This window comes from Psittacula echo (assembly GCF_963264785.1).
Source record: "Psittacula echo genome assembly, chromosome: 4".
NCBI classification, from domain to species: Eukaryota; Metazoa; Chordata; class Aves; order Psittaciformes; family Psittacidae; genus Psittacula; species Psittacula echo.
Genome location: NC_137738.1, coordinates 46,072,401 through 46,644,836, shown reverse-complemented (window position 1 = coordinate 46,644,836; position 572,436 = coordinate 46,072,401). Strand labels below are relative to the sequence as shown.

The following is a 572,436-nucleotide window of genomic DNA, read 5'->3' as shown; positions in this document are numbered from 1 at the left end:
AGTGTGCACAGGGAGTTGCTCATGTGGGTACAGAGTATCTCCAGCCCCCAAAAGGATGGGTGTGGGAGAGTAAGGAGGTTGCAGGACCAGCTTCAAGGTAAGCTGAGCTAGACCGACTGGGCTTTGCTTTCTTCATTCTTCCATCAGTTATGCCAGGGATTCACAACCGATGGTACTTGAGTGCTGTCTTGGAAGGTGGCGATGGCAGCAGGTGATCCCCAACTCTGCCCAGCCTTGTGTGTGACCTCAAAGGCACCAGCTAGCCCTGTCACACCTCCCCTTACCAGGAGGCCCCTCTCCTTTTGGTTGTGGCATCTGGATTGCTCAGTAGCTCCTGAAAAGCATGTTGCCAGCTGCTACTTGAAAAAGTAGTTGACGGTGGTGTTTCCTTCTCATCCCAAGCTCAGTGTAACCTAGCCTTACATCCAGAAGATTTCTGTACTGTCACACTACTCCAGTATGACATGAGTATGCCTGTACTGGCACTCAGGTATCTCAGATCTTTGCCTAGATAAGCAATACTGTACACTACCATGACTTTTACATGTTGCCTATAACATGAAGGATAAAAATGAGCCAGAGCTGCAGATGGTCCTTGTGTAGTCAGCAAAGAGGATCCTTTCCTAAGTGGCTGACCTCTCTAGGTTACCTGCTTTCTATCCTGGTTCACTCTTTAATCCCTTCTGACTGCTCAGGAGCACACCTCATCACATGCTTCAGTGCTTTCACAGGTGAAACCATGTAGATGTTAAGTTCCTGAGTACCTTTGCTGTAGGTTCACTGGTACTTGTAATTCACTCAGCAATCTTGCCTGTGTTCTGGATGCCTGTCCACCTTCCTAAGGCACACTGCTCTCCTTACAATTTAGCCCAACTTCTGGACTCAAATACCACTCCTTTTGGAGCATACAACCTACAAGTCAGCCTACCTCCACCCAAAGCAGAGGCTGCTGGATCTCCCAGCCCCATCCCTACAGCATATTCCTCTTTTTCCAAATCTGAGTCTCCATTTATCCATGCCCTCCTTCCCCTTTCTTTACAACTCATGCAACTCACATGGCCGCTCAATTCATCGAACTTCTGCACCAGGCAGACACCTTGGTGTTGAAAGAGTGGGCAAAGACTGGGAGGGATGTCTGCAGCCAGGCAGCAGGAGGTGGAAGCAACTCATGGCATCCAGCCTCAGCAGCCATCAGTCCCTGCTTGCTGAAAAGACAGAGCCTCCATCATAGCACCTTCAGTGTCACGAAGCTGATAATCTCCCGTTGCTGTTAACTGCAGCTTCTGCAAAGAGGAAGGATTTCAGCTGAAATGCCCCAGATCCCACTGATTTTTCTCTACTGCTTTCTGGGCCCATTACTCATAACCCTGAAGTCACATGGGGCTTGTCTCATTCTGAAGCTCCCATGTAAATGAGTGCCCAGCCTCTCTTCTGATTTACTTGTGTGGGAATGTTAAAGCTAGTAGGGCCTTCTTTTATTTAACTACTCCGGTATTTCCCTAGTGTCCCGAGGGGATTTTGACCCTCTGATGCTTTCTGCTCTTTGCCCAGACACTTCTTCAAGTTCATATATGTTTTCCTTCCTGTTCTGAAAGAGAGAAATTTTATTTGGACTCTCCCATTTTGTGACCACTTCTGGAAGTCTCGTTGCTAAGACACAAACCTTTCATAGCCAGGGATTCTTTTCTTAGTAGAAAGGCAAAACTAATATGAAACAATTGGTTTACTGACCATTTGCATTGCACTGGAATTCCTCATAGTGCAGTGAAGGCTGTGCTTACATGTTAATTTTGTTTGGGAAAGGGATACTTGACTCTAAGCTCATCTGAGCAGGCATAGCAAGGGCTTCTAAGCTGTTATGTCAAGGAGGTGGTCCATCTACTGGAAAAGAATCTTAACAGGCTCATCCCTAGCTCTGTTTAGGAGGAGATGAGATGGACAGGGACATCTGGTAGCGCCAGACCTGGTAGTTCAGATGCCCAGAACAATGCTTTGGTTGAGGGTCCTGCTGAGGCTTTGGCACCAGAAGGGCCCCCAAGCATCTCCGTAGCATGGAAATGGAGACACAGACTCATCAGAGAGACCATCAGTACCTGGGGATTTTACTAAAACAGGGGCTGAAGGACTTCAGGCAGTATTTGAGGGGGGCTGTGAAGATCTCAGCAGGGTCTAGATGTTGGATATAAGTGGTTTAGATAAAATCCCCAAAAGCTCACGCTGTGCCTAGTTTTATGCACTTTGGGCCGTAAGGCGACAGTGCATGACATTAGCTTGTGCATTCAATCTGTGCAAAATCAGTGGCTCAGCACGGTGATATGTACATGTTTTGTTCAGATGAGAACCACACGGGAGCAGAGACTGCATAATTTTATTGTGCATACTTGACTAGGACACTATAGTGTAATACGTACAGCACTGAAATAGAAAACAACACTGAACAGGTACAATTTCAGTTTATATTAAACTGCCAAAGCCCCTTAAAATTCAAAGTTAGAAGTACAGGTGCTTTTACGTCAGAGTGCTCCATTTCTCAGGTGCCTATGTTTAACACACAGTACAGCAAATCTGTCACTGATGGGAGCAGATTCAATTAGCTAACATAAACTTGCTCTGTCGTTTCTGTTCAGATGCTTTCTCCCACATCAGTGATAAATACTTATAGCATCAACCCTTGCCTGGTTCAGAAGGGGTGTCCTAGCTGCATACAAAGAAGACAAAATGCTTGGAAGTGGATCGTTTGAGCTGCTACTTTGTTAACTCCTCTTTCCTTGACCATCCATAGTTGTTTTGGAGAAGACTGCCGCTAGCAGTACATGTACTAAAAAACGCCCAACATTTAATGTCTGTCAAACAGAAACCTAAAATACGAACAGGTAATTTTGCCTGGGAGTTTTATGATGACTTCTGTTTGTACTAATGTTAATTTCCTAAAAAACCCCTGTGTCTAATATTGAAAGACAGCCTACGGCATGCTATCCAGACTGCCCCCTCCTCCAGCCCCACTGAAGTGAATAATATACGTATGTAACCTCTCCCCCCCACCACCACCCTCAGTCTCTGACAGCAATGATTCTTTTTATTATTGATCTGTTTTTTTTTCTCTTCCCCCCCTCCCCCTCCCCTTTTTTTCTGGTTAAGCTCCAGTACATGTGGCTGGTGTTGGGCAGGAAGTCAGATTTCCCCTGGTGAATTACTGCAGGAGGGGAAACTTGGGTTTTACTATCTGGTTATATGGCTCTATGTCAAAGGATTCATATGAGCTCATATGAATGCACATTGTGAGTTAGTCCAGTTCCCAGCTGATACTGGTTTGTATAAAAGCCGCTGTTCAGTGGCATCTCACAAGAAGGGATCAAAATCCCCTTCTCATTTACAATGTAAAACAAAGCCAGCAAGGATCTGCTATGAGGAACGCAACTCTGTATGGTGGATTGCGCTTTGAAACCAATGCTTTTTTTACTGACTGCTGTCAGTACCACATGGCAGAATTTCTTCACAGCATGAAGTATGGTGTAGCATGAGATCACCTGGTCAGGATTCCCACTTACCAATATTACTTGCTGCAGGACTCATTTTGTTTCCTATTGCCTGATGCCGGTGACAGAAGAGTGCATGCTGCAGTGATGCCCGATAAACATCTTACTGCAAACTCCAATAACATTTATACTCATGTAAACCTGTAATAATTCAATTGGCTTCTGCAACTTTACTCCAGGTATTCTGTAGGATAACTAGTATGGGGATTTGGCCAGCTATCATATAAAAATAGTCTTCAAGTTGCTTTTATATGTTCTGGAATGAAAAAAATGCATCTTAAATTGTTGTTGTTGCAATCCTCATGCCACAAAGACATGCCTATCTAGGCAGACCTCGTTGTTAAGACGCTGTGTTTAAATAGATACATGTCTTGGTTGCTGGTTACAGTTCAATAGTAATTAGGGGTCTTAGCCTTTGGTGTGGTCCTTAATGCACAACAACTTAAAAGGCAAGAAAAGTAGCCAAACATATTTCAGCATGATTGGTTATAGCTTATTTATCCTGTAACTCATCAGCTGCAATGACGACAAAAGTTATTTTTACTGGAGGGAAGAGATGACATTTTTCATTTCTGTATTATGAAGGCAGACAAGGATGATGTTGCATGGGTTTTTCATTCTCATGTGCATGTCTCGACCAGCCTACATTTGCCTAAAACAAAAAAGTCATCATTTCCAGAGACATTTTTTAAGAAAAGGAAGCTTGTGTGGTGGTGATAGAGCAATGAATGATGACCCCTGGCAGAGCTGTTCTCTTTGAAAGCTGGTGCCAGGTCAGGTGCTTGGAGGCAGGAAAGCATCTGGTGCTTGTCAGTGCTCCTGTGCATTTGAGTCATATCAGTAGTGTGCACCATTAAAGAGCAAAATGCATTACTCAGACCAGACATGTAGCTCAGGCCCTGTCAGGCCCAGCCAAACCTGAGTCTACATGAATGTCAAATCTAACAAACTCATCACTAGAATTTTGTTTCTCTCGCTTTCGCTTTTGGGCATGCAGCAGGGAAGACCTATTAAGGCACAACTTCATATCACTGGGGTTTCATTATTTAATTAACTGACTTTCAGTTCAGACAGTTTTCTGTTATATCAAACCTTTAAGCTTTGCTCATCTGCCCCGCACTGGGGCTATGTCAGATTTCCACTCTGGGCTCCATTATGCACTCTGTCCTCAGAGTGGTAAGAATTTTTCTGAGGATTTGGGTTTTTCATATATCCACATATTTTAAGTTGACTGCAGCCACAACATCATCTACAATGTTGAATTTCCTCATTGTCACATGTCCATTCTTTGATCCAGGCTCACTCTCCTCTCCCAGAAGAGACACCCACCAACAGCTGGGATCAGAATCTTTAATATGCAGAGCTTCATTATACTTTCCACATCTGCCTGTGCCATAGATGGCACAGTATTTACAGCTGTAACCATCTCCCTAGGTACCTGTGGTTTCATTCTGCACCAGAAAGAGGCTTCTGCCTCACTGTTCCCCCAACCCTTATGCTAGGTCTGAGTGCACCTTGGTTTGCTCCCATGGGTCAGATGCTTCCCAGGGCAGGCATGTTCCTCTGCTCCACAAGGCTTTGGAGAAGGCGAGAGTCACAAGCGTGTCTTGCTGAAAATTTCCAGTCCCTAATGCTTTTCCTTGCGCTTGCCTTCTTCATCTTTCAGATGACTCCATCTGTAGAAATGCAGAAGTCCAGCCATGCTCTGCAAAGGGCTGACCTTCCAAATTTCACAGTATTTACTCTTTTGAGTTAACAATGCTTCCTATTTGGAAATAACTTTTAACTAAGTTCTCATCAAAGTCCAGCAGCAAACACAGCAGTTATGAGTAGGTTTTATCTCTTTTTCACTCCTCTACAATTAATTGTCAGCCTGTAATAATAACATTTGTAGTATAGCTGCTGGAGCTGTGTTTGTGTCTGACCTCTTTTTATTAACAGGCTCCTTCTGTTACGTTTCAGGGCGTAACTAAGTGTTTTCAGTCCCAGGGAAAGTCTAGATAGGGGAAATTCAGGTGAGATATAAGGAGGAAGTTCTTTACTGTGAGGGTGGTGAGGCACTGGAATGGGTTGCCCAAAGAACTGGTAAATACTCCATCCCTGGCAGTGTTCAAGGCCAGGTTAGATGGAGTTTTGGGCAACACGGTCTAGTGTGAGGTGTTCCTGCCAATGGCAGAGGAGGTTGGAACTAGATGATCTTAAGGTCCTTTCCAACCATAACTGTTTTATGATTCTATGATTCTGTATTGATTGTGACTCATTTTTCTTCAGTCAAAAAGCAATAAGCTATTTAAAAATACTTGTTAATGTATAAAAGATTGTCTAAATCTCTATTTTAATACTGTGATGATGAAAATATCATCAGAAGATAAAATTAATCTAGCAAAGCCTATAATAGATGGAAAATAATCACAGGACATCACAGAGGTCAGCAAAACCAGGGGATGATAACTTTGTAGGCATGTGGAGCCAGTAAGTGTTTAATCTATAAACTTTCTTGTTTTGAGCTGGGTGAAGCAGAGGCAAGTAGACACAAGAAGAAGTACAAACAAGTTCTTTATTCTGAAAGTGCATTAGAGCACTCTAAAGATAGCATCAAGGACTGTGTGGAAATCCCCTGGATATGTTTTGTAATTTTTTCCGGTGAATCTCAGGATAGCAAATACAAGAGGCGAAGGCAAGTGGATGACCACAGCTGGTGTAGGCTGTGTTTTGGTATTCTGCTTTTTCGGCACAGACACCTGAGGTGGAATTTGTCTCTGTTGTTTTTCCCTCCCTTGACTACAAAGAGCATCCAGATGACTTGTCCAGATGTAGATGTTAACACTGCAAAGCTGACTTGTTTGATGAGATAAATCTCACAACTCATTTCTAAGGTGATGTTTCCTCTTGGAGAAAGTTAGAAAATCATGGCAGTACACAGATGGCATTTTACTCCACAGGTTCCTAACTAATCAGTTTGATGCTGCGCAGACCACAGAGATACTCAACACTTATGGCGACTAGTGCCTCCTGAAAACTTCTTAGGCATTTAAATGCCTTGCATATCTTGGGGTAATTAATCACTCATTTCTTCCACTTATATATTTGTTCTGCATGAAATTGGAGAAATAACACTCACCCAACTCTCCTCAGTAGGTATGAGATTACGTTCATTGACAGATACAGTGTGCACTGACATCCTCAGGTGAAAGGTCCGATGTGTAAATAACAATACCTAATATTTCTGTCTGAACTGAGGATGTACTTAGTCCCCACTAACAACATAACTTTGCCATGAATTGAGCCTCATCTTTTGAGAACTCTCTTTCATATTTCTTAAATCACTTTGTCTTGTCCTTTTTTCAGGTACTCCATGGGATATAGAAGAATCAAAATTAAATGTGAATGAGCATGTGGAACCAGATGCATGTCTCTGCACTGAACAACAGCTAAATACTAAGACCACTTCATTGCCATTTCCTTGGTCATTTTACCAGTTTTCTATAATGTGTTTCAATTCTCAAGTAATTCCAGTTGAGACCAAATGTGTTCCCAGTGTAGAAAATCAGAGCAAATGCAGTTGTATCAGAGCGGGGCAGTTTGGAATAAATGTTAATGGCAAGATACTTGGTATTGTTGTCAAAGACAAGATATCCTCCACTTATATTAGTAACGCATTCAGAAAACAGGGGGTTTCATTGTAGTCAACTGAACTCTATGAAAGAACTACCTGGCTCCATCACTGATTTCTCTTTCTAACAAAGCAAAAGATCTGAAATGTTGTCAAATGACAAGGAAAAGTACTGGCTCACAATTCTCTGCATGCCACTTGCAGGTGGCCGCAGATTGGTATGTTTAGATTCTTTGAATCATAACACAGTTGAGATGTACCAGGGAATTTGTATCCGGCTTACACAATGTTTCATATTACAAACTGGGGGAAACAGATGGCCCACTTGTTTATTCTGAGGTTTTCAACATTATCAATGGAGACGAGAATAAACCACTGTGGCATGAACAAGGAAGTTAGGTGAGAAGTTCATCTAGCTGGCTTTTATCTATTTCTGCAGTGAATTATTGCCATAGTCAAGCGATAAACACCCTTTTGGCAGTGGAAAAATATTCATAATAAAGATAAAATTGTCATCTCTGTGGGACCTGGGAAGTACCGGCAAAAATACTTAGAATTACTAGCATGGAAAAAAATCTCAGCAATGAGAAGTACAGGGGCAAGAATAACCTCCTAGCTTGCTTATACACCCATGAATTGCATCATTTCTTTCACCCCTGTAATGAACTGTAAACTCATGTTTAGCTATTTGCCCACTGTACCTCTTACCTCTTTGTTGTTTTCAGAATATAATACCCCACCTTCTATTTGCCTGTATTGAAGTGCATTTGTTTCAGTGGGACTAGTTTGCTAGTCCATCTATTTTACACTGTCTAACTCAACTCCTCTGCCTCCTCCATTTTTACTGTTTTCCGAGTCTTCCTGTTATTTTCGGTTATCAGTAGTGACTTAATATTTTCTTCCTGGCCGGAGATGAAAGTGTAGAATGAGATCAAATCTGACACTGATCTCTGCAGAAAATAACTAGAGAAGTCATGTGCTGAAGATTTCTTATCACCAACATATTAGTAATTGTGCCAGAGGGGTCAGTTCTCAGTTTAATGGGCATGGGGGTTTTGCCAGCAACAGTTGCTAGATTTTTCTGTCCAAACATCACATGATACCAAAACAAACACCTCACAAAAGTCTACATAATTGCTTTTATCAACCAGGCTGGTAATTGACATCAGCAAAGCCTGGAATCAGGTTTATTGAAGCTTTGCTTTCTAGTAATTAACATAGAATAACACTGGTTGGTTTCCTTCTTCTTCAAGCAACTGTTGTAGGATTTGTGGGTGTAAGCTGCATTCAGGAAGAAGTAATGTTATTTACTTGTATCACTTGTATATGAAAAACACTTTCCATTACATTAATATTTAAGGAAGATGTTAGATACAGAACCAGGATGTTTACTGAACAATTTTCTCCTCTGTCTTTAGAATTTTATCTCCAGAGGAGATATTTACTACCACTGAGATTAATTTGATGATGAAAAATTCTTTCTTGTCTTCAGATTTACCAGACTCTGATTTTCCCTCAATGTAAGTGCAACTCAGACTTGGGAAGATGTCCAAAATGTTCCTAAATTAATCCTTCTACAACTCTTCACATTCTGTTTTGATAAAATGGAATCAACTTTCAGTTCTGAATTGCAAGAAACTTGACTTCAGAAAAAAATAGACTTAGGGAAATAACCTACAGTATAAAGGCTCTCCAGTGTCATTAACCTTTAGTAGCCCTTGTCTACCCATCTAACCCACATTAAAATATTAGCTAAGTCAAACCCTTGAAAAAGTTTCATACTAGGTAAAATTTTTACCTGCCCTCTGTTCAAAATGTGTAAACCACCCTATCTGCTGGCATCTTGTGCTAGACTATGGGGAGTTTCGATCCCTGTATGGGGGAGAGAAGTATTCGTGCTGTAAACAAGTCAGATGTCAAGAGAACAAACAGATGACACACAGAGTGCTGGGTTAGAGTTCAACCGTCAAGTTTTGGCATTATGTGGCAATGCAAAAACTTCCCTACTCCTACGTGTCTGCACCATCCACCCAGTTCCATTGCCATACTCTGGCTGCTGAGCTGCTCCAGCACAGCTAAGGAAATGACCCTTTGGCCCCCAGTCTGGAAAATGTGACGTTCTTTATTTTTAGCTCTACTCAATTACTGTATTGTACAAGGGCTAAACAAACTGCAAACATAATGAAAAGAAAAAGATCTTTTCCTATACTAAATAAGAGAAAACAGTGTGCTATTGGTTTCCTCCATCAGGTCACTGAAAACTTTCAAGAGGAAAGCATTAATTTAAGAAACCGTAACTCGTGTATTTGCATTAAGATTTACATAGGGACACAAGCAGAAGAACTTAGAAGAACATTTGTGATTAGTATAAAAAGTGCCATGGAAGTGAGATTTAAACAGTTCTCAGAATAATTTATATTCAGGGGAAAAAACACTTATGAAGAATTTAGATATTTTTATTTTTCCAACTAAAACCAATGAAAAATAACAAATTTACAATAGACCAACTATCATCAGCCTCTGTGTTGTGGGGTGTTCCATGGTGGTTAGCATGACCACACCTACACTTGTCTATGCCCCCAACTTCCAGGGTGGGTTGCTGGATCCCCCTTGACCAGCTCCAAGCCTCCTTGCAAGTCACTCATTCCAGATTCAGGCTGTGTTCGAATGTTTTGTGTCCCATCAGCAGTTCTTCCCAGTGGGATCCCAGGAGTGGTGTTGCCCCAGGGCAAACAAGGTATGTGGAGTTCACCTGGATAGAGCAGAAGGTAGCCCACACCCAAAGAAGAAATGAAAAACCATTGCTGTATAGGGGATGTTTCTTCCCCTGGGGGTCTTGGACCAACTCGGTGGTGGGCTGGTGTTGAAGCTGGCTTTGGAGATAACCCAAGGGAAGCCTTTTCTCAAGAGAAACATCATTTATCTTGGATTTCTGTGTCCCTCTCAGCTCCAAGGACTCTAGGTTGCACCTTGCAGGACTGAAGGCACCACAGGACCATTTTTCTCCAACAGTTTCTAGCCTGGTAGGTCTGAAAAGCAATCTTCATGTCTGGAGGCTCCACCTGGGGAGAGTCTGAATGGTGCTTATACAAAGTCATTTGCAAAGAGGGGGTTTCCCATTTGTGAGACTACAGGAGACTGCTCTGCTGCCTCGTTAAAAAAAAAGTTAATTACTAAGAAGGGCACCAGCCTTTGATAGAATTGCCACTTCTTTCCTCCTCTCCACGCATTTTGTATGCCAGCAAACACCATCAGGGTAAATGATGCTGCCACATCATGCTGCCACTTTACCCTAAGGTCTGCATGTGTGTAAACTGAGGCAGTTCCCAGCAGGACAGTCATGCAGGTCAGGGCATGCACCCCTGTCCAGCAATACCCTGGGCAGTCCCTGGGTGCAGAATCTGGAGCACTGCCTTTGGGTTCTCAATGGCAATGTTGTCTTTAGGATGCATGCCAAAATAGAATCATCATAGAATCCCTTGAAATCTGCTGCTCCCATACACACAGACTAGCAGAACCTGCTTCTTTCACATTTTGTCACATTTCCTGTGAATTTTTAAAGCAAATGTTTCAGAAAGTCCCCAGACAAGTGTCTTTCCACCATGGGAGGAAGGAACACCTCAGCAGTATGTCTCCTGCCTGGCCCAGCCATTCACCCCTACCCAAACTGTGCGGTGAAGCATGAGCTAGGTACGAGTTTCTAACCACGGATACCACCACAGTCACCCACAAGGACGCGACTTTTTTTGCCATTAAATTCTGGCTTATCCACCTCAGCTTTTCTCAAAATGATTCTCTAGAAAGCTGGAGGCACAAGTGTGGATGTGGTTTTTATACCACACCAGTCACACAGGACAAACCAGTGCGCAGAACTGTTCTGAATCTTGCTCACAGTGAATGAATCAGGGTATCTGTGCTCTAAAGACTTCCAAGCTTTGAAATCTTGGGAATTTCCCTTTGAAATGAAGGGAATTGTAATTACAAATTTAAGAGGACAAATTTTGTGCAACTAATTTTGCCAGAAAAATTGTGATCAGGGTGAAGAAAGAGAAAGCAGACAGTTTTGTTGCTTTGGTGTTGGGTTTTTTTGTTTGTTTGTTCTATTTAACACTGCAGCTTATCATTGTAAAATTATCTCTGTCAAAACAACATAATCTTCTTGCAGTATCATTGTACATAATGTCAAAACGTTAACAATAAGTCCTTACCTGGTGCAACACAATATTACTGAAAGGCTGGATAAAAAGGATATAGTGTTTATTTACATTGTACCTTGCTTTCTTCCATAACTAACCTAAGTTACTTAACCAAAGAAACCAGTGAGAGGAAAATGAAGTCTTGCTTACAACATCATTTATCTTGACACCAGAACTAAGTTTATCATGTACAGATAATAACTGCAATTCAAAAGCCATCATCTGGCTGAATAACAGTGAGAAACAGGAAAAGATAAGTCACACCACACCCAGAAACTTCTCTTTCAGGTGATTTTTTCCAACCTTCAAATACTCTTTTCTGTCCTCCTACTTCCATATTAATCTAGCTTAAAGACCAAACGTGAAAATCTAAACAAAAAAAAAAAAAAAATCACCCTTAATACTCACCCTTAAGACTGTATGAGTCTGTCTTCTATGCCCACCAGCAGTGGCCCCTTCAGGCATGCAGCAGCGGGTGGTACCATCAGGCCCCATAGCAGCTCCTTCACTACTTCTGCTTGGACAATCTCCAGATTCCGCTATCCAGGAGAATCTGTGCAAAAGCCTATTTGATTTCATTTGCTTGATACCCACTCAAGAGTAATGAGGGATTACTTCAACAGATGTCCCCCTATTCTTCCCTGGGGTATTAATTACACATACTCCTCCCCACCTCTTGTCAGTGACACACAGGGGAAACTGCACAGATTTCATGTGGCTTGTCATGAGTTCTACAGACTGTGCAGCTATTTTGCTAAACAAAGTGGTTTATTCTGACTTCTGGTCATTGATTTTTTTTGTTCAAGGATTTTTTGTTCAAGGATTTGAACAAAAATTATTCAAATTGAACAAATTTTTAGGATTTCCACAGATACATGTTTTTAAAAAAAAAAAACTGATAAATTTTAGATGGTATCTCTCCCTCCTAAAACCTCACTGCTGTAAAATCTAAGTTGGAAGTGTATCGTGATTCATGCAACCGCTTCCTTTCCCATGTGAAAATAGTTCTTGTTTCTCAGACACTTTATCTAGGTGCTTTTCACACACGCGTATGTAGCTGAGGTGCAAATGCATGTACATAAGTCTCAGTTTTTCTTTATTTCAGTTCATGATAAGTTCTTCCAGAAACAGCCACATGTCTCCAAGCAACATGAAAATATTGTTATATTTTTCCAAAATGTCACAGGTACTTCCATCTATTTCAAAAGTGATTGCTGCCAGACATCAGATGGGAAGCAGGCCTTTGGCTGGAGCAGCACTTAATTCATGCTCATCTGATGTCCTCAAATATTTCCATTAAGTGATTAGCAGCCTACCCAGCTGTGAGTACTTTATTCATCCTGTGCTTGGGAGCACACCCAGGCTTTGGGCTTTCTGCTGAGCTATTTGCACTTTTTCACTGCAGTTCTTTTCAGTGGAAAGGGCTGGAGATGTGCTCATTTTCTGAGGAAAACCATGGGAAGGCCTCAGGAATGGCTGGTCCTGGGTGAGCTGCATCCATCCTCTAGTCCCACATGGGAATGACCAAAGTGGTTCCACTTCGGCTGGATAATGCAGGGCTGGCTCTTGCACTGTCTGACTGCACCATCCATATTTGTGGGTGTACAACCTCACCTTGCCTCTTGCTAGCGGGAACAACTGGCAATGCTGCCACCCTGGTGCAAGAGGAGGAGGTTTTTCTAATCACAGCAAAAGCACGGCACAATGCACCTAATGGGCAGTTAGAGAAAAATACTCTCAAGACTTCCCAGAGAAACAATGTAGTCATCTGTAATCCTCTGCAGATGTCTTCTATACCCGCCTTCTCTGAGATGTCACCTCCCCAGAGGCATTCAGGTGCCTTCTTTCCCTCCTCACTCAGAATGAGCAGCAGCACGCCCACATATGTCCTGTGGAGCCAGTAGCCCACACAGGTCCTTTGAGAGCTGCTGTGCTCTGCTTAGTTGATCGAGGCTAAAAACAGCACAAGAGCTTGGGAGAATTGTTCCCTGAAGAACCACTTCCTGCCATTAAACAATGCTTTGATTATTTTTTTCCTTGAAAAGACACATAGCTACTATTTGTAAATGTTCCCACCCCCTTCAATAATTTTCTCTGTGTCCCCTCCATTTTATAACAGGGAATCCAGATAAGTCCTGGTTTTTCCAGCATCTGAATAGAGAAAAACACCACTAGCTCCAGTAGCTCAGGAAAAAGTATAGAGTCCATGAAAATATTCAAATACCACAGCAATAAGCACTATATAGCTATGTATAATTCATTCTTCAGAGCTTCATCAGGAGTTTGACCCATATTTCTTTCCAAAACAAAAAAGAGGGACAGTACAGTGTAGATCAATCAGGTAAAAACCCATACTTGCCTGAGCACTTTATTAATGAACTGCATTGTTGTCAGCTTGAAGGAGGCAAACAGTCAGTGGAAGCTTTCCCAGTGACCGGCATCACTTGGAGGTTCTCAGGTTCAAACCCGTCACTCTGAAGACTAGGTTACCAGCACAGCAGAGGAAGGCCTCTCATGAGGAAGCATACTCATTCATTGATTAAAACAGTGAAAGGAGATCATCTTCTTAAACTTCATGTAAATTTCAGTGTTGAGGCTGAAAGTGACCAGAACAGCCATTAATATTCTTACTGTCCCAAGGGGCACCACCAGCCAGGCCAGATGCTGCTCATCAACACACTTCAGTTCTTCCATAAAGAAAGACCTAGAAAATCCCACTGCTACATGCTGCCTCTCTGCCTGTTTTTTCACCACTTGACATCCTTTTCCTGAGGAAGGTGTCACCTTCACCTGCTTAGAGAAACCCATAGAAAACTGACATGGCTTTGTCTGAAGCTTGAAATCTTCAATTGCTATCCCCTCAAACCTTAGTGCGAGAAGTACGCTAGCACGTGGGTTAACACCACAAGCTTTCCAACAAAGCTTCCTGGCAGCTCTTCAGAACTTTTCTTATACTTTGATTGTTGGTGGAACAATACAATACCAAAGATAGGAAATGCTGGAAACTAAAAATACACAGCAGCCAGGGGTATTGTTTGTGGTTGAATAAGGGGAAGTACTAGACCTTGAGCTGCCCTGGGTTCCAGATGAGCAGACCTGAGCCTTTTGAATCAGTAACTGACAGCTTGTTTTTTTGCCCGTGTTCATCCCTGATGTTACGTATCAAATCTTTAATTAAATAATAACTTCATATAAATGTTTGCTGATGGGTATTCATGGCAGCTACTAAAGGTACACAGAACAAACAGTATGTATGCATGAGGACCATGGTACAGCTGCTGCAGCACATTTAACATGCACTACTTTTAGCCATTTAGAGAAAGACAGAAAAGATGAACAAGGTATTCATTATATGGAGAGAGGAAACAAGAGCATTGGAGTTCTGTTTCCACTATCTAGCATTTAGATGCATCCTTTCCAGAGACCTGTCTGTGATAAGATAATTTTAATGGGTTTGGGGGCATTAGAGACAGTTCTTGAGTCTCCTGTGATTTTCCAATATAAGCTAGACAAATAGTTTAACCTAACAGTGCTTCAGTTGTTGGGGACTTTTAATAGCATTCCTGGTAAACACTGCTCTACACAACATTTTCATATACTAGATCAGATATCTGAGATAGTCTATTAAAACGTATACCTAATCCTGCCTCCTAGTGCTGGTGCAGCAAACAAAAGACATCATCATCTCTTGAAGGTGTGATGTCTCTGTAAGAGAAGAACGATGGTCAGAACTGGGTTCATAGTTGGCAAGCTCTAAAAAGAGGTTCATAATCACAACTCACTTTCTGTTTGGCATCACAATCAAGGACTGACTAAACAAGGATGTAAGATTAGCTTGACAATCTGTTAAGAAATCCCTCATTTCCCCATTTTTGAAGGCTGTAACCATGTATTTTCTCTGAATTTGCATGAGTCCTGGTCCTGTTATTAGAAGAAACAGGCAGAACTGTGGAGGCTTACTGGTAATGAACATAATGGACAAAAAGTTATAACTAAATCACCACTCAGCGTAAGAAAAGTCTCTAGTATATGCTGTAACTCCTTATTTGCATAATCTGAAATTGATATTTATTGGATATATATTGATATATATGATTTAGGGTGCCTACAAGGATGCTGGAGAGGGACTCTTCATCAGGGACTGTAGTGACAGGACAAGGGGTAACGGGTTAAAACTTAAACAGGGGAAGTTTAGATTGGATATAAGGAAGAAATTCTTTACTGAGAGGGTGGTGAGGCACTGGAATGGGTTGCCCAGGGAAGTTGTGAATGCTCCATCCTTGGCGGTGTTCAAGGCCAGGTTGGACAGAGCCTTGGGTGACATGATTTAGTGTGAGGTGTCCCTGCCCATGGCAGGGGGGTTGGAACTAGATGATTTTAAGGTCCTTTCCAACCCTAACTATTCTATGATTCTATGAGTCTGTATCTATTGCCATGACACTAATAAAAAAATAATAACAAATAATAAAAAAAATATTTTAAAAAAGCTTTTGCACAATTTTTATGAAGTCTTCTATATACATTTGCAGTCACCAGTTTCAGGCGATATATCCCAGAGGAAGACTTTTCCTTTTACCAGAAGACTAAGATGATGGTAAAAATTTGATTAAACTACTTCAGCCTCAGCTAAATCTCATCTCAGACACTCTCAGCTGACCCCAGTAGTTTCATTTTGAATATAGTAGCCAATACTCTAAATTCAAATCTCACTACTGGCACAGTGAAACTATGTAGAAAAAAACCACCTATGCTCTTCTCCTGGGAATTTTCTACAAGATTTTGAAGATGATTGTCATGGTCAACAAGATATGCCAATGCCTCCTTGTGAGCCATTTATTTCAGTAGCTATCACCTCACCTGCCTGCCACTCTCCATCATTGTTTCTCCTTAACCTCTGGCAGTGCATATCAGAGTCCCTATGAGTGTCAGTAACAAGAACTCCGCTTTGTTGGGCAGAGAAGACTTTTGGTGCTACGGTGCTCTTCCAGGATACCCCAGTGATTAACCCAAGGGCTTTATTGAGTGCTTACATGTCACTGTTTTATGTCAAGAAATAGGAATCTGTTTAAAAGATTTTATCAGATATAGATACAGAAGCAAAGATTTCCTATCACTAGGCACTCATCATAATGCTTGGCATCTGGAATGCATAACTGCTTCAGGTCAGGCAGAACTGCCTTGAACTTATGCTTCTTTCTTAAGATGAACCCACAATTTTCACATTTTAAATGTACAAGAAACTGTGAAAACCTTTCTATTTAAAAAAAAAATATATTCTTTTTCTGATCTATGCAGAAACAAGAAAGCAGCTCTACAGGGAAAAAAAAATCCTTAAAATAAGGAATTTAATTGCTTGTCCAAGAATGAGATAGCTCCAGGAACCGTAGGTGGAAAAAGCTCACTATACTCAAGTCGGTGATCAGTTTTCCTATTGCCTGTCTGTGAGGCCAGGTTTCCACATTCTCCCTGTGAAATCAGCTGGGTATCGAAATGTTTATAAAAAGCAGGTAGTCAGGAAGGGAATGCATCTGACATAATCAGATGATTTGCTTAAATTTTTTATTAAAAAAAAATTAAAAAAATAAGAAAACCAACACTGAAACTTCAGGGTTTTGTTAAAGTGGAATTCCTGGGTGAGTCCAAGTTAGACTAATTGCAGGTCTATATTTCTGTTGCTGAATTATTGCTTGCTTAGTGTTCTTCAGTGACAAAGTATTCAGGTTTCAAAAATTTCAAAATCCTTTATGAAAAAAATCTTCAGCCCCTTTTAATTTTTATTTTGGTTTTTATTTTGGTTTTTAAAGGATTTTTAACATATCAGTTTGATTTCTAAATGGTAAAAGAAACAAACATTTCTTACTCCACAAGCGTTACATTTCCTTTACGGATTGGATCAATGTTTTCAAATATGACAGACTAAAGCTAAGTCAGTACTGCCATCCATGCATATACCACCTCAGAAAATGCAAAATTAGCATTTCATTCATTCAAGAAAGGTGACTGTACTTATGTAAAAGGCTAAAAGTGGATTTTACAGAGCACAGAAATCTACATTAACTAAGACATTGGCACCTCTACTTTCACACATGACCTGTAGGCATCAGGGGCCAGAAAAGCACTTAAAAGAGAAAAGCATCTTTGCTGTTAATTCCTGACAATCAAGAAAGAGGAAAAAACTTTCAGAGAATGCTAGACGGCAGGAATTTGCTGCAGTCAAGTAGCATCTTGGGGTTTTATCCAGGGCCATTGCCTTACCATTCTGCCTGGACTGTGCTACAGCTGAATGGGACTGTTGTAACTTTTGACCCAGCCTGGGAGACATTGCCCCTACGCAATTGTCACCTCCTCTGCCCTGGCATGCTGTGCCCCTTGCTGTGCTTGTGGGTATGTCAAAGCAGTGTGGACATGCTGCCAAGCCACTGAGAACCATTGAAATAACACACCTGTAGGTAACTCACCTGTGGAGTAGGCACAACATTTCATCTTCATCAGTCTTAACTTTATATTTGCCTGAGCCACTGAAATCATTGCATCAGTCCAAGATTCACTGCACATGTTTTAGGTTCATTAAGGTCCTAATATAGATGCCCATGGCTGCCTTTTCTGTCATGGTAGTGTACAAAACTGAGGAACAGGGAGCAAAGAAACAGTCAGATCTAGAGAGCTGTCTGTACAGGCAGAGACCTTCACAAGGCTGGCCTGCTATTTTATCACTACGGGTGTGAATCTATCACTGGAGATAGCAAAAGATGTTGGTCAGCCACCCCTTGATACATGGCAAATTGGCAATGCTGACAATGGTCAACATGGGATTACTCAGATAAAATTGAAAACAATACCTTTCTGGTTTACTTGCACCTCCACAGATGTGCAATAGACAGACATGGACAACTAGCCCTCTTTGACCTGTGTTTCAGGACATAAGCCTAGCTTTCACATTGTAAAGCCATGTATTAAGAAGTGGCCTTGGCCACTGTCTGCTAAAGCATACAGAGAGGGCACCATTGACAGATGCCATGTCCAATAGCTTCCTTGCTCTGTTGGCAATGATAGATGAATCCCACATTAACTCAAGAGCATCACCAGCAAGCATGGTCAACCAGCAGGCACAGGGAACCTTCCAAATGGCCCAGACCATGCTTCACATAAGCTCTGCAGCCAACTCCTTGGAGCTCCTGTTCTGTGTGCCATGGCTTTGTCAGGCTCTCACAGAAGCCTGGGGCTGGCAGTCTACCACTTCTGCACATGCTCTCAGAGACACTGAAGAAAGGCCAGATGTGCCCAGGCTGCTCCCACAGTAACAGAAGTGCTGGGATCCCTTCCCAGTGCACCCAAGGGCAGATGATAATTGAAAGAAGGCTCAAAGCCAAGTAGCCACACTGGGTATTTCTTTATCACAATTTTTAGAGTGTCCTCTGAGACTGAGGAGAAGGCAAAAAAGAGTGAAAAGCAGTAGAGGGAACACCAAGGCCAGAGAAAGGAGGAAAAGAAGGAGGTGCTCCATACGCGAGCAGATACTCCCTGCAGCCCATGGAAGACCCCCACTGGAGCAGATGGATATTCCTGAAGGACTGCAGCTTGTGGAAAGCCCATACCAGAGCAGGCTTTTCCTAACAGGAACTGCATGCAGCCCATGAGAAATTCACACTGAAACAAAGTGTGAGAAGGAAGGAGTAGGAGAAAGAAACCATTACATACTGAACATACCCACCCCTGCCACCTTGCACTACTTGTGGTGAGTAGAAGAGTTTGAATTGAAGGAGTGAAGTTGAACTTGGGAAAAAGGGGAGGGTGTTATTTTAGTGTTCTTGTTTCTCACTACCCAAAACTGTTTCAATTGGCAATAAATTACATTGATTTTCCCACATTAAGTCTGTTTTGCCCACAACAGGAATTGGCAATCAATGTCCCTGTCTTCATGACCCTTCTCATCCTATTTTCTCCCTTTGTCCTACTGCAGGTGGACAGGAGGGAGTGAACAGCTGGGTGGGCATTTTGCTGTTAGCCAAAATTAACCCACCACAGTCCTCTTTTGGCACTGTGGACTCCTCCTTTGTGGGAAGCGGCAGACATGTGCCACTTTTGCCTTACCCTTCGTCTGCTATCCAAAATCATGGCTGGCACAGCCATAGAACGACTAGTACTCCATATCTGAAGCTCCTAGCAACAGCTCAAACTGGAGCATGAGCACATCCCCACAGTCCTGCCAGGAAGCGTCATCCTTAGCCTCTGTTAGAATTAGACTGGGTCTAACACTAGAGGACAGCTCAAGACCTACATGGTCAGGCTCAGTGCTGACCAAGTGGTCCTGCTCAGGGTGGTTTTGTGAAGAGCACTGCACAAAAATCTACAGCTCTTCTTATCTGAGGGAGCCAAACTACCAATACACAGAGTAACCAAGATTGCTTATACAGCCCATAACTTTGTCAGTGTTGGTTATCCTGCCTCTCTGGCCTGTCCACATGAATTCATGAAAAGACTGACTGATCTCATAAAAGTAACAACACACCTTTAGTATGGATTATAGCAGAATAAGAAATGTGTGGCCTTTTGTTACTGAATACAGCCATCTAGTGGTTAATTCTTGTTTATTCCCTACAGTTTTCAAAAGAGAACAGAGCAGACAAGTGGAGACCAGTAAGGGTGCACGAGCAAGAAAATTCCCTTTCTCCTTTTACAGCACGTCAGAGTCACCTTTGAGGTCTGGCCTGAAGAGGAAAATTGGCCTTCTCTACTTGTGGCTATGGCCAGACTTTCTAAAAAAGGAGCCACAGTAAGGCCTGGGCACTGAATGTGAATTTATACATGTTTTTAAGAAAAATGTCAAGTTTAGGGCCAGAGGAAGGATTCCAATTCCCTAGTTTAACCTATTTCACTGGTAGCCTTCGCTTTGATTGCATGTGAGTGGGAATATTAGTCTACCTTGCAGAAAAGCAATGGGCTGGTCCTGCTGAGCTCACACCCTCACAGGTCAGGCATGTTTCTGCCACCCATACCCTCACAACCCAGGGATTTGTGTGGTTGCAGGCAAAGACTCAGGTTTGCAATGCATGGTTGCATGACCTTGGTGCAGTTTTAGTAAAGACACCATGACTAGCTGTGTGGGAGTATTGAAGTTGTACAGCATAGGAGAAGTAAAAGCAAAGACAGGAGTAAAGTTGTTCAGGCAGAATTAGATTTTCAAATGCCACGTAGAAAAAAGGGTTAGGGCGTTCCTGTTGCAAGTTCGTTTATTTTAGTGCTATTTAGTATCATAGAGCTTTGTAGTGTTACAAGTCTGATCCCACAGAGCTCTGTGTGCATATGTGCTCAGCACCCAAAAACGCTGCACCCCAAAGCAGTCTGTACAGTCACAGCTCCTCTGAGGACAGGGTTCAGCTGGGCTGGGCTTGCTGTGTTTCCACTGCTCAGGCCAAGCTCTTCCTGTGCAGCCAACCTGTAGCCTCTTCCTCCTCTTGGACAGAGGTCACTGATCCATCTGCCATCTAGGGGATGGACTAGTTTAAAATCCAAAGTACTTCTGGGAGCCTGTCCCAGGTTTTATATGAGATTTTTTAGCTGTGTGGCATATTGCAATTGGAGACAGCAGCTTCCAAGCTGCATCAGGCAAGGCGGCAGCTGAAGCTGTTGCCTGGCTGCTGCTAATTGCTTCTCTCATGAAGGTGAGGAGTAGTCCTTCTGCACCAGTCATGCTGCAACTGGCCACTGCTGGGCCAGGAGCAGCTACCAGGAACCCCAGCAACCACAGCGCTCCGCAGCAGCAGCCTGTCCCCTCTTCCTATTTAACCTCGCACAAAAACTAAAAGCCCAGCTCCCTCCCTTAGGGCGATGAGAAATCCCCGAGAGGAGGCTGGGACACGCCGTTAAACGACGGATCGCCCAAAGCGAAAGGTGCCTACCAGCATTCGCTCGGTGTTCGCCTTATTGCTGAGTGGGGCCCCCCTGCAGAAGCCCGGCCCTGCCTTTTGCCCGTGGAGCGCCGGGCCCGGCCCCGGTGTCTCCGCCCCGCCCGGTTCCTGCTGCCCGGCAGCGCCCCCGGAAGCCGCCAGGGGGCGGGCGCGGGCTGGAGCAGCAGCGGCGGGTGTGGGGAATGCACCGGTATGCCCGTGGGAAAACAGCGCTCCGTCCTCCCGGCGGAGACAGGCAGGCACTCCTCTTTCCTTTGCGCCACTCCCTTTCCCTCCCCTCTCTTCCCCAGTAGCAGTCACTGATGAGAGCACAGTGGTGATTTAGGCAGGGAGGTGGCAGCTGACAGTTTCTAGGGCTCAGTAACCATTCATCTCAGATGGACTCCCACTGGGAAAGTCAGCGTCTCGCTGTTCTATTATCCACAGAGAACAAGGTGGAGCTCCCAGCTCCAGGTGGGGGCAAAGAGCTTAGGTGAGTTGGGAACCTGCCAGTGTCTCTGCACAAGCCTGAATCAGGCTTGTGCCTCCCTCCTTCCCTTGGGCCACTGCAACATCTCCCAGACTCAGCCCAGCCCTCCTTTAGGGATGGCAGCTTTCTTGTATGGAAGTAAAGGTTTGCTGACTGCCACAGCACTGGCCAGAGTAAGCACTCCAACTCTAGATCTGGAGACAGGAATATATCTGCCATCTCTCTGTATGGCAATGTTTAGTACCAAAGACATCTGGGCAACTCAGGCATTTTCTGATTTTTCATGCAGTTTCTCACCATTTCTCTGTAGTCCCAGGGGTTGTACTCTTTCCATAGAAGCACCCTGTCTTTATTGCATCAGAAGGAACAGGCACAAACCAAGAGAATTATCTCACATCAAAAACCAGTGTGTCATTCTGCGTGGCAAATCTCTCCATGGTACCACCCAGAATTCAGTAACAATTTCAGCAAAGGCTAAAAGTGGTCACTAGCTGCAGCCTGTGACACGTTCAGAGTGTAACTCACCACCTCAACTGACCACGATGGCTTCAGGTCACCCTGTGTGTGTCAGGGTGCACCTAAATTCGCAGGCTTTCAGTGTATTTATGCCTGCAGTTTTCACATAAATATTCTGTGTGATTTTGCATGAGAACTAACGTTGAGGACTCTGAGCTGGGAACCCAAAGTAATTATTTCTCTAGCAAACATAATCATCAGAATTAAGGCTGACAAGGACAATCTTCTAAAGCAGGCTATGGGGAAAAGTAATTCAAATTACTTTGGTGAATGACTGATTTTACCACATTAGGGAGACCATGTTTTTTCATGCAGTGTAAGCCCTTAGGGTCTCCATCATGTTTCTTAAAGTAAAGGAAATAGCTCAGATTTGCTGCCAAATTCCTGTCTGGGTGTCTTCATCCACCCCACTGGAAGTTCCCCTGCAGGTTCAGCCACTGTTGCTGTTCCTGCTAATACAACATACAGGTGCTTTCCCAGTAGTTGTCCAGTGCTGTGGAATGTTGTAAATCAGCTCCTTTAGTAGGACCTGAGCAGTGTGGAGAGGTGAAAAACAAATTTCTGTACAAAGTGGTGATGTTGGATTCTTTTTTAAAGAAAGCTGCTATGGCGGACTCATTACTGCAAGTCTTTTTCCAAGTGATATGCGGGTACAAAATTAACCCAGTGCGATAACAGAGGCCACCCTGTCCTTTCCCTGAGCCTGATCTAACTGCAGAGTTAGGGCAGCGGAGCATGAGTGAGAGAAAAGTGAGATAAGGAAACGGTATTTCAGTGCAGAATTGCAAATTTTTGTGATAATCCCTTTAATCCTGTTCTCCCTCCAGCAAGGGGGCTGAGGCTGCACTATGCGTATGGCTCCAACAAGAGGAAGCAGAAACTAATCTCAGATTACTCAGCCACTTTTATCTTTTCTTTAGCACGTGAACATGTCTAACCAATTTGAGGAGGCAGCAGCTTCAATTGAGAATATATGTAACAGGTAATTCCCTCAGTGCAGAGGAGTTTAAGAGTTGGAGATTAGGAGCTGGAGAGTTGTACATGATTTCTGCTTTTCTGTGCACGTGGGGAGGCAGGACAGACAGATCAGAAGGCGCTTTCTGTTTGAAACCACCCTGTTTCGGGTGGAGCAGGCTTCACACAGCTCCAGATGACAGCTTCACTTTGTCACTAGGCCAAGGGAAGCAAATGAAACTGCCTGGAGTTGCTACAATCAGACATTAATCTCTGCCTCACTGCTGATTAACTCTTTAATGCCACACTGCCTACTGAATAATTTGTTACTCAGCTGTAAGCATGGATCTCTAACAGCTTACTGCCCCACCTGCAAGCATGCGAACAGTGACTGTTCTTCCCAAATCAACAGTTTTTGTTGCCCAGCTGGCATCTTCTCACCCCAGGACCTAGCACAAGAGCTGGCCAGGACAAAGGCAGCAGCCAGAAAAGACTCCTGCTCGAGGAGAAAGGATGCATCCAAGAGAGATGGAGATTTCTGCCTTGTTTCTTAAAGTGCTTTTAGAAGAAAGAAAGTGCCTACCAGAATATTGATGGCGCTCATTCACATTTCCTTTGTGGCTCCAGGAGGCCTGAAGCTGACTCCCTAAGCAACAATCAACATGCGGTTATAATGTAGTTAAGCTTTCTAGTAGCTGGATAGGATCCAGAATGTATCAATATATCAATAACAATATAATATAAATATAATATAAATAAATATAATATAACAAGCTAAGATTATATGGTTAGACATGATTAATGTTGGTCCTGCATTGCTTGGAAAGGAATCACTTAGGTAACTACTCTATCCCTAACTCAGAGGACATGGTATGTCAAGTATTTTTGCTCATTATTCTAGTGTCTGTAATTCCACAATCTTTCAGTGTATTTATGCCTGCAGTCTGCTCATAATTATTCTCCTCTCACTCTCCACTATTGGACAGAAAGATGGAGATCTTGAAAAGACATAGCTAATGAAATGGTGCATTGTCAGAATGAAGCGCACAGATTCAGATCAGCAAACCCCTGTTCGGCTGCTGTCTATTCCTGAAGGTTTCTAAATACCACAGGTGCCTTTCTTTTTTGACAGGCACCAACAGGTAGTGTAGCCACAAGGCCACGGGAGCCTTAGGTTCAGCTCTTCCCTTACAAATATGGCTATAACCCCTTCTGTCATGCTGAGGCTCATGGCTTCATATTCCAGCAGTCCACAGAGGTAACAGTGCTGCAGCATAGAGACGAAGATGCTCATGTGGCAGAGAAGGGAGAAGACATTGAGATCTGGATAGCAGCCAGCTCTTCCCATGAGTGTGAATACGTACACATTCATGTCGACATAACAGTTCTTAAATGTTTAACCAGTGCTTTGAGAAAAGGCAGAATCTAAGGTCTTGCCTCAGGGTAAGTTATGCTTATGTCTGAGCTCAGGGCAGTGATCCCTCCATCTGTTGCTTTGCTCTTAGTTACCTTTTCCTCTGCAGTGTCCCCACCTCAGGAGGGAGCATGAGTGCCATGTGCAAAAGGAAGCACTGAAGGGTTTGAGCTACCTTGGGCAGCAGGGGCAATTGCATGTGGCTTCTAACCTTGGGAGCCAGCAGCCTGTGTCCTTGCTGAATGAATAAATGTAAGGGGGTTACCAGCTCCCTCAGTGTCAGAATTACCACTCTTTAGGAAGCTCTTGGTGTCTGTGCTAATGAAGATGTTAAATTATAGGTCCCACGTGGAGAAAAAATGCATTTCTCAGCCTTGAGGAGTATCTAACACTCCAACTACGGAAATTTTTAAGAACTGCTCTTGCCTTCAAACATTTCCTACGTTGCATCCTTAAAAGCACAGCTGTCATTTACTGATTTATGCCAAGTGATTTCCCAAGGTACGAATGGCAGGCAAAACAATGAACTTTTATTTGTCTAGGTCTCCTGAGGCCTAGGATGGCTGGCTGACTATACCTCTCTTGTCATGATTTTATAAGGAGAGAACAATGTGTATTTCAAGATCATGAGCCATCTTGCTGAGAGCATTGCTGTGGGTTTGGAATGGAGCTGCACTACAGTCAAGAAGCCCCAGGCACTGAGGAACAAGCACTGGAAGCATCTCATTGCTCATGTGCCTGTCAAGGAACATGGCTGTGCTGGGGAGCTCAGTCTCTGTGGACTGTGCTCTCTTCTAGACTAAGTATTTTGATTTTCACTTTAGTTATTTCCCCTTGGTGAATCTGAATTACTTAAGCCATTTTTCCTCCTCTGGTAATGAGTGCAGCCAGCACTCCTATTGAGCACGACACACTGCCAGCACTTAATGCCACCCTTTTTACTGACAGCACCAGTCTGGCCACATCACTATTCCTGCGTTTGTACCCTTTACAGGTCACTCCCCCACTCACACTCACATGCACCATGTTCTACATCAGCAAGTTTGGAAAACTGAACCTTCCCTTCTCTGATCTGCTGAATAAATAGGGGTTGTTGAATGGTTTCATAGCTCGCCTTACCCCTAAGAGTTTAATAGCTCTAAATGTGCAGACAATGTCATTGTAATGTGACACAAAAGAGAGAAACTATGTTCTCACCTGTTGCAAACATGTGAACCTTGTAAATAACACAGACACATGCCCACCAAGTGGCATATAGTGACAGGACTTGGTCAGTCCATTTAATGATTCAACTGTCAACAATTTGAAATCAGAGTTGAAAAATCAAGCTTTGGTTTCAATCTGAGGGTCTAGCACTTTTGAGCAGGATTCCACACTGGAAAATGTGTCAGACAATATATGGATGATTTCTATACATTTCTTTGTCTAAGCAGTTGGTTAGTATGTCACAGCTCTGTATGTGTGGTCTGCTTCTGGGCTGAATTGGCTGAGGTTTTGATGTGGACTTGAGTGTGGACAACATGAGACCCAATTTAGACATATTACAACAGATCTGCTTGCAGTTTTTAGCCCTCTGGGAACTTTCAGCCTTCTTGCTTACCATATTCACATTCAAAAACCCCTCAGGTCATGGGATGACCCTGCAACCTGGGCATGGACAGCAAAAACTATCTGTTACCACAGGAGGCAGGGAAGCCAACACAGTTACTACAACATTTTCTCCATCTCTTCCTGTATAGGAGAAAAAGTGATTTTGTTTACATCAATTCTGTCTTTTAGAGGTATGAAATCGTAACTATTTTCCAAATTTACTTCTTCAGTTCAAGCTTATCATACCATTGAGTCTTTTTACTAAAATGTTAGTACACGCTGTTTTGGGCATATGTCCATGGCAGAAGTTTTTTTGTCATAGACAAAATAAATGAAATTATTATATTAATAGTAAATAAATAAAATAAAAGTAAATAAAATTAATAAATAAATAAAATAATTTTAAAAATTATTATACTAACATGGTAGCCACTGTCAGAAAACCACAACAGCTACACTCACTGGAGACCCCGAAGGATTAGTGTAAGACATCAAGTGTCATAGAGAAACTGATCAGATGAAGTTCTACTGATGGGTGCTTAAGCTTAAATATATCAAATATACCTCTGACAAGACAATTTTTCTGTTTTTAAGAGGATGTAAAGCTTTCTGTTAGAGGAGGTGAATGTAATATTTAGAGCTTCTAAGACAATTAAAGTGCAGGTGGCCTTTATTTTATATAGACATGGTTACATAAATTGTACAAATGGAGGTGAGTTTCTCAAAGGATCTGAAGGGAACTAGGAACTCAATTGTAGTAAAAATAAATAAGAATGGGAATAATCCACAAATTTCTGTTTAAAAATCCACCTTTTCTCACTTATTTTCAAAGAAATCTTTTCTTCTGTTATGTCAAGTTGTAAATTAGATCATTTCCAAAACAAACAAATGAACAAGAGACTTGCAAATATCTGTGAGACTGAATTTCAGCCTTATTCATGTGAAATACTGCACCCTCACTTCAAATTCTTGAGCCAACATTGCTTCAATTTAATGCCAAAAGAGACATGAGACAGTTTGATAATGACTAGCTACTGGAAACTTCTAAGATTTTTCCAGATTTTCAACCGAATCTAGTAATTACTGGGTCTGGGGTGTTAAAAGGCTCTCTAAGGCCATCAGGCCACCTGCATTGATGCTGACAGCTCTTCCTTCCGAAAAACAGCGCACCTTTACAGCCACAAGATTTAATCAGCTCTCCCCACTTGGAAACTAACCCAGAGCATGCACTTATGTTTTGCCAGGTAATCCCTACCAGGGATTACGACCTCCTTACTACAAAAACTAGGTCTCTAGAAATTAAATAAAGAGATATCAATGTTGATACTAATAATACAGAAAGCTAAGGTTGCTTTTAAGTCAACCAACCAAGAAAAATATCTCTTCAAAAATCAACCAGCCACCACATCAAAAAATAAGTTGTAGTCAGTAGTTGAGTTTTACATGGGAGGACTCACTGATCAAGTTTTAAAGCTATTTTAGTCTTACATAAGAAATTATTATTTGTCCTACACAATAAATAACTTCTTACTTGCAAAATGTGGTTAAAAGAGGGAAGTCCTCCCTCCTCACCACAGACACAGAAAGGCTCTCATGGTTTGAACAAGCACATCAAGATGTAAAATAAACCTGAGTGAAATGCCCAAAGCAGATCATCGATACCTTAAGGTTTAGTTTAGAAGCTGCTATTTTGGCTGTATTCACTCTGTGAAAGCAGACTGCCTTTCCTAGAGCAGTTTGAAAAGTGTAAGATCCTTCTGAAATATTTTTAAGAGAGCTATTGGATGTCCTAACTCTTTTCTACCTGGGAGGTAAACTTGCCCAGTACAAGAGGGTTACTAAATATGAATCCTTTGTATAGTCTGATTAAGAACCACACCTATCCACAGTTAATTAATGTTTACTTGGATTTGTTTAGGAAAAACTTCAAAGAACTCCAGGGCATGATAAGCTGCAGCTGAACTTGTGACAGCCTTCCTGGTGAAAGTGCTCCTAAACGCTATCTTCTGAATATTTTGTGCCATTAAAGACAAATCTGCACAAAGTGAAGTATGTGTCTAGGTATTCTGTTAGAGCTGCAGGAGGTTTGCCTTTAAGCCTGTTTAATAGCAAATTTGCACTTGAAGGTTGTACTGGTATCAGGCAGTAACTGTGCCTACAAGTACTGGGAGCCTTTCTAAATGCTGCAGTTAATTCTTCCTATTGTGTGCACTGTCCCCTTCTTATTGCAATATGCAGGGCAGGATGGACTGAGGCGTTCTGGGGGGAGGCGGAAAACTCCAGCCATATAACTAGAATGAATGTTTTCTCTAAGAGATCTGCATGGTAAAGGTTAAGCTCAACAGGCTGTGAAGCAAAGAACTGAAATAAAGAGCTCCTGTGCTGCAGCCTAAGCTGACACTGTGGCTGAAGGTTTAACTTCAGTTAAATTATGGGTCTTTGACTGCAGAAGGCAGGATTACATCATCTCTGGAGGGAAGACATGAACCACTTGATGAACCACTTGATCGATTCATTGGGCTAGAAAGGTAAATACAAATCCAGCACTTGAACTGCCTTCAATAAAATGTAGTCAGAGGGGTTTTGCCATTCACTTTCACTGGGAACAGGCTTACAAGGGAGCTGCAGGGGCCACAACAGTGGAAAAATGTGCATGCTAACACACACAGGTTACCACTACTGTTCTTGCTGGCAGCCAGGTTGAAGTAGGTTTCCTTTGTCCAGCTGATGGGGAGCACAGTAAAGGTGCTTCTTCTGGCTTCCAGCAATGTCACCAGCTGTCAGGGATTCAAGCAGTGAGACTAATCCCCCCCAGTTGTAACGGGCAGGGTGCAAAACACAAAAAGCGTAGGCAACTGTGGTGTAATTGCAGTCAGTAGCTTCTCACTATAATTTGATTTATTTTCTAGTAACCCCTTCTTTAAAAAATATATACACATATATATACATATATACACGTATATGTGTATATATGCACATATATGTGTATATATACATATATACGTATATGTATACATATACGTATATATGTATATATGTGTGTGTGTATACATATATATATAAAGTCTTTTTTTCAATAATTCCAGAAAACATTATCTGGGAAGACTGGGAAAGGAAGGGACCAAAAGGGATTATCATACTCTAGAGCCCGATTCTCTTCTACTTTATGCCTGGTGTCCTCAGTTGCCCCAAAGCAAAAAAGGTGATTCCAAGCTGCTTCTTTCTTCCACAGCAATTCTTTTGACAACACAATTGCAGGAACATTTTCTAATTCATGTCACTGTGAATCATCAAATCTAAATAATGTAGATCAGAGGAAAGTAAAGACTTTTTTGAAAAAAGTTTGAAATAATTCAACTGGCTGTGCCTGAAAACAAGTCAGAGAATGTTAACGCGAGACACTGCAGGCAGATCAATGATGTGTGTATACACAAGAAGGCAATGACAACTAACAAAGGGGGTAATAAGAAATTAAATCAGAAGAAGATTCTTCTCTGCAGCTTTGAAAGACTGTCACAGCCATTTCCAGGCTCTGGGAAAGCAAGAGTCTAGTCACATCTCATTTTTATGATACAAAATTGATCTATCTAATATTGACAAAAGAGAAGTCTTGAGAATCAGGCAGCTTCTGATATTAACAGAATCCTTATGGCTCAAGCAAGCTCAGTTTAGAACAGGGATTTCTAAATGGCTGGGCTGAAACTCAGTAAGGGTTAATTTATGTTTAGAAAGAAACAACAGAAAATTTGTGTTTCAAGATATAGCCCCACAATACCTGGGCTAAGAGACAAGCTTTCAGTTGGATCCTTTTACATTCCCTCTTGGAGGATCCCTGGTAAAGAGATCTGCCTTCCAAGGTAAGGACTAATCTGTGCCACAGCTCACATACAACCTAAACGAAATGTATTGCTATTTGTAGAGCCTTTCATTAGTGAAATTATAGATTTATACACATACTCACTCAAAAACTGCATTTCATGGGTTGGTTTTCTTGTTTATTTGCCAATCTTATTTAATCATGTAATTGATAGAGCCTCACTATTCATTATTTCCTGGTTTGTTAGCAGGCAATAGGAAAATCTGCATAAGGCTTGCTATGGGATATTAAACTCTCATAAATCTGTTCAACGTTGAAAGAAAAATTGGTTAAGAGAATCCATTTCTCAAGTCTGCATATGTTTCTAAAAATGCTACCAAATTTCAAAGCTTCTAATACTTCCAGAAGCCCTAAGATTCATTAAAATCACTGTTTTTCCAGAAGCTGTTTCCTGGATGCTGTTAGTCTCTGTGTTCACCTTCACACACACACAAACATTACAGCCTTGCTTCTGTTTAATACAGGACAGAGTAATCCTGGGAGAGGGGGGAAATCAGAGTAAATCTCATTTGTTTTTTGGTCACTTGATAAGGCTGTCTCTGCTACCTGGCATCTCTGGCTGTGAAGCTAGGGATTTTTTCTATTGCATAGACTGCAGTCTGTTGCTTGGGCTAGTCCCTGGCCTGGACAATGTTTTCCTGGCTTTGTACGAGATTCATTAGGCTGCTTTGTTTAGTCCTTTCTCCAAGCCAAACCTTGCCGAGCCTGAACCAACACCCTCATGATTCATCATCCCCCTATGCAACAGCAACGTGTTGCTGAGTTACCAGGACAAACCGACTTCTGCTGTGTGTCGACTTCCAAAACACCCGAGGTAATCACTGCTGTGCCATAAACTGGGAGGAGAATGACAACGCTAGCACTGCTAAGGCAACAGCGATAGTTGCCCTGGTGTCCTGAGGCACTGCAGGAAACCCAATACCAGCATCACTGCTGCTGATCACAGAGGGGTAGGCTTCAACCTCTCTAATGTACAAAGCTTGAAATTTCAACCGAGCCTGCATTCTGCTGGAACATATATGACAACCAAACAGTTCACAGCAACAAAAGTTACCGAAAATATTCCTGGTATTCTGAGTGTGCCTCTAATTAAGTTGTTTTATGCTGTCACAACTGCTCTTTCCATAAAATATTGGAAAGGGCACAAAGGGCAGTATTGCTTCACCATGGTGTCTGACGAGAGCAAATTGCGATTTGGGGGCACTCTGGGATTAAGAGGAAGGAATGCAGCTCCTTCACTTCTTTTCAGATCAGGGTGGTGGTGATGTTGCCTTGGGTGTTGCCTTTGAGGAGTGGCAGAGTTGTCATCCTGAGGAACAACAGGCTCAGACTGTTTGCCAGCTTTAGCAATCAGTTAAAGCTAAATGCAAAAACATCCCCAGTTTCAGTGTACCTTTCAAATATTCATCTTCCCAACAACTCTACAGGGTGCTGTTATCCCAATTTCACATAGAAACAGATGCTTGGAGGAGGTAAGTGACACTGGAGGATTACAGCACTCTGTTCCTGCACTCACTGGATTATTGTCTATTCCGTTAATCCCTCATATCCACACATGTAGGCAAAATTGAGGTTCTCACTCATTAAAATCACAGCTAAGCTTAGCTCTCTATAGGCTCCCTTTCTTCCAAAACCCTCATACACAACAAACTGCTGAAAGATGATGACTTTACTGAACAAAATTATAACATTGAAAGCCCATTTTGTACATGTTTGTACACTAAAATCTTTCCTCTCAGTACTCCCATAAGGATCACTAGCTGCAGCAGTAACAAGATGTAATTGAAAAATAACATTGAGAGCAAACCACTGCTGTACTTGAAATACTGGCATTTCACATCAGGATTAGCAGCCATTTCAAGCTCTTCTTGAGCTGTTTCCTCACTGTCACGTTTTCTTTAAAGCAAGCTCTCAGTATGCTTTAATACTTCTCCTCCACACCACCTGATCCTTCTGTAGTTCACTTACTGACCTGACCAGTCACAGTAACTCTGCATTTTCTGGGGAAAAAAAAAAGAAAAGAAATAAAAGGTAACCCATGATCCTTTTTATCATTTCTGTGTGGCTTCAGGGTTTTTTTTCCCTAGGACAAGCCTTAGGAAAAGCCTTCTTTGGGCTATGGAAGGACAAGTTGTCCTGAGTTTCTACTATCAGAAGATTACAAGTGTAATCAGACTAGAGTGGATAAAAATGAGGGTTAATACTAACTTGTTGAACTGGAATGCAGACTCTTGCCTTGAACATGTACGTTTGTTCTTTTCCCTCGCCTCTTACTTGATTGATGGCTGAAAGATTTCCAGTTAGTGCAGCTGCTGATCTCTCAGTCAACCTTTTAGTCCAGGGTAGTTCAAAAGTGTTTTAACACTAATTAGTCCTGAAGAGCTATGAGCATAAAGCTTTGTCTTTCATGTGAGACATGGTGCTTGCATGCACTGCAATAAAAGCTCTTACTAAATCAGTAACATTTCATCTTAAATCATTTGCTAATTATACAATTAATAGTCTTCACTGCTTGTAATCCATCCTGTACTACACAGGGAGCAAAGGAAACGTCATGGATGCCACCCTCGATTGAAGAAGAAGCCAATACTTTGCAACACATTATCCTCAGCAATAGCAACTGCATTGGTCATAAACTGGCCACGTTGCAACATCTCCCATCATGAAGAAAGAGGCAGGCTCTGATTCAGCTTTGTCTCTGGGTCCAGCTGTATGTCCCCTGCAGCCTTCTCCCAAATTTTACCTTTGGGTAGGTCTAAAGAGAGCAAAGTGCCAAATGTGCAATGACTCGAGGTATGCAGCGCAGTCAGTGCTGGGGTGTCAGTCTGAAGGTGGCTTCGCCTTAAGGCAGCATCTTACCTAGTCAAATATGCTCTAGCCCCAGTTACAGAGCTTGAGGTTTGGTACTCTCTTCAGATGGGCAGGACATTCACAATGCCCACTAGAATGGACATTTCCTCAGACTTCTTGTTTCATTGCATCTATATAACTATATAGGGATATTTATCTTTTCCACATTTATTCACATTTCTTTTTCCTTGTAAAGAAGTTCCTAAATGAAAAGCAACTCCTGGTTATCACCAGAATTAAAACTTTCATAAAATGCATCCCTCAAGATTCCATTTATTGACAGTGATCCATGAAAAAATTTCTTTTCTGCTATTTATGTTATAATACTATGATATTTCCACCTGTTGTGAGATAGATTTTAAAAATCTAAAGGAAGAGTTATTTAAAAACATAAGCTAAGAATTTACTGATGTTATTTTCATAAGGTCAAAGTCTTTTCATTTTGATAAGATTAAAAAATTCATCTCATTAAGCACTGTTTTTATCGTTTCACATGAATAAAGATACTATAATGACGTGTCTAAGTCTGCAGAGGAAGTAATACAGTCTGTTCTGTCTTTATTAAACTAAACTGATTCATAAAAGTTGCTTTGACTTATTTATCCAAATTGGCTTTTTCCAGTGGGAAAGGTTTCTATATGAAATTTCTTTTGCAATTTCCATTTTAATGGCCACCCAGGCTCTCACCAGCAGCAAAAACAATCAAGAAAACTGTGATTTATAGCAACAAAAACAGGCTGGTAGAGGGTTGAATATAAGCCCATAAATCTCTAATAATATAAATCACATTTGTTTCTAATAATACATTCTGCTAGTCACAAATAATAGAACAAGGACTATTAAAGTTAAAAGGAAACTCTTTGTTACACAGATGAAGGGAGAAACATCCTTTTAATATTGTACTGAGGATATTCAATTACTATCATTACAATGGGCAAAGTTGTTGCTTTAAATTACCCTCATGAGATTATGGTCTTCCCTTAATTTATACCCACATGAAACAAGTGGATGGCTGCAGAGTTGTGAAACCCTCCTTCTTCCACCAGCGAACAAGGAAGAGAAGAGAGCGTCAGAGAAGGGTCTGTGTAATGGGCAAGTGATGTTCCCTTCTCTGTTGCAACGTACTGACCAAGGAACATAACCCATTAGGGTAGGACTTGCAGTTCAGATGTGGCAAAACAGGGCTTTTTTAGCAGTTACTTGCAACTTTTTTCCTCAATAAAGGAGATGCTGCAGGCTTCTATCACAAAACAAATATCCTGGTTTCATCTGTGCCATTTGGCATGAAGAGTGGCTTATCAGTTATTTAAAGCCACCAAGAAATTGCTATTGACAAACTTTTTTGGATGAAAATGTGGGTCTTACACATTTTGCTTTTGAGTTGGGAGTTGCAAACATCTTAAAAATCTGTATATACACCTGCAGTGAAAACCTCTGAAACAGTTCACAAAAGTTAAGCAAGAAAATATTTTAAAATACTATTAACTCTACAGTTCTGATGTTCCACTTTTCAAAAGATCAGGAGGTTACCAATCAGCATTTTTTTCTCGGTGCAATTTCTGTGACATCTAGGGGGAGGGAGGGGAAAACAGAGGAGCCCTGCTGGAGAAGACATCATCTAACATCTAGGTATGCTTAGGGAAACTAAAGAAAAAGACATCCCTTGCTAACATGTTTAGCCTACCGCTTCGCCCTAGACAATTCACAGCTGGCTGACAACATAAATAATATCCAGGCTGAAGTACTGCAGAGTTTGCATTCTGCTGCCTTGCTGCCTGTCTCAGCTTCCCCTCTTCTTCCATTCCCGCCACTTCTTCATTCCACTCACTGTCCTTTTTTTTTCCCCTGTGGCTTTAAATATACTGTCAGTGAGTCCTCAAGAGAAATTAATGAGGAGACAGGGCTGGGAGGCTGCTGGTGGTAACATAAAGTAATTTCTGCAGATTGCTGCCTGCTACTGGCCTACACAGAATGGTCCTTCCTCACCTCCTCCCCCTGTTTGCGGGATGTTTGCAATCTCTATTGAGAAGGGCACAACTGGTAATTGAAAATCAGGGCGAGAGGGTGGAGGCTCCTAAAACATAATTATAAAGCACCATGCTATGTCCCAGCACTGCCATGGGAAAGCAGCTTGTAACTTTAATTTCAGTGCTGTGGTGGCTTCTCTGCCAACTGTCTCACTGCCCTCAAGCAATTGCAGGAGCTGCTCCCCAGCACCAAGTGCTGGATGACTGCACCGCCTGTGCCTCCTGCTTCTTTGCCAAGAAGGTTTGGAGCAGCCCAGCCCTCGCCCAAGGGGTGTTTTCTGCCCAAGAACTGATACTGAATGTCTCCTCACCAGCGCCTCTGCCCAGGGTTTTCTGCCGATTCAGCTCCTCGGGACTGCACAGTGTATTTCTTAATCTGTTGTGATAGTAGAAATACACTGGCTGCCCTAAAGCTAGAGAAGAGGTTTTCTGTTGCCCAGACCAACTGTTTCATGCTGAGCTTAATTTTCACTAGGTAGGTATTCTACGTGCTGCTTATTTGCATCTCTACAGTATTTTGGCAGTCCCAGAGCCTGATGGAAATTGGTATTTCAAGGGTATAAATTCATATTTTTCACTTACAGGAGATAGATTGTAGCACTACTTATCACAGCCATGGTAAGCAGCTGTGAGAGAAGAAGGAAGCATGATGATAAAGCTCTGTAACATGGACACAAGCACTCCCTTTTCCCTTTGCACATTAATTCATTATTTTTTTTTATTGCTAGGCCAGCCTATATCTTCATTGTATTAATGCAAACTAAATGAAGCTTCTTAATGCAAGGAAACTAAAGCATGTGCAGAGCAGTAGTGAGGCACAGATCAGATTTTTAGTGGCAGCAGCACTGTGATTATTTGGCATTTATCTGCAGTGCCTCCCTGCCTTCAAAATGCTTTTCACAGGCTGTCAACAAGTCTTTATGTTTGTGTTTGACTTGGCAGGGCCTCTCAAAACCAGGCGAGTGAGGAGGAGCCCATGTACAAGCCCAGTCATCTGTAGCTTGGCTTGGTTTTCTGTGATCTCTGATCTGATCTCTCATCTGATAGCCTTCAAAGCCATGCCTTTCCCTGCATTTCACTGCCTGTTTTTACGGCTATCGCTTAGGACTTGAAAGAAAGAATCTCTTCAGATTACAGTAGCTTCACATTAGCTATACTACTGTTTTTAGCAACAAAACAGCTACTCTATTTACAACAGCAGAACCAGGCCAGTTCTGGGGCAAATAGATTTTTTGCTAAAAAGCAAGTAAGATCTCAGCTTGACTTTAAATGCTCAGATTTGTCATTTGTGAATATTTTCATGCACTATAGAATAAAAATTATATAACTAAAATGTTGTACCTCCATACTTCTGAAATAAAGTTTATATTTAATTTCATAATTTTATTATTCTAAAATCTGGATAAAAATGTATTGGGATAAAGGAAGCTGAAATAAATATTTTGGTTTGGGCTGAAATTCATGAAAGTAGCCAAATAAAAAGAAATTTTAAAATGCTCTAAAGAATCAATCATTTAGGTAAACTTAGTACCAAACTTATGCACTTTTTTTATATATATACAGTAAGATACAAACGAACACAGCTCAGATTGGAGCTGTTTTGATGACATGAGGCTGCTGAATATCAATCCCCATTTCCAATATTAATCCAAGCTAGCACCCTATCTGTAATAATGATTATTACATTAGAACATAGCATCCTTTCCCAAAACATGGACTGTATATATATATATATTTGTGTAATATCCTATGTAAACTAATATTATAATAGGAGTTGATAACTCACTGGGTCTGAAACCATCTTTCCTCCTCGGAGCTATTTTAATTTGACTGTTTCGTGTTAGTTACACTCTCATTGCAGGTTTGAGAGCAATCTTTGAGTTGTGTCGCTAGGAGGAGGTGGAAATGCACGTGGAAAAGAAACCTTCCCACCTTCTTTGAACCTTTAGAGGACTCATTCCTGTGAGCACCACAGTTCCCAAGTGCCCTCAGGAGCTTGGAGGTGGAGGCAGAACATGTCATTTCAGGTCCACCAGTGCAAAAAGTGGTTTAGCAAACAGTTCTTGTGTCCTGATTTGTCTTGACTGTGCCAGATGGAGAACTGAAGAAGTTTGCTTTTTACTTGTTCTTCACTTTTTTTTATTCGCTTTTTTCAATGCTCCCTCCTGCTGGCCTCGATGCTGTTTAAGAATTCACTGCCACGGAGATAAGCAAGACTCCCCTCCAGCCTGCTCACACAGATGGGGTGAGGAGTGTTCCTCATCTGGCTGCTGCGTGGCCAGCTCAGAGTAATTGTGCTATGGGCTGGGAAAGAGAAAGGAGAGACCCAAAGGATGCTCAGAACACTACTGAGGATGATAGTAATTGTCCAGAGTGGCAGTCATGGGAAGTGAGGCAGCAGTCAGGACAGGAGCACAGATTTGGAAGGCAGTGTGCTGGTTCCGGAAGGATGTGTTAAAGGGAATGGAGCAGAGAAAATGCAAGTTCTTGCAGTTGAAACAAGAAGTTGTGCTGGAGGAAAGCTCAGAGGACACGATGCTGCCCCAGGGTGAGGTCTGCGTTAACACCATAGGCTGTGCCAGAGGGAGAGGTACTCTTGTCGTCTGAGTAGTGACACATCTTGGATGAAAGTCAGAGGCTGACTCTCAGTTGATATTTCAGATCAGCCTCCTAGGGAAGATGGATGGCAAAGTAGACCTGGCATCAGATAATGAATGAGATGATAAGAAATATTCTCTTATAGCCAGGAGCGGCACTCAGTGACTTAGGAATCCTCACCTGTGCTGTGACTCAGGGCAAAGTGTGAAGTCTCAGCCCTTTCTACTCGTCCTCTTGTTACTAATACAGAGAGTATTTCTTGGTGTCGAAGCACTAGGCCTAACAATTATGAAGATAAATAGGTGCATCTGTCCCCTCCTTTTTTCCATGTATTATACATGGGAGTACCTTAAGGAAAGTTGTAAATCTTGACACAGTGAATTTTTGATTTCACAAGAATATTTTTCTGTGTTGGGCTAACCACTATGAGTCGCCAAGTCTCTAACCGTTATTTGCCCACACACATAAATCTCTCAACTGAATAAAATGATATTTTCAACTTAATAGTATCTCATTTAGGACTGTAGGCTAACACTGAGAGAAACTTTCTGCTCAGATGGGTAACCATCCCATCCTGCCATGAAGGTACCAGCCCTACCACACAAGAGCCAAATGCGTCCTTCGGGCTTCCCCCCAGCCTTCCTTCCCTGGGTGCTGTAGGAGGCAGAGGCAATGGGCAGCTCCTCTTCCTGCATACTGAAGAAATACTCAGAAACCAGTGCCCAGAAGATTTGTTGATGGTGAAAAACTGCAGGGCAGTGGAGAGTACACACTCCTATGAAAAGGGAGGCTGCAAAGGTAATTTGATTGCTAATCACCACAAACCATTTTACTGTCAGGAATGCAAGTAGATTTTGGGTTATCATTTTTGGACTACACTGGGTTTTTCTCTTGAACGTCAGTTTTTTGTTTCTCTTCTTTTGTGAGTTAATTCTAAAGCAGTCTGAGAAAATCTTCCATTCCTCTAATTTGCCTAATGCCGGCAATATTTTATCACTTCAAGCACTTTTATATATGAAGTAAAGAGGGAGGGTAAGGGAATAAAAGCCTACCTGTATTAGTACTTCATATACACTTCAGATATGAGCATGGCAAGCATGGGTGTGCTTGCCAGGACAGGGTGTGGTAAAACAGGAACAGTTCACCAAAAAGCAGCAATGCTTTCAGAAGTGAGGTGAGAACATTTCCAAATGGGAGGCAAAAAAAATGAAAAACTGGAAAAAACAGTGCAAACCCAAACCTGTTTTACATACCTTTGGTCCACCCTCACATTGAGGTGTTGAGGTCAGCTGTAGACTGATCGTTGATGCAAAGTATATGTACGCATATGTATATGCGTTTATGCAACATTTTTCCCTTGCTGTTTTCTTGGTTTGCGTTTTATTTATTTGTTTGATGTTTTGCTAAGGACAAGGCTCTAGGGCACTTGTTACTTTGTAAGAAATGGGAAGCTGGGTGTGTAAATACTCAGATCTACAGTCAATATGTGAGTGAATCTACTTCTTTTGGGTTTACAATATTCTGTGGGAAAATCCCACACTGAACATCTGTCTCTCCGTTTGAACTGCATTTGAACAATCAAGGGCTATTTAAAGTGCTTTATGATGGGTTCTCGGTAGATATCCAATATAATTTTGTTTCAGTATGATAGGATCATTAGAGTAGGTTTTCACAAAACTGTTTTTATGGAAAAACAGATGGCTTAGGCAAACAGTGGCACAAGTAAAAGGATGTATCATAAAAGCTATCCAAGAGAGGGCAGTTTGATGTACTCTCACCACATTTATCATAAACAGTAAAACTATTTTGAAAGTTGTTCCTATAATTACTCCTCACACCCAGCAGCCACATGTAAGATTCTATGATGCACCCGCATTTTCACTCATATCATGAAAAAATGAAAAGCAAAATTGAAAATATCTACTACATTGCTTCATATACAGGAATCTGTGGAACTAACTGGTGTGTGTAAACAGGCATATGATCCCTAATGCATTAAGTCACCTAAGGAACCATCTATGTAAACAGCTTTGATGACCCCATCAGAACCATCAGCAACCTTAAGGTTATCCAAGTGCTTTTCTAGATTTTGGCACTTAGCACTGAAGAACTTCGCAGATAAAATTTAGGCCTAGATAGTATTATGCATGTGCAGCAGAGAAACAACCTTTTTCTTGAAACCAAAATTTCTAGCAAAAGCGGTATTTTGGCAGTGAGGAAAAAGACTTTGTCTTTCTTCCCCCATTGTTAACTACATAGCAGTCATTCAATACTCAGTTTTAAGTTTCTGAAATGACTCAGAAATAATTCTTTGGTTAGTCAGTTCACTATCCTTCTAGCAAGAGGTTTGATTCCCACTTTTTGACAGTGTCCAAAAAGGCTAACTCTGTTCTCCCTTGTCACAAAGTTGATTGTTTCATTCTTTTATTAAATCTAGCTACCTTCAGAGCACACAGAAATGAACTGAATATAGAAATGTGCAAGGAAGTGTTCTACGATATTGAATTATAAGAAGAAATAACTGTTGCACAACTGAGATGTGTCAAAAGGAAAGACGAATCTTTTACCGTGACCATATTGTGTACCTAATGAAATGTGATTTAATTATTGACCTAGATTCTACTAATCTTACATACATTGAATTGTTCTCTATTCTGAGAATGATCCTGTCTGCTATAACTCTTGTTTCTTATCTTGTATGAATCACTGTCCTACTCCAGATTTAAACAGCGCTGCTGAAATCAGTGGAGCATCCCACAGAGATATTTGTGATTCTGAGCACATGTGAAAACAGGGGTTACACTTCAAGGATGAAATGTCAGCCTCAAGAAAATCCATAAATATATTGCAAGTGATGTCAACGGGGTCAAACCCTCACTCATAGCATTAGTTCATATAACAAAATATGTACCACTTTATTATCATTGCAAACTAGATTGCATTTGAATTATTGATTAGGCAGGCTGTATTTTAAGACCAAATGGCAGGTGCCTGAAAAGTGAATACTGACATATGCACATGCTTGCAGAGAAAATTGAAAAGACCAAGATGTCCATGTTATGCCAGCTGCAGCAGAAACATCAGAAATTAAATTGAATGTAGTAACTTACCTGCAGAAAGTTTTAATTATTTATTTTGCTTCAGTTTGTACCTCTAGGGCTACTTGACATTCCATTTGTTTTCAGCACTATTTTTCCTTTACTTTCCAGTAGTATAGTTGGATTAGATACAATGCATTTGTTATAGGATATTGCCCTAATTTTTAATTTGATGGGAACAGCAGTAATGCCTTTAGCAGTCAAGTCTTTACTTCTGCTGTTGTAACAGACCTAGTGTTCCCAAAAGCCAAATCTTGCAGGCATCTGTTCTTTCATGTTCTCTTTTCAGCACTGCCATTGGGCGCAATGAAACTTTAAGTGTATACTCTTTTATTGTGCTACTCTTGATGGATAAGTGCCCGTTTCTCTTGGAGGCAAAATTTAGAGTGAGAACCCTGCCAAAAAGAGATGCAGAACTAAAGGGATATCTTCTGTTTCTCTAATTTCTCCTTTGCTTGAAAATCCAAACTTTCTGAGGCTGACATAGCTCAAATTAACTTAACAATTTGGTTAGTTAATAATCGACCTGGCCTGGCTGTAGACTTTTTTCTCTCCGATTTTCTGCCTCAGGGTTTAGGATGTATTTTTCTGGGATCTTGGTGAGCTGGCCTAGCACAACTGGAAGCAAACTACCCTAAAGGCAGGGCATGGCTGGAAGCAAAGTACCCTAAAGGTAGGCACTTGAACTCTAGCTCCTGTGATGCTTCTGATTGCTGGATACCCACTCAACTCCCTCCTGTTTTTAAAGAAAGCCTTTTCCCATGGCAACCTAAGGACAGGGATCCAGGCTAGCGTCCTGCTGCTGTGGTGAGGTCAGCAAAGGTGCTTCACTCGTCCTCTGTCCCAGGAAGTGGAAAGTGGTAGTGGGAAATGGGGACTGGAGCTGCATCCCACAGTGCCACAGCGCCACCAGTCCTGACACTGCTATGTTGCTCTTAGGGAGGAGGAGGAGGAGGAGGAAGAGGAAGAGGAGAGAGAGGAGCTGGTGAAGTTGCTGAGAGCAGTAAGGGAGAGGAGGGAGGAAGGGGGATGATCACCATAGATTTTGTTTGCTTTTTAATTGTGCTCTGCTCTCTCATCAAGGTTGGAGTCACACTCCTAAACCTTGTTTTGTGCACCTTTCCCCACCTCCAGATGTTGGGCCAGCGTCCAGCTAATGCTAAACTGTAAATATAATTAGTAATTGCTCAACTTCCCATTTGCTTCCTTAAGGGATTGCCACATCCGCTGGAGCAAAAACTTCAAGCAGGATCTCACTGGCTTCCTATTTGGTGAACATGAGTGAATTATCCTCCCTGCCAAAAGCAGCTGTAGCACACTATAGCAGAGAACTGTGCTGCCTGTCACCCCACTGACCATGAGCAAACAGACCACGTCCTCTACTGTCATGTGCTTGCTAACAAGACCTCAGGAGACAGCCAAAATAAATAGGAATGAAGAGTAACAGTCTGTTATGATGCTAGATTTGTAAGTAAGTTACTCTCCCCTCTCAAAATCCAGCCAGTGTACCCAGGTGCTCCAAGCTGGTGCCAGAGAAGAGAAGGCGTTGAGGGCTTCCACACTTCCCCGCTCTTGGTAGAGAACAAAAGCTAAGACTCAGCATTGAAACAATACATTGATACCATTATTTATTAGGTATAATAAGCACAATAAAAAATTTATGATAATATTTTTCCTGAACAGCTCATATTACACAAAGACTTGCAAGCCATTTTATACAAACTGCTTTCTCAACTCTATTGCATTTTCATATCCTTCCAATTAGGAAACATCTTCTTAATGTATTTGCAAGTTCTTGTCTAACTATTCCCTGATGCATCTACTCTCCCCACTGGTCTGATATATCTCTCATGTTTATTGATCAAAGTTAGAAGACACTCCATAAAAGTGAATGAAGTTAACTGCTTAAAAAAGAACCCTACAGGTTAAGTCTGGTGTCTTTATTAATTTTAGCTACCCAGAGCTCCTACTAAAAATGTTTTCTATTCCTCATTCTTTGCAGTAAAGACATTTGGCAGGGTACACGTAGTTACAAAATTGCAGATGTGTTACAAGGTAATAAACCTCTGTAGCTAAGGATTTTGATAAGATTTATTTCTCCTCATAGCAAAATTATCGATTTTTTTCACTTAAGAGAAGAAATGGAGCATTATAAAGTTAGGGTTAACAAGGCAGAAACCAGCAGAGGCTTGAGAATACTTCATTGCTTGCAGTATATTGACGCTTGCAGCACTGTGGAGTATAAGATTCTGAAATGTGCTTTATGGCATGATTTTCTCTATGAGAGCCTTAGTATAAGATGGTAAGGGGTACTTATATATTTTACAGTAATGTACAACGGTATAGCTCTGCTTAAGTCCTTCCTGACCCTTCTACACTGGATAAAAGGGCTGGACCAGTACAGCAGAGCTTTTTAAAGCCATAGATCTTGATACAGCAGTTAAAAGAGGCAGATGCTTATGAAGAAAGCCACACTAGGAGTCTCTTCAAACCAGGCTGCTGGGGTGGCTTGAAATCCCCTCTGCCTCTGCCTGCTCTGTGATGGCCCAATCAATGACACACCAGGATTTTTAAGTTTACTGAAGGTCCTTTCTTACTCTCACAGATATTTAGAAATAAATACTTACATTCCACATGGATAGGTAAAAGTCAAGATCCTAGCTCTGGTAGGGGGCTTCTCTCATCCTTGTCCTACCCTGTTCCTAACTCTTAAGTGAATGAATGAGAAATGGAAGCAAAGCTATGAAGTGCTGGCTGATTAATTTACTACTCTGGCAGTCAGTGGATAAAGGTATTTGGCTTCTTTAAAAATGTGCAGTATCTTCAGGATAAAGATAATACATACAAAATGGTGGGGTTTGGGGTCTTCCTTTCCTTCAGGAAGATGCTATATATTGTTTAGTTTATTGGCAATTTAAAAAGCTTTTCTGAATTTAATTAGAAATATGAATGCATTTAAGATGCAGTGGAATGCACATGTACCTCACTCACAGGAATGAATGAGGAAACACAAGTGTTTTTAATGTTTAGACTTTATCTAACCAATCCACATCAACTATGAAGGTCCAAAACAGAGTGGATAACTTTATTGCGGAATTCCAGTATTATTTTTCTACACACATTTGAAAAGTTTCCAGCCTTTTCTACTAACATACAATGACAATATTCTGGAAAATGTAGCTGGTCTGTCGAATATCTCTGAAATATGAACCCTTTTTTCCTGGTGCTTACGGGGAAGAATAAAAATATGTGGGCTTCACATTACCCAAGATCTGATCTTCGTAGTTAGGAAGGCAGCAGAAGAAGAATCCCAAGCATATTTCCATAATGGCAGTGGTCCAGCCAAAGCCATAGGCCCAGCTGAACATATTGATTCCCGTCATTTCAATTTCAGTTGAGAACTTTACCGGATAAATAACCAGGCCCATGATGGAGAATACAGCTGAAGAAACAGAAGAAAACAAAAAATGTTTAAGCTAACACCCATCACATTGCCTACCTCCATAACTACCTGTAGCTAAACCCACCCGTGTTTTGAAGGATTTGAAAATCAGTCCACTGCCTTGACAGACTTTGTATTATTTGTCATAGAGAGCTAAGGTGCACACAAAGACTTGGGCCTAGAATCAGCCAAGGGAAATACCAGTTCTAGAATGGATATACCTGCACAAGCTAAACTTGACTTCATATACTGCCTTACCAGCAACAAAAAGCAAGCCTCCAATCCCGCGTATGAAGTTGAATCGAAGTGTGTCAATAGCAAATGCTATGATGGCCAGAGCAAAACAAATGACTAGAAGTATAAAGCCAACCAGGTACGTGGCAGCAGCAGCTCTTCCCCAAGCTGAAATCAGAAGGAAGATACATTAGAAAAGAACAAAAATATCCCTTGCAATGTTTTTCTCTGGTTTACAATGAAAGGCTAATTTTAAACAAATGTGAGAAGGTCAGCATGGGAGGAAAGCATGGGAGGTTTCTCTTCTCTCATAAGTGTGTAGTTCCACAAGAAACCATTCACTCAGTGCAGAATGAATTAAAAATGCCAGCTTTGACCTCTCATACAGAATGCAAGGGGGCTTGTGTGCAAGATTCTTCTTTAGATTTGATAATTACGAATGAAGATAAAATGTCTGTAAAGGTGTAAGAATGGACACTCTCCTTCAATAACAAATGTCATTACCCCCACAGATGCCATAAAACCAACAGCATTTTGGAAGGAGAATTAGACAGTCCCTGTCTAACTAAATTCTTCCTTTAAAAAAAAGTGTTTGTACAAATGCTCATACCACTCTGGCATGCAAAGTTAAAGGTATGGCAAATAGTCTATAAATGTCAAAAGTCAGTGGTTTCTGTCTTTGCAGCCTTCGTTTATCTCTGTATCTTAAATAGAGCTGAAGATCTGGAGTCTGTTTTGTAGGGAAATTTGACCTCTGTTTTTGATCCAAAGTCAGAATCGTTTCATTTTTAAAAGCTTGTTCAGGATACTTTAATTTTCAAATTATATATCTATGTTATAACATGTCGGAGGAAAGCATATCATGCTAGCATAGGAACTGGAAAAAAAAGATACTTATTCAGTGTTTTATGTCTGGAGGGGCAACTACTGCTCAAAGAAATCAAAGTGTCTCCTCTTCGTAATGTAAAAAGCCTACTTTGACATTTTTAAAATTGTGTATGTAGATGGAGTAGGCAGTGAAAGTCTACTGGGCATCTACAGACTTCACCCCATGGCCTATCCTATGCACTTGTGGGGTATCAGCTTCTAACCATATACATACAGTAGCAGTGCTGAAAAATTATTGCAGCCCAAACAAGCCCGACTGTAATTACAACTCAAACACAGTACACACTGTTCAGTGAAAGTTCACTCTGGAACCGAGAAAGTTAAGATTATTGATACCTGGTAACCTGCCAACTAGTTTGCTTCAAACATGCAAGTAATAAAATGCAAAGTGTCTTACCTTTCCCCCCGGCAAATGCCAGGTAGGTACAAAGCCACCATTCAAGTGACACCTTGGTGCTCAACCTCTCTTCTCCCAGGCCCCACACCACCTCTGCTATCAGACTAAAAAAAATGCATCACTTTTCTTCTGATCTGCCTATAAAAACCGATTTCCCTCTTTATTTGCTTTTCGCCATCCCTTCGTGCTTTGTAATCCCTGCTCCTTTCTAGCTATTCCACTATATTTGCAGGTTTGTGTTGTGTCCTTTTTCTTCCTTATGTCAAAAAGTCTCTTTCTGCTTTTTAACTGCTTTGTTTTTCCTGTAAGCAGGCAGATGAGTGAGAAGACTGAAAGTGACAGCAAAGATATGCCTACATTTCATTTTCTAGCCCAGTATTTTAACCCAGACTCTTCTCTCAGGGAGTTTACAAGAGGCTTGGAAGTAGAATATGCAATGTGGAAGTGCAGGTGGGAGGGCAGCACTTCAGGCAGATTATCAAAGGAAACAGCCAGGAAGAGGAATTTAACGCACTGCCACAGTTCAATTCATCCTTGTTGAGGATGCTCCTGCTCCCAACCTCTCTGCCACCCCTCTAAAATGGCAAAAAAAGGGGCACCTGGCCATAAAAGAAGTTGCTCAGCAGCACTGACCTCACTGCTCTTGGATACAAGATTCACAGCTTCTGGCAGAAGGGTGAAATGACAAGGACATCTAGAGGCGATGGTTTCTGTTAGGTGTACAACTGGTTGTGGTTAAGTGCAAAACCCATGAGCGAAGGGGTGTCTTTCTCCCAGAGCAGACTCAGGAAGTGCTGAGGAACTATGAGACCTGGTGTGCTTCATCTCACCCACTGCCACCACCACTGCAGTGCGCAGCAAATGGTCTGTCAAAGCTCAGTCTTTCTTCCCAAGAGCAGCTGATGGCAGATCACCATTGCCCCGGGTGGGAGCATCGCCTGGGCTGGGGGCTCAGCCATGTGCAGTGGCACCTTGCCGATGCCACCATCTCACTTCTCTGCTGGGCTCACCCAGGTGTTTCTCCTGAAATAGTGCTACCAACGCAGTGACTGTATGAAGGCAGATTGTGTGCGCACCCAGCCCGCCAGGCACTGGCTATATGGCAAGCAGAGACATGCTGTTGCAGGATGCTTACATCTTTAGGAGGCATTGCTTAATTGCCTAACAGCCAGCTTTGTGACTCGCACTTCTACAGAAGAGAGAAAATATTAACTCAATGTTGAAAGAAAACCAACATGCAGCTCTGAGCAAGACAATAGGATTTCATGGAAGAGTCACTATGAGGTTTTTTGGGGGGATTAATACCCTGACTTCATCTGTCCTTTACAAAAAGTAGCAGTTATCAGTAGTCTAAGACAACAGTGTGCAAACACCTTACCTTTCTGGGGTAAAAGGTAGCCGAAGTTTCATGTAGCAATAATTGCAGTTGTTTCTATGTCTGAGATACTTATTTTTCCTTGTGCCAGCCAGAAGCACTACAGTAGCTTAGTGTCTTTACCAACAGAAAAAAGATATACGATTCTGTAAAAATGCCAGAATTAGAAGGATTAAACTGATCAGAAAACACTGACAAGGGAGTGGCTAATCCAGTCCCAGATATTTTCTTATCTTCCCATGGTGTGCATTTGTTTTGCTTTAACATAAAGCAAAAAACATTAAAAAAATTGTTCTAACTGCAAAGCTCTTTCTTAAAAATGTGAACTTCAGGACAAAAAAAATCACCTCAGGTGCAACACCAACTCCAAGTACACTTGACTGTAGAGAGGGCAGGTGAAAGCTGAAAGTCCCCCTGTCATCAGAACAGAAATAGAAGGAGCAGCAGCTTACAGGACATCAAACTGAGCCTATGAAAATATTCAGCTATTTGTGAGATCTGTTTTCTCAGCCTCCCAAAACAGTAGTGATGTTTTGGCTGTTTAAGAGTTAAAATGTGCTTCTTGTGTTTATGCAAGAATGTCCTTGAATACCAGCAGGATCCTGCAACACTTTTGTGCCAGTCCTATTTCTCCCTTTTCCAGCTCCTCTATCAGCTGGAAGTACACCAATGAACACTGTGGAAGAACTTGTAGGAAGCTACACACCATCTTGAAAACGCTTTCTAGCTGGCAATTTTCTGAGCAGTTTTGTCTTAAAATAAGGCTTTGCTAGCCCAAACAGGCAAAGGGACCCATGTTTTTATGTTTATCTCAAGCAGAGAAAGGGCAGTGCTTCTATTTACAGTGCTTTGTGTATCAGTCAGCAATGATTTCTGAGAGTCTGACTACTCACAGTGAATGCAGCAATAGGTAACTACTGGAAAATGAAAATAAGGGCCTGCCTTTTAAAACTCCCTCCTGTGTGAGAAGCCCCTCTGAGATAATTTAGAGACCAGAAGGAGCCCACCCATGCCATTACAGAGCTCACTGTAGCTTATGAGCAAGATAATTAGCTGAGGCAGTGTACAATAACAACGCAGCTTTATTACTTTGCTATTAAAGCTAACTCAGTTCAGAGGTAGCATGACTACTTCTTGTATTGCACCATCTAAACACATTGCCGACTGCAGCCAAGGGGAAGCTGATGGACTTCATAATAGATCCAGGGCTTCAAGAGTGCCTCCAGTTTCCTGCCTTACTGATTTTACTCCCTCACGTTTTCCAGTTTGCAAAAGTGTAAACACTGCCTGTGCTTCACACATAAGGAAATAAACTTCCTTGCTCAGCAGCAAGTTGAGCCAAAAGTTTGAATCATCAGATCTAGTCTTTCCTTAGCCTGCTGCATTAAACTCTCCAAATGGTGCCTTCAAAAAAGAGCTGTCACACCTTGAAAATAGCATGTGAAGTCTACTTTCCCCATGACAAATACAAGTTTCTGTGTTTCTGATGTATGTGTTTCAAAACATGGGAAAACATTAACAATTATGCTCTCACATTTTTCTTGATCTGGTACCCCCAAACCACACGATCTGCTGTCTCTCTCTTTTTGGGTGACGTTTTCTGAAAGCAACCCCAGAAAGTTCAGAAGTACTTCTCCTGGTCTAATCAATAAGGAAATACTTCTCCAAATGTTCCTCCTGGCTTGAAGTTAAATACACAGCTAGCACAATAAACAATAAATGTTTATTGCCAGCTCACAGGTACCAACAATTATCAGGTTCTTGCTCACTGATCATTTTAACACAACAGCCACTGCAGTGAATTGTCCAGCAATTTGAGGAAGGATAGTTTAAACTCAAAAGAAACAGGGGGTGGAGAGGAAGAAAATGTAACAGACTAATATTTTGCTTTGTTATCCTTCATACCACCAAGGGAAAGAAAGACAAACCCTGCAGTTCTAGCTCCAGTCTCGCAAAGCAATTCTTACAAGAACAAAAATCTGCCAGGGTGGTGATTCATCTCTGTGTCGTAAGTAATGAGAATGCTTCTGGGCTGAGTTTGCAGAGCCCAACCTGTTTTACATCTCCCTGATTAAAGGGAAAGAGCATTATTTTGGAAACAAAACTGAACTCACTTAGGTTTCTCAACCTGATGCTCTTCATCAGGGCGTGGTGAACTCTGCAGTGCACACGCTTCACTTCAAAAAGGAGCTGCTTTGGCCAGGTTTTATCCATTTCATTTTGGTTTTTTCTCCTTAAGAATCTTTCCATGTGAAAGTGTGCATGTCTGCAGCAGAACGTGTGCTCTCCTTAGCCTGAATCTTAAGATGGCCCATCAAACTCATAAACTCACACTTCAATTTACCAGCTGAAGAGTAACAAGCTGTTGGTGCATATGCAAGCCACTGTCATCCAGGACTCTGGATTCCCCTTGTCATCTATGCAACAGTGAACAGTGCAAAATCCTGTGTGCTTGAAATCACGACTCTGAAACATGCCAACTACAGTGAATTTCTGTGCCCTTTTGTAAACAAGTGAACACTGAAATCTTTGCAAGTATTTGCTGATCACATGAGCTGGCATTGAAATACCAGTGTGCATGTGTTTGTACATAGACAGAAAAATCAGAAACTATTAAAAGCAGCTTCTTATGAATAAACTGCATGCACAAACTGAAAGCTATTGACTGAAAATAATTTCAAAGGAAGGCTATGCAAATTAAGAAAACCACGTTAGTCGTGGATAACTTATTAACAGAATAAAATGAGGAAAAAAAAGCAATTACATGATTGAATGTGTATTATTCTCTGAGCTTCTATCTTCATTGCATCTGGACCATTCTCAAAACAACTGCATTCTCTGAGTATCTTTCCCATGGGGAGTCATTACTGGATGTACTCTGGATGTACAGTAATCTGGGGGTTTTTTTTTGGTGTGAGTTCATATGTGAAATACAAAAGTTTTTTGTCCTTCTTTTTGACATTCTTTTTGGTAACTCCATTCCTTTTCTCCTGGCATAACTTCTTTAAAATGGATACTAATGTCTCATTTAATAGAAAGACATTAGCTCATAATATGCAGCCATTTTCATGTGAGCAGTATCCAGCTTTTACCTTGCCGCTAAAGAGACAACCATGGAAACAGAGAATGACCTATTTAGGTTCACACTAAGATAACGTCATTGAAAAAGTTTCTCAGTGGTTAGTAGCAGGTTCCATATAAATGAGAAAGGGTTAGAACTTCAGAACAATTACCCCATAATAATGATTTCAAATTACAACAGTAAGGAAAAGAAACTTTATGCATAGGCCATCTATCAATAAAACACAGGATATATTAGCAGAAAGCGGTGTCTTCACCGAAGCTTAAAGTGATAGCTCAGTTTGGCTTGGTGAACTTAAACGCCTTTAAAGCAAAAACTTAATTCCCCACCACTGGCTTCACCCACAAAAATACACCAGCAAAGCCTGTATCCAAGGCTTTACGTACTTCTGCAAACCTCTCACTGAGGTAAGCAACGCAACTTAGAAGCTATCCTGACTTGAAATAAAGGGGAGGAGCAACTACATCTTAAGGGAGTGATTCAAATGCATCTCATCATAAGTCTAAGCATGTACAGGCTTGACTTAGAAGCTGGCTTCTGCAAATCTTGTATTAATGAGGGCTGCTCCCTGATGCTTACTTAGCACTAGGGAAGCAGAAGTGGCAGAGCACATAGAGCCATCATGAAAGGGAACACCAAGGGAGTAAGTTGGCTATTAAAAATAATGTGCACACAGTGCCTCAAAATTAAAGGTTTGCTCATGAGAGTAGTCAGGGAGTACCCCTATCTCACATTATCTTCAGAAGGAGTTGCACCTTGAGATTAAAGCTTGGTCTTACACACTTAAATGTTACAATATTCTTTTCCTCCTATTTTTTTCTATTTATCTAAAATTAAAGCAGGATTACTTACACTTTGTGTGTGTATGAGGATTAAGAGGGTAGGTAAATTAAACAGGTAAGGTGCTGATTAATAAGTAGATCTTCATAAGCTCAGTTAATCAGAGTAGCAAGATGTACCTGCTCCTTAACTACCCTCGAGTTAAAGGTGGTTTAAAATATTTAATGCAAATTAAACAGAATCAATTTCCATGATAATAGAGGCTATGAACTAGGACTTTTATTTGAAAGAGCAAAGTGGAACCTTTAAAAAAAAATCTTTTAAAGTTTTTTATTCCCAGATCATTTGAGGCTGAAGAACACTGAATTTACATCTCATTTCTGTATGTATCAAGAATTGTTCCTACTCTTCATCCACAGTTTTCAGCTGTGAGCAAACTTTGCTCTGAAACCTTGCTGGAAGTTGCCTTTTGCACTAGGTCTTTGCTCTCTGATAGAGAGCAGCTGTGAATCTGGATCCAATTTTCTGTTAGAAGTAAAATTGCACCATTTGCAAAAGAAAAACACCAACATATAAGCAGAAATGGTACTTTCTGGTCATGAAATACATCGTAAGCTATATTTACTCTTCTTGTGAATGAAACAGCTTTTACAATGCATCCTGAAAGTCTTCATCACTTGCTGTTTATTACTGATGGGGTTGTTAATGAACTGCACAGAGACTTCTAAACTTGGGGCCTGGTTTGGGCACAGTGTGCATATTCAACATAATAGGTGACATTAAATATATTCAATTGCAGATTAGTACTTCAGCAGGGCTGTGTGTGATCTGAGGTGTTATTTAGTACCAGTAGAAAGAAGCAATCAACCTCTGAGATATAAGCTTCTATCCCTACTCTCCAAACTACCTGGAGTTCCTGGGAATTTTTGATTGGTGGGATTTTGTAATGATACTTGACAAAGAAGAAACATGGCATTGCAATACTCAGTGATTCAAGATGTTAAAGGTTGCTCAGAACAATGCAAATTGTCAATGAGAACTATTATAAAAAATAGGGGAAAAAAACAGTGTTTTGAGGGTTTTGTTTGTTTTCCTGTGTAACTCCTTTCGTTCTTAAGTAGCCTGACTGTTTAACCCTACAGTGTAATTCAAAATCCAGCTTGCAGCCCTCATCTCTGTTCAGACTATGGATGGGTTATTATAGCCTGCTGTATCAGATTACCTCAATAAACTAGAGGAAGAGATGAGGTGAAGAGAAATGAGAGCTTAGCCACAAGTTTCCACACATTTTCAGCAGAGATGCCACCCCATGTGTGTGAGTGAATGGTGTTCTGTCAAGGATTTAAGGTCCTGACAGTGCAAAGCGTGGAAGATCTTCACAAAGTACTCAGCACCAGCAATTCATATCTCCTGATGGGAAGATGGGAACCCTCAACATGATTGCTATTTTTCCACCCAATTTAACTGCAATTATTAAAGTAAGGTTTGATAATAAACAGTGGGATGCCATCTGCAATTGCTCTCTGTAGAGTTACTTGCTGAAGAGCATAACTATTATTTAGAAGAGTCTGATTAAATGAATCTGCCACCAAATATATAAAAGGACAAACCCTAGAATTACAAGCGAAAGCATGTTAGCAATTGCAGATGAGGAATGAAAATCGCCATGATAATTCAATGCTCTGGGCTTGACTCCCTTCTCTTATACTTCTTTAGTAACAACACAGTGACTCCTACAAGCTGGGGAAAAATCAAATGTGCTCTTTCTTTCTTGCATCAGAGTTCCTTAAGTATACTGTTGTTGTGATATTCTCATTACTCTACACATGTAACTGAGCCTGTAATTTCTAGCATTCAAAGTTTTGAATAATGATTGAATATTCTACTTTATGAAGCAACTAATCTTATCTCATTTCTCACTGGTTAGTCCCCAGTAATGTTACACTTTTAGGAGACTGATGACTTAGGAAATTACGTGCTTCTCTATACACTGTCATTAAAACTACAGGCAACCACCATATAAAAATATAACTGTTTCATGCTATGATGCATCAGGAGCATCAATAAGCTTTCCTTTTCAGTTTACCCTGTGCCAAAGGAGTCAAGGATTGCACTGTAATCCAGGCAACGCACAAGATGGAGCTGGCCTCCATCCTGGGCTCTCTCACATGCTTCCTTGGCATGGTCAGAACCTTCCTCAGCCTTTGTTTCCCAGCTGCAAGGACACTTTTCCAAATCTACTTGAATTTTACCAAACTCTGAAAGCTTTTAGGTGCAAAATCCTGGCAATAAAGGCCCCATGACTTGAATGTCCCTGCTTTAGCAGCACTATTACTTGTTTGCTTCATTTCTGTTCCTACACACAGACCTCCTCACATGGCAAATAGACACTGGGACAGCTTGCTTCTCCTCCCAGACCCTGCTGAGAGGGGGTGTCTTCCAGCCTGTCCCTCTAGAAATATCCCTATATCACTGTGCTCACAGCACTTGCTTCGGCTTGAACCAAGTGAGAGTTTTCCCATGTCTGGGATTAGGTGCTTGCTGTCAGATGTCATGGGAACAACGGGGAAGGCAAAGCAGTTTTACATAGGCAGTGTGGCAATGGGGAAACTTGGTGTCTGGTCTGTCCTGTGTTCCGGGTGTGATGAGTCACTGGTCTGCTGGAGAAGTCAGTTTTCCAGAGGCAGAGCTGTGGGACCAACAATGCAAGGCCCATGGCAGGTGTAAGTACCAAGAAAAGTCCTTTGCTGCTTGGAAATTGATCCTGTTGTAGCATTTGTTGGGGATCTTTAGAAACTGATTTCTATTTCATTATTCCTACATAATAATAAATGGTGCTTTATCATAACCCTGGACCCAAAAGCCTGATATAGGCAAAACAGAAGAAAATCTAGTCATCAATGGAGTTCTTACGAGACTAAAGCAGGATATTTCTTTCCCCAAAAAGTTATTACCTTTTGCATCATTCCCTTATTTTGCTATCTATCCCGTAGAAATACTCATATTTGAGTATGCTCAAATATTTGCCATATTTGAAGTAATTTTGTGCATTATAATCATACTATACAAGCCATCCTATCTTGTAGTATTGCATTAATATTCATAGACCAAAATAAAACTGGAATGAGATAGAACACAGTTATTTGCCTGGGAGACAAGATGCAGGAAGATGTCCTTTCTAGATGACAAAATCATTCATCCCTCCACTAATCTCCACAGCCACTAAACACTCCATACACCTCAGGAAAAGGCTGAAATTGCATACTAGGATGTGAAAATAACTGAAGAGATGAATTCCACTTGTCATGTGGAAATGCCTTTTCCTGATTTTTTCCCCAAGATCTCTGTTTGCACCACGTTAATAAGCTGGCCACTTTAACCTAAAATTAAAGCCTTAAGCTTGCAGTTGCTTTGATGGCAGCAGCTGCACATGCAAGAGCTGTAGGGCCAGGTGGAATATAAGATGGGACAAGTATACCCACAAGTTTTCTGTCAGACTGTGAATTATATTGAGACTAATAAAATAAAATCAGTTATTTTCCTCCAACCAAACCCACATATGTTTAAACATCTTCAAAACCTGCAGTGGAATATATTACACACTGAAAAAGTGTTTCAGGTCTGCAAGACACACCTTGTTCAAGAGAATTTATATAGCCAAATATCAAGCAAAACAAAGGAGTACTGAGAGTACTGTGCCAGCTTCATGAAGGGATTTAACCTATGTGTTTTCTTTGCAAGCTCAGCCATGTCCCAGACATAGATTTCATATTGTGCTCATTATCTATCATAAAAGTCTTTGCCTTTGTAAAGGCTCAAGCATGTTATAAGCTTAAGACCTTTATTCCAAATCTCAGAACGTTGCAGAGCTACAGTTTGTATCTCTCAGTCCTTCGTCCTAAACTCCATGTGTTTCAAATAAGTTCCCTAAAGCACTAGATGTTTTTCCCTAGAAAGTTCTGTTTATTTGAGCTAAATACGCTTGAAGAGCAAAAGACTTCTGGTAAAGACTAGATGAGTATGATATGGTTAAAGTAGATCTGAACCCTTGGAGAAGATCCACTCCAATGAAACATTCGACCTTCCTCCCTTCCAAATTGACTGACACAAATGATGTTGGGTTTTTGTCTTCTGTCTGTGCATATTCCTATGTTAAGCCAAACAGCAGAGATTCAAGGGGAATTACAAACATTGCAAGTGGAGAATTTTATTTGAATTTTCACATTATATTGAACAACTTGCAAGAACATTACAATTATACCTAATTTTGATAGGATGAAGAAATCAGTAGTGGAGTAAGATAACTAAATTGTCCAAGTATGATGAGAATATTTGCTGGAAGCTGCTGGGATACACATGTGTGTATCACATATGTCAGTGTAACCATTCCTGCAGGAAGATCGTATTTTGGAAGCTGCCCAGCCTGTGGCAGATTAGGTAGCGAAGCTAGGAGTAAAGCTCAGAGGAAACAAGATGGGAACTGTGGAATAGAGGAGGAGAAAGAGAGCATTCATATCAGGAAACACGGGAAACACTTCTATCCTTTCTGTTTACATCATGGCTTTTGTCTCTGTGCTCAGGAAGGCGTGTAATTACACTTTGTTTATGCAGCAGTGTGCTTAGCTTGGCACAAGACAAAGCTAAATATCCCACAGAACATGATGTTGAATGCTTGTTTCTTATGACCTTTCTGGAGTACTGTGGATAAATGTAATCCCAGAATTATCAAAACCCTATGTTTCATGAAGGCAGGTAGAATCAGGCTTAGCATAAGACCTGAATGCTCACAAATGAGATGCTGTCTCATGGTCTCATCTTTTGGGTGAAATTCAAGACCAGGATCAGGCAAACTCACTCTGAGTGAGGAAAGGCAGAAGCCCCAGAATCCAAACCCCACACCAACTGAGGAAGAAAAGCATGGTATGAAAAAGGGAGAACAGGATTGGATATGAACACATCTCACCTCTGGAGAGAAGGTGTCTGAAAAAGGGGGATGGAAAGGACCAGGACAGTGACAGTCAGGTCTCCAACCCTTTTATGGGTCAGTGTAATCCAACCCTGCAATGGCCAAGATCCACATTGTAATGGCATAACCTTGCATAGGCAGAAGCCTGGCAGCGTAATCCCCTGTCACTCAGTTTATGTACACATTTTTTACATATAGACTTCACATATTGTCCCATTGGCTAACCAACTCTATTGTCCCAGACATATCTTCCTTTTCCACTTGGAAATTTTATCCAGGAGGATTTTGAGGATTTACTGGAAGTAAGGTAATAAGCTCAAAGAGGTCCAATGGTAGCTGCATACACACCGAGAGCATAATGCAACCATAGAGCACATGAACAGTATTTCTAATGCTTCCAGAAGCATCAGCTGACTATCCAGTTGAGAATATTCTGCATGTGTGTACTAGGTCCAGCATTTCTGTGTTAGCGCAGGACTTATTGTGGACGTGATTCATGGTAGCCACAGACATTGCGGCATAGTCCACATAGAGGATGACCTCCCTGCTTTGTATGTAGATGCCGTCCAGTGAGAAACTGCTTACAACTGCTGAATTTAAGCATGCCAGAGTGAGGCAGGATAAGCAAGGAAGTGAAATACCAAACAATGGTGTAGGACCTCGAAGCAAGTGGAAAGTTTTCTTGTATTATCAAGAGAAGCAAGGTAAAACTTCTTAGCATTTTCTGTCCAACTAGACCTAGCTTTCATGACACAGACAGGGACTAACCCAGGGATCAGGAGTCTTATGGAAACTCAGGACTGAAAAGGTCTTTGCTAAGCATCATGGTCTCTCTCCCGCTCTCCAGTGCCATGTACCAGAGGCCAATTTGCTGGCTTGATCCATGCCCAGCCATACAGCTGATGCAGAAGCTCCAAGAGCAGGACTGGGCATGATGCTTAATGGAGCTGGTCTTGTCCTGCAGCCCTGCACTCACAAAGGCTTGCTACAATTAACTTGTTACAGTTGAATTTTGTGCACGGAAGGTAGAGTTTGACCAAACATGATAAACTCTCAGGAACAATTTTCAAAAGCTGTAATAAATGATCCCTGAGATTGTTTCTGCAAGTGCTTTTATACTCATTTTCAACAAAAGCAGTTGAAATTCTGAGCTTTAGATAAAGTGTACTTCCTTTTAATTTGAACTAGCATAAATTGTAAGAACACTTGAACTTTCCTCCTGGTTCAGGCTAACAGCCTGACACTCACATTAGCTTGTTTTACACCATGACCAATAACTGATCTACAGAAAAAGAGAAAAAATAAAGAAACGCGGCACATCCAGAGTGATCTTTCTTTTGGTCTATTCTCCCAGATTCAGTGGTTTACATCTTTTCAAGCTGAGTATTGCTCCTGGGTGGACACGTTTAATAGCATACTTAACCTAACTCAGTGCAAACAAGAAATCCTTTCATCTTTTAAAACTCTTTCACACAATCCACCTATCAGAGCAGTTTCAGGGCAGCATTCTGCAGCCTGACACTCCCCGGGAATATCTTCCTACCATCTCACATTTTTACCTCCCATTTCTTGCTAGCATTCAGGACTGACTTACCACACTAATACCAGGCTTACCCACACAGCTTGCTGTTTGGGCATTTGATCAGCAGCAGCTGTTAAGTTTTGGAAAGCAGTGATTAGTGAGAAGTTACTAGCTTCTTCTAGGAAAGGAAGAAAACATTAAATTCTGTAATATTTTCTACACTTGTACATTACCATGTGTGGACTTCTGTACCACCATATAAAGCCACCAGGTTGCTTTCCTCATAGGGATGAGGGCCTTTCTCTTCTTCATTCTGTTAGTCAAAAGCCTTGAGGCATTTTAGTGACAGTCCCTATTGCCCATAACTTCATTTATAAATGTCAAATATTAGGCAATACAGTTAGAAGAGCTGAGAGAAGGTGAGCTCGGAGATGTATCCCACTGCTGCAGGGACTGCTCCCTGCCACCCTTACAGTTGCTTACCGTAACCCATGAGGGACTCGCAGGACCATTCTCCACCCTGCTCAGATCTCCTGCAGCTCTCCCATAACGACGCCTGGTGCACGTAGGGCAAGGTCTGCGACTCCAGCCAGCCCCTGCCCGCCAGCGCAATGATACCGAAGATGACACCTATGCCCAGGAGCAGGGGTAGGATCCATCTGCACCTCGTGTAGTCAAGGCCGTACTTCACCATCTTTCAGGGCAGGGGACACTGATAGGATGAGGACAGCCGTCTCTGCCACGGACTCAGCAGTGCAGAGCAATGGAAGCTTGTGCAAAGCTTCCGGAAAGTGAGCGCTGGCTGGTACCTATGAGCGCCTGTGCAGATGCTTGAGAAAAGCTTTCTAATCAGGAGAGACACGGCAGGCAGGGAAAGAGGGAGGGACAGAGGGAGGAAAGGAGCTCCACCTAAATTCACATGAGTAAGAGCTGCCGCTGAGCAATAACCTGTTGAGCTGGGGAGAAGCTTCCAGGCTGGGTTTATCTGTGGGATCCTTTCTGCTCTGCTGACTTGGTAACAAATCAGGTGCTGTTTACCCTCGACTTTTAACGCTTTCCTTCCTGCCACTCCCCACCAGGAGCATCTCACAGCTGTGTTTACATCTTTCTGTCTCCTAAGGGATTTGCATTATGGCAGGTGAAAACAGGAGACGAAACAGGGAACTATTTGTATTAGAGCGTGGTTGCTTCTGAAACTTGCCACCTGGAGGCTGAAAGCTGCCTTTCTTGGACTCCATTTAAAAATAAAATGATACCTTATTTTTTTGCAAGTAAATAAAATCCCCTAACTGCTATAAAGCTGAGACAATGAAGAATATGTGACTGGCTTCCCTTTCCCTTTCTGGACATAGCTGCAGGGAGGGGGAAATAACAAAGTTTATCATTAAAAACACAGTATGATCTGTATATAGCCTTCATGGGAGAACAAAAACTGAGCTTTGATTTGACTGTGCCTTATGAACACTCCCTGTGCATGGCTCTGGCTGTACGTGCGCTGCCTGGGGCCTGTCAGAGCCTGCCTGCAGTGTGCTATGGGAGCAATGCAGAGATGAGCCATCACCTTGCCATGCCCCAGGAGGCCACCCTTGCTGAGCACGGGACGGAGTTTTCTGTCCGTCAGCTCAGAGGCAAAATAGCCATGTTCATAGCATTCTCCCTTTGAACTAGCACATGCTACAACCTAGTACTTTTGTAGAGCCCAGACACACTTACATCTGGAAGCAGCTGCACCCTTTGAAGATCAAAGCTGGTTTCTGTGAAGAATGGCTAAACACAGAGGATGTAAAGCACCCTTTGCTCCCATGGTGGGTTTTGTCAGGCAGTGCTGTATGTAAGTACCAACCTCACTTACTCTCAGAGATTTGCAACTACATCGCAGCTTTCATGGTGAAATGTGACATCTATACTGAACTGCAAACGCCACAGCAATTCACTGAATTAATATTCATAAATCAATAATGGCCTAAATAAAAGGAATTAATAATTTACATTAAATTGATACACTGTAGAGGGGAGTGCCTGAAGAGGCATTGAACTTCCACAGATCCAGACTGGACCATCCATAGCAATGAGTCGCAGTGCCGTGGAGAGGTAGCTCTGTCATGAAAGCAATTTGAATGGGTTAATGCAGCACTGTGCCTTATCTCTAATCAGAGATAGCTTATTAGCCTGGTGATAAATTAGCAGTGGTGTGGCTGTTTTGACTCTCATTCTCTAGCCAGTGCAATTCTGGCTAGCTGAAGCATCCCACCAGCAGCTCCCACATAGTATAGACATGGCCAAATATGCCTGAGGTTGCGAGAGGCCCTTCGGGGGCATTCGACCAGCCTCTGTAAGAGAAGGAGACATCTTTACAGGTTTGGCCATTGAATTTGACCGTCACTGAAAGTGAAAGTCAACTAAGAACACAACTCAGCTGCTGGTTTGGGTTGGAAATAAGGGAGAATAGCAAGTACTTTTGTGAAGTTTCCTAAAGTGAACCACCACTTCTTCAGAATGTCATGTATATTCCCTTGTAGTCCACGTTGGTGCTACCCACAAATTCAGATATTATTAACTTAGATATAATGTTTAAAATCTCAATTACCAGGGACATGTATTGCATGTATTGCAGTGATCGTGATATTTTAAAATATTTACTTTAAATAAATGTCATTTGAAGCTCACCCTTAGTGCAATACGCTGGTACCTGCAAGCTGCCCAAATCTGTTTACACATGTTCTTTCTGTTGCCACAGCTGTGGTAGAAATGGACACAATAAACTTCAAAAGATCAAGAGGATAGGGATTTGGATATTAAATAGAAGCTCGGCCATTTTTTCTTTACTCAGAGAAAATAATCAAATCAAGTGAAAACAATTTTGCAGCTGAAATCCAGTATGAAGTCAGGTACTGCCAGGAATTTGAAAGCCAATGCTCTTTTTGGAGGAAAACAATCCTTTTCCCTGCTTTTTGGTAGTTGAACCATGTTTCAGGTAGGCATTTATGACTGAAGGATTTGTCATCAGTTTTGTTAGAACTCATATGTGGATGAATGTGTACTGCCACAAATGTTAGCATTTGCGAGATGGTACTACAGAACACATTATCACCCTGGGAAAGAGAGATGAGTATTGTTCAGTCACCGTGGGTGTTTCTGTGTCTTGCCCATCTTCGTCATCCTTAAGTATCTCAGAACTACAAGCAATCTTGTAATCTGAGTGAGCTCAGTACTAGGGTAATTTGTGGTATCTGGAACAGCAGAGAGGGAGCTGTATTCAAAGGTGACAAAATTAAGTATTTCATGTAATTCTAATACTCCTGTGGCACACAGGGGGAAATGACTGGAAACTTTTGTTAAAGAGTCTCTGATTTGAAGTGATGTCTTACCCTCAAAGTGATTTGTCTTTAGAAACATATGAGCTGGGTGTCTATGTGAAAGCAAACGCTTGTTCTCTTTTTCCAGTACCTATGGGAAGCACCAGCATTATCTGTTGAAAATGAAGATACATTATCAACGTAAAAACTGTTAGACTGTATTGCACTTTCTGAATTTGAAAATATTCCTAATGATGCTTCATTGGTACTTGAAGTAACCAAGTAAGCAGCAGGATATTAATAACACAAAAAATTCTATGGCATTAGAGCTAAAAATAAAAATATGCCTGTTCAGCCAAGACAGAAATGATTTTCTTAGTGGAAGAAGAAGCTAACAAATGATTGCCAGCAAATTTTTGTCCACCTTTAGTCTGCTGACCTGGTCAACCGAGTGACATAAATGACTGGATTGACTTGGGCTGACCAGCTGTACTGCATGTTAATGATTTTTGCAGCAAGTACATTTTCATTCCATACCACTTATAAACAAGAAGTTCCCTGAGTTTGGTTTTTAAAAGCTTTGCTAAGATTATTTTATGATCCGTTCTCTTGTGTGCTACCTTACATCTAACAAGTCAAATGCTGAGCTATTGAGAAACACTTTCTGCATGAGCTATCATAAATCTTACAACTATTATTATAATGTTTATTAATCCATTTACAACCATTGGTCCTTTTTTCCCTGATTATGCTAATCTGCCATTCCCCTTTGGAAAGGGCTGCAACTTGCCCTGCTACTGGAATATGGCACTGCAGTTATTGTTATAACCACAGCCTATAGAGTGATGCAGCTCATCCAGTTGAATCCTACCCGGGCTAAATTGTACCTTGTGGTCACTCTGCACCCTGCATCACTTGTGCACCAAGGCAATAGTGTTCTCAGTGTGACTAATACTTCATCCCTAGTAAGCACATATAGAAAAATACCTTTATTTTTCAGGGTAATACAAGATGCAATTAATTTACATTAATTAGAAGGATACTGGATTTTGTACAGGGCCTGGCTTCATTGCAAAATAAGAACATCTTCCTACATAAATGAACCCAGTTGAGATCTTGCAGTTTCCCATACATGGGGATTTTCTGAGAGGCTCCCCCATGGTGGCTGAAAACCAAGGATCATCCACGATGCTTGTAGTGCGTTGCAGTGTAGTATAGACTGAGTTGGTGCTCGATCCTTCTGCCATGTGCCTGGGAAAGTGTTCCTCCAGCTGCCTTGCACAGCACAGGAAGGCTCTGCAGAGGTTTGAGACCTCTGTTCACTAGCCACTGAGCCTGGAGGATAACTTCCATGGGGTTAATACTTTTAGCAAGAGTTGTCCAGGACTGGTTTGCTGTCAGACTGTCAAAGCCTGCCCCATGCGCAGCACTCGCTGATTCTATTCAGTAAGGCAGGCCTGCCTCAACAAGACAAACACTTAGGCTTAAAAGGCAGTTTCTTCCTTTCCTTAGTGTGACTACACATGCAAAACCAGAAGATTACCACAACAGCAGGTTTTAGCAGCTGAGTTGAAAACATGAGCCTGCACCCAGGATTGTTATTTATGTGAGGAATTCAGGACTGTATTAGGAAAACATGAATTAGGAAAACACAAAATTAGGAAAACACAAAAGTCTGTGTACCTGAGCATGGATTTCTTTTTCAGCCTGCTTGTGCTAAGGGACAAGTTTCTTCAGGGTAGGCTCTATTGGAACAAGGTTTAATCCCCACTTATTCTTATAGATGCTCTGTAGAAGTTTGATTAATTCAGTCGACCTCCAACCCCTCCTCCCCAGGCAAATGGCTGAAACCGAGAGTATCCTGTAAAACCACTACTCAGTTACCAGCTGGGGAGGCTTCTGGACATTTGTAAACATTGCTGGAGTCTGTACCTTCTTCAGGCAGCTGTCAGGAATACTCGAGAGTGGTATGGTACATTCCTGTTCTACATATAATTTTACTTAATCTACTTGCTTTGGGCTCTAGAACTTCTCTGTGGCATAGCTAGGCTAACTAAATAGTTGTTCTATGTTATGATCCTAGCCTTGGCTGCCTTTAGGAGAGGAATAAAATCTGTCTTACACAGGTAATCCCCAGGTACCACACTTTTTTTACTTACATTTCTGTGTCAGAGAAATGGCTTTCATTCACTGTACCTTATGGGTCAGTTGGAACAGCACCAGTTACTTCTTTTCAGCTCTTTGAGATTTACAGATAAGACATGCATACCAGGCATACCTTTAAGAGTTTCAGCCATGAATTTTCACTTTGAGATTCTTCAACCAAAAGTAGGGCTTCACTGAAACCAAAAAGTTATATGGAAATGACTTCTTCAGTATGATATGGAATTGATTTGGGAAGCAGGCTGAAATGACAATGGTGGTCTCCTAGCAACATTTTCAACTTTTCCTATCGTCTTGATACGAAATGTCAATTATGATTTCCCAAAATTTTTTTTGCAAATTGTTTTGTCTTTCTATTACAAATCAGAACAGAAAATAATTTTCACTTGTCAAAATTCATCTAAATCCTTTTTTAAACAGTAAGATCTGCTTATTTCTTGTCCTATGGGATTACTAATACAAACAGAGCTTAAAAACAGGCTATTTACTGAAAAGGGATTGTAATGGCCACATGTCAGCTCCTGATCCAACTATATGCCTTCAAGACCAGGGCAGTCAACTAATTTACTTTAATCCACAACCATTTCCCAGGGCACCACACTGAAGGATGGGAGTTAAATGGCTTTTTGGCTCACAATTCCATGTGAGTGCTGGCTTCAAACCTTTCTGGGCTCTCTCAAAATCAGTGAACACTGATTTCCAATGTGTCCCCTTGATGCTTAGGAATTCTTAGTACTTGTAAAATATTCTGTATTCACAAAGATCTCTGTGGAAAATAGTACATGTTGCCCACATTTCCATAAATAAATAAAAAGCATCAGTCACACCACTCCTTCTAGTAAATATTATCCAATCTTGCAAAGATGAATCCATGAAGAATATAATTCATGGAAACATTTCCATTCATTATTTATTGATTATATTAATTATATATAATGCATATAGCTTATCATATATCATTATGTATTTATATTGTTTATACTTATAATATTTGAATTATAAAGCTCTAGATATGCCTGCATGTTTTCCACTACAGTCTTTATGATAAATTCAACCTTATTAAATTTAGGTTTTCAACAATCATAATAGAATAACTTTGGATTATTCTGACAACTCCCAAGTAATTTAAATAGAATTTTATAGAGGCAAAATTTGAGGGCATTGGCTTTTTGCCTGGAATTTCTGGATGTGGAGCTCCGTAGCTGGAGTGGCTTAGCCCACACCTGTGGACACCAGAAAATCCCAGACAAAAGACTTTTTACTATACCAGCACAGACCTGCGCCGTGGACACATCGGACCTATCTTACAAGTATGCTGCACATGCACAGCAAAATCAACGTATTCTTGGTCAGTGGGATCCACACATATAAGCTTCTGCACCCGTGCAGTAATGCTGACATATCCCAGAGGCTGTGCATTCATTGCACATGGATTTTGCTACTCCTGTACCAATACCTGTTACAGGAATCGCATTCAGAAACTCAACATTCTTATTTTTGGCAAACTTATCCTCCAGATTTGATTATATTTCATTGTATAATGAAGTTGTGAGTATCATCTCCCACGTTCACTGAGCTGCTTCACCAGCTGGCACTGAAACACCCATTTTTCAGGATGCTGTTCTGTATTGCCAGTAAGCTCCACTGCTCTGCACTGTGAGACCAGTACCTCAGCTCTCTCGACTGCTGTGCATCTCCTAAAGCATTTAGTTTTCATTTATATATGGCTCATCATTAATTCATAAGTGCTCAATTATCTCAGCAACTCTTTTTTTTTCATGTGTGTGTAACCTTTCCTTTTAGCACGTGGGTGGTTTTGTTTCTATAGTGCTTATCACCATAACAACCCTCTCTCCAGAAAAAAAATACCTTGAATGATTTACTATACTGTCTTGATTTATGTATGTATTCCAGGTCCAAAGTCCTTAGATGCAGGATGTTAACAGCAGGTGAATACTTCTTGAGAATTTTACCTTGTTAAGGAATTGTCTAACAAAATGAGTCACTTGTTACATCAGCTAAAAATACAAAATCCCAATGGAGTGTGGCAGCTGTTTCCCATATCCATGAGACTGAAGCATTAATCATTAATCATCCCAGTCAGGTTAGCTGGAATTAGCCTTCCCTAGCACCCAGCCATGCACATTTTTGATTGCTCAAAACTCCCTGAGTCAAGATCCAAGTGTGTTTGGAATTTCTAAACTGCTCCCTTCTTCTCCAGGGTTGGATTACAAGGAGCTACCCTGCAGCCTGAAGCTCGCTGGAGTTGTTCAGTGGATTTTAGTGAGCACAGATTTAGGCTGCAGCTGCATACAGACTGGAAGGTAAATAAGAATACAAATGTTCTTCGTGGCAAAAAAATGGTCATTATAGAAACCCTCCCATTATCTTCAAAGCATTTAGGAAAATCTAAAAGGAGCAAAAATATTATCCCTACATGTATTAAAGTTAAGAGTAAATAAGTGGGGGGGACAGGGACGCACAAAAACGAAAGAAACCCATGCAAGCTGCCAGAATCCAGGGTGGTGTTTTTAAAGCTAAGACATTTAAGGAAGAGTACAGCTAAAAACAACCAGAATAGTGAACTTCACTCTGGAAATCACAAGCTGCAGGCTGCTTTAAGACAGTGGTGGCTAACAGGAGATTTGCTCTCCGTAAAAGCACAGGGAGAAAGAGTTGTTCAGGATATAGAATGACACTAGCACAGGGCTATCTGCAGGCCATGTATGATCCAAGATTAGAAATGGCAAGGTTCCTCATCACAGGAGAAGTGCAGCCTTCCACTGAAAATAGCAGACAGGTACTCTCTTTTTCTCACTATTTAAAGTTCTTGATCAGCATAGGAAAGGTGCTTGCATAGTTTTGATAAACAAAGAACATACTTCCCACATCTGAGACCGCCTGTAGGCTGTTGCACACTTAAAGTGTTTAGAGTTCCCCCTCAAGTTGTGATGCATTAAAAAAGTTTTGACTTCATAAAGAGATCTTTTATGTCTGGCACTTCCAGTGGAAGTGCACAGACGTGTTTTACAATGCATACTCAAGCTTATTTGGCTGGAAAATGAAGTTGTTGCCTCCTGGACGTGAGGTCTGTAACTTCATTTTATTAACCTGACACTTCATAAATACTGATACTCATGTTAAGAGGAGGAAAGAATGGTTATTTGCTTGAGCTTATGAAATGAATCTGTGAAGCACAAACAGCACAAGGTTTCTACAGCCATCAGTCAAACCAGTTTTAATTAAGCCACCATGTTTGAAAGGACCGCCACATACATGAGTATCACTTGAGAGTTAATTAATGGCTATTTGCAATAGCTTTGTCACAAACACCTTAAACATGTAACATACTGGTTATGCTTCTACCCCTCCCAGTATATTCAGAGCCAAGTTTATTTTACATTCATGCTTTTTTGACAAGTTATGACAGTGCTTACAAAAAGCATAAAAAAGACATCTTATGTTAAACCCTATGACCTATCCTCTCTCTCATTAGGAAAGGTGTCCATTTTCTTATGTCTTTTCTCCTTCTCAGCTTTAGCTGTGCATGGATTTTCCATACTTGGGATTCTCTGCTGTGTTTTGAATTCACTAGGAAATAGGTAAGTAGGTACTATCATTACTCATGATACAGGTAAGTCAACACGGTATTCCCCACCAGCCAGTACTGTACAGAAAAGGGAGGAGGGACACATTAATCACAGGATTCTCTTCTTCACCAAGAATCATAAATACAGTTGATTATATATGCAATGACTGAGCTTGTAACACAGTTCTGAAGTCTGCGGACATTTATGCTTTGTAAAGTTATAAAATACAGGCCTGGAAGGGACCTTCAGAAGTCACACAGCTTTTTCCATAACAAAATCATATGCAATATATAGAATTACCAAATTAAAATGGGTATTACAAAATGGAAAACTATATATACACAACAAATACTGAGCATTGAAAATGCTTAGTTCTAAATGGCTGTAGCTTTACAGTATGCTCCTTAATGCTTTGTAAGTTCAATTTTGTACATGTGCATGACAACATATACCCACACACCCTCTCCTAAGTGCCGGAGTCACGATAGTAGGAAGTAACTCACCAGCTGCTTCTTACAGAGTAACACACAGCACTGGCGTTCCACTCTATCTGTACCGCCTCAGAATCTGTCTCTACTAGAGCTACTTCCTCCATAGCTGCAAGAGGAGCTCCACAAATGAGTCTCTTCATTCTTCTTCCCAAGATGAAGAAAGCTCTCGGCAAAGATAGACCATAATTAAACCTGCTGTAAGCTGCTGCAGATCCATGACCAATACAGAGAAGCCTCCAGAATCGCTGGCTCCAAAAACACAAGCTAGGAGCCAGCCCCATTACTTTCTGAGACGGGTGTCTATATGAAGTTTGCATACATAAATTGCTCACAGAACTGCTTTTCTATATTTACCTGTTATCTCTAGTGACTCACAAAGCAGTCCCAAGTTTACTAAACTCTGGAGTACTTACAGTGTGCTTCAGAAACTTTTGGTAGTTTTCAGCACCTATGCCAAGATTTTCCTTCAAAGCACAGCTGATAATTAAAAACACAGCAGTTTAAAAGTAGACAAAGGATAGTGTATGTTCTACTCAAAGGTATTTTCTAAACCAGCATTCCTCAAAAACCATGTAAAAATATAATGTGGTGTAACATCCAAAAGTTTATTGATTCTCTGTGACAATGTAAATTAAAATTGTATGTGGCTCCATCACAAGTCCTGCAGCAGCCACAAACACACCAGCGTTACATTAGCCACTGTTATACACACACCAGCTCTATGCTTTAGAGGAGATCTTCATCCAACAGCACCAATAGGTGGAAAATAAATTTTTAATTTTATTTTCCTTTTAATTCAAATGGTTAATAGTCAACAATAGTCCTGTAACCACAATGAGAAGAAATTCTTAGGCAGTCAGTGACTGTGACAGTCTCAGGGAAGTTCCTTTCTTGGGACTGATTTTGGTAGAAAAAGAATTTTTTGGAAGGTTTTTTTTTTTTCTAGTTCCATTTAAGGCAATTTTGTCAGAGGTGAAAACAAAATAACCTGCAAGTCCCTCTGTGTTCTTTAAAATCCCTCCTCTTCCTTTCTACACTGTATCTTTATTCATAAGCAAGTGTTTGAATAAAATAAGGATGACTCATTAGTTGGGAGAGGAAAGAGCAAGTAAACCAAATAAAATCGACATGAGAATATGTAAATAATACTTTAGATAAAAGCTATTTGCTTAATGATGACAATGTTTTTACTAATTTATTGCCAGGGCTAGTAAAAAATACTCTGGAGAAACAAGGTAGATATTTTTCAGTCTCCTATATTCACATCAAATTTACATCAGAGCACTCCTCTGTTGCTTCGGCAGTCAATTGTACTTGGACTTAATCTTTCAATTTAAGTATGGTGCTCTCTCTGGGGAGGAGTAGTAATAGGTAGGCTTGATGTTTCCCAGGACTTCATCTTCCCAGTTGGGGAGACAGCAGAAAAAGAAAGCACAACCTATTACAACAACAGTGCTGGCCCAACCAAAGCCATAGGCCCAGCTGAACATGTTATCTCCTATCAGTGGAATTTCTTCAGTGAATTTCACTGGGTAGATGACCAAGCCTATGATCTGGAATGCAGCTGGAGAGAGAAATAAAGAAAAGCAGGAGTAAATAACAAAGAATATATTACATTTCCCACTAAAAAAGATACCTGGAGATAACTGCGTATCTTTTTAAGATATGTAAAGATTAGCTTCAGTCACACAGTCAGATCTGCATTCTTACAGAGGTAAATGACTTCTGGCCAAGGCAGATCCCCACCCCTATCTGACTGCAGGTTACATTGCCAGGTTGCTAAGGCACATACCTGCATGCTGTGACTAGCCCTGTCCTACAGCCCAGCCGCCGTGATCCCTGCAGAGCTAGTTACCACCCACTTGTACCATAGCCACATCGCTTTTCCTCCTCTTGGGAAGGCGGAAAGTGCCCAGGGCTCTCAGCTCCCATGTGACATGCAGGGCCAGAGGTGTTGGTTTCCCACACACACTGCTTTTGGGAAAGTGCTAACTGACAAAAGCCACTGGAGCTTCTCTAACCATTATCCTCTCAGAGCATAAATCAACACTCCTTTGTTCCCCATAAAAATGAACCAAAAACCAGAAAAGGCAGCTTACTTCATAAGGGAAGCTCTACCTACCATGTTTTCCTCTTAAGCTTGTTTTACATCTAAAAGAACCTTGTCTTTGTGCCCAGCCTTACCAACAACAAAGAGCAAGCCTCCAATTCCTCGAACAAAGTTGAAGCGGAGTATCTCAATTGAGAAGGCGATGACTGCAAGGGCGAAACAAATGACCAGGATCACAAAGCCCACAAGGTAGGTGGCAGCAGCTGCTCTCCCCCATCCTTGAAGAGAAAACAAGAAAGATGTTACACACAGCAGTGCATTGAACTGCAGATCACTGCAGGGCTTTGGTTTCCTTTAATGACTTTTTTGTTGAAATCCTTTACTGTAAGAAGCTTGTCCTATGTCAAAGCAACACTGGATGCCTCTGAAGTGCACAGCTGCAGAGGGGAAAGGCACTATTGTTGGTGGAGCAGCCACAGAACTCCCCACCTACTAACCTGTCCTGCTAAAAAGAGGGATAAAGTGCAGCATGATACTAGAGATAACACCTCCAAACTCTGTATCTGTAAGAGACCCACAGACACCTGAGCAGATAGGACACAACCACTCAGAATGTACTTGATCATTATTGTTCCTGTTCAACATGCAAGTTTACAAAACCACTTCCATGCCTGAGGAAGTATGAAAGCAGGCAAGAGTGTACCACCACAGGAGATAATGCTGGGAAATAATAGTGCTGTCAGCATATATATTCTTGCCTGTTTGTATATGACAAGAATAATGTACATGGAGCAAAATTAGCATGACCGAAAAGAAATAGATTTGTAATAGCTGAAGTGAGAGATGACAAAGAGAAAGCTCTTGAAGATACATATCTATTCACAGCTGGAAAAGAAATCAGGAAGAGCTAAAATGTAGCAGGTGGAGGAGAAACAGCAGAGACTGAGGTAAAGAGGAAGAGTCCTCTTTGAACCATTACACTTTGACATTTGAAGAGACAGGGTAGTGCAGATCCTTAGGATCAAGCAACTGCAGACTGGAAGAGGCTCAAGCACAAAGCAAATGGCCTTACTCAGGAGAGCAGCACCAGAAACCACAACTCACCCACTACAGGCCAGGACAGCAAAGGTAAGACAACCTGCCAGAAAAACAGGCAGCATTTCCCTTTCCATACTGCCACAGGCTTGTGGAAAGGCACTCATTATGGGCAGACCCTGTCCTCTTTAGAAACCAAGCAGGAGTTCAAGTGAGCCCAACACAAACAGATGTGTTCCTGCCCCGGAGGCAGGATACCTGCCCACATGGACTAAACCATTGGGCTAGTGCTTTGTTTTCCAGTCCGCTGTCATCACAGCTCACTTCCTACATCTGCATAATGTGGGTTTCTACTTTCACACATTCAGACAAGGGTAGGGCCAGATTCCGAGCTCCCTGTAATGTAGAAATAAAGAAAGCAGCAAGATTTAAGTCAGAACATTAAAATAACAAGTCTCTTTCATCAGAGCTCTGCTCACACACAGCTGAAGAAACTCTGTAGACACCCTGCTTCCAATGTAGACCTCAGGTCTCCCTGTGCAAAAACTAAGAGGAAAAAGACAGTGAGACAGAGAACTTTTTCCTAAAGAGTTAAAATCCTCCACCTTAACTCACATACTAGTTACATAAATGGGCAAAACAGTAATTTGAGACAGAGAACGCTGTAAAACTATTTCAGACACCTCTACTACATGTATCAATTTACTCTCTGAAAGCACTGTTTTACAGCCATTTTCATTAGATCAGTGTCAACTAGTTTCTTTCCCCCCTACTCCCACAGCAAAGTGAAATACAGTAGCCATCCATCAGCCAGATCTCATCCCCACCACCTGAAGGCAGTCATGCTGGCATAGAAAGGGTAAGGAAAACACTTTTCTTTCCCCTCTCACTTCTTGAAGCTATTCAAGACAGCAAAACCTTTTCCAGTTCCTTCTCCTTCAGGTAGCTGTGCACATTTCATAACCCTTCCCTAACAGTGCTGCGGGGTGAGGAGGAAGGGAGGACGCCCAATGAGCGTCTGGAGATTAAAGCTACATCAGTGGTCTGATAAAATCTTTTAATACAAAATATTCTGACATACCTAGAACAGGTACTGGGTATTGTCTCCACAATAGGATTTATTTAGAGATAACTAATACAAAGGGATAGTTAACCATTATGCACAGCCAGCCCAGGAAAATTGATTCAGACTAAATGACCTAAGAATGCTATTTACTGATATTTGCCCTATTAAGAAAAAAGCACAACCATGAGAAGGAACACCTAGTTATCAAAGCACATTCCCTTTCAAAAGCATTACATATGCTGGCATAGTATAGGAAGCCAAGCATGGCATCTGCCTGATAAAATTTAGGTTGCAAATTCAAATACTCCTGCAGGTTAGACACCTTGAGGTTGGTGCAACACAAAAATGACTGGAGGAGGTACTAGAAAGCCCTCAGTGCTCTCTGCTATTTCCATATCCTCTGTACTTACTTTACAAGCATAACAAGGTTTTGGATACAGGTCAGCCCTGGCTCCGCTCACAGTGATTTTTTTTCTTGTCTCTGGCAATATGAATGTGACAACACACAGCTGCAGGAGATCTTGTCAGGAAGTTAGTATCAAGCCCAGCTTTGCTTCAAGGTCTTCAAAAACAGGACTGTATGAGGCACCACCATTATGAAATTCAATGGGTTCTGTGCTCACATGTGACAGAGCTCAGTGCTGGTGACCCTGTATCTTCTGCTTTTTCTCCTGCTGGATTATCTTCTCCAGCAGCAGTTATCAGTGGGTTGATAATGACAAGACCGATTCATAGGTGCTGGCCACGGCACTGGATAGGTCTACTCTCGTCTGGACTAGACAACAGCCATCAAACAGCCACATGAGCACTGGTGGGAGTCACAGGAGGAAAAAAAAAGCAGCAAAAAGCTTAGGACTTTTGTATATTTGCACAGTATAAGGGAAATAAGAGAAAATATAAGAAAATACAAAGAATATAAGAAAAATCTCAAAAAAATAACTGTAAGTCTTTTAATAAGTGACTGATGGGAGAGGTTCGGGTGGGAGGTTCCACCCTTATGGAGCACAGGGTGCAGCCCAGCCATGCTCCTTTCCCACACAAGCCACTGCTACCCCCATCAACAGGGAGAGCTTTCAGCAGAGGGGCTCCAACTGAAATCGCTGTTTCTCTGTGCAGGATCTCCATACCTACCTATCAAGTCTAGCTTTCCCAGCTCCTTTCCTCCCCAGAGCTGATCAAGCCCCCTGCAGGCACACAGGCTCTCCTGTCTCCTTCTGCAAGATCCTCCACCTACAGCTCCCAGCTGCTGGGAGGGGAGAGCTGCAGGTTTACATTCTCACTGTTTGCTGCCTTCGGAACTGGAGTGACCTGCTCACACTCAAAGAGGGATCAGCTCCAGTTTCTAGGTGGTTTGTGCTCAGAAGTACCTTGTAATCATGAGACATTTAGCCAGAATTTAAAGTTTTTCCATAGAAGATTCTCAGGTCCCTTCATTTAGCAGGGAGAGTATTTCTTACTCAAAATGGGCACAAATATAATGTCTGTTTATATAAGCATACAACACCACCACAATGATTTGGGGCTGCATAAACAGGAGAACAGAAAAGCAGAACAGTTGCAGGTATTAGTGTTCCCTAGCTCAACTTTGCCTCAAACGAGAGTCAAGTACTTTGTGTCTAATCAGCAGAAAGGTATTTATCAATTAGGTGGTGTTGAAAGAACATTAGAAAACTGTTCAGGGGCTGAAGGTCTATAATTATTAGGAAGGATTAAGACTTTTATTACATAGCTTGATTAATGATGACTATGGAAAGGAACTAAGCTGCAAATGTTATTGTGCAAATAACTAGGAGGGGTCAGGATTATTTAATGATGAATACCACTAATATGATGAAATTAAAAAATAGCAAGCAACAGAGTCTTAGTGTAAGGTGTATTTCTTCATTTTATTCAGCCTCAGCCTTACCAGGAAGCAGATGGAAGCTCTACAGGGTAGGATATTTAAGTCTAGACTTCCCTTTAGAAATTATTAAAGGGTCTGGGAAAATAGTCCATTAGGAAGATGAACTGCTATAGAATTTGAAGCAACAAGCCTCTCTCATCTTTGTTCACCTACTTACAAAAGCAGAAACTAGTTTGTTAGCTTGTGAATAACATGAATCTTGGGGTAGATGTTTTTACCATGATAGGCATAGATGAGGCTTTTTTTTTTTTTTTTTTTTTCCACTGTAGTTACAATACTTTTCTGTATATAAATGACAGTAGCAATTCTTGTTTGGCCTTGACAGTCCATAACATAGAATGCCCCAATATACCTGCTTTTGCTGATGGAACAAAAGAATAGCAGACTGCAAGCGAGAGAGCTCTGTCAATATTTTTCTTGCCCACAGAATGTGCAAATTTCCATGGTAGCATGATTGGCAAAGGAAACGTATGTGCATACCCACTGCAATCACAGGACAGCCCAGAATCAAATGTTCACTGGGAGGGCTGGTTGGGAATTATCACTGGGAATCACAGTTCTGTTTCGGATTTAGAAGTGCAGGAAAAGCAATTGCTTACTATCAAACTATTAAATAAAACCCACTAGTAGAAACCTGGCTTCAGCCACTTGGCTCTGCTGGGAGCTCAGAAAAGGCACTGTCCTATATATTTCCAGCTTTTAACATCTCCAGATTACTAGCAGACAAAAGTGTGCATGCCCAGGGGCCAGCAAAGCCCTCTGGCAAGGGACACCAGCCTCGCCTGTTGCTGAGATCTTTTACTGGGGAGATGCAATAAATGTTTTCTGAGTGTAGCCAGGGACACCAACTGCTACATCTTTGCCATTATCCTTTCCCGAGTGCCTGCACTTGGCTGACACTATCCTGGCATCCTAAATCAGAGAAGCATGCCTGAAGAGGCACACTGAAAAGGTAAGTGTACATGTAACAATCCTCCTCTATTTATCTCACCCCTTAGAGAAGTTAACACAAGCACTCAGTTTCATCAATAACCTGTGGTATCAAAGTCCAAGCTTCTAAGGACACAGGTATAGTGGCACAGCCACAGTGAAACATGATTCAAAAAAGCTGGGCTCCTACTTCTAAGTTCCACCTCTCCCACCCCCCCTTTTTTTTTTTTGGCACATACTAAGGATCCAGATGAATGCTTCCCTTTTTTTATTTTGGCTCCTGTGTGCTTAATAAATACCAATGGGCTGTTAGGAATACAAGCAAGAGTTAATCTCTTTGGCATCACCTTTACTGCACATACACACCCATCTTTTATAGTGATAATTCAAAGTCAAATTGATGGGAGCAAGCCATTCAGAAGCACTGGAAGGACACAGCCATGCACATGTACTGCTCCTAAACTTAGAGCTTCATCACTATAAAGTCAACCATCCTCTCCAAGTAACCACACTACAAACAATCTTTGTCACATCTGATAGCTTACCAGTATGTTTAAACACACAATCAACAGTTTAATCCTTCAGTGGTCCAGACTAAGTCATCTTGAGTCATATTCGAGTGCAGCACAGCAGCTCTGCATTGCAACACTTTGATAATACACAGGTGCTGCCAGCCAGGACACTTCCCAGACACAAACCAGTATGGAGCTCTAAACAAAATCCCTTTCCCACCTCCCTACCAAATGACATCCTACTCTTCTTTTTTCCCCACTTCTTCCCTCTCATGCGGCATTTGCAAGTGTGTATTTAGAAACAACGCAGTTGAGAAGACACTTCTATTTGCAAATCTTTCTTTGTCTGCTCCTGCTCTTTCCCCCCCTCCCATCTGCTTTCTCTCTTCCACTTCTTAGTATTCAGCTCAATTAAGAAACTGTCTAATGGAGCTTTCCATTAATGTGGATCCACTGTGAAGTTTTCATTTCATCAGGAGAGGTGCAGGACCTTTAGTGTATAGCAGTTACAGTACATAGTAGTACAGTAGCAAAACACAAGCTACTCATCTCAATTAACTTTTATTTTCCTGCAGCAGTGCTGTAAATGCCTGGTAGGCATTTTTGCTTTGTAAATGCCCTCTCCTATTTTGAGCCTGATGGCATGAACATAGAAAAAAGGGAACAAAATAAATCAAACTTGAACTCATATCCTGTTGAGATGTAAATAGTCTTTGAGTAGACAGTGGCATTGATGTCATGAAAATTAGAGAAGAGGCAAAGTGAAGTTTGTGTAAATAAGCCAAGGATTTAAATGAGTTCTGGGTTAAACAAGCCAAGGCTTAAGTGAATGAAGTCAAGGATACTCTTCTTCTGACAGCTTGTTAACTAGAAAAAAACAGCATAAAGTTGCTTTTGCCCCACAACGCCTAGGGCTGAGGCAAAGCACACACCCATCAGCACTCAGGGACATGAGCAGCCGGGTCACTACAGGAGAAAGCAGAAGTGTATGAGCACTTCTTCCCTGTGCAATGCAAATCTTGGCAGCTCTGCACTAGCTTTTCCTGTGTCTAATGGGGGAGACAGATACTTATGTCACTCCAGCCAGATTTCTGCCACTTACAATATAACCTGCAATCATCACCTGGCTGAGGAACAAAGCCACTGCTCTTACAATATATTCAGGACTCAGCTCACGCATGAGTGTTGCAATGAAAAGCTGCTGGAAGTCAGTCCACAGCACTGAGGCGTGCAAACAATCTGCACAGGGAAGCAATCTCGGCTGTCATAGCTGAAACACACCCTTCCAGCTTCCCAGTCCCCAAAGTACCAGGATCTTAAGGCGGGTCTGCTTATTTCTCCAGAAATACTTTGAGGGAAGAGCAGATGCAATCAGACCCACGTGTTCTAGCAAATAACAAAAAGTCCCCCCAAAACACCAGAAACTGGGAGGGTGCAGTAAGTACACTGGCAGTGCCAGATACAGAAGCTGTTCCACAAGTTAAAACAGAGGCACCATTATCCGCTGATTTAGGCCCCAGTGCAATAGAGAGGTATACAGAGGAAACAGCACTTTTTTCCAGCCTGCAAATCCACATCAGGCCATTTGAAGCTGAAGGTCAGGACGCATCCCCTTGGCAAGGCAGGGTTAAACTAAGGTGCTCTCTCACTCCCGTGGGCCATGGGGAAAACAATCTTACTATTATCCAGGTGTGGTACTCCACAGGACACCCTGCACAAACATTTCCATGCTCACCATCCAACCAGCGATGCCACCAGCACAAGGAAGGGGAGATGGCTAGTGCCATGCAAGGCTGCTGAGGCTTGCAGCCAACAGGTAGGCAAAAGGAAGCATGGTGAGGAAGGGGCTTGTGGCCAGTTGGTTCTCTTACTTTGGTTGTACCAACAGAAGAGACTGAATATTTAACTACCAGGTTGAAAGGGACCTCAAGGACCATCAGACCCAACAGATTGCTCTGAAGGTCTAGACCTGTATTTCTTTACTGGTTTAAGCCCTAAAACAGCACTAGCACTGACTCTGCAAGGGCAACTCCATCCCAAAAAGCAGAAGCTCCACGACAGCAGTGGGGAAACCATCCATGGCAAGGCACCCCCTGCTTCCCAGCCATCACTCACCATAGTCCATGAGGGACTCGCAGCTCCAGTTGAGGTCCTCCTCGCCGCGTGTGCAGCTCTCCCAGAGCGACGCTTGCTGCACGTAGGGCTCGGACTCGGACTCCAGCCAGCCCCTGCCCGCCAGGGCGATGATGCCCATGATGATGGCGAGGCCCAGCAGCAGAGGCAGGAGCCACCGGCACCTCCAGCAGGCGAGGCCGCACGCCACCATCCTGCCCGGCCGGCGGGGACACCCGGCGAGCCGAAGTGCCGCGGGTACGGTGTGCGGGACGCTGCGGCGGGACGGGATGGTGCGTGCGTGCCGATCCGAGCGGGTTTTTAAGGCGGCGGGGCGGAGGGAGTCCCACCCACATTCCTCTGACTAAGCCTGGCGGCGGCGGCCCTGACCGGTGTGGCTGGCGGGGTTGGGGGGGGAGGGAGCGCGGGACCGGGCGGGCCCGGGCGGGCCCGGGCCCGGGCCCGGCCCCGGCCCCGTTCCTGGCTCTGTCCCAGCTCCTCGCGTCCCGCCACTCACCCCACCGCGCTCTGGCTGGCAGCTCCGCTTTTACTGGCTCCCACTAAACCTTGGTTCTCGCAGTGTCACAAGCCCTGCCCGGGTGTTTGAACCTCATCTTTCTCCTCACTGTTCCTTAGATAAACAGATCAATGTTTACCAACATTGATAACACTAACGGTGTTAGCCACTTCAGGTACCAAAAGCGTGCAGTAAGTTGCTTTGCAGTTGAAATGGCCAACTTCTTGCCCAGTTTCGGGGCAGTTTTCATGCAAACAAGAAGGAAGAAAGGTGTTACATGAGGATGGGAATGTGACATTATTACCAAGGAAGCCATCACTTGCCTGGCATCAAGCTCAGCATTAAACAAAGGTATGTTTCCTAATGGCCGTCTAGCGAGTGTTTGATTGCGGTTGTGCCCTGGCTTCCAACCAGGTTGTACGGGGCCCAGCCCAGCAGTGGTACTCAGGACCCATACGCCCTGATCTTTCCCCATTCCATGTCTGGAAATGCACTCCTGAGATGACCAAAGTGAAGGCTTTCCCATCACATGGCTTGAATAAACACCCAAAATTTTGGATGTGGAGAAAAACTTCTTAACAGTAAGATCTATGCACGTCTCATCATGTCACCCCGCTGCTCAGCATCAATGCAAACTCTCAGCATATAAGCTGAGACATGTGCCTATCACAGGACTAGGGATCTGTGTGTTTTGGGCATGTAACAAATGTGCATTCGCTCAAGTCTTGGAGCGGCTTCAAAGCCTCACCAAAAAGGCCTGTAGAAGAACAAATCTTTGAGGTCTGAAGGGCTGAGAAAAAATAGCAGGTAGGGGGGATTCCATGGGTTTAATGGAGGATGGGGCATACGTGCTTGCTGGACTGCATCAAATGGCATTTTGCCATAACCATGTCAAACATGTTCAAACTGTGCCCAATGTTCTCTTCAAAAGATACTTGGAGGGTTGTCCTGTGAGGAGGGATGGTCAACCTCCTTGAGTACCAATTGCTGGCAAATGCTACAGAATGGATAGTGATGCTAAAATCAGAACAATAAGATGGTATCGCTGTAGGCACATTGCAAATATCTCAGGCAGGTTACCCCAAACTACGTAGAGTCCACCAGCCCTCTCAACATCCTCCTCAAAGTTCCCACCAGAAAAATCTAGAGATGTTATATATGTCTAGGAAATATGTACTTTTTATTTTTATTTACTTGTTTATTTATAGACATATAGACATATATACTTATACACACAAATACTACTTATTCATAACTCTACTTCCACTCTTCAGTTCTTGCCACTGTTTCCTTACAATATCGATTCAAATCATATCTCCATTTGTGTTATTCTTGAAGCCTTCATTACCACAACTTTGCCCTTCTCAAATCCAACCAAATCATCAGTAGCACACTACGATCAACTTGAGGGACATGATGAGGAGCACCGAAGGCAGCCTCTAAGCCCACCTCTGGCATTAGCATCTCTCATGGTATACGCTCCTGCTCCCAGTGACCCAGTAAAGAGAGAAAAGTCATCTTCCCCTTTTCTTTTAAACACCTGGCTTTTAAACAACTAGGAAATCTAGCTGAAGTTAAAAGGTAATGTACCAGACATTTCATTCTGTGTGATAGAGAGCCTACAGCACAGTTATCGGCTTTCAGTCCCCATGTTGCTTGGATTTAGTAGAGGAAATCTAGCAAACTTATAAACCAGTGCCTCCTGCAGCAAAATAGGCAGCTCCAGCAGCATATGTAGTTTTTCTCACCTCCAGGCTGTGTAGCCCACATCTTCATAGAGACCAGATGGCAGGAGTCAGCTTTGTGGGGCTGCAATGATACACACATGAAAAACACGCAGATCATGAGGAAAGAATGCCCTCATACATAACAAAATAAACCAGAGTTTGCTTTACTAAACACCAAAACCACCTGAATCTATCTGGGCATTCTGGATCAGGCTGTTCTGTCAAAAGTACATTATCTTCAGCTATGAACATAGCTCTGTGTTCTGTAGTAATGAAAGTCCAGATGCTTTTCCCAGATTTTTCTTTTACCGTGGGAAAAGTGGGATCATGAGCTTCTTTCACCACTGCTATCCTTACCTTTAATATTTATTATGTAAATAGTCAGATAATTTCATAATCTCTGGGGCTCTATAGCAATATTTTTTCTCTGCACATAACAAAGCATATGCTCCTCTAGTAGATGGTGCTTTATATGGAGTAAATCATTTACCACTGCTGGCAATCATTCACCCAGCTATCAGAAAACCGAGCGGCACTGAGTGAAGGTCAGAGATCAGCTCCAGCCCAGATGGGCATGGCTGGGCTCTCCCGGAGATGTCTTTGAAATGGCAGGGTGGGAATCTACAGGCTGGTTCCCAAGAATGCATCTCGGGGGGATGACATGATGGGTAGCACAGTGCCAAAGCACCTCCTGTCCTTCAGTGGGCAGCCATGGGGCAGGGCAGAGTGTCCCCTCAGGGCTGTGGTACCTTTCCTTTTTCTGTTTTACCTAAACATGTTTTTCTGGCCTGATTACCTCTCAGCTAAAACCATTAGGGAAAAACAATGCCCAGAGACTAAGTACCTGTTGTAAATCAAATTATTTTATAATTCATGGGTGTTGTTCTTCAGCAGCGTCTTATGCTCACTTTCCTCCATGTCCAAGTGCCCTAATTCTACTTAATCTCTCTTCAGGCATCACAGCCATAATACCTAATTAGCATCACCAAAACAAGGTAGTCATTCAACCCATAAAATAGGATGGGGATGGGAGGTACTTGGTATAACCCGCAACAACTGCTCCAGCAGTATTTCCAGACCAAACGTCAATTTCCTTGTGTGCCGAAAAGCTGCCATTATATGAATTTAAAAGAAAGCCATTTTTCTGACCAGCTTTTGTCTGTAGACTTTGTTTGAACTCAGCTTACATTAGACTCATCTGGGGCTGCCACAGGTGAAACAAGCTGGTTCTGTGCAATTGATGCACTGTTGAGCCTGTTTCAAAAACCCTTGTGAAAATACTAGGATAACAGCGTGGCCTGCAGAAGTGTGACTAACCTGGTGTCATTCCCCTGAAAGAGACCTTATGTGACTACATCGGCCTGAGATGATCTAAAATGTTAGAAATAAAAAGATGTGAAACAGCCCTCCTTCTTCTGTGCATGCTCTGCTTGTGACTGCCATATAGGTAGCCATGGAAGTTCATGTGAGCTAGCTAACTCCAGTTTTTTACATTCAGAGTTTGCAGAGGCCTCTGTTTTGTTCTGGAATTGCACTGGATGAAATCCTGTCTCTATTAAAGGAAATGGCGGAATTCCTGGTGGCTGGAATTTTACCCCAGAGCTCTCCAGGGGCCTCAGGTTCACTTAGATCATACCCACACAATATCCAGAGTCTTCAGACAACTAAGGTCTATGGATTTGTTGCTGCAGCTCTTCCTTGTTTACCTCATCCTCTCATTTGCATTTTCAAATGTAAAAAAGGAAACCATCAGATGAAGAACCGTGTCATCCATGACCTCCATATTAATTCTGGTTTTGCCTGTAAGTCCTTTTCCAAGGCTGCAAACTGACCGTCTTCATGCGTGACTTTACAGATTAGTAACAAAGTGCTAGCGGTTGCCCAAGCTGATGCTGAGGTTTTCACTGAGTTTTGGTTGTGTTTTCTCCCAGTGGAAAAGACCTGGGGGTGCTGGTCGATGGCTTAACATAAGGCAGATTGTGCCCAGGCAGCCAAGAAGGACAACGGCATCCTGGCCTGTATCAGTGCTAGCGTGGCAGCAGGGCCAGGGCAGTGATCTGCTCGCCACTGATGAGTTCAGTTCTGGTCTCCTCACTACAGGAGAGACATTGAGGTGATGGAGTGGGTCCAGGGAAAGGCAATGAAGCTGGTGAAGGATCTGGAGCACAAGAGTTAGGAGGAGTGGCAGTGGGAACTGCGGTTGTTTAGTCTGGAGAAGAGGATGCCCAGGGGAGACCTTTTCCCTCTCTACAGCTACCTGAAAGGAGGATGGAGCAAAGCGGTGGCTGATATTTTCTCCCAAGTAACAAGCGATAAGACAAAAGGAAACGGCCTCATGTTGCAGCAGGGGAGGTTTAACTGTATATTAGCAAAAATTTCTTCACCAAGAGGGTGGTCAGGCATTGGAACAGGCTGCTCTATGCAGTGGTGGAATCACAGTCCCTGGAAGTGTTAAAAAACCGTGTAGATGAGGCCCTCAGTGACATGGTTTAGTGGTGGCCTTGGCAGTGCTGGAGTAACGGTTGGACTTGATGATCTTCAAGGTCTTTTCCAACCGAGTTGATTGTATGAGTCTATAGACTTGTGCACTTGGAAGCAGCGGAAGCCCTGACCAGCAGGGGGCAGGCGACACCTCAGAGAAGCGGGGCTGTGCGGCAGGAAGGCAGCGGCCACCTCTTGCCAAAATCATCCTCCTCCTTCTCCCTCTCTTCCCCAAAGGGGCTTCCCAAGTCCCAGGACCCTCAGCCTAGCGCCGCGGGGCTTGGGCAGGCTCGGCGGGGCCATGTCTTGGGCACAAAGTCAGCTGTCCGTGCTTCTGCTCCCATAGCAGTGAGATACTTGGGTGCTTATCTCCCCTGAAACTGGAATTTTCCACCTAAAGTGGAATTCTTCTTACTGGGCTATTTTAGACTGGGGCTGAAGTGAAGGGAAAGGTCTGTCTGTCTCCCCACTGGTGATGAAGAGTCATCTGGTCTATGGGGTTAGCTGCTGCACCACAGACGTGTGTAAGGTAGAGCCTAACACATTTATGCCTTCCAGCGGGACCTTGACACTTCCTTCTGTCTGTAGCTACATAGTTCATTTAGGGAGCTGGAAGCTTCTGCCCTGCTGTCCATTATTAGCACTGAAATTTTTTAAAATATATTTAATATTATATTTATAATGTATGTATGTATTTATATATTTAAAACCCTCAGTATGTATATATAAAAATATATAAATCATATATGTATTTATATATATAAAATCTCAGTATGCATATATACACACAAACATATATGTGACACAATATTTTTGATGAAAGAGTCAAATCTAGAAAGAGTTTTTCATACAAATATCTCAAGGAAAACCTGGATTCATAGATATCTAGTGGAAGGTACCCCTGTTCCACTGAGGTGGTTGGACATAGATTAATCTTTAAGGTCCCTTCCAACCCAAACTATTCTGATTCTATGATTCTCTGATATACAGAAGCTTTCCTTTCCACTAATATTTGCATTTTCTTCAATCAATCTGTATTTTCTGTCTCAGTTCCTCCTTCCCCTCCATAAAGCCATGTACATCTCACACCTGCCTACACAGCACTGTAGAATACCATCACCTTTTTTGTTCTTTCCAGCCTCAGCACAGGTAGCTTTTGTAAAATGATGTCTTGGTTCCCAGCAGCAGCATCTGGAGCTTTTGTCATTAATTTAATCTCCCCCTGCACATCTAGAAGTCAACAGGGTACATTACATTGCACAGTTCCACATTAAAGACCCTGTTTAGGTTTTATAAATGACTCACCCAATAGCTCAGTCCACCAAGGCCTGATTTCTAAAAGCAAGTCTGGTCTTTAAGCACATGCTCAAATGCAGGTTCACAACACCAAATTAGCAGTGCATGTGGATGTGACACAGGATTGACGCAGCATGCATGAACGTCAATACTTTGAGTCACTATTTTCAGGGGCAAATTGGGGGTGCTGCTTCTTACGCAATCTCTCCCAAGCCTTGTTACAGCAGGACCTGCCTCCGTGTTCCTCCCTGGCAATGACCCACTTTGCTCTATGATTATGAAAAGCAATGGTTATAAATAGTTACAATGCTGAGTCTTCTCTCTCCTAGTGCTGGACAGATAGGAGAAAATTCCATCTATTTGTCCTGCTGCAAAAGACTCATCTTCTTCAAATCAGCTTGATCACACTTTCATCAAGGGTTAGCTTCCCATTACAGAAACAGCATTATACCTCTACTTTTAAAAGCATGCCTTTCTTGAGCACCTTGCTGGGAAAGAATAGAGAGCAGGAAGATAAAAGAGGACTTTGCAGAAGATAATGTCTGTAAATGCCTAAAAGAGTGGGAGAAAAAGTAATTTTAAAACTACGTGCACAGGCAGAGTTAACACAACCATGCATGACCAAAAGTAGGAAGAGAGCTGTAGGAAAAGGCTGGGAGATGGAGGAGGGAGAACAGGGAAACACTGCCTGGGAGGAGAAGTTTCCATTTTGGCAAGGGTGCTGCAGGGAAGTATTGCTTCAACTCATGAGGTAGGACAGTATCTACCAATTTCCCTGAAGTGTTGGTGAACTTATTCTGTATATGCTTTGTGCTTTCAAGTAGCAAACACAGAGATGAGGATTCATGTAGAAAAGAGTGGAGATGAGGGATTTAAACGCTGTCACCAATAGCAAGTAAGTAGTGAAGATATGTGCTTACACAAAAGGAGAGGAATGGTAAGCAGGGGAAAAATATCCTCATATTTTTGCTTCTTCTTTCTAGTTTACACATCATACAGTAGTTAGAAATTAAATTGAAATATAGCCTGTGGTATAGTGTGATCAGTTGGAAAAGTGAGACCACCAGAGACTTCAGTTGATCACACAATAACAGATGGGGTAATAAAACCTGGGACAATAAGGAATATTTGCAGAACAAATGAAAGATCAACTTCCCTGCTGTTGCAGAAGCAAGAAAATAAGCAAGCGTTAAAGAACAATCTAAAAGGCAAATTGATGAGTGAAAGAACATATGGCAAAGACGGAAACTGTTAAATACACACAGAGGAAAATGTATGTTTTTAAATAGTCTTTACAGCACGCCTGTTTCTAGCCTTTGCATGGTTTGGGTTTGGTTTTTGGGTTGTTGGTTTTTTTTTTTTTTGCTACTATTTTTGAAGAATTCCTTGGATCTCTGCAGTACAAAGCATGAAGGAGCTGGGTACCAAATATAGATTCAGCAAAAGTTTAAAGCAAAGCACAATAGGCGGAGGAAAGAGAAAACGAGGCTTTACCACAGGTGATGTGAACAAAAATGCTACCAAGGCTTTTTTTTTCCCAAATATATAATTATGAATGTTTAGAAAGTGAATGCAATTAGAAATGGGATAGGAATCAGCTCTGTCTAGGCTCTGACACTATACTTTTCAGTGCAGTACCTAAACAGCAACATCCAGTGTTCCATACTCCTTTCTGCTTGAAAAAGAAGAAACACAATAAACATGGGAAGCATTAATAAACTACTGAAATACTGGAATACTTAAGGAAGAAGTTTTTTACTGAGAGGGTGGTGAGGCACTGGAACAGACTGCCCAAAGAAGTGGTAAATGCTCCATCCCTGGCAGTGTTCAAGGCCAGGTTGGACAGAGCCTTGGGTGACATGGTCTAGGGTGAGGCGTCCCTCCCTGCCCACGGCAGGGGGTTGGAACGAGATGATCTTAAGGTCCTTTCCAACCCAAACCAGTCTATGATTCTATGAATCTCTTGCAACTACTCAGAGTCTGTTGGCAGAGTCTGCTGCAGTGCTGGAGGAGCCCAGCAGGTGATATACAGTGCCCATGCAGACGTTCAGCCTACAAGGACAGCCAGAGCTTGCTTGCTCTCTGGGGACCATACAGGACCTCATATATCCAGCACCTCAGCAGCCCCAAATGGTCTGCAGCTTCTGGTGAGTCAGATACGAGAAGCAGAGGTACCCAGATCAGTGCTCGTGCCATCCCAAGCTCAGTGTGTTCAGAGCTGCGTAGATGTGGCCAGTGGTCCTCATCCAGCAGTGGCAACTCCAAGGCCCATTTGTAAGAAGTCCATCACAGACTCAGCACTGAGAAGCCCAGCTCCTAACGTGGGCAGGAAGGCTGCCTTTAAGCAGCCCTCTGGCTGTTTAAAAACAGTGCTGGAGCTGCAGATTTCAGTGGAAACACCAGGCCTTCTTGTTCTCTCACTCTGTGCCCAGCTCTTAGCTAGGGAGGTCCCTTAGAGTTCACTGGGACAGTCCTGTGTTTAAAAGAAAGACCTGCCAGCTATCTGCCAAGCACAGGGGTGACAGAGGGTGACAGGGCTGTGACTCATTGCCACTCATGTAGTGGGATAAGCAGCAGAGATGTATAAACCCTCCCTGAGCCCCATAGATGGATCTAGCCTTGTGCAATTCATTGCAAGATCAAAAGTACAGTTGAATAGAACTGATGTAAAAATCCTGGATTTAGAAGTAACTTTTTTTTTCTTTATTTCTATGTTTTTCCTAAATGAGTAATTATTTCTCTTTATGTTCCATTTCCTCTTTCTTATGGTAGTATGAAAAAGATAAGAAAATAAAATCAAGAAGTCTCTACCTATCCCTATCTACAGCCCCATTTGAATACACCATAGTAAATCTTGTAATTCATGGTAATATGAGACTGACAACATGGAAAGAACAGTAACACTGATGCTTATCATCTGGGCTACACTGCAGAGCAGTGTGCGCTGTATCCTCAGCAAAGCTATTTCTGGGTTATGACTCATGCAGAGCCCTGTTTTTCTGTCCTCTTCCACCTACTCTGACAAACAGGACAGTTACAGGTAAATAAATAATTAACCAGCTATTATTATTAACCAGAATTCAGTAAAGACATTACATATACTGTTGCACCTCCTGCATTCAGTACATCTGGATCCTGAACCCAGCATCACACTTGTGTCATGACTTGTGCCTTGTCCTCTCCCACTCAGAAACCTCAGTTGAAGCTCTCCTGTTTCAGGCCTTGTTCTCATTTTCAGTTGTTTATCTATAGCAGCAGGCCAGTGAAAAAGGGAGGTTTCTGAGGACTCTACAGCCAGGGAAGAGTAGGTGGAGAGATTGGGAGGAAGAGATGAGACGGCCAATGGATTCAAGCCATAGAGTAATGCAGAAGCAAGTCTGGCAGTGGGTGAGAGCTTGCTGACAGCAGCTCTGTCACCCTGTTTAAGATCTTTCAAATGATAGATGTAGGGTTTGGGGGTTGGGGTTGTAAGAGATTCACTTTTCTCTTTTTTAAGGATGGGTATGTCTGTGTGTCTTAGCACAGTTAAAGATAACCAGATGGAAGTTACAAGAGTGAATTAGTGTTTATCTGAGGTTAGTGAAGAGTCCTCTTCACCCTACCCACAGTAGCAAAGTTGAGCCTGCAGAGATTTCAGAAGCTGAGCTCATGGGCCCAGCCATATTGTACCACCCCAGTTAACTTTGACAAAGAGAATTAACATAGGAAGCATCCACACATCTGGATGGGAGAGGATATGTGCTCTATGGGCCTGCTTTGTCTACACTGTGTTTCATCTTTTTGCTGGCTTAACAAGGGGGTAAAATCTTGACATAATCCTGAACTCTTGACTACCAGAAAGCAGGGACTGCTTTTATAAGGCTTACCTGGAAAAAAAAGAAACAAACTACCTCAGTGTCTGTTTCAGATAGCTAGGCACAACCAGAATTTAAATAGTAATAACAACACAAGTGTTCATGTATGGCACGTTAGGATCCAATCAGGATGCACAGCCAAGCGACTTAACCTTCTATGGAGATACTTTTATTGGGAGCCCATTAAAAAGCTGCTATAAATTCATTTTTTTGGTTGAACTGGTATGAGCACTTCAAAATATAGCAACAGCTTTCCAGTGTCTTGAGTGTTCAGGCTTTGGGGCTCATCTTAGCAGTTTCCTCTCCCTCTCCTCCAGTCATTTTATGTTATCTTCTTCTATTTTGGGGGGGTATGAGTGGGATATTTTTCAGTGTGCTAATACTGTGACAGTGAAGCTCTTCCCTCAGGCTGGTTTTATTTTGTGGTCATCTGAAACATTTGGGATCAGATTGCATACTGGCAAGTAGGACAATGGCATTGCCATAATGAGCTGGAGGCTAATTTATAGGCTTTGCAGATGTGAATGCATTAGCATGCAAATCATGAGCAGCCCCTGATTATAAATAAAAGAACTTACCTTGCCAAGAGATGGCTGTCCCAAAAATATAATGAGTACTGTAAATTATAGGCAGATGTTAGATTTCAGCTCCCTTTGTATTCCTGTTTGTGCTTCTCTAAGGAAGCATTTAAAGGTAAAATACATAATCCAGTGCATGGCACAGGCAGTTATAATCTTTGCTGCCCAGTGCTATTATTACCTTTTGCCAACTGCCACTCCTTCATTTGTTAGAAAAAGAGCTATTCAGACTTGTCAGCAACTTTGACAAATGTTACTACATGGCAGCACTCTGAAAAGGAGGGATGAATTGTGGTGAATGCACTGAACTGTGGCTCAGGAGAAGTTCTGTGTTCAGAGCTCTTCCTCAGACGTAGCTCTTCCACAAACTTGTGTGTGGCCTTGGGTAAATCATTTAAGCAATCTATGCCATCATTTCTTTACCTAAGAAATAAGCAAAATTAAAGTTTGTTTCACCTTTTTAGGTAGTGTTTTGGGTTAAAGCGTGACTTTGCTGTCTACCAGTAGAAAGTTATAAGGTGCACACTCCTGGAAGCAGAAATAACAACAGAAATAGCTTCTGAATTTAGAACTTCAGAATATATTTAGGAATTACCTCAAATCCTATAGGAGCAAAAACCTAAGTTGTTTTTATTTTTGGAATTCAACAAAAAGGACTTCATGAGACTGTACTTACTGATGTCATTGGCTTTATCAAGCCATGAAAACATGCAGTGCTGATGTCTCTATAACTTTCTGCCACTCACTACTTCCCCAAAACACTTTCTAATGGCTTAAAAGCAGAAGCAGCAAAACTGAGTATTTCCTACAAGTTTCATAAAAATACATTGCCTTGTGGAGGACAGAATCCCAAAGTACCACCTTCCTCCCCTTAGAAGAGAAGCTGTACAGTGAGCTCAGAATCTCAGAACTGCTAACTTTTGCTGCTCATAGAGCTAGTTGTTTCTTCCTAAAGTCTTTTTTTTTGGGTGTTTTTTTTTGAGGTTCGTTCCAGTGGAAGAAAAATCCTCCTGAAAGTGAAGCGGGCCTGTTGGAGAGAAGGCTCACTGACAGCTTTGCTTATTTTATGGACGAGTTGCATCAACTAAGCCTTTGCCATCTGCTCTGCCCTGGATTGTAAATGGAAAAAAAAAAACCAATCCAACCAAACAAAAAGAACAAATCACAAGAGCATCAAGGAGATAAAAGTGATTTAACTGCCTGTATATGCTCTGCCAATAATGCTTGCACCGAAGATGTTCATTCTCATGATTCAGACACAAATCACAAGGAAAACAGAAAATTTCCTGCTGAGCTGGAGTTTTCTTAAAGCAAACCTTACTCCACAACAGTGTTTAACTATACTTATATGAAATTACATGAGCTTTATGTAAAGACTGTCTTTAAATATTTTTATGTTGTTTGCAGCTCAGGCAGTAAGGCACAATGTTAAGGGATAATGCCTATGGTGGAGGAATGTGTGAGGCAATAAATGGCTTTTGTAGGTAACTGAACACCACAAATAAGGGAAAATATGTCCCAGTGCCATGTTCAACAAGCAAGAAGTTAAACAAACACAAATGTGAAGATTGTAGTTTTCTGGCCATGTGAGAATTTGGGAAATCTATGCAGCTAGTTTGCTAGACAATAACCATCAGAAAGCACTGTGGTGAGTAGATTAATGGGGCAAAAAATTAGGACTGGGGAAAAAATTGATGAGATTCAGCATACACAGGTGTCAATAAAGATACTTCATCCATGGGAATAATGTGGTAAATTCTCGTATCAACATGCAGCTTGTTATATAGTATTCTTGCTGCATTGTTAAGCATAAAGACAAAAGACATGAATCATCCGTACAATATATCACAAATCATAAATAATATTGTAATGCCCATTTAACAGTTTTCCCTTAAGAAATGAAATTATAATCCAATGTGTTGCATTCATCTGTGGAACTGGATTAATTGTGAGCATAACGGGGAGGGATCATTAATGAAAAGATTAACAAGCAGTATATGTATTGCTTGAATTTCTCCTTAAGTTAATTAAGTTAATAAAATTTAATTAGCATCCAGACGTTTGATTTTCTCTTCAGATTATGAAACTAGAGAATCTAAATTGTGGTGTATATATATGCTTCAGTATAAACAAAAATAGGGCTACCTCTTCTGCTGGTGTAAATCTTCTGGACTATCTTTTGTGACAGTGAAGGACCTGTATCAGCTCAGTCTTGCAAATACCTGCAGTGACTCACCTCTATTTACAGCAATAGCCTTTGGGAATGATGGCAGAGAATACAGAAATTGCTGCTGCCCTCCTCAGAGGGTAGAGTTCGTGCACATACACTGAAGGATCCAGCAATGTCATGAAATATGTGAAGTATGTCAACTTGTTTCATTGGGAAGGATTGTGGTAGCTACAGGACTTGCTTCCACTTCTGAAGGGAAATGCTGTAACAGTGATTGACCCTTGCTGCAAGAAGGTGTGTCTTCATTCGGGGGCCAATAACAGTAAATTAGTTTACAACATTTTGCACAAGGCTGAATGGAGTGTCAGAGTGTCACACAAATGGACTGACACAAATGGACACACAAATGGACACACAAATGGAGTGTCAGAGCTTAATTTAAAAATAAAAATAATTTATTTATATGTAATCTACTTTCTACTTATACATCCTTAGGCAACATGACTAAACCTTCTTATTCTGATATCTACATTTCTATTTGGTAATAAGTCAGTGATGCTCTGTTCTTCTGCACCATAAAGATCAGCCTACTCTTGACATGAGCAACTGTTGGACTAATTTATTCCCAAAGGAAGAAATTATTCAAGTTAGACGCTTGGTATTTAAGAAGATAATGTTTTCATTTTTCACACAGATGAAAAAAAGCACAAAAAATAAAAAATCACAATATTCTAATTTCTAATTGCATATGACTGCATGAAATACTGTATCTCTGTGTATGTCACTTATAAAGTTGGCTGCCATTACAGATGGGACTACTCTAAGGTTACCTGGCAACTGCCATGGTGCAATCTCATTTTCACTCACTTTGCCAAATACTAACTGGGGCTGAAATCTTCCATCTGGATAGGAGCAGGGGTGATTGCTTTGCATTTCTATCAGATTAGTTTCACTATTTCTAGGCAAGAGAGAGAAGATAATGTTTTGCCAACGTTAATATAATCTGACAACCTTTCTTTGAGAAGATGTACTGTCCCTGTTGGTTGTCATGAAGAATTACAACAAAATGTGAGTGGCTTATCTACCAATGTTATGCATTTTGCTACGCTGTTGATAATTTGTCCAAATTAGCCAACACATATTCATTAAGGTCAGTAGCTTTTATCAGCTAAAATCTTGGAAGAGTGTTTTTATAGTTATATGCTAGTATTCTACATTGTAAGGGACTAAACACAAGCTTTCCTGTATTTGTAAACCTCCACACATGTCATTAGCGTGTGCCACAGGAGCTGAGAGCAAGCAGACTGGCTTATCTTGCACCTTAATGGTGTCCGTGTAACTTAGCAGTGCCCAACCCAGACATAAATTGGTTACTCATGTCCTAAACAGAGAGTACTGCAGTAATGCATAGCTCAATACAAGTTACTGTAACTTAATTCTAGTCTCAATTGAGACTAGAAGTGTCCCACACCCAGGAATATGTCATCTAACTCTACAGATCTACAAAGGATACATTTCATTCTATTTAAAGAAAAAAGAATGTAGACAGAAAGATTGACTGAGGTTAGACATTGGCAAGTGGCAAGGCAGGCTGATGCTTGTGAAGGGCAACTGTTCTGGCAGGAAGTATGGAACAGGAAGGAAGTGAGAGTAGCTGAAAGCACCTGCAGAAAGATACGTTGAAGCACAGAGGAACTGGGTCAGAACTCGGCAGAGTGAACAAGGATGCTGAGATTGTGAGGAGACAAAAGGCTGGGTCAGCATCTCCACTTTATCACAATGCACATACTGCACCTCGATGTTCTTTTAGTTGCTGAGCTTTTGTGTGTACATTCTAACTAAATACAAGTATATATGAGACAGAATAGCAAAGACACATGAAAAAGAAAAGAGGACAGTCATCACCTCTTGTAAACTAGCTGTCAGAAAATCATAGCAATATTAGTTCAGAGCATCTTTAATTCAAGCTAAACATCAAATGTTATTTTACATGTCTGAACATTCATTAATGTTAAAATTTTTCACAGAAGAACCTCTGTACTAAGATCAAATGTCTTTTTGTAAAATGTGCCATATATACAAAATTATTCTGAGAAATTAAGTACCTGAAAAGGTAAAAAGATACTTTATCCTCCAATAAAAGAACAATCTTCCCCAGTCCAGTGGTTTGTCTACTTATTATCCCTATCTCCCTATTCCTTGCAGACCCAGATGAAAAAAAAATAAATAAGTGGGCAAATCAGTGCAGCTACTGTGCAGCAACCTAAGCTTTTACAGACCAAAGAAGAGAGAAAGCACATTGCAAAATTAAAGGCCTATGGTAGAAAAGCCCCTATCTTTTCATATCAATGAGACCTGAAATCAGACAATTTTTCTGGTTGCAATTCTGACAATAAAACATGAGGCAAAAGAGTTGCATAGGTTCAGTCATGTACTGCTGAAATCAGTGAGGCTTACAGTAGTATTGAAAGCAAGACTGCTGCTAGGTATGTTTAAGATCAAGCCAATGAAATATATTCACACTGTATGCCTATAAATAGTCATTGTTCTTTAAAGGACTGTAATTTTAAGAATCTCCCAAACATTTTTATCTTTTTTTCTTTCTTCTTATCCTATAGTATAACATAGATAGAGAGGAATGAAGTCTGACTACTAGAAACCAAATGAATCTGTAGCCTTGGATATTAGATCACTTTCACCCCGAGGTTTTTCATTTACAGACTGAGTACATTTGATCTGGAAGCTACTGAAATCCAAACACAGAACTCTGCAATGTCATTCTTTGAAATCGCTTTTCGAAATACATGTTGGGAAACACTGTGTCTTTCTGCTAAATTTTCCATTTAATGTAAAAGCAATTTCCAAAAATCCTTAAAAGAGCTATATATATGGATGAGGGTGCTTTCCTGGAAGTTTACAAGTCTGTTTGCTTGTGGTAAGAGCTTCTGCATGGTTCAATATCCACTTAGCATCGGATTTTCAGATCATGAGTTAGAGGCAATTACTGTCTGTCTACTCTTAGAAAGTTGGAAAATTAATGCTGTATTTCCTCTGATTATATCTTCAGAAAGGGTATGCCAATAACAACCGAAGCATTGATTTCACATTGATTAATACTAGTGGAGAAATATAAAAGGGCATTACTCAGTGTGCGGGTTCATCGGTCAGTTTATAGCCAACTGCTCTCTTGAAGAACATTCCAAGAAAGCTTCCAAGCATGTACTACAGGTGTACTTACAGGTTGACTTTATTGTTAATTGGCAGTGTCAAATTCAGGAGCTCGGCCTTGTGCCCAGTTAGACAGCAGAGAGAGATGCGTAAGTAATTGATAGTCTTCCAATTCATGTTGGAAGCATTGACCATACTCTACCTTTGAGTAGTGTCTGCAGGGACAGGAGCATATGGGGAATAATAGATCTTTACACCCTTTGGAAGAGTTTTAGGAGTCCAGGACTTACGTTCCTTGAAATAAGTTTCCACTTATTATTGTGAAGAAAAAGGCATACTAAGTAGGAACCAGACTATGTTCTGGAGCTAACTTCCTGTCAATTCAGAACATTTTATATTTTAAGTTTTCTAAGTTGGTCTTGAAAGTTGGCAAAATAAGCACCACTGACTAACAAAGCCAAACTACATAGAGAGTTTGGAGGCATCATGAAGAAGAAAAAGGAGAAATATTCTTATGATTTGTCTTTCTATGTGACTATTATATGAATGCACAAGAAGGTGTTTCTGTCTCCAATTTTGCCACTGCAAACCTGACAACATTCCCCTGAAACCAGGGAATTAATTTCAGATTGATCTATCTGTGACAGAATAGAATCTGAAAATCAACACTATTAAATAAACTTCTATTTAACCTGTCCCTTTGTGCTGCTCTTCAGTTTGCACTCTACTTTGAAAATTTTGGGACCTGTCACAGAGGAGCCATACATTAAGTTTTGAAATAGTGGCATGAAAAAATATTCCTCTGTTCTAAAAAGAGCATGTTAGGTTGAAACTTAGAGAATCTCAGCTTTAATAGTATTTCTAGTACTTCAATCTATTTATTTATATGCTTGACATCAAACAGGGTATGCAAATCACAGTCCATTTCCTGGCCGGAAGAGATGTATTTAGTCAGGTCTCGCTGACCTTTCTTCATTTTGCATCATAAGCATCTAACAGCTGTAAATGCCATGATGTTTTTGTTTCCTCATAATGAGAGACATCTTTTTCTTAGTCAATGGCCGCAACATTTCAAAGCAGTTTATGGACCCAAAAACATATAATGCATTTGTAACTTTGCATAACCTATATTTCATACAGTTACATGACAAGTTATGGGTTCAGTCTCTTTCTAGACACAGCTTCAGAGCATTATGCATATTCCAAATACATAATATATTGGCCAGATGGTACAATTCTGACTTTTGTATTCAGCCCTTGACTGTACTGTTGTACTTTTAAGATCTCTTTCCATAGATTAAGACTATGGGGATTTCTTGGATTATGGAGAGAAAAGTGAGACATAAGGAATCCTCTGAAGTTCAGCTTTCTGGCCAACTTGGAAGTCTTGTGATATTAGGCTTAACTCCACAGTTACTTGTAATTTTGTTCCTCCTTGAAGCCTTATCAGTAGAGTCTGATGGAAGAAAACCAGCTTTTACAGCTCAAATCTTCACGCTGCCTTTTCCTATGTATTCACTCTTCTTCCCAAACTCTTGTATTTCAGAGCAGAACTGGAATTGGTACAGACAAGGGCAATCAGTAAGACCAAAGTTGATATAGGAAGAAAAATTAAATAGAATAGTGCAGTGTATACTGAAATACAAACAGTTGAGTGAAGACACTCCCATGCATAAGGAATCATGAATGGTGGAGAGAAAACAGGGAATGCTTATGCAGCGTTTCTCATAGTACGAAAGGTAAGTAGCAAGAAGAAGCTAAAACTGTACAAAAAGTATTTCATTTTGTGTGCAACTCAGCTATGGAACTTGCTGCCACAGTATGGTTGTAAAGGGCAAAAGCATTAAAAGGTTCACACACTAAACCATGTCACCCAAGGCTCTGTCCAACCTGGCATTTTCCACAGCCCTGTTCCCAAACCTGCTCCATTTAGGAATTAGATACATTCACAGAAGAAAAATCTGCCAGGTATTACCGAATACATCAAGACAAAGTCACTGTCTCAGGAAATACCTAGTATGCAAACTAATAGAAGCTGTGAGAGTTTACTAGAGGAAGGGGCACTGCACTCTTTCTACCCCTTGTTTAAGAAGCCCCAAATAACATTTGTCAGAAATAAGCTCTTTGGTAAAAAGAACCTTGATCTCATGTTCTACATTCCCGTTACCCTCTTCAATTACCTTTGCAATTCTACAGAGCTGAGAAGGTTATGGTAGACTCAAGATAGTCAAGGGAATTTTTGCTTTTCATCTGTCTTTGTAGAAAGTATGTCTAAGCAAGGCCAGAGTCTTATCTCTTATTTCTATCCTGGCATGAATCTGAAGACTTTACTTTTGCTTCAGCTGTTCTTTACAGAATAAATGATATAAGGTTATGTTGAACAGACAGTGCTGAATATATCCGAACTTTATTCACAGTTCCTACTCCAGAGGGTTTTTCTCCCTAACTCTGTAAACCCTGCATGCAGCAGCACCTGTTGTCATTGTGCTTTGTAGTGCTTTGCCTTTGTTCAGCAAAGTTATGCCATGGAGGGTGCAGAAAGCAGCAACTGCTCAGGAATGACTTTACTGAGCACTCAGCCTCTGGTAACTCCCTGTGTAATCAGGCAGACAATGACAGATGCCACCCGATCATCAATGATGTAGTTACAGTCTAGACAACCAAACCTGAAAACAAACCCCAACAAGGGTCTTCCTTGTGTGAGTCTTGCTGCCCTCTGGAAGAGGGAAGGAAGGGTACTTTCCACTGGTATCAGGTGTCACAAAGGTGCTGGTGAGCTTATGTTCCAGCTACAGTCCCTTCATTTCTATTGAGCAATTTGTCCTACACAAGAGGATTTGCAAGTACAGAGCTTCCTGAGGAAAACTGAGCCCACCTGCCTTTTGCAAGTTTGGTGAGTTCAGTCATGTAGGTGTTTCTGGGAAAAAAGTGATTCTGAAAAATCTGGCTAGGCACCATTTTTGAACCATGGAACCAGGTGAGTTTCCTGCCATTAGATTGTTTAGTATTTTGTAATTAAATTTGAAATTCTCAGGGACACAGCCAGCATCTGTGGTTCACACTGTCCAGTGTCTGCAGTGTACAAGCATATTGTTAAAATGGCCAAAGCACAGGTAATATAGGAGTGATAATGAATAATAGCAAATATATATGATTATTTCACAGCCTAACATACCTTTGTCTCATACTTTTCCACTGTAGATTTGGTTGGTTTTTAGGATATCAAAGACTAGAGTGACAGGGCAGGGCAGGTGTGTGCATGGGCAATGTGGCTGTATGCTATGGGAAGAGATTTAAACCAGCAGCACATTGCCTTCCTTGGCTACTGAGAAAAGCCATAGTAGCATGGAGATTTCTGAGGGCAAGCATATGCTGCTCCTTACATCTGCCTACTAGCCTAGACAGAGAATTGTAGTAGCACAACTCTATTACTCTGAGTATCTTGAGTAGCTTGGCTTTGCTTACAGCTTCTTGGCTGTGTTCAGAGCTGTGGATATATCCTGGGATATAATCTGCATTCGCATAATGCAAAAGATCAGTAGCACTGCCAAGTGAGGGTCACAAAAGCATACTGCATAGCTGCTGCTGCATCTTACTGATGTATAACCTGCAGATATCAAATCTGCATAGGATCTTTCCGACTTCCAGTTGGACAAGGCCTGAGCTGTGCTGGGGGTCATCAGAGCTGAGTCCTAGCCTCAGGCTGCTGGCTTTCAACAGCCAGGACATGAAAGGAGTTGTCTCTTTGTAGCAGAAGATAGACTTCAGATCTTGTGACATTCTAGGCCACTTGCTTCCAAGGGGAGCCTAAAGCGCTGGTTAAATGTAACCTACTCCCTTAGCAAAGAGAATTCAGTGACTGACTTTCAGCAAGACATGGTCACTGTGTATTTACGTGCTTAATGTAGACAACAGAGACAAGGGTTGGTGGACTCCTGTTCATTTGGAGATGGAGGGCCTTGCATGAAAAGTATCAGCAAGCTGACTCATGGTACTCTTGACATACACTTCCTTGGAAAGGTTCGTCATGGTTTACTCAGTTTTCTGTCTGCATAAGCATATAAGCAGACCTTAAGATGCTCTAGAGAGCCTGAATATGGCCTTTTTTCTCTCTCGTTCTGCTGACATAATTACTGGGGAAAAGTGTTTATCAGTACAGATCCATTTTGCTTGAAGGCATTGGACAGCGAGTGAAACACAAATAAATGCAAATCTTGGGTTTTATTATTTATTATGACATCAGCATCTGTGAAAATACTGTAGCTCTGGTGACGATTTCAGCTGCAAAGGGCTTCCTGTAAAGACCACAGAGTAATTAACTACCGAGTTGATGACTGTCGTGGTTTAAGCCCAGCCGTAAATCAGAACCACGCAGCTGCTCTCTCACTCCCCCCCCTTCCTCCCCTTCCCACTGCCAGAGGGATGGGGAGGAGAATCGAAAGAATGTAACTCCCATGGGCTGAGATAAGAACAGTCCAGTAACTAAGGTATAACAAAAAACCACTACTGCTACCACCAATAATAATAATGATGAGGGAAATAACAAGGGAAGAGAATACAACCACTCACCACCTGCCAACCGATACCCAGCCCGACCGAGCAGTGATCTAGCCCTTCCGGGTAACTGCCCCCAGTTTATATACTGGGCATGACATGCTATGGTATGGAATACCTCTTTGGCTAGTCTGGGTCAGGTGTCCTGTCTCTGGTTCCTCCTGTCTTGCCCTCCTCCCTGGCAGAGCATGAGACTCAGAAAAGTCCTTGGTCAGAGTAGACATTACTTTGCAACAACTAAAAACATTGGTGTTATCACAGCGCTGTTCCCAGGCTGAAAGTCAAAACCACAGCACTGCACCAGCTACTAAGAAGGAGAAAAATGACTGCTACTGCTGAACCCAGGACAATGATGTACAGAGCTAGAAGATAGTCCAAAATGAAAAATTAATTTTCATCAATGGCTTCCTGAAAATAAGCAATTAATTATTTACTATTAATAGATACATATTTATCTTTTAGTGTTCCACAGTTTCAAATGATCTCTGGTACATAGTTTCTACATTAAAAGTACCTCAAAGACGACCACAGTTGTTTTTGTTGTTTCCTCATCCACAAAAAAAAAAAAAAAAAAAAAAAAAAAAGACTTGAAAAGACAGAAACTGCTCGCTGTGCTCAATTTCCACTAAGCACATAGGTGGGGAACTTCATCATCACTTCTACTGGATCCTTAACTTATAGAGTCACAGTTCACCGATAATCCTGGACATCAGCTATTACCCGTTTTTTGCTCCAGGAAGGTGGCAGCGCATGGTCATAGATAAAAAACCTTGGGAAACTACTTCCAGTTTCTTAAAGGTTGGTTTATGCCCTAGAAATTGAAGCTTAATGGTCTTCCTGTTATTTCTGTCAGAGTTTTGTTTTATTTTTTGTTTTGAGTTTTGGTTTGTTTTTTTGTTTTGTTTTTGCGGTTTGTTTTGGGTTGGGTTTTTTTGTGTGTGTGGGGGGTTTTCTGGGTTTGGGTTTGTTTTTCTTTTTCTTGGTTGTTTTTTAATAAAAATCCTTATTATTGTAGTTCTGTAGTTCTAGGCATTCCCTATACACCTTCAAACCATTCTGGCATCATTCCAAATTTCTAAATCCTTTTTTTCAGACACAAGTTTTACACTCCAACCTTAAAATGCAACAACGGATTATGCATTCATAATACTTCCAAACACAAGCAGGATCACCCTTTGTAAGTATTTGGATAAGGGACAGCCTTTCAAAGCCCAATATCCTATGGGAAATGCTAAGGCTGATTCACCAGGTGCCAATATTCTGTCTGGTAATTCACAATTGGTACTTTTCCAATTAGCAGTAGGAAACATAACCTCTAGTGCTGCCAGCTGCTACCTGGGCTGCCTTTCTTATCTATAGCCTTTTTAATTTTTTTCCTAGCCTGCTCTTGTATCTTTTAACAAAGATTCAGCATCAAGACAACGGCATTAAAACACTCGATTAACATTAACTGATGCAGTTACAAAAAGGGCAAGTAGCACATCCTAGAGATAAGGCAGGAAAACAACAAACCGAAGAAGGCCGTTTTACTGCGTAGAAAGCATTCGGGGTGCGAAGAGCAAGGTCTAATATAGCAGAGCGGCTGTTTTCTCTCCTGGGGGCTGGCTTGCTGTGGGAACACAGGGGTGTGCGTTTTTTTCAAGGCACAGGCAAGCAGCTTGAGTCATGACCCTCTGCACCTGCCATCTGTGGAAAAAGGCATAGGTCCTGCAGGGCTCACAGCCATATATTTGATCCACTGATTTCAAGGGATGACGAGCGCCTGCACACATGCGGGGGTGCAAGCCTGCCTCCCAGTGTGGGACGTTGCGGAAGAGAGGGGCTGCCCTGCGGCGGGGCTGCCCTGAGGGCAGCGCATGCTGGTGGGGCTGGGAAACGAGACCTTAGCCCTACCGGGCCCGGCCGCGCTCAGCAGCTGGGCGGTGGGGAGGCCGGACAGGCCCAGGGGCCGGTCCCCGCCTCAGTCCTGCAAAGCGCACAAGGCGTCTCCCGGCCCCGCGACTGCAGCCGCAGAGCATACACGCCAGGCAGACATCGAGCCCACCCCTCCCGCCTTCTGCGGGCAGGCAGGCAGGGGCTGCCATGGCAACCGGCCAGGCCGCATCCCTCCCGACCGCGCCGTGCTCCTCCCGTGGGGCGGCTGCTGCCGCCGGGTCCGGGTCAGGCGGCGCAGTCCCCCGATCCTCTCCCCGGGCCCTTCACGGTCAGCGGCAACCTCCGCCGCCTCTCCTCCTGGCTCTGAAAAGGGACTCCCCGCGCTCCAGGGGGAGGGGGAAGCCGCAGCTGCTGGGTTGTGTCCGTGCCGGGCAGGACCAGGCGCGGCCCCAGCCCGGCTGCGCCACCGGGGCCTGCCCGGGGTGGGAGAGAAGGAGGAGGTGGAGGAGGAGGGACTCCGCAGCGGCAACAACTGACGTGTCCCCGCCATGGAGCTCGGCGTGATTCATCAGCGGCTGCGGGGGGGCAGCGGAGTGCTTCACACCGTCCGCGTGTAGGCACGGCCGCGGCGGGGACAGCCCCGGCTTTGCTCTGCTGGCCGCACCGCCCTCCTCCTCCTCCTCGCCGCCTGCTCCTCTGCCCGTGCGGCGACGCGAGAATCCCGGGGGAGGCAAGATGGAAGAAATCCTGCGAAAGCTGCAGAAGGAAGCGTCAGGCAGCAAGCACAGGGCCATCAAGGAGAGCTGCACCTGGGCTATCGGTAAGGGCCGGGCTGAGCCTGCCGCAGCCGGGCTGCCGGCGAGAGAGTGGAGCGGGTCACGGCATGGCCCTGCCCGCAGCGGTGCGGAGCAGGAGCCTCCCACAGAGCGGTTTTGTAACGGCGGAGGCAGGGAGACCTGAACAAACTTGTTCCGCGCTGGCCGCCGAGCCTCCAACGGGAGGCAGGGGACCGGAGCGCCTCAAAACGTCCGGGGGCTCCGCGCTGTTGGCAGGGGATGTGGCACCTGCTGGCAGTCCCGGGGAGCGTCTGCGTCCCTCGCCACCTCACCTCTTGGGGCTGCTCCGTGGGTCTTGCGGGGCTGATACGGGTGTGAATAGCTAATCAGTTTCTGTCTGTTGGGGAGGGGAGTGTCAGTTTTCCGAAAGCCCCCTCTCTCCGGTTCCTCAGTCATCGTAAAAACCCATCCGGTACAGTTTTCTTACTGCTGGTTTGCATTCTGGCATCTATTTCAAAAGCTGTATATATTTTTATTTACTGGATTCCATGAGCTGTTTTATCCTTGTTGTATAATGGAAATGATGATCAATAAAATGAGTTCTTTTAAGGGTATATGAGCTTAGGTACATTTCAGCATCCACCCATTTCCAGAGATTGGCTGTGACTTGAAGTGCTTTCAATGCTAACTACCTGAAGCACAAATCAGCAAGACCCTTAGCTTACATCAGCATAACTATAACACTTAAAATTGCTTTGATTTTTTAATTTTACATACACACCTAGTGACTGCAACCTATGGTAGTTCATACCTGTTGCTGTCTTATTGCTGGCCTTTCAGTTTGATGTGCCATGTATTGCTTCATTAACTCTGTGTTACCCTTGCACAGCAGCCACACTAATATCCTCTATAGTGTTCCAGTACTGTGCTGCCAAAATGCTGATATTCTTACTAATTTCCTCAGTCCTTTCACTAAGGAAAAGATGGTACTCGATGACCTTCTCACTGGGCACCCAGTGCCCTGGCAGATTCATGAAAAGCTTTGTCAACTTGGGGTAGCAATGGCTGTTGTTCAGTAAGCTGGAGTAGGTATAAACTTTAGGATCATTGGTTCAGAGATTGTGGTCAGATGTATTACTGTGGCTGAACTCAGAAGTTTCTTTTAAAAGCCCTATTGTTTCCTTTGGTTATACAGAAACCTTGGATTCTCCTGATGCTGCTATCAAGATACCTCCATATCAGCTAAGGTAAGGATGTTTAATATTGAATCCCGTGGAGCTGTTGAGTGTTTGTAAAACTGAAGTAAAAACTGGCATTAAAAGTGAGGTAGACAGAGGAAGGGTCTGAATCTATGTGATTTCTTTAGTTTTTAGATCCAGGCTGGTAGTAGTATATAATTTGCTGATGAGCCCTTGGCCTCTAGCCATGAATGAAATATAAGGAACCATATCAAAATGGGTGCGAGTATGTATAATGGTGACATTTAGAAAGGAGGGCTGTCTTATGGTCTAAAGAGTATTCCTTCTAAATTACAGGCTTCAGCATAAGTGATAATGCTTCTAAGTCTTCTCAATGTGTTTGTTTTCTTTTAAATCTAGGTAAGTTTTTGTTTACTGAAAATAAATATTCTAGAAACTGAAAGGTTATATCACCACATGAGTAGGACACTGAGGAGGAACTAAATTCATACACTTTCTATGCCTACCGCTTGCTTTAGCCTGCTAGGTTATCTTGAGTAAGCCTTCTTCCTTCTTCCTGTCTCCATTTGTACCCCTATAAAATGGGGGAGGTGGTACTGCACTCATTTATGGAGCTATTTAAGATTTCCTTTTGGAAATTCTGATTGCTATGGAGAAAGCAAATAGGCAAAATTATTCGCTATCCCTTCTGACAGAACCATTAAGAAGCATGAAAAGAAACTAGCATGAACACTGCTCAAAACAGGAGGACACTGTTTCACACAGCTTATTGTTAAGATGTGAAATGCTTAGGCTTGCTTTATTAGATAATGTAAGAGATGCTAAAAGGTTTGCATGGGTTAAAAAACGACCTGAACAAATCCATGGAAGAAATTCACTGAAGTCTATTGGATGCAAAGGTACCCCTTCTTAATCAGAAGTACTTTAGTCAGATGATTGAGTTTATGGGAGTAGGAGTGTTGCTATAAATTTGGCACGTCCTGAGATCCTCCTAGATATCTGCTATTAGCTGCTGACGGAGGTGATGCTTTTTTACTATGATATTACTCCTGTGAGTATTTTTATCACCTCATTACTCCACTCTTCTCCTTTCAGCTGTGCTTGGTACAGCTTTGTGCAAGGAAGGTTAGGGATTGAAGAGCTAGTTATCCCAAAGCAGTCACCACACAGGAAAGGAGTAAGAGCAGTTCTGCTGCTGCTCTGAAGGCCTGTCAGCTGCAGTCCACAAGGGGCCTCAAGTCAATGCAGAATGGATGCAGCACAGGTCTGACATGACCAGTGCCAGACACAGACATTTCCAACACAGGCTGGGCAGCTGAAAACAGCTGGATGAGTAGCTCCATTAGAATTAGATTATGTTTACTTGGCACTTCATCTTCCCATTTATCACCCTTCATCTCTAATACAGTGTATGATCTCTGTTTTTAAGTGCTGTTACCACATTTCTTCCGTTTTCAGTTGCCTAATGCTTCTTTGCAGATATGCTACCTTTTTTTCTTCTTCCTCCAATATTCTTAATGTCGTCTTTGCTTAGTTGCTTTGTTGTTTGTGTCCATGTCCATCCAGTCTGGTGTCCCGTGTCGTGTCGTCCTTCCCCCCCCCCCCCAGTTCCTGATCTTTTTAAATAAAGCTAATACCTTCACAGGTGTAGCTACAATGAAGTAAGCTCTTAACGTTAGACTTGTCAGTAACAATTCACTCTGTTACTGGATGTTTTGCAAAATGAAGGGTGCGCTACAGAATTTGAATAAAAAAGCTTTGGTTGTGGAGTCCTTGATAAGGTTCTGTCACACAACCTCACACAGCGTGAGAGATGTTCCAGTACTCTGAGCTCAGTCTTCATTCTCTGCCAACAAGCTACTGCACACTGAGCCATATCTTTGGCCTGGATTTAACCTGCATTATGTGCAAATTAGGTAAAAGTTCATCTTTGCATGGTATTTGTTAAAGAACAGTGCTGTGCTGGCTTGGTTCCTAACACTGTAAAATAATAGCCTTGAAAATAGAGCAATGGCCAGAAATACAGCCAGGTACAGATACTGTGTAGGATGGAGACAATCTGACCATGCTTCTTTCCTGTTTTCATCTTTATTAGATGCAGATTGGATCATCTGCTGTAATACAAATCAGCCCTTTGCTGCTCATCTGCTTTGAATCTGCCATTCACCCTTTCTGCTTCAATATTTCTGAGTGTAGTAGTGGAGCCTGGGGATATGTTCTGGAATATTTCATGATACTAGAATTAGAGTGAAGACACATACAATCTTTCCACCAGGTAACCCTAGTCCACAGCTCAGATCTGAGATCCATAGCCACAACATACTGATAGTGTTAAAGGCAATATGGCAAACAGTTCAAGACAGAAATATATATCTCTGAGGTCTCTTCCAAGAGCAGCAGCTGAATGAGTTTTTTGAGTACTGTATGTGCAGGGAGGATGTCCCAGCTTGTCTAGTAAGAAAGTTTGGTGTGTTCTTAGAATATACTGGTTACAAGAGAAGGACATCAACACTTCTTTACAGTACATTTGGGAAAGTTCATGATGTAGGGCACATCTATACTGCATAAGAGTGGGGGACAGAGGTTCATGAGCCAGTTGAGATAGACACTGGCTCAGTTTCAGACATAGTGAATCTGGTGAGTACCCCAATCAGTATTGTTTCTGTTCTCCACAGAGCAGCATCTGGCTTCCAGTAGCAAGTTGTGCTGGTGTTATTGACATTTAACAGATTTGCCATGCACTTACTTAAGTTCTTTTCCTTCTGTAACTGAAGAATGAAGTCTGCTCATGAGAATAAGATGTCCAGAGGTTTTTCATACTATTTTCTTTTAAGACCATGATCCTAGGGTAAGAATGGGGAAGACAAGTAGCTCTTTGCATTTCCTCAGACTATGACTAGCTGAGTCCAGAGTCTTTTTATGTGAGTTGTATCAGCTACATACTTATCTCCATGATAGATTGGGGTAGATTACTTCTGTGTTCTGGCTTGCTTGCAACGTGTCTGTAGCTTCCTCTCTTGTGTTGGGCCTCTGTAATGAACACTGGACAGGCTGCATTGCAGTTCCCTAAAGCCTGTGTAGTTAGTCTGGGGGTTCAGCTGTAGTGTCTGTAAGGAAGCTGTTTCCAGCACTTCTCCGGTAGCTGTTTAGATAGCACATGCCTGCTGTGCTTGGAAGCACCTGGAGTACTTTCACCCAAGGAAGTGCAGTAACTGGACATTCAGTCTGGAATGTCATTCTTTAATTAGTTTGATAGAGATCTGTTAGGCATATTATCAGGGAGCTAAATGAGACTATTTTGCTGTTCTGCTTTCTTTGATGTTAATTGGATTTACAAATTCAAATCCCAATTAATGACCTTGCATATTAATTCTAGTGAGGGGAGTTACTTAAATATCTCACTTTCTAAAGGAACACCAATCTCCAGTAAATGTGGAGTTTCCCACAGAGTCCTGTCAGCTCTGCCTTGAGAGAGGAATGTGTATGGGTTTTCTCAGTACTTTAACTTGTGATCAGAGTATTGAGCAAGGGTATGAAATATTAAAGAAAATTAAAGTGGACCAGGATGGAAATTACCTTAAGTCAGTTCAAGGCTTTGCCATAGATGTCCTGTGAATTCCTGAGAAGGTAGGGTCACATAACCTATTGCTAACAGATCTGTTGTTGCCTGCCTAGTCGGGTGGTGGTTGTCTTTGATGAACAGGCCTTGTGAAGACTAGATACATACTAAGTGCTTAAGAAGGCTGAATGGATGACTTATAAATAATGAATTAGACAAAAGGAATTGATCTGCTGGTGCCTTAATTTGTGAAATGATCACATGGAAAATAGCTAAAGAGACCTTAATGTTGTCTGCGGGCACACAGTTATTGGCTACTTTGGGCTGCATTACTTCAGTATTTTCAAGATGACAAATTCTGCTCTAAGGCTAGCTCCTCTTGGCTAATTCCTGACCAGTTTCTCCACTGTTATTTTAGAGGCTGAAGTATGATCCATAAAAGGTAACTGAACAAACACAAGAAAATGAGCCTTGAAAAAGAATGTTTGATCAGCACAGTTTAATACTTGTGAAGATTATCTACATGCCAGAGAATAAAATAAAAGGCTAGACAGTTCTTGTCTGTCACATACTGCTTCGAAAAAACTTGGATTTACTAGAGTTTCTTGGAATGCTTTATGTAATGAAGTCAGGCCTTATCGGCTTTGTAAAACTCAGTGGCTTTTTATCAGCATGGACTTGGTACTGTGAAGAAGAGGTTGGTTGGGATTCTGAAGGAGGCTCAGTTTAGTTGTTCTGTTTTGGTGTTGATGTCCTCACTGTAACCTGGAGTCTTATGTACAGAATTTCTTTCCACATCCTTGCCATTCTTCACTAGGAATTTAGGAATTTTTTTTTTAACTATCCTAAAGAGATTTTTCTCATAGTTCCAAGACATTTTATATAATTTTCAGGTCTTGCTACTGTCCTGTCATTACTTTTCTTCTGAACAGAACAATGGCAAAATAGATACTTTTTTTTTTTTTTTTTTTTAATCCATTCATCAGTGTAGCAAAAGCATCACTGCAGACTTGAGTTTGAGCTATTCTGTGGAGCTTGTGTGGCTGTTGTCTCTTTACTCCTAGAGAAATGTGTCTGAGTGCAGAAGATGATGCTTAGGCAAGACTCTCAGTAGTATAAATAAATTGCTGTTCATGGTAGTTTAAAGTTTCCCCTGTGGACTTTAAAGTAATGGTCATGAGACATGTTGATGAGTGAGGCATTCTGGTGTAGTAACTGATGTTCTGAAAAAGAACCAGAAAGGCTTTCAAAATGCTTATTTATCTCTCCAGCATATCTGTATACTGTATGTCTCTGTACCTAAAAGCTGGAGGAGGTAATTGATATTGAATGGAGGTACAGGCCTAAGGCTTCAGGACACCAATTCTGGGTACCTAGTCAGAGAAATACAGGTCCTGGCTCTCAAAGGTGCTGAGCATTCCCAAGTACTGTTTGTGTTGGTAGCAGTTCCTATGTTCATTACTGGAAAAGCTTGTATCCCTCTGGTATTTCACATAGGCCTTGCAAAAATAGGCAGTATTTCTGAAGTTGTAGCTGGGAAGTCAGAAGTCGGTGGTGAGCAGGGTCCTCTGTAATAACCAGTTTATGTCCTGTTTGGATCCCAGTCCTGTTCATCTTGATGCTAGCTTTTGAGGGTAATTTGTGAACTTTGGAAAGCTGGTGCAATGAAGAGAAGTCAGGAACAGAACTGAGCTTTAAACTGAGCTGAACTCTGAAATAGCTGTCCTCCTTGCTTCCCCCACCCCCACAGTCATGGGTGTGTGGGGGTGAAATTGGTAGTGCTACTCTGCCATTTAATTTTTGCATCTCTAGCTTTGCATCTGGCATACTTCTTCAGAAGTAGCTGCAACTTACAAACTCTGAAATAAAACATAATTTTAGCTTACATGTGCTCCACAAATAATAAAAGCAGTAAGTGCGGTGTGATCATCGCGAAACATCTAATGCCATAGAGACTTTGCAGCTAATTCATCCACTTAAAGAATCTTAAGGCTGGGGATGCATTTTGGCTTCTCCATTGTGAAGAAATATTTGTGATTTCATAATTTCATGCTTCTTCCATCTACTTTATTTTGTTCATAATTTCTGTTATTTTTTTTCTGCTGGGAGAGAGTGGACAGGGAAACTGATGTATATAGCAGATCCTCTGACCAGAAGTAAGAAGCAGAAATGGAAGAATGTTGGGGGTTTTTTGGAGGGTGTTTTTAGCATACCTCTCTCTCTTTCTTTCTTTTGCTTTTTTTGAGCACTTTCTTCCTGCTCTTGCTGCCACAACCACCTGGCATTAAGTGCTCCTGTGCTTTCCTCCTGAACATGACTGCTGGATATGTGACTCATGCTGTTCCACCATTACGCAGTCGCTATCTGACATTCAGCAAGTAGATGATGAGTTCCACACCAGGCATCAGGCCAAGAAGAGATTCTAGTGATAGTATGGATTGCTGAGCTGCATCTCCTGTGATAGCAGTTTACACGTTGCATCCAGACTTTTGGGGGCATTTATGTAGCCGATTTGGTGTTTGAATGGTAATATGGTGTGTGTATATATATATAAATGTGCTCTGGTCTTGATTTTAAATATTACACTTCTAGTTCTAATGTTAGGGAGTGGGTGAGGGGAGGAGATTAATGTTTAGAAAGGCAGAGTGGCACTATCTAGTACAGTATTTGGATCATTCTGCATGTTTAATATGGGATATGTAACTGGCCCTATTTCATGTCTGATAGGCAGGTATTTTTATCTTGGCAGAGCTTTGAACGTGTTCTGGGACCCCAAAAGACAATGTTGGAGAAGAAAGGGGTGTATAGGTCAGTTTCCATCATGCATGTGTTTTGTGGTTTGGTTGTTTGGTAAAAAAAAAAAAAAAAAAAGGGCCATGCTTGCTCTTTTCTGAACCTAACTTTCTGCCTTTCTTCACACTCTTTGTAGTAGTGAACATTAATACTCACTAGTTCTTTAGGTCTTTGTTCCTTTTATGGATTCTTCTGAAACTTCATTCTAGATTTGTGACAAAAGCCCGTAGTGTACGGGATTGATTCTCTTCATAGAAGCCAGTAGGGTGGGAGTGTGGAGCATCTGCTGAGTTGCCTATTGGGGTTAACCCCCAACATTCAGTTACTGTTGGATATACATGATTCATTCAGTACAGGAACAAAAGATGAAACCAGACATAGTTTTGAATGTTTGTCTAACTTCTGTTAACAAATGTAACTGAAATATCGCCCTGAGGGTCTAAGGATGATAATGGGATAGCAGTGTCTGTGTTTGTTTTAAACATCTGATCACTTGTAGTGCTTGCAGGGAAGAAGAAAATGAGAACTTTGAGAGGCTGTTGATAATTGCCTTAGGGAATGAAATGGGGTGGGAAGCACTGAGAAGTGGCACTGAAACCTAGAGGACTGTTTTTGTACTAAGTAAGGCTTGACTCTGCTGTGGTCTTTGTGTGATGTGCAAGTCATGACTTTGAAAATGGAGGGGTGACTTGGAATAATAAAAGTCTTTTCTTACAGTTCTTTTAATTACATTCCATGAAAAGTAACAAAGCTGCAGGAAATGCAGGAAACCTTTGGTTTCCTTGAATGTTTGTTTGCTTAAGAAATTGAATATGCTAAGGTTTAGTGAGTATAAAATTACATAATGCATTGCAAATCTGGGGATATTTTTAACAGTCATCCCTTAGGTCTGTTAAGATCTAGCATTGCACTGCTGTGCAAGTGGAATTGCAGATTGCAAAATTAGCCTTCAAAGTGTAACTAGTAATGACCAGGTGTAAATATTATCCTCCCATTTCCCTATCAAACTTCTGTGACTAACTCTAGGCCATTCAGCTGTAATGGAGAAAATAAGGTCATCTGCAAGATACCTGCCCTATAGTACCTCTGCATCTCATTTCTGTCCCTTCAGTCCTACCCAATCCCAGCACTGTAAAACTTCTGGTGGAAGTGTGTAATTCTCATAAGATTTGTTTCAGTGTACTGAAATTTTGAAGCAAAAATGTTTTCACTGGAAAGATCCTTAGCGTCCCCTCCAGGCTTATCAAATACAGGGAAGAGAGGTTTCATGGAATAGCTTGATAAGCTTTCAAAATGATTGCCTTAGCAAATCCAGTGTATGCAATACATGCTTGACAAGGAGGTGTACACTAAGGATGGATACACTGCTTCTCATCTCAACTTCATGCTGTACTTCAAATGATAATCAATACTAGAGAATACAGATAGCTTTATAATGAAAGACCTTTGGGGTTTCTGTGAGTCATCAAATTACTTAAGAGCAGAGTTAGTAAACAACTGACATATCTTTTGTACAAAGGGTGAAAACCTACTGGGGTGGATGTCCTAGAGAGAGTGATTATAATGTATCATGGAGAGATTATGCTACAGCTTTAGAGACTGGAAGTATCCTGATTATTGTTTTGGTCTTGTCCACTTTAATACTGTGTAGAATCTTTTGTTGTGTCTTCTCCTTTCCTCTCAAGAAAAGGTACATCATGTGCATATGTTTTTGGGTTTGTTCTGTTTCATCTTGACAATAGCATCAGGCTCCTATCTAGGAACTTTGTGTTTGTGTTGAAATCAAGATGTTATTAGTGAGTATAGCAAGGAAGCAAATGACCTAAGAAATGCTCTCCAGCTGAGCTATTTAATTAGGATTGTATGAATTCTCTGCTCTCGGCTGCATTAGGCTGGATGGAAGACTAAACTGTCCACATTTGCCTTTCCCATGAGTAGAGCTATACTTCTGCTGTTATGGCAAATCCATTTCTTTTGGAAAGTATGTAAATAACAAAGATTAGAAATGCCACTGTCTCACTACTTTAATACCAACTAGTATTAAATTACAATCTCATTTGACATTCTAGGTTGAAAAATTATTGAAGTTCTAGCTAACAAAATGTATGAAGTTACATTATTGCTCACTTCCTTTTTCCTGTGTCATTAAGGGTCCTTTGATAAGCAGTTTTTATGCCTACTTGCAGAGGCACGTTCATTTAAATGTTGGGTGAAGTGATTAGTTTGTCTTGGTTTGAAAAGCAAAAAGATTGAAGGGAAGACGGAATACATGAAGCGGAGAGGAAGGAAAAATTAAATACTGAGCTTGAGGAGATACCCAGAGGGAACTCCAAGAGAGAGCTGATGTCAGCAGCTGTGGTGAAAGAGAATCTGATGTGGAAAGAAGAGTTAAACCTCAAGTCAGGTGAAAAAAAAAAGCCTTTCCATTTTAACTGGATAGAAGTGAAGAATTTTGTACTGTGTGCAGAAGAAGAATGAGTTTGTTTTTTGTTTGGTTTTGGTTTTTTTTTAAAAACTGCAAGTGGTGAAGAAGATGAAAATCCTTTCAGCAAGAAATTATAAAGTTATTAGTAAAGGTGGAATTTCACCTGGTTATGTGAGAGGCAAATCTCTTGACATGGGAAACATGCACACAAGTTTCTCTATGCTTTTGAGTAACTGGAGTAAAATCCTAATCCTGCTGAAGCAAATCAGAATTTATATCAACACAGTATGACACCAGTCTCTCAACAGGGGTTTTTTTTCAGGACCTGTAAACTGCAACTTTACTTGTTTGTTCTTTTGTAGCACTTTAACAGCAAGGTTGTCCAACACTGCACGATCATCTTATAGAGGTGACAACATCATAAAGATAATTTGTTGTTGGTTTGTTTTGGTTTTTTTTTTTTTTTTTTTTTTTTTTTGGAAAGGAGGATTCTTACTGGAAGGCTTCAAATTTTGTCTTTTATCCTGTTGCTCATAAGAGGTCTGTAAGTGCTATCGACAAACTTATGTTTCCACAGAGATACAAATTTTAGTGCTGGAAGGGTTGTTGTAGTAATCTGGTCTGACTTCCACATTGTGGAGGCATGAGAACTTGCCCTATATTTATACACTGTGAATTTGAAACTTCTGTCTGAGCTCAACTGTAATATTCTTTGTAAGTGGGACAGTCACATTTCTGCTGTAGATAAAATTAATCATTCCTTTAGGATGTGAGCAAGGACTTTAAATCTGCTTTCTTTTTGAAGAGCTGTTTCTTGAAAAATTATGTGTTTATTTCCTGTTCCTCCTCCAGGTTTTAAGTGCTTTCATTATGAACCATGAAGTTGGTGGAGTCTTTTATCAACATTCTCTAAGCTAGCACAGGAAAAGAAGAGTTACGGATATTTCTACTTTTATACGTACACGTGTTCATATGCACACCACTGGAATTTGCTTTACACTAAATAAATCATCCCTTTTTGTGTAGGGACAGTATTTGCTTCTGTTTGGTTTATTTAAGGGTAACAGCTGGGAGTACCTCCAGAATTTTGAGAATTCATCTTTACCATTTATTTTCTCACGGTGGGACAAATTTTCTGCTGGAGTAAGTCAGGCTAATGGAATTGCACGCTGGGATACTTTGTTCATTTTAAGCAGCCAAAACTGAGAAGATCTCAGCTGTCAGTGTTCCTTTGACTGAAAAATATCAGACTCTGGCTGTGACTGTTATTCTGCCTGACAAACAGCATATCAGAAGATGACAACAGCCATGAACTGAATCCTTATCTGTTCTTTGACTGGGCTGTGAATTATGCTATGAAATGCAAAGTACATGCTGATAAGGTCCTGAGATTCTGGATTTTATATCTCCTATATAATTTTCAGGGGGACAACAATGCAGAGAGATGTCTTATTTTTAATCTTTATTTTTAATTCTGTTTTTGAAAATTAATGTGGTTATCACCATTTGCATAAAGAGAAATAACTCTTATGGTGGTGACAAATATTTCATTTATAGTGCCCCCTTCCCTAAGTGGAAGGTGAATGTAGGCCATGAGACTGTGTTCCAGATACTAACAAGGAGTTAAGATTGGGCTATTTCCTATCTTCATTACAATTTTCATCATGAGAGTGAATTAATGAACCATTATTCTTTTCTCACTAAAGGTTTTTTTTCCACTACAGTGAGGATAAAAAGATTTTTATGATCTCTCTACTTGCAATAGTAATCTGTCTTGCTCCGACCGTTTTGGCAGTCTGTTTTGACTGGCATGTCATAGCATCTTTTGTGATAGACCTTCAGGGAAAGAGGTCGGTTGTTGAGCCATGGCAAACTCAGACAACTAGAAAGGTCATTGTAACCCAGCGTGCTTAATATAAAGGCTATTTATATTCTTATGACGTGTTCTGCAGTTTACAAAGCCAACAGCCATGGAATAGGGTAGCTTAGGAAGGACAACCTGTGCTCCTGGAGATACTGGTCATGGATTACACATGTGGTTCTGTCTCTGATCTTTCTGCTTGAGCCTGGGCTCAAGTGATCTCACTTGGGGTACCATGGAGGTCTAGTGACAGAACTTCAGGTAGCCTCAGTAGGAAGAGGTCTGAGTCTTTGTCCTTGGTGCTCTCAGATTACTCAGCTTTGCATGTAACAAGGCTCAAGCTTACCAAATGCTGCTTTCTCTAATGGAGTTCCTATTAGTGCAGATGGCTACTGATTTTTAGTGACCTTAGTATATATATAGATTTTTTTATTTTATTTTTTTTTTATATTAATTGGTCTTTTAGGTCAGGACAGGGGTGGCTTGTCATTTTTTGCTTTGAATGGAGGGAGCTGCCATCATGTTATACTCATTTGTTCAGTATTTATGTGTTAAACCAGATTTGAATAGAAACACCATGATTTGGAAAGCTGTTTCCTGTCTCTGCAGTTACTTTTTGTGCTGAAAAATCATTCTCCCAGACTCTTTTTTACAGCCAGGGTCTGTTATTGCAGCCTGTGTTGTTTTTTGTTTTGTTTTGTTTTTTCCTTCCCCCCCCCGTTCCCCCCCTTTTGTGTATGTTTTGATCTGGTTTTTTAAACTGTCTTTCCAGAGCACTACAGTGTGGATATGTGCAAACAATGCATTTCATGTGGATTTCAGCATAATACACTGCTGATACCTGACCACATCCTTTTTATTTACTGTCATACTTTCTTCACACCATCTGAATTTCCTTCTTCCCTCTAGCTTCTGTTTTCATTGCTTTGTTTCATCTGTTAATGCCCAGGATACCTTATCCTGAAGTTTTTGGTAGCCTCCACTCCTCTAAGTCAAAGGTGCTCCCTTCCTTTCATGCCCTGGGTTGTACTTGACTGGTCTCATTCAGGATTATGTTGGTATTTGTGCATAAACTGTATATAGATGTCCACACCTGCATGCATCACTTAGGAGTTCCAGTGTGAAGCTAGTTTCTGTACAGTAACGTAAATGCAACATGTTCTTAAACATGATTTGAAATATATTGATGTGCACCAGCTTATTCTGAGAACTTCATGTATGTAAAATGCCTTACATATGTAGCAGTACAAAACATTAATGAATTGTCACTTGACATTATAGGCAGTGGAGCAATGAGATCCCATGGCATGGGGCCACTCTAAACAGGGTGGAATTATAAAAGGACTGTAAAGTATAAGAGGAATCCTCAATCCCTTTCTTGTTGTAAACTGAGACCAAATCCTGGTCTGCGTTATCTTTTTTGCAACCTTATTGAACCTGTTTTTTAAGTGGTAGACCTCAGTATGGATTGATTGTGTTAAGTTACATTATTCTCTCCCATTCTGCCTGAGGATTATCTGCCATGTCCTTCTGTGTTCTCATGCTAACAGATAATGCATTTAAATGGCAGGTTGAACTGAAGTGTGGAAGATGCTTAAGCTAATCAGACATTGTGAGGTATCTCTGCAGGTGTTTTATAGCTGTAGCATGAAAATGCTAAAGGTTTAATTGACTGAGTGTGTAACAAGAACAGGAAATGACACAATGGCAATTAATTTTCTCTGAGAATACAGTGGAACACAGGCTGCAGCAACCTTAATTAGATTTTCAGTTAAACATTTTTAGCAAGGATGGGAAGTTCAGCTAATTGAATCTGTTCTAATTTCCACTCTCCTGGTTGTCATTTTTGCTCTTCATTTTGGGAGATATCTCAAGAAACAACTCTCATTGTTCTCTGCTCATTGCAGTATCTAATGACAGATGGTAGGCAACATGCTCATGTGCAGGGTAGCTACACATAAGCCATAGGAGCTCCCACCTGTCTTCATTATAATGAAACTGGACTGGATGCACACCAGGGTTCCCTGTTTCTTTTCATCCCAATCTCCATCCACTTTAACATGAGAATAAGTTTGTTGTGTATTAATAATTCCCCAAATATTTATATACTGTTGCAGGGAATTGTAGAGAAGTCTAAAAGAAATGTGTTCTGTCCTGAATAGGTGCAGGTGTAAATAATCATCAGTTTTTAGAATACCCACAGTTAGTAGTGTACACTGTTGTGATTCTTTTTTCCCTTCTTTTTTCCCTGTGTGTTTCTGGCTAATGGAGTACCAGTTAATGAACAGGTACTTTGTTTTGACACCTGTTGATCTACAAATTTTAAATGTGATTTCTCCCCCAGAGGTCATAGTGACAACTTCTTTCAAAAGAGAGTATGTCAAAGTCACAATGTAAAAAATAACCCTTAAAGGTGGTTTGTGGGTTAGAGATGTATTGCTGTGACACCTCTTGAAACTAGAAAGTCCTATCACAAATGACCTGCATGCTACATATGTTCACAGATCTAGGCAAATCTGGCGGTAGATAGGTTTGTAGATAGGTACAGGCAGTAGCAGCCAGCTCTGTGTTATTTAGAAGATTACTGTCTGAACCCTGGAGTAGATGTTCTGGCAGTTTCTGTAGATCTGTATGATATGATGCTCCATGAGGAAGTGTTTCCTAGATGTTCTGTAGTTCAAGCTGTTTAGGATCTTAAACTTGCAGGTTGTAAGAGTCCTCCTAGTTCAGCTGATCCCAGAAACATTCAAGAAAGGAACTTCTGAGAAAACTGGGCTTTGTACCAGCCTGTTTCTCAGAATATCCTAAATTAAGCAAATGGTTAGCTTTCAGTTAGAAACCTATTATAAGATACATGTGTAGTTTGCTTAGTTCTTTAGAAATATCTGTAATTCATGTTTCTTTTTAAAAAGCTTCTTGTGGTTTTATGCCAAATAGCCTTTAACAAATTCCAATAACCTGGGAAGAAGGTACAAATACAAAGAGACCTGCAGATTCTCAAGAGGTCTTTGCCAAGTACAGAAGCTTGCTGGATTTCTTAACTGAGCCATGCTTGTGACTCTCAAGTCTTTAATGTATCATTAAAGGAAGGAGTTATATTTTGAAGAGCAAATAGCAGATCTGTGCTCCACAGCTTGTGATCTGTGCTCTTTGGGGAAAGGTGGAGAGAAAGGAATATCAATTGAACACATGCAAAACAGAGGACTTTTTAGTCCCCTCTGCAAACAGGATCCACTGAAGGAGTTACAAGTTAGGTTCCCCAAAGCTGTGACGGTCAGTGTTCGGTAATCTTGATTTAAGCTTTTTAAAAACCAGGTTCAGGTTGTAGACTGCCAGTTTTGGAGGGAGGTTAGTAGATTACAGGCAGATGGTGACAAAGAATGGCTTTAGGTTGCTTTGACAATATGTGTGAAACTCTGGTAATCACCGTTGCTCTAACTTAGGGCTTCTTAGGAAGGGAGATTTTGCAAGAGGAGCAGTTCAATGTTTGTTATTGGGTCAACTGAAACTGAGTGAATTCAGGACAAAGGCAGCTCACAGGAGCAAAAGAGGGAAAACTTCATTTTGAGATTTTTAGAAATTGAACATTTTTGATAGTGTAATTCCAAAAGGGCTTCTTGGGGTGCAGTGCAGAGAGTTGGAGAACTAGGACTCTTATGGGCTGGCACAAAATTGTCTGCCAAAAGCAAGTAAGTCTATACAAATGTAAAAATAGATTCTGTATTTACGGATAAATGCCTCTTATGTTATGTGACCTAATGAAGTGTTGCAACCCTTCAGGGAGCCTGCAGTTGGACATTGGCTGAGCATCTCTGATGAGGAATGGGTTTCCTGCCAACTAGCAGGATTTGGTTCAAAGGCTTGTGGTTACTAGGTGTCCATCAGACAGTGCAGCCCTTCTCTGATAAGGAGCAAGGAGAGAAGTCACAGACCCAGGCACTGTTTGGTTTGGTCACCAAATTAAAAAAAAAAAAAAAAGGAGAAATCAGTATCTGAGCACTGCATCTAAAATATTATCCTAAATAGTGATTTATTTTAATATTCAAAAAATGAATGTTAGTTATTCTGTAATCAAAGTACAGCTTAGTCATAGTTATAGCATGTGCTAATTCAGGTGTAAACTAAACTCATTAGTGTACGTTTGGTATTGTCAATATTATTTATAGTTGGAGGGAGCTAACATGACAGAAGTAGCTACACACTGTACCATAGAGGAGGGCATAGACCAAAACTTGACTAATTGAAAGTGGATTATAAAAACACTTTTCTGGCAACTGGAATATGAAACAGAAGGTAGGTGACTGAAGTGTAATGCTTAACATGCTGAGTTGAAGGACCACTAGTGAGCTGTGAATCCCTTCTTTATGCTTTGCACATTCATGTATGTACACAGAGGGCTAACAGTTTGGAAGTATTTTGTGAAATTTCAATTAAAAGGCCATTCTTAACAGTATGTGAAGAAATATGCCAGCTTTCTTGAGAGGGTAAAAGTGCTTCACAGAGCTGTGAAATTCTCCTTGATTACTGTACACAAGTCTCATCTTACTGAAAGTGATACAGCTCTTCTGGAGTGTTACTCCTTTGAATACCAATTGTAGTTCCATTGTTCCTTCTCACTTATAATTTTTTTTTATTTTCCTCAGGGAGAAGTGTCTCCTTCCTCTCCAACTAGCTCTGGAATCAAAGAGCATGAAGCTGGCCCAGCAGGCTCTAGCAGGGATGCAGGTATGGCTTTAGAGTGGGTGTGTGTTAGGGGCCAGTGAGTGTTAAGGAAATCTAGGCTTTTCTTTAGAAAAATACTACAGAAAAAACATCTGTCCTTGTGTGGAGCTAACAACAATAATGTTTATGTTTCTGTAAGAGTGTTCAGAAGTTAGGACGCAAGTAAAGGCTGGTGATTCTGTAGGAGCTAAGAATGTGCTGCAGATAGGTTGGGGTTCCTGGCTTTCAATGTTGAAATGTAGATGCACTTTTTCTTGTGTGGCCGTGTGCTAGTCTCAGTAAGCCTTGCCACTGCTAAACATCTTAGAAACTAAGCTGAGTCAAGTCTTGCTGTTTTCTTTGATTAGAAGAGAGAACAGCAGTGCTTGAAAGATGGAGAGGTGAATAAAGTATCTGGGAGCTGCGTTCTCTGTGTGGGCACTTTTCAGGATTTTTTGTACACTGAAAACAGTAGGAGTAGCGTCTGATTTGGAAGTTTATGAAATTGCAAAATGAAACAGCACTGCAGCACAAATAACAGAAAGACTCTCTTGGGTTTGACAGTATAAAAACTAAAGCGGTTTACCTTTCTTTTAATTGGACAAATCAGTATGTATCAGTAAATGCTTATCACTAGGGAGATACTAGTGGAAAAGGCTGCTACACTGCTGGGGCATGAAATGCATGCCACCATTTTCCGAAAAGCAATTTCTCCTTCAAAAGGCAAGCATGAAGTTGTTTTGGGAGTATAAGGATGTAAGGTTAAATCTCATTTAATTCAGCATATGAGATGTCAGGCATTTGGTTAGAGTGCCCCGTATTGGGACACAACATAGTTGTAGGAGGCTCTGGCTAGGGGAAAAAAATGCCCTTTCTGAAGGATTCCTGTAAGGGAATTGAAGGGTTCCTGTAAGGGAACTGAAGGATTCATGAAGGGTTTCTGGATCTGCCAGAAGACATATATCACCTTCTTGCAGCATAGACCAGCATTCTGGTCCCAGCCTGAGATCCTGTGCCCTGTATTTCAGATACATGGGAGGGTGCAGGGGTTGCTCTTAAAGTAAAAGCAACAGTATGTTAGTGGGGCTGGAACATGCGTCTGCTCTTGTATCAGCGCAAGTACACCAGTTAGAAGAACATTTTAGACTGATCATCAACCAAAAATAGTGGAGGAATTAGGGATGACCCACTCTCAACTGTAGTATAACTTCCTTGGGAGCACTCAGTGAAGATAAATTTTGTATTTTTACTCTTTTAACTTGCTGCACATACACTTTTGTTCTGTATGAACTGGAATTGCCAAGTTGCAGCTTTGCAGCATGGTACCTTAAGAGTGTTACCTCCTATCTATAAGCCTAAAAAGATAATCCATGCATCAATACAGTCCTCCATCTGCATTTATGATATGGAATGGCAGCTGATTTGAAAGATTTTAATGGTTCCCTCATTGTGGCACAGATCTCCCAGTTTTGCTGTACTTTTGTATTTTATATTGTTAGATCAATTTGAAATTTGTACTTAGAAAACCTAGCCATCATAGTACCAAACACTAATAGGTTTAGATGTAGTAGCTGACAGTAGAATTAGGCAGAGGCAGCTTTGTCTGAACCTGTACCTTGCCAATTTCTCTCTGCAGAAGCTGCTGTCTGATGAGAGGTTTGTATCCGTGGAAACAGACTCAGATGAGAAACAATTGCTTAATCAGATGCTGAATGCCGTCAAAGTGACTCCTTCACTCAATGAAGACCTGCAGGTTGAAGTGATGAAGGTTAGTGTTTCACACACGTCAGTGCTTGCAACAAAGGTTGCATGACTCTGTGCTGGGGTTAGCAAATAAATTAGCTGTTGCCTTGGAAATCTTCACTTTAGAACAGTATTTGATACCCACCTTCCTGCTGGCAGATGTCAGTTGTTTTCATTTCTACTTCGTTTGTGTTTCCCTGGGTTAAATAGGAGATCATTTATATTAAGTCAGTGCAATGGTGGTCCCAGTTTTAGCAAACTGAAATAGGGCAAGCAATTTAGTCCATGGGAGCTCACAGATCAATCACTTCGAGATTTGAACATCTGTGTTTGGTGTTGAGTGTTAGGGCTCATGAGGTGGGCTGTGCAGGTTTGTAGTTTTGAATTGTGTGTGTGTAGGTACTGTCTAGTTTGTTAGCTGTATGTTTTCTTTGTGAAATACTGATGATGGAGCCTGATTTCTTTTAGGCACCAAAGTGTCTCTGTACTAGTGCATAAGGGAAATTGATGTTTTGTATACTCAGGGAAAGCTTCTATTTCTAGAAATGCTTTAGTTTTCTTCTATGTGTGTTAGTAAGCTCAGCAGCCAGGGTGTGCTGTTTTAGAGGGGCGATGCTGTCAAAATTCCTTGCCCTGTCATTGGGTTGGTTGTATGACTTGCCAGGACTGCCATAAAAAAGGTGGTGCATAGTCCTCAAATGTCTGGGTGTAAACTTTATACTACAGGTCTTGTTGTGCTGTAGCTGATCAGTGATTGGTACAAACCTGTTGATCCTTCCTCTATGCTTACTATACCTAGTAGTGATTGCTATGTTTGGATCTACTGCTTGACTGTCCTTTACTTCTAAGTGCATAGATTAGGTATTTTATTTTTCTTACATGAGACATCCTTGTTCCAAGGAATATATGTTATCCACTCTGAAACCTCTCTGTACTAGCTGTACTCTTTGCTACTGAAGATGACTACTTGGGTGCAATATACACTCAGTGTCAGACCATACAGAAGAGTGAACCTAGCAGCAGAAAAAAGGAAGAAGAATTTGTGTAGACTGTTACCTGGTTTATGGGAGCAGGCTTCTGCCCACTTACAGGCTTAACTGGTGACACCCAGACCTGCATTCCTAACCCAGCATGCCTCTTTCCTTCCTCTTTTGTCCCTACTGTGGGAAAAGGTGAGAGTTATGTAGTACTACTGAACCAGCAGGTCTCTCTTGATATGCAGTAATTTTTCGTAAGTTGTTTTTTTTACCTTCTTGAGTGTTGCAGATTTGGAATCTGCATGCACACTGTTTCCCTGAAAGCCTTGACATGCATCTGTGACACATTGCCCCTACACTGAGAAGAATGTAAGCACTCTTATTTTACCACAGTTGTGAGTGAATATCTTCTATAGTTGGTCTCAATATGTGAAAAGAAGAAAAAAAAAAAAAAAAAAAATCCAAAACACCAGATCACATAAAATCCAAGCCAAACCCTAAGACGTGATTTATGTACACTTTTTTTTAAATCACGTTCCGTTCCAGTTTAAGCACTAAAGAGAGAGGGTAACATTGTCTTCATTCTACTGAGTGAAATTTTGATGTAGAAAGCCTTTTTTGGCTAAAAGCACAGTGAAATGCATGTATGGTAAAAATCAGGCTATATCTTCACATCCTGAGAACAAAGCAAAACTTCTATTTCAGTTTAATATTCCAAGAGACCAGAGGGTCAAAGCATTCTGTAATCAGGGCAGTTAAAACTCTGAGGCATTAAATCTGAACGTTGCTAAAAGTCAGATCAAGTAGCAGTCTTTTTACATTGTAACCTGAAGATGACAGATGCTATTGCAACGCTTGAATTGCTAAAGCCTGCAGGGTTTTTAAGCAGCTGGTCTCAGCAATGCATTTATATCCCTGGATCTGCTAAAATGTGTCCTCAAGGCAGCATCTGATTGTACATTTAGTCTGTATTATTCCATCTGGAGGAGATTAAATACACCTTTTTCCAGTGCAGATGCCTGACACTCATGAGTGTGAGCAGGTTTGCATGATGCTGGGTCAGCAGTGATACTGGCCTGGTTCTTTGTGACTTGCTGCACATTTGCACCAGCCTTGCAAATATTAAGAATATAACCATCAAAGATTAGACAAAAGTTTTTACTTATGCAGAATAGATGTGAAAATATCGGTGCGGGAGTACAGACCTCGCAGTAAGTTGCTGGCATGTAAGCTCCTGTATCACTTGCGTATGTTGTTTGGAAGAGATATATTGGTCACTAATCAAATTCAGTGTTTTATCACTGAGGCACCAAAATGACTCACTGCTTTATTTATGCAGTTGCAGATGTATAGAAAAAATGGGGGGGGAGTGGAGGTAATAGTTCAACACTTACCTTTAGATAAACACGGCCACACAATGTGTCTGGCCCAGAAGTAGGAAGAATTTTGTTGTGTGGCATGGGTGTGTCTCATATTGAGCAGTAGGGACATTTTGTTGACCTTAAGCATAAGACTAACAATTCTGCAGCAGAAAGGGGATATGTTCTGTACAGAAGATTAATACCACAGGCTTCAGTTTGGTTGTAGAGTAGGGGAATCCTGATTTCTTTTTTTTTTTTTTTTTTCCTTGGGTTGATGCTTTTAAATTCTGACTGCAGGTGTTTTTAAAATGGATGAAGTACTTCTGCTTCACGCAATTAGACCTTTGCTTATAGAAGCACATATAGTATCATCAAAAGCACTGTCAGGTATGGTCAGATCAGCGATGGGAAAAAAAAAATAACCTATATCTGAACCTCTGGATTGAGTTCCCTTCTAGCCTAAATGATTCTGTGATTTTTACTTACTTTGATTTTTTCGTCTTTTACCCTGACCCTAAAATCCAATTCCTCCAGAAACTGGCTTCTGGAAGAACTAGAGGTCAGCTTTGAGCGCAACTGTGGCTTTGGAGCAGTTGAAACGAAGTATCAAGAAAGTGGGTAGGGTGGAAAGAAGCCAAACCAGCAAAGACTACCCCTCTCACTCCTTTCCTTCTCACTAATGTTATGGTGACTTTCATTTATAAGTTGACAGGCTTCTTAATAATGCAGTACATCTCTCTCCATCTGTGATGACATTGCTGTCCAATAACAACAGAGTTTAATGAATAATTGCAAATTAGTAGACGAGTCCTCACCCAGAAATAAGCTCTCCAGATAAACATGATACACTATAATGTGATGGATACTGACAGTAACAAAGTTGCTTTTAGAAAGAAAGGTGTGATTGATCATTTAAAATTTCCTTTTCTACTGCCTCCTGTTTTCTTCAGTTACGGATTAGAGCTGTGTCATGTTATCCAGTGCATGTCAGTGCAGTCTGTGCCCACATTCCCAAAGAAATTTAGAGCTATCAAGAAATTTTCAAGCAAGAAGAGAATAATTCCCTTTCATGAAGGAAACTCAAGGGTTTTATTTGACAGCTTTAAAATATTTGGTCTTTATTTCACTATTCTAATTAATGCTGGACATTTTACAAATAGATATATAATGTTCCAGTCAGTGGTGCTTCCAGGCTTTGTTTCTTATTACCTCTGAGAAGACTTCACACAGTATCTGTGGCTGCTCAACTTGTGGTGTTTTTTGAAATAGACTTGAGGATTTTCTGGAACAAAAAAAAAATTCTTCTGAAGTGCCTTGAGAGAGAGAAGACTTTTCTAATTCTCATTATTTACCTGTTGTCCGTGGTAAACAGCTATTTTATTTAGAAAACCTTAGTTTATTCCCAGTGACTCAGGCTTGTGACTGTTAGTAGATTAGCTGTACTGCTTGCTGATACGCAAAGTTTTCACCATTTTCTTCTGTAGGCTTTCAGTGAGGAGTCAGCCAGAAGTCTTTTTAATCTGTAAATGAGGTTTAATGAACCCTTGCTAAATCTGCTGGGTGAAGGTAATTTTTCCTCTTTGTCTCTTCACTGTTCCATCAATGCAGCATTTGGAAACTCTCCAATAATACTACTTAACAGATACTAGACAGTTCTTTTTGTGATTCCAGCTTTCATTTTGGATATGTTCAGAACCAAAATCTGAACAGTTCTGTGGTAAAACTTAGCTTGTGTAAGGACAAGCAGAATGGAGAAAATAGCTCTGCCTCTGAAACACACTGCCTTTAAGTTGGGTATTTGTAGTTGTTCTTTCAAAGATTAGAATCATAGAATAGTTAGGGTTAGAAAGGACCTTAAGATCATGTAGTTCCAACCCTGCTGCCATGGGCAGGGACACCTCACACTAAATCATGCCACCCAAGGCCTCATCCAGCCTGGCCTTGAACACCACCAAGGATGGAGCATTCACAACCTCCCTGGGCAACGCATTCCAGTGCCTCACCACCCTCTCAGTAAAGAATTTCTTCCTTATATCCAATCTAAACTTCCCCTGTTTAAGTTCTAATCTGTTACCCCTTGTCCTGTCACTACAGTCCCTGATGAAGAGTCCATCCTCAGCATCCTTGTAGGCCCCCTTCAGATACTGGAAGGCTGCTATGAGGTCTCCACAGAGCCTTCTCTTCTCCAGGCTGAACAGCCCCAACTTTCTCAGCCTCTTTTCATACGGGAGGTGCTCCAGTCCCCTGATGGTCCTCGTGGCCCTCCTCTGGACTTGTTCCAACAGTTCCATGTCCTTTTTATGTTGAGGACACCGGAACTGCACACAATACTCCGAGTGAGGTCTCACGAGAGCAGAGTAGAGGGGCAGGATCATCTCCTTTGACCTGCTGGTCACACTCCTTTTGACGCAGCCCAGGATACGGTTGGCTTTCTGGGCTGCGAGCGCACACTGAAGCCGGCTCATGTTCATTTTCTCGTTGATGAACACCCCCAAGTCCTTCTCTGCAGGGCTGCTCTGAATCTCTTCTCTGCCCAGCCTATAGGTGTGCCTGGTATTGCTCTGACCCAGGTGTAGGACCTTGCACTTGTCATGGTTAAACTTCATAAGGTTGGCATGAGCCCACCTCACAAGCATGTCAAGGTCCCTCTGGATGGCATCCCTTCCCTCCAGCCTATCAACTGAACCACACAACTTGGTGTCATCAGCAAACTTGCTGAGGGCACACTCAATCCCACTGTCCATGTCACCAACAAAGATGTTGAATAAGACTGGTCCCAACACCGATCCCTGAGGGACACCACTAGTTACTGGTCTCCAGCTGGACATCGAGCCATTGACCACAATTCTTTGCATGCAGCCATCCAGCCAGTTCCTTATCCACCGAGTGGTCCACCTATCAATTTGATATGTCTCCAATTTAGAGACAAGGATGTCATGCGGGCCAGTGTCGAACACTTTGCACAAGTCCAGGTAGATGACATCAAGTGCTCTATCCCTGTTCATCAGTTCCGTAGCCCCATCATAGAAGGTCACCAAATTGGTCAGATTGCTTCTGTAATGCTTTAAAGATGCAAAATGAATCTTTGAGTACTGAGAACCATCTCTCAGTCTATTAATTTTTTTCTGTAATACCTAATTTAATTGATAGGGCCCCAGTTATGGTGTCAAATTAGACACTTGAGAAGGCCACTATTGAAGATCTATAAGGTGTGGTAGAAAGTTTGGGGGCAATTTTTAATTTGTTCTTAGGTTTTTTAAACCACAGTTGACCTATGTTACGTTGTGCACAACCATGCTGTTATAGGTTCAGGGAGTTAGTCCTGATCTGATGCAAATACTGGATGAAGCTGGTTTGTGTTTGAGCAACTGAGCAAAACTTATTGTTAACTTTCTCAGAGAGCTTGGTGGAAATTTTGTTGCTGTTGAGCAGAAAGCATCTTTTTTTTTTTTTATTTTTCTGAGATGTGGAGGATTTGATGGGAGGCCGATTAATTTTGTTCTCTGTTCTTCTATGACAGAGAACAAGTTATAATACATATTTGAAAAGTAGTCCTAAACTGTCTGATCCAAAATGTTAACAGAACACAACCATAAAAATCCCAGCATCTGTGGATGATTGCATTCTGCACCTTTTCCGTGAGTACTGGTAAATGAGCTGATCAGTGTAATAAACTCTCAGAAATATATATGTATAAATATCTTCTCATTGTTCTAAGGTTAATGTTTATGAAATGTATCTTTCCACATACAACTTAGCTGTGCTTCATAGAATATAATTTGCAACCATGTGCTTCATAGAATATAATTTGCAACCATTCTGTTTTGTCATGAATTGTAAAATTAAACGGAAGAGGAAGCTGGACTGAAACAACTTAGATTTAAAAGTGTATGTGAACTATGTTATTCCCCGTGCTGCCTCTTTGAGACAAGGCATGTATGATAGTTTTATATAGGAATAAATATAGTGATTTCACTGCCCATTAAAAATAAGATGTCATTGGTGCAACAGTAAAAATACAACTGGTAAATGGAGATGGAGAAGAAAGACTCATCAGGATGAGAATCAGCAACCCAGTTGCTGACACTCGCTATTAATCTGCATATTTTAATTAATGCATAATTTTTGATTAAGAGATAGGTTTGGGTTTTTTCTCAGTATATTTTATGCACTGCATTATTGCAAACATTTTTCAACATCACTTACAATATAAATTGCAGTGCAGTCTCTTTCTGAGCAGAGAAGGACTATCTTTCAAATAAAGTAAGAAATAAAAACCGTTATTCAGCTTTATTTGCATGCTTTAGTCTGGAACTGGTTTAAAATTTATATTAATAGGAAAAAATAAAATTCTGAAAATTTATAGAAGAAAGCTGCACATGGATGTATTCATTAGTTCTTGTAACAGTAGTGCCTGATACGAGCTGCCATAAGCAGTAACTGATTTTTGTCCAGTCCGTAATTCAGATGTGTTAACAGTCTGCAGTGTTAAAGAGGTGAATCTGTAAAGACTTGCACAATGTCATGCAAATATGATTCTTTCCTAAGATCACTCCTGCCCAGCAATGTTAACTAGAGTTCTGAGTGCTTCCTCCACTTAGCCTTTTTATGAGCTAAATTGCTGTAATGTAGTCCAACTACAGATCCAGACTCTCCGGGGTTTTCTTTTTTCTTTTTTCAATTTTTTTTTCCTTTGTTACTTTTTAAAGTAATTTTATTTGTGTTCTTAGTTATAATTAACCAGGTTAATTCCAATTGATTGAGTGATCTACCTTGTGTGTTTCAAGATAAGCTCATCCTTTCCTGAGTTAATTAGGGCTATGGTAAGTGCCTAGCACTCATAATTAAGATTGTGATTAAAGAACTCCCCTGGTTCTTAGGTGCCTGGCCATTATAGCAGAAACCACAGTCTTGAATTAAATACCTCAGCTTTCTCCTTAATGGGTACAAAAGAATGAGAATGTAATGGCCTGAATATGGCCAAATGGATACTGGACAGGAGCTGCCCAAACCTGTCAGTAGTGAATGTAGTATCTCAAGAATCCAGCCCTTTTCCAGGACATGTGGCTCTTCCTCAGTACCTTTCTGTGCTTGAATTCATAGCCCTACATAGACCAACAATCTCTTTTGGTCTGGGCAGCTATGTAGTTTTAAAAATGTAAGCAGAGGTGTAGTCAAATCTCTTAAGAGATTCGCAGGATAGAAAAGTAGGCTTAGTTTCTTGCCTGGAGAAATTCTAACACAAAACATTTAGCTTCCTCATTGCTCGCTCAGCTGTGAGGTTATGAAGGTGTTCTTGGACAGAGAACGTGCTTGTTCTGTCGTGGTTGAACTGTCCTACTTGGTGTGGTGTGTTCAGAATCATTGGGGTCAGGCACAAAAAGCAGTAACTAGAAGAATGTTCTGCCCTGGGACTGAGGCAATCATGGGAAGGGCAAGGGGGGCAGGATTTCTGTCTTCCATCCTGTCCTGGTGGTCATTCCTCCCGCAATCACAAGTGGATAGCAGAAGGGCTCCTTAGTCCAAGTTAATTCAGCAGCATCTTGTTTTTCAGGTTTCCTGATGAATGACTGGTCTGTGAAGAGGAAAAAAATTTACCTGAGATACACTGCGATCACATACTGTATTACAGTGTGCATGCTCTGGGGTAGAGTTAGTGCACAGATTTTGCTGTTTATGTAGGGGGTTTTGTTATTTTGGGGTGCTTTTGACTGGCATTCTTTTTTGCAACAGTGCAGAATTCGCAGAAAAGAAGAAACATAGGCACTGATGGAGTTTTATCACTGAGCTGCTCTGTACTGTGCAGCATATGCAAGCAGTGAGTCATTGAGTTCAAGCAGTGAGTCATTGAGTTCAAGCAGTGAGTCATTGAGTTCAAGCAGTGAGTCATTGGGTTATACCTGCTGGTTTTCCAGTGCCAGTGTGGAAAGTATCCAGTCCCTTGCCATTGGGAAGTGTAAATTAACACCTGTTGTAGTGGTTTAAGTGTGAAAGTACAAGTTCTTAGAGACTTTCTTTAGACTTAGATCAAGAACCTGGAGATTGCTCAGCCATTAAGAAAGTGAATTGGATAGACACTATATGATCACAAAAACAAATATAGAAACCCTTTAACTTTCATACGTTGACATTTAATCTTTTCCCTGCTGCTAGACATTGTTGCATACTGGAGGTGACAGTGCCAAGTTCTGCCAGCCAATTTGGCCACATAATAGTGACATGGAAGGGTCACTGGCCATAGCTTTTACATGCAATTATACACATAGTTCAGATGTGCCCCACATGACATGCACCCAGCTTATACCTTCCTATGATGAGGGCTGCTGCCACCTTAGTATTAACACCACTTGGTCCTGGGGGCAGCTGAGGAGAGAACTTGTGTCCCAGTAAGCAGTTCTGACACTGCTAGCCAGCTTCTTCCCCAGAGCTATATATGTCTCTTGTGAGAGGGAAAAAGATGTGGAAGCTTCATGGGGCATAGTGGTTGATGCTGCAACCGCAAAAGCAGCTTATCTGGCTTTTTAGCATCTCTTTTCTGGATGTAGGTCAGGAGATGGTCTGCGATAGGGCGAAATCCTCTGGCTCACCAGACAGCCTGTGGAACGCCACTTCTTAGGTTGTCTTCAGGCTAACTTCTTGCAAATTCATCTAGTGACTCAAAACAGTAATTTCAAATTAGCTGTTGTAAAGTGTATTGTCACATGGAAAGTTCCCCTGATGTAATTTTGGTGGAATCTTGCAGGTGTCTGAGAGTAAGAGCCTTGTCTTCCCTCTCTCTCATCCAAAAAATTCCCTTTTTGTCAAGAATAAAAGTCAGAATTTTCCATCCAGGGGATAAACTGGTTCTTTTTTTCCTTGACAACTCTGAATTTACTAACACCCATGTTTTGACATCCTTTCTGATCATTTTGGTAGTGGATGCATGCAGCCTCATTTTTATTTGAGAACTCTTTAAGCATTTTTTTAGTATTTTTCAGTTTGGTATTTGTCGTGTTTCAGTTTTGTTTTACTCAGATACATATCTCTAATTCATAAAATAATGTAGTATACCTAAATAGGCTGTAACCTGTGAACGGGAAGTGCCATCCTAGCAGTGCTAATCAGCCTTCTTTTTTTTTTTTTTTTTTTTTTTTTTTAATTTTCCCTGCCTTTAAATGGTACCATTCTAAACAAAAAAGGCCCTCTTAGAGCCATTAAGAAAACCTCTTAAATTTCTATTAAGCAATTGCTGTAAATGATTTCTTTCCATCTATAGCTGTACTACATAAGCAGAAGTCTCCCACCAGAAAGAGTGTTCAGCAGTAGTTCTGCTTTATTCTAGTGAATTAATGGGCATTGTCTTCTGGGAGCATTCAGCATGTCTTCACCGATGATGTGTGAAGTTCTTCTATGCCAGATACAGCCCTTCTGTTTGAAGGTCCAGTGCATTCATAATGCTGAGCACCAGTTGCCGCTGTGATAACAAGGCATTTTATGGCTTTACTGATTCATGGGAGACACTGTCTCCTTCCCCTCTGTAATAAATATCTGCTGTTTTGTACAGTGATACATGGTGACACAATGTACATAAGTTCATTAATGCACTTTGTTTCTCTTGCCCTTGTTTTCCTTCAAGGCCAAAGAATGCTACATGAGCAGGTTACTAGTTATTCTGCCAAGCAGTAGGACACCTCCTGCCCAAACTATTTTGTAGAAATACTGGATGACTGCTTTACATGTCAGATTACTGAATGAGATAAATGGTTGTGCTGCCTTGTCTTCTGGCTGGGTATTTCCTCCTGAGGGGAGGATTTAAGAATCATCCAGATATACATTGCATCCAAGCATACATTGCATCCAAGTTTGCAAGCCTGCAAGCAAAGTAAGTCAGAAAAGGTCTCCTCTTTGAATCCCACAAAGGGATTAGAGGTTGCTGGCAGAATTTGGCACTCTAAGGACTAACGTGTCTACATGCATCTCAACTAGGAGAAACACGAATGTTCAGAGGATTTTGCCAGTGGGACTTTGAATGCTGGAATAGAAAAAGGGTAACAGTAGCGTATGGATGTTGGACTTGGCACTTAAATGCAGTGAAGTGCTGAAACATCCTCGGGTGATGACAGATTACGGTTGCTTTAAAGTTTTGTACCTTTTTTCTCTTTCTCCATCTTGGGGATACTAACTTCCTTACACACCTTGTCTGTTTGACATGATTCCACCATAAGCTGTTCAATGTGAGAATTGCCTTATAACTACAAATACGTGCTAAGCACTTGGGGAACTTGACTAGCAACACTTAGCAGTCTTACAAGGTGAAAATTTTCCCTCTTTTTCCTTCCTCAAGACACCTATCATAAAATATGGAACAGTTATCCCTTTTGTGTCAATTAACCTTTGTTGACACTTCATTATCATCAGAAGCACTTTTTTGTTGTTTTGTTTTTTGTTTCTACTTGTGAAAATTTTCCTTGTGTGCACTCTTATACTACAATTGGTACCCTGGGATGCCAGCGAGCAGAAATTTCATTTCTTATTCCATGACAATCGACAGTAATTAGAAATCATTATGGATGTCATTTATGGAAATGTGATCTCAGCCAAGCATTTGCAAGATAATGCAAGCCAATTAAAACATCTTGGAGGTTGTGTGACTTTGAAACTGTCTCTGTAGTCATGTAAGTTCCCTCTTTAAAAGAAAAAGAAAAAAAAAGAAAAAAATAAAAAGGTGTGTTTTAGAGCCCATATCAATTAGGAATTGGCTTGTACTTTTACTTATAGGGTTCTACTACTGTGGTTGCAAACCCAAAATGTCATTGATCAAGAAAACCTATCTTTTTTTAGTTTTTTTTAAATACATACTGCTTGAGTTAGTGTTGTGACTAGTTGAGCAGCCTGTGGGATATGCTGTCTGGAGACTTAGTGTTTCTAGTATCTGAATGATTAAGCTTGGTTTTGTTTGCTTGTTTTTAATCCCATTTTTTAATTCAGTAATCTAAAAAAGAAGCTTGCTGTCTTCCTGTTTGTTCCACATAAATGGGAAGACATGCAAGTTGAGTACCTGGAGCATTGCCAAGACTGTAAATGAGCCCTGCAGTGGCACTGATGGAAATCATAGCTGAGAGCAGTCTTGAGCATAGGTTAGAGACCATCTTTAAGATCATCTCACAAATGATTTGTGAGGGAAGACAGTAGCCAGTGAAGTAAGCCAAAAATATGCTGGCTGATAACTTGTTATGCTTCTGTTACTTGATCACATCAAATCATATACCCTTTCTCTAGCTAGTAGGTTCCCAGATTTCATTTTATTCCAAGAGTAGCAGTCAAAGCTTAGTAGTCTTTCTGCTGAAATTCCCTGTTGCTTCATAGCAAGGCTTTGATCATCAGTTTCTTACTGCACTTGATATCTGACTTTTCTATCATTCACCTGTTACAACAGGTTATTGGCACTTACGACACAAAGGTTTAGGCATATATGTGCTAACTTTTCATAGTTCAGCTCTATAAAGGTAGGAAATTAGACAAAAAAAAAAAGGGAGAGAAAGAGATTTTGAAGAGAAAGGGTTTATAAGAATGCCTGAACTGTTGTGTACTTCCAGGTATTGTAATATATGGCTTCTAGGTTTTGATCTGTGGAAAGCATTAGGTATTAATGAACTGTACAAAGGCAAGATGGTACAAGAAGCAGAAAACCACATGAAGCAAACAAGGTTTTACAAGTAGAGAAAATCAGGACATGCAATCCGCTGAATAAGATTAGTCATGGGCCAGGCTGTCCATCTTGGCTCTTAGCATGTTAAGAAGAGATTTGTCAGTGGGAGGTGATAGTTGTCTGTCTCTGGGATTATAAATGTGCACATTGTACCTGTGTTTTACACAGCAGTGAATGGAGAGTACTAATCACAGTTTTTCCTTACATACTGAATGTATTTTTAGCCAGCTGCTGAGCTCTCACAACTATTAGAAATGTCAATAAAATTTCAGGGTACTTAACAGCTGAGAAAGCGAGGCCCAACAGCTGGCTGTGAGGTTGGCTGGCAGTTCAAAATTCACTTAGTGCCGAACAGCATTGTTCAGTTTTGAAGTTTTAAATTTTGCAGGTGTAGGCTGAGCAGCAGATGGAAATAACAGCCCTTATAATTTATGTACTTACTAACCAAATGAGATTATTGTTTTACACTGATTTGCGCTGTGGACAGGAAAAATTTGTCTCTGTTCCTTGTCACTGGCACTTGTCCATTTGGCAGCAATTGCATCAGATTGCAGAGAAATTTGTAGAGTTCGTATCAGGAAATACAAAGTATGGCATTAAGAATTTGCGATTAGAATTATATTTACTTCTTCTGCAAGTTCAAATGCTCTACAGCTAGTATCTCTCCTTATAATACTGAGGTAGGCTGTGTAGCACTCCTTAGATGAGAAAACCCATTTTGTCCATTTCACAGAAAAGAGAAACTATGAAGAAAAGACTTGACTCAGAAACTTTGTTTTGCTCTAAAAGTCATTGCTAAATATCTGTAAAAGAGATTATAATCCAGGACTATTGTACTTCAGAAGAATAGAATATCCTTTTCTGTACACATTATCTCTAGTATTACTTATCTGTTTAATCCACATTACTCATCTGTTTGTGAAGGGCTGAGTGAGAGTTAAGGCAAGAGAACATACATAGACAAATGTAAAACTGTCATTACATCATGGTTTTCTTGGAAAACTTTTTACAGTAAAACCATCTTCTGTAAGAATAGGATCAAGCTCATGACTGGTATTTTATACACAAAATGAAGAAGCAAACAGAAGAAAAAACAACTTCGGAGTAAGGTGTGACATCTTAGTGAAATGCAGCTTTTCTGATGAGAAAAAACATTTTTAAAGGTGCAGTGCATTTCAGTGTATAGAAACTTTTCAGTCCAGCTCTGAAAATGCAAAGAAGGTCCTTCTCCTGAAAAATGGCACACTTATCTGTGGACAGGCTCCTCTGTAACTCTAAGAGCGAGTAGCTAATTCTCAAAGCTGTTCTTGTACTGAGAATTCAAATTCCCATCCAGTTATTAAATGCCTGCTTTCCAGTAATGGATTTTTCCCCCTCCCTGATGGAAGATAACTGCAGAGTGGTATTATTCCAAGCAGAGATTCAATAGTAATGATGGGTGTCCAGGGGCTCCAGCTTGCTAAGCAATGCTATGTTAGAGTTCTCTCCTTCTCTTAACACACAGCATCAGCATGTTATTTATTCTTTATGAAAGCTCAGAGATGCTTCTAGAGATCATCACTACCTAGAGAGAAGATACAGCTTGAACAGTTTTAGTTGTTACTTTGAATTTTTTGCTGTTCCACCATAATGTGGAAACTGACACAGTAAAAGGTCAGAAAAATGATGCTTTACAGGAACCAAAGGGCAATAATCTTTCCAAATATGCATCCCTTTGCCTCCTTCTTTTGTTTAATATGCAAGTTCTGATCAGACACTCTATGGCAAAGTTGTTTGTTTGTTTTTCATTCTGAGCTAAGGAGATCACTGAAGGGTGTTGTGCATTAGTAGCTGTTACAGAACCTAAACTAAAAACCTGTAGACTAAAAAACCTAGTACCACTGAAACACATGTAAAGAATAAGAGAAATGGTTAATAGCTAGTAATGCTAACTTAGCTGATATCCCAGATTTCCTTGTGAAGCAGAAAACAGTAGTTCTTAGGGACTGGGAAGTTGTAGGGATCAATACATTAGTGTTAATGTGATGGATATTTGCTGGTACACTTAGCCCAAGAAATTCATGCTATTTCAGACCAAGAAAAGCATAAATTCTATCACTGGAGGAATTTTAAAATTCAAGGGAGAGGGAATAGTAGTTCAGACTCTTTCAGTCTTCTGTGGGGCAGAAGGGATTGGAAAGGAAGACGGGGAGGGAAGGCGGGAAGGAGGACATCTCTAGACACTAAAGGCATCACACCACAGCACCTCTCACCATGTTGCTTCACTGCCCCACCACACTTCCCCTGGTAGATCACATCACATTCCCACTCCCCTTCTCTTCAAAGTAAGCTGTTGGATGGGGCTTTCAGTTCTTATTCCTCCTGCTGAATTCAAGACAGGACAAGCCTTCCCTCACGAATCGAGGCTTATTAGTTGTTTTTTAGCTGCTTATTATAAAGCAACTATAATACACTTACTGGAAATATCCTAGGCTGGGAAATTCTTATGTCAAGCAGTAATTAGCAACTTGTTTCACATAATATATATGTATCTATGTCACCTAAGTAATAACTTGCATGCATTTTTTTTCTTCTTCCTTTGTTATACTGAGAGAAGTGAATAGAAGGACTGATTATAAATCATGCAAAGCTTGTGGTTAAACCAAGAATGGATTCTGGCTATCAAGTCTGAGGCCAGAGCTGATGGCTGGATTTTCTTTCCTTCCGTGGTCAGACCTGGGAGACAGCATGATGCAATCATTAGGCTGTACCTCCTTCTCAGGAGGGAACAACTTGATTGTGCCATCTCCTTTATCCCAGTAACATATGGTGCTGAGAATCTTCTGATTTCTCCTCTAAAAATGGAAGGAGCCGTGACTAAAAGAACATGGGTAGGGAAGGGAGGCAGTAACAGATAAAACTTTTTTTTTTCCTTACTCCTTTTCTTTTGATTCAAGGTCTTGCTCTGTATAACGTACACCTCCACATTTGAGCTGAATGGGAGTTCAGTGTTGAAGATTGCTGAGGTAAGTGACTGTGTTGTACCATTGCTTAACATCTCTTAGTGTTCCCCCGCTACCTAGAGTGTGTCTTTCATGCATACCCTGAAACTGAACTACTCCAAATCACAATTACCATCTTAAGGACTGGTACTACCTTATGCCTAGTTAGAAGAACTAATTGCAAGTTGGGCAGGGTTGATGGGCTTGCATGGGAGGCAGTTTTGGAAACTGACTGACAGTTGTATATTGCAGTGTTGTGCATTTACTTCTTGTATTTACTTTGCTTTTTACAAGAAGAAAATTTCCTCAAGTTCTTTATAAAACAGCACTGTGCTGGTTTATACTTGCTGCTGCAAGTATGCTGTAGGAAAGCATACCTGCAGGTCTATTAAGTGAGCCTTTGTAGACGGCTGATGTTTTTAGTACAGTGTGTAGCAAGCCACAGGAGCTGTTTGTTCAGTCCTCTGGACTTGTTCCAACAGTTCCATGTCCTTTTTATGTTGAGGACACCGGAACTGCACACAATACTCCAAGTGAGGTCTCACGAGAGCAGAGTAGAGGGGCAGGATCATCTCCTTTGACCTGCTGGTCACACTCCTTTTGACGCAGCCCAGGATACGGTTGGCTTTCTGGGCTGCGAGCACACACTGCAGCTGGCTCGTGTTCATTTTCTCGTTGATGAACAGCCCCAAGTCCTTCTCTGCAGGGCTGCTCTGAATCTCTTCTCTGCCCAGCCTATAGGTGTGCCTGGTATTGCTCTGACCCAGGTGTAGGACCTTGCACTTGTCATGGTTAAACTTCATAAGGTTGGCATGAGCCCACCTCACAAGCATGTCAAGGTCCCTCTGGATGGCATCCCTTCCCTCCAGCCTATCAACTGAACCACACAGATAAAAAGAGTAATAATCATTCCAGGTGTTGTCCTGCACAGCTTAGGCTTTGGTTTCTCTTGTGCTATGTGAAACCATCAGGTATGGATATTTTTGGAAGTCTTTGTAAGCCCTGCCTGTAGATGCTGCAGCAAGGATGAACTGAGTTTGTATTTAGAACAAGCCACAACTTTCTAAGCTTTACTAAACCCTTTTATGTCAGTGTCTCAAACTGAAGAAAATAGATAGTTTTCCCTGCAGTTTTTATTTCTAATGTGAAAGGCAAAAGTTGATTAATTCAGCTCACTTTGCTCAAGGTACAGAGCTCTAGCTTAGATAAAATGCTGGCTGGGAAAAATATTTAATGGCTCTAACCCCTTCAGATTTCACTCTTCAAGAGCATTGCCTAAGACTAGGAAAATGGTCAGTCAGTCAGTCATGCTCTGTGTGCTATAAGCTGTATCAGAAATCAGATTTTCTGTTCTCTCTGTAAATTTGGATAAAACCAGTGCTGTTATTCATTTAAGGCATCTTGAAAGTGGCAGTTTTCTTTCATAGATGAGAGTTAAACTACTGTTCTTGGTATTTGCACTTAACTTTCATTCCCAGAAGGCTAGCTTGGCTCTTAAAAACCTTTGCTAGTATAGTAGTACAAATCAGCACAGTGATAGTTTGTCCTTTTTCTGTTAAAGAGGAGCTCTTATGCAGGCTGATGAGATGTACCAGCAAGGCAAACAAAACTTTCATTTCTTTCAGGGAACTGGAACGAGCTGTAATACAGAGAATGCCTGTTTCTATTTGCAGTGTTTGGAAGTACAGCTATTTTCCCCTCAATCCTTAAGAAAATACTGTGTCAGTGAATGCCTAGGTCTTTCTAATTAGCGAGTCCCACCAGGCACATACAAGCTTCCTCAGGTTCCTTCTGGACAGGTTTTACGTAAAGAAAGACGCTTAACAGCAGGAACCAATATGCCTTTGTATCTGAATTCTGCAATGTATAAGCAGTAGGGGAAAAAAAAAGAAAATATTTCTGAGTCAGCATTTGCTTCACCTCAGCATTTATTGTTCTGACTGACTCTTAAGGGCAAGGTGGCAGAGAGGAGCTTTCTGCTTCAGTGCCCCTGCTATTTGACATTTCTTTGCAACTCAGTCCCTTAGTTTTCCTGGCCTGCTGTCTGTAACAAATTGGAGCTGCTGCAGAATTAGAAAGGTGCTATCTGCGTTACTGGGAGAACATTCTGAGGACTCTCTTTGACAAACAAGGCTACAGTCTGGACTTTTTGCACTATGGAATAGTTCTTAATTAATGTGTACAAAATAATGGCACCCCAAATCTTTCTGAATACTATTGGCTTCAAATTGAGGAAGTGCCTAACATGAAGAATACTACTTTTTATGGCTTAAGTACTAATAGAATTGAAAACTGACTAAATCTTGCTCCGTGCACCTTCCCATGCTTGCCTACACCCCTGCAAGAAAATTTAGTTTGTACTTGGTTTTATGTGTGTGTTTGTTAGTCCCATTTACCTTTTGGAGAGTTTTTTTGTTTGACGCTGTTGTGTTTTGTCGGCTAACCCTCTGTGTTTTGCTCTTAGTTGTGTTTTGCATGCCATAGAGCTGGAAGTCCCCGAATGCATGAAATGATCAAAATGTCCATTGCACACCTCCTTGAGGCCCTGAGCTCTCGCATTTTTACTGGTGCTTCTTCATCAATGGCTTTTCAAAAGGTACCTTGCCCAGCCATTTTAGAACACAAGCCTTCTGTAAGATCGGACCTCAAGTGGACAGTACTGTTGCTCATTAGCTGGCATGGGGAGGGAAGAGAAGGAGATACCAACCATGCTCTCTCCAGAAAGTCAGCCTACCCTTAAGAATGGTATTTCATCAATTAATTCAGGTACACTAGAAAAAGACCTAGCTCAAGAGAATGACCTCAGCAGCACTGGAATGGTTTGGCCTCTGTGGAGGGCTGTGCATGGTTAACAGGCTTTAGGGTTTTTTGTCCACTGGAGTTCAAGTGATAGCTGAATGATGGGCAGAGTTAGTCCAGGCCTTCTTTTAACTTAGAAGGCCATCTTCATCACTGACTGATTAATCTCAAGCTAAATAAACCCACTTATTTATCTGGGGGGATCTTGTAGTCTTGAAAAAGAGCAACAAGAATGAGATGCTTTCAATTTGGTCCCAAATATCCTGCAACTGCGCACAACTGCGACCTAGTTCTAGTGGACTGTCAAAGGAGATAATCAGTCTCAGTTTGTCATCTGCATAGTGTTTCTAACAAGTGATGTACGCACACTTGAAAAGCTCTGGAATGCTATCTCTCAGTGTAGTTGGGAAGTAAAGGAAAATAAGAGCCATGATTAAGTAGCTTCCACGTGCAATGTCTTGAAACACTCACTTAAGATACAGTTTGTATCCAAGAAACTCAGTCATGTTTTCTTGTCCTTGTGGCTTCATTAAAATGCTGAAATGTAAGGTCCCTCAAAGTGTGGATGTCAAAAGAGTTTTAGGAACATAGCTATATTGTTTTCCACTCCACTCTAACAAATGCAGAAGTGTGCCAGCAGCATGTTAAACTTTGTAGCCTCAAGCCCACAGCCTTTCTGTCTTACTCAATGGAATAGCTTGGTTTCATTTTAATAGGAGTTAGAAACAATTGAGAGTCTTTGTCCATGTGCCTGTGTCAACACTGATTAGCCTACATAATCAGATCACTTTAATTTTTCGCTCTTAAAATCTCATCCTCATTACAGAACTATAAAAATGGCTTTGCATCATATAATATCCTTCTAATTCAAAAGCTTACAACAGATGCATTTATGTCTACTCATCATGTATATAATTTATACTATATATATTTTCAAATATATTTTTCACAGCTAGTTTAATCTATATTAAGGATTCTTCTCACTAGCTGTATATCCAAACAATGGCAGAATGAAAATACAAAGACTGAAAAGTATGTGAACAGTCATTTACATTTTTTTCATCCTGGTAATTGTTAATGATAAAGCTCAGTATAGGCCAGAGGACCAAAGCTGCATGTTTGGTTCACAGTCTTAGGAGATTGTATCGTACAGTTCTGTCACAAATCTACTCAGCTCCATCAAGGCTTATCCACTTAGTAGTTACTGTGCAGTGGTTACAGTGGTTACTACAGTTACAGCAGCTCTTACAGAGACCAACACCTCCCACAGAAAAAATCTGATCAAGGACAGGAACTGCAGTTTGCAGTGTCCTGTCCCCAGGGTCCTACCTGTGTTATGTTTTGGCAACTATTTGTATAATGTCAGCTGGGGCAAAAGTCTAGCACAACTCTGGTTGCAGCACAATGTCAAGCAGCTGGGCATGGAGCTAGGAACTGGATGATCCATGATTCCATTGCTACCTTGGCTTCCATGGGATCCCTGAGCTGAGGAGCCCTCAGCTTGATTGACAGTTATTAAAGGCAATCATTTGTGTTATGTATGGTAAAGCATTGTTGTATTTTCTGTATTAGGAAAGGCCTTCCAAAGCTTTCCAATGTGCCACAGTATATAATAATCACATGGGATGGACAGAACCCAAGTCATTGCCATTTTTGCCTACCATTACTGCTTCTAGATGCTACTTAGTTTTACATATTGCTGAAAACTTCTGATGTGCTAATAAGGCAATATGAAATAGTAAGGAAGGCTGACTATCTGCATGAGAGAGACCTTGGTATCCTCCTAAAATGTGTTACTGGTAAGTTACAGTTCATATCTGTGTACTGCTATCTTGTTTCCTCATCAGGTTTGCATTGAGACATATGTATCTAGCTGTCACCAGCGGAGCATTAACACTGCTGTGCGGGCAACCCTCAGCCAAATGTTGAGTGACTTGACTTTACAGTTACGACAAAAACAAGAAAACATGGTGAGCCTTCTGGCATCAACAAATGGTTCCATGTCCATGGCTGCATGACTTTTTGTTTTTCTGAGTGCAGTGTATTGTGCTGGCTTGTTGTGCCTTATGGCTTTTATTTGACATTTCCACATTAACCCTGTTTAAAAGCTTTTTGGGGCTCTGACTCTGTGCCTGCCTCAGAGCAGTCCATTGGAAAGGCACCTCTCACATTATCAGCTCTACTTGGCAGATATTTTTATTTTTTCCCTCTTCCATTAAACAAAAGAGGCTTTGTTCCGATATCGGGCTGCCTTGGCCCTTTCCTTTTACATTCTTTTATTTTGTTTGCTTGTTTTCCTATGGTTTGTTGAAATTCTTTTGCCAGAAGTTTTTGCATGACAATTTTGCAAAACAAAATAAATTCTCAATTAAGGAAAGTGACTTCTTTCATCCGCTTATGCTGGTTTGTATATTACCATATTCTCAAAAACATACTATTTTTTAAAGTCAGTTTCTATTTAACAGGAAATTTTTAGCCCTGTAGTTGTATAGATTGCTGGGTGTTTTTAGTTGTTTGATTATTTTCCTTACGTCTGTATTGGGTTAAAATGATCACTTCTGGTTTGGATTAGTAGACTAGATTACTTTCACCCTCATGAGCAACTGCAAAACAGAATTAATTGGTTTACTTAAATTTCTCTTCTGCCTCTGTTAAGTAGGCTCATTTTACTAGCCAAAACATTTACAAAAAAGCCCCAAAACAAAACACCCCCAGTAGTTTGGGTCTGAAAGTGGGATTTTGTTAGTTCTGCTCTCAGCGAAGCAGTAGGTGAAAGTATATGAGAGCTGCATTTGGTTCCTGGCAGTTTGTTGTTGGTGCTTGAGAGAAGAATTTGGCTTGACCTCTTTGTGCAGTGATAGGAAAAATCCTATACCGCAGCTGAACTGAATGATGCAAGAGGTCATTTCCATTTCCTGACTGCCATTAATTGTGTTGGCACTGTAACATTAATGATGACAGTGTGATAAACCCTCTAACACTCAATTGATTTTGGTTTCTAAGTACTCTGTGAAATCTAGATTATGCTTGCCTCTCATTTAAAATGCAATTTACATGCCTAGTTATTACTGAGTTGGTTTAGGTGTAGGAAATCCCTTAAGTACTTACAAGTCTTACTTCAGCCCAATGAGATGAGAGTTCCTTAAATCTAAAATACTGTTAAAACAGATCTTCAGGAATTTTTGAAAATGTTTTGCAAAAGCTTCACCTAAAAAAACCCCAACCCTCTAACAAACAAAGAAACCCAAACCAGACAGAAGGCATGGATTTGTTAAGAAAGCTCTACTGTTGAAGTATTTCTTCTGCAGTATTTTTGTCCCCCTTGCACCAGTTACACCACCTTTGTCTTTCCTCAACAGACAATTGAAAACCATGACACCTCGCAGAAATTCAAGGGTCAAGGTATTTGTAACACTTTTCAGTGATTCTTTCCAATCCAGCTGTTTTATTCTTCACTTTTGTTCATCAGCACAGTTCCTGATGTCACAGGAATTGCATCTTCAGGATGTCTTACTTTCTCCTAGTTTTATGCACTCTGCTACCAGTAAGAACTGAGACAGCCATGTTAGCTCCTGAAACTTTCACTCATGTCTTCATTTGGAGCATGGTAACAGCATCACACTCAACAGTAATAAATGATTGTTTCAAGTTTCTAACCTCTGTATTTAAGGAGTTTGAGTGCTGTAGAGAAAGTTTTAGTAAGTGGCTTTACTTCCTAAATTGAAACAGATTCACGGAGTTGGATGTGGAATCTGGAAATGATTGTGTTATCATATCTCAGGCCAGAGATGCAGTTTATATAATGGTGGCTTTTGCAAGCACATCACTAGTGAAGGTCTGTTCACGCTTGTCAAATGATTATTTTACAAGAGAATTTTCTTCTACTTCCATTCTGTCTTAATTTCCAACCTCTTCCGTGATAGGTAAAAATAATGCCTGCTTTTGACCTTCTCACTGAATTTCTGCAGGAGGACTTGTGTGAATGGAGGCTACAATCTTTGAGGTGTATAAGCATCCTCTTTTAAGATCAGAACCTGATCGTACATGAAAAGCTGGGTAGCAGAGACAAACTGTGGGGAGAGATACAGAAATTTTAGCTGCCATGTAGAAGTACTGCAGCCAGTCCTTTTTTTATTATTTATTTGTGTCCTTATTGTATTATCTGAATTAGATTTCAGCTAACGTCCTGTAAATGCATGTAAGCAATCAATGCTCTGTGGATTTAGTACTACTGCTTTTTCATTGTGTGGAGATCACTTTCCAGTCTAGGACTTTTTCCTACTGCATCTTATGTATGAATTTTGGCAGCCCTGCTAATTGTTTAGAAGCTCTAACCAGCTCTGAAAATCCATGCAGTAAATTGAGGTTGTCATCCAGCTGCACATATGTAATGCCTCTGCTCTTTGTCCTTTTTGGAGGTACTTCAGCTGAGTCTCTTTGTGATGATGTTGTATCTGTCCTCACTGTGCTCTGTGAGAAGCTCCAGGCTGTCATAAAGTGAGTTATTTCAGTTTATAATTTGAATTTATTACCTGGAGATTAGAAATTTCACTGGTATCTGTGATTGTACTGTTGTAGTTCTGGAATTATGGAGAAAACTGCTTAAATGAAGTGTTTATTAAAGGAAGTATTGTTCAACATGCATTAATTTAACCCTCACTTGAGATGAGAAGCTAATATGCCTTCTTTATGCACTGGTCAGCTTTAAAGGCCTTCCAGTAAATCTAATCCATATGTAACTTCCATTCTTTTCTGCCTTGAAAGCAACCATTGTAGAGAGAACAATCACAGGAGACATGGAAAAACCTAAGACAAATAATATGCAGAATGAATCAATATGTCCTCCTTAGAAAGGTGGCATTCATTCAATTGAAATAATTTGCATTACCAAAGGATTCCTTAAATTTAGAAACATTGTATACTCTACCTACTTGGAAATGCATGAGCCTGACTTTTAAAACGCAGTTGTTATGGGCAGTAATAGGGCGTTAACACTGAGTCTCTTGTTGGCTAGTACAGTAGGAGTAAATAATCATGAGTTAAAAATTACTTTCTGTGGCATTCTGGCGTGGCTTGAGTAACGGTCTATTAAGAAATAAGATAAAAAAGCCGTCAGTGTTAGAGGTGAAAACCCTACTAAAGGCAATGCAAACATTATACAGCAGTTATTAAAAAGAAACATAACAAGCTAAAAATAATTTGAAAGTTTTAAGGGAAAAACAAGTTCTCACTTGACAACATTGTTTCTATATCACTAAAATACAATTTAACTTGCTACCACTGCCAGCTGCAAATCACCTGCGTGTTAGCAAAAAACCCGATATGAAACTAGTTATTTGAAATGTAGCATAATGTTGTCTCTCTGGTTGGTTTGCATTGTCTCTGAAAATTGCCTATGATGAATTCAGGGAAATGGGAGATACACAAAACAAACATGTATCAGTACTTGCTTTTATATATTCTACCATTTTCAGGAACCCTATGGCTTAGGAACTACCAGAGCCAAAGACAGCAGACATCTTTGTGTGCAGTTCTATAGACTTTCCTCTCATGGGTGTCTCTAATTACAGCAAGATTTGAAAAGGAAGAGTGCCTTACTTAGCATTATGTAATCAGAGTCAGCATCCGGGAAAACAAAAGCATGTTTCTGAATTTTCTGAAGGAACATTTATAAATTTTTTTAATTATATGCTTGTAAATACGTACCTAGACTGTTAGGATCTCTAATTACGAGCAAAGCATAGTAAAGAATTCTGACTGAATCTGAGGAAAATAAATCCAATTAGGATGGCTTATTAAAGAACTAACTCCATGAATGAAAAGCCTTTATTTCTTTCAAGGCCAGTTTTGGCATCTCCTTCAAAACATTTTGTTGCCAGCACCTTAACTTTCTAACCTCCATGTCGTTGAAGAGAGGGTTTAGTATGCTATATTGCCTGTTCTAATTTCTTAGTCTAAAGATTAATTCCTCCTTCTAAATTTAAAGCTTATTAGAATTTGGTTTTGAGGGAGGCACAGCTATGAGTGATGAGGAAGAGTTCAGGGAGGTGATTTTTTTTCTTGAGATCACTGGTGACTTTAATGACTCTGGACTTTGTGGCAGCAGTGATATGAACACACCAGCTATGCTGAGGTATGCAGGAGTCCAATATTCATTTCTTACATGCAGGAAAACAATTTGGTAGTAAGAGGCATCAGTGCAGTCAAGAGTGCAGCAATACCCTGTGCGTGCCCATGCAAGTATCATCAGCAATATGTTGATGATCTGCATGAAGACACATTGCAAGAGAAGCTGTCGGGAAAAAAAGGCAATTGTACATGAAGTGTGTGCATCTTTCCAAATAGGTGTGGAATGTTGCGAGGAAAAGGCAATCACCTCTAAAATATATAACCAGCCAGCAGTTTTAAAACCTCCATAGTGTAGTTAAAAATCTAGCTTCAAGCCTTGGGATTCACATTACATGTGGAACAGGTACTGTTCTGCTTGGATGGAAGTTCATCTATGTGAACAAAAGGAATTCAGGCAGTGACTGAAGAGCAGACATTTCTCGTTCCTTAATTTCAGTTAAGATAAATCCATTCTTTATGGCTTCCTTCACCTACCGTCATACATCAGAAAATACATTCCTCTAACTCTCATCTCAGACCAAAAAAACCAGTGATTTTAAATCCTAGTATTTGTAGGAGTGAAAACCAGTATGTGAATGCAATAGGTGTGGGGGAGTCCTTTCATAAGGCAGATGTCAGCCTTGCTTGTCTCCTGAATCCCACAGCTAATTCTAAGAGTAGGTACAAGCATATTGTATGTACAAATGTGTCAATTCCAGGTGTCCACAGCTCACTTTGTGTAGATGGTTTTGACAGAGTAACTGTCAAGGCCCTGAAAGATAACCATGTCATCATGTGACTTTCTGCCTGTAGACACTGACTTTTGGCTATGTGGCTGTCACTAAGAGAAGAGAAAAGATAACCAGAAGTAACCAGAAGACAGCAGTCTAAATGCCCTTCAGATTGCCTGAAAAGAAACTACTCAGCAGTCCAAAATCTTCCAGTTGTCTCCTTTTCTTCTGTTTAAGGGTTCCTTTCACCTCAAGTTTTTAGGTTGAATTTGAATAATTATTTTTGTTTTATTCTTCCTTTCTTTTCACATAGATTTTTCTTTTGTTAAGTAGCGGACCACTGCATGTGGTCAGTACAACATAAATAGGATGATAAAGGTGATCATACCATTGTAAATCTATAGGAAAGAAGCAAATTAAATCACTACTGTAGATTGTGGTATAATTTTCAAGTGAACTAATGTACTTATTTTAGAAAATTGAATAATCTGTGCTTAAATGTGACATGAATGGCATCTTTTCTCTTTGCCAGTGACAATCGGCAACTTCAGCTCCTTTACTTGGAGTGCATCCTCTCCATGTTAAACAGCTCCTCCCCCAGCATGCACCAGCACAAAGGATTCACTGATCTAGTATGGTGAGTACATCTGAAGACTAATGCAAATACTCAACTGGTAAGTATAAAAGGATCTACTCCCTCAGCCATGCAAACTTGTAATAAATCTCCAGATGTGAGCAGACCTTGCTGTTAATCAGCTATCAGTTTGGTCTGTGCCTCATATAAGATTGGTTAGAACCTCATGCTCAGCTAGCACATTAAATCCCTATATGAATTATTACTGTAATGAAGCCAAATGTATTTAGCCAGAATAGAAAACCTCTTAATGCTTTCTGTAATAGTTTGGATTTGTGTGTGGCGTTAAACACACATGTATCCTGCTTACTGTAGAAGGGTGCTGTAGCAATTCTTACTAATCTGATGCAGTAATACAGGAAGATAAGCAAAATTGATGCTAGATGGCGTGCTGGTGACCAGAAATGTTTATAACCTGCATTGTGTAAGGGCTGAGGCAAAATGGTCTTCCTAGTGCTTCCACTTTATCAAGAAATTCTTTTTTTGACCCTTTATCAGAAAGGCCTGACGTCTTTAGTGTTCATATCTACCTCTAAGTTGTTTGATACCATCACCTCAAAGCACCTGAAATAATCCTTTTCCTTCTTTTTGTTTGCAGTAGTGCTTTATTTTATAACATATAGACAATTAAGTATAGTAATAAAGCAAGAATGTAAATAATCTGCAGTCCCTTGTAGTCCGTGGTCATCCTGTGACCTTGGCAGGTGATTGTGTTAAGTAAAGATATGTGTGACTGTTAATGGCAAATGTGTTTCTTTTGCTTTTATCCTGTAATTTTTGAAATGGAAGTATTTGACTTGGGCTCAGTTTTAAGTATGCAACATGTAGAGGCATCCGTAACTTCCCTTGCTGTCAGGAAAATCAGTGGCTGCTAGACTAGAAAGTTTTCAGGTTGACAACACTTGGCAGTGTTGCACAGGGATCCTGTACTGAGGCCCCTGGAAGCACCCAATGTAAAAGCAGAATTCTCTCTTTCATTGCAAACTCATTTCAGAAGATTCTGCCCTTGAATATCACCCAACCGTTTGATTATGCTTATGTGTCTGACTGTGGGGCTATTCCATAAGCAAGGTCACTGAAATAAGCTTCATTAAAAGAAAACACTTCCTATTTTATTTTAAGTTTGCATCGTTTTGGTGATCCAGTCTATGCTGCAAATGTACAGATGTTTATATCTGTAACTGTGTATCGTGAGGGCAAACTGTTGGGGCAGGACTTACTAACTTGGCAAGAAATATGCATCCTCCAGCTACATGCTTTAAGATGAAGTGGGGGAAAAAAAGGTACTAGGAAGACTTGAAACAGTGTAAACTGCAAGCATAATTTTGAATACGTTGAAGTATAAGTACACAGTAATCCATTAGCTGTCTAGTGAAGTTGTGAATCAGACTGATAACTGTCTTTGTTCTTTAAGGAGGTGTTACCTTCATGCATACAACTTTCTGGCTGGCACTTTGTAGTCAGTTCTCAACAGAAGATAAAGAAGGGAGCAGAAAGAGAAGATTAAGCTCTGTTCTTTTGACAGTGTTCTCTGTAATTTGCTACAGAAGCACTTCAGTGGGACAAAGATGTGTGGGGAATGTTGCTGTTGTAACCAGTGATTACACCTGCTTCGATGGAGCCACATTTCTTATGCAGTGGATTGATATGTTCTGAAGTGTACCTGATGGGAGAAAGAAATAAACAGACCCAAAGTTATCGTTATCTGATGTCTGATTAAAAGCTGGTTTTCCTTCTGTGACTTCAGGAAGCTAAGCTGTTTCAGCAAATACATTAAGACAAACAGTGAAAGTTCTGTACTGCATAAAAATCTTGAGAAAATAAGATGTACTTATCTATGAAGATGTGTTACTTTTTTATGCTGAATCATTACTTGTCATTGGATACTTGCTTTAGCCACCAACTTGTACTTCTGAGGCATGTGGGTGAAAATCAGGTTTGGGACTGCATTTTCATGCAGCACTTTGCTTTTTAAATTAGGGTCTTGTAGATTGAAGTAAAATGTCAAGTGCGTGAGTGCAAAGCTGAACAGCTAATGGAGCAAAATGCTGAGCTGGTTTTGGCTCTGGTTCCACAGGAAGAGTGATTTGCTGGTATGGAATCACTAAACTTGAGTGTTCATGCAGAAAGACAGTTGAAGGAAGGACAGTGTTTTTAGTGTATAGTTGCTGATGAAAAGTTACATTAGAGATCTTTATGTTCTCAAAAGCCAGCAAAATGGAGAGGGTGCTTACTAAAATACATGCATGTTCAGTTCAGTGATGGAACATCAGGCCTTCTAGTTAACACAGACTGGTTTGGGGTTTCTTTTAAGATCCCAAGATGGACTGAAGAAGAAACGCTTAGCAATGGAAACTAGCATTTCTACCTTGTGATAGGTTGCAGTGAAGGAAAGAGGCAGCCATGATACCCTGTAAATGACAATGCTGTGCAGCACCATGAATTTGCAAAATCAGTACAATGTTTATAAAGCACCCAAAAATATGTCCATATGTACTAGCATTCTGGTGCTTAGGAGATGAAAAAAAGCCTGGTGTAATTTGTTATTCTATCTAACCACTGCTGTTGACTGATCATTAAAGCAAGAGTGTGTATCTCGTTTAACCATGGGCTATTTTCAAGCTGTTCCTGTGAGATTATTTCTTTCCAGTTACCATCTGCTGCTTTTCTCTTTCTCAGGAAGCAACTGTGTCCAGCCCTAGTAGTAATCCTGGGAAATCCTATCCATGACAAAACTATCACCTCTGCCCACAGCAGCATCTGCCTTGAGGCTGATTCTCCTTCCTCAGGGATCTCTGATCATGGACGGGGTTCAGGTTGTTCCTCCACAGCACCTGCCCTTAGTGGGCCCGTTGCACGAACCATATATTATATTGCAGCAGAACTGGTTCGACTGGTGGGGTCAGTGGAATCCATGAAGCCTGTGCTGCAGTCTCTCTATCACCGGATATTGCTTTACCCGCCACCTCAGCATCGAGTAGAAGCCATCAAAATTATGAAAGAGGTAGGATAATCACATGTGCAAATCCAGACATGTAAAGCAAAATGTTTATTTAATAGTAAATGTTGCTGATGTGTGCATACCAGTCCATTCTATACCTTAGCACTAGGGATGTTGAAATCACCTTTTCTGAGCAAAGCTGTTACATCGAAGCCATTCTGACATACAAAGCCATAATAGCTATATTTGTCTCCATAATGCAAGCTGCTATGGCAATTCTGTCAGTGTTCGTGTTGTGGCACTGCATGGAGCAGATCTTATAATTGAGTCTAGACTGCTCTTTTGGATGAGATACAGTATAGTGAACCAGTTCTCAACTTTGTTGGCATCTTTCCCCACTCTCTGCTCTCGCTAGAAAGAGGCATTCATCCTCACAGTATAGTATTCCAGGCATTGAGGTGAATATATGCTTTGATTACATGCCACGTTTTTGAAATACAGTTTCCTTGAGCTTTATTAGAATAACTACAAGGAGCTGCCAATGTCTTAAGCAGCCATGTCAAGACCTCTTCTGGCCTCCTGCCCAGTGCCTCTGACAGCACTAGAACTGGAGGATTGTGAGACTTCTTTGAGCAGCAGCTGAAATCATGGCTGCTTCTATTTCACATGTGCGGCTTTCTTTTCATGGTGTGAGACACAAGGCAACTTACGTAATTTGGAGGAACGGTGGTCTCTTACATGATTTTAGTTCTAGCTTGCGCATACTGAGGCTGGTCTGAGTCTGAAGATCTCTCCTAACACCACACAGCCACCCACTGGGTTGTTATCTGAACTGGCAGTCATGCTGGCACATGCCATCCTCTAATTTTAAATGATAGCAAGATGAAAAATGAAGTTTTAGGAAAAGCTCAGTCTAATGTTGTTTCCTGAAGAACATATCTGTTGCCTCTTTCTGCATATTAATGGACTTGTTGGTAAAGCCTTCATGTATTTCCTGGTGGGCATTACCACAATGCCACCCAGCAGGTTGAGTCAGAAGGAATCACTGCAGGATTCCATCATTTTGTAACTGAGTGACTGAAGGGAAAGGCTCCCTTTGGTATATAATACAATGCAAGATACTTGCTTTATATTTAGGCATAAGAATTGTCTTGTGCAGTATCAGTTGAAATATATTTAGGCAAAAATGTAAAGCACTGGAGAACATTCTACATGTGATTCTTGTTGAATATTCTGCTCTTCTCTGCTTTTCTGCCTATAAATAGAGGAAAGGTAGCTTTTGGAAGAAGAACATCAGTGTGCTGTTTTCCTTTGCTGTGAGAAGTTACAGTACTGCTACCTCGGGATCCAGGGCTTGATAGAACTATGACTCATTTATTGTATTTAAATAATGCTTAGATAATCCTCTAGTAACTTCTGTTCCCTTTCTTTTCAGATACTTGGCAGTCCTCGGCAACTTTGTGATTTAGCAGGGCCCTGCTCTTCTGAGTCAGAATCCAGGAAGAGGTCTATTTCTAAAAGGAAGTCCCATCTGGATCTTCTCAAGCTGTATGCTTTGTTTCCTCCTTTAGCCTCTTCTCTCTTAAACCTATGCACACAGGACACTTACACAGTTGTATCTTCAGAAGCATGCCAAAATATGAGCCAGGGTAATCTCCCTGGTTTAAGTAACCTGTGAAAATGGAAGAAGGGTTTGTTGTCGGTCTGGGCCTCTTTGTAAAGGCCCATAGATAACTACCTGGTAGAGTTTGGCAAAATACCCAAATATGTTGGTTTACAGTTGCAAATTCTTGGGTTTGGGTCCCTAACTTTGCAATGACAATTTAAACATTGTCAGGTTGAGCAAGAAGGATTCTCAGTTCTCATCTTTAGATCAGATTTTGTAGTAAAATAATTTTCAGGACACATTTAAATTTAGCTTCAGCTAGGTGTTGAAGGGCTTTTTTTCAGTGTAAGTGCTTGTCTGCAAGGGAAAACATGCTGTGCATGCTGATAAAATGCACGGTAACTGTTTCCCTGGTTGGCACTCCCTTTACAGAATGGCTGTGTCCACCTGGAAGACTTAATAATTCATTTTAATGCTAGTTGTCTTTCTCAGGAGTGTCTTACAGGATAATTTTGCTTCTTTTTTTCCCTGGTTATGATTATGGAGGGATGGTGTTGGATGATAGTGATGTGTTCACTACATGTGCTGTATCACTGAAATAAACTCTGTTTAATTGTAGTATCATGGATGGGATGACAGAAGCGTGCATCAAAGGTGGTATTGAAGCATGTTATGCTTCAGTGTCCTGCGTCTTTGCCCTGCTTGGAGCATTAGATGAGCTGAGCCAAGGGAGGGGTCTTAGTGAAGAGCAGATCCAGCTACTGCTTCGACGCTTAGAAGAATTGAAGGATGGGACCGAGACGAGCAGGGACTCCATGGAGATTAATGATGCTGACTTCAGGTGGCAGAGGCGCATCCTGTCCTCAGAAAATCCTGCCTGGGAATCAGCAAATGAGAAAAGTCCTGATATTAGCATTAGTGTTACCACAGACACTGGTCAGACCACTTTGGAAGGGGATATGGGCCAGACAACTCCAGAGGATAATCCAGGAAGTCAAAAAAACTCACTGCCATCTCCAGCTGCACGTGAAAGCAGAGAGATTCATTATAGAGAACCAGAATCAGAAACCATTGACCAGCCAGATGTTGTTCAGAGAAGCCACACCATAGTCTATCCAGATATAACTAACTTCTTGTCAGTTGATTCCAAGACCCGGTCATATGGATCCAGATACAGTGAAAGTAACTTCAGTATAGATGACCAAGACCTTTCTAGGACTGAATTTGATTCATGTGATCAGTATTCCATGGCAGCAGAGAAGGACTCAGGCAGGTCAGATGTCTCAGACATAGGCTCTGACAATTGCTCCCTGGCTGATGAGGAGCAGACACCACGGGATTGTCCAGGACACAGGTCCCTACGTACTGCTGCTCTGTCTCTGAAATTGCTGAAAAACCAAGAAGCAGACCAGCACAGCGCACGGCTCTTTATCCAGTCACTTGAAGCTCTTCTTCCTCAGCTTATATCTCTTCCCAGCATAGAGGAGGTGGATGGAGCACTTCAGAGCTTTTCTTCAACATTCTGCTCAGGTTTGCAAGCAAATATTTACTGTCTAACCAGCATGCACACTGTGACAGCACTACACAGATTTTTGTGTAGGATTTAATCTTCAGAGAATATATCCAGAATAAGGAGGTTTGTGCACCACAAAGCACATTCTTCCACAACAGCACACTTCATTTAGGGCAAAGCAAATGGAATATGCAGGTACTGATTCAAAGGGAGGTCAGTCCATTGACTCTTAACAGGCTCTGGATTATGTCCACAGTCAACAGAGAAATAGAATTTTCTGTATTAAGATACCTCTTTACAGGTTTGCAAAGATCTGGTGAGAAGATTTGCACATGATGTCATTAAAGAGAGGCTGGGCCATCACCTATTTTGAAAGAGGTTTAAGTAGCTTAGTACATCACTGTATTAGTATTAGTAATGCCAGCCTTGCAAAGAAGGTGATAAAAATTCCACAGCAGTAAGCTCTTGAAAGGGTAAGAAAAGAGGAACAACTCTCTTCTTCACTCTTTTGTTTTTCTTAATACTGCTATTCAGTATAACAGGAAATGCAAAGCTCGAAGTGTAGACCAAGTGAAAAGTAATGAAAAACCTTACCTTTCAAGATATTAAATTCCTGCAGTTCTTTCAGGGTTAGAACCTTTGGGATATTGATTTGGTCAATCATACAGAAAAATGCCATGCAAAGGTTAATATTTCCTGTTGATAAAATGTGCTTAAGATTGTGTGTATATATACATATATATATGCATATTTAGAATGGTTTATTTTTCCTGACAGTGGCTGAAGTGGAAATGTTTGTTAGAATGTATTTCTCTGTTTCTTTAACTTAATTCACCACAATTGCCTTTCCTGTTGCTCCTCTCCTAATCATTGCTTCATTCATTTGTGCTCTCTCACACACATTAAACTCATACAGAGTAAAATGCCTCCCATTATTATACAGCATAATTTAGATATGAAGCTGGGTGAATAAGCTAATATTCTTGACACCTTGTCTAAATGCTGCCCAAATAAGCCCTAAATCAGGAAGATGGTAGATAACATTCTTGAGGAACACTGGCCGTCTTATATCACAGAAAGGAGAGATCTTAAAGGGGACATTCATATTCATTACATTCCTAATTGAGGTTCTCAAAAGCATCCTTTCTGCCACAAGGGATTTCTTTTTCCTGAAAAAGATCAATCGTGAGGTTATGACAAAAAACCAGAACTCTAGTTCAAACTTCAGTGCACCTGTTCCCTCATCTATGACTGAGTATACTGCTTCTTAAAGAAATTATTCTTATTCTTAAAATAATGTTTTAAAGGGTTGGAATAGGTAGACCTAGCAGAATTCTAGATCTTAAGACTAAATACGGCTTTTGTTGTTACTCACTATGACTAATACAGTAAGAAAGGTGAAAGAATGTAACTCAATTTCTGCATTAAGTGGATAATTTCTGGCTTGTATATCTCTCTCAAAAAGATACCTAGTCTTGTGCTTAGACTTGAGTTGAGAAGGACCTTTCACTTTCCTAAAAAAGCCGCCCACATGGATAAATCTGCACTTCAAAATGTTTCCAGTATGATTTGGTGAAGTATTCTCTAGAAGGTGTCACTCCATAAGGAGTCATGGAAAAATACAGTAGCAAGTTACTGTGTTAAAATAGCTAGGAAGAGGTGTCCTGGTGTTTTAATAGAGCTGTGGCTGTTAGAGTTGTAATTTTATGCTCTCATAAGATCTGTGTAGTTCATGTTTCAGCTGGACACCTGGAATGAGTTTCAATCCAGCTGAAACAGCCCTTTAACTTGTACCTCAGACATTAAGCAAAAGGTAAGGAACTTGTGTTCCTGTGTAGGTGAGAGAAGCCTGAGTCTGAAGACCTGTAGAGAGAGACTTGCTAACGTTGAAACACATGCCTGGGGGTAGGAGCTCCCCCTGGAGAGTTTCGAGATACCAGTCTGATCGGCACATTCAGGCAACGTTTGAGTCCTTACTTCAGGACTCCTTTATTATCACCAACAGTTCAAGGCATAAATTAGAGAATGAAGTTAGAGGAACTGGTCATATTCATTTTATGTACAACATCTATTCATCTATAATTCCTGAAGAATACACTAGGAAATTTGAATATTGGTTAAGACTGAGTTGGGAAAAGAGGTGCAGTTCTGAGAGCAGTCAGAAGCTGTATTTTTGTGTTTCTGAGAGACCTTATGTAACTTGCTTTGTTTAATTTTTCAAATTTTCTTACAATTTTTTTTGGGGGGGAATACATTAGCTACAATTTAGCATTCTTTCCTACAAATTAGGTCCTTAAATAGTATTTTAATATTATTATATTTTCACAGGATTGAAAGGTGGTGAAAGGAGGTAGGACTTTGAGGCACTAGCATGGGAGTATATGCATGGAAAAAGCGATGTCAGCTAAGCAGAGCTGTAGTGAAATTAAGATTTGGAAGTTACTTGGTTAAAAGCCTTCCTAAGCTACAGATTTCGTCTTTCCTCAGAAAGTTCTTTCTTGTTGATAGATAAAACCAATGCCAAAAAAATTCATAGTGACACTGGAGTGTGATGTCTGTCTCAAAAAATACAGAAATACAGTATTTTCTAAAAAGTCTCAACATTATCTTGGCTTGCACAAAGCATTAAGTTTGCATTTTTTCAGAATCTCCTTTACCTGGCCAATTTAAATGAGCTGTTGGCTCTGTTAAGACAGTGTGCTAACCTCATTGTTTATTATAGCTGGCAGATTTTTATAATTGATATAGAATGTAATCAGTATTCTCTTAATTCAGACATAACTATTCTCATGAACTGCAGCGTCAAGGAATTAATTAAAAAACTGTGTGCCATTGTGCGAATAATCATAGCAAACGTTTTTAGTACCTCCTTTCAGTTTTGATTCCATAGCTTTGAGCAGCAAGGTTTTTATGTTGGTAAGAATCATTGCAAGTTTACACATTATCTAATCTGCTTTTCAGATCTCAGCATCTTTTAAATGTAGCTGTTGATTGTCCCATATGTTAGAGGAAATTAGGCACTGTATTTTTCCCAAATGCTTTTGGGTGAGCAAATACATACCCACTATGCAGTAGCCACTTTTATGTGCAGTTGTACACCTTCCTTTTTAATTGTAGTCTTGGACAGGAGGTTGCACACATTTTAAAATATTTTAATGCAAAATAAAGTGGGCTGCTTTTTTTTTTTCCTTTTACATACCTCCGTGCCTTGAAGTTTTTATTACTCTAGCAGATTCTAGTCCTCAAGGTAGCTATTTGAGAGATGAAACATCAAATCAATTCTAGCTACATCAATATCATGATCCTCCATCCAACAAAGTATTAATACGCAGCTTTGCCTGCAGTGGTGAAGGAGTCACTGAAGCTACTCACAGGCTACTTAAAAGCACGTAGTTGCAGTTTTGGTACTAGGTAAAGTTTCTCTGTCAACATTCACCATAAGAAATCTATCCCAAGCACACGCCAGCCCATCTGGGTATGGTTTGTGGCCAGCCCTATCACACCTCTTCCACAAAGGTTGCTCCTTCAACAGCTATTCATTGTTTAGACCCACCCTGGAACAGTTACTCTCTTTCTAAATCCACCCTCAAACAGTTACTCACCTTATCCACGCCCCCAAAGTGACGACAGTGGAAAGTCCGAGAAGGCAGCAGCACAGAGCTTTCAAACCCTCACGAGGCAAGAAAAACATTTGCTTCTTTTCTGTGTTTGTATTTTTATTTACTTTTTTTTTTTTTTTTATGTTAATGGTTTGTTGTATTCTGTTGAAGAAGAGACATGAGCTTTATGGTGGGAGGAATATATTCACAGTAAACCACTGCAGCAGCTGACAAATGACACAGCTTTGCTTCACCATGTAACTAACCCTGGAAGCTGGTTTTTTCTTTTGTTGTTGTTTCATTTCAAATGTTCTTCTTAGGATAAAGCGTATTCCTTAATCTTCCTTAATTGACATTATATGAATGGGTTTCACAGCTGATGTGAAAACCATGAAATACTGTGGGTCATGGGGGGGGGGGGGTGTCTAGTACTTATAGGTGTTTTCATGGCTCAAACTACAGATCATGGAAATTCAATTAGGTATTGCTTATATTTGGTTTGTGTTTTTCTACAGCTAACTCAAAGGAAAATATTTGTGCTGTCCATCCTATTTGGGAAGAAGGGATTGGACCACTGGGCATGGTTCTAGGCTGTCATTTCATACAAGTACTGTTTTCAGGAATACTGAGTGCTTACAGATGGCTTATTGTCTGACAGAGCTGCAATTGCTCAGCTATCTAGAAAGCAGGTCTTGTATGAGCTAAACAGGGGTTGGAGTTGTAATGAGTTCCAGCCATCTTGGCCACAAATATTTATTCACACACCTCTAGGTCATGGAGAGAGTGACGATTACAGCCTGATTCTGCAAGGTGCTGAGCACTCCAGTCTCCATCCAACAACTCACTTAGCTAAGGCAGATTTACTGGGGGGTTAAAAGGGCTGTCACCCTCATTGGCACCATTTGGTGCAATGTATGCTCAGTTAAGTACTGCAGGCTTTGCCTTTGCTTGTTCCCACCTCACCTTTCCAGTTAGCATTGCAGATATATCTTGCCCTTTGCTTTGTACGTGGCAGTCATCCTAATGAATGCTGGTGCTCCTTGTGTATTTCAAATTTAGCATGTTGCTTTGCTGGACTGTGACTGGAGTGTTCAGTTTGCCTTTTGCAGCACTGTGTTCTAGATGGATTACTTACTTTTCTATTCCCTGTTCTAGTACATTTAGTAGAGTAATTTCTACTGATGATTCATTAACTGTTCTACCAATCTATTGCTGCTGAAATGCTAGGGTTGGTTTCTGATCTTCTTTTTTCCAGGCAAAATCTGTGTAAAATGTGAGAGCTCACATGGTGTTTTTGTTAGGTATGATGCACTCACCAGGATTTGAGGGAAACCTAAATTTCAGCTTCCAGACTCTGATGAATGCAGACAGTCTCTACATGGTCTCGCATTACACTCTGCTGCTCAACCTAAAATTGGCCAACTCTGATTACTACAGAAAGAAACCTGCCCAAGCCCCAGTGTTGCTGGTGAGTTGGAGAATATGGGAAAACTGTTAAAAATCCCAAAATTTGTTTTGCTTTTTTTCACATAAAACAGCCCACACATAAAGCCTTCGGGCTTATTGTTAAGTGGAGAAATAATAATTGCAAATGAAGTGTTCTCCAAGCTGCTTATGAATCCTGCATGATAAATGTCATGCATCTGAATTACACAGCTTCTCTATAATTTGGGGGGGGGGGGGGGGGGCACCTGGCAACTACTTTTGAGCATAATGACAAATTTGTTGCTTATACTTAATACTTGATGTGTATTTACATGTGTCGTGGTTTAAGCCCAGCTGATAACTCAGAACCACGCAGCCGCTTGCTCACTCCTGCCCTCCTCTTTCCTCCCCCCACTCCTGGAGGGATGGGGAGGAGAATCAAGAGGATGTAACTCCCATGGGTTGAGATAAGAACAGTCCAGTAACTAAGGTATAACACAAATCACTACTGCTGCCACCAATAATAATAATGATAAGGGAAATAACAAGGGGAGAGAATACAACCACTCACCACTCGCTGAGAGATACCCATCCCAACCTGAGTAGCGATCTAGCCCTTCTAGGTAACTGCCCCCAGTTTATATACTGGGCATGATATGCTGTGGTATAGAATACCCCTTTGGTTAGTTTGGGTCAGGTGTCCTGTCTCTGCTTCCTCCTGTCTTGCCCTCCTCCCTGGCAGAGCATAAGACTCAGAAAAGTCCTTGGTCAGAGTAGACATTACTGAGCAGCAACTAAAAATATTGGTGTAGCGCTGTTCCCAGGCTGAAAGTCAAAACCACAGCACTGCACCAGCTACTAAGAAGGAGAAAAATGACTGCTACTGCCGAACCCAGGACAACGCGGATGAAGACATGAGAAATTGGAGCAAAAAATAATTAGGACTTTTTAATATGACCTGATGATTTTTGTGGCACCTGGTATTCCTCAGCTCCTTGGGCTTTCTAAACATTGTTTTAAGGGCTGCAGGAGTTATAAAACACGAATCTATGTTTTTCAACTAAGTTGTCCAAGAGAAGTTGTTTCAGAGTTCTCCTAAAAATAAAAAAAAAAATGTTGGTATATGGAACAACAAAAAAAAAAAAAAAAAAAAAAAAAGAAAAGAGAAAAAAAATCTGTCAAAATTTTCCGTTATTGCTGAGCTTCCAATCGAAGAGGATTTATTTTCTGAAAGTTCTCAAGAACAAGTGGGGTTTAACATCATCATTAGTTCTGCTGTGTGCTTCAGCAGCTGCTACAGCAAATCTGTGACGTAGAACCTTCTCTAGGGGCAGCACTGTGCTCAACAGACCTGAGCCTGAGCTAGTTATCTTTGAAAATAGTTCAGATATCTAGTTGGACGCCAGTTCATCTGTGACAGGCAGCAGTAAGTGCCACAACTTTTTTTATGGGAACTGAGATCCTACCCCTACCTTGTGAAAATAGTGGGAGCTCAGCATATCCCATTGTCAGTGTGAAAGAACTGTCATTGTGATTTACATCTTGCATGAAATGCAGTAAGAGAAGGGAAAGCTTCTTATTCACATTGTTCTCCACTGTAGACACATTGCAATCCTCAGTTAATTCTTCTTTCTGCATAATTTCATTTCTACTCCTGCATGCCATTACACTCAGGAGTAGATCTAGGGGCTGAGGGTCATGCCATAGAGCTTAGTGTTGTCTTACATCTGGTTTTTATGGTTCTCTGCAGAAGGAATTCATGAAGCAGGTCCAGTCCAGTGGAGTGTTGATGGTATTTTCCCAGGCCTGGGTTGAAGAACTGTACCACCAGGTACTAGAAAGGAATATGCTGGGGGAAGCTGGATACTGGGGAAGCCCTGAAGAGCACAGCCTTCCACTTATCACCATGCTGACCGGTCAGTAATATATTATGCTGGCAAGGCTAACTTCCAAACATGTTTCTAAATCCACCTACAAAAACACACTGCTTCACTGCATTACATACAGAACAGCATGTCATCAATGCAACACATGGTGTTTCATGAACATATTGGTAAAGAAGGAATCAGACTTAACTGTGGCAAGTACTTAAGTATTTGGTTTGCATCACACAAAGCTTTTGAAGTGTGGGTTTAAAAACAATCTGTCCCTAGAAGACAGAGAGAGTAGGTTTGTACACTGAACCAGAATATCTCAATTGTCAGCCTCAGTTCTGGTAGACTTGGTAGCTGTTAATGATAAGCAGTAAGGCTGCTGTTTTCTTGATGTCATAGCAAAGCCATTTCAGTGTGCCTGTGGTGCAGTACAAATATAAATTATGGTGTCTGATCCTGGAAGCCTTCCACAGATTTGGTTCCCCTTGGTTCAGATTTCTGCTATGCCAGGGATATGCCAAATGGCGCTGGAGAGAAGCTGAAAACCTGGAGCACCTTTAACAAATGCTTAAAAACAATCCTTAGCTTCATTTGAGAGGAAAAATATCAAATTGTATCAGCTGAAAGGCAGCAAGATGCCTATGATATTGCATTGATATACAATGCACTGTCTGCTTGAATGTGTATACTGTATGATTACAAAGAGGTAATTAAAACACTGTATACAGGGAGAACACTGGCTTCCGCTGAGCTGTTAAGTGGTAATCAAAGGGCACTGCTCTGACAGTTTAGTGCTGATTGTATTGAGCTCACTGTTGCTTGTAGCTGTTGAGCTGGGAAGCTAAAAGAAACAATTGAGAAAAACAATAGCCATGAAGTATGTGGAGAAGACAGACAGACAGGGGCTGCTGGAAAGGAAATCAACCTGACATCCCTAACATTAAACTATCTGTGAGATGCTGGTCTTTTGAGTTTTTGGAGAAAGGGTTGTAATTCATTTCCTTTCTTTTGTTGAGATTGAATCTACACAGGTCTATTAAAAATCATATTCAGGACATAGGATCCCAGTGCATCTTGAGGACTCAGATGGAGGTCTGGGAACATCTAGATACAGGATTTAACAAGATTTCAAAGGTTATACTAAGAAATGTGGAGATTTAAGAGTGTGGGAAGTTCTGAACTCTAAGGAATTATTAAATCTTTGCTGAGAGTTCTGTTGACTGTGTAACTGGGGGGGGGGGGGGGGGGTAAGGGAGGACTTTTGAGAGTGGGATATTTCCCTTCTTCAAGGAAATGTTGATTATACTGGGCAAAGCATAAGATGTCACAGCTCGTGTTTATGCCAGGGCTTCAGAAGGCTAGCAGAAAAGAGCGACTAAAAAGCGTACCAGAGAAGTCAGGAGAGCTAGTACTTATTTGAACAAAAAGTGAGTAGGAGATGCTTTCCTTACACCATCTGTGCCTCAAATAGTAATCTGTTGTTTTTAATGTTCTGGCAGACATCGATGGCTTGGGAAGCAGTGCAATCGGTGGCCAACTGATGGCATCTGCTTCAGCTCAATCTCCTCTTTCCCAAAACCAGAAGACAGATGATTCTGTTATTGCAGGTATTAAGACTGTTATAAGAACAAGTGTATATCTACCAGCAGTGGGTTTTATAAACAACAAGCATATGTGGTTTAGGACAGTTTAATGGTTGAGGGATGTATGTCAATGCATCCTAAATGTGAATTGGTTGTCCCGCATGCAGAGGACAAATATGATTTAGTTTTTTGCCTCTGATAATAAAGCTGCTGTTGTGTTGTTTTCCAGTAGTAGCAGTAGTAATGCATTTCTCACTCCAGGAGTTGCTTTTGCCCGATACATTTTAATTGGCTGTTGGAAGAACTTGATTGACACATTGTCCACACCCCTGACTGGCCGCATGGCAGGCAGCTCCAAGGGGCTGGCGTTCATCTTGGGAGCAGAAGGAGCCAAAGAGCAGAACCAAAAGGAAAAGGACTCCATCTGTGTGAGCCTGGATGGACTGAGGAGAGCAGCCCGGCTGAGCTGTGCTCTAGGTACTGCTGCATGTAGGATGTCACGGCAGACTTCTTATAAAGTAGGATAGTATCTTTCCTTGAAGGAATTTGGGAGAGAGAAAAGCAGCATCCTGATCGAATCTTGGATAGGAACCTGGACTGTAGGACTCCCCATACCTCTGATACCTGCCGTACAGCATAGACATATCCAGTCAACTTTCCATCACACAACCTGTTGTTGAGACTGCATGGGATTGGGAAGAAAATGCTGGTTAAACACTAATTGTGTTGTTCGTTTACAGGAGTTGCTGCTAACTGTGCATCTGCTCTTGCCCAAATGGCAGCTGCCTCCTGTGTCCAAGAAGAGAAAGAGGAAAAAGAAATCCAAGAGCCCAGTGATACTATAGCTCAAGGTAACAATGTGATTAAATTACCTGTCTTACTTTGTATTGCCTGTAAAGATGCTACTGGAAAGTACTTTGCTACATATGGCTGAAGGACATAGGGGAATACCACTACTGTGCAGCACTCACTTGTAGGCATATGGGATGTATGCCTAGAGGCTTCAGTACATGTCCTGCTGTCCTAACATTATGCCACACTAATTATATTTTAGGTGGAACTGAAATCAGTGGAACAATAGAACAGCATTTTTGCAATGTGCACTTTTTAAGCCATGTGATACTAGTACAACCAGAAAGCATCAGAGAAACAATTTATCTTTTGTTAATGCATTGGGTGATAGTATAAAGCTGAGTTTGCATCCCTATACCAGTCTTGTGTATACATCCTTGATTGTCTTTTGTCATCATCAGATGTTTAAAACTGTTTCTGAATCATGTTAAATGAAGCTGGAATAATAAATATATATATATAACATATAGAAAGTTCTGCATCTCTATACCATACTTCCAAACCCAGTGGAAGTCAACTTCAATTGTTGTCTTCAACAATTTTTGTTGAATTGTTGTCTTCAATGGCTTTTTGGAGAAGCACATAAGATTTGTCTGATGATACCTGATTTCTAATGGCAAGAAGCCCATAACAAAACAGTGGTGCACAAATAACCCTGCTTGGCACTTAAATTTGGTGTCTCAGTAGAGAAAACAAAACTGAATAGGCCTGGGCACAAACTAGCTTTTGACCTCTCTGCTAGATAGGACTGAAGTATGTTGGCCAGGCCATGGTGAAGCAAAGAGGAGGCAGTAGCAGTGGCCAAAGGCCAACAGATCTGTTCTGTGAAAACTTGCAAAGCTTCAAAATTTGGTTCCATTCCAATGCAGCATGAAAACTAAGCTTTTCAGAGATTCTCAGGAAAAAGAATGAGGTCAAAATGCTTGTAGTTCAGATCAGAATCAGTTTTACTTTGACAGGAGTACCCATTAACAAAACTCTTTTGGTGAAACTTTTGTATGGAAAGAGATGTGAAATACACGTGAAATACACAAACTCTTTCTTTTTCCCATAGCAAAGGAGATTTTGGTAAAAATAAATATCCAGCCAGCCAGCTCCAGAGAGAAGCATGTAATATCACTGGCAATCTGCATCTGTTCTGTGGGCAACAAGATGTGAATTTGGGGGTGGAGGTTGTCAATCTGGCATTGATTTTTTTTCATGCATATAAGATCAGTCAAAAAGGATTTTAATTTTAAAACTGCCTTATGTTTCTGAGCAAGAAATGCGTTTCTCTGTTACAGTGTTTTTGTCTAACGTCCATGTTCTGTTATAGCTCTTGGACTGTATACATTTGCCATTACCTTATATACAAACCAGTGCTTGTTTAAAAGCTGGAGATGTTAATGTGGGTTGTTTGTTGTTTTGGTGTTTTTTTTTCATGCTGCAGTGAAACAGAAAGTGGAGCAGAAATTGGAACAGATGGGCAAGGTGCAGGGAGTGTGCCTGCACACTGCTCATGTTTTGTGTATGGATGCAGTTCTTAATGTGGGCCTGGAGATGGGAAGCCACAATCAGGACTGTTGGCCTCATGTATTCAGGTACTCACCAGTGTTCTCAAAAGAAACAGAATTTATACCATGTTGCCTGAAAATAACAGACTGAGAAAAAGGACTTTAGGTACTTGGGGAGTGTTCTGTATAAACAGTGTCAGAGAGAATTAACTGCCAGCAACTGTAGGAGGAAAGATGTTATTGTTTTCCACCACTGTTTAGAGACAAAATCAATGCTTAGAAACTTTAAAGTTCTGACTCTGGCAGATCCAGGAACCTAAATGGGCTCTTAAGGCAGGTTCACTAAACTATTTGCTGTCTAGGCACACAGGAGGCCAAAGGATGTAAGAAGACAGGTTTTCTATGTCTGAGTGTGAGACTTTGAGATTGTCTGTTTATGGTTTGAAGAAAATGGCCTGTGCATTGTATTTGGTTCAGATGTAATCAGTGCCTGCAAATTGGCAGTGGGTTTCCATGTAAACTGGCTTCTCACAGTGATGGGGCTTTGAAGCAGCCAAGAGCTGTACTTGCACTATCCTTCTGACTCACCTCTGGAGTAAACATTTATTCAGTGAGCCTAGTGATTGGTGGGGGGAGGAGGTGTTCTTTTGTGGGTTTTATTCATATTTTTCTTCTCTGTTTGTTCTCAGGGTATGTGAGTACATCAGCACATTGGAGCACACCCACTTCAGTGATGGTGCTTCCCAGCCCTCACTTACCATCACCCAATCACAGCAGGCACCTGCAGGGCTGGACACAGACTCTGAGCCTGGGGACTCTGCCCAGGCACTGACCCCTGAGCAAGAGACCACCCTCAGCAACAATCCTGTCATTCAGCCAGTTTCTATCCAGGAACTCATCAAGGAGAGCAGCAAGGGCAGAGCTTTTGACTTCCGTGGAGGCAGTCTGCTGTGTGGAACCAGTGCTGCCAAGGCTGTTCTCACGCTTTCTACACAAGCTGACAGGTACAAGCAGCGCTCTCGGGAACCGGAAGCTTTGTTCCCACAACAGGACCAAAATGGACCTTCTTGTGGTGCAATGGGGAGTGATCTTTGTCTGTTGCAGCCACTTGCTTCAGTTGAGTTTCACAAGAGTGCTGCACAACCAGCAGTTCCTGAAAGACCTGCAGGTACTGGAGGAGAAAGGGCAACCAAGCATGGTCACAGAAGGGCTAGGTTAAATGTCCCTAAAACACAGTCTGCAAACAGATATGTCACAGACATTTTTGCTATTTCTGCTATTCTTTCAACAGCTAAGGCAAGAGTTGAAAATTTCCTGAGTTTACACGCTTCTAATAACCTTTTTATTTCCTGGTGACATTTTACATTCTTTTTCTCTGCCCACAGGAGGGTGATATTTGTAAAGTCAAGGAAAAACCAATGCATACTGACACTGCTTATAGGAGTTTGTGCATGGAGATTATTTTTTATTTAGGAAGTTCACAATACAACTTACTTCCAAGGATTAGAGAATAGCAGTACTGTAATTTTAATGATGCAGGTTTGCTTTCTGCACTTCTACTTCAGTGTGGATTTTATTAGGAGTCAGTCCCTAGTTTTCTAGGACTATAGAAAGTTTTTCGTGAAAAACAAGGTCAGAAAATTGTATTTGTGTCAACTTTTGGCTGCACCATGTGAAATTTCACTGTAATCTCTCTGGAACCCACTTCCTGCATAAGCATGTTTACTGGTTTAAGGATACAGATTTTAAGTCTTAAGAGCTCATTGCAGCTGAAAATAACCACTCTTGCTTATATTCCAAAATAGCAATTCTGGTACAGCAACTTTACATCTAAGACTTGAATTAATTTGTTTTGCACATAAGGGACTGTAACTGAATGGAGCAAACTAGTGCAATGCCAAAGCCAGTGAAGCTGTGATGATCTATGACATGAGGACCAGGCATATTCTTGCTGTTTTTTTAATTACTGGTTCATGAACTGTTTACAGCATTAAGATACAGTAATGGGAAAGCATCCGTTCCTTTAAAAAGTGACTTTTTGTTTTAGTACCTGAGTTAAATCTTGGAAGGTGTCTGGCTGGTCCTACAGCACCCTACTTTCCACCCTCCAATTAAAGTTTCTGGATCAAAGTCTTTATGAGGCACCGTGTAATGAAAACAACCTCATGTGTCACTAAATGCAGCACATAGCAGCTGTGTAAAGATACAGGTTTTCTTCTTAGATATTTAAATCTGCATCCCATGAATTTTTCAATTAGATTCAATTCTTTTACTACAGGCTCTTTGAAGATGCTGCTGACAAGTTAAACTTGATGGCCCTGGCAGGCTTCCTTTACCAGCTCAAGAAGGCTTCTCAGGCCCAGCTTTTCCATTCAGTCACGGATACCGTTGATTACTCCCTAGCAATGCCAGGTAAAATCTACTGAAGATCTCTTGCAGAGCTCTGTGTTTCATATACAACTGAACTGCTTATAGGACTTGCTTTGTATTCTTACAGTTTTAATTTTTCCGACTGAAATTTCAAGTTATACATAAACCACAGTATTTAGTCTAATAAGATCTTTCTGTCGGACCAATTCAGTCTTTAGAAAAGGTTGAGTGCTTTTTTTTGGACAGAGATCACATCCACACCTTCTATGAAACACTTCAGAGGACATTCATTTGGTTCTTGGACTTTGGGAGTGTTAATTATACACAGATATTTAATCAAAGCTCCATTTTGGAACCTGATGCAGTAAAGAAACTTGGGTGAATGTAGACTTAAGAGAGTCGATTTAGGTTGGACATTTGACAGCGGGATATCCTCAGAAGTGTTCAGAAAATGGGTGACAGCAAACAAAGCACACAGCTGGAGAATATTATATAAAGCAATGGGATTTGTCATGCTTTTTGCTCCCCAGTAGACCATATACCCCACAGTACAAAGCCTGTAAATTGTCTTTTCCATCACTGTGTCAAACAGAGCAGAAGGATTGAACCCAAAGGAATATATTTCACTAAAATTTGTATTGTGCCTTTAGAAGTGACATTAGTCATATGGGTTTTGTTTTGTCCTACGTCAGGCATGGATTTTATCTGGTATATGTCTCCAGTGTCATTGATTTCCCCTCTTCCTGAAGTGCTGCATGTCATTTTCTCAATATGACAAGCCTCTTGTCTCCAGGCCTCAGCATTCATCTTTTTTTTTTTTTTTAATAAACAGTGATTCTGTTATCATGTGTGAAAGACTTGGAATAGAGCACATAATGGCTTTTTTAATAGATATTAAAAGTGGTATGGCCCCTGATAATGTCTTACGTTAAAGACAAAAAGCAGTAGCATATTTTAAATGAGAGAATGAGGTGCCTTTCCAAATGTTGTAAGAGCAATGGAAGATTAATTTCTTTCAATAGGAAATAACAACTATTATTGGCCTAGGAAAAGTGTTTTCTCATGTTCTCTGCTTTGTATCCTTTGCTTGAGAAGAAATAAAAAGGACAAACTGAAACTAATTTGTAGTTTATATTCTTTCCTGTAGATGTCACTAAAGGTTTTTGCAGCTACTATTTTTTGTCTTAATTTCAATTAATTCCTTGCTTAACTTCTCTGCACTACTTCTCCAAGCCTTTTTCTTTAAAACTTGGGTCCATCTGTTCTTTTACCTACACAAGTGTAGGTATTGCAGTAAAATTCAATCATTTCAATTGCATTGCAATTCAAACCTAAACATTAATTTGTTTTCTTAATTTTTTTTTTTCTTCCACCACCCTCCCACCCTCAACTTAATAATTTCTCACCTGATTTAAATTCCAGTTTAGGCCTCTAGAGATGGAGGAGCAGCTCCATTATAAATATCCATTTATTTTCTCATACTTCCGTGTAGGTGAGGTGAAATCTACCCAGGACAGGAGAAGTGCACTTCACTTGTTCCGACTTGGCGATGCCATGCTCAGAATTGTAAGGAGTAAATCTCGCCCACTGCTCCACCTCATGCGCTGCTGGAGCCTGGTGGCACCCCACCTTGTAGAGGTAGGAGTAGGGGAGAGAATGGGAATGTGTGCAAGACATGGCAAAGTTGAAAAAGCTGGAGAAGTCAGAGTCAACATTGTCAATTCTGTTTAAACTCCTGTTGGGATACTGTATATAGTGTGTCACATGTTGTGATATTGTTTGTCCAAAAAGTGTATTCATACCCAGCGTGCAGTAAACCAATTCCACAAGCTCAGGCGAAATACTGTGTTTATGCAGGCCTGGGTACTGGGTGGACTTTTCCACAAATCGAACACACCTGAATGTCAGCTTACAAAAGCTACAAGGTTGTATGCTCCCAGTATTTGGTCAGTAATCAACATATAATATTTGTTGTGTCATTCCTTCTAATTGCTACGCATGCTCAGAGGAGGGGTGGGCTGGGCTGGAGTCTTTGTCGCCTGCGGGTGTGATTTTCAGTATTATAATGAAGGCAGTTCACTTCAGGGCACCTTAAAGGTTAGTTTCATTGCCAAGTTGATTATCAAATAGTCACTTTGCCAAGCTGTCAAATAACTTATCCTTGGTGCAATCAATCCTGGATGTTGTCCTTTGATCTTTTAAACAGAACCAAGTCCAGCATTTTCTCATTAATTTCTTATTGCTAGTGAAGGTCATCTTGACCCATATTCAAGTTCCTAACATGTACAGTTAACTATGACTACCCGCAGCAGATGTACAATATATTATATCAATACTGCTTCTGAAAAAAATGTTTTTACATAACTGAAATGGGCAGGTCCAGTGGTAGTGTGCTGGATTTTTGCAATATGCTACTTCCTGTGTGTCTGTCATGAAAAAACTGAAACCACTCCAAGAGTTATAGGTAACTCCTCTACCTATTTTCCCAGCCTAAGTCTGCGTCCTTGCAAGTCTTCCCATAAAAGGATGCAGCTTTCTTTTCCCACATAGAGTCAGCTCAACTGGAAAGATGGTGACATTTTTCTGTTTCCTTCTGCCTGGTGAACCCTGGTCAGTGGCATGCTAATAGCAGCCACATAATGGTTTTCAGTCACAACAAATGACATTTCCTCAGACAAACTTTGAGTCTTAACTGGTGAAACACTGGTGGGTTAACTTCTTAGAGCTTTTTAATTTGTATCATTGCTACAAATAAATGTGCAGTACTTCCTTTCTTTCTGACAGTAAGGTATGTGGTGTCATCTGCCAGGTCTATTGGGAGCATGCTTCTCTGGAGTTTTAAGATGAGCTATTCGCTTAATTGCCATAGCATTTTATTTCATTGACTCAAGAAAATGTGTGGACTATTTTATAGAGGAGTTCAGACACTGGGGAGTCTCTGTGGAATCCTTCTAAGTGAAGTAGAAATAGCAGAGAATTGTTCTGTTGTATGCTTTAACATCCCTTTATCTTGAAAACTGGTGTCTCACCTTTGGATGCCAGCCTGAGACCACTTTAAATGCTTGTCATGTTTTGAATGCTTTTAAGTCTTTCAAGATCCCAAGCCAGTTTAAACTCAAGTACCTTCTATGTTTTTAGAATACAGGTCTGGTCAGTCTTTTTGGTTGACTTGAGTGCAGATGAGGGCATTACTGGGAAGGAGAAACATGAGGGAAAGGACATAATTTAGCATAACCTGTGTAATTCCTCAATGCAATACTTTAATATCCAGGTTCTCGTTTGTTTAATTTTTTAATAGCTCTTCCAAAAGTGATGAGAACCGTCTCACTTTAAATTCCATAAACAGCCAAATAAAAAGTGACATTTGGTCATGCATGGATATGTAAAGTGAATATATGCAGGAACCACCTTTTTGAACGAAAAAATGGTCACACAGTAGAAACAAAAGACAACATTTCACACAAGCTCTGTTCTGTAGGGTTTGTTATTTAACTTATTTTTAGCTGTGCTTTTTCAATTGTCAGCAAGCCTCCAGGCATCTCTGGGAGTCTGAGCAGCTCAAGAGTCTCAGCCATCTGTTTCTATGGCTGAGACTCCCATTTTCGTTGCAGTGGGGCTCTAAATCACTTAGTGGTGAAGCTGGTTTTAGGGTTCAGCAATATGAAGTGCTTACCTCCATTAAAAGTGTCTCACTAAAAGCAAATTTTTTTGTTCGGGCAAACTAATGCTCCTCCTTTCCCTGTAGGCTGCTTGTCATAAGGAGAGACATGTGTCTCGGAAGGCTGTCTCCTTCATCCATGACATCCTCACTGAAGTGCTGACGGACTGGAATGAGCCTTCTCATTTTCACTTTAATGAGGCACTTTTCCGCCCCTTTGAGCGTATCATGCAGCTAGAGCTGTGTGATGAGGATGTCCAAGACCAGGCAAGTCAACCCTGAATAGTGTGTCTGCATCTAGCCTACCGTGTCCACAAGAAGGATCTCCAAGTCCACAAGGTCTCCAGAGCGCACTTAGTCCACTTGAGATTGTTTCCCAAACTCCCTTCAAATGGTGCCCCTCAGTAATCTTCAAGGAATCAGAAGGGCACTGCCTCCCTAAGCCAGCACTGTGGTAGAGCACACAGAGAGTACACCTGCCTTTGAAACAATTTAATAAAACTTTTCTATTATCTAAAATAAAGAAAGTAATGAATGAGTCTAGATTGACATAGTGAAATCCAGGAATGTGTTTAAAGCCGTCCTCATTCCTTCTGAAAGTCTATTTATATATCAGTTCTGGTTTTGGGCTTTATTCTTTTAACCTCTCCTACACTGTCTGCAGGTGGTCACCTCTATAGGAGAGTTGGTGGAAATGTGTTCTACCCAGATCCAGTCAGGATGGAGACCCCTGTTCAGTGCCCTGGAAACAGTGCACAGCAGCAGCAAGTCAGAGGTTAAGGAGTATCTTGTAGGAGAATACTCTATGGGTAAGGACCTACTGCACTGACTGTTTCATAGGTGCTTTTGTTTCCCTATCTTATTCCTTGGGGATGCAATAACTAACTGAATATATTTAAATGCCCTACCTGAATAGTGGCACTTAGCAGTGGCACTGCAAGACTCCAGGACTATACTGAAGTATCTGGTTTATTAGCTGGGGTGCGAGGGAAAGAGAGGTATTGTTCTGACCTTTTATCCTCTAGATTCTGGCAGACAAATAGAATGAGGAAGAAATGCTTCAAACCTACATGATTTTTTTTCTTCCTTTTTTTTGAATTTTTTCTTTAATACTTGAAGATTTTTGAGCAAAACAGTAGTGCAGGAGTACTGAGCTTGGCTGGGCCCTTGCCACTGTCCTGCTAGAGAAAGGGAAGCATACTGTATAAAACCACCATGTCTCATGTGACCTGTCTTTCTTACTACGTAAAACCTGTTGCTCCTACACATGAGGGTAACTTAATGGGATAATCTAGGCAAGTGCTTGTCCAGACATTTAACCTCAAGGCTTCAAATTACTAATGCTATTTCAAACCGTGTTTGCTGTAATAAGAGTGATTCTGCATCTCTCGCAGAGATGTTTGCTTGTATGGAAACTGGGTAATAAGGGAAAATCACTTTAAGCTGTTCTTTTGCCATTATAAAGTATTTAGTATTTTTAAATATTACAAGTCATGTGTAAGGGATATGGTTTTCCTACTTCTTACCAATAATCAATGTAGAAAAAGTAAGGCTTTTTTTGTTACTGTATAGTCTGAATAGTTCTCAGTGTGACTGCTGTCATCTTGGCAGTTAGCAAGAAATAAACCACAAGCCTCCACCAAACAGAAGTGTTAGCTACTGTGCTGAGATCAAGAGCTCAAGCCTGCTCTTACTATCTGGGCAGGCATAAGCTGCTGTTTTTCACAGATGAGGCAAAGCAGGGAGTCCGTATCACTTTCTCCTAAAGGCTACACAAATTACCTCAGGAGCAATAGAAAGTCTTACTTGTAAAGTAATTTCTTTGTCTGCCCAGAATAGAAGAGATTCTACAGATTCAGTTAAATTGTTGAAAAACTGTTGGAAAATCAGCTTTATGGGGGATGGGGAAAAGTTCTCATCTTGTTATTTTCACAGGGAAACGTCAGGCTCCGGTGTTTGATGTCTTTGAAGCATTTCTAAACACAGACAGCATCCAGGTCTTTGCCAATGCTGCCACCAGTTATATTATGTGCCTTATGAAGTTTGTCAAAGGACTGGGTAAATATTTTTATTTTCTTTGTATCCTATTAAATCATGATATGTCAAACTTGGTCCTGCAGAAGAGTAGAATTCAGTTTTGTAATACATAGTATGGTAGGGAAGAGAGAGGCAGTGACGAAATTGAGTCCAGAATGCTTAAAATAAAAAAAAGACTAAGGGATTATTTCAGGAACACTTCTAATGCTATCAATTTTTCAAGTTGTTACAGCATGTATCTCTCTATTAAATGTCTACTTCATTTGATCCTAGTTTGCATCAGGACTTGCTTATTGTCTGTCCTTTCTTCCCTTGCCCACCTCAGCAGCAGTAGTCTGGTGTATGCAACATTGAAAACCTGCTGACTCTCCAGTAGGATCGTGAGCATGGCAACCAGCAGCGCTCTGTCCCCATGACTAGTGTTTTGTTATGTTACTGAGGGCAGTGGAGACCAAGCGTGTCAGGTCAATGTGACTGCAGAGTAATGGTGGTGCTTCACCAAACTTCAGAACAAAGGCAAATGGTGTTGGGTCTTTCTGCCCCATTTGTGTTCCCTGTCTTGCCTTGATCAATAGAATTTGACACTTTTCATTGAACTGTGGCAATGATATTTTTCTTCCTGATGTAATATGCAAAACCTCTAATGAGTGGTAAATTGGGGGTTTCATGTTTTACATTTATATTAGTCCATAGAGGTATCTGAATCTGTAAGGGACTTTGATTTAAAAGATGCACCTAATTGCAGCAGATCTAGTCTTTAATGTTACTCTCATCTTGTTAAGCTATTTTACCATCATTTTCAGCAGGGGCAAAATTCAGCTTGTGTTGACAGCCTGGAATTGTAATTATTACTACAAAAGAGAAATAAACTTGTATGTCCAGTGCCAGTAGAGGGAACTGATGTTCCTTCTGGAGAACTTTAAAGTCTCTCTTTCATTTCTTTAGGTTTCTTACTGTTATGAGATAAGATTGTCCACTTTATGGTCACATGTCAAAAAGCAAGATGAAACATTGAATAATGTTTCATCTTCATTCACATATAACTTTATATAATTTCGATAACAAAGTTATATAGAGGTTAATGGTAATACAAAAAAACCATGCTGTTTTTTTGTATTAAAGGTAATGGGACTGTGGAATACTTCAATACTGAGCAATAGCAAATATGCTACCATTTATGTGCATTTTAACATAAAACTAAAGGATTCAAACTGGCTGACTTAGCTGATCTCGATAGCAGACAAGACTTTAAAATACATAATGGAAGATATAGTTAAGGGCATAGAAAATGCCAGTAAATGTAGTGAAAGAAGAATAAAGTAGGATTTAATAAAAGGATTTAATATTTATCTTGCGGGGTTTTATGAGAGGAATAGCTTTTAAGGCAATAAAATGTTAATGTATATGGGAACTTGGTAAAGCTTCAGATCTGGCACTGAATGGGAAGTATTTGACTAAATTGGAAAAATGGTTATGAGCCAAATATTCTAGGGTAGGCAGAACATTGACTGAGAGGGGAGGAAAACTTTCCTTGCAGGCAAGGAAAATGTTAGAATGAACGGAGTTATCCAGGGAGGTCCTTTGGATGCCTTGGAACCGATCTGCTTATTTAATACACTTGGTGAAGCTGACCTGAAAGCAGGAGTCTGCTGATGCCACAGAATTAGTAATAGCTGTGATATTGAGACACTAGAGCCCGAAGCTGTCATAGAGATAAAACGGAGACCTTGACACCTGAATTAGACAGCAAAAGGAAATACCGTAGCACAAAATATAAAATAATCTTAAAGGAAAACTTTTGGTAGAAGAATTTTCCAGGGCACTGGGGTGAAAATGAATAAAAAAAATGAGCATACTAATTAAGCAAAGGGTGAATATGAGCAAGTAATTTATACAACCATGGAAAAAAGTAGAGTGGGTCAATATGACAGATGACTATAAAGTATGATTATAAGAACTCTCAAAGACTTAAGAGTTATGATATAGGCATGTATTTATTAAAGCATTTATTCATATAAAAGTCCATGTATAAACTGTGTCCAATATTAATGTACTGTTTGTATGAGGATCATCTGCTTGTCATCTAATAATATCAAATGAAGGATGGGTTTTGGATTCTGTTCAGACATTAGGGCACAACTGACTGAAAATGGAAACCTAATGCTATGTTTGTTTCTCTTCTGGCCTTCCCAATGCTGCCTTTCCTGTCCCCAGGGGAAGTAGACTGTAAGGAGATGGGTGACTGTGTGCCAGGATCAGGACCTGCATCTACAGACTTGTGCCTTCCCGCTCTTGATTACCTCAGGAGATGTTCTCAGGTATGGTGAACATGTACTAACCTGACCTAGGAAACAGTTCTAACCTCCAGACTCTGTGGTAATAACCTGCACTGGAGAGTGGCGATATGAAGGAATCTTATACCTTCTAAGCCACCTAAAACTGAGGAGTTAAAAACACAGACCAAAGGAGCATGTGGGAAAATCTGAGTGTTCAAAACCTAGCAGTAACATATCCAAAGCTACATTCATTTTTACTGAAACAGGTACTGTAAAGTGTTTGGAATGAAGGCAGAAAGAAACCCAAACAAACCACCCAACCAAGAATTCTCAGATCTTAAGAACAGCAACAGGTTACACCCTCTAAAATTCAGCAGCAGCTTATCTGTACCGTGAAAACATATCTGAAGCTCAGGGCAAATCTCTAAGAATTAGAATGCTGGCATGTTTCCTGTAATCTCCTTGCACACAGCACAGACTATTATCCAGGGCTATTAGGGTGGGTTTTGCTGATGTTATGTATTTCTGTAGCACCTACAGGTCTTTTTGTTGGACTCAGGCCATGTTTTCTCTGGGTACAATACAAATGCATAACAAAGGATATTATCATAGCTGAAAGGATTTAATATCTAAATTCAGAGATAATGGGTGGATTCAGTACATAGACTGAGAGGAGAAGAAAAGAATGAGGCAGCTCAGAATAATGAACAGCAGACATATCAATCTGTACTGTCTATCTTGTTCATCTAAGAAAATGTAGTGAATACCTATCTGTATATCTAATGTATGTTCTATCTATATGCTACGTGCATCACATCACATCACCTTTCCTCATTCTTACAAAACCCAATTCACAATGAGGCAGAAATATTTTCTCCTCTTTAAAAGAAGCAGCCACTTTTTATCTTGTTATATCTTTTAACCTGCCAGTGGAAGAACAATAGGAATGACTAAAAAGAAATCCTGTCTGTATATTGCAAATACATCACTTACTTTAGAAAGGTCTGGTAAAATACAGGTAGCTTCCCAGCTATAGCACAGTTCTACAAAGTGTGTATTATTTATTGCAAAACGGACAACCCAGGCAACGAAGCTCTGAAGTAAACCTGTACTTTTAACATTATTTACTTAGTCCTTCAGAGCTCCAAAATATTCTGTGTACAGCTGATTGATGGAGCTTCTAAGGTCATAGGTGCAGTCAGTAACAGTAATAAGCTTTTATTTTATATATCTGTGCTGTGTGTGACAGCTTTTACAAACTTTTCCATACACATTTACCTTTTCTTCTCTTTTTTTTTCTCTCTCTCCCTCCTCCCCCCTCCAAGTTATTAGCCAAAATCTATAAAATGCCCTTGAAACCCATCTTCCTCAGTGGCCGGCTGGTTAACTTGCCCCGAAGAGTACAGGAGCAATCAGCCAGCAGTGAGGATGGTATTGAGTGCATCCTTTCCGACTTTGATGATGACACTGGTAAGTGCATTGAAAGTGGTAAATGCAGAACTAATCAATTGCTTCTTCCCCATGTCACTGTAAATTTTGCCAACTGCCAAAAGCAAAAAGGAGGGGAAAAACTTCATAGTTTATTTCCTCTTTGTTGTCTATACACACAGATGTGCACACATAGAGCTTGGAAGTTCAGGTCATGTCGTCTTCTTTACATTATAAGATACAGCTCATATATGAGAAAAATAAAACCTCTCAGGACAAGATAATAATATTTTAATTACTCTGATATCCATAATATAGCCAGTATTAATTTCTAAGAGCTAATACAAAAATACTTTCTAGAGCACAGCTGAAGGAGTGAAAACCTTTAAAAGCTGGTATTGGCAGGCCTGCCTTTACCAGGAAAAATAAGTGTTGAGTTAGAGTTTAGAAAGAAAAAGAGTACATTTGAATATGTTTCCAAACTTCTGTCCTGTGGTATGTTGAACTAAATGGTGTATTTTTGAAGTCCATAAAAAGTGCTATGACCTTCAGAAAAACAAGCAGCATTTGTCTCCTGATCATTTTTGTGGTTATATGAGTTGTAGATTAATCAGGTGTTTGAACTAGGTCTGTGTGGAGCCAAGCAGTAGAGGAAGGCAGCTTTACTGCTTCTGGACTCATGATGGCACTTGGAAGCAGTACACTTTTGAATATCAGAACTACTGAAGTGTTCTGACCTGGCTGTCTTTGTGAAGAGCCAGCTCCAATGCTTCACCAGAACAACTCTTGGTACCTACTTTTATCTAGGCTCTTCCATCACATGGGTTGTCCTGTTCCACTGCTACCTTGGATAAAGGAGACAAAAGCTGCTCTCTGAAAAAAAATTAAACCATAAATCCTAGTTTAAAACAAAAAAAAACCACCAACAAGCACAAAAACCAAAACAAAATGAACAAACAAAAACCACTAACACACTTTTACTTTCCTTTTTCTATGTTTGGTTTTGTTTGCGGTGGGACTGACACCTTCCTTGCTACAGCCACCTTTCAGGTAGTTGTAGGGAGTGATAAGGTCCCCCTTCAGCCTCCTTTTCTTCAGGCAAACAACCCCAGTTCTCTCAGCTTCTCCTCATAAGACTTGTGCTCTAGGCTCTTCACCAGCTTCATTGTCCTTCTCTGGACCTGCTTCAGCATGGCTACCAGTGGCAGAGAAGGTGGGCTCATTAGTGAACCAAAGTAAAATCCTTTTATTTTATTGAAAACTAGTTGTATCCTGTAATCTTTTAGAGCATACATGTTTGCTAATGTAGATATGAACTCACAGTACTACCTGTATCCTAACTGCCGCTTGGTAGTTGTCCAGCTGTGCCATATCCACACTTAATTGACTTCTGTCTGTGACCTCTTAACATCTAAACATGACAGGTGAAGCAGCTTGATGATACTTCATGAGGCATTACTGCTGTTCAATTCTGGGTACCAAACAGAGCCAGTAAAATTATGACTAGTCACCTTGGATCCTTACGCAAAAGCATAACCTCAATAAGTAGGCTCCATTCTGGCAGTGTTTGCAATGCTCATGAGATGTGTAAAACCTCCCATTAAAAACAAAAAAAATAATTAAAAATCCCCACCCAAAGTTAAAAAGGCTGGACTGACGGGAGTAATAAACTAAGAAAGAAGACCAGAATGAGGTATTTATGGAGGAGGAAGGATGGGATAAAACACAAACTTAATAAAAAGGGAAGAAAAAGGAGACACTCATTTAAAAATTGATATTGCTCACAACCATTACACAGCAACAGTCAACATGCAAGAACCCATGATTTTTTAGCCTCCATCACTGTCTGAGGGCAAGTTTGGTGGACAATGCAGTATTTCACTCATGTTTTTTAATCTTTGTTTCCTTACTTGTAGGCCTTATCAATGTCTGGATTATTCTGCTAGAAGAATTAACAACTGCCATATCCAACTGTCCCCGTCAGCACCAGCCTCCTACTTTGGATCTGCTGTTTGAATTGCTGAGGGAAGTTGCCAAAACACCTGGTAATGAAAGAGCTTGATTAAATATAAGCTAGTAGAGCCCTTACCCAAACCTTTTAGAATCCTACACCAATTTTGTAAAGTGTGTTACTCATGCTAGAGCTGCACAGAGACATTCTTAAGCGGAAAAGGATTTTCTTAGAGCATGATCCAGTTCTATGTTCTATGTTGACAAAGGGCGTCTTGTAAGAGTATGTTAAGTATACTCTTACTCTTGTTGCCCAAATAGAGGTGGAGTACTCTATCAATGTCCTAGTTACACAAAATGTTTGCCTAGTGTCCAGGAAATAGAAAAAGAAAATTATATAGTCCTGTAGACCTGCTTGGGAAAGATAGCAGGTAAACAGTTGGTGAAGTGTTCATATCTTACCTCACAACTAGATCCAAACCAGCTTACTCTTCTCATCCCACAAAACAACTTTCAGAACTTGCTTTCTTTAGCATCACCCCTGGCCTCAAGCTTGGAACAACTTAGCAAATTTACTGTGCATATAGGCTTTGTAAGCAAAAAATATACAACCACCGTTATGTTTATTTTAAGGACCAGGATTTGGCATTTATGCAGTTGTACATCTTCTTCTTCCCACGATGTCTCTTTGGCTCCATCGCAGCCATGGTGACCATTCATACTGGGATGTGGCATCTGCTAATTTCAAGCATGCCATTGGCCTTTCCTGTGAACTCGTAGTGGAGCACATTCAAAACTTCATACACTCAGGTATGTCATCATACTGTCTCATCTACTGATAGACACCAGTGACACGTTACTGAATAGCTACTTGGGGAGATGGTTTCATTGCTTTTTGTTTGCTCAAGCATAAAATAAGAGGAGGAGGGTTGAAAATTTCTGTTTGTTTGGGTTGGGGGTTTTAACTTTTTTATAGGGTTTAGAATTATGGGGAAAAAAAGCCAAACTTGCTAGGGACCTATGGAAGTTACTTAGTCCAGCTTCCTGCTCAGAGCAAAATGAAGTCATCACAGAGTACATTATACTTTCCAAAAGAAGATTCTAAGACTTTGCTCATAAAGAACTAGAATATCAGAAACAGGCTTTAACTGAAATTCTCCAGTACCACTTAAGTTGAGACATTTTATAATGTTAATATCAAAAGGATTGTTCTTATTTCAGTTTGATGTGATGCATAGTTCAAACTAGAACTTCAGTGATAGCTGCGTAAAAATAAAGTTTAGGCTTTATAAATAAAGGCTTGCAAAGTCTCTGAATAGCAATAAGTGTAGCAAGACTTTAATTATAATGAAAAAGCAATGATATTAAAACCAGTCTGTATCTTTTCCTTGTAGATATTGGTTATGAAAATATGATTAATACTATGCTGAAAGAACTTTTCAAGTTGCTGGTAGCCTGTGTAGCAGAACCAACAGAAATTATTTCCAGAGTTGGCTGCTCTTGTATCAGGTACACACAGTCTGTTCACTCTGTTAGCATATTCAAAACAGGATGTCTTTATATATTTGAAGAACTCCTCAACTGGTTAAGTTGTCTAACATCTTGAAAGAACACTACAATACATCTATCTCTTGTTATTTGAATAATACATTTTGGACTTACTAAGTTTCTCTTGCTGCTTTCAGTCTGCTTCAGAACCTGTGATTTTAGGCGTTACTATGTATATGATTCCCATAAAAAGCACTTGTATATTACATATATGAAGTTAGTCTATAATTAATCCCTAGGAAAAATAATCAAGGGTCTTTCTGTTGGAATTCACAGGTCTTTAGAGGTAATTAATACCTTTCACAGTCTCCAGGTTCTTACAGTCACAATCAAAATAAGCACTGCATTATATAGTTACACAATGTGTGGTTCTTGTCTTGGCAGGATGACTACTTAAAGAGGAAAAGCAAAGGAAAAAATAACCTCAAAACTACAGTGTAATTACAAAAATAGGTCAGAGTAACAACTGAGGAAGTTGAATATCATTAGCTAGTCACCAAGTAGGCCTTTTGTTCTGCTTTCAACCTTCTCCCATTATAAGTAAGAATTGTCCAGCTCTTTCTTGAACATGGTAATGTTTTCTGGTATCTTTGCAGGTATGTGTTAGTGACAGCAGGGCCTGTTTTTACTGAAGAGATGTGGAGGCTTGCATGTTGTGCCTTGCAAGATGCATTCTCTGCCACTCTGGAGCCAGTAAAGGTAAACTGCCTTTTTTTCTGACAGTCAAAACATAATCACACTAGTTACAGATTCACTAACTTTGGACAGGTTGCTTTTTCTTTTTCAGAAAAATTTTTTGGTACAAACCAGGAAAAGAAGTGTAAGGATTATGTGATAGCTTCTGTTATTTTGTCAATTCACAATGAAAGGTGTTGTATCAACAGTGGAGATTGTAATCAGTTTTTCTAAACATGTACAGACAACACTAGCTGCTAACAGTCCACGCTGATTTTAAGTTTCCTTGCCAGTATGAAATCAGAAGGTGAAAACTTACTGTTTGATCCATTTATTCCTCTGAAATGGCTGAAACTAGGCAGAAGACAAAGTTGCATACTTGATCCTGTAGCTGCATTCTGCATAGGTCTCCATAGATTATTTCTCAACTCACTATCTTTGTTGTAACCAAAAAGTCTTGTTGAGTCACCGCAGGCTGGGGCACATAAGAAATTGTATTGCCTTTACATTAGATACATCAAATGCTAAGGAACAGGTGACCCCAGCTTATGGTAATGGGACTGATTACTCTGAATCTTGTATGACACACAAAGGGACTGGACAATGCTGCAGTCACTGACTTTGTTTAACGCAACAGTGAAAGTCTGATGTTGTGTCTCTCTATAGAACCTATTGGGCTATTTCCACAGTGGTTCTGAAAGCTTTAGTGGAGATGCTTGTGAAGTGAAGGTGGCAGCCCCCTCCCTTTCGCCAAGCGCTGAAGCTGAATACTGGAGAATCAGAGCCATGGCACAACAGGTACTGACTGATGTTTCAGGGGAAGTTGAAAAATCTTTTAAACTGGGGGCTTTTCTTTATGAAAGTACATTTTTACAACCACCTTCCTCACAAACCCTATGGGCAAAGACTTATTCATCACCTAACTAACATTTATTTGTCTAACAGTAATATTGAGAAAAAGGAATAAAACCTAGGAAAAAAAGAAACAACTTAAAAGTGACCCCATGTAAGTAGGAATTAGGAATACCTAGGGTGAGGAAAGATGCCTAGGTACCTGAGGAGGACTGATGATGAGCCTACTGTGTAATGTAGTTTTAAAACCAGGAACCCTAGCATACATCAGTGGAAATGTTTCTGATGGAGAAGGGAAAATAGTAGTTTCAGTATGAATCTTCATCTAGAATGTCATATACATTTCTGATCACTCTGTTAAAGAATGATAAATTCAAAGGACAACAAATGCACTACAACAGAGACTGTGATACGAAACTCGAGAAACAGTATTTGGTCAAACTATCAGAGGAGAGTTTGAAGAGGAATTTTCTCTATAAATACCTGGTATAGATTGCAGAGAACAAAGAGAGTTTCTGAGAACTAGAGGATAATGCTGACATTTAACAAATGGTTTAACACTCATCACTAACTCCTATTCAGCAGAGCAAGCTTAGAGAACCTTCTCAGGGTCCTTTTGGCTACAGTAGGGGTTGTTCATTTTGTAAACATGGTAATATGAAACAAATGTTTTGAAATACAGCAGACTGAACTTAATGACCTGCAGGGTACTGTAAAACTGTGAATACTGTATGACAGTTTCAGCATGGAAAAGCAGCTGAATTAAAAGAGCCAACAGCTGTTTGGTGTCAATTTCTGACTTGCTTAATCATACCCTGATGCTGCTTGAAAATCGGAGACACACAGACCAGGATCTGTGATCACAAATAATGTGGCAGGGGCAGACTTTTGTTTGAACAGAAAAAATGTTTTAAGTTTTTAAGACATAGAACTCAAGAAAGCAGGAGATGTGGCATACATGCTTTTCTTTTAGATACTATCAGTGGCAGTCCCTGAGTCTTTCTCAGTGAGGATTTGACACAGCTAGCAAGCTACAAAACAAAGCTACAGCAACTGAGAGTTGTTTTCCCATTTCCCACCCAAAGAATTGCAAGTTGGGTGTCTGCTTGATCTTCATGACTGAAAATAAACCTTCCAACCAATCTTTCTAGGTACAACAACAGGCTAACTATACAAACAGGTCCTTTTCTCCACTATACATGGTATTTCCTGACAGTAGCTTACAGACAGCAGAAAGCTTGTTTTAGCATTATGTCTTAAAGAACTTGAAATAAAAAGATGTCTGTCTCTTGTCCTGTGCTCTGCTGGGTGTCTGGAGGTAGCCCATGCCTCTGAGGCCATTTTACCAAAGCAGCATGCTCCAGGGAAGGTCTGCTGGAGTGATACCTCGCATTGTCTCCATCACTGTAAAATAAATCATCATAACAGATCTTCCACAATGCAGGAAATCCTTTTCTCAGCCTCCAACAAGGACCCAGTGCAAATGCTAAACTGTTCGTTTTATGTAACTTGTTGGTTTTTAGGTCTTCATGCTGGAGACCCAGTGCTCCCCAAAGACCCCTAGCAACAAGGAAGGATTTGAACATGCCCAGTCATGCGTGCTCATCATTGACCTGCCACCAGATAAGAAACCAAATGGGCATACCCAGAGAAGGTAAAATATCTTATCAGGAAAATGCTGTGTCACTAAAAGCAAGATAAAGACTGGCAGAGATGCGAACAGAGCCTGGCAAACCATGCCTCTCCAATAGGTCTCATCAAAAAATGAAAAGCACCAATCAAATAAAAATCAGGTTTTGTGAGAAAGAAGACAATAGGTTATTACTGTCTGCTCTCCAAATGTTACTGTGATCATATACTGGTGAGCATGTGCAAGAGCTGTTATAGTGATAGAGGAGCCTGTGTCAGGGTCTATAACGTGGCCCTTAGAAACTTAAATAAGGAAACTGCTTCTGATAGATAGTAAAAAGTGGTAGGTTACAAATACCTGAAGGATACATAAGGTCACAGAAAGCCTTTAAGTAGAGGAAATGTAGGTTAAATTAAGAAAAGAATTCTCACAGGAAACACTAGGAAAATCTTTCCAATATTGAGATTCTTTTCTTTAAGAAGTAGAGTTAAAAATTTCTGTTTGAAGAGAGCATTGGAAGTACTGTTATATTTGTAATGATACCTAGCAAATGAAATAATGTCTGCTTCACTAATGGTCTTTTAAAGTCAGTATTACTGGATTAAGAAGGTAGAAAAAGTTAATGGATAAACTGGAGAAACATAAATTGAAGAAACCACATCCAAAGCTGCAAAACTGTCAACATATTGATCTAGGGAACATTGGTTTTGCTTGGCACTTTATTTTTGTGGAAGTCCTTCTATATGTTACCACCTCAGAAACTCATGCATTTGCATGACTATCTGATCCTGTCAAAGAATATTTCTTTTTGCTTGCACTCAGTTGCTTAAACAACTGCTGTAACTTCAACAGGGACAAGAATTAGAATTTTGCATTCAGGGTTTGTGTTTGTATTGCAAGGTATGTAACATGTGGCATGAAATTGTCTTTCACTAGATACCAAACCTGCTTCTGTACTACTTCAGGCATTCTCATTCAAAACTAAACTGTTGCTTGCAGCAAGGAGCCAGAACGTGGTGGACAGGAAGAAAGACCATGCAAGATGTTTGTATTCTCACACAGCTGTACAGAAGTTTCCCCCCAGAGCATGTGCTCTGTTGCCTCACCTTCAGAGAACAAGGCCCTGCACAGAGAATGGTTGAGATCACAGTCTAAACCCCTTCCCTTGTGGCAGGAAAATATCTGCTTTATCCATAGGCTTGCAGATCATTCTTGTTATAACGATGCAGAGCAAGACTGGAGTACACCCCTCTCCTGACACATAAGGCCATGCACATCTAACAGGCTGTGTTTGTAAAGGTATTTTGGGTCTTACTTGTCTTTAAACAAATAAAGAAAGCTTGCAATTAATACAAACTCTGAATGCTCTCACACTGTCCTTTGTCTAAACAACTGCAAAAAGTGTATATGCCAATAGGCAGATGTTACCCCAGCAATGCTCATTTTTCACCAAAACAGGGTTCAAAGGTTGACTGTGCCACTGTTTTTCATATTATTTGCTACAGCAGTGCAGTAATATGCCGGTCTTGCATGCTAGTAACTGTAGCCTATCAAAAGTTTTACTTTAACCTTAGTGGGGTTTCTCTTCTCCCTTTTTGCTTTTGTTTCCTTAATGCTGCATCGTTTCACAGGAAGCTGGGGTAAGGGAGCTTTTCTTCTTCCTAAAAAGTAATAATATATTTCAGTTTGAAACTTCAGGCAAAATAAGAAAATCCTATCCTTAACCAGCTTTGGCATTGTGTTTTCACCTATAGTTCTGTACTAGTTTCTTTTGGAACTGAGCAGGACTTCAGACTGTCCTTGTAAATTGCCTTTTTGGCTTTTACAAGGAAATCAGATCTCCTTCATCCTGATCCTGCTTTTGGAACAGGATTAGTCTCTTGAAATCAATGCAAACACTCATTTAACTTTATATATGCTCTTAAGAGCTTTTCTGAGTCAGTCTCTAATGATTTTTACAGCAGAAAATGACTTCCCCATAAAAAGCTACAATGTATATATTAATCATCAAGATTTTAGCACTGTCACATAATAAGACTACGTTTATATATCAGCAGTGACAGCTGTGTCATGGTAAGCAAACTGACACAGGTAAATTAACCCAAGCAGCAGAGTTTTGTCTGAATTTGTTTTTTTTTTTAACGTTGATGTTGCATTCTCTAAACCTAGTTTTGCTATGATTTAAAAAAAAAAAAAAAAAAAAAAATCTTTTTTGTTGTTATTTTGGGAACACTTTTGAAAGTTGTTTAATGAAAGTAGAATAATTTTTGCAACAAAAAAAACCTTAAAGGTCTACAATTGAACATCTGATATTATATGAATCTACTTTGACTTAGACCTAAACTTTAGTATTGCAAGCAAACTGAAAAATTTTTCTCACTTGATAGCAGTGCTAATTAAAATGTGACCCATCATAGTTCCCTAAATCAAAACAAATATTAGTATGTGTAACAGCGTCAGCTCATTTAAAACATCACCTCTGTAATCTTACTCAAAGGCTCTTTCTTAAATGCCTTAAGATAGGTTTCACAGTTTATAATTTTAAGTCCATGAGATACCAAACAACCACAATCCTGGCCCCCCCTACTTCCCAGCCTCCCTTGCCTGTAAGCCTCTCAATGTTACTCACTGGTGGACGACCTGAAACTTTGGTGGGAGGAATTAGCCATTCCTGGGTTCCTGTGCAATTCAAAAATCAGTGAGATCTAGAACAACTCACAGCACCTCTAAGAGGAGCACAGCTAGGAATCACCCAAGATTATATATGGGAAACACAGTTAGGAATAGTTATTTCCATGCCAGGCTCTCAGTGTTCAAGTTGAAGTCTTAAAAGCAAAGAGCGAAATGTGCCTTCAGCAAGACTTAAGCTTTTTTGCATGCTCCATTGCACTGCTGATGTTTCTGTAGATGTTTTTGGTTGGTTGGTTGGTTCTTTGTGTTTTATTTTTAAGTAGTACTCCTGGCATTAATGGAAATAGAAACCAAGTACTAAACTAGTTTTGGCTCCCATTTGTCATGGCAAAGTTAAGGTTGCCTGAAATAGAGTGGAGGAATAACTTTGTTAACAAATTCCTGAGTTATGGCAGGCTAAAATGTTGAAAGAACTTGCAGCTGCCTTGAAATTGAAACACAGAATATTTAATCCCTCAGTGTTGGACATCTCTGAAGAAAAGCACAAAAATTATAATAGAGCTTTGTTTTAATACCATCTCTGCAACAAGTGCTATTAGTATGCTTGCTATAGGCAGCTATTTATCTCAATCAAGATAAGTGTCTTCCTTTCTAGGATAGTATTTGAAAAAGTAACTGAAAGACACCTTTATCTTCCTCCACCTTTTTGTAGCAAAGCTGTGAAAATTTGGCCTTTCACGTTAGGTTCTGAAACATGAAATGTTCCTGTAAAAGCACAATGCACCATTTTAATTTTTTTTTTCCTTCCCATGCTTGGTTTACCAAGTATTCCTTTCAGGACGATAGTGGTGAGTTTGCTGTCCCACCAAGTACTGCTCCAGAATTTATATGACATCTTACTGGAGGAATTTGTGAAAGGCCCTGCTAACTTGGAGGAAAAAATGACAATACAAGTACCAGAAAACAAGTTGGCTGGTTTTCTCAGGTACATCTCCATGCAAAACCTGGCTGTCATCTTTGACTTACTGCTGGACTCCTATAGAACAGCCAGAGAGTTTGACACCAGACCTGGATTGAAGTGTTTGCTGAAAAAAGTTTCTGGCATTAGTGGAGCTGCCAATTTGTATCGCCAGTCAGCAATGAGTTTTAACATCTACTTTCATGCTTTGATTTGTGCAATCCTGACAAACCAGGAAAACATCACTGCAGAGCAAGTGAAAAAGATCCTCTTTGAGGATGATGAGAGAAGCACAGACTCATCACAGCAGTGTTCTTCAGAAGATGAAGACATTTTTGAAGAAACTGCCCAGGTCAGTCCTCCACGAGGGAAGGAGAAGAGACAGTGGAGGGCTCGAATACCATCTCTGAGTGTACAGCCTGTCAGCAATGCAGACTGGGGATGGCTTATCAAGAGGCTTCATAAGCTCTGCATGGAACTGTGCAACAACTATATCCAGATGCATTTGGACCTGGAGAATAACGTAGAGGAGCCTCCAGCATTCAAAGGCGACCCTTTCTTCATTTTACCATCCTTTCACTCAGAAACCTCCACCCCATCAACTGGAGGGCAATCTGGGAAGGACACACCATCAGAAGATGATCGGAGTCAAATCAGGGATCAGCTGGGAGACAGCCTGACACCCCGAGGAGGGAGTGGAGAAATATTGCTGCTACCCCCACCCCTAAGTCCTAAACCAGAGAAAAAAGAGCAAACCAGGAAAAAAGAATGGTGGGAGAGTGCTGGCAACAAGATCTACACCATAGCCGCTGACAAAACTATCTCCAAGCTCATGACAGAATACAAGAAAAGAAAGCAGCAACAGGCCATGACATCCTTCACCAAAGAAGTCAAAGTGGAAAAGAAAGGAGAACTTCTGGGTTCAAGAGGGCCAGACTCACCCATACTCCAGCGGCCACAACATCTTATAGATCAAGGTCAAATGAGGCATTCATTCAGTGCTGGTCCAGAGATCCTGAGACAAGAGAAGAGACCACGCTCAGGATCCACAGTCAGCTCCCTGAATATATCTGTTAGGGATGCTGAGGCCCAGATACAGGTAGGATATGCCTGTAGAATACCAACAATAATAGCAATAATTAAAAAGATACCTATTTTTTTTATATATTTTGATTATTATAATGTCTTCATTACTTAAAGAATGCATCATGATGAGGACTGAATGTTCAGAAGCTGGCACTGATAAAAACCTAATTCTGTTTTATCCAAAAGAAATCAGTCTTCAGGGAAGCGCTATCCTGCATACACTAGTACAGCTTTCAAGAGTGCTTCTGTGACTGGGACCAAAGCTGCACTTCTTAGTCTTATGAACTAGCAGCCTACAGTGAACCCATTGCTTACTGTTAAGGGATCTAGCCCACTTAAGGCTTTTGAAAATGTCATGCTGCTTGTCACAATGCTTTTGTACTTAAGAAGGGGTTTTGCTAATTCCACAGCAGAAATAGCAGGCTCCATTGCTAAACAGAAACTTGCTGCCTGCATGTCCATGTCAGCAAATTCATGAAAGCATCAAACTTTGTTCACTATGGGATGAAATTAAGGGTGATGAAAGATGAGCATGATATCTGCAATGCAAAACCAAACAATGACTTACAGGTCTTCTAAAGAGTCATTTTTTGTATCCGATTTGTTTGTTTGTAGGCATGGACCAACATGGTGCTGACAGTTCTCAATCAGATTCAGGCCCTGCCAGATCAAACTTTCACAGCCCTGCAGCCAGCGGTATTTCCCTGTATCAGCCAGCTGACCTGCCACGTGACAGATATCCGTGTCCGCCAAGCAGTACGGGAATGGCTGGGAAGAGTGGGACGAGTTTATGATATCATCATTTAAGCCTAGCTGTGCTCTGTTGCAAAGGGGAGAAGACGTCAAAGGTATACAGCAAAGTACTTGGGGTTCATTAATTGCCTATTTGTTGGTGGTACATTAAGAAACAATGAGCTTGTTGATGTATATCTTATGTCTGCTTGAGACTGTGTCCCCCTCACTCACACTAGCAAAGACGGCAAAGCATGAGTATGTCCAGCACGGTCTGGAATGGCCCCAGAACCCAGAAACTACCAGTAAATCAGGCTGGTACCTAAAGGGGTGATACATTTCAGTAGCCTTCATTTAATTCAAATTTGCAACAGTGGGAGCCATAATAAACTGCAGCAGAACTTCCACACTTATAATTAGCTGTGAACACAACTGTCATCTGGATGTCAAACCAGGCCAGTAAGCCTACAAAACTTTAAAAAAATAAATAAATAGAAGGCAGGGAAAAGGTGGCGCTGTGGGACAAGTGAAAAACTGCCAGTTGTTTAGGGTAACCTTTTTCCCTTCTGAAATAAGCATGAGAGAAGAAAGCCAAATAAAGATTACTCTAGTAATTGCAATTACTAATATGCCTCACTCACTAGAGAAAGTAAGTGGAGATTTATTTTGCTCTGAGAGGAGCCTTTGAAATCTGGTCACAATTGGGGTAGCTAATAAGTGACTATCAAAGTATCCCAAGGCTAAAACTGGTGAACCAAGCACAGACTATTTGTCATTTCATTGCTCTTGTGGAGTATTGCTTTAAGACAAATGGCACTGTCAAAGCTGCTTTCTCTAGAACACTACTCAGTCTGCTTATCCAGCTACACCTACAGCTGATCATTTTTCCATATTTTTAGTTCCCCCAAAGGGCAACAAGGAAGTTTGTTTTGCTGTTTCCTGTGAACCTGGGGGAGAAGACACACCACAGAGCAAATACCAGCATGTGCCAATATCCAACATTCAACTTAACAAAGTGTTCTGGTTTAAGCAACACTGCAGCTAAGTTAGTGTATGCTTCTATCTGGAAATGTTTGCTTACATAGGCAGCTGTAGCCAGGAAGACCATTATCACCTTTGTTAAACTTAGCTTATCACTCCACATTGAGCTGAATTGAGATAAAAAATAGTCTGAAAGGAAGGTATTTTTCTTATTTCTCTCCCATTTCTTGTCTGCTGCTGTAAATTGAAGGGGAGAGAGTGTCATGGAGGTACATCCCCCTCTGTGCAGCACTCCTATAGGGACTACTACCATTTGCTGATATTATGAAGGGGAAGGCTTGACTATTGTGTTATCAAATACATGTGTGATGCTGTTCACACTAGAAACAGCAAGGGTTACCTGCTGCACAAGTTATGTCACAGCCTCTGGGACACTCCATCTATACTCCCATACTACATAATTTGTTGATTAGAAGTTGAAATAATTTGTTGAAAATAAGTTGATTTTAATCTTAGGTGACCACTTAATGATATTAGAATCATAGAATAGTTAGGGTTGGAAAGGACCTTAAGATTATCTAGTTCCAACCCCCTGCCATGGGCAGGGACAACTCACACTAAATATTCTCCCAAGGCTTTTAAAATGTGCATACCAACTAAATATACAGCTTCAGTCCCTGCTCCCTCCATCTTCAAAATGGCATCTCTTTGTATCAGGCCTTGATTTTGCACAGCTAACTCCTTTTAGCATCTTAAACATAGAGAAACAGAGGGAGCCAAGAGGCTCCACTGAACAGCCATCACCCAAGCTGATGGGTTTACAAAGGGTCTTACACTATCCTCCTGCCTTTTCCCTCCATTTCCCAATTCCCATTTATCACTTGCTAGACTTGTGCAGGGAATATTTGTCCCTTAACTTTCTGTAGCATCAGTCACACTATTTTTTCTTTCAAAACTTTCCTTTGCTAAATTCTTTCAAGGACATAAAAATTCTGTAAAACCAACTCTTTCTTACCACCGACATTGACTTTACAAATAAGTAATTTAGCAATTTTAGCAATTGTCAATTTTCCCCCAACAATTTTAATATTTCCTTGGGGAAAGGTACAATTAGTCCTTGTTACATGGAAGAGTTGTGGCATGGTTAGATTCCTGTTGCCATGTCTTTCTTACACATCTTCAGGTAGGTAGACGAAGAAGTTGGTTATAATTTTGTTAAAGTTCTTATTGGCCATCTATACAGAGCTGCTTTTAAAGCAGTACATTAATTAGGCAACAAGAGAAATCAGAATAATAAACTATGCAAAACATCCAGTTCTGCTGCTTTTCATTATACATGCATGGAATGGATGCAGATCCTTGCTGTACTAAAGTAAATCTCTAAAACATGTTGGAGAAGTAAAACTGAAAGCAGTACCAATGGAATCACTCCAGACTCCAGCAGAGGGCCTAACATCCAGGGAACACTGTGGTTTTGTGTTGTGATTGCAATACAAAATCCTTCTGTACAACAGAAGGAAGAACTCTAGGAATGACAATACCACCCCAATCATGTCCAGCTGTACTATGCTGCTGCAGCTTTCCTGCTTTCCACTTGTTAATGGGGAAGCACCTCAGTCAGTAGCTTAAAGTAGCCTTTGTATCTATCTACGTGTCTTTTTCACATAACCCATTCAGATCCTTAATTACAGCCCCATAACAGAATGCATGAACTAACATCAGCACATACTTTATTGTTCTATCAGAACATTTGAGCCTTAAAAAAAGGTCAGTCTGTGTATTATAGCCTGAACTTGCTCTCTCTTTACTGTTGTTAATGACCACATTTTTATTTTTATTTTTATTTAACTGAACTGCTTAAAAAGTGCCCCTCTGCGGTCTTTGCCTAGTTCACACTGCCCTCCTCAGAGCTCCCACAGCAATCAGAGGCAACAACATCACATTTAAAATCGTATAGACAGCCACTGACAGAGAAAGATGCTGTTGGCCAGCATCAGCTGCCTTTATGCACATGGAATAGCTCATCCCCATGCAAATATTTAAAGCTGAAAAAAACCAGTATGCTCTTCCAGAAAGTGCTACTTTTCTTGTGTAACAGGAGCAAGGTTTGATCCCAGCCGATGTGGTCTCAGGCCATTGCGTATATTTGCACTTCATTCTGTAGTGTGACTATATACATGTATGAGATGACTGATGTGCCTATGTATAGATTCGTGGACCTCCAGACACTTTCATACTCTGAGCATTCTGCATATTTACAGAGCAATACCCACATTTGTAGTATGTTTATCATGCTCCCTGCATGTTTGTGTCACATTGGCAATGCATAATGGTTGTTCTGGTAACTTCCCACAGCAGTCTTTTCTGAGCATTCAGCTGCCATAGAATTACCACCACTGTCTCTTGGTTAACACACTTGCATGTCTTTAAGACATGAAGATACAGATTTAATACTCTCCTAGGGATAAACATTCATGTGAGAATAAATGACTTATTTTAGCATGACTTATAAATGACTTATTTAATAATAGAATTATTAGGGAAAGATTTATACAGATCTGGGCAAAACTTTCCTTGTAAAACTCCAAGCACAGGCTTTTGCCTCATGACAGATAAAAAAATCATGTCCTCTGGACTGCAGTTGGCTCATGTCAAGGCCAAGCCAAGTTTACAGCTGTGACATGTAAGGTACTTTCCCTTTCAATGTGAGCTTCAAGTTTTCTTTAAAACCTAAACCTTACTGTAAAACTCACTGACAAATCCTCAGCTGCCAAAGATCTAACCCCCACCTTTCAATACCTTGTATTACCACACGTAATGTCCATCTGCACTTGGTATAGTAGCATCTCAGCATCTGCAGAACTCAGTGCAGCACTAGTATGAAACCGAGTGGCACGCAAGTTGACAAGTAGAGAGGTCTAGATCTGTGCACCGCCTGCATTTTGTACCTCTCTTGGCAGTTGAGGCCCTCACTCAGAGTGCCTAAGCTGTTGGAATCAGTGTGAGTTACATACCTGGTTAATACTCAGGACCCAGTCCTTGAATTCCTCAATCCCTACACACAGGTTCACAAATTCTCAGGAAAGGGGAAGTCCTGTACAGTTCTTGATGTCATCAGCTCTGCTGCTGTCCTCTATAACCCTCTTGCTTGAAAAATCCACAAGAACCAGCACATACTCCCATGCATCCCAGCACCCCAAAACTAGAACCTTCATTTTTGCACAGATACAGTTTCAACATGTAAGAAGCTGACCATAGCAAGCCAAAGCAATTTATTTATCCCTAGTTCATCTGCGTAAAAGCTTATTCAGAAATTGAGCATGTGCTTTAGCTATTTTCACCTTCAGCAATCTACTCTAAAAATGCCATTACTCAGTGATGAATGAAGTGCTTTCTTTCCTTGTCCTTTTGTGGGGTTGCGCTACAATTACGCATAAGCAAGCTACTTACCTGTTACTGTAGTTAAAGTAATTTCTGAGAAGATCTATATACAGTGCTAATCATGGCATATGACACAAAATACAGTTAGTTTTTTTCCAATTTCTGACCATTCCACAATTATTTGAAGAAATAATGCAATACCATCAATTAAAAAAGACAAAGTTTCTCTTCTTTTTTAGTACAAAAGGACCAAGTTACCATAGCACAGAAGCACAAGTGCTGGATTATATGCAATGTAGGTAACACCCTCTGGCAGCTAAAGATCCCTCTTCACTGCACCTCCCTATTCTCAGTAGGGCTTCTATAGGGATACAACCTAAGGGTCTCTTGGCAGTCCTCACCAGCAACATGCCTGTGACTTCAGGAAGTTGTACAGCTGCAAGGAAGAAGTTGTAGCGCCTCTTTCTATCATTCCCACTGATCCCCCACAGAACAGACACTTTATACATGACACTAACTGTACGGTATCATATTAAAAAAACAGCTTTGGCCAAACATGGAGCACCTTCTAATTAAAAAGAAAAAATAAAAGAACACATGGTGTAAGTATGCATCAACCTTCTCACTGAGTGCCCAGAGGTCTCCAAGCTAAAAATTAAGAGCAGAGAGAAGAAGAAATGCCCTAATTCTGTGGCTATCTCAGTGGAGCTACACTGTATGATCCTGGATTAATGCAATAATGAGCTTGCCTTTGGGACCATATCCCTCAAATTCTCTTTATTTTTGGCAAGTTCACAAGTTGAGGCTCACAGTCTCCACTGCCTCACTGAATCAGGGAACTGTGTTCATGGTAGGCATTTTTTGTTAAGAAACATGGCAACAGGATCTATTTTAACCCTTTTACCCCAACATCCCACTTTTCAAAAAGTAGTTCTCTATTTCAATAAATTTCATCTAAATACCATGGAGCACCAGGGCCCTAGTTCCTGTCCATGCATCTGGTTCATCTGGGCTGCAGTGGAATGCCATGCTTCCACAAAAAGCAAGATGAAACAAGATTGCCGAGCTAGCAGAGAGGCACAGGTACACAGGTTCAAGCAAGGGGCAAATATCACCTCCACAAGCAGGCTGTGGCTCCTGACCCCCTGCTCTGCAGAGGAAAGCAGAATCAATTCCAAAGGAAGAACAGCCAGGAAGGGCAGAGCATGGTGGTGACAGAGCCCTACATTGCATGCTGCTTGCTGGAGGAGATGGGAGCAAGAGATTGAAAAGTGCAATAACAGCAGCGAGCATCTTCTTTCAGTTCCCCTCCCCACCCATTTTCTCTTCCTATCCCCCTTTTTGGTATCATTTGAGACTGCAAACATATGTCCAGGGCCCCTTCAACCAGAACTGAAAGCAAGCCAAAGGGAGTGGACACTCCATTCTGCCAAAGATCTAAGCCTTTCCTGTTTGAAAATTTAAAAATTCAGAGTTTATTTCCATGATGATGGCTGCCATAGGAAGCATTTTACCACAGAACATGATTCCCAGGACTCCATCTCTAGCTGTATATTCAGGAGGAGCCACTAATCCTTTTTAAGAGAGACTGTAAATTCCCTTGTCAAGCAAGTGCTTACATTGGGTTTACCTTCTACTGAGTTCACACCTAGCTGCAATTCCCCGGTCTCATCCATGTTTCCTTCCTCTACCCATCTGCTCTTCTTTAGAGAACCACATTCCGTGCCCACCGCGTTCTGTTGTGCTGCTAGCTTTGTTTGGTCCTTGGATGTCCAGTGGTCAGGCAGTCACTGTCAGCTGGCTTGCAGATTGTATTTTGTGTATATTTTATTCTGACTGAACTCTGAAATGGAAATATTTTAAAACAAAAAAAATATAAACTATTTATGTTGCTTGTGTTGTAGAATAAAGAGGCAAATGCAAAATAAATTATGCTTTGGTTTTGTCTAAAGAAAGTTATTTTTACAGTTACTGATGAAGCAAAGGAACAGAAATAAGAAAGGGCCCCAAAATACTTGGTATGTACCAGTAGGGACTGCATTTTTCACAGGCAACCTGGGGAATTTAGCCACTTTGAACTGCTGGGGGTTTTTGTTGGGAGAGATCTAAACACCAAAATCTGAACACTTTAACATTTGAGATTTTAGCTGAGATTTAAGCACTTTAAAATAAATAAGCCCTATGCTGCTCCTAGCCAAACTTTGGGCTTGCAGGGGCAGAGAGGGATGAAAATAATAAGACAGCTGAAGGTGCAAGTAGACACTGTGAAGAACTTTGAAACATCTGAACAGGTGAAGCATTTCTCCCTCCATTAAAATGAGGAAAATACTTTTGGCTTTGATTTTATTAGGGATGCAATAAAAAACAAGCAAACAAAACCAAACACACAAACATAGCAGAAAAGGCACCTACTTCTAATCACATAAATAACTTTGGAAACTGTCCTAAAAAGTAACCTTAGAGACTGAACTCTACAAATTCCATCACACACCAAAGTAACAACTTTACTGCCACCGAAACCCAGGTAGTGCCTGTCCCACCACCACCCCATCCTCAGCATGAAATCCAGAGAAAAACAGCCAAGTAGCCACCACAGGACAGGGTTCCTCTGAGCACTAGTTCATAGCCAAAGTTCTGTAAAACTTTTAAGCTAGGCATTCCCCTACCACACTTGGTTTAGCTAGCACTGAAGAAGTGTTCCCAGGCTACAGGTGCATGCAAGCAGCATGTTCCATCCCTCTAAAAATCTTAGCATGGGCTCTCCCTTATCACTTAAATCATTCTCTTGATTAAAAGTTGCATCAGTGATCACTCCTGCTAGAGGAAAACATATAATTTAATGGAAATATTTAATGAATCATAGAATAGTTAGGGTTGGAAAGGACCTTGAGATCATCTAGTTCCAACCCCCCTGCTATGGGCAGGGACACCCCACACTAAACCATGTCACCCAAGGCCTCATCCAACCTGGCCAGCAGTAAACACCTTCACAGCCACACACGCTTCCACATGCAACCAAAATTTAGGTACAGGAGAAGCAGTTGACCAGTACCCCTATCAAGGAATTTCCATGGGGCTCCCTGAAAGCAGGAGCGTTTCAGTGACAAGACTTAGCAGCATGCAGTAACCTTTAGGGAACACCTCTGTGCACCCATGGATGCTATCTGTATCCCAAAGGCAAGCAACCTAATCTCAAGAGTGAAAAGGCAGATGCATTCCTACCTGGCCTCACTGGGATCTCTGGCATGGGCTCCCATGCCCTGAAGCCATACAAGGTCTGGCCTTCAGTGCCTGTTACACAGCAGCTTCATCAGCATGAAGGTTAAGAGCAGATTACAAAGCAACTAAATGAGGTTGTGATGCCTTAATAATCTCACAGCACTTCTGGCAAAACAGAGTGTGTTAAATCCCAACAGTCAGATCAAATTCTGTTGCAGGAAACTACCTTCTGCTGCTCCACACATCTCATTTAGATCCATTAGAAAGGTTTTAATTTCCTCCTAAAGAGCATTCATTAACGTAAACCAGCAACTGGGTAAACACAGAAAGTACAGTTCTGCTATTCCACTCACTCCTCACATGCACCAATTCCCAGCTGCCTTCTCACTTAACAGTGGAGTCACACAGGCACAGATTCTGCTGCCACTGGTGCAAAAGAGATCATACAAAAGAATGAACAGCCACACCATTAAATTTCAAGCATTGTTTCCCTTTCAGTGAAGTCACTGAATTTATAAGCCAGATTCCAGAACAGGAAAGCCCGTGGCCATTTAATGCATTGCTTTGTAGACAAAATATAACAGTTTGCTTCTGGTTTTGTTAATTGCCCAGTGATGAAAACTTCCCATAGAAGTTGTTACCAAACGTATTTATCAGAAGAAAGTGAGCATGGTTCTATTTTGAAAGGCTGACTTTTAGCTCCAGGAAGGTCAGCACCCTCAACTCCCTTCAGAGCCTCCTGCAAGTCAGACCCTCCAGGAGGCTCAGGGGAGGAACACCACTCACCAAACCACACAAAACCAGCATTCTCTCAACAGCTTTGGCAGAGCTCATCCTTCCTCTGCCACTGCAACAAGTGCCAAGTTGGGTGCACGGACATCAAGTTACCCAAGTCTCCCTCCATGATATGCATTTATTTATAACAAAGAGGATTTCAAGACTGATGTTTTTTCACAGTGTAGGTTTACCACTGGCTATACTGTATTCATCTGTGGTCAACTAAAAGTTAAATTCTCCTTTGATATCAAGCCAGACATCTTTTCTAACCGTTTTTTTTTTGACAAGGTGCCAAGACCGTGCCCAGCATCACAACTACCATTTTACAGATGGGATGAACAACTGAGCAAGTCAAAAGTTTGTCCTTGACCTCAAAAGGGCCCAAAGTATCTACACCACATGCTCTGGCCTCTTGCTTATCCCAGAGCTGCAGACCTGTGGGATAGTCTAGCAAGAGAGAGAGAAGAAAAAAGTAAAGACAGTTTACAGGAGGGACACTAGAAAGGCAAATGAGATACACCAGCAGGTACTTCAGGTACAAGGCTGAAGAGAAGGGAAACACTTTGGAGGCAACAGCTAATGCACAACAGAGTTGCACAGAAGACCACTGGCACATCCATGCACCTAAACACTCAGAAAGTACCAACATGGTAATAACGCAACACTATCTGTGGTAATCCTACTGGAAACATGCTCTCTCTAGGACAGATGTTTCTTGATGCATGTTTTACAGATGGAGAAACCTTTCTTTTGCCCCACTGAGCACTGTGTCAGCAGTGGCAAAAAGAAGTAGAACCAGGCTTCTGTTCTATCCACTGAGCCATGTGGAACACAGGGTCATCTCCAATTTCTGAGCTTTTGGCAAAGAAGCTAGCATCAGGATAAACCTCTTAACGTCTAATAGCACTGTAAGCAAACATGAGTTGAACTCTATCCAAATGCCCAACACAGTGTCCTAGAACAGTGCGCTCAGCATCCAGGTCTCAAACCCCCAGCAGAATCCAAAATAAAACAAAACAATTCAGATTTCAGCACAAATCACTTAGGTCCTAGTCTTACCCCGAAAAAAAAATAAACCCCAACACATTAGTCAGGCTGAGTGTCCAATTCACAGACTCCCGATAGAAATCCATGGTAGTAAATCTGGTTTGGTTTTTTGCTTTGTTTTTACAAGAGAACTGTACCTTTACCTACACCATACTTACTGTGAAATCTGTATCCATAAAGTAGAGACAATAACTCTGGGTAGCCAGCTCTGAGCAAATATGCCCAAGCTGAATTATTCTTGTTTGCTGTGGTGACTGTGACCACTCCTGAGGAGGTCTCTCATCATCCTCATTCCCTATCACAGTCAAACAAAATGACTTAAGATTTAATCAATTTAGAATGCTTTCCTGTGTGGCATTTGTAAATTATTTACTATGGTTTTGAATGTTACATTACATTCCTGGCAGACTGCTTTGTACTTCAAATCAGGTTCTCCTTTGTGCCAGAGATTACGGGGGGAGGAACAGATCAAAATAAAACCGGGTAAGATTCAGTATTGAAATCTATCCCTATAAGTAAGCATGCCCAGAAGGTCAGAAACAGACAAATCTTCAAGCTTGGGAAACAAGAATGAGAAACATGATGAGAAAGCGAGAAACAGCTTTCAAAATGTATTGCAGTAACTCACGTAATGAAAGGAAGATGACAAAGTTCTTGGTTGGTTTCAAAATGCTCACCTGCAAAAGCAATTCATCTTCCCTTGAGAAAACACAGGAACTGGTTTCTGGGCAGAATTACAATGGTGGCACCACAAGAGCCGGCACCCTGATAAAAATGTTCTTTTAAAGACCCAGCTGCAGGGATGGTTGTCAGAGCAGATCTTACATCTCTCTATTGCATACATTACCTTTTCTTTTAAAAGGACGCTAAATAATTGAATATCTCAATGCAGGCTCTTGTGGCCCAAGCCCAGGAGAACAAAGATTATTAGTCTGCAAAGCCAACCGTGAAAAAATAAAACAAAAGACAAAGAAAACAGAATCAAGTGAAGGTTTGCATCGAGCTCGCTAATAATTTTTCTTACAAGTTTTCAATCAAGTCTCCTTTAGCATTTCAGGGGAACAGGAGGAATGACTACCACTGAGTGTCCGTCACGGGTGACGGGGCAGGGTATAGAGTAAGCTGTGCTACCTGTCTTAGACAAAAGCACACATCTGCAGTGATTACTAAAAAAAAACAGGTGCCAAACTACATCACTTTGAGTGCCTTTTAGTGCCTGAACCATCAAACCATGCAAGGCTGGCTGGACAAGCCAGACAATCCCTTTCAAGAAGGCATCATCCTGCACATGGCAAAAAGCAATGTTTGGAGCCAAAAAAAAGTTTAAAGAACAAAACCAAAAAACTGACAAGCAGCACCAAAACACAAATGCCTCTAAGCAGTCAGGCCTAGTGCTGCTCTTACAACCTGCCACTGTTACAATGTTCATACATTCAGGCCCCATTGCCCCACAGCAGACACCACACTGTCCCAAGTGCTCTTATCCTTGCTCTGGTTGATTCTGGAGCATTTTTATAACACTTACATTGAAAAATGTCTGCCTTTCCTGTTTAACTCATCTCTTCCCCCCCCCCCCCCGCCTCCAGACATTTTAGTTTCCAGTCTATAGCTCTATAGTAAGAGCTCTTCACCATTCCCCTCGCAGTTTTTAGTAGGTAACTTAACTTCAACACCTACTAAGGTAATGGCTCTTCATTTAGCCAACAGACATTACCCAAAACCACATATGCACAAAGCTTAGCACCTAATCAGCACACAGGACATGCACCACATTGTGTGATGCAATCAACACCGAGCATCATAAGCAAAAAGCAACTAATGTGGAGCTTGAGAAGCTCCCAATGAAAGCAATGCAGTCAAGCTCAGCAGAGAGTTCTGGGCACCTGCTGCACTCAGAGGACACCTCAAGGAGGTGGACACCTGCCGGGGACTCCCTTCTCTTCCTACCTGACTGGTGGGGAGAAGTTTCCCCTTTCTCTGCCCCTTCAGGTAGCTTTGCGGATGATGGATGCCATCAGCTCTGCTGATAAAGCTTTGTGCAGTTAAGGCTAGCTGACCTGCCCTTGCACAACAAGGGTCATATCGTCAAATCTAGGCTTGACTGCCATTTTGCTGACAAGTTGAACCATTAACATGTGCACTTGAGAAAATAAAGCTCTTGCCAAGTCTGCAGATTTGGGGCCTTTTTTATATGAAAGATTTTTTTCATGCATTTCATTTATATAGGAAACTTTAGAGGTTGCAGAAGGCTGTGCATCCTCTCCCTAAGTTAGAAATCTTTAGATTCACAACAGGAGGTTCAGCTTCAGAACTTGAACTCTGACTCGCAACAGTACACAAAACATGTGTTATTTCAAGCAAAGAAATGTTCCAGTTCACTTAAATTAAAACAGCACAAAATTGCCCAAAGCCTCTCTGCTGATGCTCTGTTAAATAATGCACACTTCAATTCAGTGAGTTTTATGTGGATTCAGAACTCCACAGACAGGAATAATTTTCTCCATTGTCCTGAAGGGACAAAGGCCAAACGTCTCCCTTGCCCTTTCCGTGACCACTGAGCACAACACTGAACAAGCATCTCCCAGTTTACAGTCCCAGTTCTCCTATGGACACAGTCTGCAGCTTCAGGGAAGCCACCTAACCAGTGATGAGCTGAGGTTAAGGAGAAGCTAGAGGCCAGTCAGTGAGAGCTGGGTAACCCTGAGCTCACCCTCCAATACTGCAGCTTTCTGTTTATGGTTTCTCCCTCGGCTCTCGGAGAGATCACTCAAGGAACTGGCAGTTTAACTTTTTAACGCACTTTTCACAGAGCCTGAAGGTCCCCCCATTGCTGTGTGTTTGTCCAGTTTGTCACACTGGTTATCCTCATACATACATGGGCAACTGCAATCTACTACAAGCTTATGTACTGCATCAGTTGCTTTAGTTTATACTGACAATTTTCAGACTATCTCATTCTTACTACTATTGCAAAATATGTTTCAGGGCAGGAATGGATTTCAAAAGCTGTATTTCCTCATGCTTTCAAATGTTCCAAGCATTTTAACAATGCCAGATGGAGACTTAGAGATTTATTGTTAATGACAGAAAAGAGAACAGATCTTCTCTAAATCGGTAATTAGAGATATTAACCTGTAAGAGAGTACATTAATGCCTACAGTTTTTCTGCTCTGGAGCTGCACCTGGCCTGAAAGCGATGACAAAGGACTAATAAGTATTTTTGATTTTTTCCAATCTGGTGAAGAACTGAGTGAGTTTTAGAGGGCAGAAGAGCTATTCTTTCTCAAACAGTGCACTCTTGGCCACACTGGTTCTAAGCAACAACATTAGAGAGACTAATTGTTTTAGTATCCAGAGTCAGTAGGTTTTTGGCACCAAATGACACTAAGCAAATCAAGCTACGAAGACATAATTGTGCTTTTGTTTAAAATTTACTGTGTTAGCAACAAGTACTAACAAAGAGACCATGGTATTTAAATACAGTCTCTAGGGATTTGATACAGGGATTCACAATATTCCAGCAGAAAATTACATATTTTTGAACAAAGAATTGAAACGCTGTCATTAGAGGCAAAGCAAAAATCACACCATCATTGACTGCATTTTTCAAGCATGGTTACACTCACAAAACTTTAAGTGATATTCTGCAGGAGGCAATCCTGCTCTGGCAGTGACCCGAAGTCTGGCACTGTCATTCTCCAAAGGTTTTGCTTTCAGCTACCCATATGCAGCATCAAATCAATACCTCAGCAATACCTGCTCCTGCTTCCCTGGCCACCGCTGTTCCTATGCCAAGGTACGTACCATCAGCATGCACACATTTTGTAACCGCATCTCCTCTCTCCATTTCTACAGCCTGTGAGTATGCACAGCTTGTCCACAAATGCTGCTCTCCAAAATGTTGGTTTGCAGCAGGGGCCATGCCAACTTGTGGCAACCCTTTGAAGTGACAGTGGTTTAAGTCTGAAAGGGGGAAGAGATAGCTCTTCAGAAGGTGCTTTGATTTTGAAAAACAAATGTATTGATGCTTAACAAAAAAGCAAAGCCAGAATCTCGATATCATGAAAAATTTACCAAAGAAGAGCAAATCACTGAATTGCTCAATTACCCAAGTGAACAGGAATGGACAGGAGCCAGCAGCACTCCTGCTGAAGGACACAGAACATTATAGACAGCTGGTTATAGGCAGAAGTCAGCATCTCCCTCCATTTCATCAGATGAGTCTACACCTGACCACACAGTACCATTTACAGTGGTAACACCTCACCCACTGTAATTCCTAGTTTTGCACTGTTCAGGTTAGCCCTCGCACCCTCTCTCACAGCAGGGCACTCAAAGCAGGGAAGGTTCTCCACCATCTGTGGAAAGCAGCAAAAGAGACTGGGCAAAGAAAGCAGCAAGAAATGTGAAAGGCAACTAGGGCACTGTGTATATACTGTTCCCTACAGACATTAGTGGCAATACAGCCTAGACTTACAGTGCTAGCCTCAAACATCCCAGCAAATCAGACAGATTATTTATGGCAGACAGTTTGAGCTTCATACTGAGGATGGCAGAATTGCTTATTTTCTGCAATAGCTTCCTCAGAAAGTCCCTCCTTGCTCCCCTCCTATAACACTGGAGGCGATATTAGCAACACTGCCTCAATTAAAACCATATTGTGGCCATTGTTTTACAAACCTTTACCAAAATTTAATCAATTTGGTGGTACCATTCCATGCCAGCTATTTTCTCCATATCATTTGACAGGGCAATTGTTAAACTATTTCAAAGAACAAAACCAGTGGAGGGAAGGGGAAATGTTTTGTCCATGTCAAGGTCTGCAGACCTCCAAAGGTCAACCTCCCTGGCTCTTCAAAGCTGCAAGCCTGACATCTGACCATGGGTCTGGGAATCAAGGATGTTCCTCCTCAACCCAGTTTCCACACTCCAGCATGCACAAGCTATGAGTGGTATTTATGAGCTCTTTGTGAGAAGGAGAAATAAGCGTTATGTGTGCCCCACAGGGTTGGTACAAATCTGCAACAGATATGCCATCACAAATGCAGTCTCAAGTGGTACTGTTTCAGTTCTACACAAGAGCAGATCTTCTCTATAAAGGCAGTATGTCAAATGGGTGTCCAACCACCAGCACTAGAAAGTTGGTTTCCCCATTACCTTCACTAGTTTCCTGCTGGGTCCACTAATTATATAAAAAGCCAGAGAGAGAATCACTATTTTATATTCCAATTACCTGCATGACAAAGGCCACCACATTTCCCCAAATTCCCATTTGGCCTCAGTTCTACAAAATCAAATCATTGTTAAATATTTTCCAGAGGTCAAGAATTCAAAGCAGCACTTGGTAAATCAGGTCAGTGAGTCTTAAAAGCACACACCTTATTTTCTGGATGCAATTCATCCAACTAGAATCCAAGGATGCCAAAACCAGTGTTTATACTGTAAGATGACATAATTTTTTTACTTCTCCTCATTATTCATGACACAATCCCAAAGGAAATTTACAACAGGCTTTTAAAAGTAGCATTAATAATCTTAGGGGCTGTATTAAGACCCTAATTAAGATAGTGTATGAATATTTCCTGCTTACACATGAGATGACAGATTTAAGCTACACAGTCACAAGACTCCTTAAGGAATTTATTCTTAACACCATTTTGGGAAGGATGGTCCTCATTCCTGCTTCCATGCAGGGTGTTGGGGCATCAAGTCAGAAGTATTTCATTGTCTTGGTACAACCTGTTAAGCCATATTTAGGACCAGGCTTCTCAGGGGACGCTGTAATTCACAGCACAACTCCTGTGGTCTCTGGTTGCAGCCACAAGTGCTCACCACCTCTGGAAGTGCTTTCCAAGATGACAAGCGAGGCACTGAAGAAAGCAGGAGTCTTCTCACAAGCACACAAAGGTTTTAATGAAGTGACCTTTCTAGCTTCATGCAGCACCTCCCCAGCAGAAACAAGAGCAGGGCCCAGTTTCTGATGAACAATGCAGATGCTTGAGCACCAAGAGCGACCCTACATTCGATGTTAATTCTCCCTGTCCACAGCTTATCTGGCAACTTCAGTTACAAAATGGGATGGATTGATCAAACCATCCCCTCTTTCCCACAGCCCAGGTTCACCTGCAGGGTAGATCCTTCCTGCACGCTGCAATCACAGGGGCCACAGCCAGACCTGGAAGAGGCTCTTCCAGACTCCCCTCATCAGAAACATCAAACTCCTGCATTTTGGACTGCTGCTGTTGGTGCTGCAAAAGTTCTGCCTGCTGCCAATCAAGCCTGCAATTCTCTGGGAGCCATGCCCCCAGGAGTTAAGGAAAGGAAATCCAAGCAAGAAATAAGAGGTTACAATTCAGACCCCAGTTTTGTGGCATCAGTCCTGAACACAGCTTTTGCTTGAACAGGTTAGCCTTGAGAAACCATGCAAAATTCACTACAGTCGAATGGGATATTATCACCAGCCTCTCCCTCTGCTCACAGCAAGGCAGAAAAACACACCACCAACTTCTCAGTAAGTGCTAAACCTTGATTCAACTTTCAACTTAAATTCTCCTCCCTTCAGGGGTTACCAGGCATTAATGAAGTTTTCTGTTATTTCTAGATAAACAGCACACCGGCTTCTCACTGGAAACAACTGCCATTTAACAACACGTATCCTAGAAAGCGGTAAAAAGGTCATGATTTAACTGAACTGACACCTTGTTACCACTGAAAGCAAGCTTCCACTCTCAGTGACCAAAGCTTTCCTGGCAGAGCTCACTCTCCCGATTTATCTTTAATATCTGCATCCTAACACTGCTAAATAATTCAGCACAGCATTTAGCCTTATGTCCTTGCCTCTCTACACAGAAACCACTCTCACTATTTACTGTATGTTCCAGCAACAGGGAGAAAAAACCTGTCTGGACCATGGTTCTTCTTCGCACTGTGTAACTGAGGGAGAGCCTTTGTTGTCGACATAGCGATGTGGGCTCTACTTATTTTGTTGGGAAAAGTGTTTATTAGATACCTAAATATAGAGCATTATTTATCTGCGGAGAGTCATGACCATGTGGACTCAGATTCACATGCAAATTCCCCTTTTAATAATCCTAATGCAGGAACTCTCCAATCAGAGCACTATCAGCCCCAGCTCTCAGATACCTGATGCCAGCTTTGCTGGTAATGTAGGCCACCGAAGCAAATCCAGAGAGATTGAGTTGGAAGTGGAGAGAGGCTCTATTTGCTTGGCTTCCCGATGATGGGGGGGGGGAGGTGTCTAACTTCTTTTTTTTCTTTTCCACTGTAAATAGGATATCATTTAAGAAGGATCATTAGCTGAGAGCAGCCCAGCTCGATCAAGGCTGGGAGGCGGGGACGCAGTTGCAAGCAGTGAAGCAAGGTGGAGGCACGAAGACAGGAGACCAGGTTAACGAAAGCATGAGGTGGCTCTTAAGCAGCAGCTGGAGGAAATTTGGACATGCTGACAGGGGAAACTATGACTGGCTAAACAGTGAACCAGGTGGGCCACTTCTGGAAACAGAGCTTCAGGTCGGTACCCCCTGGTTGTCTCTGTGGCATGTCCTTTGACTTTGCATGTGTGTGTATGTCTGTGTAACATCTCAGTGTATAGCATAGAGAAAATACCTGGGTATTGATACATATCAAAGCAGAACTGCTTAATTACATAGAGTCAGAGCATTTACTTACTGCCGACAAGTTGCTTTAAACATATTTGTGAGAAAAGAAGAACTGTAGATGGAAAAATCTTACTGGGGCAGCAGGTAAAGAAGTTTAATTATTTCTTTTAGGCATAATGAATTATCTTATTCCTTCATTTCCTTTCTTTTAAATGCATGTTTACGCTTTGGATCTGGTCCCATGAAGCCTTTCTGCAGATGTTAAGTCAGTAGCAGTCAGCAACAAACTCTCTTGTTCACTAAGCTGTGCACTGATTACTTCTGCGAGAGAGGATCACATGCAGGCAAATGGGGGGAGGGAAGTAGCCCTCAGAGATAAAAACACAGCCTGCCTTTCTGGCTTTGGCTGGGATACAGTGAAAGGGTTTCTCTGATCAGAAATCATAATTTAAGGCACACATATATCCCCAGTAAATACCTGAGTCAAGTAGCATTAGCTAATGAACTGGCCACACTACTTAGCTGGGATATCAAGTGTCTAGTTTTAAAATAGAAAAGGGTAGGAGTACATGTGTGGGGGTCATAACAGGAGAAAAAAATAGTTTTTAAATGCCTCTACAATTTTAACGAAGTCTACTTCACCAGTAACACTGCCAGCATCAGAATAGCAATAGCAAGGTCTTTACACCTTCAGACTGGTTTTGCCTGACAGTGAGAAACAAACAGCAGAGTTAGATGCTAACAAGTATCTAAGAATTCTGTATAAATCTAGGCTCACTTTAAAATTGTGTGTCATTATCAATATATGCAAAAACACAGCAAAATGTTTTTCTATTTGCCAGATTTATAAGGTTTTGCTTTTTACAAGCAATAATGAAGCAGCTTTAAGAAGCAAGCACCTATTCACAGACCACAGCCTAATGACTTCAAAGCAGACTTTGTTCCAAATCCACTGAAAACATTTCAGAAGTATTGGTTTCCTGATTCAACTTCAAAAGATATTAGTATAAATATGGGCTATATTAATAAAAACAAGTGTAATAAAGTTCTAAGTAGCCTATCAAATCATTAACATAATAAATCTCAGCACCAATCAAACAATCACTTCAATGGGAATGTCAGCAAAATAAACTTTAATTTTATTACCCTTATACAAAAGCTCTCTTTAAACTAATGTTTGGCCTTATTAGGTCATTCCCTTCCAATCCAGGTAGGAGGCTCCTTTTGTCTAGACAGGGAGTTCAATTTTAAACCCATTCCATTACTCATCATGGAAATACCAAACAACTCGGCTGCACTCCGCATTCCATTCCTTTACCAACAGGCACAAGTTAAAAAGCTCATCTAAACTGATACGGTTCATGTAATCTGTAAGCTGGCAACTGTACATGCTCAGCATGTTAGAAAAATATAGGCAGACAGACTACCAATGAAAGGCTTTACTACTTCTAGTCTGTGCTCAGTCTGGGAAAACTGACCCTCTGCTTCAGTCCCTACAAAGGTATAAATGAAAGAAAGTGAATAAATGTGTATTTGCAATGGCCAAACCATCCTACTAAAATCAGTTCTGGGGAAAAAAAAAAAAAAGAGGACTTTTTAGAACCATAATCCCTTTTACCCCTATGCCTTTGTCCGCCTTTCTCTTTATAAAGGGTCCCTGCACTTCTGTGTCTGCAACTTATTTCACGCTGGGAGTTGTAGCCTTATTTTCATCAATTATAAACCTGACAATAATGCCTGTGATGACACAGGCAGAGCACACTGACCTTCAGTGTAGCAGCAGCATCAAAACTAAACCAGTCAAAAGAACATCACCAAGTAATTCCCTTAGTCACTTCATATGCTCCGTTTGAAAACTTCAAACTTTGAAAAAACTTTGAAAACTTGGTTAAACAGTAGAGGATTTTACTTTCTTTAGTTGATTCTAAAGATTTACTATAAGCGTATTGGTAACACAACAGCATCCATGAGCCTCAATATATATAGTGCTCAAACACAATAGTGAATGCATTTTCTCATTTTCCTGTAAAGTGCCTTATGCACCTCAAAAGACACTAAAAAAGTGCTAACAAACTTCAAAAAACAAAAATCCCCTCATTTTTAAAAGGATTTAACATCTGCATTAGAATAATAGCTGAACAGTTTCTTTCAACTCTGCTGTTTCCTGGAGCTCATTTAATGGTCAGGTATGACAACAGCTTGTACTGCCAGAAACTCTTTAATAAGAAATGATCAGTAAATATGAAATAGTTCTTTAGTGTGCATTTTTGTGGTAAAAGACAGCTGGGGAAAACAGCTTAATAGCTAACCCACAAAAGTTTCAATGTACTTTAAACTTACCTTAATGGGCTTGGCTTTAGACCCAAAATACCTCAGGAAAAAAAAAAAAAAAAGCAGACATCTTCACTGCACTATTTGTTAGAAGTCAAAACCTATTTACTTTATTTTTCTTAGGCATGACCACATACTAAAAATTTCATGATATGACAACAACGCAGGGAGGTAACAAATACCTGATAGACAATCAGTTGAACATAGGTTACAATGTGATTTTGTAGCTAAAGGAATGACCATGATTCTTGGAAGAATAAGCAGAGAAAGTTTTCATAGACCAAGAAGGGGATATTAGAGTTCCGGGCCCTTTTCACAGAGCCATTACTGCCAACAGCCCATTTGCATCCCTGCTTCCAAATGCTTTGAGGAAAGAACCACTTGAACTCTCCTCACTTGCAAAGCTGCCTTTGTTCAAAATAAAGGAAATCTGATCCATTGACCTGTTCAGTCTCACCATGAAAATGTGAAAAAGCCATCTTATTACAGTCTCCAAGTACTTCAAGGGAATGAGTTGATAATAAACAAAATTTTAGTGTTTGGGTTTTTCCCCACTCTCTTGACTAGTCTCTAAATGAGATCCAGTTATTATAAGCTAGAGCTAGACAGAGTCAGACTGGAAATTGGACATTTTTGGGGCTACATTTTGCAGGACACAAAGCTGTCACAGCAGTCATAGAACCAGAAGTTATTTTTCTACAGTTTTAAAACTATTCTGGCATAGCTGGCAGAACAAGCTCAAGAAAGAGCCCAAGTCCAGGCTGTTCTGACACACGGTGTTTTACCTGGAGCTGGCCTGTAAAGTTAGAATAGCCCAAACAATAGGTATTGTAGTAGGTCCTGATGAAAGGAGTAGCCGTCGTAATATTTGTTCTCTAAAGTAAACAGTACAGTTTTCTAAATGCAAACAAACACTAGGAGGTGGATCACCAGCCCTATTCCTTTGCAATTGGCTGTTCTCCCTAGCTTTAAGAGCTTGACTAATCTCCCACAAAAAGGACAGGTCCTGGTATAATCCAGGAGTAATAAAACCTCATACCAAAATACATACAAATCCATGTTATTGGGTTTTTTTCCCCACTGGAGACAGGGTTTCCTAGAAACCCACCACTCTTTGCAACTTCTCAATTTATTTTGTCATAATTGTAATTTGTTTTAGTGGATCAGTAAACAGAATCCAGCAATTTATAAATCTGCAAAACATATTGCTTGAATATCCCTAAGGCAGTCAGAAAGTAATTTGGAAAAGCAACTGCTACATCATAGCAGGGGAGATGGAGCATGTATCTTTTATTTTTCCTCCCTCATTAAGAGGTCTCCAGGAATCCCACACACTACTTATTTGCTTTGATTACAGAGCAGTCAACAGACAAGCTCAACCAAAGACGACATAGAACCATTTCTGTGCATCATATTGCCTGCCACCATGATGCTCTTCCTGGCATTCCTGCTGCTCTTCCTGTACCGCCGTTGCCAGCGCCCCACTCCACAGGGCCAGATCTTCAGCATCAACCTCCCTGAGGCCCTGCCCGAGCATGATGTGTCCAATTTCCTTTCCGTACTGCCCTGGAACAGTGAACAGAGCTTCCACTACTCCACTTTGCTCCCTGATGCCACATTCCTCACTGTGTGCTTGCCTCCATCCTACGAGGAGGCCACAATGAAGACTTCTATAGATGAAGCTCACACTGAGCTCTCTCCAGACCCAGTGCCTCCTTACGAAGAGAGCACACTGCAGTCCAACAGTGCCAAATAAACTTCCTACGGAAGCACCTTAGCTGAAGCATGCAGCCCCTCAAGGCACAAACATGGAACTGCTATATGGCCTTTAAAATTTGCAAGAAGATTCCAAGCAAGGCGCCAAACCAGTGAAATAATGAAAGAAGAAACTTGGAGTAACAGGGAATGAGCCTCTTCACCTCATTCTAGGGTTTTCTACTTTTCCTTTGTTGCAAGCAAATACACACAGCGTAGCACCAAATCAGTCCCAGACTGGTAACATGGGTATTACAGTTAAAAAAGCGTGTCACACACAAATTAAACTTAAGGACAAGTGGAAATCTGTTCCTCTGCAATCCCTCAGCTACAAGGAAACATCAATTATGCTATAGATTCACCAGTCACGAAAAGGGGTTTTAGCATATACCTGTTCCAGTTTGTTTTTTTCTTTTTTATGTGTTTATTTTTAAGTGAATTTCTAGCAATCCTAACTATTTCGGATTCACTCCATCTGTGTGTGTTAACATCACATCATTCCGCAGTGCTCCGGAATGATCACAACAGATCTCAGGAAAGGAGATAAATATGTCACCTCTACAAAATTTCCAGCAATTGTCCCCAAAGGTTCAAATGTGTGCTATGGATAAAGGCTGTCTTATCACAGCTGAACAATCAGGATAGCTAGAGAAGACCTGATCATTCTGGGTGAGGAAGACTCCAGAGCACACAAGAGCACACTCACACTGTCGCTCCAAGCTACTTGCCCAGGTCTGCAAGGTCCCGATATTCCAGGCTACTGCCTTGACTTCTTTTCCAATATACAAGTCTACAACAATAAACCCTGTGACCTATTTGGTGCAGCGTGAGAAGGAGCTGGGGGAAAATAAATAAAATCAAATGCACAGACACAAAAATCTGGTCTGTATTTCAAACCAGCATTACATCCCCTTCCCCTTCACCACTAGGGCAAAGTAAATCTCATTCAAGTGCATTGGTGCCAGTGGTTCAGTTTCAGGAGGGCTTGCACATCCATACTTTTAGACAATGGTGTATGTTATTTTTAATTTTCTTACAGGATAACATTTTCACTATGTTGATAAATGCTCTTGTTACAGAAGGTGGTTAGTACAGATCCTGACAGCCTCAAAAGTTATGACAGCTTCTTCCTTGCAGGTGTCAGCTATTCCATGATACTACATTTGTCTGTGATCTGCCAGCAAACAACTACTACATACTGCCGTGTGAGTCTTGGTGTAGTTCCTAAACCCAGCAGCTGTCCTGAGTTGCACACTCTGATTCCAGCAACTGTCATAAGGTGTCAGTATCAGCCAGCCCTGCTTTGTGAATGTACCACTTTCCTTTAAAAACAAAATCCAAACCAAACAAAAAAACAAACAAAACCCCCAAGATAATGGAAGAAGAATTCATCACTGTACAGCAGAAGAAAGCCAGACAACTTTTGAGCTGCAAGTAGCTCAATTTCATATTACTGCCAACAATGGCACAAATCACATCACCACAGTAACCAAGAGCAGTGCAGGTCAAACCTGATGATTCCACTCACGTAGTTCACTTAAATTAAGGGGAAAAAGATCTGCTTTATGTAATTCAGAAATTGATTATTTTCTTGAACTACACTTCTGAGACCATTACCTTTTCTAACATTCCCTTTTTGTCTCCAAACTGTTTGGAGCAGATGTTTTGGATAAATCCAAATTCAGTCGCCCTTTTTTCTTTCCCAACCATGTTTCGGATGAGTTCTTGGTATTCGCAGAGGCATCTAAAAGTACTGTTATTTTACTGTCTCCTTGCCTTTTTTTTCTTTTTTTTTACCATCTTAATATTTGGTACATGGAGTTTCTGCCACCTACAAGGAAAGCTGCAAAAATACAAGAGCCCCAAACAACATGTGCTACCTAATCATCATAGTACAAAGGTTTCAGGTTCAAAGGTAAATCACTTTTGCCTTTGGTGTCTGTATATTCCACCGATTTCAGCAGAATTGTACAGATATGCTTGAAAATTCTGCCTTCGTCATATCAATTTGAATGTATTTTGCCTTAAAAAGATCTGCTTTGTTCTGGAATGAGTTCCGCTGTTGTCAGCGCAATTTCTTTTTCACCCTTAACCAGAGTAGCACCTGAAATCCAACCCTGGGCTCATCATTCTAAACTGCCCTCCAGTTACCTTAGTTACAATTCAGATAATTTTGACCGATATTTCTTGTGACCAAGACTGATACACTTCTATAACCAGTCAAGAACTGCTATTGTCTCCACAAATATAGAGAATGACTGTCTCTCACATAGTATTTCTCAAATAACTCTCAAACCCGCCATGTTTTTATTACAGAAGTAGCAAGTTAACACACTGGTACCATCTACCATCACACTGGTACCATTATTTTAGTGTGAGGTGTCCCTGTCCATGGCAAGGGGGTTGGATTAGATGATCTTAAGGTCCTTTCCAACCCTAACTATTCTATGATTCTATGATCTAGACCTGTGTGCCAGGGGTTGTGGTAGACACTCTCTAAATCAGGCACAAGGAAATTTTACTTTCTTTTCCTAAAATCATGACCCAATATGAACTAGACCACAAGGAAAGAACTGCTGTTTGATATTGCATTTTATGCTTTGCAGATCATCCTGTAACTTAGACAGCTTATTTTTCCAATCTATTTTTCTTTACCTATCTTATGCAGCCTTTATTTTAAATATAACATCTAATAGAGATTTTGGAGATAAGAGACAAGGTATGCTGTAAGTACAAAGTATGCCTGGATACTGTATCCAAGAGCTCCACATGAACAGCTCACTCTCTTTAGCCAACATCACCAAAGTAACGCAAATATTCTTCACTATGAGTTCCAACACTGGCACAGGTTCCCCAGAGAAGCTGTGGCTGCCCCATCCCTGGCAGTGTTCAAGGCCAGGTTGGACGGGGCTTTAAACAACTTGGTCTAGTGGAAGGTGTCCCTGCCTGTGGCAGGGGGTTGGAACTGGATGATCTTGAAGACCTTTCCCAAACCAAACCATTCTGTGATTATATGATTTTGGCAGCTACTTGGACCCTATCCAAGCACCCCCACCCCAGCCAGTTAACCACACAATTGTCAGAGACATTTATGATTCTGGTTTGCCCAGTTTTATGTATCAACAGATTTTCAGTGTTACCTGGGACTGAGTATTTACAGTATTTACAAAGTATTTACACCAAGTGCATTAGTTTCCAATAAATAAAACTTTCCAGCATTGTTACAAGACTATTTCCAGAATGGCTTGTGTTTAGGGTGATCAGACTGATTTTTGAAAAGCTGAAAACAGATTTTCATTACAATGACAACCTGCTTCCCAGGAAAGGAGAGCAGGAAAAGGCATTCTCTCTCTCAGGTAGGTATCAACCATCATGTTTAACACTACATACTGAAATTAAATTCCACTTTCTCACAGACACATCCTATTTGGGGACATCGGACAGCAGCACACCCATGAGCTGCTCTGAAGGAGAGGCTCGATTTCGCTGCTGGCTAACCCTAGGGAATTACAGTAACTCCCCTTCTCCCATTGTTTTGCCCCCAGGGCTGTACCAGCCCTTTTCAAAGCTGTACGCCTTCATTTAGTAATTTTTACCAATTACTGTAATAGTATCCAACTCTATGTACCACTACAACTGGTATTTTCCCAGTTAACGCCGTTTTCAACCGCAAATTTTGGCAGAATGTACCGGCTCTCCCTATCCTTACGACACCCCTGACAAGCCATCCCCTACGCCAACAAGCACCGCCCACCCCCAGGGTTTAAACACGCGTTAACCAATGACCGGGAGGTTTATTTGAGAGCCGCAGTGCACTGGGGGAGGACGAGAGCAGACGCGCCTGACGAGGCCGGCACGGCGAGGCGGGTGCCGAGCGGAATCGGCGGGATCGCCGGCTTCGGGCGGGCGGAGGGAGGGATCCGGATGCACCACCGCCCAGCCCCGCCCCGCCGCCGAGGCCGGCTCCGCCCTCTCTCACCAAGCAGCCAATGGCAGCCAGCCCGGCTGGAGCCAGCCCATAAAAGGCGGGAGCGATGGCAGAGGGGAGCTAAGGTGTATTCAGGGTGGGGGTTTGGTAAATGCACATCTCCACCTCCTCAGTTAAGCTTCTCAGTCCACTTTGTCAGCTCCGGTGGTCTCACTCCAGGTTGGGAGCAGTTGCAGAGAAAGTCCCTTTCATCTCATGCGTGTCCCGAGCAGCAAAACAACTGCCGGTGGTAAATAATGACTGGCACCTCTGTTATGACGCGATCAGCTGCCTCTAACAGCACAAGGGCTTTTGTCCACCTTTAAACATGGCTGCTAATGAAGGCAGGCAGGAGATGTTTTCCTGTGTGCTTCGATTTCGCGGAAATGAGAACAAACTGCCAAAGTCACCCAGGAGCAACAGGGGTGCCCTGCGGGTCCAAGCAGCAGCTCTATCCAAAAAACCTAGACAGTTCAGTAGCACCATATTGAACATTAAGTGTCTGGTAAATCAGCACAGCTGTAAATACTTAATACCAGATACTTTGCTTAGTAGGTTAACGCTTAAGTTTTGTCTCAGTTTTCCTCACTAAACTCCCCACACAGCCCTCCAAGCCCGGTACAGCGTTGGCTTCCATGTCCCCAACCCACACCCCTTCCTCAGGGGTGTCTGTGGCCAGCAGGTACCCTAACAAGGTGATGGCATGAGGAGGTACAGCGCCTTACAGGCAGCAAAAAGCAAGTGGTGTTTATGTAGGAGGAGCAGGAATGCTTTCCCCAACACCAAGGGGAGAGCTTGGACTCACCGACAGTTTCCGAGACATCACCAAGTACTTGCTGGATCCTGACAGCTTGCTGCACAGCCGCAAGGGTCAGTCAGCGGTGATTTTCATTACCTGAATTCATTAAACGTAGAAGTACAGCAGTCCTGAAGCAGATTCACAGGCCTGGCTGTGGAGAGGGCAGGGAGTCTTGTCTTGCAGAGGGTTTGGTAATTAATAAAGATAACACCTACTGCTCTCCAGTTTTAATCCAGAGCCTCCACACACCTCACAGTCAGGGCACCCTTAATCTAGCTGTTGAATCAAGGGCACAGAAGCTTAATGGGTTAGGAGTAGTCCTTTCAGCAGTCAGTTCAAGGACAAGAATGAATAGAGAAGGCTTTAAAACCACACCTTGATCACCAGAAAAAGCATTTAACATGGCTCCTCCTAAATCTACTTTCCAGTTTCTTCCTCTTGAAGGTCTGTGTATGCATACTCTGGTTCCACTGCTTGCACTGCTTGGGAAGTTGTAACTTGATTAAATGCAATTTGTACTGAAGAACAAACATCAAGAGAACAATTCCTATACTACTTAAAGCAACTTGAACATTTGACCTACATTGAAATTACTTGAATACAACCATACAAGAAGATTTCCATGGCTATTTTCCATACAAGTACAAGGTCTTTCTTCAGCTTTGATGTGGCTCCCTGTACAACAGATTTTCCCCTGACACAGCATTATAAAAGCAAAGATCCTTCCAACAGAAGGAACTACTTCCATTCTGGGTCACAGTCAGTAAAACAGCAATAAACATTGTAATGTAACTCAACATTTAAAAATACCTGTAACAGACGTTGCCTGACAAGCCACAGGAAAGCAAGGTTCAGCATTACAGATGTCTTCAGATGTAACTGCTATCTCGAGTGAACTTTTCAAAGCTCACTCCCAAACTAACTTTAATGTGTAATAAGATTTCACCTGTGGCCTGGTTTTTGCAGAGCAATCAAGGAGTTCCTAAGATTTAAAGGAACCCTTAAGCAATCATTATATGGCCAAAATCTGTTTTTCTTGGCTAGTTTCAATTAGATGCTAGTGCTGCTCTTGACTTCCATGAGAATTACTTAGCTGCTGCCACCTGGCCTAGCCTTTCCAATCCCACAGGCAGCTGCAGTCTTTTCCTATGCCTGTCTGTGAGTAAATTTAACTTTTTATGGTCCTCAGAGAGGAGAAAACTGGGAGGAATAAGTATCTTCTAGGGAGAGGAACACTCTTGTTTTCAGGTCTGTAAAAGTGCTTGGCTCATGGAGAGCTGCCCCTCACTCTGACAGGCTTGCTATAAAACAAAATATGTTCAAGACCAGTAGTGATCCTTCAGACATACTCTGTTTGGCCACAGTGCTATAAGCATACCACATAGGCTGAGGAGAAAGGGTGGGTCAGGTAGCAAGGTTCCTTCAGAAAACTAAAGTGATACTATTATATTGCGTGGGGTGACAGAGTCTTCTCCTCCCACTGGCTTTTCTGCCCTGTTATGGCCTCTTTGTGAAATCTGCATGAAATTAAATAATTCCAAAATTATGTATTTTCAGTTTCATGGAAAATAAGTTTCAAGGAAAGTGACCATGGTGGTGACCTCACTAAGGAAAAAACTGTAGTATTCATCTCTTGTAAGACACCAAGAAAATCCACGTAGAAGAAAGACTCCATTAGGACGGTGAGCATGTTACTGCAATGTGCACTGTGCGACACAGCAGAGAATACACAACAAGAAGGAACAGAAAAACAGATGTTTGTATTTTGTTGCCCACAGAACTCTGGCAGAATAATGAAGTTATGTTAGTTTTATTTGTGGTATTATTGCCTGCTGTACACAATCAAAGGAGCAAATGCAGCCTTTGAACAAGCCACTAAGATACATGTTTGCTTGAACTCCATGCTCTTCAGCTGAACTATGAGTTTCTATGTGCCACTGCACTGTTTTTGCTTACCTGGTCTTCTAAAGGGATGAAAATACAGATGGTGTCACAGTGAGCCTGGTGCACATCCACTCTGTGTCCACCTTTGCAGTCTCCCGTTAAGGACACTCAAGCACCAGAATGATAGAATTAATCTGATAGAACTGAGTATCTCCAGTTCCGCTGAAGAAGGAACAGAAATGAGTGTGTCTGACAGGTGTGGATTAATTTGTGTGGTGCTGCCAAATGGTTTGTGTCCCTATAGTCCAAAGGGAATTTCCAGAAAAATAAATATAGTAAACTAGTACCTACTTTCCTGCATTAGGGAGCTGAGGTTTCATTTTTACCAAATAAATCATGCACTACCTAGAGCCAAAGCTAGGTCTCAGCCTGTAACAGAGCAAAAGTTATTACCCACTTACCATAGGCATTCACCGAGGTGATTCTTAAGCAAACCTCCCCAATTTTTCTTTTTTTCCTTACAAAGGCCACAATTTATGTATTGTATCACATCAGATGACGTATTACTTTCTATCATGACACGTTTTCCCTACTTAGCTGTGTGAGTCAGCACAGGCAGGATGCAGAACAGCCACAAACCCATGGATGAAATGCAAAGAGTAAGTTTATTACCTCACCAACCGGGGGATCCCCGAAGCAGCACCCAGGCTGGGAAGTAGGCACCACGGAGCTCGGTCCATGCTAGAGGATCATCAGACTTGCTGGTTCTGCCTGTGTATCAGGGATTCACGCAGGCTCAGTTTACCACTGTGCTTTGATCTTTTCCTCAGCGGGGCAGGAATCTCAGGCATGTCTGATAGGGTGCCTCTAAGTCTATGGCAGGCCTATGTTATCTAAACACAGATGTTCTATTTGTCAAACACACAAGGCTAAACAACAATTACTGTGATGTATGTGTTTTTCTACACCCCAGCTGCAAGTCACTTGAGCATGTTTGTAATCCTCCTCGCCAGCCTTCCGTTATTATCCCACATTGGTTGTTCATAATAAAAACATTGTGCCAACAGGAGCCAGGGAGGAGAGGAAAATACTTGGGTTCTTTGCAGACATGAAGGAAACAAACTGAATTCCAGGTTCCAGTATCTTCTAGACTTACAGGCTGGTGAAAAGCGCAATTGAAGACTACAAGAAAAAACGTAGATCTTGTCTGTTGTTTTCAGTATTCCCAGTTAGGTCCTGTTTGATGCCTAAACAGGCATTCTTTTCCAGGTAGCATTTCTCAGGACATCAAATTCTTGAGAAATGCAAATTGAATGTTTGGCCATTTATCTTACCAGTTGGCTCACTGAAAAGGTATTTAATATATGCTTCCTTTTGTCCCAGGGCCATCTCTTCTCACAGATATTTGGGAAACCCAAATATTTGCAAGTGAAGAGAGCACAGTATAACACACTCTTCCAAGACAGTCTTGGAAGGTGTAGACTTAACAGGCTATAGGAGAGGCTCCCACACTATGGGCACAAATTGATGTTGGGTGCTGACAGCACAGACATTTCCCACCATGCATATAAGGGCGTGTTGGGAGTGCCCATGCATACCGTCATTGCTAGGTGATGTCACCACTATCCATAGCTGGTTGCAGTCCTTTCATGGGTGTAAGGTGGGGTGGCTGAGGAAACAGAGCTGAGCTTCTAGTTTGTGAGAGCTGGGTAGGAAATGAGGCGATGAGCAGGAGCTTGGAGGTCAGGGTCAGTCTCTGGAATTCTGCTGGAGGAGAATGGAAAGAAGGCATCTGGGATTGTGATTAAGGAAAGCAGACATACTAACAGGGCGGAAAGTGGAGTCGAAGGATTGGCAGATTATGTTAGAAGAGGTGAGAGAAATGCAGCTGCAGGAAGCACTCCTCTGAATCCACAGTCTAGGAAACCAGAAGGTTTCAGCTGCCTGCAATACCTGAAGAGCCAGCAAGGCTGGAGGCCCCTGTGCTGTCAGGCATATATGTGGGCTGGCACCGGAGCAGGAGTTGCTTCCACTGATGGCATTTTCCCAGAGAGATGAACTTCAGAAGCCCACAGTCTACAGACCAGGGCATAAAGGACAATTAGGATTAGACTCCTTTCATATTTATTGTTTTTAGCAGGCCTTTCAGAAGATACACCAGTATCACAAAGGAATCTTGATGCTAGCAAGATGTCTGAAGCAGGATGAGGAAATACTCTTGAAAGAATACTGCTAAGGCAGCCTACATGAATTACTAGATGACATGAAGTGTGGCTTACCCGAAGAAGAGAAGTCTGACAAACAAGAGTAACAACCAGAATGACTTTTGAGGAAGACATTTTCAGTTTATTGTCAAGATATTTTCTTCCCTCTTTTCTCAGCAAGTATTTTAGGTAACTTCTAACACGGACTAACAGTTTCATGTTTAAGAGGTCACTACAATTTCTCAGACACCAGTGATAATTTCAGACAGAGCATGTTTGTGGCACAGAAAGTGATTTTTGAGATTCTTTGTTCCCAAAATCCAACCTGGGTCTACAGAGGTTGTCACATCACAGAAGAAACTCATGCCATGAATTAGATGACCAGTTTATTGCATAGTCAGTCCTGAGCTCCAGACCTGCACTTCAGAAAAGGCTTTCGTTTTACACAAGCTCACTTGCTTAGGGTTGCACTTAACAGTCTAAAACCAAAGCAGTGCTGTGTCTTTTTAAACTCAGAAATAACCTATCAGCTGCTTTTCATGTCCCCACACGTCACAATTTCCACATCTGACAAATTTGGCAAAAAGCTGTATCAGTAAATGGAGAAAACCGGTCTTGTCAATGTTCTGTGTTGGAATAAATAAAGGGCTAAAACCTCTTGAATATTACAGAGGTACACCTTTTACCTGTATGAGACATCACGGAGACCTTTCTGTCCAGGATTTTCTCAAGTGATTTTCTCACTACCATTAATGAAGCCAGTGACAGAAACAGGGACAAAATCCTTTCGACTGATCCTGAATGACAGCCTGGATAATGGATAAAGTGTGCTGTGTATGGGAATATGCCAGTTCCATCTGGGATTGCCAGTAGTTTGGTACTGCATGTCACGCCCACAGCTTGCAAGTGGATATAAGCTACCCCAAAGCCACACTTTCACTTGTGTGCTACTGCATGACCTCTGCTCCTGGCCATATGCTTCCTCGTGCACATGTTCTTGTTGTCTAACATCTCCTTTCTGCAATGTGCTTTGTGTTAGGACTCTATAAAAAGTAAATATATTAAAATCATCATCACTCCCTAGTTGGTGACTGTTGTAACGACTATAGAAATCTGGCCTTTCCATTTTTTTAATCCTTTTGACCACATTGCAGCTCCCAGTTGACACAATAATTTACAACAATCACCGTTTCTCAAGTACCGCATTACAACATTCTCATGAAGGAGAGAAGGATGGGACCATCTTTCAGACTCTGCTAGGGCACCTTCTCCACTGGTGATGCTGCCTTGGGCACCGAATGCTCTTGTCACTGTAGTGCTCTTCCACTGGTTTTAAACTGGCCTAGAAAGCAGTTTGCCTTTTCCAGATGAAATTACTAGCTACGTTTCTAATACTCTTTTCACACTGGGCTGCAGAAAAATGGACACAAATTCCTGCCCACAGGACCTAACAGTGGATATTTGACTGACTTTTAAAGAAGGCATTCATTTACTACTGAGAGGTACAAGAACAACTTGTGAGTTAAGTAATTCTTAAATGCTGCCACTGTGGAACCATTCTTCTTCAGATGCAGGTGGGACATTCTATTTCCAGTACTTCTTGTTTGTAGCCAGATTTTATCTAATTGTTTTTGTAATTTATATCTTCACCCCCAACCCAATTAGTTTTTACCATCTAAACACAGAACTTACATTTTTACTGTTTTTTCCACGAGGTAGTGAATATACAGAAACTTCTGCAACCTACATGTCCTAACAGATGTTTACATTTTTTGTTCATTCAGTACCTACAATTTCTGTTTTATACTGCAGGCTGGTGCACAAATAGAGCAGTATGCTACAGACAGAAGCAATTCAGGTACACTGGGATTGACTTTTCTCTCTTCTGTATATACCCCTTGACGTGTCCCACATTTGGATTCACTATTAACAGACAATTTCAAACTAGAAATCAATGACATTTTGTATTTGCATTGTTGGCAGAAGAACTGATGGGCCCGTAAGTCTTGGTTGTGCATTATGTGAAAGAACCTGCAAAGAGATAAATTTGCAACATAAAACATACTCAGTTCTGCTGGGGAAGCAATATCAAGGCTTTTACCCAGTCTTTCAAAACAACAGATGATATAGCACATCTTTATCAACATCTCTTTCTTTTACTCTGCTGAATATTTATTAATACACACCAGTGTAGCCACAGCCATGATCCAGAACTGAATACCTGGCAAGATTTTAATGCTGCACTCTGATTCAAAGTTGGTAAGACCTCTTTAGAACCAAGAAAATTACCTAATTTCAGAAGGCTTTCTTTTCTAGTCTTATCTGGGAAAGAAATGAACTTCTGAAAGTTCTTCAGAAAATAAAGTGGGGAACTCAGAGCTAAGATAATGTACTTTGAACATTATATAGCTGATGTAATTTGTAGCTTTGTGGCTTTTGTGAGTGCTTAAGTTATTTTTTAAATAAAATAGATAAAATTATTCCTCATTGCCACTGTCAGTTTTTTAACACTTTGTTTTTTTTGTTGAAGTCTGTCCTTTTCATCTTCTCTATAGAAGCAAACAATGCAGCATTTTGAACCACTTGAAAGTCCTGTAGTAACAGTTTTGTTGGAGCAGCGAAAGCCGTTATAAATGGCTTTTCCAGAACTTTGTGGGAGCCAAACAATGCCTGACAAGATGTATTTGCTTGCAATATTATGAATCCATGTATCCCTGTGCTGCATCCCAGAAACAACTGAAGGCTTAGCAAGTTACCAGAGCACAGGTGTCTGTGGAGAGCTGGAGCAAGTCCATGGAAATCCCTGGATGCAGGGCTCTTGGTAGAAGTTAGGCAGGATGAACCTGAGCTTTAATCTTCCTGATCCTATATTCTTTCGAGACTCCAGGCACGGCTTTTCTGTGCAGAACCCTTCCCAGAGTTGTGTTTGAGCCTGTAGTCACCTGCCTGGTGTTGCCTGGGCTCTCCTAAAGCATTCCTCACTTCAGCCCATTACTGCTTCTTTAAGCTCACATGGTTTTGCTTTTTCCTTTTCTAAAACATTTTTCCCCTGTTTGACTTGGCCTTCTATAACCTTTGAATTGTAAAAAAAAACATTGACTATTTTTTTCTTACCGCTTCTTGTGACTATCCTGTTGTTCCTTTGCCTTTTTCTCTCTTCTGTACTTAATGAAACTTGTCTTCAAGAATCTGCATATCCTGCCCGCCTCATACCTTACTGTTGTTCTCTGCATTCACTGTACTTTTACTCTCAGTAATCTTCCTGCTTCACCCTTTTTGCCATTATTCTGTTCCTTCTTTCAGGCCAAGCCTTATGCATGAACCAGCATCTAATCCTGGTTCTTCAAAACCCTGCCTTCATCAAATCTCCTTTCCCAATTCTTTTAACTGATTTCCAGTAACCTTCCAAACCTCCTCTCACCAAGCTATTGCTCCTTGCATAACTATCTTTCATTCAAGTTAATAAATTCTCCTCTCTCCAGTATATAAACAGTGAAGGCTTGTAAATGCCACAGAGCCTCATGAATGTATTTATAACTGAGGGGCTCTAATTCTAAGGGAGATTGGGGCTGCATACATCTGACAGCAGTAAGAAAGAACTTTGAACATCAACAAAGGAAGCAAAGAATGAGTTAATACAGAGCAGAATTTAGGAAAAGACTGATGCTGAAAATCATTCCCAATAAAAGGAAAACCAGAAATTAATCTCACATCTAGCTTCAATAATGAATTTTGGTTCAGAGGCAAACTGTAAACTAACTGTAAACTCTGAATAAGCCCTCTAAGTGACAGTAAGATTCATTAAGCATCAGGATGACAAGTCTCCTTTTTCTCCTTAGCATGGTCAGAGTGTGTGTATTTTTCATCCTTTTCTACTGCTCTGGATGTCTTTAGCAGAGGTTTGCTAAACTTCATCTATACTTGTTGACCAATAAAGCCACAACTGCAAAACCTCCCTATGAAGGAAGCTTATAATGGAAGAAAGAAGCTTTGAAGTTGGATGCATGATAGAAAATTAGTAATGTTTTCCTTAGCATAATTACATACACACCAAAGTTGTTGCCAGTACAGAAAACACAGCCTAAAGCTGTCATGCTGTTAAGGTTTTGTAGAGGAAAACTGGGCCAAGGAGCGTATTGTTGAGGAAACTGAGCTACTGACCAATTCTGTGTGCTGCTACAGAGCATGATGGCAGTGGGGAGATGACACAGTGGTATCTCCTTAAGAAAGTTTCCTCAGTTGCCTAAATAAGTATCATTACAAGCACTATTAAACATATTTCAGCACATTTAATGTATTTCACTGTACCTTATACTGTGTAAAATGTAGTCATGTAGCATCATCAGTAGGGCTACACAAGCACCGCCTTCAGACAAAACCTGAGCCTCAATCCAAACTCACCTAACCCCAGATGCAGGTTTTAGATGCGCATCAAGGCTACCTGTTGCCAGAGGAGAAATTCAGTCATGCAACTTTCAAGTTAAATGTCACCTACCTGCCTTGACAAGATGGTCTGCATGTGAGCTGAGACTTCACAAAGAGTTCCCCATATAGCCTATAGCCATACCCAGCAGCATCAGCTGGCCAGCATCAGGGAAAAAAGCTGGCCAGGCTCCCTCCCTCGTACAGGCACTTCATGCAAAATGCTGCCAAGTCCTGCACGAGCTGCAGACACTAATGTTCTCCAATGCCGCCATTTTTCACTTAGATGATTTCCCCATTTGTAAACACTAGAACAAAGCCTGAGCATTTTCCTGTCGGGATGGTGGCATAAGGGCTAGTCAGCAGTTACACACAGCTCTAAAAGGGGCAGTACCTGCTGTGAAAAGGACACTGTGCTCTAAGTTCCATGTGATCAGCTCTGGGAGAAACACCAAAGCAATACTCATGAGACATTTAGCAGCTGCAGAACATTTTGCACTATCTCTTTGCAACAGTATGTAGGTCAGATCAATATTAATAATACCTGAAACAATCTACTTTATCCAATTAGGTCTGCATGTAATAAAAAAAAAAATCCAACAGTTCTTTAAACATATTTAGCATTCAAACATAGTGGAAAGTTTGCTGTGCACCACTTAATCCCACAGATGTTCCAGTGAGTGCAGCTGGATTCACCTTTTCCATTTCACTTTTCACACACAGCTTATAATCTGGTTCTCCAAGAATTTTAGTTTTTGGGGACAGGTTGCAAGTAAGAGGGAAGTAGTAGAAACTCTCACAAATGATATTGTCAAAAGCTTAGGATTATTTCAATTTTTTAGTCTCAGCATTGCGATGCCAAATAGGATGGATGGGTAAGAAGGCTTTAGTTGTCTCTGAAGTGAATTAGTACATTTTGCAATGAAAACCAGAGATTAGTAGCTGGATGCATGGTTTATGGCATTCGGTGGGTTGCCATATGCTGTGGGACACATCTTTTGAAGGAGATTTTAATCAACTCAAAAGACAATATGGCAACTGGCAGCCTTTTTCTTTATTGAAGCAAAGTCACAGCATTTTCATCACTATTCCCCTCTTAGGAAGGGAAGAGTTAAACAAAGGCCCCTGAAATTTACATTACTAACAAGTAGAAGGATTGAAGAAAGAGATTACAAGCATATTTCTCTAAAATAAATACTCTACAAAGACTGCTTTTTCTTCTTAAAAGCAATCTAAAAATGTATAAATTCTACGGTAGGGAGATCAAAAGATATTTTAACAACTTTCAGTATTTACAAACAATACAAAAACTGCGCACGCCATCAAATGATGCAAAATTCTCCTTAAAAATTAAAAGCTTCATTGCTACTAAGAACCAAAAACTCCAGCCAATATTTCAGTTTTAATTAATGGTCTTCTTTGCAATTGGAAAACCGTTACATGTTTTTATTATCTGTAAAATATACAATAAAACTGAACCTCACTAAATTATTCAGGTTAAAAAAGAAGAGAAATACTGCAGGCAAATCAAAGAGGAAAATAACTGTAACTTATTCTTTGGTAACCAAAAGTTAGCAAGTATCTGTATTTCAAGTGATGAAAAGTAATAATCCTCCCATTTTGACAAACAGAAGACAGACTTCTGGCAAAACACAGCTCCCATTTCAATTCTGAAAGACAGGCTCCACCTGCAGCTCTGTAGTGCAAGTTCTCAAAGTCGAATTTCCTTTCTAATTCAGAAACATCACCTTTCCAAACTCTGGCAGTACACTGCTTAATTCCTCTCCCACCTTTCTGCTGTCTGCTCGCATCCTCCGCACACATCCAGTTATTCCAGTTCTCTAAGGGAATACTCCAGTCAAGGAAGCAATTCACTTGGAAATGAGTGTTTCTCCAAGCGTATGTGTGTGGCTGCATAGCAGCTAGCGGGGTGTTATAAAACTCGGCTCTCTTTTCCATGTTAACTACGTATTTCATTTTCCCTCAGGAAAAACCAAAAATAGAGGTACCCTGGACCAATTCATAACCTGGTGCACTAACTGCTTTAGCAGGACATGCTCCACTGAACACTGGGGGCATATCCCAGTAATAAGCCATGTAACACCCCAGCACCAACCCTACTCCCTTCTTATAGGTGAATGGGCCTCATCATGCCTCTCCCTGCTTAATGAACGCACTACGCTGCACCACTACAATGCTTTTGAAGCAAACATCCAGCTTGTACCACAGGAGCCCTCCCATTCCTCTTTTTCAGGCTTATTCCTAAATGTCGCTTGCGCAATTGCAGTCAAGAAAAAGAAAAACTTCACACCCCTACAGGCTCTGTGAAAACTCCTCCCCCCCCCCAAGAGGACTTCTAAGGCTTTACACAAAAAACCGAAATTCAACTGGTAACTTTCTTTAAGCCACAGACCACTCATTCAATGCAAGTCCTCCCCACCCCAACCCAACCATGCAGAATTATCATTGCTTTAGCATTTAAACACACACATGCAGTTCGTGGATTAAATGCTCAGCAAAGTAAACTTGTCCTGGTCTGGGCTTTCTTCTGGAATCTAGTCCTCTGTCATTTTCTAGACTAATATCCAATGCCTTTTGTCACTGTCTTATAGCTTTCATTCAGCTGAAGGGCTTAGATACTTCCTTGAAGTACCTGGTTGAGTCAGTAAGTCTAGATGGGTTGGATCCAAGGTCTCCTTGCAGCCTGCCTCCTCAGCATATGGAAAGTCATTCACGTCCATGTCATCACTGTTAAACATATCAAGCTGTCTCTCTTGTTGCTCTTCCAAAGTCCTTCGGACCCTGCCCTCTGACTGTTCCACCACCTCTCCATCTCCTTCACTAATGACGGTCATGGGGCTGCTCTGGATGCGGTTGCGGACGTTGTACTTGCTGCTGGCAGCAGAGGGGGGTGTCCGGGACCGGCCGTACCTAGTGCCAGAGAAGGACATGCTCCTTGGCATCAGGCCCTCACTCTTGGCCCACTCTTCCTGGGCCCGTTTGCTCTTGCTGGGTGAGCAGCTGGCAGGGCTGTCAGAAATGTCCGGGGACACATCCGTCTTTGTCCGGTGGAACCGCGGGTCCGTGTTCTTCAACATCTCTGCCGCAGACATGCGGGAGCTGGTGTCACAGCGGCTCCCTTTCTTCAGCAGCAGGGCTTTGAAGTTGTCGTTGCTGGTGCTGCTCTTGCGAACGCTCCTCTGGATAGATCCGGCTTGTTTAAGGGTAGTTAAGGTTGGGGAAGCACCAGTGGGAGTTACGGGGGGCGATGGAGAATGGTTGCGGGTACGGTCATCTTCTGAATCTTTACGGCCAAGGACTTTCCTTTTGGATCTGAGTGGGGAAAACGGCAAAAAAAGAGGACCAAACAAAAAATTAAACTCTTTACCTCTCCTAATTGAACTCATCTTAAAGGGATGACAATGAATTAAGCTAAAGCAGAGAGAGGGATAAGGGAGAAGTAATCTAAATCTAAAGCATGAGTAAGAACACCACCAAAACTGTATAGGCATTAATGCAGGTATTAGAGGTATAAGCTAAATTTTATTGTTCTTCTGCAAATCTGGAACAATAAAACTACTAAAACTGACAATACAACGTCCAAAACACTTCAGCAAATTCAGTGAATCAGGTTTTCTGGAGTCAGTGTTCAACTGCTAAGATTAATACATTATAAAGATTATACACAGTGCCATTTGTCTGTTAGTTTGGGGACCTGATTAAAAATACGTCATCTACAGTATGTTTGGGTTTTCTGGTTTTCTTTTGGTCTACTGTTTCAGTTGATGCTCTTTGGAGAATTAGAAGTGCAGTTTAGTGCACCTGCTTTTAGAAAAGGATACTGCAGTGCACTGCTGCTGAAGTTAAGATGGAGTAAACGGAGCCACAGGTGACTACTCTGGATTAAATAATTTAAAAAACAAGTCTCCTCCCCGACCTAAATATTAACTGAATGGCGAAAATTGAGTCTTCCAGCTTCTATTAAGATGCACAGACAAAATTCACAGTTCTGTTGGTGCTCTGTCATTTCAACTCTGTGACTAAAGGAGAGACCAACTTCCTGACATGAAAGTTATCTTTCCAAATGAAAGGATGGAGTGTTTTTTAATTTCAAGTAAAGTGCAGGGATAACAAAAACAAAATTAAGAAGCAGTTATGGAGGTGGGAATAAGTGGAAACTGGACTTGGATATCAGGAAGAAATTCTTTACTGAGAGGGTGGTGAGGCACTGGGATGGGTTGCCCAGGGAGGTTGTGAATGCTCCATCCTTGGTGGTGTTCAAGGCCAGGTTGGATGAGGCCTTGGGTGACATGGTTTAGTGTGAGGTGTCCCTGCCCATGTCAGGGGGGTTGGAACTAGATGATCTTAAGGTCCTTTCCAACCCTAACTATTCTATGATTCTATGGCCTCATTTTGTCATTATTAGAAATCTTAAAAAAAATGTTTTACATGCCTGGTATCTGCAGCAAAGCTGCTTTGCTTCTTTGCAGGCTAAGCAATAATTAATTCAAAAACATTGTATAAAGGCTAATTTTACATATGCTATTTTGGCCAAAGTTTAAAACAAGTCAGGAGACTTGTTACAAGATTAGCATGCTGTAATTTGGTATGAATTTTTATCAACCATGTGTTCAATACATATCGTTCCCCTTGTAAAACAGGTTTCTACTTAATGTGATCTTCAGCTCTACTTTCTTAAAGGCCTTGAGATTTTGCCAAGGCAAGCCCAAATGTCTTTATGAATTGCAGCCTATTGATAATAATCCTTCCCCCCAGAAAAGAAAGTAGCAGATCTGTCGGCTGAGTAGGCGACAGCAACAGACATTGCCATAAACTCTGCCAAGACTTTGGAGTGATGCTGTCTCTCTAGTGGTGAAGTTTATGAACAGATCACTTGTGATGCCCCCACAGGCAGCTGTTATTTTCAGCTGCTGCTGCCTCCACCTGCCTTTCTGGAAGAAGAATGTAATACCAGCATCCAGTCAGCCTGAGGATGAATGGACACCAGATGATAGCACAGGGATAAAATTATGCCTTTAGTAGTGCCAAACATAAGAACCTTGTCTGGATTTAACTGTGTGTCAGTACCATAGGCAGCAAATGAATTTGGCGCTTGGATGCTCTGTGAGTCTCTATGCGAACATGTGCGCGCGTTAGTTACAGGGAAAAGACTTCCCTTCATTAGGGTTTTGGCTGCCTATGGGTATCTTTGAACACTGCAATGCTGGGGTTGTACTGCTGCCAAACCCCAAATGAAATTCCAAATATAAAGAAAGCAAAATTCAGTTGTAAAGATCTTTAGGGCAAGACTGTTATCCTGGCTTGATGCTGAATTGCTAGACTGTGAATGCAGTGCAGAGCACTCCATGCTTTTCTCAGCATGTATGAACTATGTCAGAAACTTAAAATTAAGACCCAAATTTGGTTTTGGTGGCTTTTCAAACTAAGACAGGGTACATACTCAAAGAAAACTGTGAATTAAACTTAGATTGTTCTTCCTGTCCTTAACACACATACTACTAAATTTCTCGTCTTACTGCAAAGCACATATTCAGGAGTGCCAATCCCCAAAACAACACCTTTTACAAATAGTGGTGGTGGTGGGGAACAAGCCATTTTTAATTAATTAACAACTAGAGAAGATAGCAGTTCAAGTCTAAAGCCAGCAAAAGCAAGGTCTTAATAACAAATGTGTGAAGCAGTTTTAACTATGTCACATCCAGTTCCATTGTCCATTTCCCAATAAACTCACAAATTACACACATGTGCATACACACAGAGATCCACTCCCTATCTGCATACAGAATGGAGAAGAGCTAGTGGCCAGAATACTTCATTCTAAAAACAGATTTGTCACAGTCCTGGTAAGTGCCATGCAACACAAATGCAACAGACCATTTTAAGAAAAGCTCCCACAAGCCAAGTCCTAAGGAGTAACCATGAGTTGTAGAAAGTCAGTATCATACATACGGAATTTTTATAACATCTGAAACAGAATAGTTTCAAAGATGAAAACAACAGCATTTGCATCCCAAGTGATACAGTCTCCTAGCCACGTTCTCACAACAGGCTTTCCCCATCCCTCAGTGCTCCTGATGCAACTCATGCACAGCTTCACAAACTGACTAAACCTAAATAAACCTATACAGATACTGTCAGGTGTTCTCTGTCACCAGATAAAGAGGTGGCCCCTGTACCTTTTGAAGTTAAAGACAAAGCCACAAGATGGCACTACCACTACATCGATTCTAGTCTAAAAGCAAGCTTAGTAGTTCAGAGTGGTAATGGTCTTCTGTGTGTACTGTTTAAATGGTGCACACGTTTCATTTTGTGGTTTTAAGCCTTTTTTTTTTCTTTTTTTTTTTTTTGTTTAGAACCTCAGGTGAACAGCACAAAAATCTAGTTGCCTATTGAAGGTGATTTTGTTTTTAAGGGAAATGAATAATGTCATTGATAATAGAACCAGTATCGCACATTTCATCCATGAACCAGTTTGACACAAGACACCCGACCTCAGGCTGGATTATGGCAAACTATAATCCAGCGTTTGCCATATGTTTTGCCATATGACTGACATGTTGTGTTACTTGCCAGTTTCAGCCACGCTTGCCATGAAGCATTAGCGTTGAGCCTCTGTCCCAAACTGCACCATATAAGCAGCGAAGAGAGTAAAAAGAGATGGAGAAGAACAAGAATGAAAACAAAAAGATACACAGAAAAAGCAACAGTAGAGTTAATATGGCAGATTGAGAACAGTACAATAAATACTAGACGTAACTGATATTTTAAGGGGCAGGATATTTATAATACAATCTACATTGATTTAATCTGATAGCTTTTAGTTCAGAATTGATTAAAATATATTTGTAGAACAATAAAACACAAGTTCTTTATCTTTTTCATGTATCACCTTACTAGAAAGCTGATAAATGCATGCTTTCTGTTACAGCAATGACTGTTGTAATTGGGTGTTTTAGTAAACGTTAAATTAATTTCTGACAGCACTACAGGACCTGACTGTGGGAAGGGCAATTTCTGCAGTACCTGTGAATGGCTGCAAAAAGGTCTTCGGTAGTCCTTGGTCTCGCTGGTGTTGCCACTCCGTCTGCCTCTTCCCCATAACTATTGCTTGGCAGGAATGAACTATGCACTGTATCTGATTCAAACACCTCCACTATGCAGAGAAAATGAACAATACTGTCAGTCCATTGTGGGAACCCAACAGGCATACAGTCCTGAAACCTGCTCGCACTGCCTCTGATCAAGTGAGTGCACTGCTGTCATTGCTGTAATTTCAGAACAACACTTGCTGAGGAAACTGCAGTGCAGAAAATGCCTATGCTTGCCTACACACATAGACAGAGAACAACAGTGAAAGAAAATGTGTATGGCTTCCACTAATGCAAAATCAAAATTAACAAAGCTAACCACATTTTCATAGCATGAAATCTCAGCAAAATTAGATAAAGCATAATTTCCTTTCCACATCTGCAATAATGAGAAGTCAGAAAGGAACTGTAAGGAATCCCATGAAGTATTAATCAGGTCCCTGCAACTTTCTTTAGGTGTATACTTGTAATTACTGCAAGAGGTTCTTTTCTCTACAGAAGCCCACCTTAATGCTAGAATTGCTATTCTCACTCCCCAGCTTCCTTAAAATACTGCTGCATCTGAAAAAAAGGGAAAGGAAAGAGACTCACCAGTTTCGTTCTCTTGAGATAGGTGCCCGTCAGTGTTACTGCCGCTGTCTTGGCTGCTGCCTGAACTGCTTCCTTCTTCAAAAGCAAACTGCTCCTCCTGCCTGGGTTCTTCTTGAACTGGTGATGCAGCAGGCTGTACCGCAAAGGCATTAGCTCCCACTGTCTCTGAGAAGGTGAATCCAGCAGCTCCTCCCTCAGGAACCAGGCTGCCAGAGTCCATCTCGCTAGAACTGAGTCCATCTGTAAGACAATTTCTCGCTTCCTCACAGTGTGCAAGCACAGCGTCTCTCTTAGTTGGGCTTGATGTGCTTCTGACAGTATCACTCACTTCAGCTTTTTTCTCCACTGTAAGATCTAACTGTGGAGGTGGTACAAGAAGGAACAGTTTGGGTTTCTTTGAAATAGGAGGTGGTTTCTTGCTTGGCAATATGACCTGAGTCTTGTCGGGAGATGCTGGTGACCCCTGAAGTGACATGCCAGAATGGAGGTCTTCACTCTGCACTAAAGGCTCAGGTGTGTCTTCACCAGTTGTCCCCAGTGCATCAGCTTCAAAAGACTTGCTTAGACCCACAGCACTCAAAGGCATTTGATCCCTGTCAAGTGCAGGTACATTATCGGACAGAACGACAGGAGAACCCCGAGCCAGTGTTTGAATTGAGTTTTTAAATGAAGCGCCTTGAGTTTTCATTTCCTCTTCTCCTGAGTTGCTGCTGAGTCTTAGTGAGAGAGATGGCTTTAGGGAAGACTGAGATGACGAGCTTACAGCACCCTTTTCCTGAGAGGCAGTTTCAGAAGCAGATTCAGGTGATGGTTCACCTTCTGTTGCTTTTTTCACAGACCTCAGCTGCACCATTTGCAATGCTTTGGTAGTTACTAAGGGCATCACAGGCCTCGATGGATCTTGCTTGTTGAGTGGCTGTTTCACTGGACTGTAGCAAGACTCTTCCTGGTTGCTTTTCTTAAAAGAATACTGTGGGCATATTGTTGCACCTTTTGTTAGTTTGGGATCAAGAGGTGGTGCTGGTGGTGGGACAGCTAAGGGGAAAGTGGAAGGAGGAGGACAAGGGGAAGAGAATGAACTGATGGAGGCTTCTTGTGGAAACCATGGGACAGTCTGGGCAAAGGAAGAATTTGCATCAGCTTCTGGTGGAGGAGGGGGGAACGTGGGAGAGGCTGGCAGTGGTGACAGATCCATGACTTCTGCTGGAGGAGGAGGAGGGGGAAGGGGAGGAGAAACTTCAGGGCAATGTGGAGGAGGTGTTGGAAGAAGAGGTGGCAGAGGGGGAGCACCAGAATCAGGAGCAGAGCTCAGGGTGGAGTCCAGTTTCTTCACACTCACGCTCCCTTCAGTAGATGTATTTGAAGAAAGAGAAGTGGAGGAAGAAGACATGGAGAGTGAAGACAGAAGAGAGGATTTCCTTTCAGGCACTTTAGGCTTCAGCTTGGATTTTCCATTTCCTGATGATGCAGATTTTAAAATTACAGGCACTGGAGTAAGTGCAGTGGGTGTATTGGACTGGCTGGAGTACCCACTCGATGGCGATGTGACTCGGTGGGATTTCTCCGGAGAAGTGCTCTTTGGTTTGGCCAGTCCACTGGGCACTTGTGGCACAGAAGCCCTTGAGCCATCACTGAAGTGGCTGATGCTGTAATCACTGAGAGCAGATGAGGTACTGGCAGAATGGGTCACTGGGGATTTTACCTGGTCATCTGCCACGGCTGCATAGTCGCTGTAGTAACCCCACTGGTCTGCATATTCCGACTTGATGCTACTTGTTTCACTCTGAGAGGGAGTGACTGTGCAGATGGAGTAGAGGTTTGGAGCAGCGGTGGACATCATGCTGCTGCTTGCACTGATTGAGCTTTGGCTGCGGGAACGCAACACCCAGGGATCCTCATAATCACTGCAGGGACTCTGGGAAGGGGAGCTGCCATTTTTGCATTTGAGATTCAACTGCAGAGAATGCTGAAGGGTGGCAATGAGGGTTTCATCAAGTACCTGTCCATTCGACTGGGCTTTTTTCTTGGGCATCCTTCTGAGTGAGTCTGTTCTGGATGGTGGCAAAGGTGGCTTCTTTGCCTTTTTCAGAGAGATGTTTCTTACAAGGGATTTTTCACCTTGGCCTGACTGGTCATCCTGATGTTTCTTCTCCTTTCCTTCAAAGACATTTATCACACTGTCTCTGGAGTTCCCAAAACCATTAGTACTATCACAAGACATGTCTGACTTCAGTCCAGAGTCCATATGCACAGAACCATAATAACCATCATGGTCCACAGAATACAGAGAAGTAGAATCATCTCTGACTGAAGTCCTCTCCAGGCTGCTGCTGCTCATGTTGCTACCAGGAGTGGCACAACCTGGTGTGGTACAAACCACCTTGTGTGAAGGAGTCTCACTGTTTTCTGCAGACTTGTACAGCCAATGCTCTGTGCTGTTCACTGCCGCTTGTGCTCGCTCTCCTGAACAGCTAGAATCACTCCTACCATCGCTGTCCTGGGAAGGGTTTGGTAAAGTGAGATTGTTCCTACAGCTGTAGCCCATGCTCTGAGACCCAGCCTCTGCATTTCCAGGAGTGCTAAGAGAGACAGCAGAGTCACCAAGAGAAAGCATCATGACAGCATTAGATGGGATGGTATCTGATGTCTGTGAGTGACGTGTGGAGCTACTCTCACTCCAGTTACCACTTGAAGAATGGTGATCTTCTTTCCCACTTACTGCACTGCTGGCAACAGGATTGTCTCTTGGCTTTGGGTAGGCAGTGGAGCTGGTAATTTTATTATCCAATGATCCAACACTCTGGGCAGCGTGAATAACAATAACTTCTGAAGAGGATGACAGTGTTGCATTGGGTATGATGCTCGTTGAGTAGGTGGCATGAGGAGAGACCACACACGCTGGGCTTGCGGACTTTTCGCTATCATAGCTTCTCACCTCCTGAGACTTTGGCCTTGACAGGGTCGCTGTTGTGGAATTACTCCTCAGATGCACAACACTATCATCCACTTGCAACTTACTTATCTGGTAGGGTAAAGAGCCAGCGATGTCTTCTGTCTGCCTAGAGATGCTCTGTGTCTGCTCTAGGGACTGCAGAGACACTCTTGCACCAGCCCGAGGCAAGCTGTGAAAACCTATGTCGCTATTTTGCCGAGAAGCAAATATAACTGCAGCAGAATCACTCATCACTGACATGTTTCCAGATGAGCTGGAGAATTGAGACATCTGGGCTGCAATTCCTTGTCCTTTCTGCGCTCGTATTCTTCTCATTGAAGGGGGCACAACTTTAACTTCCTCCGTCTGGCAGCTGGTGTCCTTGGTTTCAGAGCGCTGCATAGCAGAGCGATAGCTGTCTAGTCTCCCTAGCGTGGAACAGTGATCTGGGACATACATCGAATGCCCTCGGAAATCACTTTGGCCAGTGCCAACTGCTGGAGTCAAAATAAAACAATTATTTCTTGAAGCACAAATTCACATTTATCTTCTTACTCATTTAAAACCAAAGAACCCCAGCAAACCGCTTGACTGATCCCCATGCTCTTGCAGGTTATGCCTTCTGAAAAAGAATCTGCAACAATGGATTTTGCACAGGCATTCCGTGTTTTCTGCATTTCTCTTCCCTTTTCCTTTATTACCAGAAATCCTCGGCTTACAGAATTACTGCGTTCCTGACGCACATTTGACACACGAAATCCTCTGTTTACGACATGGTAATAATTTCCATAGTAATCAGTTATGCCAGAAACCAAGTAGTACCGTTTTACTTCCAGTTATGCCAGAAACCAAGTAGTACCGTTTTACTTCCAGCAGGCAAAGCAGCAGGCAGACAAAGCCTGAGAAATGTGAAGTGTGTTTCCATGCTAATGCCTTGTGCAATAAAGAAAAGGGGAAGGAAATCTGAAGACTAATATGAATAATCAGATCTGCTTTTTTTAAGCATTACACTTCAGAAAAAAAAAACAATTTCAGGAGGTAAGGATAGCTCTCCAAGCCTTGCTGTTCATCTGAAAGGAGGCTAACACATTGGAACATGCATTGTTTTACCACAAATAATATATGTGCTCTAACAGCATTTATACAAAGACATTATCCAGCACTGCAAACAAAAAAATAACATTTCTCTATACAACTACTTTCTATTTTTCATATAGGAAAAACTCCTAAGAAATGGGGAAAAGAAACAGTTAGTACTGATGGTCGTCTCATCCTCAGCATGTCAGCAAATAAAAATTAACTGTACTTTTAAAAAGAAGGGATAATCATATATTGGCATAAAAAAAATCCAACTTTGAGAATAATGGAAAAACAGGTTTAGTTCAAAATACGGTTAGCACTGGGTCAGTAGAAGGGACTCCAGGGTTCTTTTAAATTTACGTTTTTACTGGTAGCTGCCTTTTAAAATCACAAACCAGAGCACTGCTTTAAAATTAGTCTGTGTAAGGCTGTTGCTTTTCAATTCAGTTGCATTACTGTATAAATAGCAGACACAAACGGCAGGCGTGCTGCTGGAGATGCTTGTAAGTATGCTGCATATGTCACTGTGGGGGAAAATTGGTTATTTCAAGTCTCCGCCTTAGCTAGTCTTACAGCAGCAGTGAAGTAACAAGCACGCCTGATAGGACTGTTCTCCTTTCATATTTACTATATGAAACTGGATCAGGTATTCTTATCATGCAGCTTTAACCACCACTTAAAGTACATTTAATTATCCTTATTCTTGGCAGGCAAAAGAGGGGTTTTAGAACAACGAACAGAGGGCTCTGAAAAGGCTACAGTGAAAGCAGCACACACAAAAAGATTGTTTACTTCTTTTCTCCAGGCACATAAGTAGTCTTTTAGCAGCTTGAAGCCTATTTAGTTTGCTTTGTGTAGATTCTCGCGCTCTCATGAAAATGTAGCCTCTTTCTGCTTCTGGTAGAGGTTTGCAGCAAAGCTAGGTACTTGGATGCTGGCAAACGTCTTGGATAATCTAATATGAGATACTGTCAGAACAGATGGACTACTGCGGCCAACCAAGAGAGGTATTTGCATATTCTGTATACAGTTATTAAGTACAGTGATAAAAGTAATTCAGTTTTGCTTTCCATGTGTATTTTTTTGGTATAGAATCAGTGTGTGCCCCTTTGGTTAAGAGAGAGACAAACATCAGAGCAGACATTACAAATGTCTGTGGAACTGTGACATCACCGATGACAACTATTAGCCAATTAAAAATATCCAGTAATGAAAATCTGTGTACTAAATAACCAGAGATGGGGTATTTTCTTCTTCTACCACTGTGAGATACACACATGCACACAAATACACCCCCCCCACACACACACAGAGACAGAAGGATGGGGCTGGTGGAGACTGAAGCTGTCAGCACTACAAGAGGTATCTAACACTGTCACATACTGACCTGTGGCTGAGAGCACCCCATTTCACTATGTGGTATGTTTGTATTGACAAAGGAAGCTAAATGCACTTTGTTTCACAAGCAGTGTAACAGAGATGGATGATTTATGCTTGTTTACAGTGTTACTGCTCGGGAAGATAAATGGCAAAGTGGAACACTGGACTTACTAACCAACCTCTTCCTCCTTCCAAAACTAGGAGTGTTAGAATGCATTACTGGGACATGCTGTTTATGGCAAATGCACAACAATGTCCAAGATAGCAAATTAAACCTTGGCACTCTATCTGTGCCACTAAATAAAAAAGGCCAACTACTTTTTGTAGAAATGCAGTGTATTCTGAAATTACTTCAGCTTTGCTTTTGGCTTCACATGTATGCACAATCTCATGCAAAGCTGTGAGAGTTTACTTCTCCTTTATAATATAGCAATTGCTCTTTTTACAGTTCCGTTACTTGAAGAGGGACAACAGAAATCTGCAGGGAAAATGGTCCAAAAAAACTCATCCAAAGTTTGCTGACTCAAGTATTCTCTTAAAATGTTGAGGGTTTTAAGATTTTGGTGGAATTCAGAGGAGGGTAGTGAGGAGTATTTTGTTTGCAATTTATAAATGAACTGTAAAACCCTCACTCGCTTCCAGCATAACACTGAAAAGCAAGGGTTTTCAAAAATCCTTAAAATTAAGCCACCTTTCTTGGTACTGCAGCTAGAAGATGAACAATCCAATTCTAAGGGACAGCTCAAACCTTTAATTGACAATGACACTGAAAGTGCTACATTTCTCAGAAAACCCCTACTTACACAAATAGCAGTCAGAAGTTAAAAGATTTCTGCAACACCAAAATTTTGGAACTGAATCAGTGCTTTTAAAGACTATCATCCACAAGTCCATCTAGTTGAAGGGGTGATGTCTGAGCAGACAGCAGCACAAAATAGGGCAGAACAGGACATCAGAGTGTCCTGTTACAGATGCTGAGTGTTATGAAGCCGGAACTGGCTGCAATTTGGTGATATGATAAATGTGGCTGAAATTAATTAATAATCATCTTGTCTGCATTTTATATTATCAGGTGTCCAGTAGCCCAGTAGCCAGTGCTATGCCCACTACAGGAGACCTGTATCTATATTACTTATTACTCCTTGCTGTGCTGGAGAGATCTCTGAGGCAAATGCTCTTCCCTGATGCACATGTTCAATGTAGACTACAACAGCAAATAACAAATACCCACTACCTGAAACAAGCAAAATACGACATACTTAACAACTCTTGCATGGAAGCACAAAGAGGTTCAAATGCACGCCTTAGCTCCAAGCACTTGATCCAAGATAGGCACATACAGGTTACACCAGTTTTCCTTGACTCCGGTAGTTACTGGTGTTGTTCATTAGAGCTGACAGGGATTGAGACTAAAGGCATATCTGATGGAAAACGAAAGTGTCTGCATGCTGTCCCTAGGGGCAGGTACTAGCTCCTAGAAGATTCCCTGTGACTGATCTGATGGTACCAGCAGCTTGCTGCTGAGAATCAGCAGAAAGGTACTCTGCATTGAAATGAGTGTATATAATGAGGATCTGAGAGGATATAAAGTGTGTGTGTGTTGATATCATGAAGAACATGCTTGTTTCAACTAGTATATAGAAGTAACCTTTCTTCCCAAACTTCTTCTGACTAACCATTCCTACCAGAAGCACTTGTCTCTTGTGCCACAGGCACATTCCTGAGATCTGTTGCTTTCATCTTCTCCTCCAGCCACACCTAGCAATCCTCTTCCAAACCTGGTGACCTGGCCAAGTCACTGTGCAGGCACCAGAACTCCCAGTGTTGCAAAAAGAAATTGTTTATCTATTTTACCCTAGTACTCACATAACAAATGATTTTTAATAGACACTCAACAAGAAACAGACAAGTACATCACTCTTATGGTAATTTTTTAGGAATTTTCACTGTGCTCCATGAAGCATCTACAGTCTCTCTGAGGGGAGAAAAGTACTGCAGAGAATCCTGTGATACTTTTCAGTACTGCCAGCTAAAAAATATCTTGATTCATTGCATATATCACTGTCACCCTGAAAGGGAGAATTTTGATGGAAATATAAGGAATTTGTTGATTCTATTCATTTCACTAACTAAACAGCCTCTCATAAAGATTATATTCCTGGCATTTCTGTCTTTCATCCCTCATTATGAAAAAGCAGACAATACATACTCTGGATATATCTCTGGATGAATAATACTGGACACGTAAAATGTTGAGAAACTACACCTCTAAAACCAGTATTACTTAAAACGCACAATTAGCTCTGAAATTCAGAGACACGTAACTCTCCAGATACTGTTAAAGTTGCAACTTGAAGCAGGTACAGAATTACTTTGCTTGAACAGCTGGGTAGTTGTGCTGTATTTCTATAGATAATGGGGATATCAGTGGATATCCAGGACGCTTCTTAATTGTGGGACCTGAAACTTGAATGACTGCTAGTGCTGAAGGGACTAATTGGAAAAGAATGTCAATTAAGAGTAGTCTTCAACAGAACAGCTTAGTTCCCAAAGATCAGAAGGACTTATATGCCCTCATGTTGCTGAGATGGAATTGTTTCCTCTAAGACATGTCAAAGGAGAAACAGTCCCAAATGATCCCAGGGACACTGCCAGCTGTTGGAACAGGGCCAATGGGGGGCTAAGCTGTGCCACAAGAAAGCAAATGAGGGACTGCCAGGTCAGGTGTCAGTCATATCCATCCTAATGACTGATGGGAGGTCCTATAGGTGACAACTCAATATGAGCTACTGAAAATGGGAGGCAAGGGAAATGAGCTGAAGAAAAGTGTGTGAGGTCAATCTGGCCCTCTGAACCCTTTGGTAAGGAAGAAAAGAAAAATGCAGATGTGGTGGTGATGGTGGAAATCACAGAGCTGTAAAGCCCCTGAACTGCACCTCAGAGTGGAAAAAAAAAAAGCACTGAAATTATCCCAAGAAAGTACATGCATAAAACTGTAAGACACTTTTTGAAAACCAAGAATGGACAGAAACTTCTGTTTGATTAAAGTGCCTGGGCAAGAAGAAGAAATAAAATGGTGCAAAACTTTAAGATGGTTTCCTCTCCCCTGCTTTTATTTGGAAGATGAACTGTGGTGGAACTGAGACTCAGGTCTGGGACCTGTTCCTCCTATAAGACAGGGGGAACCAGAAGCTGTCCACTGTCCATTGGTGTCTGGGACTGCACCAGTGCAGAGCTTGGGAGAAATACTCACAACCAAGTAACACAGTACCTTCACAAAAAGAAAGTTAGTATCAGCCAGACTCTAGAGCACCGACACAGAGAAGGGACCATGGAAACACAATGAAAAAAAGTATTTTGCTGCCTTTATTTCATCTGGGGTGCTGGAAGGCGTGGAGGAAGCTGAAGATAACCAAGAGCCAAGAAATGAGCAAGGCCTGAGACAGGTTCTCCCAGAGAACTGATCATCTCTACTAAACTTCTGCTTGGGAATCATCTTGCCTGAGGGGAGAATACCAGTTTGTGTGTCAGGTACCATCTGAAGAAGACAGCTAGAGGCGATTGATAAATGGCAACACAGAGCAGAAAAACTGAGAGCACAGAAACCTGAAGTTTCATCATCTCAAAGTCTTGACTTTTCTGCAGTTTTGATCCAACACTGACTCCATTAAATATATATACACACATACATATATACGTACGTATTTACGTTCTGTGAGACAATGAAAGTAATTAAGAGGTATGCAAACCTATTTTTTTTCACTGCTGTTTTTTGCAGAGAGGAATGCTTTGCCTTCTCTGCTTAGTTTGGTGTCACTGCTAAATAATACTAAGAGGGTCCTACTGTTGAAAAAAACTGTTCAGAAAACAACTGGTGTCGCTAAACTGGTAGGCATCTCATACTCTTATTGTGTCTCAGAATCTCATCTACCACATCGCATTTTATTTACAGAGCACTTTTTTACATGGGAGTTTCCAGTCTATGCAGAGAGGGTGGTTCATCGCTGGAAGACACCTGTGAAAACACAGCAGTATTGCAACACTCAAAAGTAGGAATGTTTAAAGATACTTTCAGCACATGCCTCATGGGTGCAGTTAATGATTCCTTTCAGTACATTTGGATAAATTCGATGAGGGTACCACAGCCACTGCGCTCAGGCCAGCAATCAGCGCAAGCTTTCCCTTCTATTTGGTCTTTTTTGTTCCAAAGGAGCCAACGCAGCCAGGGGAGAACCCCAGCAGCCTGGCCTGGCAGAAGCTCTTCCAGACTCTCTTGCAAGAAAAGAAAACAGTTCAAGCTTGGTTGAAGCTTTGAGGTTCTCTCAAGTTTCTGCTTCTTTCTGAAGAATAAACAAGATGTAACAAGAATCTGCTGTACATGTTGGTTATTTAGCCTGTGCACAGCAAATTTGGTGTACCAAGGGATTTTAATCTTTGTATAAATATTATAGCCATTCACAGCAATGCTTTAGGGGAGAAACAAAGAGATTTATTCAGCTGAAATCACAGGGAGAATGTCAATAGGCACAATGCAATTGCTTGATTTGGAATTTAGTCCGGATCCTTGTTCCGACCAAATGAACTGTGGAATGTTTTGAAACAACTTGTTGTTTGTTTTGGGACAGTGTAAGAGAAATAGGGAACGGATGGCTATGGAAATATTTGGGGAGTGACAGGGGAGAAAAGGTAGAAAGAGCACTGAACAAGGATGGGGGAGACTTAATTTATTCCCAGCCTTGCCAGCGGCCTGGTGGGTGACTCCAGCTAAGTCACTTCACTGCAGTATGCCTGGTTTACCCATCTATAAAATGAAGACACTGATAACTCATCTCAAGTGCCCTTTGTTTCTAGTGATGGAAATCAATATGCTAAAACGATGGATACTGCCATCAGAGAGTTCTCCTGGCATACATTTTGCTGTCCGGACAACATACAACCAACATGAAGCTTCTAACACAACTTCCACTGTAGGACAGATGGTTGAAGCCCAGTGTGCCTGCCGGTTGTGGGGCAGGAAACTGTCCAGAGAGAGCTCTTACAGTGAGCTACTGCCAGCCCTAAAATTTCTGCAACTTAAAATAGGAGCCAAGGAAAACCTTCAACCAGTGCAACATGAACTGTGCTCAGCACAGAGATGAAAGACCAAAATCAAGACCATAAAACCTGTCACCCTTAGCAAACAGGTTGGCAAACGTCACAAACTTCTTGTAAGATATTAATTGAGGAATTCTTTTTAAGATAGATGCCATGTGCATTCTCAGTTTACTCCACCGGGTAAACTACAGTTGATGTTTTCAAGCATGAAGTGTTTTTCAACCATGAAGTAGTTACAAACATAAGTGCAAAGTTTTGGAAACGCTGCCGGCAGGAAGCATTTTCCCCACATCCACCCAAGTACTGTTGTCACCCATTTCAAAATCCAAGTGCCTCAAAGAGTGGTGGGAAGCCCACCAGGTGACAAAGAGTAGCGTGGCAGAAAATGTTGTCTTCTTCACTCCCTGCCCTCAAGGTAGGTCCTACATGTGTCAAAGACAATCCCTATCAAAAACTATGACCTTGGCGTGTGTATCATTTTCAGAATACCACGCTGGACTCAAAACCACTGTAACAACCATGAAAATGAACAGTTGAAGCAATGTCCTGTATCAGTTTTGCATTTAAGCTGCACAAGCATTTTCAAGGAGCACAAGTCATTTCATCTCAGCTCTAGATGAGACAAAAGCGATTTAGTTTAAGATAGAAGAAGAGGATGTAAAAAGAATCTATCCTGAATGGATGAGAGGGTTGTCTCTGCTATTGCACAAACCAGCTGTAGACATGGCATCTGGGTGATTAGGCTCAAAGACTTATAACTGGAGAAGGGAATCTTTGGTTAAGAATTCAGTATTAAGTTTTATGTAGCTTTGTTTCCAGATTTGATCTTTCTTTGGCTACAAATCTATTTTATTTAACTACAGCAGGCACAAAACAGCCTCCATCCCACAAGAAGAGACAGACAAAGATGCTTGACACCTCTGGACAATTCTCAGAGCAACAGCTACAAATAAATTCATTAAATGAGATACAAAACTAAGGAAATTTAAAGCTGCCTAACTTCAGGTGTCCTAACAGGGGTCAGGGCAACAGAATTTTCTTTCTTGAGGCAGAGGATTCCCAGGCACTGTTTCATTATAGATGCTAAAGAAGCACATTTCCACTCACAAACTGTTCTTCACGTACTTGCTTATTTCTTGGCTTTCTTTACAAATGGCCCTCTACCCATCCAGACAAGCTACATCTTTTTGATTCTGTTTCTGAAAAATCTAGACAAAGAACCAAGTACTGAAAAACATAAAAGAGATGCAAAATGCAAGGTAATAACACTTACTGAAATCGCCTATATATGAGACGATTCCACACGCAAAGAACCTAAAATTATGTTCTGCCAGACTGTTCTAAAAGACATTCTTCATTTACTAGAAAAAAGAAAGGAGGGGGAATGTCATTTTATCTGTGGAGTTATCATTTGGGGAAAACTGAAACATCGTTTTAAAAAAATAAGTAAGAACGACCAGATTCACATCAAGAAGTTCTGCAGAAAGAGTCTGAAAGGTCTGCCAAAATCCAGACTGCTTCATCAGCTTTGAGTATCATGTATGCTACTAACTGTGAAAGAGAACAGCCTGAGGTAGTGTAAATGAGACCGGGTAGGCATTCTTACTTTGGAATACATGCAATAACTAACGAGCCCATGTAAATTACTTCCAATCAAATAACACTGATACTTAAGGGTCACCAATTACACCTAAACTGAACTGGAAAATACACGGGTTATCAGTGTTGATGCAACTCTCAGCAGATTGGGGAAGGCATCTATAAATTCTTTTACTCCACTGAGTAATTATTTGCAAACCAAAATGCCTGCCCACTTCAGTTTTGCTTCAGTGAACATCCTGGAAGAGTAGCCCAAATCTCCAGGAAAGCATTAAAGACCTGAAACTTTAAATCCCTGCAGATTTCCGCTGTACCAATACACCAGTTTCCAAATACCCTGATCCTTTCAACAGATGGAAGTCAACAGATACAAAGTCCTAATTGCCAGATGCACAAGATGGCAAGGGGGCACAAACATATTTGGAACTGTAATAGGCTATCAGACTGTATTGGTTTCATGAGCACTGGTAATATTATTAGTCGAGTCATGATAAGCAGTGACAATGAACAGTGTATGGAATACAGTTCTGATGAGCCATACCTAGCTCCTTTTGTATGTTGTCAGGGATTCCTGTAATAGTCTTTCTCCTTTTGACTTTCTTCGGCCGTCTTACCACCGTGTCTGTGTAAATTAGAGACCGCCGAATGCTGGCTTGGCGGTCGAAATTCTCCCCTAATACATGGTAGAACAAGCAAAGCAACATTACTTCCAAGCACGCTGACATCATGCGTTTTCTTCCACTAGTTTTGTTGTAGAAATGGAAAAAAAGGCATTAATAAATGATGTTAGCTTGATCCTACAATGAAGGTTTACACTGAAGGAAGATACAGCATATGGTCACAGTAAGGCTTAGACACACACATCTATTACACAGTACTGCAGGTTTTAAAATGAGTATTTACTTCCTGAGCCCAGTACAGATCTGGTGAGAGCAGCTCTAATTCCACAAGCGAACAGAATCCTTGCTTTGTGGTTTTTGTAAGGTTTTGTTGTTTTATTTTAAAGAAATGAGGTGCAGAAAAAGCAAATCTGCTCATGAAAATGAAAGATCTCAATGGTTTTATACAGGAACAGACACTGCTATTGGCAATAGTTACTACAGTATCTTTGCACAGCTCCATCATTAAATCACACAAGATGCTTCTTCTTCATTCCAAGTTGCTCTGGTCCTGTCAAGCGTACCACACTTCTGGTGGTGATCCTTTAACGTCAGTACAAGTAAGTACTACAGAGCGTGCAGAGATCAAACTGATGTTGTGGTCTCATAAATATTTTGGAGTGGAAGCTGCTTAAAATTGAAACTTTATAAATGATTACAACAATATACAACGGCAAGAGCTGAAAAAATGTGTAAGTGCACGTTGCCAGACAAAGCCTTATGATGACCATGTGCCGTATCATAATGGGACCCAGAAGCACCACTATCATTAACCAGCTTTTCTTTAGGAATTCACTTTTGTTTAGAGGCTTATAATTTGGCCAGTTTACTAGTAGCAAGATATAACTTGCTCTGTAGATTGTGAGCCAAGTTAATGCTCTGTCACTTCTAAAAATCTAACAACTTCCCCCCAAATATTTCATGTAAGTTCCCTTTTTAGAAGCTAAAGCATTTTAAAACATTGCTAAATGTCCCTCAGATGACCCATTTAAATGCAGAAAAAACCCTGACATGTGTATACTTTTTTGCCTCATAAGCTTTTTTTGAAAATCGATGACCAAATTATTTACCTCTAAAAAGTGATTAATGCACAGTAACTAATATGTCATAAATACTATCCCTGGCTGACTGCACATCAGTATGATGTGTGTCGTGCAAATAGCATAGAAAACCTCATTACCTCTGTAAGTTAAAGATATAGTCATATATTAAAGTATAGCATGTGAACTTGCGAAAATGCAAGGAAAAAACAAGGCAGTTTCATTCACCACATTGTAAATATAAAGACTCTGACTCTGTTTGACCAGAGCTTTGTACTCCTGTGAGCTGCACTTGTGCTAAGCAGGGTCCTTACATCTACAAAGTGCCAGTTTCATCCAAATTTTGGACTGACTGAAGTCAAGGCAGTTCAAGGGAGGAGGAAGCTCATGGGGTCTATAAATTTAGATCTATGGATCCCACTAGCTTGGTAGAAGCCCTGAAATATTAAGACTCTTCACTGTCTGGGGCATTACATTAGGACCCTTACAGGATCAGGACCATTAGGTAATCCTGCCATGAAGGATAATAGTAATTCTAGCCAAATGGTAACAAATCTAAAGAATTTGAATGAGAAAGGTTTGCATTTCTGAACATATCTTTATCCATTCAAAGGCCAATAATTATGCCTGAGATGGTAAGTTGCAAGGAAATTAAAATGCAGCTTTGAATGCTCTGGAATAAAATGTAAACAGTAAGCAGAGGGTGCAAACAAGGACAGAGTCTTTTACATGAAAGCCTCAGACAGCACGAACAGGATGACCATGAGAAAATTTTACTATGTCAGTAACTTCTTCCTCTGAGCTACCCAAAAGCTAACTCAACCAATCCATCTTCAATGGCTTTTCATACACAAAAGGCTTTTTCAAAGCCACTGTGCTAATTTGTAGAATTTCAAAGTAGCAGCTTCAATAAATTCCAAAAGGACAAATCAGAACATCTCATTTTTCCCTTCTTTTCTATCTTTTTTTTAAATGAAAATATCAATGTTAATGTTAAATATTATTTGCAGATTCAAGGATACTTTTCTCCTTCTGTTGCTGGTTTGTAACAAGTCTGTAACAAATCTAGGCATTCCTTATGCAGTTTATTCAATCTTCCCTCATGCAGTGTACTCAGTTCCCTTGGATTCACATTTAAGTATGTGCTTAAATCTCACTGGAGTCAGTCAAGCTGGACTCAAGCAAATGCTTAAATGTTTTGCAGGATCCAGCCTTGCACTGATCACCTCCACCATCACCAGCCTCCTCCATCTGGAAAGTTAGTTCCGGAAATCCCAGGAGAGCAGACACCATTGTATATCTTTTAACCCCCAGGTATGTAAAAGCAAAGACTGGCCACCACTGAAAATTCAGCCCAACCCTTTCCAGGCCAGAACAAGCTCAGCCCAGGCACTCCCAAAGACTGAAACTGCTTCCAAATCTGGGTGTCTAAGTCAGCAGCTTGTCAGCCTAATGCAATGCCCCTGCACCTTCAGGCTATCCAACAGATTTTTACTACTACTGTATTAGTTGCAATCTGTTCACCAAAGAGCCCTGAAAGCTGAACTTGTGGAGCATTTATTGCACAGCCACGTGAGATGCCATTGTAGCAGAATCATTACTAATGCACTGCTGAAAACGCTGTCAATTGCCAGCAGCCTCTTCAGAGGTTAACCTTTTATTTCATGCCAGGAGTAACAAAATAGAAGTTTTTGACCTCCCTTCTGGAAGAGTGAGAAAAAGAGTAAGTGAAGGAAAAAGCCAAATCAAAACAAAAACCAGCAATGGTTTGTTCCATGGCACGTTGAACAAATGGCATAGAATCTTTGGACTTTTTTTTCCCTGCCTCATGCAGTAACATAAGGAATTCACAAAATAAAATTGCTCAGTGTGTGGGAGGGCAGAGGAAGGGAGCAGATTGTGACTTTTTAAAGATGTACAAAGACAGCAGCTTTGTACGTGTGTGTGTGTGTGTGTGTGTGTGTGTGTGTGTGTGTGTGTTGTGTATGGCTCATAGTCTGTTACTGTCACTTGCTTGCTTCATAGTAGCAATGTAACTATTCCAAGGAAAAGGAAATGGTGGATTCCAGAGATCAGTCCACACACTGCAAATGTAGTCTTTCTTCACCACCCTCCCCATTCTGGTTCCTTTCAATTACCATGTTTATAGGGGAATAGATGCTCAACAGATGCTCTAGAAAGGTGAGGTGTGATACATACAATTACTATTTTTATCAGAAATGTTGAGAAACACTGAGTTCGCCATGTGCAAACCAAACAATTCAGGGGACACTAGGTTTGCTAAGCCAGTTGAATTAAGCTCGTTGAAGCCACAGGTGTAATTTATCCAAACACTGTAACATTCCCAGTGACACTGATTTAAATGTATGAGGGTTATTTGATCTCTTATCTCATTTTTCTTTCCATCTGTTTACTTACCCCATATATTGTCAGTACGTAGGGTCATTAAATTGAACAGCAGATTACTCTTTCTGTTAGTATACCCAGTTCCTGCTGTCACAATATCTAAGCCCTGCTCAGGCTTATTGATTACATCAGATTATCCGTTGTTCCCATAACTTGGCCTTCTGCACCTGTGTCCTACATTTCCTAGATAACACCAACTAGCCTAGTAACACTTCATTATGGCATTTATTTTCCTTCTATTAATTTTCTAGAGATGGGGTGTTTGTAATTATCTGTTGTCTTCATACTATTTCTTTCAAATATTTTCTGCTGTTTATTTAAGGAATGTTTCTTGATGATTTCTCAGCTCTCTCTGATGTTTGTAACAGAAGTACTGCTCTTATGCTATTTAAATACTATCAAACAATACTAATTAAAATACTAGTTTAAAAAAACATAGGTGAAAAATTTATTGGCAGTCACACAGGAGAAGAGAGCACCTAATTAATTTAAAAACAAAACCAAACTTTGCAAGCTATTGATTGTATGACTGAGCTTGGAATCAGTGTGCCATATGGCATTTGAAATAAATTGGATATTGAATATCATCCTGGTTTTGGCAGGCAAACGGTCACTTATTTGAATTAACTAATAATAGACAATCTTGATAATGTGCAGAAAAAGAGGGATTATTAAACTGAAGTGGTAATTCTGTCTTTCCCAGAAATTCTATTTACACACAACAAAGTATCTATTCAGCATTAGGCTTTAACATAATTTAACTTCCACAGAGTGAGAGTTCTGCAATGGTAAAACCAAAGAACCATTTCAAAATGAACAGTTAATACCCAGTTTGTAACAAGAAAATGTGGACTGTCGTCACATTAATGCAGTATCTTACCAAGAGTCTTGCTCCAAGACATAGCCCCATTAACTTTTGTTGTTTTTACCCTATTTCCCTTGACATCTAAATCTCTTGTTGCTGATATAAAAATAAGACTCTAGAGATTTTTTTCTTGAATTCTGTAACACTTGTTTTTTTGAATACAGAAGTCCCTCATATATAACCATCCTTATATAAAATTCCTAAAAGAAAATCCTGAAATATCATTAGCATTGCATAAAACGTAATTTCCCATTCAGTGTAGTCTACAGCAAACCATTGCTATTTATCAATCCCCCTCTTGTATTTCATGAATATCCAATGCTGTTTCAAGCCCATGTTGTGTAAACTGTGGTCATTAATGATAAATTTAAGTGATTCTCATACAGTTTGGAGGTAGATTATTAAACACATAACACTTTTGCAGAATGGTGCAACAAGTAATTTACAATTCATGCATCAAATATATCTCAAAATACTATGCAACTGCACGGATCCCCTTTTATCCCTTCCCTCCCTCATCAGTCTAACGTAACCACTGAAATTAAAAGCCTACCAGTCACATTAATAGGAACCACATCTGTTTGGACTGCCTGTGCTTGTTGTCGCATTTTCTCTTCTGGCGTTGGCAGTGGGAGTGACTTAGTCCAGTTGGTTTGGGTGTTGATATCTGATAAGTCATCTGAAACCGGAGTTTTAGGCCTTTTGATGGTAATAAGCTTTTCTTCTTCTGGGGAAGAGACGGGACACTACAAATAGAAATACATGCAACAATGTAAGTTTACAACCAGCTAAAAAAAGGTAGGACTATGGTATTACTAAGGTATTGCAGCTGCAGTCAGCATGATTGCTTGTCAAATAGAATTCACCCTCATAAATATCACACTTTGACCTATATAAAGTGATTTAAAAAACATACAACCACCCCACAACAAAACATCTGGAATGTTATTATCCAAGACATCGAACCAATCTATGGAATATGTACAAATGAGAGAGATAAGACTGGTACTGAACACAGAAAAGAACGGTAACTGATTATCTTTCACACTAACATCATCCCTGAAGTGATTAACCCCTCTCACTGTGTGGCGGTTTGGCTTCCTTTCACCTCTCCCTTCCCAGTGGTCCTATTAGGAAGATGAGATTTGAGTGCTGCTTTGCTCCAGCTGTACTAGGATGTTCAAGGTCTCAGCAAGAAGCCTGTTATGAACAGACAGATTCTGCACTAGCTCAGTAAAAGAACCAGCCAATGCACCCTACAAAATCACCAGTCTACAAAATCAGATCAGTAGGGCAGCAAGGATAACTTTGCTTTGCCCTTGGAGAAACTCATGCCACAGGCAAGGGGTACATTCTGCCCATTTTTAGGGGTGAAGCAGTTATCAATATTAGTAACCATAAATGGTCATTTTAAAAGTAATTCCTTGTCGGAGTGGCAGATTTCACCTCCATGATGGGTGTTTCACTTAAAAAAAACCAAAACAAAATACCAATGAAACTAAAAGCTTTTTGCAGCAGAAAACCAGGTTGGAACAGCTTGTGCAAACGTTTCCATCAGACAAAGTTATAAGCCAAAAAAGCCATTTGTTTTCATTGCAAGGTCCTTGCTCACATGTCAGAAAAAGCTGTGTGATAGCTTTTATGGATAGGGCAATACTAGCACATAGCAAACTCAAGGACAGGCAGGTTCAGGGCATGCAGAAGACATCACTGGGGCTTCTAGCAGGTGGTCAAAAGCTACAAGCAAACCCAGGAGAAGCTGCCTTCTCTCTTCTCTGCTCCTGGCAGCAAGGCACCCCACGGAATCTCAGAAGCAGGAGAGGAAGTAGAACCTGGAGGAAAACCAACCTCCACCTCCTCCCGCCTCCAGGCAAAACTAATGAGAGAAGAAAAACATTGAAGATGAGTTGTGTAGCAGCTACAGCACTAACAGAGATCTCTGCAACCCCCAGATTCCTGTTTCAGGAGTGTTTCCTTCAGGACCTCCCTCTCTACCACCAGACCAGAGTTACAATCCTCATCCCCTTTATTGCCCTCTCCCTTCAGAGAGCAGAATACTATCCAAAATAGAGCTGTCAATACTGGATCACTGGGTCTCCTGGTAGTTACTCCCTCACTGCTGTATCCAGGTGTGGAAAGAAACACCACAGCTATTTATTACAGATGGATTTTTACTATTACAGGTTTGCAGTCTGAGTGATCTGTTTTCTCTTGAAGCTGAGTGCTATACAAAAGACATGCCCAGGCACTATGCTGCAGCCACTGTTTATCATTTCTGATTTTATTTTCTTCCTGTTACCATGAGGAGTTCCTGCTGTTTATAAATAAATAACCATTTATTTATTCTATTATACTTCAACTCTACATCCTTTAGGCCAGTGCCCAACATTAAACTTACTAAAAAATAAAAATAAAAGCAAATTACAGGCAAAAAGTAAAAGAACAGAAAAGTAAAATCTCTTCAGGTCATAATAAAAAAACATTTCAGCAATGAAATTATTACTAATGTCATCCTGCAGAGTTTGGAACCACACTTTGAAATGTGGGAGCTTTTCTTCGAGGAAATAATCCATTTCTGTCAGGCTTCCATTTCTTTACTAGGGAGGCTGCAGATGGGAGAGATGCTGTCTCCAGGAAAGGGCTCAACCCTGTGAAAGCCCCATCAATTCTTTCAAAACAAGCTTCTTGGAGGATACCAGTATTTTTTTCAGGTCTGCACTGTTTTTAAAAGGCTTTAAAACCATTCCTGTAAAATTATAATGTGAATGCTTATTTTATTATGAGTGTGTGTATATATACTGTTTATACGCATATACAGTGTGGGTACACATATGTATATGTACTTACACATAAGGACTTTTCCACCTCAAATCACTCAAATTCATAAAAACCTTCATTAACTTAAGCAAACTGGGAAAGAAATGTCCTTGGAGAATGGAAAGCTGCCTCCAAGGCCATGCTTCCCCCCAGTTAGGTTTAAAGACAGCTCAGATAAAGGGTTTGTAAGGAATGTAACACAGGGGTACTAGCTCAGTGTCACTGGGAGCATCTGTGTGTGCACTTAAAGGAGTAATCAGGGGCTGAGGCAAACAAATATTGCTTTCCCTGTACAAAGAGCTTTTCTCTGTCTGAATCTGGTCACCAAGGGAGACACCTCAAGCCTGATTCTGCAGTTTGCGTGGGGTGAAGATGAGCTCCAGTGACCTTCAGATACTCTGCTTGGTTGATACTGTCAGCATCAATATCTGTCATATTCAGACTACACTGCAAGTGCCAGGTCTCAGCTGTCACATACCAGTACCAGTGGCTACTCCAATATGTCAAGCGGCAGCAATACCAGCTGCAAAGCCACCATTCCTTTTAAAGGAAATCACCCAAACCAAGCAGGACACTTTTTCAGTTACAGTATACGAACACATAGAAAGCCTGAAGAATCGAAACATCTACTACAAGGGAATCCTAATTAAAAAAAAAAAAAAAAAAAAAAAAAAAAAATGAAATGTGAACAACAATCACATATTTCGCAGAGTCAGAAGTTGAGAAAACTGGGGACAGATGGAGGAAGACGGCCAGAAATGTCAGAAATGCCCAGTGAGCATGTAACAAATGAAAAGCAATTGAAAACCCAATTGTGCAGTTGAGCTCAAAGCACTGTGTCAGTAAGAATGATTTTCTGCCACAGGATAGTGGAGTGTACTTCTACAAAATAATTCAGTAAAAGAATTGTGGGCAGTTTTGAGAGTACAAATAAATGTTCCCTGTCATGTCTCACCTGTAGGTACACTTTCTATACTTTCTGAAAAAGCATGACTCTCTCTACTTACATTTTTTTCTTCCAAAGTACTCACAGTGATAGTGGCATAGGGGTTTTTTTGATGTGACAATACTTTTAACAGGCATGACAAAGCCATACACAGCTTTACTGCACATGAAGGAAAACAGCAGCTCATCTTTCAGCTTCTTCGCAGAGAAATTATTTACCTCTATAATCAGGATGAAAATAGGGAATTACTTATTTTCAGCAAACATTCCCAGATTTACAACACAGAAGTTTGCCAGAAGATGCAGTGAATTGTTGCTGTGTAACAGGAATGTTTTATCAAGTAAGGTCTGTTTATCAGAAATAGAACTGGAATAGGCAGTACTTCGAGATTATGCATCGGCTTAGCAAAGCTGATAATAAAACACTATGCTCATAATAGAATAGAAAGCACTTGTCCCATTTTTTAAGCATCTCTGATTGGTAATAACTTTATTGCTAGACTGAAATGGCCAAATTTCTGTGCAACAGGATGTTACACTCATCTCAGGAAATCTTGTTGGAATTCATTCTTTTTAATGAACATGGGAAGAGGGAAAAGTGGGATATAAAAGCAGCAGCCTTGGACCTTATAGTGTTTCCATAAATTGGCATTAGAGGGCAAGGGGCATGAACTTTCAAATGGAAACTGAAATGAGAATCTAGGGGAAAAATGGCCTATAAATACAATAACAGACAAGCTATATGGCTCACTAAGCCAGAGCCTCTCCAATACGTTGTTGACGTATTGTCCCCTAGCCTAGTCAGCTGCTGAGATAAAACAAAAGGGTTTCACTATCTCAGCACATTCACACTATTTGAGGTCCGAGATGATAAGCGACTATAGGCTGCATATCTTGCAGCACATTCTGCCTAAATATCTTGAAACAAAGGGGGCCATAAAATCATAAAATGGAATATATAAACTTTTAGAATTAGTTTTAAGTAACGCTAAGTTTAATGGCTTTGTAACAGTAGCAGTGGAAAATTACTGAGGGGCATGATCTGTAGAGAGAAAAATAGAGTGCAGCTAGAGAAAACACTGAGAATGAAAACTTTGTCGGCGAGTTTATTCTTGGAGTCTTCTCCGAATCAATCTTGTCTATTCTTCATCTTTTTATGTTCCAGGAGTTTATACTACACTGTTGGAAAAAAGATGGGACCTCCAGGAGGAAAATTGGAAAATTCAATCCATACAAATTTTATCTTTCAGCAAAGGAACTTCAAACTTCTAGTCTCACCTCTGACCTCAGTCTACTGCAATCACTTCTAAAATTATAATTTCTCAGAAAAAGCAAAATTGAGAAAAAAATTTAAATCAGTGTTACAGACAGTGGGATACCAATTCAGGTGTCTGTTACCATTTGCCAACATCCTATTTCTTCTCCATCCTTCTACTAGGTTTGATGGCTTCAAGTGCCTTTTTACTCAGCACAAAGGGATCAAGACAAACAGTAAGAGGGGCAAAGCAAAACAAAACAAAAAACCCAAACAAACAAACAAAAAACCCCCAACAACTCAAAACCACAGCCAAGCCCCAAACCTTTATATTCCTCTTGCTTGGTCAATGAAGAACATCGCTTTATCTGCCTGCTTCAACCCCCAGAATTTCACACTGGGTTATGGAACACTACCATTTACATGAATTTATACACAAGTTGAACTGGTCATATCGCAGACTATTTGGTATCCTCTGGACCAAGGTCCCCAGTCTGGTTCCCCCAGGTTTCACAGAATATCCACTTTTATTACTCCTACACACAGATCTTCAGTTGCACTAGCCCACTTTGCTATCCTACTAAATCCTTCACGTCATAACCTTCACTGTCTCAGTAACGAAGGGATTCTACTTTTTTTTTTTGTCAGCAGAAACTACTGGCCGTCAAGCAAGTTACTGCCTTAACCAGCACTTCAGAAATGTTCCTTTCTTCTTCCTGACTGTGCCGCAATAGGATTAAAAACATAAGAAGAGCAGTATTGCATCAGTTCAGAGCTCTAAAAGTCTACCTAGTATCTGCATTACAATAATGGTCCATCACTGATACATAGGTGAAATTAAATTAGAGGATGCTTACAGTGGATACCTTTCCCTGAATGTTCTCTTAGGATTGGATGTAGTCCTATCCCTCACAAGAATTTACCCAGTTGCTTTCTGAACCCATGTAAACTTTCATCATCCACAATTCCTGTAGCAGCTGCACAATGTGAGTATGCTGTGAGTGAAGAATTACTGTCTTTTGTTCGTTCAAAGAGTTTCTGTACTCACTTTCTCATACTTTGGCATTTTGCGATTTGAGCTGCTGTTTCAACTTGGTGAATTGAGCAGTTCTGCTAAAGCCCATGCCTCAGGGCTCTCAGGTGTTCTCATCTCTGAACTGGAGTGGCCCAACTGCTTTAGGCCCTCTTAACACCACACAAAGTTTTACATTAAACCTCCTCAAGTCCCTCAAGACAATACAGTTAATACATTTGTTTGCACTTAAGATACTTAACAGTCTCTTGCAGACACTGAAGAGCCAGCTAACAGTTTGGCTCAGTACAGGAGCAAAAATATACTTTTTTTCCCCATGAATAAGCAAAATAGATGTTTTTTTCACCAAAAGCTTAACAGCTGTATCAAGGCAAAGTTCATAAGCCAAATGACAGGACCTGGGAAAAAACAGCGTGAGTTTTTGGCATACAAATATTTTCAAAGATGGAATAAAGACATGATATACTGCATGCCTGGGAGCAAGTACTCTCTCTATAGCTCACATTAATCATTTAAGAAAAACACATTACTCCAAATTAGTAAGTTTTTCCTTGGCTAATTAAAAACCAATGAAGCAGCCAATTAAATAAAACACAGTGTTCATTGGGGGAAGGGTTTCAAAGGAGAAAAATGTTAATAGACAAAAAAGAATTAAAAATTTCAGAGAACCAAGTAAATAGAGGACACCAGACTGTAGACAAAAAGCAGTAATGAGGAATAACAAAGGAAACAAACCTGGCATGGCATTCCTCTGTTGAGCAGTTGATTTTTCAAATTATTATGTTTTTCAAGCAGAAAACAGAAGCAGGCAATGAGTGAAGGCTAAGAGTAGAATAAGACTGCATATATGCTAAACGCTACAAGTAACATCAAGCTGCAGATATGGCAGCTGGATGCTCCCACTCTTGGGCAAGGTACCTTGTTGCTCCACGGAACCAAGTTACAGCAGGCGCTAATGCAAGACTGAGAGATGCAGTCTAACAGACTAGACTGTTGAGCGAGACAAAAAGAAACAAAGAGAATGAGTGATAAAAAGGGAAAGAAAAAAGAATGAGAAGAAAACACACAAAACACAAATACATTTAATATACACAGTTTATGCATTTCAGAACTTAAGGTGAACAGAGTTTGAAAGCAACATCTCAGTGCATCTCTGACACAGAAAACAAAACAATACTGAAAGCCAGGAATAGCTTCCAAGTCACATCACCATCAGTGGTATGTAAAAAACCAGGAAAGGAGGACACTGGTCACAGCAGTCACATGTAAAATCCAGATAAACCAATTTAATCTCCAACAAACTCAATTAGGATCAGAACTGCAGTGGAGATTGGCCTGTGCTCCATTAATGTAACTTGTAAGAATCAACGTTAAACGTGTAGTTCCAAGAACTTCTTTTTGTATCAACTACTACTCAGAGGCTTCAACTTTTCATGCTTCCCAATTTTGTTTGCTCATTTTTGAGTGGGATTAACTTGCCTGTTTCTCCCCAGTGGTTCTCCTTTGGAACAGCAAATGTTCTACTTATCTCAGACATTTTCTAAGACTCACATTAAATCACGTGCTGCTCTGTGGCATGAATATTACCCTCTGCTGACAAGACACCCACCTACACAAAACCTGAGAATGTTTGTGGATTGAGGCCTCCTATCACATCACCTGGCCATGGTTTTATATTGTCTCCAGACAAGTGGAGTATCTGGCTACATTAAAAGAAAAGCAGATTAAAAAAAGTAGGAAAAGATGGTTTCCTTTCTGAAATCACCATGCAGCAAAACGTCGTTTCTTCTGCAAGTTGGCAATTATGTCAACTTAGAAGTAAATTTCTAAACAGTAAATAGCTATTCATCCACCCATCATTATTCTGGTGGTCTTGAGTTTCAACTATTAAGTGCTGCATGTTCAGAATTTAAATGTTGGCTTTTTTGCCTTGAATAGACAACAAAGCTATAAAGCTTTCATCTAGTGGCAAAGAGTTCACATTCTAAATCATGGGATTTTGGTGACCCCAGTTCCACACTGTTACTTAAGAACTCCTCTGACAGCTGAAATACTCACTCAAAGAATAAGGCTTATTAGAATTACTTGGCACTTTACCAGTGGGATTATAATTCAAGCTCAGAGATCTCTTGTGGTAAGCATTCATTTAAAAAAAAGAGTAAAATTTTAGGTCATTACAAAAAAAGCCAGATAAACAAAGATATTGGTCAATGGACTCCACAAAGTTGTACAATAAAAAACACTGAGTTGTACAATATGAAGGCAGAATCACGCTACAGTTTAGAAGGAATTAACATCATTTTGAGCTGCAAATAAGAGCAGCAGGGTTAAGGTTAAAGTTCTGAGATAACCAGTAACATCCAAGACTGTCAGTTTGGCAACTATCTTTTTCCACAGCTATGAATTATCCTTTCAGCTAAAAATATTTAAAGTAAATTATTGCAATTTGAAATGGAATTTCTATTCTATTCTTCAAGTATACTTAGTTGCACCATTTTTTTTTTCAGAATGCACAGAAGTTGTTACTAACATGTTATTTTAACATTCCAATAAACCCTTAACCAAGATAAGGATGATAGCTCTTAGTCTGTTCAGGCTTCACCCATGTTTATATGCTCTTACTCAAATTGTTGAATAAAAGTAGATTTACATGTTTTTAAATGTTGTATTAATTTTACATGCTGCACAGCATTGGCTAAGTCCAGTTGATAGCATTGATGTATGTATATATTAATAGCCACAACCAATATGTCAAAACTTTCTCCAGTGGAAATTTCACTGATTTAAGCAAGGTTTTGCAAATTGTCATAATGCATTCCACAGCATGAATGTGCTTTACATTCCCTTGTCACTGCCAGTACATACCACACACAGCTAAACAAGATGCTCTAACATTCCCTGCCAATACATAGATATAATGCACTAACCACATGGATGACAGACTGTACATATTCCACACCTTTTATTATGTGACTTAAAACCGTGGAGGATAGAACTGAAAACACCATAAAGTGAGTTCTCAGGATCTGCACACTTTGTATGCAGGCAGTTATCTGGTCCATGATATAGACACACGTATGGTTTACTAATGATTTAAAGAAATTCAACTGTGTTACAATCAAGGATAACCTCCCACTCTCTAAGCAACAGTAGACTGCAGCAAAACATTCTAGAATATCTATCTTGAAAATTCCAGGAGCTCAGGCATTTCAGCTTTAGGCAGACAAGCTCCAGTGCATCTTGCTGCCACCCCAGCAGTACTGTCCTAGCCTGCAACACCAAAGTCAGCTTCTCTTTCAGAGCCACAGGCACAAGAGGGTAAGGTAAGGACAGAGGAGCAAAATTTCTTCTTTCTTCATTAATGCAATTTACTAGTTCTGCAGTTATATAAGGACCTATGTATATAACAATGTGTCTTCACAACTTCTTCAGGACGTGTGCTCAGCTGTCCTTTATCTATTTTTTTATTTCTAGATTCTAGGCTAAGCATACTTGGAGTTAAGATGTGTGCATATAAACATGAAAACTGAAAGAAAGCTGATAAACCCAACTTAGTGGGCAATTTTTCATTCTTCTGGACGTCTTTACACAAACAGTTGCAACGCATTAGGACAAAGCCTCTACCTAATGAAAGTGCATTAGAGCCTGTATTAGCAATTCGAAAGTGTACACATGTCCCTTGTTACAATGTGAGTATGCTGATGGCTGATTAATAGCTCCTCCCGCTACCTGAATATAAACACTTAACAGATTCAAAACAGCTACCCTTGCTGGGGTCTTTCCTCCAGAACATTACCAACTCCTTCTGGCTTTCACTCCCTGCACATGACAGCAGGAACTTTATATAAATGCATGGGTAGAAATGTGATCTTTAAAAGACTATGTAAGTCAGATAACCTAGTATCACTGTAATTCAAGGGAGTAAGCATCTTCATGATCTTCTAAAATCCTACCTTATTTGAACAGTGTTATGGCATGCAATTAAACTGCACCAGGCATGTTATACTTTCCAGCACTTTGCCCCCACCATTACCTTTTGTTCAATTTCTTCATAATCATCCTGGTAACTTCCGCAGATTGCACTGGAGGATGAGGAGAAGGTGGGGCCCTGAGAGTAATACTGTGAGCTACGGTAGCCATCCCGCCGCAACTTATCACACTCTGCAGAAAGAGAAAGAGGAGACTTATTCATTACAAGAGTCATTACTGTTTACACTTGGTGTACAATGGCACATACAAAAGTACAGGATATTATTCTAAAAATTTCTGAAAACGTCTGCCATGCATTAGCATGGTCTGTCCCAAGTAACAGAACCCAAAGCTGCATTTCTCCTATTTGTATCTGTATACCCCTTCCCTCACCTGTATTATATACATAAGCCCACACATAACATATATACCCATGGCTTTTATTTAATCCAGGAGATGGCAAGAGCTTTGGAAAGAAGAGAAAAATGGATTTATGTATTTATCTGAGGCCTGGCTCGGTGTCTTGACAGATGGCAGCATCTTGCAGGATGGGAGCCGGAAGCATGTGAGTAACACCAGGAGTCTCATTTGCCAGGCCGGTAGACATCCATTATGTGCCTTACGCTTGAAACGATGATGCTGCTCACTACTCAAGCACCATCTGCTAAGTAACTTTGGCACTGACCACTTTGTCTTCCTGCCCGTGGAAGAGACCATTTATTGGGATTTTGGAGAGAGGAATGCATATTACAGGGATATCAAAATTTCACGTTTCTGCAGAGCACATGTAGTTTAGTATTGAAGAGTTTTCAAAGTTCAGAAAGATTACGAAGCAAGCATGCATCCCCACTCAAAACAGTCAAAATCTCAGTCAGCATATCATCCCCCTCACCCAAGTTTTCCATAATCATCTTCCCGCCTCTTAATTGATATTCAGTGTGATTGTGCTAAAGAATAGCAGACGCCAGAGCATAAGGAAAAATTAAATGTTCAAGATGCAGCAACCAAACTCATCAGGCCAGTCAAACTGTTAGCTTTACAATTCCAGAGACAGAGATCTGAATCTCTTGAAAGACGAGGAAAGCAAAAAGAAAATTAAGTATTTGGTACGTTTCTAAGGAACCGAAATATCTGCACAATACACGGGCATTATCAAGTCACAAAGTGTTTTTATCGTCACATGCTGAAGACAGACTTTCTGTGATAGTATGTGTCTCCCTATCTTGATTTTTTGAATACTCCTTAAAATGGAGAACATGCAATGTTTATATTGAGGGCAAGGTTTTAGAGAGGCTTTTGCCTGGCAAATTATTAAGTGGACTTACAATTTGCAACTTCAGCGTATATTTCATGTGTTATGCTCGGAATATCTCAGATTGAGGTCTGGAGGACTTGGTGCCAATGGGTTAACTGACCTAGAGAAATCACAGCTCTACGAGGATTTAATCAGTGCAGACTCCCCTGTATCTGCACATGCACACCAACACAGCAAGCTTACAGTTTGACAACTAGCCATTTACACCGGAGCCAAATGTATGTCCTGGCCTATTATGAGTTTCCCTACGGAGTCAAAAAGGACGGTATGGCATGAACCTGTCACTTCTCTCTCAAGTCAAGGACCAAGGTCAGTGGTGGTGGGGTCTGAGATCCAGATCAATTGGTACAGAGCGCTGGTGACCCTGTTTACCTGTTTCACACATGTGCACATGCCAACACTGCATGCATCTGGCAGACAGCTGCTGTACTTCAGGTGGGGTGTGAAAAATGACTTCCAACAACTGCAGTACAACAAATTCCTCCACCTCCCTTCCAAATCTGGCACTTGATCCAGCCAGATCCAACACACAATACTCACAAATGTGAGTGCCCTGATGGGCTGTCTGTTGGTCTGAGCTACAAATCACCAGGCATAAGTGAGCTGTGCAGAACAAGACAGCCCAAAGGCTTGCTTCAACTTGTAGTGTGGGTTAACATGATAAGTTGTCAACTTTGACACTGCAAATTTTACCTTCAGACCAGCCACTAATCACCACAAACAAACACGAATACAACCTAAGTTAAGAATGCAACTCTTGTGACTTTTCAACATGGGGCATCATGGCATTTCCCAAGGGTGAAGGGCTCCTTCTGGAGTATGATGGATGCATGCTCTGATATTAATTGCTTGACCTTATTTATTCTGCTAACTAAAGAGATGAAGATGATGAACAGTGCAGTTCATGAAGCCCCGAAGAGCTCCAGAAACTTAAGGCAGTCAACACTGAAGGTCTCAAGTCCACCAAAAGTTCAAATAGATCAACAATAAAAAACTGGCTGTTTATCAAGCTCACAACCTCTATTTGTCAGAAACGCAAGATCCATGCAACATCAGAAGCTATTGCAGCAATATTGCTGAAGAAACCCAAAGAATTGCTACAAAACGCCAAGGGAACACCACCAACAAAAAGGTGATTTGTCCCCAAGAACAGCCTTTTCTATGTACTGTCACGGTGCATTTTGCAGCATAGCAGGAAGTACACACTGGGGATGTGACCAAAGGCCAACAAACCTCAGTAGAGGTTTTAGGCAGGTATCTTTTACTTCACCTTGCAAGAGCCCAAAAGCACAACACAAGTTCAGTCACCGCATCTAACTGAAGCTCCTGTCACTGCCAGACCAAGTGGGGCAACTTCTGTTTAAAAACTCTTTTAGCCAGAGGTAGCCTCCCACCATCACTATTACTGAAGGTGCATAGAGTCTTCTGTAAGCAATCAGGTTTATATTTTTCAGATAAAATACCAATAAAGAAGCTAGAAATACTTACTGTAGAATCCAGACATGTTCCCTTTTTCCCAGAGAAGCAAAACTTTGTCCTATTTCCACAACCCCAAAGAGAGGTACTATATACTCAGTTGAATGTAAAAGTTCTTGCAGTTATGCCTGTTGTTTCAGAGAGGTCTGCACTGATGCTAACTAGGTAACAAAAGAATACAGTTATTAAAAATCCTCAGTTTTAAGAGTGTGACAATACATTAGTACTAGCTGAGCCAGGACAGATACAATCTTGGCTAGACCCAGTGGCAGAGCTGCCATTACCCACAGTATCCAATATACAACACTATACACAGCTTTTCCATATTTCTGCTAAAGAACTGCCATGTTGAACCCCAGGAGACTGCACCAGGCAGGACACTAACACCCGCTCCTGAGGATGGGCTCATCAGGTCAAATATGCAGCACATACTGCAGTCAAGCTCAAAGTCATAACCTTGTACGATTTGAAATATGCGACAATATTATTGTGCCCCAGATGACCCAGTTTTGTTTACACAAACACTGACTGTTTGCCCACGAGGACCAGGAAAGAGCCACTGCCTTAGCAATTGTGATCAGTGGCTGCACTGGATATTTCCACAGCATGAAGGCTGGAACTGCCTCCCTTTCCTCCTTCCACCACTCTGGGGCTGAGGGCACAAGGGTGCTGCCTGTCATCTTCTGCTGTCTGCAAGTGCTTTTCTGGCTAGGTAAAACTATAGCTTAATTCTTGTCCTTCTCCTTTTCTTCTAGTGATACCTTAAATTTCAGAACCTTCTCTGTATTATAAACATTGCTTAAAAATTACTGTAGCCAATTATAATTTATCCCCACTTATGTGGTACAAGTTAAACCATTCCTAGAGAAGAAAATTTTGCATGAAGTTGAGTTTTGCTCTTCACACTTTGAGTGTGAAGAAAATGCATGGGAAAAGTGGTCAAAAACATTTTAAAAGCCCCCTCATCATTTCCAGTTATTAGAACAGGGTAGATATGATGATGTTCAGGAGATGCACGATAGAAGAAAACATGTTAAAGCTGTCAGTGCCCTATACCATTATATCTGAGTCGCCGTCATATATCCAACCACTTGTACATCTGCTTGGGATTGCAGTACCGCAGGGTTTGTTAAATCCTGGCATCAGACAGAAGTGTGCTGGGGATGTGCTTCTCACCAACAGCAGGTGAGCACATCACCCTTCTCTGCTCTCTTCCCATCTGCTAAATAACCAAGGGAATGGACAGCTACCAGCAGCACCACACTAAGAGCAAGGTTCTCAGCTGAGCCAAGGGTGATTCTGCACCATAGTTTTGAGCCACAGGAACTGAATTCTATGCTGTTTTGAGTAACATGACCTCTCCACGTAAAACCTTATGGCCTCCATGACAGGCAGCCAGGCAAAGTGTATGAAAATACCTCCGAGGTCTCTCAGCCCCAATCTCCTCTCCCATTTTATACAAGGAACCTGCATGTAATTGCATCTGACCCTGAGCTGGTAACACAGAGTAGCCAGTCTTGCATGCAGAGGTGATTTACTGCTTTTCCAGCAACTTGAAATTGTATTCTTACATGACCATTTGAGCTATAAATCACTGGAATGAGCAGAAGGCACAGCACTGATACCTCAGTAACTCGTCTGACATGGTATTACCGTGGAAAACCAGGATTAATGTTTACCTTGTCTTCTTTAGTCAGACCTACACACCACACTGCTGTGCAGCAGGACAGCTGAGTTTGCTGGGGGGGAGCTGTGTGTGTTGACTGTTTTCTTTAACCAGCTTTGGTAACATTTCATACCTGCTGAGCGTCCTACCACCAAAACCAGTCACAGTATCTTGAAGTTTATATAAAGTAAAATGCATTGCCCTGACAGCAGCAGAACTGGTAAGAGGGAGACAGATTCATGGTCATTTTCAGAAGTTTTCCATATTTATTATATTTTAATTGTAAATGAACTGTGAAAGACTAGGTATCATTTCTCACAAGCTACTTCATAAAGCTATTCCTTTTCCTGCCCCTTATTGACCTGGCTGCAGGAAGAAAAGCTCCAGGTGTTGGTATTCAGGGCTGGACTCCATCTGTGCCTGGGATATCTCCCTACAGTGCAGCCCCAGCAGCAGTGCAGAGGCACAGATTTCTGCCACCACCCTGGACCAGTCAGTCCTCCACACCTCAGGCCTGAGTGTGCAGCCATCACTCACTGAATTAGCCATAATGAGATTACTTCTGTAAATAAACACTGCCCATAATAAAATAAATAAATAAACACTGGTGCAGGATCAGCTCTGTAGCTGCCTGCATCCACATATACACACTCAGACATGCTCATGAGCATGTATTAAAGAGTTTAATACAAATAAAAAAAACCCCACAATTTTTCTGTGTTTCTAAATATTTAGTAGTAATCAGTGAAGACATTGGTTAAAGAATTAAATTACCATGACATTTACAAGTATACGAAAACTTGGAAACTTGGCATCCAGGTTATTCAGATATCTAAATAGCTCCAACTTTGCTTGGCATAACTAGCCATCCCACTGGATGGATCAAGCAATGGAAGACAGAAAGATAATGTCCCAGAAACATCTGAATTTGCCTTGTATCCAAGAGCAGCACCTGGAACTTGAGACCAATCACTAAAACCCAAAGAAAATGTTAGTTGGACCAGGGGTAGCTTCCCAGAGAAGCAGATGTGCTGCCTGCCTGCCAGAGCTGCCCAAAGCCACCAAAACAGAAATTCCTGGGTGCAGAGAGAGGAAGGGGAAAGATCAGCACACACTTGGCTTTCCTTTGCACCATCCCCTGTTGTCTCCTTGTGCAACAAGAAGGGACAAGCGACGAGCTGACAGCTGCATCTGCATGCTTTAAAACTTATCTCAGCTAAAGTCAGGGTGACTTCTTAGTAGAGCCTTTCATGTTGTAACTTGTATTCTGTAGAGTGGGATTTTTTTCTTACCTTTTTTTTATTTGATAGTAGAGAAAGGCTGTTAACTGCAAGAGTCAGCTAAACTGTCAACTAGAGAAATAAATCTGCTGACTAGTATCTTATAACACATTTATCCATTCAGTGCACATATCACCAGAAAACCACTGCACCCCCTGAGGTCAGAAACCTTCCAACACTGTAGCCAGCCCCTTCTCCTTGTAAATACCCACAAACCATACTCCTCCGTAGGTCACAACTACAAATGCTATCTTAAAAACAGCTTTTCAAAACTTCACCTAAACCCAGGGAGGCTGTAGTACAATATACATCTGTCTTGTAAAAGTAAACTTTTTTAAATGACCCATCACTTTGTAGGTCACAATGCACTTTAGTAACTGAAGTATGTACTCTATCATTACTTTTTGTTTTAAAAGAACCTTCTGTTTCAAACCTGATAAATAACTGCATATCATTTTAATTTACTTCATGCATATTTTGGGTTTGCTCTTCCAGTTGAACCAAGACAACTAAGACCTTGTGGGTTTGTGACAGACAGGTGTGGATGTCAGAAGACCCGGATTCCCAACCTGGCATTGCTGCATCTGAGAAAATCACTTCGGGTTAAATCCAGTCAAGAACTTACATCTATAGACAGACATGGCACAACCTGAATTTCATCTATGTGCCTCCTAAGCACTTCAGGATAAAACCCACTAAAGAAGAACCTGAGGTGCCTTGACTCTCATCCTCACCACATCAGTAATGACCAGCACTGGGTCCAATGCTGCAGGCATCCTTTCTCATGAGGGGCAGGAGAATGTAACAGGGATTTCAAAATCTTCACTTCTGAGGATGATGTGCTTTTCATCCAAAAGCTGCTTAAAATAAAGTGCTGCAAGTTAAAGCATTTTTCATGCAGACACAAATTTAAATTCTTTAAGTATGAGGTGAGAACAGGCTACATCTCCGACTTCTTGACACTGTGCTATGAACACCAGGCAAAAAGGTTGCCACCTGAAATGCAGTAGTCAGTTATGCTTCACTTGGGACTGGTCATACTGGTGCATAACAAGACATGCTCTGAGCACACCTACTAAACTGGGACCTCTTCAGCGGCACAGCTGCTGCTCTGCCTGCTTGCAGTGCTGTAGTAAGATGTGGATGAGACCAGGGTAACTCTGGACTATGCAGTTAATCAGAGAATTCCAGGGAGGCAACTTTTCAAGATAAAGAGCTTGTTGAGAGTGATTATGCCTGGGACCGTCATTAAAGCAGATACCCTAGTTCGAAGGTCTCTTTGGTTAGTAAAGCTAACTAAAATTGATGCCGTTCGCTCTGTGCCCCCTTATGAGTCCCTCATTTGTAGACTGCGGATAAGAATGCACAGTGCTCTCTGTGTGGATGAAACAGGCTGTATAAAAGCACAGCTGTACAAAGGCAATCTTGGGTTTTGACAAACATCTCATGAGAAGTATGACTTCAAAAAAAGAAGCTCAATTTAATTCCAATGCAGCATCTATTTTCATCCCTGGATCTAAATGAGGCAGACAGCTTGCCTCTACCACTTTATATTCCTCCCAAAAATTCATTCAGCTTGGATCAAGTCCCATTTCCCTCAAATGTATAAATCCCCATATCATCTGCAGAACTTGACTATCACAGAGAGTGCTTCTACATCAAAGCTTTAAAACATGTTGTAAAGCCATAGCAATGATGCACTTGAGTAACAACTGAACTGTAACCAATGCTGACTGCAAAGCAAGTTCATGAACTTCAGCTGTGATATATCCAGTGTGCTGTTTTGTTCAGGCTCCCAGTTTAACAGGTCAGGAATTCCAACAGATGTAGTACCATGACAGCCCAGCTGAAAAAACTTCTGCTCAACAGCTCAATCTAAATGCTTTAGCTAATCCCAGCCTTTGCCAATCTAGCTACCTTCCCTATTATACCCCCAAATGCAATTTGATATTGCTATTTCTGCTTTTATCAGTACGTACAGAAAAGCATAAAACAAGCCTGGAGACAGTAAACACTGGTACCCAACACACTTCTTCCACAAGCAAGTGCCATATGAGGTGGCAAGTTTTTAACCCACCGGCAAAACTTAAATCATTTACTGCAAGACTTTCTCATTTGGTGAGTAAGAAGAAAGGTCTGTCAGATTTTTTAAAGAGTGTTACATGTGCTCCCTCTCTTGAATAAGCAGCCAAGCCCAGCCACACAGGTAGCTTTTAATGACACATGCTGTGCGGAGTTTCCCAGAAACAATGTCTTGGGCTCCACAGGTTGAAGGTAACCCTGACAGAGGGCTGTGGGACTCCGTGATGGAGAAGTCTGTTGAATGGGTTCTTCAAAGAAGCCTGTACGGAAAGTGATCAAATGTATTTATGTTGGGTCTATTCCCTCCAACACACAAATGATCACCTTCTCATTGGGAAGGGCACCCCGACATGGTACCTGGATGCCCAGCCAGGCTGGGAAGCCCACCCTTCTGGACTGGTTCTCCATGTTGCTTCAGAGCTCAGCTGTACAGATACTTATAGTAGTGCAAGGATGAGGCATGAAAGCACAACATTGAAGTAAAGCAAGTAAGCAGGTAATTTTCAAGGCTCTAAATCAGATGCAAGTCTTTAAGAAGGATTCAAACTAAAAGGAACTCTGCAAAGTGAAAATACCTTTAACAGGATTAAGTCACTGCAAACATTTTGATCATTCCTTTCTTTCTTTTCTTGAAGCTTTTAAAAAACAATTACATTTAAGCCCACCCGAAATCTCCAAGGTAATCTGCATAATTTAGCCATAGAGAAAACCTTTCTAATGACACCAAAATGCAACAGCCATGACAAATTATATTTGTTAACAAGCTGTCTCTAGGGAGTGCTCAAAATAATTATCACCATTTGCCTTGTGCTAATTTAGATTTCTGAAGTGTGTTATACAACTACATTTAGTGGTAACAAGATGTCTGAAGTTCTAACAGTTTATTTGCTTCCTTTTGCATGTTTGATGCTGGCATTAAAATAATTCCCCCCACTCTTTCTCTAGCATTTTTATGGATATTTGTTGTTTCTTAGACAACCAAACACAGCTAATATAAAAATATAAAGGGAGTTTTTATTGGTTTTCCTCCAAGGACACAATGTTAAATTTAAGGTATTTAAAATGCTGTAAACAAGAATGTATAACATCCCAATCTAACAGGAAGGAGGAGGAAAAGCAAAAAGGTAAACAATTGAAAGCCTGATATTCTTTGTGATGGAAGTTGCTTTACCTAGCACTGCAACAACTACACCACAGACAGTAACAGTTCAAATTTCTTTTCTCCACTGAAGGCACAGGTCTGAAATGGGATGAGGTTCAGCAAGCTTCCAGCTCGGTCCTCCTAATGATTCAGACTTGTATCATAAAACATTAATTTTTCACACATTAATCTGGTTTAAGAAAAACAATAGTATCATTAGTATTATTTTAAGGTAAATTTTCCTCTTTCAGCACTTTCACTGCAATTACTTTCACTTATCATGTATATCAGGCAAACAATCTACATATAACCACCCTGTATGTCTTTACACTCAGCACTGCACCATATAATTGAACTGAAAAAAAAGGAATCCAAATGCTTCCACATAGCTCATTTTTTCAGCACAAGAGCAGCTTTCAAACACGTGCAGTGTAGACTCCCAGTCAAATTCTGTTAGTTTCACTTCAATATTTGCTCTTTAAAATTCCTTATTAGAAAGGGCAGTTGGAGTATGGAACTTGGCCAAAACCACCAACAGATGTACTGTGAATTATTGCAGGAGCAGTAGAAATGGCAGGATACATGGGCAGAACCTCTGGTACTAACGTGACTACTGAAACTAAAATAATGAGAAATACGCTGATTTCTATTTTTTGATTTTACAGCTCTAAGGCCTTTCCGGAACATATGGTCTACTCCTGGCCTTTAATGGTCTTTTACTTCATTAAGGTTTCCAGTTGCTAGGAAGCTCACATCCTGACATGTCTCTGAACCTGAACCAGACCAATTGTTAATATGAAGTGGTTCCCCCTATTTTGCAGCTCTTTAATGAAACCTAAGATTATTTTAAGTCCATAATCTTCTCAGCAGGATTATCGACTAGTAGGGCTGACCCTAATATTGCTCATCTGAACAGTGATCTGGCAGATGCACTGAGAAAACAAAGGCTAAACGCATACCTGTCTGGAGGGTCTTGCAGCAAGACATAATAGAGGCTTTATGAGTAACTACTTAAATCCGGTTTTATTTGACAATTCTAACCAGATGTCTTCTGGAAAACAAATCAAGTGCTTCAATCACTGCTGCTTAAATACATTCCTTGCATTTGGCCAACAAAGCTAAACAGAAGCTACAGTTAGCCAAATCCAGCTCTTTGAAAGATGAGATAATAAATGAATCATCAGAGACATTGGAACAAAGAGTCCTATATTATGTACATAGCTTGAATCAACACGATTACCCGGGTGGAAGGGGGAGTGCAGGCAAAGGCACAAAGTACAGGCAGTTGTGCAGGAAGACTCCATAGCTATAGTCTTAAAAGGAGCATTAAACCAGCATATGGACTATTCCCGCTATATACTTTCCTTAGTACATATCTGACACCTTGTTATCCACTGGAAAGGACAGTCAGCCTGGGCAGTAACCTGCAGTGTATGACAAGACCTTGCCCCTCATCTCCAATGTGAACTGCATAGTGAGAGCATCCACAAGACCCCTCAGGAGCTATCTCCTGACAGCCCAATACCAGTTCAGTCTTGCTGTTTTCGTCTTTTAACATTAACACAGTTCTTTCTTCCTTTTATGGCTGCTGTCTCCCATCTCATGGACAAGAGACAACATAGAGCACTGGAGCTTGCCCTCCTCCATTTAATTTCTTTTTTTTTTATGTCAAAACTGCTCTACACTGCTAAATGTGGGAACTGGAAGATTAACTGCCGCATGGAAATCTGGCTATATATGCCCTGCTCTGTCTCCCATCACTGCAACTGACTTATATTCACATTTGAGGGAGAATATAGGATAGTTTGAAAAATACAGAAGCAAAGTGAGTTCAGGCATGCGATAGGAAACTTTATTTCTTTTCCTTCACTTCACCACAGTTGGCAAGATTATCAAAGGCCAGTGCATTCCAGATTACTTTCCTTTTAGGACACTGGACTTACACTTGTGAACACACAGCTAATGCTGCAAACCCATCCAGAAGGTAGATGGGCATACTTAAGACAAACTCCAAGCTGTTAAGCAAAGCAATGCGACACCAGTGCTGTGTCTCCTCCCCATCTTCATGCCTTATTGTCTGTCCTTTTAAAGATTATAGTACAGGTAGCTAAATGAGGATTTCTTACCAAACCTCATCACTACATACTACTGCTGTTGTATCTGTGCTCTCAGCTGAAAACCGCTGTACTTTAGGACTTCTTCAAACAATGGTCCTTTAAACACGACCATGCTGCAGAGCAGCATCTGTCAGTGCACCATATGTCAATGACGAGGGCTGTTTTATGGTGCTACTCTCTTGACTCTGGTTGAACACCCTCTCAAACTCTTGGTCTCATGGACTGAAAAACCTGTAGGAAACACAGCAGTATGTGGCACTTGCCCCTTTAGCACTGATAATGGTCTACCTTAAAAAAAAAACGAACCAATGCCACTTTGAACAACATTAAACTCATGGCTCTGCTACTGTCCAGACCAGACACTCAGTGCTGGTCCAGCCACTCAGTAGACATCGGCAACATAAGACTAAAGTCAAGCAGCCCTTCAGCCTTGGAACAGAGTGCACAGCGCAAAGCGCCAGGACTGATTTGATGATCCTGACCCCACGCAGAGCCTGAGCTCTTCCTTCTCATCTCTTTTCTTCATCTCCTATTTTCGTGACTCCCTAGGAGGAAACAGTGACATGGAAGACAGAGTCACACAAGATTCTTCAAGGGTCAATACTGTTTTGTTTCTATCTGAACATCTGTATGCAAGGAAACACCTTCCATAAGGTCACCATCAAAACATGAAGAAAAGGCCACTTCAAACAGGCTCTCAGGAAAGGCCAGCTAGAGCAGCTTGGTTCTGACAGTAAGGAAACAGGTACCTTGGATGGTGCGTGCATTGTTGCCCAATCTGCTCCACCAGGCACTCCAAGGTCCTGGCTCCTTCCCACAAAAAAAAGGAGAGCCTATTATATCCAATGAAAATAAAACATTTAAAAAAAAATGGAATCTATTGCCACCACCCAAGAACTACATCATTTTCTAAACCTTTAAATCATATTGCAATAGCACCATGACTGTGTGTCCTGGTTTTGGCTGGGATAAAGTTATTTTTCTTCCTAGTAGTTGGTACAATGCCATGTTTTTGATTTAGTCTGAGAACAATGCTGATAACACACGAATGTTTTAGTTGTTGATTACTCTAAATCAAGGACTTTTCAGTCTCATGCTCTGCCAATGAGGAGGGCCATGAGAAGCCAGGAGGGAGCAGAGACAAGACACCTGACCTAAACTAGCCAAAGGGGTATTCCATACCACAGCATGTCATGCCCAGAGAAAGGCAGATCACTGCTCGGGGCTAGGGCTGGCATCAGTCAGTGGGTGGTGAGCAACTGTATTGTGCATCACTGCTGTTTCTTGGGTTTTATTCCCCTCTTTTTCCTATTTCGCTTGATCTCAATTATTAAACTGTTCTTACCTGAACATGTGGGTTTTACCTTTTTCAGATTCTCCTCCCCATCCCACCGGGGTGAGGAAGAGAGACAGCAAATAGCTGTGTGCTACTCAGCTGCTGGTTAGGGTTAAACCACAATACTGTGAAGTGTAGCTGAATTTGCTCTTCTGCCCTAGCCACCAGATTAAGTGCCACTGAGAGCTTTCATTTAAAATGTAGTAATGCAGCCTGGTTAAGCATATAAAGCCACTGATTTTAGTTGATGACAACTTTAGATTTTAATATGTTATGTAGAGTCACTTCAGTTATCAAGAACAGATACATTGTGCATCACAAACTTTCCAGCTTCAAGGTGCTTCATTTTCTAATACCGGATAATGCTGCTTTTTAAAACTTTAGATGGCAGCTGAGCACCTTCATGCCTGAAGAAGAATAAGCAGCTTTACCTCAGTCATGAACAAATTTGAATGTAAGATCCCAACATTTATACTTGAAAGTAGCTTCATAAAAGAAAAGCACAGTATTTCCCCCTTGACTCCAAAAGGGTAAAAGGCTAGTTCAGAGGTACAAAAAACTAAAAAATCTCACCCATGGAACATCTACTATCACATGCTGCACATATCTGCAAAGTGTGATAAGCATAGTACATTGAGACTTACTATACTAAGTAGAATGCTAAACTGCACAAAAAAATAATGAAAAAAGTCTCTTCTGCCTCTAAACACAACACTGCTTCCCCTAAAGGTATGCAAAGATCACTAGGCAGAGTACTTGATTTCTCTCAAAACAGGTTAAACATCATACATTTTAATATCTATCCCTAACTTTTTATCCCTAAACTAATTTAAGAATAAGCAGCAATAATTGCTTTTCTGCTCTTTAAGTGGTGCTTAAAAGTTTATTCTAGACAACAGACAGCTTCCTATCTATTTCACTGGATATTTTTAGCTAGGCCCATGCTGCCAAACATTGGCAGTGAAAATTGTACCAGAATAAATAGGTTTGACCTTGCATTGTCTCAAAAGTTAGGTATTTCATCTGGTTAGTATTAGATGGGTGAAAACAGCTTGATAAAAAGAAATACCTTGCTTCAGTTATTTTGAAAGCTGTTACACATTTAGTATCTTTACAGGTAGTTTAAATGACTGCTTGTGCTCTATTTGTTACCTATGTTTTATATTTACTTTCACATTTACTGGGGCAGTAACAAATTAATAGTCTTCAATCAAGTCACTATGTACCAACAATGTCAGATCTCATAATCCAAACAAGACAACTGGAGACCAAGCAGACTGGAAAACTTTCAAATGTGTGTTTCAATAGTCTGAACTAGGTTCCACCTTCAGGACCACACAGTCATGTTCACAGAAACCACCATAGGTTCTCTTTTCCTCTAAAGGTAGGTTTAAATATACACAAATGATTTCTAATTAGTGTTTCTCTCATCTATTCTTAAAAACCTGCAAGGATTTCCTAGCCCTCCAAATTTATTTCAGCGCTCCTGTATCTTTCCTGCAAGGACATTTCCCCTATTATCAAACCTAAGCATCCTCAACTGCCATGCACATCCAGTACTTCATTTCCGACCCACCACAACGAAAAAAATAATTTTGCTTTTGCTCCACTGCTTCCCAGTTCATGCTAACACTTCTGGGAGTACAGGGGGATCCATCCCACTGTTCACAGCACACCTTGCCGTTCAACATCCTTCATTCCCCACATCGGATCACACAGAGCCTGTTCTACTGCCCCACGCTTCACTCCCACCAATGAATTTGAAACGCCAAAAAGATGTCAAAATGCAAGCTTCATCATCAAGCCAGAAAACAAAGAATTGAAGTTCCCATGGTAGCCCAACGGTGCTTTTCATGACACCACTTTTCTTCAAAGTTTTCTATGCTATAATCATGTAGCACCAAATTTACATCCTACCCATTAAGAAGCTTTGGAAACCTGTCTTTTCTAAAGGAACATGTGGAAAAGCATACTGGCAGTTCTCACAATTACTTCACAATTTCAACAGCACTTTACACTCAGTGAAACTCAGCCCTGGCTGTAAAACTTTTAACCCGATCCTCTCAATGTGAAGCACTGGTGTCTTCCTGATTTCACAGTGCTGTTTGAATCCGCAGCAGAGTAAAACTGATAAAACTTTAGTCCGTGCCTCTCTTACTACTAGACGCCTTACAGGCAAGAATTAAATCATTGAAAATAGTGTTAAAACTCATGCTGCGGCTACTAAAGGCCACAGCAAGAAGTTATTTTAAAATTGCTCTTAGGGAATAAACACAGCTCAGGGAAAGAGCTTGAGGTAAAACAAATAAATAAATAGCACAGTTTTGTTGACTATGTCAGCAGTTTGATGTCTGGTGAAGGCAGGTTTTCAGGTTACTACCCTGAAAATATGAAACTGAAATTCACTTCATTACCAAGAAGGCCTTCATCACATGCATGAGCCTGTTTGCTTAAAACAAATGGCTAACCAGTAAGTTGTAGTAGTAGCTTTAGTTCTATAAAGAGCAGCAGCTCTGAAGAAAAATCCCAGCAGACCGAAATAACTTCAGATGTGTAAACTGATGGAAGCAGCATATATTACTTAGTTTCATACAAATACATTAGATATAAATTTATTGAAACAGAAGATGAAGCTGCAGTAGATAAATTTCTGATAAAACACAAGAATATCAGAGCAACATTTTAGCCTGTGCAGGTTCTTTGATAATAGTTCCAAACAGAGAACAGAAAAACAGAAGAATGAGTAGTTTAAGTTTACAAAAACCTACCCACAAGCAGTATTCTTTTTAATCTAAAGCAGGCAAATATTTCTCTTTTGTAAAGAGCTGGTAAGAGTGCCTGCAAGGGAACAATAAGCATTTCAAGGCTAAAAGCCTGCACAAATGTATTAATCCAATAATAAGTATAGAGGACACACAGGCTGTCTGCTGAGCCATGCACAAGCCACTAACCCTGGCTGTCAAAACTGCCCTATGAAACGGTAATATAAAGTGCCTAGTAAGAGATGGTGAAAATCAATTACCTGGAAAAACAGCAAGAGAAATAAAATATGGCAGCCAAACACTTCTCTGTTCAGACATACAAAATGAAGTTTTTCTGCACATTTAAAAAGCAGAAATGTCATGTTAAACAAACAAGAACTACAATGTTCTCTTCTATCAGGTTGACTCTGCAAGGTATCAAGTACCCGCAGTTCCTGCTGACACAAAAAAGGACTTTAAATGAGTTGGCTTCTTGCAGGGTAACCCCCTTTGTTAAATAGCCAATGTAAAGAAAAACCTAGGTTAGCCATTTCCAGAACATGGACATTAAGCTGTAATTTTACAGTTCCAGTTCTGCCCAGAGACAGATGTTCTACAGTCCTCCCTGCTGGCTGCCTGCCTATGTCTTCATGGCTGCACTAACGCAACACAATGTCTCCTGTGCCAGATCATACAGGTATACCCCTCAATAAAGATACTAAGGGTAAAAATTAGTCCTTAAAAATACACTGCATACATCTGCCAGAAAGCACTTCCACTACTGAAAGAGTCCTTGTGTCTTGTTCCCTATTTCCCGTCTCTGCCCTTAGTGCCTTTTCCCACCTCTCACAACCAGCCACATCCCTGGAAATGACACTGTACAACAACAAAAGAAATCATGAACTGAAACACCTCTGATGTGGTTCTTACACTAAAGTATAAATGGTGTAACTCAGGACATACTGAAATTGAAGGTACCATTTTGGAAAAGCTCCAAAGGCTAAATGGAAATGGACAAAAGACACCCTTTTGCATTCTAGAGTGCTCTGCCAGGTAACACATTTCCACATTTCCTTGACAGCAAAAGCATTTTTGCCCTATTCCTACATTTGAATTGGTAATTCTCACTAACTTTCCTGAGGTACTGCAGGCAGAAAAACAAACAAGCTTCTTCTGAAGCCTGCAATTTGGATACATTTGCAAAGACTGTGGCAAAAACTACCGTCCCTTTAGGACACATTTGTGTCAGCAGCAGAATCTTACCTCTCAGCACTGATTTGAGGTTCAACTTGGCTTGTCGGTGGAGGTCCTCCACACAAGGGGGTCTTGAGGAGGGCAGGAAGACATTTTCCTGCTGGTGCCATGGAGCAGTGTAGTGCACAGTCCATCTACTCTCTTCATCTAGGTTGGAAACAGCTGCAGAGACATACAATAAGAAAATTAAATGCTATTGTAGATACTTACATCATGAAACCCCACACATAAGCTTGTCACACATCATCTTAAAACAAAAAAGACTGATTGCCACTGCAGTCCCATCAAAATGCTCTCCAGAACCTCAATTCCATGACAGTTAAAACCTTTCTTTCATTTCTAGTCTGCATTTATGTTATGCTGGAAACATTCTTCCCTTTTCCCACGTCTATACTTGCTGTTGGTTTTACTATGAGCTTGCTACTCTGTTTTCCCCCTTCCACCTCCCAGTCTTCGGAAACAAGATCCGTTTCCCAGTCCCCTGATCCCATCAGGTCCTGTGCACTGCAGAATAGCTTCTTCTTGCTCAAAGGTGACCCTAGGAATATGACAGCTGCCATGAGAGATTACGACAGGTTCATTTGTATCAGGAAATAACCTTCTCTGACCTCACACTTGCTCAAACCAGGAACAAAGATTTCACTGAGGCAAACAAATTAGCTGCTTTCCATTGCCATGAGTGGAAAGCAGATCTGGACAACAGCAACTCCCTGGGCAAATATTGCTCAGAGCACAACTGAAGAGGGATTGTTCTGGCCACCTCTTCTCAGCCAGTACACACATGCAAATAAAATACAGACCTTACTCAAGTTCAAAGTTCCTCATGGATAGTCTAGTAATGAATCAGGCAAAGAACATGTTGCTTAGATTTGTTTATTGTTTATGCTTCCCGAGGGACAGCCATTATCTTTTGTTTAAAGTATATCATCAATAAAAACTTCTACAGCTGAATGGCCTTAACCCTCTACTCTGTAAACAGGAAAAGGGCAGTTGGGGATCATATCTTATGATCCCGCAGGCACCCTTTGGCCTTCAGCCAACATGCTGCATATCCTTGCTTTTAGTGGCAGAAAAAGGCACTCGTGTGGCTGTACTGCCTCCCAAGCACCTTCCCTGCCACCCTGGCCTCACTGCCAGCTCCCCATCTTCCCTTTGCTCTCCTCCTTGCCTGGGCAGGCTCACTTCTGTGCTGCCTGTAGCATCGCTTCATGAAGTCTGGCTGACGCCCCTATGCTAGGAGAGGAGATGTGTAAACTGAGAAGCAAAACAAAGCCAACAGCCTCCTGTCATCTGAAAAATTACTCTTTCCCTAACACCACTGTGCATCTGCCAGGATCATTTCAGACGGGAAGTAAACAATACTCATGAAAGAAAGTAAGTTATGCCTTCGTGCTTCAAAACCTATCTACAGCCTAGTGTTCAATGCCTATTTTGTGCTGAAAGGACTTGAGGCGTGTGTCTAGGTTCTCAATTGCCTTTTCTCATTTTTTATAGATTAGTATCAGACCTCAAAAAAAGTTTTTTGAAGACTTTCAATTGGTCTCTTCATGTCTGAAAAGGCTTGGTCCTGCATCCCCTCCCTTCCTGCAGACATACTGGGTGTAACAAGCCAAATCCACGTTCAGTCTGTGCCTGCTTTTCCAATCCTGGCTAATTAGAGGTCAAACGTCAATCACGGCAAACTGACACATCACCACCTACTTTACAGCATCAATCATCCTGATATTACAGAAAAATTGACAGGTACAGTCAATGACCTGCCTGAAAACTGCACCCTGCCATCCCCTGATTGAGCAGGCAGGGAGAGAGTAAGGCTGGGAGAAGAGGAGGAGGGAAACACCAGCCTCCAAGCCTGCTGTCTGGCTGCAGTCCCACCGTACCAAAATGAAAGTTTACTGTTCATCAGAGCAACGGTCATCAAAACTAGCAGACAGAAGTACTGCACACATCTGTCAACTACTCTCTCCAGCACAGTTTGCCTGCCTTCATGAACTGAATGAAGAACGGCGATTTTACAAGCCATTCTGAAACTAGAGCACCTTTAGAAAACAAAACTCAGAACAAGCTTTCCTCAAGCTTACCAAGAACAAGCTTACCTCAGACATGCAAGCCCATAGCTACAGATGCACCTGGCAGCTGCACAGGCAGAGAGAGATGCCAGACAGATGCTAGGAGGATGCCTCAGCATCCCTCTGGACACCGGTGCACGACCGCCGGTGACACCAGCACCTCAGCCTCCTCACCAAGCTGCTCCTTTCATACCAGGAAGTTTTGGCTCCTTCAAAACCACCGCGACAAAGAACATCAACACAGCATCCCAAAGCAGAGGTCCTAAAGCACTTCATAATGCTGTCTCCACACATTACAAAATATTCAACAAAGAAGGGAGTGAGATAAACTTAAAAAGACGCTTCAGGAAAGCAGGAGCAAAGACGAAGGGAATTGCCTTTTCCTGCAGGATTCAGCTCCCTCCCCAAAAGGGCAGTGAGCACGCACAACTACTTACTCTTTCTCTTGAAAAGTTTCATGAGAGATTTAAGCTTTGCGTTGATGAAAACCACCATTTTCAAGGTGCTGAATTGCGATCCTGCAGTTTAAATCCCAGAGGAAGGAGGAGCTGCAGAAAGGTGACCGTTTTCCAGACTGAACATGCACACAGAATCTCTCTTCTCCAGGTTTCTCCCCTCCACCTTTCTTTCCTGAAACCACAACTTTAAACCTACGTAGGTCTTCCTGACACACAAAACCATTTACAATTCTTTAGGCTGAATTTCTCCTCCTCACATGTAAACTTGTGGGCTGAAAACAGCCAATTTCAGCACGCACAGATGGAGAAGGAGTTTAAAAAAGTTAATTGATGAATGTTTGCACCGGCACAAAGATCAGGCTTTCCTGCTACCTATGGATTACTCAGCTCTTCTCATCCGTTTCTCTGCTTTCCAAGTCCGGCTGCTCTGGAGCCTGCAGGTGATCCCTCTCCTTCCCATCGCGCCAGCCGGCTCTGCGGGCGGAGCAGGAGGCAGACGCCTGCACCTTCCCCCCTCCGCCCTTTGCACCTCCCCGCCGGCCCCGGCCGCCGCCCTCCAGCCGCCTTCCAGTTGCAAATAAGAGTGCATTTTCGTGCAGATCAGGGTGCCCCGCGTTCCCACCCTAGCCCCTCACCCCCCTTTATTTTCAACCTCTCTCTCCCACTTCATTAAGGACCCAAAGCCTCACTTCCCCTTCCAGATCCACTGCTCCCCCCTCCGCAGTCACTGCCATTGCCAGGGACTAGAGCCCACTAATTCTAAATATTGAATTTCATTCAGCAACACTCCTAATTTATTCTTATTAGCGTCATGTCAGACCAGATACATGGGAAAAGAAATCGAGTTAGTGCTGGCTAATAGAGAGCTTGCTATTAGTCAAATGAAACTTGTGCACAGAGGTGGAATAGCCCAGCTGTTTGAACTGCACATTATATCCTCATGGCTTAAAAAATACGTATCTGTACAGAGGCTCATAGCCATCCTTCCTAGGAATAGAACTGCAGTTTTGCAGAAGTTAAAGGGAAAACACTAAGCACCAAATGAATGTGCTCAGCAGGGCATGCCCTTCGCACAATGCCTCAGACTCAAGAAGCAAGCCTTCCCTCACAAAGCAAGCTTAGGAATCCTCCTTGGCTTAACAATGACATGGATTTTTTCCTCAGGAAAAAGAAAATGCGAGCAGCAGGGGGGCTCAGACTGACCCCAAAGCTGCAGCAGGATCAGGCCTCTGGAGTGCAGCACGTAACAAGCAGATGATCCACAAGAACTTTACTCTGAGTTTCTCTAAATGGCTGAGACACAGCACCACGCATAGCAGACCATAAACGAAGTCTGTTCATCATTGTCTGAACACACTTTTATCAGCAGTTTACTAGTATTTCCAAATCCAGAGATTTTACCGTTGCAATGTCGGGCTGACATCAAAACCACCATTAGCAGCAGGTCTCTGCAGCAGCTGCTGGCCCAAGAGACATTTAGAATGGCTCACCTCTGACAAAGGGACTGAAGACACAGTGCCATAGCAGCAGTGGTGAGGAAGGCACCTCTGCTTTTTGCATTGATTTCCATCACACACCTTCACAAAAACAGTGACCCTGGCATCAAACTCTGATAACAAAATAACCACTGTTGTCTTTATAAGAAAACCCACTTACACTATAATCTCAGAATGGTTTGGGTTGGAAGGGGCCTTAAGGACCATCCAGTTCCAACCCCTGCCACAGGCAGAGACACCTTCCACTAGGAATACCCCCTTACAAATTTGCCATGACCCACGCATCATTAAAACCACTTTAAATGCTGGCCACACCCTGTACCTGAGTACAGAATGACTCCCTTTCTAACTTCAGTGGCGCTACCATGTAAGAGCAAACCCAGAAGGTAGTAACTCCTCTTTTAGCGTAGTGTCAGTATTTTTTAGGATGTAGAAGTGTCTCTGTAAGTGGGAAGAGGAGCTACTGTTCATTGGCACAGAGGAAGGTGACGACTTCAAGCTAGCATTTGAGGAAGACTGGGCTAATGGAAGTGAGATAGACTCTCCCTGAGGTCTTTAGGGCACCTCACAGAGGCTTGCAAGCCGCGGTAAGCAAGACTTTGCTCCCGTTTCATGTTCAAGCCCTTTGTATCAACATGATCCTGAGTACTTTGCAGGGCTCAGGGAGCCCCCTTCTCTCTATCACCGGGGGTTGCAATGTGTGCCAGGTGCAGTGTTGCTCTTTGTTATTGGATCCTCAACCCACCCTGAAGCCTTTCCCCTGCCAGAGAATGAGCGCTTGATCACTGTCCTCTAGCCCTGATCTCCAGTATGAGGCAGCTATTCAAAGCCAGTAGCAAGCATGCATAAGATGATGTCTGCCTTTCATCCTCCCCCTGCTTTGCTTCCACCTTCCCTCAGGTCATGCTGACAAATAGGTCAAACATCAAAATGGTTATCATGAAGGGATACCCCAAAGGAAACAGTTAGCTACCTATATCTGCAGCTCTCAGAATCTGTACAAGGCCAAAAACAACCAAAAGCTCTTCCCCACTTGAAACAAACCCATTGACTTCCACGGAAGTCAGCATGTCGTCTCAACCTAGCTTTTTTAAAATGCTTTTCCTGCCACAAGAAACTGTCACACAATTGGCTTCTAATAGCAGCTCTCTTAGAGCTAAAAGCATGAAATAAGTGTGCTTCTCCACAGCCCACCTCTCTACATTGAGAAGAGAAAGAAAAGATGGGGCAGGTTGAGAAAATTTATATTGTAATCAGTGTGAAAACAGATAAAGGACTTTAGGCTCCAATCTTGCCAAGCCAGCAGACAAAACCACAAAACACCCACCACCAAACTACCTTGATAGAAAAAAATTCAAGGGTTGTTAAAGCTGGATAAACCCAGCATGAACAGTAGGTGTGCACACACTGTGATAACAGACTTTGAAAAGGAAATGACTCAGACACAGGTAGCAGACTCAGGGGACCTTGCTCTGTGGCACACTTCCTACTTCACCTTGGACAAGTTAATATTAACCCACCTGCCTCAGTTCCCACTTCCTTCGACGCAGGGATCACACTTGCCACTGCACAAGGATACCATCACAAGGAATACAGAAAATATAGAGAATGTGTTCAGCAAATACTAATTATCATCACTTCATGGCAGATGGGACTGTTAACTTAGGTTACAAAGTTTGGCCCAGAAGAAACTCCTTCCTAACTAACAAGTCAGAGGTTGAAGCAAAGAAAATGAGAAGCCCAAGATGCAGTGCCAAACAGCACGCTCAAAATCACAAAGGTGTAACACACTCATTAGCAAAACTGTGTCTTTTTTTAGTTCATGTTATAATAGTTTTTAATCCCTGAGTGGTTAAACTGATTTTAATTTCTAGTAGAGGCCATGTACATTCAGAAGAGAAGCAAACGTCAGCAGCTGCTTGGGCATGGCGTGCCTGAAGCGCTGCAACCATTCCTTCAGTCCTCTCCCTGCTCTCTCCCCTCTTTAGGGATGCTTTCCAGCTGACCTGCTCTGCAACAGCCATCTGGGACAGCCACCCTCCACATTCACAGCAACATAAAACACCAGCGCCTGTGAAACAATCTAGAAATGCTCAGCTTACATAAAAATACTTCAGGCCAGCCTCTGGGGCAGGGGGCCTCACCTGTCCAACCCCCATTCACAACCCAGTGTCCTGAACCTTGCATTAGTGCTCAATATCAGCTGAAGAAGTTGAGCCTTTATAAAAAGGCAAATGTTGATAAGGGACATAACTTAGGTTGTTGGTAGCCACAAATGGAAGAGCTGCCCAACAGCAGCCCTGGTGGTAGCTCTCCATCAGGGACACTAATGGATTGGTGAGAATCAACCATTCTCCTTCTTACTGCTGCTCATCTGCCTATGCACAGGTGCAGTATGAAATTTAGAAAGTACTGCATTATAAAGAAAACCAAAACCCCACATAACAAAAGAATAGTTAAAGGAAAACATCCCTGCTCCCCCCAAAAATCAATTTCACCACTTACTTCCATGAAGGTGAGATAAACCCAACACACATTTCATATTTAGTTCATGAATGGAGACGCATCAAGCTACTAACGTGTCATAATCTTGAAACCTAAAATTTAACTTGTAAGCCTTCACGACTTTATTCAGGCAATGGAAAAATCATCCATTAAACAACTGTGTACCATTGGTGGCATTTTAAGAGGCAAGAAAAGTAGAACCGTACAACTGAGTTGGAAGCCGCACTGCGAGAGCTCTTCCGGTGAGTCTCTGTTCAGTGAGTAAAAGAAAAGTAGAAACAAATAAATCCATATCTTTACTTTTTATAGGCATATCAGTCGCTCACTCAAAGTAAGTTTCCACTGTGCCACCCTCCAGTGACTCACATGGATGCGTGGAGAAGAAGCTGTTGGAGGGAAGTTGCTGCACATCAGCAGGGATGGGTCTGTGTAGGACCTGCTTGGGATTGCCCCCCGCAACCCCCATCCACCCCCTCCAAGCAGCTGTGGTGTCCAGAGGGGAGCAGCTGTGGGACTGACCCCCAAGCACCTCATCCCCACGCTGCACAGAGGCACTCAGGCATTGGCAGGGCGAGCCTGAACCAAGGAGGGCCACAAACCCCTTCCTGGGAGCCACAAGGCTCCTGCCTGCTCAGACCAACACCACCCAGCCTTGAAAGCCACACTTGACTTCTATGAATGACTTCCATCATTAAGAAACAATCAAGCACCTGAAATAAGGAAGTCTGAATGCCTTGTTTCGTAACTTGTGCCCAAGCTTTATGCTTCTTCTGGCCACCTTAACCATACCATCAGCCACTTCCTGGTGCTTAAATGGAGCTGAAGCCACCCTGCCGGCCACAGGAGTCAATAATTTATTATCAGAAGGGGTTTCTGCCTCCCTTAGAGCCAGTCCCAGCAACTGGCCCTCTCCCGACATCTTTCAGGAGAACAAAAGTGCTCCCTCCACAAAGGCAGTCCCAGGCAGCACCACACTGGGCTGCCCTCCTGTCTCCAGCTCACAATGGCCTCTTTCAAGGCAACCTCAGCCTTGGTGAAGCACGATACTTCCCCAGCTACTGAGAAATAACAATTCATTAAACCTGGGATCAGGAGAAAGAGGAGGAGGAGAATGCATGGGGGAGATGGAAAAAAGGAGAAAAAGTATTTTATCGCAAAGCCACTGCAACAAAAAGGCAGGAAGGACCCGTACTCCAGTGAAATGTCAGGGGAGCCACGTGCTGGGCCTGTCTGCGCAGGCAATTACAGAGCAGGTATTGCTTTAAAGGGGGTACTCCAGCAGCGCCCTCCTTTATTCACACTCATAAAGGATTATGGCTGCAGGCTCTGGGAAGGGGCTGCCTGGTGGGGAAGGGGGAAGAGGGAGGAAGACGAGAAGGAAAAGCAGCACAGCCTAAGCCAGAGAGGACAGAAAAGCAGCAGACTGATTGATCTGATGATCCTATTTAGGTCACAGCACAATAAAGCTAATTCATTCCTTCGACAATTCAAAACATCTTTCCACTGGATCCTCTATCATTCAAACACAGCAGCAGAGAGAAAAGGGAGCAGTTGGGCAGGGCTGCCGGCAGACAATGCAGCAGTTTCTTTTGGTTAGAGCATCTCCCCACACACTGTAACTGCAGGCAGGATAACTGAAAATACTTAGTGAATATGCAATTTTGTTTCATGGTTTTGTCTTACATTTCAGGGCACAATACTTTTTTCTTTGGCCATTTCTGAACCCCAGCTAAGGCAACGTCAGCTCCCAGAAGAGTACTTTTCTCTGTCCCTAGGAAGAGCCTTTTAAACTGCCACCACGAAATATTCTCAGTTTGAATTCCAAATCTACCTGAATGCTCCTATACCACTGCTTATCTTGAAGAACCGACCAAAAATGGCTGCAGTAAGTTAGTCTGTAAAATCCTGACCCTTAGCCTTGGGTGACATGGTTCAGTGGGAGGTGTCCCTGCCCATGGCAGGGGGTTTGGAACTAGATGATCTTAAGGTCCTTTCCAACCTAAACCATTCTGTGATTCTGTGATTTGCCCTAATAATGCACCATAGAGATGTTTCTCTTCTGAATTAGCAATGTTAAAAACACCAGACAGACAAGTTTGCATAAGTCTTCTCATTGATTCCTGTAGGATTCAGAGTGAAACCAACAAAACCAGACTGCAGAAATGCCATTTCTGAACTTCTGTTCCAAACTGTCTCCCTCTTCAGCCTGTAATTCCATCTTTGGCAGCTGTGCACTTGTAGATCCACACCAATATCCAGCAGGTACTTCAGCTAATCTCATTCTGCATTCTCCTCACAGACGTCCTGAAGGGGCCACGCTTCCCACTCATTTCACTTATTTAAAGGTCACTGAAAGAATTTTTGTAGCCTATCTCCATCTCCCTACCCAACATTGCTCTTTTAAGTACTGCTCTAAAATACTTCTATTTATATATGGATTGTCCTGATATAAGGAGTTAGAAGTTTTTTCTTCTTTCTGCTGAATCAGCATATTCAGGGTGAGCTGCATTTAAGCTTGCAGACACCCTCTCTTAAAATTACACCAGTAGATCCTATAGTTTCCTAACAACTTTGTAATTTATTAATGAAAAATACTTAAGCTCCTTGTAAAATACCAGCCTTCATACGATTATATAACTGCTCATGCCAAAATCAAGCACTGAACACTCACTTGCTGTCTTACACAGGAACTTGAAAAAGAAGCTTTGCTTCTTAGTTCAAAACTTTCACGAACTTCACCTGAAAATGTTATCTGCACAACACAACAGTAAAATGGTAAATAAAAATGAAGATTCACAAATAATAGGCAGATTTCAGCAGTTGTGACATTTGGCATTGTTTCTAAAGCCCTGAGACTTTTTTTTACAGAATCTGAAAACCTGGGAATGTTCCAATTAAATAATGGCACAATCTGCCCTGAAAAACAGTATTCTCCAAACTAAAGGAAGGCATCAAATCCATGTAACAGTCATCTAATATTTATGTTGCTGCAGGATTCAGCAACCTGTTTTCAGCTCCTAAGGAAACAACTGAACCAACATCTGTACCACAGCATCTACAGAGAATGTCTTTGGCTAGCCTTGGACATTCGGAACTCAGACATTGCCATGTGATCAACATTAACATGGTGAGTTTCGTGATGCACACCAAAAACTCAATTTACATCTGTTTTTAAACCATGGCTGCTTTGAAGAATATACTTGAAACTACAGCCATAAAAGCACTTGTCACATCTCACAACATCTAATATTCTGTACAGAGCATACACCCTGCTCCAGGAACGAAGAAATTAAAACACTGTGTTCATATAAGCTTTGAAAACATTTCTTTTATGTCAGCTAGCATCCTGCTCCTCATTGCATTAATTAAACCTAATAGGACAAGGTAAGCATCCCAGACAAGAAAAAACTCGTGCTCACCTTCAGCTACTGTACACCAATGCGCACAGCATGGGAAATAAGCAGGAGGAGTTAGAAACCTGTGTTAAGTCAGGAGATTATGATCTGGTGGCACTTACAGAGACGTGGTGGGACAGCTCACATGACTGGAATATACTCATGGAGGGCTATGTCCTTTTCAGGAAAGACAGGCCAGCCAGGTGGGGTGGTGGAGTTGCTCTTTATGTGCGAGAGCAGCTGCAATGTACTGAGTTCTGTCCAGGGACAGGGGACGAGCGAGTTGAGAGTCTGTGGGTGAGAATTAAGGGGCAGGCTGGCAGGGGCGATACTGTTGTGGGTGTCTGTTACAGGCCACCAGATCAGGGTGAGGAAGTTGACGAGGCCTTCTACAGGCAGCTGAGAGTGGCCTCACAGTCACAGGCCGTGGTTGTCGTGGGGGATTTTAACTTCCCTGATGTTTGCTGGAAGGACTACTCAGCAACCCAGCCACAGTCCAGGAGGTTCCTCCAGTGTATGGATGATAACTTCCTCATCCAAATGGTGGATGAGCCAACCAGGAGAGGAGCGCTGCTGGATCTCATCCTCACTAACAAGGAGGGGCTGGTCGAAGCAGTAAAGGTTGAGGGCTGCCTTGGTTGCAGCGACCACGAGATGGTGGAATTCAGGATCTTGTGTGGCAGGACCAGTACAATAGCAAGTAGAATTGCAACCCTGGACTTTAGCAGGGCAAACTTTGGCCTGTTCAAGCAATTGCTAGGGGAAATCCCATGGGCAAGGCTGCTTGAAGGTAAAGGGGCCCAAGATAGTTGGTTGGCATTCAAGGATTGCTTATTCCGAGCTCAAGATCAGAGCATCCCGACATGTAGGAAGTCAAGGAAGAGGGCCAGGAGACCTGCGTGGCTAAATAGGGAACTGCTGGGTATGCTGAAGTGGAAGAGGAGAGTTTACAGGTCATGGAAGGAGGGGCTGGCCACTTGGGAGGAATATAAGGCTGCTGCTAGAGGATGTAGGAAGGCAGCTAGGATGGCTAAGGCGTCCTTAGAATTAAATCTGGCCAGAGGGGTCAAGGACAGCAGAAAGAGCTTTTTCAAATACATAGCTGATAAAACTAACGCCAGAGGCAAGGTTGGCCCACTGGTGAACGGGATGGGTGCCCTGGTGACAGAAAATACAGAGATGGCAGAGTTACTGAATGCCTTCTTTGTCTCTGTCTACTCTGCTGCAGGCAGTCCTGAAGAGCCCTGTACTCCTGAGACCTCAGATGAAGTCAGGTCAATGAAGCAGTTTGCCTTAGTCGATGAGGAATGGGTTAGGGACCACTTGAACAATCTGGACATCCATAAATCCATGGGTCCAGATGGGATGCACCCGCGGGTGCTGAGGGAACTGGCGGAAGTCATTGCTAGACCACTCTCCATCATCTTTACCAAGTCTTGGGAAATGGGAGAGGTGCCTGAGGACTGGAGGAAAGCAAATGTCACTCCAGTCTTCAAAAAGGGCAAGAAGGAGGACCCGGGTAACTGTAGACCGGTCAGCCTCACCTCCATCCCTGAGAAAGTGATGGAACACCTTATCCTTGGTGCCATCTTAAGGCATATCAAGGATAAGAGGGTTATGAGGGGCAGTCAACATGGCTTTACCAAGGGGAAGTCATGCTTGACCAACCTCATAGCCTTTTATGAGGAAATAACACGGTGGATGGATGATGGCAGAGCGGTGGATGTGGTCTACCTTGACTTCAGTAAAGCATTTGACACAGTCTCCCACAGCATCCTCACAGCTAAATTGAGGAAGTGTGGTCTGGATGATCAGGTAGTGAGGTGGACTGCAAACTGGCTGAAGGAGAGAAGCCAGAGAGTTGTAGTCTATGGGGCAGAGTCTGGTTGGAGGCCTGTATCTAATGGAGTGCCTCAAGGGTCAGTACTGGGACCAGTATTATTTAATATATTCATCAACGATTTAGATGAGGGAATTGAGTGTACTGTCAGCAAGTCTTCTGATGACACTAAGCTGGGAGGAGTGGCTGACACGCCAGAAGGCTGTGCTGCCATCCAGCGAGACCTGGACAGGCTGGAGAGTTGGGCAGGGAATAACTTGATGAAATATAACAAGGGAAAGTGTAGAGTCCTGCATCTGGGCAGGAACAACCCCAGGTTCCAGTATAGGCTGGGGAACGACCTGTTAGAGAGCAGTGTAGGGGAGAGGGACCTGGGGGTCCTAGTGGACGGCAGGATGACCATGAGCCAACACTGTGCCCTTGTGGCCAAGAAGGCCAATGGCATCCTGGGGTGGGTGTATTAGAAGGGGGGTGGTCAGTAGGTTGAGAGAGGTCCTCCTTCCCCTCTACTCTGCCCTGGTGAGACCGCATCTGGAATAGTGTCCAGTTCTGGGCCCCTCAGTTCAAGAAGGACAGGGACCTGCTGGAGAGAGTCCAGCGCAGGGCAACTAAGATGATTAAGGGAGTGGAGCATCTCCCTTATGAGGAAAGACTGAGGGAGCTGGGTCTCTATAGTTTGGAGAAGAGGAGACTGAGGGGTGACCTTATTAGTGTATATAAATATATAAAGGGGGAGTGTCACGAGGATGGAGCCAGGCTCTTCTCAGTGGCAAACAATGATAGGACAAGGGGTAATGGGTACAAACTGGAACACAAGAGGTTCCACTTAAACTTGAGAAGAAACTTCTTCTCAGTGAGGGTGACAGAACACTGGAACAGGCTGCCCAGGGGGGTTGTGGAGTCTCCGTCTCTGAAGACATTCAAAACTCGCCTAGACACATTCCTATGTAACCTCATCTAGGTGTTCCTGCTCCAGCAGGGGGATTGGACTAGATGATCTTTTGAGGTCCCTTCCAATCTCTAGCATACTGTGATACTGTGATACTGGACATAAAAGAGTGTCTTTTTCTCTGATGCTATTAATTAGCCTAACATTGCTACTGCCATGTGTTTGTGGCCCTCCTCACACCCACCAAACAGCAGCCCACTGTCACTGGTCTAGCCATGCCATCGTGTTTGTGGCAAACATCTGACAAACAGGAAGGCCAGGCGGATTAAAGATTGATGCTGAAGACAACCATGAGGGATCATTCAGTTAGGAGAGGTGCCAAACCTCATTTTGAGATGCTACCAGCTTCAAGTTTAATTAGCCCTCCCTGGAACAGATCATGAAACTGCAGACAAATGGGTTTATAAACCTCTGCCAATGCTTTTGGACAATGACAAATGTACTCCAAAGCTCTTGTATGTAAAACTTTACTGTTCTTAAACTCCTTGTCAAAGCATCCAAAAGACAGTAGGCAAACAAACGACAGCACTGAAACAGAGGAGGCAAAGTTGTGCCATACATGTCATGGCTTAAATCTGACAGATGGGATAGGAGATCTTCAGGATGAGCAGCACATGATCACAGACCCCTCACAGGGCGAGTAGCTGAGCATTCCCACAGAAAAGGCATCACAGTCAGACAATTGGCCTTTCAACCACAATATTTACAGGATTTTCTCTCTTTCCCAGAAGCCTCATCTCCAGTGACACCAGTTCATGCCCAGCTGATGGGACAAGCCCTAACGTAGACAAACGCTAGCACATTGAAAACTAGTTTCCAAATAAAAGAAAGGAGTTGCAGCCTAACAGCCACGAGCAGTGCTTTGAGGAGTTTGGTCTTTAAATTAGTAATAGCGAGGCCACAGGCTGCCTGCCTGTATGCAGAAGACACAGGGAGGCTGGTTAAGTACCCTTCTGCTGTGACTGGAGACGTGGCATCATAGGGTTTTGCATTTATTCTCTTCCAATGACTCCAGGTCAAAACTGGTCAGTTCACAAGTCAGGCGCTGTTTCTGTAACTGCTGTAATGGCAGGCATCACCTGCAATCCAAAATTCAAGGTGTGTCTTTCCAAATCATGCATCAACCCTATAATCCAGATCCCACTGCAGTGTATTACAGAACCAATTGAGATGTAATTGCGATGAGCCACTTAAAGAATTTTTCTGATTAAGAAACCCCAAGAAAACAACCCCTCTGCCCCAATTTCTGTTTAGACATAAGAATATCACCATTATTGTTTGTCTTGCAGCACATATCCTTAGAATAGATGAGATCCAATCTACTTATTAATTATTAATGCAGTCCTTGTGTCTCCTTTTGTGCTTTCCAATATTGCTTGTAAAAGGTTTTTAGGGAGTGGTTTTTGGAACAATGTGTTAATTAAAACAAAGGCTGTGTCCCCCTCACCCCCTCCTTTTTTATTTTTTTTTAATAAGCAATCTCTCCCAATCCCAGCTTCTCCAAGATGTTTAGGAAATGCAAGCAAAATGCCATCTGTTGGCAGTGAGGTGGGACTAAGCCTTTAATGTTGAAATTCTCACTTTAGAAAACCCAAGCAGGCAGATTGAATCAGCCGACAAGACTTGAGTTCTCTAAATCACTGCATATTCCAGGTCCAGTCCTGTGCTTCCTTTCACATAATTGGACATAGTCTATTTGATCTGGCATTAATTCACTGCTTCCTTTCTAAGAAAGCAATGATCTGTCCTTGGTCTTCCTCCTACCAAACCTGCTACCCCTTCATTGGCTTAAAAATTCCAGCATGGGGTTTGCTCCCCTTCCTAAAGAGGTATGAAGGGGAGGAGAGAGCAAATAAACTCAGGGTGGAACATCGGGTGGTTCTTCTGTCTTGTTTTAGTAGGCTTCCTTTGCACGTATCATACTATTTGCCTCTGCTGTGAGTGTCTGAAGGCAGGAGACAGCCACCTCTCAGCCCCACCAAAGAAGCTGCTCTACAGACCGTGATAATGTCAGTCTGGGGTGACAGGAGAAAAGTCACTGTATATGTACTCCCAGGCTACTCCCAGCCTGCTGCCTGACAGAATGGCCACAAATCTGCTAAGAGTGGCTGCTGCCTTCACATAAAACACAAACACAAAACCGAAAACACAAACAGAAAAGAAGCTGAGGGTAGCTTTTTAAAGTCTTACTTTCAGGAAGAGCATCATTCAACATCCTACAAGGTAATCTGATGTCAGATACATGCAGCAGCTGGTCCACTACTTGTTTGGGTTTTGCTGTAAGTATTTTACACCAGCTAACCCACCTGTGTCGAGGGGTTTCTTTTCCTCTCTAAGAAGCCCAGTTCTGCTCAAGACTCACCACTGTTATCTAAGAAGACTACATACTTCCAGCAAAATGGTGTGAAGTCTAAAAATCAGAAAGTGTTGTACTCCTTTTAGCTCTTGCAGCCTTGCTCCCATGAAAAGCGATTCCAGGCAGCGCGGGTGCATCCATCGGCACAGCAGGCAGACAAAGGCAGACAGCCACATTGCCAGCAAGGCTGCCTCCTGCAAATTACCAAATTCAGCACCAACATGCACAGCAGTACTTTCATAAATATGCTGTCACCACGCAAGGCACAATCATTTCTACTCAAATCCCTCTCACTTTTAAGTGCAATAATTTATTCAGCTTCGGTAAAGAAAAATACAGATTCCTTCCAAAAATAGAATGACATCGGCAAGCTCCAGGCACCCTATCATTCTGAGATTTGTCCTCTGAAGCTACCATGTTGCCAGTTCATTTTCTCTTTTCCACTACTAAGTAGCCTTCTCTCCACTCCACTCTCCCCCATATGGTTAACATGAATGCGGCAATTAATATGCAATTAATAAAATGGTGCGATCAACTGCTTTTGTTCACAGCAGCAGCTGGTCCGCATGTTAGAGCGTAATTAGACAAATTAAGATGTACTGCTTTTGTTTGTGGATGAACTGACAGCATCACTCATGCTTAAATGTCAACTAAGCCTACTGGCATTTGGGATTATTTTAAACATGTCTTTTTTTATTAACAAGGTATCAATAAGCTAGATTTATATGTTGCCAGCTGCAATGCCAGCAAGTCTGCTTTACCTCCAAGGTGTTTGCTCAAGCCAACCAAGGGTTGAGAAGGGATGTATTTCAGAGAACACGTGCATTTTTACTCGCAGTATCACAGCCCATAGTATGAAGCAAGTGGCTCTAGATGTGGGACAAAAGCAGAGTTGATTTGTTACTGTGTAGAAGCAGAGGCTTGAAAATCTTAAGGATCAAGCAGCACACGTTTTTCAATGATTTGTCATTGTATTAGGGCAGGAAAACAACTGAGGACTAAAAATTTGTTGTCAACTACCAGAATTCTTAATACCGTTTCCTTTAAAAGGTGTTATTTTGGCCTATTTACAAGCCACAAGGAGGAAAAGCAGTATCAGGGACAGTCCTGAGCAATTTGAGAGCTGAGAACAGGAGCAAAAACCCCACGCCTTGGCACGGCAGTGCGGCAGAGACCACGGCACCAGCTCCAAGCACTAGTAAACTTACTCAGCCCAGATCCCCCAGCGGGACGAGGTGCTGAGGCAGATGACAACAATGCTCTGCCAGCCTGGTCCCCCTCTTGTCTCAGCAGAGGAGCTGCCATCCAGGAGCCAGACCCCTTTGCCTGTGTAGGGTTCCCCAGCAGAAGCCCATGTCTCCTGTGGAGGCTGTATGTCCTTTTCCAACTGTCTTTCACTAGTGGTATGCTACACAGCCCACACAGCTCCCTCTCAGCACAACATAGAGGTCAGTGTACCCACCATGTAAATGGCAATATACTGTTTTAATCATCGCATTACCACCATGGGCTCTGCAAGAGCAGCCTGGCAGGCTACCTACATTCAGATTTGGGCAGCACACACATGAGGCATCAAACATGGTACTTGATAACCAAAGTACTGGTGAGGCAACACACCATTACACCTTTCCAAAGGGTCATTAATGAAGTTTCTGGCTTCCCAATAGTGTGAGAAAAAACATGAGAAAGGCCACTGTGTGGGGAGCAGTTGGCACAGGAAAAATAAGGGAGTGGCAAGGAAGCCTCTGAAGATTTTCACATTTAGTAGCAGTTAACAAGAAAAGACAAGTCACCAGGAGGATTTCTGCTGCAGAAGTGCTGCAAACATGCCAAATGCCACCGAAATCCTCTACTACCGTAACCAAGCATGCACAGGCACACAGCCGGATTCAGGAGATGGGTGGAAGTCACCTATTTGCACAGTCCTAGAAAACAGGCTCCAGAAGGAATGATGTGAATATCTATCTGCCTTGTTAACCACACAATTTGCTTCTCTACTCTTCCAGCACAAGAAAATGCACTGTAGCTATAAAACCTGGTTACCTTTTATCACTTCATCTCAAAGTGTTGCCCTGGGGGAGGGTGGGACGCAGTAAGAAACACGGAATAGTAAAATGGATTTTGATAATGCTGCCACAATCCGTTTCTGATCACTAGTGAGACTCCATTAGCCAGGCTGACAGAGGCATCCCTTAAAACGTCTCTGCCTTTTCTGTGGAGTTTCACATTCTCCTCACTGCATTTCAGCTTTAATCTGATCTTCTTAGAGCACTCAAAACCATTTCTTGACTTCACTGCACTAGATAAAGCAACTCCCAGTAAGAACTGCAAACATACTGTACCTACCATCCATAAACCCCAGGATTTTCAATCAAATTAAGCACTTAAGAGCCTAGTCAGTCTAACATTAACCACCATTCTCAACTGCAGGCTTTCAAATCTCACCCGTTTCGCATGTGGATTTGCACTTACATTGCTCCACCTCCTTAATTACAGCAGCCGCTCTCTGCTCCAATTGCTGAAAACAGAAAACATACCTCTTGAATCTCCATTTTTTTAGACTCCTCCAGATGCACTGCAATGATGTTAATGAGCTCTGTTCCAAAACCTCTCTTGTGGTCCTGAGTGCCACACACAGCTTCTCATCTGCTCACACACAGGGAAGAAGGTGTGAAACACCCACCACCAGCACCTCCTTGTACCATGAGCACAAGTTCACGTCCATCAGTGGGCAGCCAGGCTAGCCAGGCAACACAGTAAGGCCTTCATGCTTCATGTGTTAACGATTCACTTATTAAGAGTTTAACAACATCCCAGCTTTCACCTCTTTTTATCCAGCATATCCCAAATTCTTCATCCCTCCCTTCACCCACAACACTCTCACATCTGCCTCTCAAAAGGGATTAAAAGCTGCCTGGCAACTCCAGAAGAGATCAAGGGCTGGATCTCTGTGGCTCAGCTAGAAACGTACAGGCAGAGAGGCTTGTTCTCAATGGCACACACAGGGAACATGCAGCAAAATAAGTCAAAATGCAAGACACATACAGAAATGCATACCAGAACAGTTTCTATTTATCCAGGACCTGAAATGATTTTGTAGAAATAGACAAGTTTCTCTGCTTTGCAACATTTTGGTGGCTTGCTTTGGCCAATTAACAAAAATTCCGAGAAAACTCAGCCATCAGACAAGCCTTTGTGAAGAAAACCAAGAGAAAAGGCGGGAAAAAAAGATCCTTTTTTTTTTTTTTTTTTCCCCAGACATGCAATAAACCTTGTATTCAAGTTACTTTTTCTTTTCAAAACAAACCAGTTCCCCACTTTATCTGATGCAATCCAATATGTCATCTGTTGTGGTAAGAGTGGGATGCAGCAGATAAAGCTGGGAATGAGGATGGTCAGCCACTTGCATGAGGCTCTGTAAGTAGCCATCCCAGCCATTCACCACCACAGACTGAATCCTTCTGTCACTTAGGTCACCAAAGGCCACAAAGGCTGGCTCAGTGCTCCGCACAGCCTGGTATCTGCAGAGACGGAAAGCAATTCAGTCTTTGTTTTGCACTGCTGAATGACAAGGCAAAAGATGAATCCCCCAAGTTGCAATGATTCTTGCTTGCTTTTTTTTTTTTAAACATAATATCCTTTAATTGAGAAATTGAAATCTCATCACTATAGGAAGAGAAACGTGAAAAAATATCATAGCAAATAATGAACAATAAAATATCCAACTTGGTTCAAAACATACTATTCATTTATAAATAGATTTAGTTATTATTCTTTCAAATATTATTTTTTTCACAGAACATACATCATGCAGAAATGTCTCCACAGATAAGACAGAGCTGTTGTCCTTAGAAAGAGCAATGAATGAAAAAGAAGAAAGCATTCTCTCATGAGCTAGCAGGCAACAAAACACTGAGAAAAAAAAACCACTACCTGAAGCTACTGTTTAACAAACATTAGAAGTAATCTGATATTGCCATTGGCTCACTCCCATGTCTATAAAAGAAACCAAAAACCTCCAAAATCCTTACTAAAACCTTATTGTCACAAAAAGTCAGCAGATGCCACAGTTTACCCAGGTTAGCAACAACTTACCACAAATTTAAACTGCATGAATTTCATAAAAAATGAAGCATCACTGGGAACCACAAGAGACAGGCGATGCTCTGACGTGGAGGTGACAGCCTCCCACGGCATCAGTCATGCCAACAACCTCAGACTCCAATACAGCAGGCATTTAAACCAAACCAAACCCTCCACATTTCTGCCAAACCTGGCCAGTGGAGGATCTCAGCTTAACTTTGCTGCAGGAAAACCAAGTACTGAGTACTCAGCACCACTGGAGTTTGTCTGAAATCACGAATGAACACGTGGTGGTGATAGTCCCTCCAGCACTGTAACACCGTTTCTCTGGCAGTCAGGCAGGCTGTTAAAGGATGATGCACTGCTGCACTCCAGCTAACTTCAGTCCTGTGTTGTCTACTTACAGTCAATCTGGCAGCAAAGAACGGCAGAGAAGCAGCATCATGGATGCTGAAACAAGGCTTAGCTGGTAATGCAGAGCCTCCACTTCACAGTATCACTAATTTAACAGTTTTATAACAACAATTGCTGCAGCCTGAAAAACCCAAACCCTAACATGATCACCTGACCCTCACAGCTGCTACATCACACCACAGATATTTTGAGTATTTTGTAGCAAAGATGCTATAGGATGAGCAGGGGCACCAGGAACTACCGCTGCAGACCATCAAGATCCCTGCAGTGCGCATGCTCCCCCAGCCCATGAGGAAGTTCAATAATTTGACAGTATTATGTTTTCAAACAACTCTAATGCTACTCGGGGGCATTTTCTATGGAGTACCTCAGCACTGTGAAACCTCTGGAAGCACAGTTCTCATGACGCTCGATAAGGACCCCAGAGGGAGGCCTTTATCAACAGAGATAAAGCTCAGCCAATAATCCCCTGCTGTGCTCCACAGTTATCACTTGACCTGGTCCCAGAAAGCACTTCCACTCTTAAACACTTTTGTTCCTTAAAATAAACATTAACAGAGTTTAAAAGCAACACAGCCACCCTATCTCAAAAAGAAATAGTACCTGTCCTGCCGTTATTTTGTTTCTACACGCTGGGAAGGATATGAAAGAAGGTGAGCCAGCAGGGCACAGCTGGTGTCCCACATGTACATGCATGTACAACAGTGGGACGCCACCACTGAAGCACAAGCGATTCGCCTGGGAAAAGTCAGGGCAGGAAGCACGTTAACTGACATTTGCCATTCACCGTTTCAAGGATCCAACATTAAATATTAAAACTTCAATGATTTGTAATTCAAAAAGAAGAAATTAAATGCATGAAACTCACCATAAACTTAACCAACAATAAACTTCGTCTGAAAGAAGTGGAAGTTTACTGTTAAGGACCAGAAACTGCACTAAAAAACTAACAACTCAATTGCTTATAGAAGCGGCATAACGTAAATCAAGACAATTACACATATGCACATAATTTTTAAAATATTAAATAGAATTACACAGAATTTTTCTCACTTCATTAGGAATATGCTGAAGCAACAACAAAAAATGAATGCACCTGGACCACGAGCACAGACACTCCCACTGCGTGTATAGTCTATATCACACCGTTCAGAAAGGCTGTTTCCCAGGGTCTCCTTTGCACACCTATTTACATCATTTTAGTTGAGAAGTCATTAAGTTCTCATCCAAAAAGAGGCTGGACAGTGCCTTGAAGTGACTCAGGTATTTAAATGAAAAAATTACGAACAAAATAGCCATGTGTTTCAGTTTCTAAACTTTTTAAATGCAAAGAAGCCTTAGGATCATCAGCACATGTTCTAATACTGTAGTAACGTAAATCTTTAAAGTACTGCTCTGCTCCCAATCCCTCTGTCTCTATTCAACTTCTGACAAGTTTTATAATTTCAATTGAAGTGCATTTTAGAAAGGAGGGGAGGACACCTTTTCTTGCAGGCAGCACAAAGAGAAAAAGGAGGCTGGCTGCAGGGAGGGAGCAGGGATTTCTGAGCGCCCTACCTATGCTCCTCAATCCCATTTCCACACTCTGGAGAACCTGCTTCCAATGCTCTGAACTTTGCTGTCAGAGCAACAGCTCCTAGGGCACTACAAGAACCAGCTCTGAAGGTCGATGTCACAACTTCATAGGAACTAACTAAGCTGTCACCCAGCAAGAGATACAAAATCATCCCCCCCAGGCTGGCCAGAAAGGCCACGTCCTTCTCCCCAAGAGCACCCCTGGAGATGCTCCCTAGCACCTAGCCTCTTTAGAGTTTGTTCAGGTCCTACAGCACAGAGACTCTATCATTTTACATAAAGAAAACATTTTCACTTGCCGCTCTGAATGAGCCAGAATTGACCCTGTGCTCTAAAATACAGAAATTCAGCCAGATGAGCTGGATTTTTCTTTTCCTGCATTTTAAGAAATTGCTTCCTCTTGAAAAAGGCCTGAAACACCCATGTGGTAAATCACACTCCTCCTACAAGAGGGGACAAAACTGGAACTTGCTTAACACTAGATGGAGAATACTGTAATACCGAAAACAGAAAAACAGGTGACTTCACTAATGAGTGTTAGCATCATGTGGCTAGATGGTGATTTTTCAATTGCTGGTAATAACTGGCCATCGTCAGGTGATCAGTGTGAGACTAATGAGGGAAAAAAAAATCAATATGGTTGAAAATATATTATTGTATTATTATTATTACTACTATTATTTTAAGACATGGTGCAAGATAGTCAGCCAGCTGGCTTTTGCAGGAAAAGCAAAAGAAATATTTTGAAAAGAAACCTAAGAAATCTTTGTCTTAAGAAATTTCTCCCCATCACCCTTAAATACACTTTCCTGAGCAACCATTACAAACAGCTGGGTGCCTTTGCCTAGGTAGTCAGTAAAAAAAAGGGAAGGAAAGCAATAAGGCTAAAAACACAAAAGAGCTGAACATTACCATTGTCTGTCCTATTCTCTCCCTGTTTCCCATCTGTATTTGCCAGTGAAACTTGAAACTATACAGATTTAAAGAAAAGAACAGTCATCACAATTCAGAAATTCTTTCTTCTCATGTTCAGAGGGAAAATAACCTTAGACCTAAGGTTATTCAAAAGCAGATTAAAAAAGTACACAGCAACTGCATTAAGCATCTTTGAGTCTGTTAGACCTTTTTCTTATATTTCCTGGCCTTTTTATCCACTGATTGTTTCTATGGCTTTCAATTACAGTGCCATGTCAACAGCTCCACTTGTCTAAAACAATTATTTTGCTGAAAAGAAGCATGATTTAACTGAAAGAGAGTGCTCAAGACCTCTCAAACATAGATGTATCATGTGCACAAAGACAGTGTCATCCTGTGTCAACTTAGCAGCCCCACTGGATACAGTATTTACGTACACTCTCCTGAGGTGGAAATACATTCTCTCCATAAGAAAATTGTTCCCAATGTCTTCATCCTCCAAAAGAGTAAGAGAAATAGGAGTATATTCCTTGTTTATAAGTCTGCTTTACTTACTTATTTCCTCAATAACAACACAACGCTAAATGACCAAAACAACTAACAAAAAAGAACTGATTTTCTTACTTGGCCAGAAGCAGTTGTCATCTTTGCTCAGTAACTTTTTCTTGAGGCGCCCGGGCAGCTTGGTGTGACTGTTTCCCATTTTGCTGGAATACAGCGGGATAAGTTCCTCCTCATCATCGTTGCAGCTGGGCTGCCACTTGCTCCTGCCGAGGCACCCGACCATTGGGTCCGCGGGCAGGCAGTGTACATAGGCAATCATTGTGAGATGCTCCTCTCAAAGATGTCCCTGCTGTCCCCAGTGGCTAGTTTGGAGCAGAAGGGAGTGGCCTGCTCATAACCCTTGAACGGACACATTCAAAAGCCTCAAAGGAAAAGATTTTCTCCTCCTCTGCACATAGGCAAACTAAGCTATTCGGTTATGCAGGGAACTGTTTTAAATAGGATTCTGTCAGTCCTTTAAGAAAGAAGGAAAACAAAAAATCAACCATCTGGTTAAGCAGTTCACTCCAGCTGCTGGATGCTCTGCCCCTGCCCTAACACCAGCCCAAGCAGGAAAATACAGGCTGGGAGCTGGGAAACCCAGTCACCTGCCACAGCTTTCAGGCTTCTCTCTTCCTGCTTCCACTCCAGTCTGCTGCTTCTCTTAAGCCTTATCCCCGATTATTCACCACCCTCTGAACAACAGGTACTGTGGCCATACACAGATGGCCATATCCAAGGAGCTTATTTAAAGCTAACTTACAGTAATCGCTGTGACATGACAGCTAGAGAACTGTTAACTTGGCAGGAATCTGCCAAGAACAAGAACATTTACCACCTTCTAGAATGCAAAAGCAGGAAAAACATGCAGACTAAGAGAAAAAAAAAAAAAAAAAAAACAAAAAAAAAAACCCACAAAAAATAAGAGCAAGGTGTTGTGATTTCAGCACTTGGATTTTAGGAGGGAAACTACCTTTCAAAGTCAGAATCATACCAAAAGAAGGTATCTCCAGGTTAGACAACTGAATTTATGCTGATTACAAAGCACATGCAGTTATCAGTTTGCACTCAGTACTGCATAAATACATAAATCCTCACAATGCCTTTAGAGTAGCTATTATTCCTATTTAAAGAGGAAGACATAGTCTCAAAGGGATTTAGTAACCTGCCCACAGAGTGGAAAAGCCAGGATTAGAGTTGAGGTATTCTCAGTTCTTCAGCCTCATCCGCAAGCCATTAGTCCATGGCACCTGTCCCAAATACTACACTACTAAGCAAGGTTCCATGCTGGCAACGACGTCAACTCTAATCTCACATCCCCTGTACTGTTTTTTTTTTGCGGGGATCCAGGAAGCCTGCCCTTCCTGGGCTTTTGAATTGGCTGCAACAGCACAGTCAGATTGGGACAGCAAGAAAAACAGCACATAAAGAGACATGCACTCTGCATAAACTGGTGTCTTAAGCAACTGTGAAGTTTGCCTTTTAATTTATATTGTCCAAAATATCACATGGAATAATATTTGGTTCTAAAAATGGGAAGATATTGAAACCCTAAGAAAAGTACAACAAAGGCCAATTCCTAGTCTGCTTCCTTAACTCTTCTTTACAAATGCTTTGGTCACAGGCCATACTATTCATCAAATTGGCTGCTCTATTCAGTGTCAAGTATTTATCCATTTTAGAAAAGGCTTTATCTGCTGTTTAGTTTATATCTACAATAAACTTTTGGACAGAAAAAAAACCACTGTTTAACAACAACAAAACATCAGATCAGACACATATCTTCTCTTTCTCCCTGACACACACACACACACACATTTCTTGCTGCCTTGGCACTGCTGCTGTCTGCATTGGCAACCACAGTCAGGGAAGAGGGAGTACACACACCAGCTGCCTGCAGGCACTGCACCAGGGTGGCATCAGCATTCAAAGACACAAAATACAGAGCACCACCCAGCATAAACCGTCTGCAACACTGACTTAACAGTGCTGGCAAAGTGCAGAAAGTTAGCAAGAAACTGGCTTGTCTGGTATTTGGAGTTTTGTTGTTTAACCGCCTGTTACTTTGCACAGCAACCTGAGCAGTGATTTTCACTCTATGGTGTTCTATACACACCTCGCATGGTCAAATCTCAACAAACTTGCAAATACATGAAAACAAGTCTTAGAACAAAACATGTCAGGTAAGTTTAGTAAATAGGGATCAAACAAGCCCTGCCTGCAATTTTGTATTTTTTACAACAATTTCAAGTATCTGCAAAACTATGGATGGAACGGGGAAAATATGCCAACAGCATGGGTGATAGCTGTCAGCACCGCTGGCTCATCTGTACATACAACAGAAACTCACCAGCATAAACTGAACATTGGCAACCAAGCACTTGAAGCAAATACAAATTTACAAACTCAAGTACATTCACTCATCAGGCTCTGAGAAAGACAAACTGTGATTAACACTAGCTGAGTTAACTCACTCATCAACCATGTTGATATTCTTGCATCCGCCAGAATAAATGAATGTCTAGACAGTCCTCCTGGGTGGGATGAAGCTCTGGAAGTGCAGTCAGTGAACCAGTTCATAAGGAGACTCCATTAATGCCTCCCTAGTGGGACATGGGACAGCATCTCCTTAACTCATTTGTCTAGCTACTGTGCCTGCTGTTTCACCCTTTTGACTCACTGTGATTATCAAGGTCTCAGGAAGAGTCAACTCTTATAGAGGTGATGCATAAAACTTCAGAGCATCAACAAGCTATTGATAAAAGAGCGTGCTGGGGCTTATATTTATTTCTCCTGCAGACAGGAAGGGTGTATTTTATTAGACAAGAATACAGCTGGATTTCTGTTATGCTTTCTATTTCAATGACTCGAAATCATGTTATCAAATTTCAAAAGGATATCAGCCGCTGTCTGAGTACAGTCTTTGTATTTCAATGCAAGCATGTTTCTTGACATAAAACCTAAGCACAGATCTACACATTAAACTAGTATTAATAGGTAACATACAGTGCAAAGGGAGGAGCAAGAAGACAGGACACAGACAAAATTCAATGTTCAGCAGACTCAGATGTCCCCAAACACTTAACAAAACAACACAGGATAACATATTGGCTTGGAGTCCCCATGACATTTACCATGCACTTCTTCTAGACTACAGACATACTCAATTAGCCATGTTTCCAATGCATGCTCACGAAGTAAGGCTGATGCACAATAATGGGATCAAGGCTGAAATCCAGTTGAACAAGTATATTTACCATATGGTAGGCATTAATGTCCCCATAAATTAATCTTTTACTTGAAGAATAAATCTGTTTTTCCCTGAAGCCTGGAAGACCTTGGTAATGTAAATGATAAAAGATTTGGTGATGGTTATGGTTTCAACTATTAGCAAAACCATAAAGAGTTAGGACAAGGATGTACCATCTCATGTGAGAAAGACATTGTGTACATTGCCTCTCCCTCTTCCAGTCTTCCCCCAGCTATCCTATTAAAAAAACCTATTATTTTATACCATGTCTGTTTGGAACAATTCTCCAAGTTGGGCAGAATTAAAATCTCACCCAAAATTTTACCACAAAACTTCTGATTCAACTTCACTTATTCTACTGCAGCTATAGCACCATTGTATTTTTTCAAATACACAAAAGTGAGGCGATTCATTTTTCTCAGCCTTGGGCTATCACTTATATAAAGATTTCCCCAAAATAACATTTTATTGCCTTATTATTCTTTTTCACGCCTTTTCAAAATGGAACTATTAGTAATGCAAGTATGCGTGTTCTGAGCAGACTGTTAAACATGCATATTCATCTTTATCAGCATATTTCATCTTTGCTAAACCAACTCTTTACAGCCAGGCTCTATTAAGGAGAGCTTGAATAATTAGGGAGAAAATTGATTACATTAAACTGGAAACAACATTTGGTCTAAAGAAAAAAGATTGTTAAGAGCTTGACAGACTCCAAAACCTGTGACTAACGCAGGGATTACAGGAAAGGAAAAAAACCCAAAACAACAAACAGAAAAATCTCAGAAAAAATATTAGTGCTTTTATTGGACAAGCATATATCCCCCCAAGCTCTGAGAACAGCAATGATACTGATGACTTATTACATGTAGGAGTTTAAAAAGCATACAGAATATACCTAATGGGAACTCAGGGGATTTGGAATCACAAAGTATCATCATGTCAGTCCTACTCTGGTATTAAGGGAGTCCTTATGAATATGCTACATAAGAAATTGTATCAGTCCTTATGTACAATTTAAAGATCTTCTGGGTAGAACAAAAACTGTAATATGCACAATGTAGTGAAATAAAGGAATATTTATGAATGCCATACGCAACAAAACCATCAAATTAAGTAATTTCTTGATGCAAGCCCAACAGCCACATTGGAAATTAAAGAGAGCTTGTAGAAATCCATGGGGATAAACTTTGCCCTAATTAGACAGCTATTCTATTTTTAGCAGTGATGGTTTGATGTATTCTGAGGGTTTTGGCTGATTATCAGGAGGTTTTAAGTTGTACATAAAGAGTTATTAAAAAAAAACCCAACCATGAAAAATATATATATATACACATTAAATTTTTTTTGTTGGAGCCATATAACATTAACTAAGCCTTAAAATAACAGACCTGGAGAGAGAGTATCCTCCTTTTACAGATGGACAACTTGCGACACAGCAAGAACGAGGACGTGCCCATCATGGCAGAGCACCCCAGTGTCCCTAGGAGCTGGCAGCGACCAGATCAGACACAGGATGTCCTATTCTCCTGGCCTGTGCATGTGCCTTTTCTCTTTCCTGTGCATTAATTTAGAGTGTCTGAAGTCTTAACTCATGTTTCTTAAACACACATACAACAGACAAAAGCTAAAGGATTTCAAAATGAAGGGGGTGGCGGGAGGGAGGGGGGAGAACAAACCTGAAGGTATTGTTATTCATTTCTTAACTGAATATGAATCTCTCAAACAGGAAGCAAGCAGGAGGTATCAGCTTTACAGTGTTCAAAGCCAGCCCAACATTTGACGAGCTTATACAATACCAACAGACATCAGGGTGCAGGGGAGATGAAAGGGACCCAGGGGCAGGGGAGCGGGAGGCACCACTGCCAGGATGCACACAAAGCTTCATGATGCTCCAAAAAGCTCTCTCCACATGGCCACTTCACATTCTACAGCATTAGTTCTATCCCCTACTACTTTTACGGATGTATTTTTATCATATGCTTGTGATCACATAGAATCTATCAAGTTTTAACGTGTTTTTTTTTTTAAAGGACGTAAGTAATAAGGCATGTGAGGCTTAAAGAACTTGACTGGCCTGACAGCTAAAAGCAATCCTACCAATCTCATACGCTTTGTGAAAAGTTACAGCAAGTGTTGCTGTCAATTGCATGCCTAACAAATTGTATGCAAACCTCTGAATGCTGGGGCATTTGACTAATATAATTCCTGGTACTGAAACATGCAGTCCTAGATTCAAAGCATCACACTTAAGCAAACCTCAGCCCTCTCTATGCAAGGGACACCGAACCTGCAAACTATTCTGATATAGCAGGCACCCATAAAACACAACAGAAAACAACAACAACAAAATTTAAAATAAACCAAAAGGATAGTAAAGAATCAATGGGTTGGTGGAAAGCAAAAACAAAATCTTTACAAACAGTCCTGACATAAGTTTCTTGCTTTCTGGCACTCTCCAGTAACTACAGTTAGGTTAGTTACTACTAGTTAGTTAGCCCTACTAGTAAAACAGCTCCTCTGATTTCATACTCAGTGTAAGCTCAGAATTAACACTCTTCCCATTAAAACCACACAGATTTTTGGTATTTATGGTGCCTTTCTTTCCATCAACATCCTTTTTTTGTCCTTCATATACAAATCCCTCATCAGACAGTGGGGCAGTCTTTTCTTACTACCTGGAACAGCTTTCCCGTATCTCCCTGCCACATTAATTCTGAATACACTCACATTACCCTCTCTTTTATAGCTTAATTTAATTCTTCCTTTGCTGTTATCTAATAGCCCTCTGTAACTACTTTTAATTCAATAATCATTTTAATACATAGCACATATGTAAGACACTAGAAGAGAAAAGCACACTTTGCATTACTTTATTGGCAGTCTCTGGGCACTTAAAAATAGACTTCTGTGTTCTAATTATTCATCTTTACTTTCAATTAGAAAGCTTTCTTAAGAGCAACAAGCAATGTCATATGTTTGATATTAATTCTTGATCACTGCTTTGCAATATTTAAACGAAGAAAGCAAATAAAGCCAGCTGTACAGGCAGCAGGTAGCTCAGAAAAGCCTTTCTATGCCTTTCTGGTTTAGATCTGTTTGCATACAAAAGATAAAGTATTTTGGTTGGTGCATTCTTTGAACTATACCACCTTTAGGAAGGGGTAATGCACATTTGGGACAGAAGACAGAGCCATTAGCAAGAGGAAAACAATTAGATATTACTGCTTGTAATATCTACAGAAGAACAGAAGCTATTCTTGCTGCTTTACTCCACAGGTTGGGTCCCACATATCTGTTGATCTTCTGAAAACACAGAGCAAAAGAAAGTGCTGTCAACAGCCGAGGGAGAAGGCGGCTTCCAGTCTGGAGTTGCAGTGGATGGCAGTGCTAACACTGGTACAACCCACCCACTCTGTGAACAAGAGAGTCACATCACTACCAGCTTATTTTACAACTCATTAAATAGCAATTCAGACAGAGTTGGGTAGGATTATCCAGTTCAGGTCTGCTCATTAAACTCATTACCATGGTAACAGGAAGAGAAAGAAGTCATCTCTCCGCTCTTATTTTCTCTCACAATTCCTTTAATGGATTTAAAAGCCCCAAGAGGGAAGCAACTTTCCTATACAGAGCAGCAGCCATCTCCCTGCTACCCACACAACTCATTGGAAAAGTCTACACGCAGAGGGATTTTTCAATGCAAAAACCAAAACAACTTACACCACCTCACAAAAGCTGCCATAAAAAGCAGCCTTCAGTCAGAAGGCTACAGCATCCTAGCCCTCCTTCTGGACAAGATGCTTTGCTGAGGCTGCCTTCTGTTCATGGACACCATTACTGCTGTCAAAACCAGTGCCACCCGCTTGACACACACATTCCCAGGAAGGCCTGCTTTAGTCAAGTGTGGAATGGAGGGCAAGGAGGCCTTTCAAGATTAAGTTGACAAAATGATTAAAAGAATTCAAATCTGTATCAAGAGAGTTCATTATTTGTAGTGGATACTTCTAAAATGTTGACCTGCTTGAGAGCAGGAAGGCTTTACAGAGGGATATGAACAGACTGGATCCATGGGCTGAGGCCAACTGTATGAGGTTCAACAAGGCAAAGTGACAGGTCCTGCACTTGGGCCACAACAACCTATTGCAATGCCACAGGCTGGAAAGCTGCTTAGTGGAAAAGGACCTGGGGGTATTGACTGATGAAGCTTGAACAAGAGCCAGCTTGTGCTCAGGTGGCCAAGAAGGCCAACAGCATCCTGGCCTGTATCAGCAACAGCATGGCCATCAGGACTAGGGAAGCGATCATTCCCCTGTATCAGGCACTGGTGAGGCTGGACCTCAAATACTGTGTTCAGTTCTGGGCCTCTCACTACAAGAGAGATACTAAGTTGCTGGAGTGGTTCCAGAAAAGGGCAACAAAGCTGGTGAAGGGTCTGGAGCACAAGTGTGATGAGGAGAAGCTGAGAGAACTGGGCTTGTTTAGTCTAGAGAACAGGAGGCTGAGGGGAAACCTTACTGCTCTCTGCAACTACCTGGAAGGAGGATGGAGTGAGGTGGGTGTTGGTGTCTTTTCCCAAGTAACAAACAATAGGACAAGAGAAAATTGCCTCAAGTTGCACTGGGGAGGTTTAGATTGGATATTGGGAAAATTTCTTCACCAATAGGGTTGTCAAGCACTGGAACAGGCTTTCCAGAGAAGTGGCTGAGTCACCACCCCTGGAGGTATTTAAAAGATGTGTAGATGTGGTGCTCAGGGACAGGGTTTAGTGGTGTGCTTAGCAGTGCTGGGTTAACGGCTGGCCTTTATGATCTTACAGGTCTTTTCCAACCTGAACGATTCTATGATTCTATGGCAGAAAAAAGTGAAACTCAGTTTTACTAACAGAGTGCTGCTTCATTGAATAGTAAAAAAGTCTTGACAGATCAAAAAATGACCTTATCTGTGCTCACCCATTTTAGACAGAAACCACTAGGTAATACCAACCCTCACAAGGTCAAGACTTTCCACTCTGTAAACACAACAGTCAACATTGAAGAGCATTAGTCAGGGCAGAGGCATGCATTAGTTTTCTCTTTTTCAGACCACAGAGCAGCACTTAATACATTAGATAAAAATACATCACGATATAATGCAACAATTATTAAAACAACATTAAAAGTCAATGAAAGAGAAGAATACCAAACCTATTGTCACAAAAATAAGAAATTCAATGGTCATATTTTTCACTTTGCAGCCTGAAAGGATCTTCCTGCATATCAGCACATATTTCAGCCATGCATTAGTTCAACTCTGGGGCACTCCTTTTGCCATGGACCCTGGCCACCTCCACATCCATGCTACTGGTTTGCACTGCAGGCACAAGGACCACACAGGACAGATCCTGTCTCCTTCCTGTCATGCTACTTGCTGGTGTAGACACAGCTTCTCTTAATCATTGTTGCGTGCTTATGTCCTGAGTTCAGCAGTTGCAGTCATTTTTCTCCTTTTTAGTAGCTGGTGCAGTGCTGTGGTTTTGACTTTCAGCCTGGGAACAGCGCTGATAACACCGATGTTTTCAGTTGTTGCAAAGTAATGTCTACTCTGACCAAGGACTTTCTGAGTCTCATGCTGTGCCAGGGAGGAGGGGAAGCCGGGAGGAAACAGAGACAGGACATCTGACCTAAACTGACCAAAGAGGTATTCCATACCACAGCACGTCATGCCCACTATATAAACCGGGGGCAGTTACCCGGAAGGGTTAGATCACTGCTCGGTCAGGCTGGGTATTTGTCGGTGGCTGGTGAGTGGCTGTATTCTCTTCCCTTGTTACTTCCCTTATCATTATTACTACTGGTGGTAGGAGCAGTGGTTTTGTGTTATATCTTAGTTACTGGACTGTTCTTATCTCAACCTTTGGGAATTACATTCTTTCAATCTCCTCCCCATCCCTCCGGGGGGGTGGAAGGAAGGGGGGGAGTGAGCAAGTGGGCTGCGTGGCAGCTGGGCTTAAACCACGACAGCTTACAATAAGGTTGTTTTATTATTTTTAAATGCACAAGCAATAAAAAAGGAACTTTGTCACACACTTTTGTCAGCAGCCTAAGGAAAGGTTATACCTCAAGAACTAAAGCAATACTTTATATCAAAAATCATCACATTAACCTGGAATGGTTCAAAATTTGTAATCTGAAGTGTCACATTTACTTGAAAATTGTATTTATCCAAGATAAGCTAGTTAGCAGTAGCTTCTTAGGAATTACAGCTAAATACAGACCACCTACTTTCCAACAGGTCAGATAAAGGCTTTTTAAAAAGAGTAAGTAAACCCTTGGATTTAGAGATCACAGCAGAGGAATTCACCAAATTCCATTAGAAAGAGTAATGACAAAAATGCACACCCACTTTGTACAGCTAATCAGCAGCAGTACAAAGCAGCAACATATCAATCCAAAACAAATTTACACCCTAGGAAGAATGTTCTTCTTGACTCCTTGATCAATAATGTATCTATATGATGTGCAAACTTTTTAGTATCAATTACATAGTCTCCATTTTAACAGAAAATTTATATTGACTTGTCCTTTTTGCATCTTTAACAACAAACTTTCTGGACTGCTTTTTCATGCAGAATATGAAGTTACTGAAGTCAAATGTCCTTACAGTATCTGATTTTCCAACTCTTCCTTCTTGGTATCTGGAATTGCTGCTCTGTAAAAAATACACATCAAATGAGCTTCACAAAGTCAACTGCAAAGAGCAGACATCTGTATATGTGCCACAGTAAGCACACAAATAGATCAGTTATCTCTGGGTTTCATTTTCAGTCTGTTCATTAGCAGTAAAAAAATAGCATTTATCCTGAATTTCCAAGCACTACTCTTGAAAACAAGTGTCCTTTATGATTACCCTCCTTACATGCTGACACTGTGTTAGAAAAGGATCTCCTCTGAAACTACCCTGACTGAGCAATGCAAAATGTCTTGGTTATAATAAGGCTCATATTGAAGTCATAAACCAGGACATGGAAAATTTATGTAATTCTTCAAATCCATGCTTCCGTTAACTTCAGAATTACCTATTCTGAAATTCTATATTTTGACAAATTACATCCTCCTCAGGCTACCGGATCAAGATAAATTTGTACCTGAACAGATCATTACAAACTTTTGTCCTCAAAGAGTCACTCAGCCTTTACGTGTATTCTGCACTACACTTTTTTTAAGAAAAATGCCAGTAAAGCCACACAAATCAGGATGACAATTCAAGAACAGACATCAACATTGTAGCAGAAAAATCGAATTATTTTTAACTGATTTGAAAATGATCCTTTAGAAAGTAATCAGAGCAACTACTGCACAGGTGAACAAGATGAGAAACCCTTAAAAGATTGTCAGGGTGGAACTACAAACTGTTCGATCCAACAGGGTGGGGAATCTCACCACAGCAATCCCCTGGGACAGCTACTAAAGGGCACTGCCTTTCTTAGGCATGCTGCTCCAGAGCATGCACTGATTCATATCGATACACACGGACACAATGAAAAATAAGGCTTTGAAAAGAATCAAGAATTGCCTGCCAAATAGCCATTACACAGGAAAAATAGCTTTTCATTTTTTCTATTCTTAAATATATTCTTGGCCTCACTGCTGCCAAGGAGGGGTGTTCCCATCTCAAGTCTTGCCACAGCTTCAGAAGAGAGTCAAGTACTCCGTGTCACAGGAAAATGTTCTTCTGAAACCTTCAGAAGGTAACAAAGAAACAGAGACAACTTGACAGCTTCCATTTACCCTTTTAAATTCACTTCTCCAAAAGGGTAAATAAAAATTACTTTACTCATCACAAATTTCTCAAAAACACAGCTGTATAACAGGCAGGAGAAAGAATGTATTTTATTTCTTTAATTCTAATTAAGATTCTAACACATATTCCTTCTCCTAATTTGACACCCACTTTAGTCCAACACTCTGCTGTAAGGAAAGAAGTTTAACACCAAACCTTGCATCCTTATTCCTCAAGGAGGACTCAGTGGTCCCACTATCCGCTATTTTCAGGCATGGTTTGCATGGGGAAGGGCATCTATCCATAGGGTGCTGCACAAGCGATGGCTCTTGTTGCCAGCAACTACGAAAACCTCATTGTAATCTTGAATTCATCTGAGGTATGAAACTGGTACAACAAAAAGTAAACCTGACCGACTAAAGAAGGGTGCATTTGTGCATTCAGATGGTGGAAAGCTTTCCTCCTATTTAACACAAACCTCCCCGCAAATTAAGCCTTCAGGCAAGAGCATCCAACTGGTTGATCTTAATAATGAAAGGAGGAAAAACCACAAAAGGATCTTAATTATGAAGGGGGAGGGAGGGAAATGCAAAATAATCCAAGACTTTATGACTGAGGTACAGACAGGAAGCACATTCCCCTCCTAAAAAGCTGAATCTGGCGTTGCTGAAGATGCCTTTGCTTCAGCACCAGAAATATTAGTCCTTGCCACATCCCTATAGGATACGGCTAAAATTCTTGGTTTGTCTTTGTTTCAGCAGCTATTGATGGGCTTAAATTAAAATGGATGGATTTAAAATCAGCAATGGCAAAGGGCCAGGATGCTGTGCTGCAAAGAGCAGATTTCCAACAGGTCTCTGGATTAGGAGGATTCACTGGCCAAGAAAGACCTTATAGCAAGCAGCCTACAGTGAGACACAACAGCATCTCACTATGTGTGCAACTAAAGTGCATCACAGGAAAAGAGCAAGATCAATTTGAAGGGTGTTAGCAAGGTCTGCAGGCCCTGTGACAGCAGGAAATCTGACAGATAAAACTTGTAAGGAGAGAGCAGCACTAGAGAAGGACAGGAAAAGCCCAGCAATCCCAACCAGGCTGAGCTTGTGGGGAGACTCCCACCTCAGCAGTACCTGTTGCTCATTCTAAAGGGAAGGATGGGGTGAGCAGGGCACACCTATAAGCCAGCTGGATGCTGCAAGAACCCACAGCACACTTGGCTCCTCATCCTGCCTTTCCCTGGGGCCAGCCTCCATCCGGTGGTGAAGCAGAACAGAATGAAGAGAAACTTCAGAAGCTAAAATTACATATTTAAAGGGATAATTCTTCCTGGTCTTCACTCGAGGACCAACAGAAGCACTTAAACATGGGATGACTACAACATATGCACAGTACAAATGAAATCCTGTCCCCAAGCGTCCATGTAGCCCAGTGTCCCTCTGTCACAAACTTCCCTTACCAGCTCCAAAAATTCTGACTTAAACTCTCCCCAAACTTATCAAGAACCATCTTAAAAACACTTCTTTGTCCGCATTATCCTGTTTGGAAGTTTGTTCCACAACTTCCCTCCTCAGATGGATCGGGACCTTTTCATGTCCGACTTCAGTTAATTCAGAACATGCTCATAACCATTTATCTTGTGCCAATACTCTCCTTGGACCTCTACAGGTTTCCTCTCTCCTTGTGGTATTTACCTCCCATGCTACCATCTAGACTAAATAAGCCACACTTCGTAATCCCTCTGCATATGACCAGCAATTAAGTTTAAAATATTTTAAAGTCTGAAAGTCCAGATAAGTTACAGAAGAGCTTCAAATGCCAAAAACATTTTCGGAATTTTTTTTAAATATAGCTAGAAAAACGTGGGATGCTCTAGAGGACTGGAAGTCAGACAACACTGGGATAGTATTAAAAAAGAAAGATGCCTGGGGTAATTATAGACTATTTTGCCAGCCATTAACCACAGGCAAGATTGCAGCTGTGACAGGACTCTGAATAAAAGAATTAATAAAATTTCCATCTCTGAATACCAGGCAATGTGCTTTCACAGGAAATGGGTCTCCCATTTGACAAAGGTTTATGGCATTTCCCCAGAAGCAACAGCAGCCTTCTGTGCAAATGCTGTTACGAGGGAAAAACAAAGCCAACGTATAAGAGTGACAAGCATAGACAATACAATCTGGTAACGCAGTACTTAAACGACGTGAAATCATTACTGCGCTTAAACCACTGAAAAATGTATGAAGGTATTTATAGGTTCCAAGTATGTGCATGCTGGTTTAAAGATTACTTCAACATTAAATTCTTTCAATGCTTATGAATCCAATCAGCTGTGCATGCTACTTTTTACATCTGGTTTAATACTGTCTAGCCTGCGCACTTTTACTGTTTAAAATTAAGTGTTGGCTTCTTGCTGCAATTTGGCAGAAATTCACTGCCCTTGAGTACTGCTTTGACCATCTGCACTGTACTTGCAGCCCTACAAATGATGGAGGGGTTAACAGATATTGTTTAAAAGCAAACATTAGCAGGTCAAGGAAAACAGCAGACGATCTTTCTACCTAAGACTCATTTAGCAGCAGGCCCTCTTCCAGATTGCAGTGCTGTGTAAATTGTGCAAATGGCTCCTGTTGCAGCCTGCAGTAAACAACTAGATGTGGAGCAGAAAGGCAGAGTTCGCACTAAATGTTCATGTGAAAGTAAAAATAGTGTCTGAGGAAAAGCTGTGTATTAATTATACAGTAGTGACAGTAGACGAGTCAATTTTCAGTCTTAAAGACTGAACATCACCTGAGTAAACTACTGGACTACAAGCAGCAAGTATTTTTGTCTGTGTGTATTTATACTGCTGTGTGTTTGAAAAGCATAAGCTGAATTCAAGTACTGAAAGCTAGGCACATACAGAAGTCTATCCTGACCTTCACATTTCTGCTCTTTAGCTAAAGATTTACTGACGAAGAGGTTTAATACTGAGTTCGTGGTTGGATCTATATGACTTGCCTTGTCACCTTATCACTTCAGGGTAAAAGCCCCATGTGCCCTGGGAAAGGCTGGCATACCTGCTGGAAGAGATTTTTATCTAATGCCTGACTATGCTCACCCTGCTTCACCCACTGCCATTGGCCTTCTTAAAAATTTAACGGAAAAAACAGGCACTCACACCCTCTTCTATGACCAAAAAAAGCAAAATAAAACCACAGCAAACAATAGGCATTCATTCTGCAGGTTCTGTGCCTGTGCCATTTGGTGGTATCCAAACAGCTTCAAGGAGTGGAGCAACATGCTTACACAATGTGGTGAACAACTGTATTTACGGGCAACCTGAATAACAAAAACAAGAGCTGTGGTACACCACTCTCCCCTCCAGCATGGCAGAAGTACTCTCTGAGGTTTCCATTTGCCCCCTCTGCTGCAAACAGAGCCAAACACATGTGGGGTAGGCACTGCAGGCACAGCCACAGCTCAGCCACCTAGGCACTCTGCTGCCTTTGGAAATTCACTTTGCTTTTATGTATGCTGCCTCCTCTAAACAAACTTTAAGCAGTCTTAAACACTAAAATCTCTTTAGTAATTAAGTAGAAACTAGGTTGAGTTTTTTTCAATAGTATGTGAATGCACCCTACTTGACAGAGCTCTCTAGCTCTCCTGGTCTACCAGGAGTTCACACAGGTATAACTGGGGGCACTTTGATTCAGCGGATAGAGAGTGAGCAGCAGACCCCAGCTGCATCCAAGATGAACCAGCAGTCATTCACTTGAGTGGGGATAGGAAAATCAGTGGCAAAAAAACCCCAACGAAACAGCACAGCAGAAAGTAATTCTATGAGATACAGGAGAAATTAAGAAACATAGCAGAGCTTTTCTCTCAGCAGATTTTTTCACTCAAAGTCATACACTTGATACTTAATTATCATTTGTTTGTACTAATTCTGCATTTGTTCAAACTGCTTTTATGGACCTGTTAGAGAGGATCCAGAGGAAGGCCACAAATCAGAGGGCTGGAGCACCTCTTCTATGAGGAAAGTCTGAGAGTTGGGGTTGTTCGGCCTGGCAAAGACCAGACTCCAGAGAAACCTTATTGCAGCCTTTTAGTTCTTAAAATGGGCCTGTAAGAAAGATGGGGAGAGACTTTTTAGCAGGGCCTGTTGTGATAGGATATGGTGTAATGGTCTTAAACTAAAAGAGGGGAAATTTCAGCTGGATGTGAGGAAGAATGAGGGTGACAAAACACTGGCACAGGTTGCCCAGGGAGGTAGGAGATGCGCCGTCCTTGGAGACATTCAAGGCCAGGCTGGATATGGTTCTAGGCAACCTGATCTTGTTGAAGATGTCCATGCTTATTGCAGGGGGGTTGAACTAGACCTTCCAACCCAAACTGTACTAGGGTTCTATGATTCTACTCTATGATTCTATTTTGAATTAATATGGATAAGAAATATCCTCACTCCATCTATTAAAATAACGCATATGATCCAAAAAAACAACTACAAAAAGAATGAGTCTGACTCACAAGGCCCATTGTGATTACAAACAACTCAGAAAGAAAAATATTGAAATGAAGTCAGAGGAACAAATGCCACATGATCAATCTTAGGTTTAAACTAAACTTACTAAATTCTGCCAGGAATCTTCACTTTGGCAGATACCTTCATTTAGATTACTACATCTCCCCTCCCTCATTTTGGACTGCTGCTAACATACATACACGACAAAAACCTTTAAACAGAGAGAAAGAAAAAAGAAGAAAGCAACTTATACAAATTTTTGCTTGCCCAGTTCAACTTGGAAAATGCATTTGTTTTAGAGACATCAGAGAAAATCTGTTTCTGATTTCAAACACTGGATATTTTATGAGAACATTTCCAAGAAAGGAATCCAAGGAATGTCCTTACATGCACAGAACACATGAGACAACTGGTGAGCAGCCTTGTGATCTTTTACAAAAAATAAATAAAAAAAATCTGCATTTCTAGCATGGAACCCTTCTCCAGGGAGCAAGCAGCACATGCCTGGGATTTTTCATGGAGATAGCTTCTATCATAACTTCTTGCTATTATTAGTATAAAAGACTTCCCTCACAAATCCACAGCTGTAAGACAAGCAAGGATGGAAAATACTTCCCAAGCGCAGGCAAGCAGAAAGCGCACATGCTTGCTTTACAGCATTTCTTGGCACTGTTCTCCTTCCACAAAAGAAAGAGAAACTCTAGGCAAATATTACAGAAACATGAGCTCACTTTCAGCACATGCCAATGAACTGGCTCATGACCATTCTACGAATTGTTTTATAAGAAAATTTATTTTAGTCTTCCATTTATACCTCTTTAGTCCAAAAAGATCATTAACAAGCACACAGCATCAAGCACGCAGCATTGCCTCTGCTGCAGATGCCAAATTTCAATCAGACACCAATAAAACTCTTGTTTCACTTGGTGGGGATCACATCAAGGGCTGTGAGGGCCACCAAGCACCCCAGCACTGGAGAGCTTGGATCAGCCTGCGAGAAGGAGATGATGGGATGCCCACCATGCAGGGGCAGAGGTGCCCAGCTCCTGCCACCTCTTTTTCCCAAGGGCCTTTAAGGGCAGCTGGGAAAGGCACAGCACCAAGAGGCTCTGTGCTGATGGTATGGACTATCATAAAGCAAACAGAAACAGGAATCGGGGGGCGGGAAAAAAGGCAAAAATTAGAGGCAGCAGGCCCCTAGAGCTCCTGGAGACCAAGATTCAGAGCAGGGGTTTCATCACCAACCCCACGCACACCCAGCACATCTCCATCCAACAAATACACCCTAAGCAAACCTGAGCCTTATTCATCTGATCAAGACTGTGTGCTGGATCAGGCTGAGAAAACACTGTGCGAGGTGGTAGCCAGGGCAGCACCTAAATAACTACACCACTTCTCCTTGAGCCCTAAGAGCCCAAACATACCAGACTCTGACAAGCCCTGCTGTTTCAAAAAAAAAACTTCCTCCCTACACACACTACCATCAAGTCAGTATAAGGACTGGTGTGTAACAACTTCTCTCCTTCATGTGTTAAGATTATCAATGATAACACCCCAGCTGAGTATTTCAGGATCATGATTTTCAATGCATAATAATGTAATACACAGTGACTGTGTCTTGTTAAGGTAGGCAGAAGTCTACTACAAACTAACAGTGTGAAGCACAGTGACTTAGAGAAAATAGTACATAAGTGCATGCGAACAGGAGAAACAGGAGTTAACACACAACAAATTACACTGCTATACAGCAAAACTACCCAGTACTGCTTTGAAGTTGAGCCCTAAGATGGGCTTTTAGATCTTGTAACAAGCAACTTCTCTTATTCAGAAATAAAACCTGAAACTTTTGAAAATACTTTTCGCCATCCACTCAAGATAAAAAATAAAACAAAAAAATATAATTCCATTGTTATGCAAGTCAAAAATATTTTGCTTCTGTACAAATCTGCTGCACATGTGACAATCTCCAAAAACTTTACTCCCCGGTTCATTTTCAGCCAGATGATGTAGACTACAGAAGCCTTGTCTTCTTAGCTACCTGGCTACCCAACTCACTTGAAAACCTTTTAGCTCTTATACTATAACATAATTTCATCTATTATACTCTTAATTTAAACAACTTTTGTCCTGTATCTTTAATTTAATGCTTTAATAAAGATTTCATCTTTCACTGCTTCTAAATTCCAGTGATCTGTTGAATTGTCATGAATTGAAAACCTCTTGTGCAGTTAAAAAATTTAAACATTGTGGGGTTTTGTTGACTTTGTATATTGGAACAATTTAAGTTAAACCACTGCATAGCAAATTGTGTCGTATGATCCGGTAAGATTTCCTCTAGAAACACTGGTTCGCTACTCCGAAATTGACAGAAAAGGAACTTTTTCTTTATGTCCTTTTTAATTTATGGTTGGCAACTGTACCAAGGTCCTTAGTGGGGATCCTGCACAAATAGAAGTCATTAGTAAAATGAAAGTAGTCAATGTTTTGAATCAACTTAGAAGAGAAAAATATTCTGAGCAAGCCTTGATAAGCGCTCAAGTATTTAACTTGGTTGCTACTCTTTCCCAGGGAAAGAAAGTTTCTTACAGCTCTCCAGTGTCATCTTTCAACAACTGTACTTCAGTAAGAAGAGTAGCAGTAATATCAACTTCTAATAAAACCAGAAATATGGACATTAAACAAAAACAGTAAGCTTTTCCTAGCCTTTTAGCTTCAGAACCACGCTCTTAGGAAGTGAAATCTGCACTACATCTACACGAGAGTCAGCATCGCCTGGCTAAGCCACAGGAGTTTGTATCAAGCACCTGCAACACCAGAGTCATGACCGATTCTCTGCTCTTCTGCGGGCGCCCCACACATTTCACCCATGCAGGGTGGGGACAAAAATGAACCAAGGTAAATAAAGGCCTGGTACCACCAGCAGAGATGTTCCCACACCAGGCCACTACAGCACTTCCCCTGTACGGGCAGCCCCTCCCCGTCCACGCCACCTGCCCCGCGCCCTCCCACAGGACCCGCGCCGCCGGAACAAAAGGAACAGCAAATTCAGGCGCTCCCTCACCAGCGCACTGAGCACACTTCATTTTAAGGATTACATTTCACTCCTAAAACCCGTCCTCCACCGGACTCGGGGGTCCAGCTGGAAACGGCGGCACCCTCACCTTTCAGGCAGAACATCCTGCCTCCTTTCCGTCCTGTCCAGTCCCGGCCAGAGGCGAGGTGGCGCGGCCCCGTGCCGGATCGGGCCGTGCCTCCCGCGCGCGGCACCCCGCAGTGCCCGGCCCAGCTGCTCTCCAGCACGGCACGTCCCACCCCATCCCGCGGCGGAGGGCAGGCGGCGGAGCGGGGCCCCGGCCCTCACGACCCCCGCCGTCACCGCCCAATCCGCGGGGGCCTCCGCCTCAGCGCTGAGACCTGCCCCCCCGCCCACCCTACAGCGACACGCTGCCTGCCGGGCACCCTCCGTCCGACCCAGCAGGCCTGAAGGCAACTGTTGTAGCTCGTCTGTCAGCATTTCTCACCGCTGTGCATTCAGTTTATGGGCATGAAAGAAACCGTAATCCCACAGGATTGCTCATTATTAATATTAGATATCTGGAAGAAGTTCTTCACTAGGAGGGTGGTGAGGCCCTGGCACAGGTTCCCCAGAGAAGCTGTGGCTGCCCCATCCCTGGCAGCGTTCAAGGCCAGGTTGGACAGGGCTTTGAGCAACCTGGTCTAGTGGAAGGTGTCGCTGCCCATGGCAGGGGGGTTAGAACTAGGTGGCCTTTAAGTTCCCTTCTAAACCAAACCATCCTATGATTCTGTGAATCACTAACTCTGTTCTTGGCGGTATTTGTTTTTGTTTGTTTGTTCTGGAATCTATGCCTGGTCTTGGAAAGGGCTCTGCTTGTGCAGTTTTCTATTTCATCCAACATATGGCAATGGCAGAGGGGTTGGAACTAGGTAATCTTTAAGGTCCCTTTCAACTCAAATCGTTGTGTGATTCTATGATTCTATGACATAAACTTAATAAACAGAAATCTTGCAGGTGTATCTGAACAGCAGAGCTAGAGAAAATGCTCATTATTTGAGTACTGTATATTCCATTCTGTGCACCCGAAGACTGCTTCCCCGGCTCAACACCAAAGGTGATGTGGCTAAAAAGATTTCTTACATACATTCTGTTTCTGTGGAGGAGACCTTCAGGAATAGAAACACACAACTTTGTAAGCATTTTATTTTATAAGGGTCACAAACAGCTGCCACCAGCACTAATGATATTTGGGGCTAAATGCAGCTATGTTGTGTTGACTAACTTTTATAGGGCCTGGCCCTGTAGAGCAAAGAAATACAAGAACGAGGAGCAAGGTAAGGGTCAGGGTAATCGACCTAGCCAAACAACCGACAAGTGCAACCATCTCCAAATGTATGAGTTCTAAACCCCTGCATATAAAGCCCAATGAAAAGAAAGACATGCAAACACATGTTATCTTTGGGTGGAGCTCCAGAAAAAAGCCCTGGTCCAGTCACCTTGAAAACGGCAGTTTAGACCTCAGATAAAGCAGCACTAATGAGATGCTGAGTACCAGTAATGGTGCTTAGATCTTAAAGTACCACATTTCAAAGGTCTGTCATCATGTAAGAAAAGTTACTTCATTTTAGAGTGGCCTAAGGACAGGCTGCACTGGCAAAAAAGTGGAGACGTCACAGTGGAGTAGCTCAAAATCCAGGAACGGCGTTTATACAGCTCAGCCTGCCTTTTCTTTTTTTAAACCCTGCTAGAAAAGGTACAGACTAATGTAATTTCCTTATGCTCTGAGAAGCAAAAGAGCTTTTTCCCCTTAATTCCATTTTCTGGTGTTCCAGGCATGCCGGCTCTATTTCCTACCCTAACTCTTCAGAGGGCTCCAGGAATAAACACTTCATGGAGGCAAAACAAACAAAAAAACATATTGTAGCTGGAGGAAGGTTACTTGGATACCAGAGGGATTTTAAGGTCCAATCTTGTTAAATCTACTCATTAATTACCTGGAAGGGGAAGTAAGCACCACATCAGTGATAATCACTGGGGACTGAGAGCAGCTGTGAGCACGCCACTGGGGATTGAGAAACTACACAACAGGTTCTGGAGGAATCGCAGACACAAGTAGAAAAATACAGAAAAGATACAAACCCAGCAGCCAGTTCTGAACATAGTCAGTGGAGAAAATTGTCAATAAAACAAGGAAGAGGAAGAACAATACTGCCTGAGAAACTAGACACAGCCTGAATGCACTGTGCTTATTAAAGTGCTGAAAAGTCAGAAATTGCTCAGGGTCATAACACTGGTGGCACATACCCCTTTGTAAGGGTTCGGACCAGGATCCTTTCCTCAGAGGATACCCTCTCCCACCTTCACTGGGAAGGAAAAAAAGAAGCCTGAATGGGATCCCCACATTCCTGATGCCCACTGGGGAAGAGGGAGTGCTTAAAACAAAAAAAAAAAAGGAAAGAAAACAAATTCACATATTTGGGAAAAGTGCAGAATTACCCAACCCAAGACAGGAGACAGGCGCCTCTCTGGAATCTGTGACACCTGAAGGACACTTGGTCCTGACTTTGAGTCCCATCAGGAGACTAGTTCACCGACCCCCTACATCTCATTTTGCTGTCTGTGACACTAGGGAACCAGATTTATCCATTGTACAAGGTGAATGCTATGGAAATAACATGTAAATATCTTCCAACAGTCAAAGTAAAATATATACTGACTATATAGCATTACCTGTCAAGCTGCATATGAAGAGACAGCTACAAGTGTGAAGTGTGAACATAACCAAGCACATCTACCCCATGAGGAGATAATGTCAACTGCCGCCACCACCTCTCACAAGGGCACTGCTCCTACTCACCAATTGCTCAGTATACTGGCTTCACAGAGGAGACAATTACATGGAGAATTGTGCATGCACATCCATATTTAATGAGGACTGGTCATGGTCTTCTGAATAGAAATGCTTTAACCACATGAAGTCAGGAATTTTGACACACCAAACCATGTCTTTCATTCTCTTACTCTACCAAGTCAGTCAAATATCAGCTAAGAACAACTAGAAGAAATAAGCCAGTGTTGTTTTCCCCTTGTTGAAAACGTAATATCACTATCTCCATTTTCCCTTAACTGCCCTAACCTGAAAGTGCAGCAGGATGGAAGGAAATAAATTTAGGGAAAATATGTACATACTTCCATCACTTTTTTTGATACTAAAGATTGTACCATTGAAATGAGTGGAAGAAAACGCAACTTACAGAAAAAGGATGAGGGTTTAGGCTGTTTCTGTCTTGCTGCACAGCAAGGTGCATCCCAGTCTCACTGCTAGCTAGCAGGGCTGTTGGGATGTCTGATTAAATACTTTTTCCTTTTAGAACCAAAGTGATCTGTGGAGATGTATGTTTCTAACACCCTGGATGGGTGCCAACTATTGAAAGAGATTTTATTTTCTAAAGCCTGAATCATTCTGACACATTTCCCTTTCAAACTGTGCATGAAACACACAAACAAAAGAAAAATCTAACAACTCACCCTGAAAAACTATCCAAAGAAACCAGCTGGAGTAGAAGTAAGATTTTCAACGTGAAGGTTGTCACAACCCAATACTGGTCTGCAGTCTGCTCAAGCACTAAGGAAGGCCAGACCAAAAGCCCAACAGGCCCTGTGGTCCCACCGATGATAAGAGGGGGGAGAGATAAAGAGAGGTCAGGTCAGTCCCAGCGTATCTTTAAAGCGGCAGCATTGACTCGGAAACCAACCACTAGCTGAAAAGATATTAACCATTATTGTCATAAGTAAAACCAAACATTCTTGTAACTCCAAAGCAAGAGAAAATATTTTGCTATTATCTCCTACAGTTGATAGTATTATATTACCCATTCCAGTTGAGGACTGATTAGGGTGGAGTTTCCTCATGCAGTGAGGAAGGAAAGAAGTATTTTAAAAACTGTTATAGAAGATGAAATTCACTTAGGGAAAGTCACAGCAAACATAATGAAACAAGTAACTTACTCAAATGATCAGGCTGGAAGTATGTCCTTCAAAACAGAATCCACTGTCAATAATTAGAATAACCCCATGCTTTAACTCAAATGGATAAATACTCACCATAGCAGGAGGTAAAAGGATGTGTCCTGTCCCGCTAATAGTAATGCAGGCAGGTAACTTGTGAAACAAGTGAAATTACCAGTGAAACAGCTAGTATAGATCTGGTCACACATTCCCAGATTCACAGCTACAGGGCCTTGTCATACCTTTCAAGAGGGGCACAAGAAACAAAATTTTTCACATATTCAAATGTAGATGAAAAAATAATTGTAAGCACTTTTAAGCACCAGGGATGAATAGAACAAGTAAATTACTCAAACGATCAGGCTGGAAAGTATGTCCTTCAAAACAGAATCCACATTTGAAAAAGAGCTCTAGCCCATGACTGAAATGTATTTCTAAAACAGCCTTCTTCCAATAAAATCTTTGAAACCATTTGAAATTGTTTTCCTAGAGAATTAAACCTAAAACACTGACCTCTTACTTGAAGGGGGGACATAGTTCCACTTTAGTCATATATAAATTCAGGAGCCAGAGTAAAATCTGTTATGTATGTGTATGTCTTTTTTTCACCAAAAGGCAATGTTCAATGAAACGACTTTATTTCTATTCCTACCCTAGCTATAGATATACAGGAAGAGTTTTAAATTAGATAATATACACAGCATTTGTGGAATGGTTTCTGATTACTGCAAACATAAACTTCTTCTGTAATAAACCCAGCAATGTCTGCAGGTGCAAAGTGCTTGGCATTAAAACTAATAAAATAAATGGGTTTTAGGAATGAGTTATCTTCTGCCTTAAGTGAGGAAGAAAACAAATACAATGAAGTCATGAATTAGTTTGCCTTATCTTTTGTTTGCCTTACTCTTCAGACAAAGGGCGCAGAAAGGGCAAAATCTTTTTAAGAGCTGCCGTAGGTCAAGAAAGGAATCTCTAACCAACCTATCCAAATTCATTAAGGAATTTCTTTGCTGCAGAAGTCGAACAAAGAGGGCATTCCTGGTTGTGTGGTGAGGACCAAAGTGTATAGAAGCTTATCAGATGACAAGGAGAAAACTCATTATTCCAAAACAGTGACTAACAATCCTAAATTTAAAGAGGCTAGAGTAGAAATTCTGAAGAAGCAGCCTGGAAAAACAACAGGCAATCTAGTTATTTCAACCTGCTGCTGTAAGACGTGCTCCTAAATTAAGAATTCATAGTTTTGCAAGGGTTGTGTGCCAAATTACCTTCGATTAATGGCTGCAACAAGGCTGTAGTGATAATGTTTACTATTAAAACAAAACAAAAAAAGGCCCTCGAGGCAATTTCATTTGCCCAGTCGCCTGTGCATTACTCCAGAATGAGCAGGTATACCACAGGTTGACACGGGCCTGCCCCTTCAGACTGATGCTGTCAGTATTTCACTAGCCCTAGTCATTGAGGAATGCTCTAAGGCCACCTTTGGTCAACTGAGAACATCAAAATCACCCATTACCATCCTGACATCCAGAGACAACTCTATCATTACACACTGTCCTTGTAAGGTGGAGGAGAACAGAACAGGTTGCTTCCTGAAACATGCACAATTACGGTACATTGTCACCAAATACAGAGCAATAGTCTTTTACTGAAAAACTCCCCAAGGCTGAAACATCCACCAAACACAAAGGAGCAAGCAGAAAAATCAGTTTCTCTTTTGCCCTAAGGGGTACAACCACCATGCAGGCACACCATCAGTACCAGCTGGGGATCCATCTTCATTCACATCATCAAAATGCTTAACTAACAGACCAGAAATAGTTCACTGAAATTCTGAGCTAAAACCAGCAGTACTTTAAGCAGTTCTCTTTTGATTTAAAGCAATGGGCCAAAATACACCCAAGTCCTTGAAAACAAATTACAAGAATTGGCACTTGGGCATTCGCTGGCCTTGGGTAGCAAACAGCCAGCTCTCTCATCAGTAACTGTGCCCAGTGCAGGGTGGCAGAGTGGGTTTGTAGGTTATTATAGCTTCACTTGTATGTTGCAAAGGGAAACATTCCTGAATCCCCACCTGTTCTACCTCTTTCCTTTCTACAAATCTGAGCCAGCCTTGAGGCATTTTCTGCCATCATCCCGGCGATGATGGCAGAAACTCAACTGCTTCTTCACTGAGGCTCCTGCACCTGTGTGTGAAGTGTCAGTGCAGAGCAGGGAGAACAAAATTAGTTACTTCTCATTTGACTTGATTAATTTAAGAGATTATCTACCTTCCCTGAAGTCCCAGCTGAATCACAATCGCAGCAGCTCTCTCGGCGTTGGTCCAGTTCCACCATCAGTGGAAGGAGTTGCGCTGCTGAGCACAGAAGGTCTTTTCCCTTTGCAAAAGCAGGTCAAGTTGGCTACAAGTCAAACATACTATTTCATACCTGATCCTGCCACTGCATGTCAAAATGACCTCATTTTCATTCTGAAACGAAAATGCCATATTTATCGTATCTGGCATTATGTGCTTTAGTCAAGGTTAATAAAATTGAGCTAGTAATTCCTGGATGAAAGTTTCTATGTAAGCGTATGGTATGCTGTAATCAGTCACCCTTACTCACCAGTACTTCAGCAGTCTTGACTACAAGGGAGAAAAACAGATACAAAGGACTCCATGGAAATTACAAGCAAGTACAAACAAATATCAGTTTCTGTAAGGCAACAGCCTCCACTATTCATTAATTTCTATACCTATTTCAGGCTCTAAATGACAGAATCAAAATTAACAACCTGTTTTTTCCACAGGTAGCTTCTTTAATAAAGTCACTAGTTAGGTGCCTACAAGAGTGTGATTCAGAGTTAAGCCAAATACATAATCTGTGAGCATCCCTGCTGCATTAGGGAGCACCTGCATGTGCAAAATGAAACAAAGCCATAGGGAAGAAAATTCACACATGCAAACAAACAGTAGGAAACAGAGGCAGCAGGCGAGGGGAACAGATCTGATGGGACCCAACTGACAGGAACATGTTGCACCTAGGCACACGGTGCCCAGTGGGCAGGTGCTGTTCCTGGCCAAAGCAGCAAGAAGGCCAAGCCATGCTTCCAGCCAGCAGCCACTCCTATCAAACCTGACCTGCCAACTGGCAGGCACGGTTTCTTGTACCACAGTTAAAGGACATGGCCTGAAATGGAAAGAGGGGTCATGTCTCTGTCTCCATCTTCTCTTCCAATTACCTGCACACAAATGTGCATGCACTATTATGGACCCGTGTTAACTGCAAACAGGAATAACTTCTGTTCAACACCTTCATGAGCTACGCTCAAGTAATATGCAGCCTTCTCAATCCCTCTGCTTCGGTGTTTGATTTGACAGCTTCTGAGCAACTCTGCTGGAAGCTTTCTACGCACTTCTCACATCATCTTGTTTTGAGTGGATAGGCAGGCCATACACCATAGAATCATAGAATCATAGAATAGTTAGGGTTGGAAAGGACCTTAAGATCATGTAGTTCCAACCCCCATCCCATGGGCAGGGACACCTCACACTAAACCATGTCACCCAAGGCCTCATCCAATCTGGCCTTGAACACCGTCGAGGATGGAGCATTCACAACCTCCCTGGGCAACCCATTCCAGTGCCTCAACACCCTCTCTGTAAAGAATTTCTTCCTTAGATCCAATCTAAACTTCCCCTGTTTAAGTTTGAACCCATTACCCCTTGTCCTGTCACTACAGTCCCTCCCCAGCATCCTTGTAGGCCCCCTTCAGATACTGGAAGGCTTCTATGAGGTCTCCACGCAGCCTTGTCTTCTCCAGGCTGAACAGCCCCAACTTTCTCAGCCTGTCTCCATACGGAAGGTGCTCCAGTCCCCTGATGGTCCTCGTGGCCCTCCTCTGGACTTGTTCCAACAGTTCCATGTCCTTTTTATGATGAGGACACCAGAACTGCACACAATACTCCAAGTGAGCTCTCACAAGAGCAGAGTAGAGGGGCAGGATCACCTCCTTCGACCTGCTGGTCACTCTCCTTTTGATGCAGCCCAGGATACAGTTGGCTTTCTGGGCTGTGAGCACACACTGCCAGCTCATGTTCATTTTTTCATCGACCAGCACCCCCAAGTCCTTCTGTGCAGGGCTGCTCTTTAATTTACAGCTCATAACTGTCATTGGTACACTGCAAGTTCATCAAGACTCAATGTCCAGAGAATCCATCTGCTTCAGGGAGATGCAGTGCCTGGCAGAAGCTGCCATGCCAATGTAAGGGAAGCTCTAGGAGGAGCAGAGGGCGTACATATTAATTACCTTTCCTCAGGATGGAAAATATGCCATACTCTTACATGTCCAACATACAAGCTCAGATGCTGAAAATAGACCTTGAGTAGATACCATGAGCACCTAACCCTTATATCTTAACAGACTACTTCAGCTCAGGCTTTGGAACAGCAAGCTACACACAAGGTTATAGAAATTCACATTTCAATTCCTCAGGAAGAAAAGAGAAATATAACAAAGGGGTTTCTATCTGCAAGTGGGCAGGAATGGCTAGCAGATGAATTAAGAGGTAAGCATCAGCAAAAAAGCCACAGATGGATGGAACAGCTAGAGTTCAATTTCTTTATTTTTATTGAGATTCTGCAGCTTAAAGACAAAAAGAAAATGTATTTCACAGTTTAAATTACAAACTGTCAAATCCACCCTTTTTAATTGTTCCATATATTGTAATAGAAGCTAAATACACTCTTGCAAAATTCATTAACTTTAGTCATAAAACCACATTCTTAACTTTTAACTTCACTTTCTTTTCATTTGTAATGGAGATTGGAGAAAAACAAGTAGCTGTAGTACTTGCAATGTCCTGCCAGAATGGTGAGCTATGACCATGCTGGAGACAAAGGCCCCCTTAGTTTTAGGGACAATTCATGAAACAGTTGCATAACAACTGCATGGAAACAGAAATTTTCATGTATTCTCTTACTTGATGAGCAGTGTGTAAGAAAGCACATACACCACGTTGTTTCAGCTCTAACTGTGCATACAGTGTCTCACTGGAAAACATCCAGTCTGCTTTATAAAATACAGCTAGCTAAGAGTAAAATATGAAGGTCAGGAGACTCAGTTTTGACCCTTTACTGCATGAGAAGCATTTCCCCAAGTTTTCAGCTAAGGATTAGCTGGATTTAAGAGGGAATGAGAAATATCTTAGGAACAAGGGAAAGTATGTAAAGTATATAGGAGTATATAGAAGTGTATACATCACAAAATACAACTTGAAACCATTCATAAAGGTCAAAATAATACAATCTCAGAAGGAAAATCATAGTACCCATAGTACTTTTCTCCATCGCTGCAAAGCAGCAGCAAGAACAGGCTATTCTGTGAAGATCACTGCTCTAGCTACAGAGCTAATCCAAACATCAAGTAAAGGAAGACAAATCGGTCTGTAACATCCTTGAAAAGCTGGAAACACACGGTTGAGTCAGGTGCTACTCAATTTGTTTGCATTTCCCAAGACTATGGTCTTCTACAGCAACCAGCCAAGAAAAGTCTTCCTGGAGCTACTCTGCAGATAAAATTCAAGGTGAACTACAGAAGGTAGAAACAGGCAGGGTCTCTCTTCACAGCAGCACAGAGCTGCCCAGAAGGAACCCTGGGAGCAGCAACCCAAGGAGCTTCATGGTTCTCAAATACCTATGGTTAACTTCCCCTTCACCTAACAAAAGCAAACTTCTGAGAAACCAGCTCTAACATGTTGGTTCCTCAATGTAACACTGTACAAGTGTGTTCTTCCCATCAGCTTCTTCATTGTAACAAGAAATATTCCACAATCCCCTGGAAGATTAAGACCCTTCAATATTAGACTTACATGAGTATGAGGTTATGGCTCGTGGAGTAGACAGCATATAAACAGTGAAACCAGCCACAGTGTACTTGGAAATGTCCTTTGGCACAGAGTGTGGACCTCCAGCCACTGCTTCCTGGAGAGGCATGGACTCACTGGGATAGTAGTCAGTAAAGAGGGAAGAACTGCAGCAAATGTTTGGAAAGTTTTGATCAGATTAAAAAAATCTTTTATTTTTTCTTTTTTAATATAAGTTATTTGTACTATAGAAATAGCAAAGAATTGAAATTTGGCAAGGATTTTCTTGAATGAATAGCGATAATGGCTGGATTCTTGTTTTTTTGATAAAGCAAAAGCAGAGATGTGCTTTTGAGCAAATGATTCTGTGATACATATCAACATTTCTTACTTAAACTTAATTTGTTTCTGTAACTTACAAAGTTTTGTTAGCAAACCCACTTTCAGTTTCCCATCTATGGCAATATTTACCAGAAGTCATGGGAAAGTAGTCAGAGTTTTGATTACATTTGCATTTATGTACAAACATATGAAAGTTGCTACTTCAAGTTGTATTTAAATGCAGGACTTTCGACTGTCTCCAGCTGTTTTACCATGAAAAGTTTGGATTGCCACTGTATTTCATGAGTTTTACAGAACCCTTTGCTGCACCATGATACAAACATGCCAAGGTAGATAGTACATGCCTCAGTAATTTAAGTAGCACCCCTGCTCCCAGCTGAGGACTGCTTCCATAAAAGCACAACCTCCAGTGGTTTCAACCACAAATACTAAGATGTGAACTTGACCATATAGGCAAATTGTTACAAATGCATGGATCTATACCCAGTTTTATCTTTGCACACAGAACCCATAAAAGGAGAAGGTATGATAAAGGCTAATTTTCTGTCTTGTATCAAATCTGTCATTATTTTTCCACTTAAATATTTAGATTTGTATATGTGTGCTTATATATACAAAATTCCCTGCCTATAAAACATTAATTCCTTTAAAAAAGAAAAAAAAAAAAAAAAGATACGTCTTCCACAGAAAGGTACATAAAACATATAGTATTTCTTTTGGAGTTATTCCAGTCTCTTATGCAAACACTTTTTGAGGTTTCCATAAATGATTATTGATGGACTTGCCCAAAGCTTCAAGAACCCTTTTCACAGAAACACAGGCCCCAACACTACAATCCATCACATATTACTGCTTCTACAAATGTTAACAGCTCCCTTTGGGTTTACGGGTCCTTATCTATGTAGTAACTGCCATGACTTTTCCCCCCTTGGCCACAAGATCTTACGTGGAAAAAATTATTTTACCTTAGAATAGCAACAGCACGTCTGGATTAGTAATCTTGCTTATGGGGATTTCCTAGTTCTTGGTACTCTTAAATCTCATTACTAAAGAAAAAATGTGATTGCTGCTTTGTCCGTGAAACCCCCTCATGAACTGTGTTCATGACTTAAAACACGCCCAACTTAAAAATTCATTTGGACTTCAAAAAAAGGCTGAGCTCTTAACATCAGACAGTGTTACGAGTCTAAAATCCCTATCTTGAGTTTCTACAGGAAACACTGAAAACACAAACTCCTTAGTATTGCAAAAACGGAAGGTCTTGAGTCCCAACTCTGCCTCTGGAATGTGAAGGAAAACTCATCCAACTGTATAAAATTTATGCTATATATATTTAAACTGACCACAGGTAGTATAAGCATAGCTGAAGAACGTAATTTTTACTGACATAGTGAGGCAGCGCAATATTGCTACTGTGACAGAAAAAATTAATCGCTTAGCTCATGGAAATTTAACCCTTTGATAAGCCTGATGTTCTCAGACCATGACATGCAATGGGTAGTTAGAAAGTTAACTGACAGCGTTGGTAAGGGTTGTCACCAAGACATCAGGATTAGCTCCATCCAACATGCCATAAGGACACAAAAGGCCGAACCCACAGTAGCTACTTAGGAATTTAAAGGATTTTTAGCATTAAAAGAAAGTGTCACATTTAGACTGTTTTTGCAAGGAAAAAATGGGCATTCCCCATGCTTTTATATTAAGGACTGAGACTTGGCCAGCAGACAGCAGGAAGCCAGTGGCTGCCACCTTTTGAACCATGTTTGATCAGTCTTTAGAAGACCAGAGTTATCTGACAAATGAGGTTTCTCTGACTAATGACTCCAAATAAATTTCCCAGGTGGTGCAGCCTGCAGTAAAAAGCAGCCACGGCTTTTGACTTTCTTGTGATGCAGAAAGGTTGGAAAGTGACCAAGTTAAATGGAAGTAGTGAGTAAAAAATCCAAGCAATAAATAGGGACAGGAGCTGGGAGGGAGCGGGGGAAACCTCCCCATTGGGCAACAGCTTCTTTGGATGCATTGCACCTGCGGCCAGACATGACTGCTAATTGTCATTCCTCAACACCTGAGCAGAAGATCACTGCTGGAAGGAAGTAACAGGAGAAATAAGGTCACTGCTCCAGAGAAACATATTCCCTTTCTCTGCATCCCTGCCAGCACAGTGAGGAGATCAGTGAGTCCAGCTGTGAAGGCAGCACTGCTCAGAGCTGCTGTCACAAGCTTTTGTCTTCCAAACCTCAAACCAATAGTAAGGAAGAAAAAAAGAAACAAAGCAAAACCAACTAACCAAACAAATCAGCGTAACTCAGGAAGATGTTCTGATGCTGACATGTGATTCATGTCCTCTTCTGCAAAGTCAAAGTAAATATGGTGAGATCTGTACCATAAACTCACCTTCATGTTAGTTTCAAAGAATAACTGTCAGTTGTATTTTTAAAAGAAAACAACAGTTCTAATGTGTTTTTAAAGGAGAAAAACACTCTGAGCTTCAGTCTGAAAACACCTCCTACCCTACAAAGTAAGAAACCTGAACTAAAAATTTAGATTAAAGAAGAGAAACAAGGGAGTTACAGTGTGCTCTCATTTCAAAGGTCCTTCCTTGACCGGGAGGGAAGAGGGCTGAGCAAGAAATGTTTTAAACAAGAAACCTTTATTTTATTATCAACTTTTAACATGTGTTTTCGTAACTGCTTTATCAGATGTGAAGACTAATTGGTGCCACCAGTTCCAAAATGATCTTTAATACTACATAACTTTTAAAAACAAAGAGCAAAGCAGCAGCTTCCAAGTTGACTTCCACACAGAGCTCAGCTGCACAGGACATCAGGGTGTGTCCCAGGTTCACAGTTGGCATTTATGTCTTGTTTTTCTTGCTCGTTTTAAACTGACAAATCCAACCAATCTTGCTGCTCACCACTGTTTGCAAGTTCCCGTTTGCAGCCAATGCAGATTAGCCACTTTGCTGGTGAAATACCACGCAACACATGCTGCCTTGTGCCTGTCACCTAGCAGCCCCAGTGGGAATGCAGTATGAGCGGGAAAGAGCAATGAAGCGGCAAGAGAATGAGAGGTCTAAAAAGACAGGAAGAGAAACAGCTCTGAAAGAACAATTCCTTCATTTCCAACTCTGTTAATGCTCCTCCTTTACATGTACACTTAGGCAAAGAAAAAGGTAGGAGGAGAGGCTGTGATTTGTCAGGCTTACCTTTTTACTGATTCACCCAACGAGGAACTGGAGGCAAAATTATTCTGATAGATGAAATTTTGATAGCTTTTCAGCTAATTTAAACACTCTGGGTTTTATATAAACCTAGCCATCTTTGCAGCCTGCTGTGCACCTCAATTCTTTCTAGTCTGCATAAATTCTTAGTGATGTGGTTAATTCGAGCACCAAGTACAATACTGTTTTGAGCCCTCAGTCTTACAAAGACTGGCAAACAACAATGCAACAGTCCAGTGGAGCAAGCTAATTCAAGAACACAAGTATTCATTTATCACGTATGCTTTGCCTTTGAACACGAGCCAAGATTACATCTCAGCTAGGTATCAATATTCGAACTGTTCCAACACTGTGCAAGCCTGACTCACAGTCCTGGGTGAAACACTTGCAGCCATGACAAGTTTCTCCTGCCAGAGTGTATAACCTAAACTCTCCTCAGCCCTGGCATCCCCCGCCAGTTTGTCAGCTCCCTCCAAACAGATGATCCCAGTCAGACAGAACTGCACAGTTAGATTTATGATCCAGCCAGATTTTATAAGTTGAGGCAAATTGGGCCCCGGAAAGTGAAAATAAGCCTTAAGAATATATCCCTCATTCCACTTTCCTTCAAAAAATAACATACTATCATCTCCGTGATAGGCAGACAGGGAAACTATCATAGCTTGCTGCCCAATTATGGGAAGAATTCTGGCCTCCCCCTCCAGCTTGTACAATGGGCTTTTTATGTAAATCAGTCAGAAAAATTAATACACCATTAATCCATCAGTAAAGCTTCCTTTCCCATCTCTGCGTTGCAGTGTGAGCGTGGGCTAAGGAAGGCAGCATGAGAAACTTTATGTAAGTTACATAGTGACCAGTAGCAGGAGTACCTGCTGTACCAGCAGAAGTACAGTGGTTCTGCTCCACAACAGGTAAGATCCCAGAGGCATTAGCAGCATATCTGACGTTGCTGAACAGTATCAACATGCCAACAATCAGAACTAAATATTAGCCACTGATTGCAAATGCAAACTCTGTCTTTGGAAGTTTTTCAGAAGCAAAAGGAGTTAAAAATAAATCTTCAAAGCACAGATTAAAATCGTCTTCTAACATGCTGGGAGCAAAACAGAAGGGTATACATCCTGTGTTAGTGTTCCTGCATCCAAACCATTTACTAAAGCCACAATTCATCCTGACTCGGAACTGAAGTTCTGGTCAGACAGCTATTAACTGCTTCCAGAAATGAAAAGAAATTAAAATCTCTGAAGTTCAAATGCCCTTGGAGAACCTGCCTGCTCTCACTGGAGCGACCTTACAACAGAACTGAGTCAATCTTACACTTTCCATTAACAAACTAGCGCCCTGGCAGCACTGGAGAAATTACAACCAAATCACTTCAAAAAATATTTTTAACCACACACGCACATGCCACTGCCTGCCAGCCAGTAAATATACTGCTAACACTAGCTCAGCATTTCGGAGGAGCAAACTTCTGAGATTTATTTTGATTTATGGTAAATACGAGGTATGCTTGAATAAATACCTGACAAACTCCATTCAAAATAATGAACACACAAAAACCCTACTTTTTGAAAGTCCCATATAAAACACACTGCAGGTTTGAGCATTGCAAGGGTTCATTCAGAGCTGCCTATCATGCATCCTAGATCTCCCTCCTCCTCTCTGTGGAGCAATTCCCATCGCCATACTATCATCTCTTTTATTTTGCATCTGAGACCTCTTCTCAGTCTGCCCTCATAAACCAAAACACACTTAACATTTTCCAGTAGGACCACAAGGCAGTCATCCAAAAAGCCACCCAGGCTGTTACAAGTGAAGTCTTAAATGGCTTTTGGTACCACATAACGAGGAGAGATTCCTGCAGCACCTGCCCAGAGGATCTGCCATCAACAACTATCGGCTACAAGAAGCATAAACAAAACTTACCAACGCACCACACAGTACCTTTATGCTGCCCAGATGGGAAATTAAAGGTTTTCCCATTGATTACTATAAGCTTTCACAATTTTAACCCCAGAAAAACTTGGCAAGGCGGTGCTGCTCCTGGGCTTTTGTGCTGACCTCCTCCTCCTACCCCACCTGCAGCTCCCAGCTCTCAGTGGAACCTGAGCAGCTGGACAACAGCACGGACCAGGGGCTGACACAGCAGCAGCTATTGCAAGGGTTAAAGAGAAAGCGAAAGAGTCACCTTTTCTCTGCTGGCTCCTGTAGATCCAGTTCTCATCATCCTCATCTACCTGCTGCACGCACATGGAGGAGAGTTCACCATCGCTGCGAAACAATCTCTTTGTCTGCCTTGACAAGGAGGAGAAATTTATCCAGCTTACAGCACGCGAGAGGGAGCCTGGGTTTTGTTTGAGTTTGAAAGGTCTCGAAACACACTCCTTTTTCATTTTCTTTCAAGCCAGCTACTGGCCTCAGTTCCAAACAGACCTTTCTGAAATCGTTCCTGTCCCTCTTCTCAGTGGTTTTTGTGGGAGGCTAAACAATTTCAATCCGATTTCCGTCCAGGTTTCTTCTCGCTGCTTTTAAACCAGCACCAGTATGGAGGTAGGTCACCGTGCCAGCACAGCTCCCCTGAAGCTGTTTTGATACAGCACTTAGGGAGCTGCCAAAGAAAACAAAGGGGAGAAAAGCAGCAGAAAGTGGCACCTTGCAGCAGCAGCTCAGAGAAGCATGTAACAGCTGAGCAGAATATAGCACTAAGGCACGTGTTTTCCCCATTCTCCACTCAACAGCAAAAACTGTAGCTCCACTCTTCACCCTGGCATCGCTCACCAGGAGCGTGCATGCATTTCAGTGCTCTCTTCTGGCTCACCAAAAACACCCCACAGGGACAGAAGAAGAGGCAGAGATCACACCCCGGCATGGCACAGCTTAGGAGGGACAATGGACTGGCCACACTTTGCCTCCTTGTTCTGGCTGTCCTGCTCTTCCTTAGTGAGAAAAGCCTGGTGAAGGAGCTCCAGGAAGGCTCTCCTAACAATAAAGCAGACTGCGTGGCTATCGCTTAGGATTAGAGTGAAATACGATAGGCTCGCTCTCCTAAGAGCACGACCACAGAAGCAAAACTCCTCCTTTCCTCAGCCTGCTCGGTGGCAGCACAAACTTCTGAACCCTGAATGCAGAAATAGAGAAGCACTTATGCACCTCTGCGGACTTGGAGAGAGGAACAATAAAACTCTGGGGTGTCCTGAGCAGCATGCTGAAAACATCAGTGCCCCTGTAACCTGTGGTTCATTTAAAGAGACATTTGTGCACAGGCACAAACAAAATCTGCACGTGAGCAGGCATTTCTAGTGACCACACTGCCACTGGTGTGGCTGCAGCTCACAAACCAGGTTTCACTCCCAGCTATGCTGTGTTCTGCCACCTTTTCTTTAGGCTAGCTACTGGAAAAAGCGTTATAAAGTTAGGCACTACTGAAAGCTGCTGCAAAGCCAACCTCTTGCCCTGCATGCTGACACCAATGCTGCTTCCTGGAGGGAGTAAGTCTGGAAGCGGGTGAGGTAAATGCACCATTTTAAAGCAGACAGATGTTGGCAATACCAAGGCATCCCAATACCCGTGGTTTTTGATGGGATCTGTCACCAAGATGCGAGCTGACAAAAAGCACACAGGCTTGTATCTTGCAGCAGAAGAATAGACATGAACGCATGAGATATCCAATAAAATCAGCTCAGTGAATCCTCAAGGAGATGCTGGTAGTGAGGAGCCCAGGAAAAAACATAAGAACAAACGAAAACAAAACCACCAAAACAAAAAGTGCCGCCTATCTGAAGGATAAGCATAAACGCCTTAACATCCTCATAGCTGCAGATGATGTTAGGAAAAGGACAAGCAGCTTAAGAAAACCAGGGTACAGGGTTCCAGCTCCCAAGCTGTCAGTCAGATTTACACTACTGCAGAACACACTCCAACCCCGTGGCAGATGCTCTCGCAGCCCTCTGGATTCTGCTGCACAGCCACTTCAAAACCATTAAAAACAAAGGCTCCAGCTTTTTCTGAAACTTACAGTTCTCTGACTCATAATAAGAGGATAAGGTTTAACCCACTGACTGGGAGGCAAAAAGCTAAGTACTGTATCAGATTACCCTATGAATCAACCAGGCAACCAAAGTGACCTTTGGCTCCTACTAACACAGCACAATGGGCTGGCCAACTGTCTTCTGTAAATAATTTAATAGGCTACATTTAAATTGAGCTTGCCCAGCGAGGTAATGTGTATGTACATATACAGGCCTTCCACCACTTTCCAAAGTCAGTGGTGGTGTAGTGGGGTTGGGGAGGAGTGCCCAATGGGAGCAGGCACTGCTAACATTTGCTTTTCTGTGTCACCAGATCTTTCTATTATTGAGGTTTTTTGTCTTAAAAAGACACCACTCCTTACCCCTGATTAGACAAGAGACTTGGGTGTGTTTTATTGGGGGGGTGCTTTGTTTTCTTTCTTCAGGCCTTTTGCTCAGAAGAAGATTTTAAGAATGTGGGGTAACATACCCCTAGACACCCAACACTGGAATATCCATTTTGGGGCAGTCCATGTTCAAATAGCCAGGATATAATGTAAAAATCAAAGACCATGTTTTAAGTCAACTTGTTTCTTTTGAGAAAGAGCAAACATTTGGAATTGCCAGTACTGCAAAGTACGCAGAACTGTAAACTACCACAGCTGTACCGGCTAAACTATACAGAGCCAGATGTATAAAAACCCTGCTAGGAACTGTAGAATCACAGTCATCTCCGTTCCGCTGTACTACTTAGAAGATTAGAGAAACCAACAAGAAGGAAACCCTTTCAGGTTAACCCAAAATGCGAGGGTAAATCCCAGAGACCTGCCCAGTCTCGGCAGCAATTTGATTTTAGGAATTTTCCTGACCTGTCTAGAGCTGTGCCTTTAAATTATGGTGCTGAGTCACACCTTGGTGATGCAAGGGCAAAAACACTGCTGTGGGTGATTGACCATAACATTTCCACTGTTACTGTAAATACAAAGTGATGCAATGCTTTGCTCAGAGTTTGGCATTATGATATTTCATTGCAGGGAAAGATCCATCACAATACTTTCATTACCACAGAACACTTTTTATTTGTAGGTAGCAAGAAGCTTAATATCTTCATACATTGTTGCCCATGTGGATCAAAAGTAAATTTCCAAAGATCAAGAAAAAATAGCGATTACCGTCTGAAAACCACCACATATTTAAGCATTAACACCAACAGAATTGCAGCTTAATCCATGCTTTAATCAGTAGCCAAACTCAAGGCCAAGAAGTTGGAAATTTTAGCAACTGACACACTTTAGAGGATTAGTTTTGTAAAATACTCTATAAAGCCATTTAAGAGAAACCAGGTACGCTTCTAATAAGCTTAGCTAGTTTTCCAACCTGACTATTTTCTCCCTTATGAAGTCATCATACAAGTAAGCAACCTTCACATTTTCCAGGCTATGCATGTAAAGATTAAGGCATTGGTTTTTGTTCACTTAATACAAGCCCATCTCAGTAAAAAACCAGGAAGGAATCACGGAAGAAACTCAGAGTTTGAAGTAGAAAGCTAAACTGGTTCCTCCTCCTTCCCTTTTCTTTATTTTTTAGAGGTGAACAAAAGCAAATACGCACAGCCACACACACCATCAGGATTTCTACTACCTATCACAACCTGATCACCAAAGAATTCTCTCTGAAAGTTGTCAAGCAAACACACGTTCATGGCTCCCAGCTACTGCGTTCCCCTAAGGCCAGCAAACAAAAAAATTATTGCACGGAAAAGGTTTCGGTTCAGTGTAAAAAAACAATGATACGAAAAAGCAAAAAAAAAACCCAACCTCAAAACCCCTCAGACGTGCTCTGGTTTTGTTTGAGCTGTGGTTTTTGGCACAATTCACCTGTTAATTTAATTCCTACATTTCCTAGTCTATCATTTCTGATGACTCAAGCAGACAGTAACAAGGGTGATTCACAGCCACTGCTCCAGCAGCATAGAGGACACCTCTCTTGGATTTCCTGGGTGTTTTCCTTCAGGTGGTAACAGCTCATCACCACCTAGTCATAAAGCCATTTGGATTAAGCACTGTCCAAACCTCATTGAAAACACCTTGCCTGCAGACTCAACCCTTTGCTATGCAGCTCTTGCTGCAGGCAGCAAAGGGCATGGGGTGCTCCTGATGGCCCTAAGAGACCCTCCACCTCCAAAACTGCCCCAGCACCACCAGATTTGCTACATATGGTCACCTCCCTGGTGCCACTCATCATCTCCAAGCAGAGATATATGGGAACAGTGGTAGCTATCGAAGCGTTGTGAACCTGACCTTCACCAGAGCTCTCTACAGCGTGCCTATTCTTATACAGGTATCCTATAAGATGCTCACATAGCAAACATGCAAAGTAACCCACATTCCTGCAGGATTATTTCCAGCAAAGCAGCCACAGAGAGCTATTGGTATTACAACAGGGCCTCAAACTTCCAGTTAAAATTGTGTCCCTTCTTGTGCAGAGCACATAGCGAGAAAACTTACTTCCAATGTGAATGGACCTAAAAGGGGGAAAAAAAAGTTAGGAAGGAAAAGGAAAAAAAATAAAGACTCTTGCCCAAGATCACAGAAAGGATAAGCAACAAAGCCAAGAAAAGAAAGTAGGTCTCCTGGCTACTGGCCACGCCACCTACTTAAGTAGGCTCTGCCTCACACAAGAACATGCCTATTAATTACTTCTATCACAACCACTACAGTGCCTCTGAATGCTCTAATTACAAATTAAAATCTCCTTTCTGCTTTGTTACCCATTTTATCCTTTTGGTTTTTTTTCCCAACTTAAAAATATACCATGTTACAAATGATCACCTGAAAGAGAAGAGAGTTCTGCGCTGTACAGCTGCTTCAAGCATCCCATCCACATTTCAAATTTGATTAGGTCCATGGGGAAGGGAAAATGATAAAAAATAACAAATCAGACTGCAAGAACCACAGAGGATAAAACAGGTTTTGGACCAGTCTGTATGATGCACCTGCCACCAGCCTCCCCTTCTTCAACTTCTGTACCCTGGAAGGATTCGCTGCATCAGGGCGGTGTGTAAGCAGGGAGCACAGGCAGGGATCCAGCCACCCTGCTGTGAAGTCCGCTCCAACTAGCCGAGGGGCTCTGGGATTAGTGAGAGATGCCATTAGTGACACAGTTATGGTGACACACACACTCGTGATTTGGCTTTTAGCAATTTGCTTATAGAAAGCTGTTATTATCTCTGCTCAAAATGTAATTAACCATTTTAGTGTTTTATGACTCGGGCATGACAGCTCACTAATTAAGACAGCTCTGCTAAAGCTCTCACTACTGTAGCCACTGCCTCAACTCCTACATGGGTCCTCCTGAGTTGTGGGGCTCTGCTTTCATAGCAAAATCCTTTATAAAATCTCTTAACCACAGGGTCACCTCCCCTCCAAAGCTGAAGTTTGGCCAGGGAAGTACTACACTCACAACCGTTAGCCAACTGTCCCAAGTGCTGATGGTCTGTGAAAATTAACTATCCAAGTATTGAATTTTTGAGGAGGGTAAGTTGTCTGAAATCTAAAGATTATACCCCCCCCCCCCCCGGCGCTGATCTGTTCATTGAATATCCAAAAGTTATCAATAACAGTTCTGATCAACATGCAAAGTTAACTTACTGGGTCTGGGAGAGAAGCTCAACCAGTGCTACAGAAGTCACCCAACACTCAGTGACTCCTCACCCCTGCACTGCACCATTCTGCACTTCACCAGGCACCCACCACTCCAAACTGGGACAGCTGAGGATGCTCTGAATCAAACCACCCCCTGTATCTCAGCAGGTAGCCCCTACCTCCCAGGAAAAGAAAAAAAGCTGTGTGCGTTTGTAATATCCTGTCTCTACTTCACATATATTCCTGCCTGCTCTTGAACACTCTGCAATGAACACATGGGTTTAAAGAAATTGTGACTTAATAAATGCAACTTGCACTGCTTTCATCTAAACTGTAAGATCAGTTTACTCTCTCTTACTTCTTTACTCAGCATATGCTATGTTCGTACTCAGAATGAACTCAAATCAGTTTTAATGCCTGAACATGCATGTGAAACTTTGCTACACACCAGTTAACATTAGAAATACGAGATTCTGGTGAAGCACAAGAAACTTCTACTAGATCACCTAAGTTTCCTGTGGAAATGCCGGCAGCTGTACTAAAAACAACTGTAAGCCAGTTAAAACCAAACTGCATAAAAAACATTAACACGAATTGAGGACCATTCTGCCAGCAGGAAAGTATCCCAGACAGCCAAATAAACGCCTGTTTCCCATTTCTCTGATTCAGAGGATACCAGGGAAACTGCAGAGGGGATATGGCTGTTTGCTTTGAGGTGGAAGCCCTCTGCTGGTTAACATAAACTAATTAACACTCTAATCGGAATGTTTTTGTAGATAGCAGAACCACAAAGAGCAAGAAAGGAGAGAGTGGCTGAAGAAGTAGCAAAGAATCATCATCATCAGTAAACTCAGAAATCTCATTCTTCATCTTATTTACTAGGCCCATGAATGCAAAAGGTACTTATTTTGTTTTTTTTCCTGTTTGTATTTACATACTGTTTGACTTACAAACTATGCAATTTAATAAATCTTACTAGGTGTTTGCAATAATCAAATGCTAAAAAGGAATTAGAACCCAGTGAGAAACTTAGATAGTCCTGACTATTCCAATACTGAAAACGTAGTTCACACGTGTTATAACTAGGTCTCACTGACACGCAGAACATATTAAAAGAAGAAACATAGAAGAAACTGTTTCTTACTATAGATATGATTCTATTTGCACAATCTTTTTGTCTTGAATCCTGTATCACTAAAACATATTTCAGTGTTACTTCACAGCCAAAACAGCAAAATTATTTAACCTTCCTGATGCTGTACATACATCTCTTCTAGGAAAAGAGCCAAGAACGTGCTGTTTCTGTAAACTATGCATGAACATTGAACTTCAGAAGACAGACAGAAGGCCCGCTTTTGCATATGTGTGCACAGGTACAGGATCACTGTCATGGTTTTTCAGCTCATCTGTAAGTTTGCATGCCTGCTTACACATGGTAAGTACAGAGGAGTGTGTTGCAACTCTGAACAAAATTTGCAAATGAAACCCAGCCCTGCCACGCCTGGAGGAATGCTGCAATCTCCTCTCTTCCTCAAAACAGGCTCTAGTTTAAAACAAACTCATTTCTAGGCGGAGGATGAGCACAAGGAATGTTGCTGACACACAGAGAGTGAGCAAGAACAACAGTTTGTGTCTTAGTTACTGTCCTACAGTTATATTTAATCCCAATTAAAACAGCCCTGCTAAAAGCTTGATTAAAAAATATAAGAGAAAACAAAACTTCTACAATAATGAACATATGGCCTATATACATGTATGTGCTTTCTGTGTATGGAGTGCCTGCGCATGTGCTCGCTCCATATGTACACATCCACGTAATTCAGCAGAAGCACCAACTGTGACCAACGAGAAAGATTTCCCCCCTCCTGCAAGTTCCCCTTCTGCCATATACAGGCCTGAAATCAACCTTGATTCTTTCTTTTTTTTTTTTGCAACCCTGAAACATTTAAACATTTTCCTCTACCAGTAGGAGTTTCTATGTGGAAAAAGACCCAAGAATACAAAAGAATACTACACAGGGTCATTCTCGTAGAGCCTATGGTTCACCCAACAAACCCTGTATAAAACATTTGACACACAAGAGGAGTTCCTATTAATTGGCTGCCAAAACAAGGTAAGGACAGGAGGGAAAATGAGAGCCCAAATTATTCTCAGTAGAAGAGAAGACAGGATAAGTAAGGACATTTATGCCAGCAACAGGAATAATCTGATGCTGCCTCTCAATCATGTGAAATAATCAGCCTCAACAGACAGCTGTTTAGTCACAGTTAAAAAACTGAGTGTCAATTTTAAATCGTGTCTCTTTCCTCACAGCACAGAGAAAATCAAATCAAGGCTTTGCAATCTTCTGTAATTTGTACCACAGCTTCTTGTTTACGTATCTAAAGAAAGCTCATCTTCTGACATACCCACTTACTTAGTGAAATGCGAGGTGGGAGGGGTAGAAAGTGAAAGAGAAATTATATATTATTGAAATTACAGGTGTAAAAAATGTTTGTTCATCAGATACTAATCTGCTGAGAGCCCAGTGGATGTCTCCCACAATATTAACACCCCAAATCAACTTCTCACAAGGAGAAAAGATTTTAGAAATCAGACTTAAGACTTCTCACAGCCATTGCCAACCACCAATCACTATTTCAGTTGGTTTCAAGGCAAAGAAGATTCACACCTTGATAGTCAGTTTTAAATGAAGTCACCTTGACATTTCACTATTAACCAGCGAACTAAATTACAGGCTTAGTCTTTACCTAGGGCTTTTTCCTGCCCATGAGACAATCTACTAGCCTGAAAGCAACTCTAAGCTCCTCATCAAGCAAGTTCTTCAAAGCCCTTCTCTTCAGGTGCTTGGAAATCAAGTATCAATCCTGATGCATCATTAACTCCCAAACACCTCTGTCAGCATGACTTCTCCTATGGCCAATGCCAAAATACTGCTCCTGTACCTTTTTTTCCTTTTACTAAATGAAGTAAAGCAATTGGCACAACTGGCATCCCACATGCCAAGTCCAGTATTTCATGAGGTCTTTCACCTTCTTCGCAGAAACAAGGAACATGGCTCAAGCTTAATAACTGAGTTTGCACACAATGTAGAAAGAAGTGGAACAGCAGAAGATCTCTACATGAACAGGCCTAGGTCCCAGGACAGTGCCCCACAATAGCAATACATATTTACATCTTTCAGGAGGTGAGGGTTGAGGAAAAGAAGGTAAGACCCAAAAATGGAAGCTAACCCCTTTTTTACTCTATTCTCTGTGTAAGCAAAAGTAAAGGCCACTAGATGTAAAAGAAAATGTCAAACTAATTTAAATAAAACACATCCCCCAAAAGAAAATATTCAACATATGGTTTAAAAGATAGACTTTTATTGTGAAGAAATCCAAACAAAGATTTAGTTGCTGCGTTTTTCACCTAGTTCAGCCTGTAAAGTCAAGCCACCTCCATCAACACGAACCTTATTGCACTGAATGCAAATGGAAACCAAAGGACATTGAGAAGTAACAGAGATTTATTATTTCACTTGCAATAAATATTCCCTATTTACAGGCATCTGGTAAACTGCCAGCAGTAGAAACTTATGCCATATAGAGATTCCTAAAGAAATATGAATATGGACACATGAGATTACACAGAAAATACATTTATGCAGAAATACTCCCTATCTACCCATGTGCTCTATCACATTCCACATTCTTGTTATGCAACCAGGTTTATTCACCTGGAGGAGTCCGCTGACAAACAAGAAAAATGTTTCATATGTATTTATTCATCAAATAAAAATAACAATGGTTTCTAGATGGGAACTACCACCTTCTTTTGATTCACATGGCTGCCATGATAACGTTTCTAAAACTCCTCAAGTTGCCAAGATTATCAAGATTGCTTAAATAGCCAACACTTCTCCGCATTACTTTTTTTCCTGAAGTAGCAGAGTGGAAAACACGCTGGTTTTCTCAGCCAGCTTTGGCATAGAGATAATGCCATGCTCTGTGGTTAATCGCTAGCTCTTTTTGCTCCAAGGCAAGTGACTCATCTCTGCTTTCCACACTGGTGTCTTCCAAACAATTCTGGGTAAAACTCTGCTAGCTCATTCTCACCAAAGACATTGTATGAGAGCACAATTACACAGAAGGGATCACATATTAAACGAGTTTTTTAAAGCATTCCATTAAAAAATATGCAAGGCAAATATTGCAGTAACTATTAATCAAGTCTAAAAATAAATTAAAACTAATTTCATGAAAGACGCATTGGCATTTGCTGGCATTTAAAGCTTTTCCTTCAAGTATGAGCATGGCCACAGCAGGATTTGCTCTTCTTGTCCAATGGCACCTTTTCCCAAGCTTAGAAAAACAGATGTGAGGAAACGCTTTCAATCTTCACTTGCAGACAGTATTGTTTTTTCATTATGACAAAGCGTTACTGAGCTTGGCGGCAGAAACCACCCACTTTCAGGAACTCTTAGTGCAGTTGATATTCCTTTGCTTGACAAAAGATGCTTTGGTTTAAGGCTGTGTCTACAGGCTGTTGTTACAGCACTGCATTCAACTGACCTTCATTTATGAAGGGCTGCTCTGGTTACAGGATCCTGAGTTATTCTGTTTAGTTTAGGGCCAGCAAAAAGCAACAGACTGACAGCTCTAAGGAACACTCGGGGTGGGGGAAGAAATCACATCTTGGCTAAAATATATGGTACCTGCAAGTATCCTTCAGCAGTGAATGGGCCATCCTAAAAGGCACACTTTAGCTGTTGAGTTAGTGTCCTGCATGGTTTCTCTTAAATAAAAATAGAGGAAAAAAAGTGCCGCTTTTTAGAAACTTGTAAGAAATGTAAACAAACAGACAAAGCAGCTCTTTTATGGCCCTCAAATTCTGGCCTGCTCTAGGGGTCACTGAGAGTATCTCAGAAGAAAAACTTACGAGATCCCCCAGAAGAGTGCTTGCAGCCCACCCTCGCAGGTAGTCAACAGGGTCTACCCTCAGGAGGGGTCATTACAAGGCACCTTTTCCTTTGCTATCAAGTAAAGCTGGAGAATGAAGTTCCCATCTTTCCTTGTCCTCTGCATGCTTGTTCCTGTGCAAGCACAGCTGCTTCAGGGACTGTCCGGGAACCAGTGCAGAGGTGTTTTTTGTTTTGGGTGTTTCGGTTGGTTGTTTTTTTTTTTTCGAATAGTGCTTTATTGTCACTATGCGTGGGAAAGTGATGCCTGAAGTCTTTGGTAAGTTTTCAACAAAGGAAAAATTACTAAAGAAACTCCATAGTGGGTTGAGATCAGGGTTGGGCAAAGAGAGCGCTTAGAACATTGATGTGAATTATGTCACCAAAAAAGATTCAAAACACTTCCTGAAAATGTGTGGAAAAGTCATTGCCACAACACAGAAGGAGTATGGCATCCAAGATCACAGGAAAGTCATTACTGGATGCACACTCTTTTTTTACTTTTAGGTTTGGCAATCAGTTTTGCTATGCTGGAAGTTTTCTCCTGTGCTAAGGTTTCATTACATCCAAAGCACCTCAGCAACCAGCCAAGACAGGGATCAAGAGAAGGAAACACTGTTATGTTCTCCCCAGTTCAGGAGAGGATGAAGCCAAGGTAAATAATGTAAGAGCTGTCTTCTGAAGTAAACTCTTCTTTTAGTTCATAGGTTATTTCTGCATTGTCAGCCAACTACAGACATCACAGTTGGTTAGGGCAGCCTGTTGAAATTAAGTAAAAGCGTATTTCCAACTTAATTCCAGTGAACCTGATTTCCTTTACAAATTTTTAACTCTAGGCCCCCTTGGCAAAGTTGATGCCTGCTGCTTGGCTTTCAACACTGCTTTTTAGTCATATTTTTAGTGGAAACCTTCACCTTCAGACCGTACTGCAGAAAGCCCCTACAACACAGGGCAGAAATACATTTCTGTGCTAGAGCGGCAAGCATGGAGTAGAGAAAAAAAAGTCATTCATGTGAGTGGAGGGTAGGAGAGGCATTGCTGGCCCTTCAGCCCTGATGGAAAAGAGATGTCACTGTCTTGTAGCTGAGGTGACACAATCTCACTCCCCAGCCAAAACATGCAACACACACACACACACACCCCCTTCCTGGAAAACCAGTTCAAGATGCAACCTGAAATGCACTCCTAGTCTTCAGCAGCTGGTCCACTGGACAGACACTCATCCTTTAGGCACCACCAGCTAGTTTTAAGCTCGGGGGTGCTGTTGCTTTTGCATGTCTTCAGCAGAGGTTCATCTGCAGTTGTCCTACAGGTTCCACCTGTAAAACTGGGTCTGCATCTCCTTGCGGGAAGGCTGGCCTCCTTCGTACCTTCCTTTCTCATCCCACAGACTCTCCATAATGACTGCTTTTTTCTATAGTGATGGACACTTAGAGCCACACACAGACACATGAGAAAGTATCTTTAACCTCATCAAACACTTTCTCTGCTATCATTCCCTCTCCATGTGCAGCTTCCCAGGATAGTGCAAGTGGGAAACTGAGCCAAAGAAGACAAGGTAGCACAGAGCAACCACGCTGCTGCTCTGCATACAGGATGTGGGGGGAAACACCACGCATATGTTGCCTTTCACAGTGCTGCCGATTTCTGCAAAATTCAGGGTGAATCATATTTGTACTGCTGCTTCCCACATCCCAGTTCTTGGGAGTCACTTATCTGGGTGAGAGTCTCCTCTTTTATCTTCAAAGGAAAGAGAACATTTTTAAACTTAACTTGAGGTATGGGGGAAATTCACACAACCCAAATACCATAAAAGAGCTATTACAAATAATCCTTTTATTTTCATATTTCATTATTTTTGAGGGGTAAGCTCAAGATCCTGAGTGCTTTGGTTAAACACACTTCTACAGGTGGGAAGATCTTAGCCAAATTCTCTGTAATGGAAGCAGTTACACTGCAGGAATGCAGTCAAAGCAAGATAAGGGATGCTTTCCTGGGGAGGGTGCTGAATGCTTGCATTCAATAGTTTTAATGCCACTTCTGTCAAGCTAATGCCTCATCAGGGTGGAAGCAAGAAAAATACAGGCTTTCATTATTGAATAATGGGGTGCACACCCTTAGTAGTGAAAGCAGTTTACTAAGTAATTGCTCACCACCAAGTACCTAGGACAGGCACACTAACAAAAATACTGCAAGATCCCAAGTGTTAGAAGAAAAGCAAGAACTGAAGCAGCACCTATATGAAGGTAATGGTATATATGGTAAAGACTTTAGCAAGTATGAACCACTAACACGCAGTCTCTCCTTCCAGAAAAACTCACAGCCAAATATAAGCATAAGTGACTAAAATTATTTCACTCAAAAGCTAATTAAAGAAACTTAAAATTCTTGTCCAACAATGCTTATTTTAGTCAAAGAGTTTACTGAAAATCTGATCTTGATTCTTAACAGCTCTCATCGTTGATGATTACACTCAGATTTTAATCAAACTTTTTCAAAACAACAAAGAAAAATACCAACCCCCCACAACTTCATCTTTAAAAGCTCCCATTCTTAAAAGGGGTAACTTCATAGGGTCTTTTTAAGCACAAAGTAAGCAACAGTTGAGATGACCAGAATGTGATCACAACTAGCATGTCCACCTCCTTCCCTTTCTTCACCAGCTCTGTCTAAAAGAAGTTTCTTTCCCAATCACCCGAAGCTGGGTGTGTGTAAAGGCGAGCAGGCAGCTCCCCATGAATGCCTCCACCCAGCTATCCACTACTGTCACAAGATTTATACTTCATCTATTTTCTGCCTCTCCTGTTTTGTTCTTCCGGCATCAGTAATAAATTTAGAGAAAAAAAAAAAAAAAAAAATTCAATCACTGCCACCTTTTGAAGCCAGTTCACCAATACATGAGCTAACCAATTTTTATACTGCTTGGTGTGAAAGATTAAACAAGTACCCATTGAAAAATTTCTTGGTTATGTTTCTTTGTTTTCCTCTAGGAGACAGTTTACTTCCAGGTTGCAGAGCAGCTTCCAGAAAAAGCTGCTTTTGTTCTCAGAAAAAGCAAGAAGGGACCAAATCAACATTTAACACTTCATATCTAAAGATGAAACATGTCTGATTTAACCAAGTGACCTATATCACTGCCAGTACAGACTGACATTTTGTCCTTTTGTCCTTTCTTAGAGAAAACTAAGCCAATATATTAAAGAGGGTGAGAAAGAAAAAGCATTAATGACTGACTAGATACACTGGAGTACATTGAAAATATTTTTTGAAACAAGAGTGGTCAACCCAGATTGCTTTTTCTGGTTTTATGATGAAATGAACAGACAACTGGAAAGAGACACGCAATGCAGAAGAGTCAGTTACTCAAAGCGAAACTTAACACCTTGGAATCATATACTGTTTTAGAATTAGAACTAAATAATAGTCTAGAACAGTTACAACAAATGTCACATGCTTCTGCCACACAAAAGAAGACAACAACTGGAGTGCTGGACAACACATCAGCTTACTAATGGGGATTTGAAAGAAAAGATACTGGGCAAAACAAGAGCTGATGTTTCCACCACAAGGACAAAGATGACCCTCTGCCCACAGGAGAGATGCCACAATTTCAGGATGGAAGGGGAAGTATTTTCTTCACCCACAAAAGGCCTTTAACCTAAAGCTTCTTTGTCTTCAAAGATTTTACAAGTATGGGGCATTTGAACATGAGCTGATTTTGGTTTGGGTTTTCTTGTTGTTGCTGCTGGTTTGGGTTGGTTGTAGTTTTGGGTTTGGATTTGTTTTGTGGGGTTTTGGTGGGGTTTTTTTGAGAACTCAGCACAGTCCTATTCATATGATATAAAATGAAATTTTTTATCCCATTTTATCGATCTCTTACACTGCTCTACAACACAAATCTTGTGTAAAGAAACACAAGCTATGCACTAGTGTAAATGAGTTGGTCCATAGCTGAAGCAGTCTGCTACAGCTACCATTCTCCACGACCTTTATATTACTGCTTAATTCCCTCTTCTACCTGATTTACAGCATTTCTGTCTCCATCAACACAAATGCCAAAATAGGGTCCCGGTGGTTTGATTGGGAAGTTCTTCGGAAACTTGGAGATAATATTAAAGAACAGGAACTTTGGCAAACAAAAGAAAAGACATACAAGGAAAAATAAACTCAATTTAGTAGGATTATAGAGTCAAAGTGAAAAATTATTTTTTTATCTGATCTATGGCTTGTTGGCCCTTTGTTAAAGAAGACACACATATGTTGAATGTCTATGTAAAAGCAGACTACATTTGCTAAACCACACTGAAGCTAAAAAACTATTTGTAGCCGAGACCATAAAAGGGAGAAACCTATGGAATGTGTTATGTTCACCTAGCAAAGCTGTTCTCTAGCAATCAGCAGATTCAATTCTTAGACACAATAGAGTCTAGTCTGGAATACAACAATAAACTAAGACAAACCATTAGAAAAGCTCTCCAGAGATTTCACCTTTTTTTTCTTCTTTGTGGTATCAGACACTGTTGGCAGGAAATCCTGATGGCAAAAAACATGATGTGTTCAAAGTTTACTGCTCAGACTTTCTAGCAAGAGGATGGGATCAAAATACTTCCTTACATATTGCACTTAAAGAAGAAAACAAAAGGAAAGCATCAACAAAGGTCTTCATCATAGTGAAAAAATGTCTGGACACAATTAGTGACTAAAAAAGGAGGAGGAAGAGTAATAAAAAAATACTTAAAATGCTAAGTACTTAAAGTAGTGAATTATTATGACTAGAACACCCTGAATATTGCAGAGATGTAAGCTGAAGTTTGATACATGCTTCCCCAGAATTTCATGCCGTCAAAAATAAAACCAACCTCTCTAATTACCAACATTCCAAGGCCATAAACCTACACAGCAAGTTATCAAAGCAAAACATCTGCGCACTGTCCACACATGCAGTGCATGCTTGTGAAACAGAAAAGAATGATGTCATTTCAGCCTGGTTTTTATTATATTCCATTTTCTGTATTCTCAGCAGTTTGGCCCTACCTCTGCCTCTGAGAAACAGCCCAACATTTCTTTACCATCTTTTGGGGAAAATGCTCTATGGCCCAAATGCTCCCTGTCATGGGGTAAGGAAGATATCGGATGGTTTCCTTACCTGCCGCAGCTGCAGACAAGCCCTTGCCTATAAATGAACCTCAAGTGATACAGAGTTTGTCAGCTTCACTCTCATGACACCAGTGCAGCCAGCAGTCTGCTCCCTGAATACAGCTGGCCTCCAGCAAAAGCGTGCGAGTCTATGCATAGGAACATGATGCCAAAATCAAGTTTCCTGTGGAGGTAAAATCTGCTCTCCAACAGAGAGCTGTAGCAACCAAAGCTGGAGTTCTCAGACACCTACTGCCCTTGAGCCTTAGGTGCCCAAGCCTGCTTGATGTGGCAAGGAGGGAACTGTGTGCTTGAGAGAAAATACCTATGGCGACACAGATCATCTCTTCCCCTGGCCAACTGCACTGTGTCCATCAACCTTCATGCTTCAACCTCCCATCCCTCAGAAGCTTCATTTGTGCCAGCTTCCTCACTGCTGGTTTGAAAATTACCCAAAACAAGTCTCCATTTTACCACCTGCTGGTGATTTCAAAAAACTAGCATCCCCCTCCATCCTCCCACCATTTCCTTCATCCTCCCATCATCATTCCCCCTTACACATTATTTCTCTTGGGGGTGATCAGTCACAATATCAACACATTTCTACAGGGGGAGTCAGCAGGGAATTGTTCTGTTGCAAACTGCAGAAGCACTAGAAAGAATGGCTACGCTAACCCAGCACTGCACTGCTTATTTCTTCCCTTTTGGGGGAAGCTTACATAAATATAATGAACAGATTCCTGGTACTAAGGCCTAGAATATTCCTAGAAACTGTTAACCTGACTGGCTGCCTTTTTTCTTGGTGATTCATTTTTTAATTATTTGAGAAGGACTAGCACATTTCAATATGGGCTTTGTAAATGTGGACCCTTGGTACTTTTGTGGAGGGATAGAGAGTACATGTGTTCCTCTCAGAGCAGTTCTAGGAGATGGTGGAAAAAAGCCATACCCCTGGATTCAAATGAAGTCACTCCTGCTTCTCTTCCAAAAATTACAATAGCACCATGTACGAAACTCATCAGTAACTAGAGAATCTTGGACTTCATTATTTAAACCTGGATTCGATGCAATATGAACCCTTTTCCTAAAACAACTTTTCACATAAAAGCATTAATATAAACTCGGTCATATGTATGGGGTTTTTTTAATGCATACCAACACTTTCTTGTAACTCTTGGACTGTGCAATATTGGCCCTACACACTGCATGTAAAACCAGTCTGTCCTCTTACTGAACAATGGGCTTGAGGAATTCCAGGGTTTTTAAATCTGGACAGGCTATAGAAGAAACATGGGATGTGCTTACAGGCTCCACCTGAGAAGCAAGTGCCTCTCCTAGTACTGCAGAGGCCAACCTCCCTACATGATGGCCAACCTGGCCACCCCTCCAGCCAGAGCAAAGCACTGAGCAGCACAGGGAAAGGCATGTTCCCTGCCAGAGTCATTGCAGCTGCCTTGCTTTCTTTCCATCTCTGTCATCTCTTCTCACCCTTACCTGCTCCTATACGGGTATTACCAAGGTAACAAATGCATATGGTATCTGAACAAACTGCACAGCAATAAAACATCCTCTTTACCCATGCCTGCACCATGTTGACACATACATTCATCAAAACTTTCACATGCATTGCACTAGTCCTGAAAGGAATATAAAGTTTTCAGATTCCCAAGTGTAGTAATTTCCTGCTTTAAAACAGCCTTTGCAGAAAGGTGACCTAAGCCAGATAAAATCCACAATCAAGTACCTGAAAAATCTCCCTGCTAAAAAAACTGAGTGGAAAAATATTTTGAGACCCTAAATTAAAGCCCAAACTTCATGCTTATTCCAAACCAAAACATCAGGTAGAAGAGCTACTAGCAACAGATAAGGAGCTTACAACTGCACATTTTGGCTAATATAAATGAAACTGTTTTAACTGCCACTAAGAAAGAAAATACTAGTGGCAGCTCACCATTCTTATAAATGATAGTAAATTCTTTAATCTACTTTAATATGAAAGCAATTTATAGTTCAAATTACTTTATTAAAGGCTTTTTGCTGTTCTGTAAAGCATACATAAACACGTTGAAAGAAAAAAAAAAACCCAACAGTGTGGAAGAATGGAGTGTATTCAGTCAACATCTTCTCTTTGCAGGAAATTACTCCCATCAGATATCTGCTTATATTTATTTATACATATATACTTCCCATTCCTTTTATATATTGCACACAATTTAAATCTACCCAGTAGGTAAAGTCCTATATACAAAGCAGCTAACAAAAAGATATGCTGCCTCTGGCATACATAAAACATTCTAAGAATATTATTACACATACTTCAATTGGTAAGTCTCCTCCACATGGAGTACAGAAATGTGAGAACACCGATGCTGATTTGACTGTACTGTAAATCTGAATTTTAAAGACTTCCACGTAAAGGTTCACTTCACTAGTATTGCTTAAAAAGCAAGGAGTTGAGAGTCTTTGCCTTGGCTTACTATGCACTTTGTTAAAACAGTTCTCCCAAGCATTCACTGAGCTAAGTTTACTCAGCAGCATTCTCTGTTGTTATTTATGTTTGATTTAAAACGTATTATGAAATCAAAAGGACACTTACTTAGGTTAGAATCTGTGCACTTGGACTCTGACCTGACTTTTATACACACCAAAAAAAAAAAGAAGGAAAAAAGTGTAAAGCTTTCATCCATAAACCAAAGTGCAGCCTTTATCTGCATAATCATAAATGCTACGCAGTTGTAATAAAAATCCTCATTTGCTCCTGCTATATTAATTGTTCCCTTCTAAATATAGAATAATTCCAAGCCTAGAGACTCAGGTCACCAGGTAAAGCTTTGCAGAGCATAAATCTGTCACCATCTTTGCTCAAAGCATCTCTTAAATCAAAATTCATTTACTGTGGCAGTAAAAAGCAGCCAATTTAGACAGCACAGGCAGATAATTTTGAACTCGTTTGTCCTGTTTTCAAAGGAAGGAGATCACAGTGGAAACTCGGAGAAGTCAGCAGAAACTCTAGCAAGTTGTCAGCTTGCCAACCAACCTTTTATCTTTTTGTTTGTTTACTTAATCTTCTTCAAAAATGCATGTTCATTGCAATCGTTACCGATTCCCAACGGAATTCATGTAGCATCAGAAAAGATGTGTTTGTTTTACTTCTTTGTAACAATTATAATTACTACATACATGGGTAGCCAATCACTACTGCAAATAAGATCATGTATTTCCCATAATTATAAGGGGAAACATTAAGACCAATATTGTCCAGTTTTTCTAATTAATATAGTTCCCACTGAATGCTAATTTGGCCCATGTGTGCCAAAGTGAACAGATAACAAATATGTTCGTAAGGAGAGGGCATTTCAATTACCAATATCTAAGGCATCAGGAAATGCATTTGTAGTAAGCTTCCTGAACACCAGGGCAACTCTACATATTTATTTCTTCCCTCTCTTCAGCTTTATATATGTGTTAAAACAAACAAATCTACCACTGATGTACAACTAAGTGAATGCATTTGCTTAAAAAAAATCCAAGGGAGATGGTCACCTTCCTAAAGCAACTTAGACACAGTGGCACTGAGCTTTAACAAAAATAATAAAGCTGTATTCCAAAAAGATCTGTTCAAAGTACTTCGAAATATTTAAGTACTCCTATTAAAACACAAATGTGAAAACTTAACTGGAAATGAACATTCCTTTACAACTTGAACGCTTCAGTGCAGGCTTACTGGAACAGAGAGACGCAGCACTAACACAGCCTCATGGGTTACTGAAATCCAACATTCTTGGGGGGAAAATGGAACCTTCCAGTTCTCTATGGCACATCGTACGGATAATAAGGGAGAAATTAGACAAGCAATGCTATTACATTTAAGTTTTAATAACAAATTACTTTCTCTAGGGAAGCAAAACCAAATTAAACTAAGCATTAGAGCAGCACGAGCTGTATTTAAGCAGCAATCCAAAGTCTGCTGGCAGCACTGCTTCAGCAGCCACCACCCACAGCCACTCCTGCCCAGGACTGCTGGACAGGGACTGCCCTGCACTGTGACAGACAGGGATTGGTGCTGCCCCTGCAGCAAACAGGCCCAAGGAACTGATCCAGATGAAAAATTACAGAATCACAGACTGGTTTGGGTTGGAAGGCACCTTAAAGACAGGGACACCTTCCACTAGACCAGGTTGCTCAAAGCCCTGTCCAACCTGGCCTTGAACACTGCCAGGGATGAGGCAGCCACAGCTTCTCTGGGCAACCTGTGCCAGCATCTCACCACCCTCATAATAGAGAATTACTTCCTAATGTCTAATCTAAACCCTTTCAGTTTAAAGCCATTTCTCCTTGTCCTATCCCTACATGTCCTTGTAAAAAGTCCCTCTCCAGATTTCTTGTAGGTCCCATTTAGGTACTGGAAGCTGCTCTAAGGTCTCCCCTGAGCCTTCTGTTCCACAGGCTGAAAACCCCCAGCTCTCTCAGCCTGTCTTCATAGCAGAGGTGTTCCAGTCCTCTGATCATCTTCATGGCCCTCCTCTGGACTTGCTGAAGCAGGTCCACGTCCCTCTTGTATCGGGATCCCCAGAGCTGAACGTGGTGCCGCAGGTGGGGTCTCATAAGAGTGGAGCAGAGGGCTAGAATCACCTCCCTTAACCTGCTGGTCACACTCCTTCTGATGTGGCCCAGCATACAGTTGGCTTTTCACTCTCTCTGCTTCCCCATGCAATCACACACACACACGTGCCAGTGCAAGGAAGGCACAGCAACAGGCACTGATGCCAAGATTTCGCTCAAATAATGCCCCAAATTTTCTTTGCTTTCCAGCCAAGTCTCTCAAGAGCAGAGGAAGACTGACCAGCTCAGGAGCAGGTAGAAGCCATTGCTGAGGCAGAGGTCTAGCCACTGCATTCCCAGGAGCTGTGCTGGCACTTACCCCCTTCCCCAGCCCCATGCCAGTCAGAGCAGAGACTGACTAGTTAAGAGCTGTGAAACGAAGCCCTGAGGAAGCCTCAGGGAAGCCCTGAGGCCCCAATTTCATGCAGCTGAAGCCCATCTAATTGCTGTCTGCCAGCATCCCAGCCCTCTGCTCCGAGCCACTTACCCAACAGATAATAATCTTGTTTTTCTGTTATCCCATGGGTTTTGTTTCTGTCTGCTTACCAAAATGGAAGAGCAGAGAGGGGAAGGTGGGACTGCAGTAGTGGAGGAGACACCATTCCATTCACAGATAGGTTTTCTTAGGCTGCTGCCAACCTACAGCCTACGTTAAGTAATCATTTTGCAGCAATTTCTGCTGTCTTCTTCTAGATATAAATCAGCATTGCCACAAATCTTTGCAACACCTGTATTTCTAATTTGGTTTTGCCTTTGCTTATTGACTATACATTAAAGCTAATTAAACAGATATTGAAAACCCTTCTTGTGTCTTTCAGGATTGCAGAATATACAGGCCTCACCACAGCATTGCTCCATAACGCTGCCACAGAAAGTCATCAAAGAGAAAAAAGGGCTGGCTGATTCCTATGGGTCTCATGACTTGCATACTAATTCCCAGACCTGTACAGCAAAATCAATCAGGACTTCCCTCAACCTTCCCTCTTCAAAACCACAGAGAACGGCTGTGGTGAGACATGGTAGGATGGCGTCCGACCACAGGTCCAGGGAAGCCCTGACTGAAGCTTCTGAAGGATCACTGAAACTCCCATGACTGATCTTTAAGCTCAGAGGAGGTCCTGAGCCAGGCGATGAGCAAGGGGCAGGTTATACACCCACCTCTGAGCAGCACACCACTGATGGGATAACCACCACCATGCCTGCCGCATCTCTGTTCATCTCTGATAGGAGAGATGCATGTAACACAGTCAGCATAACCTCTCATCGTTAGCTTGTGACGGCATGGTATTTACTACAAAGGAACACAGCATGCACTGTGTGCACTCTCTATGAAGGCAGGGCCATGATTCTTTAATTTCCTGTAGTAGGTGGAAAAAAATACAAAGAAAACCACCATCAGGATCATCAAGGAGGAAACGCCCTTGTCTGAAACAGCCATTCAGCTACAGGTACCTTAGGAGAATTAATTGGTACCTGCTTAAACATGCCTTCGCCTAGTAAAGGAGATTTCTCTCTGCTATGTTTCCACTGGTGAATTAATATATAGGGAAGAGACAACTCTATTATTTACAAGAGACTCAATAACCTATATACATATCCACATCATGCTTCAACCAAAACAATCTAACACTCCATTAGAGATTATTAATACACGAAGCCCCATGACCACCTTGTGATTTATGGTATCATTTCCTCCACTTTGCAAACAGAGAAACCTACAGAACAGCAGTTATCTTGGTTGAGTAGGTTATTAAAAAGCTCTGTGAGGAAACCCACAATAGAAGTCAGCTAATTTCCATGGGGCCAGGATTTCGTGTCTGTTTTTCTGACTCTGTGCCTGTGCTTTAACTTTACAATTACTACCAAACTTCAGTGAAGCTCAAATAATTAAAGAGACATAGCCTTGCACCAAAGCCAGTAGCAAAACTCTCATTAATTTTAACAGACGCAAGACTAGACAAAGTGTTTATAAAGCAGTTGTCATCACTGGAAGGCGCTCCTGAGTTCTCATTATTAGCTACAAGACTACCTCTAACAGCAACTTTTCATTTAAAGCAGTCAAAATCTGGTCTCAAAACCTACCAGGTTTTTGAAGTTCTTGTTTTTCAGAAGAACATCAGTGAAGAAGCACTGAATGGTTATCATTAGAATCTTTTTATATGAATGACTTAAATGTGTTGCTAAAAGGCATACCAAAGGCCACTCCAGTAAGGGATGGAGTCCCTCTGAGGGTTCTTACTTCTTTCATATCTGCTCTAGCCCCCAGTTAAAACAGCTTTTCATTCATTTTCCAGTTAAAATGGTAATGTAAACAGATTTGGAAGATTCATCCAATCAACAAGTTTATTGCTGTTTTCACTGGAAAAAAATTATGAAATCTCTCAAAATAGAGGAAGGGAAGCTTTCCAAATCTTTAGATCAAGTTCTTAACATGCAACTGTTTAGATTATAAAGCACAGCAGACACAGTTTCTTGCACCTGGCTGACCTGTTTCTTTTTTTTGAATTATGAGTTTTTCTCTTCCTAATGTTCCACACTGAAACAAATCTGTCCTAAAGATCATGATGTATACCACCACATTGCCCTGCTCCATTTTGAAACAAAAGTTATATCCTGAGCATGAGATATGCCTAACACAAAATACACAAGTTTTCACCAAGCCTTTTGGGCAACAAGTGAGCAAACAAGCAGGAACTTGTTACGCTTCAACTATGACCAGATCAGTGCAGCTGAGGGCCCTCAAGTACAGAATCGTGCCGACAGCATCAAGGAACCTACCTTTATTAAGCATAAGCAAGAACTACACTAACAAACACAAGTACAGCAGCTTTCACAGGAGAGGTCACAGGCAAATCACCAGTGTGAGCCACACCAGGCAGCAAGGAAGTCAGCATGGCATCCGTGACTTTCCCTGCTAGGAAAGTGGTAAACAGGCAGCACTGTTCCACTCTGATCTTGCTGTATCTTTCATGAGTTATTAAAGAGAAGGCTTCATTAAATGTCTCTGGAAGCCAAAACAGCATAGCTAACAGCAACAAGCTTCACACGGGAGAAAAATGCCACAACTGTTATATCAGATGACTCCAGGAAACAAGGGATGCAACAGCATCCTGAAACCACTCACACCTGTGTATCAAATCTCGACATACTTTTTTTCCATGAGCTCTCCTCTATTCTGCAGCACAATGTAAACATTTGTATGATGACTGCCATGTCAGCATAGCTGTTTAAACAGATTCACCCAGCTTAAAGAGAACGGAAACAAAATCCCAGAGTGCTGCTGCTTAAAAGAAATTCCAACATTTCAAGTGTTCGCACTTTTCACTAAAAACATGCGAGGCCATGATGAGGTAAAGCATACAACTTCAACAAACGCTGTTTCTACCCTACCCACAATCACGGAACAGGATCACAGAAGACTACAAGTATTACAGAAGCTTAGGTTGCCCTTAAACAAGGATATCTGTGAATACTCAAAGCTTCTCATTATTATTTAAAAAGACATGAAAATATTTTTGCAAATCAGCATTACGGAAAAAAAAAAATTATTGTTCTTTGCCAGTCATAGTCTGCAGGCCCTGTGAGCTCAACAGTATAAGGAAATTTAAGTTTTCCATAGTCTCACCTCAGCTTCCAGGATTCATTACATACATGTCCCTCACAGCTTCATCACATTATAATCCCTACATTTTTACTGAAGATAAATCAGTGAATAAATATGTCCATTTAAAGCAAAGAATACTTAGCAGCAGACCTTGTGTATGCTTTGACAATTTTTTTTAACTAGCTTCATTTTCAGATGAAAAAGCTAGATTATTCTTAACAGCAAGAACAGCTTGTTCTTTTACAAGCATGAAAGCATGCTCTTTCTTCTGTTTGGTCAGCTAAATGCCAAAAATATAATCCCCTATTTAAACCTACCTGCAATAAGCAGGGACATATTTATTATTATTATGCCCATGTTATTTTCAAACATGAAATCTAATTTACACAGAAACAAAATTAGTTATTTCCTCAACAAATGACTGCATCCAGAAATGCACACCTGTGCTAGGAGACAGAAATCGGCACCTTAGCCCCTTGTCCATTTCAACTCTAGCAAATGGAAATCCCAAAGCTGCCCGTAAGTGATCTTCCTTCTTCAGCACTACACACCATAGGTATTTGCCTTATCCCTGCCATTTTCTAACTCTCTCCCCAGATAAACTCATGACAGACATGCTAACTCAAAATACACTTACAACAAGCACTACCTGCTGCTTCCTTGGGTGAACATCTCCAAGTAGCTCAACTTTCCATAACGGAACCTGAATCTTCTCCATCATTCATAGCACATGGGCTTCCCATACCCCTGTAAGGACTTCACCATGCTGGTGAGCACAGAGCAGACAATTTCAGCTCTTTAAGCCACATGCACCACTGGATCCCTTTATTCAAACTAATCAAATTCAATCTCATTTGTGTCTTTCCATGTTCTCCCAGTCCCTTTCTAAATCTCAGGCACTAACCAGTTTCAATTACTCCATGATGTGCCAGGTAAGCATCCATCTCGTTTCACAGCTGAAGACACAGCTATAAAAAAAGTTTACTGATTTGTTTAAACTGATGGGAATAAAGGAAAAGATTTGAGAGTTAATATTTGTGATCGACAGACACAATAAAAGAACTATTTAAGACACTTCTACTGTGCTCCTGAAACCTGAAATCAATACAAAATTATCTGTGTTTAGTAAGGCAATATTTTGAAAACACTCATTAAGTCCAACATTCATCACAAAAAGGCCATATGCTATTACGTCAGATTTTTAAAATATAAATAGGGATGTATAGGACTGACACTGGTAAATATTCAAAAGGAGCCCAAATGTAAAAATAAAGGAGAAAAAAAAGCTATAATTCTTCACACAACCATTCATTCTATTTAAATTGTACTATTAAGCTGTACCACAGAAAGAAAAAAAGGTAGAGTGGTAATCCCTTACTTCATATTCCCAGAAACAGGTAGGGTGATTAAAGTACATATTATATTTGATATGAAAAAGAATGGAAGAAGAGCAAAAAAGAAAAAGAAACTGGTAGCAGATCTAATTGAACACTTGGGAATTACAATGTAGAGAATACACACAGGCATTCTTCACTGACAACAGCGCTGTGAAATGCTCAGTAGATTGCCGACAGTCTTAGGATTTAAAAGATTCAATGTTCCGCTTCGTTACTTCACAGCATGTGAAACTTTGGAGGATGCTGGAATACTGAGCAGCTTAGCAGGGAAGAAAAACACAAGAAAAGGGCCTCACCAAACTTACAGGATCCTGACAGACCTTATTTGACAGCATTTTACTGTGCTTAAACTGCAGAAAATAAAAAACAGAGTGCTTCTGTTCCTTTAACTGCATAATCAGGGCCATGTAGTGGGTGCCATACTGACTGCCCCAAAAGTAGACCGTACATGCACTGATGTCCTATTTTTACTTAACCTAATAAAAAGAACCTTCAATCCTTTCCTCCCTCCCTTCACAAAGCATGAAGACTTGAAAGAGCAAAAACCAGAAACAAATTGATAAAACTTACACCTGGATTAGTCGTATTAGAAATTCTGCTTATACCTGATTATGGGCCAATTCTCATCCTAGATCTCCAGGAATGGACACTTGGCAAATACATGCTTTCCAGTGGTCAGCACTAAGGTGGACCATTGCTCCTCAATGAAGACTAGTAATTAGGGGAAAGCATCTCTGCAAGCAGCAGTAATTTCTCCCTTTTCTCTGCTGTGCAGCCAAGCAGGAGCAACCCTGCAGGGTAGGTGACAGCGTTATAATACCTAATCCCAACAAGCAAAATTCTCAGCAATGAAAAGTGCTCTGAAAATGCAGTATTTATTCTAAGAGGATGAGACTCCCAAGAAAACAGAAAGCCTCAGTAATGAGTCTTCAAAGATGAGAAGGTGGCTCTTTCACCTAAGAATTCTTTTCAAATCTTTGGTATTTAGCGTAGCTAAAAGAAAAAAAGGTTTTTTGTGAAGCAAATATGTAAGCACCTGGAGACTTTAGAGGCACAAACAAAACTTCAATGAAAACTAACCTTCAAACAACTAAATTCTGTGTTTAAGGTGTTCTCTAAATTATCTGCATAACACTAAAGGTTTTGTGGTTGTTTTTACACCTTTTATGAAAAAAACAAAAAACTAACACTTCGGGGAGGGGGGAGGTTTTTTCCTCTTGTTCTGTTCAGAAAGGGCTTGAGAGGAAAGTAAAAATCTACCCAAAATCCACTGGTCCTTCTCTTCTCATGGTGCCTCCTGAGGCATGATGCAAGGCTCCCCCAGCACATGGGATAAGAGCAATGGATCCAATCCACAAGTGCAGTCCAAACGCCACAGGGGAAGCTGCCACTGTCCACACACTTTATTCCCCCTTCTTGGAAACCACTGCACTGAGACCTGCCCTCACACACTTCTTCCCATTTGCATCCCTACAGAAATCCACCTGGACCAGGAAGAGCTCATCCCAGGAGGAGATGGCATGGTGGCTCCTCAGGGAACATGCACAGAAAAAGATGGGGTTTCTGTGTTATGTTCTCCTCAGAATTACAACCTGTTAGCAGAGAGCTGGTAACTGACCTCCCATTGTCCTGAGCAGTCCCAGCTCCATCGTACAGATTTAATACACATTAAATTTATCATATTCACTTGGTTAAAACTGTCCACAAACAGTGGAAGGATCTCCGTCAAAGCTGGCAGCACGTCAATCATCATCAGCTGATGTACTGTCAGACCATCATGTTATGGCTCGAAGCGACAGCCGTACATTGGCTTGAACAATTTCCATTCCTCATCACTTCATCCTTCCCCTTCCCCACTAGTCATACCCAGCAATGATCTGACACTGATGAAGAAAGCCTGCTTCTTTGCCTTTTTTCTCATGGCACCTAACAACCAGCCCATGGTGCAAGGCCAAACAGCCAAGAGAATAAAGGACACAGCAGGTGAGGGGACATGAGGTGGCAAGGGAAGGACAGCCAACACATTCAAAACCACTGTAAATATACAACTTTTTGGCAAAATAGGCAGCTTCACACATGCTCTCCCAGCATGCTGCCACAGTTCTACACAGCACAGAGAGCTTGAGGGATGTATTTTGACAACCAGAATTTCTGTAGGTGACTTTCTTATTTAAAATAATTCCGACTGCATTTCTACAAAGAGGATCATGTTCTCTGGGAGTTCATCCACTCCTGAGCCTTACTGATAGCCATCACCCAGCTCCTAACCCTGCCATATTTTTCCCAGTACTAGAAAAGGCACAAGGTTAGCAAAGGATATTCAGACGCAGCTACTTTCATAGATAAAACAGGAAGCAGAAGGAAGACAAAACTGAAGAAGCTGTGGATGCCCCATCCCTGGAAGTGTTCAAGGCCGCTGGATGAGGCTTCAAGCAACCTGGTCTAGTGGAAGGTGTCGCTGCCCATGGCAGGGAGTTGGAACTAGATGGTCTTTAAGGTTCCTTCCAACCCAAACCATTCTGTGATTGTATGAAGAAACAAAACAGGATTTCCTAATCAGGTCTAGTTATATTTATTTTATATCACATATGAAAATGCTTGTACAGCAAGTACAGCACAGAATGTAAGCAATAATTGCTTTGGAAGGAACAGTAATATGCAAGATGAGAATAAGTACTGGAGCAAACAGGAAGAGCTAATTTGCAAAAGAAGGATATTTGAATAAGAAAATTGAATTAAAAAGTGTGTATTAGTAAGTAAAGGAAACATCAATGCAAGATGCACATGTATTTTCATCAAGTATAAGGCAAATCCAAACACAGTATGAAGTAGCTGCCAGTTACAGGAAATTATTAGAGCCATATAATATAGTGTTTCATTTTGAAAGCTTACTGGACTTAAACTAGACTGGATAGACAAAGCAGACGGTTACTTATTATTTAAAACAGCACTCATCTCAGAAGGATATTAGGTTTATAGCCTGATGCTGCTTACTCATAACAAAGCCTAATTACAGCCTAACAAGCACACCCACTAACTTCAATGAGACTAGTCAAAGAATAAGACAGGCTCCACTGTACGTCAGGTTTGGCAGCTTCCTGATGAAGTACTCTAGAGGAAACAAACTATTCGGCCAGTTAATAGAGGAAACTATTTAACACAGAAGCCAGGGTAGAAGTGATGCAACTTACTCAACACCATGGCAGTCACCACCAGTGCCAGAAGCAGGACCTGAGAACTTCACAACTTCCGTGTGTGTGCACAAAGCCATAAGCTCTCCTCACAGAAAATGATCACCTTCAACAGATCTTTAATTTTGATGTTTATTTACAGCTTTGATAAACAGTTTCTGAATCATTTGTTTTTATTGTACCGGTAATTGCATAGGGAATTGAGTTATATATAGGTCACTGGCTTCTATTAGAGGAACATACACTTTTGCAGCTGTAATAAAATGCAGAAAGGCAATAAAGGAAAAGTAACTAGAGAAGAAACTCAGGACTAAATAGATGTTGTTTTCAGGCTCCACCTCCCACCATAAGCCAAACATCAAGCAGTAAATCAGGTCTGCATATCTGCTTAGCATATTATGACACACACAAAACATACCCCTCCAACTGATAACTCTCTTTCAAAACACTTAATATGCAATGCCAGGAGTATCAACCTAGATAGATAACAATTTCACTCCAAGAGCTATCTCTTGGTTTTGATTAGGGTGCCCTGCTCTGCTCTTCAAACTGCACTCTGCATTGCCTATAGAGTACTCCTGATCATAGTCCCTGCTCAGGCCAGACAACTAAGTGGCTGTAAGGTCGTTCTCTTACAGGGTGTCACGGCTGGGACCACTGACCGTTACAGAACCATCCTATGGAGAGAACACTGAAAAGCAGTGTGACTAATGCAGGGACTGGAGCAGTGACACATCATGGGGAAACTGGCAAACTGACTAAATGTGGATTGCTTTCTGAATTTTGTGTTCTTTATTTATATGAAGTTACATTCATGTTCTGACTGCACATGGATTTGGTTACACAATGACGTTAAATAAGAGATTTTAAATATTTATATTTGGATTTGTAATACTATGATTGAGCCAGCATACTCACATTTCACACACCATTTACATTCCTCCTCCTTTCATTTCCCTCCACTTCCACCTGAATTACAACCACCCAAGCTCCCATCAGCTCTGCACACATGACTTCTCTCACTCTGTTTTCAAACCACGCTCCCCCTGGCTAGGAATGCTTTCCCCTCCAACTGGAAGGATGGGACCGAGACAGAGCCCTGCTGCCAACATCACCCTGCTTTGTGGCAGACTGACTCCATTCAGCAGAGAGCTAATGTAAGCACCACTAATATGATCTTAGTTACGCAGGTATAAGGGTTAGGCACCTGGGTCGTCTACATTCAGTGTCTCTGGTGCCCATCAGACAAAGCCAGACCTTCTTAAACTGTGCAGGCTCAGTCATGGACTTGAACCCAACTGCAGTTCAGGGCTGGTGATTTATAGGGGAAAGTCTGTGTTGTGTTCATAACAAGCTATGTATAATTTGTTGCTACAGTTGAACAATGGCCTGGATAAAGAGAATATCCACAGCAGTTGTGTTCCTGATGTATCACAGCACTATCACAGTCTTAAAATATCCAGGGGGGTCAAATACCTGTGTTTCTGAAACAAACAAACAAAAAAAAAAACCCAAGAAAAAAATTATGGCGAAGGAAGGGATGGAGCGAGGATAGATCACAGCACATACCTCCACTGAAAAATGACAGCTTATGGCTCTCTGGTCAAAAGTTCAAATCAATGATACCCATTTGATCTATCACAAAACCATACTTGCTTCTGAAATGCCTTTAAAGCCATGTAATTAAAGCTTTAGCTTTGTAGCTCTGTGCAGCCAGCTGGCCGTGCACACGTGTGGTCCTCCAGTGCTGAAGCTTGCCCCACAGCCCACCACCCGGCTACAACAGCCAGGAGGAGGAGGATGCGCTAGTGCAGGCATCAGCCACAGCACAGGTTAAGAGGGATACCCCGCACACAGTGTGCTCCCCATCCTGTTCGCCAGTTCTCCTGAAATGCTGTTTTTTTCATGCATTAAGCAAAGGGGAAATTGCAGTCATGCATATACAAAATGAGCTGAAGCCTAACATGACAAGACAGCTTTGGATATGTAGTAACTGGTGAATCAGGCATTTTTCCACCTCTCCTCTCTTTCGTCTGTTAACCGAGAAGTCAAACTAAGCCCTCCCCTTTGAAACTGTATTATTCAGATCAGAGGTGTAAAAGCAGACTCAGGTTGATCTTTGTAATTTCTACATGTATTTTGGTTACAATCTTAATAAAGGCATGCTAAAGGCCCTTGGGTCATTTCCTTTCCTTTTGATTTTATCTCACTTCATTCAAATAACTTTATACAATTTAGCAGTGCCAAGCATCAAAACCAGAATGCAGTAAGAATCACATGATCACCAGTTCTTACAACTAAGGCCACTCCAGCACACACAGATTACCTGCCATTTCTTTTGCATGCCAATCCTAGCAATGCTGCAGATATCTCTACATTTCAAGCATGAATTGGTGTGAGTTGGGAGGAGCAGAAGGAATGAAAGAAAAGGATAAACAAAACAGGGTGGTCATTATGGCACTACATCTATTTTTCAGGACACAGTCCTAAGGAAAAGCTCTTGGGGCTCCTGCATCAGTAGGGACAGCCAGTTGGGATTCCTACCTTGCTCAGGTGAAGGGACTTCAAAAAGCACACACAACTGGTTCTCAGGCTCTTCAAAGGGCTCTAGCAGCAGGAAAATACCAGACTACAACATATTCAAAATGCAGCAATAACAGTGGCAGCTCCTGTCACCTTCTCACATTAGAGATGTATCTGCAACCTACACCAGCAGCGAACAGAGATAAAGAACAGACTGATACAATCAGCCCATTGAAAATGGAAGTCAAGAAGACAGAGGATGGAGGCTTTTTCCCAAGTATTTTAATGCAAATATTTTGGTCAGCTACTGCACTGGAAATCTCAAAGACTAATTTGGAGGGAAGGGAAACGGGGGGTAAAGGTTAGAGGTTGCAAAGAAGTAGAAAAATGCTTATTTTTGATCAGTGATGTCAGATGAGCTCTTCAAGTAGTAGCTCTGTTTCCCTTGTGAAGAGAAAAGGAACATACATAGTAAGCAGGTAAACATCTCAAAGACAGTGCTTCAAAAGGAACTGACAGTGCCAACACCATTAACTGGAGAGACTGCCTGCATAAATCCATCCATATTTGAATGTATTAATTTTCCCAAAGCTTAAAAATGAATCAAAGGCTATTTCATACCTCAAGAAAAGGGAAGAGGTCTGAATGAAGCAGGAAGAAAAGACTACGGGTGATAGGAAGATGGGCTGACCCATGCACAGAAGCCCTGTAAGACCATGACATGATTTAATCCATCAGAGCCTCCCACAGTAGTGCCTGTTTGGAATGCTGCTGCCCGCCCTACAGCAATGCCAGCACGCCTGTTTACACAGCCACACCGAGAATCAGATCTGGGACTTCACTGAGCAAAACAAAAAACGCTAAACACATTGGGTTCTGCTCCCCCCCCTTTGCATTTTTTAAGTCAGACCCAGTCCCAGCTCTGGGTCACAGGAGAGCTGTGCGGCTGTGCTGGAACAACTGAGAGGGGTGTGCAGGATGGAAACACGGGATATGAATTCATCTTGTAAAAACACAGTTTAAGCCAGTTTTCTCTGCCAGAGACAGATTTATCTAGGCTCAGAGGAATTTATAAATGAGCAAGTAAAACCTATCCACATCAGCCTTTTTGGAGACAAAGCTGCATCTCATGCAGCACCATATCATGCATCCAACAGGCTATTTTTGAGCTTTAAATAAGTAACACCATGTTCCGAAGATGCTGACGCCCTGTCACTGACATCTGCTGCCACTAGACTGCAGAAAAGAGTCCCCTACAGAGCACAGGACAGGAGCTACCTGCTGAAGGAACTGCCTGTGGCTGGCACACCCAGGCTGCAATCCCAGTTTTAGGTCATGAAAGGACAAATCGTGACACTGCATCCCAGGAGATGCACCCATCCAAGGCCTGTCACCTGCACTCACTGAACAGCCACATACAAGAAAGCACACACAGCAAAGCTTCACTTGCTTTTGCCAATGCTCTGATGTTCTAGTGCATGTAACACATATTCAAACAAAGCTCCGAATTAAAGGAAGAAAATACAGTTGCTAGAACACCTGTGTTATAAGCAGGGTTCTGAGTGCAGGTAAATGACTGTTTGTTTTATTCTGTATCAAATACCCTAAACACAATTTGCTACAACTTTTTAAAAATTCTCATTCATTTGCATTACTTCTGCAACCTCTATATTTTGTTTCATCCATACATTCACAACTGTTTCAGTGATCATGGATTTCAGAGACTGAATTCTCATTTGTAAGGCAAACACCGTTCGTGCCTGAAGAAAAAAAACGTAACTAATCGCTTTTATTATAATACCTTTCCAACTTTTCAAATGCTTGGTTCCTGTTCCCCTGGGGTTTAAGCCTTCTGCAGCGCTCTTACAGCACATTCAAACAGACCTTTTCCACCACTAGAGTGAGAAACCATTCAGATGTGAACTCTTGCTTTGAAACAGAAAGAAAAAGAAGCCTGGCAGGCTTGTGCGGAATGTAAAAGCAGCCTCATGAACAGTAAATATCACGTGTGTGACAACTCAGCGGAGAGAAGTTGCAAATCCTTGGTTTGAGTAATTCTTGCAAAAAGAGATTTTGGAGAATAAAGTAACCATATATAAAAAAACTCACGTGCAATGAAAAATAGTCTGAAATTGGCAGCTGGGCTTGGTTTGTGCCCCCACCCCAGCAAACCTCACAATTACTTAAACAAGGAAAGGTAATTTAATACCTTTTATTAGCAGAGAAACAAAAGGTACAATGCCCAGACACATCTGTGCATCTTCCTAATCCATATTTCATTTATCTTTATAAATTAGTAATTAGGGAAATTAGTATACTCACACCTGAAAATTTAACGAAACAGCAATTCTAATAAGTGTCCTAGTACTAACACGGAAAAGCTTTCAACTCACTTAAAAGTTAAGTTGCAAGGCTTGATCCTTAGCTCTGGATCTCTCAAAGGCAACTCCTAGCACTATACCAGGGTATGCAAATCAAAAAAATCATCAATACTTGAAAGCACATCCTAATGATGTTTACTTATGTGAAAACCGGTTCAAGTAGTCAAACTTGCAGAAAGCATATTTTATCAACTCTCCCAGCTACCTTCCTGGGGTTTACATTTATTTCCATTTAACAGCTATTTTCTTCTCATCTCAGTATTTCATAAAAAGCCCCAAACCAAGATGATTATACTTCTAATACTGCATTTCCTTCAACTCTGCCAACAGCAGGAGAAGGTCTGGCTCCCTGGCATCCCACCTGCACACAAATACACCACAGGTGCTGCAAGAGTATGATGTTGCTCATGAAACCTGCTCAGAGCATGATAGGTACAGTTGCTGTACTTCTGTATAAGGATACATTTGACGTATATCTAACAAAACTGACTGTAGTGGGTGGAAAACAAAAGGAATAGAAGAGTGACTTGGTTTTTTTGCCTGCTGCTTAGAAAGACATCATGGACTGACACCATGTCATGCTTACTGGCAGCTTTGCCTATTTGGTAAAAAGTGTTAGCATTAGAAAATCCCCTGTTGTGAGGATGCAAACTTCATAGGCTTGATCAAAAGTTGTATGACAGATACACACCAATAAAGCCCCTATTTCCAGCTTCAGAGCTGCTAGCGTTTGGGCTTCATTTGCTAAGTATGTGGCCTCTGTAAGTCCTTCTGGGGCTGTATCTTGAAATGTTGCAAATTAATGGCAAACTTGGCATTTCCACAGACATAGGATTATACAAGTAATGTCAGGGGAACCCAGGCTTACTAGAACAAAATATTACTCAACTTCAAGTATTTTGAGGTTATTTATTCTTTACTGAAAAGAATTAAAATTTGTATTTCTCACATATGTTGCAGAGGGCAAACTCTTAGAGAAGGGGAACAGACTTTGAAATACATTTTCAGAACATTTCACTTTTAAGATTAAAAATACTTTTATCTTTTATTTGTCAAACATACTTCTAAGAGAGATGATCAGCTCAGACACATGGTGTAGAGATTTCTGGATGAAACTCCATAAGCTGTGCAGGTCTAACCAAGTGCTCTTGGAGACTGCTCTGTAAGAGCTTAGCATGAAATGAAGAGACTCATGCAGAACAGAAAATCAGGCTACCCCAATTTTGACTCCAGATCATAATCTGGAGCTTACGCTCATCCTAAATTTGGCCCCACCTCTTTACTTTAATGTTGGTGCCAGAACTGCTGTCTTTTGCCTGTGTCACACCCATGGAAAACTCCCATTGCCTACAGTAAGAGGCTCCAATCTCAGCTTTACAAACATACACTATAAAATGTTTTCTGTAAGTTATTTACAGCCTTAACAGATAATAAAATAAATGGGGATAACAAACAAATGGTGGGGTTGATGGACAGAAGGAATGAAAATAGAGAACCCAATGCATGCAGCTTCACAATACTATTATAAGCCTGGTTATTGGAATGAAGCCTATGGATCTGTACTGTTTATTTTGAGTTACAAGATATAAATATTGTGGCTTAAACAACTCTATTTCCTTACTCATTAGACTCAGGTATTTCTTAAACCTTTATATATTAAAATGATGAATAATTCTGCATATATCACTCAGCAAATGCTCATGCACGCTGTATGACATGAAAGAAAAATAAAACAAGCAAGCAAGCCAGGGAAAGACATTCAATGACTTAACATAAGAACTGCCAAGGACAACAACAATGAAGCAATAACTCCACTGACAGGTAATGTTAATACAGAATACCGGCAGCGTGGGCCAAACTACCTGACATCAGGAGAAGGCAGCAAAGATTGGAAGAACAGGATAATAGCAAATATTTGGAAAGACTGACATGCCTACTGCTTTCTGCTGAAGAGCAATGGTGGGATGAGCACTGCTTTGCAAGCAGTTATGGCTAGCTGCTACCCTCTGCCCTGGCCTGCCAGCTCAACAGCAGGGGCTGCACAGAAACAGCCCCAACAAAAGGGGACATAAGACAAAAGCAGACAAAGAATCAGAAAACATATGGTTGTCCAGCCAAAGCTCACTCTTTTTAAAACACTCGACTTTCTAATACCAAAACCATCTTAAACATTCATCTATAAATCAAGCATCTGCCCAATGTATTAAGGAAGTCAAAAATGTGAAAGTGTAGGCACATGCTAATTGCAAAATAGAAAAATAGCAACTATGGACAGATTTAATGCTTTTAAGGAGGTCAGATACCTGCTGGAGAGGGAAAATTTCCAAGAGTCACAATGATATCTGGTTTGAATTTTTACTGTCTTGAGTTTAGTGTAATAAATTGTGGTTAAGAAGAATTTGTGTAAAAATTGGAGCACGTTATGCAGAAGTGAACTATTTCTGAATTTGTAAAAGGAGCATGAAAATATTCTCCCTTATTTACATCTCTATTATACTGAAACCTCAAAGTAGATTGAGGGTAAATTTTTTTAAAGAAGCTTCATGATAAAGCACTTGATAGATAAGCTTTAGAAAATCTTGCTGCCGGGGCACTAACCTGCAGCAGAGGGCTCAAGGCAGGAACTCCTTAAACTCTGTGATAGTTCCTTCCTCAGACACCAAAACTCACATCAAGTTTCTGACAGATTTGTAGCAGTTGGTAAAAGACAAGTAAAGGTGCTCCTATCTCTACCCACACACCCTGTCCCAAGGCAAAGGTGCCCAATTTGCACATGAAGCAGCTTGGAAACAAACGCAGAATTTCCTCCCAGAAACCAGAGTGTGTTTACTTTGGTATACGCCCAGTTAAAATGCCTAGATTTCTGTATGTGAGCAAGTAGAAGAGCTTGCCAGGTGTAGCCTTTCCTTGAAACACTGTTTTCAACTTCCCTATCATTTCCCATCACAAGAGCCAGCCAACACCACTAGGAAATCACTCCAACAGACCCAAGACTGAACTGTGAATGAACAGTCACCAAATGAGGTTTGCACGGCACAGGCTGAGGCCAGCCACTCCTTGTTGCTATATCCCACAGCTCAGAGTAAGGAAGGCTCCAACTAAAGGACCACCTTTAGACTTGAAGAGCAACCTAATAAAATTTTAACTTTAAATTTAAAAGGATATTCTGTTACAGCACCAACCTTGTTGCTCTGCTTTCAACACTACACCTCCTGCTAAAATTGCTTTTATTTCAGTACCACTCACTTTGAATCTGCTCTATTCCATATCTGTTTGTGTAACATTCAAACAATGTTATGAATTACCATTTATGTTTGACTTCAGCTTTAACCACACACAGTGAAATTTACCCAAGAGTAGAAGAAATAAAAAGGAACCATCTGATTAGACAAGAACTGTGAACACTACAATTAAATGTAACAGCCAGTTATAAAGATAACTTTATAGCCAAAACCAACATCCAAAATATTGGTTACCCCCAAAGCAACTTCAGTGTTCACCCAAAGCCAACCTGTTTGTATAGACTACAAGAACAAAAGGATGTCCATCTCAATCGTGGTCTTTCAGAACTTCTACCACAATTTCCACGCCACACCAAAACCTAGCATTTACCAAAACCATCGTCACAATTCTCCTACATTGTTACTTATAATTAAGATTTGTTGTCGTGACTTATGCCACACTTACACTGATTCCAATGGCACTTAGTTTGACAAATGATGGCAAGACAGATGATGACACACCTGACAAATACCAAGCTTGAAATGGGAAATGTGAATACTAGCAATCTCTCAGTATTCCATATATTGTTTGCATCAACACAAGTCTAGGTCTAATTTGGGAGCATTTTATTTTAGTTGAAGAGCTAATCCAGTAAAACAAGTCAGACCTTGCTGGTTCTTGCTGGGGGGATAGGTGTGTTCTTCAAATTATACTCTCACAGACTAGGAGTAAAGAGGATCTGTTGGAAAAGAAAATCATGGTGGAGCTGGGCTTCAATTTAGTTGGAGACAGTGGAAAAGAAAATACTGGCAACATATTAGCATGCTTAGCTTCATATGGTGACGTATCTGAAAAAACATTCCAGCAAATATAACTCATTAAATACATTTTAATGCACCTTATTTAATAAAATATCCTATTTCATTACTCTTCATGCTTCACCTTCTAACCTTATGACCCCATGCAAGCTCCTGAACAACCTTTCTCTTTTGAACATGTATTTTCTATTCGGCTAATATCAACTCTACAAAAGGCAAATTTTACAATAAAGCTACCAAAACTTAATAGTCGGGCATTATTGGAGGTACTTTATATATAGGTATACATACATACACACGCAATCCTGAAAATTTGTGGATACTGCAATATTTCACATTTCAAAGAAAATCACTGCAATTGAAGCGTCTTTGGTAGTTTGGAGTAAATTAATTAGCATTCATGAGAAGGCGCCAGGTTAATAGCTCTGGAGAAACTTGTCTACTTTTATTCCATTTTGATCTGCAAAAATGTCTGAATTTTTGTATTAAAAATGCTGATCCTGTCTAGCCTGGAAGATCAAAAGTTTGCAAAATGGTGACACTGCAAGAGTAACAAAATCAAGAGTGCGCACACCAACACAATGGATGCCAGAAACACTTGAGTTCCACAAAATTTAAACTAACACAGTGGGTGAGGAAACACTGTGTTGCTTTCCTCATTAAAACCCTGAAGTCTTACCATATAGCCTTTACAAAAAAGACCAGAACTGATATTTTTTGGTATTGAGTAGCAGAAAGAAAACAATAGTTTCTTTCAAACCCTACTTTTTCATTCCACAGCATAAGATTATTAAGAAATAAGGTGTAAGTCAACTAAAAATTATCATTTTTAGTTGATTTTTATCATTTTTATCAAAGTACCATCAGCTACATCTATATGGCACTGCACAAGGTATAGGTGATGCCAAAGTCCGTATGGTACTACACTACAATACAGCAAAAAGTGTTTGTGGTTGCACCAGTTATTATACATAAGCTTCTTTCCTCACTTCTGGGGAAGGAGGAAAACCCATCAAGCTACTTATGTCAACTGTTAACTTGGTTAAAACCCAAGCTTTATACCTGCTTTTAAAAGTTTTGACTTACGTCTCTCCTATAAGGCTGTGAAAAGTCTGTAAATTTATGCTAGCCACAGTGATGCCTTGGAAAGATGAATGATGTTTGGAATACAACTGAGATCAAAGATTTCACGTAATACCAGAAGCACCAAACTGCAATAACTTTTGGTTCCAAACAATTTACACTTGGAGAGATCTAGGTCTAAACAAAAAGAAAGAAAAAGGGAATTTCATTTGGGCCTCCAACAAGTTTTTAAATCATGTTGAAGAAATGAAGCAGCAGAAGTAATTTTCCAGTTAACCAAAACCAGAACTTCATTCATTTTGGCCAACAGGTAAACAAGGCTATTTCACATAAGTCATAAAAAGTGTCAGGGGCATTTCTGTATGGCACAGAGAAGGCATGAGGCCCTCAATGGACACTGCTTCTGAGTTACCCATAGGCAAATTTGCAGGACCTGAAATAGTCAGAAAAATCTTAGATTTCAGCTCTAGCCTGTCCTATCCCAAACACAAATAGATGGAAAAAACAGAATTTATTAAAACTCCCATTGTTTGTATAACTTTTTACATTAGCTTGATGATGCTTTCCTTTTTGGAGGCAAGGAAAAAAAAATGGAAAAAGAACTCAGATTCTACATAAAAAGTCTGTATTATTTTATTCCCAATTATAAGACTATTAACTATTTAAGAAGTCTATAGACAAATACATAAACAAGTTGATTGCAGTTTACTTGAGCTCTACAACCATACAAGCAGCATCTCTACATTCAATTTTTCAGTGCCTTCCGTTCTGCCATCATCTATTGCCTGGGAATTTGTACAAATTATCTGGAAATATTATACAAAATATCTGGACAATATATAGATTTCTTGTATTCAGTTAAAAAAAACCCCCACAAATAAATAAAAATGCTTACACTCAAAATCTACTAATATCCCATAGTGGCGTTCTCTCCCTCACAAAGTTTTAGACTTGCCTTAAGCCTACATTCAGTAAGTACAGGCACATTTGTGCATTCATGCTCTTCCAAAAATAATAGCCACCTAGAACTTCTCCCAGTGGGTAACGCCAATTTAAAAACAATCAGGCAAAGCTTTATAAACTAGCAACGAACAAAAGAGGTTTCTGGTGTCTTGATGAAGCCAGTACTGACACAGCGGAGTTAGCAGGGCATCCTACTCCCCTTGAGCAGCTACTGCAAGCTTCGGCAAATGGAATGACCAGCATCACACTTTAATTTCCAAGTTCAGGATCAAAGTGCCAGGCTGACAAACTTCTGCAGCTAAAAAGCAGGTACAGTCAGTTTGTCAGGGAAAAAATAAAATAATTAGGGGGAGGACCAATGTGAAAATTAAGAGTAAGTTTTCATTCCTGTGCTGGTTGTCTCCTAGGTGCTAAGCCTGCAGGTATGTCCCCACCCCAGTGAATGCTACTCATGCCCAAGTGCATCTTCAAGCAACCCCAGTGCAGGGGCTGTACCAGAGCTGAAAGCTACCACACATCACCCAGGACCACAGCAGCTACTGGAGCACCAAGAGCTGCAATCCTGCTTTTCACCTCATTAATGTTAGACACTACACTGCAACCACAGCAGCATCTACTACTTAAAATATGGCAAAGAAAACCAGCGTTGATTTTACATAATGTATAATGAATATAAATGAAAGCAACTTTAGATTTAAGCCTTCCCTCAGACTAAACTTCTTCACTGCGGTTTTCCGAAGCACCATTTATTCCAATAAGATTAAAAACTTGACGATGAAATAAAATGTCCAAGATGGGATGTAGCACATAAGATTCTTTACTAGATGACAGTAAAATACCAGTTTTTGTAAAACCTAAGGGGAGAAAAACTGGCTAGAAGTGACTGATTTAAGCAGTGTATGGCTGTGGCAGACCTGTGCAGCAGAGCAAGGCTGCTGGCCACCCAGCAGTGGGTAAGGGTTGAGAAACAGAAACTGGAGGGGAATAACTGCAAACTGTCACCTTCCCTCAATACCCCTCCAGTTTGCCATTTCCTAGGAGGGTTAAGGAAACACAATGGGGTACTGCTTGCTTTGTTGTGACGAAGAGGCAGCCCAACTTTACCTGCTTTTAAACAAGTTCAAATTCACCTGAGAGTTGTAGGAGAATAAATTTAGAGCTACTGACTGTAGTCACGAATAAACTCCTTTTTTTAACTCAATTACATTTTCCACATGTAAGCAAACAGCAAATTAAATGTGCTGTGGAAATGAGGCTGTATTTGGGCTTTCCCCTCAGATCCTTTGCATCTCTCCAGCCATTTTACAGAGCACTTTGGTATACCTGGCATTCATGCATTTTAAGTTAAATGAATGAAAGCAATGCATGCTGGAAGTGCAGCAGTAACACAGTCCTGCAAACGGCGATTCTGTCATTGATAGGGAATAACCTGGATTAGGGCCACACTGTAGGGAAACACCCTCATTACAAGGGGGAAACAATGTAAAGGTCAGGTCCTGCTGCTGCTGTGTCCCCTCAGTCAGCAATGACCCAGCTGACACAGAACATCCTCGCTGGGCACCACCAGACCATCCCAATTCTTTATTTTCAGCAGCCCAAGACTGCTGGGGTGCAGACCCAATACAGCCTGCAGACCCAGCCACCAGCAAACAGCACCCTGCAGCCAGCAGGGTTCAGATGCAGTTGCTGGCTGCATCTGAAGCCTTAACACCTCAGATTCCCCTCAGCCACTCACTTCTCTGGTATTTTGCACCTTTGCTTCCAAGTTACACTCCCTTTGTTCTAGCTCACTATGCAATGTTATACATCAGATGTTTAATTTCCCTGATCTGGGAGAAAAAGACACCATAGTTTTATTGCACTCTCTCCAGCTATCCCTCCCCATGCTGCTCGGACTGCTGCCCCTCTTCCTAACTCATCATCCTTTCTCTCCCCACTTGGGACACTAAGCTCAGGACCCAGCTCCCCAGTTCCTGCTCCCACCTCAAAGGCTTTCCTCATGTTAAGGTGGCAAGAAACACCTAGGGCTGCTGGCTCTCCCCCTGTTACTGTGTCTGCCTTCCTGATATTTTATTTTGAAGAGCATCACGTGAAAATCAGCATGACAGCGAAGCAGGGCCAAGCCACTAATCAGAGTGAAACCATTCAAAATTAATTTCCTTTAAAAAGAGAAGTATAAACACTTGCACGGTCGAAGAGGAACCAAAGCTTCCAATATCAAAATGAAGAAACTGTCCTTTTTAAGTATGACATTGCTGCGGTGCCTCTAGATTGTCAGACGTAATTTTGAAAAAGCATCTTTTGGTTTGTTGAAGTAAAAAAATAAAAATAGATAAAATAGAGAGAATGCAAGAGACAGAAAAACAAAAAAGAAACCAACAAGTGGAGGTTTTCCACTGCAGAAATTATGCAGACACACACCTGAGATAAAACACCAGCTACACTTACACCTTAAAAACACTTAGAAGCCTAAAAATATTTTAGAGATCTTATTTTATTTTATTTTTTTTTTTACACCATTTCAGATTTAATCCTACAAAGGTTTACACATTTGATTGACCATGAGAGCAGCTCCCTTTAGGTGATGCAAGAAAAGATTAATTGTACATATTTGCAGAAACATGCCCTAATAATTGTATTAATTCCTAAAATATAAACAAGATTTCTAGAAACACGTCAGAAAGGTTTCTTTGGAGCACTCTTACCCATCCCAGTTTTCAGTATTTGACATGACACTGAGCAGAAAAACTTGTAATAATTTGAAAGTGTAAAGAATACAAGATGCAGTGGACTATTTTATACCCATTTCACCTGCATCTGTAGATTTTTATGTAATCTTCTCCCAAAACGTAGCTCAATGTACACCCATAGTTTCAGTCTTTTCTACATTTTTCTCCTCTTTCACTAAAACAGACATTCCAAACACCTTTTTTCTGGATAGTTCCTTCCCAGTTCTTGCTACTTAGATTTGAAGAGCCTGTAAAGTCACATTTCATAGAAGACACTTACTCACTACCAAATATTGTTATGATCCTACATACATATGTAAGATCTTAACGATCTCAGAAATAACAGAAGACAAAAATCTTCCTTTGATGACAGCAATGTTCTTTAAACAGGATTTTTTTTCTTCATGGTTTGTCTGTTTTCTACTCATTTACATCCATGGGGTTTTCTGCTGATATTCAAAGCTCCAGATAGTACCGTGACCTCATCCACATTCAATCACAGTCATAAAACATGTCCTTGACCTAAATAAAATCAATATATCTAAAACCAGTGGCATAAGTAGAAGACTCATATTTACCATTCGGTTCAGAATATTCTGCATCCATAATCAGGTGCCGGCTGGGACAAAACGAAGTATCTCGGAGCACCAGCAAATGGGCTGCTCCAACTGAATAGTTTGGATGCGGTTCGAGAATGAAAACACTTTTAAAAACAGCAAACAAGCAAGCTGAATAGTGGGTGGAAAGCACTAGTAAGCGCATTCTGTGACACACACTGCTGCAAATCACAACAGGCCATTCCATTGGTTTGTCAAGGGATTGTTACAAGTTAAAACAACTTGCAAACAATAAATATAATTCTGGCAACTTGTTAGGAATCATTAACTTAGTCACATTTATCAGATATAAAAGAACCTGCCCTTCAAAACAAATTACATCAGCTCCTCATTAGTGTATAACTTTGGAAACAAATACGAGTCAAAGTTTTCACAGTTTAAAGGGCACAAATAATAATAGTTTTAAATCAACTATAAATACAAGCTTAATAGAATGAAACAGTTATATTCCCGGCATTTGCAGCAGGCAAAACACCCGTGCAGATGGCTTGCTCAATATCACTTTTCCTGTGACAGAAGAATCAATGTTGTCCATTTGCATTAGAACAGCCAGACAAAATCTCTGTGTGTGATAATTTGCTGTAGCTGGAGAGAATTTGCAATGAGAGCTTGAAAGTTTTCATAGCAACCCAGAGTGTCCCTGTGTGCATGAGGGATTAAAAAGGAGAGGCTTCTTTTGCTCACTGCTCAAAACCACTGTCACACAGGGCACAATCCCAGTGCCACAAACCTTGAGCTTCGTCCAGGCTGAGCCCCAAAATTCCTGATCTTTCTTTGGGTGTTTTACTTATTCATCTTTCTCTTGCATAAAGACACTATCTTCTCTTCCCCCTCTTCTCTAGCTCCTGAAGCCTTTCATTCAGGTCATGCAAATTCTTGCAATGGACACAAGTATTTAGAGAGTTGAGCTGTATCAGTTTGGTTCTAATTTCTCTCTCAGTGCTGTTTTTCACAAGTCATCTAAATGAAGGGCAGTTCTTGCACTCTAAAAATTTATGCCAATCAGTGACTCCATACACATATATTATTTTGAACATACAAACACAGCGGTTGAGTATCAAAATATTTTATACTTTGACTCTTTTATGCAATACAAAAAGAGAGGTTCAATAGAAAACCCTCAACACAATAAATTGCTTCTGATACGAATCAGGAGCTGGAAGCATATATCTCAAATACATTTTATGAAAACAAATGCCTGGCCAGGGAAGTCAATAAATTGCAAAGCCAACAGATAGGTCCTTTGTAAGGTGCAGGTTTTGTTACTGCCTAAGATTCTCAGAAGGCTGCACAGTTCAAAAATGTAAGCACAGAACACAGCACAGTGGACTTCTAAAACTCTTCTGGCTGATTCCTACAAGGGCATATGATCACGCACAGAGATACAAAACACTACTACCACAGTGCCCTCCCACAATTCCTCAAGAGCCCAAAGAAAGCAGATTTCATTAGGAAATAAGAATACTTATCTATCTGCACTGCTACTTACCATGCAAAGCTTTTCCAGAATAGATGGAAAAACTCCATTGTGTGCCCAACTCTCATTCAGACTCGCTTAACTCAAGAACTGTAAATATGTAGAAATGATATATCACATTGAACAGTTAAATGCCAGGTACACTTAGCTAAAAAAGAAACCCTTTCCTGGCTGCATAAAATAGGCAAAGTGAAAGAAAAACTTTTAAGAATTACATGTAAATAGAATAAAATACGGAAGTCTGTACTGGAGATCAGAAAACTTACTTTACAATATATAATGAAAGGGAAATGATTAAACATCATCCAGCACGAAATCCCTGAAAAAAGACTGGGGAAAATCCAACTTGACTAACTGCAGAAACACAGACTCAGAAAGTAGCACAAAAATTAAAGCTCTGTGTCTTAACTGATTTATTTCACCATTAAATTTTATCTTTTAGTACCATAAGCATGGCAATCATTTCTTACAAAGCAGAAAATGACAGCAAAAAGCAAGGCCCTTGCAGATTAAACGAAGACGAGTTGAATAGCTTATCATTGTGAAATATCACTCATGCCTTCCACACGTGAAGTAATTTTGTAGGATACATAATTAAAACAAAAAGCCCTTCATCAGTGTCAGTGACAATCAAAGTTAGCATTACCACCTTTACCAAGTTGGAGAAAACCCATGAAGCTTTAGAGAGCCATTCACCATATTATCAACTTTATGCATGTAGAGTGGTGGCTTTGAATTCCCTTATGACTGAGAGAGAGACAGGAATCAATTGCTCATCTTCTACCCCATCCCAAGCAGCAGGAAAAGGTGAGCCACTTGTCACGTTTACTGTGTTTAATATAACATACTGTGTACCCAAGACTATGCCTGTGGTACACCGTCTCGGATGCCAGTGGGTACACCAGTCTTCCCAACCAGCAGGAAGGAGTGTTTACAGAAGCCCCTGAAAGAACAAAATCTTGAAATGCCTTTTCCATATTTCCACGGCCTCTGTGTTTTTCTAGTCTCCCAACAGGATTGGCTTCTCTTTCCTTTTACACCAGGTAACAGCCACTCGCAAACAGCAACCACTGGGAGAAGAGGAGAGAAGATGCAGCTGCTCGCTGCCAGCCATCCTGTCCTGTGCCCCTCCAGAGACAGGGATAAAAGGGGAGATGATGAGTTACAAGAAGCACATGAAGCACTGAAGGCTGAAAAGCAACAGCAAGAGCCCAATTTGCTAATGTCTAAGCTTATTAAAAGAAAAATGAAGAGAAAAATAGAGCAAAAGGGAAATGTGTCCAGGCATCTTAATGGTGTTTCAAATCACATAACTAAACCTGACTAATACATGTTTTAATTATCTAGATGGAGACCTGCAGCCAAGTAAATACAAATCTCCACATTAGGAAAAATACAAAGAATAAGTGACCATCCAAATTTCAGCCAGATTAAAAATCATTTTATCTCATTAATAATCACGTAACATGTACAGCATCTTTCCTTTCTTGAACAACAGGCATCACTTACAAACCTTAATGCATTTCATTTGTAACATTGCTTCCTGTTCCTGATAGGGAAAGGAAAATTCATGAGGCAAATATTTAGCTCCAGGCAACTGGCCAGTATAGCAACAGAAAGTTTTACACTTGTGCCAAGATTTCTTGGTTTCCTTTTAAAATGAAAATCGTGACAATTATCTTGATGCTCTCTGATGAATCAGATCTGTCTATATGAAAAAAGGACTTTTTTTGTTTCCAGCACCCTATTTTACAAGCTTATTCACTTTCTTTAAAAAATAGCAGCTTATGTACCAACTTAAAAGCTAATGTGCTTGCATGAAAACATTCGTAACCAGTCGCGCCACAGAGATTTTCAGTTGGTAAACCCAAAATGCCAATTGAAAGAGATACAGAATTTCACTAAGGGGACAAATTTAGACCCTTTTTAAAAAAAAAATACAGTTATTGTCCACTTTGCTCAACATTTTCCAATCCACATCATACATCTGACTGGTTTGTAGTGCCGACCCTTGATAATGTCAGCATTTCAAAAACCATCTCACCACAAATTAAGGCTTCAATTGAACTTACAAAAAGAAAAAAAGCCCAAGTATTTCACATACCATGCCCATGCTGCTTACTGCCACAATACTAAATTCCAGATTATTTTGCTCATTTTTTGTCTCATGCATGCTCGATTTGTTCTCGGGTCTTCTCAACACTGCTCTTGTACCAATTTCTCACTAAGCATGGAAAGTGTCAGTTGTTGTCTGATTTGCAGGTAGGGATATGAACTCTGCTCATTTTTAATCTCTTGGTTTAGCTCTAGTCTCACACTAAGCAGCAATTTAAGAAAGGTTGAGTTCATTCCAGTTTGTGAAAAATCCTAGCTCATCTCCAGAAGGCTTTTTGAAGCTAAAGTTATCCTGTGATTGTTTTTGATTTACTGAGATTTAAGATGCTGATCTATTTCTAATGTGCATTTATTTCCCTTGCATCTGTAGCTTTTCCCCCAGAAATCTCCTCCTGGCTCTCTTGAACACACTTCTTGACCAGCAGCTGACTGCTCCAACTGGTAAAGATGAATCCAAGAGTGCTGCAGGTACAAAAGTTCACAGCAGAAAACAGCATTTACATTCAAGCAAGAACTTACCATTTTCTGGACTTCTGCCTCTCCCTCCTTCTCCCCTCCCTGGCAGAGCTGCAAGTTCACTTTCTGTTCCCAACAGAATGAGCACACAAGCACATTTTCAGGAAGCAAATTCTTGTTAAACACAATGTCACACACAGGCTTCAAATCCCACAATGCACAAAACCCAGTTCCTTTGGCAGTCAAATTCCTCCACTGTGGATTACCAGAATTTGTGACTGTCAGACTGCAAGCAGAAAGTAAGGTAAGGAAATAAATATAGACAACTTGACAGTAACCAGGGAAGCCCTTGCTGTCACACAACAGCTTCTCAGCTTTCAACCTGTCTCACCACTGTAGACACAACCGATCCCCTCCACCACTCTGCTTACACAGTTACTATAGAGAAACCTTATTTTCAGTATAAGAGGAAAGACTCTGAAACCAGATATTCTGTAGCTCTTCAACTGGTGCTTGTAATTCTTTACAAGTCCATCCCCCAAGACAAGAGTACAGCTCCCTTCAGAAGTATTTCAAGTCCATTTCAAAAGGAATCATTCATTATGCAAAGCTCCTTTTCACAATAGACACTAAGACTACAGATCCATAGTAGAAAGCCAGTAGACCTACAAATAAAATACAAAAACAGGACTTGCAGCACTGGATTCTGTGTTTTCCTCAGCCATTCACTTTCTACCTTATCTAAACCAAAATCTCCTGCCCTTAATAACACCTCAGTCAGACATGCTCATCAGTCACATACAAACACTGCTCACTTGACTGCATACTTGAGATACTTGAAGACATTATGACAGTACCCGATTCTAATTGTTAGATCTTTACCTATAAGTTTGCTGTATTTTTTTTATTACATCTGATATTAGTCCAATGATTGCAAAAATATCCAGTAACTAGCTTTTTTACTGGAAGTTTCCATCAACTGTAGTTAATGAAACTGAATTCCAGAAATAAAAACTGACTCTTCTGGGATTTTCTTGAGAACTGATCTCAAATCAGTTTTGCCCAACCAAAGCTTTTGACCTGAGAGGAGAGGAATCCTTCTGTTCTTTTAAGCATGCACTGACGAAATCTCATGGTAAAAACCACTGTTCTCCTCCAAACATGCTTTATTGGGAGCTGAAAGGTTGATGCCCAAAACCAAACTACTAGGGACTGTAACACAGGGAAGAACATAAAAGAAACCCAGAATATAGTGTATTATTACTCCTGCAGAACTGTATTATTTGTGGCTGAGTTCTATTCCTGTTAGCTTTTAAGCGGACTCATGTTATACAGTTAAGTATAATTTCTATATTTGACCTCCCTTGAGATCACTTACGGAGTTAGTCCATTTCATATAACAGCTGGAAGTGGAGAAAACACCCTTACACAAAGACAAGCTGGATTATGTTTCCAGAGAAACTGTACTGGAGGGAGTAGGGATGGTCCCTTTTTTAATCCCCCTATCACATTAATTACTTTGTGGAAGATATTGAACCTGTATTTTGGTATGAATCTGTAAGTCTAGGGAAAAAACTAACAACAGGGCTATTCCTCTCAAAACATACAACAATCGTTACTGGGAAAAGGCAATACACACAGTTGCACATGCTAAAATAATCATAATTGTATTTCAATCCTTGGCAGCTAAACAGTCCTTCAGAAGGGTCAGGAAGCAACCATTTCATCAAGACTGGATTACCCTTTGGTTTTACTGTCTTCTGCAAGATCTTATCCAACCTCAGGCATGACAAGGAACTGAGAGGGCAGGAGAGAAAATCTCTGGTAGTAGGAGACATACATACAGCAGAACATTTGCTTTTCCTAAAACTGCACATTCCAAGCTCAAACCAGAAATCTCAGCAGTATTCTCTCAAAGTATCAGGTTTTGTACAGTGGAACACAGGCACTAGGTTCCCATGCTCACAAGCACAGTAGCTGACGCAGTCTTAACCAGGCTCCAAGCTTCAGTTTGTCTCTCTCAGCAAAGGCCATCTCATAACAGATTTCCCACTTGTTTGTTTAAAAACAAACAAACAAGAATACTCTCCTCTTCCTTCTCTCACTCCTGCTACTTAATCTGATCCCTTCTATCTCCCTCTAGTAACCTTCCATGACGGCCTGCCCTCTCCTGCACTGACCACTATCTCTTCTTGCCACTCAACGCCTCCTTCCCTTTAGACTTCCTGCGGCTCCATCAGACCCCTCTGCCCACACCCCTTCCAAGACTCCCTGCCTGCACAGCTTAAGGTCACAGGGAAGTGCTGCCTACAAGCACTTCCGAAGATGTGGGCTTCTGCTTTACTATTTCTTCCTCAGTTCCATACTTAAAACTCTGATGTGGGGCATGACGCAGCAGAAAGAGAAGCAGCGGAAGCCCCAAGTTAAGCTGAATTCAGCACTCTCAATTAAAAGGATTGGCCCTGTCCTTCACTACCCTCCTTGCCACGATTCAACTCTTGCTCGCAGGCAGGCAAAGGGAAGCACAGGGCAGGAAACTGCCCTGGTGGAGGATGCACCAACCTCCTCCTCTTCATCTTGAGCTACAGCAGAGAAATGTGAGTCACAGCACCATCTTACGAGGAATTATTAATGGTAACAAGACTAAAACAGGAACTAGAGAGAGGCCTTGATTTCAACAGGAAGAACTGAAGAATTGTGCTCTTCACTGGATTGTTCAATGCTTCCTATTAGCTCACTTAAATTAGACCTTCTAGTAAATCTAGGGACACAGCAGGAGTTTATCCCTGTTTTTGTGGGCGATTAATGGTAGAGCTGGAATTCAGAGTCCAAGCCTTGAGTCTACTCCAGTCATTAGCAAACTGGACAAAGCTGTATATGCATACTTAAAATAGACTTCAATGGTATGCTTCTGTGCTGCTTACAAAATGCCCATTGCTTTTACTTCTGTTGCATTCAAAAAAAAGCTACTGAGAGGTCTAAAAGTGTCAATGACAGAAGGCAAGGTTGAAAGAAAAGCCTGAGTCCCAAAACCAGAGCTCTTCGCATTTTTTGGTTCTGCACTTGCATACATATGAGTACTTACACATTGAAAGACAAAACATTACTATCACTGTGAAACCTCTAACAGCCTTCCTTCTATCATAGTGCTCAGAGGCAACCAACAAATCCATTTCACAAAAGCCAAGGGGCATGAGCAACCTGACCAACACGTCAGTATGGTTCACGTCCAATACAGATCGCTAATGGTCAAAACCGCTATAATGCTAGGTAGTCCATCACCTCAGCTTTTGTGGAGGCAATAATTGATCAGTTCTCTCACTATAATTGTGGCTATAATTACAGACTGGATAGGCATAGTAAATTCACATTTGCTTAGTAGATGCAAGAAGATTTACTGTCCTTTGATGAAGCTGGTGCCAAAAAGGAAGTGCATGCCATGCTAAAATACAAGAAATCCTGACTCAAACTACACTGCTGAGAAACAACAATCTCAGCGCTCAGGATAAATGTTAGGAATGACCAAGTGTTATGGACAAGGAAAAGAAACACCATTAATTTTAAACATTTCCTTTGGATAAACAGTTTTCTATTAGCCACACTGAAAACAAAGTAAAAACTTCATGTAGTGTTTGGATTGTGGTTTGGGGCTGATTTTGAGAAAGGTGGTCTTCTTGTGGGGTGACAAAGTTCCAAAAAGTGATCAAACCCAAAACATCCCAGATAAAGCCCATGGAATGGCACCAGCTTCACAATCTTAAAGACAGCTTCCCAAGCTGTTTAAAACTAGCCTGAAAAATGAACACATGCACAGAGGTGGAACCAGCTTTTTAAAAAAACCCAACTCTAATGAAAAGTAGCTACTGTTGTACAATTATTGCTATTGTACACTGGGCATAATAAATAGTTACCCACCAACATTGCCTACTCGTAAGAGCATGTATGCTAGTTATCATAGGCAGTGTTCCGAGCTAAACGATATATATGCTTACAAACACAGTAAAAAGAAAGTGTGCTGAGCAATAAGAATCTCCTCACCCCAACGAGAATTTCACAATCTGGCCCCATGTGCACCCTGAATAGAAGAAAGCTGATGTTATGGTGCATTCTCATTATGACCCTAAACATGTCACGAACAGGAGAGCTTTCAGGGAAGCACCAATACCATAAGCAAATGTACAGAACAAATGAAAACAGAGTTGAGATGTGCAAGGAGGAAATAAACAAGCAGGAAGAGGAAACTTGACCCTAATGCAAAAGGAGATGAGACATCAACGAATGTAGGAAGAGCCAGGCAGGGCTAGACACAGAGAAGCAGCAGTCCTCCCACCCCAGGTCCTGGGCGAGTGGGATTACAGGGCAGCTTAAAAGCCCCTAGTCTTCACTAAAGCAGAACAGAACAAAAAGAAAGAATTACAAGCTCAGATCTGCCTGTTTGGACATTAGCAAAATCCATAGGTTGAGAATAACCACCTAAAAAAACTTTCAATTCCTATTAAAGCAACTGCAAACAGGAAGGGGTAATATCCTGCCTTCTACTTATTTAGTGTCTGAGAGGCATCTGCTGTGCTATGAACTCCAAACCAGCTGCTTTCTGCCCCTGCAAAGTAAGTCAGAGACTGTTGTACCAGGCTGAGAAGTTCGGTGACTCAGGTTTTTCAAGACATTAGGCATTTTTAATTAGTGAGCTGTGATGCAGACTAGCGTTGAGCAAAACTGGTTTAATTTGCATTTAATTACAGCAGTAGATCAAGCAACACAGGTCTGGCATCAATTTCAATAGGGGAAGCTAATGAATACTCAAGGTGTGTGAGAGAAACAGGAATTTCAGCTAAGGGAAAATTCCAGTCCCTACAGACAAAGGCAAGAGATGGCAAGAGCATACAGGGGTATTCTGTAGAGAAATAGAAAAATGAAAGTTTTCTATTTTGACATGCCAAAAATACTTGGCTGTCTAGGTAAAGGGATTAGATCTATAAATGACGTGGACTAGAGAACCTAGAAGTGGATACACAGAATTTTTTATTAACAATAGTTGTATTATTATTATTAATAAGACACGAAAAAAGTCACTGGACTTTTTCACACCAGCCCAGTGACTGGAGCAACAGCAACAGGAGAGGACAACGGGTGGCAGCAATCTGCAGTTACACAGATGAGGTGTCACCCAGAGTGGTGGACTGAGCCCATCCACCAGCTTGCTGCCACCATCAAAGGGGGCATTCACGTTCTTCTACCTTCCCTTCGGGGTCAAAACACATCTGAAAGATGTCTGGAACATTTCAGTGGTTCCTCACACACACCACACCAAGCTCTTCTGGTGTATTAGGTATGGCTGGGCAGGTTATGCCAGAACATAGCATAGATGCTCCAATAGATAAAAGTTACTGAAAAGACACAGAAGCCAGTCTGAAGCAAAATCAGCATAAACTGAAGTGCACTGTAGTTTTATACAGCGCACCATTCCAACAGCTAGGCACACACACTGTACATGGCTCTATCAGATCAGATCAGATAGGGAAAACCTGTTCATAAATTAGGGTGTAAAACATTCTGTTTGGGAACAAGTAGGAACCATACCACTAATATTTCAGGACAAAACAATAAGAGTTAAAATACAAAACCCTCTCACAACCACTGCACAAATTCTTTTTGCTACTGTCCTAAAAATCCCAACTCGCTCTATGGATCTGTTAGATCCCTGGAGGCAGCTCAAGAGATGCTGCTGACACAGGTGTGACAACTCTGAAGCTTGTGTCTGAGAGCAGTTGGTGCTACCTCCCACAGCCTTGCAATGCAGGCTCCAATTCCTGCATCAGTGAATCCTTTCTGGGCTTCCTTTGCTGCTGCACTTTAGAAAGTGATGTGAAAAGTCATCTGGAGAAAAGCTTGAAAACAAGCTGGGTAAAAAACAACAAAGAAACAGGACAACAGGCAGAGGAAAGAAACAGCAAATCCAAGCATTTTCAAAGCCTTCCACTGATACATGCATAAACTAAAAATAATCAAAGCACCTGCATGCAGCAGGCACAGACTTCATTTAACACGCGATGAAAGGCACTTATTTGTGTGAAGGTAGAAGGCTTCCATGGCAGCAAAGAAACCAGAAATAGAACATTTGTTATCAATTCTGCGCTCTAAACTGATACCTCACTGTTTTTCTCCCTCCTACGTTTTTCCTACTGGCTGCTTTTTAAACAAGATACAATGACTAACAGATGCTACAGCAGTGCAGTCCTCAGTGAATGGGTAATTAACAGATGAAAGTTCAGCAGTTGTTTCTAGTTACAGCCAGATGAACTGTACACTCCTCATCCCGTAACTGAGGGAAGGGGATGAGCAAGCCAACTTCCACCCCTGTTCCCTACTGTAAAATGGCACAAAGCAGTAAATACTGAGCTAGCCTTGGAGGTGTCAAGAGAAAACAAACCCAGACCACTCAGGTTTTTTAGGTCACCTCCAGGATTTAAGAATTGCAAATACTTACAATGCTAGCTTTGCCAAAAACTTAAGAATATTCACTACATTTACTAAAACTGATGAAAAAAAAAGTCAGAATTAAACATCTGATATTGGCCAGTGACATACATATAATACAGATTCATTACAGCTTGCTCAGAAAAACTTGTACTTCTGTTGTAAGTAAAGCTTTTGAGTAAATAACTCCTGAAGTTCTGCTGATCTTCAAAATGCAATTTATTTCCTACAGCACAAACAAATGAATGGAACTATATGCAGAATTTGGAGGAACAGCCACATATGAATGAACACAATGTATGACTTCAAATACCTCTAACCCAGTTTAGCTGCTACTCCCACTACTCGATAGCTGTCACCGTTTTCATTGCTGCTTAGCTAACCATAGAAATATGCCAATTGGGGCTTGTTTGCCATTTCTGCTTCAGGGTTTGATTGTCAAAAAACATAAGCTGCAACCATAAAAACAAGCAAACAATACATAAAGTAAGGATAAGCTTAGCTGGTCTTCCTAATTATGCAGCTGAACCTTAATTATTGCAAGAATAAGACCACGTGCCTCAAGAAGATTACAAATTAAGAGAGTTGATCCATGCATGTATGTTAGAGTAACACTGTTACAGTTGAAAATACCACTATTGTAATAAACACATGGTGCTGAGACATTCACTGTTTCACAAATAAGAAAGCATTACTTTAGGGAATTATAGTACCCAGAATATATTTCAGCCGGCAATAATGTGAATGACTCCCTGTCAGGACACACATGCTTATAGGTACCAGCAGGCTTGGAAGGAGGTTAATAAAACCCCGCCTGTAATTTCTGAATTACTTCTGAGCTAAAAATAATCTTTTACAATATTTTCTTTTGGGGGAAGGTGGGGGTTGGGAGAAAGCACAGCATGCTTTGTGTTAAAGACTGTGAGAAGAGCTTTTTATAAAAAAAAAAAAAAAAAACAAAAAACAAAAAAAAAAAAAAACCCTGAAAACATCACTACTATAAATCTGCTCTCAAGACAACAAAGGATCAACTAATGGTATTTAGTTAAAAAAAAAATAAATCTATTTTAGATTAATGCATTTATAAATGGATAGGAACTTCCCCATCCCAGCCTCCAAACAGTGGGCTATAAACCCATAAGTTGAACAAAAATCCTGAAAACAAACTTGTACCATTAACTGAGTTAACTACAGAGTTAACAGTTCAGAACTCTTTACTCAAAACCATTTATTAAAGAAAACATGAAGTCTTAGATTTAAATACTTCAGTATTTATTATATCCTTTGGAATGAGTTGAACTACACACCAACTTACATCAAAATAACTAAATCTGTTTTCATTTCACACTTTGTGTTAATTCTCAGCAAATCTGCATGTGCACACTTATTTTGGAATTGGATAGTTTTTCAAGTGTTGCCACTGATGTTGAAGAGGTGGAGAGAGGTACTGCCAGCACTCAGTGGTCATAAAGCTATGGAGGCCTGGCCAACAAAGTACCAGAGCAGGCTCCCATTTGATGGGGTTTTTTTCCTTGAGTGCCACCAAAACCCAAGGCTGCTCTAACTGCTGTTGACTGGTAGAAGCCCCAGTGGCAGCATTTGGCCACAACTGCTCAAATCATTCCCTTCATTTGCCCATCAGCAGCTGCAAGATACCCCACGCTGTCCTGTGCCACGTCTCTGCCAGCCAGTGATTTTGCCTATCCTCCCATGAAGTCACAGGAGTGCTTCCTTTGGGTCACTTCTTTGGGGTTTTTTGGTATGTGCACACCAAGACAGAAGAGTGTAAAGTCAGTATCTAACTGAATGCAAGTATGGACTAATGTCTCTCATCAGCATAAAAAAAAAACCCACACGTGATTTACAGAGCTTTATAAACTCCAGTTCTATATAACATTTGCTTCCCCGAAATCTAAATCTGTTTTAATGTCCCAATTTAGAGCTCGAGGCTCATAAAACCACTGCTACTCATCACTTCAACGATGGTACATTTTCCTCCTCACTTCTTAGTACTCTCATGCATATCTAATTATTAGTTTCTGATACAGACTAACTATGGACCAAGTAACACGCTACAGCAAGAAGCTACTGGTCACCAGCTGAAGCACTTCAAAAGATCCATCTTCCCCTGCAAAAGAAAGGCAGAACTGCCTTGCACGATGGACTGCAGATGTGGGGATCCTCAAAATAAAACAACACAGAACACACGTTCTTACATTAGCAAGAATTCTCTTTATTTTTAGTAACTATTCAAGCACCATTACTACAGCATCCCAGCATCTCAAGGTCTGTGCTACGGCCTTCTAAGGAAAACAGTAACAGCCAATCTATCAGCTGTGCTTAACAGCTGTCACATTAATCAGCTGTGCACAAACAGATTCAGTCTGATTTCCTTTTTATTTGCACCCACACCAAGATCATCCCAGCATCACAGAATAAAAGAGCCTGTAACCAAAGCAGGAATGGTCCCACAAGAGTCTCTCTGAACTGATGTTCCTTGTGGGAAGACAGAGCAAGGGGGGCTGCCGTGAGCTAACACGGAGCTGCCACCAACACAGCCTGCATGTGCTAAGCTTCCCCTGCTGCAGCTGAGCACAGGCAGTTAGGACCTGTAAGCCACCACTGCCATGTAAACAGGACTGAAAACATGGCGTGATACCATTCAAGAAGTTGACCAACAAGTGGTAGACAAAGCCCAGCACAAGGGAACATGAGCATGGTTGTGCCCATCATCTGGAGAAACATGAGCCTGTCAGCAGCTTCATCATGTTTTTAGCTAGTAGTGAGTGTAAGCAATGCAGACAAGATAAGCACAGGCTCTCTGCCTATCTGGATTGGAGATCTCACACTTTCATGTGTTCAGGTACGCTTTCCTTCACCACAATAAATGTTTTGCTACATTTCCTTTATACCTAAGCAGAGGAATTGTTCATTGTACCTATCCCCTACATGCAGCAGGCCAGGGCTCCCAAGTCAATGCTAATCTCAGCACTCCAGCACAAGAGGAACACCCCCCTCCTCCATTCCTCCAACTGCCTCAACTCCATTTTCAACCAAACCCAGAGAAAACCACTAACTTTTTCTGTGATCCTCAGGTATTAGCACCAGTATCGTGAACCTTGAAATTTAGTGTTCTATACATACTGAAAACTTCTACACGCTCATCTCAGCATTGGTTTATTCCCAATTTTTGGGTTGCCAGCAAAAGCACTCTGAAAAATTTAGGACTCCGTGTAACCCAGGAAAACTGTTAATCATCCTGCTGCCAAAAAAATATCCTTTTTGAGGTACTCAGAAATAGCACCCTATCATAGAATCTTCAGCGTATTACAGTAGTTTTTCACATGCAGCAGTCGGAATTAGGTAGATACCTTTCCACTTTGTAGTTTTCACTTCTCTGCCTCAATGTAATTTCTTTGAATACACTCAACTTTTGTTCTGTCAGAAGCACACAGAACAATTTATAGCAAAGCCTCAAAATTTTAAATCAGTGGGAGTTAAACACAAGGCCTTAAAAATTCTAGACCCAATCTTTACCTCGGGAGCTATGTAAAGCATTTTTCCCCATTGGCACTTTTCACGTCTAAGATTTCAAAAGCCACTGCAGATGTTTACATCTACCATTCACAAACTTTTTATTGGGAATCCTTCAGAGATTCATATTACATAACTCAGCTGGGATAAGTATTTGAGAGCAATTAATCACCGGCGATATCACATACACATACATCATCTCTGAAATTTACTGAACGAAGTCAAAAAGCATTTGACTCTTTCCTCAGGCATACTTCATGAAGTAATTTCAGTGTGTATATGTACATTATCATCCTTTACCAATCTAAGCGGTAAAACCATTCTTCGATTTGTTTGCAAGGGGTTGTTCAATTAACCATAGTGGGGGGTTTTGAAGAAGGCTTTTCAGGCTTGTTGAAGCAGAAGGAAAGATTTCACCAAAGGCATTAAACAACAGACCAGAGAGAAGGCAGCAAGTGCAAAATGGGTCTGAAAGAGCAAGAATGAAACACGGTGTTGCAGAGAACACCTCTGGCCTCGCACAAAGCTGAGCAGGAAATCCAAGACACCTTTGGACCATTCCGATATTGATCATTAGAGAAGGTACTTCTGTAGTGAATTTCCTATTGTAACAAAATGAAATCTTATAATAATAAAAATACTAATTTCATACAATCTTGGGGTAAAAATAACACAGCTCTTTGTATTTAAACATCTATAGAATGTTACAGGTTATAATGTAATTATTTTCCTTTATCATTAAAGTCATCTTAATCATCACAAATCAGCCCAAGTCTGCAAAATACCAGGCACTCCTACACCCTTCCTCCTCAGATCTGGTGGGTAGGTTTTGCCACTGATGCTCTATTCATCAAAGCCAAACTGATCAAAGTGGAGTACAAAAGGCAAGCCAATTCTAGACAGATCAAGCTTATGCAGCCTACAAACTGGAGAGCAGATTAATCCACTGGGATCTCTTACTTCACCAGGATTGATGTGCAGACTCTGATACTAGCTTACTTGGATGTGCCACTTGGCCATTTTGAATTTTCTCCATTTTGGCTGTAAAATGGGAATTCTGTCACCCTCAAAGCTCCTTTGATGTCGGTAAGTGAGAATGTCTTCTAGCCATAGCTATGGCCACATCACAATGGCCACATCTATGCTGTGGTTCACTTTGAAACGTCAGCCTTTAAAGATGGGATGTTGCTCTTCCATTTAAGAATTTTTTATCTACTTTTTTATGGTGGTTACAGTATTTTCATACAGAGGCTTCTCAGTTCTCTGTGCATGAGCCCATTCTTCCGCATCCATAAATTGGGTATTTCCAGTTTCCGAAACCAAGATCTGTCTCTCAAGACTTGCAGAGGAAGATCTCCAACTATGATACTAGAGGAGATCTTGTAAGCTTACAGTACGAGGGTGCTGGTCATCATCAGAGGTCTTATAGTGGTGCTGACAACCGTCAGCACCCTAAGCAACAGTAGTACTCAGGGGATTTCATCCACAGCTCCCTGTGGGGACATACAGTGGGACAGACATGGCACAGCTTGCCCCACTAATGTTTTACAGAGGTCCTGCTCTTACATCATACTCATTACTGAATATTAATAAAGCCTGATTAAAAACAAAAGGGCAAGCCTTAATTAGGAGGATCTCTGTTTTCAAATTTCATTATTGCCAAATCCAGCTTCCAGAGCATTCCTGGATATACCACCACTGTTCAGGCTGCTACTTCCACTGCGGGCAATTTCTTCTCCTCCCAAAACAACCCCCTCTCTGTTTTTAAGGCATTCCAGTGAAAAAGAACGAGGGGCAATCTCAGTGGTTTTGCCAGAACACAAACCTGTGACAGCCGGAGCTATTGAAATAAATGCGGGAAAAAGTTGGAGGGGAATAGGGTTCAGGAGTTGGGTTTGTTTTTTTTTTTTTGGCAAAAAAAAAGAATTATTAAAAAAAAAAGTACCTCAATCTACACACAAGCAAGCCATTTACAGAGGGATATAATGTTATAATGATATAATGTTACAAAGGAATATAGTAGCATTTCCTAAGAAACAAGCAAAATGTTGATCTAAACCAACTACCTAATTAGGAAACACTGGGGCATATCCTCCCCACAAAAGATAAAATAGAAAAAACCCAAAACTTACCTACACACTTTTCACATTTTCTTTCTCTCCTACATCTTCCTATTGTAAACACACTCCCAAAGTGCCTACCTCAGCATTTTTAACTCCTGAAGCAAGCAGGGTCCTTCCTACAAAGACAGCACTTCAGTCTAAGGACCGACTGAGCTCTGAGGATGCGAGCATGGGGGAGGGCAACTTCAACATTACAACCCATCCATCAACCACTTCTATAAAGCTCTTTTGTTCCAAGTTCGTACTTAACAACTCAACGTCAAAACTGATGTTGGAAAATGCAAATCATAAATTAACCCAGACTTGCACCCCTCCGTGTCTTTTTGACCTTAAACACAAGCAAGGAATAGTGAAAAAGAAATTCTCGCTACACAATCTACTTATATAAAAATGTGTATCAAGGTAAATAATCCACTTAAAAATGACTGTGGATGAGTCTACATTACCAATGATACAGATTAGAAAAACAAAATCAGAACATATGCATCTAGGATACAACGCCTTTACTACTTTGGTTCTCTTCCAGACTGGGCAAAGTCAATCGGTTGTTTTCACCTGGTGGGCTTTTTTTTGTTGTTTGGTTGTTTTTTGTTGGTTGACTGGTTGCTTTGGTTGGTTTTGTTTGGGTTTTTTGGGGGTCGAGGAGAGGGGGTGTTGGTTTGGGGCTTGTTTTTTTTAACACACACACACACACACACACACACAGAGAGTTTGATTGAAAACACCCCAGGGAAAATGACTGGTTTAAAAAAGAACAACCTTTTCCTCTCTGTTACAAAAACAAAAGAACACATCTCTTAGCCTTTGGCTTTTATGAAGTCCTAGGTCAGATGTGGGCAGCCTTAACAAAGAAGGAAAATAGTAGGTATTCCAAATGAAAAGCAAGGATTTCATTGCAGCAGAGAAAACAGGATGTATTGCACAGGCTGTAACTATGCTCCTTAGAAACACAATAGGGGAAAAAGAAATAATCACTCATTATGCTCAAATACTTAAGGCCAGACTTTTCAGTGAGCCCCATTTTAGCAAGGTTCCACAGCTGAAAGCACAGAGGTGCCAAATACCTGAGATTACAGCTTATCCAGTGGATTATTTCCCAGAAGTGCCATAACAAGAAAAGATCAATTTACATGTGCAATACAATGATGGTGTAAGACAAGAGAACTCTGACACAAAACTGTGATCTAGTATTTAAATGTCTTAATTTTAGGATAATCTGGTAGTCTTTAGAATCGTCATCTCAAAACTTCTTAAAGCTTTCTTCCAAGAGCTTACGTATAACATCTTTCATATGGGAAATGTCCTGCCAAGAGCGCTTTAAACATAGCTTTATCAAATGCCAGTTTGGCTTCCTCCATGTGAGTTTGGACACTTTAACAAGAGTTTATGAACTTTCATTGGAAAAAAAAAATGCATGTAGAATAATAGTTTGCTGTCCATGTGTGTAATAGGTTATGTAAAATACCAGATAATCCTGAAGTCTAACAAAAACATCTTAAAATAAGTTATTTCTCTCCAATAGCTTTTATTTGGCCTTTAAATCACAAGTTTCTTTTAAAGCACCATCATACATACAAAGTCCTGGCAACTAAGTCAGCCTAAAGCAGTGCTTACTTAGGGGAAGGATAGGAAATGCTTTTAATTAGCAGCAACTCAGGACACCAAGAACTACTTTATTTGATCGACTGCTGCTGTGGATGATGAAAAAAGTGTTTCTTACAATTCTCACTGGAGTGCACTCGCTTGCCTCAAGCGAGATGAAGAACAGAACTACACAGTATCTTTTCCAGCCTCCTTTATAAAGCTCCCATCAGCAAGCAAAAAAAAAAAGGGGTATTGTATTAATGTAACCTAGATCCTAGGCAGCTTCCAAAACCCAGCCAGGAATCTTTGTCAGGGTTTCAAAACGAAGCCGCTGCTGAAATTCTTAAGTATGCAGCAGGGTTGTTCAGGACTCCTCCTGTAAACACCAAGGGACTCTAAGGGACATTGCCAACAGTATCTGTAAGGTGAGACACTGGAAACAGTTTCCACTATCACCACTGGAGGTGGTTTCCATCTTTCTGAGATCAGGTTTACTACCCTGACTTTCAGCAAAAGCAGCAGGTATTTCAGGGAGAGCATTAAAGCTCTTCCAAAGAAGCACTGCACAGTCACAAGTCCTCCAGTAAGTAATTAAATAATTTTGATTAAATAACTTTTGAACTTTTAAATTTAAAATTTAAATTTTTAAAAACTATACTTTTAAAAAAATGTGATTTTTGGATGCTTAATTTTTTTAACTTAACTAACAGATTTTGTTACTTAATTAACTAACGCCCTCCCTTAACCATTCTTTTTCAGATAAATGTGCTAAGACATTTGCCTAGGGCCACAGAGTACCCCAGTTCTCTTGATTAGGTTGCCTGTCTTGGCTGCTAATTAGCTCTGGGAAGACCTTATAGCAGCCTTTCAATACTTAAAGGGGCCTTACGAGAAAGGTGAGGACAAACTTCTTATCAGGGCCTGCTGCAACAGGACAAGGGTAATGGTTTCAAATTAAAAGAGAGTAGAGTTAGACTACATATAAGGAAGACATTTTTTACAGCGAGGGTGGTGAAACCCTAGCACAGGGTGCCCAGAGAGATGGTGGATGTGCCATCCCTGAAAGTGTTCAAGGTCAGGTTGGACAGGGCTTTGAGCAACCTGGTCAAGTGAACTAAACTACTTTTATAGGTCCCTTCCAACATCACTGTTCTATGATCTCCAGAGGTGCTATCCCACACCTGGGATTCTGTGATTTAAATGACCACAAAGAACGTTTAGCTTTTTAGTTGCAAAGCTCTCAAAACATCATCTCTGGTGACTGCTCAAGCAGTGCTGAGAACTGTTCCTTGAAAAATTTCATTCCATTCCAATTCATGCAGTCACAGCTTCAGTAACAGTCACCAAGGGGGGGTGTGTGTGTGAAGAAATAAGAAAAGGTACTGCAGTAAACAGCACACAGTTCAAGCATCTTTTACAACACCCTGTAAGTGGAGACTGTGCTCTAGTGTTCACTGAGATCACACAGGGCTTTCAGGCTAAGTGATGAGAAAGACTGGTCACTTCAGTGTTTTCCTACAGAGTTCATACCAAAGGCTGCTATTCACCTTTTGTCAGTCAGTGATTTTTCCAATTTGTTATTTCTCTTAAATGCTGAGATATTCTGGGGTTCTCCCTGGTAAGCTCAAACTTATACTAGAAATTTCCCCACACTTTTGTTTGTCTTCAGGATTAAGTTTACTCATATTTTATCTGTATAAGACATTAATAATAATCTAAGTTATTAATGGCTTATAAAACAGCTTGGAAATACCATATGTGCATAGACATAACCAGTGATAAAGCCAATGAAGCACACACATGCCAAACTGACAGGAGCTCAAATGAAGACAAGCTTTTGCCTGTCATTACCTAATTCACTTTTCTACCAATTGCACTACACAATGCATTTAAATATTTAATGTGTTAACCTGCAGCACGTTACCTCTATGTACAATGCTAAATTACCTCCTCTTCATCCTACCATTTACAAGCTGTAGCTATTTCCAGTCTGCAGCAAGTTTCACAATTTGTCAGCAAAGTTATTAACAGAACAAAATGGCTCATAAGGAAAAAGCTCCTGTATTTTGTGTGTTGGGAAAAGGGGTGGGAGAGGAAAACATGCTCTGTTAGAGCAACAGGGTCACAATAACATGCCTTGCAGAGCACTCTCTCCCAAGCTACATACCACACTCTTCAGAGGGGACATCACAAATTACAGAATTCAAGCCAAGCTCAGCAACGAGTGGGAGCAGGCAAGACAATAAATAGTGCAGATGGTTTTGGTCTTCATTACCATCAAGTAGACACAATGTCTCTGCAGCAGATACAGAGCAAACAGAAGCTCTTGTAACATGACAAACTGAAAAATACCAAGAGCTCTATGCTTTTGTGGTATTCTTCGCCCCAGGCAAACACTCCATGGATTTCTAATTACCTGTTCTTCTTGCAGACCTCAAGAAGGCCCATAACTATTGTGAAACTTCGGGTTCTTCAAAACAGACCTTTTCAAACCACACTTAACTAAATTGCCATCTTCTAGCTTGACTTGTATGTGTTAAGACTAGACTCTCGGGCAAAAAGCTTCATGCTCACAGTTAAATCGGTATTGTGGCTGTGCTGAGTAAGTGCTTTCTAATGCTTTAAGGAAATTTGCGATTGCAAGGCCAACACTGCAGTTTCACCTTCCTTCAGGATATGCAAGCACAGACTCCCTCCTTTCCGTGACGGGGACTTCTCACTGAAGAGTAGCGCCATCCTACCACCAGCCACCAAGACAAGGCAGGGCAAGAGAACCGGCTCACACTCACTCCCTTTCTCCAGCTTACCTGCCTTTCCTGAAGGTAAAGATCATGATTACAGATTACAATTCCATATATTTTATAATTATTGCATAATTACAACTGCAACTATAATTTCAAAATCAGCTGCAATAATCTGTTTACATTTAAATCATCCTTGTTAAGATCATGCTTTGCCTCTTCAGGACAAGGTGAACCCTACACAATGTTACCCGGGATTTCAGCAAGCGTGGAGGCAGAGACACTTCAGCACATGCTGCACAACTGAGGCTGAGCCCAGCTGCAGCCCAAGAGGGTCAGGGCCCCATTCCCTGCACGACTGCTCCCCGTGGGGCTCTGGACGTCCCAGTCTGCCCAACAGGACAGCACACGCTCCCCACTGCAAGGGTAGTAGCCAGAGATATGGGGAAGGGTGTTGGCTCCAAGATCAGCTGTTATTCCAGCTTCCTGTATCTTGCTTTCCATCAAGCTCCCGAACACAAATGGTATCAAATATTTCTATTCCCCCATTGTCACCCTTCTATTTCCTACCCTACCCATTCCCTACGGCACCCATTCAGCCATGCAAACTTTTTTGTGATAAATATGCTGCAATCTTATAATACTCTTGATACTCTATTGCATACACATGCCATTAAAAGAAAAAAACTAGCAGGAGGAGCCACACAGTAACTATTTACCTTTATTTTAATAGAACAAGAAAATGGTTTAACGATCAAGTTCTAGAAAACTGCATCTAAACACACCGAGGCATATCACAAACATTACGGTATTTTCATTCTTTCTCCCTCGTAATGCACGTAAACCAAACTTGCCAAGTTCTTTCTCATATTCCAAGCATTAAAGTTCACAAAACAGGGCCTCCATCTTTACAACACTCCAAATCAAAATAGTATAAAGGAGACTATAAACATATACTTCATTGCATTATTGTTCATAAACACATTAGCATATATCTCAATCTTAAGAGTGATTACTTCCAGAAATCCCAGGACTCCTGGCCTTCTGGTGTCTAGTGTATATGTTGGAGGGGGGAAAAAAAATCAATCAAAATTTGAGAAAAAAGGATTTTATTTGCTTCATGTCCAGAAAGGAAGGGGAAGGGGAGGGAGAGGAGAATCTTGCTGTGTAATCAGTCAAGCTTTGCTAGCACTGCCTTTCTTCTAAATTGAAAATCAAGGCTCACAGCTAACAAAAAAGGGAATGGTTTAGATAAGTTTTGTAAGAGCTTGTTCCCATTTCCTGGTAGCAGGCTTCTTTTCTCTAATTCAGAATGTTTTAAGCACTTCTAAGAACAATGTGGCTAACAACATACTGAGTTTTTCTTTTTAACATTCAAAGATACCACATTTGCCAACATGCCATGGTTTTTCAAGCCACTCAAACATATTCGGTTACTCATCATCAACTAGATATTGAATAGGAAGGGAAAGCCAACACCACTCACTCGGGAGCTCCTTCCTCCCATACGACAGGAACAAAAGGTGCCAGTAGAGATAACCCACAAAGCACTCCTCTTAGGTCCTGCTGAGCCTCCTGTAAGCAAACTCCATCTGTTGCCAAAAGCCAAAACTCTCCACAGTGGAAAACAGAAGACAGATGTCTGTTTGCCAAGAGAAAGACTGAGTTTGCTTTCTTACTCAAACCCAAGCTGTTGAGAAAGCTGACCCAAATAACAACCAAACACAAAAGAATATATGTAAGCCAGTGAGCAGCAATATTTATCCCACCGCTTAAAAGCTCATGAAGGCTGTTCCTTAAGCAGCATTTTGACACTAAAAAGGAAAAAAATTGGGAGCAGCAAGGACATACATTCCACTTGGACATACCACCAGGAAAATAAAATAAAATTAACAAATAAAAAAACTTAAATAAAATAACCGCCACTGTCACCCTAAGCAATACACTTGAAATCTCTATCGTTCTTCTACTATGATTTACATCAGTATGTATTGCTAGTAGAAAAATTAAGCGGCCCAACTCTTCAGATAGCATCAATTTTGCAATTTGTTTCAGGAGATGTCTGGTACAGTCCTAATCTCTGACACACAGCAGCTTAATTAAAAACAAAAAATATGATCTTAATCAAAATTTGCTTAGCCTACAGCCTGATTCCAGTTAAAGGAATATCCAACCAACTAACTAAACAGATTACTGGTTGTCAAGATGTTAAATTTCAGATTAAAACAGAGCTGCTTGCTCACATGTAGATTAGGGACATACAGCCTACTGAAACATTAAGGTGTCCTTTCAGTTCAAAAGTTGTAAGAACTCAGACACAAATACACACTGAAGTGAGTATCTTTGAGGGTTGTTTTTTTTTTTTTTTGTCAAGTAATAATGAGGTACTCTTGCTTCCACAACTGTAATGGTGTAAATGGTTTTGCTCTCGATTTATACTCCGATAGCAGAGCAGTAGACATCTCTATGTTTGGAAGTGAAGCATTAAGAATGAACAAAGGGACATACTTGGACAGGATTAAGACTGTTACAACAGGATTAAGACTGTTACTACAGGGTTATCTACTGTCTCACAACCCCAGCCAGGAAGGCCTAACACAGGGGCTAACACTGACATGGAGGATCGAGAAGCGGGGCGCCATGAGAAGGGGAGTGTCATAAGAAAGCCAGAAGCTCCATCAAATTTCACCCTTTCCTTTCTCTGCCTCCCATTCCCTCACCTCCTTTCTCCCAAATCCTACCAACTAGCAGGCATGCAGAAGGTGCTGCATTTGAGGAAGGGGAGATGCCCAAGATCAGTTTTATTGGGCAGAACACAGTTGGCGAGGTGCAGGCATTGAAACTGTCACACCTCAGAGCAGGCTGGACCGGACATGGAGAGACAGCTCAGAGTACACCTAGGGTGGGGAGCCTGAACTACTGAAGAAAAGAAGGAAGAGAAGAGACAAGGGAGGAGGAAGGGATCAAAAAATAACAATAACAATCAGGCCTTAACCTAACAAGTGTGTAGACCAGTGGCTCCAACAGGGAAATTACCAAGCAGAGCCATGGCAAAGCAATTACTCGGCACTGTCTTTCTCTGCAGGTGTAACTACTCTGCCTCCAGACTGCACAGTGACGTAAGTCCAATCACATTCAGGAGGACCTTAAACGTTCATATTCTAACGACTCATAGTTCTCAAAGAGCAACAAAATCTCCTATGCACAATGCTGATTAAAGGACAAGAGGCCAATAAATAAATAAATAAAAACAACCTGAGTTAACACACCATAATTCACAAATGACAAAGTAAAAAACCATGACAGCCCGAAGTCAGAAGCAGCCCTGCCCAACTAAAACACAGTACAATATAAATACAAACAACTTGCAAAGTCCACCCACATTAATCAGTGCTTCACCCACAGGTAGAAAGGTATTTTTCCTAGTCTCTTAAGTGGCATGTCATCCAGGCTTTCCGGAGACTGCCATCCAACCAGCAGGTTTCCTGTCCAACCTACAGCTGAGAACAACATTTAATTACCATGTTTAACCGATCTTGTTAACTGTTAGGGTGGACAGCTTTGATCTCTCCTGCTGATAGCTAGTTCATGACTACAAAAGAAACTGGGACTTTGCATAATAATGTCTTCGATGTGCATTTTTTAATTCCTTCTGTTTCTCAATCTCCCTTTCTGTTTGTGCTACACTAATGCTTCTGCTAACAGGAACCAAAGCACATTTATGGTATCATTTATTTGGACATGCAGGAGGGGGAGGGAAGAAAGATGGGGAAAGGGAAATTGCCTCTCTTTCACCCAGAAATACAGAAAAAGATCAGAAATTACCATAGTGAATCTGGCCTCAGCAACATTATCAGGTGGCTGATGGCAGCCAGCACTAAAAGCAGAAGAAGGTGCAGGAATCACTAAGATGTTTGGAATAATCTGCTCCCCACCCCCTGGAAAGCCTCATCTGATCTCCACTGATTAGAGGATGGTTTAAATTCCAGTACAGAGGTTTTGAGGAATTTCAGTGGCTTTCCACTGTGTTATTTTATGTTTGTGACCAGGTTCACCCAAAAAATGCCTCTTCTGCAGAAGCTTCATATTAGCAGCTTAGGAGAAAAGCCCACAAGACCAAGATTACCAGCTTGTACTCAGCCAAGCTGAGACTGTGCCAATGCCAATAGGAAGAGAAACTTCTGAGGACATTGCACCCTAAAATATCTAGGAACCTTCAAAATAGATCCTAATTAAAAACAACTAAATACATTCATTAACTACCTCTCCTAAACACCCTGTTCCTCAAGGATCAAGCCAATCATAAGACGTATGGTAATAAACGTTCATAGGTGGTGTATAACGGGTTCTGAGAAACGTACAAAGCAGCCCTAGATTTCAGCCAAAGAGTGTCAACTGTTTTCAAAATGGCAAGCTCAACCCTCACTGCACTGAATTCAGCTGGAGCTTTGCCACGCAGCAGGACAGCGACTTGGCCCACCGTCCCCATGGGAAATCTTTTTCTAACTCGGACTTTCTTCCTGCTTATTTCAAATGAAATCTCCTTTGGACCAGGCTGAATCTCCACAGATAATTAGTCTTGCACTAGCTAAATAGAACAAGAGTTATATCGCTTCTGAGCAGCAACCCGAATAACTACAACAGGGTAACAGAGAAAATTTCTTCTTTTAATCCAAGAGGAACTTGGCAATTAACTGTTTAAGAGGGTTTGAACTTTGTTACTGAATCTTCGCATCGCACAGCAACAGAGAGAAGAAAAGTATCATAGCGCACAGCCACCTCAAGCATCTGCAGAATATCATAGCTGAACTGTAGCTCCCAAATAGTGCTAGAACAGAATTGTTCACCTAAAAGTCAGTTCTTTCCCACCAAAGCTTCCTCAACAGCACACCACGGTTTTGGTGTTTGGTTTGGGGTTTTTGGTTGTGATGTGTTTTGGGGTTTTTTGAAGGTTTGTTTTCTTTCTGTTGGGGGTTGTGTGTTTTGTTTGAGTTTTGGGCTTTTTTCTTTTTCCCCTAAACTTTTTTCTAAGGAAGGTTTCTTCTTGTTAGTACAAGATGACAAATATATTGTACACTCTATCCTTACACCAGAAGCTACTGAAAGCACATCAAGTCAGCCAACCCATTCATCTCCTGCCTACTGCTGATACTGTCTTGTATAATGCTCATTTTTGGTGGCCAGGGATGGAGGAGGGGTTTCCCTAGGAATAAGCTGAATAAAGCTTCCTGTTCGGCTGCAGCAGGAAATGTGCTCCAGTACTGCCTTGCACACAAAGAGTGGAAAACACTTACTAAACAAAATAGCAGGAGATGAAGTGTAAACTGGATTGTCCTTCCATCATGCAGACAATTAGAAAGCCATACTTCCCATCCCCCCAGCTCTCCCGCCTTAACGTACTTAAACTTGGGGGGAATACATGCATGTGTATACACATTCTGCATGGACATCAAATGATTATGCTTTGCCTTTAAAACCAAACACTGAAGGATTTTAAACAACAACAACAACGCTAATTAGGAGGCAGCATTTCCTCCCTCCCACAGAATTGGTTTCTTCTTGTTAGGATAGGAGGTACAACCGGCCAAACCCCATCCTACTACTGGAGAAACTGAACCATAAGTTGTCATTAGGTTAACCTCCCAGCATTTATCTCCAAACATCTCTTCAGAAAGACTAAAAATAAATAGCCTAGAAGATGAAGGGACAGGCTTCCAGCCTGACAAACCACCAGGATCCACAGGGAAGAACAGCAATATTGCATTTTGCATAAGAATCTGCAGATGGTAGAAGACATATTAATGGAAAAAATGTCCTTCTTCATGCCCTATTTAAAACAATGACTGTTCAAAACCTCACAGCGCTTCCCAAGAGCTGGCCTTGTAATTCACGCAAGATTTCTTCGCTGCCATCATACGCTTTTTGATGAGCTGTGATCACTTCAAAGATGCACTTGTCCTCACCCACCCTGACGTTAGAGAACAGAAAGTGATGAAAACTACATCACCTAATGCTAGGTCACAGCTATAGATGCACACTGCTAGAAGATGGAAGATGAAAAGCTGTTAGGCAAATTCCATGGTGTAAAACATATTACAGCAGCTGGATGCTGGAAACGTATAACAAAACACCACGCAAAACAGAAATGCACATAAGCTTAATGAAAACCTGATGAAAGACTGTTTAAATAAAAGCACTGAACTCATTAATTCTCTAGACATGGCTAGTGCAGTTAAACTAAGGTCACAAGTACTGCATGCTACACTTGAATATTATAAACCACCATAAGCCATTAGTGCCTCCCCCCACCATGAGTTATAAACCAGTCACCAGCCCCACAGGAACGTGTCTCATCATATTTTCATGTCCCTTCTTATGGCACAACACCCTGCTTATCATGCAAAGCCCAAATACATGTTGGGAAAGCGTTTTACTAAATGGCCTAAAAAATACCCTTGTATTGAAATAGAGTCAGGTACAAGCTTCTCAGTTGGGGGACATAAGAGAAGCTTCTCCACCACCTTTAGGGTGGAAAGTTTAAGACAGCCAAACCACGAGAGAGTGCTGAACCATTCCAGTGAACCCCAGCATCAGCACTGAACCTTCAAAAAAACAACCATCGCTAAGATCACAGAGCTGAGAGCTATCTTCAATATCCTGAAGCTGACATGAAATTAAACTTCATGACTGCATCTAGCACACTAATACAAGACCCTTGAAAAGCAGGCCTCCTAGTCGAAGGGCATGGCAGAAGTCCAGCCACTCTTGATAGATGAGGAAGTTTCCCCTAGTATGGGTTGCAAAGACATAGCACCTACTGCAACACAGCACATCATTCACCAGCTCGCTACATCAGAAAGTTCTTTCACATGTGGTGTAACAAATGGATGTACTTGAACTAATGCGTTTGCTACAGGATACCAAAAGAGGATATAACACAAGAGAAATAGCAGAGATCATTCAAGACACATTCACCTATGAATAACCCAATATGTGTAGCTGGGAGCATATGGATTCTACACACACACAAGGACACAGCGTACAGCCAGACAAGCAAGCACAGTCCATGACTGTGAAGAATGACTAACTGAAGACAAAGAGCTTTGTTCTGCCTGCTTTCCCTCCCTCCCACCCCTACCCCTGCCCAGCAAGGAACAAACACTAACGGACCCCTGTTATCTGAAGGATACTACATGGAAACATTACTTTGCAACAGAATGATGATAGTACACAAATAAAAACCCCTCACAATTTCAGAGTTTGTACTTTCCCAAGCACCAGGGACATCTGTAGCATAGCTTATACTGCATGCCATTCTGCAGCTACTTTCCAAGAAGTGTTTGTAACCCAGATCTGAAGTTCGCTAGTCCTCTTCTGGTCCTTCCCATATAAGATCATGCTGGGATCATAAAAGTCATCCTGGGACCTCCAGTTCCAAGAAGAGATTATTGTCTGAGCCTCACAAAAAGAACAAAAGCCATTTATTCAAGTAGAAATTACCCATGATTTGAAAAGCAGGTATACACTGTCCTATTCGCTCATCCTGAAAGCCAGAGCAAAATACTTAAGTCATCTGATACAACATCATGTTACCACAAGTGATACAGTAGCTTCCAATATTTTCCCACAAGAAAAGGTTTATGAGCAATAAGAACCTAGTAAATGGGAAAGCAACTAAATTTGCTTACACTCCTCAATGTTCTTACAGTCCCATACCAGCAAAGAGCTTTCTCCACGAAGCTTCCGTATCTTCAAAAATGGGAAGGAAAAAATCTCCCTCGTCACTGTCCCCAGACAAAGCCAGCATTATTAAACCATTCTCTTCGTTTTGCAGATATTTTCCTTTAATGCCAGGAACAGGGTTAAACTTGTAGATGAGCCTTGACGGCTTGCATTATAGAGACACTCATGATGCTAACTACAACTGATCATCCCACCTGACCTCCTTGGCCAGATTACAATACCTAGAAAGCATATAAGAAAGAATTGACATCTCTTAATGTGCAACTTCACATCAACATGCTTAGCCTACACATCAATTCCCAATTCCTTGCAAGCATAGGCAAATAAAGAACTCTTCCTTTACAAAAAAAGATGTATTTCATACAATTAAAGAAATATTAAAAAGAAATCATTAATTTCCCTTGACTTTAATAAATAAGATCTTTAGAAAGCTGGTAAGTAGCAAAATTAAACTTGACAGCAGAGGCGCTACTTACCAAAGAATTTAAAACCAAATGGAGAAGGCCAAACATAAGAGCAGCATCCAGTTTTGGGAATTGAAATGGCAAGAGCAAAGATCATCAAATTAAAAGCAATAAGAGGCTTAGCTCAAAGAACTGAGGTGTGATTTAAAAAAGTGGTAAATATTTAACTTGTACAAAATGATGACCAAGAGCAAATACAATAACTGTCTGACACATGTAAAATTTCATGGTTTGCACAGTGCAGCACTAGCCTTATTTTACTCTTCCCTCTAGATGTATTGCATCAGCATACAGTAGTAATTAGCTCCCTATTTAAAACAGAGATAAATAAAGACTGCTTCCTATCAGGGCATCAATGTAATATAGCACCATACTGCAGGTATCCAAAGTGATAAAACATTCTCACTTCAAGTCTGACTGCATCATGCCACACCAAACTACCACAACTATATTGGGAGAAGAAGATAAACCTGTCTTGGTGAAGAAGAAAATCTCCTTAAGTTTATCAAGCAGTTACAAACTGGTAATCTCAAAACTTTAGCCTAATGCTTACAAACTACAGAAATCACCCATGTGTAAGGGTGATGAAGGCTTTCTCCTTTGAAGGAAACATAACACTGAAGTATTCCATGAGGAACAACTCTGCAATGAACTACGGAACACTACTGGTTTTCTCTGAGCAGCAATCCTATTTAAAATCAGCTTGTACTTTACGCAGATGTCCCAGAAGTTGCAACATAGTTCTTTGGATGCCTGAATGTTTCCAACACATAGAGACAGCTAAGCTGATGTCGCAAGCCTTCTTTCACTTGGTCTGCTTGGAGCTAGCACATGCACTAATGAAACTTCCTGTAGCAGATTTCTACAGGATCCTTTCTCCAAAGGTGAACCAAGCTCAGAAAAAAACTTCCTATAACTCTATGTAGATGTACAGTTAGTCGCTTCTGAGGGCCACTTTACAGGCTCAGAAAGAAACTGAACAAGCACTACCCCATACTGCCACTACTTAGCAGCCCTAAGCTGAATCTGTATCTTGCTGCTTGTGCTCCGCATGAAGTTGAAAATACAAACTTGGGATCAGTTCTGCACACAGAACAGGAGCTCGGGGGAGCCGAGAGATACAAAACTTAGCAGCAAAGTACCTCCAGGTTTCTATTTACTGAGGTTTTCCCATGCACACACAAAAGAATTAATCAGGCATGTGGGCTGACCTGTCAGAAGCGCGGCTGAGCTGAAGTCTAGCGCAAACCCGGCATAAACATACAAACAAACCCATCCAGCCCTGCCTCAGGATTACCGCGCTATCTCCCGTCTAAAGCCTCCCCGCGCCGGCACTACCGGCAGTACCGGCCGCCGGCTGCCCCCGCCGCAGACACCCTCCCCGCTGTGGATTAGCGCTCTGCTAGAGAGAGGCACAGGGAAAACACCCGCACCACCGGCCCCGCACGCTGACACGTCCCCGCCCGGGCGGCAGCCAGCGCTGGAGCCGACGCGACGAAGCCCGGGGCCGGGGTCACTGGGAGGGGGACAGGTCGCGCCGCAGCCGGCGGGGACTCAGGAGGAGCCGCGGCGGGGCCAGCCGCCACCACCTGAACAAGGGACGGGGGAGAGGAGAATGCTTAAGTTTCCCTCTTTTTTGTCTTCTCTAAAAAGATGAATAAATGAATAACGCAAAGCCCGCGGAGCACACACCCCGGCCGATCCCCCCGCCACCCGGCCCGGTGAAGGGGAAGGGTCTCACTCACGGATCTTGACTTTGCGGTGGTCGAGGCGGGCAAGGAGCGCCTCCAGTGCGCCGAGGCGGCGCTGGAGCCGGGCGTTGCGGTGGCAGAGGGAGTCCGCCTCGCTGAGGATCCCGCCGAAGATGTCGCCAGCGCAGCGGGAGAGGTCGGAGAGCTGCATGAGCAGCGACACGAGCGCGTACGAGCTGACCTGCTCCAGCGCCCCGAAGAGCGGCACCGCGCCCCGGCGGCGCCCGCCGCCCCCCTCCGCCGCCCCGGCGGGGTCCCGAGGCGCCGGGCCGCCCCGCTCCGCGCCATCCCCGCCGGCCTCCTCCAACCTGCACAGCTTCAGCGGCTCCAGGGTCCGCAGGGGGAACGGCATCGCGGCGGGGAAAGGCGGGCAGCGTACGGCACGGCGGGGAGGGGGGAGAAGCTAGGCGTCCCCGCCGCGAAAAGTCTTCATCTGCGCAGCGGCCGCGGTGACAAAAGTTCAGAGAGAGCAGAGAGAGAAAGGGGAAGGGGGAACAACAACAAACGAATCGGGGCGGGAGGGCGGCCGGGCTAAGCGCTTCGGGGCTGCGCAAGAACCGCCGCTGCTGCCGCCGCCTCGGCGGAGCCCCGCTCGGCGCCCATGTGCGGGAGCGGCCCTGGGGGCGGGAGCGGCCCCGAGAGGCGGGAGGACGGAGAGGGAGGGAGGGAGGGAGCGGAGCGGCACGGCGGGCGCGGGGAAAGCGGCGCTGCCCTGCGGCCGGGAGACAGGAAAGAGCCCGTGTTTCTCTCTCTAAAGTGGAGACTGAGCGGGAGGAAGCGTGGGAAGGGGGGCTGAAGCGCCCTGGATGCGGCCACAAAGGAGGAAAGCCAGCCAGAGGGAGGGGGAGGAGAAAGAAGCGAGAAGCCTGGAGCAGCCCCACCTGGGGAACCCCGCGCCGTTGCAGGCACTTTTCTGAGAGCACCAAACTCCCAACCCGGAAAGCGAGACCTGGAAAGAGAGGAGGAGAGAGGGAGGAACGGAAAAAAACCCTCCGCGAACCTGGGAAAAGAGGCCGCCGCCTACCTGTGGCTCCCCGAACTGGAGCCTCTGCCAGAGCCTCACCCTGCCGGCCCCCCGCCCCCCGGCGGACACCAGCCACCTCCAGCCCCGCTGCCTCCTCCTGGCTGGAGAGAGGAGCCGAGCAAGAGATGGATCAGGTCGTCGCTGCCCCCCACAAGCCCTAGCCCCCTCCCCGGCTGCGCCTCAGATCGGGCCGGAGGTGCTGCTAAAGGCAGGAGAGGAAGAGCAGCCCGCCTGGGAAACGGGGGTGGCCGTGTGAGCGGAGCTCCAACTGTTGTTTGTGGTTAATTTTTAGTAAGGTCGACGCTAAGGTGGGAAAAGCAAAGTCTGAAGCAGGCAGCATGACATCGAGCGTCGCGGCACCAAGCGTTACCCCAGCACGTAGTTCTGGTATGAGCCAAAGGCAAGTTTAAACCGTAGAAGTCCCTACGAGATACAACCAGCTCTTCATCGAGACTACTGCTCTAATGAGCTATTCCCCACAGAACCAATTTAGTCCACTAGCAACTGTCAGCGGCTGCTCTTTAATTTTAATTGGACAATGCCCTGCTGGCTTCAGCTCCTGCTCTATGATAAAGACGGGAACACAATCCCTCTCTTCTTGTGGAAAAGGACCTTGGGGGAAAGTGTCTGTATAGTCCCCTCCTGCCCTGTATCTTGCTTCAGCTGCAGCTGATGAATCTCAGTGATGAAGGAAAGAGAATCAGCTGGAGAAGGAAGGATCTAGGGACAGACCCACTGTGTCCTTTCATTAGCATCCTGGGGACACATAATTTATAACAAAATATTGTAGTGATTCTCATATGTAGTTTTAGCCTTGGTTGCTTAAGGGATACCTGAAGAAAACTATTCCACCAGTAGTGTTTCAGAAGCTCTTTGGTGCACAGAGGAGTCTGGGAGCAAGGCTGCACGCAGTGAAATACAAACCAAGGACTCACTGGCAGGCACAAGAGTTAGGATCTACAAGAAACACATTTAGGGGTGATATTCATACACAAAAAATTGCAAGTGACTAATTCTTCTCCTACATTAATTAAGTCTTTCATCTTCAGGTTTTCCTTGGGGAGTAAGAAAAGGAACCAGCAATGCAATATAGTTAAAAAAAAAATAAAGAACAAAACTGCCTTTCTTCAGACCTCAGTCCAAAACAGGTTACCAGTGGATGACTTTGCAACTTGGAATGCTCCCACTGATTTTCTGTTACAGACAGTACCACGGAGTGCATATGTGCAATATTTGTAAAACCTGATGAGAAGAACATGGTGCAAACAGGCTAAACAGCATTTAAGCACAGAAGGAATCCTAAGCAATAGTCTTTCAACAGGGAAGCTGTCAGGATTGATTAACAGAGGATGGAAAGCAGTCATTCTCTTATAGTGAATTCTTCTGGTTTTATATTGGAACATAATGTCTTCATTACTTCTTAGACGTGTTTGGGATAGTCTTTTGATAAAAGCTCTGGCCTGTTCACTGACATGTTTGAATGGACAGGAGCATACCTTTGTATTTTAACTTTAAGCGTAGGACTGTGATGCGGAAACCAAGTATGAAGTGGACTTAAATATAAAACACAGTAGGAAGAACACAGGCAAAGAACTCATTCAGGTGTCAGCTGAAAAGAACCCACAGCAATGTATCTGCTGAGGCAGATATATAAGACCGTGAGCATGTTTGTTTGACTGGAAATTACAGATTTTTACTCTGAATTTTAGTGATAGGTAGTTTTAAAAAGAAACAATTACCATAGCTTTTCTGAAAACTCACATCAAATCCTGGTATTGCAACTATTTTTGCATGTTCCTATCTGTAAGCAGGGAAAAGGATTTAAACCAGGTTTGAGGACAGGGAGAATAATAACAAGAAATCAAAACTTTAGGCAACACCTAAACATAGCGAAGAGCCTCAGCTACTGTGAGTGAGTGGAGTTCCACTGCCAGTGAATCCTACTTTACCTATTTCACTGGTTCCTGTGTTTACAAAGTGGAAAATTAATTACTGTGACAGCTTGAACATTTCTGGTGTGAATATTGTCTCATAACCAAGTTAAACCGAGTTAAGAAATAAATCTGAATTCTAAATGCACTGACATTCTTGAAACATTCAAAGTCTGTATGTTTATTGCAGAACAATACTTTATTTCTTTTACTTGGGCCTGTGTTTCTGGGATGGGCTGTTGCTACATGGAATACTGAGAAGAAAAACAAATGTGAAAAAAATTTAGACATTGAGTGACCAAAATGTGAACATCAGCTAACTGAAACCAGTAAGGGATGGTCTCAGAGACTGTTTCTTCTGTGCAAAAAGGAAGAGACATATGAAGTGAAACAGAGCTTAAATACTTATACGGTTCAAGATTTAAAGTATTCATCATACTGGAAAGGAAGCATTTAAAAATTCTAAGTTCAGTGGAAATACCAACTTTCAAAGGGGCACCCCATCCCCCTCCAGTACCTGTGCATATTGTCTGTTTCAAGCGGTTAAGGCTGGAAAATGTTTCCTTTCCTGTCAGCACTGCAAGGACGCTCCAGCCCCCAGGCTCAGGGGAGCACTGGGGCTAGGGACAGTGCCTGGCAGGGCAGCAGTGATGGCTGCCCCAGAGCTTCTCTCCGCTGCCCTTGGGTGAGCAACTCCTGCAGCTCAGGGCCCTGCACATTCATGTCAGTGCAGTCTGTGGCAGTTGTGCTGTAGCAGTGGTGGGAGCAAGGGGCTGCTTTAGCTGCATCTGTTGGAGAAGGAGGTCTGTGAGTTTGGTGAGCAGCAGTCACTTTCGCTCTTGCAGCTAAGTCTGGCAGAATTGTGACCCAAAGTTCTGGGTCGCACACTTGCAAATACCCACAGTCAGGAGTGGGAGATCCTCTGAGAGGAGGAGCAGAGCCTAGAAAACCAAGATGCAAAGGAGGAAGGCAGGCAAAGGGCCAGTAGAGACTTTACTGAATATTTCAAGTTAATATTGATTTAGTTTTTAATGAAAGTTCAAAGTTCACTGGAAAATTCATCACGTCTGAATTGTAGCTTTCTTCCTTCAGTGTTTAAAGCCTCAAGTTAAATTACCAAATTAAGGACCTAATAAGTTTCATGTTCTATTTCAAGAAACAGAAGACAAACCTTGTGGGAGTTACTCATCACCTATTGCGGAATGAATGCTGTTCTTCCCTCAGCTTGCTTCTGCAATCTGTTTGGGTTCTGAGAAGCAAATGGTGAGCAGCAGTACAAAAAGCCATGTGGCCAGCCATGAAACATCAGACAGCTCTTCCTGAAATTGTCAGTACGTGCCAAGAGGGGAGTTTCGATGCGGTCAGCTGAGATAGCCAGGCTCACCCACTGTAGCTTAGCCCACAAATTCAAGCTCTATGCTTGCGTAGGCTAGGAAAACCCAATCAAGTTTAAAAACAGAAACAGACATTAGTACAGCTTGGAGGGATAAAGGAGGGCATTTGTTGCTGCCAGAGCAGCGCTAATGGGCTCTGGTTTGTAATTTGGAAAGCAAGCTCAATGTTGAGCATCAGAAGTTTGGTGTAAGCTTAACATAGAGGCAATTCTGCAAAAGAAGGTTGTTTTCTGACATTGAAGAAAAGAAAGAAAAGAGTAATTTCCTGGTTAACCAGAAGTATGTGGATGTTCCCAGCCTTGTTGGACCATTGGGCTCTTCTAATCATTGTACATTTCATTTCTGTCTTCAATAGAAAACCTTTTTCAAAGAAACCTGCATAAGATAGGCAGAAAATAGGAGTAGATCTGACTCCTGACAAGATTAAATGGTACCAGAATTTTGCCAATTTCTTTTGTGGTGTGTCCCTCATGACTGCTTACTTTTTGTGCTTTATATAAATGCTACCAAATGATCAAATTAACTACCACAGAAAAAAGTGGTAGCTGTTTCGCTGGGTTCCTTTAAATGTACACACTGGTATGTTAGCCTGATGATCACCTTTGCTTGATGATGCAGCAGAACTTCCAAACATCACTTTTCTTCCAGTTTACCAGTGCCAGGAACTGGGGTTTTTTTTTGTGCTGGAGCTCATACGCAGTATGGCCCAAAAGACTCCTTCCTTGTCCAGAAATGGAATCTTGTGGATGTTCTTTTAAAACTAATAGCAAAACTTCTCTGATGATGACAGGCATTCCTTTGACACAGGTTGCTTTACAAAGTCCTATTTCCCTCGACATTCATCGTTTCAAACTCCTGTCAGCCCCAGTCTGCTTGCCTGGCTTACCCCTGGGTCATGCACATGCTTGAAGCCTGGAGCTGAGCTCCCCTAGCTGTTTAGTTCTGCACTTTTTTTTGATGCTTTTCTTCACCATATCATCTTTACCATTAAACAAAGTCAGCAGTGTAACTAACTCCAACACCTTCATCCCTGATATTCGAAGTGCTTAGCAGATGTATCCACACTTTTCCTAGTAGACAAGTTTGGTATTTTCTTGAGCACTATCTTAAAGGTTAGTGGTTTGTTGCACCAATCCCAGTGATTTTTCTGTCCCTGCTCTCTTTTCTTATCCTAACATTAAACTAAAACTTACTGCTTGAGCCTGTTTGGTTTGTGCTTCTGCTAGCTGCTCCCTGAGCTCTGAAGACCTACAGAGCTGTGTATCTACAAGAGTCAGCACACTACATTCTGCCAGCTTAAAATCTCTCAAACCCTTTCTCATTTTTCTACCTTTACACAGTTGTCTGTGGATAAAAGCCATGCTAGCAATGGTGCATTCGAACAATCAAAGCTAACTGCAGTAGGAATGACCCTGTGGAGGAAGTGGTAGTTGTGATGGCCTAAGGATATGATTCAACAACACAACAACCAGGCGTAACAGCTTTTGCCTTTAAAAGATGAGCTCTTCTACCCCTGCTTCCTTCCTTCCATTCCTGCTGACAGATGCATGGGCTGTAGCTTGCTCTGCAAGCATCTGAAGTTCTCAGTATAGAACTACTGCAGCTCTGCTGTGTAAAATGAGGCAGCTGACATGCTGTGAAGAAATTGCTGGAAAATGTACTCTCTGCACTTCAAGACACAGCAGTATGTTGGATCATTCTCAGGGGAGCAGAACAGTGAGGCAAAATCTAGGCTGTGAACAGAAACACATGCAAGAGATCATAGAGCCTAGTAAAGCATGACTATAACATTACAGCCCACTCAGAGCTCACAGTGATCATCAGAGACTTTTAGTTGTTGTGTTCAATGGACTACAGTGTGAAGACTGCCACTGTGGCAGTGCAGAACTGAGAGACACCTCACTTTTAGGACTCCAATTCTTGGAAAATGGCAATAATCCCAAGATGCATCTCCCCATAAAGAACCCAAGTTGCTGAGAAATTATCTCAATGGATCAATAATACTAGTCTTGGAGTTTGAGATGCCATTCTAGTTTTCTTCATTTGGTTGGAACATTTCTGTGTCTTTTAACAAAGTGCATTCCTCGCTTCCATTTTCTCTGTGGCAGAAAAAACTTCTGATATATTCTTATTCTAACTGATAAAGTGTTTATGTTTCTACTTTACAAGGACTTTGGACATCTAAATGTCATGGAACCACGGACTCACAGAATGGTTTGGGCCATAAGGGTCCTTGGAATACCATCTAGTTCCAGTGCCTCTGCTGTGGGCTGGGACATCTTTCACTAAATCAGGTCACTCCAAGCCCCACCCAGCCTGGCCTTGAACACTTGCGGGGGTCGGGGGGGGAGCTTCCACACCTTCCCTGGGCAACCAGTTCCAGTGCTTCACCACACTTATGAAAAATTTCTTCCTTATATTTAATATAAATCTAACCTAAGTAATGTATAAATTATTCCTTATTACTCAGTTCCACAGCTACAGGTTTGCATACCGCAAGGAATTGTAGGACAGGAATATGGGTGTCATTATTTGTGAAAGAAAACTTTCAGCTGGAAAAACAAAGGCTGGAGGAATTATCAGCTAAAAATCAGACTCAACATATGGAGATTTCATAAATGCTGTCCCTAGCTTTAATGAGAACAGTTTGTGTTGAAAGCTTTTGTAAATTCCATATGAAATTTTTATTTATCTAAGACACTGATCACATTTATGTCTTCTCTAATTGTATTATATGTGGCCTCCTTTGACGTAATTACACTGTTTACATTTCAATTCATTAACTAAATATCATCACAAAAAAACCCTAAAACAGTTTGAAAAACAATTCAGCCAAACAAGACTTGAAATTGTATTCTTTTCACAAGGTTGATTATCTTCTCAAATGAATGCCTCAGGACTCAGGGCAAATAAGACATCCAACAGACAGGAGCCTCTTAAAATTGCTTCCTGAGTGTGCAGACTGTGCTGGTCACTAAAGCAGAATGCAGCTTCTCCTTAGGTATTAGCTTTCCACCACCAGTCACTACAGCTATAGTGAAGTATTTGTTTAAACTATATATGTAATACGTTCTAAAAAATATGCCACCCTAGTTTTTTTCAGTGGATGACCACAGACGGATACTGGAGTACGCCAGTCTGTCACAAATGAGTTTTGATACGTTTTGATACAGCAGGTAAATAAAATATGGGCTTTGGTCACTGAAAAAACATAGGATGTGATAAACCATGTATGCACCAACACAGATTCCCCTATTCTCTGCCTTGCGAGGGAGCATGGTTTGTCACTCTGACCTTCACCATGGGTGAACCAGTTGCTGGTGAAATTATAGTGGAACTGCATGCAGCAATCTGCAACAGACTCCACCACTGTCTAAACTCACCTGTCCAATTTTTTAGAGATTCTGTTTGGATACCATTTGAAACTTTCAGATTGAAAAAAAAAAGGCAAAATATTTGCTAAATATATTTATTATACTATCCATGCTTCAGGTATTTACAGGAAGCCAGAAAAAAATCATTTTGGTTTTAAGCTGATTTTAAAAAACATTAATTTGGGAAGAATATACCACTGTGGTAGATCATAAAAGGTCTCTGGCTGCCATGTTTATGTTCCTCTGCATAATTTCATCTACCTGATGAATGTGTCCATGCTGCAAAGCTCAGTGTTTCTGTTTATATACCCAGTCAGTCTCAGACACTGGCATATTGCTAGTAATTACTAGCAATTAAAGTCTAATAAAGTATTCTCAAATTCCCAAATAATAACTTGAAAGCCTGACAATAAGGGGAAAACTATTTTATGGCTATCTAGAAATTACACTGAGTAGTAAAGTCTACACTATATGGAGTATATCCTGGATCTATATATGCCTCCAAATTAGGAAACTCAAAGCAATACCTGTGACTGCTGGCACGTTTGTATTTTTTACAACCTATGTGGTGGCAGTGCCACTGCTTTACAACCAGTATAAATTATCTGAATTACTGGTGTTGCAGAAATGTTACTATTAAAATGTCTACTTATACAAACAAAACCTTATATTAAACTTAAAATAAATTGAAAGTGATATTAGAGAAAGTAAAGGAAACTAGGATTTTTAGCACATACTTCTCTCAATATTCCCAAAGTTTTCTGGGTACCAAATATGTGATTATGCAATCACTGTAAGAAATGCAGCTCTGTTTATTTCACTGCATAGATCAGACAAACTGTGCAAACTAAGCATCAGCCTCTTGTCCATAAATCAGTAAAAAAAAATGTAGCACAGTATGCAAGATTTACTCAGACCTTCTTTCTGTTCCAAGTGTTTGCAGACTTGGCAGAGCACATGTCCCTTAGAGGACTATGAACATGCCAAGTTTTAAGCATTTCTAGCAAAATAGTTTTTTAGTTAGTTTAAGAAAAATGTATAAACACTTTGCTTAATAGCATAGGAATCAACTTTTAAATACAGTGAAACACAGCTAAAAAAGTTGTTTACTGCTTCTTGAAAGTAGGGTGAAAGAAAGTGTAAAGAATTTCAGACTATTTCATATTTCAGGAATAGCCTCTTCATAGAATCATAGAATAGTTAGGGTTTGAAAGGACCTTAAGATCATCTAGTTCCAACCCCCCTGCCACGGGCAGAGACACCTCACACTAAACCATGTCACCTAAGGTTCTGTCCAACCCGGCCTTGAAGACCACCAGGGATGGAGCATTCACAACTTCCTTGGGCAACCCATTCCAGTGCCTCACCACCCTCTCGGTAAAGAATTTCTTCCTTATATCCAATCTAAACTTCCCAAATTTAAGTTTTAACCTGTTACCCCTTGTCCTATCACTACAGTCCCTAAGGAAGAGTCCCTCCCCAGAATCCTTATAGGCCCCCTTCAGATACTGAAAGGCTGCTCTGAGGTCTCCACGCAGCCTTCTCTTCTCCAGGCTGAACAGCCCCAACTTTCTCAGCCTGTCTTCATACGGGAGGTGCTCCAACCCCCTGATCATCCTCGTGGCCCTCCTCTGGACTTGTTCCAACAGTTCCATGTCTTTTTTATATTGAGGACACCAGAACTGCACACAATACTCCAAGTGAGGTCTCACAAGAGCAGAGTAGAGGGGCAGGATCACCTCCTTCGACCTGCTGGTCACGCTCCTTTTGATGCAGCCCAGGATACGGTTGGCTTTCTGGGCTGCGAGCGCACACTGAAGCTGGCTCATGTTCATTTTCTCATCGACCAACACCCCCAAGTCCTTCTCCGCAGGGCTGCTCTGAATCTCTTCTCTGCCCAACCTGTAGCTGTGCCTGGGATTGCTCTAACCCAGGTGTAGGACCTTGCACTTGTCATGGTTAAGATTCGTAAGGTTGGCATCAGCCCACCTCACAAGCATGTCAAGGTCCCTCTGGATGGCATCCCTTCCCTCCGGCGTATCAACCGAACCACACAGCTTGGTGTCATCGGCAAACTTGCTGAGAGTGCACTCAATCCCACTGTCCATGTCACCGACAAAGATGTTGAAAAAGACCAGTACCAACAGCGATCGCTGAGAGGCATCACTCGTTACTGGTCTCCAATAGAATTAAATTTTAAAATTAAAAAAGAAAATGCTTACTATATTTGAGCCCCCTTCCAGGAGTCTCCCTTACAGTATCTTTCCAAAAGTTTGCAACTTTAATCCCTGGTTTTACATACACAGAAAAAACCCAACCAAACCCAAAACCCAGTCTCACAATGATTCCACTTTGGTTCTTTTATGTGTTGATTTTTAATCTGCATTGTATTTCATGACAGTTACAACTGAAGTTTTCAATACTAGTACATTTACTGTGATCCACAACCAAAACCTATAGGTGCATATAGTCAGCTATGTTTCACTGAGGTCTGTATCTTTTTACCATGCTTTCCTTGTAGCTGTTTTTTAATATACTTTGTTAAGGATGCCTTATTTAAACCTGTTATTCTATGAAGATTAATTTAAGAAAACCTTAAAATAGAAGCCTTCTCACTAATATCTATTGTACTGTGCCATCATTAACTATTATGCTACATACAATTGCCTTCAGTGAAACAGTGCTACTCATTCCCCACTGGATTCTGTCATGTATTCAAACCTTAAATATTTTGCTACACAGGTACTCTTTATTCTACAGGAATATAGAGCCCACAGCCACAGATGTCCTGCTTGGACCTGAGACATCTTGTTGCTATTTCTTTTCAGTGCTTCCAAAGGAAAATGCTTCAAATATTTAGCTTTTCCTTTGTTAATTACAGTTACTAGAGTAAAATCATATTAAAAAGAAAACTCTCTTATACCGTTTACCATATGCATTGCTTAGAAACAGCTTTCTATATAAATATTTCTATGTACATTTATTCTCTTTAGGGAATGGATTTTTGTTTGTTTTAGTTCTGCATTTGTAGATGTCTAACAAAACAGAGTCTGAAATAGCAAACATGCTTTCCATTGTCTGTCTGTCAGAACAGACACGTAGTCAGTGGAACTTCTCAGCAATGTATCTTTTATCCTGGAAAAATTAGAACCACTTGGTGATTTAAAACATCATAGCAGTTGTATTTATACTGAGCCTCCAAGCTATAGAGGGGGAAGGGAACTACACTTCCCAAGAAACATGAAGATGTGACTCAAGGCCAACTATGAATCTGACCGGAAAAACTGTAGACTTCAAATAACTCAGTCCTACTTCAATACTAAGATAAAAATCTGAGTTATATTTCTAGAATATAACTATAAATTTCTATATTTTTGAAACATAACCTTATTTCTATAGCTGTAACTATGAGAGCTATATTTTATGCTCTTCAGACATTCAATAAAGGAAGTCCACTTGCTTGTCTTCACAGACCTTTGCAGGCATGATCCTCACAAATCTTGTCATTTAGAAAAATTACTGGATTTTCTTGAAGTTTCCAAATGAGGCCCATGAGTTATGATTTTGCATATGGAATTTGCCATTAAAGAAAGAAAGAAAGAAAGAAAGAAAGAAAGAAAGAAAGAAAGAAAGAAAGAAAGAAAGAAAGAGAGAGAGAGAGAGAAAGAAAGAAAGAAAGAAAGAAAGAAAGAAAGAAAGAAAGAAAGAAAGAAAGAAAGAAAGAAAGAAAGAAAGAAAGAAAGAAAGAAAGAAGGAAACAAGCATATTCAAGTTAGTTTTATGCTTTGTGGCTCAAGAAGAAAATTCTAATTAAGTTTGCGTGGTTTTCTTTTAAGCCAAAGGATTAATCAACAGAATTCACCTACAAATTCTTCCCTGTAAGCCAGAAATTCATCCTTGCCCATGATGCCAGCAGAGCCTTTGACAAAAATGAATTTGCTGGTGTGGTTAAACCATAGTTGATCATGTAGATCCTGGTTGTCTAGTTGTTTCCTTTTTTTCTTTTTTCTTCTTTTGTCTCATATCCATCTGTTATATGATCTTTGCGGTACGAATTGCCTTTATGTGCTCCCTATTTTGTGTGCCATTGTTGTTCTTTGCCATGACTGAAGATTCAGAAGTCTGTGCAGGTGATTGTGTCCTCAAGCTCATGTTTGTGTATGCCAGAAGAAGTGAGGTTGAAATTGCTTTGAAAAGCTGAACTTTATTTACTGGACCTTCCCTGGCATGCCTGGGTTGCTCAGTGCTAGCAATACTCTTCAGTTGCATTTCAGAGAGAGAATGTGAATAGTAGTTTCTTCCACTGGCATTAAGTGTAAACACTGGCAAAGAAAATAAACCGATTTTTGTAGGCACTTCACCAAACTATTAAAACAGCTCAGCAAGTATTTTATTTCAATTGCTACCTTAAGACTGGTTTGGTTTTTTTTCTGCAAGGTCTTCTTCCATTATGGTTGTCTTGTGATAAATTGATGAACAGTTTAAAAAGCAGGCTACAGAAAACAAAAGATGCACCTTGGTTCTTTGCAATATGAGCTGCATGTTCTATCTTGTTGTAATAAATTAACATTATTCAATATTTAAATATTTAAAGGGGGAAAAGAGCAGGCGCCTGCCAAGAACAGGTGTTACAAATTTAAGGTTAAATAAAATGCAACAATCTTTTCCACATATTATTTCCATAATATACATCAGAAACCATACTCTGCACTAATACATCCCCAGCTGCACAGAAAAGGTTTTTGTCACACGTTTTCTGATCTGGGCTTGTTTTTAGAATTTACTTGCCACTTTGGTTCTGACCTTGATACAATTCCGTAAATATCATGTTGCTGATCTTGGAGTGATAGTAAACATTGTTACATTTACAGTGAGTAGCTCAATGAGTACCTGCAAAAATAATTTAGCAGGGTGCCCAAGGATGAAGGGTTTGCCCAAGGTTTATTTTGAATTATTTTAAAAGCACATGTGAAATTCACTGCTAATACTGAACATGCCTGCAAGCATTTGCAGGAGCGGTGCCATATTACTGAAGCCTTCTCTCAAGTCTGTCAATAGGTCATTTCAGTCCTGTAAGAAAGGTTATTTATGATAAAATTAGTGAAAGTTTGGTAGATGGAGTCATTTGATTATAATGTATTTTAAGATGTGAACAAGTACTGTCCAAGCAAGACAATGGTGAGAGATGGCGATTAGCAATCATCCTGCACTAAAAGTCTTTTTCCTCCCTGCTTTCCCTCCACATTTACCTTAAGTGACTCATAGCCTTATCCTTCAGAAAACCCTACACTTTTTACAACATGCTAGCATCTAAAAACATGGAAAACATTTTGAAATAATACTAAATGAGAATACCATTATCCCTAGTGAGAAATCCGCTATGCATTTCTTGCTAATTGTAGTTTTACATCCCTGACAGAGCCTGAAAAAATGTGTTAGTTTTGCGACAACACCTGAAACACTGGGTGTGCTGGCAGAACCAATGGCAGACTTTTTTCCTTTCCAACTGGAGTGTCAGGGTTAATAAAGCAACTAATGTAGAGCTCCAAAGTGATTTTTCCTTGGATGACCTTACTGCATGTTAAAATATTTAAATATTTAAAGGAAGGCAAATGTAACTGTAAAATGGCTTCTATATCTATTGAACACATACAGAATATTAGCATGTTTGCATATAACTAGAAACGGTTTAAGGAAGAACTTCCTCACTAGGACTAGCTTTGAGCAGCCATCCTACTTCAGAGGCATGCTTACACGTAAGTGAGAAGAGTCTGCTTTCCGGCTGATGCAGCAAGTCCCCTCTGTTCCCTCTCCTTCCTCCCCTCTTCCACACTGTGGGTGCCCAAATCACCATACTGCTGATGCAAGGAGATGGCTTATTCAGCATCCACATTCTGGCAGAAGATTTGTTTAGTTTTTAAGCAGGTCACACATTTAATGTTTTGGTAGCTAACCAAGAACTGATTTTTTTTAAGTAAGGTGACACTGCATACACACATAATACTGGTGGAGGTTTTAAATTACTTGCTCTCATATGCAACAGTGCTGACTTCAATGGACTATTCATGTTAGAGATGTGGAAACTGGTTAGTGGTAATATAGAAGTCTAAATATTTATATATATTCCTTCACTTAGCCAAATCATAGTGCGTGTATGTATAGAGAGATACAATGTAAGTATACATGTTGACATGTTTTCAGTGACATTTCTTGAGAGCATATCTGTCACTATTCTGTAAAGCAGAATACACGTGCCTAATCCACACATTTCTACATCCATATTAATCCAGTGTTAATTAATTTTCTTTATATATAATTTCAACTTTGCTGTATTGTTCTGCACATTTATCTGGCTGATACACACATACGTTGTTATGCTGCTAGTTGTATACCACAAATAAGTGCTTCACTTCATCTACGCAGGTATGTCCCAGACTACGCTCTTCAATGCTCCTGATGAGAAGTTCAACACAACTTGGCAGCGTGCGCCTGCAGCCCAGACAGCCAATTGTATGCTGGGCCACATCAAAAGGAGCATGACCAGCAGGTTGAGGAAAGTGATTCTCTGCTCCTACTCTGCTCTTGTGAGACCCCACTTGGAGTACTGTGTTCAGCTCTGGGGCCCCCAACACAAGAGTAACATGGACCTGTTGGATTGAGTCCAGAAGAGGGCTATAAAAATGATCAGAGGGCTAGAACACATCTGCTATGAAGACAGCTGAGAGAGCTGAGCTTGCTCAGCCTAGAGAAGAGAAGGCTCTGGGGAGACCTTACAGCAGCATTCCAGTACCTAAATGGGACCTACGAGAAATGTGGAGAGGGACTTTTTACCAGGGCATGCAGTGATAAGACAAGGGGAGATGGTTTTAAACTGAAAGAGGGTAAATTTGGATTGAACATTAGGAAGAAATTCTTTAATGTGAGGAGGTGAGACACTGAAACAGGTTGCCCAGAGAAGTTGTAGATGCCTTGTCTCTGGAAGTGTTCAACGCCAGGTTGGATGGGGCTTTGAGCAACCTGGTGTAGAGGAAGATGTTCCTACCCACAGCAGGAGGGTTGGAACTAGATGATGTTTAAGGTCCCTTCCAACCCAAACCGTTTTGTGATTCTTTTTTGGAACGCTGATGCTATAGCAATGCCGTGCTTCCATGAGTACAAGGCGCCAATCTGTGAAATACATCTGAGATTAATTATAGATGCTAAAGAACAAGGTGCTTTCATCACTGTCTTGGAAGCCTTTACAACTGACTTGCCATCTCATGTTAACTGAATAGGGTGTTCAGAAAGAAGAATCTGATTTTATTTGCATGCATATCTCAATACAAAACGCAGAATAACTTCTTTGAAGTTCTTCAAAGCATCTTCAAAGCTGGGCCTCTAGTTCGTAAGGAGATATACATGTAAATAAAATCAGATTCAATTGACTTTTTAATTTGCTTCTTTAACAATAACATTGTTACTATTAAAACTGTTACCCTTGGAGCACTTCAGTCAACAAGTATATACAAACACTACCACTGTAACACTTGATGGTGTCAGAAAAAAAGCCTTATTAAGGAAGAAAACAGCATTTTCTGAACTGCAAATCATAACCACAATACAAAATTATGCAAGACCTCAAGTAAATGGAGATAATCCAAAATAGATATATTTTTTTTTTCCAGTGAATTTATGGTATCTTTATTTGATTCCAGACAACAGTGTTATCTGCAATAGGATTTGCAGTATCACATCAAGACCATGGTACCTTTGATTCTTTGCTCTTAACTTACTGTTATCTTATATAAGAAATTAATTATTCACTATAAAATTACTTTCATTATGAAGACATAAAATAAAATCCGATGCTTTCCCAATTGCCTGCCCTTGTAGGCTCTGCTAAATCAGATAGAGAAGTGAAAGAGACATTTTAGTAATAATTCTAATGTTATGTAGTATGCAGTGATAAGAAATGCACTTGGAGCAAAACATTACCTGTGTGCTAAAATGGATTGTATGTCTTTGTGGGCTGTTCAAGGGAATTCAAAACCACACCGCTATTGAGAAACTGCAAGGTGGGTACACTTACCCGCTTATAAAGCATGTGAGAAATGAGCTGAATGAACACAAAACATTTCCAGAGTTACGCTGCAGAAACAGTCATTATCTCATGCGAATCTCCCAAACAGCTACAAAAATCTGTCTGTAAATCTTGCTTTTTTTCCAGTTTTTGTAGCCACCTGAATACATATACACACATATGTATGTGTGTGAATGATTCTGCTTGGGCAGCCCTATGTCTGAGAATTTGTAACTGGCTTACAGCCTGTGTGATTTTTGCTAGCGTGCCAAACTAGGTATCAGATGCCTTTTGTATTAAGGAATCAAAAAGATGATAAAAAACTGTTCCTGCTTCCCTGTCTGCCCCTTCAGTCTTGTACCACCACCTTTTTGTTTGATCTATCCCCAATGTTACAGTTTTCTGTCTTCTCACTCAGGCCTTTTTTCTTTGAGACTTGTAGCCTACAGGTAAACACCCATAGACTGTTTATTGCTACAAGTGAACGGTCACTGTATCACCAGTATGGATCCCTTGCAACAGAACTGTTCATAATGTATCAGAACTGATCCAGCACATCAGAACCAAGCTGTGTCCTGCTGCAAGGAATTGCTTTTCTGTGCAGAGTAACCTTTAGTGGATATTTAGTCCTAGTCCTTCACTTGAGAGTCATTGCAAACAATCTCCTTTTAACAGCATCACTTTCTGGGCTCAGAGTGACCACTGAGTCTCACAGGTGCAGTGTCCCACATAAGTGTTGATGAAGCAGTGTTATATCTAATAGCCCCTTGGGTCTAATTCAAGATCCATAAGAAGGTTCAGGATCAGGGTACAAGTAGGGAATCAGTTTTTGGTATCGTATAAGGCCTAGACAGGGGTACGAGTACATCCTAGCTGCATGTCTGTCAAGCTATGCCATAGCTTTTTATAGAGACATACCCTTGCAAACACCAGCAAAAGCTTTTGGCTGATGTTTTCACTCTGGTTGACGAGGATTATACCACCTTTCACAGCTGGTAAGTAATGTCTTACAGTTTACATCAGAAAACACACACGAACAAACATGTTTCTCAGGTAAAAACCAAGGTCTCGTAGCAAGTAGAAGATATTCCAGTTGATAGGCAAATTGCAGAGAGAACTTATAAGTTAATCTCTCTAGGCAACAAACTACTGCCACATTGGGTAAAAAACACCATGAACTACCAGCTCCAGCTGGGAAAGATGTGCCAAGCATTCCAGTCCACAAAGCCAGGGAGCACTGAGATAAGCAATGACCACAAATGCAATTGAGTTCCCCCACAATAGCGACAGCATTGTGAAACAGACTTAGGAAGGATGAACTTATTTAATTACTAAGGCTAGGTAGGCATGCCCTGCCATTATCACCTGCCTTGAAAATTATGTTCGTACAAGACAACTCCTCAGGGCTGGAACCAAGGTTGGGAAGAGACTGAATGCTACATCAAACTGAACATGGCAGCAGGGTCACCTGCATCTTAAATTGACTCCGTACCCTCCTCTCCTCCCCCAGAACATCCGTTGCGGTCGTGAAGCTGTATGACAGAGAAGCAGGCCGTCCTTGTCTATCACACTGGTACCTACCCCTGCTACTGCTGAAGGGAGCTTACAGATGGGGAGGGGAAGGCCAAGAAAGACCGAGGCTGAAAGAGCTCCGGAGCGCGAAGCGGTGCTGCCCTCTGGGGCACAGGACTCGCCACTGATGACAGCATGTCCCTAAAACTTCGAACCTACGAAACCATTCACGCTCGAGCTACTCTATCTCTGTAGGCGACATAGATCTCCGAAAGTCCCAAGGAGCATGGAAGACGCTACTGCCGAGGTGGCGACAGCCCCTTTCTGCTCTCCCTCCGTTTCTCGCGTTTTAGAGCTATGGAATTCGTTGTTTCACCAGCATTTCCAGCACGGCCAGCGAAGCCTCCATGAGCAGCCAGACACGCGTGTGCACACTGGAGGACTCCATAGCAGCAAGAAGCGATGGGGCCCGCAGCCAAAGACAGCCGTCCATCTAGGAGCCGGCTGTGGCGGCAAAGACCCCCATCCTCCTTCTTGCCCCCAGCTGGTCGCCAGCGCGGCCCAGCCTCTTCCAGCCATTAACGGCTACCCCGGCCTCGCACTGGAACGCAGGGGGAAGCGTGCCTCTTACGCATGCGCAGGGCGTGCCGCGGGGCATTCTGGGAACGGTAGTCGCTCTGCCCGCACGGTGAGCCCTGCCGCCGCCGGCAGGGACTCCCACAATGCCTCTCGCAGGGCGGCAGCCGGCGCCGCTCCGCCCCTAAGTGCGGTCGTGTGACCGGCGCCCGCGGCTTCCGTAGGGGAGGGGTGAGAGCCGGCGAGACCTGGGGAAGGGGGGGATGTCCACGCGGGGGCGGGGCCTGCGCTGTACGGCGGCCGTTTAACTTGTGGCGGGGGGCAGTGGTTGTGATCCTCAGGGTGTTGGGGTGACCGGCGGCGTCCCGAGCTTCCGTGCCGGTAAAATGGCGGTGAGCACCGAGGGCTGCCTGCGCCACAAGCGGGGGCGCGGCTCTAGGTGTGGTGTACAACGCTGTGCCCCCTTCACGGCACCCTCTGTCGCCTCCTGCAGTGGGGGGATCTCGGAGGAGGCGCTTCCCCAGGTGGGGAGATCATGAGGTAGAAATCATAATAGCACGTATGATAGCGTGTGTGTTATCGGGCAACACCCGCCCCGCCCACAGGCGTGTGTAACAGCAGCGATAACCGGGGATCAGCTGAGTAGTGAGAAACCTGTTGGCCCTCCTTATAGCGGAGGTTGTTTGGTGAGGGTGAATCACAGCATTCTCATGCCACCGTCGTTTCTCGTGTTGGCTGTCGTGGACTTGACTAGTCACGGTGTTTTCTAGCAGTAATCCATGGGAATGAGCTCTTGAGATTGTTTTGAGGTACCTGTCGGCTGAAGGTAGCGTAAAGATTTGAATTCTTGCCTGTTTTGCAAATCAGGCAGGCCTGGGCAGCTTCTGAAAACTGGATTCTCTTGTTTAAATAAATGAGTGACTGCTCATCTTTGAAGAAACTATAAAGCTGTATTTCCATGCACCGTGACCTGGTTTTTTCCCTTGCTTTTATTGTAAGTGCCAGTTTTGATGTTTCTTTTTTTTCCCCTTTCCCTTTGAAGGACACGAGATTAGTTTAGATGCAGTAAACTGGAAACAATGGAAGAAAGGAAGATCAAGAGGAGGAGCCCCAAATCATCTACCAGTCACCCTGCTCAGGTTGCTAACTCCAAGAAAAACTCAGTGCCGGTCAGTAAAAGCACAGCCTTTTCAAATCCTGCACCACAGCCTGCAGTACAAAAGCCAAAGTTAAAACGGTAAGCTTGGCAGCATCTTGCAAGCTCAGTGGAAGTTGGGAGCCAGAAGCCTGCCCATGCTCAGACAGACGAAAGGGTGTTTAGTCTGGCTGGGGCAGAATGTAAAGGGCAAGCTTCAGGCTTCTGAAACTCTTTGATGACGTGTCTTTTTTAGCAAAGCAATTTGTGTTTAATGCAACAGAATGGTTATTTTACAGAAAATGAAGGTGCTCAACTCTCCTGTAAGCTTTTATTACGCATTGCTGTAGACTCATACTGATACAGTTTAACTGAAGAGATGATAGCCTGATGGGACTGGTGAAAGACAAGAGCTGGGTGATCAAACATGGCAAATGTGGGCATCGTGTGGGAGATGGCAGAGCCCCAGATGTGCAGCTGTGAAGAACAAATACTACATGACTGCAAGGATGGGACTGATGAGTAGGGCAGGAAATGAAGGATGTGAATTGAACAGGATGTGCTAGAAGTGGAATTTCCTGGTGTTTTTTGCTTGGGGACCTATCAGTGGGGGCAGCAGTACTTCCCAGGCCATACTTGTGTGCAGAGAGAGACTTTCAGCTCTTCAAAAAGCACCTTCTTGGAATAGTTTGTGTGTTAATAATGATACACCTATTTCAGTTTGAGAATGTTGATTTTCCTTAATATTAGAAGACACATTTCCTGTCCATGGCAGATACAGTAGATAAATGAGTGAAGAGGAATTTTGAAGTGAAATGTTAGCTAGAGAGAAGCAGCTGAGTTTACTGTCCTCTGTTAGCTGAAGATTAAATACTGCACTATCATCATTAGCACAGATAGTCTGTGTGAAAGATCCAGTATTGGCCTGATGAATAATGAATTTCTGCAATGTAAAGTCTGTTATTTTTCAGGGAAAACGTGTTGTGCTATAAAATTGTGGTTTCTGCAGCTGACCGTACAGTTAAGTCTCAATGCTATTATAGAATGTACTAGAAAGTAATTTCATGCAGTCCACAATACTGGCTAGAGGAGAAAAGGTCCTTTTTGCTTTAAGTTTTGGGAAAGGACATTCTTGCCCAATTATTAAGTCAAGTTTACCAAGCTGTGATAGTACAGACAATTCCTTGAACTTTCTAAGCAGGAATGGACAGAACAAGGTGAAGGTGAACTGCTGTTACGATAGCAGAGTAGGAGTATTTAATTAGTTTTCACCTGATCTGCAAGACTAATAAAATAAGTTTTCCAGAGTGGTAATATATTGTATTAAACCTTAGATACAGGTGGGGAAAAAAATCAATGACCTTTCTGGCATACAAGTCTTACTTGATGTCCGAAATTGAAGTAGAAATAGCCAAAGTTAAACCTAAATTGAGACACATTGCTCTGAGCTGAAACAGATACAATTATTGTTGGACCATTAGTTGTTCCAGCATATAGACTACAAAGTCTATATGCTGGAAAAGGAATTATTATTTCCCATAGGAAAGAATTTATGACTTACAAAGCTTGGAAGTGTTCAAGGGAAGGGTGGGGCTTACTATGCTGTAAACCGTAGTATCTTCACTAATTAAATAAAGCTTCTTTATTAAGTCTGTGATTTTATTTAATATCCCATAGTATTCTAAATTTTAACTTTTAGTCTCAAAATTTCTCACTGAATCAGGTTCTGAAAAGACTTACGGTAAGGCTGCAGAAGCAGCCATGCCCATATGAGAGAGGCTGCTTGCATGCATGGATGGGCAAATCAGGGGTGAAAACAGCCCCTTACCTGAATTGTATTAGGTTAGGATGCAGTATGTCTGTCTGTCCAGCTGTAACTGTGTGTTTAGCTTCCATATCAATTACATGTTAATATGGATAGGAAATAGGAAAATTTATCTGGAGACAAGGTCACCTTCCTGTATAGATTGTAGCAAGTTGTTTTCCACACTGATTGCAGTCTATAGGTGTTTGTGAGAACAGGAGCATATGCTTGCTGAGGGTTTTTCCCTTTGGCTAGAAGAGAGTTTGCAAATGCCTTTTTTGAGTTGATTTTCATGTAGAAAATACCCCATGCACCATGTGTCACTACTGGTCCTCTTTAGCGTATTAAGGTGGCCATAACATGCATGTTCTCCACTGATGTTTCCCACTATTTATTAGTAAGAAATCAGGTTGTTGGAATTCTTCATTCTGCAGTAGCAAACTGTCAAGATAGTGATGTTGTTCTTTAGTCTTCAGCAAACAGGTGATCTGTATTTTTAACTTAAATGGAGTGATTGAAACATGTAGTACTTATTTTGCATTTCATTTTCAAAGCCCAGATGTACACTTATCTTACGTTCAGATTCTCAGGGAAAGTGAAAGCAGGAATTAATCTTTTTGGTTTGTTTATTTTTTTCTAGAGTAATAAAAGAGAAAGCCAAGCCTCCAGGAGGCGAAGCAAAAGGGGCACAGGCAGCACCAATCCAACATTCTTTTCTCACAGATGTATCAGACGTCCAGGAAATGGAAAGGGGACTTCTGAGTCTCCTGAATGATTTCCACTCTGGCAAACTTCAAGCATTTGGTAAGTGTCTGAGTTGTCTGTATGCAATGTTTGTATGTTTTTATACCAATATGATGGTAACATTTCCAAGCAAGTGTGCTGCTGTACAGACAGGCTGCCACAGTAACATAGTGGACTCCACCATATGAAATGAAATTTAACATAATTAATAGGTCTTACTGCATTTTTAAATTATAGTCCTATTGTAGGGTTGTCTTTGGTGTGAGACTATTCAAATGCCATTTCATTGTTCCTTCCAGCATGGCTTTCCAAAGGCAGTTCCTTGGCTTATGGATTTGAGATAGCAAGTTTAAAGCCACATATTTTTGAAAGTGTAAGAATAATAAGAAGTATCTGTATTTAGCACCTGATAACACTTACATAACATATTAGCACTTTACACTATTGGTAACAACTTTTATGGAATCCAATGCAAGTTGCATTTTACCCAGCTTACTTTTCTGTCTTAGCTTCTTACTACTTCACAGTTGATGGAGGCTTCAGAAAAAACATGATGCTCTTCTTACTCCTTTTTTTCCCTCTACTAAGTAGAAAGATGCATATGCACTTTTGCAAGTTTAGTGTTAGGTCAGCATGTCACGTTAATTCCACAATTATTTTTACAAGACCATCTGAAAAGAGTTTATTATATAAGGCATCCGTTACAAGGAACAAACCCCAAGATTAACTGGAATTAGAAAGAACGTTTATTGTGATTATATTCAAAGTTAAAAACCAGGGCCTTCCTAAATTGGACAGAAATTCAGAAGCAGAGAAAAAACACATATCTTTTTAAAACCCAGTTAGTACATTCAGTAGTTATCTCAAAACCAGACAGATGATAAACTTCAGTAGTGAAATGAGGAGAAATCACTGAGAAAGCAAATTAACTTGTAAATTTGATGTTTAAATTCCTCTTCTGTGATGTAAAAAGCCACACATTTGCACCTTCATTTTTCTCTCTTGGGTTTCTTTATCAAAAGCTATTGCTCATCCTTTTAGGAAATGAATGTTCCATAGAGCAGATGGAGCATGTGCGGAGTATGCAGGAGAAACTTGCTCGCCTCAACCTGGAGCTGTATGGGGAGCTGGAAGAACTCCCTGAAGATAAAAGAAAACTAGCCAGTGACTCCAACCTGGATAGGCTGCTGTCAGATGTAAGTACTGGGTAGGCAGAAAACATGGAACTTCGCCCACAGCACTCAGCTCAGGGAAACAACACTATTGGGTTGGCAGTGCTGTACAGCTGAGGAGGACATAGCTCTGTAATGAGCCAAGATATAAGTCCTGCCCTCATCTTAGTTTTGAGGAAACATGGTACCTTGTTCTGTTTTTATAGGCCGCTGCTTGTTTGAGTGAGTGGAGCGGTCTAGCTGTAAACTGTCTGAGGTTGCAGGCCTGTTCAGAGGCAGCCCATGGTTGGATGAGGCCTTGGGTGGCATGGTTTAGTGTGAGGTGTCCCTGCCCATGGCAGGGGGATTGGAACTTGATGATCTTAAGGTCCTTTCCAACCCTAACTATTCTATGATTCTATGTATCTGGGAACTACAGCTATTTCCCCTGTGGCCCATCCTCCTAATTTTATATATATATAAAATATATATAAAGCATATACTTATAAAATATATAATATATATTTATATATAAAAACTATATATAGAATATATATAAAAATAATGTGTGGAAGACCACATATAGCAAAAATTCTACACTTTCAGTTTCTCCTTTCTGTGTTTAAATTTCTTTACATTTTCTGAGATCAGCGGATTGAAACCTAATTTGGGACTTAGCTCTGGTGTAGAATTCAGTGTAGGTTTGCATTGCTTTTAGTAATAAAATTACACACTTCAGCCCAAACTACTAGTGATTTTCTTCACTGGTTTAATGTAATTATTTCACCATATCAGCATTTATTTGACTAACTGAAATGCTGTTACTGATAATTTCTATATTTATATTGCAGCTAGAAGAACTGAATTCATCTATGTATCCTTTCCCTAGATGTCTATTTTGCATTATAATTATTGTTTACTATAATTGAATTACAGTGTATTTCCTCAGTAACTAGTGTCTTTACAGGAAGCAAATCACTCAATAACATCCTTTAAGCTGGTACTGTAATACCTCATGGATTTTAGGTCGTTCTACATAAATAGCTGGATCTTAACACTTTTAATTACAGGCCGTTTTTTTCATACGGTGATTTACTTAGTGTGTACCACTTCAGACTATGCGTTGACAGTGAGTGGCAGAGTCTGTCAGAAGCACAATGCTTATGTATGCGTCTAGCTGAGACATCCTGGAACAAACATACGCAGCAATCTTCCCTCTCTAGTACACAGAAGTATTCTGAATCCTATTGCCTTTTATTTTTCCCTAGAAGTATGTGTAGCTGTTTATCACTGATTTTACTGTGAATAGTGTACTGACCTAATTAATTATTTCTAGGGTGAGACTATGGTTGAGTCAAATACTTCAGCACAGCTTTGGTAATGGGATAAGCCCACCCAGAAGAAGATAAAACTGAATACTCTTAGCTTGTCTTTTACACCATGTTTTTGATAAGCTAAGAACAGAGCTGAGGAGTGTTGCATTCAGTTTATACTGTGGTCTAGTTATTTCTGATGTTTACACACTTCATATGCATTGAGGAAGGTGGGACTGAAGATACAGCTCTGGTATATGCATTCTCTGTGGAAAGCTGTTTAAGGCTAGGCCTTATAAAGAACACAAGTGGACTGTGATAGTAATATCACGTAATAGTGATAAAAAAAAATCTGCCATCCCCTTTGATCTGCCAACTAATTCTGGAGGTATGTAATGCTTACATCTCATTGAGAAAGATTAATCTGCTGGCTGGGAACTAGCATAGGACGCAATGGAACTGAAGTCACTGGACTGATGCATACCTGTCACAGGACTGAGCAGAGTTTTGTGTAACATTGCTATCTTGTTTATACCTTATCTATATGTGAAATTTTTATTCCTTAATGGCTGGTTCAGCCAAAAACTACATTTAGCAGATGCTCAAGATATTCCAAATGGTGCCACAGGCTGAAAGGACAGCTTTGTCAGATGCTTTTCTTTTGTTGGGTTTTCCCCCCTCTCTGACAGTGGAATCTGGAACATTTGTGGGTTTGTGCGTGGTTGGTTTTAATTTTACACAATGAAGAATCAAAGTGCAAATCCAGGTGTTTCTTTTTGCACATTCCTCTTTGAGCACTGCATTATGCCAGTACTCAGTATCTGGAGTTTTAAACAGATGATTGTGATGCTATGCTTTTTATTATTGCTTTATTTAATAGAAAAACTGGGCAAATGTGGAAGTACATTTTTTCCCCGCTCAGTGTTGTTCATATGGTTGAAAATGATATACGTGTATAAGTTCATTAGCATCTCTCCATTTTTTATCAATGTAACAATGATGTTGCCTGCCTGATAAGTATGTAGACAGTCTGCACACTATCTTTAGTGTTCTGTTGATCAGTGATGGCATAGATTAATTTATTGTTAATTAAGTAAAACATTTTAAATAGACTTTCATTTAGAGAAGCTGCTATTTGTTTGGCTGTGTTAAGAAGGTCTAAGTTCTTTTATGGTCTTAATGGTTGCAGAGTTTATTTTCTATTACTGTGAATAATTATAGAATGTCACTAGATTACAGCTAGCGCATGTGCTAGTTTGAGGAAGGATTGTAAAATTCCAAAATTGGGTAAACAGTAAATAAATCCAGTATAAGCAATTCTGTAGTCATGTCTGTCTTATAAGCAGCCTGGTATTGGTACCTTCATTGCATTCACAAACTAAAAAAATCCTGTAGTAGGGTAAAATCAGGCTGGTTTTGAATCCAACATTTGTATCCTTCTCCATCAAACCATGCCTTTGGTTCTAGACTTATTTTGTATGAAGGCCTGCTGCCTGCTGTTAGTTTTTGGCAGGTTGAGTTCTACAACTGTGTTAACAAAAAGGTACAAGGAGCAAAGGCACGAGAGCGTGGGTTAAAAAGTAGCCTGGTTAAATTTGGATCATGACCTGTAAATTTAGTTCAGTCAGAATTAAAGCAATAGAAAGTATTTACTAGAGTTTAGTGGCAGGTTAGAGCCTTATAAATAATCTGCAACATATTGAGACTTCACAACTCCATCACATTCTTCATATTTTGTTAATGCCTATTCCATATCCCTACTGATCCCAGTTTGTCAGGGTTATGTTGTGGTTCCAAGTGTTTCACCTTTAACACAGTATACACAGGGATTCTGAAGCATCAGCTTGTGACTCTGCATTCTTCATCTGCTTCAACTCTTGAAACATTGTATTTTTAATTTTAGTTCTGTTCACTACAGAAAAACGCCACCTCACTCTCCTCACTCCCCAGAACAGAGAGAGAATTGGTATTTCTTCAAATACAGGCTCATGATTTTTGCAGTTGTGCTCTAGCCTTTCCCACAGAAAATGAAGGGGATGACACATTTCCCATAAAAGGCAATAAAACCCAATGCTTGCCCTAGGACAGGAGCAGAAATGGGAATGCTTTTTCCACATGAAGTCTCAAGTTTCTGATAAGAAACCACGTCCTGTTTTTAAGTGGATCATTTCCTCAAGTATTCCCTTCTGTGACCACTATAGCTATGGGCACTTTGAGGGTAGTTTGTTTCTAGAAAGGAGCTCATCTATCAGAGGGCCACTGAGCACAGAGGATGTGTATCAAATTCAGCCACCAGGCAGGGCTTACTGCATGTTCCTTACAAATGTGCTCACATTTCCTCACTCCTCATGCAATCGAAGCCAGCACTTCATGTCACAGGAACTGTTTCTGTCCATATGCAAATGCTGAGTTCAGAGGCTGTTTGGGATTACTAACACAGAACATGTTTTAGCCAGCAATAGTGGAAATTCATTCCTTTTTAATTACAAGTAATTAAATTCACTGTCAGTGATCTCTGCTTGTGCATCTCACTGTCGTCATCACAAGACATGGGCTTCATCACAGCCCTCTTCACTTACTTACTTACTGTAAGAAACAGCTAGAATATGAATGAGTACACATCAAATCTGCAACTGATTGCCCAAAGCACCAACTAGCATAAAGCATTTGATAGTAGGAACATGACATCAGAGCAGGCCCCATGTATGCCAAGTCCCTGCTTTCCCAGACATGGCTGAGGGCCTGACGGCTGATGGGAGGTTATGAATGACATGGAGCAAGAGCTTTAGGTTGGCACAGGCTTTAGGTTGGAACAGACTTTAGGTGAGGTGTTAATTGAACTTGGTCAGACAAAACTGGTACAAGTAAAACAGTATTTCTTAGTGCCTGGAGGAAACAATAGCTTAAGTTGCTTCAATATCTGTTCCCACACTAACAAACAACTTTGTTGTGCTATGTATATTTACACCTTTAGTTACATGACTTTCCCTGGCACTGATAACCAAGGCATTTCCTCCTCTTCTCCCTAGACCAGAATCTGTATTAGCAGTGTGTCTTGTGATAAGTAGCTGCTGAACACAGAAGCTGCTTGCAGAGACTGCCTGCTGTTGCTTACAGTCTCTTTTTGTGGTCAGAAGGTCAGTCTATAAAAGACTGATCAAATATAAAGATCAACCCTCCAGTCAGTGAAGCACCAGAGCTTATACTGCCAAGCTGGGAGACAAGAAAAGAACAAAGGATTCTTAACTGTCCGTTCTCACCATTTCTCCGTACAAAAGGCCAAAAGTACAACTGAGCCTGAATTCCTATGCAAACAAACTGGGATTTTTCCCTCTAGAACTATCAACGTGGTCAAACATTCAAAAAGGCATGTGTCTGCTGTCAGTGAACAGCATACTGCAGGCATATCCCCTGATTGATGGTCTGGTTCTCAGACTAAGTGCATGATGTCTGGATCCCAAAGAACAATAAAAATGAAAGCTGCAGTTTATGACCTACAGCCAAGAAAATCAGTTTTAAATTAATACTTCTCCTAATGATCCTTCCCAGCTAGGTTCTGAAAAACAGTGACATTTTACATAACACTTACTAAGGAATGAAGGCCAACCACTTTTAATTCAACAAATACTAATTTCTTGTAGTAACAGAATCATAGAATCATAGAATAGTTAGGGTTTGAAAGGACCTTAAGATCATCTAGTTCCAACCCCCCTGCCATGGGCAGGGACACCCCACACTAAACCATGTCACCCGACTGCTTTAAGCAGGTCTGAGAGTCTGGAATAACTGCAGATCCCTATAATGCTAGTTGGCTCACTTTAGAGTCGGTTTAGTTTTGATAACTTTTAGCTTGAATTTTAATTTTGACCCAAACCAAAGTTTATAAAACAGTTGTTGCACTGTCCATTTTTGGCTGTTTTCAAAGTCCCAAAATAAGGAGTCTATTAACAGAGAACCTTTTTTGAAAAGAACAGTGTCATTAGTTTAGCTCTTTCTTACAACTTACCTCATTTCCTTTCAGTTTTGACTAGGAACCTGCAAGTTATTAAAACCTCATCAACCACTCTGAACACATGCAAACAGATAAAGTGGATGAGCACAGCTCAGTTTTGTGAACTCAAAATAAACACATAGGAGTCACTACCTATGTACCATACTGGGATAAAGACTGCATGATTAATCCAACCAAGCATCATGCTGACTCATTTGTGGATAAAGCGGTCACCTTATTGTTGGATGATAAAGAAAACCAATTAGTATTTGTTTTTTCCCCCACTACAGAGTTATATATACAGACCTCAGACATTATCCCTGTGTGACCTGGTCCATGCCTTCAGGTGTTCTGCTCTCCTGTCAGTGTAACATGTACCCAGAGGCTAGAGCTTGTTAACCCCACCTACCTGCCAGTTCCTTGGGAGCAGCTTCAGTGTCTGTTTTAGGTCAAATCAGCGTTTCATGGCTCACTGTACCTTCTTAAACAACGCTCACACCTCTGTCAGAAAGACACACAGCTCAGATGGGAGCAGTGCCACGCACACAGATGGCCTTGGACTCTTGTAAGAAAAGAAGGCATGAAGTTACACGAGCCAAGTTTGCTTCTCACAGTCTGTCCTGCAGGATGAATTCAGACACCTATGGCTGAATGCCATAGATTGGGGATGCAAAGCCTTCAGAAGCATTTTCTCAGGAGCCTGTTACTGCAGTAGAGTTTGATTGCATCCTTAATACTTGTTTGAAAAGCTTTTACCAGAATCATTATAGCCAGAATCATTATAACACGTACCCATTTAAGACTTCTGCCAGTCAAAAAAGCTGACACAAACTATAGTGGCTAGACCAATGAACAATTTTAAAAGCCTAATGCAAACAATGTATTTCTTATTCAAATGTGAAAAGGTTTCTATCACATAATAAGATATCTCTGAATCACAGGACTAGCCACAGGGTAATAATGTGTAAATCATGAGGTACAGCCTAGAAGCAGTGAAAATATTTTGAACTGTTCTCCATACATGTTTCAGCTACAGCTTACTACATAAATGCTAGGAGATGAAAACAACCAGGAAAATACAAACAGAAATGCACATACCAGTGTTTCTGTAGCAACTGCTGTTTTTTGCTACACAGGTGCCTAGAGACCATTTTTATATTGGAATTTGTAAGCAGTATTCAGAGCTGAATGCCTCAAGGAATACATAATTTTGGTCTGTGCTTGTCCTCTGGACAAAGGAAAAAGCATCTATAGGTGTATAGAGCAGAGGGGGAAATCATTTTGTTGTTTAAACCATCATCAGAACAAAGTGAAGCTTGAGGTGGGGTACTGCGCTTCAACTCTTAAGTCCCTAACACTATGGAAATATAACACTACTAAGTTAACAGCACCAGGAGTTCAGCCTCAGAGTGAAAGGTCCCTGCTCTATGCAGGAAAACTGAAAACACAGCTTCCTTCCACCACCACATTTTCAGTACAACTTCTGCTTTATCCCAGAACAAAATCTAAAACGCTTTAGTAAGGTTTTACTGATGGCCACGGCTGCCGATACAGTTTTAAACTCAAGTTTAAGTTGTCGATTTGACAGGTTGCCCTGTATTTACTTAGTAAAGAACACAAGTGCTTCCCAGGATCTTTGCATTAAATGGGTAACTGTATCTGAGTGACTGCAGAACAGCTTAGATTATGAGGCCATCACCCTTCTGTCTTACAATTAAAAAAAAAAAAAAAAAAAAAAAAAAAAAAGTCTCTTTATTCTCAAGCCATTTTAACCTTATCCTTACCGTTGGTTTTAAAGTGTGAGGCCACAAAAATCAAACAATACATCATATTGCCATCTGATCAAAATTTTAACCCCAAAACTGTAGCTTGAGAATGATCAATATCATCTATTTTCAGTTCAATTTTTGGCAGTTCTCAGTTTGTCTTAATTCACATCAGGACAGTCTTGAGTTTTGACAGTTGAAATGCAACCCCACTTAAACCAACACACAGGGTTTTTTTCCACAGGTGGAACAAAAGTCTTCCTTCTATTGCACATTCACAGCTATTTACAAAAAAAGGAAGCTTTAAAGTGTCAAAGGATTCAATTGAAAAGGCTCTAGGAAGAAAGGATAAAAAAGCAGTCATAAAACAACATTTGAAATTTTTGTCCTGTAAAGTTTAAAATATTACCAATCTTAGAGTTTTTCTTGGTTAGTGAGGCCATCTGTGGAAACAAGTTAGGAGAAACCATAAAATCTATCAGAATGACCAGCCTCTCAATTTTGATAAAATGACATTTGAATTAATACTGCTTTTCCACAGGAATCTTTTTGCTTCAACTACTTTATCTCCAAAGTGCAGATAGGTACTTTTAAGTACCCTTCTACAGCAAAAGGACTTATTATTCTTCTATGACCTCTCGGTTCCTTCTGATCAGAAAGCAGGTGACTAAGCTCCTTCATGACAGCAGTGAAAGACAATGGGATTGAAGCTCTAGGAGAAGGGTTTGTTGTAAATTGCAGCACTCTACTTCCAAAGGCAAGGATACATAACAGAAAAAGTTGGAGGCACATCACATCTGCATTTTCGGATAGAATACACTAAATTACAACTTCCTATAAATTCCCTCCATAATATTTTTCTTGAAATACATACTGTATTTTCATACTACAGCTGAACTCAAGCTTTGTATGCGTTAACAAAGATCTGCAAAATAAGGTGCAACAGCACCTTGTACAGTGTGTTGAATTCCATGGCAGTTGAATGAAACACACTCCCAAGACACCGCAGGTGTTCCAAAAGCATTTCCTTTGACTTCTGATGAGAAATCATACATTGCTGAAGCACTCACTATACATACCTCTTTGCCAAGTCTGACACAGCCAACCATATGTGCTAGACCCTCAGAAGCCCTTAACAAGTGTTCACAGTTCACAGCAACTGTTGTAATGCTTACTCCACACCCTACTCCCCCAGCTGAATGTCAGGAGGACATTGCCTCCTTTCTCAATAGGCAGCTGTTCTTTCAAATACTAGTCTGCCTTATTTGCCTTTTGAATGGATACTAAAGACAACAGGTTCCTTGCAGAAGACTCTGATTCACAAGTGAACTGATTCAAAGTTAACTTGTTCCACCTCATGGACCATGCCCTCTTCTATCAGTTTAAATGCAATCTTATTTGAGCCAAAGAGAGAAATACAGTTGGACCTCTGAAGTTAGATGACAGAAAGCAAAAGCCACCATTCATGCTATATGGGGTATACCCAAGAATTTACATGTGTTGTAGAGTAGGATGTATCTATAGGCAGGAGGCAGGGAAACAAATATGTAAGGTTCAACAGCAATATTACTAGAATTTGGGTTTTCTCCATCAGTATACCATTGACCATCAGTTTAAAATGCTTTCACTATTTCTGATGTTCATTTCTTAGATTGCTTATAATCAAGACCAGTCAAAATGAGAGAGGAATTTCAACTCCTTCCAGATTAGATGCATTCCTCATATCTGTAAGAATGGAAGTGACAAGAGCATAATCTAACAGAGATGGAGGAAAATTTATCTAGCTTTCTACACTACAGTATATGCTGTCAACACGTGACAGATAGCACTGTCTTCCTAAAACTTTGGTATAAGCTGTGAGATCACAAATTTAGCACTTTGTAGTGTTACAATTCTGAATCCAAGTATTACAATGAAACAAGGGCTGTTTCTGACAATAACTTATATGCAAGACACTGAATACCTATGTATCAGTAAGCTGGAAAAAAGTACTGTAAAAATCATTTTGGAATACACTAACATGTACAACCAGGTACAACTAGTGTTCAATCTGGCTTTAAAGCAGGAGTTGCACCTTTAAAACCTATTTTGTCAATTAAAAAACCCAAACAAACAAACAACAACAACAACAACAAAAACCCAAACCAAAAAACCAAGCTGAAAGGAAATTACACAGTACTAAACCCTCCCCCCAGACACAGAACTGAATTTTGAAAAGCAATTAATTCAGACTCCTGTGGGGGGAAATAAAAATAAAACTGTACTTTGATGAGTACTGTTTATCAGGACAAGGCCGTATAATCTCATTTGGTTATTAATGTATATAGGCATTTATAACATTGTTTCTATACAGCAAACAACAGTTGTTTTCAAAGACTATTAAGAGAACACAACATTTAAAATAGGTGGGGTTTTTTTGCTATTAAGAGAACCAAGTCCTTAGTTATCATGTGCTTTATTCTAGAGAGCTGTATTATAAATGATTAGTACAGCAATGTGCATGGCAAAAGAGGCTAGAATTCTGCTTATGAAATTAAGTTGTCCAGAAAATGGAACTTTGAGGAGTATAAATGCTCAACTGCACATGGACTGCTTTATAAAGTATTTAAACAACTTAAGCATGTAAATATGTTTGAAATACTCTGTGGAAGACTGAAAAATAACTTGTGTAAGAACTGCATTGTTATTACTCACTTGGGAGTAAGATATTTTTGTTGTAACACGTCACCATTCCATGAAACTACATTCTACTAGCAACTAAGGCTAGAATGAGTCAGGAAACAGTGGGTTTACTTTTTGGGGTTTTTTTTCCCTTTTAGGAAAAAGTGATTCAGATAAGGTCATCTGTACAGTTGCATTTAGAGACAAACTCCATGCATAGCTGAAGCCTTGAGAGTTAACTTTGCCCTAAATGGAGAGCAGAAACAAAGCACAGCCCATCCATAAGGGACAGAGACATCTCACACAAGAAACAATGCTGCAAATTTATTTTCTTTAGTTTTAAGTTTTTATAACCTCAACTTTGTTTATCCCACATAAGACATTTTCAGTAATAAGAGATCCTCTTGTTCATGTACTGTACAATTGCAAGTAAAATGAGGGGCATGTGAAATACAAAATGAAAATGCTAGCTTACACTGGGCAGACTTGAAATACTTCTCAAAAAATTGGCTTTTCAGTTTTTTACCTTTGCATTTTGGAAATCTGCTCTGCTGTCCAAAGATAGGCGATGGAGAAAAAAGCAATTCCAAAGCAGGTGGAATGAAGAAAGAGGCACATTAGTAGGAGAAACAAAGGAAACACAAATCAAAGAGAAAACAGACACTCTTCCAATCACAGAGTCCAAAGAAAAACATTTTTCAGGTGTTTCAGAAATGCATGCTGCTGTCCATCCATCCATCCTTCCCAGGTGGGTACATTAATCACAGTCTGTACTATTTAGTAGTCTACGTTTATACTTGCGATGTAGACAGCACATCTCTGGTATGGTATATAACTCCTTGCTCCAAAGAGCTTACAATCTAAGTTCATTAAAAAAGAATGCATTAAGTAGCTGGACCGAGATCAAACACAGAAGATAGGAAAACTGTTTTATAAGGGATTAAAGTTTGGTTACATTACTAAGTGAGGTAACTTCTGAACATAGTTGGCAGTGATGTTCTTAAGACACAACTTTTCAGTTAGAAGCTCTTCTGATCACGAAAAACTGGTTAAAAATGCACTGAATGATGCATTAAAAGTAATCCACAAATTTCTTAATAGACTTGTTGGCAAGACACAAAAAATATTCGTGTTATTCTACTAGAAAGATATGGATGTTACAGAAATTCGTATGTACATGTCACATTTGAATGTAAAAGGCTTTTTACATTTACGTTTAAAATGTTAAGTTCTGATTTAAGAATCCTGCTGTTAGAGGCTTAATACTTGAGTATTAATATGAAAATAGTACTATTTTAAAAATGTATTTTTGACTTCAAAATAAACTATGGACAAGATACAGTTGGTTTGAAATCAACAGTCTAACTTCATTAAGTGACCCACACTTTCCCACTTTTTTAAACACTGTTCTTGCTACTTGGCAGTTATAATACAAATCATTTAGTTCATCAGCTTCAAGGTTTTTCAGTTTTTGTTTTGGTTTGTGTCTTTTTTTGTGGTTTGGGTTTTTTTCATTTGGGTTTTTTGCATTTCCGTAGTGTTGTTTTTTTTTTTTAATGTATCTATGTATATATATGTATATATAAATATATATATTTTCTAAGTCAAAGCTTTGCAGATCATCTACTAATTGAAAGACATAGTTGGAATGTAATTTATATGTAACATTTACACATATTTAGCTATCATTTCCTAATCCTCTTACATGCAAAAAGAAAGTACCATCTTTCATGCAGCTATGGCATCTGTGTCTCTCATTCCAGAGAATCTTGCTTTGGACTATATACATAAGCTGTCTGCAAAACGTACATAACATTTGAAAAAAAAATGTTGGAATAGTTATAGCAATAAAAGTAAGCATAATTATCCAGTCGGTAAATTACAATGATAAAGACAAATACTTCATTTTCACTGTAACAAACAGCATATCCAGCAGAAGAATCTAACTTGAGCTATCCTTTTGGAAGGGAAGCAGATGTTAAGAAAATTTCATTTAAACACAGAAGTGAGAAAGTGAGGATAAGGACTGCTAACAGGCGATCATTTTGTTTGAATTTTGAAAGGTATGCTCAAGGATATAAAAACAGAAATGAAAACTAAAGAACTACACATTACTTTGACCCAAATCAATGGTAGCATTTAGTTTTTAGGAGTAACAACTGTATTAAATTTGCTCATAAGAGGATACAAAAGGAGTATAGCCACAGATTACCAAGAGAATTCAATCACTTCTGATCAACAGCCAAAAAATGAGGGAAGAAAATGATCAAGGGATTATGGATCAACTGTTTCTTGTACAGGCCACAAAACTACAAAAAATTCCCTTTAGACCTGCAATAAACCCCTCCCCCCTATTTGAATGAGTTTCAATTCCCAGGTAAAAAATGAATCAACAAAATTAAAATATTGTGCTGTTTTATTGGTGTAAAAATCACACAATTGCTAGTTCTGATTCTGCAGAGATACATCCATGCAGTTAAACATCTATGATCCCACAGCCAGAAGAAGCCATTAAATAGAATATTTGCTGTTAGTCAGCAATTAATGCAAATTTACATATGAGATCAAAAGGTGTGTATCGTACAATATACAACAAATCCTAATACAGTACATCAACCTGAATAGCAGGATACACTCAGGGAACTCTGTTAATAGTGAAGCCTGTCTATACGCCAGAGAAATAAGGCTTGGAAACAAGATGACAGAAGGTACCCCAGAATTCCTAAGAAGCAAACTGTTCATTTCTTGTTTTATTTGTTTATTTTTTGCTGGGAATTAGAAGTTCATAGAGGTATTGACACATTACTTGACAGTACAATTTGTTATAGTGAAGACTGGTGGATGTGATCTGTTATTAAAAGGTAATGTGTGAAACATGCAATTACAGGTGGTGCTTAGGTAATGTGTAATTAATATGTTGGGGATTTACACCCAACTCTTTTCACAAAAGGGAGGGCTGAAAAAGGTCTGTTTGACAGATTACCAATTGTACCATAAATCTTCATATGCATGCGGCTGAGTCAGGATCATGAATGGATAAAATGTGAACACCTGGCAATCTGTGGTTACATACTTTATAGTGTATGCAACAAAACAAGATAAAATCCAGATGATGTGGCAAACAGCCTGCAAGAACCCTCTCAACCTGAAAAAGCTGGTTTATTGCAAAGAGGCAGGCTTTCTAGAATTGTGAACAACTTTCCAATTGTGAAAGGCAGCTTGAGAAGTAACACTGGGCAATGACAGTTTCTCTCTTTTCTGGCACAATAAGATCAATACCATAGTCAAAAAAGACTTTATGTGCTGAAAGTCAACTGATTAGCAATCCTCCTCTGCAAAGATGTTTCAACAGGAAAAAAGAAACCACTAAAATATTCCAGTTGGAAATTTTGGCGACAAACTTTGCAAACTCAAGCCCAACAGAGACCACAGATACCCACAGAAAATGATGTGAGAGGCAGTGTCACATTCAAGGAAAAAGGTTTTGTTTTTCTCTCTGTACTGAAATTAAAATACTTAAATACAAAAGTGGACAAATTGGCAAAACAGAACCACAACATTTAATGTAGAATAGAGTGCACTGAGCTAGATGCATGGATCTTTAAATAGGCTTTGAAACCAATACCCCTTTCAAAATTAGTAAATTCACAGTTAACGGCAGTAGGCTTAGAGGTGAGAGAAGGGTCGAAGTTGTTCCAGTTGGACTTCCAGGGAGATTCTCTCTTCAAGAACATCCTACGAAAGAAAGGTTTTCTACTGACTGTCCACAGTGAATGAACATTCAAAAATTTCCTCATACAAACAAAACTGCTCAATGTCAGCTTCACTTCTGAGAACTAACATTTTCTAGAATCTGAGAGCTCTTCCCATAATCTGAATAGAAGATTGGATAGCTGGTACTTACTCATAAATGAAAGTGAATACTTTGAGCAAAGGGAAAAGCCATTCAGTATTCTTTCATTTCTTTCAAACAACTCAAACCCACAAAGTTGTAACCAGCCACAAAACCAAGTATAGCATTTTCAGATAAAGTTTAAAATGTTAAGGGGCAAGCCCTTATCTCAGTTAAAGGACTGGAAACTTGCCATTTCCCCCCAATTCTTCCTCCTCTATATATTTTACATACTTTGTCTTTCATAAAAAGTAACAAGCAAAATTCAGGCTGGATAATTTTTAAAATGGCTTATCCTTCAGACTAGACAGTATCACATTTATTCATGTTTACATTTAAGGTTTTTAATTGATTTCATAACTAATATTGGATATTTAAGATAGCAAGAGAAAGATGTTAAGATGGTGCCTACAGATAAATCCAAAATGATAATAGCTGACCTAGATAAACAGATGACTGTTGTTGCTATTAAGCTGCACGTTTTATATTCCGTATTATTATATTTGTTTAAAAATAACTAAGACTTAAGCTTTGCTTTTCCTTCAGAAGCAAAGGAAAGAAAGCTGCTCTTCTCAGTACTGCTTTTAGAGTATCTGATAACCACAACAGCTACCTCAAATTATTAATACTAAGTTAACATTTCTGCTTTTTTATCTTTAGTGTAGCTGAAGGCAAATCAGGACATTGAAAAATGTGTTTCGTAGTAATAAAAGCATTCTTTGTAATTTTACAGGTATATTCCATGATCTACAAAACCATCTAAATATTCTATAGTGATATCCTCTACTATGTATATCACTGGTTTGCAGAAATGCCCATTATTATGTATGACTAACATCTTGCCTTCTTAGGCTCTTCTTTTAAAGAGACAAAGATTATGGAATTACCTTTAGTTGCTGCTGTAGTTCACTATTCAATCTGGCCAAAACAGTGTTGGTTTCCTTGTTACGTCTGATTGATGCCTGAATTGCCTTCTTGTCTTTCCCCACTGATCTGAGAATATATAGAAGTATTGTAATAAGTAATTTCATAGCTTAGCTGAACATCTCATTTATCATAATCTCCTTTTTGAATGAGCAAACTCCTCTTTCAATTTTTTTTTAATTTGTTACACTGTTATTTTCCCTTTTCTGCTTGGCTTGATTGTTCTTCTGCATGGAAACCACACATATTTAGTTTCAATGAAAGAACAAGCAGCAGATTTAAAAAACTTACCATAATCAATTTTCCAAAGCCACAACACACTCTACAACATTCATTTACCTCAAAGTGACTTAACACAACAGTCCCATTTTCAAGCTAGGACACAAAGACTGCACATTTTGGACTGTTCATAGTAACCATTATTTGAAATTCAATACTACATCTTAATACTTCTGCCACTTATTTCCAACATACTTGCAGAAGTTAAAAAGTTGACACTCCAAAATTCAAGACCACTAAAAAGTCTCCCAGTAATAGAGGCTTTGGGATGATCTTGTTTAAAAGCCAGAAACTTTTAAACTGTTAAATTAATCTAATTCAAACACACTGAAATTGTTTGCAGCTCCTGGAACAGAAAGTATGTATGCTGTTTTAATGTAAAGTTTCCAGTAACAGATGTATTTATACACTTCTTGGGTTACCTAGGAATAGATGGCTGTGAAGCAAGAACAGCAGCTATGACACCTGTTTTCTGTGTATGTTCCTCAGCTTCAGGTCTTAGCTCATCCTCTGATTTTAATCTTCTGCGAATAGGCTTTGGTGGTGGAGCAAGTGGGGTAGTGCCTTTACCCTAGAGAGAAAAATCACAGCCTATTAATTCTCACAAGCTGCACTGGACTTGGATTATAACCTAGTAGCTTGTTTATATTATGTATTTTTAAAACCAGTTACTGAGCTAACTGAATTTACAACCCATCTGATATTCTCTGATGGACGTCTAGCTGCATTCTGATATGGTCCAAAAAAACTGTGCAAGCAGTCAATTGTAAATACACATCATCTCAGAACAGGCCTTCCCCCCAGTAATATGGTAACACAAAAAAAAACCAAAACAAAAAACAAACAAAAAACAAACAAACAAAAAAAGCTTTTGTTAACCAATTTCTGCACTAAAAGTTTTGCTGTTTCAAAAATGTGAACACTTAAGGATCTTCATTTTCTGCTATCTCAAGAATAAAGGTAATCATGAACATCTGACGCAAAAAATTCATCACACACATGCCTATTTCAAGCACACACTGGACCTAAGGAAACTGGGTTTGAGTGGAAGCATACAGAGTTGCTGTCACAAATCAAAACAGACATATAATTTCATATGCATCCGACAACTGTGCTCTCCTTCCAAGTGTACTTTGCGTACCGCACTAGTGGGGACATTAGCAGGTGCTTTGTCTTCAACTCTTCCATCTGCTTTGGCAACTCTAAGAGAACTTGCAGAATCAGAGGGCTTTTCAACCTACAGGGATATACACTATATTTAGAAAACTACTTCTCAACAAATATTTCATTCAGCAACAGTCAGTATGCTGTGTTCTGATACACGAATATAGTTAACACCTAAAATTCAAGTCTTCTTTAGAAGGACAAGCTGGAATACAACAACAATACATGCTTTGGAGTAAAACCATCTAAAACTATCTTGGTCACAAACACTGGTTTGGCCTGGAAGCAGCTTACACAACAGACACAAGTAAAATGCTGTACTTCCTGTCAGACCTGTCTTTTTATACAGAAGTTAAGATTCAATACAGAATATAAAATCACCATGAAAAAGAGACACAATGGTTATTGGAAAGTACTCCGCTCTCAAGCATTTTACTCTGAATAAAGTCAAAACCCCAATGCTATGAAGCACTGTAGAGTACAAAAGAGGCTGTGGCCTGATGATAAAATGCTACAGCTGTTTCTGCTACTACATTACCACCATTATCTATCTCTTCTGACAAAGGTTAATCCCTCCAGTGGAGCACAATGCCACTGTTCCCTGTCCACCCCAGTGCAAAACAATCACCTTATTTAGGTGTTCCTGCTCTGGCAGGGGGATTGGACTAGATGATCTTTTGAGGTCCCTTCCAATCTCTAACATACTGTGATACTGTGTAATCAGCAAGCTTAACTTCAGCAGTTTTCAGTGGCAGCTTAAGCTAATGCAGCTGATTTTGCAATGAGGTACCTGGAGAGCCCTCAAACAGTTCTACATCATTGACCTTCCTAAGTAAGGGAAGCAAGAACATGCTGCTGATAGTTGGGAGAACTTTAAAGCACCACAGGTACTTTTGCAACTGAGGATACCGAAGTGCGCCAGAGAATTTACAATCTGGGTGAAGGCTACAAATTACGATAGGAAAATACAAAGTAACTTGTGTAATAATAGTTTGCTATTATGACATTAATAGGAATAAGCCAAACTTTTAAGTCCTGTGTCTGCAGTAGGAAACAAGGTTTTGTAAACATCTCTGATGATCTACTATAGAAGGACTATTCAGGTTAGCTGTCTCTCCTACAGCTTTGAACAAAAACAAATTAACGGAATTGTAGCAGAAGTTAATGATATCTGACTGTCATCTCATTTATTAAGACAGACTAGTTCATGACTTAGAAGTCATTTGAAAGGCAGACAAGAATGAGCAGAAAAAAAGTTTTGCCTCTGCAAAATCTTAAATGCACCAATACAATGGTGTTTGTGCACATATATGCTAATAAGTACAAAATCTCTCGAATTACCATTAAGAACTGAAAGAAAAGAACTTCTGTCTAGGTATCGGCAATTACTAAATAAATGTAGCAATGTGTAACATAATTGCTTTCTAGCAATGGATTGGGACACCATTAAAAACACTAAACTACTGAGTTCAAACAGCAGAAATAGGTTTTAAGAAATTCTCATAACTGCTGGTGGTATTAAGCAATTGAGAAGATCTTCACTTCTGCTCACCTGCAAGACTTCTGAGTGTGTTTCAATTTCATCATCTTCCTCTTTGTTTACACCTGAAACAGCAAATGCCTCAAACTGGCTGAAGTCTGCAAAATTTGGCTGTTCTGGTATTTGTTGAGGTGAGGTACTGGTATGAGCTATTAGGCCTTCAGCATCCACTGGGCGATGCACATGAGGACCTGCACCCTGCAACAAAAAGATAAAAGTATTTAGTGACATTGTCAGTAGGACAAAGCACATCTCATCCCAAGACACAGAGCAACCACTCTGTGTTTATAAAAACAGGAAAACTTTAAGAGAAAAGGAAGTGAAGCACATTGACTGACATCAGTTGATGGTAACTCAGATTCTAGGAAGTAGCTGCTGCTGCTGCAAAGCAACTGAAAAACTATTTTATCTGTCCCATGTCAGATCTGCAGAGCAGTTGAAGGATTCATCTGATTGAGACAAAGGAAAAAAAAAGAAACAAACCCCAAACCTATGCAAGATTTATTTTCTACCAGATCAGCCAACTGAACCAACTCAGGTTGCAACTGAACCAACCAGGACTGCAAAGATTACCAAGTCTCTGACAAAGGAAGAAGTGGGATAGTGGGATATCTCCTTTAGGGAGCAGTCATATTATGAAAAAACTATATCCTATGCCAGACCCATGGAAGACAAACTCTTATTTTGCAGCTTTTAAAGACTGCTCTCAGTCTGTGTTAAGGCCTACTAGCTAAACATGGACAGGTAAAGAAATGTGAAAGTGAGACTTTCTTTCCTACAACTCAGAGCTCCAGAGACACTCACTCCTTTTCACTCTCTAATCCCTTTCCCTTGTTCTACCAGAAGCAATTCTTTATTCAGGAAAGGCTAATGTTTGGCTAGTCAAGGTTTTGCCATCATTCACAAATTGGTTTCAAAAATACCAAGCAATGCTACTCATGTTAGAGATAAGTTAAAATTCAGAGTTAGATAAAAATGATGCACTAAGAGTATGATTTTTCAAAAGTGACATCATCACCTGTGAAGGCTGTGGTCTTGGAGGCACTGCAGGGGGATAGGCAACAACTCCAGCCTGTTGCTGTCCTGTAAAAGAGGCATCACATTTGGCCAAGATTGTTACTCTTCATGCTACAGTGCTATCTAATTTTTTTGACTTGTCAACATGAAGAAATTCTGCATTTTGCCTACATATTAACCTGTCACATTGACCATGTAATGGCATCTCCTTTCAAATTTGCAACAGACAAAACAAGGAATCAGAACATGCATCCTGTCCTTTGTTCCAGCTCAAAGTACAGACATGGTCATACTTTGCTGATCTTAGTCCTTTTGTTTTTTTGCTTTACCCTCATTATACACCACCTTAACATTTTCTCATACTGTGTGATCCTGGATTGAAAAGTACTGACAAGTCAGAAGTACAATAAAAACCCTTAAGCAGAATCAGAAGTGACCATTAATAATTTCCTCTGAGGCGATATACTTAATACTCCTCTCTAATACATTTGATACCAAAAGATCTTCACTTGAGAATATTCTGGCAGATGCAATTCATTGCACGTAGGTGCACCACCAAAATATTACTGCCTTACTTTGCTCCCCACATTCACTCAAAGGACTACAATGCCAGCATTCAGAATTTACTTTTAAATTATCTGTTTAAGCAAAGTGGACCACATATTTTTATACAAACAGAAAGAGTAACAACATTTTCAGCTTTTTTATTCAGAAGCAATGATTTCAGAAGACACAATCTTTCTTCAGAGAAAAAAAAAAGGCATGCTTCAGGAATATATATGCTGAAAAATAACATAACATACAAGAGGAACACGGTATATCTACCTGGGGTAACTGAAAAGGATCTGTTCATATCTAAAGATGATGATCGAGAATGAGAAGGATGAGGCCTTGGAGGGGGTGGTGGTGGTGCAGTGTTATCTGGAGATGTTCCTGAATGCGACCTGCAAAACGTTAAGTTTCCGTAGTGATTCTAGGCAGCTACAACAGAACTAAAATTCAACAGCTTTTCAAAGTATGCAATTAAAAAATAAAGTTTGACAGATAGAAAAGAGCCTTACTGCCACTGATTTTTGCAGATTACAGAATCAGTTTTAAATTTCTAGTATTCTTTGATTTCACAATCGTTTTTATATTTCCGTTGACTTAAATCTGTTATCCTAATTATTCTTATATTACCACAAGTAATTTATCTTTGGGAAACCAACAGCTTGACACACATCCTAAACAATAATAGTTCAGGAACAGAGAATCCTAAATACAGTAATTCCATCCAGATGGTAGTCAGTATAATTTGCAAAGTATGGAAGATGTACTCAACATCCTGATTAGGTTTTAAATATGTTAAGTTTAATGTCACTAAAGAATACGAAGTTTCTGTTGGACCTGCCTCAATGTATATTGAGCTATTTCAAATAGCTATTTAATTCTCTGCCTGAAGTTTTCCAAATACATATACTTGGTAGCAGCATTGCTACTCATTTCTTAGGTCGAATCACCATCTAGTGGATACCCGTTGTAAGTTCATCGAGCACACATGCAAAAAGGATAGAAGGGTCAAATAGTGCCCAAGTACCTTTGAGTGGGATTTACTGTATACACCTTCCATTTAAAAGCAGTTTGCAGAAGCTTCCTAACTACTCAAACATGAGCAAGACTGATTTACTTAATCAATGACATGAATACAACTACTATTTTATTCAACTCATAAATAACTGATAAGTTCTTTTCTATGACTGACTTCTGCAATGTTCTTCTGAAACTATCATAAAACAAAACTAGGAAAGGTAAGAGGTACTGAAGTTCCACACAGAACTTAAAATTCCTGAATGTACAGGTCCAGAGAGAAATATGAGTTATCACAGGAGAAAAATTTACTCTCTTAATATACTCTCCCAGCCAATGCTTCTATATATAACACTGATATAATGTGTATATATCCAGCTGATGAAATAAAAATCTAATTATACTGAGTCCTAGGGCCATCGATCTAGCTAGTCTAGTAAGGCGCAAGTAGGATTAATGAAGGGAGAAAGTTTAAGGACACTCCTTAAGTATTATTACCTGACACAGTCTTGTCAGGTTTTGCTTTTTGAAAATTCAATAAAATACTCTGGACTAATGGTAGGGTTAAGGACAATGTAATCTCTATAGATAAAGCTGCAACTGGTTGATGAGTTATCAGTGCTAGGAAGTAAAAGACGAAGTGGGAGAAAAATTTCCTGGGTGGATGCTGCCAGAACTGCCTAAAAAGAAAAAAAGCTGCCTGTGGCATTAGTCAGCAACTCATCTTAAAGCTTCACTCATTTACACAAGTTCAGCAAGAGAACCTAACACAAAAATCAGAGGTGAAAAGAACATGTTGAAATCATCATGTTGATAGTACAAATCCATACATAGAAGCAGGACAGAATCAAATTTGCCATTAAATATAATGGAGGAAAGAAGTTTTTAAGCTGCTGTGCTGACAGGCAACTGCAAATCTTTCTTTGCCATTGAAGTCTCCCTAATTATTTTTGTTTTGAAACTTACCTCTGCAACTGATTGTAAGACGGTTAATGGCATAGCTGGTTTTTAATCCTATTCAGGCAGATTTAATGTGAACAATTAGCACCAGCTAGTATAGCACATTGTCTTATGTCAAATGATGCAGTTGTTGGTTATGTGCTTGCATAACTTCCTCCAATCCCTTATGTTGGGCCGCTGACTGCCCTTCATTTAATAAAAGTCCATTATTAAAAGAGATTCAGTTACTGCTGTGATATTTCTTATTTATGTTTTATTCTTCTTGTATGCTGCAAAGTCACAAGGTCCTTTTCCATTAATGCCTCACATCATTTTAAAAACATAAAAAATTGGTTTCAAGTAACATCATGATCACCTGTGCTTACATTCCCTTGTGTTTAGGGAGAGTCTTTATCAAGATTTTTGACTGAATGTGGAGTTTCATTTGATTGGCCAATCCCAAACAACTTTTTAGACTACATTATTTTTTTTTAACTGTTACTTTACACATGAACAGGAAGAGCACACATTATTAATGCATTAGAAAACAGGCTGCCTCCGGATTCCTGAGTGTTAAAGTTAAGAATCTATTTAGCCCTCATTTTACAAGCTTGTTGCCAAACAACCGAAGCTCAGAACAGGCTTCTTTAACCACCTTTTATTTATTTTTTTCAGTTGCTACTCTACTGACCGTTGCCGCGTTACAGTGCTTCCAATTTGCTCTGGATCTGAAGTATATGAGTCCGAACTGCTATAACCATCTGCTGGTAAGAGAAAAGTAAAAAGTTTCATACTTTTTATGCATCATTAATATACTCAAACAGATACAGGTAACAGAATTACGCAATTTTTATTTTTAAAAAATGTTTATGTATTTTTTTCCCTGAAAGGTATCATTTGGGCAGGGTTCAAAATCCTGGAATCTGAATAATTGAAGGATTCAATACAAACCAACTCCCCATACCCAATACTTCTGAGTTCTTGGTTACTACTGGGATGTACTGAAGAAGAAACAATGACAGCAATGTTGTAATTAAAATACAAGTTTCATAAGCACTGATTTTTTAAACATTTGACGTTCTATCACTCTGACAAGCTAGCCAACAAGAGTAAGAGACATCCAAGTAAAAATAAAAGGCAAGAAGTAGGACATGCTTGATTTTAGAAGTGCTGAAGGTCTGTCACCAACCTTAGAAGTCAGAAAAAGGAAAATATATGTACAGTACAGAGATGAACTCAGTAGCTTTACTATTACTGCAACTTCAAGGCTAGTAGTCAGCTCTGTTTTGGACTAAATCTTTTAAAAAAGCTTCTGGTTAAGGCAGCCTCTAAAAATGAAAGATGCTATTACAGCACCACATACAGTTTCCTTAATGCCTTAAGGACACCCTTACCCTTCAAAGCTATGCAAAGCATGAGGTTTTTCCTCCATGAATGAGGAATCTCAACGAAAGTCACAACATTTGTGTGGAATGAATATAGACAGAAAAATGGATCTGAGAATAAGTTACCACAAGGGATGATTCCAGAGCACCCTGTAAAGCACAGTTCAAGGTGGAAAATCACCAAGCAGTGAGACTTACCTGATTAGTTATCAGTAAAGAAGAAAATTCTAATCAAGAACATCAAGATTTTTCTCAATTACACAGTCTCAAAATATTATTTTAACCTCGTAGGACGCTAAAGTTTTCAAAAGTGTTAAGACACATCAGCCACAACCCAGAGATGAGAATCCTGCAGAGATGACTTTTGCTGTTTAGTAAGACACATTCTTACCTGTCACTTTCTAAGTTACTTCTGTATTACAAGCCAACCAAAATACTATCGTCTTAATAATGCAAAGGACTCAAAGTAATGAGCTCTTCAAACCTTATTTTTACTGAAGTTCCTAGTTTAAAGAACACAAATCTCAGAAACAGACCCCCAAGACTCATTCAGGCTACATATAATCTGGGACCTCTCTCAATATTAGACAAGTGGACTGATCAAATCAAAAGATTGTAAAGTTTTGGACATAGGAGTTACTGAAAAATCAAAAATGCTATTAGAATCAAATAAATAGTTGAAAAGCTGTACTCAAAAAGAAATCTAGAAGTCTATTGCATTTTCTTAGTAGCTAAACCAGATGTGAATTGCCTGAAAATTGTGGTGAACAGGTTTTCACCCTTCAGAAAACATTGTTACACAGTTCTGAGGTAGATTCAAATGCTTAGTCAATTCCACTTTCCATACATTTCAATTTCTCATCCTAAGATTAAAAGAGAAAATAGGAAGATGGAAACGAGCTCAAAATATGAACTTTTTTCTACACATGGCAGGAAAACATCTCCAGTGACATCTAGAACTTTCTTAATTACTACTTCTAATATATACTTTGTCTCTGTTCTTTGGATAAGTTTATCTCACTTTAGAGCTTCTGCTATCTGGTAAGTTTTCTTTCACAGAGGAATATATCAGATCTACATTTTGTATAATATAAAAAATTAGATCAGAAAATATACTGTGATACTTACTAACTGTATTTCCAGGTGTAAATTTTACAGATGAACCCATTTTGTTTTCTTCTGGGAGATCAGGTGGTTTCACAAGTAGTGGGCTAGTAGGGTTAGCATGATCTAAATTGAAAAATAAGTCTAAATAAATCAATGTATTCAAACTAGCCTTTACTTCTGAAGCCAACGCTTTATATTAGTTTTCTACCCTTATCTAAAGTGCTGCACTCAAGACTAAAATTGGTGTATGATTTTACATAGTAATAGTGTTATTTCTATTTCTATAGTGTTAATAGTTTGGAATCTTTACTCATTTACAAGGCTAAGGATATTGTGAAAGAAATGTGTTGTTTATTCTCGTATTCTGCATGAGTTACATGACCTTAGGAAATACTGGCATGGCACACACCTACAAATTAAGACTCTACTGTTCCTCAAAAAAAAAATTGTCAAACCTCCTTGCTTATTATTATTAAAAAAACCCAACCCAACCCAACAAACAAACAAAAAAACCCCAAAAACCTTAACACCACCCTGAACAAAAAAACCCCAAATGAACAACCCAAAACCAACCAACCCAAACCAACAAAAAACTCCACCAAAAACAAAAGGCTTGCCAATCCTCCCAAATGCTGTCAGGTTTCAAAATAATAAACTCAGTGTTTCTGACCACAGCAGAACAAGCTTTATCAATGCAGGCTGTGTTCTCACTCTTCACAGTCTCCTTTCAGAAAGCCAGAAACCTAGACATCCTCCTGGAGGCCCATATCCAATCTATATCATCATGCTCCTGAAACTACTTCAAGCAGTGATCTCCTGTAGATGGTGGAATTTTTACTGCTGCAAATGGCCAATTCAAAACCTATCTGAACAGTACTCCAATCCTTAACTCAGAGAATCTCATTAATTATCCTGGTTATAACTCCAGATACATTCGTCCATGGAGAAGAAAAAAGCATATTTAAGGAAGCAAAGCCAACTGTAATTGTACAAATACTTTCTCATTAGCAAGAGAAAATACATTACCACTTCCAGTTCTTTTAAGCTCCATTTCCTGCATGTGGATTTTGCTTGGAGTCATTCTTATAGGAACCGGGTGCACAATTGCAGTGTCCTGCGGAGAAAATCAGAGTTAAGTGATGTTAATCTATTTTTAAACAGTTCTATTATGAGGGTCTGACACCATGCAAAATGTCATCTCTAAACAAAATTTCATAAATTTAATTTTTTACACAAGTGCCAGGGACTTGAATATACCCACAAAACCAAAGCTCTATAAGCTGAAGTTTCTCTAACGATTTTTGAGGTGTAACCTAGCATACTACAGTGATGTATAAGGTGTAACCTAGCATACTACTTTAAAAGGGCACTAGAAATGTTTCTATGCATAATCAAGTTGTAACTAGGACAACAGCTGAGATCTACCAGCTTTCCACAACTTCTGGCATACCAGAAGTGAACCTTCAAAAAAACCAACCAATCAAAAAAAGGAAAAACCAAAAAACAAACCCCCCCCCCCCAAAACAACCAAAAAACCCCAAATCCACCACAAATGAAAAACCAAACCCCAAAACTACCCAACAAAATCTTGCAATTTCAGAATCCCACCACTGAGATTTACTTATGATGCCTCAGGAAGTTATTGCCTCTTTAAATTGTATGAGTAATTCTCTATAAAATCGGTACTTTGTAGTAGTTTAAGACAAATTGTTTTAGGAGTCTTTAAAATAGAATCTTCTAAACTTGAAGATAATAAACTCCATGGAATATACCTCTATGGTCTAGATAGGCATTGACCTTAGACTGAGGCATTTTCTTTGTAGTTCAGATAATCGACTCCACTTTAATGTGCTTTATAGACAGCGCTTTTCATTTGGTTTGGAGACTGAGTAGATAAGTAGATGGCTTAAAAAAACACTTCACTTAGAACTTTTATGTTTGTTCTCAATTTAACCTAAAAATATGGACATAGTGGTGTGAGGCTGTCATCTATATTCAGAATATATGAATAGGTGGTGCAGTGACAGCACACAAAAAAATCCTAGATTACATCTTGTCCCTAGAAATGACAAGAACTTTCAGAACTATGCAAATACAATCTGTTCTGACTACCTAAGTTGATCAATTCCACCATGCTTAATACATTTACATTAATATTTTCTAAAACTGTTTAATCTTACACTATTCTTGCTGCAAATAAGAACTTTTAAGACCACCTTCTAGGCACAGCTCAAACACTCTTGTTGCATCCGGCTTCTAGGAATATATTGTTTGGTTTTTTTTTTTTACCCTGTAATGGGATTACTACACAAAAATCACTCTTGCTGTACCTACTTCAGCTACTATAAAAATCACATCTCATGGTGAAATGGATTGTTATATAATGTATTAATTCAGACCATTAATCAAATTTTACATAAAACATCATGTCACCAACTTTCACCTATAGTAGGCAAATTATGTTCCCATACTGGGAGATGAATGTACCGTTTTAATATTTTCACTTATCTTTTACCTCCAAAGCAGCTGCTCTTCCAGCAAAAAGACAGAAGAACTGGTCTATGAATATACTCTTTAGTTAGTTATTAACAACTGCTTGAAAACGCCTATTCTCTCCTTTGGGGAGGCAGGAGCTGTTCAATAAATCAATCCTAAGCATCACGGCTGAGCCTGCTAAACTCAGAAGTCTGCATACTGCTACTGAAAATTTGGTGCCATTTGTTCTTATTTTCATATGAAAAGACTCTGAAGTATCTATTCCCACAGTCCATTACCTTAGTAAGCTTTAAAGATGCTCACCACTCTAGATTTTTTCTCAACTACAAACATTGTAAGAAAATAACTCAAAAGTGTGATCTCCCAGTATATTTTCTGTATTTCTACTGAATTTCTATTTAGACAGACATGCATACAGGCATATACACACAAACAGCTATATATGAATTTTCCATATATCATGGAAATCATCACTTTCTACTTTTTACACTATTAACATATGGGAAAAAATCAAATGTCAGATTTCTGTCATTTACTAATTATGTGTAAAATAAACTACTATCTTATTGTGGAAACAAGACAGTGATAGCTCTTTACTGTCGAGCAATTACACATAGTAAGAAACAACTATAAATTGATTTCCATCATGTTTACTTCATTAAAGCATAAAAATAGCACATTTAAACCAAAAAAGTCTCTCAGATGGAAAAGGGCTGTTTTTCACTTCAAGTATGACAGTTTCATATGGTTTGAATGTTAACTAAGGGCAATCCTGAGCATAGGGAACAGCGCAGTTTGATTTATACTTTCCAGCATCTAGAAATGCTATTTCCACATAAGTATCAAGGTTAGCTTTGAGACTGGAGTACTGATGTACTTAAAAATGTATTTATATTTACATATTATATCTTTTCAGAAGTGATGTTTTTAATACTAAAAGCAGTTAAATGCATATTAAGTACACCTATAATTTTGTTACAGAATCAAATGGACACCAACACTGTAATTAAATTAAAATGGATACTAACAGTGGTAATTAAACCCATAAGAAAAGCAGGATGAAAGCAGCAGCTAAATACTGAAGTAATTTTAATGCATCTCAGAAGCACTTCAATGTCACATGCTGTGAAGTTTAAAACCAGCAGAACTGGAAATGCCATAGTGAATTTCTGGCTCCCAAACTTCACAAGCTATTTAACTACATAATTCTTCAGAGCACTCCTCACTGAGTAAAACATTAGAACAGCAGAAGTTTAGCTGAAAAAATACTAACAGCCTTATTATTGAAAGTAACTTGGCAAAAACACTAGGAATATGAAATACCACACTGATTAAAGCCCAGTAGTTTTTCAGTGAATTGGCGTTGTCAATTCCTAAAATTTTGTACAAATCAAGCTCTGCAACTTGAAAACACCAAAACAACACTTAAGACAAAAAGTAAAACAGGACTGGTTTATCATTGGGAGTGCCCCTTGCATTGACTTATAAATATTTAAGAAAAAATCCATTACACATTTAAATACTCTGCATAATACAGGTTTTGATAGCAGTGTTGTATTACCTCAAAATCAAGGGAAAAGCATTCTTTGCATTCTGGTATTGACCATGAGCAGTACTAGAAAATTTGTATTTCTAAAATGAGTAAAAATCTGAAGAAGCCTGCCACCATTCCCCAAAAAGCAGTTCATGGAATCATGCATAACAGCTAAATACAATGAATGGAAATTCAGTGTTAATAAAATTAATTTCAAACAAGCAAGCTAAGTGATTGACTTACAGGATCAGCTGGTGCAATGTTAGAATCAAATTGGGTCAGAGTTTGTGAGCTTGAAGAGCGTTCGCTAAATGTCTCCCACTGCTGAACAGACAGAGGACAGAAGTCAGCATGATGAGAAAGATGGGAGTAAAAGATCACTGAGGAGATTTAGCATAGTAGTTCAGAGGTTGCACTGGAAAGTACTATATTTGCACTGGGCAGTACTTGACTTGGAAAGCACAACAATACACATTAAGTATTTCTATTTCAGTCTGAGCTTGTTGTGCAACCAAGTTTGTTACCTGTCAATATTTATCTTTACATTCTCATTTCACAATGAAGATACAGGTGCACAGTCAACAGAAGTACCTTCAAAGTTCACGTTTGCCAATGAAAATCATACAAGGAAAAAATATTGTTAAGCCATTCAAACATTGTAAAGATAAAAATCAGTGACACATATTGTGTATTTGTAATTATAAAGCACACTAAAAGGTTCTTCAGCTTTGTAGCTGCCAAGTTTCCAACGTATTTTGTAAATACTGATTTTCTTACAAAATCCCAGATGAATGAACACTGAGTACTCCAATTACACCAGTTCAGCTTGCCAGTGCAACCCCTCAGAAGTGATTCTATACTTTAAGAGCATTTTTACAAGTCTAAATCACTGACAAGGCAAAGAATTAAACTCAAACACACTATTGATTGCTAAAAGCAAATAAGTCAATCTCTGAACAATTTTGTAAGATATAGGCATGCTGTACCAATACATGGCTGTCAAGAGTCCACATGCTTGTCAAGCAACAGCCACAACTGGATCAACAAAGTACCAAAGTACATAAAATCAGTCTGTGATCCAGAAACCAGATTACAAATCACAATAGGAATGCTAAACTTGTAATATATTGGTAATTAACCAAGTCTCAAACACTACAACAAAAATTAGACATTCAAAACTTTCAGTGCTCAGAAAATTTGACAAAAAATTATGTTAATATAATTGTGAGAACAAACCAATATTTTTGTCTCATCTCTATAGTCAAATCAATGTAAATGATTCCAGAAGATACAGGACAAACTATATGGTGTTAGTCAACCTTGTTTCATGTGCTCCTCTACACCGAAATACATTCGGTGAATAGCCTGCATGTGAAACTAGCCTAAACCAGTTATTTCAGAAATAACTCTTTATAGAGGTTCCTAAGTACTGCTTTTAATCAGCTGAAATTAAAATCAGAAGAAAAAAGATTAACTAAATGTGTAAGTGCTTTCATGTGTGATAAAGCTCTGTCTCTACAAGGAGCAACATCTCCTCATTTTAAACATTACATTAAGGCAAAGATTATGGGATACTGTTCATATATTTTTTGGGGATGGCTTTTTTCCAGGTTGGGTTTTTTTGTTGTTGGAATGGAATTTTTATTTTCTTTGTTTTAACCCACAAAAATACTCCTTTCACGGACAGAATCTAACGAAACATTTTTAGCAAGGATGTAAGGTTTCCTTCCTAACTGCTCTGTCATGCTAACTGTATTCAACAGTTTATCTCTGTGTTGCTCCACCCCTTCAAGAAAAGGCAGCACTGCAAGTAGTTTGGAGCTATAAAAACCTGTTGAGTGAGCCAGTTCTTACTAAGTCAGAAACTTAACTGCAAGGTTGTGCCAGCATTTCCCCTGACTTTTCTCTTGCATTTACACAGCTGCTAATTTTCATGAAACATGCATTAGTATTTATCTTAGTACTACCCTTTGAAACTTTATTTGGCCAGTGGCTTCAAAGTTAGTGGCAAGACTGGCAAACAGACCACTACAGAAATACTGTTTCTTGATTTTTCAAAATTTCCATAAAGGCATACAGCATCTATGTCATAATTAAGATCAACAATAAAATACTATGTCTTAGAGATGGATGCTGAATTTACCTCTTATTCTACTGCTCTGAAATGGAACTGCAGGTACATGTATTATTTGTTCTCAGGCTTCCTAGGTGGACACAGACAAATGAACACCAACACCTCCTGACTGCTTTGGGGAATATGCTATTGTGCTCCATCCTGAGATACTACCAGAAGCTAGTTACTGCTAATTCCCTGGTTAACAGGAAGCTACATATATTAAGAATCTACTAGACTTCATCTCAAACTCTATGCAAGGTTTAAGAGCATTGACAATACAATTGATTTGCTATGTTTAAATCCCTACTAGCTAAAGTAAAATACTTGTCTTCTAGACTTGCAAAAATGTTTCAAAAGTACTTTCAAAAAGTTAATTACTAGAAACTAAAACTCACGGCAACCTAAACCGTTACTACAAGAACATTGAGACAGTTGAAACAAGGTGTAAAGGGTGCGAACTCAAAAGCAAATCTCTGTATATGTGTCAAGGCTAGTATGACCACATGACACTAGACTGTTTCCAACAAAAATTCTGTAGGATGTTTGTTTTGTTGTGTTTTTTTGTTTGTTTGTTTCATTTTTTTTAAAGCTCCCAGAACTAATTGCTCAGCCTTGAGACTGAATGGAAAAGATGCCTGAAGTGAGGAAGAAGTGATGAATGAACAGGCTAGAATGTGAAGCACGTAGTATCCAGAGCTAGGTGGATTTCCGTAGTCCTTTTTATTCTGAGTTTGAGATTGCCTTGGTCCATACTTGTGATCTTACAGTAACTGAGCCTGGCAACTAGAGTCTAAAAATGAAGTATGAGCTAGGAAGCACAAAGTAACCAACAGTTTTGAAACTAATGGAGATGAAACTGCCTGGAAAGGCAGATGATCCAAAGATGTATGGCTTTGTTAAGCAATTTGTTGATGACAGTTATAAGAGGTTCACAAAGGAAACAATTAGACTGGTGCCTGCAGTAATACCAGGAATTTTTTCATGGCATTAAAACCTCACGGACTTTGACCTGACTCATGCTGAAAAGAAAATACAGAGGAGCAAGAAGCATGCACAGCAATATGGCTAGAAAATCAGAAATTCCTTCGTGTTAGAACAAAAACTCTTAACATTTAATAAGTGTTCAACTCTTATTTTAGTATAGTTAGTATCTGGTAATATTTAGTATGAGAACTTTTCCAAGCCTCTTGAAGTTTTAGTAGATTTTCATAAAGAAAATACCACATTATCTATCTGAATGGACAAAGTCAGTTTCGTAAGACACGACTGTGGCTGACAGAATTGTCATTAAATTTGTTCGATTAGTGCAATTACCCTATTTGATTGCTTTGAGTTGCATTGGACAATGAAGGAATCTTTTCAATTACAATGCAGATTACCAAATTATTAGTTTATTAAATCTTTATTGCAAACACGGAGTCTATCAATGCAAATTTTAATACAGTTGCATACACTTACAGCTTTTTAGCAACAACCGAGTATCTGCTCACCTCCCTCCTAAAGCTTATCCTACACGCAGTCTAAGAGTCAATCTGTCAAACAGAACAACTAAGAACCACTAAATCATTTTCTACATTTTCTATTTGGCAAGAATATCACTGTGAGGCTAGCATTTACCCTTAAGAGGAACAGCAGACTTTACAAAGACCTTCCTCCTGACAAGAAGAAAATTTCCTTTGCTCCTAACTTTAATCCTAAAAATTTGCTTATTTTCTGTTTCACACTGCCTGTCCTTTGATTCGTCTAAAACTTCAGCTATCAATCTTCCATTCACTTGAAGTCTGAAGAAGAAAACCACAAAAAGCTTTTTCAGTAAGAGAAGCAGAGTAGGATAATACTCAGCTACTGACAGAACTATCTCAGATGCTAGTTTTAGATTCTTCTTGACAGTTTTCAAAACATAATTTCAGCAGTTTTCCCCTACTCCCTGTAAGCCTATGCCATCTTTTTAGTATGGCTACAGTAAGGAACTCATTTGAGTCTCTGAAGTAGCTCTTGGAGTAAAACATTGGTTTATTCTAAGTCAAAGGCAAAAATGTAAAACAGAGCAACAAGACTGACTCTAGGAATCAGTTCCTTACAGGCTTTAACAATGGACATTCTGGGGGGGAGGGGGGAGAGGAGAAACCACAAAACAAAAAAATCCTGTTTGGTAACTTCAGTTTCAAATTCTGACAAAACAGAGCTTTAGTATATAAGACTGCTTATATAGCAAATATGTATAGTAAAGGACAATAAAGCAGCAGTAGATAACAGTATAAATTTAATATTTAAATAAATTTAGCCAACAGATTCAACTTTGATTCTTTGCTTCTGACACAAACCCAGGGCTATGACTTATCTACATTACTGGTGAGGTAACTTGTATTTCAGGGTAAAACCCTCTGCAGAAATAGGTCTCAATGTTCAGTTCCATCAGAAATTTATTTTGACATTTCGCAAGTGTTGACTATAAAAGTCCTTCAAAGGTAACAAAAAAACTCCCCAAAACTCACCTTAAGTAAGAAAATCGGGAATGAATTCAATTTATCCAGTAAGTGCTATGAGTTCATTCTGTCACTGATATAAAGCCTAATTACTGTTAATGGCAACATTTTAAACAGTAGCTCATCTCACAATGAGACAGAAAAATTAGAAGGAAAATATTAACTTTTTTACAATTTAACACATGTAGAACCTTCCTGTGTCTATTTGTCCCGCTTTTTCACAATTTGTGATCAGAAATCTACTTATGATGAATTACATATGCATACACAATTAGTTACTGACTAGCAATTAAATAACTCTTAAATAAAAGTGCTAACCTCACTGCTCTGATTCAGTTCTGGCCAGGTCTGGTTTAGCGATGGCATTGATGGAGACTTGCTTGGAGGTGCTTCTGCTGGAGAGCTGGAGTAACCTACCTCACCTGTCTGTTCCCCAACTTCTGAAATGAGAGGAAGCATTATAGACCAAAATCATGAACCGCATTCAGTTTATTCTCAAAAAAGCTGCTCACATTTCATGGAAAGTGCAAAGTACCCTTTGGTTTCATCTTTTCCAAGTAAATACTTGGCACCAGACAAAACACACTCATTCAAGTAAAGCATTCTATTTATCTGGTGCTACTCTTATTTTGAGGACCTTTCTGAAAACTGGACTTTGAAGATTACTCTGTACCATACTACCTCCCTGTACTCTGACTTTTAAATAGCATTTTTAGATGTTGCTTACATATTGAAATAAATGTAATTCATTCTTACATTGAGAAATTTTATACTAATGTTTATTGCATCAAATCCAGCACTGAGTTTATCTTACAGAATAAAATACTTCCTTATATGAAAGGTTAAAGCAAAACAACCAGTATATCAATGCAAACACCGACCAGAAATATGACAAGAAATGAAGAAAACCATACTCACAGGTTATTTCCAAAGAATATTCTAAGTTTTTAAACCTCCTTACTAAAACAATAATATTTCCATTCCCTACATTTTGCAAATTGAACAAGTGCAGCAGCTGTCATACTACAACTGCACATTGTTGCTGTTATTTCAGTTTTCTTTGAGCTTTCAGCAAGTACAGTTCCTTGCAGAAACACTCCTTCAGAGTTATACAAATTTTCATGATGCTGAGCAATTATTTTTGTTCCGTTCAAACTGTAAGAGAATTGGGTAAAGTAAATCTGAACAGCAGCTTAGGCATTCTGCCCAACACAGTAAAATCCTATTTACAGGCTCTTCAATTTTGCTAGGTACCACTATCCAAGCTAAAGTAACACACTGAAAGCCTCAAAATCCTGAAGTTCAGATTACAACCATATAATGTAACAACAGGAACAAGTGAAAAAATGACTGATAAGTAGCTAGACATATTAACAAGATGTTTGTAGTCCAAAGAATTAAAAATCTGAACAAGAGAAAACACCGCACAAGGGGAAAGATGGCTTAATTAAATTATCATTTAGAAGAACTGCTTGATAGATATGAGATTGAAGATGGCTGCCGCAAGATTGTGTTATACATGGTACCAAAAATTGATTAAAATTTGTAAAAAGGACTGGGTTTATGCTCCCAAAGAGCTGAACTCTGAAGTGTGCTCTTCTGCTGTGACAGATTAATATTCTGTCTGCTGTCTTCCATTCAGAAAAAACTTGTAATTAATCCAACGTCAAATTGAACTGGAAACACTTTAATTGTCAATGGTGACAAATGCACCCATGAAAACTAACAGCTCGTTATTTATAGTCTCCAGAGTGCTACTGGGACACCAAGAGGCATAGCCTAAAAAGAACAGACAAAACACTGAAATCCAGAAAGAAATTAATTGTCCCATCTTGAGGCCAGGGAAGACTGAGTGCTGCTGACATAAAGAAAGGCACAGAAAAAACAATAACTCAAAATTTCACAGGTCTTTAAGCTTCCTGTAAATACCAGACAACAGGTTGAAATGCAATGTTCCCAAAATTGTGCCCAGCACCTAGCATCAAGTACTACTGTCTTTTAGGGAAAATGGCTTCACAAATTATTCCAGACAGAAACTGCACCTAAATACCTGCTTCAGGAAAAAGCATCTGGCAATAAAAACACAAACCAGGCTACATCAAGGTGATATTTACAGATACAACCATGTCTTCAAGTAGTCAAGATGACATGCTGGTCATGGTATACAAAATGTACTAAGCCATCAATTAATAAAATAAATACATAAGCACTCAGAGAAGTATTTATAAAACTGCCTGACTTCATGCTCCCATTTTCATTCAGTACAGTTCTGGCTGTTCTTACACAGACAGATCTCCCTCACTCTGAAGAGCACACCACAGCATAATGTCAAATCTTAAGTGGAGCAGCTGCAATACAAATGATTTTGAAGTATACGATACAATTCAAAATACTAAGCCCATTCAAATGTATTGTAGAATTACCACATTATTCTAAGGACTTAAACACCTCATTTCTCTCTCTAGTCAGTAGAAAGATATAGCACCTCATTTAACTTTTTTTTCTATTAAAATTCTTTAGAGGCATAGTGCTATACCAGAAAAATTACCAATATAAATGCTTTATTATACAGTAGGTCTATGTCATGTGACAGAAATATGTATCCCTGGCCATGACGCCAGATGCAAGACAAGACCACACATTAACAGGTTTGGAACACCTGCAGTTGGTCACATAATAGATTCACAGGGGCTGATGAGGGAGCGGCTACCAGAGTAGAACAGGAACATTCTTCCCTTCCTCTGTTCAAACAGAGACATAGGGGGTAGGGAGCTCTCTGCTACCCCTCTTTCTGCCGGCCACTAGTTCAATAGGCAAAATGGAAAGAGACAGCAAGTTTCAAGCACCAAGGAGAAGTAAGGAATATCAAGGCGAAAGTTTCTAACAAAAGGACAGAATTAATATGGTATTGTTAACACTTCTGAAATAAAATTTACCGTCTTGCACACTGGTTTAAAAAGACATCAAGTAATTCACCTTCTTGAGCAATTTGAAATCATGTTATTCACATTGAGACTTTAGTCAGTAGAAGATCATTAATAATTTCTTTCACGAAATTGTTATCCCATGAAAGAAGTGCACTCAAAAAGACACTCCAGTGTCACACTTTACAGTTCTGAGAAGGCTGTTGGAAGCAAGCTTAATTGAAATACAGTTCTTCGGAGAACTAAAAAGAAAAAGTTACAGAAGTTTAATTGGTTGATCTTTCAAGGCTGATTTTAAGTCGAACTCTTGCAATTTAACATGTGCATTAGTATGCACATACACCTACAAGTAATTTTTAATTTAGATTAAAATAGTAAATGTATTCAGGAGATTTTGACTGTTATACCTACAAGTAAAACTACAGCCACATCAATAATCACTTCTCCTAAAGTTTTCTATTCAATATACAAATTCTGGTGCTGAATCATGTTAGATGCTAGAAAAGCTACTTCCAACACTGGGGGCCCAAATTTAAAAAAAAAAAATCTAGTTAGATAAAATTCAACAAGTTTGCAAGAACTGTCACTTTTCATTTAGCTGTAACAGCAGATTCAAATAGAAATCAGAATGTTTCCTTTTAAGCAGAGCTTACACATTATGGTAACTTTTTAAATAGAACAGGGTAACTTTAATTTAATATCAGAGGGAAAAAGACTGATTTGTACCTCACGGTAACATATCAAAGTTTTATATTAACCACATTGCCTACAATACAAAAACAATAAACACATATATAACACTTTCTGGGTTAGTGTCCAATTTATAAAGTTTCCAGACAACTTAGGTTAAATGATAAAAGCCTTGAAATCTACTACCAGTCAAGGCAGTAGAATATCAGGTACAGATATTGTACAGTTGTACTGTACAACAACAGTTGTTGGGTGGTTTGGTTTTTTGTTGTTTTTTAAAAAACAACCCCAGTGGCTTATACAAATTAACATTACTCCATTTCCTATAAAGGCTTTTGCTTGGCAATCACCTTAAATAAAGAAATAGACAAATAGGTAGTTTTTAGACACTTGCTAATTATTCACGCAATTAATTGTAGTTATTTCTCATGTACTTGTCATAGCAAGATGTTTACTCATCCTGAAAACAGTTCAGTTGTTGTTGTTGCAAAGTTTCTTTGAGGAACCACAAAGCTACTCACGAAAAAAATGGTTTAATTATTAAAGCAGAGGTAATAAGAGCTACAGTATCTAGTTTAAGAACTCATCAGTAGTTGTCAGATGAAGTTCCCTGACATACAAACACAGTATTGAAGAGAGCCCCTTTGAAGTATTTACTAAAAAGACATAAAATTCTAGGAAATTGTAGCACCTGTGCACCTATAGTATAACCTGACTTCCCAAGCCAAGAGTGCTTGATAAAAAGTAATCTAAGGCATAAAACACTCTGTTTCCTTTGTCTGTTTTAAAATCTATATAAATACACCATTCCATGTAAAAGTGGTGTTTCAAACAGGATGTTTGTGGCCATCTTCCTTTACATATATACACACACACATATATGTGCATGTATATATACAAAAACATTATATATATATAACACCTGTTCTTAAACACCACTTTTACATGGAACAGTTGTTTGTTTTTCAGTTATGGGAGAGTTTCTGGCACAAGCAGACTCATACATTCAATGGTTTATCTGGAAGCATCCAAAGATAAAGGACTACGCACAGAAAGACTAAGTGCCAAAGCAACAGAGGATAAATCCAGCTGTCAGGTCAGGACAGAATAAAAGAACCAACCAAACAAAAAAACCCTGTATATTTTATATACAGAAGATTCTGTACTTTCAAACTACAGTCCTATCTCTAGCATTGAACCTGGTAGCACTTTCCAAGTACCTTCATTACCTAGAAGCTCATGCTGTATTTTCAGAAATGAGAGGGAACAGAAAATACATTCATTTGAAATCAAATTTGAAGTAGAGCTGGACCGGGAATTTGGAATACAGTAATAAAATCCATACTGTGACAGTTTTGTTTTCCTTAACCTTTAAAGGCCACAGGCAGTATTTCCAAATGTGATAGTCAATGTGTACTGTTCCTAAATAACATCTCCCTGTACAGAAATACATATGTGCTTAAATTAGCTGTGGGCACTAATTACGATTTCTAAAAATTGCACATTACTTTATTTCATACTGACTAATGGATTATGTTCATACAAATCTGTAAGTATCTGCTGATATACTGTAACAACTACCCCATCACTTGAAAATAGTGAAATTTAACTTGATGCATGTCTTACCTGTGGAATCTTCCAAATCGATCAGTTTGGGCATTAAACTTTCAGGTAACTTTTGTGGCAAATCATAACCATTCTTCCTAGCAACTACCAGATGAAATGCAGCACAGAACTCGTCCAATGTCAGTGCACCATCTTTATCAAAATCTGACAGTTCCCTAAAAAGAAAAACCTTAGTAAAAATAAAATTTCTTAAGGTTATGTTATTTCAAATTACATACTTCTGCTTTGCTACTTGGAAGATCAAAGAATGCAGTTTATAGTTCATTTTACCCTAATAAATACTTCATATTAGTGCTACATGCTTTACTCTTCAAAGATGAGCTTTCATTAATAACATTTCTTAGTGCTTAAAGATAATTTAAACCCACTTTTATCTCTCCAGGTTTTTAACTCATTAAAGACTACTACATAATATTATTGGCCTCATTTTTGGCAAAAATGCTGAGGCAATGTTTATTTTAAATGGGAAAACAGTTGAATTACAAATCAGTACACACAAAGATGAAATCTGCCAAGGTAAGCCATTTAATGATAGCATGCAGTGATGCAGTACAAATTACAGAACACAGCAAAATATAAGCTTTGCACCAAGTCAAAGCTAAATTTGTCATCAAGGCCTACTAAGTGCATTTAAAAATACTTGCATCTGCACATTTCATTTAAACTTAAGACTTGAATAAATAAATATAGGTAAGGAATTATTTAAAATGCATCTTTAGCAATAAAATGCTCAAATTGGGTGTCTGAAATTTCTTCAAAAGCTCAAAATGCTTTGTAAATAATGCCAGCCTAGACCTTTTAAAGCCCACTAAAGTAATGGTGGCATAAACGTGAGTAGGACTGAACACACTGTAGTACATACTCAAAGTATGACTAATGAAATTTCACTTAACATCTTCTAGTAAGTAGATTATTAAATGACTGCCAGATAGATATCATCTTCCTAAATTATCCTGACTAAAGACATATCACACTTACCAAATATGAGAAAGTTCAAGAATAGGTAGTTTTGACTTAGTGAAAAATTCTTTAGCTGCAGACCCTGAAAAATTACAACAACCACTTTCAGTATTTAAAGCACGTTAAATCATTAGAAGACTAAGAGTTATGGTAAAGGAGATGAGCTATTTAGCAAAAGTTTTGGAAAAATGGCACTAATTACTAAGGTTAAATGAAGGAAAAAAATTAGTTTCAAGTCCTTTCCTGAATTACACTGGAGTTCACTAGAACATTATAAGTAAAATGAAGAACTTTGTTCAAAATGGTATGCAAACCTAAGTACACAACAAAGTCTTTGTAACAGAACTGTTGCACCCACAGCTATATTTTTTAAAGAGTAACTTACCTGGTATAAATCCATTTAGATCAGGTTGAATGGTTTTAAACTGATTAACATAATACTGCCTTTGTTCATCAGTTATTTTCCAGGGGTCATCATAACTACTTGATTGCCTACGAATTTCATTTGTTGTTGTAGCTGATGCTACAGTTCGTACTGTTGTCTGGTCCTGAAATGAAATATTTTTCCTCAGTATTATCTACCTAAAAAGCTTCTATGAATTCTCAACTTCTTGCCTTCAAAAAATAAAGCATAGTTAAATCTCATGGTAGTTTAAAAACTGCAGGAAACCATCCACAGATTGTGTCTACGAGAGGGTATTTTGCACACTGATACATATGAATAGGAATGACTGCAGGTATGAGAGCAGAAAAAAAAAAGTATGGCACATATGCAAAAAAGCTAAACATAAATGTTTTAAAGTCATAATTGCTGATGGCTTTTTAATGAGCTTTCAGTTAACCATTCCAAATTTAGTCAACTCAATGAGTATCTGTTGGGTAAACAGCACTGAACAGACTACAGCACAGATACACAGTAAACATCTGCAATGAAGATTTAAAAAAAAAAAAATAAATAAAATTGCAACATCAATCTGAATGAAGCAAATCAAATACCAATAAAGTGTCACACCTGGACAGAAGCAGGATGCATGGCTAAAAGAGCACTGGTTGGTGGAGTATCTGCAAAACTGACCCAGTTTTCTTGATGGGGTGGTGGTGAATGGCCAGACCATATGGGATCACTAGAAGTAGATGAGCCTGAAAGTAGAAGAAACATTTCTTTTTCAAAAGACAACCTTGAAAACTGAGTAAGAATTATGGATATGGAAAGCAGTCAAAAAAAAAAAAATTAAAAAATAATATAAAAAAATCGAATCCTGAAACACACGCTCCTGTCAGGGAAATATACGCTTGGAGAATCATTAAGGAAATGAAATGCAAATTGCACCAACAAAACAAGGTTCACCTCCTGACAACTCACTTCTGTAGATTTTTACATTGTCAGCTTGAATCTTCACTAAAAAGACAGAAGTGAGGAATAAGCTTATAGCAACATGTGTAAAATGTAAATGGCTTTGTACCCACTTAATAGGTTTTGAATGAGTTAACACTAAACATTTTCACTTGGTTGAAATGTGAGCAACACTTGTATGGACAAAGATCTATTTAGAAGTGGCACAAGATATTAGCATGCAACTTTTTTTCCTAAATGATTTCTAGACTAACTTAACTCAGTTGCTTGAAAACAGGCCAAGAATAATAAAAGGCATCCACGGAGAGTGCTGACATCTGCTATGCATTAACTATCTGGAACACAGTAACTGAAATTCAACCAGTGCCTTGTTAAAATCTACTTCTGAAATACTGCCTATGTTCAATGTCTTAATATTAAAATAACCATGAAGCAACTATAGAAAGATTTGGTCACCCACTGCTCTATGTAGAAACCTCTCAAAATTCTCTTAACTTGCAGTTGCAAATTAAAAATTTAAGGAACTTGAACCAGAGGGAAAACTAACCATCTAGAACAAGTCTAGAAGAATCCCAGGACAGCATTCTACTCCATGACTCCTAAAAGAAATGCTGAACTCCTTAAATCTAAACAGCATTTGTACAACTGATCACTTTACCCTCTCCACAATTTCGCTTTCTCTAGGAATTTGTTAAATAAAGTCATACTTAGACAAGAATTTCTGCCTCATACGTAGAAGCAGATTTCCTTTTAAAAGAAGGCAGGCAATTCCTGTGAGTTTCTTTTAAGCCCTCCACATAACCCACAAACAAGAAATATGACATTAATGACATAATTGTAATACTGCTACTAGGATCTAAATTGAAGCAATAAATGCCAAGAATTTATTGTCAAGATACTGACAAAATATATTGCTATGAGATGTCCATCTAGATATAGGTAATCTATTTATGAAGCTGATGAATATCAACAATTTCAGGTTGTACACTGCTAGCACACAATCTACAGTAACCAGAGTGAAGGAAATCAGTGAAGCACACTGAGGGTTAACATCTAAAGGGACAGTAACATTGTTAGCATCCAAAATTGCTATTTAATATCAGTATGATACTGCAGTATGCAATTACTCCTTCATTCCATAAATGATCTTTTTCCTAGGAAAAAGTAACAGAAGAGTAATGTGAGAAACGCTTAGTACTGGTTTATCTTTGCTCTTCTACACACAATAGCCATAATTGTGCACAACACATTTATCTTGCATTACAGAGAGTAAAAATTGAGATTTCCAGGAGGAGAACCACTTTTTGAAGGAGGAGATAAGTAAAATGCACAAAATTGAGAGGTTGCACTATTTGTGAATTTCATAAAAATGTAAGATTAATAAAGCATGGGTCTTGGTGGGTCTTTTTTTTTTTTTTTTTTTAAATGAGCTTTACTAGCTACTATTAAATACTCAGTTTGTTCCCAAATTTGTCTTCCACTTCTGCAAGTTGCTGATGTGGCCTGAAGCTTCCAGTGACTTTATCCAAAATTGCCAAGAATAAAGGCAATGAGTTTGACAATGCTTTTTACCTCAAGGTTCAGTAGCTCATCTAACTCTAAAGCACTAGAAAGAAACATGCAGAAAAGCTCAGAGTCTCTGCCTGCTCTCTTTCTGCACAGAACTGACACACAGTAAGATTCAAACATGTCCTTCCCATCTCTCCTACAGACATGCCACACAAATTTTACTTTTGATACAATGGCTCTCCCCTTCTCCATCCCTCAGACACCGACATTATTCTCACTAACCTTATAGATCTTTACTTCCCCCAGCAACTTGTCTTAGAACAGTTCAATTTGTACCCCACTTAGCACAGCACCTCTTCCAAAGTGTACAGTAACAGATGCAGTAGCACCAAACTGTCATACCTTCAAAACACAAGTATTACAAGAACTGTTTCCTTTCTCCCCTGCTCAAAACCTCGTTTTCTTCAAAAACTACAAAGCCAGACTGAAACACTAAGGTAGAAGGGAAGGTGGAATAATACTGGGTCTCAGAGAAGACTTGGAACAACCTGTATATTCTTATTTTATGATTTGTAACCCAATGAAGAAACAACTTTCAACGTGCTTCGTGCATTTTCATCAGTAAGAACATCATTAACAGCACTTTGAATGGAGAGAAGACATCAGATTTTTTTACTAGTTTTAAATCATTATTTGGGTACTACCAACATAAACGTTCTGCTCTGCTTCCAGTACAAACAGACCACAAGGTAATAAAAAAATATCTTCCGGTCCCTATTCAGACACGCCTTTAGCTATCATTTGAAGCAGTGAAGGGGTCCGTTCTCTCAAATTTGTCACCATCAGCATCCTTCCAGCAGCTGAAGCTGGACTGCAAAATGAGTTGGAAAGGTAAAAGTATGAAGTATATTTTTCCTCTCTTGTAACTATAGGAACAGGAGGCTCTCATCTCATATACAGTTCTGTTTCTTACAAGAGGGTCAGTCATCCATTGTATTTTTCTCTGAAGACTGATCCAGATCAGAGATGCAACCCAGAACTGGGACATCTACTTACGAAGCATCACTAACACTATCCTAAACTGAATTACTGCACAACACAGTGTCAAAAAAATTTGTAAAATCCAAATTCTTTTGCTCTGTTGAAATAAGAGAGTTTTCTTCCCCAAGCAATTGCTTAAGACTTCAGATGAAAGATTTTTTTAAAACAACAATTAGGCCATTATTTAATAATTACAGCTCAACTTGATACAGAAAGCACTATTTAATTTTGTTCATGATGGGAGTATGATGATGCAGTGGAGTGTCTTCACTACAGCTAAGTCAGAATCTTCCTGTTTAAACAAGATCTTCCCCCTAAAAGTTTTGAAATTTATCTGTCTGGGTTAAGGCAACATGCTACTCATTATTAGACCCATCAAACATTTTTCACACTTGAGGTTCCATGTTTTCAGTTGACAACCCCAATACCCTCAAACAATGTTTTCACATAACGCGATATAAAAGCTGAGACCTAGGTTCTTATTTTTCTTGGATCACAAGTGAAATGGCACAGTCCTGCCTTAAAACCCTACTGAAATAAAATCACGTACTTGCAAATTATCCAATTTTTCAAGAACATTTTGCACGGGAATCAAGATAAGCTTGCAGTGCTGATTTTAAGAAAACTAACCAACAGCCTATCTGGTTCTACCTGAATGTCAGATATTTTTCTATAAAATACTGTCCTTAGAAAGTAGGCTCAAGAGAGGGAAAAAGAATGATAAACTACCTACACAAACTGAAATTCAAAGGAATAATTAATCCTCTGCAGTGCAAAAGAATCAGGATGAATCAGGATGACAATTTTTTGTTCAATTAATGCATGAAAATCCATTCTATCCTTCACATTGGCAGAACAGATAATCCTTCTACAACAGTATCTCCAAATTGCTTTAAACACACTAAGGATGTGTTTCAGCACGGAATATTAAATTGGAGAATACTGAGCTGGTTCAGAAATATTTTCAGACTGCTACTGAAAAATTTATCCATTAGATATCACAGGGAAACCACCAACAAACTGAAGTATGAACATGGCACTACAACTTTATTTTTAAGAGTACAATATTGAACTCTTCAACAGTAGGAATAGTTTGCATACTTTCCTGGAGTCCTTGACTTCGGAAGTTAGAAAAGCTTCACAAGTAGAAATCAGCTACCAGACAAACTTTTATTTCAGCTTACAAGAAAAGCAAATCAACTAAACTGTGCAAGAAAAAAGTCAAGAAACTGATGAAAAATCAGGGTGCCTGTACTGAACCTTTAGAACTGATTATATATACAATGAGCAGACTAATTGTTTTTGTCTAAATTGACTGTCACTTACTAACAAACAACATCTGGGACACTGACATAAATCTCTGCATACCACCCACATCTAAAATAGTGTTTTATTTCCTTATCCAATCAACTCTAAGAACAGAACCCCTGGTCCTCCATATATGCTTATAACTACAGAATGACTACACAAGAAATTGAAAGGTAACAGACCAACTTTGAAATATCATAACTGAAATAAACCAATCAACCACAGTTTAATCTGAAACTACAGCCTATAAAATGCATCATATTATTCAGCAGGATCAAAGACAGAACATGGATTAGAATTGCTCTGCTAAATTTATTAGTACTCTATCAGATACCAGAAAACACAACAGAACTTATTGAAATATGAGATATTAAGGGGGAAAGCTTTTTAAATCTGAGCACAGCAATATAATAGGGAGGGTCTTCCATGTTAAATGAAGAACAATAAAGGATGAAAAGTTTTACTGAAATAAGTGGTTCTACCCTGACAGACAGGAGATACAGTAGCTTCAGTTATGTTTACATAAACTTTAAAGAAAGCAAAAAAAGTTAAAAGAATTAGTTGTTCTGACAATTCATCTAATCTACCAGAAACATTAATCCAAACAAACAATGCATTATCTGCTGCTTTCCCTTGAGCTTCCCATGTTTTCAGCTGTACTGACAGTTCCTGCACAATCTCAATAGGATGCCAGTTCTGTATTGGAAAACTTTCCACTGGGAAGCTTTCATATTCTCTTCCCCCACTTCCAACTCCAAGCATTTCCCATACCACACTAAGAAATGGATCCACCATATACACAAGCTCAAATTCCACAGTGTTGCTGTCAACGTGAACATTTGAATCTGCAAGAAACTTTCCAGGATTGGAAAATACAAAGATTAACTGCTCTAAACTCATTTAATATACTTTTTCAAGAGTTCTTTGACTTTGGGTTACAGCTGAAGCATAACAGAAGACAATTATACCTGGTTGTGCTTCACTAAATGGAGCCCAAAAAGGCCCAGGTCCAGCAAGAGGTCGTTCGTTATTCCCTCCGCTGGGATGGCGGTTGTGCTTCCTCCATGTATGTGGAGAGGTTGGTGGGGATTGCTGTGGTGAAACAACTGGAGATGTGGACTCCTAATAAAACAAAGGAACCTTTTAAGTTTTTTTACTGAATAACTAAATACATAAAAGCCTATCTAAAACCTTTATTTCAGTTAAAGCCTCATTTTAGAAAGTGTAAATTGTAGTACTTATTAAAATGAGCGAAAAGGAGAAGTCAGGAACAGTGCGACTGGACATGTTCACTTCAAGCAACATCATCTAATATATTTTTAAAAATACCTAATATACTTTTAACTTGGCATCCTTAAGACAACAGCAATGCTGAGTTAAATTACTTAGCTACAAAGCAAACTAGATTATAAGGCTCCCTTTCACTTGTAATAAAAGTTACATTTGAAACCAGGTCTCAAAAGAGTTACTGTAAGTCACTGTACAAGTTACTATCATACCTAATTTTTATCAAATGATTCACAATCAGTTACTTGCATTTTAAAAAATGAACCAGAATTAAACATTGGGGAAAAAAAAAAATATCACTAGACAGGCCACATTTTTTTAATATGCAAAAACATAAATGTAATTTTTTTCAAAGAATGATGCCTTTTGAAAAGTATATCATTCTTTAAGAAAAAGAATGATATACTTTTCAAAGTATATCTAGGATATACTTCTCTGCTGTACAAATTACAAGGTAGCTTTGCCCTGGTGTTAAGGCTCAAGCTTCTCTTTAATCCCATATTGTACAATATTCTCCCTGAAGAGGCAGGAAAACAAAGAATTACACATGCAATTTCTACCTGGAATCAGTTCTCATGAGACATTCAGGTTACCAGATCATTCCATTTCAAATAAAATACAAAGGAAAAATAATTTGTATTTCACAAAGTAAAATATTTAAATAGTAGAAAGTCATTTCCTCTCTATATCTAGATGTTTTGAAATTGCTGTCTGTCTTGCCAGATCTCCTAATCTGAATTTAACTGTATTAGTGGAAAAAAAAAAAGTACAAGAAAAAAAGCAAGACTTGAACTCCTAAGTTTCCTGAAAAGTAAAAACAAAGCTAAAAATCTCAACATCTGTTTCAGCAGTAGACAGAAAAAAAAGGTAGTCTATGTTAACAACTGTTAACGTATGATCAAGTACTAATAGCCAGACTGAGTGCAGGCTTCCACATGATTACCAAAACTGAACTGGTTTTCTCTCTTGAATACTTAAAGGCCATTACGCTTTTCAATCAATATTACATCTGCAAAAATCTACAAGCTGGTAAGAAAGTGTCCTAAGCAAGCTTTTCTCCAAGCAGGGTACATACTAAAACTACACACATCCTAATAAAAAAAGTTTTAAGGCCATGATGAGTGGTTACTTCCTAACATGTTGATGTAAACTTCCACCTTTAATTCCCTCTGATTTTCGTGTTTCTTGGAATACATGGCCAGCCTGGCTGATACAGCAACAGCTATTTTTTGAAAGTTCTGATCATTGAGTCATATTTCCTTAAATAAGTACCTACGCCACAAGATTTTGAACTTTCCATTCAAAGCACTTAAACGATGCCCATATGTATTGGCAAAGAGTATTACAAAGTGGCTGGGAGCAGTACTAACTCACTTCAACTGTTAATTTAGGGACCAACTGAATGCCCAAAGTCAATGTTTTTTCATAGTACCTCACCAGTTCAAGATGTTTTTGTTGCAGCTACATGCCTTTCTGAAACTTGCCTGAAGATTCCTCCTCTTAGAATCTTACTTGACAAGATATTTATTGTAGTCAGTATATGTATATGTATGTCAGTACATTCTCACCATTACAGGTACATTGGGGCAGAAAGGGAAGGAGTCAGGGTGTCCAGCATGCCTCTTGCAGGCTAGCAGCTAAAATCGAGGTTGGATTGTTACTCTATCTAGCACAGTACAACAGATGCTAGAAGAACTTGATGATGCATCACTGAAATCAATTACAAGGTTCCTCTTCCACTGGCTTTTATACAAACCATTTTTATCAAACAGGATTTCAAAGATGTTTGAATTTTTAGACAAAATACTGTGAGTAAACCTAGGGAAAGCTATACTCAGTCACTGACACTATCCATTTATTCCAGTACATTTACACGGTAAGTCAGATGGTCCAGAAAGACACAGAAGAACACCTGAGGCAGATAAACAAACAATAGTCTATCTAAACGAAACCACTCACTGCTTCTAGTAACTGCACGTGAACATTAAAACTCTTTACACATTGTCCTCATGAAGCAGCCCTGCCCTAATGAAGCTGACAACTGCATCTATTAGTAAACCTCCACCTAATATTTGGCCTTATACTTAAGGCATAGGAAAAAAACTGTCTGATCTTCAACTTGAATTCTATATTTACTTTACATGTCATTCATGTGATTCTGTAAAGCACACAATAATGATAATCAGATCATGAGAAGCGCAGGTATAATAAAAAATTAACTTTGTTCTCAGTGTTCCAGTCAACATTCTATCAGAATCCTAAACCTTTATAGATTTCCCACAATTGATTTGGAGCTTCAGCTTTAGACTCCACTATACAGCAAAAGCATACCACCACCTCTGATGTCAAAAAGCTTCTGGAAGAGGGCCAAACCGCATCTTCAGCTTTACCATCACTGCACACCCCACATTCACGAAACAGTTTAAACCAAATTTAGATGGCATTACTGTGGCACTGTCTTTTTGTTGGGCAATCCTGGTCACTCCTACAAACCACTCATGGCATTCACTGATCTAGCTTACTGGAAGCTAAGGAAAGCTGTATTTTTTTTTAATTTATTTTTTTTTTAAGTATATCTATATGTATTTATATATACATCCTCAAATATATGCATCTGTGAAAACTAAGAAGACTGAGGAGGAGTTAGGACTGTAGAAACATTAACTCTCACTAAAAACAGTCATTGAAAAACACAATGAGTAAAGATTTATTGAAACTGCAATTACACACAGGGTCATTTACCCATTGTACATAGGTGACCAACTAAGTATCTGTCTTCGCAGGGGTAAGAAGTGATCATTTTCATATACTCATGCCTAGAGAACATGGTTTGTTGTACAAAGTTTCTACTTCAATTTTCCACTCAGCTTCACACTTCAGTAAACAGAGGCAGTATGTTCATTACAGCCACTTCTGTTCAGCTGCAACACACACTGTCATGAACTGCTTTGACAGCACATGTTGCAACTGAGGAAGTAGGGGTTGTTCACTTTCATCTGTCCAATCTATTAATAAAAGAAACTAATTATGAAAGCCTGAAATATCCAGGATCAGATTTTTCTGAGAGTATTAGGTTCAGAACTTAACTTCATTGCTCTTCAAAATCTTAACATGTAACAACTACAACAGTTTGCCTAATTTGTGTTACTGATAACACAAGGACTTTGAATTTCACCAATTTTAACAGAAGTTACTCACCTAATCTCTTTGGGAACATTGACAATTTCACTCACCATCTGCATACTGCAGTTGATGTATAATTAATTAGATCAGCCCTTATTAAAATCTTGTTTTGATAAAGTGTTTTAGCACTTTAAATTTGAAACCCTAGCTGTTATTTTTTCTCTCCAAACCAACCTCAATAGAATTCATAGTAATTACAATATTCTGGTTTTTACTACCTTAAGACATTCATTCCTCCTCTTTAAATTATTCTTGAAAAGAGATCTAAACAAAAGCATGTTGAAGTAAATAGTTAATAAGTACTTAACATTTTAATGTTAAATCAAACTGAGAACATTCTTCTCAACAACTCAGAAAAAAAAAGTTGCACTAACAGGCAAAAATTAAGTAATCCATGTTAATTTTTAAAAAATCATGATTTTAAAAAGTTGTAAAAAAGCATGGGTTTTGTCAAACTGGAATTACCAAACCAAAATACTTTGAAGGACTTGGAAGTTGGACTTTTTTTGGACTGACAAGCAGTTACAAAAAATAGCTTTTAATTAAAAAGGTGACATAATATATGGCTTTAAAAGTACCACCTTAGCGAAGGTAAGTCAAACAAACTGGTGTAAGGCAACACAATACTGTGCTAAAGCAACTCTGGAAGGATCTCAACCTCAAAAGGGTATTGCAAGCATACATGAGTGAAATGAGATTATAAACCTTTTCCTGGATCTCACACCTCAGGCCAGAAGAAAGCCTCCTAAGGAGAATTCCAGAGACAATGTAGCCAGACATGGTATCCGAAGGGTAGCTCTAATGGTGCTGTGATCCAGGTCCTGATACCACACAGCCTGCATAAGAGTCAGGGAACAGATCCATCATGAAGAAACATTATGCTAGAGCTGGTAACTGCATCGCAGAACCCATGTTTTTGCAATCAACTAGCATTCACATTGAAGAACAAAATAGTCCAAGTTCAATGTGAACTTCTCCACATGCAGCACTACACATTTTTAGAGAGGGGTGCATTTTTAGGGAAGGAAGCAATTATGAACTTTTTAGTTTGACCTCAACAGTTTGAAGGTTTTAGACGAGGTTTGGAAGAAAATAATAATTAAAACCAGTAACAAATGGAAAAGGGATCAATCACAGAATGGGAAATTTTACTTCAGTTTGCTGATACTATTTTTGTGATTTTTCTAGACAAAGTATCTGCGCTACATTTAACCTGTACCTCAGCACACTTCAGTGGGGTGTCATACAAGATAATTCCGACAATGTGGAGATTAATACTAGAATCTAAGGTGCAAAAGAACTGGCTACAGAAGGAGGGAAATAGAATTGTATTAGAGTTGGAACTATGGGTCTGAAAGGAAGTTTCTAATAATGCTCCTGAATGACTGATTTTGGGAACGACCTGATTTGGTACTTTAGGTAACTGATTATGCACACTAAACAGCATGCTGATGAATTTTGACAACTGTAAGGAGGCAGATGGATGGGTTCCTTTCAGGACATAGGTAACAGTAAACTATCAAGTTTAAAATATAAAATACAGTTTCTTGCATAGTGGAAATTAATACCAAAGTGCACAATAAGACTTGATCAGCTGAAAACAGAAGACTGAATGCATAGGTCAACTATCAAGCCACTACATCATGTATGGCAGATTTGCTTTGCTCACAGCTGCTAAGGTATACGAGGTAAGATGTCAAGCAGAAGTAGAGAAATACTATTTTGTAGAGTACTAATACTGGTGACATCTCATTAGGAAAAACAAACACAAATCTAGCAAAATATTTTCAGTAAGAACAAATTCAAATTGGATCAAAGGCACAGAAGTATTATAGGGATTACTGGTAACTACTTTATGAAACAAAACTGAGATTGTGGATTGTTTTGTCAAGCAAAATGAAACTAAGGGGTAATACAACGGCTTTCTACTAAATACTAGTGGTGTTCTACAGCAAATACTAAGTACAAAGTTGTTAAAAGAATAGGTTTTACATCATTTGAGTAAACTTAAGTGGGAATTCCCACCACATTCCTACTAATGCTCTGCCAACACTTCTCCCCAACATAGCCAGTGTGGATAAAAGGTTGTGATTTCAAGACAAAACCCTGATTTTTTAAAAACTCATTATCTAATACAATTTATCATGATAATAGAGGGTCAGACTCCATAACACAAGAGGTTCTTTCCAGTTCTGTGGTCCTAAACAATTTATTTAATGCCAGATACCTTTTGCCTGGAATTACCTGTGCAATATGCAAAACAGAATTGAACAGAAATGGACTACTGGCAAATCTTAAAAGAAAGTCACACAATTCACATAATTAAAAAAGTTGAAATGGTCAAATTTTGACAGCTACAGGTGCAAAATTAGAAATGTCCCCTCCTAAGGCTGCATTGATAAGGCAATAAATTAACACAGAGTGCCACTATTACGCATGATGCACACATAGGCAGATGAGTACCTTCAGCTTTACCTTTCACGTTCACCTGGATGTAGCACAGTTCAGCCTACAACTACCTGCCAGATACACATTTTTCAGCTGTTACAGCCTCAACATCTATTGAAACTAGCTGTCCACTTTTCCTGGAAAATGCAGGCAAGCCAGTAATTATCCTAAAGCAGTACCTAATCAACACCTAGATCACACTCAAAGACACCGGAAGTAGTATTTGCCTTTTGGCTCTAACAACAAAACAAAAAACATCCAAAGGCAGTATCTAACAGACAGATATTGAGACTGTTTACTGCTTTTGAAAGTATCCTGTAAGACAGAAAACACTTTCAAATCTCAATATTGCTGCTTCTGCTAAGAAACTGTTTTCAATACATTTGTCTTAACCTTCAAAAAACACCCAAAACAAACAGAACAAAAACACCACCAAAAAAACCCACCAGAAGCCAAAAAAGCTTCCATCTACAATGACAGCTCCTAATTCTACTAGAGGATTTCTTCCTAAAAAGCACAAGAACTCAACAGAATCTAGATTCTTAAGACTGGCCTAAATTAGCAGAGCTGCTACTACCAAAGTACAGAAGTATTTATATACACTATGGTTAATATACCTATGCCAACATGTCACATAGTCAGCAAGTGTTCAAATCTACTTAGCCTCTGTTATTTGGGAGAAAGAAATTACGTCGGGGGGGGGGGGGGGGAAGAAGAAGGATTTTCTCCCAGCGTTTTACCTCACTGAGACACACGGTCACCATATCACCTACTAAGTGAAGGCATCTTTCATTATTTGGCTTGACTCCTAGAATCAGTTCTGCAGCTTCCATGACACCTGGGCATGACTTCAGTCATCTTCCATTAACACTAAAATATTAAAAAGACAAACTTCTGGCCAGTGCTATATTTACATAGTACATAGCCATTATGAACTAAAAATGCCTTCACAGAAATGGACAGAAACAGAAAAAGGAACTTGACCCACCCTTACTTTTAAAGATGAACTCATTTATACCTAGCTACTCTTTGGAAACACAACCTGACTGACATTTTCCAGCAAACTGCCTCCAAGTGAAGCTCATTGAGGGGAGCTGCCAAAATAATGCATTGATGAAGAAACAGTATTAGCTAGGACATTTCAGTAGACAATACTCTAAGCACAATTCTTTTACAGAAATAATTTGTAATTATAAGATACTAACATATGCATGACATCTCACTAATACAGAAGTTGCATATGAATGAAAGCCGTTTTTAAAGACAAAGATACCTTACGATTTCATACAAACAATATTTCAGCCAGAGTACTTTATGAAATCAATGTATTCTGAAGTGCCAGAAATATTATCAAGGCCAGTAAACAGTTTAAGAAAAGCAAAAGCAAAACCAAACACAAATTCACTAATGGAATAGCTAACAGGCTACTTGACATATCCAAGCTTAATTTTGACACTTGAACTCCTGCAGAAAGAACAGTCATCCCTAGGAAAATGACATGCAGTAATTTACTTCTTTGACTTTGGCTCTGCTCATCCTCATCACTGAGAGGTGGCATATAATGAGAATTCACTGTCTTAACTTCTTTCTCGATTTTATAAATTTCAGTGATATCTCTAGGTAAAGACAACTGGATCAGCAATTTATACAAAAGCATGTATAAAAGCTGTATCCACCTTTGGAAAATAACCCAATTAGTGGTATTTATGTGGTTAAGCAAGAAACCTGGATTCAAGCCCTTTCTCAGCTTGTCTGTAACAGTGTCCAAATCTATAAATATTAGACTGGGACAAGAAGGCTACTTGAATGGATTCATTATACAGTTAGAAATGTAGAATCAGCCACAGAAAATGCAGTTTATAATAGGGTGCAAAATCAGACAATATGTCCCTGATATTCTAGACCATGAATATAACTTAAAACTGCTGGACCCAATGCTGTGTTGTCCATTATGTTTGCTCCAAGTCGGTTTCCTGGACCAGATCTCTCAAAGAATTTACAGAGGGTTTTTTTTTTTTCTTTCGCATGATCCTATAGAGACTTGTGTGAAAGAGATACCACGCTGCTTCTGTCAGGCAAGATGGAGAAATGAAATTTGCATGCTTATAATATCTTTGTGAATATGTGTCTTCTTTATCCAGAAACTGAAGACCTCAAACACCATAGGGGTTTTTTTTTGGTGGGTTTTTTTTTTTTTTTTTGTTACTTTAAAGTTACACCAATTTGATACAGATTCCTGTATCAAATTGTAGCTGTTCACTAAACAAACTCAGCACCATGTGGGAAGCACACAAAACACTATTTCGACCACAGTAAAAACCCATCTACAGATCAAGAAGATCTGCAATTGTTGGTTCTTCCTGAAACACTTGGGAGGTCTCTCAAACACACCTACCCAAAACCAGATGACAAGCTATTTTCAGAAATACTGCCAGCCCTCCTTTTTTTATAGTCCCCATTTCCAGTTTCTGACACAGAAAGCAGCAGCCAAACACTAATTATGGATTGCCTCTACTAATTTGCTTTTTCTTTATATTGGATCAGTCTTGGGCTATTCCCAGAGAGATTAATAAACATCTATAAACTATTCCTTGAGTCCCAGAGAGATTAAGGTATGTTTGCAAGTTCCTCAATTCTTTACAAAATAAGCTCAAAAGACAGTATACCATGGGGAAGAAAAGTCATTCAGTTACGCACACATACACTAAGCAATATTTAATATTTGTATTCAGTGTTCTAGCTTGTAGAAAAGACAATAAGAAAAGATTTACCCATAGAGAGAGTGTAAAGACTATAAACCCCAAGGAATTATGAGAAGGCACAGAGCTGTAAGCCTTTAGTTTTCATTTACTCAGCTGAAGATGAAAGAACCAGCGAGCAAAAGGAAATCAGTTTTCTCATCACTAGAACACAGTATAAAGCTATGTGAAAACTTGTCTGTTATTTCTGATTATCATTGTCTCTACTTAATAATTAAATAGCTGAACAACAAAATGTACAGCAGAGAAAAGTAACTGTGAGGTTTTTTTAAAATAATCTCTAAATAAAGTATGTCAGATTTAAAAGTACTGGAGCATGTTGAAGGACTAGAAATCCAGTCTTCAAAGGCATTCAGTACTGCTGTTCCAATCACCAGGAAGCCAATGTGATCTAATAAACAAGAAATCGATTATTTTAATGATTATAATTTGATATTTGCTATATCTTAGATATTATTTTTCTTTTCTGTCTCAATTCTGTCCATTACCACCAGTACTTTAATCGTAGATTATAAGACTTCATAAAAAAAAATGCCTCCTACATGCAAGTATTTCAGAAGCATGTGGTTTTCACATGTAATATATATCAGTATTATTTAAGAAACTACTTTGAAAGCAACAAAGCTTAAAAGTCCTATCAAATTTACACCTATGCAGCAAAGTAGTAATTAAGAGTCCTATTTAATTGTTTAAGTTAACTTACCTGTTGATCAGTTGATGAACGTTGCTGAACTGCATCATGGCTCACAGAGCCTTTTTTGACTTGTATCCTGCCAGGTGGAGGAGGAATCACACCTGAATATGAAGCTGAGTTATCAGCATCTGAAGGATACAAGGCTGCATGCCTTGATTCTTGTTCATTCTTTGTCATAACAAATCTGGGAAGAGGGAGGTCCTTTACTGTTAAAAAAAAAAAAAAAAATAAAATAGAGCAGGCCATTTACTATGCAGAAGTATGATGCTTGAAAATAAAAAAGCAATTCTGTTTTGTATTTAAAATTTTATATGTGCCTCAATTACTTAAAACACTGAGACTGCTGCTATACCTGTGCCAACATCTGCCAGCTGGAAAAAACCAAATATCCTTTCTGCATTACGTTCCACGATTCTGCTACTCAAATTCTGGTTTTGGAATACAGAGGACTTCGCATAGTTCTGTAAGCGTAGCAATACAACTCTGCATTAAATGCAGTAGTAATCAAATAATTCGCATTTAGCTCATTTTTTTCTTAGTTTTGCCAGCATTACTGAAGTGTTATTTTCAAGATTTATCTACCATTTCTACCACATATATAAAATTAGAGTCTTCATACAGCAAAACAAAAGCTAAAATACTACAGTATATTCAACATCTTTTAGTGATCTGATGCCACATTTATATTCACAACAGATAATATCATCTTATTGCAAACACTGCAACTTTGCTCTGTGTTGCTTAAACATATCTACGTACACCTTTCTACGATAGAAGCTAAATTAGATTTTTTACTGGGATACTTCATCACAAACACCTATAAAGCAAATTTTCTAAAAAATATTAGGAGGTCCTTAGCTTTATGTACCGTGGTTCAGAGTAGCCTGGTATAAAAATTAGTCTATATAAGTCTTCAATTTTTCACTGTAAGATTCCTATAATTTCTATGAATCCCAGCCACAATTTTCTTACTGGTCCACTATGAATAAAGAATAAATTTAAAATTTGCTGCACAGCTTAACACAAAACAAATTTACAAGTATGGCTCAAGTTTAATTTCTCCTGCTGACTGCTTACATCGATTACTTCTGGTATTCAAAATGAGTCAAGTCAAAAAATACCAACTCTATTAAGACTTGAGATGAAATCGCATCCAGTTTATTACATCAAAATTAAACTGATTTGTATTTGAACAGTGTAATTTGAATCCATAGCATTCAACAACTGTGTATCCATAAACATCTTTATGTACGCAGCATTAAAGAACAATGCTCTAGTAAGAACATAAATTCTTGATTTAAGCCTCTGTCACTAAGCACAATTCAACATGCTAAACAGGGAAGGAACATGCAACACAGCCTCTTTGCTAAGTTTGTGGCTACCCATCATGTGGAAACACTGTTAAAGCAATTCCTGATGCCTTCCTAATTCCTAGATGCCAATTTTCACATCAACATTGTACCCCATATTACACTAGGGAAGTTATTTGCTTAGCTAAACAGTGACCTACAGCCAGACAAACAGTGAAGAAGTCATTGCATACAAAAGTGCTCGCAAAACAGGGGATAAAACCTAAACACTAGAACACCCAACTGGCAATCTATGCAGTTCCATGCAAATTTATGCAACCAGTTGTTCTAACACAAGGCTTTGCCGTAAGTTATCTTGCACTAATTCACAAAATAATACAGAAGGCTCAGAAGGAACACAAATTACTGTACAGTCTTCTTGAAAAACAAGACTAGATAAAGACAAAACTAGATAGGTTTGTCTTACTGTACTAAGTTTATACATCACTGATTGAAATTTGCCATTTTTACCTCTACTGTCTTTTCCCCGTGCAGCAGAAAAACCTCATTTCAAGACAACATCTGTTACCATTCAGAAATCCCTCAATTATAAATGCAACAGAATGATTGATAATGTTATGAACAGAATATCAATACTGAATAAATTAGAAAGTTCTCTGTACTTTTTATGCTCACATCCTTGTTAACTTCCTCCACCAAAACCTGCACTCCATACTTAGAAAATAAATATTAATTTGAAGTAGACACTGGCTCATTAATTTCTCAGCTTCCCGGAAGGAAAATTTTCTGGGACAGCAAAGGAACAACAGATTTAGAGGCTTGTAGCAGAATAATTAAACTAGTATTTTTACTACACTGTACATCTGAGTAATCAAAAAAGTACTTAAGTTAACCAAGAATCAACTGGATGACACTTGTGTTGGATGGACTTAGTACTCAAAATTTGACTGTAGTCTGCACTCGGCAACTCACATTCCTGTCTACTGAAGAGACACATGGTGAACCAAAGAGCAAGAGAAAGAAGAGAAGGGGAGAGAAAATACCAAGATGACAGAGGGAATAACAGTAAAAAAAAAAAAAAAAAAAAAATCATGGAATAAAACATGCATAAAATGCGGAGTTAAAAAGTAAATGTCCTAAAATATACGCTTTAACTAATTGTAACTGGTTTACTTTGAAAAAAGAAGGAATGTACGATTTAGCTTGGAATGGCTCTAACAGTTCCTCTTCCAGACTTCGTGGAGATGGACTCTGGGCAGAATCCAGCCGGCCAGCCTGCTGAGCCAGTTTTCAAAGAAAGGTAACACAAGCTTAGAATCATTTTACGACTCTTCAGCCTGCTCTATTTTAGTTATTTAATAGCTGCCACAACACGTGAATCATCCTAGAAGCAGGAACTTCATAGACAGGACTGGAACCACTGCAACCAAGGCAACAGACAACCAAAGCTAAAAACAGTTAGGGCAAAAATAAATGTTCTGACAATTGTACTTGAAGGATTTAGTAGGTTTGGAACCAGTTACATAAAATTATTCCTAGAAGTCCAGAAACCATTACAACTATTTCTAGTATTATTGTGAATAAAGAAAACATTAAATCATAAAAGTTCCAATGGCTGCTAATTTTACAACAACATATTTTATAGTTTAGAATTAATTCCTTCCTTCAAGTTTCTTCTGATTTTTTTTTTTTTTTTGGTAAATACAAAAGCTCCTTCCAGTTAAGGTATCTTGCATTAAAATAAACCATATAAAAACTCTGGAAAAAGCTACATACACAGATTTTAGTCTTTGCCTTCTCCAATGGGCATTTGATGAGAAATCCCACACTTGTTATATAAAGCCCCAATTCTATCAGATATTAAGAGTCGAAGGACCATTTCCAACTTTCTGATTTGAGGGCATTCTGCTACAACTTGCTGAAAAAATGAGGGAAGACTCATCAGAAAAAAGGTTTATAAACACAGGGTGGGTTATGAGCAGAAAGGAACTCGAACACTAGCAAAACATTGACTGAAACCATGCACTTCTCCAAAAAAAATACAAAACCACTCACAAAAGCAGCACATACTGTTTGTACAATCCTCAAATACACATAACTGTAAAAGTATACATGATGATTCTCTTAATTTTTTTATAGTTTTGTCAAATACTTCAGCCCTAGTAGTCCTTAACTACGGTTTAATTTAGATGCTTTAGACAAAAAAATCCTAAGGTTTCTTTTAATTACTACCATATATCAATTCTATCATAACATGTTTTCTACAGACATAAAATCTATGAGGGAAGTCACCTCAATGCAAAGCTGTGCTCTTAAGATATTTTTCAGCTCTGAGTCGTATACTATGCTGCAAAAAGCTACCGTGGCTTAAAACTCACTACATCTTCCCAAGTCTCTTTTCATCTTACAGAGCAGCACTGACATGGATCTGCTTATGTCACTCTGAAGGCTACAGTAGAGCCTCATATCAAAGCTCTTTCTGCTGTTCTGAACCATCTTCCTAAAGCCTTTCTCCTGTTCCTATTTCACTACCCCAACCACAGCTGACCTTTTAAAAGCAGGATAACAGGTGTTTTGGCTGATAACAGACTTCAAAGATCTCTTACAGGTCAGGTTTTTCAATAGAAAAAAAAATAAAAAATCTTAAACCACCAGTCTTCATATCTGTGCTAAAGAAAGGAGAAAACTGTCAAGCCAAGAGTGAAGGAATATGACTTCAGAAAAACGACCTTTCATTTGTTGCAATCAAGGCTTCATGAGCTCAGCAACTACAAAAGCCTGCAAATGCCACATCATTCTTTTCCTTCCAACTCACATTAGTCCCATTAGTACTTTATTCAGAAGATGTAGCACACAAATACTCACATTGATAATCTACAGAATGAACCTGTATCTACACAATGGTCAGTAGTAGCTGCTCACTTACCAATGATGAACAATACTTTTACTGAATAAGAGTAAGGTATTTCACATCATTTTTTGCACAGTAAGAACACACTCCCTCGTAGTCTCTCCATAGTATCTTTTTAAGTCAGAAATGTGTACAAAAAGATGTACCCCACTAATTTACAGGTCACTCTACAAGAAACTGTGAGCCAAGTATAATAATGATGCTCAGCAACTCCATTTCCCCTCAGTCCTGTGATTTACCTGTATTTAAGCTTTCCACTCTTAGAGGGAGACCAGACTGGGCCACAGCAACAAGTTTCAAAGCAATGTAAAATTGACTTCTTCCAAAATAGCCAAGTCTTGTTGCACCACATTGCTCCATGATCTGAAATAAAACACAGTTACTTGTACAAAGAAACTTAAACACAAAGTGCTCTACAGAGGTGATTTCATACACTGAAGACCAGCATGCCCTGCATTAAATGCTTATAACAGTTTCCTAATCTTTCAGTAACAACTTCACATGCAATTTTTAAATATGTGACATGAGTCAGAGTATGCAATTCCTCACAACCAGAAGTACCAAGGCTAAAACTTTGGTTTTTCCCAATTATCCACTCTTATTTTCACCTAGGCTTTAGATGTTTTGCACAGTTGATGTGAGAGACAGAAAGAGAATAACTGGAGTCATGTTCCTTAAAAAATAAAACACAAACAACACAACCAAATCACTCAAGCAACAAGAACCCCAAATCACCAAGAACACAAAACCAATATCCTATGTCTCTATTAGCTAGTTAGCTAGTAATTAGATAAGCAATAGCAGCTATATTGCCTGTCTTCAGCAACTGCAATAACAAAGGAACAGCACTCAACATTTTTAGTATTATATTGTCAGATGCGATTGAAAAACACAAAATGAAGACTTCTAAATAACTCTCAGACAAAATTGAACAGCGTGTTAGTGACCAAGTCAGAGAAATGGTCTGCCTCCAAATTTCTCCCAAATATTTCAAAAATGAGGTCAGAATTTATAACAAGTTAAAAAGCTAGACAATTGTGAATGATACCTTCTAGCCATTTCTGATGCAGGCTTGGTACAGCTCAACTTCGAACTTACAAAACAAACCTATAAAGAATTCATAAAACCAGAAAGAAGTATCCATGTATACATGCATTGAATTAAGCATTGGAGGAGAATGCAGAACTTCAGGTTCTCCAAGCAATGCCACAGATGCTGTTTCATTTAAGAAATTCAACAAAGAAGCGGTGGTGTATTATTCCTCTTTTCTTCTCCAGTGTTCTAGATAATGGAAAGGTGGCTCAGTCTTCTGTTGCAAGTTGTGAAAAATTCTGGTCCATGCAGAGAGCAGCTGTGTATTCTAACATACCGCCTGCACATCCCTCCATACTATAGACCTGCAAACTTGCTGAGGGTGCATTCTTGCATGTGCCAGGTCATCAATAAGATATTAAGCACAACACATCCTACATCAGACTCTCCAAGTGAAATGATTGTCTTTTTACCTATCCAGCAGTCTGATTTAGACTGTAATGTTCCAAATGGGACACAAGGATGCTCTTGAACAATCATGGTGAAAGGCTTGTTGAAGTCAAGGAAGATGACATCCCTGCTTTTCTCTCCTCAACCACAGTTCAACTCTTTCCAGCACATCAGACAATGTTTGACAAGTACCCTTGGTAAATCCATGCTTGCTAACCCTTTTTACTGTTTTGCCCATTATATGACTAGAAATTGCTTCCAAGCACTTGTTCCACAATTTGTCAGGGACCAAAGTGCAGCTGACCAGCCTGTAGTTCCCCAGATCAACTTTCCTGCCCTTCTGGAAGACAGCCGCAGGACGTCTTTCTCCAGTCACTGAGGTCCACCCCTGATCTCCACAACTATTCAAAGGGAAAGCTGGCTTCCAATGACACTAGCTAGCTCTCTCTGCCATCAGAAACATCCCATCTAATCCCATGAACTTGATATTCCTCAAGAGATACATAATTTTCTTGCAGTACTACTAGTTTCTTTTCTTCTTCAACCCATCTCCAGGCACAAAGGCCCATGAGACCTTGTCAGTGAAGATCAAGGCAGAAAGGGCACTGAGAATCTCAGCCTTATCTACGTTCATGGATACTAATTTCTCTCCCTACCCTTCCCAGCAGAGCTCAGTCGTAAGTTCCCTGTTTGACAAACCTGGTCTCTTCCTACATTTGTTTATTTTCCTAACTACTGGGATGTACAGTTACTGGGTTTAGAGAAAACTGTCCTGAAAGACTTCCCAGCTTTCGAAGGACACAGTTCTGAAGAGCAGAAGAGCCCTGCTTGCAGGCATGTTCTAACTGAAAAAGCCAACTACATGTTCATGTAACAGCAACTGAACCACATGATCCACAAGAAGTTAGTCTGTATGCTTCAGCACTGTTGAAACAGGAAATAGGCTTCAGTAACTCCATGCAATCAAACAGATGGGTTTATTAACTATAGCTGAGCTAGATATGGGCTCAACAAAAAGCTGCTTGCATGTTTCCTTACCATGCACCAAGACTCTAGGACCTCATGAACATAAACTGTTGTATAAGCTATCACAGGAAGTTGTGGGAAGTTGACAAACACTTAGTCCTACAGAAGTCCCAAGAGGATCAGCCAGTCTAGGGCTACATGGACTCAAATCCTGCAGGACAGAAGCTAGCTGAGTTAAATCATTTGGCTATGTCTGCATTATACTTCCCACAGTGTCCTACAGCACCTGTCTTATTTGTATTTTCCCATTACAGTATTTCTGTAGCATGTTATCTGGACAGAAGTCAGGGGAATAACAAGAGTATTTTCTAATGTTCATTAACTAAAAGAAAAAATTCGGTATAGTTGAATACAGTATGTTAGTTTTAACAGGTTGGTTGGACTACAAAAAGTGCCACAAAGAAAGGAGTGACAGTGTAAATTGACAGGTGACAATTCAAACAGTCAAAAACTTTGAGGCATCAACATCTAAACTAAACTGCCTGTACCCTTTCTAATGCCAAAAATAATAATGCTAAGTTTAAATAACTTACAGAACTAAAGCAGTGAAGATTCAAGAGACACCTAGCAATGTAAACCAGTGTGACAGGAAGAACAACTCATTTTTTTTTAAAGCATTGTATTCTGGAAGATTAATGAACGTCCACGTACTTGACTACACCCAACACAGAAAAAGCCTGTGGATCCAGCAACCTAGCACTGACAGATGAATAACTGAGCAGATTCTGGGAAAGCTTCTTATGAAAGCAAGCAATGACATAGGCATTTATAACCTATGGAATCATTAGGCAGTAATGGCTTTGGGTAATTTCAAAGCCAGTGCTAGACTAGAAATTACCTCTTTTGGAGCTAGTCAGTATTGCCAAATTGACAAAAACTTCAGTTAAAAACTGAATCAATAATTAAGCTAGCATGGCAGATAAGCATTAGAAAGGAAAGACAAGCATGGATTCAAAGTAAATAGAAGTAAATGTAGAAAATACACCACATGTAAGTATCAAGGAAAGAAAAAAAGCTAAGGATATAAAAAAAGCCCACTAACCAACAAAAAATAATGTCCTTCTGCTACTGAACAAGTAGCTGTCAGATCCACCCACAGACAGCTAAAGGAGTCCTCTATTTCCAACACAGAATATAACCCAATCAGAAACATGAGTGAAGGCTGAGGAAAATTATTAAACGCAAACAGCTTGTGGAGACTCCCCTGCTGACTGACAGCATGCTTGAGCATACTCAAAACAGTATCTACCTATAATCTCCTTGAAGGAGGATTTAAACATTCAACAGGTAGTCAGCTATACTGATGGGGGAGGGGAGGAGAAGAGATAAAAACCAAAAAATAGTCAAGGGATTGTTTCACTAAGATTTCTGTTTAGGGCTTTCATCTCCTTAGGAAGAGAGAGAATAAGGAATTTCCTTAAACTCTTCAAGCAATGCAGAGCTACCTTCAAAACAAAATGCTCCATGACTGTTTTCATCTCCTTAGATATAAGGATCCTGATATCACTCTACTGCAATTAACTGGACTAAGGCCAACAATTCTGTGAAGCTCCAGAATTGCTAGAAGCTGTGATAAAAACCCCAAACAAACAAAACCCAATAACCTCTCCCCTTCAACTCCCCCCTCAAAAAAAAACACTTCAAAGCACAAACTAAACAAACCTCAGTGCAGTAAATTATGAAATTGCATTCATCATACTGCAAAGAAGTAACAGCATCACCACCAATACCAGGAGTTGGCACAGATCAGACATGCAAAAGAAGCAGTATGTTGACAACAGGCACCATTTCAAGCACGTGCCTTTTAGAACTCTTACAGGTTTCAAACAAGAGGTCCTTGAACTTGGAAAGGTCTGTGAACCAAAAAAAAACTTAGACTTGAGAACCCTTAAAAATTCCAGGTGAAGTGGAACAAATCACATCTCTATCAAGCGTTGTGAAATGCCCTTTCCAGAACTGAGAAACCTCTCTGGGAGAGTGTTCGAAAACATCACAGTCCCTCTGTCCCCAGGTTTTTCCACAAGGCAAATCAAGTCCATTATCTGTAAACATTATTCATGCAAAAGTACAACAGCATTTAAGCAGGGATGACTTCAACGGTAAAACAAATAAAGCAACATGCACACTACCTTCCTAGTAAAGATAAAAAAATAATAAAAAAATAAACCATGCACCAGAGGTGCAAAACAAGTTTTCACATCACTTTTACAGCACTTGACACAAACTGAAGTTAAACCAGACCATGAGTATACTTGTGCTTTAGTACTCAGTACATGATTTTTGAGTTTTACCGTGCATACTGACACCAACCTTTTAAAGAAAACCAAGAAATGCATTGAAAAAAGGTAATGTTTTACTTCAGATAAAAAAGGCTAGAAAAATTAAAATAACCACCTGCATTCAGTTTTAAGTTATTTAATAAAATTGTGACCAATTACAGATTGATTTTGATTCACAGTTTAAACCTAAACACACTATCATGTCAACGATATTCTGCATCCCATATGCAGCAATTCATTGATGAGAATTCTAAAGCTCTTCGCAAACTTAAGCATTAAAGAGGTATGACAGGATGTTTTCCAAATCAAGTTTATTGGAATACAATTTCAAAGTGGGTACTAGAATATGCTCTCCAACAAAGGAGCTCTCCTGAAGTCATGTAACCCACCCAGCTGAGACACAACAGAAATTAACCATATCTGAACAGGTTAATGTAATCTGGGGGTATATAAGGGAAATTGAAAAAAATACTTCCCAATCATTGCTACTGTAGCAGAAAAAAATCCCTGATCATTAATACAGATTGAAGACCTACAAAAAGCTCCTCTGTGCTTTTTTTACAGGTTGAATACATTTCTTTCCTCACAATGTTACCTTCTAATCTTGCTACTCTGCAACCACAGTTCAATAGATCAGTTCTTGTCACTTCATTTATCTCAATCTATCGCACTAATTGGAGACCACACAGCCTGACATAGTTTTCTAACTACAATCTCTCACCTATCATTAACTGGTCAAAGCAACACTTACTAGTTATTCAAGATTTTTTCAGTTTTCTTCAGAAAAACCTCACTTGACAGGTAGCTTCTCAGATGCAACAGTTGTTGACAGCACTCCATAGCAGGAACAAGACAGAGAACTGACAAAGATCTTTCCTCCGATGAGTTATTTTTAACCAAGTCTAGTCTCTGACCCAGTTCTCCACATGGCTCCACAAACATGTTGCACACAAAGAAAAGAATTGGAGACAGGACAAAAAATGCCACTAAAAGAAACAGCCCGAGTATTGCTCTGAATTCTATGTTTCAGCACTAACGGCAGCATATGACAAACATTTAAACAGTCTTACCCCATCTGAAGATCATTTGCAAAATCTATTTATGGAGGATATCAAGAACTGCTATATTTAATGCAGTAAGTGTGAAGTAGGAAATGTTCATGTGCTGAACTGCAAGTATAAAATTACCTATAATGCATACATTTATCTTATTAGGTACTTCAGAAGCATAGTAGTAAATATAGTTAATTAATTGATACTAAGAATTCCCAGGCACAGGTTATATTTGGACACTGTTGCACTTTGTTGCGTAACCAATAGTATGCAATGAATAGTAAGGTCTTCCTTTTAAGTTTTACTGACAGTTCCATGAAGATGGATCTCTGTCAATGCCATAAACCTGGCTTCAGAACACAGGCCTTTAAAGAAATAAACCCAATAGTATTGGAGGACTTCCAAGATGACACATGCTCTCTGGCAATGAACTATTTAGAGTCTCCTACTGTCTCAGCCTCTCTTAATACTTCTCCGCCCTTTATTTTCACACCACACATATCCACAGTGGAAGCGGACTACTGAAATACCAACAGGAGGAAAAAGCTACTTATCAGCTCTGACAAGTAATTCTCTCTATAGATATCCAGAACCAAACTTTCCCATTCCAAAGGTCATTTCAGGTTCAAGCACACGTGTTTCAATCAAATGAAATTTCAGAATAATCACATCAGAAATAAAGACTTAGCTCTTTAAAAAATGACCCAATATTTAAGCCTCATAGAAATGACTCTGCTTACTTAGGGCTCGGTTTTACAAGAGTGTCCACTCCCCGAGTAAGGGCTGTCAGATCTGGAGTCATGTTTTCACTTTGCTAATAAAGCAGCAAAAAGCACTGAAAACTTTAAACTCTGATTTATGACACATGTACATGAAAAATACACACCTTAACAAATGAATGTTGAACACCACACAAAAAAAACAAGTGACAAAAAAACCCCAAAACACCCAAACAAAAAACCCACAAAACCCCCACCTCCACACAAAGCCACCACCACCAAAAAACACCCAACCACACTGAATTCTCATCTGCTGTAGTACTTTTTGAACCAGTTGTATTTTAGGTAATTTCTGACATCAACACATGCCCAAAGTGGCCTGCAGCATCTCCCGTTCTTCCTGGTAGCATATACGTTCATGGTAGATTAGCCTCACTTAACAGACACTTCCTAATGCAGCAGCTTTGATTTTTTCATTTACAATCAAAGTTTGTGGTCTTGATAATAGCTCCTGCAAAAGCTGTCACAACCTACACACATGCATCTTACCTGCAGAGCACCACAGCTCTCTGAGGTCAGTGGTTCCCTTCTTGATTTGGTAGTACATGGTAACCACCATCAATCAAGATGAGGCAGATGCACACTACATGCAACTACAAAGAAGTCCAAGATACTGATTTAGAGGGGATATTTCTCCAAAGATCTAGAGCCACAGGCCATTCTACTTGACTATAAGTCAAGGGAGCTGGGTCTCTATAGTTTGGAGAAGAGGAGACTGCGGGGGGACCTTATTAGTGTATATAAATATATAAAGGGGGAGTGTCATGAGGATGGAGCCAGGCTCTTCTCAGTGGCAAACAATGATAGGACAAGGGGTAATGGGTATAAACTGGAACACAAGAGGTTCCACTTAAACTTGAGAAGAAACTTCTTCTCAGTGAGGGTGACGGAACACTGGAACAGGCTGCCCAGGGAGGTTGTGGAGTCTCCTTCTCTGGAGACATTCAAAACCCACCTGGACACATTCCTATGTAACCTTATTTAGGTGTTCCTGCTCTGGCAGGGGGATTGGACTAGATGATCTTTTGAGGTCCCTTCCAATCTCTAACATACTGTGATACTGTGTGATAAACAAATTATTGCCAAATAACCTCAAAAGGAAGACAGAATAAAGAAGCATATTCCTTTTTTACGTGTTCAATAGCACCAACGAAGGAAAAACCAGGCAACCAGATGAACACTCACGTAGAAAACAACTACTACCCTCCCAAACAAAAAGTCATAGCTGAAAGACCTCAAGGCAGAGTCGTTCTTTCCTTGCATTAAGATTCTCTCTACTGCTGTTCTTCCAGCAGAGTAGGTGCTCATGAGAAAGGTACCTTACAAGCAGTAATGGTAATAAAGCAGCAAGAAGAACTGGAATAAAAAAACCTGAAGCAGCAAAAGACAGCCTGGGGACTTACAAGAATGGTTTCTAATTCCTGATGCATAAAGAAAGGTTCTTTTTTAAAAAAGGAGATATTCCACATACCTGTCTCCTCTTCCTAAGCAATTTTACATTACTGCTTAACCTAAACAGCTCCTTCCTCCTCTGCTCTCAGTTTCCCAGTTCCCCAATTCCTAAGCACTAACTGTTGCTCATCTATCTGATCACACAGTAGGATTCTTCAACTCAGTAAGCCAGCAAAAAGTTACTGTGATTATTAAGCTGAATCTGTCTACTGTACAACCAACACCTATCTCAGGAGGTACAAGGCACATGAGAACATGTGGCTGGCATTAACAGTTTGTTCATTTGACTTCAAACTTCTTACATGACTGCAGCCTCAAGAAAGTTGTGTTCTTTGCATTTAGGGAGGGGCAGAAAAGGCAGAAATGAGGTAACTGAACAGAATGCCACATCAAGAGCACTTACAACTCTAACTGATTTCTTTACCTTGCCCAAAGAAGCCCTCCTTAGCAAATGACATAGTCACATATCAGGCTGCTAAGAACTGCCCTCAAAACAAAGGTGTCTTTTTCATCATGGTGCCATGAAGAGTTCAAGGAACAGGAGATGAAGAAACACACTTCAGCAAGAATGCTTGAGCCAGTCTGTGACAATTTGAGACTCCAGCGTCATTCTGTAACACTCAAGTCATTGTATCTTCTGGAAACAAAAAAAAAACCAGTAGCAGCCAAAGTATCTATGTAAGCACCAAGAAAGCATCTAGCTGCAGCAGGCATTGGAGGGATATTTTGCAGCAATAATATATTTAGTATTTCAAATCATTACTCCAATAAGAAATAGTACAAGGAGGTCACATGGATGTTCTGATTGTCAAAGCTCCTGCCATGCAGTATTAGGTTGAATATTTTTCCTGCAAAAATCCTACTTAAGTGCTAAATGCTGAAGAGAACAGCATTCATATAGACATTTTGATTCCTTTGAGACCTCTTTATACCCAAAGCATTCCAACGGTTCATATTCCTTGCTAATAATTGTTTTCTTACTTTTCTTGATATTTTCTCCACACATGGCCTCTCATCAATATGCCAGAACAAATGTAAGAAATGAACATGTGCTTCTCTTTGCTAATGTAATATGAAGATTAAGGCATTATCTGATCCCAGAATTAGTGAATGTGCCGTAGTTTAGCTAAACAGGACTGCTCAGATCTGGTCTTGTTATTCCTGAGCACTTCCGTACTACCTTACCTGAAGCTACTGTGCCCATTACTTGATGATACTTTCCCATCTCAATCTGTTTTCCTCTGAGCATCAATGTGACCAGTGTTAATTAGTTACTTAGCTGAGCACTGCTCTCCTCCCAGTAAGGCCTACAATTCTTAACAATGTGTCTACCAAAGTTTAAACAAAGGTTAAAGTTCTAAGAAGTGCTTGTTTACAGAGGTACATTTGAGACTCAGAATAGAGCTGCTAACGCTAGGACTTAAACAATTTAAGACATTCTAATTCAGAAAAAAAAAACCCCCACAAACACAAAAAAACAAAACAAAAAAAAAAACACACCAAAAAAACAAAAACAAAAAAACAAACAAACAAAAAAAAACCCCCCCCCCAAAAAAAAAAAAAAAAAAAACCACACAAAAAAACCCCAAAAAACCCAAACCATGTTGCACACACTACTGCAGTAAGAACATTTTGACAAAACTAACAACTAATAGTTTGAAGCAGGAGTAAGCTGGCACCTAATGCTTCATGTTACATAGCTCAGCTCTGGTCACCCACTGAAGATGCATTTGAAACTGAGTCTACTCATTGTTCTCATACCATACTTCAGGAGCATTTTAGATGTCAGAAGTCAACCATTCCAGAATTTCAGGTCAGACTTTCTAAGTCCTTTAACCTAGCAAAACACAGTTCCTATACATCCTAGACAGGCATGCCTAAGTTATAACGTGGAAGCTTTTGTATAACAAGTGCAGGAGATAATTTACCTCTTTAGACACCAACGACAGCTGGAAAAACAAGCAAGTCACAAACATGATCAGCAACCCAGTACATTAGTTTATAAAGAATTACATTGCTGGCTTAATGTTCTAAAGATCTTATTATCTAAAGAAATAGTAAAAGAAAAATAAAAAAAGGGAAATACATTCTTACACTAATCATTGCTCGAGCGCCAGCAAGAAAAATCTGATAGTCATAATATTGCTCTCACACTTGCTTCTGTCTTCAAATTCATCTAAGCAAAGAGCAGAACTCCAGTTTTAAGTCTACGAATTCTACAAGCAGGACTAATCTAAACAGCAAATATTTATGACCTAATGTGTGCAACTTGTCTGTAAGAAATAATATTTTGAAAGCAACTCTAACTGAAAAGTAATAGAGGCTGCCAGCAAAGTCCTACAATATTACAGCATCTGCCGTAGTATTTAATGAAGATAAGACTAAGATGAAAGCACGTTTGCCATTTTTCACAGGCAGTGGGTAAAGTGCTCAAAACTCCTAATACAACAGAACAAAACTTCTAATACAACAGAATCATCTTCACAGGAAAAAAAAAAAAGATCAAGTTTGCAACTCATAATTTTGTACAGCTAACTTGATTCTAAGCTGTACTTGCCAAAGGTCCTGATATTTCTGAACAGATATTAGAATTCTATCCAGTCATGTCAGAATGGATATTAATCATCCCTGCTGTCATCTGAAGGCACATTTAAAAAGTAAAAAAAAAAAGAAAATGTTTTCAAACAAAGCTGAGCTGTAATACCTGAAATAGGTAAGTGCTGTGGCAGCATAGGGAATTATAAAGGAATTATTTACTATGTAAGTGACTATACACAATAAATGCCAGTCAATTTCAAAAGCTCAAAACCAATTACACTGAGAAATCAGCTGAAAACAAACGTTTTACAGTCCTGAAGTTTTGCCATTAACTTTTCCCTTTCGTTTCAACAACAGTGATTGTTCTCTGACTAAATGCTGCTGAGATATGAGACTACTCAAACTAATTAACTGCAAAGAGAAAACAATTTGCAGCTCACTATAGTCTCTGTGAAGGTAACATCATTAAACTAAACTTTTTCACCAGAAAACTCAAACGTACAATTCACAGTATATAAAGCAGACTAAAAGCCATTTCTGACACTAGCAGAAAGTAGACTACTTATAGACCTCATCGTTACAGAGAAATAAAACTAACTTACTGTTCAACTGAGAGGAAAGGAAAACACTCTATTACAGTAACATCTGAAAGGAAAAAAAATACATACTTCACAAATTGGATATTCTTAATTGAGGACCCAGGCACTGTATACATTTACAACAGCTTTCTAACAACCCTTTATTTCCTAAACAAGATCTGAGATACAGCATAAGGTATGTACAAACATGCTTTAAATATATAAAAATTTTATATAAATTACATAATATTACAATCATAAAAAGCTCTAGACTTTGGTAGTTACATATTTCTACACTGCACGAACGCCTTAACAATGACCTGTTGTGAATATTGCCTCAGAAGTCTAAACTAATTTTATTTTGAAAAGTCATGTACAAAAGCTGTAAATTTTAAAATAAAAAGTACAAACCTCAAATATACGGGCGCCATTCAATAAGGTGATTTCTTTTTAAGATTTGGGCTTGTTTGCAGATTAGGTATGAAAGGAAGGCAAAAGCTTCCTATAGGGATTCTAACTTCTTATCCCACTAGTTCTGAAAAGATAATAAATTCAGCAAATGAACAAGAACCAGGCTGAGTTTTCTGCATGTCTTCACCATACAGGTAAGCCTACATACGCCCTGGCTCAGCTTCCATTTGCAGTTGGCATTTAGCAAACCCAACTGATTTGATAAACAGGTAGTCTTTGTCTAGGAAAATTCACCGAAACACTAACTGCAACAATAAAATCCTTGTGAACAATTTTGTTTTCCTAGATCCCTTTCTCTTGGCACCCATTCTTCAACAAAGAGGCCAGCATTTTAAATCAAGAAACTTGAATTTTGTTTTGCCATGTTGTGGCTATGGATTATAATTCCAATTACAATTGCACCACATGCCAGCAGACAAACTCTGGCATCTGAGGAAACTACCACTCCATGTTGTCTGTTCCCTATGTTTACCAAAAGCTATCACTCCAAGAACAGAAGGCAGCACATGCCTGCACCTTAGCTGTTTTTCTGCACAGTGCAGAAATTGCAGCTAATAAGCGAGGCTCTACACCAAGAGTCTGGACTTCACAATGAGGCAGTGGCATCACAGGCATGTGATGTGATTCTTACAATTTTTGATGTGAAGACAGCAAACTCAGACAGACTTGAGGTAGACAACCAGAGACCATATTTTTCCATCAATGACACAAAACAATCAAAAATAATCTGTCTGTAAAGACTCCTTAAAAATGAAGGAGAAAAAAAAAAAAGGGCAATAAAAAAAAAAAAAAAAGCTTGAGACTGGTTAACAAGAACCAAAAATAGGCTTTACTGTGATTGATGAAACTGGGCATAATCACCCGATTCATCTGTCATTTCAAAGACCTTCTAACACTAAATTAGAAGTCAGGTAACACTGCTGCACAAGGCCAAAACTGAAAATGACATTTCATTCATTCTAGAGAGAGTACATCAAATATTCCTGTATTTGTTGTTTTATAATAATGTTGCATTTTAAAGCAAGATGCCTTGACTAAACTTCAGATGAGTATCATACGCAAAACTGATTGCTTCTTGAAGTTTCTATGATTCACAACCAAAGAGTGCAAGTTTATAAAATATTCTGTGATTAAATCACCCAAGAAAGAATCCTACAAATTGAACAAATGGGACAGCTATTATATTAATCCCACGGACAAGTAATGAAGGTTACAATCCATTTTTTTTGTCTGACTGTAGCTTTTCAAATGATTTCTTCACCAGTAAAGAGGTACCAAGAACCTACTTCAATAACATAGCTATGTTAGGGTTTTAGGTCAGATGTGGAATGTGCTTATGAAGCCCATTTCCTGATCACCCTCACTGTTCTGGTTCACACTATGCAGCCACTCCAGAAGAGGCAACAGGTTTCTTTTGTGTGAAGCTAACCTAGAGGATACACTCTTGGAATACACCTAACAAATCGCAGCTAACCAGGCCAGAATTTTATCAAAGGAAAGCTTCTGAAATACATATACTGGATGGATGGCAGCTCCTCAGCATCACTTGTGTTGTGTCATACTACTTGTTAATACAAACACTAACGCACATGCAACTGAGCCATGAGCTCAGGCAGCTGAGTCAAGTGAAAAATAACTCGACAAAACTGCCTAACTCTCAGCTGAAAAAGCTTCCTGTAACAGCTCACTGTCTGTTCAAATCAATGCCAGTGCCAGCACCAACCAGCTCCAGCTTCTACCAGTTTAAGCTACCATGAAACACAAGCTAGATCAAAACTGAAATGGCCAGTTGCTCCAGAAAAAGTGCCAGCACTGACATTCATTCAACTCCAGTGTTAGCTGATACAGAGTTAAATCAACAAAAAATCGTGATTAATTTTCTTCCCACACAGCCCCTGATGCCAGCGTACAACAGCATTGGACAGGCACTAGACTCTTCGCAAACAGAAGCGGCAGCAGGGGCACATGGATGAGGGCAGACTGAACCTCCTGCTTTAGGGGCAACTCACAATTACATTGGTTTGGCTGCAATGTGAAACCACACCCTGAGAGCAATTTAAAGACTCACGTAACTATTGTGACGTAGCTGGACTTGTTATCCCAACACAGGCATTTCTACTCACTATTTTATGCAAATCTTCTACCTTAATGCTGATTTCCATGATGCGCACAAAAAGGCAGAAATATGGGTTAATAAAGGCTGGTGTTTTCACATGTGCAGTTAAGGTTGTAACACCTTTGGTGTGGTATTTTTGTTTGGTAGTAAGGCTGTCCTTTTGTAGGTGTGCACTAAGTGGACATAGAGCTTTTCTTTTCCAGGGTTTTGTTGCTTTGTGAGCATGTGATTTGGATACAGCAACCATATCTGTTTCAGTCTTCCATATGTCCATTTATTCCCATTTAACAGGCAGCCAACATTGTCCCTTAGAGGCAGAAATGAGAATGATTAGCAACGATTAGATGCATGTATTAACGTTTCCTGCTGCAAGACAGATCTCACATAAACAGAACTATTTGCAGGAAAAGTTGTACATCTATCCAGCCTTCAAACAACACATTTGCAAGCAGAACAAGTTATGGGCCTAAAAATGCAACTGTCACCAATTTTCATTTCCAACAGAATCAGCTCTGAATTATCTAAAGGTATCTACAGGCCTGTACTACTGAAGAGGAAAAGCTTCGAGAGTTCCTCAGGAATACTTGGTCCTCGTGAGTTTGAAGAGTGATGATTTTGTACTATGTTTTGCACACTTACAAAGGTATTCAGCATTCACGTGACTGGTACTACACTTGCATTTCATGATTATACAAGATTTGGGTAACTGAATCAAGTTCCTTTCCGCACAAGCATCAGGTACTTCAAATGAACACGGAAGAACATAGCAGCATGTGGTCAAAAGAAAATTCCATGTCTTTCACAAGGTTTCCTTATTTCTTAACCCATATCATCTTGAGGTTTTAGTTATAGTCACAACTTCCAAAGCATCATCAAATGCAACTTCCCTTCAAAGAAACCCCTTCCATTACATTCATGCCTGCATTAACCTGATACACAGCCACAATTCAAGGAGAACATAAAAACAAGACAACTAAATTTTCTCCCTCACAAGGATAACGTACTTTACAGGTGACCAACAGCAACTTCACATGATATTGGTAACGGGTCAAGCTGCTACAGGCATTTTGACTTTCTTTGTGTTACTTACAGTCTCATTCCTCAGGCAATCTAATATCTTGTTTGCCGTTTTAACTCAAGGTTTTGCTTGAGATCACTACAGTGATAAACCAGGTCTGCTTCTCAAGTTAATTTATTTAGAACCCATGGAATGATGCCCGAGTAGTTTCTTTTCTTCAGATGTGATCTACTTTGCAAGAAAATATCTAACCTCATCTGCAACAGTTAACGATATAATCTGTGGCCACTTGTATTCAAAATTGCAAATACTTCTAACTCTTTCAAAATTCTTACACTACATCCGTGCATATATAAAAAACTCTCTAGGACTACGCTACTTTATCTGTACAGTGATCTGGACAAGTTCTATGGAAAATAGATTTTAAATACAACAAACATGTAAGCATTCACTTTCCTGGGATGATTTCTCTGAAACTGGTTGGCAACACACAAAAAGAAGCAGTGGGTGGCCCTTGAGAAATCTCACTCATCATATTGAGCATGCAGACACTCTTACCATTAAGTCCAGTCTAGCAAGTCATCAAATAAGCGATTACTAGTTTTACCAGTTAAGAAGCACTTCTTATTCAGCCCTCTTCTACTTTTTTGCATCTCAAACTCATTTTAAATAACTAACTTACTCTTAGGAGACCAAAACACGCTATAGGTAAGTGTAAGTATTCCCCTGGAACCTGGTACCAAACTGCAGAATGCCAAAATTTGTGTACAGCACTTCTGGCTAAACTTTAATGCTTTGTTAAAAGGGCTGCTTATCTCACTAGGCTTAGGATGAAACTGCATAAAAGGCAGCATGGCTTCTTAGATACAGTTTTACCCACAGCAACTCAAAACACGACATAAACTTTGAAGTACTGAACAAGGCCAGAGAGAACTACAGAAGCGGGATTTATTAGAAATGGCTGTTCATAAGAAGAGTTAATTGGGAATACTTTCCCCAAATAATTACACAAGTCACATTAGAGCGGATTTTCCCCTCTTCTATGTCAGCAGCTCTGCAATACCGCTACAACTTTTAGATGTAATCCAGCCAAGGAAGTGAATCCTGAAACTGTGCACATATATATTGAAAGCATGGGCCCCTGTCACTCTTAACACTGCATTTTTCATTGTTAGAAATGTTTTGATAACTAAAGGTAAGGTAATACCTGCCGAGAATTGATGTCAAAAAAAGACTGTATGGCTTAGATCAAGTGGATCAGCGTCAGTGGCACCCAACAATACAAACCCAGATTTCCTTCTGTGCTGTTGCTCTTCATCAGCAGACTGAGGAATGAATCCCCCCCGCATCCCCAAAATGCTTTCGAGTTCTCATGCTTCGGATGGCCTCTGCTGACACGAAACAAACAAGACACTTTCCTACCAGTTGCTGGACTTAGCCAGCAGCGATGACCAACAGCCCCTTCCTAGCCCCGTGCCCGGAGGCCCCACAAGCCTATAACCGGGAGCTGCTACAAGCATGCCCGGCGCAGCGACCCGCTGCACCCGTCGCCCTTTCCTCTCGGCCGGCGAAGCTCAGCCTTCTCCCGCTGCACGGGCTCAGGTGCCCGGCTCTTGCGCCGGACAATAGCTCCCGACTCTCCCGGCCCCGGCCCGCCAAAGCCGGCGGGACGACCCCCGCCCTGCCGAAGGGCCGAGCCGGGCGCGGCAGAGTAGAGCGGCGACATTCCCGGCCGGGTCTGCCTGCCCTCGGGCACTATCGGCGGGGCGGTGCCCGGGCCCACCGCCCCCGCGGGGGACCCGCAAGGGTTACCTGCATGACCACGTCGTTGGGCAGCTGCGCGGCGCGGAAGAGCTCCAGGACGCGCCCGTTGGACGCCACCTTCTTGGTGCTCTCGGTGTCGCAGTAGGAGAAGAGGTCGCAGTAGTAGCGCTGCTCCGCCTCGCTCAGCGTCAGGCCCTCCATCTTACGCCCCGGCTCCGCGCGGCGCTGCTGCTGCTGCTACTACCGCCGCCCCGCATCCAACAACGGCGGCGGTCAGGCCGGCGGAGGGGAGGGAGGGTAGGAGGGGTGGGGGGAACAGCGGAGAGCGCGCGGGACCGCTGCGGGGAGGTGGGGGGGAGGCGCGGGGAGGGAACACGCCGCCAGCCGCCGCGCGCCCCAGCCAACCGCCGCGCGCGAGCGGCTGTTCACACCTTTCCCCCACCACCACCACCACCAACCGCCCACACGGCGGCGCGCCTGCGCGCCTCCCCCCCCCCTTCCAACCCCCTCCCGCGCCTGCGCCGACCGCCCGGCGAGAGCGCGCCCCGGAAAGGCGGGCGCGGGAAAGCGCCACCGCGCCGCAGGGAGCCAGTCCCCTCTGCGAGAGCGGCGGCGGCGGAAGCGGCAGGCTCGGTAGAGGGGGGCGGGGTCAGCTGGAAAAAGGGCCAATGGCGTGCCACACCGCCTGCGGCCCGCCCCTCCCCGCTCCGCGGTGCCGCGCCCCCGGGCGGGCCGTGAGGAGGTGTGGCGGCAGCATCGCCCGCCTTCCTGGGGTCCGGGTGCGCTGTGCGGCTGTGCGCGGCAGCGCCCCCTATGGGCGCGGCGGTTCGGGAGCGCCGGCTGGGCTGCTCTTTTCCGCCTGGGAACGTGTTGAGCTCCCGTCGGAGCGCCGGGCAGGTACGCAGGCACTCTGCTGACCTCGGCACAGCGGCTGCGTCTGTCTCTCACTGGCTTGGCCGTGGCTGCACGCAGTGGCCGCTGCCGCAGGGGTCTCTGCCGCCGAGGGAGCAACCCGGTAACTCAGGCGGGAGTCCTGGGCACGCAGCCGGCCCGACGCCGCGAGGCTCGACTGCGGCAGTAGAGAGCCGTGCCTGAGCCGGCGTGGCAGTCTGGGCTCCGGGGATACGGCGGGAGGTACCGCCGGTACGGGTTCTCCTGGAGGCTTGTGGAGAACGGCCCGTTGTGCTGCATCGGCCCTGCTGTGGCAGCCTAACTCAGCAAGTGTTCTGCCACCGTCCGGACCTGATGCAACACCACGTAACGCACAGTAAGGGGCCCGGTTAACTCCGCACAAGAAAGAATAGGCAAGAGCTCACTTGTCTCTTCAGCCGGAGCTCTTGCTCTGCACAGCTCTCTTGGCTGTGTTTTCCTGGACTTGCTGTTCCCCTGTGTAAATCCGTGCTGTCGCTGCAGTAAACTAATAAAATTCCTTCCAAGCTACTTTGGCTTCTGAAATCTGACATCCCTGACAGAGTAAAGTGCCTAGGAAGAATGCAATTGTCTTTTAGACCCTTTTGATCACCTGCTCTGGTTTAAATCTTGCTGAGGTGGCAGTCCAGTACTTGATACTTTGTTTATCCTTCTTCCCTTACTCCACTCTCCACCTTCCTTCACAACTCTGCTAATGTTTCTCTTCCCAGGTTGCTGTTGCCAACTGCTCTACCTCCCTTAAGCAGCTCAGCTTTCTGCCTTCTAAGATAGTTATACTCTGAACTGCAGAGATTCATCTTCTTTGGTATTTGAAATACACAGTATATCCTTTTGCTGCTAACTAAAGTTCCTGAAAACCACTGATATGTTAGCTTTATAGTTAAAATAACAAGCAAAAGGATCTTCCCAGAAATGTACCATTATCAAGCTTTTAGAATCCCAAATGATTAAACCACACAGACTGATCACATTTCTCAGTTAAGATTCCTCAAAAATAAGCTATACAGGAAAAATAATTAACTTTTTGTATAATATCTAATTATGCTTTTACAGACTTAGATAAGGCAAACTGAGCATCATAAGTCACTTAATTGGAGCCACTGCCACATCAGTATCTCTGCAAGTTAAATGAATGTAGCCTTTCCTCCACAGCTAAACTGCACACTCCAATTCTATTAGTTTTACAAAGCCATTTACAGAAAAGCTTTTTAAATCACTTACTAGCAGATGATTGGGTTCAAGTGCCTTTGCTTCTTAAAGACTGAGTGATTGTATTATACTTGGGGCACTGGCATTTGAAAGATTAATGTATGTATATGGCTGTAGTTATAAAGTTCTTTGTAAGTTAGTGTAAGGACCCAAAACACTTTTATTGTCAAAATAATTTTGACATTTATGTCTAAAAGTAATCTGAACTTGTTAATTTAGTTGAGTTCCTGTTTTATTATTTGGTTTTTTTGCAACAGGAGCCCTCTTTCAACATTAATGGGGATCATTTGGCTGCAACTATCTGTATAAGACACAAAGAATAATACAGGGAGGAGGCTCCCTGGTATGGACTGTTCCCACTTGTCCAAATGCCAAACAATTCTGGAATAGGTAGCTGTTTTGGAAAACAGGTTGTTGAGTCTGATTTCCAAGCCCATACCATAAGCTTACCTTTTTGCTTTGTGCTAGTTCAGCAACTGAGCAGATAGAATAAGAATGACAGGACATGTAGCAAACTCATTTCTAATTCACAAGGTCTAATTCATATGGGAGAATCATCTTTGCCTCAGGGAGTCCCAGTGCAATGTTTCTGTGTCTAGCTATGGGATCTCTCCCCTACTCCATTTGGCCCCTTGCAAACTTCCAGGGCAAGGAGGGATCAGCTGTTCAGAACATTACCTGTTCCCATTAGGGAAGATTTAGCATCTACTGAGATTAAAAAAAAAATGGACTAAAGTCTTTTAAGTGGATTTCCAACGAGGATTCATTTTGTTTGGCTGGAGAATATGCTGTTTGCTACAGGATGAACTGAGGAAAATAGTATTCCTGCATGTTTGTAAGATATATTAATTTCTCCATATGCACACTTTTCAGTGCAACTGACCCAAACAATGACACCATATTTCAATTTTGAGTTACTTTGGTTTTGAGCGATCTGTATTACAGCATTTTCCAGAGCTCATACTAGATGTGCAAAGAAGAAGGTTTATAGGAAAATACCCACCAAAATGTATTGTTAGTGATACACTTAGCTATAGTAGATTCAGGTTTTGGTACATTAAAAACTTGATTTAACTGCCTTGAATGATGATTTAAGCAGAGCAAGAAGATGAACTCTTCTGGGCTTTTTAGGTAGTGTACCTTTTATTCTGTCTTTTTAATGTACTTTTTTAGGATCAGAGCTCTGAACAGCTAAGAGTTAAGCTATTCTCCACCCGGTGCCTAATCTTACTGTTTTATTTTCTGTGAAGCAACTATGAGATGACAGATATTGATATCAAAACAGCCATCCTTTTAAGAGATCAAAGTCAGAGAAAATAATCACTGTCATAGGAATGCCAAGTCTGATGACCCAGATGGAAGGAAGTGCAAGATTATTTTGCTGCCCAGAACAACTCTTCAAATCAGAGCCAAACTATACATCAATAAAACACTATGTTTTTAGAGAAGTAATGTTTTTACAATTTGATGTGTGACCAGAAATAGGTATGTCCATTCCTCTTAAAATAAAAAAAAAGTAATGTTTTATTCATTTAAGGGAAATGCCAGTTAAAACACTGATCAGGTTTCAGTATCTTCTGAATCACCTGTGAAATTATTATTGGTTCCTAAAAATTAGTTGTTACACATGATGAAACTAATTTATAAAAATAGACATAACTTACAGGGTCCCGTCTTTATCAAGTGTTGTGGGAGCCCCATGTCTAGGATCTACCTGCTTCTGATGGGCCTCTGAGTTTCTGAGTTCTTATTACAGTTAGTGGGTCTCGTGTACTACCTTATTTGGACTGAAGTAAGTTACAAGCTCTGATGTTTATTTGTTTTATTAGAATATCTTCAAATAACTTTCAACCAAGGTAATAGATGGAAAGTGGACCCAAATACATACTTTATATGTATTTTATATGTATTCAGGTCCACTTGTCCCAAATATGTACTTTATATGTATTTGGGTCCACTTTCAATCTGTTACTTGGTTCCCCAAGTTCAGAAAAATAACCCTGACGTTATTTGTCATTGCCTTTCTAAGTTCTTTGCATACATAATGCTGTGGAGCAAGTTTTGCAATCTCTGTCAATATACTCCTTTACTTGCAGCTCATCAGGAGTTATGGGAACTTGTTCTGTCCTGAGTCTTTACTGGAAAGATAAGCAGATTAAGGCTAGAAATGAATGGGAGATGTTTAAAAAAACCCTGCTGTCTCAGGCTTTAGAGCATTTTATTGTTACTGCCTGATCTTTAAAAAAAAAAAAAACCAAAACAACAAAACCAACCCAAAACTGAAGAATCCTTTGGAGGTAGGGTACAGGGTACTTTATTCCCAGGCAGAGAATATTTTTAGAATGGTGTTAACACTTACAAATAAAAGAAGTTCCTGTTCTGTTTTTCTAAAAGCATCTTTACTTTGTGTGGAAGCAACATTTTAATGCAAATCTAACCACTTTACAGATGCTTGTTCCAAAACTTCTGTAAGTTTCTGCATGTATGTTCTGTGTGTTAGAGTTTACAACCTCTTTCCAGCCTTGACATTTACATTCTTGCAATTTTGAAAAACACCAGTTTTGTCATATGGTCAGGTTTCACTTGCTGCTGATTTTACCTTCCATTAAATGGCACCCATGTTTCAAAGAACTAACCTCCTTGCCTGTGCCATCTTGGAACCAGATGATCTTTAAGGTCCCTTCCAACCCAAACCATTCTATAATATTATGATTCTATGATTCTGTGAATCTGTGATTCTCTGTTCTATCAGTCCTGCTGGGATTGTTTCTTCATCAAAAGGGCATCCCACATTTAAGGCTATGAGATTTTCCATAGCGTTAAATCCTTTCTCCATAGAGCCATGCAGCAGACCATAACAATGAGGGGAAAGTATTTTCTTCCTTCTATACAAGGAGAGCACCTTTGCAAGGAGTGTTCAGCAGGCAAACAGCAGATCTAAAGTAATGTTAGTCACCTCAATGTGGTCATTCTGGTCCCTCCTGCACCTCTGTGCAAGTACATTCCGTAAGGGAAAATAACTTTCTCAGCAACCTCCCTAAGTGTGTTGTGTCACCACTGAAATATGTATGAGATCCTGGCTGGAGACATCCAGTATCTGTGGAGTATTTAATAATATTTCTCTGTGTAAATTTCCTCAGTAGAGAATGGATAATACGTTTCCCATATCATTCACCAGTTTTCCCTGCTCAGTTTTCCCTGGTTTCTCCTTTAAGCTTTTAATTTGTATTATCTATCATAGCCCTTGTAAAAGTTGCATGTTTTTAAAATTGCCCCCTTTTCTCTTTCATCCAAATATATCAAATGATTGAAAAGAGTACACAGTCAAATGAAAGCCTCTAAAGGAAAACTTTTTCAATTAAAAGAATCAAAGTGGAAGATATTGTAAAGGAGAAACCTTTTACTCACGTATGATTTCGGCAGATTTCTGTATGAGATTTCATCTCCGCATCTCAAAATGGGGAGGGGGCACCTACTGTCAGCACAGAACAGCTATATGTATTTGGTAGGTTCCAGAGAAGCTAATGGATTGCAGGGAGGGTGACTTTTCATATGTATCTCAGCACTTCAAAAGCCTGAGGAGCTGTTCAAATCCCACCTCTCTTTAAATTTTAAAACTATCTTTGTTTCTTCCAAAAGGAGAGGACGTCTCCTGCTTGCATGATACTATAAAATGCATCTCTTCTTACAGAAATTAAAGTTCCTTTTAGAGTATTTCGACATTTAACTATAAATGCCTCTGGTCTTGCTGCCATATTAATTTACAGATTATTCATGACTGTGTGCATCCTCTTATAAATATATTCTCCACAGTTTCATAGAGTGAAGAGGAGTAAGAGAGTTTAACTTTTCTTTGTACTTTTTGGCACTATCTCACATACATAAGTCTCTTTAAAATTATTTGCATATTGATAACAACTTCTTTGAAGTATGATAAGGTTATATTCAAATTACTTTTTCTTAATGATTTGGGTTACCATTGTAGTCCCTCAATATCTTTCTTTGTTTTGAAGCCCTAAAATTCAAATTACTGAAGCCCCAGCTAGTCTGAAAACAATCTTACACCTTCTTCACTACCTTTATTTACTTAGCTCCTGTCTGCCTGGAACCTTGATCAGTTCTTATTGTTCTGATACCTCTCACTCTTTCCTCTTGCTCCCTGAATGTGGAAGTGCACTGTAACTTGCTGATGGAAGAGGACGTTATCCCTTCCCAAGAGATCATTATTCCATTGAATAATGATTGCTGTATGGGAAGGTTGTTAATGGCCACTTCAGGAAACTTCTGGCACATTAATGACTTTGTCAGAAATTGGTTACAAGGTGGGAAGAGGTGCTGAAAGCAAAATTTCACATCTGTCACACATAGTCACTCCTTCCTTTTCCTATTCTCTGCTTTTAGCTGCATAAATAAATGTACTTTTTCCTTTCCATTTACTTAGATTTTAGTTTCCATCTTACTATTTTTTTTTCAGTAACAGTTTTCTATTATAATCTGTTACTTAAGGATTTAAATTTCTGCCTTTAACCTTTCTTTCCATATATTTCTTCCTCACACTAGCAATACAATCCTCCACAATATTGATGTTCTTGAGATTGATACTTTAACTAGACTTTTCCTTGTGCTTTGGTACCTTTTCTGTTCTGGATTCATGGGTTTGTTATTTCAAAGTGTGATTCTGCCTCTTGGTCAGAATTTGACTTAGCCCATTGTTTTAGCTGTTTTCCATTAAGATCAGTTTTCCAAGGATTTGAGTCCCTTCTTTTTTGTCCATGGTGACGTGGGCTGCTCTAACTCACTCTATTTGTTTAAATAACTCACTTTATTTGTTTAAAATAGCAATAATCTAGCTTATTTCTTTTTCTTAAAGTCCTCTAGATCAAAACCACCCCAGTGTGCTTTCAAATCTTATTTTGTTAAAAGCAACACTGTTATGACATTTCTCTGATGTTTGAGGTATAGGAGGGATATTAAGAATGCTGTATGCTCCATCTGTGGTGGCTGTAGGAAGGAGTCTGATAAATAAGGTCTCTCTCTATATATAGCTTTGATTTAATATGTTTTACACTCTCATTTCTTCACACTTTCTAATCTTTATGTGCAGGGTTTTTTTTTTTTCTGTTACGATTTTTTTCTTCTGAACATCTTGACTTATTTTGTAGATCTAGTCCCAATTACATCTCTTTATCCACACATTTTCAGGGAAGCTGGGAACCAAGACTGATGAAATGGCATGCAGTAGCCATATCTGCCTGTGAAAGTCCCATCCCACCCCCCTCTCCGGGGAGGGCACCAGGCAGGGCTAGGAGGTCTGGACCAATGGCCCATGGCCAGGGACAGGCAGGGCTGCAATGTGGTGGGGCTTCAGCTCTGGCTAGACCCCATGGCACAGCCCCAAATGAAGGCAGCTCCCATGGGACAAGGTTGGCCCTGGCTGTGTCTGCCCCTCTGCTGGCTGGCTCTGACTCCCACAGCCAAACCCCTGCTTACCTTTAGGTCATTGATCTCATTTCTCTGTCCCTAGCTTACATGTATTATTGTAAAATCTAGAATAATAGCTGAGGAGTATAACTTTGCATCTATATTAGTGGTTTTGGGAGCATAAACTATTTTGAAATACAGTAGTATTTTCGATGCACTACCATTCCTATTCACATATATTCACATATACAACATATAAAGAATTGGAAGTTCTTCTGCTTGCATTAAGAGACACAAGATGTCAGAGAAGAAAGATGTAGTTTTCCTGTTAGTGTATAAATAATTCCTGAAGCAAAGCTCTTACCGTTATAACTTCCTGCTAAACTTGACTCAGTTAGCAAATGCTAATAACAGTCCTATAATGTAAAATCAATAAATGTTATTTGAACTAAGCCTATTATTTGAGCAGAGTGGAAAAATACTTAATTAGCACACATTCAAATGTTCTAAAGAAATTACATTTCTTTTGTTTCAAAACACCGTGTTCTCTTCCAGTCATTTTAGAGGGACTATATTTGGTAGAATTGGGGCTAAGCCTATATAGTACTACAGCTCTCTGAATTTAAGTGGAATCATTGCCAAGTACTTTATTTGTCCCTGTTCCTTCTAGAAAAAGGTTCAGATCTTATAGTTCTTTAAATTAATCATAAAATGAGCTTATTAGAAACTGGAAGGATGGAATGAATATGCATGCATAAATACAGAGACTATAGCATCTTTTGCTATCCACACTTTTTTTCATGTAACTGCTAACTTGTATGTGCCCTTTTATGTGCTTCCCACCAAAGCCCTTCCTTTGCCAAGATTTGTGTCTGTGACAGAGTGAAGAGAATATTCTGAGTGCACGAAGTGTGTATCTCTCTTTTTCTGGAGGGTGAAATAAAAGCAGCTCTTTGTATCATTACTCTTCCCATGCTCCTTTTCTTTCAGGCTAAGAGGGATTAGAAAGTATAGCTGCCCCTCTGACTTGAAAGGCTGTGTCCTGAATTGGTATCTCCTTTGTACTCCCCATTAGATCAAACAATGGTTGCAATAAAAGGCAATGCTGATTCTTTGCAGAAGTCTACGTACTGCTGTTACCTGGCTAAACTGGCAGCCTTGAACTCCTAGCTTGAACAGGTGCTAGAAAGTAGCAGGCTGTCTCATGCTCCTCCCCACCCAGAGAGATATGTACTAGTAGGTTTCTTCGTGGCCTGCTTTGGGAAGTGTCTTGGTAGTGCTTGTTTTTATAGGTGTCGGAGAGATGGAGAAGACAAGCCTCAGCCACAGTCTCTGCAATTCTTTCGAGGAGGATCTCCTACAGATAGAGGAAATAGCACAGGGCAGCACAGCAGGGCTTGCTGGGAGCATACAGCATGCTCATGCTTGCTTCTCCAGTGACAGTTCATTGCTGAGTAACAGCAGAAACTTCTCATACCACTTTCAGTTCATTCCAATGAGAATTGCTGCAACCTTGGCAAAATGCCTTGGACTTGGACAGCCAAGAGTGGGCCGAATGTACTTCAGACTTCACTTGCTTGTATTTGATCTCATACTCCAGCCATTCAAATGACTGAAGACTTAGGAAAAACAGCTGAGACAAAGAAACCCAAAAATGGTTTATTGAGATTTTGCAGGCAGCTAATTAATTTATTTGTGTAGTTTGATCTTTTGATCTTGGAAGAGAGAGGACGCTTTGAATGAAGAGCTACTATATTTTATATGAAAGAAAAACAGAGGAACCAGCTTCCTTTGACGTACAACCTTTTTTTCAATACAGGCTTTTCTGATATTGTCTGTATACTGCAACAGCAATTTATATATTATTAAATACCCAAATACACTAAACAGAGATGATGCACTCAAAGTGACAGACCCTTGCTTTTTTGAATGAGGCATACTGAAAAAGGAGGAAGGAAACTGTAAGAACAATAGGTCTGGTCCCATTTTCCTCCTCTCTTTATATAGAGATTTCAAAGGAAGTGAAATGGCTCTGTTTCCTCACATCTGACCTGTGAGAAAAATAGGCTGTGCAGTCAGTTTTTAGCTTGGGAACACATACAAACTCTACTTCCCAGTAACAAAATAAAGGATGTGTATTCCTTAGAAAGTAAGTGAATGGAAAACTGCCTGCATTTCTTCTGGTGTGAGATACTAGATTTTCCACCTTCTGTTTGCCTCTGTGATGGAAACATTCTGATCTGCAGTAACCAATTAACTGATGTACCAAGTCTTTATTGATGACTACTTGCTATTGTGAGAAGCTATTAATACTGAGGATGATTTCTGTTCTTGCTTAGAGAATCTTTGGTTAATTGATAGAATGGGGTCAACAATACAGCCTTGGTACTTTAGTTTATATGTCTCTTAGCCTACAGCTGTGACAAACGAACTACTATTTTGCCATGTGTCTTTAGCTATCTAAAAGTTAGTTGCCATCTCTGACCTACTTATTGAAGCTCTCTCTACAGTGGTGCTTTTTGGAACGTGAAGTATTTATCTGTCTTCCTAACTGTAGAGACATAACTATGTATACATGCAGAGAGTTAGTAAAGTAACTAACTTGAAATAGACACCTTATTTTCAGGTAGCTAAAATCTGGTGAGATGAACACCGATGCAAGGTGTATGCACAGGTAACACAGTTTAAAAGTCTTCCTGAAAATTAGGGATCTTTCAACTCCTACCCAAAATTTTAGCCACTGCGCTTTATCCCATGATTTATTAAACGCCTCCTAGCTTTTCAGGGACATTGTTAATTGTTCTTTATGCAGTTCACAGCAGTCCTATTTTGCTAGCATCTGCAGATAAACAGTTTTCCATGGCTAATGTACATCCCAGTGCAACACTGGCCATTTTAAAGAAAGTACATCATGGTCAGTCTTTCTTCTGAAAGCTGCACTGAGAAGGTGTTAGCTGAGGCCAAGGGAAGTCTTCTAAAGGATTAGAGCATGAAAGGCCATAACCCACCCTTTTAAATAAAAACAAGAGGTTAGGCTCTGACTACATTTTTCCATCAGATCTTGTTTCCCCTTTGCTTCCACTGGCTTGTGAAATAATCCAATAGGTTGTAAGGGGAAAAGTTAGTTTTGCATGTGTCCCTTAGTACTAGACAGAAGTGACCCACAACTGAGCCACTGGTCAGTCTAATAATCAGTTGCTTTTAATTTAGACTGTTCCTCCAGTTTTTCTCCACACACAGGACTTGTGTCAAGTGTCCTCTTATGGCTTCACTTATGTGACTCTGTAAAACAACTGAGAAAAAGTCCTTGTTCTGTTTTTTATTTCCATTTTAAGACCCACCTTTCCTGAATGTACTCTTGATAAAATGGGCTAATATTTCCCCTGTACCTTATCCCAAATACTGTACCTGTGCCCACATGTACGTTTTCTCTCTGACAGACATGCATACCTTGGTTATGTAGCTGGGAAGTTCCTCATCCTACACTGACTTACTTTGCTTAGTCTATGATGGAACTGATTGTCTAAAGAAAACAATAAAATTACACCTCCCATTTCTATTTCCTGCTAGCACTGTAATACAGTTATTTATATTTTTAGAGCAGAAATACATATATAAGTTCTGGAATCATTAGCATCTCCTCCCATGTTTGTTTCTGCCAAATTTGCAGACCATCAGAAGCATACTTCCATGTCATCTAATATTATTTTATAAGCTTCTATGAAATTCAAAATGGAGATGAATTTTTTAGAATAGAGTAATATGCTGGTTCCTAATAGTGGAAGGAAGTTGAAGCTGATCTAAACTTACATAAAGAAGGCTTGGATTCAGAGGAAGTGCATTGGGAAGTTTCTGTAACAGTTCACAAAGAAAGCACTTGTATGTGTGCAAGACAGCTTTTGTGCTTCCTTCAGTAAACATAAGGGAAGTGAAATTCATTCGTGCTATTTGTGTGACAGAGAACAAATAATATTTTGCTTCAAAATATGATGTCACAAAGCTTTGAGAAGCAATATTATTTATATATGTGTAACACAATTACACAGGTTAGCTACAAACCAAACAAGAAGATGGTTGTACTTAATTTTCTTAATTATGGTTTTAAATCTAAGCTTCTCCAACATGTCAGAGATGCTTGGACCAGATATCCTTGAGAAAAAAAAAGGGTAAAATTTTTCCCAGAATCTTAGGATTCACAATTACAGTTAACTTTGAAGATGAAAATTGCATGAAAATTCATAAATCTTAGGTGTTATATGGAGGAAACCAGCACATCATTTGTAATCAAACCACATGGTGTGTTTAAAAGTGTAAATTAATTTGGTGTTCTTGTAGTACTTCCTTGGTAGATATTTGTCTACTGTTTGAAATCAGGATACAGTTTGACCTTCTACACTATGACAGAAATTCCCTCATAGGTCAATAGATTAGAACATTAGCAGTGCCCTATGGGAAGATGTGTTGAGCGTCTCGTCGTTGTTCTGTATTGCAGTTTCAGTTTTGAATAAAATTATTTAGAATCAAAAGACTTGTGGCTGCAGTTCCAGTGAAAACAATAAAGTTTCATCAGTTACAAATTTGAACCTCATTTGGATTTCAGAGCTGTCATTTTATCTTGAAACCAGAAAAGAATTCTTAAAAGACATTTTATATGTAAATTTGACCCTCCAAAATACACTTACCCATATAGAGGAACCAATAAAGTGCTCCTGTACTTGACTTCAAAATACAGTATAAATTCAGTGTAATTGTGAAAATTATCAGATTCAAATGATCCAATGTGCACCTTAAATATGGGGTTTGAGCTATGAACCCAAAATGCAGACTAGCAAAATTACAGGTTTATCCCTAAAAAATGCTTATAAACAGGGGGGGGTTGTATTTAATTGTTATTAACTGTCACTAATCTGGTGATTAAGAAAGTTTTCTTATGTTTTTTAGCCAACTATAAACTGAACCATGCTTGCATGGCCAGCAGGAGGTCTTGACATTTCACTAAAGAAAAATTTCAGTGTAATGACTTTTGCCACGATAGTATTTCGTATGTTAAGTAAATGCATTCTGACAAATGTCAATCCACAGGTCCATTTCAATCAAATTTCCTTCAGAACAAGATGTGATGTACTTCTGTCATGAGTCATTATAAATGCCTGAGATTTAGGAAGGAAATTTATATGAAACTAATAAATAAAGATATTACACCTACAGCTATATTTGATGTGGATGTGAATAGTAATTCTATATTACTGTAACTGTCATCTCTGCTACTCTTTTTTGACATCTTTATGCAATGCCAGTATTTTTTGTTTTCTGAAAAGTCCCCAAAATGTCAATATGTATGTATATGTGTAGAGGGAAAGGGAGAAGGAGCAGTGATTTTATTTCCATGATGCATACTAAACAAGTGGACAGAGGGACTAAATGATTCAGCTGTTACCATGCTGGCTGGAAATCAGGAGATGTACTCAAGTTTCCTTGCTACAAGAGATTTTTTGATATCAGGAATCTGAGGAAGTAATTAGTCTTCATGTTCCTCTCTCTCAAATATTCAGCTGTTATAGTAAAGAACACTATAAAACACACTAAATACAATCAGCTATTTATATATTTCTTCTTCTTTTTGTAAACTGTCTCCAAGCATTTTCTGATGCTCTGCTCCCTCAAGACATAACTGCGCATCCTCTTCACTTCACATCCTCTTGTGCAGAAAAGCATCACCCAACCTCAAAATAAACCCCCTACTAATTCTGATTTTGTGCATATTTAGGGAGGGTTTGAGTTCAGTCTTACAGTTTTCAAGTAAGTACTCTCAGACACATGATTAGGGTCACCCCGTAGTTCTTACAGTGTGTGCTATATATATGTATAACTAACATTATGGGCACGGTCTTTTAACCTGCACTGATACAGCATCATTCCATGCAAAGGTTTATTCTTTGGTTAGGTGTAGAGCAAGTGATTTTGGTGATTCACATCAAGACTTTAAGTATTCCTTCTCTTTTATATTCAACCGTAGTAAAGATTTACAGGCTTATTTTAGGAAGAAGCAGTATTACATTGTTGAAGGTACCTAGCGGATAACAGTATGAAGCCCTCTGAAATAAGTCCCCTCCTAGACAGACACAGGTGAGTAACAGTGTGAGTCACTGTATGAGTTCCATTTACCTCAATGGTAAATATTCATTCAAGAAGTCAAGACAAAAGTGTTCATTCAAGAGTCAAGACTGTCAGCAGTCACTGTGGATTTCAAGTCTACTACTTGAAAGCTTTAACTCATGCAAAGACATATTTTTAAAGACCTATTTCAGCCTGGGCTGAAGTGGCTTTACAGCTTCATGTTGAGTCACAACCCTACAGTGGTTAGCATAATACGGCACACCCTGTTGAGAAGTGACTCACTGCAGGCCAACAGCACAGATACCTGATGGGGCTGGGCTAAGGCAAGGCACATATGCACAGTCCTGGTTGAATCACAGCATTGTAGTTTCTGTCCAGCTTTGGAGACCACAAGAGAATTTCTGGCACTTTGCACAGGTACGAGTTGCTGCTGTTAAAGCAAAGGGATGGGACACAGGCACGTCCAGCAGGAACTCGTGTCTCTGCTAAATCAACAAGTCATACAAAGATGTGTTGAAATAACAAAGTAAGACCTGGACTGTGTAAGAAGACAGATAACATGATCTCTTCTAGCAGTGAAATCTGAAATCACAGTGGCAGTTCTAGTGGTTTTTAGCTGGGGAGGATCTCAACAGAAAACTTTGTATGCACATGTGGTGCATATGTCTGCCTATTCACAAGCACATATAATGCAACAAAAATTCAAGAGAGCAGTATTGTACAGAACAAGTATTGTACAGAGCAAGAACAATAGGGGTTATCAAGTTATATTAGTCAAGTTAGAATATTCAGTAAACATATGCTGGCAACCAGAAAAAGAATGGCCATTAGCTAGCAGATGACCTTGTAGCATTCTCCTACATTTTTCAGGCTTGGTCAGTGCTGCTACATGCCTGTCTCTGGAGAAACCTGTTACGACAGATATGTTTACAACATGTTTACTGTAAACATTAAATACTTTTACAAAACTAATTTCTCATGGGGTGAGAAGACAGGCACCATTCAGAATCAATAAACAAAGAAAGGTAGAAGGAGACAAAGAGGTAGAGCTGATGGTGAAGTTTCATGACAGAGAGAAGTTACTAGTGTGTTCTTAGCATCATCTCTGTTTGGGCCTGTGTTCTTCAAGGCTGTTGATGCCATAGGAAAAGAGGTGATGAAGCTTATATGATCCTATGTCAAATCACACAGTAAAATAGCTGATAGTACTGAAAAATACAAAGTAGTAGTGGAGGGCAGGGGAAATAATCCTAATCGTCTGTAACAAAACAGTTAATTACTATAGCTTTGGAAATAGTTTTTGCACCTCTGTGGATAGCACTCAACACTTTTCAAAATGGCAAGTAAAATGTTGGGAATGAGAACAAAACAGAAAACATCATTATGTCTTTGTATACCCACATGCTATCCCAGAAAATAGCATGGAACCATTTGAAAAATTATAAAGAACAACAAGAAGAATCAGAAACATGGAAAGGCATTAATCTCACATGAGATTAAATAAAACTAGGGCTCTTCAGCTTGAAAATAAGATGAGTGATGGGAGAGCTATAGGCATGAACATGGTGGAGAAAGAGAAGATGGAGTCATTACTTGCTCCAGTAAGTGCCAGGATCCAGGAGAGAAACCAGGGGATCAACTGATAGATCTTGTTGATTATAATGTTTTCCAAATGCCTGCTTCTGGCCACTGCTCGAGGCAAAATGTTGGCTTAAATTGACTGTTTGATCAGATCCAGTACATATCCTGTGGTGTTCTCAAGCTATGTTTTTTAAATCTTGTGTTGCACAATTCCTCTGTTTGGCTGCCTTCACGTAAAACTGTGCACCTGGGGGACAGTAACAGTATAGTGAGACACCAAGAAAGGTCAAATCAGAATAGTCGGTTTTAAGGCAGAATCTCATGACTTTCGGGGAGCTGTCTTAGTAAATGCAGATAAAATGCATAATGAATAATGAGTCCAATGATGACCTTAACCAGTGATGTGAAATATGTATGAGCAATAGTTCCATGTCTGTCCTGTGGACTTGTAAAGGACAATTTTGCACATTTTTTTCTTTTTTTTTTCTTTTTTTTGTTAAGTATCATTTTGTGGAAGCAGAACGGCTGAAAATCTCCATCTCCATAATTTTCACATTTCCTGCTCTCTGCTGCTGCCTCTATAAGGACATAAGTCACATAGTCCTGATGCTGACCAGCTCATTTTCATAATTTGGCAGCATCACTGTTCCCTTAATTGTCATGGTAACAGATGGCTTTGATTACTTATTTACCTGGAACTATTTGAACATTACATGACAAAGAAGGGCCATGACATAAATAGTAATAAAAGCATAACATGTGTCAATAACCTCCTGATGTGTTCCTAGGGACCAATACTTGGGTACATCCCACTTTCTTTTCAAAAGACAGAAAAAATGTACCTCGTCTAAAAAAAGGGTTAAAAGAAAATAAGATAAAGAATTACAGGTTTTTGTTCATCTTTCTCAGATGTATAGCTGATTTGCTTCTTTCAAATTATGGGCTACAATTCAAAACAGAAAAGAATTTCTAACATTGATTTCATCATCATCTGAAAAGTTCCAATCTATTACTCAAACATAAACCTATATATCCATAATAACAATAAAGCAAAGGCCTACATTATTTGTGCAAATGTAATGGTGTTCTGATGATTAAGAAAGCTAGAGTATGTGCATGATACAACTGAAAGAATGTTGTTAACAATAAAAACAGATGATAAGCACTTCTATGCTGCTAAATAACTGGAATATTTGCCATATTTGCTAACACAGTAATTAGATTCTCTTTTGAAAGGCTTATCTCAGATTTTATTTAAAAGTCTATCCTTATTACTGTAGTATTTACCATTGTGTGGCCAACAAAATGAAGATCTTAGGAAAAGCATTATGCCTTAATGTAAGCAAGTATGCCATCATATGCACAGAGCATCAGTGCTTTTCAGATACTACATTTTTCTGAGAATTTTCCATTGTCTTTTGATTCAATTCAGACAGATTAAAATTTCATTAATTTCATTATTGACTCAGGAACATAGCCCTTTCGATCTAAATTTGTTTTCCTATCAGGGTTTGCTTTTTGAAAAGAGTACCCCTTAGTGATGTTAAATACAATTCCTCTGTTCAGGAAAATGTTTTGATACACTGTCAGCTGTGGAATATATAGCTCCTCGAGCAGAAAGCAGCATGGGATTTTATTTTTTTTTTTACTAACCAAAGATTCTGTTACTGATAAATAGTGTTTATTCTAAGGAAAAGATAATCTTTTAATAAAAACACCAACATCCCAGAGTGGTAAAAAATGTGATCTTCTTGGCATCATTTCCACTGTGCAAATCAATTTATCTAGCTGCAGGTTCTGCCAAACAAGCCGTAGCAGAGCTTGTTGTAGTGGTTTAAGGTGCTGTTAGCTACTTATTCATCCTTACACCAGGGGTGGGAAAATGTAGTAAAGGACCAGACCTAACTGGCACAGCTCACAGCCTGAGAAAATATCTCTGCCTCACCTCTGGAAGCTAATGCATGAAAATGTGAATTGCAAGGGCTGGAAATAGCTTTTCATACCAACTCTGCTTGAGGGGCAGTCATGCCTGATAAGGAGGTGGGAGAGACAGATGGGAACGGCAATGCCTTGAGCTATGCCAGTGAGAATTTTCCAGAGACTTGGTGTGAGCCTTGCCTCTGACTAGCTGGCGGCAGCCTCACTGCTTTGTAGGAGCTCTTTTTTGTTTGCAGCTCTTGCTTTTAATGCCTGTGTCCTTGAGAGAAGATGTAAACATGTCTGTGAGGTGAAGAGGAAGCAAGAAAGACAAGAGAAGTAGCAAATACTAAGATACAAGACAGAAAAAAAAAAAAAAATTGCATTCTCTCCACAATGTAGAGTGCAAGGATGTGGCACTGAATGAGAAATTAGATACACTGCAATGTGACTTCGCCAAAGGTACATGATGTTAAACTAGCTCCTTCCACTCTCTCTGGAAAGAGTACTGCTTTCCTAGGAGAAAACAACGGTGGCCAGCCTTCCAGTATCTGAAGTGAGCCTACCAGGATGCTGGACAGGGACTGCAGTGATAGGACAAGGAGCTTGATAGGACAAGGGGCAATGGGTTCAAACTTAAACAGGGGAAGTTTAGGCTACTTACAAGGAAGTTCTTTACTGTTAGGGTGGTGAGGCACTGGAACAGGCTGTCCAAGGAAGTTGTGGCTGCCCCACCCCCGGCAGCGTTCAAGGCCAGGTTGGATGGCGCTTTGAGCAACCTGATCTAAGGTGAGGTGTCCCTGCCTGTGGCGGGGGGGTTGGAACTGGATGATCTTAAGGTCCTTTCCAACCCAAACTGTTCTGTGATTCTATGATTCTAAGAAGAGAATATGCCATGGTGTCACCTGGGGAAGCCAGTGGAGATGGCGTGTATGAGGCATGGTACAGTAACATAAGGTGACTGAACCAACGCAGCATATTATGTTGAGAGCTAACTTAGAGAGTATCTGAAGGACCTTGGAAGGCATTTTACCTAACAAACTCACTAATCCTCTACCATGAAAAGAACGCGGTGTGCTGATGAAATCTGCAGATGTGACAAAGTTTGAAGTCGCTGATGTGGCAAACAGTGAAGTCCTTACGGCAGAGAACGACACAGTCCTTCAAGTGGGAACGCAGGGGCCGAGGGGGAGCCGGGCCTGGCGCCAGAACTGGGGCGCCCGGCGCACATTGCCGCCCAGAAGCCCTCCATGCCGCAGGCAGAACGGTCCCGGCGGGACGACTCCTCCTGCAGCCAGCAACAGCACAACCCAAACCGATCGAGGGAGCCGCACCGGGAGGCGGCCTGGCCCCTGTGGCGGCCGGGCGGGGCAAGGCCCCACCGGAGTCCGAGTAACCGCCGCCCGCCCCTTCGCCCTGCCTCCGCCTTCCGCCGCCCTCCCCGCCGCGCTGCCTGGCGGCGGCCCCTCCCGGCAACAGCGGCGACAACAGCGGGTGAGTGGCGGCGGGGAGCGGGAGCGGGCCGGCAGTACTGCAGGGAGCCGTCCTTCCCTCCGCCCCGGGGGAAAGGCGCTGCCCGCGCGGCGGCAGGCGGGAGCGGGTGCGGTAGCTCGTCCAGGGCGGACCCGTTTCGCGGTGGGAGCCCTGGCCTTCCCGTGCCCCCCCAGAGCCCGGGGGGTTGGGGGTGCCTCGGTGGAAGGGGCCCGCGCTCTGCCTCCAAGCGCGGTCCGTCCGGCCGAGGAGCCATCTTCTGCGGTATGGGCAGGCTCTGCAGCGGGAGAGCTCGGTGCGGCGCTGCGGAGGTGTGCTGGTGCTAAATCACCGTGAGGTGAATTGCCGGCGGGTAACGAGAAGTTTGGGTGTACTGAAAAACCACGCTGGCTTCCAGCAGCGTAGTGGCATCAGAAATATTAGAGTTTAGTAGTTGGCGTGCGCACTTGATAGTTGGTGCGTCCAGTATATGACGGTATAAAGTAAGTATTTCAGTGTTCTTAAAATACCTAGAATTCCTTCTTGTTTATTCTTTACACAGCTGCGGTTCTCTGTTCTCAAAAGTCTTGCATAATAATGTAGAATTATTTTATTAATTGTAAATATTGCCGTCTAACTTGGCAGTGTATGCAGATGAGGTGAAATAATTTTAAATAGATGTGAATTTAGAAAGTTAAAGAAAAAAAGCCTTTAGAATTAAAAGAACATTTTTAATGAGGAGCTAATTATGCTATTGTAATGACCAATATTAGAATTGGCAGTTTGACAAATTAATAACGATAGTGTAAGCTTTCTGGTAGATGGGTTGTATTTTCCGCAGTAACTTGGAATGGCATGTTTAGTGGTCACTTAAACAAAACCTAGAACTTTATAGAATTCATGCAAGGCAATTGAAACTGAGAAGCTCTGCTGCTGTGACCTCCCAAGGCAGCCTTGCAGAGTACCACGGCAGTGCATCCTGTTGCAGTGTTTCCTGCTAGTCTGTTGATACCCAACTCAGTGTTGTTACTGTGCGTGAAGGATGAAACTGCAGTTTGAATGGGGCTTTGCCTACAAACCCATGTTGATACTAAGCTTGCTCAGTGTTGCATGTTAAAAAGACATATTTTTGCTAGTGAATTTGAGATCTGAAAGTCAGACTCTGTTACAAAAGTTTTTTACCTTTTGGATAGGTCAGGGGTCAGGAGGTGGAACTATGTCACTTAGTTTTAACTCAATTAAAAAAGAAACGAGGGGAAGAGTTTGTGTTGCATCCAGATGTCAATTTTTTATCTCTGCTTCTTTACCAGATCTGTGCAGAAATCCTGGTTTCTTGCACCACAGCGAGGGTCTCGGTGCTCAGTGAGCCCTATCAGGCAGTCACTGCACCATCCCTACGACCTTTGTTCCTGACAGCATCCTTAGCACCTGTGGAAGCTGCATTTAATGCTTTACTTTGGGGGGCCCAGTTCCTTGTGCTTATCTTGACACCAGATTTTGCCTACATGTAACAGTTTCATTGTGTTTATTCGGCTTTGCACAGCGTAAATCCCAAAACACCTTTCAGGTGCCTGCAGTTAACAACTCTGGGTGCTTTGTAGCCAAATAGTGTTTTGTGTGACTGTACTGTTGCCATCTACCAAGTTTCGTGTAGGCAAACTGTTGTGAGGCATTGGTGCAGGTTGATGAAAATAGCTGTGTTTCACAGCAAGGGGGTGCACAGGATGTTTGGCAGTGTAGTAGTTCCTTGGGATCGCTATGAATGGAAATAAATGTTGGCCAGTTTGTCTCTGGTTCAGTTCTGCTCTTGGTAGCAGGTATGTGGTAGCTGCTGTCCTTTCAGGCACTGCGTGCATCTACCTGCTGTTACCAAATGGATGTCGGAAATGTCTTGCCAGGATAACTGGAAAGCTGTAGCATGGTTTAAAAAACCAAATCTACCGCATATCCCAGCTAGGTGTTAAAATAGAAGATGTTCCATTTTTATTGAGGGCACTGATGCAAAGTTGCAAGGCCTCTGAAGACCTGTGACGTTAACAGGATTCTCTGATTCTGTGGCAGCCTACGCTCTTGCTTTAAAACAACTTCCTGCCCCTGACACCCCCCCCCGCCTTTCCACATTTCTCGTTTTTGAGATTAGCTCCTTACATTTGTGTTCAGAATGTACTGAGGTCATAGTTTCTGGTCACTTCCCCTCCAATATGGAGGTGTGGAGGCACTCTATCCATTCAAGGCTGAAATCTCAGTTATGCTGGAGCCATCTGTCTCCAGGCTACTGGGATTTACAAAGTGCTGTGACATTCCTGATGAATTGAGAATAGACCAGGACAGCACAAAAGATTTATAGGTCTCCTAATAACTTTATCAAAATTTATTTTGCTTTTTAGACCACAATGAACGTGGAACATGAAGTTAGCCTCTTAGTTGAGGAGATTCGGCGGTTGGGAACCAGAAGTAAGTATTGTAATTTCTCTTGGCCGTACAGACAGATGTAGTTATACATGTTATACATACATGTCAAACAGATGTAGTCATGTTATATCAAGGTGTGAACTTGACAAATCTAATTAAGCAGACTCAGATAACCTGAAAACATGCATATACACTTAACGTTGGACTCTATGGTGTTCCATGTGTCCCATCCTGTAATGTGGTTCTGTTATGAAGTTAAATGTTTAAGCCTCTGCAGCACAAAGAATGTTGGCCTGAAATCCAGCTCCCACAAAAATAAAACTGCAAAGTGACCCTTTCATTTAGGTTTCCAACACTTGCAACAGCCATCAAAGAAGAAAGCTACACTTTTTCCTTGCATGTCCTTTTCCTTCCATCTCCTTCCAGTAACTTCTGTACTTCAGAATTCATACACTTCAATTCTATTCATCATGGTGTTTGGAATTGATCTGTATGCCTAGAACTGATCTAGGAGTTACAGGCGTAGTGCCTTCCTTAAATTTGCTTAGGAGGTAGCTTTTTCTCTTAGGATTGGTTTTCAGTGTTAAAACTCTTCTTTCTATAGAAATATTTGTGCAGTTTGTGGATCATAGAGGCATAAAATGGTTTGTATTGGAAGGGACCTTAAAGATTATGTAGTTCCAACCGCCTGCCATGAGCAAGGACACCTTCCACTCAACCAGGTTGCTCAAAGCCACATCCAGCCTGGCCTTGAACACTGCCAGGGATGGGGCAGCCACAGCTTCTCTGGGCAACCTGTGCCAGTGCCTCACCACCCTCATAGTGAAGAATTTTTTTCCTAACGCCTACTCTAAGTCTCCCTTCTGTCAGCTTTAAAGCCATTCCCCTTTGTCCTGTCACTACATGCCCTTGTAAAAAGTCCCTCTCCAGAAAGGGTGTTTTACCTGCTTGTATATTTCAGTTCTGATAAAATTGCCTTTGGTTCTATTTGTTTTTCAAAACCTAAGCAAGTATGTATGGTTTAGTGACATGGTTTAGTGGGAGGTGTCCCTGCCCGTGGCAAGGGGATTGGAACTAGATGATCTTAAGGTCCTTTCCAACCCTAACTATTCTATGATTCTATGTATGTCTTGCATTTTGTGTGACTGCATCTGCCTCTTAGAAATAACATAGCCAACCTTAACATATATTTCAAAATTCTTGCTTTGCATGAGAAATAAATTCACATTGCAGCTTTTTCAGTCTGAACCTTAAATATTAAAAAGTGAAAAAAAAAAATGGGGAAAACCCCCCATTTTTATTATTTAAAATTTATTTCCTCCTTATGCTTTGAGGAGGCATAACCTGTGCTGGTAATAGGTTTCAGAAAGTCATCATTGAAAATAAACGTAGCAGATATATGGTCCTTGATATGAGTCTCTGGAAAAAAGGGAAAGTCATACCAGGCAGGAGTTCTGCCTACTTTTTATCATCAGCATTCATAGTATGTTCCTCAGTACCTTGGGAAACACCATGGGGTTTACTTTCAATGTTCTGACGGCATGTCACTTTGTTTCTCCAGTAATCTCCTAACTGAAAGAAAATCTGCATGTGTTTTCATGTTGTATCTTTGATTTAGATGCTGATGGACAAGTCAGCGTGAAATTTGGTGTGCTTTTTGCTGATGAAAAGTGTGCCAACCTCTTTGAAGCCCTAGTGGGAACTCTTAAGGCTGCAAAACGACGGAAGATTATCACTTATCAAGGGGAGCTACTTCTACAAGGTGTTCATGATGATGTTGATATCATGCTGCTGCAGGACTGATGCAGTGTTTCAGCTATGCATTAATGGAGTTGTTTGAGATGATGACTTGCAATGTCCTTTGAATAAGGCTGATCATTCTAAGGTGTTTTGATGCATTTTCTACATCTTTATAGTCAAAAGGAAACTGTCCTATTTTGGAAAATATTCCCTTTTGTAATTCTTCCTAAAATTGTACTGTATGTGAATAAGGTAAAAGATGGCATATGTCTCCTTTTTTTTTTTCCAAATCTCAGGTAAAGCTCTCAAATGTCTGATGGTTATTTTTCAACATATGAAGAAGAGGACCAGTCATTTAATGTTTACAAATCAAAGCGTGCCATGAAAATGTAAAATAAAAGCACATACTTAAATTTATGTAATTCTTATTGCTGTTGTTTCTCTTATTTGCAATCTGGAATGAAAGCAAACTGAATTGTGTGGTTCGGTTGATACACTGGAGGGAAGGGATGCCATCCAGAGGGACCTCGACATGCTTGTGAGGTGGGCTGATGCCAACCTTATGAAGTTTAACCATGCCAAGTGCAAGGTCCTACACCTGGGTTAGAGCAATCCCAGGCACAGCTACAGGTTGGGCAGAGAAGAGATTCAGAGCAGCCCTGCGGAGAAGGACTTGGGGGTGTTGGTCGATGAGAAAATGAGCATGAGGCGGCTTCAGTGTGCGCTCGCAGCTCAGAAAGCCAACCGTATCCTGGGCTGCATCAAAAGGAGCGTGAGCAGCAGGTCGAAGGAGGTGATCCTGCCCCTCTACTCTGCTCTTGTGAGACCTCACTTGGAGTATTGTGTACAGTTCTGGTGTCCTCAACATAAAAAGGACATGGAACTGTTGGAACAAGTCCAGAGGAGGGCCACGAGGATGATCAGGGGACTGGAGCACCTCCCATATGAAGACAGGCTGAGAAAGTTGGGGCTGTTCAGCCTGGAGAAGAGAAGGCTGCGTGGAGACCTCAGAGCAGCCTTCCAGTATCTGAAGGGGGCCTATAAGGATGCTGGGGAGGGACTCCTCGTTAGGGACTGTAGCGATAGGACAAGGGGTAATGTTTTAAAACTTACACAAGGGAAGTTTAGATTGGATATAAGGAAGAAATTCTTCACTGTTAGGGTGGTGAGGCACTGGAATGGGTTGCCCAAGGAAATTGTGAATGCTCCATCCTTGGTGGTGTTCAAGGCCGGGTTGGGCAGAGCCTTGGGTGGCATGGTTTAGCGTGAGGTGTCCCTGCCCATGTCAGGGGAGTTGGAACTAGATGATCTTAAGGTCCTTTCCAACCTTAACTATTCTATGATTCTATAATTCCATGAATTCTTGTAAGGAACATAGTGAAGTAACTATACAGAAAGTATAACAGTGGGATAGAAATAACAATTGCAGTGCAATTCACTTGAAGAATGACCATCTTTTGGAGTGACCAGATTGTGCACAAAAAGCCATGAATGGTAGCTGTACTTCATTCATCTCTGGCAGCATAATATGCATTTGTTTTTCTGTCGTGTAGACTTTTGAAGGGAGCCTGTGAGGAACTCACTGGATGCTTTCATGCAGCGTTAACCAGAAGATGGTACAGCAGGCTCAGGTTTTGATTATTTTATTCACAGGAGTCATACTTTCTCTAAATCACTCAAAGCAGAAAGTGGGAGGGGAGGAAAGAAAAGCTCTTTTGATTGTTTTCTAGCTTACTGCTAATTCTTCTTAGCATATAAAAATGCTCCCTCCAGTATGGAGTAAGGGTTGCTGCATGAGGAAACCAGCAAACTTACCAAAAGTAAGCAAACTGCTTGCTGGTCTGTGCTTCCACTTTGCAGCTGCAGCTCTTATAGTTGCAGGATGGGTGAATTTCCCTTTACTTAGCAGCCTTTTACAAGTGCTGAATGCTTGAAAAGTGCCTCCTTATTTCCAGATACAGGAAATGCACGCATGGTTATGGAATCTCCACAAAGCTGTGTAATTCCAGCTGCTGCCCCTTTCATCTTTGTTTGCCCTGTTTCACACAACAGGAAAACAACTTAAATCCTGTGTGCAAACAGATCTGGGCTGCCTCTGCCTGTGCTGGCCCCAGAATCTGGAGAGCAGGGAAGTGATACACAGAGAAACTTGAGCTGTCTTGGGTCCAAGCCAGCTGGAGCAGAGAAGCAGAGCAGGAGCTCAGCACAGCTTACTGGCTTCAGTGCCCTGTTTCTCCAGTGCACCTATTTTGCTTCCAGACCTGAGCTGACAAGTGCTTGTACCCCTGCTCTCCACAGGTGGAAAGAAAGGGGACCAAGACCATGCCCTCTGCATTAGAGGTAAGATCAGACAGCTCTGCATTGCCAGATAGCCACAGTTGTTTTTTCCTCTGCCTCTATTTTGTTGAAAGCCTGAGTCATTGGCTGGCTTCACAGGATAGCCTGAGTATGCTGACAGATGTGGAGTGCTTTGTGATTGTCTAAGATGCTGGGTTTGGTATGGGAGGGCACCAGCATGCCCAAGCCAGGATATAGTTGTCTGTGCATGTTCACAATAGCTCTTTAAGCTCTGAAGGGGACTTGGTCTCAAAAACGTAGTGAACCCCCCTCCCCCCAAAAAAAAAAACAAACAACAAACCAGTAAATTTCAGGCTCAGCGCTGAGTTGGAGCCAAGACATGACTACGAAGAGATCTTTATGTCTCTCTCATTTTGGATTTATCCTCTTAATAATGCTAATAAATGTGTTCAGGGTTTCTGGGAACATCACGTAAAAAGAGACAGAGAAACTTGGCACTAAAATCTGTAACAATGAGAGGAGAATGTGACTGTACTGCCTGGGGGAGCTGAAATCCGTTTTCCCTCTGTTTCTGAAAGCAGAAGAGGAACAACACGAACAAGGATGTACATCCTGGCTCTCAGTGCAATGCTTTATGCATCTACTGGCTCCAGAACTGTGTAGGCTTCTTCACTTCAGGTTACATACAAGCACCGTTGACTTTGTTTCTAATTATTTTTTTTTTTTTCAAAGGAAGTCAAATACTGTACTAGCATTACTTCACATGCATGGGACCACACCTCTGCTAAGGAAATAATGACTACAGCAAATGGCCTGGAGAGAAGATGTAGTTCCTGGAGTGCTTGGCACAATAATAGAAAAACTAACTATGGGGAAGGCATTACCTCTAAGCAGTAGAACAATCAGCAGCCCCTGTAATGGGTTCATGACCTTGCCAGCCATGAGTCTGGAGGAAGTTTGTAGGTTAGCCAGGAGCACCAGTAGTTCCAAAACAGCAAGTCAATTTCCTGACTCCTGGGAAGTAGGATGATACAGAGATCTTTGACAAAAGCTTAAAAGGGTTGTCAGTAGGATTGTTACCTGCCTGTGATAATGCTGGGAAATTAGTGAAAAAGTAGCTTAGCTAATTCAGTCTCCATCTACATAATATCTGAGAGCATCGTGGAACCTCAAAGGGAGGTTAAATGAGCTCCAAGCAAACCTATCTGGTGCAATTTAAGATGTTACCATTGTATGTCTTCAGCAAGGACTGTTAGAGTAACCAGTGGAGTGGAATGTATGCACTCACCTCACCTCAGCTATTTCCATGCAAAATCCAGTGACTGGAGATGAAGGTGCTTTTCAAAGTGATTTTTACTAAGCTGTGAAGGTCCTGAGGTGCAGGTTTGTGTAACTTCCAGTGAGGGGTATTAACATCTTAAACTTTGCAGCCATTTGTCTTGTGAGCATAGGTTTGCTCTGTGAACTTGAGCAAAGGAAGGGTTGAAGTATATGCTGTATCTTTTATGTGCCTCTCATGTTGGACTGAATTTTGAACGCACATGTTGTGTTTTGCTTGTTTCTCCTCTTCCCTTCAAAGCTTTGCTGGAGGCATTCCTTGCACTTCAAGGGGCTTCTCTTAATGACGGTATATGTCACTTTTGCCATTCATATCTGTGTAAAATTGGTTGTCTTTACTTAGCTTCTTTGTCGCAAAAAAAACACTTGAAGGAAAGAACGAATCTAAGAGGAGCAGGAAGTTCTTACATGCTGAAAACTGATTATATTTCCACTGATACTTAGCAGTTTTATTTAAAGATAGTTGGATGTTTTAGAAATAGGCTGAGATTCTCAGAAGCACAAAGTGAGTATTAAGTGTGTTTAAACAGTTGCAGAGCCTTTGCTAAGATTACGCAGCATGAACCGATGAGTGTCACAGGACTGGCCTTATGGTTCCATATCAAAACACTGACCATTAACGATACCTTTGTATCACCTCCACCTCAAGCAAACATTTGGTCTGTAACAGAATCTTTTTTTCTGATATCTAAGAAAGCAATTTGTGAAGGGTAGAACTAAATATAAACAAAGCAATTTGAAGGAAAATGAACTGCTATACAAATATATATATGCTTATATATATATTTGTATAGCAGTATATATATATAACAGTATATATACATACATGTATATATATATATACAGAGCACTGTTTCAGTGCTCTGACTGCTATTTGGAACAGGCTGGGTTGAAGAATATGAGTTTGGTGACCCAGTGACATATTTTTAAGCCTGAATACCTTTCAGAACAAAAGTCAGTATGACATGCTTTGTTTTGCAACCCGAAAGGTGATGGTATGTGCCAAAATGCTTGCTTTCTTTTCCTGCTTTCCTACAGACCAGTCAGTTTTTACTCTGGAAACTGTCCCAACAGTTTGGAAAAGACCCAAATAGTCCCTTTGGTGCGTTTATTACGTACAAGAGAAAAAGACAAGGACAAAAGAACTGCTTAGTGCTCTCCAATATATGCAGGCAGATTCCAAGTCAAGACTGTTCATGTTACAGGTGACACTAAAACCAGCAGTCTGCCTTTGCTCAAAGGTGCAGCACCCATACCAACTTAGATCTCTTAAGGTCTGATTTTCAAGGCAAGAGTTCTTCATTGTTTTGATCTGAAATTGCATTCTCAAAGAAAATCAATAACAGGTTGAAATGTTCCTCCAGTGCAATGATTTCAAGGAATCCCTATGGTCAATATTTCCAGGTACTCTTAAAAAAAACCCAACAACAACCAAATCTGAATGGGTTAGCTAAGGTTAAGTGTTTGACAGTGTTTCTAGAAAGCCAGTGTATTTAAGAACTAGTTACATAAACTGCTTAGTGTGAAATTGTTTTCCTGAGGGTGGCAGTTCGGTTTAGTTCTGCCACTCTGAGTACAGCTTTAGCCTCAAATGCACTGTAGATGCATGTTTAAGTAGCTGAAGCTAGTCTCATGGCAGGTATTTTGAATGGCACACTAGAAGCATTATCTTGCAGTGTAGCCTAGATGTCATCGCAGATTATGCTTATCTCTGCCAGAGCACCTGAGCGACCTGGGGAGGGTGAATGCCAGGCTGGTAACCTGGGGAGGGAGTAGTGCAATCTACAAACACACTCCTGAGTCTTGTCAGATCAGATCTAGATCAAACCTCATTTCAGAGAAATGCTTAGTGTCAGACCTGAGCATTTTCACAAATACGGCAGCATGACGTCCATGACCTTGCTCCTTTTTGGAGCTTATTCCTGCACAACCACTGTAAGCTGAGTGACACTTTTTACAGCCACCTTGCCATGCTTAAAGCTGTTCACCAGAACACACAATAGTATGTACCGTCTATTTGCATATGCATATTATGCATACATAGTAGTACAACAGGTAGTCAAAACATGACTGTTTTTTCCCAGTGGGGAAATACTAAGTAAATGACAATTATGTTTGAATGAGAATATAGTGAGCTGCATTTTCTGGTCTTTGCTATGTCTGCTAAATAGAAGATCACAAACATTAATTGAGAGTTTGTATCTTGCAGAATTAGGTCTTTTATGAAGCTTTGGTGGTAGAAGACATATTATTGCCAGGTCTTTATTAGTCAAGGGGCTTTGTTCTGTCTCTGCAGCTAATGTTCTAAAAAGTTTCCTTTATAAAATAATATTTTGGAGCACAGTATGATTTTCCTGGAAATCTGCTTTCAGTTTTCTTAGAAAAATAAAAACGACATAAAGGCAACAGCAGTTGTAGACTCTTGCCAGTGTTCAGCAGGCATTCAGCACTATTTAGAAGTTGACATGGAGTCAAGATCAAGACAATGAAAATAATTGTATTATAGGTACCTTTAGTGACATTGGAGTACTTAAATTCAAGTGTGTGACATCTCCAAGGTACTCTGGTAGCTCCAAGTCCACAGGCACCTAAGGTTTGGCTGCGAAGCTTTTCTGGGAACCTAAAAGCAAGCCTCCATATGCCCAGAAGCATTGCTACCTTGTGTGTGCTGAGCGCCAAAGTGCCCATCTCAGACTTATGTCCACAGGGGATCAGTGCACATTGATGCCTGAACTCCCCCAGGGTTTGTGCTGGAAAGCATAGACACTGAGTAGTCCTCAGCCCTGTGCAGAAATGTCTCTTAATTTTCTTCTTAAGACCTCACTGATAGACCTTTTGTTATCTTGGCAAATGGTTCTGGCTTGAAGGGGGTGGGAGCATCTGCAGCTGGTGGGCGCTAGTTGCTCCTAGGCCCTGTGTGCTTACCCCCTACATGACACATGGTGTGCTGAAAACCGTGTCAGCAGATGAAATCACTGTGCAAAAAACTGCCTCGGGCTCCTTGGGAAGTTGGTCTGCGCTTCTGTGTTAGCAGCACCGAGGATGAACAGTTTGCTCAGAGCCAAGAGCGAGATTCCCTAACTTGTGTCTTACTTTGTGTTGTGGAAAACAATACCACCCTGTGTGCTTACATTTGTATTGTATTACACTCGAGCGAGCCCAGCCAGCTGGCTTGATAGTGGTGAACTGCCGTAGTGGGACTTCTCAGAACTGTTTTCCTCTCTACAAACACATTTGGCACTTTCTAGAATCATATTATATCTCAAGCTGGAAGGAACCCATAAGTTTGAAGCACGCATCAGCTTGGTTCCCTCTCAGATACCTTGCACAGTGAAGAAAAGAGCTCCCAACCACACTTGGAAGCCCATTCACAGATGTGCACCGTCATAAGGGTCTTGACAGCTGTGTTGACATTACTGAATGCATCTTGCCTTAGAAGTGTAACAGTGGCCCAAGGAGTGACGGGTTCAATAAATGGCAATACCCCAGTGCCACTGTCATCACCAAGTTTAGGCTTTCACCCAGCATGCTTCGCTTACATTTTTTGGACAGCCAAAGACAGCAGGCTTTGCTTTTGGATGTGAAAGTCAAACCTTCCACTCTGTGGTCTGCAGCCCGAGTGCTGACAGGATGTAGTGGTGGGTGACAGCCAGGGGTGAAACACACCCTGCACTTGTGCAGAAAAAAGAAACCAGTTCGTGTTGGCAGAAGCAAGAGCCAGTAAAAGTATAAACAGTGCAAAGTAAATGATACTGCAGATTTTTGTTTAATTGCAACTGCTAGTGATCATACAGGCACGTTTTAAATTGCTGTGTCTATAACCTGCATTTTAAACAAAAACAGAAACAACACTGAAACGGTCCAGAAAAACCATGACTTGAGCTGCGCTTGCAAGCTGAATGTGTTGCTGTCAAGTCTTATGACACTCTCCTTTAAATTTAAGAAACAAAACTAATCATCTTTGCATTATTAGTTATAGACGACAACAATAATCTTGGCCGGTTAATGATGTCTTGAGGGTAAAATGCAGACAGTTGGCATTTTATCTATTTATAATAATCTTTAAAATGGAAGTGCCATCCCTTCACTCCCACTCTACTCTCCCACACACACTCAGCATTTTATGAGTCACGCTGTGAAAATAGCGAGAGGCTGATGCAAAGATGAAGTTTTGGAAAGCAAAGACTGCTTGAGGTGCTTTTCTTTGCCTTCCTTTTATTCTGGCTGTGAATGGGTCATATTTCCAAGCCACTGTCTACAGGCCAAGGGCAAAGTTTTTATTAAATCTAAAATCTGAGGGCACTCTATTGTTAAGCTGAGGCTGCAAGAGAAAAGTATTTTTTTGCATCAAATTTCTAAGAATGTTTCTGCATTTCATAGGACCTTAATTTCTGTAAATGTTTAGTAGCCAGTGATACCACACCATTGACCAGATGGTACTAAGGCTACAGCTTGGAAATACAGTCAAATTCTAGATACTTTTCTTTTACGAGAGAGGTTTGTACTAGCATTTTAACCCATTAACATTACTGTTTAAAAAAATACAGGTGGCATGAGATGTGTCTCCTTGTGGTAGTACAGGTGTGAAGACTTGCTGGTTATTCAGCTTGGGAAAGCGGCAATGCTGGGGGAGAGGCCCAGGCTGAAGCTCCTGAGTGAGCCTGAGGTCCCGCTGGGTGCTCAGCCCAGTGCTGTCCATGGTTGCAGGATGGGGCTCTGCTATGGTGACACTGCTGCCTCTACCCAGGAAACATCCATATAGCTCCTCTTCACTTGGCAGTCCACAGTGTGAGTAGTGGGCCTCCTCCTGCTCTGAGGTGTGGCTTTGTGGGTGACTATCTGAAAGGGTGACTGTCTCTTGGAAAAAGTAAAGTGTGAGTGTGTCTCTTTGTAGTGGGTTCACCCTGTTTGTATGCCAGGTGCCCACCAAAGCTCCTCTGTCACTCCCCTCCTCAGCTGGACAAGGGAGGAGAAAATACAACAAAAGGCCTGTGAGTCGAGATAAGGCCAGGGAGAGATCACTCAGAAGTTGCTGCCATGGGCAAAATAAACTCGACTTGGGGAAATTAATTTAATTTATTATCAATCAGATCAGAGTAGGATAATGAGAAATAAAACCAAATCTTAAAACACCTTCCCCCCCACCCCTCCCTCCTTTCCTTGCTTAACTTCTGAGTTCTCTATATCCTCCCTGCCAGCAGCACAGTGGGATGGGAAATGGGGGTTTCAGTCAGTTCACCACACACTGTCTCTGACACTCCTTCCTCCTCAGGGGAGGACTCCTCACACTATTCTCCTGCTCCTGGATGGGTCCCTTCCACGGGGTGCAGTCCTTCAGGAACAGACTGCTCCAGTATGGGCTGCAGGTGGAGATCTGCTCCACTATGGACCTCCATGGGCTGGAGGAGCATGGCCTGCCTCACCAGGGGCTGCACCATGGGCTGCAGGGGAATCTGCTCCAGTGCCTGGAGCACCTCCTGCCCTCCTTCCTCACTGACCTTGGTGTCTGCAGAGCTGTTGCTCTCACATATTCTCACTCCTCTCTTTGGCTGCAGGGCTTTTCCCCCCTCTTCAAACCTGTTATCCCAGAGGCACTACCACTGTTGCTGATGGGCTCAGGCTTGGCCAGTAGTGAGTCCACCTTGTAGCCGACTGGCATTAGCTCCATCAGACACAGGGGAAGCTTCTAGCAGCTTCTCACAGAAACCACCCCTGTGCGCCCCCCACCCGCTACTAAAACCTTGCCACGCAAACCCAATACACTGTAACAACAGCAGTGCATTTTACAGGTCTCTTTTTTTAGTTTGTATCTCTAGGGTAAATAATTAAACAGAATTACATCTCTCCTTGATCTCTGCTCTCTCCTAAAGCCCAAGCAGCATAATCACACTTGTTATACTTGCAAAATATCTTCATCTTACCATAACAAATGGTAGACAAAATAACCTTTTGAGAGGTCTTAGTCCATACATTCTGGAAAAGGCTCTTGTAAAGGCATTTGATCACAGGGCCCATCCCTGTGGCTCTCCAGAGCCTTTCAGCTTTTTGGCAGAAACTCTCCAGAGTAAGTTTTATTTCTTTGAATTTGTCCATGCATGTTATGCACCACTAACCTGCTTCTGACTGGAACTCCTGCTTAACTGATGTAATGGAGCAAATGATAGTATCAACTGAACTTACGTTTAATAAGTAGTTTTCAAATAATTTTTTCACGTCAGCATTTTTTTCCCACAAATACAGCAAAATGTTTTTTAAGACATCCATATAAGACTCTGTTTTGTGGCATGGTTGGTGGTGAGGTAAGAGAAAGAAAGAGGTGGAGAGAGAGAAAGATGGCGCAGGGTTCTTTATGGCTGTCAGTAAGAACAGCCCAACAACAAATAGGTTAATAAAATATTATTACATAGAATAGAGAGGAACACAGTGAGGAATTCTTATGTCCCTTCAGGCACTGGGCGCCCCACATCAGACAGGTCTCAGGTGGATTTTCCCATGGAAGATCCCTCCAAGGAGTGGTTCCTCCTTTTTGGTCCTTCAAGCTATTAAATATTTTCCTTATGAGAAAACAACTCTATTCCTAAAGGATGTTTGCATGAGATCATCTCACTGCACTTTTAGATAAGGACGAGGCCAGGCGGGTGGTGTAAGTGCTGGCACCAAGCAGGAGCTGCCTGCAGGCTCCTCTGTTACAATGAGGTAGCTGAGTTTGTCCCATGGCCAAGGGGTCTGTACACCAGGTCTCCTGGTCAGGATCACTACACAGATGCTTTCAAATCTTTAGTTTATTCCTTCTAACAAGCTGCTAAGCTACCCCTTGGCTCATCTTCAAAGTGTAGTCATTTAATGTACTAGTGCTAATGGGAAGAAGAATCGGGGAAGTACTTTCTGTTGTTGTTTTCAAGTGGAGTACTGGTCTTTCAGAAAACTTGGGTGTTTCACGAGTTGGAGTGGAAATACAAAACTGTCCCAAGGGGAACTCTGCCAAATGCAAATTTTCTGTTACGGAAGAACTATATCATTTCACATAGAGTTAGGATAGTAATAGGTACCTAGTCCTGCTGGGTGTCATGTCCTGTTTCTGTGCCTTCCTATTCTTACAAAGACTCAGACTTTTTTCATTTTCAAAGCTGCCAGGCACTCTAATGTCGGCCCGTGTTATACTGACGCTCACACTTGTTTTTCACCCTGTCGTGTCTAAGCTGCTGATTCACTGTCTGTGAAGCAGACTGAGGCAACTGTGGTTATGGCCAAGCAGGAAGTTTGTAGCAGCAGCAGTGACAAAACCAAGTTTTACTTTACTTTATAATATTCACTTGCTTTGTTCCAAAAGACATGCTCTCTCCTGCAGTGTCCGACGCTGCATTTGCTCTTTGCAGAAGTTTCATTTCCTACATGGTGGAGCAAATGAAGCAAGCAGCCTCATTAATTCCCAATCTTGCTTCTTTTTCTTTTCACTGTTCTCACCATATGACAAGCTCCCCATGGGAAAAAAAAAGTAGGGAAGAACAACATTTAATTAAAGGTTATCTTTCATTGCACATACACAAGGAACCAAATTAAAGCTGCATGGAAAGTGTCATTTATAATTCTAGAGTCTTTAACCTCAGTCTAGAGCATATTGTATAAGGGCTGTGTGTACAAGCATATATACGTATTGATAAGCATTATCTCCATACTGATAAGTGTGTATACACACGAGTCCTCTGTGAGGAAGATAGATAAGGAGGGTCTTACTCTGGATCTGTGTACGAGTTATTCCTGTAGCACACTCTGTCCTCCCCCTTTGGAAGGGCTCATGCTCAATTATATTGTCAGGATCTTGGCAGTGCAAATGCAGATGGCAGAAGGACTGCAGGAACGCGAAGAAAGCAAGCTGTTTGTCATCCAAGCTTGAATGGAGCTCCATGGAAGGCAGCAGAGCACTTGTCACCACTCCTCTCCAGACTTGCAAAGGCTTGCTACCAGGCAGAAGTAGCAACTAAGCTCTTCCAAAAAAGGTCAGATATCTTTTGCAATAGCAAATATTAATCAAGCTAAATATGTAACTCCTCACAACCTGAACATAAAAGTCCAATTTGCTCTCTCATATCATCCTTACTGATAAACTAAATCATGGCAAAAGGCAGGGAAACTTCAGAAAAAGAATGAATTTGGCAAGCTTAGAAATTTTGTGAACTTAGAAATGTGTTTTATTCTTTCCTCTGTGGATAGACAATGGCTTTTACACATCCTGTATGTTGAAAACACATCCTAGTATGTGTTAAAACACATCCTGTTAGTGTCACTAATTACATCTTACTGAACATCACCAATCAACAGCTGTTTGTTCTTAAACACTTTTTAGAGCTCTTCTTTCTCAACATTTCCTATTAGCACAATACTAGGTCTCAGGCAGTACAGGTCCAGCATAAATAATACATAAATTGGATACAAGCTGTGTTTTCTCTCCAGTCCTCAAGAGCGCCTGTGAGCAAGGTTAGATGACAAGATGGCAAACATGATAATGTTTTCCTACTGTCTGGCTGATGTTGATCATAGGAATGAAGCTGATGTGCTTCCATTGTTTTTCTACTTCCATTTCATGTAACTTCCACAATTCTGTGGGTGTCCTTCATCTTTCCATCTGCTTATTATAGCTTGGCAACCTTGCTGAAGCAAGAAAATTGCTTCTCCAACTTCTTTCTGCTTGTAGAAATCATTTGTTCACTGTGGCTTTGCGCCTCACAAAGATGGCAAAATTATGTACAATTATTATAGATCAGAAAAGGTGTTTGTGCTCAGTTTGCACAACAGCAGGTGATTACACCCAGTGCAAACTGCTGTACATTAGGTCCAGTGTTTCTAACAGAGCTAGAAAGCGTAAGTTTTACTGGAAGTTTTCCAGCAGGAAGTATTTGATCTTGCAGCTTGTACTTTGAAGTTTGTTGAATATGTCTCAATCAGGACTGGGCTCAGCATATTCAAAGCTGTTTGAATCTTTCAAGATCATGCCTTTTTTCCATTTCCAAACCCGATGGTTTCAAATCATCATATTCCACCCTAGCTGAAGTGATTTATATGTCTTAGCAGTGCTGCAAACTGCAGTCTTCCAAACTGGAACTCTCCCTGCAAGGTATTAATGCTCCCCAGTGATTTCAAATCACTTTCGCACACTGTAAAAAGGGCTATGTGATTAACACCCTTAAAAACTCCTTATGCTTCGCAAAGATTTACATTTAAATCCTAGGCATGTAGAAAGCCAGGCTGATACAAACCACGAATGTATTATTATGTACATTTGAATGTGAAAGGTATTTCCCAAGCTCTTTGCTCTATCAGTCAGCTAAACATGTCAGAATCTGTAAAATTACTCTCTGCCTCTTAATTTCATCAAGTTCTAGTAAAAAAACCCCAAGAAAACTGGTGGGATTTTATTTTTGTCATAAAATGCAGACTCTGCCACTATAATATTCTGCTTCCCTACACTATATACTGTCTCTGTTTCTCATTACCCTTTCTTCTCTCCTTTTTCTTCTCCATGGGCTGCACAGAATCATCTTTTCAACACAGGGCATTGTTTATGTAGACAAGGGGGTGGCTCTGAGACCATACAAAGCAGATCCAAAACTGCATTCAGGGATTAGAGTAAATCCGCTGGATTCTCTCTCCTCCTTGTTTCTATGATCTGGTAAAATGAGGGGACATAGAGTAAGAGCATGTGAGATTGGATCACTGGGTCTTGGTGGGTCAGTTGAATACCGACAGATCTTCCAGATTTGTTGCCAGTGGATACAAAGATATTTGCACAGGTGGAGTAGGAACAGTCCAGTGTGTAAATTCTCCTGTTTTCCTTTCATTTTTAAATGCAGAACAGGTTATCCTTTGACTTTCCAGAAAGAAAAAGGCAGAGCTTATTCCCTTCCCTTACCAGCTGCAAGCACAATATTTGTCCCCTCTACCCTTGTGCGCATAAACACCACCTTCACACATGCTGGGTCTATCTGGAGATGGACTCCTCCAGACAGCTTCAAATCCTTGTCTCTTCATCATATTCCTTTTGCTCTACTGCACTTTTGTTTCCCTGTACAGCTGGAGTCCCCGCTGGTATATCTAACCTCAGAACTACGGTGAGCTCTAATTGCTGCTGCTGGGCCAGTGACTTCAGCCTCTGAACCCTTCTTTTTTCCCAGCATACTAATACAACGTCCATAGACTAGTCTTGTGAATTTGGATCAGCAGCTTTGCCACTGAGTTAGTAATGTCCATAGAGACCTACTCCTTAATATTAGCCACCCTGAATATAAATGCCAAAATCTGTGTGTTTTGACTTATCCCATCAAACTGGGGCTAAATTCTGCTGTCAGCACATCGCTGCCACATTACTACATTAAACATACATATATACATATACCCAGTCAAGGGTATAATGGAAGGGTAATATTGGTGCAAAGAGCAAAGCTTAGTTCTTTTGTAGCACAGAGAATTACTGATGTGTTAGCATGGTAAATCAACTGTCAGCTCCCTCTGAGAACTAGGTTTGTCTAAGCATCTTGTTTTCTCTGCCAAGTTTGATGTTGGGTTTTTTTCAATTATTTATTTATTTATTGTATTTTCTTTCTTTGTTCTGTTGTACGATGGAAAGAGCTGCAAGCACAACTGTACCTGTATGCTTATTTCAAGACAGGCAGTCTCCTGGGCCCACAAGCAGTGAATCAGTAAGATGAACCGAGTTATAACAACAGGAGCAAGTAGTTTATATTGGTATGTCTTTGAAAAGGTCAGAGTCAGCCATGGGACCTGTGAAGCACCTACCGTGATGTCTCCAAGTTTAAGGCAAGTCCAGACTGTTGGGTTTTTTATTGTTAAATAAGCAGCTTTTAATCTGCACCTGTGTTTGTATGCACACATACAAAATGTTGGAAATTAAATGGAAATTAAACATTAATTGGTCTGCAAAGCTTGTCACTGTTACTTTTGTGCTTCCTGTTTTGCTACTATAGAAACCTGACCAGAAGCCCTTAGAACTACTGCATGGGGCTCCTTGAGCCCCGAATTCCTCTCAACAAACAAAGAACAAGTTACAAGAAACCAAAAGTTAGGAAGCAAAACGTTCTCCTGGCAAAGAACCAGGTCTGGGTGCCCCAGACAGCCCACAGTATATCAGGACAGATTGGCTGCTGCCTTGCCCTGTTCCAGAGCAGCTAGCTCATGTCTGACTCTGCAGGAGATCAGTTTTGTTGCCTGAGTAGGATCAAAACTAGTGCACTGGAGAGTCTGGATACCTGTTTCCTGGTCAGTCCTGTCATTGTCCCAGCTCTTTTTGTGACAACCCGATGACTCATTTTTCCTGTATGTGAGATGAGGGTAGTAGCATTTAGTCACTTGGCAAGGTGAAATGATGATTAATTGGTCTTTGTTTCTGCAGTCTGATGCACAGAGTGCAATTAGTTGCAATGCATGCGTACATCCTGCCAGGCAGGCCATCTTCAGGCTGCTCTTGTCAGTATGAACATCAACCCCAGCAGAAGCGGCTGCTTTCAACTCTTCCTGAACCAGGGAGGAAGGTGCCTGGATTTTCCCTTCCTCAGTTCCACACAAACGTGGTTGTTTGTCTTTTACCTGAAGGCTCAGTGCAGATGTGGGTGTTTTGAAATCACTTTGTTAACTAACCATTCTCCAGATTCTAGGCTGGCCCCGTGCATGGTGATGAAGATCCAGTGGACATGAGCTGGCAGCTGTAGGTGGCAAATTGCATTACAGGTTGCCCAGGAATATCATGCTCATTCTTCAGTGGGGGCAATGCCTCCCATGAAGACAATTTCAATCTAATTGTAACAATATTCTTTGAATATAATGAAATATAATACAAAAAGATTGTGATGACAATATAAATCAGCGCAGCAGTTAATGAGAAAACCCTATGGACCATTCATGCGTACACTGCCATTAACTCATCTTTATTCTGTAACTTCATTTTTTTGACTCTTTCACTGCAAAGGATTTACAGGTCTGGATGTTAAATCTATCTGACTTTTGTAACAGAGTAGTGAAACACACTGCGATCTAAATCTAAACTCAATAGCTGACAGAAGTACTCTTGTAATTACAGATGAGGGAACTTAGGAAAAAAAGACTTCCAAGAAACTTCAGCTACTCTCAGTGTTTCCAAAGACTGAAACTATCTTCACTCTCTCTACTCTTTTGATCATGTGCCTGGGGCTATCCTTCATGAATTCTCTATGGATTCACTAGAATTGCTAGGGCTCAAGGCATCCCTACAGGTTATAATGCCAGATTCTCTTTTCTGTAGTGCAGAAAACGGGGAAGGAGCCTTAATTATCTACCCCAGAGCCCACAGCCTCACTTGGAGAAATCAAGGAATGATGGCAAATTAGAGATTGAAAAAGACCTCTAATTTCTTTCCTAGATCCTCCTTCCTGACTGGTAGCAGACTTTTTGCTGCTAGAAATGACATGCATGTTACAATTTTACTGTACATTTTTTTTTATTATCATTTACCCTGATTTCATGATGTTTCCTGGTGTGAGAGTCTGTGATACACATTTTATTTTTCCCCTGGGAGTTGAAAATGAGACTTCTTACAGCAAAAGAGACCTTTCAGCCTATGACAGGAATAGCTTGGAGGTTGAATGTGGCTGTGCCAACTGGAGATGCTGTTGGCATCCATGTACCACCTTTGTGTTCCTTATCACCTTTACCCATGCTCATCCCGTCCACATCTCCCCAAATATTTATTGTGGCAGAAGTGTACTGAATTGTTACCTAGTGGAGTCTGCTCCTGAAAATCACCAGTCTCAACATCCAAAGCAGCAGCCAGGCCCAGACTAACAAACGCCCTCACATTAATGGTGTTTTGTTATGGTGAAGAAAGTACATTGGGTGTTCTCTTACCTTCTCCTTGAGCTTTCAGATTGCCCTGAGAGCTTTTATTTTCGACTTTTATCTGAAATTATCTGTGGCAGACTCCATTAATTTTATAGTGTGCCAGCAGCAGACGTTTGGGAGACTTCAGGGTGCAATACTCACTGCCTAGATGGTGCCTCCATGCAAGCAGCCCAGAGAGACCTGCATACCCAGGAAGAAGGAGGCAACCCAAGCATAAGTTATGGTGCGAATAAGCACAGAGAAGACAGTGCTGGGAATATCTCCTGGGATCTTTCTGAGCTGAGAGCCAGTGGCTGGCCATGCCAGACCCTCTTCTGAGAAGCTGTCTCCAGCTTGCTGGTTTCTGCCTTGTTCAAGGAAGCAAGGTTTTGTACAGTGTTTGTAAACAAGTGGAGCACCTGTCTCTCTTATCACAACTCTTACTAACAGAAGATGACTACAGAACCATGAATTTTGGTTGTGTTGGGGTTAAAACACAAAAAGAAGAGGAACAGTAATTAAATATACTAGCTGTGTCTACTTCTCTTCTGGCATACTTCAAGACTGATTTTCTTTTCCTCCTTACCGCCCAGCCTGAAGCAACCCATTGTCTATAATGCAAGATTCACTCAGGAATGTAATTTCTTTTGGAAGCCATCATTCTTTGGTATTTCTGATTTACTTTTTTTCCTCTTGGAACTTTCTGTTTGTGGGAAATATTAATAACTTCTGAGTTTGATATGATTTGGGCCAAAACTGAAAATGGGAAAAAATAAAAAGCTAATTGTCCATGAACTGGGAATACAGCCTTTTCAGACAGCTTTATGTGACTAGAACACGCCTTGATTAATGTATGCATTCTTGTATAATTTCAGGATAGCATTCTGAGACTCTTCTGTAAACACATACTGCTTTTGATTTTTCAGTGTAAGGCTTGATTTCATTCATGGCTTTCAAGGAAAAGGACAGCCATATCATAGTCCTTACTCTATTACTGAATGGGAGATTTTAAACTAAAGAGAGAGGATGGTTTGCTCAACATCACACTATAAACATGTGGAACTTCTGGGAACAGAAAGCAGATCTCCTGGAAGGAAAATTATTCACAAAAAACAGCCAGTGGTCCCCATCTCTGTATCTCAGCATGAACCGTCAGTTTAATTGGCTATGTAGACAATTTTGATTCACTAATACATGGTCTATTGGAACTGAAGCTGTTTCCGAATGACCTCTCTCAAAGCCTGCAGTTTCACTTATTTGAGGGTTTTATTACTGTATTTACAGCACCCCATTTATCTTGTTTTGTTGGCATGTGGAAGAACAGAATGTACTGTTCTGCAGAACCTAGTCTATACAAAGAATGACAGGCTATCAGCAGATAAAACTGGAAAAATATGAAATAGCTAAGCTACCTTTGGCATCTAGTAACTCAAGTTAGATTAGTAGAGAGAGAAAGGTCAAAGTACTGGCAAATTCCTTCTCTCAGCTGGAGGGAAGTGAGCAGAAATCTCAGAAGCAGAAGTACATTCTTTGATAGGGAATTTTGACTGATAATATAATAGACTGAGCTGAGAAAGAGGGGAAAGAAAATCTCTATTGTTTTAAGTTAAATATAACTGCCATGGCTGTAAAACAGTAGGGTTTGTCTCCATTTAATAGAAATGTGAAAGATCTGGAAGCAAAACAATTAGTTGAAAAAATAATTAAAAAAATAGTTGGAAGAGATCTGTGACTGACATCATCGAGGCTAAGAAAAGATTTTTTTAGTTTAATTTATCTTCTTTTTTCATTATTTTCATGTAGCTGCAAATTATAGCTCCCCCTTTTTCTTGTTCAAAGCAATTTCTCAAAACCTTGCAGACAATGTTGTGGTGAACACCAGAACTTGAAACCAGAACCAGAAATTCCCTGAAAACCCAGATAGTCTTATGTGCTTTTTAAATGGGAAACGATGGATTTCATGCCCCTGAAAGCAAATGACTGGGACCTGAGTTCTTCAGAGACCTCGTGACATTTAGTACACAAATCTTCTTTTCTTTCCTATCAATTCATTATGAACTCCTTTCCTTTCCTTTCCTTTCCTTTCCTTTCCTTTCCTTTCCTTTCCTTTCCTCTTTCCTCTTTCCTCTTTCCTCTTTCCTCTTTCCTCTTTCCTCTTTCCTCTTTCCTCTTTCCTCTTTCCTCTTTCCTCTCCTCTCCCCTCCCCTCTTCTTTCCTCTTTTCTCCTCTTCTTTCCTCTTTTCTCCTCTTCTGTCATTCAGGGGTCCACATAGAAAAAAGCCAGAAGCGGCATTGTCCTATGACCTCTAAGCTGCCTGGAGCAGATCAAGTCCTGTGGTCACAAGGAGGCGGGCTCTCTGCTGGCTCTAGGGTCTTCATAGGGCTGAGACGTATTGCAGGCTCTTCTTTGGCATCCACCCATTTTTTGTCAGGCACTGAACTCATGACTACTATCACTGGTGGCTTAAGTCACGATTTGACCCATATGCTGGAACACAGAATATGGTGGATGTCAATAGCAGGGTAGTGATTCACTACCTGGCATTATCTATTTGTACCAGTCCACATCTCCCATGAGTCTGGGGAAAGAAGTTCACACAGACCTATAAGATGTTCTATGACAGATTTGAAGCCTGGAATATGCCTTTCTGTAAAATATACTCGCCACTTGCTATACTTAGGCACGTTCTCAGAATGATCAGTCTGGATTAGCTCTTAAAATAAAATGAAGCTTGCAGCAGCAGCAGACGTAATAGGGTTTGTCACCAGCAGGACCCAGACTCGGTGCATGCTGAGGGGAACAGCTGGTGCAGAGAAATGAATAGCCAGCCATTGTCCTTGCACCTGGCCGGTACCGGCTCCCGCAGCCGGAGATGATAAACAGGGCGAACATGGAGACAACTGGTATATTTGCTGGAAAGGCATAAATTAAACCGTAATTGTGGCAGGAGTGTATGATGTGTAAGAATTATGTATAAAGGAGATGTGATGTACATGATCTTCTACTCCCCTCCATTTTTAGCTCTCTTGTCTTAGGGACAGAAAGACATTGGGCGGCGGGTTCCTTTCATGAAATGGAAAAATGGGGAATAGACAGATCAGGGAATGCAAATGAGCCTCCCAGCACACTGGACGAGACTCTAATCTTCATTATTCTTTGTGGACGCAGCGGTGATTTTGATTGTTAGCTGAATGCAACTGAGACATGACTTGTACACAAGGCCTATCTGTTTAAGAGTGAGGATGGTGGGAGAAAAGCAAATGCTGAACTCAGCCTGCCCTGCTGCTTACATTGGAGGGCTTACGCAGTCATTACAAACACCGGCAATGTCTTCCGACATGGATTATAGAATAACTGACAGTTACCACCATGCAGGGATTTACCTTGTGACTGGAAATGGACAGGTAAGCCTGATGCACTGGCTGTGCTCAGGAGGCTGGGGAAACACTGTTCCTGTAGCTGCAGCCACCCTGGTCCCAGTACCATGAAATAAGGTCTGGGGTGATGGGAATTTGTTTCAGCACAAGGTGAACATGCTAATGCTTTGCTGGAGTCAGGGCCTTCACCTTTGATCATCAGTGCCCAAACTCACTTGAGCACAAGCGACTGCACACAACACTGCTTTCCTTAACCTCATGTACAGCTCTGCAGTGCTTTGCAATTTCCCTACCACAGATGTATAAACCAATCTTCCTGTTCAAATGAGTAATAGCAATTAGTAATAGCAGAACCCATCTCCTGAGACCTCATTATAAAGCCCCAAGCCCAGATGTTTACATGTGGTTAGCAATAGTGGGAGACCAGTCACCTGCTTATTGCTCCCCTCCATGCAGGAGACAGATCCTAGGGATGGCAAATGCTTCCCCACTGGATGTTTGGAAACTCAATCCAGTTTTTCAAAAGTAAACACCACAAAAGCGATATTCATCCCTTCTTTTTCAAAAACTGTTGCTATACCACCTTCCTACAGATGCTGAGAAAACTTGCCCATCATTGCTTGGGGCCTTTGCAAAGAATAGCATCCATTATTCAAAGAGTGAGTAATAGCTCACAGATTACATCTTGTGTTTCCTTTTTCTGCTGACAAATGCTTGGAAGAAATGCTAACGACTTCTTTCTTCTTCATGGAGAACTGGAAAAATTTCCAGGTTGTGGATAATTTTGTGTTTTGCAACTTCCCACAAAATGGGTATTTTTCACAGATGCAGGATATTCCCTTGGAAAATCTGTGCACTGCCTGTCATCTCAGCAATAACTATGTGAAATAGATACAATTTCCTTTAACATCATCACCTACCCACTTCTGATAGCAGCAGTGAAGGTAACAAATGCCACCAATTTTCACTCAGTACTTCCAAACGCTTCGAAGGTTCTCCTCTGGAACTAAAGCTCACATGGCTTGAAAAATACTTGGGGCTTCGCAAGGGTCTGCTTTCAGCCAGCTGCCACAAATGATTTCTGAGCTGAGAAGCTCACATTTTCTGATTAAACTACTTTTCCCTGGCAAACTTCACTGACCAGCTGTGATGAGAACAGCCTGCTTGCTATTATTCCACATTAAGGACAGAGAAAGATTCTTTGATAAACCCAGACTTTATTGTTTTTAAAAATTGGAAGATTCATATAATGCTACTTAGGAAAAATTGTAAGTGACTTGTAGGACCAAAACTATTATTAAAGGAGACCATATCTATTCTGATAAAGGAACTCCTGAGAAAGTATGATAAATGGAAAAGATCCAAGTGTGAACAGAAATCTGCTTAAGCTCTTCAAAATTTCTGTGACTAATGTAACTACTTGACCTGGCTTTTAAAATAACTCATTTCAGAGTGAAATGGTCACAACAACCCTGTGAACTATACATAGAAAGAGATGCTTATTTCTGACTTATAAGAAACAAGGCTTCTGGAAAGGATTGGATTGGGGAAAATCTGCAGTACTGGTTGGTGTGGACTAACTGCACTCATCAGAAAGATGCATCTCCAGGACAAGTCCTGGCTAATGATGTGCAGTAAGGACCTGCATACCCAAGCAAAGCCACCTAAGCCCCATGGGATAGGGAATGAGAAGGCCTTTGTGGAAGAGCTGGTGGGGACCCCTCACCCTCATGTGAAGGGATCCTCATAGAATCATGGAATAGTTAGGGTTGGAAAGGACCTTAAGATCATCTAGTTCCAACCCCCCTGACATGGGCAGGCACACCCCACACTAAACCATGCCACCCAAGGCTCTGCCCAACCCGGCCTTGAACACCGCCAAGGATGGAGCATTCACAACTTCCTTGAGCAACCCATTCCAGTGCCTCACCACCCTCTCAGTAAAGAATTTCTCCCTTGTGTCCAATCTAAACTTCCCTTGTGTAAGTTTTAACCCATTACCCCTTGTCCTGTCACTATAGTCCCTAATGAAGAGTCCCTCCCCAGCATCCTTGTAGGCCCCCTTCAGATACTGGAAGGCTGCTATGAGGTCTCCACGCAGCCTTCTCTTCTCCAGGCTGAACAGCCCCAACTTTCTCAGCCTATCTTCATATGGGAGGTGCTCCAGTCCCCTGATCATCCTCGTGGCCCTCCTCTGGACTTGTTCCAACAGTTCCATGTCCTTTTTATGTTGAGGACACCAGAACTGCACACAATACTCCAAGCGAGGTCTCACGAGAGCAGAGTAGAGGGGCAGGATCACCTCCTTCGACCTGCTGGTCACGCTCCTTTTGATGCAGCCCAAGATACGATTGGCTTTCTGGGCTGCGAGCGCACACTGAAGCCGGCTCATGTTAAGTTTCTCATCAACCAACACCCCCAAGTCCTTCTCCTCAGGGCTGCTCTGAATCTCTTCTCTGCCCAACCTGTAGCTGTGCCTGGGATTGCTCCGACCCCGGTGTAGGACCTTGCACTTGTCATGGTTAAACTTCATAATGTTGGCATCAGCCCACCTCACAAGCGTGTCGAGGTCCCTCTGGATGGCATCCCTTCCCTCCAGCATATCAACTGCATTTTTGTGGTTTGCTCATTACCCCACAAACAACTGCAGGGCTAAACAGGAAAGTGCATGTATCAGGAGGCTGTGGCAGTCTAGTTCCCCTGCCAAACCAGGCAAAGGAAATTAAGCAGCATACATGGTAGCATCATGTTGAGATGAGTTTCCTTGTCCAAAACTCATATGTACCTTGAGCCTTTTCCTGCCTAGCATGCCTGCTCCTACTTGCTGCTCTGCCAAAAACTTGTCCCAGGTTACATCACTAGTTCATGACAGGCTCAGAGCCATGGGAATCCCTGAATCACCTAGATAAAGGCTACTCCCTTTCTGATGCCATAAGGGATCTGATGCCATAGGGGTTTTTTGGTGCTGACCACAGACACACCCCTAATGATGCCCAGTTTGTCATTACCAAGTCATCTTAGTGGCATCATCCCACTTCAGAGAGGTAATTCCACCTTGCTGTGATTACCTAGGACATCCTGCTGATACTCACAACCCTTCAGTTCTTTGTTAACTGACACGTGTCTTTGGTTCAGGATGTTTTGCCACACAGCTACAAATCTGTCCTCAGCATTGTTAACAAGAGGCCTTTCATTTGGATATACATTCAGTTATGGTGCTCTGTACCCATAGAGGGCTTTTCACTACCTCGTTAAGTAGATCTGAACAAGAAAAGCCTGAGAGGCAGAGAGCTCCTCTGCGTGAGCCAGCAGGTACTCATCACACTTGTGGAAGACTTCTTTTCACCCCCAGAACATTACAGCAGATCTCCATGACTACCAAAAGTGTCACGAATCACTTGATCTCTGCATGTACTTCTATGATTTCACCCTGAGAAAGTCTCACCTACACATGGCACAACCCTCGCAAAGCATAAGGGCTGACTGGACATCACCAAGATTTCACCTTGCAAACCAGGAAGCTTAAATTTTGCAAAACTGATGCTTGAGACGTTACACATTTGTACCCATCCACAGCATTTAAGCAGTTACTCCTCCAGCTGCGCCAATTCACAGTAAGGAGCTGCTTCCTTGTCTCAAACTGACCCATTTAGTCCTACGCTCTGGACATGAGAATCAGGCCCCTCTTGCACACCCATGGGGTTTTCACTGTTTTACAGGCACATGAAGACTTGAAAAGATTTCCTTGAAGGTTTGACCCCCTGTTACTGCAGGCAGCAAGTTTATGAGCCTGCAAGTGTGGTAGTGGAAGGGATCCATTCATTTTGGTCTTGTAAACCTTAAGAACTAGGGGTGAGATTTGCTCTTGCCAAAATAAACTGAACTTCTGCAGCTGGTGGGTTGGGAGATGGCTGGGACCAGGATTTGCCCAAGCTTGTGGCCTCAGAAATTGCCCACACTTTCCCCCTCTGGTTTCTAGACAAACACAATTTATAAGTTTCAAAGCTGTGAAGTAAGATAGGCAGGACACTCAGCTACAGGAATGCAAGATACCGAAAAACACATCATTTGACACCAAGCTGTGTGGTTCGGTTGATACGCCGGAGGGAAGGGATGCCATCCAGAGGGACCTCGACACGCTTGTGAGGTGGGCTGATGCCAACCTTATGAAGTTTAACCGTGACAAGTGCAAGGTCCTACACCTGGGTCAGAGCAATCCCAGGCACAGCTACAGGTTGGGCAGAGAAGAGATTCAGAGCAGCCCTGCGGAGAAGGACTTGGGGGTGTTGGTCGATGAGAAAATGAGCATGAGGCGGCTTCAGTGTGTGCTCGCAGCTCAGAAAGCCAACCGTATCCTGGGCTGCATCAAGAGGAATGTGACCAGCAGGTCGAAGGAGGTGATCCTGCCCCTCTACTCTGCTCTTGTGAGACCTCGCTTGGAGTATTGTGTGCAGTTCTGGTGTCCTCAACATAAAAAGGACATGGAACTGTTGGAACAAGTCCAGAGGAGGGCCACGAGGATGATCAGGGGACTGGAGCACCTCCCGTATGAAGATAGGCTGAGAAAGTTGGGGCTGTTCAGCCTGGAGAAGAGAAGGCTGCGTGGAGACCTCAGAGCAGCCTTCCAGTATCTGAAGGGGGTCTACAAGGATGCTGGGGAGGGACTCCTCGTTAGGGACTATAGTGACAGGACAAGGGGTAACGGGTTAAAACTTAAACAGGGGAAGTTTAGATTGGATATAAGGAAGAAATTCTTTACTGAGAGGGTGGTGAGGCACTGGAATGGGTTGCTCAAGGAAGTTGTGAATGCTCCATCCTTGGCGGTGTTCAAGGCCAGGTTGGATGAGGCCTTGGGTGGCATGGTTTAGTGTGGGGTGTGCCTGCCCATGTCAGGGGGGTTGGAACTAGATGATCTTAAGGTCCTTTCCAACCTTAACTATTCTATGATTCTATAAGACAGAGGATTTCAGAGGTTTTCCACCAACACAAGAAAATGCCTTAAAATCTCTCTAAAATGTTGATGCCTGCAGGCAAAGAAACTAGGCCATATGACTCAAAACTTGTGACAGCTGCTTCAAGAGCATTTGAAAATATAGTGGCTAATTTTCTTGGAAAACCAAGGCCCTGGCTACGGGTACAAGATGATCCAGGATGTACGTTCAGATTCTAATACAAAGAAATCTGGGAACTGTTCCAGGAAATCAGTATCTGCAGACCAGTCACTGCAGATAAATTGTAACTCACAAAATGTGGCACCTTCCCAGCAAACAGACCTCACCTATTACAGGTTTTGACCTATCCACTTTGACTTTTCCTCTAAAGCCCAAATCATGCAAGCTAATTATCCTTGCAGCCTGGATCAGTCACAGACCACTAACCATAACTGTTCTGTGAAGGCGCATTCTTGCATGCCTGTGTACTTCTTCTGTAATGGAATCATGGAAATCTAATCTGCAGGATCTGGGTCATAAGGAAAAAAAGTTAATTTATGTGCAAGGAAAAGGTTGCCAGGCTTGGAGTAACTGCTCAGGCTGGGAGCTGGTGCACTGTTCTTATAACAGGTTGTACTTTCCATTCTCAAGTTCTATAAACTGGTAGGTACCAATGTGACCACCAGTTTTGCAGCTGGTTGGCAGCATCTCGCCTCCACGGGTGCAGGAATCCTGGGAATACTCGTTACCAGCGTGCCGCAGTGCCTCCCACCGAGCCCGGACTCCGGCAGAAGCTGAGGCTGCTGCCCTTCCACACCACCTCCTTCGAGTCAGGGTGGCTTCCAGCTCCGCTTCAGCCCAGTTTGACAGCCTTCATCTAACTCCTATGTATTCTAAAGGTTCATCCCTGCTCCCCATCACCCACGGAGCTACCCCTACCAGTAACTACCTGAGATGAAAAATCTCAGCTCAGGTCTGCAATATTGTCAGGCTTGGTACTTCTTAACCCGCCCCCCAAACACGAGGCTACTTTTTCTGACACACACCCTCCCACCCTTTTATTCCTGCACCGCCAGGTGACATTTCCCAACTGTTCCCCGCCTGGGACAGCCACACCGCCAGGGATGCCGAGCCTGAGCCCAGCCCTCGCCGCACGGACCGGCACCGGGGCTCCTGCGAGAAGCGCGCACAGAGACCGCGACATTCGCGGGTCGCACTCGCCCGCGCTCCAAACCCGCCGCCCTACGTCCCGCAGCGGCGCTTCCCCGCCACTCCCACGGAGGCGGGGGCGGTTCCAGCTCCGGTTCCCAGAGCGGGGCGCGCTCTTCTCCCTCTCGGGAAGCGCTGCGCCTCCCGCCCCGCGCCACCGGCGCCGACCCCCGCCTCGTGCCGGCGGGAGCGGGGCCTTCTCCCTCCCGATAAGCCCCTCCCGCTTTCCCCGCCTGGCTCAGCTTCAGCCCTCCCCAGAGCGCTCCGCTTCCCGCTGCCGACAGCGCCCGCGCCTGCTCCGGGAGGAAGCGGGGCGGCGGCGGCTGGCGGAGAGGGACACGCCTTTCGCCCTCCCCGTCCCGGCCCCCCGGGCCCTGCCGCCCACCGCGGGCGCGGCGTCAGCGCAGCGCGGCCGCAACGGACCCGCCATGAGCCGGAGGTAGCGGCGGCGGCGCTTTCCGCAGCCGCCGCCGCCCGCCTCGCAGCGGCGGCGGCCGGGCCCGCGATGCCGAACCAGAAGGGCGGCAAGGGCAAGAAGAACAAGCGCGCCAACAGCAGCGGCGACGAGCAGGAGAACGGGGCGGCGGCGGGCGGCGGAGCCGCGGCGGCAGCGGGCAGCGGTGCCGCGGCTGGCGGCGGAGCTGGAGCGGCGGCGGCGGGCGGCGGCAGCGGGCCGGGCTGCGGAGCGGGCGGCCCGGCGGCCGCGGGCGGTGCAGCGCCTGGAGACGTCAAGAGCGGTGAGCTGCGGCCCGGGCCCAGCGGCCTCCCGGGGCCCGCGGTGGCGCAGGCGGCGGCGGGGCGCCTGGAGAGCTGGGACGCGCGGGCATATGCAGGGGGAAGCCGTGGCGAGGACGGAGGAGGGCAGCGGGACAGGCGGGCGCCGCCCCGGGCCCTGCGGCTGCCGCGGGGATGTCCCCTAAGTGCGCGGCGGGGCGGGGGGCTGCTCGCTGGGGCGTCCCCGCCTGCTGACCCGCCGGAGGGCGGGGGCCTCCGCGGCGGCGGCGCTGGGAGCGGAAGGCTGCCCGCCCCGCAGAGCCCGTCCGCCGTAGCTGCGGGCGGGCGAGGGGCAGCTCAGGGTGCGCTGCCGGGGGCCGGAGCGCATCCGCGGCAGCGCCTCGGCTAACTCGGTGCCCGGCTGCAAAATCCCAACTGTATTTCAGCACGGTTAAAAATGGAGTCTTACTTTTGGGTCCGTTTTATTTGCGTTTCATAGAGGTTGGGTTCGTCAGGGTGATGCGCTCACTTTTTACCAACCATTTTATGCTGACTTTGGTCGGCGGGCTGGTTTTGGGTTCAGAGTAATTTTGGTAAGGTGTTTTCTTGCAGAAACTTGAATTGCTGTCCATGTTTGAAGGCGTTCTTGCAAAACGGTATTTCGGGTTAAAAGTAAAGATAGGCGAGAATTTTATTGCAGTTTTTTTGCTAAGCCAGCGCCTCCCCCGAACCCCCCCCCCCCCGCCTCCCTCAAATCTTCGGTCAGCTGCTAGATTTACAAACCGAGGTGCAGAGTCCCTACTCTTTTTGCCTCTCTCAAATTGGTCTTCAGCATTTTACACCCGGAGCTTTGGAAAAAGTGGGAGGGTGGCTACAACTGGTTTTGTGCTTTGTGGCGGTTGTTTTGTGTCCTGCTGTCAGCGAAAGGGAGTTCCAAGAATCTCGCTTTGGGTTTCAAAATGTCTTGATTCCCGTGTATTATTTAATGGAAACTTTTCCTTAGAAATATTAGCAATTAATTACGAATCACTTTAGCTTGCAAAGTCTTTGCCAGACGGCTTTTATACGAATATTACTCCAGAGAATTGTGGAGAATGCTTAGAATTTCCTTTTTGGTTGATTGTTGGGTTTTTCTTTATTTTTTCACTATTTGCTCCAAGTGAGTGAACAAGGGGAAAAAAAAACCTAGCCAGAGTTAAGGGATTTCTAGAGCATTTCTGTTATGACTTCAGTCTGGTGATGTAATACGTGCGACATCCACTTGCAGGTGGTGTCTCACACAGACGCTTGACTTTTGTTTAGTTTTTGAGGTGAGGATAAACAGTGTTTCCAAATTTTTTTGCTCAAGCACAAGTGAAAGCAGAGGTGTGTTTATGGTGTGACTGTTCCCCTGGGGACAACGAGGTGGTTGGTGTTCCTTGCGCAGATGCCACTGGAGGTGGTGCCAGTGAATGGTAGCAGTACAGCTTGCTAGCTGGACAGGCTGTCAGTCTTCAGCTGTCAAGCTGCGTGTCCCAGGTGCCGTATGCATTCTTCCTCTGTGCTGGCCAGCTTCGTCAGGAGTTGAGGCTGCCTTTCGAAGAGCTAACATGGGATGCTTCTTTATTCTGTCTTCCTGCTTCCATATGACTTCAGTGGTCAGAAACATCCTCGGCTCATCAAATTTTCCCCCCTCCCCTTCCCTGCTCCTCTCACAACAGAAGTACAACACTGGCTTTAGCATTTGCTGGAAGTGCCTGCTCAGCACACCTCGTCTTTGCTGTGACAGGATCATCTAGTCATATCTTTCATTTAGATAATCATAAAGGCTGGAGGAGTGGATGTGGTTGCTAGCTTTATTTTACGTCGACTACTGCCCATCAGATAATCCTGAGCTGGACGTTTCATAAATTGTTTTCTCACTGATAAGTCCAAAGCTTTCAACAGTTTCGGTTCAGATGAAAGGGGAAACTGCTGCTGTCGTGCTGGGGAGCTGGGGGTCCAGCTCTTGTGTGCAAGGAAAAGGTTAGATAATGATAATGGATTCCCCCAAGTCTTCAAAACCGATGAATCTGAAATGAAGCTATGTAGTAAAGCCAGGGCCTCTGGGGCAAGTATCCCGTTACTAGACTCGAGAGGTTTGTAAGAGTCTGTGCACTTACAGTTGGTTACTTGATCACCAAGCAGTTTATGGAGGAAGTGCCTGCTGCAGTGAATTGTGAGGTTAATAGAGTTCTGCTGTACACAGTCAGCCCTATTCGCAGGAGCCTCTCTGGGTTGTGGATTAAGTATGCTGGGCACAGGGAAGTTCTTCACTGCTGCTTTTGGACCATTAAGCTGCATGCTGTGACTCGGGCTGCCCAGGATCACTGATCCTGTGGGTCCCTCATCTCTGGGCTCACTCTTCTCTCCTGCATCTTCACCATATGTTGTTCTAGAGTAATTTGCATGTGTCTGATGTTACACCACTCTCCTACTCTATCCTGGAAAAGTGGTAGATGATCATAATAACATAGCCTGTTTTCTTTCATGAATGTGACAAGACAGGAGTACGCAGAGATGAAAGCAGCAGATTTAATAATTGCAAAATTAAGACTGTCTGTTCAAACCTTGGCTTTGCATCATGATTTTGGAAAGACAGGCTAATTATGCAGTCCCATCAGGACCCTGCTTCAACTCAGGGAAGGGATAGTGGTTCAGATAATTTTTTGAAGTCTTCACAGTTCATTATGTGGTCCGGGTATTGTTTCTGCCCTCATCCGTTTGCCGTAATGAAACAGAATTTTTCATTTCCTCTGGGCTTCTCCGCGCAGCTCAGACTAGCGGTGCCATGTAATACGGAGCTGCTGTTACAGCACAGGTTTACAGTGGAAAGATGTTCCCTTTTACATTTAGACAAATTTAGTTGCAGTCCCCACACAATTTTCCCTCCAAGTGTCAGTCAAGTTTTGGCACGATGATTGAGAAATGTGAGCTGATTTCTCCCCTGCCCCAAGAGGGCGTCTGCTTATGCTGTTTTTTTGGAGGTGTTTTTATTTTCACATGTTCCGAGCTCAAACTGCAACTGAACGTTCCTAGACTCCCACATGGGAATTGGGAAGGTGGAGAGCATAACCACTGACCAGATGTGACAGCTTGTCTCCGTCTTGGACTGGAACTATTGTGATGATGCTCACAAGGAGGATTCACGTTCTGTAGCTGTGCCTTTGTTTCCTGTCTTACCATCGGACCAAGCAGGCATTCTGTATATGATAGATTAATCTTTTTTGACCAAAAAATAAGGGACAGGTCATGGAAGGGGAGGTATGTGGAATAGTTTAACAGTATCACAGTGCAGAGGGAAACTAAAATGCAGTGTCACAGAAAGCCTCATTTCTTAGAACCCCTGCCTTCAGAATGGCTGAAGGATGTTCCTAATAAATTTTCAGTCTTCTAGGTAATTTTCTGGTTTACTTTTCATAACCAAACTGGAAAATCTGACCTGTCATCATCTAAAATTATACCAGCAGCTCCATGGGACTGAGCACTTGCCCCTGACTCCAGTGTTGTGGATTGCCAGCGTTCCCAGTGGCAATAGTAGGTTATCTTCATCTGCAGGCATAAGTAAGTGTAAGAAGGCAAGACATTTTGTGGATACTTTACTCTGAGCAGCAGAAGAGGAAAATCCACAAGGCTTACTTCAGATCTGAGGGGCGCTGAGTGGCAAATTCCTTTTCTGCTTCTGCCTTGCTGAGCCTGGGCACTTTTAAATAGTTGGCTACAACTGTTTTATTTCTTATTGTATAAACTCCGTGCTCTGGTTTCCACGTATAGTTGTTTCTGACCCTAAAATTCTTTCTTCCATCCATTTTCTTTGCCTTATTTCCATTTTTGGCCTCATTGTGTCCAGGAGATCCCAGTCTTCTTCGTCTTCTTGATGGTTGCTGTCTTATCATCTTGCTTCACCCCTTGTCTTCATAACTCTAGTATCTCCAGCTTTGGTGCTGTAAGATGAGTAAAAAGGAGGAGCTGTCTCCCCTTATCTGTGCTTTTCCCCTTAAACATGGGGTTCATTAGAGCCATCTAAGTTAAACTGAAAAAATGTGACATAGCTATCTCTAAATCACTGTCCTACAGTGCACTGCCCCCTGTTTTAAAACTATTTTTTTTTCCCTCCAGCAGAAGTGAGCCCTCAAACTGCAGACATGGCAGAGCTGGTGAGTTGGTAGGTTGTCAGGTGGAGTGGCCAGAGGTCAGATTTGTACAGAATCTGTGGGCATGAGGGTCTCTAGGGGAGAAAAGGCTGTGGGGGAGCCAGTGGAGGTGGTTGCTGCAGGTCTCACTGGGGCACAGTTTCCCAGGAGTGGAATTCCTGGCATGACAGCTGAGGGGTTGTGCGAGCAGTGCCCACTCTGCTGGCTGGGCTCTCAATTTATCTGTAGTTAGCTGTGTGTAAAATGACCAGCAGTGCTTTTGCACACTCCTCACCTGGGCTTCACAGATTTGTAAAACCGGATTACTTTCATATGAAAATGCTAATGTGGGACAATATGAAGAAGAAAATCAGTCAGTGCAGCAGTGACCAATGTGTTGAAAACTGTGACTTGCCAACAATTAAGATTTACTAAAAAAGAAAAAGATGCTATCCTGGAGGTGGGATTGTTAAAGAAGGTCAAAAAATTTCTCAGTGCAATATTTTAAAATGTATTTTTAGGGCACAAATTGCTGTAGTATTTAGGCATGGATTAGTATTTGCTATCAAATGTTCCCTGCTGCATATAACAACCAGTTCCAGTTTGGCACTCTAGTGATGTTCAGTATTGGCACCTTCTTATTGCTTAGCTTGAGGGAGTCCTATTGATATCTGTGAGACCACCTGGAAAATTAAGTTTCTGTTCTGTTGCAGTGAGTACAAAATTTAATACCTATTAATTTTCTGAAGGGAAACCATTTTGCTTCATAATTCCATTGAGTTCTTCTAACTGCAGAAATCAGTTGAATGCAGATTACACTATCTCTATCAATGCAAATTGGGTTCGAAAGGACTTTCACGTTAGTTTTAGGATTTTTAAAACTATGCAATTACATGCTGTTGTAGCAAATGTAATTTGTGTACTGCAAGTCTTTGCAAATTGAATCATGGCTGTGGTATTACTGGATACAGTAAATTCTATCCTTTCATGCAAGAAAGTACACACCGTTTTTTTTTTGACAGTTATTTGCTATCAATATGGTTATCGGTACCCTGACAGGATTCTGTGTTCATGTGATTAGTCATTTGCTCAAGTGTAGTGCTCGCATGAATAAGGGTTAAGATTGATGTTTGTTAGGTCTTATATGAAGAAACATAGTTTTTGAACTGGTTGCTTTACTTTGCTTGTACTCATCTGGTATCTTCCTCCCAATGATCTAACAAGTAGTGACAAAATGATTACTAGTCCTTGGAAATATTTGTAAGTTTTTGTCAGCCTCGCTTACAGCCCTGCATATTGAGACATCCTTTGATGTTAAAGTACCGTGATGACTGGCAGACATCCATTTTTCTCTGCTTTTCTTCCTGCAGTGTATGTGAGGGGAAAAAAATAGAGATAAACCTTGCATCCAGGTCAGGCTAAAATACTCCAGCTAATCTCCAAGGTGTCTAAATTACAACAGCATAAGTGGAGCATGAGCTTTCTTTAAACAGTTTTGGTGGAAATTCAGATCATTTTGGAGAGGCCTTTTGAAGCAGTAATCTAGTCACCAGAGTGGGTAATTCCATGTAAAAGCTTGTGAGATTTTAAGTGGAGTACTGGCATTTCCCAGTAGACTTAGTGACATTTATCTTGAGAGCATTCACTTTAACCTCTATCTCTTTGTTTCTCCTGCAGTGGTAGAATCTGTCAGTCCTCCTTCCCAGGCTTGAGAGGGGTATTGCTGTTGTTCCTGTCTTGGAGGTAGCTTCAATCAGAACCCGGCTATTGAGTGTTCCTGGCACTCCCAGTCTCCATTTCTGTGGTACTGATACCCGTTTTGGGAGGAGTGTACAGTCGAGGTCTCTGTGCACTGCACAGATGCCAAAGATGGCACATGGGCAGGGCTGGGAGCCAGCACAGCATCATGAGGGAGGTGCCTTTTGGAACCGGCAGCTCCACATGCCGGAGCTGCTGTCTTGCAGAGACGCTGAGTACTGCAGCTAGGGTTACTGCGTCTCCCGATTCCTACTGAGTTTCTAACAGCTCCTTTAGCCTTTAAGCATGGGAAATAAAAATACTGTCTTACTGAAACTTGGAGAGCATAGATCGATAGATCTATCTATCGATAGATCGATAGCTCAGGCATCCCTAGACGTGAAACTAAAATAGGTGGTGATATCACTTGATTCAACCTTTTCTCCTTTTGCTTTTCCCTACTTCTGCTTTTGTGCTGAGTCTGGTGGCTAGCTGGCTCTCAATCTGGGCAAATCCAGCCTGTGGTGTTTACATCTGTGCTTGGTATTGGGCCATCTACTGCTTGCCGCGGTTGTCTCTTTATTCCCAGCGTGAGTTAGTATTTGCCACTAAAAACTTGCTAGGGCAGGTGCATTAGAGTCTGCTTTAATATTAGGCTGTCTCTTTCTCAAGGCACCAGAGTTACTTTTCTGTAATGTTTCAAGGTATTAAAAGCTATTGGAAGGCTACAATGAGAGAAGTTAATGGTGGAATACTTTTCTGTAAGGATGATTCATGTGCAGACAAAGCAACAGCCTCTGTTCAAAACATGTAGATGGCCCACCAGTCTTGAGACAGTCACTGATCTCTGCATTCACCATGATGAAGGCCACCAGAAAAATCCACCCACAGTGTGAAAAGTCTTTCTGACCCGGGCATGATTACCTGTGGCACGGAGGACCAATTGTTGCCTAACCTGGTTAAGACAATTCAGAATTCACATGGGAGTATCAGGAGTGCATTGGCATTAGTTGTACTGGTGCTGATACAGGTAGAGGCTCACGCCTGTTCTCTTTGTTATGGTGAACTGGTGATATTTTCAGTTGGATTGAGGGTATTACATCACAAACCAGGGCAAGATTTGTCCTATGCAGATAGGGTCTGTACACCCTAAGCAAAAGCCGAAACTGGTGATTTGAGTTGTTCTCTGTGTTTGGACAACAGGTATTAAATGGAAAGAAGTTGGCAAGATGATAACTGTACACATTATAGTGACTTCCACAAGAACATGTGAATTCTTATGATGGGTTTATGTGGCGCAGTAACTGTAGAGATTATAATGAATTCCACAAGAACATGTGAATTCTCATGATGGGTGTAAGTGGCGTAGGCAGTTGGTCCAGCTTGGAGCACAGTAAGCAAAACTAGGCACATGTAAGTGCCTATCCTCTTTCAGTTTGTACAGTTCCACTCTTGACTTTCTGACTTAGTTTGTTGAGGTGATGGTGGAACTGCAAATGGGTGGTTGAATAAGAGCCACAGATAACTGACTTACTCTGTCCCTGGCAATGTTCAAAGGCCAGTGCCTTGAGCAACCTGGTCGAGTGGGAGGTGTCCCTGCCCACGTCAGGGGGGTAGGTACTATAGGCACTAGATGATTTTAAGGTCCTTTCCAACCCTAACCATTCTATGATGCTGTGATTCTGTGACTTTCTGTCACATGCTAATTGCTGATTTCATAATCAGGCACTAGTTCTGACTGTGTGGTAAGTTAGAAGGTGTAAATGTGACAGGTATGAGTTGAGTCTTCATGTTTTCCATGGCATCTTCCCACTGCTGTGTAGTTGCTAGGCCTTTTTGTGTTTTTTTTCTGAAGAATCCCTTGGAGGCCAAGCCTGAAGTCAGTGTAAGTGAAGTGTGTGGAGATGGTTTAGCACCTACTCAGCCCTCCAGGAGACCCATTGTCTGAATTTCCAGGTGAACTGGGGTTTATCAGCTCCAAATTACCTTATTTTTTCTAGTCAAGGTGAGCACTTCATGTGACTTCTCACCTAATAGAACTAGTGCCATCTTGCACATGGGGTAAGCATGCCAAGGAGAGCTGGGCTGCTTCCAGCTTGTTCTCTTTAAGCCACTTCAGAGCATAAATATTTGATGCAACTACTTAGTCCTTGAGCTCTAGATTGGCTCATAAGTGTCCATATGTATGTGCTTACATGTGGAAAGCTATCAGCCAGGCTTCCATTTCGAGGAGGGGTTGTCTGGAGTCAGTGCCTCTTGGAAGGCAGGGGAGTCAGGTGGGTCTGTGCTGGGTCACACCAGCCTGAATTTATATGCTGCTCACTGAAGATGGACTGCTGACATTGGCTTCTCTTTCCAAGGACATAAGGGGGAATCTTGTGACATAGAAGAAAGCCTGTGTATAAGGTGGCTTGCCAGGTACTGCTGTCTTGTTTTTTCCGTCCTTGCTGGAGGATAATTGGAAACTTTCATCTCAATTGGTCTGCAAAGACTGCTGAAGTTTTGGAGAGACATCAGTGATCATCAGTGGGTGTTATCAATATATGCCATGAGCCAAGCTGTTCTAAAAGACTTCTGTTACTATTTATTGGCTGTTACTTGTTATTGTTGCTGCACAGAAGATCCAATCCTACCTTTTGTATCTACATTTTTCCCATTGCATTCTTCCTTCTGCCTTCAGGCTCCTGGGAAGGTGGCTGATCATTTCTGTATTGCTCTATTATTTGTACTGTTTAACCAGTTATATGTATGGCAGTACCATTTTGTCTTGGTAATCTTTTGAATATTAGATTGTATTCCAGGGCTCACCAAAGCAAACACTTTGGATAATTAGTGCAAGTTCTTTGTTCAGGCTGTTTTGTTGTTGTTGTGGTGGTTTATTTTATACAGCTGCATTGCTGTATTAGCAGAATAATATTGTATGACTTCAATTAAAATAAAGCTATGCTGATGGCAGAGGAAGTTCGGAAGATTCATGCAGATGGTTGGTAGGGAGTAGCCTTCCACAGAAATGACTCAGCTCTGGTTCAAGCTGGCAGAGTGAACAATTCTTAGCTGTTTAGGGCTGTGAAGAGAGCACTGTTAATGAGAAAGCAGTGGTAGGGTTAAAAGTGCTTGCTTTGCAAAGTATGTGTCCCACAGGTGCCGTTCTGACCTAGGTAATGTCCTGGCAAGTGAAGTGTCCTTGGCATAGATGATGAGATGCTAGAGTAATGGTAGGTGAAATGCAAGTAATGATAAGGGTCTTGCATCCGATCCAGTGCTAAGACCTTACCTCTTTTTGGGTTTTTCTTTAAGAATTTCTTCTTCCAGATCCATAACAGCCTGCTTCACCTGACAGTTGTTTTAAGGTGATAGTAGGGAGTAGGGCTGCCTCTTCCAACAGCTGCCATGCTTCTCTGTCTTCTGCCCCCAGCCTCACCACCTCCCTTGAGCTTTACCAGCAATAGCAAGTCTGGACTCTGAGCTGAAACCTGTGCTGACAAGTACAGGAAATAATTATCTGTTTCTGTCCACTGACTGAGAAACTGTGGTGTGTAACACAATGGATAATGTGGGAATGTGCTGGGGGAAGAGCGAATTTTGCTTTAGGCGTCTGCATTGAGGGCTTGGAACAAATGGGAGCAGTCACAAAACTGAAGTCATGGAGTCACTGCATTTGGCTTGCTGGGTGCATCTTTGCTTTTGTGATGGGTGTGTAAACCGAAGTAAACAATATTCTCCTTCATTTACTTAATCAGAGTCAAGTTCCTCTGGCAGCTGTTGTTCTGCTGCTTTCATTTGAGTCATAAAACAGGAACAGTAGTTTTCATTTACCTTGTTTCTGGTTTTTCTTTTGGTTTTGTTTTTGTTTTTAAAGGTAGAATAGTTACTGTGTTGGGTTTTTTTGTTGTTGTTGTTGTTGAAGGTGATTTATCTCATCTGTTGCTATTCCTGGGTTTTATTAATGCTTATAAACCTGAAAGAGGAAACTGAGAAAAAGCCAGACACCCAGATCAGCTCCTTTGCAGTATTCTGTCATGTTTTTGTTTTTGAAAGAAAAGTTATTTTTATGGTAGTTCTGTCAAACATAAAACATAACCTTGTTTAAACAGTGAGCTACCTTTGCTCAAATGTACATTTGTTTGGAATATTTTATGTTATTTCTGTTTTAGAGGACATTTATGTGCTGCCCTTTGCAGCTATTTTCTGAATTACTGATCAAAATCACTACACTAGAATATGTTAAAACATTTATTCTTTTATGTGGAAACCTAACTTCTTGAAGGAAGCAGTGTGCAATTGCAGTTGCAACTTGGCAGCCTGTCTATTACAGCCATGCACTTGTGTCAAAATGTCGAAGCCGTTCTGCTGCACAAAATCGCACACTGTCTCATTTTGTTCTCTTAGGCAGTGAAAATCATCTTGAAACTGAGAGGTAAAATAGAGTCACTTTTATGGTCGTTTAGGTGTTATTTCACAAAGGTCTGCTGGGAGAATGGATGCTGCTCTCTCATACCTCATAATCTTCCATTTTTCTGAAGTTCGGTTTCACAACTTTGGTGAGCTATTAGCTTCTTGGAAGCAAATTATTTTTAAGTGACAAACCAGCTTGGTGTTGCAGGTGTAGATGGGCAGTTTGGTCATGTGAATTTCTGTTTACTCCCCTTTGTTGTCCCTCTTCACAGTAATTCTACTGTTATCATAAAACATTTAAGATGATGATTCTAGCTCTGACTTTGTGAAGAATAATTTCAAAATACATTTCTAATAAATGAGAAATAAAAGGGCTTCGTAACAAGAATTTTTAAAGTTTTGTAATTCTCTAATAAATGCTTTGTCTCATTTACAAAATTATTAAATAACCCAGAGCGCTTCCAAGGGTGTGAATTGATGGGATGAGCTCTTTACATCTGCTAATATGGCTCCCATACTAAATGATCTGAATGTAGTCTCTTTTGCTCTGAAGGTGTATCTGTTACTGTTAACTAGGAAAGATGCACCAAAAAATTGCTTTGTTTTCTTTTTCTCATTTATTATTTCTGTAGGAACATGTGGTATGATTATGTTTGACAGGAGATATGAATGGAGAGAAGTCTGCAAGGGATGTTCAGTCCTGCACAGTCTGTTTTGTACAGATAAACCTGCTGGAATTTGAAATATTAGGCAGAACCAAATGTTGGCTTCAAGTTTCTGTATGCTTTTCAGGTAGTGGAATGGTTTATCAAGGCCTTCTCCAAACCAGCAGACTTTGCAATAACAAAACTGTATCAGTGAAAGCAGGGGCTTTGGCTGGCATGGTGTTAACCTTGATGTGGCAGAGATACCTATTGGGTTTCTGAAGTATTAGTGACAGTAGTGAAATGTCAGGTGAGTGCCCAGAACAGGTGCGTAGGGACCAGCTTCTCCTCTTAGCGATATTTTCCAGAGTGATCTCTGTGCCAGCATTTAACAATTCGGTCTTTTGCATGGGGAATGGCTCTTTGTTCCGTTGCTTTCTTGTAGCAGCTCTAGACTTGCTTTTGCTATGGTGATTGTTTGACCAGCCAAATCAAACTGAGTAGATAGAAGATCAGATGAAGGAATGTCATCTAGTAGTCACTTAGTTAACTTAAATGTTGAAAATGACATCACTGTCCAAAATTTGAAGCTTCTTCCTGCCCATAGTTATGCTGTTTGGGAAGTTCCTCAGGTAATGTGAAATCTGTAAGTTCTCAAGGAGAAGCTGGAGAATATCCCAATCCACAGTTCTTCTACTAACCAACCAGGAAAAACGGGAAAAAACTGTTGAAAGTCACCTTTACAGCAGCCTCTAGACACCCAGTACATAATGAAGAGGCTGTGAGCTTCTAAGGGAGCTGGAGATCATACGTTTTTGCATCTGAACCCAAAAACATATTCAAAGGCTAATCAAGGAAACTCTTCTTTTTTAGTTGGTTAAATACAGCAGTTTGGATGACAAGTGTAAATCTTTTATTCTAAAGCGGAGATCTCTAGACTTGTCTGTATAGTAACTTTCTCTGCTGTCAGCTATAATTATACCTGCAACTGCTAGAACATTTACACTCTGAAACATGGGGGGGCCCATAAATGGATTTTTGGCATGTTCTTTCTTCCTGCCTCCTGGCAGTAGTGGAAAGGAATATGCACGAAAATAGATGAATACAGGAAATGTGTAAGTAAGTGAGAACTGTTCATATTGGTACCTCCGGTATTTTGCTGCACATCTGACTTCTGCTGATTTGCCTTTAATGGTTTCAGTTTAACTGGTTTCTCTGACATAAATTGCATAAGGTCGCTATAATTGTAGACTATGCTTTCAGACCCTAAATATGATGAAAGAATCGATCGTAGGATCATAGAATACCAGCTTGGAAGGAACCTCAAGGATCATCTAGTCCAACCTTTCTAAGTAAGCATGACCTAGACAAGATGTCTAGCCCCCTGTCGAGCCAAATATTAAAAGTAGCCAGTATTGGGGAGTCCACCACTTCCTTGGAAAGATTATTCCAATGGCTGACCATTCTCATTGTGAAAAAGTTTCCTCTTGTGTACAACCAGAATCTCCCCAGGAGTAACTTGTGCCCATTACCACTCTTATTTTCCATGTAATTCCTTGTAAAAAGGGAGTCTCCATCGTCTTTGTAGCCACCCTTTAAATACTGGAACATGATGATAAGGTCTCCCCTGAGCCTTATTTTCTCTAGGCTGAGAGATTAGTCATTGGTAGCCAATAAAATTCATGCTTCTCAAAGGTATCTCAAAATCTGCGTGTTCTTAGTGGGTTTTTCAGAGATCTGAGACAAATAGTGAGATTATCGGTGTCACATGCGTAGAAGGAACTTCCGAAGAGTCCCTAGGGAAAGCCTCTCATCTCTGTTCAATTTGATAATTTGTTTTTAATGACTGAACAAATTCATATTTTGAAACGAAATAGGCTTTTTTTGCTTTAAGAGAATGTTTCTGGGGAATGTGCTTTGCCTGTAGTTTATAGGCCAGTCCCTGAAGGAAAGGTGTTGCAGAAGATTCTCCTTGCAATTGTGCTGCTTCTGGCATTAGAAATGGAGGCAGAGAAATGAGGTGAAGATGTGGTATCTTCCAGGAAATGGCTTGGGAACATTTTCTCATGCTCTTTGTGCCTGTCTCTTCTGGGTAAATAAGTCTTAAGAGCTACTTGAATTTATAGAAGGTAACCCTGAAGATTTTGTTTGTTTGTTCATAGCTTTTTAACAAAAACTTGATGGGAAGGGACAAAGCCACTAGCATGGCAAAGATACGTTGTTGTAAAGCATGGCGTGTTCTTTCTTCCTGCCTCCTGGCAGTAGTTTGTGTATTGCTGCTGTAGGACAGGTAAGGCTGGATAGTATGTCTGTTAATGAGAGTCTGAGTAAAAGTAAATGTAGCAGCATAACACCTGCAAATTATGTTTGATTATTTGTGCTGGCATGGACAAGAAGGGGATTAAAAGCAATGGAACCAAATGGTGGGCTTTTTCCCTGATTATCAGAGAAATTTAAAGTCCTAAGGGCAAACAACTAAAATCCTGGATCACAGCAGCCTCTCTCCACAAGGCTTGGTGTTAGCTCTTTTGAAAGTCTTGGAGCTCTGGCTCAGGCTGGAAACTACAGGGAGCCATTTCCTCTGTTTTGCATGGGATGAGGTGGCACTTCAGCACGAAAGACCCTGAGGAAACCTGCTCGTGTTTGAATGCGGCAATATAGAAGTGAAAAGGCATCCTGCCAGCCCTGTTGCAGTAGTAGTTTTTGGTGAAGTGGAGGAAGTAAGAAGTCAGAAATACAGAGGATAAATATTTGTAATACTTGGGTAAGCATCTAAAAACTTCATAACTAGAAACTCCAAAGATTAATAGGAACTCCAACTGAAAATTTCCTGTCCTTTCTCTGCCTCCCAGCTGCCAGTGAACAGCCACAAATGCAGTCATACGTAGTCTGTGGTACTTTGGTGAGAAAGAGGAAAACGTTGCTGGTGCATAAACGCAGAACAGTTTTTGTAGAACATTTTTGTTTAGAAGCTGATACTGTTGCAGGGAGATAATTGAAATAAACTGTTCTTTGCTGAAGGATATAGCAAAGGCTGCTACTTTGCTGCTAGTAACACGTGGCATTTGTTTTTTTCAACTTGTCTGTGTTGTAGGACTATTTGATTTGTGAAATTTAGCTATCCAGGAGGTCAGTGATGGTAGTATAGTCTATAGTTGCCTAAGCAATGTAACAAAGGCCCTCCTTTCTGTAGTGGGAACACAAGCTGTTTGTCTTGCTTTTTCAAAGTCCTCTGCTTCCTCCTTCTCTCCGAAGCTATTGTCTCTTGCTCAGTCCCAAAGAAAAGATCAATTCCTGCCTCTCCCTGTGATTGCAAAGCCAAGCTGTATCGCCTCCTTGTTTTTCAAACAAACATCTGTGTGTTCTCCCCATGCTGCCTCTCAGGCTTAAAAGCAACCTTCCAGAAACATCCACAAAGCTTTCTCCTCACTTCTTAAGGCCTTGCAACAGTATCCACAAACCTTTGAGGAGGGCTAATGCTTCTGAGGTGCTTTGAGTATTAAACAAGCTGTAACGTCATTTTGTTTCTTTATTCCCTCATTTCCATATCTGTTTTCACGTACTTAACTTTTTCTGGCAAAGACTGCTATTTGCCCTAACCCACAGCTAGTGCTTGTGGGCTCTTTGATAATATAGATCATGAGTAAGAGCTCAAATGCATGTTTAGCACAGTGTTTGAAAAAGTATTGTAATAAGTGGGCTGTTAGGTTATTAATGCATCTGTTTTATCTTCCACAGAAGCTCCTTGTGCTACTCCACTGATCTGTAGCTTTGGAAGGCCGGTGGATCTGGAGAAGGATGACTACCAGAAGGTTATATGCAACAACGAGCATTGTCCGTACAGCACCTGGATGCACCTTCAGTGCTTCTATGAGTGGGAAAGCAGTATCCTCGTCCAGTTCAATTGCATTGGCAGAGCCAGGAGCTGGAATGAAAAGCAGTGTCGCCAAAACATGTGGACAAAGAAGGGCTATGACCTAGCTTTTCGCTTTTGCTCCTGTCGGTGTGGGCAGGGTCATTTAAAGAAGGACACTGACTGGTACCAAGTAAAGCGAATGCAGGATGATAAGAAGAAAAAGTCCGTGTTGGAGAAGAGTGCAGGAAGGTCAATGGCAGAGTCGGCAGAGGAGGCCAAAAAAGGCAGGCCAGCCAACAAGCCGCAGAAAGGCTTGAGTAATGACATCCAGCGAAGGCACTCAATGGACAGGCAGAACTCCCAGGAGAAGGGTGTCATGGGTGGCAGCTATGCCATCCGTTCGCCTTGTGTCTCTCCTGGCCAGTCCCCACCCACTGGCTACTCTATTCTTGCCCCCACGCATTTCAGCGTCCCTCGTTCCTCCCGATACCTAGGAGAGTTTCTGAAGAACGCCATTCACCTGGAGCCCCATAAGAAGAACATGGCTGGTGGGGGCATGTTCAGGAACACGCATTTTGATTATGGGGCAGCTGGCTTGCAAGCACATAGGTCAGGACACTTTGATGCCCCTGTGCAGTTTTTGAGAAGGCTCGATCTGTCTGAGCTGCTTACTCATATCCCCAGGCATAAATTGAATACCTTTCATGTGCGGATGGAAGACGATGCCCAGGTGGGCCAAGGGGAGGACCTTCGGAAGTTCATCCTTGCTGCTCTTAGTGCCAGCCACAGGAATGTTGTAAACTGTGCACTATGCCACAGGGCGCTGCCAGTGTTTGAACAGTTTCCGCTGGTGGATGGGACCCTGTTCCTTAGCCCATCGAGACATGATGAGATTGAATATGATGTTCCCTGTCACCTTCAAGGTACAGGTTGTCTGTCAGTCATGCTAGGTTTCATTAAATGATGGAACTGCCTTCTGTGCCCTGTACTCCCCAGTGTAGGTTTTCATCCCAATTCTGCGTTTTAAGCAGTTGTGTAGATTCTGAAGTCACATCCAAATTAATCACATGGATCAGATTGAAACACTTAGGAGGAATTACCAAAAGCAAATGCTGCATAGAAAGATCCATGCCTTGTGTTTCGGTTTACAACTAAAATGTTTCTCATCTGGATTTTAGGTAGATCGTGGGAAGGTTTCCCAGCCAATCTGTTCTGCAGCATGTGTGTTCTGTTTTATCTGTTGTGAACTTTACTCCAAGATATGCATCAACCTTTCAAACAACCTTTTATATTTAAGCATGCTGTGCTGCAGTGTGGGTGAAGGTTATATTTGTACCACTGGTGAGGTGAGATGCCTCTCATCTGCTTTCAGACTGGAGAATGTCAGTTTTGTTTTATAGCAGACTGTTTTGTTTTTTTTTAATAGGGAAAGGATATAGTCTGGCCTATGTTAACACTGACCTGGAGAGGCTAGACATAGTAAAAGTAAGCTTTTAATATGGTGGGTTGAAGGAGCAAAGGCGTAGTGAGGGTTTTAGACTTACTTCCAAACTCCTACCTGTTTGAATTGCGTTCTGATCATGTCCCAGCTCCGAGCTGAGTTGAGACCAAGGAATGTATTACTTTTCTCCTCCTAGAGGAACAAATGGATGTGGGCTAGGATGCGCATCAGCTCTTCCTGAAAGCTGTGCCCCAAACTAAGTGATCAGGGTGGTACATGGCAAAACATGCCTGTCCTGCAGCCTGCTGGCAGCCAGCATGGCTCAAATCAGTCAGAGAAAGTATTCATAGTTGGGTGTTCAAAAACATAGAATTATACGTCGAAAACGGTGTTGGGAAGGCACTAATGAGAGGTATTTTAACATTTCAGTTTCTCTCCTTTCAATAAATTTATTATATGCTATGCATGGTTGCAATACTTGTTATGCAACATTTCTTTTGCTCAACAAACTTTGTATTGTTTTCTTTCTTTCTTTAAATCATTACGCACTAAGTTACTGAACTGTATTCATGCTAACATTATTGTTTCTGTATTGCCTAATGTACTAAAAGAGAAGAAGTGAGAGGCAAATATACAAGCGAAAAAAAGCTCCAGGATGAACTGAATGTATGTGTGTGAGATTACAATGCCTATTTGCTTTCATGGGGAGGCATGCACAATGTGCTTGTGATTTCATCAGTACTAAGAGCTGGTTAGCAGTAGTGAAACTCATCACTCTTTAACATTTCCAGCTAAGAATGAAACTCTGCAAAAATATGTCTTTAATTAATTGCTCCTTACCCCTTGGCTGATACATCTGAAAAACTCACTCAGGCAAGATGCTGTGAATAATTAATTGTTAAAATTTTTACCTCCTTATCCTGGGTAAAATCATAGAATCATAGAATAGTTAGGGTTGGAAAGGACCTTAAGATCATCTAGTTCCAACCCCCCTGCCATGGGCAGGGACACCTCACACTAAACCATGCCACCCAAGGCTTTGTCCAACCTGGCCTTGAACACCGCCAGGGACGGAGCATTCACAACGTCCCTGGGCAACCCATTCCAGTGCCTCACCACCCTTCCAGTAAAGAATCTCTTCCTCATATCCAATGGTTTATTATCACAAGTACTCTTTGAAATGAAATTAAGCCTTTAAGGTACGGTTCCAGGGTGTATGCAAAATCACTTCTTTTATTTCAGGCATGTTTGAGATATGATGTGCCTCATTTCCTACATACAAAAGAATTTAAGCAATGGGGGAATACAGTATTTTAACTTGCAGGAACAGTGCAGAACTTCAGATGGGGAATATTATTTTATCTTCTTGCACAGCACAAGTCTTCTGTGCGTGAAATTATTTGAATGTTTCTAATCTCAAGTGTTCACTTTAGGAACAGAGCTTATTATGTTTGCACTTCAGTCTCATCACATCACATTTTCTAGAGCTGAACACACCAGTGAGGAATAGCTCAATTTTTGCCAGCTCATACTAGCAAGTTTATTTTGTATATACATTTTAGAAAGAATCTGGTTTTTACTTCTGATTTTTCTAAAATAACTAGCTGAAAAACCAAAACAAATTTAAAATCCAAACTATTAATTTTGTAAGGGTATGGTATGGACTAATCATAAATTGTCAATATTTCATTCCCTTTTATCTAGAAGAGGTACAAGATGTGTGTTCATTAAATTACAGGTTGTGATGTGTTTAGTACTTTGACGCTAAAGAGCACAAATCACAATCCAAAGTAAACACATACTACATGCAAGTAGTAAGTCCTGTTTTGTAGCTGATCTGTAACTGCGCTTCTTCTTAGCTTTGTCTTATATAGCAGTACAAAATAATGGTGTATTACAGATTAGTACTCTGTGACAGCCCACTTCTACTAGCCAACTACTAAACCAGAAATGAATTCAGTCACTACAAATTGTGCATAATCTAGGTGACAGATCTCCATAATTAATGCAGGACTTTTTGTTTTGTGTGAAATTTGCATCTTGGATTTTGCATTGGTGAGTTTAGTCACATTTATGTAGAGAAAATGCTTCATTTTCAAGTCCGAGCCACTTGATTTTTACGGAAGTCAGTATAACTCAGGTTTTGAAAGTGACTGTGCATACAAGCCTAAGTCATGATAGGGTTCAGTAGATTTGTACTTCTGAATGGCATGTTAAAGTCTGTGTATGTGAAATACATATAATGTTTGTAAATATACTTAACATTCAGAAAAAAGTACATGAAAGAAAATGGCTCATCTTGCTGTTGCTTTTTTCCAGGAGAAATATCAGGTCTTAATTCCATCTTTGCTGGAAGATGTTGGCAAGTTGTTAAATGAATCTGTACCCAGCTTGCTAATAAGCTTCAACACTTCTCCACTTTTTCTGTCAGGTAGAGGTGAAGCTAGGCACAATCCTGGTTTTGGAAACACTACAGCTGATCATGTAGCTTAACCTGGCATCTGTACATGGAGTTTCAGCAACTTCTTTTATAAAATATATTGCTAAGCTGTATCAGCAAATGGGGGAAGGGAGGGTGGTCAGGGTGATAACTGTTCCTGAGTTTTACATACATGGAAAATAGCGTCAATCAAGCCCTATGCATTTCCCGTAGAGAAATATTTTTTACTTTATCATTTAACTTTAAAAAAAAAAAAAAAAGATTTTAATAAGGTATGATTTGTATCACTACTGGGCAGATAACACATTGCAGGAAATGTCTGTTTTAATCTTCTGTTCTAGTCTCCTTAAGAAGTGTCTTTCCTGTCCACAGGAAGGCTTATGCACCTTTATGCTGTTTGCGTAGACTGCTTAGAAGGGGTTCACAAAATTATCTGCATTAAGTGCAAGTCCCGATGGGATGGAAGCTGGCATCAGCTGGGAACTATGTATACCTACGATATTCTGGCAGCATCTCCCTGTTGTCAGGTTAGTACTGTATGTAAATAAGACTCATAAGGTGAAATTCCAACTGCTGATAAATATAGCCAGGGTTTATGTATCTCTCTTCCTTTCTCTTCCTCCATCCTTCTTTTCCAGCCTGTACCTGTGAGTGCAATACAAGAGAACTGACCAAGTTCCTGTGCTTTTGTCTTAATTTATGAGGCCCAGTGGCCTATAGCTAGACAAAGGCCAGTGCAGTGATCAGTAGTTATGTTTTTAAATAAAGCCCCTTTAAATGTATTAACAGTTAAATCTGATGTTTAGAATTATCACTAGCAAGTATGTTCAGTATCTGGTATAATTCCAATAGTAACAATTTTAATAACAGTTGCACATTTCCAGCAGATGTTTCATGTATGCAGGTTTCTTTTAGTTGGTTGAATTGTGTTTTACCAGAATTGTAGCAAAAAAAAAGCTAATGGAATGGAAAGATCTAAAGTGTCTTTGTGCTTAGAGGTTACCCAGCTCTGCTTAATCTTTGCTGTGGTTGACTCTGGTGATGGTACTCTGGCACAGCCTGCAGCAGCTTATTTTTCCTTAAATGCTCACTGAATCTATACCTTGGGTGAGAAAGATCCAAAGCCTGGGATTACTGCAGAGTAGACGTGTGCCTGAGGGAGCAGGATCATCAGCATCCAAGGAAATTGTTCATGTGATGGGCAGAGCACTCTGTTGTGCAAGTAGGGGTAGACAGCCATGGAAAAAGCATTTGTCTGAGAATAGCCCAGTGGTCCACTGAGATGCTCAGGAGAGGGCTGTTGCTTTTGATGTTGTTACTGACTTAGGACAAGAGCCTCGCAAAGTCGCACTCATTCAAAGTGTGATCACTTCATGGTAATGTGTGTGCTTCAGAGCAGTCTGAAATACCATTTTGTCAGTATGTGAAATACCATTTTACTTTACATTTAACATAGTGAACAAAATGTGTTGCTCAAAAGACAAGTGGTATTGCTGCTACTGGTTAAAATGACATTGACAACGATTATAACTAAAGACAGAGATACTGCCTCCAAATTTAGTGCCTCTTGAGACTGTAACCTTTTTTAAAAAATAGGCATTTCTAAAGATAAACCACTGATGCTGATATGCTAGCTCTGTAAAAGCCAGCAAATTTAAATGTGAATTGCTTCTGTTGAATGTACAAGACAAGAATTAAGGTCTCATTATACAAGAGCCTTAATTATATGATTAATGGATAGTGTGACAGTACATGGTAAGTAATAGAACTGACTATGAAATCATTAGCCACAGTGACTGTGATTGCCAGATAACGTGCATTATTGTTTCACCATGATTGCTACAGATGATTCCATGCATACAGAGGAATGACATTTAAATATGATATATGATTTATTGCCCTGTTAATTTTATTTTGAATAATTGCATACCTTATTTCAAAGTATTTAATCACACATTACAAAAGGGCATGTAGGATAATGAATTGCAGCCGCTACAGATTACTAGCACCTTGTTGATGTACTGGATAGTAGCAAGAGGGAAAACAACATTTTACTGAAAAAAATTCCTACAAATCCATACCGTACTAGATTGTGTTTCTTGAAATTTCTGCTTTTCAAGCAGAGCAGATGGCTGTGAAGCTGGTGGTTTGTTTCTTTTTGAGTCTTCTCTCAATGGTAATAGTACTTTAATAATTTCTTCTTCTTCTCATCCCAGGAAATTCCTTAAATCAAGATTGCCATAGAAAATGTTTTTTTGTTCTTTACAGTGAAGAGCTGAAGCTTTCATTAGTGTATTGGGCTTTAAGTGAGTTTAAGCTATGGTGCAGCTCAGGCCCCCACTGATCATTTGCTACCTTTACTCTTAAACTCCTTTACAGTCTCAAATCCCTTCTGCTTCTTGTGCGTATTTCAAATGGTCTGCTGAGCTTTCACACCGCCTGTTGCTTTCTTTACATCAGCTGGGCTAGGTTTCTCAGCTAGGTTTCTTCTGAAGACTTACTTTTTTTGTTACTGCTGAACATTAATAGATCTGTCTATCCTCACCCTTGACCTTTAATTATTTCTCATATCCACCCAGTTAATGTTGGATTTTATAGAATACTTTATGTCCTTGAAGTGATGTTTAGTTTGTATAACCTGATATGTATTATAAATGTTTAAATAGATACTTACACCATGCTGTGCTGATAAAGTAGATCGAGTTATAGATTTGTTAAGCCAAAAGATTAAAATGCTGATGTATTTCATAGATCATGTTCAAACATCAGCCTAAACAGTTGAATTGCACGGCACAAATATAAAATTTCTCTCTTCGCTTCGGGGCTTCATTAATGATTTACTGAGACAGCACTTCTTGTGCTGGGGATTGAGGAATTCTCTCAGAGATTAAGCAACACAAAACAATCATTTGCATAAATAAACTTTGAAATTCTCTACCTCCCGTCAGTCAGAATGGGAGGTAACCTACTCCCCAGAATTCAGTGGTGGTATTTCATGTGGAAAGCATGTATGCCTGCGAGTTACCAGTCCTGGTGAGGAATGTCTTTACCATCAGATCCCATTATTGCTGGTTTCCTGACTTACCCCTTGTCCTGCCAGAGAGGGCAGGGCACGGGCTGTGCGTGATGCCCTTGTTTTCAGTGGTGAATATGGTTATTTCAAAAGGGATTTTTTTGTTTCTTTGTGTTTTTACAGGCTCGACTGAACTGTAAGCACTGTGGGAAGCCGGTAATAGATGTACGGATTGGCATGCAGTATTTCTCTGAATACAGCAACGTCCAGCAGTGTCCTCACTGTGGAAATCTAGACTACCACTTCGTGAAGCCATTTTCTTCCTTTAAAGTTTTGGAGGCTTATTGACAAAAGCTTTGCTTTAGTAATAGCTATTTTATGGGTATTTCAACTTTATTACCTATCTTTTTATAGGATTCATTCTGTGATGAAATTTAATTTCTTTTCTAACTGAAAGAGCAGCTTCTTTGTGTACATATTAATATGTATATATACATGTTGTTAAAACCAGAATCCTCCTGACAAGTTCTCTGTGAAGGTTGGAGGCAAGCCAATTTAATGGCCTTTGAATATATCCCGTGTCGGGGGTAAAGTTCAGCTAAAAATGATTTGGGTTTATTTTTTTGTACAATTGTAATACAGTTTATAGAAAGGGTGTGGGGAGACAGACAGGACAGAGAAATATGTCCTTTTGGAAAGTGGGTAATTGTGTAGGGGCTGTTGTCGCTCCAGCTTGGTGGAAATGGGAAATCCCTGGAAAGAAACCATCCTGTTGCTATTGAATTCCTTCAGCCTTTTGCATCGGTTCCCACGGGCATAGGAGCTGGCCCTGTGCTGCCAGTCACCTGAGCAGGCTTTCTTTCAGATTTCCTGAGATGGGGTAAACTAAGGTATCGTGACAAGTGAATGTAAATGTATGCCAGAAAATGCAATCTTGAAATGAATTATATTTTTGGCATAGTGTCTTCCTGCTGTGTGCGTTTGATGTGTGTTGCCTTCACTGACAGACCAATAGTGCTGCTTCCACCAGGGCTGTCATTGTGCCCAGCCAGCTCATCTGTCTATACCAAAACAAGCTGGAGATCTTAAAATGCTTTATTTAAAGGTGTTTCTTCACAGCCATTTTTTGGGGGGGAGCAGGCTGAGCTGAATGGGGATGTGTTTGTATGTGTCTGCTGGGGCTGGGGCTTTGCTGTCTACTGCAAACTGGTGTGGCTGGTGTGGAAGGAGGACCATGAAGCAGGATCTGGGGTGTCAGACCTGTAAGAGCTGAGAGGTACTGAGTAAAAAATACGGCATCGCTTTTTATGACAATTAGTTTCTGCACCTTTGTCTTCCAAAATGGCATTAAGTCCAGGATTTAAAAACTTGGAGACTATGCAGACTTGGCGTATTTACTTTCTACATGCCTCTGTGCTGTATGAAATAGACTATGCATTAGTCAGTGAATTTGTATCAGAGGGCTTGGCTCTGTAGACTCTGCGGTTGTTGTAGACTCTGCAGTTGTTGTTTCTTGGTTCCCATTTCTTCCTTCCTTAAATAAAACTTTTAAAATAGGTCATCAATCTTTCGCTTGGTTTCTCGAGGCAATTGAGATTTACAGGAGAGTTGGGGTATTTTTTGCTTTTCTCTGTAGTGTATTTGTGGAGTGTTTGTCCACTTGAGAGGTGTGGGGTTTGTTTCTCTTTATGAGGCGGGATTATTTTTTGTTTCTTCTGAAGTTTATTTTGTTTTTTTCTGAATAAGAATCTTTTTAAGGAGTGTATCTGTTGAAATCATGATCCTGAAAATGGCCCTGATACTCTGCCACCCTGGGAAAGAAAACAAAAAAATCAGATGCCAAACAAGTGCTTCATATGCTGGTCTGGGAATTATGCTTTCTGCTAAGTTAAGAAATTGATGTGCTTATAAAACTAGAACTGAATATCCATGTTTCTTTGTGCATGAAAATGCCAAGTTCACAGTTTTATTTCCTGGCTGTCTTCACTGCAGAATTAGGTCCTTTTAGCATTAGCCATTCTTCGAGTAATACTCAAGCTGCACAGAGGGCTTATGTTAGTACAGATGACTTACTGCTAACTTGAGTGGTAATGTCTTTAGAAGCCAGCCAGCAGATGTTAATGGTATTCTCGTCTGGACTGTGTATCTTGTACAGTTACACAGCCTAGTTAGCTGTGCAGTGAGATTTCCCTTATGGAGAACAATCAAATTATAACTTGAATTAACTCCTCAGGGAGGATGAGCCCTTCAGCTTTGATGGTGTGTTAAGCAACCTGATGGAGTTAGGGTGTCTAACAAGGTTTGGAGTCACGTTGCCTGGCAGTACCATGAGACCATGAGAACCAGACCAGACGGACAATGGGTAGACTGTTCGAGCAGTCTGAAATCACACAGCAAAGACAGCTTTTGTAATGAGAAAAAGTAAAGGATACATCTGTTACTGTAGCATTTGTTCTTGAGTGTCAGTCACTCACGCTGTGAATCTAGGGTGTTAATTCCCACATGGGCTACATGGTGCTCTGTATCCACTTTTTATGCACTTGGAGAGGGGAGGTGTCATGGTACAATGCACATGGTAGGGGAGATGTGGGATCTGGAGTCCTTCTAAATACTTGTTTATTTGGTTTCCTTAGAGTAGCTTAATTTATCATTCTGTTTTTTAAGTACTTAGATGGCTCTCCAGACATGGATGTGTGACAATTGAGAATGAGTAGACATGGAAAAAAGGAATTGGCTAGCTTTAAAAACACAATTGTGTGCAAGGTTGTAGAGGATATTCAAGTCAAAGTGAAGAACACAGCAGACTGAGAAAAGGGGAGGGGGTAAGCATATTTAAAGTCTTAACAGTGACAAGGACTTATGTACAAATTCATCCAAGAAGACCATTTGGTTCTCCATCAGCTTTTCCTTTTAATTCTGCTGTTCAGTGAATCTTACCTACCAGTGGAGGAAATGCCTGTTTTCTTGCGAAACACATCTCTCCACTGGAGGCTAGCAGCACTCCTGGCACTGTAAAAATGATCCTCGATGGAAACCAGCTGAGCTACAGAAAGATTCCTCTGAGCTTTCAATCCAAAGTAAATTGTAGAGAATGCTTTCCCTGCTTCTTGCTGGTACTGAAAACTGGTCTTCGGTTACTGCAAAATGCAGTATTTTCTGTAACATACATCAGATGTCAGTGAAGCAGTCAGGCCCACCCTTTGGCCATGAGAGTTTCAGCTGGGCTTTGCGTAAGTGGAAAGGCAAAGGTAACTTTTTTGAGACCTAATAGCTACTTCAGAGTTTAAACTGGACTGCAGTTGATTTGCTTTCTGCCTTGATGAGCACTGGAAGTTGTCATGAGCTTTTAAATGTGTCAAAAGGGAAATGATTTTCCCCAGCTCCTTGCTTAGCTTATTTGGCTAAAGTTTATTCTTCATTACCTTTCATTTTTCTGATGCTGTGTGGTTTTTTTTAATCTGGCCTGTGATCAGATTAAATTGTGCCTGAAATACGGTTTAGAAAAGAGAATACAGTCCTCTGGATTCGGAGGTCCATTCTACTCTTCTTAAGTGCACGATGCTCCTTGAGATAGTAATAGGAGTTGCATGTGCAAATGCTTTTCTTTCCAGTAGTTAACTGTTTTCCATAGGAGAGGCTTGCATTTAAATAGACTTCATGTTTTGGATGTGTAAAAATGAATTAATCCATCAGTGGGATGTTATAATTTTGATAACCATAGCTAACATGATGGACATCTTTCACATGCTGATGTGTAATTTGATGTCTACCAAGGTGAACAGCCTGAAATTCTTGTTCTGCTTAATGCTGCAGAGTCATTAAAACTACAGTATTCTATAGCCAGCCCATAGACTATCCTATAGTCTATTTCCATTAACATCTCCAATAGTGAGCATTGTATTCATTATGAATTTAGTTGGGAAAATAGGGAATATTTCTACAAGGGAGGCATCTAACCCAGTTTCTCTTTTTCTCCTTTTTTTTTTTTTCTTTTTTTTTTCTTCCTTCTTTCCCATGTACTCTTCATTTTGCTGTACTAGGTAACTGAGGACAAACACGTTGTAAGGTCACTGGTGAGAAAACCCCTCAAAAATATACTTGTCCATAAAGGTTTCTTGTTGAGACATTCTTTGCACTTTTGCAGATGGGAGAATATGTACATAGCAAATGAATGTTGATGAAATTAAAATAATTGGTTATGATATCATTTACGTGTGGTGTTAGAGAATATTTTGTTGTGACTTCTCTGTATTAAAAAGTAATAAATACCAGACAGCTAACAGTGTGGGTTCTTCTTTCCCCCTTCTTCTCTTGACTGTTTATTACTCCTGCTCTTTATAGAGAAACTTACTCTAGTTGTCCCAAGTATTAAAAGAGACAGGTTTTCAGTGTCAATTAAAATGAAGCTTTGATGTCATACTGTACTAAAAGGGATAGAGGGAGGCGATGTGTCCCCTTGCAAAACCGAAGTCTTGTTCACTTTGTTGACATAGAAATGCTCCCTCTGTAGTGTAGTGTGTCCTCTAGGAGCTGATTCAGGAATACCCGTGTGCCGCACCGGCCATTGGCCGTGGGGATGAATAGAGGACAGAGTGTTGAATCCTTCGT

At 40.9% G+C, this 572,436-nt stretch overlaps 9 protein-coding genes across 32 annotated transcripts; 5 read left to right on the top strand and 4 right to left on the bottom strand.

Moving 5' to 3' along the window:
- Positions 1–43,873: 43,873 nt before the first annotated feature.
- Positions 43,874–58,026, bottom strand: LOC308220228 (p53 apoptosis effector related to PMP-22-like; the record flags this gene model as incomplete). Its single annotated transcript, XM_080616038.1, has 3 exons — positions 43,874–44,088; positions 44,347–44,490; positions 57,816–58,026. The coding sequence occupies 3 exons, from the start codon at positions 58,024–58,026 to the stop codon at positions 43,874–43,876; spliced, it is 570 nt and encodes a 189-aa protein (XP_080472164.1).
- A 10,174-nt stretch (positions 58,027–68,200) lies between these two features.
- On the bottom strand, positions 68,201–76,694 carry LOC308220370 (p53 apoptosis effector related to PMP-22-like; the record flags this gene model as incomplete). Its single annotated transcript, XM_080616294.1, has 3 exons — positions 68,201–68,436; positions 69,057–69,200; positions 76,484–76,694. The coding sequence occupies 3 exons, from the start codon at positions 76,692–76,694 to the stop codon at positions 68,201–68,203; spliced, it is 591 nt and encodes a 196-aa protein (XP_080472420.1).
- Positions 76,695–99,435: 22,741 nt separating this feature from the next.
- Positions 99,436–183,828, top strand: ARFGEF3 (ARFGEF family member 3; the record flags this gene model as incomplete). Its single annotated transcript, XM_080615986.1, has 36 exons — positions 99,436–99,520; positions 100,672–100,723; positions 115,957–116,038; positions 117,651–117,782; positions 132,720–132,788; positions 135,229–135,360; positions 137,411–137,533; positions 138,923–138,965; positions 139,982–140,060; positions 142,935–143,039; positions 145,716–146,040; positions 147,413–147,525; positions 148,203–149,113; positions 152,691–152,774; positions 153,997–154,163; positions 155,871–156,036; positions 157,494–157,601; positions 157,839–158,054; positions 158,318–158,428; positions 159,859–160,009; positions 160,612–160,926; positions 162,201–162,334; positions 163,785–163,930; positions 166,038–166,217; positions 166,615–166,759; positions 167,886–168,008; positions 170,202–170,305; positions 171,589–171,733; positions 173,608–173,736; positions 174,275–174,451; positions 175,036–175,150; positions 175,786–175,888; positions 176,531–176,662; positions 178,240–178,370; positions 181,804–183,034; positions 183,637–183,828. 36 exons carry the CDS (start codon positions 99,436–99,438, stop codon positions 183,826–183,828), a joined length of 6,756 nt encoding a protein of 2,251 aa, XP_080472112.1.
- A 16,749-nt stretch (positions 183,829–200,577) lies between these two features.
- On the top strand, positions 200,578–204,864 carry SMIM28 (small integral membrane protein 28; the record flags this gene model as incomplete). Its single annotated transcript, XM_080616544.1, has 2 exons — positions 200,578–200,688; positions 204,466–204,864. The coding sequence occupies 2 exons, from the start codon at positions 200,578–200,580 to the stop codon at positions 204,862–204,864; spliced, it is 510 nt and encodes a 169-aa protein (XP_080472670.1).
- A 15,890-nt stretch (positions 204,865–220,754) lies between these two features.
- On the bottom strand, positions 220,755–399,535 carry NHSL1 (NHS like 1; the record flags this gene model as incomplete). The annotated part of the gene is made up of 9 exons (XM_080614821.1): positions 220,755–221,472; positions 225,184–225,313; positions 225,840–229,268; positions 238,466–238,597; positions 243,448–243,640; positions 249,863–249,934; positions 252,978–253,105; positions 269,331–269,483; positions 399,178–399,535. The coding sequence occupies 9 exons, from the start codon at positions 399,533–399,535 to the stop codon at positions 220,755–220,757; spliced, it is 5,313 nt and encodes a 1,770-aa protein (XP_080470947.1).
- A 17,636-nt stretch (positions 399,536–417,171) lies between these two features.
- Positions 417,172–443,706, top strand: CCDC28A (coiled-coil domain containing 28A). Of its 8 annotated transcripts, XM_080615732.1 has the most exons (6): positions 417,709–417,879; positions 418,096–418,290; positions 420,633–420,796; positions 421,778–421,932; positions 422,739–422,761; positions 423,779–427,460. In XM_080615732.1, the coding sequence occupies exons 2-6, from the start codon at positions 418,133–418,135 to the stop codon at positions 423,831–423,833; spliced, it is 555 nt and encodes a 184-aa protein (XP_080471858.1). In that variant the 5' UTR covers positions 417,709–417,879; positions 418,096–418,132; the 3' UTR covers positions 423,834–427,460. The 8 variants fall into 8 exon arrangements, with proteins under 8 accessions (XP_080471854.1, XP_080471857.1, XP_080471853.1 ...); XM_080615728.1 differs by lacking the exons at positions 417,709–417,879; positions 422,739–422,761; positions 423,779–427,460 and adding exons at positions 417,172–417,284; positions 427,482–434,499; XM_080615731.1 differs by lacking the exons at positions 417,709–417,879; positions 422,739–422,761; positions 423,779–427,460 and adding exons at positions 417,325–417,445; positions 427,482–434,499.
- Positions 433,159–497,180, bottom strand: REPS1 (RALBP1 associated Eps domain containing 1). Of its 15 annotated transcripts, XM_080615713.1 has the most exons (22): positions 490,232–491,388; positions 488,562–488,774; positions 487,175–487,278; positions 480,307–480,430; positions 475,856–476,052; positions 466,444–466,597; positions 461,276–461,403; positions 460,649–460,811; positions 460,282–460,345; positions 459,304–459,458; positions 454,382–454,503; positions 449,705–449,785; positions 446,458–446,545; positions 445,453–445,554; positions 443,631–443,703; positions 441,260–441,378; positions 440,436–440,500; positions 439,430–439,615; positions 437,855–437,950; positions 437,136–437,284; positions 436,398–436,503; positions 433,159–435,353 (listed from the first exon to the last, which is right to left on the bottom strand). In XM_080615713.1, exons 4-22 carry the CDS (start codon positions 480,425–480,427, stop codon positions 435,285–435,287), a joined length of 2,238 nt encoding a protein of 745 aa, XP_080471839.1. In that variant the 5' UTR covers positions 480,428–480,430; positions 487,175–487,278; positions 488,562–488,774; positions 490,232–491,388; the 3' UTR covers positions 433,159–435,284. The 15 variants fall into 15 exon arrangements, 14 of the variants coding, with proteins under 14 accessions (XP_080471839.1, XP_080471838.1, XP_080471850.1 ...); XR_013956624.1 differs by lacking the exons at positions 487,175–487,278; positions 488,562–488,774; positions 490,232–491,388 and adding an exon at positions 496,671–497,180 and having other exon boundaries at positions 436,398–436,498; XM_080615712.1 differs by lacking the exons at positions 487,175–487,278; positions 488,562–488,774; positions 490,232–491,388 and adding an exon at positions 496,671–497,180.
- An 18,081-nt stretch (positions 497,181–515,261) lies between these two features.
- On the top strand, positions 515,262–519,720 carry ABRACL (ABRA C-terminal like). Of its 2 annotated transcripts, none has more exons than XM_080616637.1 (3): positions 515,262–515,291; positions 517,655–517,721; positions 519,298–519,720. In XM_080616637.1, exons 2-3 carry the CDS (start codon positions 517,661–517,663, stop codon positions 519,480–519,482), a joined length of 246 nt encoding a protein of 81 aa, XP_080472763.1. In that variant the 5' UTR covers positions 515,262–515,291; positions 517,655–517,660; the 3' UTR covers positions 519,483–519,720. The 2 variants fall into 2 exon arrangements, with proteins under 2 accessions (XP_080472763.1, XP_080472764.1); XM_080616638.1 differs by lacking the exon at positions 515,262–515,291 and adding an exon at positions 515,452–515,770.
- A 26,062-nt stretch (positions 519,721–545,782) lies between these two features.
- Positions 545,783–572,108, top strand: HECA (hdc homolog, cell cycle regulator). Of its 2 annotated transcripts, XR_013956603.1 has the most exons (5): positions 545,783–546,174; positions 560,817–561,857; positions 565,188–565,342; positions 568,012–568,718; positions 571,869–572,108. XR_013956603.1 is itself a non-coding variant. In XM_080615439.1 (4 exons), the coding sequence occupies exons 1-4, from the start codon at positions 545,943–545,945 to the stop codon at positions 568,174–568,176; spliced, it is 1,593 nt and encodes a 530-aa protein (XP_080471565.1). In that variant the 5' UTR covers positions 545,783–545,942; the 3' UTR covers positions 568,177–572,108. The 2 variants fall into 2 exon arrangements, 1 of the variants encoding a protein (XP_080471565.1); XM_080615439.1 differs by having other exon boundaries at positions 568,012–572,108.
- Positions 572,109–572,436: the final 328 nt, after the last annotated feature.

What these genes read in the sequence shown, in the direction of transcription:
- CCDC28A (XM_080615728.1), top strand. Translation starts at nt 418,133, where the DNA reads ATGGAAGAAAGGAAGATCAAGAGGAGGAGCCCCAAATCATCTACCAGT. An exon ending in CAAAAGCCAAAGTTAAAACG is followed by an intron (nt 418,291 to 420,632) that starts GTAAGCTTGGCA and finishes ATTTTTTTCTAG; the next exon opens with AGTAATAAAAGAGAAAGCCA. An exon ending in TGGCAAACTTCAAGCATTTG is followed by an intron (nt 420,797 to 421,777) that starts GTAAGTGTCTGA and finishes TCATCCTTTTAG; the next exon opens with GAAATGAATGTTCCATAGAG.
- REPS1 (XM_080615712.1), bottom strand. Translation starts at nt 496,823, where the DNA reads ATGGAGGGCCTGACGCTGAGCGAGGCGGAGCAGCGCTACTACTGCGAC. An exon ending in ACATTGCACCAGCTGATCCT is followed by an intron (nt 446,546 to 449,704) that starts GTAAGTCAATCA and finishes TTTTCTCCGCAG; the next exon opens with GACACTGCAATTGTGCACCC. An exon ending in AGCACTGTAACGCGGCAACG is followed by an intron (nt 441,379 to 443,630) that starts GTCAGTAGAGTA and finishes AACGTTTTGCAG; the next exon opens with GTCGCATTCAGGAACATCTC.
- ABRACL (XM_080616637.1), top strand. Translation starts at nt 517,661, where the DNA reads ATGAACGTGGAACATGAAGTTAGCCTCTTAGTTGAGGAGATTCGGCGG. An exon ending in TCGGCGGTTGGGAACCAGAA is followed by an intron (nt 517,722 to 519,297) that starts GTAAGTATTGTA and finishes TCTTTGATTTAG; the next exon opens with ATGCTGATGGACAAGTCAGC.
- HECA (XM_080615439.1), top strand. Translation starts at nt 545,943, where the DNA reads ATGCCGAACCAGAAGGGCGGCAAGGGCAAGAAGAACAAGCGCGCCAAC. An exon ending in TGTTCCCTGTCACCTTCAAG is followed by an intron (nt 561,858 to 565,187) that starts GTACAGGTTGTC and finishes TCCTGTCCACAG; the next exon opens with GAAGGCTTATGCACCTTTAT. An exon ending in CAGCATCTCCCTGTTGTCAG is followed by an intron (nt 565,343 to 568,011) that starts GTTAGTACTGTA and finishes GTGTTTTTACAG; the next exon opens with GCTCGACTGAACTGTAAGCA.